Source organism: Lemur catta, chromosome 14, assembly GCF_020740605.2.
Source record: "Lemur catta isolate mLemCat1 chromosome 14, mLemCat1.pri, whole genome shotgun sequence".
Taxonomy (NCBI): domain Eukaryota; kingdom Metazoa; phylum Chordata; class Mammalia; order Primates; family Lemuridae; genus Lemur; species Lemur catta.
Window position 1 is genome coordinate 28503751 of NC_059141.1, and position 576716 is coordinate 29080466.

Sequence of the window (576716 nt, forward strand, 5' to 3'; positions counted from 1 at the left end):
AGACAGGCGCTGGGTGACCTTCCTCGTCCAAGCTCCTCCCATCTCCAAATGGCTCGGTGTCTACTCCCATCAATTATACATGCTTTTAGGATAGCCAGCTTTCTTGCCTTTATATTCCCCTTCTCCTAGCCCAAAGCAGAGTTCCTAGTTCATAGGAATATTTCACTAATTAAGATATTAAAAATCACCAGCCATGATAGCTCATGCCTGTAATCCTAGCACTTTGGGAGGCTGAGGCAAGAGGATCATTGGAGCACAGAAGTTCGAGACCAATCTGGGCACCATAGTGAGTCCCTGTCTCTACAAAAAAGAAAAAAAAGTTGAAAAAGAAAAAAAAGCGAATTATTGAGGCAAAATCAACTTAAACGACATGGATCTTAGATTCCATTGGTAGTCAGACCCTTACTAGAGCCAGTGCCTTGGAATAATGAACCAAGAAAGGGGCACAGCAGAGGGCCCCTACAGACTAGTTTTGTACCTGGTCCCACCACTCTTTAGCTCTTGGACAAGCTATTTAACTTCCCACCGGACCCCATTCCTCAGATGCTTCATCTCTGAAAAGGAGGATAATAAAAATTCCTGCCTCATAGAACTCTTGGGAGGATTAAATCAGAGAAAGGACTTAGCACCAAAGGCGCCACTTAATAAGTACTCAAAATAGCTATAACACAAATTGTCATATATAATCAGCATATCAGACCTCTCAAGGAAGTTTCCATGTTTTCACTCAAGGAAAGAAAACAGTTTATGATGCATCTTTAAGAAAACATGTTTGCCTTTGGGTTATATCTCGGGACTTCTCTAGTAGGCCTTTTCAGATGCAATAAAGAAACATGTTCTAATTTGCCAAGTTTGCAAACTGTTTTCCTAATCTCTTTACGTCATATTCAGGCAAAACTCAGGGTTTTTTTTTTTTTTTTTTTTCAATTTTTTTTTCACATGCATAAGAAATTCACTGCATCAAACCTCAGTTTTAAAAAAAGGAAAGTGAGTGTTGAAGGAGAGGTGGTGGGAATTGTTTCTCAGACCCTTCACCCTAATTTTAAAACTTGTGACTATCCTGGTGCCAGAAAATCCTGCCCCTCCCCTGTTTCATGATGGAGGCCAGAACACTTGCCCTCTGCTTCTCTTCCGCACGGGCTCTGTGCACAAGACTCCTCTGTTTCCGGTAGAACCCAGCTCAGTGCCTGGCAGGGGTAGGGTGTGCTTAATGTCTATGCAGTTGAGGCGCTGGAATCCTCATGCTCCTTCTTACAAGTGGACTCTAGACAGAGTTGTTTTCTTCTACACTTGTCTTCTCATCTCTTAGAGACCATTTTTATTCTGCTGACTCTAAAGCTTCTGCTCTGACTCTACTCAGAATGTAACTCGATCACAAAGATTTCAAGGCAGAATCATTAATACACATTGATTGCTCATAAATTCACTCAGTAAACATTTATTAGGTGCCTCTTGTGTTTTCTTAAAAACAAAAGCATGTGTTTAGATATAAGAGAACTTGTTTGCTTTTTTTCCCCTCAGATCCTTTAAACTCCATCCAGTGAAGTCTCCTTTTTTCTTTTTGATTTTCTAAAATAATGTCTGACTATAGCGACATCTACTGGCAAAATTGAGTTCTACACCAAGGAGGTCGTAAGCACCTAGCCTCAAAGTTATTTTTTGACAATTCTTTTTTCCCTAAGTGTAGTCCAGGCAGACGTCCAGACCAACATTCTTTGATAATGAGAACTACTAAACCACTTCATTAAAATCACTTTCCTGTTAATGATTTCCGAATCTTAAAAGCTTTTTCGTTTGAAATACTAATGCTATCTTTGCTGAAAAATCATAGACCAAGCTGCTGGGCAGCCTCTTAAAAGGACCATATTTAAGAAAGTGCACAGAAGCTTACAAAGATATTGTATTAGAATAACTCATATTAAATTGAATGGTTGGGAGCCATGACTAAATAAGCATTGCCATTAACTGATGAATTCCAGGGCATTTCAGCTCACAAATGAATTATTATTTCAAAGTTAATTTGTATGCTCACTTAGAATTTTATTTTACTTATAACACGGTGTTCAGTGGTTAAATTCTCAAAGTGTCTATCAGTAAGTCATTTTACACAACATAACTGAAATACTGTGCATTTGCAAAGAAGAAAAGAAAAGCAGGAGGAAATAAGAAATAATGCTGTTATTAGTGAAGGAGATTTTTTAGAATTGAAAAATAAAGTTTTTTAATAATAAATTTTTAATTACCTTGAATTCTGGAAGAGAAATGACTGTATAATTTTCCAGTTAACTGGTTGCTAGCTTGCCAAACGTTAATCATGTCTGCCGGTGCAACTGAGTTTTATCAGTCAGATGTCTTTGGTTAGATGTCTTCATGGTTGCGGGAGGCTGGGGCAGCTCTAGCATCACCTCCTTACACCACCAGGAAACATTCTTATCTGAAGCCTCATTGTGAGAAGGAAGAATTCTTTCCCACAGGAGTTACCTGCATACTTTCTTTCCTGCCTCATTGGCCAGAATTGGTTTCTTTGCCCCTTTCTAAGCCATTACCATCGATGATTTACAGGCTAATTGAAATTCACCTTAACTTTAGCCCCTCCCCTCAGGTGGGGCTGGGATCACCTTCCCCCAGCACACAGCTTGAGAACTTCAACCACATGGGGGCGATACAAGCAAGAAAAAGGGAGGACGATGGACTTGGGTAAGCATCCAGCAGCGTCTAGTACACTTGAGGGGTGAATGGGAGGGGGAGGAGAACGAGACAGGTGTGGGTCTCCAGAAACCTAGCTTTGATGGGAAAAGCTAGGATGACAACAAAAGGGAAATTTTGGAGTTAGAGAAGGTTTGTTTGATTTTGTTTGGTTTGAAGATGGGAGAGGACTGAACCTATTTGTAAGTAGAAGTGGGGTCAGTAGAAATAAAGAGTTTTAAGGCCGGGTGAAGTGGCTCACATCTGTAATCCTAGCACTCTGGGAGGCCGAGGCGGATGGATTGTTTGAGCTCAGGAGTTCGAGACCAGCCTGAGCAAGAACGAGACCCCATCTCTACTAAAAATAGAAAGAAATTATATGGACAGCTAAAAATATATATAGAAAAATTAGCCAGGCATGGTGGCGCATGCCTGTAGTCCCAGCTACTCGGGAGGCTGAGGCAGGAGGATTGCTTGAGCCCAGGAGTCTGAGGTTGCTGTGAGCTAGGCTGACGCCATGGCACTCTAGCCAGGGCAACACAGTGAGACTCTGTCTCAAAAAAGAAAAAAAAAAAAAGAAAAAATATATATAATTACTTTCTATTACAATTGAAATTTCTTTCTCAGTAGCAGGTTCTGATTTTTAAACATTTTTCTTGTTGACTTTGTCTAGATGTGGGGGGCTATCCATGACATTATTGGGAAAATTAGTAAAATATGATTAAGGTCAGTATAATAGAGAATAGCATTATATTGATGTTAATTTCCTGATTTTGCAAATTTTACTGTGGTTGTTGAGGGAATGTCCTTTTAAAGGATATATACACTGCAGAATTTTAGGAGTGTGATGGTTAATTTTATGTGTCAATGCAGCTAGGCTATGGCACCCAGTTAGGTCAAACACGAGTCTAGATGTTGCTGGATAGGTTTTTTTAAAGATGTGATTAACATTTAACTCATTAGACTTTGAGTAAAGTAGATTACCTCCATAATGTTGGTGGGCCTCATCCAATCAGTTGAAGGCTTTAAGAACAAAGACTGAGGTTTCCTGAAGAAGAAGGAATTCTGCTCCAAACTGCAACATAGAAAACCTGCTTGAATTTCCAGCCTGCTGTCCTGTGGAATTCAGACTCAAGACTGCAACGTTAACTCCTACCTGAATTTCCAGTTTGCCCTATGAATTCCCAACCTGCCAGTCCTCACGATTCCATAAGCCAATTCCATAAAATACAGTACATAAGTCTGCCATCCTCCTCCCCCTCCTCCTCCCCCTCCTTCTCTCTTTCTTTCTCATACACACACACATATATGTTTGTTTCTTTGGGGTAGCCTGACTGATACAGGGGTAAATGGCATCATGTTTTCAATCTACTCTCAAATATTGACTCGTGGGGAATTTGGGTGAAAGGTAATGGGAATTCTTTACATAATTCTTACAGTGTTTCTATAATTCTGAAATTATGTCAAATAAAAAGTTAAAAAAAAAAGCAAAGTTTATTTGTAAGCCAGTTTGAAACAGAGCTTTTCTCTTACACAGAAGCATATAAACTTGGCTTTGTTCCCAAGATAGCCGACAAAGCCCCATTTAACACATAATGAAGTTGAAATACAGTGCCCTCCCAAGGGGCTTAAATAGGAAGAAAGCAAGACTGTTTTAGTAGGGATTCAACCAGAAGGGAAAACATTAAAACTGAATAACAGATTTTAATTCATCTTTACTTGGGTGGAAAAACTATCACACAGTTGTTTAATATTAAATTGCCAGTGTGAAACAGTGGGGGAAGAAACAACAGTGGAGTGAAGAAAGCACAGTTAATAAAGAAGAAGAAACAAGTTCTCGGGTGTCCCTAGAGAGGAAGGGAAGGGAGTTTAAGGAAGGTTTTGTTTGATTTAGTTTAATCGGAAGAAATTTGAGTATATTTATATGCTAAGGGGCTAGAGCTACGGTTGAGCAAGTAGTTGAAATTATACCAGGAGAAACAAATGGGATCTTAAGCAGTTTTTTTTTTTTTATTTTATATACCACTAAAACTTTTTAAAAATAACCAAACTGGACAACCAATATACAGTTGTTAACTTTTATATTTACTGAGTAAAGACATTGAAAAAACACACACACACACAAAGCCACTCAAATAATGGCTATCCACTTTTACCATTATTTGATAAATAAGGGTAAACACTAAATAAAGAAAAGGAGTAATGTGAACACTAAATAAATTTCGCATGGTGTTCTCATTTCACTGAGGACTGTTTACATCTTTGTTTTTGTTTTTTTTGAGACAGAGTGTCACTCTGTTGCCCGGGCTAGAGTGAGTGCTGTGGCGTCAGCCTAGCTCACAGCAACCTCAAACTCCTGGACTCAAGCAATCCTCCTGCCTCCGCCTCCTGAGTAGCTGGGACTACAGGCATGCGCCACCATGCCCGGCTAATTTTTTTTTCTATATATATTTTTTAGCTGTCCATATAATTTCTTTCTATTTTTAGTAGAGATGGGGTCTCGCTCTTGCTCAGGCTGGTCTCGAACTCCTGAGCTCAAACAATCCGCCCGCCTCGGCCTCCCAGAGTGCTAGGATTACAGGCGTGAGCCACCGCACCCGGCCTGTATACATGTTTATATGGACTCTAGGTTTTTGGGTTAGGGCTAGCTGAACACTTACAAGCAGCTGTGTCTCCCCTGGTATTCCAGGCAAAGCCCTCCAGAGAGGGATGTTCCAACCCTGTGGGTGGTCACGTGTCCCATCTCCTCCACTGTGACCCTGGGTCTTGCACTGAGCTCACTTCGCTTTTTCCCCATCGTCTATCTGGTTAGCCCTGGCCTGGCTCCAGGCTCCAGTTCCTCCACCTCCCAAGGGCAACCTTACAGGTGGGACCTGTGGCACCCACCTCCACTCACTTTATTGAAAGCACATGTTTATCTGCCAAGTTTATGATTATTTTTATATTGCCAACTCTGCCCTTTGTTAATTTTCAAACTCACTTACCTTTTTCTGGTTAACGTAGCTTCACCTTGCTCATCACATCACTGTTGCTTTTCAAAGAATTATTTGGCTGGGGAAGTTTATTAGCACCTATTTCTGCTTTTCTAATTAATGTGTAAGATGCTTCTTGCCTTCACAAGGAATGGCTGGTTTGGCTGCACACCTTACTGCTGGGATTGGTGCCACTCTTCTGAGCTTTGTTTAGGCCCTCTCCTGATCTACAACCTTTGGGGTGAAGTCCAAGGCAATCCACCTTCTCGTAATAAAAAAACCACTGTAACCCCTAAATCTATTGATATGGGGCTTTTTTAACGTAAAAAAATAAAAGGGCTCCTGGCCTGGATAGGACTTATTCAATAAATGTTAGTGTCCTTTCCAAGTAAAAATTCTTTTGGTTCTGTGGAAAGGCAGACATTTGAACAGGGCCAGGCAATGCTTTCTGGAATTTTGGAGGATATATTCCTATTAAGCAGCTCAAATTCAGTCTGTCTTTTGTATTTTCTTTAATCATGGAACATATGGGAATTTGTGTATGGTCTGTAGACTGGATGAGACAAAAGAGGAGACAACAGAAGTCAGTAAGATGAGCCAGGGTGATGGCCCAGATTAACGCAAGAAACCTCTCTCTGTGTACGTATGTACATATCTCGGTCCTTGTATCTTTCTCTCTCCCCTTCACTCCTTTTCTTTCTCCCTTATCAATTAATCTTTCAGTTTTTGTTCTAATTTTATTTGTTATTTTATTTTTTGACTAGGTTATATATCCACTGGCTCAAACATCAAAAGATATAAAAGGAGATTCAGGAAAAGCCTCTCACCTCGCCCTTCAGCTGCCAAAGGCAAACAGTGTTAACAGTTTCTCATGCATGCTCCTGCAATATTCTGTTTACCCCTTTTTATACAAATAAGCACATACTTTACACCATGTATTTTCACTTAACAGTCTTGGAGATTATTCCATACGCATGCATGGAAAGCTTCCTTGCTCTTCCTTAATTTATTTTTTAATTGCTTTATATTTTATTTCGTGTATGTACCATGACTTACTTAGCCAGATCCTATCGAGGGACATTCAGGCCAGTTATGTTTTTTTGCTATTACAAATAAGGCTGCAATGAATAATCTTGAACATGTCATTTTGCACATAAACAAGTATATCCATAATATAAATTCCTGAAAAGGAATTTCTGGGTGAAAAAGTGTGTGCATTTGTAAATTTTATAGGTGCTGCCAAATTGCCCTTCATAGAAGTTGTACCCATGCATACAGGCTGCAAAGGATCAAAGTTTTCTGACTTTTCTAAAATGTGTATACAAAGGAATGAAAGCATATAAACAGGAAGTAACAGAGACAACTTTCTAAGGCCCTGTGGCCATGGGCCAATTAGAGTGTTTGTTGCTCCTCTGCTCTTTGGGGCAGATAATTTGGGACTCTTATATAGATTTAGAGTTGCTTAACTTCACAATTCTAAACTGGAGCACCACATCAAAGATGTTTCTAATTTATAAACTGTTATTTAGCTGTGTTTCAGGCTGTCAGAAAATCATGAAGCAGTCAGTCGATAGGTTTAATCTTTATTTTTTAAGGTTTCAAATTCAATAACTATATCTATTAATATATACATTTTTAATATATCTATTGCCCTGCTAATTTTTTTCTTATTTTTTGTAGAGATGGGGTCTTGGCATATTGCCCAGGCTGGTCTCAAACTCCCGGCCTCAAGAGATCCTCCTGCCTTGGCCTCCCAAAGTGCTGGGATTACAGGCATGAGGGGCCATGCTTGGCCTCTTAAACATTATTGAAGACTCCAAAGAGCTTTTTTTTATGTGAGTTATATAGATATTTGACATAGTTAAAAGCACAGCTGAATTTTCAAAAACTTTATTTAAAAAATAATTCCATTATATGTTAACATAAATGACATTTTTATTAAAATAACTATTTTCCCAAAAACTTAGTGAGAAGAATGGAAATGTTTTATATTATTGCAAACCTGGCTTAATGGATCACAGCTGGATTCTCCTATCTGCTTCGGCATTCAAGCTGTGGCAATATCACATGTCTTGTAGGCTTTGGAAAACACCATTGTCAACTCATGAGAGAATGAGCATGAAACAGTCTAATGACATTTTTCGTATTATTGTTAAAATAATTTTGACATTGGGAATACCTGAAATGGTCTTAGGACTCCTAGAGGTCTCTAAACCACACTTTGAGAACAGTTGGTTTAGATAAACCTTACTATATTTTTAGTTTTTATCCCCTATACATTTAATTTTTGCCAACTTTACGTGTCACGGGAAGAGAGAAGCCCTTGAAAATGTACTACTTTTTGTTGATTTTTGTAAGTTTTGAAGTGTTTTGCTTTATGTAATTGTGATTATGTGTAATTTGATACATACATATTCAAGACTGTTATAGCTTTGATGTTTTTTATTTATTTTTTAGTGGCTTAAAAACAACAATGTTGTTTTGTTTTTCTCACAAATCTGCAATTTGAGCAGAGCTCAGGATGTAGGAGGGAGGGCTTGCTTCTGCCCCCTACAGCATCGGCTGGGGCAGCTCACCTGAGGCTTGGAGGATCCGTTCCCAGCGTGAGTACTCATGTGGCTGGGAAGCTGGTGCTGGCTGTCAGCTGGGAGTGCAGATGAGGCCAAGGGCTGGGGACCTCAGTTCCTCTCCTTGTGGGCCTCTCCACGTGGCCCAGGCTTCCTCAAAGCAATGTGGCTAGGTTCCAAGGGGAAGTAGCACAAGAGAGAAAAGGTTAGTCCATTCTGAGTTAGGCTATTGCCTTGAATTCAATTCTAATATTAACATGCTAACACACCTGCTAACCCAAATATAGTTACGTTATTAGTTTCTATCTCTCTGGTATGTTTTTGGCACATAAAGCTTAATCTTCAAATCATGGTCAAGTATACTTGGAACACCTGTAAGAATGATCAGGTATTTACATCCTCAGGTACAGGCCTCCTGGCCAGCAGTGCACCCCTCTGGCCTTGGCCTTTTGGTGTTCTTGACCGTGGCATGGTACCTTGATGCTGTGCTATTCACCTGAACACATTTTCTCCAGCCCAATCTACTTCTGCTCGAATGTGTTTTTTGTTTTTTTTTTAAGGCTGGTCAAGTGAAGCAGTGAGAGTGGAGAATCAAATATGGTTTTGTTTTCCTGACCACACCCTGGCAACTATCACAAATCTGGATTACTTTTTCCTTGATAGTTAGGCTTGCTGATATTAATCACAGATGATTTCTAGAGTCATGAAAGTTTAGTGGAAAAACTCCAGCTCTTTGCCCTAGTGGTGATTAATTCCTGAACCCAGTGGAACCTTTGTCTGTATACTGGGCTTCTGTGGTGCATTTCCTGCCCTGCCTTGATACCAGATACGTCTGCTCCTTACCCTCCTGCTATAAAGCCCCACCTCCCAATTTCCGGGAGATGATGGGCAGTGCCAAGGTTCATGGGCTGTGAATTGGTTCTCCAAGTCCAGCTCCAAACTTAGTGTTCAAATAGGCTAAAACTTGGATCTGTCTCTGTGGATCAGAGCATCCCTGATGAGGCATCTTGCAGCATCCAAGGTGAATATGATAGCTGTATTAGATTTGACGTAAGGCACCAAAGGGACCACAGAAAAGTGTGCTTGCAGTAGTATCCAGGCTTCATATGTCCAGCCTATATCCTAATAACCAAATTCTAATGATCACTACTGACCTAGATTCATAAAAACCTAGATCAGAGGCCAAGATGTCATCAAGGACATCTGGCTCTCCTCCCACTAGAATACCCTCAAGAAGACTAATTATGCTTATAAGGGGAACAGATAAGAGACTAGAAGAATCATGCCGAGCATAGAGAATAGTGCATGGAAAACACACAGAGAATCAGGTCTATTCCCCAAGTCAGAGCCAAGTGTAACACCCATGTAAGACCAGAGCTAGAGCCAGAACTGGAAATTGGTAACAGCTGTGCATAAAAGGGACTGGTGACCCTTGGCAGCCTTACTTAAGATCAGCCAAGAAATGAAACCTGTCCAACAAGAGAATTCTGTGCTAGCAGGAGGGGGCCAAATGGAATTTACATTCTGAAAGATGTGTTCCTACAGTTCCTGGTGAGGCTGCTCAGGAGTAGGGACCCTGGGGTAGGCATCATTTTGAGGAGAGTGAATACTCAATTCTACAGTATTGACCACGGTTCAACAGGTAACGCTTTTATCCTTCTTTACGGTCTACAAGTCCTTCCATGGCACTCATCTGTGATATGGATTAGGCAAGTAATGAGATTCTATTTAACAAATGAGAAAAAATAGGCTCTGGTACATTAAGTGACTTGCCCATCTGGAAAGTGATAAAGCCACACTAGATCTTTGGGCTCCTAATCCAATGGTCTATGCACTCTTCCAACATGGATTGTGTGGGTGGGAGAAGCTGGAGACTGGAAACAACAAAAGCTAAAGCTGAGCCATTGGTGGCCAACAGGCCTTAGGGGGCAAATGAGAGGATGGCAAGGGAAACAGAGGAAGGACTCTATTGGCAAATGTGGGAGTTAGAGAGAAGACTGATCCGAGTATCAAATTTGTTTTGGGATGTGGGAATCAGGTGGGAGAAGTAGCAATAGAGCCAGATGGATAATCTCAATGAGATGTGGTGTATAACAGGTATCACTGTGGTTTTATGAAAACCAGAGTAGCAATGAGAGCAGAGCTTTGGGGAGATTAATCTGACACTGAGACAAAAATCAGAGTGAAAGAGTGAGTCTAGAAGCAGGTAACTCCAGAAAGATACTGTTGTGGTAATACAGGTGTGAGGTGATAAGTCTTAGACTAGGAAGGCAGCGGTGGAAACGGCGAGGAAAGAATGACTCCACAGACAGTAAGACACACACTCCAGGATTTAGTAACAGATGAGCTATGGGAACAAAAAGTACAGAGTTCAAAGCCACTCCAAGCTCTGAGGGGCTAGAAGAATGAAGGCCTCACCGGAACAGAAAATTAGTGCCTTTATTTGGGGAGGTTTGATTTGATGTGACAGTATAATAGGGACAGACAAACAGTTTAAACCTTGAGATTACATCGCAGCTCAATGGCTAGAGGTCAGTCTCCTACAGAAAATAAATTCTGAAACACATGGTTGAAAGGGAAATAAATTACATAAGACATTTTTTATAATCATAAAAACCAGCCTATAACTTGCTTTCATATTATTTTATTAGTACTTATAAAATAAAAAGAATTTATGAAAATATTTTACTTTTCAAGATATAGAAACTACAATCTTTGCAAAATATACACACCCATAATTGTTACAAAACATATCCTTGTATGCACCTTGGACATTACAAGTGTTTAAGAATCATACCCTGTAAGAGTTGAGAGAAGAAACATTTTCTCCAACCTCAGTCATATATCGTGACATTCAAGTATTTAAGCCACGCTATTGAAATTAAATGTATGTTTAGTGTATAGGCCCAAAGGGATTTAACTTTCAAGGTCCCAAATGTTCTTTCATTGTGCAAGGTAAAGAATTGGGAGAGGGCTCCCTGAGAGTTAATTCACCTTAGGTAGCTCAAGTAGTGGTTTACTTGGCATACTTTATCATGGAACTAAGGGAGGAAAGATGGCCATGGAAATCCAACTCAGGCAGGTCTCCTCCTATCAACCCTACCTAGGGAGTATGGCTCCTACAACACAATTTCTAAAATGCTTTGGAGTTTGAAAATGCTCTGATTCTATAATTATCTAAGATACATGCAGAATGATGCTTTCCCAAGTATAAATCCCATTATCGTAAATTAGGTTAAAATCATGACAGAGATGACTCACCTAAATAGACTTCATTTAGGATTTGTCAGGTGGAAAGCATTTGATAAAATCAGCAAGCCAAAACTTCCCCCTTGGAACTACTGGAAAAGATTCTCTCTCACCAAGGCAGAAATCGCAAACACCAAGTTCCTCTTTGCTTTGGAAAAATTGTGACGAGGAGATGGGAAAGAGCCTAGAACCTTTCAACTCTGCAGGCTTAAGATAATAATAGATACCATGTCTGACACAGTAAGAGAGTTGGAGGCCATCACAGCCTCACCAGTAAAGGGTCTTTGTGACAAAGAACCATTTGCATAATAGTCCCTAAGTCCTGACTAACCTCCCAAGCTTTCTTAGATATTAAATTCTCTCTATCTGCAGAGTGTTGGCCTGATGAAGTTCCAGATATAAAATGTGTTGTTTGAATTCATGATGTTAGCATCATGGTGCAGCACCGACATTTAACATCATGCTGATATACCAGAATTTAATAGTGACTTTTTTTCTATAAGAAACTATGAAAGTCAATCAAACATAGATTCACAGGGCTTTACATTTAATGTATAACACCAAGCATTATTACATATAATTTCATAATAAAAATTTTAATAGCAGTCTTGTACTTCAAAAACTATTTTTAAAACATAGTCCAAAGTCCTCTAAGTATCTGATTTAGAGGGTAAGGGAGGTATCTATTAGGGTGAACCACATGAAACTATGTTTTTTGTAAATTAAAATGGTAAAATCTTGGCAATTTCATATGATTCAACCTAATAAGATCCTGAGAAAATTTTATTTGGCATCACACTATAAATTCAAAGAGAATTTATAGAAAATCACATTTCTAGTGAAGAGAAAACACTTCAGGATAGAAATGTGCACACTGGTCATGCCAAGATTTCTCCTTATGATTCAAAGATCTGAAATCTTGGAATGTTAAGAAAAAATAACATTAGTGCGGTTTCAAAAAAAACAGAGGATAATTAAAATTATAGAATGATAACTATAGTAGCTAATACCACTGAAACAGAAAATTACTAGCCAAATTTGGCGATTTAAAAACTTTTTTTTAGAGGTTATATAATAAAAATTCCAGCATTAAAATGAAAAGGCACGAACGAGTTAAAAGTATGATAATCATTTATAAAATCCTTGAAAATAAGGCCAATTCTTTTGTATTATTAACAGCATTAAGTAGGCACCTATCCCAAGTTTCAGCTTTGGCCTCCTAAATGGAATTATGTTGTAAATGAATTATCAACATAATACTAATTATAGCAGCATTATCAATAAGATTCTTAGGCTTTACAATGTTAAAAGAATATCTAAAATTTCCTCCCCACTCATATCCCATTGGTACCAAAAAGACACTTAAAAAATTACTAGAGTCATAAAAATTTTTGGTTTTTCTTCACACATTGTGCTCTCCTCTCACCAATGCCACCCCAACAAGGAATAAACCAAAACCAAAACAAAAGCTACCCCCCAAAATTGCTAGACCAAATAGACTAGCTATTCTTAGCTAATTAAAGACATACCATATTCAAAAATGGCACTTTATTTATGAAATTTATTAAATATAATCAAAGTAAATGCAGATTTCCCAGGTGTGTATGCATATGTAGTGTGTCTGAACTGGTGAGGGTATACTTGAAAAAAATATGTATTGCAGCAATGATGCTTCATTTGGAACTGTCGTACCATCTATGAATGGCTGCTCCAATACTACTGGCTACTAGGCAGATAGCACCACCCACCGTCCACCACGATGGTACATCCTTAAAGATAATAATCTGGAAGATAAAGGCAAAGACTACATCCATTGTCCTCATTACTGCTACTGGCCCTGCTTTTTCTATTTGAAGTCCTTTTGTGAGAAATACCTGAGCTGACAAACCAAGTCCGCCAATTAATATGAGATATAGCCTGTCCAACCCACAGTAAGGCAGACTCCATTCTCCTAATATAAAGAGGGCAGTGGTGCTTCCAAAGAGGCCAATTATTACATAATACCAAATGCTCAAAAAGTAGTCCACAGATTTTCCCATTTTTCTTAGGATAACTAGAGTCATTCCAGAAAATACGGCATGTCCAATTGCTGCAAATGTTCCCTTGAGATGGACGGAATAGCCTTCTTCCGTCCCTGAAGAGCTGGAACCAAACAGAAATGGTGGTCTCACGATAAGGATCACTCCAGTGATTGAGCACATGGTGAAAAAAGCATCCCAAAGGCTATATTTTTCCTTGAGAAATATCCAAGCAAATATGGACGTAAATACTGGACTACTAAAAGTGATAACTGTGGCATCAGCGAGGGGCATTGTCTGGAAAGCATAGTATATAAGGATCATGGCGGTAGAACCAAGGACTCCTCTGAGAATGAGGAAAATTCGTTGACCTTTTGGGCCAATAAACCCAGTTCTGTAAATTCAAATGAAGAAATGCACATTAAATGAAATTGGTATTTGTTTTTAAATTACAACTTTTAATTAAACATTATTTTAAAAGTAGTAAATGCCAAAAAAAGAATAGAAAATTATAGTATCTACAACTGATTATATACCTTTTAAAAATTTTTCTAAGTATAGCTAATGACATTAAAGTGTTCACAGTAAAAGCAAAACAAGAGAACTATATAAATAGCATAATTATAATATAATATAGATATTATTTTCCCCATGTATATGTATATTTATGCTTACAAAAAAGGCAAAAAGGAAAATAAACTAAATGTTAATGGTTTCCTTCTTTATATTTATTTTGTCCAAATTTTCTATGATGAAAATGTTTCATTTTTACAATAAATACAATTTCAAGATTTAGCTGTCCTGTATAAGGAAACTTGGTTCTGGCTAATGCACATTCTCAATCTCATGAGTTTTTCTATAAAAGTTGAAACAATGCTAAAATTTGTTTTAGCCATTGAATGTGAGACTACTTTTCATTATTCTCATGAGGAAGAAGTTAAAACACACTGAAAAAGAACATGTATTGTTTAGAAAAGTATAATTACTGCTACTCACAATTTTTCAATTAAATATTTAACTAAGCACCTACTCTGTGTAAGTTCCTGGCTAGGTGCAACCCGCTGATCTGTGCCAGGGCCGGACTTCATTAGGGTATCATCTAGGCCTGACATGGACACCCCTGGAGTTAGAAATGAAAGTGTGGTCACATTTGGCCCATACTTTGAGAAGCTAAGAGTCTTCTATGATAGTGAAACATAAAATGGGTCAAAACAGATCAGGACCAAGGATTTTAAGAAAATTTTTCTAGTGTCCTTCCTCTGACAATACCTTTTTTCCAAAATAGGGGAGATGATTACAGATTATGTTAGCATCAGTGTTTTGTTGCCACCCTTAGAAACTTCTAAAATCTTACCATCATTTCCTAAACTGTGGTTTGTCCACACTTACACAGGAATTTCTGACAATATTACTCTTAGCAGATTTTCACTTTTTCCACCAAATCCTCAGGATATCGAATGAAACTATTCTAAGAGAATCTACGCCATGTTATGAGATACAAGGAGACTTTGGTGGCAAGTGACTAAAGCTTTTAATTTGGGATTTAAGCTTCTTTGCCCAAAGAGAAAAAGAACCAGGATGCCACAGGGACTCAACTGGTCTCCCTGCCAAGGTTCTAAGTATATTGGGGTGTGTGGAGGTTATAATGGTTATAATGGGGGAGGCATAATTTTAACCTGGGGAAGGTGGAGGGTTGCATAGGGAAGGAGAAAAGGAACTGGGTGGGGAGGGAACGGTCAGAAGGGAGTAGAGATCGTTTTCATACATTGGTACATTCTACACAAAGCACTCTGCCCTATGATAAATGTCATTTGACCCTTGCAACCATCATGCAGGGTAGAGGACAGAAAGTATCATTCCTTTCTGTTTACAGATGAGGAAACTGAACATGAAAGTAGTTAAAAAGGCCTTGATCAAGGTTACCCTATCATGTTTGGAAGACCTAAATATTATTACTGTAACCTTCAGTTTCCTCTGGTAAGAGAACAGCCTGTTCTACTTAAAGAAACCTCTGATGCTAAGAGACACTACTACTTTTCATTTACTTTTTTTCTTCCAAATACTAGGTATGCCAAAGGAAAGAAGGGAGGGTGGTACAAGATGGGGGAAATTATACAAAGAAAGCTCTGTGTTCATAACAAGGGGTTGTGAATAACTAAATCTCTTTCTCCCCCTTTTTTGGGCATGTGGTTTGTGCTTATGGTAGAATCTTCTGTCAGTGAACCTTTGTGACTTTTCATTGACCAGAGCCAAGGGGTATAGGAACTGGTAAATCTATGAGATAAAGTAGATACTGTAGAGTAAACGATTTAGGCAGGTCAAAAGATTTACACACATTTATTAATATCTTCCACTTTGCAGTTAAGAAATACTTACTTTCTGTAAATTAAGCAAGGGATAACAACTAGCATTTGGAACACACATCGAAATGCACTAATCTCTACAGCATGGACGTCTTGCACTTTTTTAACAAATAAAGAGGTCAATGAGAAAAGGAAGGCAGACAATAATGTGTAAAGCAAGCCAAGTCCAGGACAGGGTGCTTTCTTCTTGGCTTCTGAAAAAGATTAAATTCTGGTTAGTCCTTGCTTCCAAGTGTACGTTTTATCATTTTCACTTAGAAATTGAGAAAAATGAAACAGTGTCAAAGGCTAACAGACTACAACTATTACCTCCTAAACACATCCCTGCTCTGGACTGGTACCATTTTCCCCATGAATTACGAAGAACCATCATCAAGGGCGACAATTTAAACCTGCATTTTTTAAATGCCATTTTGCCCTATAAAATGGATTTCCTCTGGTTCACTGAAGAATCATCCCTCACTTAGTACAAGTCAAGAAGTAGAAAGCTGGCCAAGACGGCAAATCTTTGAGAAAGAGAGACATCTTTAAGAAACACTTACGAGATGGCAAGTGAAAAATACTTCCAAATGATAATATCTTATACTATCTCATTGGTGAAAGCGAAGAAAGTGTTCTTTTCTGGAAAACAGGTTATTATAACTGTCTTATGTAGTTATTTGTTGATTATCTGACTTCTTCCACATGCCCTCAGGGCTGGGAGCTCAGCTGTTCTTGTCCATGCCTGGCATTTGTTACATATGAAATGTAACAAATATTCGATGAATGAAAGAATATGAGAACTTCATGGAAAGACTCAAAAGCCTAACACTACTGGCACCAGCATAATCTGGGAAGGCTTTCCATTTTGTTATTTTGAACTGTTAATCAAATCTATATTTTAACTTTTCATGGTTCATGATTTATCTTCTCATTTAGGGCACAAACTCCTTGAGAGCAGGGGCCAAGTCAGCTACCTCTCTGGCTCTAAAGTGCTTTGCACAGGGCAGCCATCTAATCCCTACTTCTTGGCTTGATCTGAAGCAGGAAACTGCTTTCTCCAGGGGATCAAGTATTCAATCCATTAATGACAATCTGCATGAGCTTTAAACTTTGGTTCAGTCACTTCCTATGTCTTAGTTTCCTAGATAGGACTAGAACCTGCTTTCAATCTTACTCCCCTGTCATTCAGCAGAGAGCAAAGCTGGCCAGGGTAGGCAGAGAACTCCCTAAAAGACAGGCCACACACTGAGGAATATATATTTTCTTTTTGGAAACTAACACACAAAAAAGGAGAGGAAAAGAAGAAAACGCAACTGGTCCTCATCAGTTAAGAGCACAGCAGAACTGAAGGGCATGTGGACAGGAGCAATTTATAGGAAAACTAGAATTATCATTCCAATCTGGGGAATCCTAGTGTGTTACTCAGCTATAAAACAGTATTTCATAATAATGTTTTTTTAAATGCCCTTCTTTGATAAATGTAAATACCAGATAATATATTTCAGCATTCTCGTGTCAGTTAGACACCTTTGTCTACAAGTGACTGCAAATCACTGCAAAAGTATGACTATGCACAGCCTGGGACATTCTACAGCCTGGCCTTTGTTGTCAAAGATGCTATTCTCATCAGAGGTCTCCGCCTCTTCCTAGGTGCACAGCTGATGAGACTGCTTTGGAGCTAGCAGTCTTCATTCTGTCGTAAGTGCCAGAATCCTCCACATTCTGTTCTGTACCTATGTGCTCAGATACTGCAGAAAAAACTACATATACCCATTCAGCCTATGAGAAGGAAGCTTTAGAAGACTTTCATGTTAAGCACCACAAAATACATGCCGAGACTGTGGTTAGCCTTAGAGTTTGGCCTCTGAAATTTCAGAATTCAGGTCCAAATAAAACAGTTTTTCTTAGGGGGAAAAAAAAAACCAACCCATGTATAAAACCTCCACCCTCAGACAGAACAGAACAAGAAGATCAAGGACAGAAAACATCTCCCTGGTCTATGTTTAAGAAACCTTTCCAACCTAAACTTAATTTTTCTCCAGGAATATTTTAACTTAGTGTGATATTTTAACCTTTTTTTTTTTTAACCTATTTCCCAGGATGGATTTTAACTCTTTTAAAATACAATTTTACACCCTTGGCCCTGATGAGCTTTTCCCTTAAAACATGCAAGTATTTTCTTGCCTATAAACGCTTAAGGCTCATGCTTGCAGAATGGGAGAGGGCAGCAGTTAGAAGACCTAGCTGAATCTGATTATTTCTTAATGAGGGTGAGGACTGGTTCTACTTAGGCAAACCTCAGTCTCTTACTAGATAATAATTTCAAGTCTCTCTGTCAGTGGAGATGAGCAAGAGATGAGCATAATCCAAAGAGGCATTTGCTTATGTTCCATGTTTACATCTCACTGCAAGAATATCTAGTAACTTGGCCACTCTAAATAACTCAAATTAAGTAACTGTAGTTTCCTGACTTAGGCAAAAAACTGAAAAATTACTCAGTTTCTCTATCCTCTGCTTTAAGCTGTTAATTCATACTGTGGTTGGGAATGAGAATCACCTGAGTAATTTTTAAAAATTCAATTCCCAAGCCCCACATGAGACTCACTGAAAAAGAATCTCTGTAACTCTAAAAAAGCTCTTCTGGTTTGAAAACCATGGCTATACTAGAACACTAACTCTTCTCAGGAGTGTGTGAGGGACAGGCCTAAGAGAAGTCTCTGCTTTAGTCCAAGATCCACAGTCCCTGAATAAAGTAAATACATGTCTTAGGATAGCTGTACGCTGTCAGTTAAGGTCATCCAAGAATATAAGAAAAATGGGTAACAGTTTCAACCTGAACTTGAAAATGAGCTTTGTTTTAATAACCAGTTAGAACAGAGGCTAAAATGATACTGTCAGAAAGCTCAATAACAAGTGTAATAGTTCAGTATCTTTATGATAATCTTTTCAAAATATTATTATTACTTTTTTTTTTTTTTTGAGACAGAGTCTTGCTCTGTAGCCCTGGGTAGAGTGCAGTGGTGTCATTATAGCTCACTGCAACCTCAAACTCCTGGGTTTAAGTGATCCTTCTGCCTCAGCCTCCTGAGTAGCTGGGACTACAGGCACACACCACAACCAACGCCTGGCTAATTTTTCTGTTTTTAGTAGAGCTCAGGCTGGTGTCGAACTCCCAAGCTCAAGCAATCTTCCTGCCTCAGCCTCCCAGAGTGCTAGGATAACAGGCATGAATCACCGCACCTGGGCCAAAATATTATCTAATCAACTTACAATAACTAAGTCTTATTGTTAGCAACTTTCTTTTAAGTTAAAACACCCCACAGGATTCTTAGGTGCACTCACTTACATAGGTTTGTCATTTTGCCATGAGCTGAGTACACAGTATTCCTCTTTGGTTCACAAAAAAGGAAACTTTTAAGAGTCTGCATGGACTGACTCAGTATTCCACCAGAATGACATTCAGCCACGGGGTGACAGGTGAGAAACTGACTTCTTTGAAGGCTGCATATCTAACTTGGGGCAACCCCTGCTCCAGGGCACTAGCCCCTGCATAAATGATAAGAAATCTGATAAGTTCTGTTTACACTTAGGACAGAAATAGAGCAAGAATCATCTTCCTAGGGTTTGTCTTTCTAAATTGGGGAAAGTGCATGCAGCAAGGAGGGAAAAGTGGGGTGAGGTGACAGGCACAGTATTCCAGGGTCACACTTAGGGGAGGCAGCTCAGAGGATGAGGGTATAGACTGTAACTTTGTCTTAAAAGGAGAGCTGCCTATTTCGCTCTACTTTCAGGCAGCTGCTCCAGGTGGTCGATTGCAAGGAGGAAAGTGCTTGAAGGAGCGCTCGCTCGTGGCCAGTGAAAAGGGCCCTGAGCCGGGTCTCCGGCAAGCTGGAATCCTAACCCTGGTGCTGCGTGGACCCGCACCCCAGCTCACCCACACGAGCCAGATCTTGGAGGAAATAAAACAAACAAAACCTGCAACGCCCTCACCTTCCTGGGCCTCACTTTCCTCACTTGAGGGGGCTGAACAAGATCAAGGGTTCTTCATACAGGTTCCCTGGCTTTGGGGACTGGACCGTGAACCCCTTAACAAAGGTATGCCTTCGTATGCAACTGTTGCTCAAAAGTAGCCCCAAAAGGTTAAGAACCAGTGGTTCCTCTTATCGCTGCCTTTCCAGGATTCTAAGACTCTGGGACAAACATTTTTCTAGACTCGATGCTTTTCAACTTCCTCTTCGGAGAGCACTGTTAACTACCGAGAAGGGTTTTCACGATCTTCCTCTCAACCTCGGCCCGACTGCGGGACAGCCCTCTCTCGCTGACCCCTCACCTACGACCTCGGGGAGGGCACACCAGACTGCGGTCTGACTCCACAGTCCTGCCCACAGCACCAATAACAGAAGTGGCCTTAGAATCCCCAGAGCGTTGCAAACACGATCAGAAACTTTCTCCCGTCCTGGCGCCGGCGGGGACGCCGGGGACTTTTGCTTTGCAGCTCCCCGGGTGACCGCTCCAGGGTTTTCCCGAGCGCAGCGCAGCGCGCAGGAGAGGGGCGCGGTGGGCACTGCGCCCCGGCTGCGGGGACCCCAGCCCGCCGGCGCCCGCCCGGCCCCTGGCGCGAGACCCGCGCACTCACCCGGCTCCGCGCGCGAGCCGCACGGTGGCGACGGGCAGAGCCAGCACCTGCCGCGGCCGGGCGTCCCCGCTGTCTCGGCGGCCGCCGGCGCCTCACTCGCGCCCGGGGGTGCTTCGTCGGTCAGCGGTGACGCGAGCTCCCCCGGCTCGGCGGCCCCGGCGCTGTCCTCGGGCCGCATCTCGCGACCCGCGCTCTCCCCGCGGCCGGCGCGGCGTCTGGCACCAGCCGCAGCCGCTCAGCTGCCCAGCTCTTCCGGCGGGCGCCGGCGGCCCTGCGCGTGCGCGCGGCCCTCCCCCCAACCCTCCCCCCGCTCCTCTCCCCAGGGGCCGCGCTCGGGCTCGGCGGTCCTCCCACCTAGTACCCGCGGAGCCTCCTGCCCGCGGGGCACCGGCCGCCTCCCTCGTCAGGCCGTGGTGCCCACAGACGGACGGAAGGCGTCCATCCCTCTGCTGCGGTCAGGCTAGACGGGCCAGCGGCTTGGAGCCACCCTTCCCAAGGCGCACTGGAACTCTCCCTGTCATTGCACAGACAGGGTGGGACGCTGGGTTCCCAGCCCCGGCGCCCCAGGGTCCCGTGGCCTTCTCTTGGGGCAGGCCGTCGATGTATTTCTGCTGTGGCGCTGCATTCAGCACCTCTGGAACACCCTGGAGGTCTTACACACCGGGTCTGTCTTTAAATGATCAGGTTTTTTTTCTCTTTTTCCTTCTGGTGTTTCATTGCCACTTATCCAAGGGGAGTATAATTTTGCTAGTTTTGGAAGTTTTTAAAAAAAGGATTACCGTGTCATCATAGGGAAAATATAAGACTGACAGAACTCACTTGTATGTTCTTTGTAGTAGTTGGCACGCATTATTGACCTTTGGTTTTCTTTTTTTGTTAGCTGAGACATCCTGATTTGGCCAGACCTAAGATTCAAATAATCTGATGTAATTAGACCTGGTAAAATCAGAGATATATGCTAGTTGGCCCCACGATTTACTAACAGACTCTTTATGTTTAGGTAATTCTTCTCTCAGCTCTCTGCTTGCTTTAAATGTGGAAGAACAGTCTCTGGGCAAGGATGAACGTGTCTAAACTGTTCTAAGTCCAGTTGCAACCAGATGACAAACAAGAGGGTAAGTTTGCCTTAACTCAGATATCTGCACAAACCTGAAACAGTATTGGACTTCCAGTCAGGAACTCTAGGTTCTGGCCTTGAGTGTGTACCCTTGAAGCCTTGGTTACTTCCTTTCTTTAACGTGGGTAAGATGTTTCCCTTCCTACTTTGCAGAGTAGTTATGCAAATAAAATGATGAGGGCAAAAGCACAACATCACCTGGAAAACACTTTACTGGAAAATCAAAGTGTATTTTTAATGAGGGTGAGCATATAGTTTGTCCTCCAAGTTGGAACTCTTTTTTTTTTTTTTAAAGACTAAAAGAGGGAGCTCTTTTAAAAATTATACAGGACAATAGATATAAATTGGGACTGTCCTAGGCAAACTGGGACAAATGGCCATCCGAATTCTAACTTGATTAATATATAGCTTTTCCTTGTCTGAAAAAGAATTTTAGACTGCTTACAGAAATATACATAACAGTTTTTTTGTTGTTGTTTTAGGTGGGGAAATTTCAGGGAGGGATGGTGAGGGTGGTAGATCATGATTATTAAGAAAGAAACAGGAAATTTCTCCAAACATCTAGAAAGTCAAGTGCGGTTTCTCAGTTACATTCTAAGATTTAGATATGGGGAGGGTTTGAGGAGTCCTCCTGTTCAGATGGGGAAGATGGTGGCTGGGAAATGTGGTCAGGAAGAAAGAAGCAGGATGGTTTGAGACAGAAGTACTCTGACAACTCCATTTTCAACACCATCCTCAGGAAGAGAGAAGAGTAAGAGAAAAAACTGGGTGCCACACCAGTGCTGACCAGGGTGATGGAGGGTGGTGGGTTGATTTCGGTTTTGCTGTTTATTCCCTTTAACTGTCTTCCCCCACTGCTGACGTCGATATAGGAATGGTATCAGTGATATTCATTCTCTAATCTTAACTAAACCAATAAGAGCCATGTAGACATAAAAGGCAACCAATGAGAGAGTATGGACCAGACTAGAAGTCAGAAGACATGGCTCTGCTGCAGTTCCACCCATCAGAGGTGTGGAATGGCTAAGGTCTTCCTTGAACATTGTTATTTCAGGGCTTTGGTAACAATGACACTGAGCTGGTGAGGGGTAGATTTTCCCCATGGTGTGAAGGATGAGGCAGAAATTCTGACGATGGGGGAGACCAGCTCAGAGGCCATTGCAGTGGCCCAGATGAGATTCTGGCCCCAGGTAGAGAAGGTAAGGAGGGAGGATTGTCTTTGAGGTGGCTAGGAAATGGAATGGACAGGACTTGTTGAGTAGACATGAAAGAGCATTGCTTCTGTATGCAAAATCATGCAGTTCCAACTGAAAGAAACTCTTCTGCCTCTGAAAGGATTTAATCTTCCCGTGAGGACAGGAGCTCTCACTGTGATGCCACACAAGCACAATGGGGGTGGCACTCCCATAATTCAAGAAGGAAGAAGGAGGATGAAAGTGGAAGAGAGATGGGTTCTACTTGTCCCCATTAACAGCTGAAAATCCAAGATCCTCACCATCACTTTGGCAGCAGACGGAGACTTCCAGGTATTGGAGGAGGAATTAGACTCCTGATTTTCACTACTGTTTGCATGTCAGGGATGTTCCTAAGTGAGACATTTGTAAATCAGGAGCTATCTTTTTTCTATTATAGTATGTAACCTAATTCATGCCAAACTGCTATCTTGGTACTGATTTGGAAAATGGCTTTTCTTCCCATAAAAATTATAGATTCTTAAAACTTTTAACTAATGCACCTTATGACTTGGGAAATATTAGTTTGTTCCAAATAGTGAAGTCTAATATTTGTGTTTTGGGGAAAATCAGTGCTGTGAGACATAAGATCATATTTCTAAATAACCTTGGTAGTAAATGAAAGAAGAAACAAGCAAAAGAGAGATGGTTTAGGATAATTGTAGGATAGAATACTGGAGAGGCAAAATAAACTGTTCCAATAAATAAGAACTGACTCTGAAAATAGAAAAAATATACCAGGGATGACTCCTCAAAAAAGTAAACACAGAATTACCATAATGTGATGCAGAGATTCCAGTTCTGGGTATATGCCCAGAAGAATTGAAAGCAGAGACTTGAATAGATGTTTGTACACTTGTGTTTATAGTAGCATTATTCACAGTAGCCAAAAGGTAGAAACAACCCAAATGTCACCAGTGGACAACAGATAAGAAAAATGTGGTATAGACCATACAATGGAATCTTATTCAGCCTTAAAATAGAATAAAATTCTGTTCACATGGATGAACCTTGAAGACATTATGCAAAGTGAAATAAACCAAACATAAAAGGACGAATATCATATGATTTTACTTATTAGAGGGGCCAAGCACAGTCAAATTCACAGGGCCAGAAAGTAGAATGGTGGTTGCCAGGGGCTGGGTGATGCAGGAACTGGCAGTTAGTGTTTAATGAGTGTGGCGCTTCCCTGTGGGATGGTGAAAGAGTTCCAGGGATGGAAGGTGGTGATGGTGGTGATGGTTGTACAGTAACGTGACTGCACTTAATGCTACTGAACTATATACTTAAAATGGTTAAAATGGTAAATTTTGTTATGTATATCTTATAAAAAATTTTTTTAAACGGTTAACAAAAATGCCGGGAAAAACACTTCTGAGAGTATGCAGCAGACGGCTAATAAACCAGGACTATAGATCCCAAGTTGAAGTAAACCTGGGCCTGTATGCAAACTGAGGCAAGCAAGATACCTTCCCCAGCGGAGCCATGCCTTTCCTTCGGTTCAGGTTCATAGTCAGGGAGGGATGAAAATGAGTGTAAAGAAGGAAGTGACAGGAGGGAAAGGCTGCATTGTGTAATGCGTTCCAGGCTCTTGAAACTTTTCCACCCAAATATCACCAATAGCTAAAAAAGGGTGTACTTGGAGCTCTAAACTTCAGTCTCTGGAGACAGAGTTTAAAGCCTCTCTCAGATTTTGGAAGTTTCTTTGAAGTCCTGTGTTCCATTTTAAAACTGTGTGCCAATTTTCCATTCTAGTCCCTAAAACATGTATCTTTATCTTCATACCGTGTTCCATATAACTCATTCAGCTTCTGTTGTTTGAGTGCATACACTGGACCATTTACAATCCTTAGTAGAGGTGGAGTGGGAAAAAAAGAAACAAGGCCTTGGACTTCCCAAGGATTGGTGGAGAGCGATGGAGAAATGAAAAAATGATGCCAGGATTTAACTAGCATCCTGCAAAAGCAATGCTTCAGGGATATGGGTCTTGTTTAGCTCTAGGCTCTCTGCTCTCTCCCAGTTTGACAGACTGCCCTGGGAGTCAGGATGCTGGGTCTGGGAAGTGCAGCTCTGGGTGATTCTCCTTGCTCCTGACCTCCATTTCCTCAGCTCTGGAGTCCCAGGGCTGTACCCCAGGCAGCCACTGACAAGTGGAGGAGTACCCCGCAGGCTTTGGCAGCTCCCTCCAAGGGAGCTCTGACGAAGTGGCTGGGACTTTCTTCAGTTCTTCCTTGCTTTTCTACTCTCTTGATCTGTTCCAAAGGTAGCTTCTGCATAAATGATTTCTGACACTCCGGGGAACCTTTACCCTCCTTTGAGAATTTCATTTCTGTTTATAGATTCTCTAAGAGTGAGCATGCCTGAGCCTGAGACTCAGCCCTAGGTGATACTACATAATCCACTTTAACCCCAGATTTGTCATGACTTGGATTTGCATTCCACTCAGCTCTCCTTTTAATAATTGCCATTTATGAAATGCTCAAAATATGCCAAGCACTATTAAGTTCATTGCTTCATTTAATACTCAGGTGAACTTTTAACATAATAGTTTAAAAAAAGCGAGGCTCTGGAATCAGACTGCCTGGGGTCAAGTCTTGGCTGTACCACTTACCAGCTTTGTGACTTCAGACAAGTGACAGCCTCTTTTCACATCTATAAAAGGGAATAACAATAGTATCCAGCTGTTGTGAGAATGAAATAATACATGTAGAACACCAGACGGTAAGTACTCCTTTGTTTTGTTTAAAAAAATGTGCGTTTTTATCATCCACATTTTATAGATGAAAAATTGAGGTTCAGAGATGTCAAACAACTTGCCCAAAGTCACAATGACAGGGAGGGGCAGAGGTAAGATTGGAACCCAGCATCGTCAGACACCTAGATGATTAGTCTGGACAGCTCTCCTCTACTGCTCATCCATAGAGCTTAATTGCGAGGATTGATGGTTTCTGAAAGGACCTCTTTAGAGCAGTTTCTTTCACCTGATATTTTGGCTTGAACCCTGAGACCATTGCAACGGCAACATTCCATGATGACTTGCTACACTACAGTGATGCTGTGTGGTTTGCACTAGGCTTGCTGTGTCTCTCTAGCATCTGAATTTTCTTAAAGTAAAATGCTATAAAATAGAAAAGCAATTTTTATAATGATATTAGCAGAAGCCAACCTCTGTCCTCATCTGCTATAAAAGCAGTCACACTCCAGTGTCCACAGCTCTGATCTCTTCCTAACTCATTTCCAATGTCCAAATTGTGGGTCTTAGCTGGGTCCCACAGAGGGTGGGAATTCATTCGTAGGCAATTTGCAAAGTGAATAAACACCTACAATAACTCAGACCTGTTAGTCCCTTCCTGAATGCTCTGCCCGCCCCAGACACTCTATTTTCTCTCTACTCTTTCTTGCTGTCTCTCCAATTCTCTTTTCCCATTACTGAATGTTCCTCCAAAGCTTTGTTTACCTTACAAATAGATGTGTGCACACACACACATGTACTCACACACATGAAATTCTTGGCTACTGCAACCCAATCAGAGAGGCCAGCTCTGGTCTGATGAAACAGCAGCAGTTTTATCTTCAGGGGTAGGAAGGATAGAAAGCACCCACATAGTTCTGATTTTATACAAATCCATGTGTATTTGCTTAACCTTTCTAATTTTTCCATGTGTACTTCTTAAGTTAGGGAACTAAGTTTTGAAGTCTTACACAAGCGGTACTTAATACATGATACACTTTTTAATAGTACAAAAGGGTACACTGTGAAAAGCAAAATCTTTTCTCTCTTTCCCCATTCCCACTCCCCAGAGGTGGTCACTAAACAATTTCTGTTTTTAATTCTTCTAATGGTTGGTTGCCATTATACTCTGAAGACTTCTTAGGCCTCTAAGTTATTCATTTATCAACTTTAGATGGTATCTCTCATCCTGTTTTGGAAGATGAAGAATTTTATTGTTCTTTACTACCTCCTACTTATCCTTGTGCCTGTCGTATCTTTTTGATCAACTGGTGTCTGGCCAAGCTTATATGGGCAAAGTGGGGACATGTTTGACATTAGGAAATAATCATTGCCTTTGTCAAATCTTTATTATTGCCAGGCAGGCAACACGTGAACACTTTATATATGATAATTTAATGTTCGTAATCACTCTAATAAATAGGCACTACCCTCTTTGCAGATGTGGAGATTGAGATTTTGACAGTTGTATAACTTGCTTAGAGTCCTGACAGAGCTAGAATTAACCTGAACTCTGACACCCAAGCCCAAGTTCTTAACCATTATTGCCCTAAGACTACAAATGCCTAAAGACTAGTCTAGTTTTGCCAGGGTCACTATTTCCTTCATCCTCCATATTGTATGTGTGTATTCACATTTATAATACATGTAGATAAAATATGTGACAATTATAACGATAGCTTAAAGGATGGAGAGGAGGACATGGAAGGTTGTAAGGTTATTTAGATATATACATTATTATTCTTTTGTTTGAGATAATTATCTTTTAAAGAGATTAAAAAATAAAGAGAAAAATCTTTTTCATATGCTCAAACATTTACCACTCCTTGGCACTCTTCATTCCTTTCTGCAGATCTAAGTTTCTATGTGGTTTCACTTTCCTTCAGCCTGAGGAACTGCTAAAACATTTCTTGGGTAGAACATGGTGGCTCATGCCTGTAACTCCAGCACTCTGGGAAGCCAAGGTGGGAGGATCACTTGAGGCCAGCAGTTTGAGACCAGCCTGGGCAACATAGCAAGAGCCTGTCTCTACAAATATTTTTTTAAAATTAACTGGTTGTGGTGGCACGTGCCTGTAGTCCCGGCTACTCAGGAGGCTGAAACAAGAGGATTGCTTGAGCTCAGGAGTTTGAGGCTGCAGTGTGCTATGATTGGGCCACTGCTCTTCAGTCTGGGTGACAAGAGTGAGACCCTGTCTCAAGAAAAAAAAAAAAAAAAGCTAGGAGTGGTGGCATGCACCTATAGTCCTAGCTATTCAGGAGGCTGAGGTGGGAGAATCACTTGAGCTCAGGAGTTGGAGGTTACAGGGAGCTAAGACCACCGCACTTCAGCCTCAGTGACAGAGCAACACTCTGTCTCTAAAAAATAAAAATAATTTTTAAAAATTTTCTTGTAGAGCAGATCTGCTGACAACTAATTCTCTCAGCTTTTGTTTGTCTGAAAAATGCCTTTATTTCCATTTTGGGTTTGAGGAATATATTTGTTGGATATACAATTATAGGTTAACAGTTTTTTTTCTTTTCAAAACTAAAAATCTTGTTCCATTTTCTTCTGGCTTGACTTGTCTCTGATGAGAGAGGTCAGTGATATTGTTATCTCTGTTCCCCTGTTTCCTCTAGCAACTTTTTGTCATTGGTTTTCATCAATATGTATTGGCATAATTTGTAGTTTTCTCTGTGTGTATCCTGCCTTAGGATCATTGAGCACCTTGGATTGATCCCTGGGTTGATATTTTTCATCAAATGTAGAAAATTAGCAGTCATTATTTCCTCAAGTGTTTTCTCTGCTCCCCTTTCTATCCTCCTAGCCTCGCTTTCTATTTTACAATCACACAAAAGTTAGACTGATTGATTTTGCTCCACAGATCACTGAGACTATTTATTTTTTAATCCTCTTTTCTCTCCATGCTTCAGTTTGGATAGTTTCTATTTCCTGTGTTCATTTCAGGTATTATGATCTTCAACTCTAGAGCTTCCATTTGGATCTTTTTTATATTTTTCATTTTTTTTCTTCATTATGTTCATCTTCTCCTTTAAATCGTGGGACATATATATTTATAACAGTGGTTTTAAAGTCCTTGTCTGCTAATTCTATCCTCTCTGTCATTTCTGGGTCTCTATTCTTTTTTTTTTTTGAGACAGAGTCTCGCTTTGTTGCCCAGGCTAGAGTGAGTGCCGTGGCATCAGCCTAGCTCACAGCAACCTCAAACTCCTGGGCTTCAGCAATCCTACTGCCTCAGCTTCCCGGGTAGCTGGGACTACAGGCATGTGCCACCATGCCCGGCTAATTTTTTTTTTTCTATATGTATTTTAGTTGGCCAGATAATTTCTTTCTATTTTTTTAGTAGAGACGGGTTCTCTCATGCTCAGGCTGGTCTCGAGCTCCTGACCTTGAGCGATCCACCTGCCTCGGCCTCCCAGAGTGCTACGATAACAGGCGTGAGCCACCGCGCCCGGCCTTGGGTCTCTATTCTGATTAATTTTTCTTCTTGTTCTAGGTCACATTTTTCTACTTCTTTGCATGTCTAATGGTTTTGGGTTTTTTTTAATTAGATGCTGGATAGAGTCTAGATTTTGTTGTCTTCCTTTAAGGAGTATTGAGCTTTGTTCTGGCCTGCAGAAATTGAGTTGTTCTTATCAAACAGTAAGGCCACTTTGGGGTTTTGATCCCACGCAGATGTGCACAGTTACCAGCAACCCCTTGAGCCTTCAGCCTACACCTTCTGAAACCCACTGACTTCTTCCTTTCAATCTCCTTTCTTATTGGTCAATTAGTGTAGTTCTAACTAGTAATACTTGCTTAATGTTATACTTCTACTTTACATGTAGATATTATTCTTTAATGTCATAACTTATCTTGTAGTATCATGTACCATAATTATTTTTGTAAAGTAAATTTTTATAGAAGTATAACAATCATAAGTGTATAGCTCAATAAATGTTTACAAAGTTAACATACCCATGTGAACAGCACCCAGATCAAGCAATAGAACGTAACCAGTACCCAAAAAGTCCCTCTTGCACCTCCTTCCTGTTACTACACCCCCTCCAAAGCTGAGTGCTATCCAGACTTCTAAAACCAGACATTTGTTTCACCTGTTTTTAAACTTTATATGATTGGAGGTTTACAGTATGCATTCTTTTTTGTTTGGCTTCTTTCACTGACGTATTTGTGAGATTCATCCATGTGACTGTGTAGTTTTAGTTGATTCATTCTCTTAGCTATATGACATCATATTGTATGAATATATCATGCATCCTCATGTTGACTATTATAAGGGGCACTGCCACATTTATAACTATAGTGTCTCTTGCCCATTTAACATATTTCCATTGCAAAACTTTGGAGAGACTGTTGGACCTGAGTTCCCAAAAGTGTTATATCATACTTTGTATGTATTGAACTCTAAAACTCAACTTCATATTAACTCACAAATATTTATCAACTGTGTACTATGTGCCAGGTACCAGACATGGACATATAAGTAGATAATATGCTGTAGCAATATGTTAGAGACAGCCATAATGATGACTTTGTTAAAATTACTTTAAATCACGTAATTTTTTAAATGTTCAGTTTCCCAAAAGAAATCAGCCTGTATTAGGGGACTAATCTTCTGGAATTCCTAGAGGTGCCTTTACAGATCATTTAGATGGATTTAGAAAGATTAAAGAGAGTCATTCTTTTCAAAGTTCTCAGTGTTCAGTCAACTGAGAAGATCCCATTATGCATCAAAGAAATGCCAATGTCATTTCCCACAGGCTTCCCTTCCTCTGTGTTCCCCTTAAGTGCCCCTAGCCCTTTCCAATTCTTACTTGTGTCCTCTCTCAACCAGCTCATCCATTCTCTGGGCCTTAACTACCACTCGTTTCCCCACCCATGACCTGCACATCTTTAACTGTACTCTAGTCCTGTCTCTGAACTCCTATTTTACTTCCCTGGTACTTAACCACCTGTCAGATACCTCCACTGGCATGTCAATTCCACAGGCTCCTAACTGAACTGACTGGTGTCCCTGTCTGCACAGTCCTCCCATTCCTCGGTTTCCTTCCCAATGGAGCCACTGCCATTCACTCAGGCTGGGAGCCATTCTAGGCTCTATATCCTCCTTCACCCTCCACATCCAATCCATCATAAGTCTTGTTAATTCTACCTTACAACGGTCTCTTCAATCTGTCCACTCTCTTAAATTTCATACCTACTCTTCTGATTTAGGCTCCTGCCATCTCTCTGTGGATTATTGCCACTGCCCCTCACAGGTCTTTATGACTCCAACCTTATTTTTCATACTGCTCTATTTTCCAAACCATATTTAGAATGTGAATCTGATCATATTGTTCCCTAGTTTCAATATCTTCACTGACTCTCCATTTCCCATAGCAATGCTTCCCAAAAGGCGTGCCCTCATTGTGCTGCAGTGGATTAAGATGTGCCAAGGGTGGCCAAGGCTGAACAGTGTGTTGCAGCCCAGGGTACCATATGTATTTTCATTTTCCATGTGTGACATGGATGGAAATGTTAGAAAGGATTGGCTACAGATGTAGTCCAAACTCCAGACCCTTGCCGACTTCTCTAGTCCATCTCCAGCCCTCATCACCTCACACCTTTTTATCTGATGATTGCCATTTCCTGTCCCATGCCAAGGTGTGTCATGCCTATGTCATTGCACAGAGGGCAAGTGCTTCCATCAATCTGGAATGAACTCCCTTTCTCTACCTGGCAAACTACTACACATCTTTTAAAATTTAATCCCAGCTTTGCCATCTTGAGTAGGCTTCTCTGAATTCCCACCGTGGAACTTGCCAGCCTTTATGCTTTTACTATAACTCATAATCTACCTCTATTTTGTGCTTCCACTGTAACTCATAATCTACCTCTATTATGGCAACAAGGTGCTGAAGAGCATCTTTTGGTTAACATGTTTTTTTCCCTTGCTACTTTGTAAGCTGTTTGCAGCTTTTCATCTTTATTCCCCAGTGCCTGGCACAAAGGAGGCTCAAGAAAGCGTACATAAACCAAGTGCAAAATTATAGTTTGTATCAGCCAAGACGGGCTAGGTTATGCTGTTGGGACAAGTGATTTAACGATAAAAGGTTAATTCTGAGTCATGCTTTAATCAGCATGATGGATGTACCATATCAACTCATACTCCCATGGTTACCCTGGAGAATCATCCATGTTTATACATATGTGTGTGTATACACACACATTCACTTTTTTAAAAAATTGTGATATAATATTCATAAAATTTACAATTTAACCAAAATGTACAATTCAGTGGTATTAAGTATATGCACAATGTTGTGTAACTATTACCACTATCTAGTTCCAGAAATTTTTAATCACACACATTTTCCATTTGGAAAATTTTTCATTTTCCAAATGAAAATCCCCACACATTAAGCAGTTCCTCTCCATTCCCTCCTCCCCCAGCTTGGCAACCACTAATCTTCTTTCTGCCTGTATGGATTTGCTTATTCTGGACATCTCATATAAATGGAATCATACAATATGTGGCCTTGTGTCTGGCTTCTTTCGCTTAACACATTATTTTCAAGTTTCATCTATGTTCTAGCACATATCAGTGCTTTATTCCCATTTATGGCTGAGTAATATCTCATTGTATGTATATACCACATTTTGTATATCCTCTCACCAGTTGATCAACTTTGGGTTGTTTCCATCTTTGGCTATTGTGAGCTGAGTAGCAACTCACAATATCAACTCAACTGTGAATATTCATGTATATGTTTTTATTCGAATATTCATTTTCAGTTATTTCAGGTATCTATCTAGGAATGGAATTGCTGGGCCATGTGATAATTCTACGTTTAATTTATTGAGGATCAGCCAAATTGTTTTCCACAGTGGCTACACCATTTTGTATTTTCTCCCCCAATACACAAAGGTTCTAATTTCTCCACATTCTCATCAACACTTGTTATTTTCCATTTAGAAATGTATAAAAAAATATTATCATCATTATGGCCTATGTGTGCTCTTAATACCTTCATATCACTCCTGCTCGTATTTTATTGGCCAACACAAGTCACATGATCACACCTAGCTTCAAGGCAGATGGGAGGCACAGTCCTACCATGTGCCCGAACGAAGAGCATTGGGGAAGAGCTTTGGGAACAGCCCTAATGACTATCACACAATTAATACCAAGTGAGATGAAAGATCACATCAGCATAGACCCATCATCTCTCTGCAAGTTCATATGCACAAATCAGGCCATTACCTCTTACTTAAGTATTATAAAACTTCCCGAAGGAAAATGAACACAGAATGGCTGACAGTGGCACAGATGTGAGCTTAAAGAGGGGGAAATAAAGGTCAGGAGGAAAAAAGAACAAAAACAAATAAAAATCTTCAAAAGCAGGATACCTTACTTTGTTAATTAATTATAAGTACGTCTTTAGAAAACATATAAAAGCAGGCTGTTTTGAAAAAAAAAGATTGTTTTAATATAAAATATAGTGTAGCCAGATACCACCCAAACTCCGGTAATTAAACTTTCGTACTGGAATTGATTCATCTCTCAATAGCTTCACAAGTAACCGCTCCAGTACATTTTGTTAAATAAATTAGCCAAATATTCATTTTCTGACGAAGCTACAACGTCAGACCTGAAAATAAGGAAATAAAAATGTGCATGGAAGGATTTTCCTGAAAAGGAGCATTTCATGAGCATCTCTTGCCACCCATCAACCCTTCCTCTGGAGTTCTCTTTAATGGGGTAATTTCAGCTGGCAGCTGGTACAACCTTGAAATGATCCTGTTTATTTTTCCTGCTCCCTGATGTGTAGAGGTCATTGCTGATAATAATGTTGTTGCTATTCATTATTATCTGGAGTGTGATAACATAGCAGAACCACCTCCTCAAAGTGCTCTTTTTAAAAATTTGACATTGACTCTGTGTATGCAGTTGGGTCCCACTAGATGCACATTTCAAAGTCTAAGGATATTTATAGTTTAGAAATAAAAATGACCTACCTGGGTGGGGTGGGAGGGGCAAGCATTGTTGCACTTTGTTCAGTTTGTAGCTGTTGAATCAATAATGAACATTCATTATTCAAACAGCCTGGATTTGAATCTTAGCTTCACCTATGTTTGTGTTGTTAGACATACTTATTAATCTCTCTGTGCATACTTGAATCATCTAAAAATGGGGCTAACAGTGGTATTTACCAGTAGACTTGCGAGGATTAAATGAGCTCATATATGTAAAATGCTTGGAACAATGTCTGGCACACAGCAAGTACTATGTGATTGTTTCCAGACTGTGTTCCCTCTTGACAAATCACTTACTTTTCTACCCCTCTTTGACCTCCCCTGCCTGAGTTAGGTACCCCTGACCCGTACTTCTCTGACATGCTATCTTTCCCATGGCAAAACAGCACTTAAAGGGTATTGTGTGTTTAATTACCTGTGTCCCCCAGTAGCTGGAAGCTCTGAGTGGGTCTAGACTTGTTCTTCACAGCTAAATCGTCATGTGTTCAGTGACTTACTCACCCATGTGTGCCTTGAGCAAAGTCGTGTGAGGCTGCAGAATTGGCCAACCTAAATCACTGGGAACAGAGGGCAGCAATTTGCTGAGATTTACCAGCACTTTGCAGGGACTCTGAGAGGAAAAGTGCTGAGTCACAGGCATGCATTTCCAGCAGGGAACAGTCTTCACTGGAGATCTTGCCTCATTGCCACTCGGGCTTGTAGCAGCAAATGCCCGCCACCCCCCCCCTCCCCCCAGAAAACAAAGGTATGCCAATACTCATTATCTTATCTTTACTCTTTCATTACAGGTAATGGAATTCACTTGAGCAATAATATATTACATAGTTTCAAATAGCTAAAAGGAGACTATTGAACGTTCCCATATTTCCACAAAGAAATGGTAAATGTTTGAGATGGGGGATATGCTCATTACCCTAATCTGGTCAACATTATATGACATCACTATGTACCCCATGAATAAGTGCAATTATGTGTCCATTAAAAAAGTAGCTTCAGAAAGGAAATGGGGGCAAAGAACATCCGGGGTGTGTCCGGGAACCCAAGGGCAGGAATGCAACTGGGTCTGAGGAACTGTGACTGGATCTAAGCCACCCTCTCAGACTCCTCTCTCTCTCTCTCTCCCCCTCTCTCTCTGGGTCCAGATGGTTCCTTGACACTAGGACTCCCTAACCATCTGCTTCTTTCTTCACTCTCTTCAGGCTGTCTCTCTTCACTTCTCTATTCGGTGGAGGAAACAAGCCTCTCAGGTCCTGGGGTTATATGCCCTCGGTTTCAGGTGCACCCTGAGAACAACTAGCTGTTGCTTAGTCACCAAACTTAATTTCCTGGGGAGACTCTGATTGGTTCAAATTGAGCCAGATGTCTCCCTCCGTCTAATTCATAATTGCCAAGTTTTATCTATTACAAACATGGTTGCCGGGCGAGCAATTCACTGTGAACAGGGTCACTGAACAATAGGCAGAGACTCTGGTATCTAAAAAATGCAGTTCAAGATGGTCCCCAGTGTTATACAACATTGGATTAGGGAAATAGTAACTGCATGTAGTACGGAGTTCATCTTAGCTAACCAGAGACCACTGGGTTTCAATAGGCTGAGAATTGTCCCTTTAATGGCATTGAAAACATACAAGCAAACCAAACCCCTTTAGGATGGGACTTTATTCAAAGTGAACTACATAATTCTCTGAAAACAAGATGATACATGCTCCTCCCTTTGTCTGGAATTCTCTTGCTTTCCTTGTACATTAGATTAATTCCTAATTACCACATAGCTTTTGGAACTTAGTGTGGTGCTGTTGGGACTCAGAAACCGATACCCCAAAACATGGGGCTTTGACATACTAAACTATAGAAGCCTTAAGGTCTCTGACCTTCCCCCTCACCCTCTCTCCCAAAGAAGTTGAAGTTCCTTTATCTGCCTAAGATCCAGATCCACCAATAAGAACAGTTGTTCCCCCCTCCATAAGACCAAGAATGTAGCCACACTTGAACATATCGTTTCACTGTCAAAGATAACTATTTACAAGTTAATCTCTGTTCCATTCATTCCCCCGGTAATCTTTTATTGCCCCTCAACAGAATTCCTCTTCTCCCCCATCCCATAACCTGTTCTGCCAGGATGGTATGTAAGCTTCTGGACCCTGTTGGAGTGGGGGTGGTGGGTGTAAGGACAGCCTTGCTGAAATAACAGAAAAATATCAAATCCCGTAATTTTCTAATGACAGCTAAAGATCAATCCTATGATCTCTGTGATTCTCCCTGTTAAAGAAATTTGTATGCCTTTTCTCCAATTAATCTGCTGTTTGCCCCTCTTGGGCTGTACTGGAGAGGGGAATGTAGGGGTGAGGGGAAACTTGCCGGTTCCCGGAAAGTTCGCTGAAAGATCATCTCACAATTAAGGCAGATTAATAAGAGAAAGGTTTATTTACCATGCTCATGGGGAAAAATCACAGAGTGATTACGCAGTATCCCAAAGAAGTTTAGGTATTTTTATACCTGTCTTTTTGGAGGGGCAGTGCAAAGTACAGGTAAATCTGTTTAGGGGTGACAGATGGTGCTAGGGAGGACAACTGCATGAGGAGACCGATAGGCTTGTAAATGATTCTCTCTGCAAATTAAACTAACCTGAGAGGTATTGTGTTTAAAGTAATTTGGGCCAAGTCTGCTTGCATTCTTGATCTTCTTTCCTGCAATATATTGAGTTAATAAGGAGAAGAAGGGAAGTCAATGGCCCCCTTGATCTTTTGATCAGGTCAGTCTGGTTTATGTGGATGGAGCAAAAGCCCCTTCCAATGCTCTTTGATCTTGAATGGCCTTTAATTCAAAATATTCTTTATACCAAGGAGTCGTATTTTGGGGTGAAATTTCCTGAGCTCAGTCAGGCAGTTTAGGTCTCCTCTGCATTTGGAACCCCAATCCTACCTAGGATTTCTGTTCTTCCCCTTCCCCATGCCCAGGCAGCCCAGGGGAGAAGCAGGGTAAAACGTTCCTCTCTTAGAACCAAGTAGAGCCAATCTACTCACTAGCTAAGGCCAGAGAAACTTTATCTAGTCTGGGAGTGGCAGGTAGAGGAGGGAGGTAGGGATGGGATAAGGAAGTGGCAAAGGGAAGGACCAAGAATGAACAAGGTAACAACAAATGCAAGAATGAAAAAATTAAGTTTTACATATTAATAGCTTTCTATGTCTTCCTCTATCCATGGCAAAATTGGATATAACAGGCACTCTTTTGAGTACTTTACACATGTGAACGCTTTAAAATCTCACAAGAACTTGATGTGGTAGACATTATTATTATTTCCATTTTCTTTTCTTTTTTTTTTTCCTTTTTTTCTTTCTTTTCTTTTCTTTTTTTTTTTTACGTTCCAGAGAGAGGAATGGATCAGTCTTCACGAGTGGACAAAGACCTGTTATTTCCATTTTAGAGATGAGGAAAGAGATTGTCATTTGACAAAATCATACAGCTTATAAATGGCAGGGCCAGTATTTGCACCCAGGTAATCTGACTCCAGGGTCTGTCTGCTTAAAAATACTCAGCATGGAAGCACAAAGTAGGCAATCAAAAAATGTCAATTATCGTCCGATGTCACATCCAGAAAAAGATGCAGGGACACTGTTTGAGGTGGCTTGGAGGATGGTTCTTTTCCAAAGTCTAGTTTGAAAATAGAACTGTAACCAGCTCTATGAACAAATTTCAATGACCTCTCTATTTTTCTTTTTTAATAATCCTCTCCCTTAACTATTTGACATTTCAAGATGTTTCCCAGAAAAGGTGGATTTTCTGCAAGACAAAGGAGTTGAGATTCCAAAGGCTCCTGGACAGACTTCCCAATGCCAAGACTCACCATCCCTGAGAAGCCTGCTCCATGCACTAGAACCTTGTTAATTTCAACACAACCTGCCAACATGCTTGTAGCCCCTTGTTAATTTCTCCTCTTTAAAAAGCCCAGACTCTCCCTTAAGTCATAGAAATGGATTTGAGGCTGATTCTCCCTTTATTCCAATACGACATCTTTCCTATTAAAATTTCCTTTCTTCCTTGGCAATAATTGTTGTCTCAATAATTGGCTATCTATGTGGGGAGTAACCAGACGTAGGCAGAAATCCCTTTGCTTTGCTATTTGGATAACAGAACTGTTCACCCAGAGAAAAATCTCTTAGAAGGCCAGATGACAAACTGCAGGAGAATAAGGGCTTGAAATGGGCAAGGCAGGAGTTCTGGGGTCAACTATCTGATGGCATTCCAGAACCTACCCCACAACTCTTTTCCTTAGTCCTTTTCTCGTCCTTGAGTCTTCATTTCCCAGTGCTCCCACCCTCCTGGAGCCAGGATTCTCCTTGCCCCCTTCGCGCTTCCAAATCTCGAGACTTCACCTGCCAAGCACCAGGAATATTTCATTTCTTTTTTGGCCAAAATATATCAAGCATTTAATATCAAATCTGGCCAGTAGGTGTCAGCCTCTATCACAAAAATGAGCCATTGCTTAAGCCATCTTTTACATTTAAACTCAAAGATTCAAATTATGTAAAACAAATCAATTTCCTTCTTTATTAATGCTTACAAAGTTGTAATTCCATTTCCAATGTTCCATTTCATTGTATATATGAGCAGAAATTATGTTTCAAACATTAGAAAATGAAGGGAAAAATTTGATGAAAAAAGAAAGTAATTTTCATATAATATTATTCATTGATTGATTGATGCATCAGTTATCTATTGACTTCATTATTCTGTGTATTCAATGACAAAGAAAACATCAGGAGGAATCCAAGAGTAGCATATTCCACTAGAATGGGATAGGATCCTGTATGCTGTAGGATACTAAAGTTTAGAATGATGCATTTTTGGCTACTGGTGCCTTTTTGGGTAGATGTTTGTCTTTTTTTCTGGTGTTTTTCTCCCTAACCCATAGATATTCTGCATGACATACAAGTGTACCCTATTTTTAAGAAAATAAAGCATGTAAAAATCTGGGTGTACTAAACGGTTCAATGTCATTGAACTAATATCCACTGAGCACGTATTTTCAGTTTCTTTATGACATCTTGGGCAGATCCCAAAGCTTCCTAGTCACACTCAGGTATTAAAAATCTAGCCTCATTCAGTCCAATGAGAAGCTTCAATTTCACATCAAATTCAATACTCTCTCCCTCTTCCCCAACTTGGGTACGACCAAGGAGCATACAGTCTACTCTCACTCCTTCCCACTCTGCTTCTGCTACATCTTCTAGGATTTAAGTGACTAATGTGCAGGTAGGGTATACGGTATAGTTACCCTAGATGAAGGGATGATTCACATCCCAGGTGGGTCAGGGTGGAAAGGTGTGAGATTTCATCACACTACTCAGAAGAAGATGCAATATAAAACTTACAAATTTTTATTTCTGGAATAAACATTTAATATTTTTGGATTGCAGTTGACCTTGGGTAACTTAAACTGCAGAAAGTGAAACTGTGGATAAGGGGAACTACTGTGCACTTGTTTGAGAAGTGTCAGCATCCATCCTCTAGGGCAATGCTACTACTCTGGGAGTATGTCCACTCTTTAGTTAGGCTATAGGGAATTCTGACATAATGGTAGCAGACCTGTTGGGTTATCTTTTAGTCAGCCCTATGGATGTACTTAGCACCTAATATAACAGAAGGAACAGCCTGAAAAAAAGGGTAAAATGTTTTACGAGCTATCTCCTTAAACCATCCCCCACTCTTTTTGGGAATTAAAACCTACATCTGTGCTCCAGGCCACTAATCAGAGGGGCAGGGGAGTGTTCTTTGTTTTTTTGTACCATAAGAGATGGCTCAAAGGAATTGTCAGAGTTGTCAGGGCAGAGGTCATGAGATTGTCTTCAGATTGTCTTCTCTGGAGACTGGGTCATCAGGACCATCAATTATAGTTAAACAGCAATAGCCCCAAGCTGAGAACTCCCTTTAAAAGCTCTGCATTTCTGCTTATAGTGAAGATGATGGTACTTTAAGACTAGAGTCTCCCATCCTCTTCATTTGCCACTTTTTCCTCTTCCTCAAACCACTTGTCCTTCTTCTTCTGATGCAGCCTTGGGGACAGTAACACTAAGAACTCAGCATTAGGGCCGTATTGACAATTCCAAGATAACATGAAAAGTCTCATTCAATATCCTGTAACCCAAGGTCCTGTATATAAATATCGGATACGGAAATAAATGAAGACCAACCAAATGAGAAAAGCTAAGGCTATTCATTCAGAGCTGCTATAGCAAGAGAGGCAGCCACTGTCACTGTGTTTTGGCAGAGACTCAAAGGCAGGCAGAGTGGGAAGCTTTACAGTGGACAAAAGGGAAGGCTTCAGGTACAGCCTGATTGGAGGCTGTCAGTGTGGGAAAGCTGTAGGGGAGCTACCTAGAAGTGGGGCATCCTATAGGATTAGTTAGGCAAGCATATTTGGCTTTCTCTAGTTGGTCCTGAATTGGAAGCAGGATTGGGGTAGGATGAGGGACAGATTAGTGAGGCTATCTGTTATTAATCAAGTCCTGGCCATTTTGGACTGATCGTTAAGGAAGTTGTTGTTTAGCTTCCTGGCTTGTCACTAGAGGTAGTAATCTGGCTTTCTGCATTTCTGACTTACAGCAGGCTAACTTTCTGAGCTGTTTGTTGTAGATAAGGGTTGGTTTCCTGGGAAGTTTGAGAATCAAAGTTCTATTTTTATATGTAGTTTGGCCATCATCCATTTGCATATTCAGTATCTCAGTAGTGAGTAGAAATTGGCTTTGCTTTATCAAATATGACAGTAACTCACATTTTTATCATGTTTTTGCAATTATAAAGTACATTTATGTGTATCTCCATGACTAATAAGGCAGAACATTGTCATCTTCATTGTGAAGCTAAGAAATAGGCTAAAAAATATCAAATGACTTTACAAAGTCATAAAGTTGCTAAAGAGCCTGATTTGCTTAGTATTGTCCGGTTCTTTTTTCCTGGCACTCCATTCAGTTAGCACCCCTTTTACTCTCAAAAGTATACTGGGTTGAACAATAAATTAACTGTCATATACGTACTATGAGCTAACTGTGCAACTGGAGCTCCTGCCTGGTTTGTACAATAAATTAACTGATCACCCTATTCTACCCAGCAGGGACTTGAACCTATGACTTCCGTGTTCCAAGACCACTGCTCTGGTTATCTGGTTTTATTAATCCCAGGTTCCCCATTGCTGTCTCTCCCAGTACCACCAGGCCTTTGCTAAGGCATGCCACTGGGTAGTGGAATCCAGTGATCTGTTTAAATGACAGTTTTTTTTTGAAATCTGCCCCACTGCCAACTGGTTGGTGAAAGTCAATTATAAAAAGTTTCTGTTAAGTGATAATTAGCAAAAGGAAAATAGATATGTGAAAATAGGACTTGGAGTTTAATAGTTCAGTGTGCCTTAAGGAATCCTCAGTAGCAGCTGGAATATCTGTAATAAACACAGGACAAGGATGATGTGGTTTTTGTGTCAATGTTTAACACCTTACTCATGGCCATTTTTATTATGCTGCAGCCCCTGAACTTTAAAAGCTCACTGAATCCTTTAAAACAACAAAAATTGTATAAATGAACCAGTTACAAACCCATTCAGGATTATTTCCCTTCAACAGTATTGTTGCAGCAGGACATCAGTTTATTTTCTGCAGTCAACTAATTCTGCCTTTCTAATGTCTGATTGCCTTAAGCTACAGAGAGGCTTTTTTCTAGAACAGAAAGCTGTCTGCATAGTTTATGTGAGTACAAACCTGCAGGTGGCAAATGCCTGCTCTTTGGAATAAAGGCAAATGGCCACTCTGAGACTATTGAGATGCATTAGGGCTCTTGATTTCAGAAGCAGGAAACACTGAAGCAAGAAATAAATTGGTCTTAAACTATTCACGGACTAACAAGTACCCTGGTCCCTTTGGGAACCTTGAGTTCTGGGCCCAGCCCTCAGGCAAGCAAACTCCCCCTTCCACTCCACTCCGATTCTCCTCTCTTCTGTGGTCCTTGAATTAATAAACTCCTCTGGGAAGGAGGATCCTTTAAGTCACTGTCAAACCACCCCCACTCCCAAAACCCTTCACAAATCATTCAAAGCAGGAATTCGTCACAGCAAGAAATGAACCTCTTGAGCTCTACCTTCATTTTCCATCATTGTTGGAAATGCAAGAGATAATCGGGTCCATTCTCCTAACTTATGGCTAGGAAGATATTAAAGGTGGTATCCCCATTTTATTTATGAGTCTCTGTGGATGAGATGAAGTTAGACAAATCCATGGGGGAAAAACAATTTTAATTATATACATATGCATGGGAGTCTCACAAAAATATGAGACTCAAAGAAGCAGCCAGATAATTGAGACTTATACATTACCCTGAGTTACAAAAAGGAATGGGGGCTTGGGGCTCCCGGGGAGTGGTATTGACAAATTATGGGAAGGGGAGGGGAGGAAATATATGGTGAATAGAGGTTACCTTGTTATGCAGATAAAAGTCTCTCAGGTGATGAAATTTGTCTCAGAGTAGCTGTTTTTCTGGTACAGATACCTTTGCTAATGAAAATTTTCTTTATAAACTTAAATACTTCATTTTAGGCAGTTGAAGGGAAGTAAAGAGCTTTTCCTGCATTGACTGGTTCACAATATTTTTTAGCTCAAAATAATCAATATGCCAGAGTGGCATATTTTGAGGTGACATGTTTTGAACCACTTCACAGGGCTAGGGAAGGGTCCAATGGGGGAGGAACAAAGGTTATTTTACAAGCTCTTTTTTCTTAAATTAAGTGTTCTGATAAGTTGTGACAGAGCTCAGGGCATGCTGCCTCAAAATATGACTGCTGGAGACCAAAATATTCTTTTTTGGCATAAGATTATTTTGAGCTGGTTATTTTGAGAAACTGCAGACACAGAAGTTCTGAAGTTACCCTTTTGTAAGAGAAACTTACATCTATAAAGGGAATCTCCATTTGTAAAAGTGTCTGCCTCTTTGCACTGGGAAGAGAAGGAAGACTAAATCACTAGATACTTTTAATCAATGGAGAAGATACCAACTTAAATATGTGTAACAAATCCTGCTTCTGTTGATGGTGCTTTTCCTTGACCATCTTGCCTTAACTAGGCCTTACCCCACTCTTTGTTCCTTGTTTCAAAGAATGATGGTATGTACTTAAGGCAGAACTTTTTCTTTGTTATGGGCATTTAGTGCTATAAACTTCCCTATTAGCATTGCTTTTTTTGTATCTAAGGGATTTGGATAGTTGTGTTACCGTTGTCATTCAATTCAAAAATTTTTTTAATTTCCATGTTATTTTGTTGTGAACTGAGGCCTCTCCCACTTGCTAGGTACAGCACCCATCAATATACCTCTGCTTGTTTTTCTTTTATTAATCTTTTTGTTTTCAGGAGTGCCTCAACGAAGAACCTAAAAGGGGAAAGAAAAGAAATGATGTTTTCTCCCCTACTAACAGAGACATTCTGCTCATTCCGGGACCTACAAATGAAATCCTGGGGGAACTGGCAGAAGCCAGCAGGAAAAGGAAAGATTTCTTACCACAGTTAGGGTCTCCCACACTTCTATCTGTGGTACCTGGTTGAGAGAGGAAGATAAAGTTTTTCTTTGTGTGTTCCTTTTCAGGTCCAGATGAGCAGGAGAAAAACATTTATTAAAAAAACAAACAATAGGTCCGGGCGTGGTGGCTCACGCCTGTAATCCTAGCCCTCTGGGAGGCCGAGGTGGGTGGATTGCTTGAGGTCAGGAGTTCAAGACCAGCCTGAGCGAGACCCCGTCTCTACTAAAAATAGAAATAAATTATCTGGTCAACTAAAAATATATATAGAAAAAATTAGCCGGGCATGGTGGCGCATGCCTGTAGTCCCAGCTACTCGGGAGGCTGAGACAGGAGGATCGCTTAAGCCCAGGAGTTTGAGGTTGCTGTGAGCTAGGCTGACACCACGGCACTCACTCTAGCCCGGGCAACAAAAAAAAAACAAAAAAACAAAAAACAAAAACCAACAACCAACCCAATTAGTTCTTTGAATTTGTGACTCTTATGCATTTGTTTAGGTACTTGTTTTGTCATTGATCTTTAATTTTCCAAGCATGCATGGCCTTTTTTTTCTTGTTTTTATCTCTTTGTATGATTTGTTATAAAAGGAAAATCATAAAAAGATTCTCCTTTCATCTTGTTTTATTTCTTGAGAAACTTGACTTTATAGCCAGCAAATTTATCCTCTGGTCCTTGCCACCCCAGAGGGCATAAATTGTCGGGATTATGCCAGGGGACCAGCTGGTAGTCCAGCTGGGGGTCTGAAATATCTGTTTGTCCAAATGTGCTGGCTCTCAGGGATTTGTCTTAATAATCTCAAAATTCATTGCTTTGCTAATAATGAAGGTCTTTACTTTGTTAGGACATCTTTGGAAGAAACTGCATTTTTGTACCCTCTCTTGGGACATAATTCTTGTATCTGGTTATTAGCCATTAAAAAGGCTTACTGGTTTGAAGTCACAATTAAAGTAGGTATACCTTTGGAAATTTGGACTTTTGCATCTAAAAGTATTTTTTTTTTTTTTTTTTTTAGAAATCCCTCTCAGTCCCTTGACAAGGTATAATAAATCTTACCATGTCTTTGAAATGTTAACATGCAGGGAATTAGCTATGCAGCATTCCAGCCGAGATCAGATTTGAAACATAGTTAAATTTCAGAAAGGAAAAGCCAAGAAACAGAATATGTTATCAAAAATGTTTGATATTTGCCCAGCTAAAACCTGGTAAAAAGATTTTTAAAAGAACTCTATAGTCAAAAGTCAACTGAAATAAAAGCTGATATTGAAACCATATATGTAGGTGCATATACATTAATATATATAAAAAATTTTTAATGCCTCTGCTCTCTCTCTCTAAAAGCTTCTCAGTTGACTAAATTCCTCTCTTTTTAAACCCTTGCTAACTATATGCACACCCTCTGCCTGCTTCTTCCCTTGTTGGCCTGACTTTTGCCTCTAAGCCTTGTTTTTCCATTCACTTCTCTCTGTCCCCCCTTCCTTTTGCCACACTCAATGCCACATGAGGGAACCTAACAAAGACTTCTAACAGCCACAGGATGCCTTGAGGAAAACAGAAAAGTCACCATAGACTCCTTTCTTGGGGGGAAACTTGCATTTTTTCTCATGAAACCCCAAGTGTTGTGGGTAGACAGGTTCCTTTGAGGCCTCAAGCTCTACTCTCTTTTATATTGAACTCTTTAATCTTTTTGGCTTTTAGATACATTCACGTGTACATGTGTATGTTATATGTTGTGTCTACATGTTATTTATATGTCCATACATATGTTTGTATATAGTCTACATAGTATCAAATTAACTTTGAGTGCTCAGAAATTAAATAAATAAGCCTAAATATTTTTCAAGTTCATGTAACTTCAATAAATCTTTTGGTAAATAAGAGTAGTTTAATGTTGTTGGCTTAATAAAAATAACTGTCTTCTTAGTTATCAATAAAATGTATATGTACTTAACTTTAAGATTCTTGCTTTTATGATACTTGTCTAACATACAGTAGTATAAAAATGGTTAATAGAAAATTCAACTTGAGATGATGATGGCTAGATTTGTCTAATGTTTCGTAAAATTTTCCAAACATATTTGTTAAAATTAAATAAAATAGATGTAAATGAGATAAAATTTATAAATGAAATTTTAATAATAATTATGTTTTATAATATATTTACTTAAAAAGGTTTTTCAAGTCTTTTTGGTAACTATGCCCTTAGAGTTTACTAAGCTAAACTAAACGGATATTCATCAAATGTCTAGACCATTTCCAAATAAGATATAATGCTAAGATATTACTCACTAAATATCAGTTTAAGTTTATATACGTTTGACTTCTTATTTCAGAGAAACAAAAGATATTTAGATATGTTAGTAAATAGGTCCTGTTCCACACTGAAAAATTGTTTAATTAGAAAGCCTAACATCTCTAAAGACCAGGTGAGGTGGCTCATGCATGTAATCCCAGCACTTTGGGAGGCTGAGGTGGTAAGATTGCTTGAGGTCAGGAGTTAGAGGCCAGCTGGGCAACATAGCAAGACCCCATCTCTACAAAAATAAATAAATGAATAAGAAAGCCTATGTTTCTAAAAATTATAAAATGTATATTTATAAATTGTTAGTATGTGACCAACAGTTAGCTTACTTCTTAGATTTTCACTTCTTAGACCTTATAAATTAAGGTCACTAAGAATTAAAATTCTGAGTACTATATGATAACTAAAACTAGAGATAAAAAGAAAAACAATTCCACATACAGAGTATACAAAGAAAGTAAGACATGTTTTATCAAGGTTATAGAATATGAAAATATGTTTTTGTTGAACCAAAAGAGTGATTTTGTCTAGTTTACAGATTATTTGAAGATTGTTTCAGAATAAATTTAAAAAGGAAAAAATGAGATAGGTGATCTAAATGGATATAAAAAGTTAAAAAAAAGAGAATAAAAAATTTTTATAAGAGATTATAAAAGGCTTACAGATATCTTCTGTGGTCAGAACTAATTGAGATAAGACAGATTTGTTCGTAAGGTTTTATGAAAATTTGGTTTAGTATTAATAATATATCAATGCAAAGCTAAAATGTGGTGTTCTCTTTTGAACAAGATTTTTATATAATATAATAAGAGATAATAAAAGACTGGTTCACCTTTTGAGTAAATTGCAAAAAAAAAAAAAAGAGAGAAGAGTTTGCCTCCTTCTGTCTCTATTAGATCTTTTCGTTGGAACACCGAGTCTCCACTTTATCAGAGAGTAAAGGCTTTTGCTTTTTAAAGCCTTTTAATTATCACTTTGGTTAAATGAATCACTATGATTTCACAGTGACCTATGATCATATTTTGATCAAGTGTTTTAAACCTTTGACATGTTTGCCAGGCTTCCCAAAATCAAATTTCAAATTCTAAATTAAGTCTTTTTGACCTCAAATGCCATGGTGTCAGCCTAGCTCACAGCAACCTCAAACTCCTGGGCTCAAGGGATCCTCCTGCCTTAGCCTCCTGAGTAGCTGGGACTACAGGCGCACATCACCACATCTGGCTAATTTTTTCTATTTTTAGTAGAGACGGGGGGTCTCTTGCTCAGGCTGGTCCCAAACTCCTGATCTCAAGAGATCCTCCCACCTTCGCCTCCCTGTCTCTACAAAATATAGAAAAATTAGCTAGGTGTGGTGGCGCGTGCCTGTAGTCCCTGTAGTTCCAGCTACTCAGGAGGCTGAGACGGGAGGATCACTTGAGCCCAGGAGTTAGAGGTTGCTGTGAGCTGTGATGAGGCCACTGCACTCTAGCCCACTGCACTCACTGTAGAGTGAGACCCTGTCTCCAAACAAAAAAAAAAAAATTAAAAATTAAAAAAATTAAAAAAAAAGATTAAATAAAACCCAGTATATTTTCAACACATTTAGGTGTACATTTTGTGTTTTATAAGATACAGCAATAGGTTTTTAACGTGAAGCTTAAATTCTTCTTCTACTTTAAGTGCTCAATATTTGAGATATAATATACTAAATAAAACAAAATACTCCTGTCTTGTTCACTTTTGTATTATAACATTTTAAGAACCATCTTGTTATTATTACTACTATCATATGTGAGAAAAATACCAAAGTTAATGTGACTCATGGTCATTTATTATTTGAACAAGATTATTTTCATTTACTTTGTTTCAAATCTTACAATTTTGGGTTCTCCATAAAATAACAGAAAGCTGCCTGAACTTTTCAAACACAGAGGACTGACATGGAGTTTAAAGTCCCCTTCATTTTTAACCAGATTCCATTTCCTCTGAAATACCTAGAAGCATTCCTCATGCTAAAAGAAAACAACTTGTGTGCTAATGTTCATAAAAATTGTACTGTGAACCTAAAACACAAAACAAGCCATTGTGTGGGTGTGTCTTCTATGGAACCTAGAATTTGGTGGCTTTCTGGCAAGCTGATCTAAGACATAGTATTTTTGTGATTCCTTAACTGTCAAAATTTATTGAGTATTCATTGTGCAAAGCATTGTAGAATTAAGCAAATAAAAGATACTACTTGTGCTTTCACAAAATAAAATAAAAGGCAGGTTTTATTATTACTCAGGTTTGGTGAGGCCCACAGATCAGGAGATGAGCGCCATTGGAAAGATAGTTTGTCATGCTCAGTTCCCAAGAGGAGGAGCACGCCACGCTGTGGGGGGTGCATGTGGTGGGGCCCGTGAGGAAGCACCAGGGTTGGTCTGGACGCAGAGGAAGGGAGGGGCAATGTGGGCAAGAGCCTGTATTGTGATTTCTGGAGGAAGAAACAGGTGAGGCAGGGTAAGCAGGTTTAGAATTGACTAGATTGAATCATTTCAGCTGGCTCTGGGGTGTAGGGGCTCTCTCTGATTGCCTGGTAACTGGCCCTGGGTGACTCAGACAGGTGGACAGTGGCCCTAAGTGTGAAAGCGTGATAGAGGAGGGGGTGAGAGGGCTGTGGACTGGTTGGTTCACATACGAAAGGCACACTCTTGGAGAGTCTTTACTGTCTTTAGGAATTGGCAGGCTCTGGGAAGGGCAGTCTCTCCAGGGTCAGCAAGGGCCCAGATGTCAAAGATTCAGAAGACAGAAAACAGAAAGGCATGATTAATGCGGGTACTCCCTGCTATGGCAGGTGTACGGAAACTGGACTGATTTCCTCTTTGGCTGAGGCGAGATGCCCCACCCCGACTCACCACTCTTCCCACAGATCTTGGATAATTCAGGGAAGGAGAGACTGTGCTTCCTGCTAGTAAGGCAGATGGGCTGCAAGCAAAGAATTAGAAAAATGACAGAGATGTGACCACATTTGCTCTCTGAATTTGTGCAGCGTTCTATGCCAGTTACAAGAGCGAGACCTCAGCTGATTAGGCTCAAATATACAGAAAGAATTTTAAAGCACTTCTGTTCAAAGCTTCTCTGCAACTCTCATTATCCTAATAAAGTGAAAGCAAAAGAGAAATGGATGAATACTTAAGTCAATTTAAGATATATTGATCTGGACAGAACATATGTGCAAGCAACTCTGCATCATTCTCCAGGAATTGCACACTTTTAAAGAATTACATTTTGGTGGGAGTGAAACCCCACAATAAACCTATTTTTATTTAACTGGGAAATTTTTAAATACACATGTATATATATCTGTATGTATACATCTATAGATAGATAGATCTTTACTCTGTGCATGTGAAACTATGATCTTGTTTTTTAACCTAATTTTCATTTATTTTCCTCAAAGAATGTCTGGCCAATGTTACTTGAGATGCTGTTTTCCAGTGACCAATTTACTGTTGAATAATGCTGAATTATTGAATAATTACCAAGTTATGCCTTGGCACAGAAGTTACAATAAAGGATAAGCCAAGAACATCTTGGACTAGGGATGAATGATTCTTAATGTTTTCTGGATTGCAGACTCCTGATTATGCCTGCAGGGATGATCAGATTAAGAACCCTGTTCTAATAGGAAAAGCAGGCAAATAAATTATACTATTGGGTGTTTGATCCAATGATAGAAGTGTCTACTACAATGATTCACCCATGATGTAGGCAATCACCATCCAATCACCTGGGGGCCTAGATGGAACAAAAAGATGATTTCTGATCTCTCCTAGAGCTGAGATATACTCTTTTTCTCCTATCCTCTGACATCAGAACTCCAGACTCTCTGGCTTTTGGACTCCAGAACTCACCCTAGTGGCCCTCGTAGCTCTCTGGCCTCCATCCTTGGACTCAGAATTACACCATCGACTTCCCTGGTTCTAAGGCTTTGGGACTTGAACTGAGCCATGCTACTGGCACACCAGGGTCTCCAGCTTGCAGACAGCCTGTTGTGGGACTTCTCAGCCTCCACACCCACATGAGCCGATGCCCTAATGAAGCTTCTCTTATCTATCTCTGTATATATCCGATTGGTTCTGTCTCTCAGGAAAACCCTTCCTGATACACACAATGAGGGCATGACTAGCTCTAGCACTCTGTCAAACTGAAGTAGCCCCTACTCTAACCTGAGAATAGGTGTGAAGCGATGCTCAAAGCAGGAAAGGCCACCATGAACCAAATGCGAAGGGAGAGGCATGACACCTTGCAGAACAAGTGTGTGTGGAGAGGGAGACTGAGCACTGGTTTCAGACAGCATGTGGGACGTGCCCTTAGTGTAACAGAGAGAATGTCCCAACAAAGGCTAAAAATGTTTTCTGTCTCTCCAAAACCCTGTCACCCTTTTTGAGAACTAAAACTGCATCCAAGCCTCAGGCCAGTGGTGAGGAGGGAAGGGGAGTGCCCTTTGTTCTTTGTGTCACAGGAGATGGCTCAGAGGAATTGTCCAGATTGTCTTAGCCAAAGATGGGATGAATCAGAACCATCAACTATAGTTCAAAAGCAATAGCCTGAAGCTGAAAACCTCCCCTTTAAAAGCTCTGTATTTCTGCTCCGAGGCAGGACATTGGTACTTTAAGATGGGAGTCTGCCAACCTCCTCATTTGTTGGCAAATTAATAAACTTCTCTTTCCTCTCCTTATATCACTTGTCCTCATTCTTCTGTTGTGGTCTCAGGGACAAGTGCTGAACTTTTGGTAACATTAGGGTGTGTTTGGCAGTCATGAGTGGCTGAGTAGAGGTAGATGTGACCAAACCCCACAAAACCTTCTAGAACAGTGTTTTCAGGAACCGAAAATGTACAGTGATACAAAGTTTTAAATTACTAAGGACATCCATCAGACGTTAATTAGCACAAGAGACCATAAGGACCAGGTTCTGGTAGAACTGAAATGGAGGAAATCAACAACAGAAATAATAATTCCATCAAAATATTTATTGAGAGCTTACTCTGCTTTTCATACTTCATTTAATCCTCACAAATGGCCCTGTGAAGTAGTTGTGCTTACCCCCTTTTATACATGGGAAAGTTGACGCTTAAAAGCATGAAAAACAAAATGCACTGGACAATTAAGGAGGTGGCTTTATTTAGGCCATTGCACTAGGGACCATGTTTATTAATGAGGACCATCTCAAAGAAAGTGAAGGGGCTCTGGGCTTTTATAGAAGCAGGTGGGCAAGGGAATGAGTCTTATGGAAGCCACTGAGGAAGGAGGGAAACAGCTTTTATCATGAAATATGTCAGAGCATGGTGGTCCTTTGCAAGATTAACTATTTTCTGAACGCAAAAAGGTAGAGGAATTTTGGAGTATATTGTCTTTTTTTTTTCCTCCCTAGAATTTTGGAGTATAAAATGGTGAAGGGACTTCCTAATCCTCACTCTTTTCCCATGACTCAAGTAAAATTCAATATGGTCAAAAGGTTGAGTAATTTATCCAAGGTCAATCAGCCAGTAAGTGGCCCAGCTGGATTCAGACCCGGTCTGACTGGTGCAATCTGTCCTGGATTTGTGGCCAGAGCATCAGGCCACATCTCTGTAAAAATAGAGATTGGATACCATTCAGCTAGGAAAACCCAGGCAAAGGGAAGACTCCAGAGAGCAAGGTCCAAACTGAGTTATCCTGTGGAATCACAGGAGTTGGGTTCCAATTAAATAGCTCTAGGGTCAGTATGTGAGGAATCCATCACATGGAGGACAAGGGGCCCAGGCTGAAAGAGTGGAGTCCCAGGCCCCTGCAGGCAAGAGCACCCAGGAACTGGCAAAAGCCTCTGGGCAGCTGACTTGGCTCTCCTTGGACCTTAGATAACCCCCGGGGCTTGGACAGACAGGTGGGCAGATATGCAGGGAGCCAGAGAGGCCTGTTCTACTCCTGAGCTCCTGGGGCAATCCCAGAGGCTAACTGGTGGAGCGGCTCTTCTGCTTCACACTAATTAGCCATCATTCTCATGGAATCATTAAGCAAGTTCAAGGACCTTTGTTGCTTTGGTAACTGAAGGGTAAAATGAAAATAAGGTTTTACACTTGTGCAGCTTAATAATTAACATGAAGAGGGGTAGTTCTGTGCTTTCTAACATGTGTAGCCTCAGGTAAACTTTCCCTAGGGTTGCTAATGCCAATATCCTTGCATTTAATAAATATTTGTTAATCATTCACAATGTGCTAGATATTGATATAGGTTATTCAGTGACTAACACAGATAAATATCCCTGCCCTTCAGAAGCTTGCAATCTAGTAGCAGAAGGAGATAATAAGCACAATAAATGTGTAAACTGCAGAGAAAGATAGAATATGGTATGTGCTTTAGAAAAACATAGAGCAAAGTCCCAGCACTTTGGGAGGCTGAGGCAAGAGGATTGCTTGAGACCAGGAGTTTGAGACCAGCCTGGACAATATAGCGAGACTCCATCTCTACAAAAAATAAAAAATATAGAGCAAGGTAAGTGCTGGGGGTGGGGGCTGCATTTTAAATAGCATGGTCAGTTGAGAAGTGTATACATGAGCAAAGATTTGAAGGTGAGAAAATGAGCCTTGCAGTTACTGAAGAAAGGGTGTGTTTGGGTAGAGGGGGGAGCCAGTGCAAAGGCCCTGAGGTGTAAAGGTGCCTGGTGTGTTCAATGAACAGCAGAAAGGTCTGTCTGGAGCAAAGAAAGGAAGGGGGGATATGATAGAAGAGGTCAGAGGAGTGACAGGGCCACATGGTGTAGCATCTCAGAGGCCCTTAGAAGGGCCTTTGCTTGTGCTCTGACTGAAGTGGGGACTAGAATGTTTGTTATCATCATATTACTAAAATTATTGTTCTTATTCACCTACTCTTGGGAGAAGAGCCATGGTCCTTTCAGAGTCACAGGGGAGCCAGGACACCAAATAGGAATAAGAATACCAAGGCCCAGATGTCACTCTAGGGCAGCAGTCAGAAATGTTGGGGACAAAGACATCAGTGTGATGGTGAAACTGAGGGAACAAACAGAAGGGGCCAGAATTATAAGACTTGGTTCAACTCTCTCCACCTCTGGGAAGCCCTCCCTGATTGACCCCCCATTGAGAGCTGGGGACTCTTTCTCTGGGCACCTGGGGCTTGCTTCATCATACACCAGTCCATTCTATTGTACGTGTCTGTCTGTCTGTCAGCCTTCCCTCATAAACTCAGCTCGTGAAGTTAGAGTCTATCTCTTATTGTTTTTTTCTCATGGTGCCAAACTCAAGTCTGGCATATAGTAGACACTCAGTGAATGGTTGATGAATGAATATCAATAGCTGACATTTATCGAGTGCTCACTATGTGCTGGACATCATCTATGCATTTTGTATGCTTTAACCCATTTAATTCTCCCTGCGACTCTTAGAATAGAGACTATTTACTATATCGCTTTCACAGTGAGTAAATGGAGCTTCAGAAAGGTTAAGAAACTTGTCCAAGGTTGCTCCGTAAGCGAAGAAGCCATGATTTCAACATAGGCAGGGGTTCAGAGCCTGTGCTAATAACCATCACAAATGGATGGATGGATGGGACATGTCAGAATAATACGCAAAGTTTCCAGAATTAGTGTTTCCAGAAGGGGGCAAGATTGGGGAAATATTAAAAGTTATATTTACTTGTTAATAATTTGATAGTATGAGTGAACAAAAGCCCAGGGGACTGAAAGTGTTCGTCTGCTGTTGAAAGGAAAAAGAAAGAGAAATGTGGAATGGGCAAAAAAGGAGGTAGTAATCCACCTGGCTTGTCACCACATACAATAACATCCCTGGCTTTGGCCCCCTTGGCTCACCAGCAGGGACATCTCCAGATTCTGGACTGCCAAGCTTGATGGCCAGCCCTGCAGGGGTGGGCTAGGAGTGGGGGGCTTGTGCCAGAAAGGATTCTCAGAGGAAGTGAGGTGTTTTTGTTTTTAACTTTTTTTAAATTAAAAAAAAAAAAAATTTAGAGACAAGTTCTGTCTCTGTCACCCAGGCTAGAGTGAAGTGGCCCAGTCATAGCTCACTGCAGCCTCAAACTCCTGGGCTCAAGCGATCTTCCTGCCTCAGCCTCCTGAGTAGCTGGGACTATAGGTATGCACCACCACGCCTGGCTAAGTTTTTCTATTTTTTGTAGCGTTGGGTCCTGCTATGTTGCCCAGGCTGGTCTCGAACTCCTGGGCCCAAGCGATCCTCCCAACTCGGCCTCCCAGAGTGCTAGGATTACAGGCATGAGCCATGGTGGGTGCCTGGATCTATCTTTTATTTTTTGAAGTATTATTTACCTGCAGTGATATGCACGAATTTTAAGTGTTACAGTTCAATGAGTTTTGACAGAGAAGGTGACAATTTGGATCTAGTCCTGGAAGAATAAACAGAAGGCTAAAGGTCAGGAGTACCCAGCATGTACAAAGACATGGAGAGCTAAAAGAACACGAAGTACATTGTGGCAGAGGTTTGTCCCAGGAAAAACATGCTGTTTGGGTAGATAAGGCTGGAGAAAAGTCCACAGGAAAGATAAGACTGACACATGCCAGAGATAGGAAACTAGTTTACAGTGCAGAGTTTTCACATTGTCATTCGTTGTGAGTTATTTTTGTGTGTAAAACCTTAACTCCCAATAGCAAGACCTCTCTTTCACTTTCTCTTTGGAATTCATTGATTCTTCCCATTTCGTTTTCTTTACTTATGCCTGGTGGCCACGGTGCTATGCCATATCCCAAAAGCCGCGGGTGGTGTTGCTTCCCTTCTGCCAATGCAAGCTACTGCACGAACCCCCACATAGCCAGTCGTGTTCTGGAAGTGCAGTCATTTATTCTTGAGGACGTGGACATGGACATTAGCTGCATTTGGGACCACTGTTCACAGGCTGTGATAAGAACAACATTCAAAAGTTATGAGAAGGGCCAGGGTATCTGCAATATAAACACATCAACCCTCAAAGGGAGAAGACATGCCAAACACAATGAGAGCTGAGAAACCAATTGGCCATGGTTCAGTTACTCAATACATATGTAACGCGTGCTTTCTATCTGCCTGGCATGCCCTCACTGTCTTTCCATCTTGATTCAAATGACGTCTTCTCTCCTTGAGTCCTTTTCCAGGCATGCTTTCTAAAATTTCCCTCCCTCTACAGACACATTTCCTATGAATGCTTCCTTGCTTAGTTTTCTTCTTAGCATACCGAAACCTGTGGTGAGTTGTACAATCATTTCATTATATATTACAATGTAATAGGAATAAAGTGTACAATAAATCCAATGTGCTTGAATCATCCTGAAACATCCCCAACCCCCGACCCCTGGTCGTGGAAAAATTGTCTTCCATGAAAATGGTCGCTGGTGCCAAAAAGTTTGGGGACCGCTGCTCTAGCAGATCGTATGTTTAACTTATCCATCTTATTTATTGTCTGTCTTCACCACCAAAATGCAAGCTCCAAGGAGGCAGAGGTCTTTGTTTCCTGCTGTTTCTGCAGTTATCTAGATCATAGCAGGCACTTAAAAAATATTTGCTGAATGAATGGATTGTGCTAGGTTCTGCTAGGAATGCAGATGTTCTGAAATCAAAGAACATTAACCAGTGATGGACGTGAGACCCACAACTCAAATAACAATAAAAGGAAATGAATGAAAAAATGACTGAATAAAGGCAAAAGTTTCAACTTCACTGATGGAGACCCAAAGAGCTTACCTAAAGCTAATTATCTTATAAATTTGACGACCTTAATAAAATTCTTGAACATTTCTTTAAAAGGCACAGATATTATAATTTAGCTACCTCCTTTTTAAACGCAGGGCATAATTATAGGCACACAGACTTCAGAAGGGTAGAGGACTTACAAGTCCCATCTGCCAGTTTTTAGAAAAATTCTGCCCTTCATAGGTCTGAAGCAATGAACCTTTGTGACATTTCAAACAGAAGAATTAAACCCAGGGAAACAGAGAACTAAAAATTTGAACATTATGATCTTATCTACCGGGAAGTCGCGTGCAGACTTTACTTCATTGACTTGTGGGAGCTTTTAAAATCCTATTTTCCATGTTTTTTTTTTTTTATCCTTGACTGAACTCTGAGTCCTTAGTGATTAATTGAATGTGGTTTCTTCTACACCTAAATTTTAACAAAATACTCCATCAGACAAGCGGAGTGTGGCAAGTTTTATTTAGGTTTTTAAAAATGAGTTTTTATTCATTAGGAAGCTAGTAAGTTTGCTTCTGAGATAAAGGTTTTAAAATGTAAGTTTATGAAGAATTAGTACCTTTCACTTGTTGGATTTTATGTTGAATTTAGACTGGCTCACTGTGTTGTTCTTTCAATGTCAAATCAGAAAACCCTGTGCTACAATTTGATGAAAACTCTGCCAATGCTCAACTTTGGTCTTTTTCTGCACTGAACTTATATAGAACAGTGGCTTTTCAAATGTAGTTGGGGATTCACAAAATAGTCCACGTGGATGCTGAGGAATGGTGCAAGCTGGGGGTCCCTGTAGCATTGATGTTTCTATCATCAGAGTATTTATGTTTCTGGTGCGGATTAACAAATGTTAATGGCATTTAATGAAAAAATTTCAGGTCACTCATTCATTCAACAACTATTGTCTTGAGTACTTACAAAATACCAGGCACAATGCTGGGTGAAGGATTACAGCTGTGAGCAAAACCAACGTGCACCATTTACTTTCCAGTGGGGAGAAAGATAACAAACAGGTAAATAAAAGAGCAGCATAATTTTAAATATGTAACTAGTACTCTCAATAAAATAAAACAAATAAAATGATGTGATATGACAGAGTGGCAGGGTGGGGAGGGAGTGATTTCAAATTGGGTTCTTAGGAATGTTGTCTCTGAGGAGGTGACATGTGAGCTGAGATCTGAATAAGAAGCAGAAAATTAGTCTAGAAAGATGGGCTGAGAAGAAGAACCGTCATGCTCAGGATTCTGTGCCGGGCAAATGGCTATCAGTTATCAACCTGATGTTTTCACTCTTCTCCATACACACCTGCCGCTCCAGCCAGGTGTGTGCCAAGAGTGACAACCCTCACTTCACCCCTCCATGGAGGTGATGTTCTTCATAAGCCCCAAGTCACTCTTCACAACCCCCAAGTCTAGGTGCCTTCTTACTTACAAGTCCTTAAATAACAGCAAAGGGGAGGAGGAAATTTTCATGCATAGTCTGTGGAAAACCATCACCCATTCATTCCAGCACCTTCAGCCTGAGGGAAAAGGGCCCGAGTGTTGGGTAAGGAAGACGTCACCAAATGTCTAAAACGGGATGGTGAGTTTTTGGACTCCAGTGTCAAGCCAATTGGAGGACCAGTCTGTCAACTGACAGCTGGTCGTTTAGTGCACTGTCTTGATACACATGAGATCTGATTAACCCCTTTTGAAAGATTCCTCTGCTTATTTCCAGTGGGCACCTGGCAGCAGAGACTGGAAACTGTGTTGAAGCTAAGGAGGAATGCCACACTGTCACTGAGTTTCAGGAGCCTCCTAACTGTAAGTGTCCTCCCATGATTTGCGTCTCCTGCCTCTAAGCCTGTAGATGCTATTATTCTAGAATGCTCAGACCTTTCCAGTCTGTCAGTGCAAACGTTGCCTATCATTCAAAGCCATCTCCCTAAAACCTTTCCTGGTGACTCTGGCTTCTCACATGCCCTGTCATGCTCAGCAGGTTACCCTCAGAGACTCTGCTTTATTAGAACTGCATTCTTATAGAGCTTTGATCCCAGAAATTATGATGACCAGCCTGGTCCTGCCTTAGTCCCATCCAAAGGAGATTCAAGAGAAAGGGAAAAGGAGTTGACAAGTGAGCAGAGACAGGACTGGTCCCCTGCTCTCTACAGTTCTTTAGGGACTTCAGTGAGAGGCCTTCCCAGTTTGAATGGAACTGGTCTTTCTAGTTCAAGGTCACAGTGTGGAAGGAACAGAAGAATGTCCTAGGGGGCTTACCACACATGCAGATCTCTGGGGATCAGCCCTAGAGGTTCTCCTTCCCTGAATCTGGAATCTGTGTTTGTAACAAGCACCCTCAGGGAACTGGAATGTTGCTTATCTGTGAAGCTTTTGAGAAACACTTGCCTAAATGAAGAGTAAGGGACCATTGTCGCCTGCTGCCTTCTTCCTTGTAACATGGGGCTCTATTTTAAGATGGGATCCTAAAATTCTTTTTTTTTTTTTTGAGACAGAGTCTCACTCAGTTGCCTGGGCTAGAGTGAGTGCCGTGGCGTCAGCCTAGTTCACAGCAACCTCAAACTCCTGGGCTGAACCCGTTCTTCTGCCTCAGCCTCCTGAGTAGCTGGGACTACAGACATGTGCCACCATGCCCGGCTAATTTTTTGTATATATTTTTTTAGTTATCCAGCTAATTTCTTTCTATTTTTAGTAGAGACGGGGGTCTCGCTCTTGCTCAGGCTGGTCTCGAACTCCTGAGTTCAAACCATCCGCCCGCCTCGGCCTCCCAGAGTGCTAGGTTACAGGCGTGAGCCACCGTGCCCGGCCCTGATCCTAAAATTCTAGTCCATCCTACAAATTCCACAAACAAACATTTACCAGTACCATACTAGGCATAAGATTAGGCCATAAAAATATATGGGACATACTTATACTAAAAAATTGTGTGTTGTTTCTCTGAAATTTGAATTTAACTGCGCATTCTGTATTTTATTTGGCACTGCCAGGTGGCGTGGGGTGGGAGGAGCTGTTGCAGGCTGGGTCCCCTGGCAAGCAGACTGAGATGGAGTTCAACCTGCAGGATGTTTATTGGGAAGCACCCTTGAGATCGACACCTGTGGGAGGGAGCAGAAAAAAGCTAGATCAGCTGAAAAAGAAGGCAAACTGAGATGTAGAGCCAACACCCTCAACAAATCCTACACGCAGCTGTGAGCCAGAAAGCTTCGGAGTTGCTCCATACTGGGCTGAAATGACTGGGACTTTATACCCCGGCTTCCATCCACCTTTGGGTATCAGCTGCCTCAGGAAGTGTGTGACCTTGGGCAGGGCGCTTCCTGCAGCTGCAGCAGGCCCTGAAGGGGCTGCCCCTGAAGGCTCTCTGTGGACAGCACCCCCAGCACCCCGGCAAGCCCTTCCTTGAAGGGGGTCCCGCTTCCTTGCAGGTGGTGAATCTTTGTGTTTACAAGAGTCTGAGATCTAGTTATGAAGTCAGTGTGGATTCCAGCCATTAAAAATTAATGTGATCTTATTTTATACCTGAGACATTGCAATGCCTGGATATAGTGGTTATGTTGATTTCGCACAAAGCCTCTGGCCTGCAGTTGTGTATTCCCACTGGCTTTTTTGAGTTGGTTCACGGTATGATATTTTTGTCTATACCAACTTTCAAACTCCCACCAGCCCAGAAAATAGAATTCTAAGAAGCGAATGAGTGATTGATAGTGAAACCTTTCAAGGTTTAAGGGGCAGAGCTGATGGACACTGGCTAAACGTGAGTTAATGAACGCCTTTGATTCCTACAGCAGCGCATGACCAGGACAGTTTACCTAACCCTGTCGCAGGGTTACCCTCTCTCCCATTTTCTACCCATTCGTTCAGCCAACAAGTACTAATGACCTTGGCCACAGAGATAAGAGCCCTTATTTCCCACATAGCAGAATTTCTGAGAGCTTCCTATTAGTGCAGTTTGAGGGACGATGGAAAGGCTATTTTTGTTACTAATATGTTTAGGTTTTTCACAGCTTCCAATGCCTCATTTGCTTTTCTTTGAAGCATCACAGCCTCTCTTTCATCTACATCAATAATTTATTAAAAACACTGGTTTCCATAGCAACTTCAAAGGTTAACAGCTCATCTAGGCCAGAAGGATCTTCTGAAACTGTTTATGACAGAATCACCAGGTCTTCCAGGAAAAAAAAAAAAAAACAAAAAACTCAGCTACTTAAAATATTTAAAAGCTAAACACTGAGAGAATAAACACGCACACACATAGAGTTGCCTGAGGGTGTAATGCAGGATTTTCTGCGTTGGAGCATATGATTATAGTGTAGGAATGGGGCAGAATTCCCCAGAGACGCAGGCACAACACCATGTTAGGCTAGAGGAAAGGAGTGGGCCCTGGTGGTCGTGAGAATAATATTTTCCTGATGGAAAGGTTAAGGGCGAGCCGCTTGGGTCGCAGGGTTAGAGTTCCTCGTCTTTGTCAAATGTTGGAAGAATGCTTAAGATTCAGTTATCATATTTCTAATTTTAGAGAGGAAGAAAACAGGCTTAGAGCAAAATGATACTTGGGAGAGCAAAGAGCAGAAAAACAAAGAGTGAGGGTGGGGTGGCCAGGACCGCTCAGGGCTGCCTCCTGCGGCTGAGCAAGGCTGGGAGGTCCTCAGGCAACCTCATTCCATCAAGACGGGTGTGGCTTTGGCTTGAGCACTCGGCATCAGCCTGGCTGCGCTGCCGTCTGAGCCTCTTTCTCCCCAGTCCTCCTTCCTCCCCAACTTCCTCCTGCAGGTGTCAGGTGCAGTCTACAGACTGCATCTCAGTCTGAAGCTCTCCCAGCCTTCTTCTCCCTCCCTCAGTAATTCTCCTGTGTGTCTAACTCTTTTTAAACGTCTGCTTCTAGAGGACCCAAACTAAAGCAGATGGAATTAGAAATGGATAAAAAAGCAAGGAAGAGTCAAGATATATTTTGAATACATTGGCCAAAGTCATCTTGGTCTTTAAAGGAGTATGAAGTGAGTCTGATCAATGCTCAGAACTTGGAGCAGGCAAGTCTGTGAAGTCCATGTGCTCGTGATCAAATTTTAAAAACTGCTCCATAGATTCAGTGGGTGTTTCTGTCAATCCTCAGACACGGTAATGTTAGGGGCCCTTTACGGAGAAGAGGAAGAACAAAAATGTCAAACTTCTTTAAAAGAATAGCTTGAGCCTGTGATTCTTTTCACTGGTCTCTGTGTAATACTGTAAATTGTACAATATGTAATTATATTAGGAGGCTGGATTTTCTTCCCATAAATATCCCATCATGTCTTCATTCCACTTCTTCTCTCTCATTCCCATCATCACCAATCGCCCTAAGTCCTCCTCGTGTCTTGCCAGGGTGGCTTCAATAGCCTTCTGTTGTTTTTTCTGTCGCCTTCCTGCAAGTTTGTGGGATGGGTAGTTGATTTTTCCCAAATACAGACTTGACTATATCAACCCTATGCTTAAAACCCTTCAGAGGCTGCTCATTTCTTTCAAGATAAAACTGGACTCTTCAGTTTGGCTCGTGAGACCCTCCATGACATGGGTGAGACCCTCTGGGAGCCTCTCCCTTCACTCCTTGGCTGGACAAAAGGGTTTCTTGGAATCGAGTGTAGCCTGAGCTCACTGATATTTTGGCTCCAGCCTGAGCAAGAGTGAGACCCTGTCTCTACCAAAAATAGAAAGAAATGATTTGGACAGCTAAAAATCTATATAGAAAAAATTAGCCAGGCATGGTGGCGCATGCCTGTAGTCCCAGCTACTCGGGAGGCTGAGGCAGTAGGATCGCTTAAGCCCAGGAGTTTGAGGTTGCTGTGAGCTAGGCTGACTCCACGGCACTCACTCTAGCCCGGGCAACAAAGCGACACTCTGTCTCAAAAAAAAAAAAAAAAAGAGTTTAGCCTGACATACCCTCATTAAGGGTGCGTCTTTTTCAGGGATTCTAGTGATCTGTATCTTTAAAGGGATGTCTCAAAGAAAATTGTGGGTGTTGTTACGTTTGATGCATGAGGTACATTAGAATCATAGACAATATATAGAAATCTGTCCATGATTTTGAGTGAGCTGTATCAATTTAACAGATACCCAATGGGCTCTTTCACTTGGTAGATTCAGTCTTTTTATTGTTCCTGGAAAATTTTCTTAGATTACACTTTTTAAAATCAACGTTTTGAAGTTTTATTTACATGCATAAAAATGTACCAATTTTAAGTATATAGTTTAATGAATTTTAACAAATATATACACTCCTATTACCAATACCACAATCAAGATCTAGATTTTATTATCTAAAAATTCCCTCATTCCCATTTGTTATCATTCCTGCTATCAATGCAATCACTGATAAGCTTTTTGCTGCTATAGATTAGACTTTCCTTTTGCAGAGGTAAGGTATATATGGAATCACACAATCCATACTCTTTTGTGTCTGGTGTCTCTGACTCAGAGTAATATTTTTGAGGTTCATCCTTGCTGTTGCATGGGGTCAGTCATTCATTACTTTTTATTACTAAGTGTGTGCCACAGTTTGTTTATCCATTCACTTCTGATGGACATTGGGTTATTTCTAGAGTTTTACTATTATGAATAAAACCACTATAAGCATTTGTATACAAGTCCTTGTATGGACACATGTTTTCATTTTTCTTGGGTAAAACAGGATGTAATTGCTGGATTGCATAACTGTAACTTTATGGGAAACAAACTATTTTCCAAAGTGGTTGTATCATTTTACATTCTTGGCAGCAATACATGAGAGCTCCAGTTGCTTCATATCCTTGCCAACACTTGGTATCATCAGTTTTTATAATTTTAGCCATTCTAGTGAATGCATAGTGGTATCTCATTGTGGTTTTACTTTACATCTTCCTGAAGGCTAATAACGTTGAGCATCTCTTCATGTGCATATTGGACTTTTATTATCATCTTTTGTGAAGTGTTCAAACACATTGCCAATTTTAAAAATTGGGTAGTCTTATCATTACTGAGTAATAACAGTTGTTTAAATATTCTGGATACAAGTCTTTGGTCTTATGTGTATATTGTGAATATTTTTTCCCATTATGAGACTTGACTATTTCCTTATTAATAATGTATTGAAAGAGAACTATATAATTTTGATAAAGTTCAATTATCAACTTTCTATCTTGTGCTTTTTGTGCCCAATCTAAGAAATCTTTGCCTACCCCAGGTTCAGAAGTATTTTCTGCTGTATTTTCTTCTATAAGTTTTAGATCTCTAGCTGTTATTTTTAGGTTTATGATTCATTTTAAATAAATTTTTGTGTATGATATGAAGTAAGAGTTAAGGTTCAGTCTTTTCATATGGATATTTTGTTGTTCCAGCACCATTTGGTGAAAAGACTATTTTCTCCATTAAATTGCCTTGATACCTTTATAAAAAATTTATTGATCATAGATGTGTGGGTCTATTTTAGGACTTTCTACTCTGTTTTATTAATCTATATGCCAATCCTTATGCAAATACCACTCTTTCTTGATTAATGTACATCTTATAGTAAACCTTGAAATCAAGTAATGCACGTCCTCCAACTTTGTTCTTTCCTTCAAAGTTGTTTTGGCTCTTCTAGGTTCTTTATATTTCCATATAAATTTTAGAAATACCTTATCAATTTCCACAGTTTGTTGGGACTGAAAATGAATCAAATCTATAGATCAATTTTGGAAGAACTGACATCTTAATAATATTGAGTTTTCCAGTACATGAACATGGTATATTTCTCCATTTTGGATTATAGGTTTAAATGTAAGTTTTGGTCCATTGTTTTATATTTCTTCTGGGATTCTAGTGATCTATATCTTTAATATTCTTTGTTTATTTTCCATTTCAACTACTTTCTCTCTGAACTTTTTTACTTCTTTTTTTAGTTCATTTAAATTTTCTTGTTTATTTTCTTGCCTTTTCTCAATCCTCTGAAAATTTCTTCTCAGTCTATTCTCCATTAATACAGCCTTTATTCTTAAGAAGACTTTGTCTTTTTCTTTCCTGAGTTCAATAAATCAATACACCAAATAAATTTATGTATTTACTTTGTCCATTTCTGTTCTTGGTTTTTGAACTTCTGATTCGAGGTGATATTAATATTTCCAAATGTTTGTTTGAAGATGTCAATTCCATTTGAAATTTTGTGTTTTGAAGTTGCTTTATGGTTGTTTTTTGGGAAGAATTTTATCAGCTAAAATACTTTGATTCTCATTTTTCCCTCTTAGAGTGGCTTTGCATGGATTTAGGATGCTTTGTTTCATTTCATGGCATTTTATGAATTTATAATAATTTACCATTCCTAGTTCAAGATCACCCTCTTCTGTCAGTGTAGTGAAGTACAGTTCCTTTAAGGGATGGCTTTTTTTTTTTTTTTAAGTTGTGGGGAGGATAATTTTTGATGTCCTTTTTATTATTTACCTATGCCAATTTCATGGTGTCCTACTCTGATTTTTTTTTATTTTGATGTTGTCTTCTTTTGTTTCCTTGAAGATTTTTTTTTTTTAAGAGATGGGGTCTGACCATGTTTTCCAAGCTGGACTTGAACTCCTGGGCTCAAGTGACCTTCCCAGCTCAGCTTCCCAAGTAGCTGGGACTATACAGGTGAATACCAAGTGGCTTTCTTGAAGACTTTAAATAGTTTCATTTTAAAATCCTTTTCAAATTCTTCTGTCGCTTCAGGATATACATCTCTTATTTGTGAGTACCTTTCATTGTGCTAAATATGTCTTTGAACTTTTCTGGAAATCTCATATTGCATGGGAATTTTCTCCCACACTTCCCAGCCCATTAGGCATTTTCTTGGCTGTCTTAGCCTTGATCTCATGGGTTGACTAGGCTCAACCTAGGCCATATGTTTGCAGCTCAATTCAGACTTCCTCATTTCCGGGGTGACAGCTCTCCACAGTCCACATGGTACAGACCAGTGTGGGGACCCACTTGGAACCCCAGAGTTGGTATAAAGATTATTTTAAGCTAAAGACATGTGAGATTCAATAAATACAGGAAAAAAAAAAAAACCTTCTTGGAGCTTCCCTTGTCTGACTAAAAGTAGCAACTTCTGGGAAATGAGGCTGCCATAAATCCCCTCTCCCAGGGAGAGTCACTACCATCAAGAAAAGATTAAGACCACTAGCTCCTGCATGAGCAAGCATTATAACAAACTTTCTTACCTCCAAGTTGTTCTCCTAAAAATCCATTTGTCTTTCCTGAAGAAACCTATTTGTTCTTCTCATAGGAGCCTTTCCCCCTTTCCTTTCCCTTGCTATGTTTGGTATATAAGCCCCAAATTCTAACAACCCTTTTGAGTGAGCATCAGTGCTCATACTCCTGCGTGTGTGCACATTGCATGTGAAGTAAACTCTATTTTCTTGCTAATCCCTCTTTTGTCAGTTTAAATTCACAAGCCCCCAGTCGCTGAATCTAAGAGGGTTAAGGAAAAGTTTTTTCTCTCCAACAGCAGGAATAGGACTGTGCTTTGGAAACCGAGCAAGTCCTGGATTTCTGTCACAATTCCAGACGTGTGGATGGAGCTCTACAGTCTACTGTTCTTGCATAGGAGTTCCTGCTCAGGTTCCCATCACCAGGAGGTGCATTTAGTCCTTCCCCTGAAGGTATTTAACTCCTGTCTTGTTGGCCTGGTTCCAGCCTTACGATTTGTCCCTCTGGTTTTACACTTTGCTTCTTGTTTAGGTTTCACTCTCTGTTTTGAGCCACTGAAATTTTCCTCTTGTATTTTGAGAGCGGCCTAAAAATACATATTTAATATCTTTTCTTTCATTCCTGCAGATTTGGAGTACAGGAAAGAACATTATGAATACATTTATTCTGAGACCTTTATCCAGAGGTTTTCAGGTCTTTTAAGAAGTGAAAATGAAAGTATTTATCTGAACTCAAAAAAATGTCCCTCAATCCAGTAATTCTGCTTCTGGAAATCTTGTTTGGGGGAGTAATCCAAAAAGTAGGAAAAAAATAAAAAAGAGCTTCATGCACAAAGATGTTCATGGCAGTATTATTTTTTATTATAAAGATTTGGATATATTATAAATATTTCCCAAAAATAGGGAAATATTTAGTGAATATATGCACTCCATGTACTATTAAGCAGCTACTAAAAATAATAATTTACAAAGAATGTGTAATATAAGAAATGCTTATTATAATACAAGGGAGAGAATTGTTCTTAGCCATTTTTTGTTGTTTTGCATAGGTGTGCTTTTAAAAAAAAGCATAGGAAGAATGGACAGAAAGCACATCGAAGTGCTAAAAAGTGATTGTCTCTTGGTTTTTCTTTACTTTCAAAATTTTATGTTATGTATATGAATCATTTTTATAATAGGAAGAGACCTACATTAATATATTGACAACAAGCTGAGTGACAGAAGAATAAAATTTTAAGATAGGTGTGCTTTCAGTGATTATAGAGAATGGATTGGCATGCCACAAAAGGATTGAATCTAAAACACCAGAGGGAGCTTTTGTGTTACAGGATTATTCATTGTGATTAGATGGATTTTCAGCATCAGGGTACAAGTAGCACCAGTTTGGTGACACAGAGCAAGGAGGCAGGGCTAGAAGGGCCTGGCAGATGGCAAGAACCTACAGTCTGCAGGCAAGTGGCCGTGAGCCAGGATCAGACGACGGAAAGGGCAAGCTAGGAGAGGCTGCACTGGGGGAGTCCGTTGGTGGGGGGCAGACAGGAGCCAACATTTACTGAGTGGTCGCTGGGTTTGTGCCAGGCACTGTTTTGGATCTGGACAAAAATAAATGAAGAAGATTTACCTTCATGAAACTTAAAGTTCAAGGCAAGGTTTTCAAACTTTTTTTTTTTTTTTGAAAGTGTCAGATAGTAAGCATCTTAGGTTTTGTGGGGCTATACAATCTCTGTCACAACTACTCACCACTGCCATTGTAGTGCAGCGGAAGCAGCCACAGACAACAGAAAGTGAATGGGTGAGGCTGAGTTCCATCAAAACTTTTTTTGCGAAAACAGACGGTGGTGGGATTTGGCCAGTGGCCATAGTTTGCCAACTCCTGATCTAGGTGGAAGAGAGACCTTAAATAAGTCAATAAGTCAATATGATAATTATAGATTATGATCATTGTCAGGAAGGAAATTTAAAAAGATGATATAGGAGTGAATTACTTTATATTTTACCTTTTACCGAGGTGTGACACCCATACAGTAAAGTGCACACATCTCAAGGTATAGAATGTTCTTAGCACCCCAGAACTGAGTCCTGGAGGATTAGAATGATCTGTTCATCCACAGAGCTGGGCGAGGGGAAGCATTCCAGGCTGAAGGGAGAACAAGTGCAAGATCCTGAGGCAGAGAAAGGTCTGGCATCTTCCAGGAACAGAAAGGGGGTCCACGTGGCTGGATAGCAGTAAGCAAGGAATAGGGTGGGCTGTGTGGGTAGAGGAATATCCTACAGATATTGGAGGCCATTGTGAACATTCTGTATCTTATTCTAAGTGCAGTGGGAGAGCAGTGGAGGGCTTTAAATAGAACGACACGAACTGATGGAAGCTTGAAGATGATCAGTGAGCCAATGTCTTATTTCTGGACTTTTTTATAGTGGTGTTCAGTTAGGGCTGGGGACAGGGACTGGAGGCTGGGAGCATCCAGCCTCAGCTGGAGTTGAGGTGGGCTGCGTGAGGAAAAGGCATCAGGTGCACCACTACCATACACCACGTGCGGAACCACAGGTGTTGATTTATTTTGTAAAATACCTCTTTGAAATAGTACCGTAAGTGGATTTACTGACACCTGTTTCAGAGCACTTTATTAGGAGACACTTTAAGAACTGTGCATCAATTATAGACAAGAACCTGAAGAAAAGCAAGCAGGGAGTTCAGAGTTCATAGGTGAGGTCAGCTGGCAGGTAGGTAAGATATTATGCATAGTGAGGGCGAGGTGGAGGCTCGTGGGTTAAGGCAGCAGGAGGGTGTCAGAATGCGTGATTAGCGCCCAGGAGAAGAGCCCTGGCGGTTGGAGGAATTAGAGAGGTTTGGTTTGATTGTGTGTGGCTTGGTTCTGATTTGATTTTTTGGAGACATATTGTAGGGAATGGTTACACTGAGTGTCCCTGTGATGGTGTAGAGAGAGAGAGAGAGAGAGAGAGGTGCAAGAAGAAATGGAGTGTGGCTGGATAATTAGAGAAAGTGACCATTTGGGGTTCAAGCCGTCCCTCCCTTCCTATCTCCCATCCTCCCTCCCTTATCTCCTTTCTTTTTTAAGTATACAGCGGGTGAGAGAGCAAGACGAGGAAATTTAATCCGCACGTGCCGCCTTATTACAATTGCCAGGAAACATACACAGAATAAAATATTATTCATGTTTATCTGACATTCAAATTTAACAGAGCACTCTATTTTTATTTGCGAAATCTGGCCGTCCGTGTACGCTTATGGCATCAGCGAGTGGAATCTCCTCCTAATTACTCCCTGCTAATTGGAGACAGCTGCCACCAGGAGGCAGCCGGGCGCTGTGTCCACCTAAGATGAGCTCTGAGTCCACCTTCCTCTCCAGCCCTCCCATATCCATTCCCGGTTCCAACCACAACTTTCTACTGCTCACTCCTAATCTTGCCTTATTAAAATAGCTAAACTCTTAAGAAACATTTAAACCCCTGTTAAAATGCAAACGAAATTGAGAATAGAACATGTACCCTATCTTCCTAATTAATTGCAGTTAGAAATTAATTTGTCTTCCTTTTTTAAAAAAAACCCCTGAATTTAGCTTTAACTACTTGCAGCTCCTGTCATTCGCCCGCTTGACCTGGGGGTCCCCTTCCCAACAGCCCCCCGTCCTCTATCCACACTGGCTCTCTGCCTCTCTCCACCCATCCCCTCCTTCCTCAGCCCGTCACTATGGTTACGTGGGACTTGTTTCCGTGGCGCCCTCTTCCATAGCCTGCTTCTGTAGCAATTTCCCCCGTGAATCCCAACTCTCTCAGTTATCTCTGTCGGTATCCTCCTTCAATGGAGAAAAATGACCAGGGAGAGAGGCAGGGTATGGGGGTGATCATCCTAGCAGCCCAGATATCAAAATTCTTTCTGTTACCAGGAGACTTTCTCCAACTAATGTTTTCTCTTCTTTTTTTTTCTTCTTTATGAGGAAAAGCTAACTCCTGACTCCATACCTCTAACTCTGGGGTAAACATAAATCTACTTGTAACAGTTCTCTAAACACCTGTTGGCCTTGTGGCTAAACTAACACTGAGCAATGGTTTTCTTTTTTAAATACCTCTAATTCTGGAAGTTCAAAGGGTCCCTTTAGCACAGTAAAATGAACTGAATAAAGAACACCGGTTCTGTCACATAGGGGAGACATCAACATAGAAAATGTTAACCAAATCAGTTCGGGCCACAGGGAGATGTTTTAGAGCAGCGGTCCCCAACCTTTTTGGCACCAGGAACCAGTTTCATGGAAGACAATTTTTCCATCCATGGATGGTGGGGGATGGGGGGAGCTCAGGCGGTGATGTGAGTGATGGGGAATGGCTGTAAATCCAGGTGAAGCTTCGCTTGCTCACGCCCACCAATCACCTCCTGCTGTGCGCCCTCACCACCCCCAATCCTAAATTTCATGGAAGATAATCTTTCCATGGATGGGGTGAGGGGTGTGAAGCTCTGTGTCCTGGTCCCTAACAGACCACAGACCGGTACTGGTGCACTGCCCCGGGGCTGGGGACAGCAGTTTTAGAGGGCAGCCTCCTAGATAGCCCTGTAATGAGATGCTAAAGACAAAGGCCTCCGGAATAAGAAACTTTCCCAGAGAGTTGGAGAGAAAAAGTCCCCTACAGTTTGCAAGTAGCAAAGATGATACCAGAAAGCTTTTGGTACAATGACATGGAAGCAAAGACCAGAAATAGCAGTGTTTCGGTGAGTATTTGGATTTCGGTTTGTTTGGTTTCTGGTAACTTGAGATTCTGTGAGTTAGGTAGGTAATTTTCCATGCTTCTCGTTAGGTACAGGATAACCTATTCAAATTATGCAAATATCCATTTAAAGGACTAGGCAGAATTATGTTAGTCTCTTCTGTAATTCTATTGAAACTATGATTCATAGGGTCCGTTCTCAGAGAAGACTTGCATCAAATGAACAATCCAGCAACATTTTTAAAAACGTTGTGAAAGGGCTGTAACTCACAGAAGCACATCTTCAAATCCGCACGTCCTTGCCCATCCACTGCCCATACACAGCTCTTTCTGGGTTTCTCTCTCCCAAAGGTGCCTTCTGACACCCTCCTCCAGTCCAACCTGTGCACGACTTTGTGTTATTCTGCGTCACAGGAGTCCCCAAAACAGGACTTTGCTGGGAGGGCTGCCGGAGAGGAAGAAATTGAGTAGAAAAAGCCAGAACCTTCTTAAACTTGCATGGCCACTGGAAGGGCTAAGAACACATTGACAGCAACAATTTTGCCTGGTTAGACTTACATTTTTGTGACCAAAAGCATCTTTTCAGCATCTGAGCATCTGCCCAAACCCACTGGGACAGTCATCTCTAGCAGTGACAACTTTGAGTGGTACTTAGTACTTGATAAGATGCTACACACAAGGCTGGGTGAGTCTCGCTGTGTTCAAAGGCAGTAACATTAACTACACTCAGCCTCCCTGCCCTTAACCAAAGAGGAAAGGGAGGTTGTTTGTGCTGGCATGAAGCCAGCTCTGTCATTGTTCATACAACTCTTGCCGCCTCACCGTCACCTGAGTTGGAACATTGACCGTCCTGCTAAGAGAGTGGAGAGCAGAAGTCTATGGGGAAAATGAGAGCCAAGTGTTTATATTATCCCCGCTTTGTTGTGGAGGTGGTGGATATTGGTACTATAGGTGATGCCCTGGTCGTTGCATGCAGGGAAGGATGGGTGGTTCACGCTGAATTGAATTAATTATTGATATCTTGGCTGAGTCATTAGGAATTTGTTTCAGTCTTCAGCTCTGCATGATGCACAGCTGAATTGCATGACTGCCGTTCTGACTGTTCCTCTTGGAATGAACAGGCTTTGGGGGACTAATCCAATCTCTCCAGAGATAAGCCAGTGGGGTCGATTTCAGGGAAGAACAGAAGCTTCAAGAAGGACTGACTATGGGTGCTCTCTTCCCACTGAGCAAAGTCCATTAAGAATACCAGAGCAAGATGCTATTTAAATATTTTCTTCTGTTTCATACTCTTCCTCTGGCCCCTACTGCCTGTCTTCTCATCTGGCTGAGGCAGGACGTTGGCAAATCTTATTCAGCAAAACTATCAGAACCTTGGTAGCCCCTTGGTATCTCCTCAAAATCTTGGACTGTGTTCTTGGAATCTCCAGAATGGTCTAGCCGACAACTTTCTTTCCACAAACCTCCATGGGCACAGTCACCATGCCTTTTCTGAGGACCACCCTTTGTGTCCCAGTCTCCTGGAGCGTGGATGTCCTTAGGGCTGCCACATGGGCACAGTGGCCACTTGCATGGGCAGGCTGGTCACGGTGGGCTGGTCCTGCTTGTTAACTGTTGGGTCATGTCCCCCATTCCCCCTCCCAGAGAAGGCTGAGGTTCTTGCCCTCCAACTCTCCTTCCTCAGCATTCCCTAACAGGTACCAAAACCTCCTATCATTACCTGTGGCATGAAGCCACGTTGCAGCTTCCAGGTAGTGTTTATCTGACATGCCTGGGTGAATGATTCTGGCATCCATCATAATGGATAATAGGTTGTTTCTGGGAAGGGCCAAGAGATATGGTCAGAAAATGTCTGAGCTCATCAATTCTGCCCTAACTCTCATTCAATTTGTTGTCAGATGTTTATATCTCTTGACCTTGCCCCTGCAAATGTGGTAGTTCCTGTTTGGGAGCCTCTAAACACAGAGCCATTTGCTATAGTGTAATAATAATAATAATTTTGATTCACCAGCTGTAGCATCCTTAAAGTTGTGGCTGAGAATTGCAGAAATTTCAAACATTGGCATCAGGTTGACCCTTTAAACTGGAAGGAAAAGGGAGAAGATTTGGAAAGATATTGATGGGGGTGAAATCAAGTAGCTGGAGATAAAGGAGACTGGGTTTAGATACCCCAACATGTTGGGTTATTGGGGATCAGTAACACATGCCAAATTTTATTTTATCCTAAATATCTCCTGAAGGTCTTGGACTGGCCTCTCCAGCCCTTCCAAGCACACTAATGCAGGTTGGTAGCGTAGTGCCTGGGATGTGTTAATACTTCTAGGAGGATCCTCTTACCACGTAGCCTTTCTTCTTTGCTGCAGAAGAGCTTTCCAGCAAATGAGCGTATTATTAGTAAAAGTGGTCTGCACTTTGCCCGCATATGAGTGTAAATATTATAAACATAAACATCTGGCTCATGTCACCGAGGCCTCATATTGGCCTCAGTTTAGGAGGGTGAAGCAGTGAAACCCTCATCAAACCAACAGTGATGTCTCCAAAAGATGGCTGGGGTGGGGCCCGGAGGGAGTGTAGTTCCTTTTAATCTCCATGGTGGGGAAAACTTCCCTGTAAAAAAGTTATCCAAGTATTATATGAAAATGATTTCTGAAAATCAAATAAAAGAATTCCAGTAAAAATGGTGATCCCCCTGCCCTGCCCCTTCCCCATCCCTTTCCCCTGGGGCAACCACTTTCAGCTGTTTCAGCTGCTTCTAATGATACGTGCTATTCTTCTGTATTCTGAATGGAGTAGTCTGCATAGGCTAAAGTTTCTTGCTTTATATATTGATTTATTATTAGGGCAGATGAGGATTTAACTTTCTTCCATACAACCTCCTAACCATCCTCCCACCCCCCATTTTCTCCTCTCTTCCTACATGGCTAGAGCACGAGGTGGCATAATATTGTAACCAGCATGGGCTCTGGATCCAGACTGCCTGTGCTTGAATTCTAGCTGTGTGACCTTGGGCAAAGTGCTTAAGTTTTTTGTGCTTTACTTTCCTTATCTATAAAGTAGGTTGTTGACAATAATAGCACATAGGTTGATGAGATGATTGAGTGAGTCAAGCCATGGAAAGCAGTTGCGTTGGCACATACCAAGTGTTCCGTAAGCATTAGCTTTTAGTTAAAATGTTTTGGTTAAATGAATATTCTATTTTTATATTATTATAAATATATAAATAATGTTCCCTGCTGATAATTGCTTACTTTTTCTACTTTACAAGTACTTTATTTTCCTGGAGTTAATAATTGTATTTCCACTTGCTTAGTTTTCTGTGTGCGTATTACTAATTCTCAAATCCTCCAAGAGCCTTTCGGTACAAAAACATATCAAATAATCTGGCAGCTCCAATTTTTTTTTTCCTGGGACCTCCTTCCAGGAGCCCTCTATTGGCCTGTGCTCCTGGTCCACTTGCTGTCTTTGCCAGCTGCTCAGCAGTCATCTTGGAACTACCCTCTGTGGTCATCCTCATAATTCCTCTGCTTTTCACCTGTGTTGAATCACATTTTCTCAATCCTATGTCTTCCTATTTCTTCATTTACTCCTTCATTTTACTGAAGTATATCCTGCAGTAACTTCTAAAGAAAGGTTTGTGGAAGATAAAATTTATGACACCTTGGGAGTCTAAAACTGTCTTTTTTCTACCCAGCAGCAGAGTCAGGGAAGAGGACTGGGGACCCCCAGTTTGATATGCGGGCTTTTACATAACCCACTTGTTTAAGACCTGAGCTGTGTGCTGCTCTCTGCTATGCCTTGTGTCCTCAGGCCTGGAATCTTGTCTGGTCAGTTTCTCCAGGGACCGAACACTCATTTCTTGACTAAGATAGTGGTGGAGGGGGTTGTGCTTAGTTGTGTCAAGTAACTGAGGGGACCTAGGGACCTAACTGCTCCATGTAGGGTCCTTTGACCAACACCTGCATTCTTCTGTGGAACTTGGTGAATCAAAATCCGGAGCCTTTCTACGGTTCTGTCTAAAGTTATGATTTACTTCTTTTTAAATTTTTATTTTATCGTGGCAAGAATACTTAATGTGAGATGGACCACTTTAACACATTTTTTAAGTGTACAATACAGTATTGTTAATTATAGGAGCAACATAGCATAGCAGATTTCTACAACTTACTCATCTTATATAATTGAGACTTTGTGCCTGTTGATTAGCAACTCCCTATTTCCTTCTTCTCCCAGCCCTCGGAAACTGCAATTCTACTCTCTGATTATATGAGTTTGGCTATTTTAGATTCCTCATATAAGTGGAATTATGAGTATTTATTTTTCTGTGACTGGCTTATTTCACTTACAATAGTGGCCTCAAGGTTCATCCATGTTGTCACATATGGCAGGATTTCCTTCTTTTTAAAGATTGAATAATACTCCACTGTGTGTATATACCACATTTCTTTTATCCATTCTTCTGTCAATGAGCATTTCAGTTGTTTCCACATATTGGCTACTGTGAATAGTGCTGCAATGAACATTGGAGTGCTGATATCTCTTTAAAATCCTAATTTTAATTATTTTTGGATAATCCCAGAAGTGAGGATTGCTGGATCATATGGTAGTTTTGTTTTTAACTTTTGAGGCTCCATACTGTTTTCCATAGTGGCTGCACCATTTTGCATTTTTACCAGTACTGTACAAGGGTTCCAATTTCTCCACATTCTCATCAACACTTACTGTCTTTTGTTCTTTTGATAATAGCCATTCTAGCAGGTGTGACATTATAGCTCAATGTGGTTTTGATTTGCATTTCCCTGATGATTAGTGATGTTGAGCATCATTTCATGTATCTGTTGGCCATTTGTGTATCTTTTTTTGAGAAATGTCAATTCAAGTCTTTAGCTCATTTTAAAATCAGGTTATTATTTTTATTGATATTAAATTGTAGCAGTTTCTTATATATTTTGGATATTAACCCCTTATTTGATATTTGGCTTGCACATATTTCTCCTATTGTGTAGGCTGCCTTTTTACTCAGTTAATTGTTTCCTTTGTTGTGCAGAAGCCTTTTAGTTTGATGTAGTCCCACTTGTCTATTTTTGCTTTTGTTGCTGGGCTTTTGGTGTTATACCCATGAAATCATGGCCCAGACCAACATCATGAAGTTTTTCCCTGTGTTTTCTTCTAGGAGTTTTATAGTTGTAGTTTACTTTTTGTTTGTTTGCTTGTTTTTTGAGACAAGGTCTCACTCTGTCACCCAGGCTGGAGTACAGTGGCGTCATCATAGCTCACTGGAACCTCCAATGCCTGGGCTTAACAGTGATCCTCCTGCCTCAGCCTCCCGAGTAGCTGGGACCACAGGTGCACCACCATGCCCAGCTAGTGATTTTTAGTTTTTTGCTTTTGATATGTCCTCTGCCAGTCCTTAGGTGGCAGTTTTCTTCACTCTGTTATCAGTTACCGCTCTTATTCTACCCTTACCCTAAGCCCCTTTTTTGAGGTGAACAATTGATAACTTCTTAATCTTATATAAAGTACCGTGCAAATACAACTTTGAGCTCCACCATCCAACCTGCATATTCCATTCCTCCTGAGCCCCTCATATACAAAATTCCTAAACATCTGTCAAACTTTACTGTTACGGCTGAGATTACTCTTGGGTCTGCAGGTGAAAGCAGAACTTGGCAAAGGCCTCTTCTGGTTATATGTCAAAGTGAATTGCCATGTTTCCTTGTCATTTTAAATGTATTTTCTTTCATTTATTCATCTATTCATGCATGTACGCAACACCTGAGTTAAGCTCCTACTATATACCAGCCACTTTGTTGGGGATACAGTCATGAAGAAAACACAGCCCCACCTATAACCTGCATATTACATTATATCAGTGTGGTTTTCATTAGGACTATTGGCAAATGTTTGTTTCTTTTTTCTACCACCTTCCATACACATAGTGAGATTACATTTCTCTGTCCCATTGGCTTTAGGCATGGCCATATGACTTGCTTTAACCAGCAGAGTATGAACAGAAATGGTGTGTGTCAACTTCCAGGCAGATGCTTTAAGAGCCAGTGCATACCTTGGCATGTCACTCTTCCCTCTGCTATAGTTACTTGACAGTATTCTGTATACTGGCTAGTCTATTAATGCATACATTAATGTATGATGATTATGATGACTTGGAACAGAGTTCTCCATAGCATAAATAAGAAGTAAGTCTTCATTACTTTAAGCCACTAAGATTTGAGGGCTGCTAAAGGATCACTAAACAACCCAGCCTACACTGACTGATACAATCAATGTAAGTATAGTCGATCATTAAGGCTCTAGTTTCAGACACATGTAGGTTTAAATCCTGGTTCCTCTATCTACTAAATCTACAAGCTATATGACTTCGGGTAGATTTCCAAACCTCTCTAAACTTTAGTTCTTTCTCTAGAAAATAAGGATAATAATAGCATTGTTGTGAGAATTAAATGGCTAAATGCATGTAAAATAGCACATGGTAAATGCTCAATAAATGATAAATATTATTATTGCTTTCAATCATTAACAACATTTTTAGCCTATTAAACATAGGTGCTCAGGTCATCTGAAGACAGGAAGAATGGGTGTAAGGCAGTGGAGTTAGTGCAGTAGATGGAATACTGTCTTTCAGGAGATGAGAAAAGAGTAAGTTCTTCAAGCTTGTGGTGAAAATAAGTGCACATATGATTATTTTTGTGATAGTGGAAGGAATGAGATCTTTATATTTGGTCTTTAAAAATAGTATCTCTGCTTGTTCATACTCCATTCAGAGTACTAGTCCTTCTTTACTAAACCTCTGTGCTAAAAATATTCCATTCCCATTTGGTACAGTGAAATGTCATATCCCTTAAACACCAACATACCAAATGCTGCTTGCAGATACTCAGCCCACCAAACCCAAGGCAACAGGAAATTGTGATCTTCCTCAGCTTGTTCACTCTGCACATCTCAACAGATTATTCTGAAGAAATGTCTGAATCTTAATTGTTATCTTAGAGCTGTCCTAGAATTATGAAAGTAAAGAACATGTCTACTATAAAGAAGGTGATATTGGGTTAAGATCTCCACACTTTCATGCTGGTCTCTCACCCCCGCCCCCACCATTATAGAATGGACAGAGAGTTATAGAATTTTCAGATGACTTGGTTTAGTTCCAAGATCTTATAGAAAATTGAGTCCCAAAGAAACTTAAATGTAGGATAATACTTAAAACTTCTATGTTCTAGAGCTTTTGGATAACTTTTTCTAACCAAAGGCTTGGTGTTTTTGACATGTCACTGGTCCGTCCAATGTGACTATTTATACCAGAGGCTCCCAAGTCCCACTTAGTGGGCCGGTGGTGGGCTATCAACATCAGAATCACCCAAGGGAGGTTTCAAAATAAAAATCCCTGGATCTCATTCTTTAAAAATTCAGGTGTAGTGGGTTTGAGGTGGGACCTCAGAAATTTGTATATTTAGTTAACTTTCTAGATGATTCTGGGGGGCACCCAGATTGGGAACCATTATTAACAGAAGTCAGTGTTTTATGTTCTATTCTTTTCTACTGAAATTGCCTATGGTAATTTTAGCTACTAACTAGATACCCAGAGGAAAGCTAAGTCAGGAAAAGTCCTGGGCCACTAAGGATGCTCTAGATTTTAATCTGTAAAGCCAACCTCAAGGTGATTAAAGTATGGAGAGAGGGCAGCATTAGCTGTCCTTGCCAGGTAGAGATTGATTTGAAATGGAAGCACTTCCAAGTACAGAATGGAAAGTGATCTAGAAACATTTGGTCTCTCTCCTCCCAGAGATGGGTGGCCACTAAATCAGAATTGGCAGCTTGACTACTCTTGGGAAAACATCATTTTGAAATAAAGGATATCAGTTTAAATATTTTAAAACAGAATATTTGAGGGAACACAATCTAAAACGGCATATAGAAAATCTAACAGTGAACCATCATGAATAATAGACAAAAGATACGAGATACATTTTGTCAAGTTTACAAATAAGAGCCGGAAGGGATCTTTGAAACCTTTTAGTGAAGGGATTGTAGACACATCTGAGGGTGTGGCCCTCCCTTAGCAACTCTGGCTTTCTAAGTAGAGGTTCTCTGTAAAGGCCATAACTCCTACTGATAGTGTTTGTTGTTTTGTCTGTCTGGCATCCTTTCCTTCTTTTTAATAGTACTCCAGTTTTAGTTCGGGGAATCCCTCTTATCTCACTCTCAGTCCATGTAGTTCTCACCCATGGGTTCCAGAGGTGGGCACATGACTCGAACTTGGCCAATAAGAATTCTATCCTCAGCCATAACAGTTGCAACAGGATGGGCACTGGGCCAATGAGCATCAGTCCTGAACTTTCGCAACAACTGCTGGGAAAGAGTCATTCCCAGTCTTCCTGCTGGGCATGGCTAACCCAGCAGGACTAATCGTGGAACTGCTGGTATAATAGCTTTCCTGAGAAAGGAGAGACTGACCTAGGGAAAAGTCAACACAGAGAAAAATAGAGTCAAGAGTCAGAGAATGACAGATTTATGAAAATATCATCTGAGCATCTGGTCCAGGTATTTCTGAAGCTAGATGTACTTTTATGTTTCAACTAGTTTAGTTAGGTTTTGGGAACTTTCAACCAAAAGAATCCTGACCACCGTGACTTCTCAGGGATCAGAGTCTGGGATGAAGAAATGGTCATGTGTTTGGAAAAATCCTGATAATTCTAATACACCCAATGAGAATGGAAAGGGTTTGGAAACAGAAAATGAGAGTCTGCTTTTTCTCACTGGAGCCCTTCTGGCTGAGAATAACTTAAGCTAGTTGAGGAAGCTTAGCCAAGATCACATGGCTAGAATACAGCAAACCTCTTCTGAGCTTGGTTCTGTCTTAGGCAAAAAAAAAAAAAAAAAAAAGCAATATACTTTAACAAAAGCAAAGGCACACATCACTTCTTAATATAACTTTGCTGACAGAGATAATGTGGTAGAATTGATTCATTTTATCATTCAAGGATATCTGACTCTTATTGACACGAAAACCAGACAGAAATTTGAAGACGTATTTTTCACATAATGTTCCCTTCACTGATACAAATATCAACCACATTTCAACAAAAGCAAGTTTTATTAAAACATAGGTAATTTTCTGGAGGTTAAAGTCCCTCAATGTTCCCCGATAAGAATGCAAATGCATGGGCTTATCACAGACCTAATGGTATCTTCCATGTTGGAGCACGAGAGTGCTGCTGGGGTGGTCTGTTCACCTGGCTCTGACCGTCTGTCTGTCCCTCTCTTGGTGGGCTCCACAGCCTCACCTGGGTTTTTGTTCCACCTCTTCTTCTAGGAGTCCACAGACATCCTCAGCTCTCACGGAAAAGGATGTGATGATGTATAAGAGGCTTCTGCCTAGCCCGAGTGACGATGACAGTTCCTATACAACGATGCACCACTTTTGTAATTTGTACCAACTTAGCAGAATGGAATGGTCAGATGCAGGCTCCTCGCTCAGACTTGCTAGCTGTGTGTTCACGGGCAAGTTACTAACCTCATCAGTACAACGGAGGTTTTAAGAGTAACCACCTCCTGGGATACATTTGAGGCTTATACAGTATTTAACCTACAAACCTGTTCTATTACTTTCGTTATTTACATTTTACAGATGAGATTGATTACCTTGCCCAAGGGCATAGAGCTCGAAGAGGCCACACCGAGATGCAAACCCAGGTCTGCCTAACTCTTAAGCACGTGCTGTTACCACTATGCCACTATACTGCCCCAGAGACAGAACCCACTATACAGCCCCAGGACTGACCAACAGGCAAAAATCCCAGAAAACATGGGTCATGATTCACTTCTCCTTTAGACCTCTATAGAACTTACTTTTATCTCTTTTAAGTCAATTTTTTGTATGCTAGCTTTTAGGAATAAGCTCCACCATTTTGTAAATCATTTAAGGGTAAGGACAACTTTTTGTTCATTTTTGTTTTCCTGCTATCATTTACCATACTGCTTTGCACATTCATTAAGCACCTTTGATAAAATTGGGCTTGTTGTGTCCTTAGCCCTACCAAAGCCCTACACTACCAGGGACACTTCAGGTTTCTGTATTAAAGATATTTTATTTAGACTTGTTAAACGTGTATGGGTAGACAGGGCCAAGGGAATGAAGGACAAATGACAGTTGTCCTGGGATCTGGCACTATTAAGAGGACTGATTTCTGGAACATCGCTTTTGCTGGGGATTATTGCTAAAAGCTTTAGCTAGGGAGGATGCTCCCTCTGGGACATCTCTGAGTGGTACGAACCATGTGGTTCCCTCTCTGGGGATAAAAACTTCAAAGGGTGTAGACTTCATAAAAGTGTTAGCATCCAGCTTCCTACCCTTTTTGCTCTCCTTGGATTAATTAAATCAGTTCTCATCCTTTAGTTTTGTGGGCCAGGTTTTAGGTAGAGCTGCAGTGTGTGTGTTTTAATAAAGATTTACTCAGGAAATAAAGTGTGTCTTTCTCACCTTCCAGCTCACCTGGGGTTGCCCCTGGGGAGCCAGGAGCTGGTGCAAGCCTATTCTTTTGGGGTAATCCCTGGCTGGCCAGGATTCTTTGTGGGGCTGGGAACTCCCTGAAAGCTATGCAGACAGGACCACTAAAGCTGCTGGGCCTAAGCTATTTGACTTCCACCAATTTTCTGAACCCCCTACAAAGGAGGACTATTCTAGGAGCTTAAGGGTGGGGTGGATGGAAGAATCACATGTGCCTAAGACACAGTCCTGACCCTCAAGGTTGTGTAATCCAGTGGGAGAGATGGATATATCAACAACTAACCATAACGCAAGGCAGAATGAATTATGAGCCTCTCTCATGGGAAAAGCAATGGGCTGAGAAAGCCAGAGAAAGGAGAAATCACATCTAACTGGTTGGAGGAGAGAGGCGAAGATTTCAAAAGGTAGAAAAGTGGGGAAAAGGCGTTGTAGGTGGTCAGTGCAGCCCGGGCACAGAAGCATGTAAGTGCTTAGATATATAGGGATTGGCCAATTGTGGGGGTCACTGGAGCGTGGGCAAAGGGGAGATGCTGCAGTGGGGGGAGAAGGTGGGCCCGATCTTAAACTCCACCTTCAGGACTTTCCAGGGCCAATTTAGGACTTCCTAAAATGTGGCGTCCCTGGAGGCCCTGACATCCTTGGTAGGAATTATGTTAAAATGCCTGTACACTCCACATTGTGATTGACGTATAAGAGCTGAGTTGAGCTGAGCTGTAATTTGTTCCGTGTACCTCGAGATATGGTCTTAGGACCAAAGCCAGTGCAGGAACGGTTTGGGGTGAGATAAGTACAGACCTTGAGACGTTGCCATGACAACCAAGCATATGATCATTTTTCTAGTAATTTCTTTTTATTTTAATTTCTAAAATATTGGTTCACAACACAATTGGAAATACTTTGGCCCAAAAATACATTGGAGATTTTTAAAAATTTCCATGGTCCAAACAATTTTAGTACATTGGAATTTTTTTTTTTAAGTTGAGAAGCACTGGTCTGGTTGAGATGTTACTTTTTGAAGAAATTTGAGATTGGAGATGACAGAGGAAAGAGTCAGTGAACTTGAAGATAGATCAATAGAAATTATAAGTCTGAACTGCAGAGAGAAAAAAAGATTGAAATATCTAGTATTTCCCATCATATCTACATTATAGTAAATTGTGCCTAGACATTGAGTTAATTGTTAGATAATTTTGTGGCAAGCACGGAAATCTATCCAACCTTACCTAAAACAAAACAAAGTGTGTGTGTGTGTGTGTGTGTGTGTGTGTGTGTGCGTGTGTGTACGTGCGCACGCGTGCGTGTTTGTTATTAGAGGTTTATAGAAGTACATCAAGGGATTCAAGGGCAGGGAGCTGCACCCAATAAAGACCTGGTCCCCTTGCTCCAACTTGGGACAGCTGAGAGGGGACCACCTGCCTCTGAGCTCCCTGCAGGGTTACCTGAGGCTTTGATTAGAATTTCAACATAACTGTCTTCTCCCTCTGCCCAGGGGTTGACCTCAAGAGTGCTCCTTAGTAAATGTTTGTGCATTAACTTCTCAGAATCCGGTTCCCAGGTAGCCTGACCTGGACCATCACCCCTCCCCACCCACCTCTTCCTCCCCCTCCCTCCCTCCTCTCCTTCATCTTTGCTCTCCCTCTTCCCTTTCTTCCTCCCCACTTTCTCTCCTTTCTTCTCTCCCTGTTCTCTCCCTTCCTTTCTCCCTCAGACTATACAGTTTCTGACTTCTTTCTGAGCATGTTTGTCTCTCTCTTCTCACTTTTCTAACCAGTTTCCTCTGATCTTGTGGCACATGGGCCATCGTGGCTGCCCCAAAATGGTGTCCTCAGCTCCTCTGCCATCACTGTGCCGTATGCCATTGGTATCCCATCCAGACACCTTTACTAGTCTGGTGCCCTCGTCTTGCGGCTGCTGTGGGTGTCAGTTAATAACAGCTTCCATGAGTACCTGTCTCTGGAGGACTGTCCTTAGCCAACTGGAACCTTCTCTCCTGGAGATGCCTGACAGGTTATGCCCCGCACTCTTTGGCCAATGATTGTAAGATGAGGGGACACAAAAGTCCACCCACCTTGCCTCAAGGTGGGACATCCTCTGTGGTACAAGTCACACTCTAGAGTTCCCCCATGGGATCAGGATCAGGCTAGACTTTTCCCATTTTTGTGTAGCATCTTCCCCTGCCCTACACAGTCTTTCTCACTCCCTTGCAGGTGTTTCTCTCCCTCAATAAAGCCCTCTGCTTCCAGGGGACATTATTTAAGATCACGGTGCCTGTGGCTAGTTGGCCCAGCCTCTGCTGTCCTAATTCCAAATATCCAGGAGGGAGGACCGCCTTGGCTCAGGCGGAACCCAGCCCCAATTCTGGGATGAATTCCTGGACTTTATTCCAGGTGAGCAGTGGGAATTCGATCCAGGTGTAACCTGTGGCTGGACAGGGGACAGAGTTCAACAGTTTAGAGTAGAAGAGGGGAATAGGGAGAGGGGGCAACTCTCAGAAAAGGCTCGTCAATTCCTGCAAAGTGGGCCCTGCCACATGTCCTCCTCCTCAGTCTTTCTTGAATTTATTTTCTCACTCTGCCTCCTCATTCCTCACCTCTCTCCCCATCAACAGCCCAGGTTCAAATTGGAGGGTGAGTTTTTGAGAGTGGCACTGTGTGATGGAGAGAGGACTGGGTCGAGCATCAGGAAGCCTGGAAGGTGGTCCTGACTCCACCGCTCACTTCACCGCTCTGGGTCTCAGGCTCTAAGGTAAATTACAGAGTCGGTTTGCTAACTTCGATAGTCGATGCTTCTCTGAAAACAAACAGGGTGGAATCCAGGTCTTTAATCTCTGCTCTCCTGAGCTCAGCACGATGCCTGGCACAGAGTAAGAACACTCATAAAGTATTTTTTTTTTTTTTAAAAAGGAACTATTCTCTAAAACTGAAATGACAGTGAATTACATTAAGAATATAAGGTATAGCATGACCCCAAAGGGTGTAATATTCTGAGCGTGGGGCCTGTTGGTGACAGCTATCACTTTGGTGAGTGCTCATTTGCACCAGTCCTGTGTTAAGGACTTCACTGGTGTTGTGTAACAAATCACCCCCAAACTTAGCCATTTAAAATAATTTAAGCAATTTTATTATGCTTATATTATCTATGTCAGGAATTTGGACAGGACCCCACGGAGCTGGCTTTTTTCTGTTCCACAATGTCTGGGGCCTCAGTTGGGAGGACCTAATGTTTGGTAGTCACTTGGCAGCCGGGGCTGGAGTCACCTGGAGCATCTTCACTCACAGACCAGTGGTTAAGGATGGCTGTTGGCAGGGACCTCAGCTGGGGCTGTTACCAAAGCACCTACAAATAGTTTCTCCGTGGGACTCAGGCTTCATCACAGAATGATGGCCCCAAGCTGACAGGACTTTCTATGTAGCTGCTCATCGCTCCAAAAGCAAGTACCCACATTTATAAGGCAGAAGAGAAGTTTCATCGTGTTTATGATCTAGCCTGAGAAGTCAACTGTATTATTTCTACCACATTCTATTACAAGCAAGTCACAAACCCATCCATATCTAAGAATAGATGAATTAGGCTCCACCTCTTGCTAGGGTGGGGGCGAGGTTCTTACAGAACAGGAGGGATGGGAGACGGTGTTGTGGCCATATTTGGAAAATACAATCAGGCACTATCTCATTTAATCCTTCCATTATTCTTGGAGGTCGGTATTATTATCCCTCTTTACAGATGCAGTAACTGAGGCTCGGAGGGGTTAAGTAATTTGCCCCTGGACAAAGCCAGCAAGTACGTAGCAGAGCTGGACTTAAACCTAGTCTGTACAAAGCAGGTGTTCCTCAACAGCCCATGATGCCACTTATAGGAAAAGGGAACTGAAAAAAGTAAAAGACATCCCAAGGCCAGTTCTTCCTATGTGCAGGATTGGGAGTAGGTAAGAATTGTTTTCTCCCCTGTCTTTGATGTCAGAGTTAATCTTTGCTGTCTGGGTAAAGGAATCTGGTTTTTGTGCATAACTCCCCAGAGTGTTGCTTCCCAGAGACTATGTAAGTATTGCATGTACCTTTGATGCCTCAAGTCTGCCAGGAAGGCCCTGGGCAGAGGGGCTGCTGTCTGCCCGCCCCCAGCCCAGTCGTATGGCGAAAGAGTGTGGGGAGCCATCAGCAGGAGCAAGCTCTGATCCTTTCTGTGAAGGCAGCACACAGAACCTGTTTGTGCCAGAAATATTTTCTCTGCCATGATCCTCTTTTAAAGTAGCCTCTTCCCTTTAACTTCAAATAAGGACCACATCATTCAGGAAGTCATCTTTGATACTCCCATGATACTTACCATCTGGACTGTTTAGATGGTACTTGGCACTCACGGCTTGCTCTGTAGGTTTTTGTGTTCTAAACCCACAGTTGGTCTTCTGGGGTCCTGGAGGGGAGGGCAAAGACCATGCTACTCTTCTTCAAATCTCCCACTCTCCGCCCCCACTCCCCCCGCAACAATACACCATTCTTAGTAGGTAGTCAATAAATACTGACTGATTGGGTCAAAAGGCCTCAGAAAGTTTATTATTATATTATGACAGGAGGATATGTGCTTCTTCAAAAGCATTTTTTGAGAGCCTACTATATCACAGGCATTGTGCTGGGTGCTGACAACCCATGTGATCCAGGAGCAAGGATTTAGAAAATCAAACGTAAGCCTTTTGGACACTCTGCAGCAGGTAAATAACATCACAATTGGTATTCAGAAGCGAAGCATCCTTGGTCCTTGTTAAGAGGCCTTCATAACAGGCCCATCTGGGGCAAGTGCTATAAGGTTACAATCTCTATCAGCTGTCACATGAGTCTAGAGTCAGATATTTAGAAAGTCCCTGAATAGGATTTTTAAAATCCTAAATCTTGATTTTAGTTTCTCCTATAGGTTATCTGAGTAATGGTTTTAGTGGAGGCTATCAGACAGGAAAGAATGAGTCTTACTGTCCTTTTTTTCAAATTAGTTTTCTTGTAATAGACAAATTTCTCTACTCGTCTTTTAATTTGTCACCATTTCACCTAAAAATATCCCTAAAAGCCATGACCTCTGGAAACACCTTTGAATGTTCAAAATCAGCTGACACAACCACACTGTTCATAAATTATGGGTAATCAATATCAGTGTTTTAGCTTCTCTCGTGATTCATACCATAAATACTTGACCCACATATAACCCTATTGTATAAAACTATTTCCTCTATATGCCATCAAGAATAAAACACCTCCTGTAAATAATTACCTTTGGGATATGAAAGAAAATGTAAACATTTTATTTGGCAGTTGTTTCTGAACACATGAATAAATAAATGGAAAAGTACATATTAATATTTCTTTTTGGAGTAACAGATACCATTAAACGCTTATTTACACATCTTCACTGCAAAGAACAGTTACACAATTGAATTTTGTCTTATAAAAGGTCACTTCCCACACCACTGGACTGGACAGTTAAGGATGAGATACTGGTAGTGCTTGGTTCTAGCAGTCTCAATGTTTGAAAGGCATTCATTTGCAAGTGTGATAAGAAGAGTCATCATGCATTGAGTTCATCCGGGTCATGGACTGTAGAAAGTTTCTGATGGCAGCCACAGAATTTGGTGTCTCATGCGCTTAAGTCAACTATGACATGTTTGTAAATCTGTGTATTTCCCTTAAAACTGGAAGCAAAAAGGAAATTACGCTTATTAATGGACACATGCGTGAATGATCTTGGTGCCTGAACGTTTAATTCCTGAAATTTCACAAATTTGGCTTTCTCTGCATCCCAGTTATACACTTGCGTAAAGGAGTAATCACTCCCAAGAATTGCATATTGGTAACTATTTATCTGAAGAGGCTGGAACACCATGGATCCTCGGGATGGCATCCTCTGAATATCCTGGAACGAGGATCCTCCCCATTTCATGACCTTGGAATCACCAATGAACCTTGTCAAGCAAATGTACACATCACCTTTCACTGAGAAGTGCTTTACGGCATACACATCCTCCATGTTAGGAATGTCAGTTTGGTTAGTGAATAATTGTGTCGCTTTGTTCCACTGGTAAATTACAGGACGCTGGGAACTACTGGACAGGATTAAATGAGGCGTTCTGAGTGTCTGCGGTGTTCTGACGATTTCTAGATATTCCACATCGGTGTCTCTGTACCACGCATGTAAGGATTGATGGGAGTAGAATCCATTTCCGTTCCATTTGTAAATGGTGGTGAACCCGGCTTTTGAACTGTCAGCAACGACAAAGTACCAGTTGTTTTCGATCTTGAATGTTTCAATGTCATTGGGTTTTCGGATTTTGAGAATTTCAATATCCTGGATTTTTATGAATTTGTTTGCAAAACTGTCCCGCTTATAGATGTGAGAGCCACCAAACAGCTGGGCCACAATAACGTAGAGCTGAGTTTCAATGACTATAGGCTTGCACACTACTGTGGATGTGCCTGGGAAGAGACAAATGAGAGATTAGTTGTGTGGCCATCCTCTTTCGGAACATGTAAACATGCAGGCAGGGTCCATACCACTTCCACACAAGTCAGCTTGAAACAAGAGATTTCCTTGGCTGATTAGGCAAGGCCGATCTCCAAGGCCCAATGGCAGGAGTGTCCTGAAATTCTGTCTTTGTACATGTTGGAGCCTTGTTACCAACAATTGAGTCATCATGTCACATCCAGATGTTCAGGCTACATGGCTGAGTTTTCTCCTCTCACTTCTTGCAGAAAGAAAGCATTGCTTGCCCTAACATCATGAGTTAGTCATAGTAGTTCTAACAAAAAATATCATTTATTGAGCACCTACTCTGTGCTTTGTCAAACCACCCCATTAAATTTTCCCATTATCTTAAGAGAGAGATATCATTATTCTCCCTTGTCCCGATAAATAAACCAAAGCTTAGAGAGGCCAAGTTCTGCTAGCAGAAGGCAGAGTTGGGATTCAAACCCAGGCTTACCAGCATCTCTAGGTTTTAAACCCGAGCTGGGGAGAGATTAGCTGTTCCAGGGCTTCCAACTTCCTACAACATTCTAGAACCATCCAATGAAGTCCAGAGCTGTGATCTGGGCAGCCCACCACTCTACCTGTAATTGTTTTGCTCTAACTGTGAACTGCTTTTTCCTCTAGAATAACCTGATTGTCCCCTGATGAAGGAAGGAGAACCACCTGTCACTCTTCTGGAGCTTTAGGTCACTGGTGAAAGGACAGAAAAGAAGGAAGAGGAATCCTGGAGAAAACTGAAAGAGTGGTACAGCCGTGGGTGATGCTCTCAGAAAATGATACAGGATCTGTCAGTTGCCTAGCTTGGTAACCTTTTGGTAAGAGTTTGACATTTATCAATAGATTCTGATCTCCTAGAGGTTCCTTGGCTCTGGGAAATCCAAGGACAGGACAGGCAAATTCAGGACCCAGACCTCTTCTAACTGCAGCTCTAGGGGCTGTGAGGCAGAAAATTCCACACTAACTCTTTCTGCTAACTGGTTCCATCCATAGATAAAATTTTTTTATTTGGGACTCTTTTTGGGACTAAACTGATTGTGTGACCTTGGAAAAAATTACTTAACTTCTCTGGGGTTCAGTTTTCTCTTCTGTACAATGAGGATTTCTACTAGATCAAGGATGGCCCCTAGATTTCACTATATGCACCAATGTTGATTGACTGATTAATTGTGGCTACCTGGAGAACTGTGTTGAGAAGGAGTCTGTGGCCATGTCTGCACTCTGCAAGAAAGACTGCCATGATAGATTAGTGGTGTCTGTCTAGGATGAGGGAAGGGATAGTGCATATGTGACTTATCTTTGTCATCTGCTATGGTTTGAATGTTTGTATCCCTTTAAAATTCATGTTGAAACTTAATCCCCAATGCAATAATATTAAGAGGTGGGGCCTTTAGGAGGTGATTAGGCCATGAGGACTCCACACTCATGAAAGAGATTAATGCCCTTACAAAAGGACTTGAGGGAGTCTGTTTGGCTCTTTTTTGCCCTTCTGCCATGTGAGGACACAGAAAAGGCACCATCTTTGAAGCAGAGAGTAAGCTCTCACCAGATACTAAGTGGACTGATTCTTGTTCATGGACTTCCCAGCCTCCAGAACTCTGAGAAATACATTTTTATTGTTTGTAAATTACCCAGTCTGAGGTATTTTTGTTATAGCAGCAGGAAGGGACTAAGACATCATCTTAGACAAAATGAGCTCCAAGGTGCTATTTAAAAGTCTACAAATGTATGATTCATTTCTCTTTTAAGTTCTCTCTAAAGAGTCATTCAAAGAAATTGATTGCACACAGGTAAGGAGAATCTGGCTTAGACAGCACCCAACCCTGCTGCAGTCCACTGGAAAACTTAGGGGGGCTTAGGGAGAAAAGGAAAGAAGGATTCTAAAAGGGTCTCAGTTCGGGGGGGAACCCCTTCATCTAAGCAACCTTAGTCTCGAGCAAGCCCCAGACCTGTCTTGAGCCTTTGAGCAATGGGGCTGATGGACACCAGCAAAATCTAATTATGACCATCCAAGCCTTGTCTAAAGGGTGACCTCTTATGGGGAGGTTTGAGTGCTCTTAGGAGCAGATTTAAAGTGTAGAAGCTAAAGCTGATGTAAAAATTTCAGAGGGAGCTCCATGTCCCAATTTATGACATTATTTTAAAAATTGTTGATGTGGTAAAGAAACTTAAGAGATCACCTGAGTATAAGTTTTCATGGAAAGAGTTGAATCCCATGGCCACATTAAGTGTGAAAAATACTCAAAACAGTTGACTCGCTGCAGGACCTCTCAGAGCCTCTAATATATATATTTTGAATCTCCAAGAGGGAGATATAGTTCACAGATTTATTGGGCCACAAAATCCTTTTTGTTACAAGCCATACATTAACATTTTGTAGAAGAAATGTTTGTGTAACAAAGTTTGAAACTTGTTGATCTAAAATAATCTCCTTACTTTATAGCTAATAGAAAGGGGGGGCCCAGTGAGGGTGAGTGGGTTGCCCAGCTAGCATGCAGCAGAAGCTGAATTAGAACTCATGATTCCTAGTCAAATATGTTTTCTTTGAAGAAAAATAATCCAATTTTTATTATGTATTTATTATTCTAGGTCCTATGCTAAGTTTCTTGAATACATGATCACAGTATCTTACTGATAATCCTGTGAATTAGATATTATTCCCATTTTACAAGTGAGAAAATTAAGGCTTAGAGAACAATCCCAGCTCACTTAGTAAATGCTAGAGTTGGAATTCAAATGACTACAAGCCTGCTCAATGCATTCCCTCATACCACTCATTTTTCCCTGTTGCCTTGGCTGAAGCAGTTTAACTTCCCACTCAAAATACTATCAGGCTTTTCATACCTGTAATGTTGTCATAATTCCGGAAAGTCTTTTCTACGTGGTCCCATTCAAGGAAAATGCATTTTCCAGTAAAAGGCTGAGCGATGACTACATACTCATCGTTCAGATAAGAGAAAGTGTCTATGGACAGAGATTGATAAGGCAGGTCTTGAGACTTTGCAAATTCTGCAAAAATAGAAAATGATGATAAGTAACTGTGAGCTAATATGTCTTTCCTTGGCTAGCTCTCAAATACCCATAAGAAATACATTTGTTTTACAGAAATAGTAAAATTGCCATTTTATTATTTCTTTTAAACACATGAAGTTTTAATGGTTCATAATTTTTAAAAAATTAAATTGCACAGCTGGTTTTTAAGATATAAAAAAGTCCATTCCCACACACACACACACACACACAAATGTAGCCTTTAATTTTGTGGGGTGGAATGATTTTGAATATATTACCTGTAATGATACAATCAAAGTCCTTAGAAGAGAGACTATTGATTTTGCGCTTCTTGTATTCTGGGGGCCCTTCGCAGTAGATGTCTTCCACAGTTGCATTGGTGTGGCTGAGCCATTCCACCAGCCATTTTAGTTTACAGTCACAATTAAATGAATTCCCCCTCAGGTCCCTGAAAGACAAACTTCAGCTGCTTTTGCTGTACAAGAGCCCTATGTACGCAGGCATGACTTCTACATCAGCAATTAACGTGTGCAGCATGACCTTACCTGGCTTTACATTGTATCCCATAATCTGCCTTGAACCTGACAGACCATTCATTTTGGGCTCAGGGAATTACTAAAGTGCACCCTTGAAGACCACCCCAGTCAATGGAACCTTATAACACTCCCTCTCAGATTCCAGGGTGGCTCAGTCTAAAGCTGTGCTGTCAATAGAAATAGTATGTGAGCCACGTATGTAATTTAAAATTTTCTATAGCCACATCTTAAAAAGTAAAAATAAACAGGTGTAATTAATTTTAACAATATATTTCATTCAACCCAATACCTACAAAATATTATCATTTTGACCTGTCATCAACATAAATGTTATTGAGATATTTCACATTCTTTTTTAAACCAAGTCTTTGAAATCCAGTGTGTATTTTATACTTACCATATATCTCAATTTGGATGTGAAATTTTTATCAGAAATATGGGACCTGAATTTAGATTTCATAAAATTTAGAGTTGAAAAAAATAGATTCATACACCCAAGTTGTTCCAAACATACTTAAAAGTTTTCTAATAATTGAACTAAGAATCAACTTTTAAATTTAAATTTAATTTTTAAAAAATTAAGTAAAATTTAAAATTCAGTTTCTCTGTGGCACTAGGACCACATTTCCAGTGCTCAGTGACCCCGGGTGTCTGGTGGCTACCATATTGGACAGCACAGATTTAAAGGATAGAAGATAGTGATTGTTGTAACATTTAATTAAATTGAGTGAGCTATTTGCCTTTCTTCTTCCTCACAACATAATTAATCCTGATCCTCTTCCATGGTCTACAAATTTGGTTTTAAAGGAAAATGACTTTGACACAGCAGAGTTAACACAGACATCCGATAGCTCATGCCTGTAATAAATTATACAGCGTAGATAGTTTAAATTCCCACATATGACCCCAACTCACCAAGTTCTCTGTTTATTTGCATTGCTTCTGTTCAGGAATTCCATCTCCTTTCCTGGTCACACAGAATTCCTAAGATAGGTGCTGCCTTCTCTTCACATAGCACATAAATAACTTTTAAATGCCCAAACATTTAAAAATGTTTTTTAGGAGTTACTTTCAAGAAAGCCAAGAAATCCACTAAAAGGCAAGTTGGCATGAATCTGTGTACTTCTAAGATAATTCTTGATTTGGGCACATCAGAGCAGGCCCAAAAGGCCAAACACATCATGGGATTCCCTAGAGAGACTGGGCCAATTTTGGGGTTTTGTTTACTAGCGTAGGGTACAGAATGACACAAGAGCAGGGTAAAGTGCCCCCAGTAAGCTGCATCTCAAGATGCCATGGAGCATCATCTAATTTCCCAGACATTCCCAGAACTGACCTCATCTCCCAAGAGACTCTGACCCAGAATGATGAGTGGCAATTTTTTGGGCTACTGTAAACCAGAGCAGATAACTGTGGTCCATCCAGGACTGTCTTGAAAGTGTCCCAGTTTGGGCACTGTCTTGGAAATAAACCACCATTCAGGAATTGGAGTAATAGGCATGGAGGAGGGGCTGGGGGAATACTGCCAGGAACAAAGAAAGTTTTTCATTAGCTTACTGATTTGAAGTTAAATACTGGGCTTAGGGGAAAATACTTGACTCAGATTTTTTGTTATTGGAGAAAAGTTTTGAATATATATCCTATAGCAAAATACCTGAATAATAATAATAATAAAAAACTTTTGTTTTCATATATCCTTTCATTTGTTCCTGTATTCTATCTTATGACCTTTAAATACCTTTCTAATGTTCTGGAAGGCACTTAATGAAGCTAAATTGCTTTTGAAAGGGTTAGGCATATATTACTTGCTTTGCTTACAGCAAAATATACAAATTCCTTACAAAGATCTTTCATTCTGAGGCTTAAAAGTCAAAGTTTGAAAGCTCTTTTGTTTGAAAAAGGGTCAAAAATAATTAAGTTCATTCCCTTCCTAGGGCTTAAGCCAAATTCCTAGGGATTAAGCCTAGAGTTGTTGTTCAGTTTAATGAGAGAGAAGGCAAACTTTCCCCCTTCCCCCACTTCCTGCTCCATTTCTCTGTTGACTGACCAACCCAAGGGTGTAACCTTTCATCTTTTCTCTGTCAGTTTCCCAGACTCCTTTATGTTATTCCTTTGTAGCCCTACTTCCTGGACCTCATGAGAAAAAGGGGATCTTGAAATTTCTATTTGGGTCTCCTTTTCCCACCCCCTCAAAGTCCCTTATCATCACTCCCTGCCATATAGACACACATTTTTGTCAAAGGAATGCCTGGGTACTATAGATTCAGAATTTCCAGTGGCAAAGACCATAAAAGATTCAAACGTTAGTCCATGTAAATTTAAACTTTAGGCCAATTTAAAATTAAAATTTAAAAATGCTAATTTAATTTAAAAGCCAATTAAAAATTCTACTCATCAATACCAGGCTTCCTTGTTAATGACTGCAAATTAATTAATTGTTCAGTGATTTCTTAGGTCCTCTTACACATTTGTTAAAGAATCCAGGCCTTTGAAAATATCTTTTGGGAGTGTCTGGAGATTGTTGTTTGCGAGGCTCCTGGAAAAAAAAAAAGTAATACCAACTGTAGTGACAAATTAAATCAATGCACTTAATGATAAAGCTGGTCATGTGTCCCTCTTGTCATTTCCAGTCTACTAAATTATTTGCTGTGCTTTCTTTTTTTCTTCTGAGACACTCCTCAGATTCCTGCTGTTGTATTTTCAGTTCCTGATCTGCTTGCTTCAGCACTCACTCAGTATTTGTGTAACACTTTATGTTGGTTAAAAAACAACAATAACAACAAAAAAAAAAAACTAGCAACAAAATGATGCCTGAGCATTGATCTTTCTATTTAGAACAGAAAGTGAGATTCACACTCTCAGACATTCTGTCTGGGGATGTCTCCCGCATGGTGGCTAACCTGGTGATGGTATCCCCTCCTCTCTTGCTCTTTCTCCCTTCTGAAACTGCCTTTTATAAAATTAATAGAGTGCCACAAGGTGGGAGCTGTGATAGGGGAAATATATATATAACCAGCCACTGTTCCCTAGCTTGCTTGCCTGTAATTGCTCACTACTCAGGGGTCGTGTAGCTGATGGTCATGAAGATTCTTAGCTTTCTGCATTGCTCCCGTAGACAACATCACCCTTGTGAAACCTAAGGCTAGTTTTTGAGACATCTTCTAGTTCCTGCATTCTGGAGAAAAGGCTGACCCACTCAGACCAGTGGCCTATACCAAGGAACTGACTCAACTGGTCTTATGACCTCTGCCCAAGAACTGACTTAGCAAAGAAGACAATTTCTACGCCACTATGGTTCTGCCCCGAACCCAACCAATTAGCAGACCCAATTGCCTCGCCCTTTGCCCACCAAACTATCTTTAAAAACCCTTTCTCCCAAATTCTCGGGGAGACAGATTTGAGAACTACTTCTGGTCTCCTCACATGATGTCTGCAATATTGAACTCTTTCTCCACTGTGACCCCTGCTGTCTCAGTGTATTCCTCTTGAGCAGTGAGCAAGGAACCTGATAAGGCTCCTTCTCCTCACTTGCTCCAGGGCAGCTAAACCTCCAACTCACAGTACCAATGGCCCTACCCCTTCGCCAGCACATCCTTTCTTCTTTCCAAAGCCCACACCCCCCTTTCCCTATGTTTTCCCTTTTAGCTTCATTCATTCCACCACAGGAAAAAGCTTTCTCACAAAGCTTATCCTCTTTCATCATTTCCCTCTTCTCCCCTCTTCCAGTTCTCGCCCTGTTATCACAGGATTTATCTTCTCTTTCCCTTTCTATTTGTTCTTCCACAAATCACTTAGAATGACTCTAATCAAGCTTGATGAGTAGGAAGTAGTCCCGACAGTGTCAAGAAAAGGGAAATGTGTGCACATTACAGAAGTGCAGACATGGTAAGAGCTGATGTTCTACGATCAGGGAAGGGCACCACGTACTGTAATTTTCCATATTTAACCAGCACCGTACATATATATGTTATATACTTTTCTTAGGGGTGTTATTGTTTTCACAATAAAAATAGAAAACAAAAACTAAAACAAAAGAGCCCATATTGTTGGCCTCCAAAGCCCTCGAAAATTGTCTCAACTTCCTTTTAAAACACACCCACGAGTCTTCTATGTCTTCTACCTCCACTAATTAAATATGAGATTTCTCAAGTGCAAACATTTAAGACTGTTAGAATCTATTTTTAAGTTAGTTATGTTGTTTTTCTGAGTTTTAGAAATTACTACTAAATTGAAAAACTGTTTGCAACGAACCTCAGAACCCTTGGAACGTAAGAATGGGAACTGAATCAGAAAGGTCCATTCTCGATGACAGTCCATTTTGTGATGAAGGGCATGGCTTTGGCGTCATTCTGAGCTAGGTTTGAATCCTGACTCCAGCATTTACTGGCTGTAAGACTTTGGTTATGGATCTTTTCCAAAACTCACTTATTTCATTTTTAAGTGGAGCTAATAATACCTTATCTCCCAGGATTATTGGAAAAGGAAAATGAGAAAACCAGGATAGTGCCTGGCATCGGGACCACTCTCAGAAGAGTAGCTGGGGAGGGGCTGGGAGGAAGGAGAAGGGTTTCTGTGTGTGTACATTGTCCAAGAAATAACATTTGGAAAACTGACCATACGAATGAACGGCTATGGCTGTTCACACCTGTAGCATCACTAAAATGCCGCTAAAGAGGACTATTCAAGAGAATGTCTCCACATCTTACTAACTGGGTTGAAAGAAGAGCTTGAACCAGTCCAGAGTCACCCCCAAGTTGTGTGTCTCAATTTATTTGCTGGCACAACATGTCTTAAAGGTCTCACCTTAATGTTACCTAAGTGGATGTCCCTCTCTCAGAAACTGGCACAAACTGCCCTGGCTGTAGGGCACAGATCTGGAGGAGGCTGGGACACAGTGGCCATGAAATGATTAAACAGTCAAATCCTGAATCACTGCTGCCAATAGGGTTATACAGGAAGAGGCAACATGCTTGTGTTACTGTCCAGTGGGGATTCTTTTAAACAATGGGCAAATCGGGAAGTTCCACTTCCTGCCCACGGGAGTAGAGCCTCATGTACCCAGGGTGCAGGCCAACTGCAGAAGCAGATGGCAAAAGAGTCAGAGACAGAGACTCGGAGCTGCGGGGCTTCTGGAATAGCGGGTGGTGTTTTTGCATGATGAGATGGAGGACTTTTAATTCGCCAGAATTGGGGGATGGGGCTGAGAGAGGCAGGTCAGCCTGATGGGCTGTGGAATGAGGCATTTGGCCTCCTGAGGACTTCGTGTGACAGGGAGGCTCTCGCTGTGGGAACCAGGGGGTGCGGGAGTCAGAGCAGCATGATAGGAGCTGAGGGGAAATGGCAGATGGGTTTACTGCGCCCAGTGTCACCCCTTTGCTGCTCCACTACCAAAACCTCAGTACTGCCTCGCAATGCACTGCTTCTAAAGGAGAAAGGATGGCGCTTCACGCCTAGGTTTGGGGGTGGGAGGCATGAGAAGGCTTCCTGGACTCGTAAGATAAGCAGAATCAAAAAGAAGTAAGACTCAGAAATGAGAGCGAGGGTTCCAGATGCCCAAGGCCCAGGAGCTAGAGTTTAGACAGCTTCCCTACATTTCTGGGAGGCCCCAGTGGCATCGGGGTACATTTGGATAAAAAGAAAGCAGGTACACGGCCTTGGGCAGAGAAGGATTTAGCAAAGCAGTGCTGACAGAGCCTGGGAGTTATTCTGCAAAAAATATAACAGGGCCCTGACATATAAAGCAACCTTCGAGTGCGGGCTGACTGGTACAGGGTGAAGGATGTGTCAGATACATGGAAGGGGATCAGCAGACCCTGCAAAGGTAAAACGAGAAATATGAAATGGCCCTGCACGGAAGGAATCATGTCTTAGCTGAGGCCACTTAGGAGTGTTTACCAGTTCCCAAGTGAAGAGAAATTGGAAATATTAGCAGCCCGGTGCACAAGTGAAGAAATATATTTGATCTAGCATTGTCTATAGGCACAAAGAATTAGAAACAACCTGCATGTCCATTGAGAAGGGATTGTGTAAATAAATAATGGTTCACATTTAACATGGAATATTTCATAAGAGATTTTTAAAATGAGGTCTCTATGATTTAACATGATGTCTAAGTGTAGAGAGTAATCCTGCTAGAAGAAGGAGCATAGAACTCTGTAGATGCATAAAAAAGCTCTATAAAGAGATATAAAAACTGTTGCTTGAGGTTATATGTAACCGCTTTTGCTGTATAAATATCTGGATTGTGAGAGCTTTTATCATTATACATGTATTATTATTTTATGACCAGGAGAAACAAAGAATGAAGCTGACTTTTTAAAAGGATCCTATTGCTTAGTATTTATGTATATCTCTAGTTCTGTCCGGTGAGATTCAGTCATTCTAAATCAAAGCTACAGGGCGAGAGCAGGAATAAGTGGCCCTTGGGTGCCTGAGTGGTCAGATCATGCAGTGTCTTTCATGAGACCTCCTGTGGGATGGAGCTGCCTTGTTTCCTACAAAATTCCCACACGGTTTCAGGCCCTCACCCCCTAGGAAGGTTGGGGACTATGGTCAGCCCAGGTTTGGAGCCATTGCTGTGGGTTCTTGGCACCAGCGGGAAGCCAGCTGTGAGGAGGGCCCGGAGCCTCTAAAAATCATTATGGGCATACAAGGGCTTAAGGGGATTGTCGGCAGGGGAGAGCTGTTGAGGGCACTGGGGCCAAGGTCACCAGGAAGAAAAAGGGACAAGTCCCGTGATGCTCCCTGAAACCTGCTGAGCATTTGGTCATTATACAAAAGGGGTGACTAGAATGAGATTTGGTGCCTATTGGGGTGTTTAAACAGCTAAAGATATTGAGAAAGCACTTTATGGGTTAAGGTTTGGTTAGGTTATTTTAGGGTTGATGTCAGGATTATCTGATTCTTCAGATTCTACCTATGCATTGAGTTTTGCCACCAGAAAGCAAAATATTTGGATTAAATTTTCTCAGTTTCCTCCTTCCCTCCACTCCATTCCCAGCTTCACATGGTAGTGTGACTTAATATTACTATTCCTTTTTCCTCGATAGAAGCTCTGGTTGAAATATGTGCTGTATCTTTTGTAAAAATGGTAGTGGTTTAGGTGCCAATTTCATCTCAAGTAGGCCGGGGATTAAATGTGAACTTTGTCACTCTCAGAAGTGTGCCCTTAGCCAATTTAATTTAACCTTTCTAAGTTTCTGTTTTGACATTTGCAAAACTGAGGAAAGAATATGGATTTCATTTATTGTGAGAATTAACACATGTAGCCACTAATATTTTTATACACACTCCTTTGCAATGGATTCTAGGAAAAACTCTGTATCTACAGGTGAATTTTTAAGCCTTATGTGTGTCAAGACCATAAAACTGGCAGGGTGTGGTGTCTCACGCCTATAATCCTGGCACTTTTGGAGGCCAAGGTGGGAGGATCACTTAAGCCGAGGAGTTCAAGACCAGCCTGAGCAACATAGCGAGATCCTGTCTCTACAAAACGTAAGAAAAATTAGCTGGGCATGGTGGCATGCTCCTGTAGTCCCAACTACTTTGGAAGCTGAGACAGAAGGCTCACTTAAGTTCAGGAGTTTGAGGTTGCAGTGAGCTATGATGACGCCACTGTACTTTGCTCTCACAAAGTACCCTCCCTCCCCTCAGCCTCACCGCCGCCGTAAAAATCCCCAAGTAGGGGGAGCCTCCTTAAAGTGTGCCTTCAACTAAGCACCACTCTCTAGGTCCTGGTTCAGAGTCTGCCTACGAAATGTTCTTTAAAACACCCAAGATACTGCCCAGCTGGACTCTAGTTGCCTTGAAACTAGCTCAGTAGGGGCAAGCATTCTCAAAGGCAGATGCCCTTCCTTCTCAACTTGGGTGTTCTCATGGTTTACCTGAGAAAGCCTGATTATGACTGCAGAACCCACTGGAAAGTCTTCTCTCTAAGGCAGACCAGACTGGCTCAAACAGCACGTTTGTTTCAGTGCCACAGGGCTCTGCTGCTAGGAAAGCATCGCCCACAGCCATCTGGGGTGCTCCCAGCCCCCCTGCAACGCAGATTCTCAGCTTGGGTTTGTGTCTCACTGAACCTGCGGTGCTACAAGTGCAGTTATTTTAATTTCATAGGAAATGTTTAAAGAGGATATGCACTGCAGCGTTTGCAGTCCTGACTCGGGGCTCACAGAGGTGAGGCAGTGAGTTTAATGTATTCCTAACCGCACATCACGCTCTGTTCTAAGCACTTTGCATACATTAACTCATTGAATCTCAAAACAACCTTAGGTACTGGATAATCTTAAATACCTTGTTACCCTCTACCCCCATTTTAAGAGGTTACTATTGTAGCCCCCATATTATACATGAGCAAGCTAAGGCATAGCGAAGCTAAATGACCTGCCCAAGGTCCCACAGCTGTTAAGGGGCAAAACCAGGCTTTGAACTCAGGCAGTGTGGTGGCAGAGATCACCCTCTCAGCCGCTACATTGCACTACCTCTTAACATAGATGTCAATGCGAAGGCTAAAACAAAGACACCCTGCCTGACTGGGGGCATAGAGGCATCCTGAGTTTGGGGACTGTGACATAGTCCTTGTACCCCCACAGGGCTGAGCAACCAGTAGATAGTCTATAACATGTATAGGTCGATGCCAATTTCCCCCAAATATTTTTATACATGCATACAAACAATTCTGGCTCCCCTTACATGGCACCCAAGGGAATCATTACTTAAAAGTTCATGGGTATTACTAGATGTCAATATATAATGTTTGGAGATTTTGTTATCATTGGCCATAAACTAATTTTTTAGTCTTCATTTTCCTGATGACGAAAATTATACATGCTTATCAGAAAAATTTAAACCCTGCTGAAATACACAAACTATTCAAACATTAAAGTTAAACATATGTAACATTAGTGCAGTGATTCAAAATGAAGTAATTGAGACAGGATTCTAGGATTTGACAGGATTTGTAAGGACTTAACTCTAAGGAGCTCTCTCTCCTTCTCTAAGGGTGAATTTTTAGGGGAGGGGGATCTTGCCTGATACATAGGTATATATAATAAATTTTAAGTTGTCTGAAAACATCTCTTTGGAAGAGAAATGTACTGAAATACATGTATTAGAAGATGGTGCAAGTTCATTGTGTCTTTAGGAATGATCTGAATTTATTAAATGCTCAGCTGGGCCCCTTGGAGCAGCTTTAATGTTAGGCCAGAGTGGGACCCAGTTGCATCTAGAGTATATGTCTGATCCCAATGCTCTGTGTTTTGAGACTAAGAGTAAGGGTAGGGAACCTCTCTTCAGGATCTACACTTTCTTCTCTGATCATATTTACTCTTCAATCATGTATCAGGGAAGGATCCAGCCAGCTCAATAAATGCTTTCTGGTCCTGCTCTGACATGGTGGAAACTGCGCTAGATGTCTTATCAAAGACCTTGGGAAACTTCTGGCTTTGCCGTGTACTAACCGGGGAGCAGCTTAAGCTCAGGGTGCACCTCCATGTTCCAATCCGTGAGTGAAGTAGTGCTACCGCCCTGTTTTCATAAGGTCATCAGGAGGCTGCAGTGAGGTTAAGAATGTGAAAAAGCTTTGCAAGCTCTTCCTGCAGCACATGCAGTTTAGAGCGCGAGGTGGTAATTTCTCACTGCTTAAACGTTCGCCTTTAATTGGGAAGAACTGGACTGAGGTAAAGAAAAGTGCACTTTGAAACCTAAATTCTTAAAAAGGAAACTAATGGTTTGAACGAATGCCAGATTTATTTATAAGCCGTAAATAATGGAAAATGAACTTGACCTACGGAGCAGGCAGAGGAACATCTCTTACTCCATCTCTCCATGAAAGGAACAAAGGAAGGAAGGAAGGAAGAAGAAACAGAAGGAAGGAAGGAAGGAATTATACCTTGAAGAACAGCATAATTAGAAAGGAGAACATAACCTGGGGAGGAAGGCACTCAGAGAGAATATATTTGTCTGTCCAATTTCTCTTGCTAGACTGAGCTCCTCTAAGGTGGGGCTAGATCTTATTCATCTTTGTGGGCCCTGCTCCTTGGAAAGTATGTGTCACATCCTAGAAACAATTTAGGACGAACCATATGGCATTGCCATTTTGGTAGATCAAAAACAGTCTAATATTGGCACTGCCATATGAGTCAACCTATTAAGTGTTAGATGCAGGAGACCTAAGGGTCATATTCATTCAGTCAACCTTAACCTTCTGTTCCCTCATCACACCTCCTTCCCACCCCCAGCACTGGCTCAGAAAGGTGGGACTTCCCTTTCACTGTCTGTAGGATTAACACCTCTCCCTTTGAAGGCTGCCCTTGTGTTCCCTTGAGCCTGAAAATCTCTAGATATTCAGCACATGCTGTACCAGTCTCCGTTTCTGACAGTCTCCAGACTGCTAAAGAAAGGGCCTTATTATGACCCAAATTTAAATTCCCATTTCATTTGATGGACATAATAGGCTCTAGTCAAACAAAAATAGGTGTTCTCCACTAGAGTGTTGTGTACAAATTTTTTTCTTTCCTCTTTTCCTCTTCTGCTTCCCTCCCTTTTCTTCCCTTCCCTCCTTTCTCCTTTACCTTTCCTCCTTTTCCCTCTCCTTCCTTCCATTTGTCCATCCTTTCTTCCTTCCTTCCTTCCTTCCTTCCTTCCTTCCTTCCTTCCTTCCTTCCTTCCATCCAGGTGAGAAATGGAGACATTTTCTCCTGTTCTATGCAGGGATTCTGAGTGAACCCCAGTCTTTAGGCTGGTGAGTAGACACACCTGAGGGAACTGGGCATGGAGAAGCTTATTTCTCAGGCTCCTGGAGAGGACACCTGGGTCCTACAGCTTTCGTGATGCTGAGCATTGGACAGAGGGAGTGTTGAATGGAATTAATGTGAATCTAGTGGGTCTCAAGTTGAGGTCACGAACTTCCATTTCTCCTTATGTATACTTGTTTCTTTTATTGTGTTGGGCTCTCTGTTAAAATTGCATAACATTCTGTACACCGCCATGTTTATGTCGTATTCTGTCACTGGCATGAGGAGTAGCATTACAAAAACTGTTTTTATTATAACGACTATATGCACAAGCATTGAAAGGTATGATTTTTATAAAATAAATCTGGCCATCAGCCTCCCCTTCCTGCAAACCAAACAGCAGGAGAGACAGGGGCCTGGGGAGGTAGCATAAAGACCCCAGGGACACACTAGAAAGCGGGCTCCGAGGGCAGGCATTTTTGTCTGCTTTGCTCCAGGCTGCATCCCAGCCCTAGAACAGAGCTGGCAATGAGGGATTGCAAGGGAACAGGTTAAAGGTAACAGAATGACTATGACACATAGAACTCAGGAATTTTTATCCCAGTAGGCATACTGGGATAAGTGCATACTGGCACTTAATAAATATTAGTGCCTTTTCTTCCCATCCTCTTCTAGTTTCATTAAAAATACATCTGTGTGTGTGTGTGTGTGTGTGTGTGTGTGTGTGTGTGTGTGTGTGTGTGTGAGAATGTGTCTGTAGGGGGTGGGGGAAGCTAGAAGAAGCAAGTTGGTTCATGATGTTTGAGGTTTCTCATACCCCCCACTATGCCATTTGGGGCTGGCTAATTCTTTGCTGTGAGGTGCTTGTCCTGTGCATTGCAGGACGTTTGGGAACATCCCTGCCCTCTACCCACTAGATTCCAGATACATTCCCCCCATCTCTACCCACTAGATTCCAGATACATTCCCCCCATCTTTACCCACTAGATGCCAGATACATTGCCCCCTATTGTGACAACCAAACGTGCCTCTAGATATCTCCAAATGTTCCCTGGGAGGCAGAATTTCTCCCCCTCTCCCATTAAGAACATAGCTCTAATCACCCATTGAACAGTTAAATATTTCACGTATAAACAAGTTGTTCAGGTACTATGTAGACATTACCTATGGCTATATTATGTGTAAATGTATATAAAGTCAGAACTTACACAGAAAAAGAAAAAATACCTAATATCAAATTAAAATATATCAAGTCATAATTACCCACGAAGTGAGTAATGAGGTAGATAATAATAAAGTTATTTGAGTCACACCGTTTCCCAGCATTAGATTGCTTTTCTAATTATGGTTTAGTTTAGGCTAAAAATATTAATAGTAATCAATTTCCTGAACACATGCTGACAGATGACAGGGAGAGATGGTAAGTGTGCACGGAGAGAAATCATGTGGGTTTCTTAAATTTTCATGAACGCTCATAAAGTGGGTGCTGTAACCACAGGTGATCAAACTGCACTGTCCATTAGTGAGCTTAAAACGTAATAGAGACATTCATACTTACAGATGAATTAATGACTTGAGTCCCCGGAAAGTATGTCTTGAAATGGACTTGATGTTGTTGTTTTCTATGAATCTGCAATAGGTTATAAGATTTTTTTGTCAGGCAGTTGTAGGAACTTAAGAGCACTTGTCCTGAATCATTGTGTTAACAAATAAGGGTTTTTTTTTTACTTACAAATACTCTAGATGTGGAAGACCAATAAAAGCATCATCACTGATTACATCAAAGGAGTTTGATGTGAACAACCTGCCCAGAAAAAGTACACCATAAAAATGGTTAAACTGACAGATTGTCAATCTTTATTGCTTTAATCCCTAAGAAAAAACAGTGGTAGTTATAAACAGAAAAATGTCTGGATGTCTGTCTTCTGCAGTGTTATTTATTCAGATAATCTTTGCAGCATTTTTTCACTCCTAATCATCTCCTCATCAAATGCTCATTGAAGGGGTGCCTTGTGCCTTCCTCACAATGCCAGCTGCCACATGCCCTGGGGTAGCTTTGAGATACAATCAGAGCAGGTATAATGGACAGAGCAGCCAAGTCAACACTGCACATTTTCATGACAAAGACACTAACAATCCTTTCCGCTTACTAGAGGAAACTGCAAAGTATTCTGGCTGGCCCAAACAATAATACTTTGGGGTTTTAAGCCTGGGAAACCTAGAAAGATTTAGCCCTATGCTTGCTTGTGCTGTGATATCTCATAGCAGGCAGGCCACTGACACTGGCTCAATGAACATCAACTAACCTTCTTTGAAAATGGGACACACTGAAGATGGGAAACAATGAAGCTTGGAAAGAGACTTAGACCTATTTTATTGCTAAAGAGTTGAAAAAAACAGCCACTTTCATTTGGACAAATTTATTTGCAGTTTCAAAATCCACAGGGGTTCAGTTTCAAAATTACTGATGAAGAAGAACATCAATCAGCTGCCCCACACCCCACTGAACTCCTTGGAGAACTGAATGAAAGGCTTAAAAGAGGTGCTTTCAGGCCAAATAGTTCAATAATATATAATATTGTAATAATATAATAGTTATTATATAAGTAAGTCTTGTGACTTTTACATTTAAAGTTTAGGGATTTAAAAAGTTCTAAATTATTTTTATTATTTTTATAATGGTCATTATTTTTGTAATGGCCACTAACAAGCTTAGCAACTTCACCTCTGAACCTGTTCACTAAGGGGATTAAAACTAGGAGATCTCGTTTTCTAAACATTTATGAGCAATTTATTTGACATCTGGGATTGCTTCAAATAATCAAGGGAGGGGGACAGCAAGGGCTTAGAGATGAATTGGCATGAGTTGATAATTTTTAAAGATGGGTACATGGGAGTGAGTTTACTATTTTCTCTACTTTTATACATGCTTGAAAATGACCATAAAAATGTGGGAATAAACCAAACTGATCTAAGACGATCTCTTGCATCTCTTCCTAAACTATCAACTCTGGAGTGGTGTTGGATTCCCTTTCTAATCCCTCCTGCCTCTAACGTCATGGTTTTATACTCAAATAATTCACTAGGTTCTGAAAATCCAACACTAATGAATAGTGATACATGTTAGAGTTCCACCATTATTGAAACAAATGCAAAGGTGTATGATTTCCATCACAACTTTAGCAATTGCCTCTTTTCATTTCGTGTTTCTGGAAAACAAGAAGATTGTTCAACTTGACTCCAAGGTAAGCTAACATCCAAAGTCTCCAGATTTTCATTTCATTCTACATAGGCAGCATCAGGGGCGGAGAGAATGGAATCATGCAGAAATAGGCACAGAGAAATACCTCCCACACTCACTGGTCTGCAAACTGTCCCATGGTTGGACCAGTGACTTCATAATGACATACTTCAAGTCGAGAAAAGAAAGTTCCCCTTATGTTAAATGAGATGCAAGACAGTGGGAAATGGATATTAGTGGGCAGAACTTGCCCATGCTTGTCACGGAAAGAGAAGATTTCTGCTAGATTTTTTGTCTGCTTGTTCATTGTTTATCCCTAGCACCTGTGATAGTGCCTGATCCATAGTGGACACTGAATAAATATTTGTTGAACAAAGAAGAATTCACTTTACATTAAATTCTGAGCATTGCTAGATTATTGGATTGCATGTTTCTTACAGCAGGGACTTATCGTTATTTGTTTTTGTGTCTCCAGCCCTGAGCACAGTTCCTGGCTGAATAATGTTGGTTGAACTAGATTTCAAGGACTAAAACCTTTGGCTAGAACTACAACTGCGTGCAAAAAGATGGATGAATATTCAAGGGGAAGAGGCGAGAATACAGTAAAGTACACCCTATATTACTGCACTTACATAAAGTACAAAAACTAATCTATGCTGGTAGAAGTCAGGATAGTGGTTGCTCTTGGGGGCAAGTAGGAATTGGAAGAGAGCACAAGGGTGTCTTTGGGGTAATGACAATGTTTGGCTTCTTGACCTGGGAGCTGGTCACAAAGGTGTTCACTTCGTAAAAAGTCATTGAGATTTACACTTACATTACACTTTCATTTATGTATATTATACTTCAATTTAAAAGTTTCTTACAAAAGCTAAAAAAAACCCTCGGGCTAAGATCATAATGAATACCATAATCTCTCAATGCTAAATTCAATTGTAGTTTCTATGGAAAAGGATGTGTAAAATTATACATACTTTCTAAATGTATATGGGCTATCCATTTTCTTACCCTATGTATACTTAAAAAAGACTCTTATATTATGTTCTATAAGGAGGGTGAAACTCTGACCCGTAATTTTTTATGAATTCCTCTAAATATGTTTGATTTCAATATTATGATTTGTTATTGAACCAGATACGTTAATGTATCTCACAGTCCTTGTTAAGGGCAACTGTGCCCACCCCACACCATCTTGACACACAACAGACCTGGGTAGAAAACAGTCACGTTTTCTCCTACACAACCTTTGTCCCTTTCCACTAATTATTAGGGCAAGAAAGACTCGGTTCCTCCCCCAGAGCAGCCAATCTCTAGGTCAGGTAGCAGCCCACGGCCCAAGTTGGTTCAAAAAAGTGAGTTGAGCTAAGGTGAGACCCTTCTTGGGGATTTGGAATTGGCAAACTGGGAGATGGAACCTGCCAGCAGAGGAGTTGAAGGGAAAAGGAGGCCTTGGGGTGAGTTGGGTCCATGGCAGACAAACATGTATGCAAGGAATACTCAGGAGGATGCGGAATGTGGAGGAGATCCAACCAAGGGAAGTGGTTTGAGGCTGGCTCAGGGGAGACGCCTAGATCTGTGTTAGAGTTTGGGCCCGTGCTTCTCAATCTTGGTTGCACTCAGAGTCACCTAGGGAGCTGATACCTGGTTCCCACCCTCAGAGATTATGGCTAAATTCTACACCTGAGGTGTCACCTGGGAAATTTAAAAGTTCCCCGAGTAACTCTTCTATGCAGCCAGAGCTGCACATGCTAAGCTTTCTGGGTCAGTCAAAACACCCACCCCTTTCCCTGTGGTGACCGAGGGGCCTCTGTCCTTGCAGCTAGTCTGACTGGAGCAGTGGCTGCAGGACATGGAGGAGCTGTGGGTTTTCCTGTCCCCATAACTACATGTAGTGAGGGTCTGCAATAATATGAGTGGGAAGTGACAAGCATCCTGACAACAGCAGCATCATGGAGGGGTTTGTGGGGACCAATGTCCCATCTAAACAACCTTGAGCCAGAGATCTGGACTTCCCAAGTTTGCCAAGCAGCCGCCCCGTGGGCTTGTGCAGAGGTGGTGTAGAATTTGCCCTCGGCCCTGGTCCCGTGGGAACACTTGAGGTCTCTCCTCTTTTCTTAGGGAGGGAAGAATCCAGGCATTTTCCCCTAGAATTCTGGTGGAGGTGGACACGGGGATGTGGCTGAGCTGTCTGTACCCTTGCCCCCAGGGCTGTGCACTTAGGAATTCAGTAAGAAAAGGGGCTGTGGGAGGAGTGGGGAGGATTTTTTTTTTCTTCTTCAGCCAAGGGAGTGTATATTTCCTTACCAGGAGGGAGATTTAGAAAGACCATATATAGCAACTGTCAATTCCAGGCAGCCACTAGCTCATTCTTTAAATAATGATCACCGCCTTCATAGTAGCCTACATTTCATAAACTCCTGCCTGGATCATCTTATTTGGTCTCTGGAACAACTCTATGAAAGTGGTAGAGTAGATGTTAATTATCCGTTTGACAGGGGAGGAAACTGAGGCCCAGAGGGCTACTGAAGGCTTTGCTCAAGATCACGAACCCCAAGATCCCTGGTCTACTACCCTTTTCACACATCAGGTGGCCTTTCAGCTAGGTCCTAGGTCACATAATGACAAAATATCCACATTTTGGTTAATAGCCATAATAATACCACTCAGCTCACACAGATTTAAGAAATGTAACTAATAATAATCCCTTTCTTAAAGGAATGAATGAGTCAATGTAAGTATTCTCAAAGTCACATCAAGGTCAGATCAATCTGGGTTTTTTTCCAAGTAAAAAGTTTTAAAATTTTGAGTGCAGTTTGGTGTATTCTGTTTACGAGTAATATATGCTCACTGTAGAAATTCTAGAAAACACAGAAAAGCTTGGATAAAATAAAGGGCACCATACTCATACTACCCAAAGACACTGTTACTCATATACATAATGCATATGTGATATATACACATGGATGTTTATAAAATTGAGATAATTTTTATATTGTTTTGTGTCCTTTTCATTGGCTTATTTTATTGTGAACAATTTCACATGACAATTAAGTTTTCAAAAATGTAGTTTTAACAGTAAGTTAGTTTTTTATTATAGATATATTATGATTTAAGTTTTTATTGTTGATTCCAAGTGTTACTATTATAAACACTAGTCTAACCATATTCATATATAAATATTTTCCTATCTCTATTTCCTTAGGATAGATTTTTTAAAGTAGCATTTTTGGATTGTAGATAGTTTTATTTATTATTATTTTTTAAGAGACATCGTCTCACTCTGTAACCCAGGCTGGAGTGCAGTGGCTGAGATCATAGCCCACTGCAACCTTGAACTCCTGGGCTCAAGCAATACCCCCACCTCAGCCTCCAGGGTAGCTGGGACTACAGGTGCCTGCCCAGCTAATTTTTTAATTTTTTGTAGAGACTGGCCTTGGTGTGTTGCCCAGGCTGGTCTCAAACTCCTGGCCTCAAGCAATCCTCCTGCCTTGGCCTCCCAAAGTTCTGGGATTATAGGTACAAGCCACTATACCTGGCTGATTATAGACAGTTTTAAGATATCTAGTTCTTTATTGCTAACTTGTACCAAATTACATGTCCAACTCTGAGTATGGAAATGCCTATCTGACCATATCTTCACCAACATTTACTTTATCATTTTTGTTCCTTTTTCTATGAAATCATGTTTTGACCATTTTGTTGGTTTCTAAGTACTTTTTATTTATTAAGGATATTACTTATTCTTTTCCTATCTTATTTGATCCTAAGAGTTTTTCCCTACTGATTATGATTTGTTTTTATATTCATGATTTTTAACATACGGAAGTTTACGATTTTATTTAAAAAATATATTAACTTCTATTATGTATTCTTTCTTTGCTGTTATTCTTGAAAAGTTCTTTCCTACCTTGATACCAATGAAATATTACTTATATCCCTCCCTTTTTAATTTTTTTTTTACATATAACTCTTAAATCCATTTGGGACTTTTATGTGTGATATGAGGAAAGACACTGCCTTGATTCTTTCATAAATATTTACCCAAATTTACTCAAAGCTTTTTTTTGAATGATTAATGTCTTCCCTTCTTGTGAGTGTTGCATCCTTCAAATGTCTGCTATTTTATTGCCTTTTTCCAAGGATCAAATCTGGGATTTATTATTCCCACCACTTCCTAATTTTTTATTTGATCTTTTTATCATTATTGTTTATTTTCTCCTGATTTCCTTAGGACATTTATTGAGTTTCATTCTCCATCATATATTTTTATTCTTTCTGATTAAAAATGAAAGTATTCAGAAAAAATAACTTTACCTAGTGTAAAGCATCCAGTAAGTTTTGATCTGTAATCATCTTTTAAAACTGCATATTTGATTTCAACACGAATTTAGATTAATCTTAAGATTCCCTGATGATAGGTTTTTTTAAAAAAAAAACTCTCACAATTTTATTACTAATTATTGCATTGGGATCAGAGGATGTGACCTGTAAGATAGGCCCAAGCTCCAGCTCTTTGATCCAGCTGCCTGTGAGTGCAGGTCCCATCTCGTCATAAGCAGCAACACTTTAGCACCAAGGCCATAAGATTGTTAGGGGTTTCCTCGTCAGACTGAAAGCTAGAACCAGCAGGATTCACTTCAAAAGGAGCAGGAAAACGGGCCACGGGATTAGCATGGAGCTCAGCGTTCGGAGGGAGCCTAGGGCCAGCAACAGAGAAGTGAGCGAAGGAGCGGAGGGTCTGAGAATGAAGATCTAGCTACAGGGGCCCAAGGCTAGGGCTGCCCCAAGTGCAGCGGAGAGGTCAGAGGTGGGTCCCTAAGAGTGAAAGCTCTGGGCGGGCCAGTGTGTCGGTGCGAGTCTGACGGGCCGGGCCATGGAAGCCGGTTCCTGTCCTGGCTACTCGCCTCTTCTAGGGCCGAGGAAGGAGCACACTGAAGAGTGAATCAGGACAGCCTAGGTTCTAATTCCCACGTGGCTGTAAGTTCTGTGTGCCCTTGAGCACACCACACTTCTCCCCTCTATGTTGTAACATGAGGGGCTAGACCAGGTAACTGTGAGGCCCCTTTCAGCTCTAAAGATGTACGAGTCTATGCTTGGAGCACTGAAGGCTTCGTCCATGGAAGAGTAGGTATGAGGCGTGGGGGCGGGGAGGCCGGTCTGCAAATGACAGAATGGTGGGGAGGAGGGCAGCGCTTGCTGAGAAAATCGCCCATTGTCTAAAACCAGACTGCTCATCTGGTCCCGCACCAGGCACCCTGGCTCTAATGACACTTCTTCAGACTCTCTCCAGTCACCTGTAACACCTTGACTGCCATCCACGTTGTCATTGGCCTGTGAGTGTCCTGCCTCCCATCTACTAGCCTAGAGCAGGCAGGTTCTCCTGGCTGTGGAGGGTAGATGATCCAGGGGACTGTCCCACACAATTCTCCCCTCTGTGAAGACTATTCTGGATGAAGGAGAGAAGAGGGAGCAGCCAGCACCTGGTTGCCACTTGGAGACTGCATTGATAGGATACAGAATGGAGAATCAGGCTTCTAAGCTTGTAGCTGCCGCCTATTATTGGGCGTTAACACATTAAGTAGATGAATTTGTTTCATCATCTGTTAAAACAGGGTTGGTTATAACAAAAAGACTTCTTGGATGATTCTAAGAATTACATGAGTTAATGTATAAGAACATGTCTTCAATGCTTTCACCAAAGAATATCTAAGCAAAGTCCAAAGACCTAAAACATAAGAGCTGCAAGAGTCCATAGATCTAGCAAAGGACTCTAGTTTTACTGCTAAGGAAACTCAAGTCCAGTGAGGTTGTCACCTGCCTAAGAAGATTTTGATGGGCATTGTCCAGGGTATTAAGCAGCCGTCGACAGTGTGTACAAACAGGAATGTGCACACTCCCAAGTACATACAGGTCTGTGTGTATGTGTATGTACATGTATATGTATAGGTATGTGTATATGTATATGTACATGTATACGTAAATGAGAGAGTGCAAGATGCACAGGTCACAGCTGTTGGAAGACCTGGGGGCATGGCTGGAAGGGCTTGCCAACTTTAGAGCTGGCTTTGCTTAAATGATTCAGACCCTCTGGTTGTTACTATTCTAATATTCTCCTTTATCCAAAAGAATAGGGCTGGTTGAATGATAATTAATAATAGGCTGATGATTCACTTTAGTTAAATGCACACATTCTAAGTGCACGTACCACGTGAATAATTTACATTTGAATATTTTAAAATATGCTCTTAAGATAGGAAAGCATTAAAGTGGGAAGCATCACACAAGTACATTGACAGTTCTTTTTGGCTCTCAAACTGGAAAAACATTTTCAATGTAATTTAGCTGATCCTTAAGTAGACTACCGCCTCTTCAATCTGGATTGATTAGAAATAACTGTAATTTAGGTCCAAATGAATCAAAGAGGTGGAAGTGACTCCAGAGAGATATGTCATCTGATTCCTCTTTTTACAGATGAGGAAACTGAGGCTGGCACAGGTTAAGTGATTTGACCAAGGTCACATCTTTTGTCAGTGGCAGGGCCAGGATTAGAATGTGGGTTTTATACTTGCAGGGATGCCCTTGGCATGCGCACTAGCAAAGATTCGTGCATACACTCACTCCTTGGTTTTATAGTCCATTACCTCTCACCCCAGGACAAACTCTTCCTTTCTAGGTGTCGTCATAACTAGTCAGCAGCCCGTTCCCTCCCCCCCCCCAATGCTTTTATGATTTCACCTTCTATCTCCCTGGTCCTGGAACACCAAAGACAGGTAACTTAAATTTTATCTAAAGCCTCTTCAGTGCCAGACCTCATCTTTAGCAGCTTGATATCTCATTTTAATTCTCAAATTAACACTAACATGAAGATTTTATATTCTCCACTTAAACCATACAGAAAACCGAGGTGAAAGAGGTAAAGTGATTTGAAGCTTGTAAGTAAGTGGTAGAGCTGGGATTCCAGGCTCAGGTATCGTCTCCCCCTTCCTCCTAGTCCCCTCCCTTGACCTGAGCCACTGACTGGTAAATGCCACGTGGAAGCCAGCTTCCTCTTTCTGTCCCCACCAGCTTGTCCCAGTATCTGCTGCAAACCTAGAACAGCCTTTCCCAGTACAGTTGACCCTTGAACAACATGTGTTTGAACCATGTGGGTCCACTTATACATGAATTTTCTTCCACCTCTGCCACCCTGGAGACAGCAAGACCAACACCCCCTCTTCCTCCTCCTCCTCAGGCTGCTCAGTGTGAAGAGGACAAGGATAAAGACTTTTATGATGATCCACTTCCACTTAATGACTAGTAAATATATTTTCTCTCCTTTATGATTTTCTTAATAACATGTTCCTTTCCCTAGCTTACTTAATTGTAAGAATACAGTATGTACTACATATAACATACAAAATATGTGATAATCGACTGTTTGTTATCAGTAAGGCTTCCAGTCAACAGTGGGCTATTCGTAGTTATGTTTTGGGGGGAGTCAAAAGTTTTAGGTAGATTTTCAACTGCACAAGGGATTGGCACCCCAGCCCTCACATTGTTCAAGGGTCAACTGTATTTCCCAGAGCATATTCCCTGGAATATAAGACCTTCAAGGGGTTGAGAGGTTCACATGCACAAAAAATGGCAGATAAGTTTAGGAAAAGCGTATTAAAGAAATTAATCAAGGTTCTTAACTATTCAAGGTTTTTTTGGTTTTTTGGTTTTTTATTTTTTTTTTCTTTTTTGAGACTGAGTCTCACTCTGGCACCCTGGCTAGAGTGCAGTGGCGTCATCATAGATGGCTTCAACCTTAAAACTCCTGGGCTCAAGCGATCCTTCTGCCTCAGCCTCTCAAGTAGCTGGGACTACAGGTTCACGCCACCACGCCCAGCTAATTTTTCTATTTTTTGGAGAGATGGGGTCTTGCTCTTGCTCAGGCTGGGCTTGAACTCCTGACCTCAAGTGATGCTCCCACTTCAGCCTCCCAGAGTGCTAGGATTACAGGTGTGAGCCACCGCGCCCAGTCTTCAAGTCTTTTTTATCCTTAAGTAAATTGAAACTCTTCAAAAGGGAATTAAGTATACAGTTCCCCAAACTTATTGATAATGGGACGCTTTTACCATTGAGCTTTCCACAAAATGAACATAACCCAGGGAAATGCTGGTTTAGCCATTTAGGACATAGCTGGGAGGGAACCCACTCCAAGTAAAAACAGTCATATACATTTAAGCTCAGGAGCCTTTTTCCTTTTGAATGAGCTGCAAGCGACCATCTACTTCCTCCAAAAGATGGAGCATCTACTGGAAGGTCCCTAAAGAAAAGGTGTGTGCTAAGCTGCTTGACCAGGTGGACAGCTTGGTGGGCAGGACTGACTCCCAGAGGTGGCATCAATGAATCCACACTAACAAATGGTCTCAAGTTGCTCCTTACGTGGAGACAGATGGTTTAATGTATCCCTGAGGATGGGATTCTTTCCGCCCACCCATGCTTTGCTATCCAGCCTCTTTAGAACAAGGTGAGGTATAAATAATTAAGCTAATATAATAAATAAAATGAGTATCAATGCATACATATCCAAAGTACTGTGTGTTCCATGAAAGCAATATTGTACAGGATGTTAAGAAAAATGAAACAACTTTAAGTAATTCCAGAGATTTTTCTATGCCAAGGTGCTTCGCGAATAGCCAAGCAGGGATAGAACAGGCAGTTTCCCAAATTTATTTGAGTGCCAAACTCTTTTCTTCCCGGACAACTGTTCCACAGGACGTAAGTTTAGAAAAGAGTTGTCTAAGGTGTAACTTTGAAGTAAATAAGGTCTTTTTCTTTTCTTTCTCTGTCTCTGTCTCTTTTAAGCAAGGAGACCAGAGCTTACACATACAAATGAGAGCTGAAACCTAGGGAAACTAGATGCTCTTGCCAGCAACTCGTTCAAAGGGCTTTTGAAACTCCTTTCAGTTATTGTCCCCAGGAATCAGGGCACAGTCTCCTGAATACCCTCGTTAATGGCAAAGGTCGACCCTTTGAGAGGGGATTTGATTTTGGGAACAAAACTATGCAAAGTCAAGCCAGTGATTCTTGCTCAGGAGGAAGTAAACAGAAGTGTTTAAAAGTGAGGACATGGGTGTAAACCCACCTCTGCTACTTCATTGAGGGGGTTATCTGATTTCTCTCGGACTCAGTGCTTTGTCTGTAAAATGGAGATAACCACACCGACCTCAAAAAGTTATTGTGACAATGAAATAAAAAATAAGATATAAAAGTGCTTAGCACCAGGCAATACAAAATGACCAATGATCCTAACAAAACTTTGCCTGGTTTTATTGAATGGTTTGTAGACTGGCAGTGAAGACAATTCTCAAAGAAGGGTCCAAAAATCTTTAGACATGGAAGCACAGTTGGGAAGAATCTATGGCAGTCCATGAAAAATTCTCTGTAAGTCAGGAGTTATTTGTATGCATACATTCTAGTCCATATTTTTAAAAAGATTCATTGCTTTTTAATACCGGCAAACAGTTGCCATCTTGCTATGTAAATGGGTCCAACAATTCCTTTCTAATCCTTGCTTCATAGGAGGGATACTGTTTTATCCTCAACCACCATGGGGAGGGCCTGGTTCGGTCCCTTTGGATCTGTTTGGGAGATTGGGAACTACATTATTTTAATAATAACCTTATAACAACCAATTCCATATTATGAAGTTCTTTCAATTAACAATCTAATTTACTGATTTGCTAGACTTGATTCAATAATTTTTGTCCATTTCTTTAACAAGGCCATTTCCTCTATTATATTAAAGTAGCTCTGTTTATAGAATGGAATATAACACAATAGAGTTTGAAGACAGAAATAGACCTTAGATGTAATTGAATGAGGGTCTTAAAATGCCAACTTATGTTTTGTTTGATCTTTATCCTACTTAAAACTCTACTTCCAGATTTCTACCTTCACTGGAAGTTGAGATATGGCCCCATGTCCGTGTACCACATTCCCGTCAATAATAATCAGAGCGGAGAACATCATTTTTAGGTAAGACATGTCTTCTCTGGTTTACCCCAGTCACCAACACTCCCTGTTGTCTTATACCCAGCTGCTTCCTGCATTTACCTTACCACTTGAAGCCCCATTAGCATTTGAGTTGAGAACCACAGTTTAACCTACCCCTGGTATTTTATGCAGTAAAAGCTGAGGCCCCATGATATTTGTGACCCACCCAGGATTACGCAGCCCATTAGTGGCCAAACTGAATTTCAAACCCATGTCTCCTGACTTCTGGTTCAGGCCTCTTTCCATCCTACCACAGAACCACTCATCTGAAGACTGCCAGAGTCAATTATATTAAACAAAATCTGACATGTTTTATAAAACATGGTGCCAGTTATTTTACTAGTGAAGAAGTGAGAGGGTTACCATTTTTTTTTTAAAATAAATAGTTCACGTTTCCTGTAATAAGTATTTAAAGGAAGGATTTCTTAACAGGTTCTGATGGAGACCTGTGTGTAGAACCACAAAATTTTAAAACTGGGATTATTGGCAAATCCAGATTACACATTCAGACACTAATCTGATGTTACGGCCGTTCAAATTAAAGTGATTTTCAAATACTATAATAAAAGCTAATGCTTATTGAGTTACAGGAACTGTGCCAAGCATTTTTGCCTGCATTGTTCTACTTAATCCTTAACCCTGTGCAATAGGTACTATGGTTATTTCCCATTATAGGTATCAAGGCTTGATTGAGCTTGCCCCAATCACACAACCAGTAAGCAGCAGAGTGGGGATTCGAACCCATGGCTATCTGACCACAAAGTCTGTGTTCTTTGCCACATTGCCACCTCCCTAGGGTCCACCATTCTGATATCACAGCTGATGTTGTAAAGCTCCTGAAAACATTTTGTAGCTCATATTAGCCATACGATCAACAGCCAGCAAGTATCACCATTCCCACCAATCAACTGAATATCACTCTGAACAAAATGAGGAAGCTTATCAAGACCACCTTACAATACATTCAAATACAGACAAAATATAATTTACCTTTTCAGAAATCACTGCCAGCTTGGGGCTGTCTTATACTGTCACTCATCTTGGTGTCCGTCACAAAGCCTGATCTTGTACCTACTGCTCAGTGGAGCCCCAAAATGTGTTTGCTAAAATGGGAAGCTTTTGTTTTCATTTTGTTACTGGTTGCAACCGTACAATAAATAAACACCTGTTTTAGCTAAGTAGGTATTTAAATAAGTCAAAAAGGAAATTATCTTTGTGTTAATGAATTTTTTTCCATCTTAATTAATGCTTAACTAACATTTCCCTTTGGATGTCCTGTTTAGACTGGAGAAAAGGGAATTTTGCCCTTTACAGTTGTGGTCCCCGACCCCTGGGCTGTGGACCAGTACTGGTCCATGGCCTGTTAGGAACCAGGCGGTACAGCAGGAGGTAAGCGCGGGTGAGCCAGCGAAGCTTCCCCTGTACTGACAGTCGCTCCCCATCACTCGCATCACCACCTGAGCTCCACCTCCTGTCAGATCAGCCGCAGCATTAGTTGCAGGGAAACAAGCTCAGGGCTCTCACTGATTCTGCGTTATAGTGAGTTGTATAATTATTTCATTACATATTACAATGTAATAATAATAGAAATAAAGTGCACAATAAATATAATGCACTTGAATCATCCCCAAACCGTCTCCGGTGTGTGGAAAGATTGTCTTCCATGAAACCGGTCCCTAATGCCAAAAAAGGTTGGGGACCGCTGCTTTACAGGAGAGAGACTAGTCAGCCTCTGCAGTCAAACTAAGAAGCTAGGAGGCTAAATTCAAAGTCAGGGTGGGACAAAAGAGATTCAACAGTGGGTCTGAGGAATGGCTTAGGCACTTTGCCTTTGAAATCCTGGTAGCTGGAAATCTCTGTTGAGGAAGTTTGAAGTCCTAACTTCATCTCTCTTCACAGTTTTTGGTTCGGCTCACTTTCCAGACCCCCAGACCATTAGCCCAGCTGAAATCAGACAGGGTGGAGTGACCATAAGAAAGGGTGTGAACATGACCAGGAACATCTACTGATAGTAAAAACAGGAGTCCTCAGTATGAAATCTATAGAAATATGAATTGGATTCAACAAATCTATAGGAAGCAATGTCTGGGTTTATGATGCCTAGGCTTGTCCCTAGGACCGGTTATTGATGGTTCTCCGTGAGACGCACAAGGTAGATGCAGGCGCAGACATCTCTAATAAATGGCAGGCAGTGCTGGGGCCATCAGCACAGGCTACAGATCTGAGCAGACAGAGGTCACGGGATGAGATACTTCGGTGTGGTGTGGACAGAGCTTGTTTGGGTGCGTGTTTGTGTGTGTGTGTGTGTGTGTGTAGTATCTGTGTGTGTTGTGAACGATGACTCTGCACAAATAGGAGAGGGCCAAATGCTGTTAACAGCAACTCAGGTGTTCAGACTATCTCTGCTTCCAGGAAGCCATGAGAGCACAAGGGGGACGTGACGAGGGCTGTGTCTCAGGAAGGTAACGCTAACAAAGACAGGTCGATGGGAACTGGGAGCAGAGACAGGTGCGGAAGCTCCTGCAGCAGCCTGTGAAACAGTGAATGAGGTGCAGCCTCAATTAGGGGAATGGCACTGCCGGAAAGAGGAGGAGGCAGTTCCTATGTGTCTGAGAGCCGACTTGTCCTGTTGGGAGAGGACAGTGAGCGAGAAAGGGGCAGGTAACTCCTAAGTTTCTTGCCTGAATGACTGAGAGGATGAAATAGGCTTTCAGAGGAAACATTTGTTGTACAGTGCTAGCTTGTGCAGGTATAAGAATTAATTATCTAAAAAGTTAAAAATCAGATCTATGGGTCATTGGGCAAATTGTAGACAAAACAGCTTGGATGGCTGAAATCCTGATTTTTTGGTCTATCTTGGGTGTATCAGCCGGGCATAAACTAAAACATGCTCATCTGTAACCACTAATAATTCTCCTAAAAGCTCTCTTAGCTGATAGTCTGGCTTGAGTGGTCATTGAAGATGGTTAAATTTGTCTTACACTTGTAATACAAGGAGGAATTTAAAAAAAATAGCAATTGCTTTGTTAGGCCATGGATATTTTTTCCTGGACATATACTATTTTGAAGGACTAAATGATAAAGCCTTAGTAAGGATGGACTTATTATTTCTCTTGTTCATATTATTTGCTTTTCCATTTGTTTTTAGTTTTTAATTTCTTATGGACTAAGTACTTATGCGTTGATTGTGAATAAATAATGCTATTCCTTCCCCATCCCAGAAAGATCATTTCTGTATTTCAAACAAGACCAAATCCCACCGGGATAAGAAGTTTTTTCTGGTCATGTTGAATTCTTATATATAGGTTTTTTTTTTCTTGTGTTTTGTTTATTTGAGCATGATACTAAAATGAACCCTGGAAATCACTCTCTACAAATAGAGCTCTCTTAGGAATTGCAGGAGTTTAGTTCATTAAAATACGTTATGAATGAATGGCAATGTGGCGACACTCTATCCTCTTAAATTTGAATTTTTTACTTCTGTCATGAGCCCGTATCATTGGGGATTTCGGTCTATAGTCGAGAAGGAACAGGGCTGTAATGTGTGAAAACACATTTCTCTAAATTGCATTCACTAAAAGTACCACTCTTTTTCACTAAAAGTAAACTAGAATGCATAATCGTTCTCACTGGTTATGTTTCAAAACTGGCCCTATGGAAAACATGAATGAAATTGCATTTGCTTGGAGAAGGTTTTTGTTGTTTAAAACCATACATGAGATTTTTAAAAAATGTCTTGTACAACTAATCTGATGGATTTTTATTGGATCATTTTATTCTTTCTCACAGAGTGTGAGTTTTTGTTTTTCTTGTTCTCCAACACAAACTGCCAGCCACGGCCTACCAGGATCTTTTCCCAAACCCTGCATGTAACTTGAGGGACTGCGTCTGTTTTCCTCAGTACCCCAGACTGACATTTTAAAAAGTACTTCTCATCATAGCTTCTACAGAAGGTCTGAAAAAGCATTTGGGGCCATAACAAGATTATCAGATTGTTAGGGTAGATGATGGGAATGGGACATTTCTTTTCCTTTTCCAACAACAGAGCAAGAAACCAACTGCCTTCCTACATAAATAGAGCAGAACTGGTTCTGAAGTTTATCTCTTCACAGGATATGATGGGTCAGTTTGCTAATTCACGGTCATGAATGTGGCTAGAATTCATCACAAACCCCCAGCAGTGGCTGGTGTGGTCTAGACCTGATCTGATGGCCCAACCCAGGCCCCTTCGTCTTGGCATTCCAGTGCAGGGTTTGCAGCCTCCATGGGGCATTCCGGGCACTGGACAGACCTATCCCACAGAGGAGCCCTTCCTGTCTGTGACCCACGCATTCTCACAATTGTGACGATTGCAGCACAATTCATATTCAGAGCCTCAGCATTTATTTCCTCCTCAGTGCACGTGAGCTTATTAGACCTTTTCCTGAGGACAGGAGGAAGCAGGGAGCATTGGGCAGGAAGGATGGAGAGCAGAGTCTTTAGGAACATAGTCCTGGAGATTAGAGACAAACTTTGACCCCAGGCAATTTTGCATAAGGTCAGCACTGGCGCAAAGCTACCATGTTGAGGTTAGCAAATTTGAGTTAACTAAGGACATACAGGGCAAGAATTACTCGCCCTTTTGTTATTTCTGAAACCTGAACTGCTTTTAGAAATAAAGGCTGGAATGTTCCATAGGCACTCGGAGCATGGGACACGGGCATGGCACACATACTCGGTCGGGCTATTTAAAAACCAGTCCCTTGGCTTCCCTCTGTGATTCTAAATACGTGTAATCACATTACCCTGCAGCAGCCGGTAACTATTTCTATAACATTGTCCAGCATCTGTGCTTGCCGTGACGGGGTCCACCCAACGAAAACAAAGTGGAGATGTGGTAACTGACTAGGTGGATCACTCCAGGCTTTCTGTGCCACACTAATGTCCATCTAGTGTCAGAATATGAGTAGTTATGTCAACTGAGACTTTTTGAATTTTAAGGACTGATTTATTTCACTATCCTGGGGGAGGGAGGGGCCTTAGCACATGAAAAGGATGCTTTTTAAATGAGCCATTTATTTACTTAACAAATGAGTAGCATAAGCACAATTTCTCACTTTCTCAGATACAGCAAATTCTTATCCTTTGGAAGAATCCCAGCATTAGAGACTTTGCCCTTTTCTGGGCTAAAGAATCTATCTTTCTTGGATTTGTTTGACGTCCTAACACTTCTTCTACTCACACTGCTTGCCATCAAACAGATAAACCCCTTAGGAATAACCTAGCCAACTGTTAATTACTTGAAGACATTAGCCAATGGAAGGACATCAGCCAACATCTTTACATAATGTCAAAAGACCTGATCAAGTTTGTGAATTCGATGAAATAGTCAAACCAGTTTAGGGATTTCATATAGACAAAACAACAGATTGAGTGACTTTTAGCTTTTTAGCTTAATGTAAAATTTTTAAACCTTACTATTTATAAAACATGTAAGCATTTGCCATAGCCCACGCCAAGTGTTTTACCTACTTAAATTTTATTTATTTCTGATAACAACCCTTCGAAGTATGTGTTCTCACATCCATTTTACAGATAAAGAGACTGAGGCTCAGTGAGAGTTAGCCATTTGCACAAGGCTGCATGTCTAAGTTCTATCAGTGGCGGGGTGGGATTTAAACTCCGGTCTCTCTAATTGCACTTCCACACTGTCTGCCTATACCTGTGTGTGTGTGTGTGTGTGTGTGTGTGTGTATACACACACATATATATATGACCACAAATGGCCAGAATGGCCAAGTAAGGCAAGAAAACAAAAAACAAACAAACAAACAAGAAGCTTGGGTCCTGAATCATGCAGTTAAGAGAGCCCAAACTCAGCTGACCCACAATTGGCTAATTCTCCCCGGAACAGTCCGGCTACAACCCCAAGTCTCTTGCCTGATACCTGAGTCCTGGGGGACCTCTTGACCCCCACGTGATACTGCTCGAAGAACCAGAACTCCAACTGCCAAACATTACACATCAGAACGAATTATACATGTTACATTATGCCTGTGAAGAGATCTAATTTCTTAGTCAAATATTATTTTTTTGAATATTTTCAGGCATAGACTGAATATGTGGTTCCCTTGTGGCCAACTCAAAACACAGAGCAAAGAGTAATCCTTTGCACTATCCTATATTAATATTTTCTTTTCCTCCTTGTAAGGGGACTAGTTATAAATTAGATGAGATTAAAAAACAATCTCTGGAGAATTGGTATTTTAAGGAATTACCTAGAAAGAACTGCGAGGGTTTTTTTTTTGTTTCCCCCCACATGGTAAATCATACAGTGTAGCAGCCTGCCCCAGATCTCCCGGAGACAACATCTTGAGCGCATATGTTATGCTAGGTTCTGTATTGACTAATTCAAAAACTCCAGGGCAAAATAACCGAAGTTCCCAAGTTAAAAATGAAAGTAAAATAGTGGAATGGAATTGGGATCATTGTTGCAACATTCCAGCAACTTCCTAAATAGCCATTAAAGTAGACAGCATTCCAGGTTAGCAAATTTACCATTGCAAGAATCAACCTGCACTGTTGGTGTGAAGTCGCAAACAAACCCATCTACCTCTCACTTTACTGATAATCTTTCTTTGCAGAAATATAATCACATTTGACCAAATTAATATTGAGATCATTTTACTAGCGGGCTTATCCAAATATATGCCATATTAAAAATAGTCAGGATATAAATATTTCTCACAAGAGCTGCAGCGATGGTGTGAATAAAAAACTCCCTTCTGAGATTTCAGTAAAACCAGATCTCACAAAGGATCTGAAAGAAAACAAAAAACAAAAAACAAACAAACAGACACACACAAAGAGACACACACACAGAGAACAAACCTTATGTTAATCCGGTTTAGCATAACAGTCACTATTTTGACACTATTTTACGAAGTACCATACCCGTTCCTTCCCAGATGAAGTAAGAGAGATGAATCTGCTACAGGTTTCTCATAATAATGTTCAGGGGTGGGGTCTATCTAAGCATGTTCAGTAGCAGCTAATAAAAACCAAAATTTCTAAATGCAGCAAAATGTTAGCACTGTCAAATGGCCAAGCATGCAAGAGAAATCTCCCTCTCTCCATGCCCTTCTACGAACACATACAAAGCCCCAAATACACCGGCTGGAATTTTTAAATCGTAAATTAGATATCAAAATGCTTACGGGCCTTACAATGAGATAACATCAGGAGGAACGGTGCGTGGAATGGATCTGGCATTCTCACATAAAGCATTATCTTTGGTACAAGTACACACGGCAGGGCATTTTGGCTTCGCTGGTTTCTTCCCCTCAGTCAGCAAAAGCGCAGATAAGAGACATAGGAAATAAGCAATTCTTTTCAGGGGAATGCAGGCATTTCCCATCCTTTTGCTCCGTTCTGATTCCATGCAGGCGAAAAAATATCCCCAACCATGAACAGGGCTTCTGGAATTCAGATGGTGATTGTCTTGCTCTGAGCACAGGTCACATAGGAGTCCACCCTTTTCCTCTGCCTCTGTATCTCTGCTTTTCAAAACAGGGACCTGCAGCTGATTCGTGCGTGAGCTGCTCCTCGCTCCAGCAATGCACGGCTCGGGGGAAGAGACCTGTGAGGTGCTGTGCGATGGGAGGGATCCAACTGCTGGAGGACAGAGCCGACTTGCATCACCACGAAAACACTGAGCACAGACCAGCCTTCGAAGGCAAAGTGAAGTGATGTAACAGAAAATAAACAGCTTTCTGCTTTCACCGGGAGGCCCTTTAATTGTTACCAAAAATAGGACGGCATTATGTCTTATTAGTGGGTGGGTGGGCGGGCGGGTGGGAGCAGTCATCTTGCATAGGATGTCGGCAAATCTCAGAAACCTCTGGGAATTTGCTTTTCATGTAGCAAACAACCTAGTAAGAAAAACTAGCTTTGGAGCCAGCCCTGGCTGGAAAAATGAAGTTAAATGAAACTCTCTCCGCAGCATTCGGCTGATACCTTGCTGTTTCTTGCCAAGTCCACCTGACTGATGCCATCCTTGAAAGACAAATATGAACACATGGAGAATGTGACTTTCAGGGGATGAATGTGAGTAAACACTTTTCTGACACTTATTAACTGTCATGAATTATTGATATTCGTACCCCCGCCCTCCCGTTTAATCCGTACCCTCCTCGCATGGTAAGGGAGGGAAACAGAAGCGTGGCCCCTCCCGCCCTCCTCGCTGCTCCCGCCCTCCCTCGTTGGCAGTAGCACCAGAAGCTTGGAAGGAACTCCCCGCCAGCAGGAGGCAGCCAACTCTGGCTTCCTGGGGCTTTGGAAAAGGCCTGGCTCAGCCCCCGAGGCTATGACACGGTGGGGGAAACTGCGGGAGTAAGAACTGGAGACCTGCCTTTGAGATCCCACCTCTGCGGTGAACTAGCCGATTTTATGGACAGGGGAGTGGCTGAATCTACTCCCCTGTCTGTAAAATGGGGATGATGGTATAGACATTCTGTGATTATAATGAAAATTAAATGAAAATGATTGGGCTGTTACTGGGGTACTTGATTGGATACAGGATGGCTCTTTGGAAAAGGAAATTCACTTAAAGAAGCAAAAATGAAGAGGCACTGGCCTTGAGGGGGGGTAGTCTAGTCCAAGAGAGGGGAAGACTCTTAGGATGGTGGAAGAGGAGGAAAACAGACCCTTGGTCCTCTCACCATGCTGAAGGCGGCCGTCCTCCAAGAGGGCACGGCCAGCCTGGGGTGTCAGTCCATGGAGGAGTCCTTTCTCCTCCAGCTTCTTAGACCAAAAGTATTGGAAGGGTGGTTTGAGCAAATGCATGACTGTGACATATAACCTCATCCTGCACTGGAGCTTGCTGCATTGCCACTCTACCCTCTCTCGTGGCTGGCCCCGTGCTAACGCCAATCACTCGTTCAAGTCTCTGTAAGCTCTGTGGTTGGGGAGGGGCCTGCAGTGGTGCTCATGAGCATTCTTGGATTCAACTACTGTCTGTTTAGCCCAGAAGACTGAGAGCTCCATGAAGGTAGAGAAACTGCTGTGGACCTGGTGCCTGTAGAGCGTTGTGCACGCTGTGGGCAACAGTACGCCTACACAAGCAACAGTGCAGTGGATGGACGGTCCATTCACGCTAATCACATGCTCATTCAAATAAGCCTCAAATTGCACCTCCGAGTTACAACAAAGGGGTCTGACCTAGTCAGGGAAGTCAGGGGACAATTCCCTGAAGAAGCAGTGATTGAGCTGAGTTCTGAGGTAAGGAGTGAAAGAGGGGGTTGGTGAGAGCATTCCCGGTGGAGGGAATAGCATATGCAAAGGACAGCAACGGACACCTCTGCAGAGTCAGGCAGAGGAATGATATTATCTGGTTTGTGTTTCAAAAGGACCAGCATGTTACTATCACTAAGCCAGTTTTTGAGGGTTTGTAAATACTGTATGTTGTTTTTTTACAGGAAAGGAAAAAAAAACCCTCTCAGTCCAAAAGAAGTAATGATTTTAGAATGTATTCTATTAATGCTTCACTGTCAAGGACTCTGTAGGGGAGGGAGTATACGATGGCATTTTTAGAAACTGCGACCTATGGGCAAGCTTCACTTTAAACAGTAAAAGTGTCACTTAAAAGCTGGCTGCAAGTCAGATTTCTATAAATTGGATCCTACTTCAAGTGCACAGTGGAAACTTGTTCCACAAAATAATTATGTGGTAAAAAGTTTAAGGAGGGTTGTTTTTATTCAAAGTCACCCCTAAATGATCTGACTTGTAAATGATGCATTTTATAACCACAAAATAAAAACCCTGAGAACATTCAGGGAACTCAGAGATCTTGGATCCAATCTCTGCATAGTACAGATGGAGAAACTGAGGTACTGAGAGGTCACACAAATGGTAAGTGGCAGAGCCACCTCCCTGCCTGAAAGGACACAATGGCAGGTACTTGGTTGAAATGTGATCGGTGTAGTCAGGATAATTCACTCCCAACGTTTCACTTTCAAATGTATCAAATTATCAAGCTTGCTTGACCGGCCCTTGGCTTTGTGCGATGTAGACACAGTCCGAGAAAGGGCGAAGCAGTCTTTTGGTTTTGACTCGGTAAAGGCGGGAGGGCAAATGAATGAGGGAAAGAAATCACATCCACGCTATTCACTTTACAGCTGTATTTATCTGGCAGTTCAGTTTGTCAGTTCAAGTGGAAAAAGGACCATTGGGGAGGGGACGGGGAACTCTAAGGACAAATTACAATGGGCATTCTGAAAAGACAGTAACTTTTTCTTTTTCTATGGCATTTACAGCCCAGACTTGAATTCTTTATTCATTTAAAACACCCACTAAGATCGGGCACAATTTTAACCATATAATGCAGAATGCCGACAGCCTTTCTGGGAGGAGAAACCACTTCCTGGCCCCTGGCAGAATTGGATCTGAGGAGGGCCTGGGGAGATGAGGACAGGTCACTAAGTTGAAGTCTTGAGAGGCCCCCAGGGAGCAGAGGGGCCGTGGGAAGCAGGAGGTGGAAGCTTAGGGCTTGCCACCACCTCGGAGGCATTTAGATAAGGTGTAACACCTACCTGTGGACCACAGTGGGGGCCCTTGGGACAGGGGCCTAGATAGGAAGTAGGCAGAGTTGGAAGGAGGCCCAGGGCAGCTGGGAGGCCCAGCTGAGGCAGGCTGGACACCCCATGGTCCCAACTGTGCAGGGGCAGCTGAGCAGTGCCTGGGACTGGCTCTGCACTTTGCCAGCCCTGTGACCTTGGGCCGATTTAGCCTTCCTGAGCCACAATCTTCTCCTTTGTAAAATGAAAATAATAATAGTATGTATCACATAGAGCTGTTGAGAGAATTAAATGAGATACTGTATCTAAAAGTGCTTCTGGTGTGGCCTGATACATGGGAAAGATTTATCATCATCATCGTCATCATCATCATCACTGTTGCAATAGGACTTGAATTCTGAACATGTGACTCCTGGTACCTGGAAAGCAGAGCTGTCAAATAAAAATGAGGTTAGCTGAAGTCTATATTCACTCTCGGAGGCAGGCACTTCTTGGCAGGATGACAGACGATGGCCCTGTCAAGAGTCTGGATGTGTGAAGGTGCCTCCTGGGAAAGACAGAATGCACCATTTTGGGTAAAAGTAGGAGCACCCATGCTCGGCCCAAGGACAAGGCCAGAGCTGGAGAAAAAGAAGGTTTGTGAATCTAGGATGAAGATTTTTTTCAGCCCACTGCCCTTGAACACATGTAAGTTAGAGGGTGGTAAGATGAATCTACTTTGGGAACCCTGCTCCAAAGGAGGGATTCTCTCCAGTCCAGTGGGCACCATTGCACTGTATGTGGGTGCTGAAGAGCAACACACAGTGGTGGCACCAGGAGCTGCTACAGAGATATGAGACAAATGACATCCTCGTCCAGGCCCAAGGGTCAGACCAAAGTCACCGAATTTTTCACCAGGAGCAGCCCAGCCTTGGTGGCTCAGCATCAGTGACAGCTCTGCAGACATCAAAGGAACTGGCAAAGGATCCCAACAGGGAGCCAGAACAGAAGAGAAGAAAAATGAGGGATAAGGTACAATGTCTGGGAGCAAATGTACAATATTCCCTGAGCATCCCCTGCAGGACTAGAAGGGGGTCCTGGGGTGGGGGTTGCTGGCGCTTCTGGAAGAGCAGATGAAAGCAGAGTGAGAGAGGAACAGCATGTGCCGTGGTTATGATCCCAGTTTTCCCCTCAGGCTGGTGTGGCCTAGGAAACACACATTGTGCAAGTAAACAAATCATTATTAGGAGCATTAAAAGATCAAGCTCAGCCTGCCTCCTTTTATAAACACTCATGCAAACTGGTGTCATTTTAAGCAGGCTTCTCAAACACAGCAGGGTTTTTGAAGTTTGCAGTGAGATCGGATACAATAGTGGGTCAAGAAATCAATCTAGTGGGGACAAGCAGAATCTTCAAAATGAAATTGTTTTGAATACAAAATTGAAGCATATTGCACCTATAAGGGTGCCTATTGCCTTGTGAAGCCCTTTTTTTCCAGTCTCGCATATGTGTGTGTGTGCGTGTGTGAGCACAGTTGTGATAGAAATTGTGTTTCTTACAATCGGTTTACAGAAGAAGAAGGAGAAAGAAAACTGCATTAGAGTGTGGTGAAGATCCTCCCCTACTCCAAGAATCTGGGAAATGGCTAGGAAATGATCTCAATTCCAATACATTTCACTTACTGATTGAGGTTAGTAATTAGACCTGTCGAAATACTATTTCTGTTATTTACTAGCTGTGTTTACTTGGGCAAGTTGCTTGGCATCTCTGTGTCTCATTTTCCATGATAATAAATTAGAAATAATAATAGTATCTTTGCACTGTTGATACCAGCATTGGTGACGACGCATGTGGAGGGCATGTTACAAAGAAGGCATTCCACTGCTGGTGGTTCTACCAGAATTAAATGGGAAGGGGGGCGAGGGCAGTGAGCAGAGGGTCAGATATTTCAGATTACTTAGAAGTAGTGTGTCACTTAGGACTATTTGGTAGCAAGTGACAGACATAGACTCTGCCAGGGTAAGCATAAAAGAGCCTTGTTGCTATGGTGATAGAGTGACTCACAGAATCCAAGGAAGGGGTTGACCAGGCTTTAGAAATGGAGAACTTGGTGAGAGCCTGGGAATCTAGGTGACAGGAGCTAATGGATGATGTCCCCCGGTGAATCCGGTCCAATTACTTCTTATCACCACTTTTGTCCCTAAAGGAGAGAGGCTGATGAGCCCGGGTCAGGTGCCTGCCCATTTGCCAAGGGAAAGCAGTGCACCCTGGCTAGCAATCCCACCAAGACTGCACGTGATGGGAGCGGGTGGTTTCCCAAAGGGAAGTTTGGTGCTGCTGCCAGAAGCACACAGAATGGAGGCTGGACAGGCAGAAGCAAGGGACGCTCACTCCGGCAGGTGTGCCAGGATCTGTTAGCTATATCATCTACCTTTGCCCAGGCTCATTCATTACTCCAAATCTAACCTCATGATTTTAAAGAGAAATGACCATAAGGCAATTTATACACACAGATACAGATAATTTCTCAAAGGACAGGTAACCTCTGGGGTCCTAACTGTGAATTCAAGGGATTTTCACCTCTTATGGTCCAAGAGAATAGAACTCTTGGAGTTGAGAAGACAATAATAATGAAAGCTGACACTTATAGAATGTTTATTATATGCCGGCTGCCATTTTAAAGCACTTTATGTAATATTAACTCACTTAATCTTCATAACAGTCCCATGGGCTAGATAGTATTATTATTTCCCCTATATTTACAGAAAAGGAAACAGGACCAGAGGTTGGGTAGCTTGCCCAGAGCCCCACTGCTAGCAAGAGCTGGTGCTGGGATCTAGCCCAGGTGTTCTGACTCTGGCGTCCATAGTATTTGCACCGCACTGCCCCTCTGAAGGGCTGTGGAATGGGCATGCTGTGCCCTGCTTTGGAGGCCGACAGCACCTCGCAGGCTGGGCACTGCCATTAAACTACAACTCCCAGCGTGCAACTGGGCTCACTATCTTCTTAACCCCTTCTGCACCAAAATTCCTCACTGTCTTGGGTAAAGCATTTTTATTGGCAAAATATGATCTCCCTAAAGCATAATTATGCAATTGAGCCACGGATGCAGATGTAAGTGGCAGTAGATAGTGGAGAGGGAAAGATTCTAAGTTAAAACATCCTTTGCATTTTTTAGCCTTCAAAGGAAGACATTGGAGAGATTACCATAGGAAAGATTTTTTTTTTTTTTTAATTTAGAAATGTGTACTGTGAAAATATCCATAAGGGTGTTTTAGAGCACCCATTCTCAAACTTGGCTGCACTTTGGAATCACTTCGGAAATTAAGAAAAATACTGAATGCCTGGGTCATATTCCTAGAGGTTTTGATTTGATTGGTCTGGGGTGTGACCTTTAAAAGCTCCCCATGAGATTCTGAATAATTCCTCCTGGGTATGAAACACGAGGCAGGGCATGTCATGCAGGGTGCCATGTGAGGAAGCAGCAGGGTTGGCCAGGAGGCAGAAGGAGTGGGGGGACATGTGGACCAGAGCCTTTATTGTGGTTTCCGTGGGAAGGAACAGGCAGGGTAAACAGGTTTAGGATTGGCTAGTTTGAATAATAATCTCAGTGAGCTTTGGAGTTTAGGAGCTGTCCTTAGTTGTCTGGTACCTGACCCTGGGGTGATTAGGGCAGGTGGATAGTGGTCCCTGAGTGGTTGGGGGTATGGACTCTGAATTGGTTGGTTTGCATGTGAAAGGTGCACCCTCCCAGGTGAGTCAGGTACTATCTCCAGTAATTGCTGACTCTGGAAGGGCAGTCCCTCCCGGGTCAGCCAGGCCCCAGGTGTCGAGGCATCAGGATATGGAAAATAAACAGACATGCTTAATACACTCTCCTACCCACCCTCTAATAAGAAGCAGCTGACCAGCTCTACGAGCACTGCGGGGAATCACCCCGTTAGGAGTGGTAGTCTGCAAGGAAGGGAGTAGGAAGGCCAGTGAACGTTCACCAGGAGTGTTTCAGCCCTGGCCCTATTTAGTTTATTAAGATTCCAAACCCACCACAGGGTAACACCCAGGCAAATGGAAGAACGGCAGCAAGTTCTACTGCTTTAAAAAGCCTCCTTGAAGGCAGGATCCACCATTTACTTATCTTTCTATGTTCTTGATTAAATGATCATTAACTAAAAGAAACAGCTAAAATGGTCTTGTAAAAAAGACAAATTAGTTTAGAGGTGTGGGTTGGTACTTTATTCTTAAAAAAAAATAAACTTTGTTTTTCTTAATTTTTATTATCAAAGTTAAGTATGCTGAATTTATACAGTTTTATACCTACCTTCATTCAAAGTTGAGTAAAAAATTAGCTGTGGATTGGAAGCTATTGTTTGTGTCCCCAAAGGAAGACCCCACCTCTGGCTCATACTAGTTGGAGAAATTAAACTAGACCCGCTTTCTTTACCTGATTCAATTCCCGGGGAAGGAAAAATAATGTAATTGATGGTGATGATGACGGCAATGACTAATATTTAACACATGCTTATGGGGTGTCCCACACTATTGTAGGTGCTTTAGAAGCATTATCTCATTTAATTATCATAACAGATAGTTTAGTTATTATTTGCCCCAAAGTTTTAAATGAGAACACTGAGGCACAAAGAGGCTAGACATCTTGCTGAAGATGCGAAGTTGAGCTGGCTTAACAGTGAGGCATTCAGACATTAGAGTCTAGTTCCTAGAGCAAAGGCATCTCACCTTATTCATGCAGAAGCAAACAATAACTGCCTGAGGGCAAACCCCCTGTGAAGTGATGGATATTTGGACCTTGCCCTAGTCTAGTTGCATAGCCATGGTTAACCGCTGGAAAAGCAGTGGCATATGGGATGGTTGTCTCTGGAACATGGAAGAAAAGTTGGGCCGAGGTCTGGTTCTGCCATGGATGGAATGTGTGACCTTGGGCACAATTCTTAACAACTGGGTTCTGATTTTCAAAGGAAGTTCTGAGCTGGGTGATCTCTGAAGATCCTGTCCATGTAAGCTGCCCTTGCCAGCAATCCTAATGGGGAGTGATTACTGGAAAAAGAAGGAAAGTGTTGAGAAAGTTCTTGCACATCTAAAAGTAAGTAGCAAATAGCTGTTTGAGTGTCCTGAGGAGTTCTGAAAACATTGGGCCTGGTTGCCTCCTGCTCCATCTTGCACCATATGCCTGAAGCTAGTGAGTGGATAAACATCATTTGCAGCTATTCCTGGGTGCTCCAGAAACTTTGAAAAGAAGGAGGGAAGGATTATTTAGTGAGGTGAGTATTATAAGAAGACCCTAGGGAAGACAGGGTAGGGAGGAGGGTGAGGAATTTCACGGTTTTGATCCAAGAATTCCCATTAGGCGCTGTGGGTATCAACTCAAAGCAGTATCACCTTCCTAGGAGGTGCTGAGAAATGCCTGAGGTCATTTCTGTTGACACCCTGCTGGGGAGTGCAACTTGCATTTGTTCCACTGGAAATGCTAATAACATCCTGCCACTTTGGGGACCACTGCACACAACCAAAATTGTCCTGCCCCAAATGCTCTTAGCACTGCCACTGAGAAGTAAAACAGATTTTCACAGTGGAGAACATAGCAAACCTCTTTGTGGATTTTTCTGAACATTAATCAATAATCCATTAACTCAGGGAAGCTAAACGCTCTTCATCCAAAACAAACTGGCAGATTATCCTCTGGGAAGAACTGTGAAGCGGCTGGGTGGTCTTGGACAAGGTGTTTCATTTCCTTAGGCCTCAGTTTCTCCATCTTTATAGCACTAACCTTCCTAATTCCTCTCCCCAGAAAAGAGAAGTACGTTATAAAAATAGAGGCTTAGGCCAGGTGTGGTGGCTCATGCCTGTAATCCTAGCACTTTGGGAGGCTGAGGTGGGAGGATCACTTGAGGCCAGGAGTTCAAGACCAGCCTGGGCAATATAGCTGGACCCCATCTCTACAAAAAGTATAAAACTTAGCTGGGCATGGTGGTGCACACCTGTAGTCCCAGCTACTCAGGAGGCTGAAGCAAGAGGATCGCTTGGGTCCAAAAGTTTGAGGTTGTAGCAAGCTATGATGACACCACTGAACTCTATCTTGGGCAATAGAGTAAGACCCTGTCTCAAACAAACAAACCAAAAAAAAAAAAAAATAGACACTTAGAAAGACTTTGTTTTTCTCATTTTGTGTACTGTAGATACATGTACTGCAGTTTACCAAAATGCCTATGCAAAGTTTAAACCAAAAGTCTACAGAATCAAGTGATCTCCTAATATTTTTAATGAAGTATGATTTTAACTATTTAGCATTTTCTCTGGAAATATATTTGAATTTTATCAGAGCTAAGCACCAAAAATGTAGGCAAGGTCATGGTATGCCACCCTTTCTACTGGCTAGCCTTGAGTAGAAGTCAATTTAAGAAAAGAAGATTGTTAGGGAATAAAATAATTCTAATAAGTCTAAATCATGAGCAAGGGAAAAACAATTTAGCCCAAAAATATAATCTGGGGTGGTACGAAGGAGACACAGTGGCTCTAAGGGGTTTTACCCTAGAGTGGGGCTTAGTTATTGGAATATAATGTTGAAAATACGATTACTCTTCTTTTTTCCTCTTCTGCTTTAAACCTGAATCATTCCCAAGATAGTTCTTAGCAGTCATTTTTTTAGAAAGGAGACACTCCTTTATCCTTTCAAGGAAACCATTAACTGTGTTTTAAATTTTGCTTTGTTTTAGTTTTTTTGGTTTAAGATTCTGAAATTAGAAGGAAAATCATGCAACTAGACTGTTCATGCTTTGGAAACTTGAACTTCATGATGTTGGATTTCAGGCTTTTTGCTTTTGTCTTAGCCCTTTCGAAGGGTTCTGTTTTGTTTTGTTTGGCTTTATATCCTCATTCTGGAAGAAGTAAGAGCTTTCCATTGCTGCCTGTGACTCGTGGCCTGTAGTTTCTGTGACTACCCATTAGTTTCTATAGGAACGATGACCCAAGAAGCTAGGAATTTGACCCCAGAAAATAGCAAGGGAATGACGGAACTGGTTATGACCATACGATTAGTGTCCCACGGGTCCAGGGCAGAAATGGACAGCAGGGAAGCACCAGGCTTCTGCACCAGCCCTGCTGCCAGCCCCACGTTCAGCACCGCACCTACTACCCCCAGCAGTGGTGCCGGGAAGATGGGAAGATGGCAGAACCTGTACTTGCTGGGCCCCCTACAGGCAGGGGCTTCCCCTACATTGTCTCAAGTGATCATCCCACCTGCCCTGTTAGCCAGGCATTCTCATCCCCCGCCCTACAGATGAGGAAACCAAAGCTTACAAAAGTTAAATTACTTGCCCAAGACCATATATTTTGGCTTCAAACTTACTTCTGTCTGTTTCCAAAATGTTTTTCATGTGATTCCTTATTTATGATGTATATGAAATTATGGGCAGTTCTTGAGTCTTTGTGTATGTGAAGCAAGTATTCTGTGAAATGTTTGTATAGTATTATTTGTTTATATGATGCTTGGGGCAAGGAAATGACCGAGGCTGACACCTCCCTGTCTGTGGAGCCTCTCTGGGGATACCGAGGGGTCTCCTTGGGTCGTTTAGAATCAGTAAGACGCAGCCTTGTGTGGGGGTTACGATTCAGGCCCTGGCTTTGCTATTTAGCAGCTGAGTGACCTTGGGCAAGGTTTTACACTGTCTCAGCCTCAGTTTGTTCATCTATAGCATGGAGATAGTGCTAAGTGCTTATCTCGTGGCATGGCTATGAAGAGGACATGACATAATGTAAGGATGTGCTTAGCACACAGTAAGCTGCTATTTCTCCAGTCTGTCTCCTGCCATGCACAGTGCCCCCTGATAAAAGAGCCCCCCCCAAAAGGTCAGAATGACAGTGGGGTGGGGAGTGAGGGGGAAGCCGGGCCTGAGGAGTGGGGAGAACATACTAGAACAGCTGTCTTCCTGACCGAGATGCACCCGTCCACACTAGGCCTGTGTAATGGGTATTCCCATTCTATGAGGGTGAGTCACTGAACCCTGGAGGAACACAGCCCAGAGGTGGCATTTCCTCCTGTCCCTTTGCTGGAGCAGAGCCAGGTTTCGGAGGGGCTCTCTCAGAGGAGAGCGTCGGCACCCTGAGCCGATGGCTAAATTCTCCCAGGAAAACAGCGTCTCCTTCTGTTACTCTTCTGGACCAACACGGAAGCGAGTTGTGATGGACACGGGCCTTGCTATGCACGGGCCTTGCATGTGTGGCGTGTCTGCCGTCCAGCATCTGACTGTCATTACGTTGCTCCCATTAGAGCTAAGAAAACACTGGGCTTGTTTTGTTTTTATACTAGGAACAAGAGAATCTTATTTCTTACTCAGCATAGTTGTCTCGGTCTGTTCATTCAACACATGTTTAAGTGCGTCCTCCCTGTGAGGCACTCAGTGGAGAACTATTCCCCCAGGGTTCCTGCCTTCAAGCAGCACACAGTCTAGTGCAGGAGAAGAGCAATGAGACAGGAGGAGACGATGCATGGAAGGGGACACTGGCACTGCTGAAACTAAAGCCAACGCTCCTACTCAGCCTTGATCCTCCCAGGCAGCCTCCCCAGGGCCCCGCTTCCCTGCACGTGTCAGGACTGCAGCAGTGGACAGCGTCCGGCCTCAGCCTCCTTTCCCCAAACAGATCTGGGAAACCTCCTCCGTCCTTCACCTCCGAATTCTCACAAAGATGACCGAGGGTTTTGAGATACAGTTTCTGGGGAACACCAGGGAACAAGGAGAGAATGATGACAAACAAGAAAAAAAGTACAAGGAGAAAAAGGTGTCATGCCTCACTGGGCCTTGCTTGGATATTGAACATTGTGCAAAGAACCTTTCTGTGTGCATGACACTGTGTCATTTACTTCCTTGAGTTTGACATTATTGATATGCCCATTTGCCAGATAAGGAGACTGAGTCTAGAGAGGTGAAATGAATAGGTCATAAACCTAACCGATGGCAGAGCTAGGATTTGAACCCAAGAAAATGAGAAGGTTAATTGATCATTTCTTATTAAGAGCAATTATTTTTTGCGGGGACATAAGTGGGAGGCACTATTATTCCCTAAAAGGGGCCTTTAGGGAGAATAAAGAAAGAGATCCTTGGTAGGTGTTTTAAATCCTCCAGCACCTGGTAGTGCTGGCCACAGGCAGAGCTCAGTCAATATTGAGTCAGTGAGGGCGGGGCTGAGGGAGGAGGCTGAGGCCCCTCAAATAGTCTCTCCCAACTTATCAGGACCCACACAGGAGGGTCTCCTGCCAATCCCAGTCATAGGCCAGCTGCCTGCACCCTCTTCCCTTCCATCTTGCAGCTCCAAGGTATTTGGGACATCTTGGTGGCTGGTCTCCACCACTACTCTCTGGTTCCTTCAATCCCCGGGACTAAGTCTCCATGGCTTCTCCGGACGATGCTTCCCTGGGAGATGATTCCACAGGACCTTTTCTTTTTAAGGGTCAGAGGATTACAGTAGTCCAAGACCCTCAGTGGTGCCTGAAACTACAGATAGTACTGAACCCTAGATATACTCTGTTTTTTTGATCTGATAACCCAGATGGTTACCAAGTGACTAATGGACAGGTAGATCTACTGGATCCAGTGGACAAAGGGATGATTCATGTCCCCAGGCAGGACAGAGTGGGATGACATGAGAGTTCATCACACTACTCAGAACAGTATGCAATTTAAAACTTATGAATAGTTTATTTCTGGAATTTACCATTTAATAATATTTGGACCATAGTTGACCGTGGGTAACTGAAATTATGGAAAGCAATAATGTGGATCAGGGGGAACTACTATACAACAGATATTTAATAGCAAATATGAGGAAGTTGTAGAAGTTGTGGAACCTTCCCAACTGCTCCATAAATGGCCTGCTTTTATTTCCTGACTCCCTGCGAGTCAGACAACAGTTCTGCCTCTTGCTACCTGGGTAGTGATCTTTGGGAGGTTATTTAACCTCCTTGACAACATCTGTAAAATGTCACCATCTCTTCAGGTTGGGGTGAGCCTTCAAGATGGTTCTGTATTTGAAAGTTCTTAGTTCAGAGAAAGTGCAAAATAAATATTGTTATGAATTGAATTGTGTCTCTCCCCACCCCCCCGAAATTCATATGTTGCAGCTCTGACCTTCAATGTGACTGCATTTGGAGATGAGATCTTTAGGAGGTAATCAAGGCTAAATGAGGTCATAATATCGGAGCCCTAATGCAATAGGATTACTGTCCTTATGAAAAAAGGAAGAGACACCAGGGTGCACACACATAGACGAAAGGCCATGTGAGGACACAGGGAGAAAGTGAGTGACTGTCTGCAAGCCACAGAAGGAGGCCCCGAGAGACACCAACCTGCCGACACTTGGATCTTGGGCTTCCAGTCTCTAGACTGTGAGAAAATATGTTTCTGTTGTTTGTGTCACCCAGTCTGTAGTGTTTTGTTGTGGCATCCTGAGCAGACTAATACAAATCTTCACACCACTTCCTTTTCTTTCCTTGTTTGAACACACTCACACATTCAAGGGCAACTCAGAATTTGAACTAGAATATTTTTGACCTGCCTGAGTCCAACTTGAGCCACTGGGATTCAAAACTTGGAAGGAAGACAGAGGGAGAGCAGCACAGGCTCTTAGTGTTATAGTAGAGCATTGGTTAGGGCCTGCCCAGGGATGATTTAATTATCTAGGCTGAGGAGTGGATCTTCGAGTTTCTGCTTACTAGTGATCAAAGGCCCAGACTTTGCTGTTACATCTGAACTTGCAGACCTATGTCTAGTAGAGATGTAAATGAATTCTGAGAGGTAGAAGATATAATCCTCAAGGTTATGGTTCTATTGCCTGTAGGACATTAACCAATTTTGTATCTAATTCAACTGGCTTATTCCAATATTCTTTCTCCAATGCCCATTTGATCCCAGCACCTCTAGTTCTCTTTGGAACCAACTTTATCATTCTTCGCTAATGAGTTCAATAAATCTCTGATGCATGTTTATTCTACATTTGTATAAGAATCATGTTTTGACTTCTGTTTGAAAAGTATACTTTGACAAATACAAGAAACTCTAATATTTCTGGAATATAAAGATCACACTTGAAGGAGAGATAAGACCTTCTTGGATTGGGGTTTACCTTTTTTTTTCAATTTCTAGATTTTCTGTGTTTCTGTATTAGCAGTTTTGAAGCATCAATATTCAAGAAGCACAAAATCTGTTATCTACAGAAAAATTTTATTCTTCCCACAGAAAGAGAAAACCTAGTGCGAAATGTAAAGTTGGTTTTTATGCTTTGTTCTAGTCCTTCTCTCCTCCTTCCCACCTTGCCATACACTGACAGGGCCTTTTAACCTGGGTCTGTCATTCTGTCTACTCATCCCAGATGGTGGGAAATGATCTGATAGGATATAAAATCTGAGTACCTACTGTGGCTCCTCCAAGGCTATTTGCATTTCGATAGGGAACTGATGCTTTAGCCTAATAGCTTTTAGATGTGTTCCTTGGGCTTTGTCTCACTTCCCAAACTTTCCTTCTCCCTGCCAGTCCTCCCCCTGAGCACACTTCAGCCAAACAACTCTACAGATATACTTAAGATTCAGGTAAGATTTCATTTGAATGTTCAATTAGTTAGAAAGCATTTAATCCAAAGAGATGAAGTTTTAATGATGGCAGAGGCAATTGTGATGTCATGGAAAGAACCTTGATGTCTGGACACGTGGGTGAGTCTGTGCTCTGCCCTTTACCAGCTGTGTGATCTTGTGCAGATCACTTGATTTCGTAGAGTCCTGTGACCCAGGCCTGTCACTCGGCCTTGTGGGGAAATTATGAGTGTTGAGATCACACACAGTTGACCCTTGAACACACGGGCTTGAACTGTGCAAGTCCACTTCTACGTGGATGTTTTTCAATAAATATATCAGAGGCTGGGCACAGTGGCTCCGTGCCTGTAATCCTAGCACTCTGGGAGGCCAAGGTGAGCAGGTCGTTTGAGCTCAGAAGTTGGAGACTAGCCTGAGCAAGAGCGAGACCCCATCTCTACTAAAAAGTCTCTACTAAAAATAGAAAAATTAGCTGGGCTTCTTGGTGCACACCTGTAGTCCCAGCTACTCAGGAGGCTGAGGCAGAAGGATTGCTTGAGCCCAGGAGTTTGCGGTTGCAGAGGGCTATGATGACGACTCTGCACTCTACCCAGGGCAACAGACAGACTCAAAAAATAAATAAATTAATTAATAAATAGGAAAATGTTTTGGAGATTTGCAACAATTAAACAACTCACAGATGAACTGCTTAGCTTAGATATATTAAAAAAAAAAAAAAAAGGCCGGGCATGGTGGCTCACGCCTGTAATCCTAGCCCTCTGGGAGGCCGAGGTGGGTGGATAGCTCGAGGTCAGGAGTTCGAGCCCAGCCAGCCTGAGCAAGAGTGAGACCCCCGTCTCTACTAAAAATAGAAAGAAATTATCTGGCTAACTAAAATTATATATAGAAAAAATTAGCCGGGCACGGTGGCGCATGCCTGTAGTCCCAGCTACTCGAGAGGCTGAGGCAGTAGGATCGCTTAAGCCCAGGAGTCTGAGGTTGCTGTGAGCTAGGCTGACGCCACGGCACTTACTCTAGCCCGGGCAACAAAGTGAGACTCTGTCTCAAAAAAAAAAAAAAAAAAAAAACCCGAGAAGAAGATGTGTCATGAAAGCATAAAATACATGTAGATACTAGTCTATTTTATCATTTACTACCATAAAATATACACAAATCTATTATAAAAAGTTAAAATTTATCAAAAGTTACCCACACACAGACCATCTGTAGTGTTATTTTCAGTTGAGAGATGTAAACAAACATAAAGATACAGTATTAAATCATAACTGCATAAAATTAACTATAGTGCATATTGTACTACTACATATTGTAGGAAAAAGTGATCTCTCATGGTTCTCAAGTATTTTTCATCATGTTTATTTAGTGCAATACCATAAACCTCAAATAACCCCATGGGAGCCATACAAAGTGCGACTAGTGACGCTGGAAGTGCTCCCAAGAAGCAGAGAAGAGTCATGACATTACAAGAAAAAGGTCAATTGATAAGTACTGTAGCCTGAGGTCTGCAGCTACAGCTGCCTGCCATTTCAGGATAAATGAATCCAGTGTAAGGACCACTGTAAAAAAAGAAAAGGAAATTTGTGAAGCTGTCACTACAGCTTTGCCACCAGCTGTGAAAACCTTGCACCTTTTGAGAAATACCTTTTTCTCTCAAGTTAAAAATACAAGCGTTTCTGTGGTACAGGATTGCTGTAAGAAAGGCATACCTATAGACTCTGATCTGATAAAAAACAAAGTCATTATAGAGCACCTTAAATCAAAAGGAAGGTGAAGGATCTAAAGCTGAAGAATTTAATGCCAGCAAAGGATGGTTTAATAATTTTATAAAGAGGTTTGGCTTTAAAAATGTCAAGATAACAGGAGAAGCAGCTTCTTCTCACCAAAGGGTGGCAGATGAGTTCCCAGACACCATTAAGAGAACCATTGAGGAGAAAGAATATTTGCCAGAAGAGATTTGTAATGCAGACGAGATTGTGGGTCTGGAAAAAAAAGTGGGGGGTGAAGGGTTTCAAGATATGGATGGTAGAAAAATTCAAGTGCTAATAGAAACCACACCTGAGGAATTAAGAGAAGATGACTCGGTGGAGATGAAGTTTCTGAACCAGTGTCGAACGATGAGGAAGAAGACGTAGAAGAAGCAGTGTCACAAAACAAACTGACATTACACAATCTGGCAGAAGGGTTCCAGTCATTCAAGACTACTTTTGACTTCTTTGATGACATGGGACTCTTCTGTGACATGGGTGCTGAAACTAAAGCAAATGGTGAAAGAAAGATTGGTACCCTATAGAAACATTTTCAGAGAAATGAAAAAGCAAAAAAGGTCAGACAAAAATTACAATGTATTTCTGTAAAGTTACACGGAGTGTGCCTGCCTCTCTTCCTCCCCTTCTACCTCCTTCACCACCTCCACCTCTGCCACCCCTGAGACAAGACCAACCCTCCTCTTCCTCCTCCTCCTTGGCCTACTCAATGTGAAGATGATGAGGATGAAGACCTTTATGATGATCCACTTCCACATAATGTCTAGTAAATATATTTTCTCTTCCTTATGATTTTCTTATAACATTTCCATTCTTTAGCTTATTTTATTGTAAGAACACAATATATAATACATAAAACATACAAAATACGTGTTAATCAATTATGTTATTGGTAAGGCCTCTGCTAAACAGGCTATTAGTAGTTAAGTTTTGGGGGAATCAAAAGTTATACGAGGATTTTCAACCATGTGAGAGGTCGGTACCCCTACGCTTGTGTTGCTCAAGGGTCAGCTATAAAGAGATGTGATTTTGGAAGGCTGTTAACAACTTCAGGCATTGCTGACATGCAGTGGAGGAGATGTTTGAGGGCCACAGGAGAGCCCCTAGAACTCTTCAAATCATGCTGATTAAGTGGCCACCTCGTCACACATTATTGCTTTTAACCTTAGTGTATGAGCGCTTGCTCTCTCATTACCTTAAATTCCTTTTGCCACCCATCTGGTCCTCCAGTTTCTAATTAAAATCTGGAAGTTTCATGAAAATTCGGCAGGAACAGTTTTTATAAAATGTTTTCTCCAGTGGAGCAGATTGTGCTGCTCATCCGAGGCAGCTCTCAAACTAATTTAACTCTCAGCCTTGTAGCCTTCATACAGAAAGGCAGGCGAGGCAAAAATGGAGCTGTGGTGAACGGTGCCAGTTGGACTGCCTCATGCTTCTGACTCATTTCAGAACCATTATCATGTCAATAGAAACATCCCCTCTACTCTCCATATTTTCGCAAGGAAATGCTATTAGAAAAGCAAGGTCCAGAGAGAAGCAGTGCATTAAATTGCAATCAGGCTTATAAACAAAGCAGCGCTAGATATAGAGTGTTGCCTTGGTCACTGGATCAAAGGGAAGAAATAGCATTGGAAAAATGGGGAGGGAAAAGTCTACATATCTAAAGCAAGGCAGATATTATATGCTAATAAATAGCTATTGTTTACTAAACATTTACTATGTGCCTGACACTGTGCTTATAAATAAATTTTCTTGTCTGATCCTCACAATTGATGTATTAATCAGGGTAGGCTAATTGCCGTAACCCAAATCTCAGTGGCTTAATATTGTAAAGCCTGATTTTTCATTCATGACACAGTATGAGCAGGAGGAAGAGGAGGGACTATAAAGTTCCTTCCTGAGTCACGCCACACTCCCTAGGACCTTAGAGTTCTTCACTGGGTCTTCTGCATCCCCCTGACAGATGAGGAGAGAGGGAGAGAGTCCACATGGCAAGGATCCCGTGGCAGGTTTCCTAAGGTCAAGGCCAGGATTTGGCATGTATCACTTCTGCCCACATTCCATGGGCCAGAACTCAGTCATATAGCCTACCTGGCTGCAAGAGAGGCTGGGAAATGTCCACTAGGGGTACGACCAGGAGGAAAAGGAAACAGAGTTTGGTGACACATAGTCTCTGCCATAACTACTCATCATTACTCCCATATTACAGATGAAACTGAATTTTAGACAGGAAAACTAACTTGCCCAATAGCACATAGTAAGGAAGTGATTGAACCAGGATAGGTTCTTGGTATGGTAAGTTCTTGGTAGAGCTCAAGAACCTGATCACAGATTCTTGGGCTTTGCAGGTAGAGAAGAAACTGTCACTCTTCCTGAGCACATTCTCCAAACCTGGGCATTTCCTGAACTTTTCAAGGTAACATGTGGACATTATAGTTTCCAAGGCTATAATGGAAAGACAATAGTGGGAATAAGATGAGGTCAAGGTAATCTAGGGTGGTATGGTTCACCTGAAGGCTCAGGTGTGGTCATCCTGACATGCTCCCCAGATGTTAGATGACAGAATTGAGCTCATCTTGTGCTGAAGCCAAGCCTGCACCCTTAACCATTGCACCCTTTCTCAAAGATTCCTTTAAGATTCCCTTGTTTTACAGCACCTGCTTTGCTATGGCTGCAGGGGCACCTGCCATATTTTAGACTTGGGGGCAGGGCACTAGAACCTCTCCCAATCAACAAGATGAAACTTCAGCATCTTTATGGTTTGAACACTAAAATATATGTGACCTTATTTTACACTAAAGGCAGATAAAGAACATGTCAATTAAATTGATGAAGTAAAGCACCTTTAATTTGGTACCTCATTTTCTTCCTCATATTGCTGATGTGCTGAAGTCATTCCATAATGGTATATCGAGTGCCAGGCAGTCTTGTACGTGCTGGGATGAGGCAGATTTCTGGGCAGAGTGGTCCCTGCCCTCAGGGAGCTTCTCATTGGTACCCGGAAGCTCTTGCTCCATTCTCAGAACCTCTCTCTTGCCGGTGTCTGGCGGTGTTAGAGAGAATTCAAAAGCAGCTTTAAAATGTTTCCCCCAGGAGAACAGAGAGGTAGTAATCAGTATGGGAAGAGGGGAATTGCTGCTTTGACACCTAGGAATTGAAAGATGAATATGTTTGTTTCACGTCTGCTTTCTCCACGTGAGAAGCAGCCGGCTCCACTGATTGTGTACTGTTGAGAGTGACCTTTCCATTTTTCTCTCTTGGAAACGGGTAATTTAATGTGAAGCATCTACTGATGGACTGCAAGTATGAAGAATTCTCAGGATAATGTACTTGATTTTCCCCTTGAAATGCAATTCACACTTATTAAATGTCTTTTCTGTACAAGGCATGGAGCAAGGTGCTTCACGTACATTATCTCATTTAAGCCTCAGAATCGCTTCTGATGTAGGCATCATTAACCAGCTTTTATAGAAAGGATAAAAGGGGAAAGAGGAAATGGTAGCTCAGGGCTCTGAAAAGTGCTAATTCATTTCCAGTGGATGAATACACTTAATATCTTGTTTCTCTTAGATGGATTATGATAAACATCTTTAATATTAATACCTGCCTTACATTTGCATAATTCTTTCAACTTTTCAAAACCTCTCTCATATCTCATTTGATGCTCCTGCTAAGGCCTGTGTTGATAACAGCCTAGAACTATTGGATGGTGTCCCTTTGCAAGCCTAAATCTCTGCAGAGGAACTGGCTTTTGTTGCATAGCTAAGGTTCAGGACTAAGCTGGTAGAAATCTTGCTTCCAGAAATCCAATCTACATCTTTATTTGCAGGGTCTCCCTGGAATGGTACATCAATGCTCTCATACCAGGGTGATTACTATGCTTACATCTTCCCCAATATTCTCTAAAACCCTGGATTTTAAAGATGTAGGTGTTTTTATTACCCTGTCCTCGTCTGGAACTTCCTGACAGTTTCCCCGAGTTAATGATGGCCAAAGGAAAAGGAAAGAAATAAAAAGAAGAAAAAAGGCAGTTCTGTGTGATTGTGCAATGAGGTGCATTTATTCTCAATTAAAAAAAAAAAAACCCAGAAACCAGTCTAAATGAAGCAGAGAGCGGGTGATGGCAGATGAAGCATAAAACAGGTGCTTACTTAATTGCTGCAGCTGGTGCCAAGTGTTTGGCATCATTTTTCTCCTGACTTTCAATTATTGGCACTGGTGCTCATTTTACTTTTTAGCTGAAGCATCTGAGAAGAGTCTAGGAAACTTCTCTGCGCTCTCACTTTTACAGGAAAGCAAGCAGGCAGTTTTTCTTACAAATACTGTAAACAAACACAAAAATTCTTGAATTTTTTTTTTCCTCCGAACAACTGATTGACCATAGAAAGGGAAATTGGCTTAAATGCAACTTGACATTTTATTTGATTCTGTCAAAATTGCTTAGGGTTGAATTTTTAGTTTGTTTCAAAAGATTTGTTTCAACTGTTCAGACTCATTTGTGTGATTTTGATTGAAGAATCGTATGTCTGAGCCCATAGCTTCCTAAGCTGTTTTCTTTTAAAAAGCAGATTGTTAAATTCCCCAATTCATTTTGCTCTTTGACTTGTCTCTTTTAAGTGGAGAAGGTAAAAGTTGCAAAAATATCAGATGCAATATTATTTTATGCCCTGTCATTCCACAGATATTTATGAAGAGTAAACACTGTGCCAAAACCTTATGGAGAACAAACAGTGTGCCAAAAACAATACAAGAGACCACGAGGAATGCAAAAATATTAATAAATACGATGTGGTCTTTTTCTTTCAGCAAGTTGGTCCCAAAAGGAAAGTAAAACGAGTACAAGGAATAACATAACACGGTTCGAGGGAAGTAATAGTAATATGCTGAAGAAAAGCACATGTATATCAATTATTTGTGATGGCAGATCTAACATAAAGAAAATAAAAGTTCTTCATTTTCCCCCTCTTAAAGTAATTCTTCTTAGAGAATGCTATTCAATTACTGTATTTATGGTGATATTTGAATTCTGATGTGTTTCCCATACCTTTATCTCCTTCTATGGATTCTACTACGCAGAGAGAGAGAGAGAGAGAAAGAGAGAGAGAAAGAAAGCATGCACAAGTTTCAGTTTTGAACTGAAAAAAAAATTATTTCTATTTTGAAATTTTGTTTCAGACTGCATTTCAGGAAGGGGGACAGAAAGAAAGCTTGTGTTCCTGGAGGGCATTAGGAGACGTGGGCTCTGGTTTTGTTTTCACCTTTAGCCATTTGTGTTTGTGATCCCTGAGTGCTTAGCCTGGGTGACCTCCAGGGTTCCTTTCAGTCTTAACGGTCTGAGTGTGATGCCTCACATCTTGTCCTGAATGAATCCAGCAGCTGTCCCCTGGGGAGCAAAGGAAACTGAAGGCAGGAGAGAGTATCCGAGGCTCCAGGAGAAGTAGGGAAGAAAGGGTGGTATTTGGGTGAGATACTCTTGGATCTCTCTGCTTTCTCAGCTTCCTAGTGAAATACCATATCGTTTGTAGAAAGTCCTAAGTTCAGAGCCACTCACGGTTTACAGTGGGTCTGATTCCATCGCATTCCCAATGGGTGTAGCACTGGCTCTGAGAATGTGGAAGCATGGTCTAGCCAAAAAAAAAAAAAATAAATAAATAAATAAATAAATATATATATATATATATATATATATATATATATATATATATATATAAAAGATTTACAAGCTGGTTTAAGTTTGTGCTGAGTTGTGTCTACAAATAAGTCGTGAAGGTAAATGAAGTGAGTTCGAAGGAGCTGCCAGGAGGAAATGGGGGAAAGTGTGGAGTGAGAGTGAGGAATGTCATTTTTCCACATGGTTCTTTCCTGTCTCACTTCACAGCCAGCAATCTGGGCCAGGCCTCCCAATTACCCACTGCCCAGAGGCTGCTGATGGTCCCCTAGCGATGCCCTCACTTCATACTCTCCCTGTGCAGTTCACACATCATTGTCCTTCCTCAAACACTCCTCTCACCATGTTGCTTCCCTAGGCAGAGATCTGTTATGAGTCCCTGTTACTTGGCGCATCTCGTCTCAGCTCTTTCATTTAGTTGTTTATTTATTTATTTATTTATTTTGATAGTATATGCTTAAGGTGCACAACTTGATGTTTTGGGACACATATACAGAGTGAAATGATTACAGCAGTCAAGCAAATTAACATATCCACCACTATGCATAGGTACCTATTTTGTGTTTGTGTGGTTAGAGCACCTAAAATCTACTCCCTTAGCAGATTTTCAGTGTGCCATACAATATTATTATTTTCAGACAGGGTCTCACTCTGTCACTGGGGCTAGAGTGCAGTGGCGTCATCATAACTCACTGCAACCTCACGCTCCTGGGGTTGAGTGATCCTCCTGCCTCAGACTCCTGAGTAGCTGGGACCATAGGTGCAAACCACCACACCCAGCTAATTTTTCTCTTGTTTTGTAGAGACGGGGTCTTGCTCCTGCTCAGGCTGGTCTTGAACTCCTGGCATCAAGCAATCCTCCCACCTTGGCCTCCCAAAGTGCCAGGATTACAGGTGTGAGCCACGGTGCCTGGCATATAAGTGAAATCATGCAATATTTTTCTTTCTGTGTCTGGTTTATTTCACTGAGCATAGTGTCTCCAGGTTTATCTATGTTAACACAAGTGGCAGCATCTCCTTTTTCAAGGCTGAGAAATATTCCATTGTATATGCAAGAATTGTACCACAATTTCTTGTTTTTTTTTTTTGAGACAGAGTCTCACTCTGTTGCCCGGGCTAGAGTGGTGTGGCATCAGCCTAGCTCAGAGCAACCTCAAACTCCTGGGCTCAAGCAATCCTCCGGCCTCAGCCTCCCGAGTAGCTGGGATTACAGGTGTGCACCACCATGCCCTGCTAATTTTTTCTATTTTTAGTTGTTTGGCTAATTTCTTATTAGCCAGCAGGAGGTGAGTGGGCAAAGCTTCATCTGTATTTACAGCCGCTCCCCATCGCTCCCATCTCTGCCTGAGCTCTGCCTCCTGTCAGATCAGCAACTGCATTAGATTCTCATAGGAGTGTGAACCCTACTGTAAACTGTGTGTGAGGGATCTAGGCTGTGGCTCCTTATGAGAATCTAATATCTGATGATCTGAGGTGGAGCTGAGGCGGTGATGCTAGCTCTGGGGAGCAACTGCAAATACAGATTATCATTAGCAGAGAGGTTTGACTGCACAATAAATGTAATGCCCTTGAATCATCCTGAAACCATCCCCTCCCTATCCCCTGGTCCATGAAAAAATTATCTTCCATGAAACCAGTCTCTGGTACCAAAAAGGTTGGGGACCGCTGCCTTATACCACCCCACGGCTGTCAACTCCCAAACTAAAGCCTGTCTTCTCATCAAGCCCTCATGGACTAACTACACCTAACAACAGCCACTCCTTCCGTGGTGGTAACTTTAAAAGCCATATCCTTGGCTCCAGAGGCCTTTGGCAATCTATTTATTTATTTTAATATTCCAATCATTCCCCTAAAAACACTTTTTTAAACATAATGTCATTATATATGTGTACTGTATTATAGGCATTTTTTTTTGTTTACCATTATATCGTAGATATTTCCTCCCATTGTCTCATAGTTTTGTGAATGCTCTGGTACTTTATTAACTCTTCCCCTAATGTTGGACATTTAAGTATTCAGTCCTCATTGTTATAAATATCCCAGTACATAGAGCTTTTTGAATTTTCTGAATTGTTTTCCTAGTCAAGACTCAGATGGGTTGTTATTGTGAGACTTCACTTTCTTACTTTTTATGGCATGTTGTAGTTCAGCAATCCTTGCCTGTGTCCTCTAGCTGACTCTTAAGCAATCCCCTATAGCAGTTGTCCCAGGCTTCAGGCTCCCCTGCCACCCTCACATTCAGCAGATGGCCTTGCCTAGGGCACTACATGGCTTCGTCTCAAAGATCCCTGCCTCTGCAACTATTCCCCAATTCAGTGTTCTCGAACTTTAAGTGCGCTGGAATCACTGGAAGGGCTTGTTAAAACACAAATTGCTGGACCCTCCTCCAGAGTTTCTGACACAGTAGGTCTGGGGTGGAGCCCTGAAATTTGCATTTCTAACAAGTTTCAGGATGGTGCCCATGCTGGGACCACACTTGGTGAACTACTGCTCTAATTCTTTTCTCCATCTCTGAGAAAACAGTCTAGCTTCTCTAACTCGTATCCACCCTACTACCTATCCTTGGAACCTCCTTCCCGTCTTCACTGGGACGGAGCTCCCACACCTAATCTATTTCCTTTTAGTGGTTTCAATATCTGCACCATGGAAGCCTCCCTTACTTACTCCGTCCTTCAAGCATCCCCTTATCGCTGCTATTTTAATGAACCTTTCTCTTTCCAACATCACCCAGTTCTAAGTACCAAACCAAATACCTTTCTCCTGTGGCAAAATTTTCTGAACTTGAACTTGTGATCTTTACCTGCTGCTTCAACATCTTATCCATGTATTTCCTTTTTAAAAAACTTTTTTTAATTAAAAAGAGATGCTCCAGCTTCGGCCTCCCAAAGTGCTGGGATTACAGGTGTGAGCCACTGCACCTGGCCTATATTACCTTTTTAATTCCCAGAAATTTCCCAAGCTGATCACTGAAACTATCTGGAAAGCTAAAAATTACCCACTTCTTCCCAAATTCAATGGCTTTTCCTTATTACGTAGCAGCCAATACTCATTGGCTTCCAGTTGTGCTCCAGGCATTGTGCTAAGCACTACAACAATAGAATGTGTCATGTGAAGATTATCCTTATGTCAGCTTTATGAAGTAGGTATTATTTTACAGATGAGAAAAACTAGGCTCAGAGAAGTTAAATAATTTGCCCAACAGCCCAAGTGAACAGGGTTGCACACAGTTCTGATTCCACATCCCATGTGTTTAAGCACTGTTCTAGAATAAACATCAGAATCCCTGAGCACCCATTAAACTGCCAATTCCAGGCTCCACTGCCAGAAGTTCTAAACAAGCTATGCCCAAGTCCTAGGAATCTGAATTCTTAACAGTCCCCCTTGTGATTCTGATGTGACCGTCCCCAGAACCACACACATTTTGAGGAACTGTCCCTCTCTATTGACATAATTGGCTACTTCCTCTCTTTGAACGCTTTCCTTGGTTGCTATGATACAACTTTTTTTTTTTTTTGGTTCTGTGGACTCTCTGATTCTGCTACACTCCTTCCTCCTCTCCTGCCCGTGTCACTGCCCCCAGACTGTCCTCTGCCTGTCCCTCCCTCTGCTGTCTGCCTCCAGGAGCCCATCCACTAGCAGTGCTCCAACTTGGGCAGATGGTTCCCAACCTTGCCCTTCCAGTGCCAACCTCCTGGTGAGAGCCACAGAACAGCGTGAAATGATTTTGGAACAGTCAAGAGCCATAGCCCAGGCCCAGGACAAAATGTGAGGTGGGTGACATTGATCCTGGTGCCCCATCACCCACTGTGCTCTTGGTCTTTCCTCTGCCCATAAGATCTCTGTGCTTTGCAGTTTTCTAATCAAATCAGTTCAGCAAAAGAGCTGATCATTTTACACTTTCACACTAATGTGTTAACTCTCCCAGTCATTTGCATTTTTAAAGCCTTTTATCTCTCTTTGTGGGTTCAGCTGTTTTTCCTGTGTTGATGACAGATAGTGGAATTTAGAGGGAAACCAGGACCGAGGAAGGAAGGAGGAAGGTGAGCAGGTCTGGATGGGGACCTTCTCTTCTCCTTGAAATTTTCTGAAGTTTAGAGTCAAAAGCAGCCAGTAACACTGCTGGGAGGGCAGGACTTGGCCTCTCCTGCCTTCTGCACACTTCAGTGCCTTGAGCAGGGACAAGCAGTAACTGCAGCTGCTGCGGACTTGTCCCTGGAAGAGCAGAGGGTGAGGACAGACTGTGGAGTTGGCAGCCCTGCAGCATCTTGCCATCCCCGACACCCAGAATGGCTGACTCTTCTTCATCTTTCAAGTCTCAGCTTAAATGTTCTCTCTTCCAAGCAGCTGGTCCTGCTCACGGTGCTTACTAAGGCCCTTCTTGGTGATTCTCTGTGTTGACAGTTGTTTTCCTTCATTTCATATATCATAGTCTGAAATTATTTTGTTTATTTAGTTGTTCTTTCTGTCTTCACTTGGAGAGTCAGGCTCAAAAGGGCAGAGACCATGTCTGCCTTGAGCCCTCTGTGCTCATAGCATATTGCTGATTCATACCAGATAATAAGTATTTGTAGCAGGAATGGGTGGGTAGTTACACGTCTACCACCAGGTACTGCATAAGTAGTCCTTGAGCTGGACTGAACTGCACCCACTAGCTATCCTGGTGCTGAAGGACTGACCTTGAGGCAATGGGAGCAGCATGTTCACCTCACTGCTGGGATAGGGTGGGGAATGCCTGGGGGGTGGCATAAAGAAAAGTTATGAAAGATGTTGAAATAGGCAAAACAGAAGACGGGGTGCTCTGTCTAGCATGCTATTGAGTTGTCTATATTTTCGTTGTCTTTGAGCTATTTTACAACTTTGTAAGTTGTAGAAAACTGGTAGTAACACAAATGATTCTTGTCCATAGAGATACAAATGAATTTTTTCTGGTGGAGGTGCAATTTGATTGTTGTTTGGTGGATACTGAACAGTTTTGCATCTATTTAAGTTCATTTTAGCTTTCCTGATTGCCTATATATGTATGTGCTTTGAATTCTCCTTTGAACTGCTTGTAACATCTTACTGGTTCCCTCATTAATTAGTTAAATAAAATCTCTGACATATAGTAATTTTATATTTGTATATAAGTCACAATTTTAGCCTTTTAAAAGTTATCTTTTTAAATTGAGTTTCATCAATATCAGAAATTTTTGTGCATCAAAGAAAGTGAAAATAACCAACAGAACAGGAGAAAATATTTGCAAATTATATCTAGAATTTATATCCAGAATATAAAATAATAGGGTTTGAATGTATGTATCCTTCCAAAATTCATATGTTGAAACCTAATCACCAAGGTGATGATATTATAAGGTGGGGCCTATGGGAAGCGATTAGGTCATGAGCACTTCACCTTACTAATGGGATAATGCACTTATATGCCATTCAGATATGAGAGAGTGCTTTCTGCTTCCATTTTTTGCCAAGCGAGGAAGCAGCAACAAGGCGCCTTTTTGGTAGTGGAGAGCAAAACTTTACCAGATGCTGAATGTGCTGGCACCTTGACCTTGGACAGCCCAGGCTTCAGAACTGTGAAGAATAAATTTCTATTATGTATAGATTTCCCAGTCTGTGGGATTTTGTTATAGGTGCAGGAATGGACTAAGACAGAAATTTATACTGAGAAGTGGGGTGTTGTATAACAAATACCTAAAAATATGAAAGTGGCTTTAGAATTGGGTAATGGGGGAAGGCTGGACCATACAGGGCAATTCTGATGAGGGCTCATAAGAAAGAAGAGATGTAGAAAGAGCCTCAGTTTTCTTAGAGATTACTTAAGTGGTCGTGATCAGAATATTGGTAGAAATATGGATAGTAAAGGCCATTCTGATGAGATCTCAGATGGAATAAAGCAACATGCTATTAGAAACTGGAGGAAAGGCCATCCTTGTCATAAAGTGGCAAAGAACAAGAGTGAATTGTGTGCTAGTGTGTTGTGGAAGGCAAAATTTAAGAGCAATAAAATTAAGATATGGGGCAGAAGAGAAGCAAAGTGTTCAGAGTACAGCAGATTCATTGTCTGAGAAGGGCTTGCTCTGCTTCCAAGATGACATCTTCTTGCTGTGTCCTCACATTACAGAAGATCTTGGACTTTCTCAGCTTCCAGAACTATAAGAAATAAATTTTTATTACTTATAAATTACCTAGTTCATAGTATTTTGTTATAGTAGAAACAGACAATAAACAATTAAAACTCAACAGCAAAGCAAAGAACCCAATTCAAAAATGGGCAAAGGACCTAAATAGACAGTTCTCCAAAGAAGATACACAAACGGCCAATAATCACATGAAAAGATGCTTATTAGTCCTTGGAGAAATGCAAATCAAAACTACAATGAGATACCACTTCACATCTACTAAGATGATTATAATAAAAATACTTTTTAAAAAAGGAAAATAACAGGTGTTGGTGAGGATGTGGAGAGTGTGGGAATGTAAAATGGTACAGTTGCTATGGAAAACAGTTTGGTGGTTTCTCAGAAGGTTAAACCTAGAACTTACAACATGACCCAACAATTCTACTCCTAGGTATATATGCAAAAGAATTGAAAGCGGGGGCTTGAACAGATAAGTTGTTTAACAGTGTTTACAGCAGCATTATTCACAATAGCCAAAAGGTAGAAACAACCCAAGTATTAGCCAACAAATGAATGAATGAACAAAATGTGGTATATACACAAATGGAATATTATTCAGCCATTAAAGGGAATAACACTTTGATATACACTGCAATATGGAGGGACTTTGAAAACAACATGCTTAGTGAAATAAACCAGACACAGAAGAACAAATATTGTATAATTCCATTAATATGAGGAACCCAAAATAGGCAAATTCATTGAGACAGAAAGTAGAATAGAGATTACCAGGGCCGGTGGAAGGTAAAATGGTCAGTTATTGCTTAATGGGTAAGGAGTTTTTATTGGGCATGAAGGAAAAGTTTTGGGTATAGACAGTAGTGATGGTTACACAACATTGTGAATGTAATTAATGCCACCGAATTGTCTGCTTACAAATTATTAAAATGATAAATATCATTGTGTATATTTTACTATAATTAAAAAAATTATCTTTTAATGTGGGGAGAGGCCATGGCCAGAATGTGCTCTTGATAGCACCATGGTTGAGACCTGAAAGTCTTGCAGCCTGGTGCACATGCCAGCTCACTTCCTAGCTGTGTGACCATGGATGAGGCAGCGCTGACAGCTCTTGTTGATTGAGTTGGGGCAGCAGTGGCAGAAGGGGAGGAGACAAAGGGGATCTCTAGGTCCCTGGCTTGAGCACCAGGGTGATGAGGAAAGACTGGCAGAGGAAGTGGGGTTAGTTTGGAGCAGGAGTTAAAATTTCAGTTTGGGTCATGAAGGAGCTCGGGAAATTTCACCCCAAAATATGACTCCTTGGTATAAAGAGTATTTTGAGTTAAAGGCCCTTTGAGATCCCCAGGCTCTTGGAAGGGGCTTTCCCTCTCTCGGAAATAGATCGTTGTAGATAGCCACGAGGAGACGTTAAGTAGAGAGGTGAATATGGAAGTCTCAGCTCAGTAAAGAGGTCTGGGCTGGAGATACAAACTGGGGTGCATCAGCTTGTAGGTGATCCTTTGAGCCATGGGAATGGCTGAGAGTGGAAGGTGGAGAACACCCGGCCCCAACGCCACGGAACAGCAGGAGCCTGAGAAGGCACAAGCTCTGAGGAAGAGAGAAAACTGAGCGTGGCCTCACAGAAGTCAAGAGACTAGTGACCTTGCTTTTGCCTTCTAGCAACTTCCTGTCTAGTGACCTGTTGTCAGTTCATCCACTGCTTAATTCTTGTCATGTGAGAGGGCAGCACCCAACACATAATGGTTCAGACCATTTTCCATAGCACACTTTATTGTCAGAAATTATGCTAAATAGGATAGGATGCATAAGGGCATTGTCAAATAAAAGCAAATCTGCACTTAGTGAGAAGAGATTCTATTAAAAAAGATTATTGCAAAAGTGGGGAGGAGGCACTCTTGCAATAGCGGAAGTGGACTGTTGCAATAGGGAGAACACTGACCATGAGATCTGTAAGTGTCTCAAGAGTTAGGCAAACAGGGATTCTCTTACAGAGAGAACAAGGCAAGAAAGAACCAGGTGTGGGGAAAGGGGATGAAGTGTGGCCCGATGGGATACTAGGCCAGAGAATGTCTCTCCCCGAGGCCAGCCTGCTCTCGGGAGGGCCTGTGTGGCAACTCGGGCTGAGGGTGGGTCAAAGCACAGGGGCTTGGAGGAACGAGAGAAGCTGTACCAAAGTGCAGTCAACAAGCATTTTGTTCATGATCAGTGGGACAAGCAGTTCAGCTCATCATTTATCAGACAAGGGATGGGAATTTGTTGGGTCTGTACTAGGCTTGCCATGGGTTAAACAAGGGGCATCTGTGAGTCTTACGTAAGTCATATAAGAAAGAGTAGTTCTTTTCAGTAAGCTGTTTTCTAGAACACACAAAAAAATTGGAGAGAGGGCAGGGAATGGGATTTCTCTACCCTTCACTGTTTTCCAGGAGCAAAGGGCTCAGGTAAAACGCAACCTTGTCAACCTGCTACTGCATGTGAATTCCGTCCCTCCAGTCTGGGTGACACCCTGGTGTTCTCAGCCAGTGTAGATATTCCTGCCCAGGAACTTAAGGACTGCCCTTCTGTGGCCCAGGTCCCAAGCGCCCTTTCCTGAGTGTTTAAAACTTTTGACTCTTCCCTTGAAGGAGTCCTCATGCTTGACTTACCAGGAGCCTGTCTTATCCCCAAGAGATGCATCCAAGACAGCATCATAACTTCTGCTTCCAAACCACCACCACTAAGGCACGGTCCTGAGGGGAATGGACCATCCCCTTGGAAATTTGCATCCTATGGGCTGAATGTAGCTCACAGAAGTGTTATGTCCATGGGATGTTTTGCTTTAATTTTTAAACTTAAATTATATGCCAATATTAAAAATCAAGATATTAAATCTAAAAATCCAGATTTCCAGCTTCTCTTTTAAAATGGATTGCTCTAACAATTCTGGCCTATATTTCTATTGTATGCCTACTACACCTTTTAACAAAATTCCTGACAATAAAATGTACAATTTAAAAAGTTCTATTTATGAACGCAAGTATTTAGGTGCTGTTACTTTTATGTAGCCAAAGTGAGGAGGGGTACGAACTCTCCCTCTTTTATTCACCACTGTTCCCCCAAACCTATTCAGTCATTTATGTTTTCTGTGGGTGTTTATTTCTCTTTCCTACTACCAATTGTCACCTTCAGTACCAGAACAACTAGTCAGAGATTTTACTTTCAGAGAATTTGTCAATCAAGGCATCATTCAGGAAAATTTCCTATTATTTAAGTCAAATTGCCTGACCACATAATAATGATGACATGTATCCTTAAATACATGACCTACTTCACTGGACATTTTAATTGATCACACTCTCTACATGTCAACTTAGGGTTGATAAATTGTGAAAGCATGTAATATGGTCAACTCCTACTTGGTATTTGCTTAAACTTTAGAGAGAGGGGCTGAGAGGTGCCATGCCTCCCTCTCCTTTGGATCCAAAGTCAGCGCATTTTGGACAACAGAGTTAAACCCTGTGGCTTAAGCTTTTTGAACACAAACATAAAGCCCTCTGTCACCAAAGCCTTTGCCTAGTTTCCCTTCTCTTAGGGTTAGGGGACCCTCTCTGGAGCCCCCATGCCTCTGTGCCTGTTGCTATCACTGCCCGCACCACCCCTAAGGTGAGCCTTGAAGGAAAGCATTTTGTCTTTTCCGTGATTATAGCCCCAGGCCCAGCCAGGCCTTGAGGAATGATCCAGAGACACAGCACCCGTCAACGTTCATTACTATAGTAGGTCTCTTCCCTTTGCATAAGCGAGGCATGAAGTCTTCATACCGGCAGATATTATATGACAGAAAATAAGCACATCAGTTTCCTGTGCTCCTGGTTTCTGCTTCTCATCTCATCTGACAAGGTAAGTGTCTCCTTATCTCTTAATCACAAGGTTCCTTATGCAGGACCGCCTCAGAGGGGGGTTTTATAGACATCCTGTCTCTGTTCTTGCCTCCTGGGAGCAGCCCTAAAAATGACAATCAATTCATTTGGCTAATTGGTACACTGCTGTCTCTCCCCTCTGTTTCCCAATGTCCATTCCAAGCACAGGATTCGTGCAGTGCAACTTCTCTGGCAGCCTCCTCCAGGCATTTACACAAGCAAGGGGCCGACGTTTGGCCAGCTTGCAGAAGAGAGCTGTTAGGCTGTGTCTCTCTGTTCAAGGACTGAACTCTAGTATGAAGGTTGTGGAGCTGCCTTCCTTCAGATCTGAGCTTATGAAAATGTACAGGAAGTTCAGGCTGACCTTGCCAAGTGTTCCAGGCCCGGGCACTTTCAGTCCTTTGGATGCTGACTAGTGTCTTTCTCAGCATTTACAGAGCCCCTGTGGGCCTCCCACTTGGTGCCTGCAGGAAACTTGTCTTTGGTGTGTAAGCATTTATTTGGCATCATTTCTGTGGCCCCAGGAAATTCCACCTATCCACTGTCTAATCTATTCTTTCAGGCCTGAAATTGCTTTAATCGCCCAAACTTCCATTTACCATTTAGCATCAAAGTTTTAAAAACCTCTATGAGCAGTTAAATTTTTAAAATGTAAACTTTTTATTGACAGTAACATACATACATAAAAATGCACAAATCATAGGTGTGAATGAAGCACTCATAAAATGAACACCAGGATCAGATATAGAACATCGATATTTCCCCAGAAGCCTCCTTGTCACTTCCTGTGCCCCTACCAGGGAAATCACCTTCGTGACTTGGAACAAGACAGATTACTTTGTTTGTTGTAATTGACAGATAAAATTGTACACATTTACTGTGTACAACATATTGTTTTGAAGTATATGTACACTGTGGAATGATTAAATCTAGCTAATTAACATATACATTATTTCACAGAGTTATTTTTGTTTTTGTCCTTTATGTAAATGGGATCACATCATATGTATTCTTTTACCTAAGTAATGCTTCTTATGCTCAGCATTGTATTAATATTTATGAGATTTATCCATGCTGTTGCACATAGTTGCAGTTTGTTCATTTTCATTGCTGTATAGTATTCTACTGTGCAAATAAACCACAATTTACTTAACTCTTCTAATGCCAGTGGGCATTTGGGTTGCTTCCAGTTTTTTACTTACAGATAGAGCTAGTATGAACATTCTCGTTCAGGTTATTCAGTGAACATATGTATATATATATATGCATATATATATATACACACTTCTGTATGGAAATAGATTGAGGAGTGGAATATATGAGACATAGGATGTGTATGTTTAGCATTAGCAGGTATTATTAAACACCTTTTCCAAGGTGATTGTACCAATTTACACAACTATTGTCAGCATCAGAGGTATAGTCACCCTACATCTTCACCAACACTAGATCTCTCTTTTCCATTTAGCCATTCTGGTGGGTATACAGTGGTGTGCATTGTGTTCTTAATCTGCATTTCTCTGATTGTTAGTAAATATGAGCACTTGTTTTATGTGCATTGGCCATTTGGATATATTTTCTTTTCTTTTCTTTTCTTTTTTAAGCAATGGGGTATCACTATGTTGCCCAGGCTGGAGTGCTGTGGCTGTTCACAGGTGAGATCACAGCACACTGCAGCCTCAAACTCCTGGGTTCAAGCCATCCTCCCAGTTCAGCCTCCCAAATAGCTGGGACTACAAGTGCACACCACTGTGGCTGGTTGGATATCTTCTTTTGTGAATTTCTCTGGTCATATTTTTCACAAATTTTTCTGTGGGGTTGCTGCCTTTTATGTAATAATTTTCAAAGATGTTTATATATTCCTATAATTTGTTGGCTATACATATTGCAGATATTGTCTCCCACTCCGTGACTTAACTTTTCATTTTCTTAATAAAGTCTTTTAAATGAACAGAACTTCTTAATTTTTTCTTTATAGTTAGCTCCTTGTGTGTCCTATTTAAAATTTTTTTCTTCACCCTAATGAAGTTATCATAAAATATTATGGAAATAATTTCCTATATTTTCTTGGAAGTTGTCTTTTATATATGGTATGAGGTAGGAATCAAGGTTAATTTTTTTTACTGTTGTATTTAGTTGACCCAGAGATATTTATTAAAAAGATCGTACCGAACCTTATGCCATTAATCATGGGACTATACATGTGTGAATCTGTTTCCGGACTGTATTTGAGAAGCAGTTAATTGTTAAACTTATTCTCATGAAAGAATCCCTGTAATCTGATTCTTTTTTCAGGCAGCATTTTAATACATAGTTACTAAGAACTAGGCGTCATGCTAAGCATTTACCTGCATCATTTCATTTTAAACTTCATCAGCCCCCTATGACAGCGGTCCCCAATCTTCTGTTTTCATGGAAGACAATTTTTCCACAGACCAGGGATGGTTTGGGGATGATTCAAGCACAATACATTTATTGTGCACTTTATTTCTATTATTATTACATTGTAATATATAATGACATAATTATACAACTCACCATAGGTTGGGGACCCCTGCCCTATGAGACAGACACTATTATTATCCCCATTTTATAAATGAGGAAATTAAGACTCAATAAATTAAACAATTTGCCCAGGGTCTCCTAGCTGGTAAGTGGCAGAATGTGGGTCTGACTGACTTTGAAGTATGTCTCTTTATCTTACAGTTTCCCAGAGCAGCTTTTGAGGAGGAGAGAAGCAAAGATTGTGTGTGTGTGTGTACGTGTGTGTGCACGCGTGTGTACACGCGTGTGTACGCGCACGCAGGGCGGGGGGAGTGGGTGATGGAGAGGAGTGGGGACCCACAAAAAGATGAACAGGTGAAGAATGAAGAAGCAGAGTATGCCTAAAGCAAAGTACGTAAACATTCACACTTTTGCTTGGAATAGATATTTTAATCTTTTATATGTTTTCCTGTAGTTTCAAATCCCCACCCAAAGCCAACTTATCATTTCCCCAAGACAATGTCATTTTTTACTCACCCCCTCCATTTTCATCAGGGGTGCCTATGTTATTTCAGTCTTTTCAGCTTTGGAGGCATCTTTTCTTATACTTCTGTATCCTTCATGCCCTATACACAATGACTCACATCTTCTACCATTTATTTCTCAACTCACTCTTGAATTAAATTCTTCATCCCCATTCCCAGCACTTCCTGCAAGCTGTGGTCCAATAAACCTTCCCATTGCCTCTCTTGCCTCCAGCCATTCCTGCCTTTCTGTGTTTCATATATTATTAAAACACTACATATATTGCCTCCTATATAAAACAATAGTGAACATTTATTAAGCCTTTACTATGTGGCAACCACTAGCCTAAACACTTTAAAAGCAACATCTAGTTTATTCTCACAACAGTATGGGGTGAAGTAGTTACTGTTATTATTCCCATTTTACAGAAAAAGATTAAAACTTGAAGAAAGTTAAATGATGCTCAAGGTCATGTAGCTCTAAATGGCAGAACTGGGATTTAAATATAAATTTATTTGCCTTCAGATTTCTACCTGTCCATACCACCACCCTATTCTTTACAACACTTCCGTAGCTCTAGTTCAAACTCTGCAGCTGTAGCATTCAAGAGCACTCCAAATCTGGCTCTAATCTCCCCTTCTGATCTTTCCTTCACTGATCCTTTTCAAAAATTCTGCTCCAGCTAAATTATCCACTCACATTTCCCTAAATAGCCCAGGGATATTTCTACTGCTCATCTTTTACTGACTCCCTTGCCTTAACTGCCTCATCCTCCCGTCTCCTCTGTTCTTATTAAAGGTCTGCATTTAAATCATAGCTTATAGTCTCACTTCCTCTACAAAACCTTTCCCACCTCACTTCCTCTACAAAACCTTTCCCACCCTCACCACATACCTACAATTTTGTTACTTTGAGTTACACAGCATTGGTGCACATTTACATTTTTATATCCACTGAAATAATATATTTTACAAATTGGGAACCACAGGTTCATGCCATTTACTAGACACTTGGCATATAATAGAATATATTGTTGTTCTACTCTATATAGTCTGTCTTTCTTACTAGTCAGCCTTCAGGGGTAAGGAGTGGCTTTTATTTTTGGTCATTAAATATGAAATGTCTAATTTCAAATCAAAAGTGTAGTTTATTATAGCTCAAACAAGAAGCAGTACAATTAATCAAAGTATGCACCTAAACTATTGACAGTTTTGCCATCTTAACAGTAGCTTGTTTATGCCATCGGCAAAGAAGCCTGGAGAGTGAGTGGCGATGAAATTGTGAAAGGCATTCTCCACAGCTTGTTGAGAATTGAATATTTTACCTTGCAAGACGTGGTCCAAAGTCTGGAAGAAGTAGTAGTCAGTTGGTCCAAGGTCTGGTCAATACAGTGGATGATAGTTTCCAAGGCCAGCCTCTGTAGTTTGAGCAGTGTTGTTTGTATGACATGTAGTCAAGCATTCTCTTGCAAGAGGATTGGCCTGGCTCTATTGACCAATCTTGGCCGCTTAATCACAAGAATTCTCATTATTTTGTCCAGCTGGTTGCAGTAGACATCGCTGTAATGGGTTGACCAGGTTTTATGACACTGTAGTTGATAATACCGGTGCTGGACCACCCAACAGACACCATTAGCTTTTTTTTTTTTGATGAATATTTGGTTTTGGACTGTGTTTAGGCACTTCATCTTTATCCAACCATTGTGCCGAATGCTTGTGATTGTCAAAAAGAATCCATTTTTCATCACATGTAACAATACGGTGTAGAAATGGTTTGCCTTTATGACAGCAAAGAAAGGCAAGTTTTGAGAAGATTTCTCTTCTGATGCTCATTTAATTCATCCAGAACCCATCTATCCAGCTTCTTTGCCATGCTGATTTGTTTTAAATGGTCCAATGTTGGTGGAAGAGTGACATCAAACCTTGCTGCTAATTCATATGTAGGTTGAGATGGATTCGCCTCCACTACAGCTCTCAGCTCATCATTATTCACTTTGGTCTTAGGTTTCCCATGTGGCTCATTTTCAAGATTAAAATCACCAGAACGGAACTTCTCAAACCATTGATGTACTGTGCATTCATTAGCCACATCCTTCCCAAACACTTCGGTGATATTTTGAGCTGTCTGTGCTGCATTAGTTCCAAGACAGAACTCATTTTGAAAATAACATGAATTTTTGACTTATCCATGGTTTCACAAAAATTGCTCTTAAAAAGATGTGAAAGATAATCACAAGCCAAAAACATGTGTTTGAAAGACTGAGGATGTACCTTCACAATAAAAATAAAATAAGAAGTGTCAACATGAAATGTCAAATATAGCAACTGTCAAACATAATACTTAAGGAAATCAGAAATTTTATACTTAATAATCTATTAATAATACATATCTGTAACCCTGATGACTAGGACAGTGCCCTTCCCAGTGCAGGCACTTAATAAATATGTGTGGTTTTTATTGTTGTTGAGCCATAATTGCTAAATTGAGATTGCCTGATCAGGTAGGTTTTCTATCCTGTATTAAATAGTTTTTACTTCAGATCATGTGGTCTATTCCTAACATATATTTTATATTTACTCTTTTTCAATAACTACTGTCTCAAAGTGAAAAATGGAAATCTTTGAGTGAATGGATTGGTAGCAACAGATCTGAAATTCTTAGAAATGTTGGAAACAGAAGCTACTTCCCACACAACCCATGAGGGGAGATAGGAGAGAGAGAGATGGAGGAGAGAGAGGAAGGAGAGAGAGAGAGAAAACTGAGTCTTATAGAGGGACAATTGCCACCCAGTTCTAGACCCCCACGAGGGTTGTGGCTTTGGGTCCTGAGCCTCTCTTCCTCATGTGTACAATGGAGCTAATAACACTGCAGCACCAAGAGAGTAAAATGAAGCAACAAACAAGAAGATACTAGGAACAGTAGAAAAATGCTAATAAATGTCAAATATGGGTAGAAAGGAAACTGGATACAAAATACAGGTGTGTTTGGTTTTATTAATAATAAATAAAAGAACAATATATACATTTCAGATATTTACCAAAAAAGGAACTGCTTGACAAAATAATTCAATATAGTATAATGTTAAATTGTAAGGCTTCCTATTGCTTTAAATTTTTGGAGTAAATGTTTTTATTGAAGTATAATCTGCACTTTGGAGTAACTGAATTTACAATAATTTAGCTTACCTTACAGCTTTTCAAGATAACATTCACTGTACTGGGTAAAGCAGGAGGTATCTAAAATTTACTGTTAGGGATAGAAGGGGCCTTGAACTGATAAAGATATTATTATGTACTGTGTAAGGCAAAAGATGTAAAATGAGTGTGCATTAAGCGCCAAGCTTTCTCTAAAAAGAACCCGCTGTAAAAGCCATAAGCGTGCCAGTTCAATTCCACAAATATTTAATTAGCGCTTGTGATTTCCAAGGTACCGTGTTGGATCTGAGCAGGAAGCAAACATGAATAGCTGCTCATGCCAGAGACATGTAACTAGACTGGGAAGCAAAGTGGGGTGTCATGATATAGAAAAGGCAAAACACAGGAAGAACCTGCTGGAGCTTAAAATAACTTAACTTTTCTTGCCTTTTTTTTTAAAGATTCTATTTTGGATGGCTTTTCACAAGTGCTAGGTCACTTGTCAGCAGAGAATCCGCGACCCTGTGAAATCTCTCCTCCCTATTCTTTCTTTCCTCAAAAATTCAATGGGCTCTTCTGCCATCAGCACTGCTTTTGGAACGGTATCTATTGTGTGGGTGGTGAAAAGATGGAAAGTTATTTTTGTTCTAATTATGAGAACTGTTTTACTTGGCGGGGGGGGGGGGGGGCTGATCTGAGGCTGAGCTGCTCCAAGAGGATGCTCCGAGGAGGCGTTACTAGGTTACTAGACAGAGGACGGCAGGTGATAGGCGGCGGTTTTTCTAAAACAAAATATATTTGCAAAGTAGGGGCGTGGGCAGAGCAGTGATCAGTGCCACATGGTACTACATGCTGCATTCCCTAGAGGGGAAAGGAAAGAGGCCCAGGAAAACCTGGGGGTTATGACTTGGGGAAAGCAGGGAGCCTCTGCTTCCCTTTCCGGGCCGTTTCTCCCGCCGCCCTTGTTTCCCGGAGCTGTTCTGACTGTAACACAAGGTCCGCGCGCCCGGGGACGGTGGTATTTAAGTGTGACATGCATCCGAGTCGGCCCGGAAACAGCGCCAGTCGGGACCCGTAGGAAGAGGCGTGGAACGGGCGGTAGCGGCGGCTGCGGGGGTGGCGGGGCCGCGCGGCCGGGGCGAACGGGGCAGGTCCTGCAGCGGCTCGCTCAGGCCGTGGGTCGTCGCTGCAGCTACCTGGAAAGGAGGAAACGACGACTCCGGGGGCGAACTTGGCAGAGCAGGGAGGAAGGGAAGGGGTGTGCGAGGAGGGCCGTGGGTATATTTGGCGTCGGGGAGAAGGACCTCAAAACTCGTTCCTAATATATTACTAGTTGGTTATAATTTTTTTCTTTTTGGATGACAGATCTTGGAAACACCCGGCGTGCCCCTTCTCGAGTTTCTCTCGGCTCTTGTCTGTTGATTCGTAGCTTGAAGTGAGTGAGAGCTTTTTAGTTCAACCACTGAGTTAACGTAGGTGTGGGGTGAATGGAGCGGCCGGAGAAAAAAGAAATGGGAGAGTGAGTGCAAGGGCAGGAAGTGGTGTCGAGGGCTGAGGGAACAACGTGATGCTGATGATGACAGTAAACATTCACAGGGTTGTACTGTACCAAACACTGTTGTAAAACCCTTTAGATGTGGTAACTCATTTAATCTCCATTCCTGTGAGGTCGGTAATGTTACTAGTTTCATTTTCTCAGTAAGGAAACTGAAGCTCAGAGAGGTTAAGGAACAGTCCTAATAAAAGACAGATGAAAAGTGCAGAGCCAGGCTTTGAATTCTGGTAGGCTGATCCCAGTATGTATTCCTAAACTCCATATTATGATTGTCCCCCATCAAAATGTGAAGAAATTGAGGACATAGGACAAGAAGTGAGAGAATGGTATGGCTCAAACATTTGATAAGACAGCTAGAGTCGACCTCATAAAGGGCTTGGCTGGGCTCTTCCTCTGTACAGAATTCAATGGGACAGGGAAGAGAGGTAGGTACACACCCACACATACACCTAAGTTTGAAAATAGAATTATAGAAAAATCACAGGCTTTAAAGATTTAAAGAATGTAAAGATTATTTGATGTAGTCACCTTGTTTAACTGATGTTTAAGGACATGAAGTGAATAAAGGTAGCCAGGACTAGAAACATGTCTTCTATCTTAGGTCCAATTCAGTGAAGTTTAGGGAGTTCTTTCCTCTTTTTCCTGCTGTGCTTGCTGTGGTGAATATTAAAGTTTTTAAAATTTGGCATATCATTTAACATGGACTGGTTCCTTCTAGCCATATGAATTCATTATTTATGACATTGAATAGCCAAATAATCCATCTATTCCCCCATTAATGTGTACCCTAAATACAGTGTAATGCTGGAACCAGGAGCTTCTTCCAAAACACTGAGTGACAACTGAGGTCTTTCAGCATTTCTAAGAATTTCAATATAAAAATGAATTGAAACAAGATAAAGCTGACTAAGCCAAAGGATAAGATAGTTTACCTTGAAGAAACTTAAAAGAAAATTATTTATGACATTGAATAGTCAAATAATCCATCTATTCCCCCATTAATGTGTACCCTAAATACAGTGTAATGCTGGAACCAGGAGCTTCTTCCAAAAAACTGAGTGACAACTGAGGTCTTTCAGCATTTCTAAGAATTTCAATATAAAAATGAATTGAAACAAGATAAAGCTGACTAAGCCAAAGGATAAGATAGTTTACCTTGAAGAAACTTAAAAGAAAATGAAAAGCTTTACATATATTGAAAAAGATAACAGGAAAATTTTCATCAATTGGTAGTGTACTATTCGCAAATACTGTAATTCTGATGGAATGTAGCTAATTGTATTCCAAAGAGGCAATTTGGAGTAGTTGAAATTGTGGGTTGAAGAATCGGGTAGATCAGTCACTTATTTGCTTTGTAAAATTGATTGACTTAACTTTGTCCTTGATTTCTTCATCTGTAAAATGGAGATAGCTGTTTCTAACTTGCAGAATTAGAAGCATCATTTGTAAAGTACTTAGCACAATGCCTGGAATAAAATTGGTGGTGAATGCACAATAACTGTTACTACTCTGAATCAAATAAAAGTGAAGCCTTGGTCAACCTTGTATGCAGTCACTTTGCAGCTTCTAGCCCTGGTTTTCAGTAGAAAAATCAAAGAATAGTCTCCTTTGTTCTCCCAATGATAATTAAAGGTGAAAAATGTTGATGCATTTTCTGAAGTATAAGTCTGTTATTTCAAAGTGAATGAAAGTTTTAGATGGTTAGATAGCCCACGAACAGTGATCTGCTCACCGTGGTCCTTTAAAACTATTGTGGGTGTTTAAGATAACTTAGTTTTGAACTATTCCATTTCCTGAACAATTGGCAACTTAAGTTCTGAATAGCTGACTTGATACTCCCATACAGATGCACGGCCATGGAGGCTATGACTCTGACTTTAGTGATGATGAACACTGTGGAGAATCAAACAAAAGGAAAAGAAGGTAAGTAATTTTTTTTATTGATCTGTGTTTCACGTCCTTTTTAGATTGATATGAGGTACAAATAAGTAATATTGAAAGTTTTGAATTGTGTTTGAGTGTGAATATGACAGCTCTCATAAATGAATTTTTGTTCATTAAACTGTAATAGATTGATTCAGACTTGGAGAAGGTTGTGGGAAAAGTAGGGAAATAGTGTAGGGAATGAAAGGAAAGAAAGTACAGGTTTTAGATTTCTCTGTTGCATATATTTTTCATTCAACTGTCAAGGTCTGTTTACTTGCAAATGTCATAGCTCAGAAGGGGCTTGATTGGTGGGGTCTCTTGCTAGTACTTGCCTTCAAAGTGAGGTTAATGTGGAAGATGAGAATATAATACAGCACAATTGTTATGGCTACATGAATGAACAGACTAAGTAGTCAAGGGAAGCAGCTCATGGAAAGTTTTGTTGAATTGTAAGGAGCAAGAATTATTAGCACATAAAGTCTAGACATTATAAGGAGGCTGCATCTTGGCAGAGTTGCTGTGTTTGGGGGTATTGTTCTCAGCCTTCAGTGCTTAGCAACTCAATTTTGTACATTAACTCAGGGGTAGTTGACTGATTTATACTAACCAAACTTACATATCAAGCTGTTGCCTAATTTATGCTAACCAAATATATAGAAATGGGTTTATTATTTCACACTGAGAGAAATATATTAGGCATACTAACTGAGTCTGAACATTTGTGTAAGATTCTCAGTCTTCATGGATAACCAAAAGGATAGGAATAATTAAATTACATTTTATGGTGCTTTACATTTTCTAGATTTTTCATTCAAAAATACTACTTTGTAAGAATAGAATTTGAGGCCAGGCGCGGTGGCTCACACCTGTAATCCTAGCACTCTGGGAGGCTGAGGCGGGCAGATCTTTTGAGCTCAGGAGTTGGAGACCACCCTGAGCAAGAGCGAGACCCCGTCTCTACTAAAAATAGAAAGAAATTATCTGGACAACTAAAAAATATATATAGAAAAAATTAGCCGGGCATGGTGGCACATACCTGTAGTCCCAGCTACTCGGGAGGCTGAGGCAGGAGGATTGCTTGAGCCCAGGAGTTTAAGGTTTGCTGTGAGCTAAGCTGATGCCACGGCACTCTAGCCCGGGCAACAGAGTGAGACTCTGTCTCAAAAAAAAAAAAAGAATAGAATTCCAGAAAATCTAGTTGGATGCACGAGGGTTATGTTTATATAACTAGAGTTGATTCTCTATGGTCTGTGTTCTCTATAATCAGCCTTTCTTTGTCCATATTATTAATTACCAAAAGCTTCCTTATCCCTGTTTTACAAACAGGAAAATTAAGACACAGAGAGTTTAAATATTAATAACTTAATCTTATTAAGATTAAGGTAGTAAATGGCAGAATCAGAATTTGAACCAGGAACCTAGGTGGTCTAGAACCCATGCTTTTGTTAGTTTCATCTTCTCCATTTTATAGGTATTAAATAAAGTTAAGGTATTAATTAAGCTATGTAAGGAAATGTGAAATGTCTCATTAAGGATCAGTGAGTCTTTTTTAAGGCTTGTATTATTTAAAATATGTTCCAATTATGAAAATATAAAGAATTAGAAAACAACCTTTGAGAAAAACTGACTTTTATATGTTTTTGTTCTTAATATACCAGGACATTTGAAGATGATTTACTGCTCAAAAAACCATTTCAGAAAGAAAAACATGGAAAGGTGGCCCATAAACAAGTTGCAGCAGAATTGCTGGATAGGTATGGTACTTCAATATAAATTACATCCTTTGGTTTAAGATGTTTTATATTATAAACTTAGGGACTAGGGGATTTGATTATATTAAGTGGAATATAGACTTTTGAATTTGTTTAAAATTTTTTTTAACAGGGAAGAAGCAAGAAATAGAAGGTTTCATCTCATAGCTATGGATGCTGTATCCTTTTTATATTTCTATAATTTTATAACTAGTAGAGTATTTTTAAATCTTTTATTTCATAAAATATGAAGTCAAATAGGCCTTTTTGTTTTTAAATATAAGTGTTTGTTTATATAGGATTTTACCATTTATACTTTTGGGTATAATTTTCTTTTACTAATATGTAGGAAAGATCTAGAGATAAAAATAATGAAACATATTACTAGTAGTCTGTATGTAGGTTTACAAAGTCCATGAACCTGCAAATATTTTTTACAACTTGTTTTTTTCAAGCTTTCAACACTCCTCTTTTCTGTATTTCTCTTTAATCTCATTTTAATTTATTCTCTTCCTACCTGGTTCTTGGCTATTTAAGTTGTCTGTAGAATTTATATTTGAAATTAGATCTGTCTGTGGACTGTCCCCAGGCCAGCTGTTGCTTTAATTTTCAGACATGACTTGAAGCTATACCCTGCTTCCCTGTTTTAGCTATGTCTCAACTAAGTTTTTCAGTAAGACTTTAGCTGATGATACTAACTGCTACATTGGCCATCCATATTACTGTTGGGAATACTGAAGAACAAAAGATAGGCCAAACAAGGCCTGAAGTATTTCTGGGTATTTATTGCTGTGGTCAGAATTGGGAGAAGGAGACAGTGTAATTTGATACACCCCCTAACTGTAGTCATGTGTTTCACGTTGTTATTTTTCTAATATTTTTCTTTACGTTATGGAAGTACCATGTGTCACTAATTTATTCCTTTTGTCTTCTAACCCAATAGCTTAGCTTTCCTGTGACTGTCATCTGCCAGTTGTTCCCTTAGCATTTAAACATCTGCTCTGCCTTCTGTGATACCACGGCATTGGGGACATTGGAGCACCTAGTTACAACCTGGTGACTCTCACTCTGGTGAGAGTAAAAGTCTGTGCACTCCTTTTCTGGCATAGATGGCAGTGGGGCCACTGTTTTTTTTCTGGAGTGTTTGGCTGGAGTAATTGTTGTCTAAAAGTTACTGATCTTGCTAGGCTGACTGTTGGTCATCTGGTTAGAGAAAATAAGCTTTTAATGAGGCTTTTCTAGTCTGTGTTTATTGGTGTTACCAGGTTGCCAACTTCTTTATCTCCAAATCTGGGATGTATGAGACAAAAAGAAAACCTGGGGTACTCATCACCATGTCATACCATAGGTCTTGAGGTCCCCACCTGGTGTGCCTTCTTCTCTCCACCTTTCAGAGTCACCTTATGTTTGTTATGTATATAATGTCCAAGGTTTTTAGTTGATGATAGTGTGAGAAGTAGGGAGAAGTACCACTTTGTCTGCTTCATCTTCCTGGAAGCAAAAGTACTACCCACCACCTGTTCTTGTACATAAAATTATATTGGAATATAGCTGTGCTTCTTTGTTTATGTGTTTTCTATGACTGCTTTCATGCTATCATGGCAGAGGTAAGCATTTGCAGCAGAGACTGTATGGTCTGCAACATCTGAAATATTTACCACCTGGCCCTTTATAGAAAAAGTTTGCTGACCCCAGCTCTGATAGGTTAAGTGACTTGTCACGATCATGTCACCAGTTAGTGATAGATCAAAAGCTAGAACCCAGATCTCCAGATGTCTGGCTTTTCTCTCTCTTTCTCTCCCACCCCAGAATGGTAACTGCTTTGTTACCAGTTTGGAAGTGTCATATTCTCATTAAATACTCTATTAGAACATGATATCTGTTTAATATAATAGGATGTTGTCACAGACAGTATTATAGAAGGTGAGGTCAGTTCTGTTATACAAATATTTGGCTCTAGAGAGTACCATTGAGCTTTTTAAAACAAAAAGTACAATGCTATGTATCTTGTTAATACTGTATTGAAAATAAACATAGTTGTGAATTCTTTGAATATTAAAGTATTAAAAAATTCTGATTTCTTTTTTTTTTTTTAATTGAGACAGAGTCTTACTCTGTTGCTCGAGCTAGAGTGCAGTGGCATTATAGCTCACTGCAACCTCAAACTCCTGTGCTCAAGAGATCCTCCTGCCTCAGCCTCCCTAGTAACTGGGACTATAGGCATATGCCACTATTCCTGGCTAATTTTTCTATTTTTTTGTAGTTATGGGGTCTTGCTATGTTGCCCAGGCTCATCTCAAACTCCTGGCCTCAAGCGATCCTCTGGCCTTGGCCTCCCAAAGTGCTAGGATTACAAGCATGAGCCACAGTGCCCAACCACATCTGACTTCTTATGTTTGCTTTTTATTTTTTTTAAAGAAGCCTAATGTTAGGGTATAACATTATAAAATTTACATCTTCTATTTAGAGCCTTTACCATTACTGAAATAGCTAAATTACATTTTCTAATAATGAAAGATAAATTCTACTCCTTAACTTTAATTTTAGAAACCATAATTTTTAAATTTTTCATATTGTGATGAGTGGTGGTATGAGGCTTTATGCAGTTCAACAGTAGGAGGCGCTCTTTCCTCCCAGATGGAGATATATTTTTGTCACAAGAGTAGTATATGCTTGAAAAATATTCAAAACATTATGAAGAGTATTCAGTAGAAAGTGAAAGCCCCTCTCTATTTTACAGTCTTCACTCCTAGCAGTTTAATATGAACCCTTCTAGAATTTGTGGATGTATAAGCATGTATACTTCATATTTGCATATTTTTAAAAAGCTAAATATACTCATGCTTTTTTTCACTCAGTAATGTGTCATGACGCTGAACAACTCCTAAGAGAATAAAATCCTTAATTTTTGTGTTTCAGTATCAAAGACATACAAAGTTTGTAAATGACTATATTTTATACTATGGTGGCAAAAAAGAAGATTTCAGGCGTTTGGGGTAAGTATAAAGTTTACATAGAGTTGGGGGTGGGGTGGATGACTTTAAAGACCCACAGCTACTTTGTCTTCTGATTCTGTCACTCTTCCCCTGCTTTCTGTTCCAGTTTCCTTTTTATATCATGAGGTAGAGACGCCATCCACAACTTTTAGCTAAGTAGACCTTCATGAATCCTGTTTCTTTGGACAGGCCTCAGATGGCCTCCTCACCTGCTGAGTCAGGTACAACCCTGACATTAACAGGGTATGTGAGGAATACTCATGTGTCTTATTGGCAAGGATCTTTGAAATAAGGACATTTTTAGACCTTAATATTTGGGATTGCTTTTTGAAAGGTAGGGCAAACAAGAAACCTAACTCTAGCATTACCTGCACTTGAAAGTCCTTCCTAATTTGATGCTTTTCTATCAGAGCCTCTCGGTTTTGTGTGAGTTTTTTTTTTTCTGACTTAACAATTTTATGAGTTGGTAGGGCCCTGAAAAACATTTGTACCATCTCATCTACCCTAAGTTTATCTCCCCTATCAATTTAGCTTGTATCCCCCAACAATCAATTTTTTCTACTTCCAAACTGTTAGTATTTATCTTAAAAGATCAAACCCTTCATCTCTCTTCCTCCCTTACTCAGTCTTCCTAGGAAACTATAGTAAAGCAAGGTATGGAAAACGTCCATATTTTTTTGAACTAAATCTCAATGGAGTGATGTTACTTACTTTGGGTTAGATTCTGAAACTTATTTTCATTCACTTTTCTTTATTCATTTAGTGTTTATTCAGGTTTCTTATCCTAGGTTTGGTAATGTAGCACCATTTTATATAATTGAAACCACTGCTAGAGATAGATTCCTTATCCATTTAACTTGCTTCTGTAGCAGCACTGTTTTTTCTTAATTTAATTTTTCTTCATTAACATAACTACATATTCATAGGGGTATATATATTTTGTTACATATATGGCGATCAGATAAAGGTAATCAGTATATCCATCATCTCAAACATCTATCATGTGATTGTGTTGGGAACATTCAATATCCTTCTAGTTATTCAAAACTATGTAATATTAATATATTATTATTAACTATAATCATCCTGCAATGCCATGGAATTTTAGAACTTATTCTTCCTATCTAGCTGTAATTTTGTATCCTTTAACAGATCTCTCCCTATACCTTCCTTCCCTCTACCCTTCCCAGCCTTTAGTATCCTCTGTTCTACTTTTTACTTCTATGACATAAACTTTTTTTAGTTTCCCCATATGAGTGAGAACATGCAGGCAGCATTTAACTTTCTATTCCCGACTTATTTAACTTAATATATTATAATGTCCTCCAATTCTGTCCATGTTGCCATGAATGACAGAATTTCATCCTTTTTATGGCTGAATGGTATTCCATGCTGTATATATGCTACATTTTCTTTATTCATCTGTTGTGGGACACCTAGGTTGATTTCATATCTTGACTATTGTAAATAACGCTGCAGTAAACATGGGAGTGCAGATGTCTCTTTGGTATATTGATTTCCTTTCCTTTCAATAAATTCCCAGGAGTGGAATTGCTAAATCATATGGTAGTTCTATTTGTAGTTTTCTGAGGGATTCCCATACTGTTCTCCACAGTGGTTATACTAGTTTGCATTCCCACCAACGGTGTATAAGAGTTCCCTTTTCTCCACATCCGTGCTAGTTTTTTTTTTCTTTTTGATAATAGCCATCCTTCCTGGAGTGAGATGATATCCCACTGTGGTTTTGATTTGCATCTCCCTGATGATTAATGATGTTGAGCATTTTTCATATACCTTTTGGCTATTTGTATGTCTTCTGAGAAATATCATTTGAGATCATTTGCCCATTTTAAAACCAGATTGATTGGTTTTTGCTGTTGAAATGTTCCTTTTATATTCTGGATATTAATCCCCTGTCAGATAGCTTGAAAATATTTTCTCCCATTCTGTAGATTGTCTCTTTACTCTGTCATTTGTTTCCTTTGCTGTGCAGAAGCTTTTTAGTTTGATATAATCCCATTTGTGTATTTTTGTTTTTGTTGCCTGTGTTTTTAAGGTCTTATTCATAAAATCTTTTCCCAGACCAATGTCGTGAAGCATTTCTCCTATGTTTTCTTCTAATAGTTTTATTGTTTCAGTTCTTATATTTAGGTCTTTGGTCCATTTTGAATTGATTTTTATATAGGATGAGAAGTGGGGGTCTAGTTTCATACTTTTACATATGGATATCCAGTTTTCCCAGCACCATTTATTGAAGAGACTCTCCTTTCCCCAATGAACGTTCTTGACACCTTTGTCAAAGATCATTTGGCTGTAGATGTGTGGATTAATTTCTGGGTTCTCTGTTCTTTTCTATGAGTCTATATGTCTGTTTTTATGTAGCAGCACTCTTTATAAGTGCCTTTTGAAAATACTGAAATAGTTTTCATAAATAAATGTGTGTGTATGTATACATATATACTCATAAAACTATACATTCATGTATTATATCTTTATTCAAGTTTTCAAAAATCTCACAAAACTGTTTAACCTCCTAAATTTGACTAATTTTGTTTTTATATAAAATTAAAATAGTTTTATCTTCCAGGGAAAATGACAAGACAGACTTGGATGTTATACGAGAAAATCATAGATTCCTGTGGAATGAGGAGGATGAAATGGACATGACTTGGTAATTTTAGCCATCAAATGCTTTGGTCCTTTCTCTCCCATTCTCTCAGTATTTTCTTACCTTGTCCCTTATCCAAGATATTCAGCTCCTTCATAGAATAGTTCTGAATTGAGGACAAAAAATTATGCCTAGGATTATTGAATCTGGTTTGATTCCTTTGGTAATTTTGACAGTTTTGACTGACTTCTTACTGCTTGACTTAGTCTTTTAAAAATAACATTTTTTATTATAGTAGTCATCTCATAATTTGCTATTATATTCTTCTTTATTTTTTGGGAAAAAGTAATACCTGAAAATGGTTTTAAAAATCCAAACATTACAAAAGGTAAAAAGTAAAGAGTAATTCTTTTTCTCATTTGTGATCGTCAGTCCTCCAGTTTCCCTCCCTAAGAGAACCACTGTTAATAGTTAATATCCAGATATTTTATGTATATATAAGTAATAGGCCTCTTTTAAAACATTAATATTTATGTCATATGTTATTTATTTGACATTGATTCCAAGTAGCAAACTATGGTTGGATTTCTAAATGTATAATATTTATATTTTTTTATGGACCTAGGGAAAAGAGACTTGCTAAGAAATACTACGATAAGTTATTCAAGGAATACTGCATAGCAGATCTCAGTAGATACAAAGAAAATAAGGTATGCCTTCACATATTTATAGAAGGAGGTTCTTATTCAAGTATAATATTAATTTTTATTATAATATCATGCCCCACAGTATTCTTTTAAAGATGCTAATTCTAGTCTAAGTTGTCCTACATCTATGAGGTATCATTTGCAACATTTAACCTCTGCAGTTTACAAAGGGCTTATGGAATTTATAAAGGACAAGGTGCTTTTTTTTCTTTGTGAGCTGAGGCATGAAAAGTCTAAAATTAAACACAAGTGGCTACTGGATCCTGTTTCATCCTGACTCTAGTCTAGAGACTCTAGTGATTATAATGAATGATTTAACACTGTAGAATGATGTTTTGTTTCACAGATGATGTTTGGAATTGATAGATTTTTAAAAATTGATTACCATTTATAGTGAGACAGATGCACATCTTCTGTTACATAAATATATGTCTATTCTGGTAAAATTAACTTTTCAATCAGTGCTAATTAGTAATGGCAGATTTCCTTTTCCACTTTACATCTTTAGCTAATATTAGAGTTATTTTTATTCTTAGCTCAGACTTCAGATTATAGCTGGAGAAGGTGACCCAGGAACAGATGATCTCAGTTGGAAATGTGAGAGGAGGGAATGTTGCATAAATATGTATGTTATGGATAGTGTATATTTGTACTATATTAAGAAAGACAACCTATTTAAAAAGCTATCTCAAATTTATATATCATAATGATTTCTTTTTCATTTAAATAGTCTGATCTCATTAAAACCCAGGATTGGTTTAGTAATTTTTCAGTAGTGCCTTTAATATGTGTGTTGCTTCACAGTTTCTTATAGACAGTAGTAATGTTCATTTTGTATAACTCTGTTTATAAACCCATGCACTTGGTGTATCCCCAAAACTTCTCAGTTTCTTATAAACTAGTTATGGACTATAGTTCACAGCTCTCATCTCTGCACCAGCTAATTAATCCCATCTAATACAAAAAGCACCACAGCAGTTGAAGTTACTATATCGCAAATCAAGTGTGAACATACTAAGTCTTTCTAGGAGTATGTAACAAAGCAGCTTTTTCAAACCTGGCATGTTTGTAGATTGTTCTTCAGTATTTATTGAAACTGCATTGGGTACTGTGAATTAATATGTGGTGACTGCCCTTCAGAAAAAGCTGCAGTCTAGTTGAGGGGAGAAAATACACATAAGTAAAAATAAAATATTTGAATTCTCTATTTTAAAAAAGCATGTTACTAGAAATCCTAGTTTAAAAAGAATAGTCTTGAAACAAATTGGATTTTACTATTAGAGCATGATGACTGGATATGAGGATAAGTGTAAGTAAGAAATCAAGTATGACTTGGGTTTTGAGTGTGGATACTGAGAGAAATAGGGAATTTGGAGGGGGATTTTTTGGGGGGGAATATAATGACTTTTTTGGCATACTATGTTTGAGGTGTTGGAGAAAGTTGGAGTAATGCCTTTGGTTCCTTTGCTTAGGATGTGTTTTCTCATCGTTTTATTACACAAAGACAGTATTTTTTTTTTCACTTAATTAAACAGCTCCTAGCTCAGTGCCTAATATATATGTAATAGATACTTAGGGCATTTTTAGTGAATTTCCACCTTGGCCTCATGCTCTCATTCCTTTCTTTGTTGCTTTTCCCCCTTCATCATTGAGAATTTAGTTGGATCATTGTATCAGTTAGGATTAAATTCAGCTGCAAGGTCAGAGAGCACCCCGCCTAAAACACTGGTTTACATCTAGAAGTTTATTTTTCTTTTACATAAAAGCCCAAGTAGATGATCATGGAACTTTATGATGTCAGGAAGTTAGGGTCCTTTCCTCTTACTGCTTGCACGTGTGACCTCTTTGTGATAGAGGGCAGAGTGATAAGACAAGAGGGCTCAGCACCAAATCCTGAGTAACTTCAGCTTTAATTCAAGCTATCAGCAGGAAATTTATATCTGGAAAGAATATAGGAATATGTAATTTTTAACTAGTAGGATATAGTTGCTGTTGTTACATCCCCATACGATTACAATCCCCATAAGATTGTAACCTTCTTGGTAACAGATAGTATTTAGTAATCACTTTTTATCCTCAATGGAATGCCAAGCCCAATAAGTAATTAATTAATAAGTATCTGTTGAGTAGATTAATGAATGAAAGAGAAAGTTTGGAAACTATTGCTGTTACACATTTGGCTGTGCTTCAGTAGACATCCCAACATATGTTGGATGGCAAGCAAGCTCCATATACATATATAGGTTTAAAAATAGAATTACACAGAGCTATTTTCAAAATTTTATTTCTTTTTTTCCTATACTTGGAAGGTTTTATTTTCGTTGGGTTTTAATCAGAATATTTTGAAATATTTTGAGGCTTCATTTAAATTTGAAATACAAAATTGCCAAATTCAAGTAATAGGTGATTTAAAAAACACTGAAGTTAACCATGCATTGAACACTTTATCTGAATCTTCTCTTGATACAATAATCCTGTGAGATTAAGTTTGTTATTATCCCCATTTTAATACATAAAGAGAAAATAGAGAATTTAATTAACTTACCCAAAGTTACAGAGGTAGTTAATGAATGGTAGAGCTTCTTGAATTGGATACAGATCTGCATGATTCTAGTCTGCATTTTTTTGTTTTTTGTTTTAAATAGACTTTCTTTTTTAGAGCAATTTTAGGTTCACAGCAAAATTAAGTGGAGAGTATAGAGAGTTCCCGTATGCCCTGTCCCCATATGCACAGCCTCCCCTGCTATCAACATCCCCTGCCAGGGTGGTACATTCGTTACAATCGAACCTACGCTGACATGTCATATCACTCAAAGTCCATAGTTTACATTAGGGTTGACTCTCGATACTGTACATTGTACAGGTTTTAACAAATAGATAATGATATGTATCCTCCAGTATGGTATAATAGAGAATAGTTTCACTGCCCTAAATATTGTCTGCGCTCCTCTTGTTCATCCCTCCCTCCTCTCTAATCCCTAGTAACCACTGATGTTTTTATTGTAGCTATAGTTTTACCTTTTCAAGAATATCACATAATTGAAATCACATAGTATGTAGCCTGTTCAGGTTGGCCTCTTTCACTTAGTAATATGCATTTAAGGTCCCTCCATGTCTTTTCATGGTTTGATATCCCATTTCTTTTTAGCACTGAATGATATTCCATTGTCTGGATGTACCACAGTTTATCGACCCATTCACTTAATGAAGGACATCTTGGTTGCTTCCAAGTTTTAGCAATTAGAAATAAAGTTGTTGTAAACATCTATATGCAAGTTTTTGTGTGGACATTAGTTTTCAACTCATGTGGGTAGATACCAAAAAGCACAAGTGCTAGAGATCAGAGCCTTTAACCATTGAGTTAATCTGCATAGAAAACAAATCTATTTACCAAAATTATGGTAAATTATGATAGCATATGAATGTCAAAGGTCTTAAAAGGCAGCAGAGACAGTCATTCTTAGCTAAAAAACAGAGTTATGTTTAAAAGTGTGAATGGAAATTTAAAAAGCTATCACTTTAGGGCTCCAGACTCATCCCACAGCTCTGGGCCAAACTTTACCAATGACAGAAGCCTGAGTCCGATTTTATATCAGGAGAGACTTCTCAGGTTAGGTTGATGAGATCAGGGGAGTAGCTTTTTTTTTTTTTTTTTTTTTTTTTTTTTGCTACTGAACCCTGTGCTCTCTTGTAGTATATGGGGAAAAAGCTGATTATATCCTTTAGTGAGCCAGAGGAGATCATATTAATAACAACTAAAAAATAACACTTACTGAGCATTTACTACAGGGATTAGCGAACTTTTTTTTGTAAAGGAACCAGATAGTAACTATTTTCAGCTTTACTGGCCATATGTCATCTGTCACAGCTACTGAACCCTACTGTTGCAGAGTGAAAGTAGAGGAAGTAGACATACATAAATGAATATATGTGGTTATGTTCCAATAAAATTTTATTTATAAAAATAAGGAGAAGACTTGTGTGGCATAGTTTGCTAACCTGTGAACTACTATATGCTAGTTATTATTCTAAGTACTTTATATGTATTATCTCATTTAAACCTCCTCACCCAAAGAAGTAGGTACTCATAGCTCTACTTTACCCGTGAGGAAAGTAAGGCAAAAAGAGATTACATTAACTTGACAATACTATACAGCTGTTAAATGGTGGAGCTAAAATGTAAACTTAAATCTGATTCCAGAGTCTGTACTTTTTTGCACTAGGATGTACTTCCTTCTTACTATACCATAACCTCTTTTTTTTCTTGTCAGTGTCATAGAACAGGATATATTCTTTATTAACTTAGGTATTTTACAGCCTGGCTCCTATAGCTTTTAAGGTATTTTAAAACTAAAGAAGGTTGTTCTTAACAGATAAGTTGGTAATTGTTCAATGTGTTTTCAAGTAACTGGAATCCTGTAAGATGAGAAAAAGCTATCATCATGGGAATTAGGTTTATTTTTTAGATTGTTAAGTGTCATTATTGTTGGTTCCATGTTTAGATTTATATGTAATTTAAATGTAATATTTAAATTTACTTTGGCATAAATGTCATTTTTTTCTTACCAGTTTGGATTTAGGTGGCGAGTAGAAAAAGAAGTAATTTCAGGAAAAGGTAATTCTTTTTTTTTTAATTTTGCTTTTTAATAGGATACAGCTTATTTGTTATGTTATGAAGTTATTAGGTAAGATTATTTTAACATACATAATATATTATCTACAGAAGTAAAATTAGAGAAGATATATTCATGTTACATTATTTTTAATAGTAAAAGTCAGAATATAATGCTCTAATGATTTATACCTTTAGAATTTTGCCTTTAGAACAGTCAATTGAGGATATGTAGAAAATGTTTAAAAAGTTAAAGATTTCATAGCAAGGAAACTTTCAACAATTGAATGCTTGATTCTTTCCCTTTCTTTATCAATTTTTGGAATAATAAGTTGGCATTACTGTATTTCAGTCAAATCCACATTTTGAAAGTAGAAATTAAATATTACTTTGAACCCAATAGAATTTCTGGATAGGCTAGTTCTCATTTGGGGGAGTCCCTGAGATTGAGCCCAAATCGAATAGCAAAAGACCAAACATTTGGTAGGTAATCAGTAAACGCTTTTTCTATGCATTCTTTTATTCATAATTTTTTTCTGAAAATTATACATCTCTATACTGTCTCATGTTATAAATTAGCTCTTATTGAATAATTTGCATTTTCAGTGTTAATATTATACTATATAGTGTCTGAAAACTATATAATAGCATTTAGGAAATTTTAAACTTACTTAAAAAAAATCTTTGAAAATGAAGGTCATGTTTTTACATGATTAAACATTTATACTATCCATGTGGCTCATACTCATCTTCTATAAATTAAATATGTTTTGTGTTAGATGTGAAATTGGATATGCAATAAAACAAACAGAATTAAATAGTATTAATTTGTTTTCTATAAATAATAAAGGATCAGCCCTGAAAATACTTTAGAGGAGAAAGAAAAAGAATAAACTTAAAGCCATTTTTAACTTTTCTTGGGATTACATTTTAGTTTGTGTTTTTACCTAAAAGAATGTGTTTTTATCTAAAATAATGAAATACCTATCACAATTTAAAAACTGTGTACTTTTGTTGAATGAGATTTTCAGGTGAGTTTACAATGCTATTTTTAAAAAAATTGGTGGACATTCTTTAAATTCATATAACTGAATGAAAGACTAGTTGGGTAAGGGAGAGAAAGCTACTGATGTGATTTCTTTTATAAAGTTATACTCTTATTGCCATTTTGACAACAAAGCCATTACTAAATGTATATATTTAATAAAGTATTCATTGGCAAAGAGTAAAAAAGGCTGATTTAGAAATTAGCCTTTGGTATGATTCTAAATTTATTTTGATAATTTCTTACATTTTTATGAAAAAGATTTGCTGGTTTCAGATTTCCCCTTGGTGTAAATTATTGTGATATAAATTTTTTTGTTTTGTTTATATAAATGAAAGTTTGATCTTATCTTTGTCTGCCAAAGTAAATAATTATTGAATAGTTTCTCTCTTTTTTTTTCTTTCTCTTGGGTCATCAGTGTTAGTTCTTTTTTTTTTGGAGGTTTTAATATATAGTGGTCATGGTAATGTGATGTTAATATTAGTGTGAGGTGATTCAGAAATTTAAGAGTATCCGGTTTGATTACTTGTACTTCACCTCAAAGTGCTAGAATTTTAAAATGTGTTTTCAATGCCCATTTTTGCTAGTATTTAAAATAAATGTCACTGTGTTAATACTTAAAAATATCAATTTTTTATTACTATTAAATATTGAAAGGATTCACCCAGGTATAAGTACATGTGTTTTGGAAAATGCATTTATTCTTTCAGGAACACTCGTTGGTACTCTCACTTTCGGAAGTATAAGATTTCCTAGTAGGGAGTCACTAAAACTCTGTATCCAAATATAAACAGTCTATCAAGCAAGAATTTTGTGACTGATTTTCTTGTGGCAGTTCAGCTCTTTGATTTGATACATGTGTACAAATGTGATGAACATACTGTAATTATTGTGGTTAGTTATTTTTTAATGCTGACTTTATATAGCTAAGACTTTATGTATTTAAACATAAATTTTAGAGATGATACTTGATCATATAGGTAAATATTGTCACCAGCTACCATTGCTAATGTTCCTTTCCTTGTTGCAGGTCAATTTTTCTGTGGAAATAAACGTTGTGATGAAAAAGAGGGCTTAAAGAGTTGGGAAGTTAATTTTGGTTATATTGAGCATGGTGAAAAGAGAAATGCGCTTGTTAAATTAAGTAAGTTGACTTTGGGGGAGGGGAATATAATTGATTCTTCCAAATTTGTCTTTAATTTAGAATTAAAAATATATGGGCTATTTAAAATTCAATTAAAATTTTTGACATATCTTCCTGGAAGTGTTCTTTTTCCTCAGAGCTCCTCAAAGTCTCAAAGAACTTTTGAACCTAAAATTTTTATATTCTTAGCATTCCAGTGACATTTTTGTAAAACAATTCTAATGTCAAATGTAAAGTGGTATAATTTGTAGAGTGAAGATCTGTTCTCATTAAGTTGAGAATGTCACCCAAGTTACATGGCTAGAAGGTAGAGTATCAGAAAAGGCAATGTAAAATCTCACATTAGCTGATTATTTAGCCATATTGTTGTAATATGAATAATAAATAAATTCACACTCTTTGACATTGTCAAAAAAGAAACAATTTAGGTGGCCATAATTGTTCTTGATTTCAGTCTTAAAGCTTAGTGTTATACTCCAGAATACAGCAGTTTCTCTTCATATGCATGTTTTAGAGTCTGTCATTCTTTTATTTCTTTTTAAAGCTAGTCTTCATGTGTCAACTGCTCCTCTCCGTCGTGTTAATGGCCTTTAGCCTTTTCTGTATCCTAAGTAAATATGCCTTCAGAGTTTTCTGCCTACTCTGCCACTTTTACCCACTCAGGAATGTCCCCCACGCCACTTAACGCCCATCAATACAGACTGGTTTCTGGAGTTCTTTCAGGAAGTGCTTATGAAGAAAAGTCAGCCAGTGTGGACTGAGATTAAGGCAAAAGAAGAGGCTGTAACTATGGACCTGTTTGAAAAGCTCCCTTCCATTTGAAAGTTCTTAGAACACTTCAGAGGAAATGACTATACCCAGATTATTATTATTAGATATGTTTAACGTGAGACACACGTTAATGCTGCCTATGAACACAGTTTTTAAAAATTGACAATACATTTTTCTAAAGTAATATTAGAATATTTTCAATTTCTCAAGCATTCTAGTATCATTTTTATTATATGTATGTATATGTATGCATTTTCAAGGTGGGGAGGATGAGATTGTTTTCTTCAGATTACTCTTATAGTAAAGGAATATAAAGAGAATTTATGATACTAAAAGTAGAGTAGCAGTGTAGTTATTCAAATTCAGTGATTCAGTGGTGTCTTTTTTTTTTTTTAGGGTTATGCCAAGAATGTTCCTTTAAATTAAATTTTCATCACAGGTAATATTGACTCTTAAAATGCAATTCTTAATGTTTAGTAATCTTAGACCTAGTTGTTTACCTGTACCGAGTGTCTAAATGTAGACTTAGGTGGTTGATGGTTGAATTGGTCAATTGCATAGAAAATCAGGCATTACTGTGTGACCATGTAACAGGCAATCGGAAGTTCACCATGCCCTATTCCGGTCAAGAAATTTTGAATGTGAAGTCCTATGTGGGGTGGTAGATGGGTGTTAGAATTTTTAGTTTGGACCCAATGTTCAAACACCTTAATATTCTTCTAAACTATGTTGTAAAGCAGACTTCATAAAATGGTTCTGTGTCTCATTTAAACAGTATTTTAACTGAAGTTTGTCATTCTTATAAAGGATTGTACACCTCTATACTCATTTCAAATGTTAAAATCAGGCTCCTATTGAATGAACTTGAATGTGACTGCCACATTGAGTGTAAGGGAGTATCAGTGTACTTCAATATGGAGTATATATAAGGTCATGGGCTTTGAAATCCCACTTGGGTATTTTTCTCAGCTACTCTATTTACTAGGCTTCTTCTTGGGTAAGCTACTTAACCTCTATAAGATTCAATTTTATCTGTAAAAGTGAGGATACTAATATTATTGTGGGGAGTAAATGAAAGTGCATGTGAGTGCTTGCCACAGTACCTGGCGTGTGGTAAGTCAAGCATAGTCCTTGACGTTGAAGATGTTCAAACAAAATCTGTGACGTGCCATTGTTGTGGTGGTCAGCTTCATATCCGGAATAACAATAGTTGAAAGTTCAGATTTTGCAACTTTATAAAATGTATACATAAGCATATTAATTTTTAAATCAGCTTTATTATAAATGTACCTATCTGGCATTTTATCTGTTAAAAATAAATATTAAGTAATAATTTTTTATTTCCTAAAATTAGAAGGATTTTTTAGATTACTTGACTAGCCTAAACTTCTATATCCCCTTTCTATCAGTGACACTGAAAGAAACCAGAGATGGTTTTTGACCTTGACTTTTGAGCTTTATTTCAAAATTGAAATGATTCTTATGAAAGAGGCAAAAGTGGTTACTGCCTCAAAGAGTATTATACCATTTGGTATATGTACCTTAATTTGGGAAATTTGTAAAACAGCGTTACTGAAAGTAGTCCTTTCCTTTGTCTCTCTGTCTTCCTTTTCCACTCCAGTTTCAACACTATCACCTTTTCCTATTTAGTATTTCTTTTCTTAACCAGTTAAAATTAATTGCTTGCCAATGACAACATTGTAAACCTGGCCTAGAAGAGATAGGGCTAAAGCAATAAGAATATAAATTATAAATGGTCTAAAGTTGACACATGAATTAACAGTTAGCCCTTTCCATCTTTATTCCATTACACTTTTACTATATTCCTTTATTATCAAGAGAAGAAATTTCTATTTGCTGGTGGCTTAGAGCTGTTGTAGCAGTTTCTTTCTTATTCATGTTTCTTCAACATGTAAGTGGATATGAACTATGTGGAGAAAAATGAAATTTGTTTTTGTAGCTTTCTTTTAAATGGCTAAATGATAGAATATAGAAAGGAGGTGAGTAAAACCATGATTGTATTTACTAAGGCTGTATATAGAACTTATAAAAATAATTCTTTGTCTCAGATTGTTTAGGCTTTATTATCTTAACTGGGTGGCCTTAATTATTATAGTAATCTAAAATATTTATAGACTCATTTAAGGTTCCTTATGTAAATTTCAAAAATAAATACTTTATCTGGTTTTTGTTCTTTGGTTTTTATGTTTTGTAAAGGTCAGTTGAAAAAATTAACTTTAGATTTATATTGTTTAACTTAAAGGAGAAAAGAAATCAAATCCAAAAAAAGAAAGGATAAAAGCAAAAAAGGTGGTGAAGAGTCATCACATAAAAAATCCAGATTATCTTCTACAGAAGAGGCCCCCCAAAAAAAGGATAAAGGTAAAAAGAAATTAAGATATGGTATCTACTCACATTTCTGAACATGAATTATTATCTGCCATATCTCAAAGATATGGTGAATGCATATAGAATTTTGTCTTATGGTAGTTAAAAGGAAACTGGCTAACAATTTAGATATGAATTTACAGTGACAGGAGTTTTAAGAATAGGGTTGGTTTTGATTCATTTTGGTAGCTAGGATAATACCACAAACAGCATTCTAATTCCTGGCTTTGTCACCTACAGACTTGTTACCTTGGACAAGTCACTGAACTTCTTGAGTTTTATTTTTCTCATGTGCGTACAAGTGATGTGAATATCTGACCTCCATACTGGTCTAGTTTATTTTGGAGGATCAAATAAGAATGTGAAAGACACTTTGAATATTGTAAAATAGTCTATAATCTGTAAGTCAGTGTAAAATTTTAACACTGATTTTGGTTATAATGGTCTGTGTGATTTTCTTTTTTTAGTAGTTTATGAGCTGCTTGAAATGAGAGAGATTGGCATATATCTGTATCCTCAGAACCTAGCATGGTGCTGTGCACATATACTCAGTAAATAATTATTAAATTGAAATCTGTCAGTCAACTGCTTACTTTTTCCTCAGCAGTCCTTAAGCTCTCAAAGCCTCAATTTCTTCATGAGTGAAATGGTCATGATTATTATAGTACGTACTTTCAAGAATTGTTCAGAAGTTGAAATGGGATAATTCATTAATCAGTTTGCATAGTTTCTGGCACATAATTAGCTATTAATATTATGAAGGTTACTTCTAGTTGCTTTTTCAGCCCATAATAGAGTCAAAATTGCCTTTAATTTATAGTGAATCAGACTTAAACTAGGTACATAACTGAATTAAATTCAAGCCAATGTTATGTAACAGTTGGACAGGAGAGGGCTCTCTTGTTCCAGCTATGAATATCATTAGTTATGTTGCATTCTTGCATTCCTTTTTTTCCTTCTTGCATATCATGATATATTCATTATATAGGTAAAGTTAAAATATTCAAGTATGTAGTATTACCAAGTTATAGACTTGGTAAAATTGATAGATGGGGAGAGGAAGATAGTGTTATTCTGTTGTTTATTGAGAAATGGCTTTTGAAGCAGAATGCCTTTTTTGTCTCTATCTTAATTATTTCTACTCTAAGGTAAATTTTAACTAGTAAATTTGAAAATCTCATTTGAGTTTTTAAGATTTATTTATCCTTATATGCTAGTAAAATATTTAATGTATCATTTGGGAATTTTGTTGTATTCATTATCATATTATATGTTATATTCATATCATAACTATGATACCATGTTAACCACTACACATTCCAAGTTAAAGAAAAACTAATCTTTACTTTGTAGAAGGTTATTCAGTACCTTCAAACCAGAGGATAGGTAGCCGAATACTCAGGGTCAGGGTTAGGGTTGGACCCTTCAGATTATACATGCATGTATATGTGATCTTCCTTATAGATGTTTTTCCTTTAGTGTTCCATATTTTAGTAGATGACACCTATGTTAACCTAAAAACTACTACTAGAAATCTGGGAATTATCCTTGATGTTTTCTTTTCCCTCATTATTTATGTTTGTCACCAAATCCTAACAGTTTCATCCCCAGGATATATATTTCAAGTTCTCTCCTCCCTAATACAAACTCCCATATTTTCTCATCTAGGCTATTGCTATATTTTCCTTACTGGTTCCCCCACTGTCTAGCCATCCCGCCTCCCCTCCCCTTAATTCATTCTCCATAAACCAGTGGTTTCCTATTGTCCTTAGGATGACAACCAAAATCCTGGACCAAAGCCAAAAGGCTGCTTTATATGATCTGGCTCCTTATCATAAAAAACCTTCAAGGTTTGTTTTTCATCACTCCTTACCCCACTTTCACTCTCCACCCTCATAGCCTTTCAGTTTCTAGAAAATGCCTTGCTTTTTTTCATTGTAGGGGTTATATGGACGCTGCTTTCTCTCTCCCTAAAACCCCCAGTCCCATTCCAACTCTTCTTTGGGTCTAAGTTTAAATGCCACTTTCCAGGGATCCTTTCCTGATTTCATCCCCTGCCATAAATCTAAGGACTCTCAATTGTAGTGCTGTCACAGTCCCTGGGACTTTCCTTCATTACACATATGACAAGACATAAAAGCCCAAGGGAAGCAGGGGTTCTACCTGCTTTGTTCATTGCTATATCCCCAGTACCCCACTAGCTCATGTTCAGCGTAAATAATAAAGAATGGGAGAATGAAAGACTTTGAAGATTGTTTCAGGGCAACTTCAGGAGTAGAAAACCAAAGTAGAATAGAATTGAGACATCTCTTATTTATTCTATATTTAGAGCACCTTTGAGAGCAGTCTCCAGAATATAGCTTTTTTCCAACTTCTATGATATAAAACAAAAAATACAATGTGAATTATTGTTTGGTTTTGTGAATTATTTTTGCATATGAGAAAAATCATAGAAAAAAATACCAAAAGTGTATGATTTATTCCCCAATTAATAATATTTAGATTTTCTTACTTTTAAGTATAGAGAACATTAAAAATTTTTTTTTCAGTAAGTAGAATGGATACACGTTTCAAAATGTGAAGGAATAGAAATAGAGGGTGAGGTTGGAATAGAAAAGAAATTGTGGGTGTGGATTAAGATTTAGGAATGTTGCTTATGTTGCCTAAGACTGATCTCTGGGATTTGATGATTTTTAATTGATCAGATGAAGTTTGTGGTTTGTGTATGGAAAGGAAAATGTTGACAAATGGTTACTGTTGGTTAGTATAGTTTTTTAACTAGTCCTATGATTTTCACTAGTCTGGATCAAAAGATTGGATTTTATTGAATATTTGCTGCAAATTCTATTATTTTTTCTCTACAACATTCAAAAAAGTATTTGCAATGATTTACAAAAATATGTACAATAAGGTTTTTTTAAGGTAAAAAAAATCAAAATAATGGGAAAATAAGGTAGAATAGCAATGTAAAGCTAGAGGTAAAATTGATGCAAACAAATGTATACCAAAAAGTCCTTATAAATTGCAAAAATAGATTACAAATTTGTCACTGTTCTTCCTAACAACCAAATCAAAGAGTAAAACCACCAGTAGAATGATTAATTGTACCCATAAGATAATAAGGAGAACTTGGCAGCTGTTCAATTTTTTCCTGGCAGTTTTGAGAGAAGAATCTCCCATGGGTTTATAAAATGGTATATCCATTTGTGATATAACAAACAGTAGCTTTGCATCTCAACAGTTATATAATGTTGAATTTCATAAAGACTTATGATAGACTCAGGGCCTAATAATAAAGTGTAGTTCAGTAGCTTGTCTGATTGATTTTATAATATCTGGACTTTTAGAAATTTGGGACTTGTAGGCTTACTTGGATATTTATAAACTTAATTAAATTTTTCTATGATTTTAAAGTAATATTTACTGTAGCAAACTCAGGAAAAAGTTTGATAATTATTCCAAATCCCACAACTCACATATAAACATTATTGACATTTTAGTATAATTTTTAACAAGAAATATTAAGTATTCAATAATCAGAAATATTGTGCTGAGAAAAACAGAAATTTTAGGATATTTGTTTAAAAATTTAATGAGAGGGAGGTGTCAGTAGAGTTATTCTTCTAGTTTAGGAATACAGCATGTTCCTTATAAATTATTTTGCTTCTACCAACTTTGTTTTCAGCATACTTTTTAAGTGTACTAAAGCACTGACACATTCTTTCTCCCCGTGTGAATCCTAATTTATCAGGAACTCCTTTCCTAAATTAGGTGCAGTCTACTGACAGTTTCTAGAACATAGCCAGACATAAGTTTGATGGACTAATGTTATCTCAGGGTGAAGTAGTAGATATATACTGAAATAAAAGTGTACAAAGGCTAAAGTGGAAAAGTTTATTTTACTTTTTGTCATTTCCAACAATGAGAAGTGTGGGTGCTTACTTAATGTAGAAAAAAACATTCCCCCTTTTCAGTTCTAGTTTTTCATTATTAAAAAATCTTGGCTGGGCACGGTGGCTCACGCCTGTAATCCTAGCACTCTGGGAGGCTGAGGCGGGTGGATTGTTTGAGCTCAGGAGTTCAAGACCAGCCTGAGCAAGAGTGAGACCCCATCTCTACTAAAAATAGAAAGAAATTGTATGGACAACTAAAAATATATATAGAAAAAATTAGCCAGGCATGGTGGCGCATGCCTGTAGTCCCAGCTACTTGGGAGGCTGAGGCAGGAGGATTGCTTGAGCCCAGGAGTTTGAGGTTGCTGTGAGCTAGACTGACACCACGGCACCCTAGCCTGGGCAACAGAGTGAGACTTTGTCTCAAAAAAAAAATCTTTTGCAGGTAAGTCTTGACTCACTGATTTATATTCTTTTATTTCCTCTTCCCTCCTTCCTTCTCCCTCTCACTGTCCTTCTCCCAGCCCTCTGAATCATCCCCCACCTTCTAGAAATAGCTCTAACTCTCCTCTTTTGCCTCTCCTCAGCTAGGTCAAACTTTCAGTAGTAGGAGTGGGGTGAATACTGTACCCAATCTGAAGAACCCCTAGCTTAGTTTGACCCTTGAAGAAACAAATTATCCACCTCAAGGTGACCTGCTGTCTGTTTGACAACTAGGCCGTTACCATAGCAAGCAGGAGACATGTACAGTGTTATGATATGCCAACCCCAGATAACCCTCTCAGATGGTTAGTCATCTGTTTTAGATGGTCTTGGCAATTTCAGAACTCACATTTCACTATTTCTGTCTTTTATTTCCGTTTGAGTAATATCCACTTACCCTCTTAACTGATTTAACATATAGATTATTAAAACCAAATCCATGGAGAAAAACTCAATTTCTATGGGGAAAAAGCATTTTGACTTGCATTTGTTGATTTTCTACTCTGTTGTCTGCAATGGCAAGTGCTTTAGATATGTTACCTCATTTAATCTTAATAATGGGCATATAATATTTCCATTTTGTAGATGAGAAAACCAAGATCTAGAGAATTTTTTAAATGAAGAAACTCAATTTTTAAAATTGTATATATTTAAGGTGTACAACTTTATGATTTGCTACCCTCTTAGCAAATTTTAAGTATACAGTACAGCATTGTTACCTGTAATCACCATGCTATACATTAGATGTTCTGAGAACCAGAGAATTTAAGTAAAGATTCCAAGGTCAAATAGTTAATGGCAGAACTAGGAGTAAATATAAGTTTATAATTCCAAATTCTATGCCATTTTATGTAGTATCAATAACTGTCAGTGAATCAAATGTAAGTCTATGCTTTATGCCCAAATTTTGGCAAATGCATTATACAGATCTGTATTAAATGATTTGATCCATGTCTCACTTCTGTCTGTAAAATGGACATAAAGAGACCCACTTTGTTGAATTACTATCAGAATCCAATGAGAAAAATACAAATAAAGTATGTGCTGGACACAGAGTAAGTCCTTGATAACCTGTAGCTGTTATTGTGATGTCAGAGAAAAGAAAAATAACAGACATTATACAGATTGTGCATTTGTTCTCTAGAATTGATCAGATCAAAAGTAAAGTCTGTAAAAATCTGACTTGTTCATTTGTTATGAATATTGGAGACATTACCATTTCTTTAGGAGGGCAAATTATTAGATATAATATCCACAAAAACCAAGAAGGTAGACTGTTTTCATTATTCAAAGCATATAGGGAAAATTGTATGCAGTTTTAGGCACCACACTCTAAAGGGAACGTTGAAAACTTGAAGCAGGTCAAGAAGAGAACAACCACGGTGTTGAGAGAACTTGCAATATGTGGTAGGAAAAATGTTGGAGGAACTGCAGATGTTTAGCTTGGAGAAAAGTGACAGGATGGAAGGGAAGAACTGAGGAGGTGGACCTGGAAACTGCTATATATGTATTTACAAGGCTGCTACTATGTAGGAGACTTATTTTTGGTGACTCTGGTTGGCAGAACTAAAATCTATGGATAAAATTGTCTGAAGACAGATTTTTGCCTCAATTAAAGGAAAAACTTGTCACTTAGAGCTGTCTCACAAAACAATGGAGGAATGGACTGCCTCAGGAAATAGTGAGTGTTCAAGCATAGATTGGATGGCCATTTGTTGTTGGAGGTGTTGCAGTGAAAGATTCATTCATTGGATAAGTGTTGGATTAAATGACCTCCAGGTTCCTGTTCAACTCGAAAAGTCAGTCACTTAAATTTTGATCCCCGTTTGCCAATAATTACTGCATAGATTTGATACTTATGCTCTAAGAGCATCCTTTTGTATTGCCTGTTCCACTTGTTATTTCCTTAGCAATACCCCTCCCACCTCTGGCAGGTTATAACAGTTATTTGTAGTGGCTGTCACCCTCAGGGAACCAGGATACTATAGATTCATGGGGTTTAAGGGACTTTAAAGGTCACTAGTCCAGTCTTGTAGACTTGATTCTCTAAGGATATTTGGCCACTTTTTTAGTGGGTACTCTTTCAAAGAGAGTTATTTTATAATGTTATTCTGAACTGATTTTATTTTTTTAATAAAATTGGCATTAGAAAACTAATGTAGGAAAGCTGCCATGTCGGAAGTACTCTAGGGAGGGAGCAAGGGAACAGGTGGTTGTAAGACCTTTTGAAATTAGCTGCCTGCTTTTAAAGGCCATTTAGGTTTTCTTCTCTGATGTCATTAACAGAATAACACCATAGTAATAGCTTTATTAGGCCTTAGTTTTTGTGTTCTTTCTTTATTTCATGTTAGTGAGTTTTCATAAAAATAAGGATAGAGGAGGCCAGGCATGGTGGCTCACACCTGTAATCCTAGCACTCTGGGAGGGTGAGGTGGGAGGATTGTTTGAGCTCAGGAGTTGAGACCAGCCTGAGCAAGAGCAAGACCGTGTCTCTACTAAAAATAGAAAGAAATTAGCTGGACAACTAAAAATATATAGAAAAAAATTAGCCGGGCATGGTGGTGCATGCCTGTCGTCCAGCTACTTGGGAGGCTGAGGCAGAAGGATTGCTTGAGCCCAGGAGTTTGAAGTTGCTGTGAGCTAGGCTGATGCCACAGCACTCTAGCCTGGGCAACAGAGTGAGACTCTGTCTCAAAAAAAAAAAAAAAAAAAGAAGGATAGAGGACCTTTTATTCTTTTTTCTCACATTATCAATTTGGGATACTGGCAGTTCTAGTGATGGCTGTCATTGAGTAGGAATCTTGTTCCCAAGACTTCATAATTTTATCATCATTTGTATGTAGATCATTAAAAATACAAAACACCCTCCCTCCCCTTTTTTTGACATTTTTGTTAGAATTGGTGCCAGAATAGATTCAGTTAGGACCAAAGTTCAGACATACATGTTGATTCAAGGATCAAAGTCCAACAGATAAAAGGCTAGAACCACTGTAGCAAATCAATGCTGTTTTATTTTTGTGTTGTGTTTAACTAAGGGACATTCTGTATTGACAGGCCACATTTGGGTCAGTTCTTTTTTAGATTAGGTTGTTATAGGAAGGGAATTGTTTGCTAATGTAATTATTACTTCTTTGTGAAATATAGTGTTATTGCCTGATAATACATTTTTCAGTATTTCATAATTTTTAGTTGACTAATATAAGGTGATTCATTTGAAACAGGTCTGTTTTGTTATGTTTTCATAATGAAAGTATCTTTATTGTTTTTACTGTTTTTGAAGGTAACATATGCTCATTGTTTAAAATACAAACAACTTGGAAATTGGTTAGTTCTTACAAACTTATAATATGTATATAAATTTATATGTATATAACATATATATAATTTTTTTAACATAAATCAGATTATACTATGCATACTTTCTGTAACTTTTTAAAATTTGATATAGAAAAGATATTTTCCCAGGGCAGTATATATAGATATGCTAAGGTTTTTTAAACAGCTGTATAGTATTTATTTAGCCAATCCTTAAGCCCTAATTGGTGGCAATTAGGATGTTTTCTTTTGTTATTGTTGTTATACAGTGTGCATCTTTGTGCCTATATATCTGAGGTGCTTTTTTATCATAATAATCAAATTCCTAAAGCAGCATTGCTGGTCAAAGGATATTTGTTTTAAACTGATCTATAATATATTGCCAGATCTTCCTCAAGAAAAGGGTTTACAGAATTTTTATTTGCAACAATGTATGAGAATGCTTGTTTTTTCACTGTAACAAGGTTCTTTCAATTAAGTAATCAGCATCAGTTTTAAAAGGAAGTCTGACATTTTTTAAATTAAACTAGCTGGTCTTACTAGCTCAGTTCTTGAGGTATTGATCCTAATGTAAATATGTTCTCTATAAAAATCTTAACTTGCATATCTTTTGTATAACCAAGAAAAAGAAGAAACTAAATCAAAGACATTTATATTGTTAGAGAGAATTCCCTTATAAAGAGTTAATATTAGAATTGCTACTTTAACTCAGTGTAACTTAGAGGAGTTTTTCATGAAACTTTTAAGAGAGAATTCCCTTATAAAGAGTTAATATTGGAATTGCTACTTTAACTCAGCATGACTTAGAGGAGTTTTTCATGAGACTTTAAATCCTTGGCCTTTTTGCTGAGACTGTTTGGCATCTCCTAGCTTATTTATTTATTTTTTAAAAGAATTTATTGTATCTGGAAGAGGGAGTTAAATTTCTAGGGAGCCATACAAGTTGAAGCTAAATTGCAGTTAAATTAGTTTAATTGTATTGGTGAGAGTTCAAAATGTATTTTAAACATAATACACTTTTAAAAACATCTCTTTTAAATGAATAGGAAACTCTGATGAGGAAGAAAGTGCTTCAGAATCTGAACTTTGGAAGGGTCCACTACCAGAGACAGATGAAAAATCACAGTAAGTACTGATATTAATAGATAATACATACCTTTAAATCAGTTTAGGAAGTTATAACCACAGCCATTCTTGTTAACAGTTGAAAATATTTAACATCATGAATGTCTGTTAAATGTGAAGTTCTACCTAGTCTGGTGAAGATTAGAGTTTATTCCCAGCCATTGTTTGTGGTCATAAACAGCCAACGTGTCCAACTTCCTCCTGGTAAATAAAGCTTTCATCAGCTCACCTTAACAGATGACCCTCTGGTCCTTGCTTGGATTTCTTCAGAGAGGGCTGTTTACTATCTTCCAGAGTCGCCTGTTCCATGATACTGTGATTCTCATAAACCCATACAGAGGGGCCCCTTGATGATTTATGCAGGTTTAAAAGTCTACCTGCAACACCTACCTAACACACAAAAGGACAGATAGCTCAGAGCACTTATTGTTCTCTGCTATGGGTTGGAAAAGGAATCACTGTCTGAGTATGGGTTGGAATACTGTCAGCTCTTGTCATATACTAGAATGTTCACCACTTGAATTTCTCTGTTAAAGGTGGATAATATAATACCCCATAGAGTTTATTGTGAAGATTAAATACATTAAAGATGGTAAAGCACCTGGTGTAATTCCTACAAATATAGTAAGTGCTCAGTAAATTTTAGTCCCATTTTGTTGGTCCCTAGGCATAATGGTTCATAATAGAAATAGACCTGTTGAATGAATTATAATTCATTAATTTAAACTGATTATAAAACATTTCACCATATGATCACAGTATAATAGAATTCAGGTGTGTTGGAAAGAGTTTTTTTTTTTTTTTTGTAAGCAAGATTACTTTTTTCTGTAACTTGAATCTTTTTTTCCAGCCCAATAAAGAATTCACAAAAGTGTTACTATTATATATCAAACTATAAAAAAGCTACTGCTGTAAACAAAATATTACTGTCCAATTAAAACTACTAACTAAATTTCCTGATCATTTATTGAACACTTCCCCTTGAAGAGCTTTATAGCTGAGAATGACAAAACAGGTCATAGAGTCAACTCACCTTCTTAGGCAATAAAGATACTTGAGCAAATCCTATGAAGGCTTTCATAACACAAAACTCTGTAAGTATTCAACTTTTGTGACATTAATCAAGTACTGAGCGTCCTAGTCCATACAGAGGTTCAAACAATTTCATATATTTAAGTTCTCACGCTAGGAAAAAGAAACAGTAGCAGGGGGAATCCCAAATTACAGATAATTTCTTAATCAACTTTATTTGATTCTGTAATTAATTTTTTCCTTAAATTTGAATATGGTTGTGATGGCTTTATGCAGTCTCGATTATTTAAAACCAAATGATGGAGTCTTTTTGTGAATATCTGACCTTAAATAACATTTTCTAAAGAGACTGGTAGGCCAATTTTTATTATCCTCCTTGATCCCCTGTTCCCAGAAGGAAGAAAAGCAATTGCGTTCATTTACTTCTCACAATAACTCTATGAGGGAATGTAATTATCTTCATTTTACAGACAAAGAAATGGAGTTCAGAGAAGTTAAGTAACTTGCTCACACAGCTAATAATAATGACAGAGCTGGGACTTAGCACTGTATCATTTGAAAGCCTGTACTATTTCCACTGTATCACTCTGATTCCTAGCTCTAACATTTATTTAGTACTTCACAATTTTCATAGTATTTTGATATGTTATAACCTAATTTAATATCTCTTTTCAAAGAGTTCTATTCTTTGTTTTAGATATAATCTTTACTGCTGTAAATACATAGTATATTTTCTATTTCAAAGTAATAAAAAACTGCAGCCTAAGCATATTTTCCCTTAAAAGTAGTTTCTTTTTCATTTATTTCTTGAGCAGACTGTAGTTTGAAATGAGAATGATAGAAGGTATAATGTAAACCAACAAAGTAGAGAAAAACTATCTCACAAAGTACTTCAAAGCAAAATGTTAGGTAATACATTTAGGGAGAGGCGCCAACATGTGAAGTATTTTAATTTTAATCAATTTGGGGATAGTTATGATTATTCTAGAAACTAAAATTATTTGATGGCTGAATCATGGGAATATATTGATTATATAGAGAAATCAGTCAATATGTTGAATTAAAGTATTTTACTAATCTCATATAATGTGTTACCTCGTAATTTTTTTACTCTGGATTTTTATTCAATATGTATACTTTTTCTTTTAAATAGGGAAGAAGAATTTGATGAGTATTTTCAGGATTTGTTTCTGTGAGATAGAAGAGAGAAGTTGACATTCTTTAATGTGAAAGTACATTTTGACACTTCATTAAAATTTTGTCTACAACCTGCAGCTTGAGTGGTTTGTCTTTGGAAATAAAAATCCTGGTACTCTCAGGATGTCAGGTGCGTTGAAGTTTATTAGTTCTGTTAGAGACACTTTTCCCTGTCCTTTATATATCTTTTTGATTGCTTTTCTGTAACTCTGTTTCTTCTGTAGCTCCCAGAGGATGGAACTTATACTCTTTACAGAGATTTCATTGTTCCTGCATATTTAGGGGATTTTTTTTTACTGATTCATATTTATGTTACTTTGCCTCAATTATTTTAAATTATTAGGATTATTGGAGTCTCACAAAAATAAGGTAAATTAAGTATGTCTTTAACCTCTTTCCTTCGCTTTGATACACTGGCATCCTTGTTTTAAGCACCTACTTTCCCACTACCACTGATTTCAGAATGCTTTTTGGGTTTTTTTGCTTGCTTTTCTCTTGCTTTCTTCTCACCTACCACTTAAGAGAGTTCCTTATAATCAAATTTGACTTCCTGGTCCGTGAATAATTTACTATTAGGTAAATTATTACCACGGGGAGCCAGTGAGATTCCAGTAGTCTAAAACAGTACATGTGTTCACAAAATTGACTCCCCAACAGAGATTATGCAATATGATAATTTAACTGAATAATACTCTATGCATATAGCTTGTCTCAGATACCATCATACAAATATGGATATACTTGTATGCAAGGGTATATTATAAAGTGTAACTTCTTAACTTAGGGTCCCTACCCTCAAGGGTCCATGGATGTGCTTCAGGAGATCCAAGCTCTTCTAGAATCTATGTGTAAACTTCTGTGTCTGTTTTTTTTGTGGAAAGGTCCATAAGTTACAAATTTTCAAAAATAAAATTTTCAAAGGAATGTATTGATTTTCTTAAAAAGAGGTAAAGGCCCACTTTTATAAGGAGCAAATGGATAAAGAAGAAGGTGCTTGACTTGGTGAATAAAAGACGACATGTAGAAAATGATCAAGCATACCAATTGTTTTATTGAAGATAACACTATTTTAAATAACATTTAAACGTGCTTGGCATTAAACTGCAAAATAAGTAATTTGGTGCCTTATTTTAAATGGTTAGTATCAGAGATTTTTGCTTTTATTAACCAGTTATTAATTCTACAAATATTTATCAGGCTTCTGTTATGTGTGAGGCACTATGTTGGGCATTGCTGTAAAGAAACTATCTAGGAAATAATTATGCAATCTTTTCTAAACTTCATTCGGAAAACAGTAAATCAGTGTAGGGTTTATTAATGTTAAACCTTGTTTGATAGTCCCCTCATTTCTGGAAGAAATTGTGTTTTTTCATCTTACTACTATTTATAGTGAATATAAAGGGATCTTGATTTCTGAGGAAAAAGTGTTTAAAATGAAGTGTCCAGTAGCAAAATTGACATTAATAGTATCTTATGATAAAAATATATTAGTAGTTTAATGGTGATCAGAAAATCAAATTTCTGCAAAATTAAATGATAACTAGGAAGAATAAAGATCCTTTAAAAATAGATGCATATATTTGGTATTACCAGTATGGTTTATAACATCAAGCTCATGTATAAATGTCAGTCATATAAAATCATAACAATCCATTCACACACAGTGGCAGATAATGGGAGTCATATTTTTAAGGAGTCTTTGTAAAGACCTCTAAGATGATGAGTTTAAAAATTAATTTTCCTACATTCCTATCACAGACTTTGCTGGAGTGTAGTCAATTGGTCTGGGGGCTTTGAAGTTATGCTTTCTTATACTTGGCTCTTAGGCAAAGTATATTTGCCTACATATTCATATATTTGGCAGACCTTCAGTGGTGGGGCGTCTCTACCCTAAATTCAATTTCTGATGACCAAGAAGGGAGAGTTGTTTGAGCTGACTGATATTTTGGGGTCCAGAATTACTAGTGATCCTAAATGTGGAGTTTCAAAATTATTTTAAGCAATGGAAATGAGGGAGTGCATGCATCACTTACCAAAGGTGATGACTTTAATAACACTCATATGAGTATATATATGAGACATTCAGTCATTCTTTATTTATACCTATTTGTGGTAACATTTATTCAAAATATTCATTCATATTTACTGAGTGCCTACCTTGTGCCAGGTACTACTCTAAGTGCCAAGGTAGAGCTATGAACAAAACAGACAAAAAAGACAAAAATCCTTCCTTTATGAACTACGTTCTAATATGAGAGAAGCAATCTTACGATTCTGAGTACTTCACTTGTAAAAATATAACAAATGGTGATTTATTTCTTGGCTGCTTGAAGTTGAACATTCTCTATTATAAAACATTTGAGGTTCATAGGTCTTTGATACAATTCATTATAATTTACATATCTTTTGACGAACCTATGGCAATATATATGGTATAACTATTATTATTCTGTTTTCTAAATTTGTCCATAACTGTAGATAAGGAAGAAATCTTAAATTCCTCTGATATCCAGACAGACATGTACCATGTAGTGGAAATAGTTGATTGTCCTTAGTTTCTCTTGACAATTCAATATTTAGAAGCTTGGTAGATAGTTCTCTTAATCATTTTTAAAAAGTAATCTCAGTTGAACTGATTCCAAACTGCTTTTGATAATGAAGTTCTTATATAATCAAATCACATCCTTCTTTATGATGAATAATATTTATTAGCTGATTTAACTTGCATTAGGGTTATCTGGTTAGTGTCTTGTAAACTGGTCATTGTTTCAATGAGAAGAATAGTTGTGAACATTGAAAAAAATTCTTAGTTACATGTAAAATGATTGATTTCAGACTTTGAAGAGGGAGCAGAAGACAAAGACAGTTTTAATAAACTGTCAAAAAATGGTATGGTCTTCATTAATCCATTGTCAAGGATAAAAAGTAGAAAAACATAAGCATTTCAGATGGGATAACATTTGACATCCTTTTTTCTTTGTTTTCTTATACTGTATTTACATACATTATACATTCTATACTGTGTTTACTCTTATAGTAAGACATGTTGATGAGAGATTTTTAGTTCTGGAAGTGGTTTGAGGTATGAATCACAGCTATAAATGTTACGGGCCATATTGTGCACACACACCCCCACCCACGCAGTGCACGTGTTGAAGTCCCGATCCCCAGCACCTCAGAATGTGAATGTATTTGGAGAGAAGGCCGTTAAGTACGTGATTAAGATTAAAAAGAGGTCACATGGGTGGTCCCTAATCCAATACTGGAGTCCTTACAAGAAAAAGAGATTAGAACACAGACACACACACAGGGAAGACCCCATGTGGCGACACAGGGAGAGGATACCTTTCTACAAGCCAAGGAGAGAGCCTTGCAAGAAACCAACCCTGCTAACTTCTTGGTCTTGAACTTCTAGCCTCCAGAATTGTGAGAAAATAAATTTATGTTAGTTAAGCCATCCAGTTTGTGGTACTTTATTATGGCAGCCTTAACAAATAAATACAATTACTAACTTTTTAAAAAGAATTTGTGAGTAGTTTCAGGATTACATTTTTTTTAATTAAGTTGGCACCAAAAATGTACCTATTTTTGTCTTATTTTGTACTTTGTTGAACTTTATTTTGCCTTCATGGTTTTCAGTCTAGCAACATATATTTTCTTGATAGTCACAGGATAGTTTTTCTGAAGATCCTCTTACTGTTACTTGATGATTTGCTGTTCTTTTGAATGTTTTCTGGTTTTCTTCAAAAGTAAAGTAACATTTGAAATTTATACCAGTTGGATTATATTACAACATTAAACATGTTTTGGACTTTTTATCATCACCACCACCTCCTGTATCTTCAGCAGCTACTAAAATCAAGAAAAGCAATGTTATTATGAGTCAGTGGACATATAGTGTTCTTATTCTAACACTCCCCTGATGTTAGTGTCAACTTTGTAGCCTAATTAGTAATTTTAACCTATATAAATACTAAGGGTTTGATCATTTTAAAACTTGAATTCATATTCAAAATGGGTCCATTTGAAAAATAGATAAATGGTTAGCCAATTAACATCTCAGTTTCTGAGACTATACAATCTGGGAATCTGAACTTGATACACAAAGCTTGATGCCTGGGAATATAAAATAATGTTTTTAGTCCACAACAAATTTTCCATGTAGTAGGAAAAAAATTGAGAAGTAAATTTTTATGCAAATAAAGTATAGAAGATCCAAATCCAATATACTGGATCCTAAAAGACTATATCAGGAGCCACATAAAGGACTTAATCTCTTCATCATAAAATTGAGATAAATGTTAAATTTAATAATACTAAGAAATACTCTTGCTTTTCACTTGCTCAGTAAAATTCACTGATTAATATCTTTCTGAAATGCAAATTAGATCTTACCACTTCCCTGTTTCAATCCTTCTCATGACTTTGAAAGGCTGAAATCCTTAGCTAGGCCGTCAAGGCAATCGCTGACAGCTGCCTGCACTTCATCTAGTAGTTTGCCCTCCTTACGCTCCAGATTCCAGCTCACCAGCTTTTAAATTCTTCAGTTGTACCAAGCTCATTTACACTTCAAGCCTTTGTCCATATTCTGTCATTTCCCTTTTCCCCCTACCCCTCTTCCTTTCTGTTCTTAGCCAACTCTTACTGTCTTAAGACTTTTAGCATTAAAGCGTCCTTCTTCAGAAAAGTCTTCCTCATGCCCCACATACACACCTGTTTTCTCTGAAGCTCACAGGTAGATCATCAATTGTGTATTGATTATTTATTTAGATAGATAGATTTTTTTTTTTTTGAGGCAGAGTCTCGCTCTGATGCCCAGGCAGGAGTGCAATGGCCTGATTGCAGATCACGGCAGCCTCAAGCTCCTGGGCTTAACCAATCCTCCTGCCTCAGCCTCCTGAGCAGCTGGGACTATAGATGCACGCCACCATGCCCAGTTAACTTTTTAAATTTATTTTGTAGAGATGGGGGTCTGGCTATTTTGCCCCAGCTAGTCTCGAACTCCTGGCCTCAATCTTCCTGCCTTGGCCTCCCAGAGTACTAGGATTATAGGCAGGAGCCTGCACACCTGACTGATATTGACGGTTTAATGTCTAGCTCCCCCCACCAGATGGTAAGTTCCTCAAAATAAGGACCCCATTTTGCCCCACGGCCTGCCTATCTCAGGCCCTTGTACAGAATAGATACCCAAATGAATGGATTCAAGGAGTCAGAAACTCCTGTTTTTATTCGTTGAAGGACATCATTAACTGTTAAGAAAAATACTTTCTCCCCCTATGAATTGTTCAAAATACTACTAAACACAATAGAACTATCTAAAAGGAATGTATCATCTTTCAAAGCCTCTCCACAGAGATGATTTTTTTGTTAAACAATAACAGTTCCTTACAAAACCTTTAGAGTCCTAAACTTTCAAGACAGAAATTAGCGTTCCACTTTCAAGGTGACGTTTGGGTCATTAGATGAACTAATAGTTGATCCTGAGCATTTGAACATAGGCTTTCTGAAAACAATGTTAAACCTCATAGAGTGATTTTAGAAGTAGAAATTTCATGCCAGAAAAATTAGCACCATGTGGAGGCATTTGGGAGACAGAAAAATGGATCTTGGAGTATTCTTTAAGTCACCCCATTCAGCTGTCCAGCTTTACCTTACATGTAGGGCTTCCTTAAGTTGAAGATCTGTAAAACCTTCTCATTATACAAACAAGAATATTAAGCTCAGAGTGTTTAAGCAAGTTGCCCAAAGTCTCAACAGCTGATGCATGATGTCGGGACTAAAACTGTCTTCTCACCTAACCCTGACCCCACAGATTCTGTGGTTTTCATATTATCCCTAAAATACTCAGTGTTCTTCAGAAGTGCCCCCAATTTCTAGAGGAAAGAAGAAACCTAGCTCCAACCTCTACTTCAACTGGACCCCTCAATTGTATCTGGAGTGATACATAAGATCTTGTTTGGGGGGAAAAAACTGAAAACCAGTAGTCAACTTCTTGTAAACCTGTCTGCACCAGTAGAGCGGGTTTCCTATTTGCATTAACTCTTTATGCTTCTGCCATGTGACATTAAGTTCAGCCTGACTTCCGGCTACTTTACAGGGAGCAAAAACAGATTCCATCTAACCTTTTTCGATCATGTTTCCTTCTTCCTGCTTTTTTGCCTCCTCTTCAATTACTTTCATCTTTGCATCATACTCATCAGCGAGGGTTTTCCATTCCACCCTGTTATTCTCAAGACCATTCAGCATAGGCGTGATTTCTTTGTGAAACCGTGAGAACTCCTAGAGAGAATTTGAGATCAGAAACTACAGGAAACATGCAGTTGATTTACAGTATCTTTCATATGCAGAGGAGGAGCTGTAAGGGATTAACGGTGCTCAGAGCTGCTGGATGAGCTTAATTAACTAGATGCCTTGGAAGCTTGGGAAAAAGGTACTGACTAAGTCTTCAATCTGCTCACTTCTGATTTCTCTCACCTTTTACTCCACCCCTGAATGAGATCAAGGTAAAACCTCAAAGTATTTTGGAGAAACAATGACATCTCTAATGGCTTTCCATATGGGCGACTACTTTTTTTATTTTAGTTATAGTTTGAAAGAAAATTTCTCATCCAAATGTTTACATATTTCATTCAAATAATTTGCTTACTTACCTTATACACAAAAGTACAAACAAAATCAATGAATCCAACTTGAAGTTTAGGTAGTTCATCTTTTTTGTTTCTGTCCATCATAGGCTAGAAAGGGAAATAAATCCTTTTAAGATAGGTTTCTAAGATCGAATGAACAAAATAGACTGATTTTTACCAATAATTTTAACAAAGATGCATTTTCATGTCAAGGTCTTTACAATAGGTTGTTGCTGCAGCACTGTTCTCTCCAGATCTCCTTGTTCCCAAAATTCACTTGCAACCAGCAGTGCCACCTGCAAATGAGAAAGGTTTGGTTCACTAAATCCACTTATTAATAGAGAACTTGCATTTTATTAGCACAAGTGACATTTAAGGACAGAATTTATAGTCAACACTTGAGGTGTCATTGAGCCCTGTGCACTTATTTTTTAAAAATACATCATTTACCGATTACATTGAAATGGGAAAGCGGAACTTTTTCTTCCTACTTCAGGGTTCTAGACTTTTTCTGAGAGTGTGTATCTCCTATTTGCCACTGCTACTGCTTCTCACCAAGAAAAAGGAGAAGTGGGAGGATGTTAATTCCATGAAACATTAAACTTCAAGCTCTAACACTTCCCAAGTCCTCCTTTGTCCTGCTTGTTTGTCAGCATCTAGCATATATCTGTGTATGCACATATATGCTCGCACACAGATTAGTACATAACTTTACTTGACTACAGTATGACCATATTCAAGGGTTAATTTTATCATTAAAAAAAACCCCAATGCCCATCAAGTTCATTGAACACCTGCCCTTGCATTGGCATGAGCCATGTTTGCCAAGAGGACTAAGATGTGGCCTTTTTCTCTAAAATGTTCACAGTCTATTGAAGACAATCATGTAAACGATGTGGTAAGTGCTATAACAGTGTAAGTGCTGTGGGTGAAGGAGAAGTGAGTAAAGGTAAGTTCCACAAAGGAGGGAGGTGGCACTGATGTTGTATCATCAAGAGTAACAAGTAGTTTGCCAGGTAAAGAGGAGGGGAAGATTATGTGCAGAAATAAAATTGAATGTCCAGAGCTTCTGTGAGTAGGAGCTCAGAGTGTGAGGCGACCGTGGGAGAGAGTGGTGGCAATGATCCTGGGAGTGGGAGTTAAGGACAAGCAGTAACAGGCTTTGTAAACTTTGCTGGAAACTTGAACTTGATTGCTCAGGGCAGTCATTTTTATTCCTGGAGCCCAGGCTTCCTCTGAGTGCACTAGGGGCCCAAGAGACAGGCTGAGAGAGATCAAAGCTAAAGTAGCTTTGCTTCTTCCGCTTATTAATATAAAGTGATCTTTGCGCAAGTTTTGTAGGGGGAAAATAGACTTAAAAAAAAAAAAGGTTGGAAACCTCTGGCAATGGGGAGTTTAGAAAGTTTTTAAGCCATGGAGTAGCTATCTGTGGGTCAGGAAGTTGATGAGAGAGGATCGGTTAGGAAGCTGCCGGCATAGTTCTGCGAAGTCTGGGTAAAAGGCTGCACTGAGGAGGTGGGAAGGGTGATAGAAATGATTTTGCAATGGGGGAGATAAGCTCAAGCAAGATGTCAGGCGTCTGGCTTGGGCGATTGCATGAAGAATGCAGGAGGAAGAGCAGCATGGCAAGGAGGAAGGAGGGGAAGGGTTTGGTGTGGGACTTGGTGGTGATGGAGTTCTTTAAGCTGAAGGAACTGAGAAAACTGCAGAAGCAGGAGGGTTGCTCTCACTTCTCCCCACCCCCGCCCTTCCTCCCTAAAGCAGGTCGTAAGACCCTCATTCAAGAGGTGCCCTCCCTGTACCTGGAGGAAAGGAGCCAGAGACACAGAGATGCCAAGAGGCGTCTGAACAAACAGGCCTTGCCACGCTCCCCCCAGTGTATTACCACGAGATCAAACCCTCCTTGTTCACTTCCATTTCTCCACGACTGTCCACTTCTTCATCAAACTCAGCATAAAAATACACAGATTTATTTCTTAGGAAGCCTCGTGTATCACATAAAACTTAGATAAACCTGTATGCTTTTCTCTTGCTAATCTGCCTTTTGTTACAGTGGTTTCAGCCATGAACCTAAGACGAATGAGGAAAAAGTATTTTTCCTCCCCTACCATGGGTTCAAATTATTCTGTCTTTATAGGTACAACGCACATTTATATTATAGTTGAACCCAGTTATTTCTGGCCTCTTCGGCTTAGGATTTTCTCTAGAAGTTATTGAAGGAAAAGGAGAAGGTTCTTTCACCCAATTAGTAAGAAAGCAAGTGGTACCCTAGTGCCTCCCCACTCACACTGTGGGGTAGAAACTTCCATGCAAGGCAACCTCCAACATGAACCCACAGTCAGCGCCTTCTTAGGATTGACAGCCCACTAAAGTAGAGATTGTAGGAACAAAACCCCCTTTATAGAGGAAAACGCTAATGATTTATCCTGGTCTTGTCCTGACTAATCTTCTCTGTTTAAAAACTCAGACATTCCTTGAATAATTTTATATAAATTTCTTACAGCCTATTCAATGATAAGGAATTCTTTCAAGAAAGTATTTTCTTCCCCATGTTTCCTCTATTTGCCTTATTCTAGGGCCTGATCAAGTGACCTGTGATCTAACTGATGTTTGTAATTTGTCAGAATAGAATTCTGAGGTTGCCAGAGATCTTTATGTGGACTTTGCATGGCACCCAGGCAGTACCTGCGAGTGGGACAGAAACGCAAACATAACTGGACTTACCTGACTTTGTACCTCCCAGGGCTTGGTTATGGCAGACAAGTCACATGCGGTCATCATCATTGCCCTTAGGAAGAAAACAGAAAGTGTTAGAACAGAAAGAAAGACAAAATAAGTTATTTTTGCCAAAAGAAACAAAGTTTTGACTACCTACATGATAATCTCTTTTTTGGTTGGATCAATGGTTACATATTTGACGGCCTGTTCTTCAGTCTGCATTTGTTCACAGGCATCAACAATTTTTTGAAACATCGTTCTCTTCCTGGAAAAGATACAGCTGTGCAACAATATTAGCATATAAAAGCAGAGAGAAAGTATCTAAATACATGCTTTTCAGATTTCCTGTTCCCACTTTGCATCGGGATGTCTGCCCTGCAGGGTCTACAAGGCCAGAGGATAAGAGAACAGAGAATGACTCTGTAACTTGGCATAGAAACGGCTTAAGACAGAAAAAACACAAACCATAGAGGGGGAAGAAAAGCAGGTAAATTTAAATACATTAAAACTAAAAGTCACATATGAGAAAAGAGACCATAACATAAACATAAAGACCACAGTCTGTGATAAGATATGGCAACACACATAATAATAAAAAAAAGCACCCAAAACATTGAATATATGGATGCTAGGTCTCACTGCTAATCAGGAAAATACAAATTTGATAATAGGATACCATCTCACACTCATTAGAATAGCAAAATAAATTTTATTTTATTTATTTATTTTTGAGTCAGGGTCTCACCTAGGCTGGAGTGCAGTGGTCCGATCATAGCTCACTGCAGCCTAGAACTCCTGGGCTCAAGCGAACCTCCCACCTCAGTCTCCCAAGTAGCTGGGACTATGGGGCAAGCGCCACCACACCAAGCTAATTTTTAAAAATTTTTTGTAGAGATGGGGTCTCACTATGTTGCCCAGGCTGGACTCAAACTCCTGGCCTCACGCAATTTTCCCCACCTTGGCCTCCTAAAATGCTAGGATTATGGGGGTGAGCCACCATGCCTGGCCTAGATCAGCAAAATAAATTTTAAACATGACCAGATCAAGAGTGTTCCAGATACGGGATAACAGGAACTCTTGTACACTGTGAGTGTAAGTGTAAATTGGCACAACTACTTAGGAGTGCAGTTTTCCAAGGTAGTGTAAAATTGAGGATATGCAAACCCACAGTATTTCCATTTCTAGGTATATATATATATACCTTAGAGAAACTCTCATATGTGTACAAGGACATACAATGCAGCATGGTAGACAATGATGAAAAATTAGAGATGATCTAAATGTTCATGAATAGAGGAATGGGTAAATTAATTATGATAGGTATATATACTCTGTACAATTAAAATACATGATCGGACCACATCATTTGTCATCAATGGTAAATCTTTAAAACATAATATGTGAATAAAGTAAGTTGCAGGAAGATATATACAGACAATATGATCCCATTTATGGAAAATTTTAGAACATACTTAATACTATATAAAAACAGATGGAAAAGATGAATACATATCCACATCAGATGGTGATATCTTTGAGAGCAAAGGGAAATTTTCATGGCAGAGTAGGGGTGGAATGCCTTAATTGTATCACTAATTTTCTTTCCTTAAAAAACAAAATCTAAGGCAAATGTGGCAAAAGTTAGCATGTGTTAAATATGGACTATGGATATCTGGGCATCCATTAAGTTATTCTAAGATGTTGTCTTCATGTTTAAACTATTTATTAAGTTTTTAACCAGGAAGGATCAGAAAGGAATAATTTGACAACCCAAGTCACCAAATATTTGGATCCTACAACTAGTTGACCTTGTTTCCAATTCATTTTCACCAAGAAACTTTATAGTTCACTTACAAGAAAATATGCAGATACTTGGTGTATCTGGTCTCTTTGGCAATATTATTATTGTAAATAGGCGGGTACTGTGCTGTATATAACTCAGTTTTGTAAATTTGGTTAATGTCCGTCAGTACCACCAAAATTGTTCAGCTACCAGACTTTGACAAGATCAAATTTCTGAGCTTAAAACACTAAATCCCAGATTCTGGGCCCTGGTGAATTCACCAGTACAAAAAGCCCCCTGAGAGGTCTCGGTGTCACTGTTCTGGCAATGTGCAAGCTTGACTTCATATTCTTCAATTCAAACTTCTTCAGATAACTGCTTAACATTATGAGCTTACATTTCAAAAATATATTTCCAGATGTCTTGTAAGTTCACTGTCAGGCATATATCTTAAGGGTATTCTAATGGATAATCCAAAAGGAAAGCAAAGATGATTGCAATGCACACACGAAGTGTGTGTGAATAAATTCCATCTAACTTGAACATAACAGGTAATTCACGGGACCACCCAGAGTGCAAAGGCAGGCGATCTGTCAGGCAGTGTCACGGACTTACTTGAAATATAAAGCCAGGTCAGTTGCTATGATTGCCACCTCAAACAAATGAATGACTGTTTCAAACTGCCGCTTATTTAGGTTCTGGAAGATGTTTAAACTCTGTAAGATGAAAATTCACAATAAAGTACAATCATTAATTGGCCTTTGGTTGAACAAACAAACCAAACTATGCTTAACAAGAAGAGAATCTAGGTCTTCCAACACTATTTTTGCTTTCAGTTTTTATCTTGTGGACTAAGTGTACCCTCCTGTACTTTGAGTAAAATAATTTAATTTAAACTATAAAAATAGATAATGTTAGCAAATGACCCACATTTAAGTTTTTGGAGTAAATAAGTGTTTTCTTCCAGGACCGTTAAAAAATAACAATGTGGTTGGCAAGAAACCCCAGAAAAGAAACAAACAAAAAATGTGATAACTTAAAAATGTGCATATATTAATTGAGGAGCTTTAATAAAGAATTTCTGGAGATGTCCAACTGTTAGACATGTTGCATTATCTACCAGGCAATTTTAGAGTGATCATAGAAACCACCAGTCTGTCAGAAACTGCAAATTGTGCTAGTGCTCATGTATATGTAGGAACACGTAATGAGATCCTTCCATGTTATCCTTAAAATGTTTTCTTGCAAGTCTATTTTACAAAGAGTTAATTAGACTTTTCTTCACTTTCCCATTAATCTCTTCACATATGGATCAGCTTCATTTCATAGTGTTCTAGAAAACGAGAGTACAAAGGTAGGAGTGATTTTTTAAAGCTTTGATGCTCTAAATAGACCTTTTTAGTCAGACAGGCCAAAGGACAGCTATTCATATTTGGTTTTGCCAAATGAAGTTAACAGTTACGAAATACAGCAAACACTTAGTTCTTACTACCTACCAGGTTCTAAATGTTTTAGGAATACTCTTAATCTCCTTACAAGAAACCACAGCACAGAGAGGTTACATAACTTGCTCAAGGCTAAACGGCTAGAACGTGGCAGAACTGGTATCTAAACCAATGCAGCCTGGCTACAGTCTGTGCTCTTGATCTCTGCACGACACTACCTCTCCACGCAGAACCCAGGTTCAGTCCGTGGCTTCCCCACTCTGGTAGTTATAAAATCCTGGACCCTTCACTTAACATCTGTGAGTGTTTGTTTTCTCAGATGAGAATAATAACAGCTGCCCTGCCTAACTACCTAGCACTTAGTCTATGCTCAATAAATGTTTGTGGAGTGCTGAATGAAATGAAATAATAACTGGGAATACATTTTAAAATCACAAATTGCTATAAAATTTATTGTCGTATCGTATCATTGTTATTGTTATGTGAAGTTTTGAGGCTGGCTCCAGGTTAAAATAGAATTGCAAACCCAAGACCAAATTTAGCTCTTGGTCATTTCGGGAGATTGAAATATTAGAAAACAATAACTAGATGAGAACTCAATTTTTAGACGCTATACCATTATACCATGCATTAGATAAATCTTCACTTAAGTTGTCTTTTTATAACATCTACGATAGAAGGAAGGAAATAGAAAGGAAAACTCTGATCCATTTTGTTAAAATACTGAGTTCATCATAATAACTATAGTTAACCTTTTTAAATTGATGGAATGAAGCAATGGCTGTTGAACACTCAAAATAACAAAAAACAGAAAGAGGATCTGGATCAAAATCAATTTCTTACTGGATTTTCTTTAATTGACACAATTAAGAAAACGTTTATATTCAACTTTTCCATATTGCTGCTTTTGTATATAGCTCAACATACCTGAATTTTATTCATGTCTTTCTCTTCTCACTTTCACCTAAAAACATGTACAAGTCCCCTAATTTAAAAACTCTTTAAGCTCTACATTCTTTTGTATTTTTTCTTCCTTTCCCATCCGAGGTGCTTAAAGAGCTTCTAACTGGTTTCTTCTTAAGAATATAGATTCACATAAAAAAAATCCTTTTTCTGGTTTTGCATTAGTTGCTAAAAAAGCTCTTGATCAAATCTGTGGCCTATGTCTGATAGATGTTTATATGTCACTGCATATATTTTGGGTACGTATGGCCTTTACCATGCTCCATCTCATTTTTCTTATTTTTCCATTAGCCCTTGTTGTCTTTTTCTTTAATGTTATATATATTTTTGGAAGCTCCATTAAATCATTTTTGGAACAAAGTGAGGTTTAAACATATACACACAAAGTTGGGGTATTTTTAGTTAGTTTGTTTAGTAAGTAAAAGCAGACCCAGTGATCCTTTAATTAGAGCAAGAGGTCCCAGGATGGGAACAGCACATAGGAGAAAAAGGATGTCCCTCCAAGGCTTAGTTTGACACCACCAAACAGCAGAGGAGGAGCTGATGAAGAAGCTATGCTGATGTCCCTTTGTCCTGACTCCTGCTCCTCCGTCTCCTAGGCGGAAGAGAATGCCATAGGTAATAGGAAGTGAAGGAGGGACAGGCAGATAGCAGTGGCAAATCCCAACACACAGAGCCTGGGCTTTGCTCTGCGTAAGCCTTAACAACTTCTGGGAAACCAAAATCAGAGGTGTGTTCCCCGGACCAAAGAAATAGAAGTGGTGAGTAGAGTGTTTGAGACAACAAATTGGAAGCTGAGATTCCCCCAGCTCACTCCTGCCCATCCCCCACAGCGTTCTTCAACAGACACTGGCTCCATTCGGGGATGAGTAACCTTCGAAGTGTAAAACCTCTGCATAAATAGACCACAGGAACACAAAATAGCCTGTGGACTCAGTGCAGTTCTAACCAAAATACCGACAAGTTTGTGTGTGTTTGTTAACTGACAAGCTGGTTCTAAAATTCATATAGAAATGCAAAGGGTCAATAAGTATTGAATTCATTTAAAAGTTGAATTAAGAATAAACAATAGTCTTCAGATATCGACCACACAGCAGGAAAAAAAAAGAAATAAACAATAGTGGAAATTATAGAGCAAAACGTAAATTTTATAAGTATCGATAATGATAAAAAATAATAATAACTAATATAAATAACTTATAAAACAGGTGGAGATGTGGGAAAAGGTATAAATATGCTAATTGCTTCATACTTCATAGCAGGGCATTAATAGATACTGTAAAGTTAGCACATTTAGTTTAAAGATGTCAAACATCGTAATGCTCAGCTATAGCTTTTGGTAATTTTTCACAGTTATGTGTTATTCATTTTAGAGGGCTCTTTAAACCTTTCTTGTGATAAAGACACAATTATGTGAAATTCTGCAATTTCTTCCATTTCAAAAATGTGCCTACTGCTAAATTCAAGTAAAATTAAATACCTTTTATTTAAGATAAATGGAATTCTACTCAGCAGTGAAAAAGAAACGAATCATTGATATACACAACGATGTGGAGAAATCTCAAAATTATTTTTCTGCATGAAAGAAGCCAGCACAAATGATCACTTATGGTGTGACTGCACTTACATAAAATCTAGAAAATGCAAACTAATCCCTAGCAACGGAAAACATTTCAGTGGTTGCCTAGGGCTGGGATCCGAGAGAGGGACAGGCCAGCAAGGGGTGTGAGCACTCCTCCAGGTGATAGACATGTTCTGTTTCTAGATTGTAGTAGTGGTTTCCCAAGTGTATAAAATGGTAAAAGCACACGGAATTGTACGCTCTCAAGAGATGCAGTTTATTATACATATTGGATATTTCAATGATGATTACAAAACATAACTCTGAGGCCAAGTGTGGTGGCTCACGCCTGTAATCCTAGCACTCTGGGAGGCAGACGCAGGAGGATCATTTGAGTTCAGAAGTTCAAGACCAGCCCAAGCAAGAGCCAGAGCCCATCTCTACTAAAAATAGAAAGAAATTAGCTGGACAACTAAAAATATATACAAAAAATTAACTGGGCATGGTGGTGCATGTCTGTAGTCCCAGCTACTCAGGAGGCTGAGGCAGAAGGAATCACCTGAGCCCAGGAGTTTGAGGTTGCTATGAGCTAGGCTGATGCCACGGCACTCTAGCCCGGGCAACAACAGAGTGAGACTCTGTCTCAAAAAACAAAACAAAACAAAACAAAACAAAAAACATAGCTCTGACTTACAAAAACAGGTTGGGTGATGTGATCCCATTTTTCAAAAATTATTTCTCTCTAGCTGTCTGTATGTATGGATTCACAGGGTGACTGCAACAAAGCTAATGAAGCTCATCAAATGTTAATAAATATCTACTTCTGGATGGTAGGATTTAAAATGATTTTTCTTTTATAATTTGTCTTTGAAATTTTCTCTATTGTTTGTTTTTTTTTTTATAGTGGGCATGGGTCATTGTTACAAGAACTATCAAGTCATTAACTTATAAAATATATACGAGTACGTAACAGTCCATTTGTTTTCCGGAGCATTGTACTGAAAACATTACATGGAGACAGGTGCACCAAAGCAAGAGAGGGGACCTGTTTACCAGCCTTGGTCCGGCTGGGCCCCAACTGGCTCAGCTGCTTTCACTGGCCCACAGAAAGAGTCTATTTTTATTCTCCCCTGACTATTAAAATGGCAATACAATATGAATTCCATGCTGCACACGAAAACAGGTAGAAATGGCTTTAATTCATTCTGATTGGGGCTGTCAGGCAAGTTGAGGCCAGAGAAAGTACAGGCTGTTCTAATCTTCCCCATGGCGCCTGCGACACCCACACGAGAATATTGCCAGCATGTTCTTGCCTTGCTCTTTGCTGTACGCAAGGTACTTAATTTCTTCTTCACTACTTCTCTGTATAAAATGGGACAGGCTGATGGGGCTGGTACGGAAAAGTATAAATAAAATGATCATGCACTTTATAAAGAGATGTTCTGAATAATAACAGGGTTCTGTTATTTATGCTGAGCAATTGTCATTTCTACAATATATTCTAGCATTAAAATGTGTACGCCTACACACTTGGCTAACAAGGTTTCCACCTATTCATTCAGGTTAAAGGTTGATTTCTGTCTGGTTTAGAAAATAGGCCCTTGTGTTCCTCAAAGCTGTGAATCCGTCTCTATTGGGATACAAGGACATTTCAGTTCAAAGCCTTAGGAAAAGGTTGGGATTTCAGTTCAAAGCATTCAGGCATATGAGAAACAAAGTGTCTGAGTAATGCCCACAAATGCCAAAATTACTGGATAAATCCTAAGGATTTCCCTTATTTAAAAAAATTAAAATTTCTAATATGTATATTTTCTTTATAGAATAAAAAAATAAGAGAACTGCATGGTCTCTCCAAAATATAAAAAGAATATCTGATGGCTAAACATTTCATTTTTTTTTTAATGTTCAATTTGACTGCTCATAAACAAGCTCTGTGTGACTGCATTGCCTAGCGACTCTATTGACAAGGCTTTAAAAGTCTGCAATTAGCAGGTCGAATAGTATTGTAGAGAGGTCCTTGAAAAGATGGCATGGATTACTGAGATGCAGTATTCCTTTCTAGAAAGAATAATAAGTCTTTATACAGCCATCAAAGCCAGTTCAGACTGCAAAGTAAATAACATAAAAAAATTAAGATGGAAAACCGTAACTCTATTGTAAACTGTCAAATCCCAGAGGGAAAAACACTTAAGATAGTAGGAGTCTTCCAGGGTTAAGCATTTAGATATTTGGTTGTAGTTTTTAAAATGTATTTTGCGTTAGTAAGTAAATGCATGATTTAGTGATCCATTATATTTGACACTACCTCGCTGTGGTATCACATAAACAGTGGGATGCTCAGAAAATTCTTGCTCAGAAACCAAAGATTTTCCCAGCCAGCAAAACAAAACCTCTTAACAAATTAGGTAATAACAATGTACTCTTATAATTACTTACCCTGAATTACTTTCAGCTCTACTCCTTTTAATTGTCAGAACATATATTATCTATGAATTCTGCTGCAGGGAGAGATTCTGTCCGTGCATCAGAATTAATAGAGGTCTGATTCAAAATGCAGATTCTCAGGCCCCACCCAACTCCAGGAAGCCTGGACAGTAAGTGGGGAACGGGGCTCGGGATCTGCGCTTTTCCTGCCCAGCCTGCCCTTGCCCTGTGGAATTGATGACTCTGAAGCGGTTGGTCTGGGTACCCATGTCTGAGAACTACCATCTAGAGTCACCCCAGGTTAGTGCTTCGCCAAGAGCACTGCAGAATTAGAAATGCCACAGCAGGTTTAGGATGGCAATGACGTTGGGCACCGCATCAGTCACAGGTTGTTAAAGCCACTCAAGCAGTTTTTTTTTGACAAGATTTTCCTGCTTTGCTTATTTGCACCATCTTTTCATTACCTGGAAGAATTTAGTATTCTCTCTTGCACATATTTCTAGATATTCCTTCCTTGAGCTTTTAATAAAAAATTATTATTATGGAAACTTAGAAAACCCTGCTCTCCAGAGGGCTTATTTAGCCAATGAGCATGTGATTCTAAGTAAGTTCTCTGCCTATGAAAAGACAGTGTTCCCCTCAATCTAATAATGCCTCGTTTTAATCATTTTTGGTTTGGACTTTTCTTAAGAAAGTGTGATTAGATTACATCTACAACTTTTCCACATGTCTATATATCCTTAAATAAAATTAACAAAGGGAAGAAGAGTGACTACCCCTCGTGGGAGGTTAGTAGTACACAATCTGTGCAAATCACAGTGAATTCAAGGAGCTCCAAGGTGCTCCTGTGTAAAGCCGTCTCTGATCCCGCCCCCTGACCCAATCCCCCGCTGCAGTCCTCACATGGATGTGGTTTCTCCCTTTGGAACTCTCCGAGCATCACTCAGTGCCTCTCTGATGGCAGTTGTCCGATTCTGTCATGCCTACCTCCACTACCAAAGCCTGGCTTTCTCAAAATTGTGCCCTACAGTGTATGCCCGGTGAATGAATAAGAAACTCAGTGGCCATGTGACCTCCTTTCCCCTTTCCATCTATACATGCTTTAGGGTTCACAGAGCCCTTCACATCCACCATAAGCTTTTTTCCCCCCCTTTCCCCGCAGACCTGCAGAGATTCTACAACTTTCCATGGCTCTTTTCACCTGTCTCAGCTACTTCCAACTTGGTGATTCAAAACTACTCCAAATAGCAATTTCTATCAATTGACTTCAACTGTTGTAACTCAGGGCCACCATTTTTCCAAGCACTTTCTGTGGGTTAGTGCTTTGGGTCAGAACCTGTGAGGTGCCCTAGAGAGACAGACTCCCATACCTCATCCTGCAGCAGAGTCTTGCTGTACTCCAGGTGGTGCCTCTCCAAAATAGAAGATCCATGGAGCCTGGCTAACGGGGACGTGGATCTAGGAGGAAAGGATATGCCACAATCTTAGCTGTCTAAACATTACACATAAATCCATACAATACAGAATCTTTATTGTCTCAGCTTTTTTTTTTTTTTGAGACAGAGTCTCACTCTGTTCCCCGGGCTAGAGTGAGTGCCGTGGCATCAGCCTAGCTCACAGCAACCTCAGACTCCTGGACTCAGGTGATCCTTCTGCCTCAGCCTCCCGAGTAGCTGGGACTACAGACATGCGCCACCATGCCCGGCTAATTTTTTTGTATATATTTTAGTTGCTTGGCTAATTTCTTTCTATTTTTAGTCGCTCTTGCTCAGGCTGGTCTCGAACTCCTGAGCTCAAACGATCTGCCCACCTCGGCCTCCCAGAGTGGTAGGATTACAGGCGTGAGCCACCGCACCCGGCCTGTCTCAGCATTTTTTAAATGTCTCCCTTCTCCTTCCCCACCCAATTATCTGTGAAGTGGTCAAAAATAACATACTAGGAAAAAAATTTTTTAGATTTAGAAGATGAGAATATGCTGTTTTTGAAAAACAACTCATTTGTGGAATGCATACGTGATTGACTTGTTTAAACTAGGAAGTTGGTTCATCCCTTATAGCTAAAATTTTTAAGCTCCCTGGGGCTTAGGGTGGCGGACTATGACATAAAACATACAGCAAACCTGTGGTGATCTGCACAGAGAGTATCATTAAGAATTGCCAGGCGAGGAGCAGTGGCTCACACCTGTAATCCTAGCACTCTGGGAGGTCGAGACGGGAGAATCACTTGAGGTCAGGAGTTTAAGACCAGCCTGAGCAAGAGTGAGACCCCATCTCTACTAAAAATATAATAGAAAAATTAGCCAGGCATGGTGGCACATGCCTGTAGTCCTCGGGAGGCTGAGACAGAAGGATTGCTTGAGCCCAGGAGATTGAGGTTGCAGTAAGGTATGATGATGCCACTGCACTCTAGTCCAGGTGACAGAGCAAGACCTTGTCTCTAAAAAAAAAAAAAAAAAAAAGAATTTCCAGAAACCAAGATGAAAATCACCATAATGTAAGGACTTCATCCTTTTGAGCTGTTTTCTCACCATGGAGGTGCTGCAAGGGTTAAACAAGGCAATGAGTATCAAGTTCTTGCTTGGTCTCTAGCACACAATAGGTGTTCAAATGTTTGTTCCTTTGGAACTGAATTGGCTAATACACTACTGATCAGGAAGGAGGAAGAGAAATTTGATGATTGCCAAGGTACTTGTGCTCAAGGGGACAGAATATCCAGCATGGGCTGGAACATCTCGAGATGAAGACATCCCTCGCCCAAAGCCTGGTTGGCAATCCTCTTTCTAAGACAAAGTTTAATAGGTAAGAATAGCTGAAGGTGAGAAATCACTGCTTACAAGGTGCTTTTCATTCACTGAACACATTTTTCTTAAGCACCTACCAGGTAGGTTTCACATATATAATTTCATTTGGTTCTCACAACAATCTTTGAGAGGTAGATATGTCCATTTCATAGCAAAGGAACTGAATTTCAAAAAGATTAAGTGACTTGCCCAAGATCCCTCAACCAGGAAGTAGTTGGTCCCCATAAATCCAGACTCCAAAGCCTGTTCTCTCTAAAGCACTTCACTGCGTGTGGAGAGGGGTAGGTGGTGTGTCAGAAATGAGGCTGAAGTATGGCTGTGGCAGACTGAATATCTTAAAAACCATTTTCAAGGAGCTGGGCTGGCTATGACCATTGCTGGTGAATTTTGAAGAGTGCCAATGACATAATAATAACAGCTATAATAATAATACCTAATATTTATTAAATGCCAACAGCCTGCATGAACTGAGGGCTTTAAATATATGATCTCATTTAATCTTTACAATGACCTTGTGTGCTAGGTACTGCTATTATAATTACTATTTTCCAGATGAGGAAATCAAGGCTTAGAAAATTTAAATAACTTGTGAACCCAGTGAATCCAAATCTGCCTGATGCCAGAGCCTGTACCTTCATTATTGCACTTCTTTCTTGGAGAGAGAGAGGAAGCATCGATGCTAAGATGCAAAATCAGCTAAGGAGAGTTTGGTAGAAGCAAAGGGACCAGCAAAGTGAAGGGCAGTGAGCCCCACAATAGCATTCTCCAGCTTGAGCTAGGGAGTGTTCCATGGGTGTATACAAGCATAAGCCTGAGATTGATGCACTCTGATTAAACAAAGTTGAAAGAAGAGACTAAAGGCACATACAAATGAGGCAGAGGCGAATTTGGAAAGGGAAACAGAAAGGAAAGCGGCACCCGAGCACTCAGGGAGAAAGAGCAGACATTATCATGAGGGCAGAAGCTCAGAGAGAACGGCCTTGAGATTCCCAAATGTGACCAAGAGGAATTCACTGGGATAAGGTAGAGGTCCCCAAAGTTTTGGCACCAGGGACCGGTTTCATGAAAGACAATTTTTCCACATACTGGGAATGGGGGTGACGGTTTTGGGATGATTCAAGTGCATTACATTTATTGTGCAGTCAAACCTCTCTGCTAATGATAATCTGTATTTGCAGCCGCTCCCCAGGGCTAGCATCACAGCCTCAGCTCCACCTCAGATCATCGGGCATTCGAGTCTCCTAAGGAGCACGCGACGTAGATCCTGAGCATGCGCAATTTACAGTAGGGTTCACGCTCCTATGGGAATCTAATGCCACCACTGATCTGACAGGAGGCGGAGCTGATGCGGTGGTGCAAGTGATGGGAGCAGCTGTACATACACATGAAGCTTTGCTAGCTCCCTGCTGCTCACCTCCTGCTGTGTGGCCCAGGTCCTAGCAGGCCATGGACCAGGGGTTGGGGACTGCAGGGCTAAGGAACAGGGAAAAGCTTTCTTCTCACTCCATGCACCTTCCCACATCCACCAGCACGTGTCAACACTGCACATGTGTTCACTTACTTCATCTGGTACAAATTATTGGTGCCTCTGTGGTCAATGTCATGACAGAAAGCAGCAGCAAGCATGGCAAAGGCTTCAAGATCCGTGTAGTATTTCTTTAGTCTTCCTGTCTAAAATAAAAATATATCTGTATAACATACATCTATATTTATTTGGATTAATACAGCTCTACACCAAGTGTAGCAAGGTCTGCCTGTAATGGAGAATGGACCCACATTGTTTTTAGAGCAAGTTGGCTTTATTTGTTGTGAGTATTATAGCATTCTAGGCAACTGCAAAACCTAGCAGGTGACCGAATTTTCCCTTAAGAAGGTAAAGCATATGAGTGTCTGAGTGATAATCCAGCCAAGTGCTCAGGGACACCCACATTCTCAGGGATCATCTGCAAGGGGACGGGGGTTGTGCCCATGAATTTCAAAAATCACTGATCTAAAATGATGGACACGTCCATTTCTCCCCATGCCGGTGTGGGAAGTTTGCGGGTTTACAATGACTTACGGCACTCTGCACCTACCATCAGCAAAGTAAACATGGTCTGCCCCACGTTGAATCCGTGCCGCCAGTTATGGTAGGTGACAGAGCGGTACCCTTTCCTCACGGTGTACATCCATCTGGTGAGAACCTGTTCCCAAAAGAAGACAACACCCTTCAGACTTTGGAATAGAATTCTGAAGGTTAGAAGGTCTGTGACAATCTTATCTAAAGAGATGTGTTGGTCTTGTTTACAGGGTTTAAGCGGATGTATTTACAAAGTTAATAATAATTTAAAATTCAAACGGAGTCCATCTTCGGAACCACAGAAAACACGAGTGAAGTAGAGCGACAGAATCACACGGTCTTTTAAATTAAGTACTGTCTGACCTCCACGGGCACTTTGAATTTCTCCACCGCATTTATTTCAAAAAACAGTCGTAATCCGCATTTAATCAATCCGTGCTCTGTGAGGGGGAAGTCACTGAAGCGGAATTCATACAGCTCTGCGGCCTTCGGGTCCGGCAAGTCCTCCTTCTGTTGAAATAAGGATGGATTGTTTCAGATTGCATTCGTCTCTTTTCCCTTTACGCTTCCATACCCAACTTTGGGTGCCAACCAAAATTACAATTAAAAAAAAATAACACATGCAATTCACAGAGCTTCTATATGCCAGGCACTGGATTGTACAGTTTGCGTAGATTATCCTCACAACAAACCCACACAATCATCCCCATTTTACAGATGGTGAAACTGAGTCTCAGCTATATTAAAAACTGTCTAAGTAATGAAAATCCAAGTCCACTCCAAATCCAATGGCTATTTTCTTTCCATGATGAAAAATAAATTGTTCAGTTACAACAGCCTTGCTCATTTTCAATACTCAATTTCTTTTTTCCTATTCAAGAAATATTCAGTAAACAGTAGGTGACTGCTTAATTCAGTTCTCTGTATTTTCTTTATGTGCTCTGTGATAGTTTCCCACTAGGCTGTGATCTCCACAAGGGGAGACCCATGGATATGCCGTCATATTGCAGAAACTGCAGGGCCTGCCCCATGAAGATGCTTGGGAGATGTTTGCTGAGTGAACAAACATTCCATTGTATAGGTTTACTTGCTGTGTGTAGGTATACTTGCAGACATTTCATTTAATGCACGTCTGGTTAGGATTTAGGAGTACGTGAAAAAAAAAAACAGTGAACTAAGCACATGAGCATTGACATAATTTCAGAAGTAAAAATAAGGATGTTGCCCTTAAGGAACTTAATTTATTGAAGTGGTTATAAAACATAGACCAGTGAAAGGTGAGAGCTTAGAATAATCAGAAAGCATAGGGTTTAGTGCTCAGTGCTGAGGAGGAAACTGAACACAGAGGACGGCTGGGGAAACTAAATGAGGAGAGATTGTGGAAGGGTGTGTTTGATGACTCCGTGAGGGAAGAGAAGCGCCAAGAGGCAGGAGTTAGCACCAGCTACGTGGGTCTACCAGATGGACCTGCAGGAGCGATTCAATTTAATTTAATTCAATGGGTGTTCACTGAGGGCGAGCATGTCCTTAATAGTGTGCCGAGAAGGGCACAAAAGAAGAGAAAGGCAGGTCACTTCTCTCACCAAGTTGAAGGTTTCCCATGGGACAGACGGTTCATGCTCTACAGAATTTTCCACACCAAATGGTATATCACTGTTTGGAGCAAAATGATGGTTTCTGGTCCCCTGGGCTTGGGCCTGGGCTGACCCTTACATGCTTGCCTCTCCCCACCAGGGTTCCGGTGACCACCCCCCACCTCCGGGCAACCCCTCCCCACACCACTCTCAAGCTGGTCACTCTAGGCAGAGGTGGGTTTTCCTGCCAAGCAATGGCTTGGCGTCAGGAGACCAGCGTTCAGTTCTGAGTTCTGATTAGATACATGCCCACACCCGAACAAACCTCAGTGTTCTGTGAAATGGGACAGTAATAGTAACACTTTGTCTTTAATATTTTAATTAAAAAGCAACCCCAATTCTACTTACTTCTGTCAAAGAAAATCAGACGGGATTCCATTCATGGCCCACAGGGACACCTCGCAAAACCCTTCCTGTCCTCTTGCATTTGCCCTGGGGCCTTCCTAGGTCCCCTACTACCCTGTGCCTTCATGTGCTGTCTCTCCAAACCCTTGACCCCTTGCCTAGGGGGGCCCTTCTGTTTTGACTCATTCACAAATATGTACTGGTACCTGTTCGTGTTCTGGGCGTTAGGGATGAATGAAGCAGACACGGTCACGGCCCCTGCTGGAGGTTGTGTCTGCCCTACAGTTCTCAGAGTGTTATGTAAAAATTAAATGTGAAAATATTTTTGCATGCATTGCAGAATCAGTCACACTAAAGTGTCAATGTGCCTTTTAGCAGGACACAAAGTAAGAAGTTCTCAGAATTATGACTTCCAGGCCACATTTGCAGCCCCAGGCGAGCCAATAAAAGAACACTCTGATACAGAGATCACAGGTTTTGAAGAACAACAGCTTTTAAGTCTGTGATACAGAAAGATTGATAAAAATAAAGGCTTTTTAGTGGCCTAATAAGTAGAAACTCTGGCTCCCCAGGGCTGATTTTCTACTCTTTGCAGGAGTCACACAGCTGAGGTCTGATGGCGTGGAGGAGGAAGCTGCTGCCACCCGCCTGGGTACAAAGTGGCCCCACTCCCAGCCTCCTGCCTCCAGCCTGGCTGGCTCTGTCTGCTCCCAGAGGGATCCCCAGGAGCATCTGATCAGGTGACTTTGGGGGTTCCAATGTGCCGGCTGGTCATGGTCTTGTCCTGCCTCTATGCGAGGCCCGGCAGCTGCTTCTCTCTGCTCTCCGAGACTCCAGCCACACCCAGCCATCTTGGTTTCCATAAGACAACACTCAGTGCCACGATGAGCCTCAGTGCCCTGGCTACCAACCCCGTGATTATGTCGTCTTCTGTGAGTGGAATCAGGCCTTTGGTCTTCCCGGGCCCCAGTGCTCATGCCCTGTGAGCACGTCCATACAGGGCAGTGGCATTGCTTTATTTTTGTCTCCCTAATACACAGGGGGCTTTTGGAACCAGACAAGAACCAGATCTCAGTATTAATATCTTTTGTCCTCAGCACCTAACACTGTTCCTTATATTATGGTATATCTCAATAATTATGAATGAATTAAAAATCTGGTAAAGGATGAGTGGATGAGGCACTTCTCTGGCAAATCCTCTCCAAATCTTTTATGACCTGGTAAACATTAGCTGCAGGACACCGGTGAATGACCCGAAATGTCCTAGAAAGCAGGAGAATGGTAGGAGGGCTTTCGTCACCTCCTTTGCCTGAGTCTGTGCGTTGCTACTCCGGTCCTTCCCAGCACAGAGACATAGAACTGTTGTTAGGCCTCGAAAAGAGGATGAGCCTTCCCTGGACCTAAAACTGAAGTGCACACCTGGAGAAAGAATCAGAGTAAGTGGAGATGGACAAATAATTACATAGCTGAGAAATGATGCCAGGATCATTTTGGAGAACTCCTCTGAAATATTTGTTTGTTTAAGTTCCTAAATTCTATGCAGCAATAATTTGAGATTAGCCCAAAGGAAGCACATTTTACATTCAAGATAGGCTGTTCTTTGGTAAGTTTACTGGTCTGCTGCCCACTTTACTGCTTCTGCAACACAAAGTCCTTCTTCCTCTAAATAGGGAACTAGAGAATTTCTAGGGTCATGGATGTCAACTAACGTTTTGTTTTATGAGAAGATGCCTATTGCTGAGGGCAGGTGAGGAGAAGGAAGCATCGCCTTCTGGGCCAGGCTGAGACGACGGTGCTTGGAGGGGGAGCCCAGGAGGGAGAGCCTCAGGTGACATGAAGACACGGAAGGGTGGGAACTGAGCCTTCAAAAAGGGGTCAAAGGCTAATGGCTTTATGGCAGCACAGCAAAGACCATAAAGAGCAAAGGTTGAGGTGGGAGAACAAAGCCCATAAAAGATGGGAAGGCAGACAGTGAGATGGTCCATGTGTCTTAGTTTAGAAAGAACACGTACATCACAGATTGGAAAAGGGCAGCGGAAAACAGGATACAGCAGTTCATGAGGGAGTTCAATGTGATATTATTTCAATTTCAATCAGACGGAATTCAAGCCTCTAAAATTCAAGGTCTAGGGGTCTTGATAAATATCCCAGGATATCATGGGATTCCAGAAGAGCCACACTCTAGAAAGAAGGGCTCTGCCCTAGAAGTAAGGGCAAAACCAAAAAAGGTCATCCCTAACAAAATCTAAAACCAACTCTCTTCATCTACTACAAGAAAATCTAGCCCTCTTTGCAGAAAGATAATATTGCTCAGAGTCCCTGCAAGTTATTGTCTACAATATCTGGTCTTTAATGAAAAAACCAGTATCAAATGATTGAAACCTAAGAATGAAATAGACAGTAGAACCAGATCTACAGGTGAGTCAGGTATTAAGGTGGGTACTTTAAAATAATTGTGATCAATACATTTTTTAAAATAGAGGGAAAGATAGTCAAAACAGATAAAAGGATGGAAAGTTTCAACACGGAGTTAGAACCTTAAAGAAAAGAACGAAATGTACATTCTAGAACTGAAAAAGACATTCTCTGAAATTAAGACCTTACTAAGTGGGTTTAACACTTAGTAAGACACAACAATAGACAGAATGAGTGAAGTGGGAGAGAAGTTAATTTCAACCAGAAATGATTGAGTTGGCCTAATGGCAACACCGGACAAAATGGAATTCCTCCAGACTCCAGAAGAGAACCTAGAGAGACAGACAGTAAGTGTGCCTGGGAGGGTCTATGTTCTCACTTGGCCAGGTCCTCTGGGGTGGCCATGGTGCAATCCAAAGCTATTAAAATCAACAAGGCCATGGTAGCCCTAGAGTCTGTGCCTGAAGCCCCTTGTGCAATAGTCTAGTTTAGCTGCGATTCTAAATTATTTGTGTGCATTAGACTATAGGGGACAAAGATGTAGAAAATCAGGGAATCAGATGATCAATCTTTAGAAGAAATGGCCTTTCTTTTTAGTATTAAAAGGTGTTGGGGAAGAGGAAACAACGTTTTCTTGAAAAACGAGAAAGCATGTCCTAATATATTTTATTAAAAAGGCTTTAAAGAGAGAAGGAAAACACTTACCAAAATCGTGACAAGCTGTTTTTCTTCACAGTCTTCAATTATATCTATATTTAACTTCTCTTTAAATTTCTAAAATGGAAAAGCAATTGAGTTGTGAAATTCCTATGAAGATTTCCATTTGATTCCTCTACTATTAAAGTCAGCTAAGATATATTTAAAATATGCTAAAGATATATTTAAAATATGCTAGAATTAGTTTCATGACACAGATGCCTTCTGGATACAGAGAAGATTGATAGCACTTGATTATGAACAGTTTTTCTAAGAAATAATCTGATATAATTGTTTTTTATTATCCCAAAAGGCAACAGAAGCTGCATTAAAAAAAGAAGAAGAAAGAAAGAAAGAGAAAAACAAGTGGACTCCATCTGTTATCTGTTTTTCTATTAGCTTATAGCAATTTCCTTTATTCTTCCCAAACCTTCTCATCTTTAACATCTCCAAGTCTCACATTGAATTTATCTTAACTCTCAAGCCACTCAGCAAAACCAAAAACCAAACCAAAACAAACAAATGAATCTCACTCCAGCAAAACTAAACCTACACACATATACTCTAAAAGCTAGGGAAATAAAAGAAATAGAGATAATGGATGCATGGTATTGTCCCTTCATTTTGTAGTGATTAGAACACTGTTAGCAAATATCCACTCACTTCCCCATCATCCATGATGCTGGTCTTGGTGATGTGACTTTCTTTGGCCAATGAGTATTTTTGTGACTATGATGGAGCAAACACTTGAAGTGTGCTTTCACAATTGGCCTTGCTCTCTAGTACTTCTGCCATCACTGTGAGAAGATCTATCAGGTAGATGCTTGTCCAGGAAATGATGAGAGACACAGAGAGCAAACCAACTCACTGCTTGGAGCCAAGCCCAGCCAAGGTCGATCAAAGCCTGCTCAACCCACACATGCATGAATGAGAGAGAGAGATGCTTGCTATTGTATTCCACCGAGATGTTACGGTTGCTGTTATGCAGCATTGCGTGACAGTAACTGACTGATACATTTCCCTTCCTAGAAATATTTTCTTCTTGCCAGACATCACTACTCTAGCTCCTACAGACCCAGGAGCTGTTTTAACAAAGTGCCATTCCAACCAAGCACCCTATACATCCAGTAAGGGTCTGTGCACACTGGGTCATCCATGTCTTCTTCCATCCTCCTTCTCTGTCTCCCTCTCAGCCCAGGACTAAACCTAAGTTTCACCTGTCAGACCTCTGGGTAATCAGGTGACTTCCGGAAACCATGTTTAGTAGATACCACCTAAGGTCCACAGGACTGAATTCCCCACTTACCAAAATAGACTTAACTTCATCAGGAGTGGCTTTGGTCTGGTTCATGAGCATTTCCTGAGCAATGTCCTTTCTGTTTTCTAGCTTATTCATTTTCTCATAGGTGTCAGTATTTAAAAGAGACCATCCGAGAAATTGTGTGAGAGTCTGAAAAGTATAAAAGGTGTTTCAGATTCTCTAAAGTTAAAGGAAAATTGATTTGGAGGCAACAATCTGCATGCTTTCCTATCAATCTCTCACCATCAACAACCCGGTTCCTTATTTTAATATAAGAAAAACACGTCTCAGACAATCAGCCTCAGACCATAACACTGGCTGAGTTCTTGCTTTTCTAATTGTCCCTTGCACCACAAATACTTTAGTGGAAGAGACAGATTGCAAACACCAGTATCATCAAGCACAACCTAAAAATTAGACAGAGGGCTGGGGGAAAGAACAAGAAAGAGGGAATAGAAGGGAAGAGGGGGGAGAAAAAAAGATGGAAATCTTCTTTCCTACATTCCTATTGTTATAAAGAATTTCAGTTAAGCCAAAATTTTATCCTTTGGTAAAAAATGGTACAGTTTATAGAAGTCAGGAAACGGAAATGACAAAATAACAACATACTGGTTACAGCTATGTGTGTACTCATGTCTTAATTGCCTTTCAAAATATCATTCCAGAATAACAAATAATTATGTGTCCTGTTATTTCATGAATTCCATTTAGCTCCATTATTCTATTATTGCACTTACCTCAGTAATGTGCTCATCATGCTCATCAAAAGGTTTTCCATCCTTCCTGTTGTAAAATGTAGCAACTCCCACAATGTCTTCTTTCTTGTTGACAATAGGCAGGGACAACACATTTTTAATGACCCAACCAGTTTCATCTACAGGTCCTTTCTACAAATAATAAGAGAACCTAGGTTATTTTTTTTTATAATTTTTAATTTTGAAATAATTGTAGATTCACAAGATATTGCCAAAGAAATGTACAGAGAGGTCCTATGTACCCTTCACCCAGTTTCCCCCAATGGTTACTAAGTTGTGTAACTATAGTATGTCTTGTGTTATCTTGTGTGACCATAGTACAATATCAAAACTAGTAAATAGACATCATACAATCCACAGAGCTTATTTGTACTTCACCAGATTTATATGCATTTATTTGTGCAGATGTGGGGGGTGTACATATAGTTCTATGCAAATTTATCCCTTGTGTAGATTTTCACCCTCCATTAGAATCAAATACAGAGCTATTCCATCACCACAAAACTTCTCCTACTACCCCCTTATAGCTACCACCCAACCACCCACCACTTAGCTTATTTTTAATTTAAAGAAAGAATAATCTTTGGGTGTTAGATGTGCAATCTCAACTTTGCTCCAGAACATGACTAGGACTATACATGCCATTATAAGTACCCTAGAACATCCAGTGGCGTGTTCTAGAACCAAGTGTCTGTGTTCCAACAACCCTAACTTTTTTCCTTTGTTCCCCCAGCCTGAGGGATGGGAAATACTTCTTATCCCATGTTACCTCACTGTTCCCTTTTCACTTTTTCTGTCCCCCAATACCTGTTTAGCTAATGCCTTATGTTAAATTCTCTCTATTGAAATATCTCATGTGGTTTCTCTTTTCCTGACTGACCCATCAAGACATCTTTTGTTCTATGGTCCATTGAGTTTAGTAAACATCTGTCAGTCCCCTATAACGTGCCAGGAACTGGGCTAGTTGCTGAAGGTACGAAGATGAATAAATCATAGGTCCTACCCTCAAGATGATTACAGTCCAGTGAGTGAATGCAGCACAAAAGTTTAAGAGTGTTTCTCAAAGTGTGGCCAAAGAAACATGTGCGTTAGATTCCTTTTAGCTTGTTTCGCATGCATCTTAAATACGCTCCCCAGGTAATTCTGATGCCCTCTGAAATATGAGAACCATAGTGTAGCATCTGCAGAATATGGAGCTAAGGCAAAGGTAGCCTTATTTGTTCTTTAAGACATTATTTGTTCTTTAAGCCTTCCTTTGGCTTCTTTTGTCATCTTTAGAAGGCCATGTTAAGTCTTGCCTCTCCCATGAACTTTCTTTAACTTTTCTAACCCATATGAAACTTTTCTTTTTTGAAATTCTAACAGCACTTATAGCCTGGACCACACAATTTAGCATTTACATATTTTCTAAATGCTTCAGAATTGTTGATTTTGGTTTATGAGGCCATTTTCTAAACTTACCAAAGAGCAGGGACTGTTTTATAAAGTTAAACCTCAGGTAAGTGATAGAACAATGCTGAACATGTGATGGGAGCTCAGTAAACAATTGTTTATGATGTAAACAGGTAATACACTCATTTCTTACGTGTTACTAGTCCTTATACTCGGGATGAAAAGTAGAGAAACCAAACCTCAGTTTAGGGGTCCTAACAGTCAAAGCTTTAGAAAAAAGATACAGTGCACAGTGTTCTCAGAGCCTTCATCCTCGGAAAACACTGAGAAATATTTATATACTTATGCCATCATGCAGACTAGGGACAAAAATCAATAACAGGGAATATATCCCATGTGCAGAATAACTTTGCAACCATAAGTACCCATGCATATTTTTTAAAGCCTCCAAAATTTTCTCACTGCTTCTCTGGTTTTTAGTAAATATTCATTTACTACCTGTTCTTATTCATGTTTTTTGCTATTAGAGCTTTTTGACAGAAAAGTAATGGAACCCAAGAAATAAGAAAAATTAATAGGACAAAAACTTAAAACTGAGAAAATTCTATGTACTTTTTTTTCTGTGAACTGAGATCACTTTAATTGATGTTAAAGGAAGTTCCCTTAGTCCATTGCAAGGACACTGTGGACTAAGGAAGTTCCCTTAGTCCATTGCAGGGACACTGTGGCCCCCCCAAAGATGTCTACATCCTAATCTCTAGAACCTGTGGGTATGTTATCGTCTATGGCAAAAGGAAAGTAAAATAGCAGATGGAATTAAGGATGCTAACCTGCTGACCTTAAGATAGGGAAATTATCCTGGACTTTGCAAGTGGACCCATTGTGATTACAAGGATCCTTAAAAGTAGAAAAGCAGTTGGAAGCAGAATCAGAGAAGGAGATACGATGACAGAAGCAAGGTCAGAGTGATGCCACTGCTGGCTTTGCAGATAAAAGAGGCCACCAGCCAAGGAATGCAAGCAGCATGAGAAGCTGGAAGAGGGCAGGAGATGGATTCTCCCCTAGAGCCTCCGGAAAGGTGCACGATCCTGCCAACACCTTGATTTTAGCCCAATACGACCCATTTTGGAATTCTGACTCCCAGAACTGTCAAATAAGACATTTGTATTCTTTTCAGCCACTAAGTGGCAATTTGTTATAGCAACAACAGGAAACTAATACATCATGCCCTGGAGGAACACAGTCCGAGAACCACTGCCTTTGCAGGCTTGCTCTGACAGTAGTTCTTTTTACATCATTGGCTTTTCCATCAAACTTGTTAGGTGCAAATGGGAATCGTGAGAATCTGGACGGGGCCTGAGCAGTAGAGAATGGGCTGGGCACAAAAGGAGGTGGTTGGGGAGGGTCTGCTCTGTTGGATGCTGCACAGGCTGTGCCTGGGAGGGGAGGAGGGGAGGGAGCTCGAGGGAGCTGTCAGATAGACCCTGGCTAAGGGTCCTGACCCCGGCTAAGGAGAGAGGGCAGGATGGGGGGCTGGGGGAAGCACCTTAGAGCACTATGCAGTTCTAGGACAGTTTGCAGGGTTGTGGGGGTTCCTAGGGTCAGAGCTGCCTGCTGGAGGAGGCTGACTGTCTCCCAGGAATGGGCTGCTTTGGTCTCCCTGCCACGCTCAGTTATTGGCTGGGAGCAGCTCTCAGGGAGTGTGGCCTCAGCACAAATGTGACAGTGCATTTCAGAGCACAGCAGCCACTGGAGAGGCACACTGCCCGCAGTCGGAGGTCTGAGAAGCACAGTTTCATGGGCACCACACTGATGTTTCTTGGAGAACTGGGAAATCCCTGTGGACTGGGGGTTTATCCCACAATGGGGACTCCCCAAGGGCCCAGGGAGGTCCCCAGCCTCCTCTCTGCCAGGGTGATCGAGCACTTTCGTGGCTGTTCCTGTGGTAGCCACAGTGTGGCATGAGAGAAAGCACGGGGCCTCCAACCTCAGAGAGCAGCCTTGGTTCTCCTGGGCTAGCTCCGTGCCCACCCGCTGTGTAGACAATGACTGCTTAAGGGTCAGACACTTTAGAAAGTCATCAGTCCCTCCTTCCCAGCTGTGCATTCTTTCCTGGTGTCCAACTGCCATAAACACAGGGCTCAGGGCTGGGCACAGAGCAGTCACCAGTAGGCTTCAGTAGGAGGAAGGAGCTACGGCAAATGCAACCATGTGGTGTTTGCATGTTTCCCATGTCTGTAAGCAAAGGGTGAGCAGACAGACACTGGCACCCAGGCGAGGGCGCACAGGCTTCCCCAGGGCATGGTTCGGTTCTGCATCTGGGGGTGCACCACTCACACCCCAAGGAGACTGGCTTTTCCAAACAGGCATAGATGGGGCTCTGTGTGTAAGAGACAGAAAGACCCTAGTGGCACCCATCAGGGAGGGCGATCTCTGTTCTGGACTGAGATTGGGCTCTAACAGACAAGTGCCAGAAGCCGGAACAGAAAAGGCTGCAGAAACAAGTGCCAGTTTGTCTCCAACGGTCAGGTGGGGAGGGGTGGCAGGGATGACAGGTGGGGAGGGGGTGGTGGAGACACAGGCTGGCCCCCCCAGTGGGCTGGATGAACTTGGGAAGGGGAAGGGAAAGCCCCCCAGGCCTGCAACCAGGTTCAAGCAGGAGGCCGAGATTGGCGGGGAAAGGAGGTTCAGCTGGGGCAGCAAACACCAGGGCTGCCTCTCAGGAAGCGTGTCTCTGCATGGTGGAGGGGAAGGATAAATCAAGTCTAACAGCACCGGAGGCTCTAAGGACCCAAGAAGGTATTTTCTTTTCCTGAGAACAGTTGCAATAAGCTGCAGAGAAGGCCTTGGAGAAAACTCCAAGACAGCGGTTCAGGCGGCAGGATGTAGCCAGCCAAACATGCAGGCAAAGAACGTTTACTGAGCACCGATGCTGTGCCACGCGCTGCTTGCTGCCCCCAGATAACCGGGAGTGGCAGAGAATGGAGGAGTGGCCGGGCCCCTCTGTCGCCTTCTCTCTTATCCTTCACCGAACAATCTGCTGCTTGGTGGCCACCAGGCCAGCCAGGGAGACTGGGGCACGGGCCCTGCGGGACACCTCAGCACAGGCAGACTCTGGGGATGGAGGGGAGGGGCGGGGAGAGGCCTGGCTCGGGGCGCAGTTACCTGAAATGTGAAGTATTCGTCTGCAGGGGCGTTCAGCATGTTACATATCTGAAAGGCAAGAGGAGACAAAAGTTCTTCTGAGCCATGGTGTGGTGGAGCCATTTCAGCACAGAAAGCGGAGTGAGAAAGAAGGCATCGGGCGGGAGTGAGGGCTCCTTCCGTGGAACTTGACAGCTCGCAGGCAAATCATTCCCACTGGACCTGGGCTGGACCCTATCTGCTAACAATGCCTTGAAGCTGGCTTTTCTTCTGCTAAGTAAGTCACTGGGGGACACTCAGCGCCATCTCTGCTCCCTCCTACTCTGCCAGGCTCTAAGGAATCCCCTTCAAATTCAAAGCAACTGGCGGTTCAGGACAAGGAGAGGAGAAAGCTGAGCAGAGGCCCTTCAGCTGGAGCAGGTGTGAGCAGCCGCGCTAGGATTGATTGTTGGTTTTGTTTTTGTTTTTTTCCCTGCAGTGGGATCTGGGTTAGCAGAAGGTAGCTAAAGAGCAGGAGGAAAAAGCCAGATAGTCTTTTAGCTACACCAAAGTAAGGGCTCACTGTAAGATATCATTCTAATGACTGGCGTTCAGAGCCTATTGCCACATCCATAAGGACAAGAAATCGTTCCCTTTTGGGTCATTTTGAATTATTTGTATGTTGAGTCATAGCTACAAATGAGTGTTAATAAAAGACTGTATCTTTCTTCCCATCAAAGTTGTATTACATACTTAAAATCATAGCATTTTAAAACTAGAAGGGACCTTAGTGATTAAGTTCAACCTTTTTCTTTTAAAGATGAAGAAATGAAAACCCAGAGGTTAACTGATTTGTTCAAATTCATGGGATGAGACCAGAACTGTGACCTCCAGGAAGAGGGTGCTGGTGAAATCAGCTCTCCTGGCCAGGGGGTTGGAGAAATCTCTGATTTGTATCAGGTGCCAATTCCCACAGTGTAAATAATCCCAGCATGGGGGATTTCAAGCTGCCAACAGTTAAACAACTTGCTCACAGAAGTCCTGAAAGTCTAACAGTCTGACAGGATCTGAGTGGGCTCCCAGCCACGCCACCAAACCCTGCCAGCCCCTCGGCCCAATGTAAGTGCTACAAGTAGTTGAACCACATCGACTATTTTTGCACTACTCATACAAAGAAAACACGAAAATCCTTCCAAGTTTTATAAACATATATAGCCTAAGAATTTCAGGTATCTTTTGTGCCATCCATGAATTTCATGATCTAACTTGAATGAATTACATTATTTGATGGGCTGAGCATCCTTCAAGTATGTTTTGAAGAGGCAAAAAGAAGCTTATTTCTCTTTTTTGACCTTTCCATCTGTTTTAGTTCATACTTTGAGGCCTCTAGAAAATATTTGTAGGTGGGTTAAGATCTTAGAGGCCCACGCTTTTAACTCAATATTCAGGAGTCGCACACCCCACCTCTCTCTCTCCTCCTCTCTCTCTCTCTCTCTCTCATTCTGCAAAAAATCAGCCAAGGTACTTAGATAGAAGTAAACCTAGCATGAGTCATAGTAATTGACCTTCAAAGGACATCTCAAATTTGTGTGGCTGCAGAATCAGAAGTTGAGGAATGGAGGAATCTTTCTCATGTTAATGAAATATTTGCATGTAGAGTTTAGACGTCTCCCATTAACCTACATTCAGCTGCCAAGATTCTTCTCTCCTTTGTCCTGCGGCAAACGAAGTAGTCATCTCACCCTTACCCGGTGCATTCTTGCTTTCACAATTGAACCTATCTCTTAGCTAATAAGAGTTTCATGCAATATTATTTAAAATTTGAATTTATTCAATAACTTACAAATCCATTTTCAGCAACATATGTTGGCAACCCACTAACGAGTGTCCAGTGGTCTGCAGGAGGTGTCCTTGGGGAAGATTAGAAGAACAGAATCATTGCTGTACAGAGAAACACACTGTGTGCAAAAATAAAATGGCAACTCCTGAGGCTACTTTGTGACAATACTCACGGAATCACTTTGATCTCTTCTTTTCCATGTAAAATGTAATCAATGATTTTATAAAAGATGATTTCCTAAGAGAGAATGAGGAGAATATGAGAATAATCTTATTTTCCAAAGAAAACATTTTTTATTGAAGAACTTGTATTTTAAAACTCTTACGAATAGTGCCTTATTTCCCAACCACATTTTTTCATAACATAAGTTATCAAATTATTCATGTCCTGATTATAAGCTTGTAATAAAATCAGAACTATTACTGGCTATTTATCTACGTGCACAAGGCTGAATTAAATTAAGTTTTTAAAAAATTGAATTCCCCTCAAATATCTTTTGGGGAAATCTTTGGCTACCAAATCATCAGCTAGTCTGTTTGTTTGGTTTTTCTAACTAATCCCTTTTTGTTGTCCAAAAGTACCTGACATTAATAACTAGAACAAATTGTGTAATTTCTCAACTGCAGTCAATTGTACATCGTGTACAGCGAGTACATAACGCCCTTCCGACACTGGCTTATCTGAACAGGGGCCTTAGAAACAGGAGCATGCATTGTCAAATTGGGAAGGGACTTGAGAACTAGACTCTGTGCTTCATGCGGCAGAGGGCAAACCTGAGGCCTGGACACACTGCATCCCATTAACTTCTCTTTCCTGTGTGCTGGGGATTCCACGGTGAATAAAACAAATGTGGTTCCTGTCCTTGTGAAACTTGCAGTTGAGGGAAAACAAGTCTAACCCAACCCTTCCCTGGAGATTCCAATCCCACATATCTGAAGAAGGGCTCAGGCATGTCTTCCAAAAGTTGTACAGGTGGCTTTGATGCAGCCCTCTCTGCTGAGAACCACTTATTACCAAGCCCTGGCTTTACAGAAAAGGAAAAGGAGAGGTTAAGCAATGAGTTAAGGTAAGGGCCACACAGCTGGCTTGGGGCAGAGCTGGCACTTGAACCTCAAACTCCCTGTCCAGTGCTCTTTCTATTATTCCAGAATCCCACAGAAAGTTACAGGACTAAACCCCAGGACTTCCAGGCCAGTGCTCTTTCCTCTATGCGCTGCAGGCTCTTGTTTTAGCACCTGACACTATGCACAGATGGCATCAAGGAAGGCGTTGGCACTCACCCTGCCATCTGGTGTCTTTGGGCCTTTATAAGGCTCAGCTTCTCCAAGCTTTATTGGCCATTCATCGTAGAATTCCTGGAGGCGAGTATATGCAAACATTATTAAACAAACTGTTTCATGACCTACTGAGTCTTATATGAATTTTATGTGTTTGTATATTTTACATTAATCTGTAGTTCTGGAATTTTAGTGCTAAAAAGAACTAAAATTCCCAGCAATACTGCTTATGAGTCTGTGACTAGGAACAAGTCACTTAAGCTTTTTTCATCTGTAAAATGAAAATAATAATAGCATTTATACTAAAAAGTTATTGTGAGGATCAAATGAATAATACATACCAAACACCTAGCCTGGCACATGGTTCAAAGTACTCAATGTATAATAGCTCTTTTATAGACAATTAAACTAAATCTAGATCGATTAATAGCCTTGGCCAAGGTCACATGGAGTGGCCGACAGTGTTGGTTGTCTCACCCAACATCCATTCTCCCCACTTCATTGCTAGCAGAACCTGAGTTTATTTGAGTATCAGGTAGTGATTTCCCACCAGGGAAAAGGGGCCCTGCACAGCCCATGGGTGGTCTATGTGAGGTGCCTGGACTAGTTTGAGGGCAGGTCTGTGGCCCACTCTGGACAGAGAAGAAGGAGGAAAAGCCTGCTGGGGGACTACTGGGGACCTCACAAACATGCGACAGGTAGCTGAGACCTTGCCAGGAAGAAATGTTGAAAGCACCTGGGACTTTATTGACTGTATTGAGTTCTGAATCAACCAGTCCTAGAACTGTCCTACCCTGAGACTTCCTGTTAAATGAGATAATTCCCAACATATCATTAAAGATACTTTTAGCTGGGTCTGATGTTCCTTGCAGCCAAAGGCAGCCAACCAAATATACTCAGCTAGAAAGTCCTAGAACCAGGATTGGAATCCAGCTCTCTGATGCTTGGCCGTATGTTTATCCACTTAGAATAATGACTTTGAAAGAATAACTTCCAATCACAGGGATAGTAAAAAATATAAATGATATGTATAAATATAAATGATAGTTATTAATGTACTGAACTAGGAGGATTCCAACAGAATTAAACAAAATGAGAAATGAGCATTATATTGTGAATAATATTAAACGTTTCGTTATTTCTACTTCAAAATAATTAAAAATTTTTCAGAATACACATCAAATTGATAATGATAATATCATTTATCATGCACCTACTATGTGCTAGGCTATATATATATATATAATCCTCATAACTAATAAGAGATGTCCACATTTTACAGATGAGGAAACCAAGAATCACAGAGGTTAAAAGACTTGCTGAAAAAAAAGAACGAAGTCAGAGAACTGATACTACTTGAGTATCAGTTTACCATAAAAGCTACAGTAATCAAAACAATGCCGTATTGATGAAAGAAGAGATAAATAAATCAATAGACCAGAATTGACGCCCAGAATTAGACCCACACGAATACAGTCAACTGATCCTTGGCAAACGAGCAAAGGCAATGGACAAAGGATAGTCCTTTCAACAAATTGTGTTAGAACAACTGAACATCCACATGCAAGAAACAGTGAATCTAGACACAGACCTAAATGTAGAACACAGCCTATAAAAATTCTAGACGATGACATAGGAGAAAATCTAGATGAACTTGGGAGGAGGTTTGTTTTTTTGTTTGTTTGTTTTGATTTGGTTTTTTGAGACAGGGTCTCACTCTGTTGCCCAGGCTACAGTGGAGTATCGTCATCATAGCTCACTGCAGCCTTGAACTCCTGGGCTCAAGCAATTCTCCTACCTCAGCCACTGGGGTAGCTGGGACTACAGGTGTGTACCACCACACCTGGATAAGTCTAATATTTTTTGTAGAGATGGTATCTTGCTGTGTTGCCCAAACTGGTCTCAAATTCCTGGGCTCAACGATTCTCCCACTTTGGCCCCCTGAAGTGCTGGAATTACAGGCATGAGCCACCATGCTCAGCCATGAATTTAAGTTTGGCAAGAGTTTTTAGATACAACACCAAAGCACAATTCATGAAAAAAAAATTCAAAAATTAGACTTCATTAAAATTAAAAACTTGCACTATACAGAAGGCACTGTTAAGAGAATGAAAAAATAAGTCACAGACTGGGAGAAAATATTTGCAAAACATATATTAAATAAAGGATTTGTATGCAATAAATACAAAGAACTCTTAAAACTGAACAATAAGAAAACAACCCATTTAAAAAATGGGCAAAATATCTGAACGGACATCTCACTAAAGATATACAAATATCAAGTAAGCATATGAAAAGATGCTCAACATCATATGTCATTAGGGAATTGCAAATTAAAACAACAATGAGATACCACAACACACCTATTAAAATAGCTAAAACCCAAAATACTGACATAACCAACTGCTGGCAAGGATGTGGAGCAACAGGAACTTTCATTCACTGCTGGTGGATATGCAAAATGGTCACTTTGGAAAACAGTCTGGTGGTTTCTTGCAAAGATAAATGTGGTCTTACAATATAATCCAGCAATTGCCCTCTTTGGTATTCACTCAAATGAGTTGAAAGGTATATACAAAAACTTACACTCAATGTTTACAGCAGCTTTATTCATAATTGCCAAAAATTAGAAGCAGCCAAGACATCCTTCAACAGGTGAATGAATAAACAAATACCTATACAATGGAATATTATTTAGTGATAAAAAGAAATGAGCTATGGAGCCATGAAAAGACATGGAGGAAATTTAAATGCATATTGCTAAGTGAAAAGCCAGTCTGAATAAGCTACAGACTATATGATTTCAACTATATGATATTCTGGAAGATGCAAAACTATAAAGGCAGCAAAAAAATCAGTGGCTACCAGGCGTTTGGAGGATGAGAGAGATGAAAAGGTGGAGCACAGAGGGTTTTTAGGGCACTGAAACAATTCCATATGATATGGTAATAGCAGATATATGACATTACGCAATTGTCAAAACCCATAGAACAACACAAAGAGTGAACCTTAATGTAAACTATGGACTTTAATTAATAATAATGTATCAATATTGGCTCATCATACCACACTAATGCAGAATGGTAATAGCTGGGGAAACTGGTGAGTGGGTGAGGAAGGAAGAAAGAACTCTGTACTTTCTGCTCAATTTTTCTGTAAACTTAAAACTAACTGCTCTAAAAATTAATGACTATTAATTAATTCAAAAAAGAAAAAAACTTGCTGAAGACATAGCTAGGAGGTAGAAAAGCCAAGATTCAAGCCTGTATTTTTTGGACCCAAAATGCACAGTTTTGTCACTGTTCTTGTGATATACAATGACTAATATTTAACATCATGTACCCATTTTTTTGAGGATCACATTTCATATGGCACGCATTTTATAGGAGATTTTAGGTGAGGCAAAATGTATGGAATAATAAGGACCTTCTCCTTGGTCATGTCCAGCAGTCCGATGGAATACCGTTCACAGTTCAGATATGTTCTAACAGTGTACAGTGCTTTGTGAAACTGTCGCTCAACATCTGTGAGTTCTTCAAAAACTTTATTGGCTGACCACATAAGGATCTGAAAGCAAGTATTCAAAAGAAAACAGTTAGAACAAGACACACTATGGAGAGATAGAGCATTAGCTAAAAGAAAGCATGAGGTGCATCTAATAAAATGAATACATATCACCAGTAAATGCAATTCTATTTTTGAACATGTGTACCTCCAGCAAGCTATTCAGATTCTCTAGGTGGGGTGATGAGGAGATCTTTGTATGGCTCTGGGTTTATGAAGGGAAATAGCCATGATTGGTCCCCATGTCCACATGTTTTGATTTCAAAGGGTAAGTGCCCTAAAATTGGATGCAGAGATAGTCCCTGGGCAAAGGGCCCAGCACTGGTGGTCCATGGGCCCCTGCTGGTCCTTGTGGGAAAAAAGGCACATACCTCCTTCCATGAGTCCTGAGCTAGTCAGAGGTTACCTTGTCTGGAGAGTTGGAATGAGAAGCTGCCTGCATCCCATCCCCTACTCCTGCATTGTACTCATGAGGAAACTGAGGCCCACAGAGTGGCCCAGACTCAGGTGCCCTGGATTCTAATACTGCTCCTCATCCTCTGCCTCGTGGAAGCAATGGACTTCAGAGGAGTGATTTTTTTCCTCAAATGAATGGCTTTACTACAACCCAGGAACTGCTAAGAGCTTCATGTGAGAGCTAATGACAATTGGATAGCCACAACCACCATGTGAAGTAGGTACTATAATTATCATTGCCATCTCAGAGACGAAGAAACCAAGGCCACCCAGGATATAGACAGTTGTACACACAGATGGAGGGCTGGGGGGTGGGGATTGAGGGGGAGATCATGAGAGGACATCTGGGCCTGGAGTTTGGGGATCTGCTCCACGTGGCTTAAAACCCACAGGGGATAGGAGACAGGGAGAGGAGAGGTCTGGGCTTGTGGCCTCTGGGTCCTTTTGTCAAAACAGGCCAGCATGGAGTGATTAATGTCACCTTCCTTTTACCTGGCTTCTTCGGGATTCAATACTGTACAGGTAGCTGGTATGATGAAGTTTCAGGATGACAGCAACAAAGTTGAGGTATTTGGAAAAGACCTACAGATGGCAGAGAAGAACAAATTACATCTTTCCTTTGGTGTACAGCAAATAAATTTCCAGAGACTTGGACCAGATGCCCAGGGTTAGCATTACCTCTTCATCATGTTTGGAAAATTCAGGTGCATTTACTTTGTTAATTGCCATAACCACAGCAAGGACCTCCTTGCCCATCACGATTGGGGTTGCCAGCAGGTTCTTGGTCACATACCCGGTTTGCTTGTCCATGTAGTCAGAAAAATGGCTGTTCTGAAAAAAATGTTTACACGTTTGCCAAAGTGGCCCAAACTCATTGAATGGTCGACCTAGGGATGGTGACAGATTGTTCCCCCTAATCCAGTAGTACTGACAGGCAACCAGGGCCCCAGCACAGTGGTCCCCAGCAAACATTTCCACTCTCCCCACCATTCTATGACTGCATCGAATGAAATCACCTGTTTCAGAATGAGCATTTCCCACCTGAGCAATGAGCTGAGATTAGGCTGAGGTTGGGCCAGGAGACGAGAGAGATGCCACAGCCAAGTGGAAAGTAAAGTGCTAAGAGCGAGGGACGGGTAGGCTTGGGGTTGCAATGGACAGAGAGTATGTGCAAGGCAGGAGAACACAGCTGGGATCCCAGACAGAGTTCATGGGGCTTCTGTCTCTAATTATGAAGGTAAAATGTGCACTTGAAACCATCAACCCATACATCATAACATAAAGAAAAAATTAATGATTCACCCAAATTCTTTCCAATCCTGCCTACTTGAGGAAATCAGTGTGAACTGCTTGATATTATCTCCTTCTGTGCCTTTCTCTGTGCTTGGATAAAGATTTGCTTTTCTATTTTATAAAACAGAAAATTCTCTATTTTTCCTTTTCTAATTTTATATAATACATTCATCACTTAACAATGTCTTAAGGACTTCCCTCCAGACCAAGCGTATGGATGTGAATTCAGTTCTTAGATTCCTGCACACAACTCCACGCGGGACAATCTGTGATCCACTTAACTGTCCTCTACTGATGCAGTCTGTTTACAAACAATATTGCAGTAATCATTCTTGCTTTTATTTTTACATGATGGATTCCCCAAAGTGGAAAGCCCTTTTGCTGGGCCAACATATCCCTATTGCATACCAACATATGCAGTTTTTATTTACATAGATTACTTTCACAAAATGTTGAAATTCTCAGTCCCACTGACCCTGTGCGATAGGACCATCCTCTTGCCAGCATCAGATACTTATCAGATTTTAAAATTCTATCAAACTAATGTCTTCCATTCATATTTTTTCTTTCTTTCTTTGAGAGAGAGGAAAGTGGATCTTTCCAGATATAGCCCTACAGAGTAGATGGCAGAGAGGATCCTAACACTCTGGCTGTGGCAAGGGCTGAGCGATGTGTCTGAGAAGGACATGAATGGAAGGGCTGGGGAAGGTCAAGGAAGGCAGTGACCTTATCAGCTGTCATTTCAGGGAACACCTTCCCTAGCTGGATTTAGACCCAGCCTTCCTTGAGTCCTGCCATTTCCCCTTTGTACCTGGGTCGTCTTCAATTAGAACTGAACTGTCAGCCTAACTCTGAGACTCACTGGCAAAAATGAATGCGGTGCTCCTTTCCCAGGTTGGCTCATTTCCCCTTCCCTGTGCTGATGGTGCTTCTCAAAGCAGCACAGACCTTGGAGGCTGGATTCTGTTTCGTTTCCCAAAGTAAAAAAATACCAGAGTCCACTGCGTGTGATTTCCAGACCAGGAACGAGGGCTGCTCGGGTGATAGAACTCACACCGCTGGACTCAGAGCAGCAGTCCCGAGCCCGGCCTCAGAGTCACCTGCAGATGACTGCAGATTCCAAGATCTCACAGCACAGTCACCCAGCCCTGGTCTCCTAAAGTGGAATCTGTGCTTTTAAGTGCCCCAGGTAATTCTTAGGTTCAACTCAATGGGTGCAGGGCCCTGGGGGAGGACCCCTAGAAACGGAACCATTCACAGAGGAAAGGTGAGACGTGAAGGGGACGCACAATGCAGCGCCTTAGCCCAGATCTCTTTTACCAAAGTAGAAACACACAAACCAGCTATTTATTTAGGAGGCAGCATTGCATAAAGACAAAGAAGGTTCTGGAGTCAGACTTCTTCGGCTGCACCGGGCCCCAATTTATTAGCTGTATGATCCTGAGCATGTGTCCTCCAGAGGGCCAGCACTGTGTCTGGTGCCAAGAGCCACCTTTCTCTCCTAACCACTTTATCTGTTACTTCTCTCTGCTTTATCTGTTACCTCTCTTCCTGTAGGGTCTTCACCCTTAGGGCAAAGTGTCTCCAGACTCTGTTAGATCCTTTCTCTTAATCCATTGTTTGTCCAGGCCAGCTTGCATTGTTTTCCTCCTACCATTACCCACTCAGATAGTGATCACCTTCATTTACACAGCAACCCTGGGCACTAAAGGAACAATCCAAATACCAGAAACACGCACCACGGACTGAAGTCAAGCAGCAACTCTTTCCAAACACATTTCATGCTGCAGCTTCAAAACTTGATGCCATTTTATTCCAGATTCTAAACACAAGAAAATATTCTTAAGTTGAATCTGCTGTTTTGAGAAAATGGCGACGTTTCAAAGTTTAATGCTGGTTTATTATTGCATCTGAAAGCCCTGGGTAAACCATCCATCAAATTGCAGCATGGGAGAGACAAGGCTTTTTAGTTTTTTTTCTTTTTTTTTTTCACTACTCAAACAATCCTTTGTGAAGTTTCTTTGAGTAAATCCTGTGGGCTTGCCCCTTGGGGGACCCTCTTTAAAGAAGCCCCTGAGGGTACAGAGAGCATTGTACAGAGCAGCAGGAGCCCTGATCCCTCCGGGATCTCAGTATTGCTAAATCCTGATTAAACACCCTTAACCCTTGCGATCAGGAAAGAAAGAGAGGAGGGAAGGAAGAGAGAGGAAGAAGGATTTTTAACCCACAATCAGAATCAGGATTAACCAAACAGTTATTGGACAGCTTTCCCAAGAGAGAAAGAAACAACTTGAAGAGCCTATCTCTCGGTTTCCTGTTGTTAAAAGTTCTCCTGCCTTTAACCTGTTTTAAAACAGCCAATAATCATTGACCCAACCACACTCAGCCCCCAAGCCCCTACTGGTATAATGACAATATTGTCATAGCTGTCATTTATTGAGCATCTACTATAAGTCAGGCACTTTATGCCCATTTAATCCGTACATTTGCTCATCCCCACTTCTATGTGTGGAAACTCAATCCATCACACAGTTACTAAGTCACAGGCACAGATCTGCACCAAGGTTCGCCTAATGCCAGAGCCCTCTGCCTATACCATGGTGCTTCCCTGTTACCTTCACGGACCTCCAAGGTCAGGAGTTTCTGGATCTACATCTTTGTCTAGGTGTGAGAAGTCTCTCCTCACCTGTGCCCACACTGCTAACCAGAGACAAACCGTGTGTGGTCAGTGATGAGGTAGAAAAAGGGAAGCCTCAAAGACCTGGATTATTGTCCTAGACCTGCCATGTCCTTTCTACCTGACTGGAGCGGGTTTCTACTATGTAGGATGGAAGTAAAAAATATAGTCCCTGCACAGGATCTTTGTCAGAATCAAGTAAGATTAAGAATGAGAAAAATGGGGCCGGGTGAGGTGACTCATGTCTGTAATCCTAGCACTCTGGGAGGCAGAGGCGGGTGGATTGCTCAAGGTCAGGAGTTCGAGACCAGCCTGAGCAAGAGCGAGACCCCATCTCTACTAAAAATAGAAAGAAATTAGCTGGACAACTAAAAATATATAGAAAAAATTAGCCGGGCATGGTGGTGCATGCCTGTAGTCTCAGCTACTTGGGAGGCTGAGGTAGAAGGATCGCTTGAGCCCAGGAGTTTGAGGTTGTTGTGAGTGAGGCTGACGCCACGGCACTCTAGCCCAGGCAACAGAGTGAGACTCAAAAAAAAAAACAAAAAACAAAAGAATGAGAAAGATGCTTAATAAATTGTCAAATGCAATGAAAACCTGAAGAATTACTCAGAAATTTCATTTAAAACATTGGTTTCCACCTTTTTTCTCATTGCAGATTTTACTGCAGTGGCTAAAGCAAAGTGACACGGCAGGGGTGCAGGGGAGGGAGGAAAGAGCAGGAGACAGAGTCAGGTACCTCTGTCCCAGCCCTTGTCATTCACTGACATGCACCATGTACTCCAGGGAGACACAGCTCCGCCAACCTCAACTTCCTGTCTGCCACAGGACAGAGTTGGGCTGAAGACTCCATAAGCCTTTTCTGTCTCTAATATTCCACACTGGACTTGAAATTCACTTCCTTCTCCTGTGTGTGCTCACCCTATAGACCGATGGTTTTCAACATTGCCTGCATATTGAAATTACCTGGGGAGCTTTTTAAAAATACTAAAGTCTGCATTCCAACTTCTGAGAGTCCGTTGTAATTGTTCTATTGAGAGGCTCAGACATCAGTATTTTTTTTAAAAAGCTACCAATTTGATTTTAATATATAGCCAGAGTTGAAAAGCACACTCTAGAGGGAAAAGGAATGTTTAGAAGCAGTAGGAATGGAAAGCAAATGAGGCCTTTGTCCTTCCTCTGAGCTCAGAAGGGTGTCTGCCTCCAGCACACATTGCTGTGTCCCACCCAAAACAGCCAGGAGTCCTCGAGAGAAGAAAGGAGAGACACCCCCCACCCTACCCACTGCCACCAAGAACTGCCCTGTCTGTGCCTTGATGCTCACCATGGACAGTGACAGACCAAACCACCTCATCTCTCAAGCAGCTACATTCTAATATTTTTCCTCAACACGAAGAACTAGGCTCATTAAAGCATTATGGCAGAAATTATTTGACCCACCCCTTTTTAAAAAAATTTTGGAAAAAAATTCTTGAATGTCACTCTCTTAAGTTTGATGTCCCAGTAGAGACAGGCTCAGCTGGAGACTGTCAAGAAGCATATTCCTACGAGAAGACCTCAGGGTGTGGGGACATGGCCTTCTAGCTGGTGTCAGAACTTCGCCTCAAGGGCACGTATCGGTTTAGTTGTCTGAAGCAGCTGCCTCAAAGGCAAACTTAAACTAGCTTCAACTCGCTAAGGCTAGCGGGAGGAACTGGGAAGGACTGAGGGCTCTACAGGGCCCCACGGCAACCCTTGCCCCTGAGGGGGGTCCCAGGGTTGTTTGCCAAGTGTCCCTCATGTTTGACGACTTCTGCACCTCCTGGGTCTGAGCGAATCTTCCACTGTAATCAGCTTCAGGAGGCATTTAGGGGATTATCCTCCTGCCTCTCCAGCTGCTCCTACTCACCCCTGCACAGAGCCTTTCACGAGCTGCTCTCATTCAATTCCATTCCATCATAACCCATTTCTTCCTTTTATTAATAGTAAATCATGATAACGGAACACGTGTAGAGAAGGGGCTGCCAGGAGGAACTCCAAACTGGTATCCAGGATTATTGCTGAGAGGAGGGATTATGGAGGATTAGCATTTACCCTTTTTGTTCATTTGTATCCTATATTGTTCTTTTTTTTTTTTTCTTTCAAGACAAGGTCTTGCTCTGTCACCCAGGCTAGAGTGCAGTGGCATCACCATAGCTCACTGCAGCCTCAAACTCCTGGGCTCAGGTGGTCCTCCTGCCTCAGCCTTCTTAGTAGCTGGGACTACAGGCGTGTGCCACTGCGCCCAGCTACTTTTTCTATCTTTGTGAAGATGGGGGTCTTGCTATGTTGCCCAGGCTGGTCTTGAACTCCTGGCTTCAAGGGATCCTCCCATCTTGGCCTCCCAAAGTGCTGGGATTAGAGGAATGAGCCACCATGTCCAGCCTTGATTTTTCTAACATGAACATGCATTGTAATGATAAAAAGGATGAGTTAATTTTTCTGTTTTTATAAGGGGCATAAAAAAGCCTGTGTTTGTTATGCCCAAAGCAGTATGTGGTTGGTCTTCAGAGGGTCCAAATGTCCCATTTAGGTGATTGAAATTCTTGATAGATCTGAGCTATTGGAGTGTGGGGGTGGACAATTGCACTTAACCATCACCTAAAGTTACATTTATAATGATCCAAATGCCAATACCTGAACTTTCAAATGGCATCATTTTTTCTTCTTGCACATTTGGTCTATAGATGAAAGAATCAATTTATGAGCCAATCTATCCCAAAGAACTAAACATCTTCAAAGGGCTGTGAACAAGAGGCACGGGAGAAGAAAAATCCCCCAAGCACCAGAGGAGTTTGCAAGGGAACAGGTGTGGAAGGCAGGACTGCCTGATAAAATGCCAAACATTACATAGAACATACTTATACTAAAACAATTATTCATTGTTTATCTGAAATTCAAGTTTAGTGGGGCACTTTGTATTTTTATTTGCTAGGTCTGGCAATGCTGGGCCTGGGTGCTCCTCTTCCTCACTGCTTGCATTCTCAGGTTATAACCAGACCAATTCCACAAGGATGGCGCCATCTTTGTTTCCCACTGATTGCTCACTGACCCCGCCAAGACCTCTGCCCCACCATCATAAGGCCACCTACCTTTTGCACATCTGGGACATTAAGGGGTTTCTTCGTGTGAGCAACCCAACCCACTATCCCGATGTCCAGGGGAAACACAACTTCTCTGTCAGGGGCCACCAGGTTGTCCTCAAACTTGGAGGTGGGAGTGACATTCAGCAGTCTAGAAGCCACCTCGGGCGTGCCATTGCGGGCCCGGCACAAGAACAGGCTGCAGCGGTCGGCCTGCAGCAGCTGGGCCAGCCTCTGCAGGGCCCTGTGAACTGCCAGCTCCGGGCCACTCGCCTCCTCCTGCACCATCTGTAGCAGCTCCAAGCACAGGGCTGACTCCTCCACCTGTGTCAGCTCAGGGAAGGACACGCTGGCCTGGACAGACACTTGGCTGTTCTTGAAGATTTCTCCCAGCGCCTCTGCCCGCAGCTTCCTGTCGAAGTACTCCTTGGCGAACCGAGGGTTCTCCTCCAGGTATTTCTCCACGGCATCCTGGCTGACCTCCCCCATGGCGTGGCTTGCTTTGCTGCTGTTGTTCAGAAAGGAAGACCCTCAGAGCGCTACCTGAGGCAGAGTGACAGGAAGGAAACACATCCTGGTCAGAATTACTAAGGAAACCCTGAGTGGTGCCTCACGGGACCCCCAAAGGTGGAGCAGAGTGGTCACTTAGCAGAGCTTTCAAACTGCCTGTACCCCTGCCGATCTGACAGAAGGCCCTGGCTTAGGGCGGGAGTCAGGAAGCAGAGGATTACAGAGTTCCTCAGGACACTAAAGCCCTGAGCACTATTAGCTCATAAGCCCTCTGAGAATCCTCGCAGCATCTTAGATCAGCCAGGCGAGTGGCAAGCTGAAGTGTCTATTCTAGAAAAATAACTGACCTTTGGCTGCTGGCCACGGCAAGACAGAATCACTGACCTGTCCGCTGATTACACTACAGGAGCATCAACTTGGCGAGGTGAACGGTTCTTGCATAATAGCTACAGGAAGTAAAACTATTTAGATCTCAAAAGTGCTTGCATTCTTTTTTTGTCTGTTGTTTGTTTATATAGAAATTTTAATGAACATTTGTGGGGAGGAGATGGAAGGGCATCAACAAAACATAAAAGCAAATATTAAACTTTTCTTAAAAGTCCTTTGATCAGCCAGGTTGCTTGGCCTACTCTTTCTCTAAAATCCTCACTTCTCAATCCCCCGCACTTTAGAGAGCTTGACCTCCAAAGTGTCTTAAAGCAACAAACCTTGGGCTTATTATTAGAGAAATGACCACGGCAAAACATTGCCCAATGATCCAAGCCTGATCAAGTCGCAAATTGAATAATACAAAAGGTAACCCATGTAGTTGCTAACTGGGTCTTCCTGCTAAGCATATTAGTTTGGATTTTGTTTTCAATGGTAAGAGCCAGACATCATGCATGTTTGCTCCAAGGTATTAAATCTACTGGACTTGTCTGTTGCTAGGATCCTAAACGTCTCAGGCACTACTGGCATAGAAAGAACACACGTCACTACTTAGTTCTGTTTAATGTTCAGTTTATTAAGCTTTTCCATCTATTAAGCACATTTCCCCAAATATTTAAACATGATTATGCAACTCATGTCAAACTACACATTTCATGGACCAATTGCCTTGAATATTTAAATGCTGATTTCAAACTTAGTCAAGATGTTTTGAACATTTCAATAAAGCTGCAAACCAAATACGACAAATTCTCTTAAATGAAAAACACACAACATGTTGTAGTGACTCTAAAACTTATTATTACATCCACATTTATGTTCACAAGTTCACTTCAAAAATAGCAAGCCCATGGGTTTCATTTATTCTCTAAACTTAAAGCTTTACCTCTCTAGAGTGATGATAATCTTATCAGTCACAAAAGAAAAAGAGATTCATTGAGGTTGCAGGTTCTAGGTTATGAATTGAGAGACTCTAGGCTGGAAGATAGTTTTCACAGGGGCACAGAACTCAAAACAGTCATTTGTTGGGTTATGCCACTTCTAGGGTAGAGTTTCACCTGCTATCTCAAAGCATCTTGTCAGGCACATACATTTTCTTCCACTTTCTCGTTTTACAATCAAGTCTAGCCTCAGGAGGGTCCTCCTAGGATGGCCTACCTACTTCATAACATCCCGTTAGCATCTCATTATAATTAGAATAATGCACAAGTGTATTTCCCAGGAGGGTGTTGAGTCAACAAAGTCACCCCTCCTATCAAACCATCCTCATCCTCTAACAGTTTTGGACACTCTGTTTTACCTGGTTATTTTGTCTGAGGCTGATGCAGTTCCTACTTCTCCCAAAAGTATTCTGTTGTGGGAATCCTCAATTCTCTAGTTCCATTCTTCCCTATTTAAACAGAGAGAGAAAAACCCGTATCTGTATTCTATATACAGATTTATACTTAACAGGAAAAACAAAATCCCCATATATGCTAATCTTCCCCTACTTATAAAAATGAAAGTTAATTTGGAAAAGAAACATTCTATTATAGCCAGCATTCTTTTGCTTTTGTAACGACTTATAGATTTGGTAGAGACTTCATGTTTCCCTTATGTGATTCTGCCCTTCTCCCAGCTCTATGGAAGGGCCACCATTCTCTGCATTTCCCTCCAGGTAGAGCCATATGACTAATTTTGGCCAATGGGTTGTAGGCAGAAATGGCACTTTCGGATAGGAATCATTAATTGCTTGGGTGAGAGGTTCCAGCTCTCTCTTCCCCAGATGGAGGGGCCTCCTGAACCTCAGAGTGAGGATGTCATGTGACACAGGCCCCTGCTGACCTGAGAGGGACATGTGGCATGATGAGAAATAAACCTGTCTTGTTTTTAGCCTCCGAGGCGTGAGGGTTATTGTTGCTGCCTAATAACCAAATCCATTCTGACAGTTGCACTTCTGCCGTGGGGACTTAGGGAATAGTCCCTGCTCTACAAGCACTTGTGGTGTAGGAAGGGAGATAAGATGAGTGCATAAAAAGCCAAGAGACATAGAACGGAATATGATAAATGCCAGAAGTGAGCTACACACACCCGGCTATGAGAATTTATAAAAGGGATCACGTCTAGTGTGGGAGGAGACAGGGAGGAAATCGAGAGTATTCCAGGTGGTGGTGACAGCAGAAGCAATGGCATGGGGTGTGGGGTAATATCAGGAGAACAACGAGAGATGACTCTGGAAAGGTAGGTTGGACCCTGATTACAGGGGCCTCAGAGGCTATACTGAGGATTTTGCATCCTGAAAGGTTTTTGAGGTGGAAAGTGACACTATTAGGGTTCTTTATAAATTTAGTCTGGTAGTGCTGAGGAATATAACTTGGAGAAAAGAACTACTGGATATTGGGGTACAGATTAAGAAGCTATATTGCATTTGGCCCATTATTAAACACCCTAAAAATGTGTACAGGCTTTTACCCTATGATTCTGTTTTTATGAATTTATCTTCTGAAAATAATTAAGAATGTATGTGATTAATGTAGTTGCAAGGGTGCTTATCACAAGCATGGTTATAAAAATAAAAGATTAGAGATAGTCTCCATACTAATAATAGGAGGAGGAGTTAATAAATGGTATTATATCCATAGAATAGAAAACTATGCAGTTAATAGAAACAGCATTGTTAAAATCTATTGATATGAACAAACATTAATTACAAAATAGTATTGCAGCATGAGCCCATTAACAAACACACACATATACACACATAGTGGTATTTATACCAAAATGTTACCTATAATTATTTCAAAGTGGTGGGATTCAAGACATTAATTTTTTTCTTCCTTTTTGTTTACCTGATTTTTCTAAAGTATCTACAATGAACACCTATAATTTATGCAATGAACAAATTCATTCATTCATAAACAAAAGTTTTAAGGTTATTTCTGTAGTCTATGTGGGTGAGGTTTCTCGAGAATGAAAAAGGAAGGGACAAATGTGAGGCATGATCTGGTAAATGTCACATCAATTGACAGGAGTAGGCAATTGATTGGTTAGAAAAAGTAAGCAAGCAAGAGGGGTCACTGGTAACTACTTTGAGTACCAGATGATATTATGGACTGAATGTTTGTGCCCCCTCTAAACGTATCTGTTGAAATCCTGACCCCCTATGTGATGGTATTAGGAGGTGGAACCTTTGGGAGGTAATTAGGTCATAAGGGTGGGGTCTTCATGAATGGAATTAGTGCCTTTATAAAAGGGACCCCAGATAGCTCTCTAGCCCTCTTTCCTCCACATGAGGATACAGTGAAAAGATGACATTCTGTGACCTGGAAGACGAAGAGGGACATCACTAGACCCTGACCATGCTGGCACCCTGATTTCAGACTTCCAGCCTCCAGAACTGTGAAAAATAAATTTCTCTTGTTTCTAAGCCACAAGTCTATAGTACTGTGTTATGGCCTCCTGAACTGACATAAGCAAACGACATTTTATCAAGCAAAGAGTTTTAAATGAGAAATATTAGAAGACAGCCTTTTAGCACACACACAAATACCCTTTTCTTTCTCTCCTGTCCTTGATTGAATCCTATTATTTCTACTCCTCTTCCTCCACAGGGCAGTCCTTTGCAGACCTTCTGGCCCATGTTGGCAAGATCTTTGTGTCTCTTATTGGCTGTTCACTCTTAGGTACTGAAAAAAACAAAATCAATTTAAGAAAATGACATATTTTAAAATAAAAAATTACCAAACGGACCACTTAGAAGGAACTTTTAACACAACAAAATAATTGTTGACTTCATTACACTTCATTGTTTAATTTTTATGTCAGCACTTCTAGTTCATTCAAAGCATATATTTGTTTTTTTTGTTTTTTAATAGAGTATTAACTGGTGGGGAGAATGAGGGAAAAAAGTCAAGATCTTAGATCCTACAGGCATTGATAATTAACTTATTTAGATAAAATGTCTCTGAAATGATAACTAAGTCAATGTGAAAACTCTATTCCATTTACACAGAATTTTTTTTTAGAAATATAAGCCATCTAGTAATGATAATAAAAAAGTGTTAATAAGAATAGCTAATATATATAATATATATTCTGTGCCAGGTATTCTTCTAAGAACCTTGCATATATTATCTTATTTAATTCCTACAATAATCCTATTTTTTAAAATTACTTTTTATGGGACACATCACGAATTTGTGTGCCATCCTTGCACAGGGGCCATGCTAATCTTCTCTGTATCGTTCCAATTTTAGTATATGTGTTGCCGAAGCAAGCACCCTACAATAATCTTATGAGGTAGGTATTATTACTATTTGTATTTTGCAGGTAAGAAATTGAAGCACAGAGGAATTAAGTAATTTGTTCAAGGTCATATAATAAGTGATAGTAACCTACTCTAAAACTACCAGCTTAAATATGGTTAAATTTAAAAAGTGCACCTATAGGATGAACAAGACATTATACTATCTGCCACAGAGTAACACACAAAGACATTTTCTTTAAGGAATTTTAAATCTAGACAAACATCATTAAAAGTTAAATTTTAACATAAGAATTAAGTAAAAATTCCAGGCAATCTTTTAAAAAAAAAAACCCTACGGATGGATGTACCAAAGAATGGTTTAACTTCCTTAAACTTTCTGTTTAACAACCTGACATTTTTCAGTGGTATTCCACATAAATGAGCACATGTAGTACTTAATTACGTCATTGCTAAAAATTTCCACTGCAGTTAATGATTTCTACAGGAAGTTATGCTTACATCATAGCCAGAAAATGTGCACATGAGGTTGAAGCATCAACACAAAAATCAACAACAATATCCTGGATTAAGTAAGTGCATTTCAGATCATTGTAGTGGACCCGCCCTTCAGCTCCACATAAACAGGATTCTCTGTTCCTACAGGTATTCATCGCCAAAAGGCGCCCCCTATAGGCAGGAATTTCAGGCACATCCTGGCAATCAACTCTAAAGAGCCGTTTCATCTGCACATTTTCTCTTTGCTTGCACCCAATTGATGGACATAACCAGGTATCTCAGAGACAATTCAGTTGGCGGGACCCATATTATTTTTTATCAAAATTGATGAGATTAACTTATGGCTTTGCAACCACCGGAAAAACCCTTATTAAAAATAAATTAGTTTGACCCTTTCTATCTGAAATCATGGGCTGACTAACCTTTTTCATTTTCAACCAATTTTGTTGGCATCTTTTAAATGCAATCAGAAGATAAATGCTGCCCAATTTCCTTGTTTTTCATTTTTCTTGGCCTCTTTGTCAGGATGTAGATATAAATGTTACTTTGTATAAAATGGAGCTGGTTGGCAATGTTTCAGTTTTATGAAGGTAAGAACATAAATATCTTGCATTAACTCTTCTTTCCATTATGGTAAAAACATTTTTTAATCTTTTCTAGGAGTTAGTGATTTGTTTGCTGTTGTTAGTGTTAAGGTAACATTAACTTGTGTTCCAGGTAATGCCCAAAATCTCAGTAGCTTAATCCAGTGGAGGTTTATTACTCATTCACATAAAGTCAATCACCCGTAGGGGCCCAGGCAGATAAAGGCTCCACCAGTGGCAGACAAGAGAAGAAAAGAGAACCTGGACAATTGGGCAGACAGTTTTATGAGCCCTGTCTGGGAGTGACACATAGCACCTTCCACGGACCAGAATTTAGGCTTGTGGCCTTATAGAGCTTCAGGAAGAAGGTTCAGGGAAGGCAGGGGCTGGCAGATGTAGTCCTCAGCTCTAAAACCATGGAAGGGGAGTGCCAAATCTTTGGCAAAATAGCAAGTAGCCACCTCTGCTAGAAGTGCTAAAGTCTGAGAAATTATATGTTAAAAACGGTGAATTCTGACCTGGTTTTTTAAAAATAAATGTTTTATGAAGCTTACATAAAGTAATTAATTTCAGTAAAGGAAATTAAATCAGTATCTGTTGATTGAACACCTACTATGTGAAAGTTTCTTGATAAAACCTGTGGAAAAGTGGAGGGAAGGGACAAGGATACCAAGATGAATGAAACATGGTCTGTTTCTTCATGAGGCACGGCAAGGAAATGAACTTTTGTGTACATTACATAGATGTAATTTAAATAATGATTTTATTATACTTATAGAAGAAAATCAAGAAAAATGTTTGTAAAAGAAATATTTGTTTTATTTTCTCATTAAACATTTTCACTATAGACAATTCAAAAAAATAAAAGAAGGTTCAGAGCAGAAAAAAAACTTTATATGTCCCTAATCCTATCACACAGAGGTAATCACTGTGAATATTTTTCCTTTCAATATTACATTTACACATATGTGAAAAGTTATTTTTATGGGGCTAAATTTCAAAGCACTGAAGTTAAAAACATCAGTTGTCCTGAATTTATGTGTTTGTGATCATGAAGAAATCCAAGAAAGGATGCCAAAATAAACTGTTTTTCTTTGCTGGAAACTGGAACACTAAGGTTCATGATTTATCACTAAAAGAGAGAGAGAGAAGAGGGAGGGGAACGGTTACACCAACTTTTAAACGCCTAACAAATAAATGAAAACATGTTGTTGCAAAAACAGTCACCATAAAAATGCACTGAAATCTCCTCCATTTGTTCAACATACAGTGTGTGCAAGGATATCACCAGAACGTGTTCCAGGAGAAGTGGTTGAAAGGCCAGCGATATTAGGAGAATTTTTTGGCAATATTAACAGTCCAAAGGCAATTAGGCTCAGCCAGGAGCTTTCTCCATCCCTGGAAGACTTGGAGCAAAAACCGGAAGCCTTTTCCTCTGAAATGCTGAAGAAGGTATGCAAATGTTGGATAGGAGACAGAAAGGTGCCCTAAAATCCTTGCCCAACCAGGGTGCATAGCATAGACACATACCACACATATGGCCAAACACATGGTTCCTGCAGGAGGGTCTCTGGAGCAGACCTTATTGGAGCTGTTTGGGTTTATATAGCCTTTGATAAAACTGGCCCAATCAGAAGATCTCCTAGTTAGCTTATTGGCCAGAAACAGACTTTCCTAGCTCTGGGGCAGTCAGGAATTAAATGCATCATCGACTGCCCAGACACTGCTGAAACTCAGATGGGTGCAGGAGTGGAGGGGAAGGAGGGAAGCAGGTGGAGAACCAGGCAGGAAGTTATAGGAGGCCAAGCGGAGCCACAGGTGTCTTTTCAGGGGCTCAGAAGCAGCCAGTGTCGTACATATAAAGGGCCGGTCTGAGGACCAAACAATTCCTTGTTGCTTTCCTGTCTGCAGCCACCTTCCTCTTCCCCTACCTCCTCCTATTTCAGGTCTGCTGCTGCAAAATGGTCCAAGTTCATCTCGGTTCTTTCTAATTTGGGCCATGGAGACACAACTGATATTGTATGAAAGGAATCTTAACAAAAGATATTTCTTTGCCACATCACTAATTCTCACTCAATCAAAAGTTGCATCTTCCGACTGCTTTGATCAGAGGGGTGGAACTCTAACTTTGAATGGTAAGAGAAAACACATGGTCAGGAGATCGTGCCATTACGTAGGCAAAACATCTGAACTAGTCACAGCATTTGGACTTAATTGGCCATTGACGTTATAGAACCTTGTTGACTCTCTTCCTTTGTCCACTGCTCAGCCAACTCACCTCAGCTGTTTTGAAAACAAAACTCCAATATGGCTTTGAAATAAAACTGCATCATGAACAATCGGTAGGTGTTTTTCAAAGCGGTTTCAGAGAAGTGCCACAGGGTAAGTAGGCGACCACCACCGAGGCTGCTAAAATATTTCCTGTCCTGACCAGGATTGCGTTTCTGGATAATATTTAACAGGGAGGGTTTTAATGCGTCTAAGGATGTTGAAACTAAAGAACAAATATTGACCAGAGGGCACGACGACTCTCCTGAAAGAGAGTAAAATACAACCTTTATAAAATGAAAAACTACTTGAAAGAATTATTCCAACCCCCCTGCACAATTGGCCCTCAGAGGGCGCAGGGGCCAACTGGCATGGCCAGGGCCAGGGCACACGCGCCAGGCAGCACCGGAGAGCTCCTCGCTCCGTGAGGCCACCGTTTTCCCGCCAGGTCGACGGGAGCCTCCAGCCAGAGCAACCGGGCCCGGAGGCCACCCCAGGCCACAGCTGGCGGCCGCTGGCACAAGCGCTGGGTGACCGGGCCAGGGCTTGGCCCCAGGCTCGCCGCCGCCGGCGAGTTTTGGCTCCGCCGAGGCCACCCCGCGCGGCCGCTGCTCCAAGCCCGGGGCTGCCCTGGAGGCGAGGCCGGCCCTCGGGGACCCTCCCCGCGCCGGGCGGCGGTGAGTCAGGGCGCGTTGTGCAAGCGCTGGCCGGGCCGGCCCGGCGCCTCCCCCTCGGTCTTTCACCCCGCGCGGTTACGAAACGCGACCCCCTCCCCGCCGAGCTATAAAGCGGCGGGGCGGCCGGCGGCGCGCTCGCCTCCCTCGCTCCACGCGCGCCCGCACGCGGCGGCCAGGCTTGCGCGTCTCCCCGCGGTGAGCGGCGGCCGGGCGGGCCTCGGGCGGGCGGCGGGGGGCGCGGGGCGGGCGGGGGGCGGCCTGGCGGGCCCGGTGGCCCCGCCGCCCGGCGCTCACGGCGGCGCGTTCCCCGCAGGGCGGACTCCCGGGCAAGATGAAGTGGGTGTGCGCGCTCTTGCTGCTGGCGGCGCTGGGCTGCGGCCGGGCGGAGCGCGACTGCCGGGTGAGCAGCTTCCGAGTCAAGGAGAACTTCGACAAGGCTCGCGTAGGTATCGGCCCGGGGGCCCCGGTGGCCCGGGTCCCCGTCCCCCCTTCCCCACCGCCGGCCGTGCCCCCCAGACGCCAGACCCCTGCTCTCATCCCTTTCGCAGTTCGCTGGGACCTGGTACGCCATGGCCAAGAAGGACCCCGAGGGCCTCTTTCTGCAGGACAACATCGTCGCCGAGTTCTCCGTGGACGAGAACGGCCAGATGAGCGCCACGGCCAAGGGCCGAGTCCGTCTTTTGAAGTCAGTGACCTTGGGGCAGCTGCGCGTGCGCTTTGCGCTTTGCGCTCCGGGGTCCCTGGGCCCCTGCCCGCTGAGCGCCTGACCCTGACTCGGGAGGGAAGGGAGCCCCGGGGTGGATGGAGAGAGGAAGCCCTTTGCCAGGCTTGGCTGAGGATCCCCTTGGCTTTTGCAGTAACTGGGACGTGTGCGCAGACATGGTGGGCACCTTCACAGATACGGAGGACTCTGCCAAGTTCAAGATGAAGTACTGGGGCGTAGCCTCCTTTCTCCAGAAAGGAAGTGAGTAGTCAGCTCAATGGAACTGTCTGGGAATGGGGGGCATACCTGGCCAAATCGCTGGGTTTCTTCTCCGGTGACACCCTTGGGAAGAATGGCCTGTTGGAAGGTCTGTAAGCGGCAGGAACCCTCAGCACCACCTGAGGTTGAGGGGCGCGGTGATCGGTAGTAGCTAGCCTCCCCTCCCCACCTCCCCACCTCCCCACTTTCTACCTCCCCACTCAAGAAGCCTTGTCCAAGCTCAAAAGGACCTTTGTCAGGTGCCATTTTCCCAGCCAGCCACTGTGCCAAGGTGTGTCACCTCCGTGCTTTCCCCTCCTGCCTCCCACATCACCTCTCCACTTGGTTTTGAATTTCCTCCTTGTCTTTGGGATGAATCCTGGAGACAGCTTGACTGGGGCCTCAGCAGAGGCTGAGAGACACCACCCAAGGGTGGAGGGAGCACTGTGCATAGAGTTGGCTTACTTCCGAGCGCTCTGCCTGCCCATGCTGAGATTCTGAGCCAGGCACAGTGTTCTGGGTGGCAGTGGCCTCTTCCCTGTCCTCCAAGCACTGAAATTCAGATTGGGAGTGGAGGTGGGTGGCGGTGGGCGGGGGGATGGGGGGGGTTTGAGGACTCTTAGAAGAACATCCTAGAACTTGGCCTAATCGTGAGAACACAATATGTACGTGCTCTTTCTACCTTTGCCCCCCACTTCTCCTAAGTTTCAAATCTGGAGTCTACTTGGTAGCTAGAGAATGATGTAGGCCAGTGGGTAGCTACCACAGAATCTTAGAGAGAGAGAGTTAACCCTACAAAGGAGGTTCAATATACAGATGAATAACGTAAGGCCAAGAGAAAGTAGTGCTTTGCCCAAGGTCATGCAACAAGTTTGTGAGAGCCAATGTCAGAAGTCAGAGGTTCCAGCTCCCAGGACAGGATTAGATGGCCTTGAACTACAGGGACTTCTAATACAGACCAACTTTTGTAAAGTATTGTGTGAGCTCTCCTGTGAGATAGGACCCAGGGGCTCTTCATGGGGACTCTCTTCACTCGATGATGCAGGGCAGAAGTGTCCTTTATGTAACCCATTACTCTGTACACGTGGCACATACTCCTTGACTTCCTCTAAAGTTGTGTGTTGGATGAAATTTCATTTTTTAAAACCAAATTGCATTTTCAGTTTGGATTTACACTGTACAGATGAGATGAAGTTGCTACACTGCAAGGGCAAAAAGGTTTTATCCTTAGAAGTAATAAAAATCATTTCAAATGGTGTAGCAAAACTTTCCAAAGTGATTCATGTAGGGTAAGAGGTATACTTTTCTGATAATGGATTACAAAAATCAATACCAGAGGTGTAAGACCACTAATTTTTGGAAAGTGTAAACACATAATGCTCTATGGCATTTTGAGATGTGCTTCTTAAAGGACTAGAATAGTTGGGGGTGCCTTTAGGGACAGGGTCGGGGAGGACGCAGTGAAGAGGTAGGATTTTGTCTCTCCCTCCTTCTCCCCCACCAGACCAGATTAGCTCTGCTTTTGCCTCCTGTATATTGGCATTTTTATCTAAGATTTCATATGGAGGAAAAGCAAAAGTATTGAAATCTTGAAAGAGATTGCTGTGATATTAAGTAAGGTAACTATAATATGGAAGCTTAAGGATAAATTCTTGCTTAGGTTCCCTTTGAGGAAAGAAGCTGTGCAGTGTAGTGGTTAAGCATGCCTGGTTAAAATTAGACTGCCTAGGTTCAAATCCCAACTCAACCACTACCTGTGGGATGTGTTCCTGAGCTTCTCTGTGCCTCAGTTTCCTCATCTGCAAAATGGAACGATCATAGCACCTACCTCATGGAGTTGTGTAATGAGGATGCAATGAGTTAACGTGGAGAAAGCACTCAGAACAGTGCCCGAGACATAAGTTCTCTGTTAATGTTTGATGTTATTGCAGCATAGTTATGTCCCTCATCATCAAATCATAGCTTTCTATTCTGAATATGGAATGGAACAACTCACAGAGACCACTGGGTTCAAGTCTCTCATTTTACAAGTGAAAAAACTGGGGCCCGTATTGGAGAAATGACTGACCTAGGAACACACAACTAATTAGCGGCACTTGGTGACTGACACCTCTTAGCCCCTAGGGATGTACAAGGCCATGAACTATTCCTCTGCTTTCTGAGTAGCTGGCAAACTGTAAGACTTGATGCATCTACCTTCCTCTGTTTCATGTGCTTGTTTTGGGGTCTTCTTTACAAAACTCTGCTTCCATTCCTGGTGTCAATTTCTTCCCTGACCTTGGTCTCGCTTTAAACGCTGACGTGGGCAGGCGGATTTGAAGGCCACTCAGAGAGCTGCCTGAGTGCTCAGTCTCTCCCTGCTCCTCCCACTGCAGCTCCCCGAAAGATATGTTTTAAATGAGGTGTGCTTAGGGACAGACATTAACTCAGGGGCAAATGCTCATTAAATTTGTTGTCAAATTATTAAAAAATTAAATGGAACCCCTCTCTGCAGTTGAACATGACATTTCCGTGTTAGCAGACTCTGCTATGGCTTGCTGCCCCGGGCGTGGGCATGCTTGGCACTGGCCTCCTTCCCTCCTAGCTCTGCTGGCAGCAAGCCGGATGTCTCAGGGGTTAGGGATGCTGCCGTTGTCAGGTTTGGGTTGAATACCGGTGAGCCTCTCCGAAATTCGATTTCCGTTGCCGTGACATGAGGATAAAGAATAGTTCCTACTTCCTAGGCTTGTTGGAAGGACTCATTAAGGTAGTGCATGAAAATGCTTAGCCAGCGCATAATAAGTACTTCATAAATATTAGCTATAATCATCATTGTTTTGGGCCCTCCCAGAAAGACATGGACAGACTCTCCTTTTGTCCTTCTCCCAGATAAAGTGTCACTCTGCTGGTCAAGGGGCCTTTCCCTTGTGAGGCCTAAAAATAACACAGGCCCAAATGTCTGCATTAGTGTTTCACAGTCAGGGTCCCTGGGCCACCTATATCTAAATCAGCTGGGGTGAGGGGAAGGCTTGTTAAAAAATGCAGATTTCTGGGCCCAAACTCAGACTTATTGAATCAGAAACTCTAGGGATAGGGCTCTGGAGTCTGCATTTTAAGTACGCTCCTTGGGTATGTTCCTTCTGCGTAATGAAGTTCGAGAACCGCTGGTCTAGATAATTCAGTCCAAAGGTTAATCTTGGCTTACTCGGGCATCAAGACCTCGGACTCTACTCAGTTTGCTGGGACCTGGTAGATTATTTTGACGATTAGTCAGAAATTAAACCTCTTGCCTGGCTGGCTCAGCTGGACTCTTAGGCCTCAGAACCACAGGAGGTTTCTCACCTGATCTTGTCACTTTAGATGACTGGAGGACACAGGTCTAGGGAACTGAAGGGACACATTCCAGGCCCACAGCAGTGAGTGACAGATCTTCAATGAAACCAAGCCACCAGAGACAGCTCCCTCTACCAAGGGTTTTCTTTGGATTTTGGACTGGCAGTCTAGACCTCTAAACCAGTTTGTGTGGGTAGACTTTACCTGTGTGTAGACGCAGCTGCTGTGTAACCCCACTTCCTGGGTGGTGGAGGGAATCAGGGGCTCTCTCCCCTCAGCTCCACTGCACGAAGTTAGCTGCTTCTGGAAATGTTTGGGGGTGTCTGGATCTCCAGAGGAATCTTGCCCAGCTGCTGAGCCTGGAGAACTGATCTCATTGTTTCTAGCAGTACCAGGCAGTTCCTCTTCTGCAAGTACTCTTAGAAGGAAGAGAGGTTGCTACCATTGAAATTCTTCATCTTTGAAGTAGTCATCCAAAAGAGCCTGGAAATTAACCAGACCAACTTAGGCCTTCTTTTAAAGTCAAGAACAGTAGCCAATTTTACTAATCCAAGCATTGAAAGTTACTTAGTTCCTATGTCAGAATTCACACTCTGGCAACAATTTTGGAAAAAAAAATTTTTTTAAGCTGCAGGTTTGCCAAGCTAATAGCTTGAGTCCAGGTAACATTTCAAAGGCGAATGTTTTTGTGTCTGAGGGGCAGGCTCCTTGGGTGTCTGCAACCAGCACAGTGATCCCTATACCCAGGGAAGAAGTGACTTCATCCAGGGAGGAGGAAGACTCTGCCCAGGTGCTCGGGAGCCGGTGGTTAGGGTGAGGCCCAGCAGGCGGCCTGGTGGCCTTTATTCGTGGCCTTTCTGTGAATAACTTTGTGGTTGCTGCTGAGCTGTCATCAGTCTGCAGCATCTCTCCCCCCACAGCCCTGCCCAGGCTCTGACACTTACCCTGAGACAGCCTGGGTGGCACAGGGGTGGCTCATTCTTCCTCCTGGCAGGCCTGGGTGAGCTGAAGACAGGGGCTCCACACCCACTCCGGTGACAGCCCTTCTGCAGGGCCTGGGTTTGGGCTGAACCCCATCCTAGGTGGCACTTCAGGGGTTCTCAGAGAGGCACACCCAGAGGTCACTTAGGATGCATGTTAGACGTGGCCTTACATCCTCTAATGCCAGGGAATCCAGGCCTCTCTGTGTTCCTCAAACTGGGGCACTACATAGCATAGATCACCCCTTGCTCCAAGACCTGGGCATGGGACAGAGACACAAAGCCTTTTGTTCTTGCCCCTCCAACCTTCCCTTTACTTACTGTCTGGAGAGGATGCGGTAAAGGGGTTAAGCACATGGGCTCTGGAGTCGTACTCCCTAGCTTGAAATCCAGTGCTGCCCTGCTTTTCTTGACTCTAGGTGAACTGTTTAATGACTCTGTGCCTCAGTTTCCTTCTCTGTAGAATAAAGGATGTGAGAGATAACTGTGAGAACATGTGGAAGTGTCCATGTAGCAACTGACACATAATTATTCAGAAAGTCCCAGCCCCGGTTATATGTTGACAAGAGGTCAAATTAAGTAGAGGTGTGGCCCTTGTATCTGAATAAGGGTATTTAGACAAACCTGAACCCTGTTCTTTCTCCGTGGCAAATTGCTCACCCACATTCTTATTAACATTATTTTCCCTCTTGCCTCCGTGGATATTTTTACCACCTTCAGTGAAACCTGTTCCGCATGGCTTACATCTCAGCCTCGAGGAATACATATAATCTAAATTCTTCAACGGCTCGACTTTGCCTCTGTCGGGGCGCTGTGAAGAGTACACGCTCTAAGAGGAATATCTGATGCCAGATGGTGGGCACCTTGTGCCCCCAAGGCAAAAACTCCCCTCTTGCCAGCACGGAGAAGTGAGTAGAGTTACTCCGCAGGAATTAGGGGCAAGTCAGAGAGCAAGACCGCGGGAGCAGCATGCGCTGGTGGATTGAGGGGCAGGAGGGCAGCTTGGTTAGTGAGATGCTTGGGAACTGGCTGATAGAGATCACTGAAAAAGATGCATCTTCATGTTGGAGGTAACATAAGTTGGTGGCCCCCAGATATTAGCCCCAAACACACAGGTATTATTGGAGAGCGGGTGGCTAAGACAGCAGGAGAAAGGTGTATCCTATGGTTTTGATGGGCCCGCATTCTCGGTGGTTCTTTGGAAAGATGCTCTCACATTTATCATCAGGGTGAGAGGTAGTCATTGCAGGGAATGACGTCCCCCTGACTCCAGGACTTATTTCTACAAAGGAGAACAAGATCCTCTCTGATTTGTCCAGTTTTATGAAAGCTGTCAGGATTCTCTGTAGTCTCCTGCTTCCTAAGGAAACGATACCAGTTTCAGGAAGGTGCTGGGTTCTCGGGCCTGGCAGTTGGTTTCCCTGACCTCTGAGTCCACTACCGGCCTGGCACCGATGGGCACCGTGGCTCTCTGGCTTGCAGACGACGACCACTGGATCATCGACACCGACTACGACACGTACGCCGTGCAGTACTCCTGCCGCCTCCTGAACCTCGACGGCACCTGTGCCGACAGCTACTCCTTCGTGTTTGCCCGCGACTCCAGCGGCCTGCCCCCGGACGTGCAGAGGATAGTGAGGCAGCGGCAGGAGGAGCTGTGCCTGGCCAGGCAGTACAGGCTGATCGCCCACAATGGTGAGTGGGGAGCGGGCACTGCCTGGCTCGGGGCCCACATGCCAGTGGGGTGCATTTCGTCTGCACGCAAGAGAAGGCAGGGGGTCTTAGGGGCCCCCTTCTGAGGCCACATCTTGATCCTTCTTGACCACATCTTTCGCTGGCCTTATCATAGAGCTGATGCAGGAGTGGGCAAAGGCCTTTATCCAAAACCCTGGCACTTTTAATTAAGTAAACCTGCTGCTGCAGTGGATACTCTTTTTTTTTTTTATTCTGCTACCTTAGGCCATTTCTGTGGTCACCCCTGGCTACACTGTCCTTAAAAGCCATTTTGACTGAATTAATAGTGTTTGGGGGTTGAGTAGCCCAGCGAAGAGATGGGCCGCTCATGTGGCCTTTGATGAAAAACTGAAACAGAGACATCAACCTAGTGAGCTCAAAATAGAATGATTTCAGCAAACATTCTTTTTTCTATATGAAACCAAATAACCATTAAATTAACTAGCTGGTTTCCCTCACTTGGGTTTTTTGAGATCCCCTAGAACAACCATAGGCTCTTTTTGTAGACAATTATCCTTGTCTGACATTGATTTAAAAGGCAGGAACATTGTGGAGGAAAGTGCCCCATCTAGTCTGAATGGGCACTCACTGACTCCTATGGGAAACTGGGTTTCAAAGTCCAAATAGGGTCATGCTAAAAGGCAGGAAAAAGGGAACATCTACCTGACCCACTACACCAAGCAGATATGAACTCAGACCAAAAACATGAATAAGATTTGGAAGCCTCACCCTGGGGGCAGCCTAAACGTGGGGCTGGTGAGGATTTCACCGCAGCTGGGCACCGTGCGGAGGCCTTCACCCACATTATCCCACTTAGTCATTGGAAACACCTTACAGAGTAGATACTCTTATTATCCACATTGTACTAACGAGAAAATGGAGGCTAAGAAAAATTAAGAAAGCTGCCCAAGATCTTCAATAGGTAGCTGAGTTGGATGCAAACCTAGAGTTTTATGACTCTGGAGTCCCTTGGGACACCACCTGGTGACACATGACATGAGATGTGGTAAACACTTTAAAACCACCAACAGGCCAGGCTCAGTGGCTCACACCTGTAATCCTACCACTTTGGGAGGCCGAGGTAGGAGGATCTCTTGAGGCCAGGAGTTTGAGACCAGCCTGACCGAAAGCGGGACCTCATTTCTACAAAAAAAATTTTAAAAAAATTTAGCTAGGTATGGTGGCATGCCTGTAGTCCCAGGTACTCGAGAGGCTGAGGCAGGAGGATTGCTTGAGCCCAGGAGTTTGAGGTTGCAGTGAGCTCTGATGATGCCACTGCACTGTAGCCCAGGAGACAGAGCAAGACCTGTCTCAAAAAAAAAAAACACCAAAACCACCAACAGTGTGGCCAAGGTCAGGCTGACTTGGGCACCACTTGCTGAAACAGGAGAATGAGTCCCCCAACACTTTGAAACACAGCGAGGCAGATTTAAGAGGAATAAAAGGCTGCACTGTTTCCTACAGCAGATCCTATTCTCTCAACCCCCATCGCCCCAGAGAAATTCAAAGGGTTTCAGAAACAGCCCTGAGGGTGTTTATGAATTATAACCACTTCACACTTTAAGAGTTGCAATCTGCTGGGATATATTTGCATAAAGCAGCATCTGAATGAAGCCAGCTCTAAGGCCATTGTGATATTTATTATCTACACAAACACGGGGTCCATCTTTTTGTCATTAATGGCTTTGTTTTCTGTATTTCAGGTTATTGTGATGGCAAATCAGAAAGAAACATTTTGTAGCAACATCAAGGATGTAAAGTTTCATTTGAAAACTTCTCATTTACTCTCATCCCGCCTTCAACTCTATTTATCTTAGGAGTTGATTAGCCCCTCTTCCTCACCTTGCGTCAGCACGCACGAAACCTTCAGTACATGTAAAGATATATGTGGGAATAAGTGAATCTCTTTGCAGTCAAATGTATATCCTTCCAGAAGTTTCTTAGGGATCATTTGAGGCTTAGGATTCCAGACTTTGATTCATTAAAGTATAGTCATCGATTTCCTATGATTTGAGTTTTTATTTGTGTTCACATCTGTGTCAAAAGTGAGAAATCCTGCACATGGGCAGTGGGGAGCACTTTGCTTTTATCTATCCCGAGGGCATGGCTCTTTCTGGCCTTTGGCCTGTTCTAGTGCCTAATCTCCATTATTAGAGACTGGCTTCTCCCAACTTCCGGAAAACGGGGTTTCCTCATGAACCTGGGAGGGCCTTAAATGCCAGCCTGGCCAAAGCACTGAGGCCAAAAGAGGAAGTGAGGCCAGCGAGCCCAAGGCCTCAGTGGGTCTGAGGCCTGTGATGAGGTGGGCAGGATTTGAGAGGCTGAGATCCCTGGGTCAAGGTGTGCTCTAGAAACACCTCCAGCCCTTCACTGTCGCCAGCATGCAATTCACTTCCTATTTCAGGGGTGGCCAAAATGTTGAGGGAGGCCTCTTACTTCCCTGGAGGAATTGGGAGATGGGGCCCTGGAAGCCAGGTGTGTGGGAAAGAGCACAGGCCCTCCCTACCTAGCGTGAGCAGGGAGGTGGGGTGTGAGGAGCTGGGACTGGGCAGAACACCAGTGTCCTACACCATCAGCAGCACGTGTGAACTGTAGTGTCGAAACTCATGCAAAGCCACATGCCTCAGTTTCCCAGGGGATCCCAGGAGCCTCTGTTTCTCATCTTGAAAAAAGAAGCAAAGCTATAGTACCAGAGGTCTTGGGCTTAAGGTCCAGCTCACGTATATATTAGCTGTGTGATTTGGGGCTGGTTACATGACTTCTCTGAGCCTCACTCTTGTGAGATATGGAGAAACAGGCCCTGCCTGAAGGGGTGTGGTGAGGATTCAATCAGGTGGTGCCTGCACACTCAGGAGCTGTGCAAGCTGCCGATGGCAGGCTGAGGTGTAGGAAATGCATCAGGAGTGGGGAAGGGGTCACAGATCTCCGCCTGGGTGCTGGCACATCCAGGGGCCATGGGAGGCTCCTGGGTCCCCCACCCCAGTGTGCCCTGTTCTCCACAAAAGAGAGAGGAGCCAGGTGGCCACACATGGAAAGTTCTGCCTTTCACTCAGGCCACCAGAGCCTGGTTCAGAGACCTGTAAGGTACCCATGCCATCACTTCAAAAAACACCTTTGCTGTACCAAATCTATTAACCAACGTGAACAGAAGACCCTTGTCTGTTTGTCCTTGAGCTTGTGATCACCATGAATCTTACTTCAGAAGCAAGCAGCTCTGGAAGCTGCACGAGCAATGGCAACCGCTGGTGCCCATTTACTGGGCACCTACTATGTGCCAGGCTCTGTACTACTGCGTGTTCCAGCCATTGGCCCAGCCTCCACTTGTTGGCGTGTCCCTGGGTTCAGTCCTTGGCTCTGGATTCTCTCTCCATTCTCTCCCAGGGATATTTTGTAAACCACAGGTCTGTAAACACCATCCATATCTCCAAACAACTTGCATCTCCAGGCTCAAGCTCCACATCTCTGCATCCAACTGCCTATTCTACTTGGCTGTCTCACTGGGATTTGAAACTTATATGCTCCTAATGTAACCCTTGGCTCTGCCACCCCCAGTCTTCTCTCAGTCTTCCCTGTTTTTGTTGCCTGCTCCATGATCCAACCAACGTCAGGCTAAAACTCTAGGAGTCACTCTTGAATCTTCTCTTTTCCTTACCCTTACATTCTACCAGTTCCATCCTTTCTATCAACAGATCATCTTTGCTCCACCTTCCCAAAGGATACCCCCAAACCATTTCTCACAACACCTCTCTGATGCCACCCACCTCCAAGTTCCCCATCGTCTTGTTCTACCTCCGCATCTACCTAACTGGCCTCCACTTCCATCCTTGCTCCTCAAAGTCTGTTCCCTGCACAACAGCCAGAGTAACATTTGAACACGTGCGTCAGGTCACACCAGTCTCCAGCTGCAAGCCTCCAGTGGCTGCCCACCGAACATAGAATAAATTCCCTACAGTGGCCTCCCGGGCCTTACGTGATCTAACCCTGTAACTTTTCTGGCCTCAGTTGATGGACTCCAGCAGAGCACCTTCATCTGAGCCTCAAGGGCAGTGCCTAGCACGGAGGAGGCTCAGCCAACAGCCTGCTCTGCCTGGCTTACAGCACTCTTGCTCCTGTCCCACGGGCATGTCGGCCACCTTGCACCAGTCCGTCCTGCCTGCAGAGCCCCTTCCCCCAGATTCGCATGGCTGGCCCTTTCTTGTTGCTCAGCTTTTGACCCAAATGTCACTCCTAAGAAAGGTCTTCCCAGACCCCTCTCCATCCCATCTAAATTACCATCACCACCATAGCACCCTGTCCTGGTTTCTTCGTGGCGTTCACTCAATCTGTGATGACATATTGTTTACTGACTTGTGTTTAGTGTTTCTGCCCCAGACGAGAAGGTAAGCTCCCTGGGAGAGGGACCAGGGATGCTTGGTTCCCTGCTGCCTCCCAGCACCAAGAACTCTCTGCCACAGCGGGTGCTCAAGGTGTTCTGATGGATGGATCGATGAAGAGATTCCCTCCTGACCTCACTCTCAAATGTTTCGGAGTCCTCCTTCCTGCCTTCTCTCTGATCTCGTGACATCACTTCTCCTAAAGGGGTCCATGGCATTTTTTATAAATGAAAAAAAAAAAAGTCACCTTTAATTGTTCCTTGGAAATTCCTCAAGTACTCTTGATGTGAATAAATGATCCCAAGGCCTCATGAGTCCCAGGTGGGAGCCTAGAATGGCTGTGACCCTTTAGAGGAGAAATCTGGGTCCCGAATCACTTCCAAGACTCACTTCAGAAACCGGTAGGGTGTGGCTTTACATGTAGGAGATATGATTGCTGAATAGTTATAAATAAAAATTTATTAAATTCAATCATATTACAAATATACAAAAAAAAAGATTCATGTTTAAAAGGAACCCATAACAAATCCTTTGATACAGGGAAAATATTGGTCTACTGAATGATCATCCCTTAATGTGCCGGAGCTGCAGATGTGTATTTGCATAAGTTACATTTTCTCAAAGCAGGGTACACTGGGGCTGGTCCTGGAAATTAAGTCCCTTTAAGAGCCTACGACGGCTCACCAGAGTGAGGAACTCAGCCTGTAGAGAAAGACTAATTAGTGAGAAATAATCGACAAATCATTCTTTCTGACAGACGTGTCTGTAAAAATGGCTCCCTTTTCTGGGAAAAAGAAACAGCAAAAAACCTTCCTCCATTCGTTCCTGAACAGCGCCATGTTGTAGAGAATGGGGTTCAGGGCCGAGTTCGAGAACGTGAAGGCCACCACCCAGAAGAAGAGGGACGGCCAGATGACCAGGTCCTGCTTGAAGCTCTGGATCAAGATGAGGAGGATGGTGATGATGATGGGGCTCCACATGATGAAGAAGGAGACCATGAGCAGGAAGAGGGTACGGAAGAGCCGGAAGTCCTGCTGGGACACGCGGATCTGGTGGCTCTCCGAGTAGGCCAGGTTCACCGTGAGCCTCTTCCTTGACGCCTTCGTGATCTGCGGGAAACCAAAACAGAGCCAGAGCCACCGGTTACTGCGGGAAGTCAGGGGCTTTTTGTGTCAGGAGCCGGGGACTTGGAACCTGCCACCCCAGAGACGCTGCAGCCATGGGGCTTGGGGACTTCGTGTCAAGGGAGCTTTTCCCTTCTACCCCCTGCATTTAGGGTGCACTGGAGAAACGGGGCGCCTGGCTGGCGGCCTTCTGAGAAATAAGGCAGAAAATCACCCACCTTGTAAACAGAGTTGATGAGGGGAGTGAAAAGCCTGAATCACATGGTGTAGGGGAGGGACATCTTCCCCGTTATTTCTTCTTCTAAAAGAAGTTAAGTCATTAATTGCATACAGGCGATATATTCTCAAGGCACAAAATCAGACGACACTGACAGGGAGCAAATGAAGAGTGTCAGGTCTCCAGCCTTCTGTACCCTCCATTTCCACTCCCTAGAGGTGACCAAAGTGAGCGGTTTCCTGTAGGGCCTTCTGGAAAAGTGCCACCTCCCCATGAATATATTACACCTGGCCGTGGGATCGCAGGTGTCTGCACTTTTGCTTGGTACACAGAAGGGACCACACCATGCACCCGCTCTGAACCTTGCTCCTCTTCTGCTTAGCAGGATATCATGGTGTGATCATTCCGTATCAGCACAGAGAAGGCACCGCATTCTTGTTATCTTGGTGGTGGCTGCGTGTATTCCACGGTGTGGGCACCACAATTTATCCAGGCCCTATTGATGGGCATTTTATGTATTTGGCCTTGTTTGTTCGTTTGTTTGGGGAGGTGGTGGCTGAAATGACAGTGCACTATGCCCTTCCCTCTCTCCCCGGCAGGTTGTTGAGTGGGCAGAGGCAGTGGGAGATGGCATAACAGTGGAGCTGGGCCAGGCAGAAGGGAGCAGCGGAGCCTGCCCTGGGCCCTTTCCTTTCGCAGGGACAGGAGGCAATGGATCCTAGTCTTGCCTACACGCCCCTGAGTTGGGGTTTAAGGAGGGATGATGGGATTGGCAGCTGCTGTTGGGGTCGGCCCAAAGGTGGAGCTGGGTCTGGGGCAGTCTCCCCATGCCTGGCTGAAATGGGTGCCGCTTGGGAATGATCCCTTCATCAGTAGGGCCTGTTGGCACCACCACCAGCCACATGGAAATGAAATGCAATGACCAACAGAAGGGGGTGACCATCTCACACGGGCAATCCTGCAAGGTCCTTGTCCCTGAGGGAGACCGTGGCAGGGCAGTCCCTCCTTTCCCTCTACCTCACTCCCGCCCCGATGCTGCAAACCCAGCCTACACTGTGAGCAGGGGAAGTTTTGAACACGCAGTTGTAACCAAAAAGTGACTGGAAAGTTCTAGAATTAGACATAGATGTCATTAAAGTTTCCCTCCCCCAGCGACAAAAAGGAGCTGATCAGAGCACTGCTGGTGACATTTACTGAAATTTCATATTTATGCCCCGGTTGAGAGGTGGCGACTGGTGGAATAAACGTCCTCATGCATAATAAATTCCTAACAGTGGAACTGCTGGGACCTCTAATATTTTACACCAGTGAGCAGGGCCGGCATTCTGACAGAGGGATTGTGGCCAGTGACAGCAACCCTGCTTATGTGGGCTTAGAAGAGAGCTCTGGACTCTTCGGCCAGGAGCCCCTGTGGGTGTCGCTCCCTGGGTGTCCTGCCCAGTCTGCTCATTTGCAGTCTTGCTTCAGCATCAGAGAGGCGGGTTTTAGTTAACAGTAGGCAGCCTTGCACACAGAAATGGCCCATCAACTGAGGCAGGCTGGCCCGCTTAAAATAAAGCCCTGAATGTCCTCTTGTCCCATGGCCCCATATTGAAACAGTGTGTTTGAATCATACAGAAACTTCACAGCATCTCAGAACCATAGTGTTGGGGCTAGATGGGGCCCAAGTGTCATCTGAGCAGCACTCCGCAGCCTTCACTGTGCCTGCCAGGCACCCAGGCACCCAGGCAGCCAGCGATCTCATTTTAATGTAGATTCTGATTCAGCTGGTCTGGGGTGGGGCTGAGCTTCTGCATCTCTAAGCAGCTCTTGCATGCTGCTGGTCTGCAGGTCAAGCCTGGAAAGTGTTTAACTCACAGAGCAAAAGCCCCGGAGGCTGAGTCTGTGGAAGGGAAGGTGGGGCCAACACTGAAGTGTGTCTCCTGGGGTGTGGGGTTGGGGGTGGGCTGGCAGGGTCCAGTGCTTAGGCTCCAGGTGACATACACAACGACCTGCCCTTCCTTATGCCTAATTCTAATTGTCCTCTAGTCACAGCCAGAAGGAAGAGGCCTGGCTGTCTGTTCCCCCATCAGTTGCTCAGCTTCAGTGATGCCAAGAGGTGGGTGGGGTGGGGGTGGGGCTGGTGGGGGTGGAGTGGTGCCCGGCTGATGCTCACCCAGGGATGTGATGGGACATGCCAGCCTGTGACCTCTGTCCCCAAGGAAGAGATCGACACAGAACATCTTGACCACGTTAGCCGTCCTTGCTAACTCCTACTTGCTCAAATTGTCCCTGTGTCCTGCTTTTGCCACAGGAAGAGGCCGCTGGCCACACAGAGGGTGCTTCCGTCAGCTGAAGCCTGCATGGCCCCGGCTCTCTTTGTCGGCTGTGCTGGAACCCCAGGGCCCGTTCCCCTAAGATTCCTGAATCTCTAGAGGGGATGTGATTAGAAGGTAATTAACATCACTCACAATTGGGCAAGTTTAACTCCAAGATCAGAATGGCTGAAAATATTCTCCTTAGAATACTTCCATCTAGCTAATTAAAGGATAGTCATTTAATTGTTTCACGATTAAATATGATTGCTCGCCCTGTGCGGTCGGCCTGTTGGTGATGGCGACCAGGGCAACGGGAGCTGAGTGAACACGCTCCTTCCTCCCCAGCGGCTCGCCAAGGGCAACAGTAGTCAGGATCTCTGAGCTTTGTCGAGGGCCCCAGCAGCACATTTGTTTTCTCAACTGTCACGTTAAATCTTCACAATGACTATTGGGAGCAGCAGCTCATCCCTCATGGGATTTGTACTGTCATTATTCCCACTTCACAGATCGGGAAATTGAATGTCAGGAAATTTAAGTAATTCATGGAAGGTCACTCCACTGATAATATTAATAAATGGCCAAAGCCCCCATCCGAGCAAATCCAGCTCAATTTGGTTAAAGATCAGGCGTATCACAAAAAGTTCAAAAGGAGTTGGAATACTGTTCAGCCCTCCCCATCCCTCCCCTGCTGTGCAGGGTGTGGGTTGTGCAGGAGACATAATCCCCATCTCTTTGAGCCTCATTGTTGGGAGACCTGGCTGACAGATTTGGGACAGGAATAGCTGGGCAGGGTGGCAGGTGGGTGCGCTGCAGGGGTGTCACTCTAGGCCTCAGTGCAGCCTGGTGGGCACACGAGGGCTGGTTCCCTCACACTGCCCACGTTATCCTGCCAAGAAGAATAACAGTGTACCCAGAGTCCTTGGTAAAATGTCTCATAAATATTTTTTGAATGAATGATGTTAACAGAAGCTCACATTTATGGGGAACTTACTATGTGCCAGGCCCTTCCCTATCATTTGGCTTAGCTCTTTAAATACTCCCAACAATTCTGTGACATATGTGCTTTGATGGTCCCCATTTGACAGATGAGGGAGCTGAGGTTCAAAGAAGCTAAGCGGTTCAGCAACTTGCCCACCAGTACCCAGCCAGGAGGGTGCAGAGCTGGGCTTCAAACTTGGCAGTCTGTCTCCAGCCCATTCACTTAATCTTTTTTATTTTGTTTTGTTTTGTTTTGTTTTGTTTTGTTTTGAGACAAAATCTCCTGCTCACTGCAATCTCAAACTCCTGGGCCCAAGCAATCCTCCTGGCTCAGCCTCCTGAATAGCTGGGACTACAGATCCGCGCCACCATGCCCAGCTAATTTTTTTTTTTTTGAGAGATGGGGTCTCGCTATATTGCCCAGGCTGGTCTGGAACTCCCAGCCTCAAGCAATCCTCCTGCCTTGGCAGGATTACAGGCGTGAGCTGGGCCCATTCTCTTAATCTTAAACTAGTTCCTTCCCACTCTCTATCTCCATCTATGGGAATCCTTCTGCCCAGCCCTAAACTCCAAGCTGTAATGCCAGGAACTCCAAGAAGTCTTCCTGGTTCATCTCCCGCTTGGCATCTGGCAGTGTTTTGTTTCATGCACTCATGCGGCACTTGCCATATACTGTATGGTAGGCGTCCAAGTGTCATTCCTACCTCTGACTCCCACCAGACTACGGCTCCCTGGGGGCTGGGACCTTAAACAGGACATCCCTGTGCCCTCTGTGGCCAAGGGCTCCAGCAGGTGCTTGACGATGATTACGAGCTACAGACACAGTGGGCTGACTCATGGGCCAATGCATAAATGGGAGTCTTTTTATAGCACTGACAGATGCTACTGTTTCCTTCTCTCCACAGTTCCTGCAACTTGCAGGGAGTGAGGAGGAAAACGGGGCTTTAGAATCAGTGTGGCTCCTCCCTGCTCCCCTCCCCACGCTACATGTCAAGGCCAGTCAACGCTGATCTTGGATTTCAAATGTCCCCGGCATCGGGCAGAATGCTTGATGTGCTTTTAGATTAAACTAAATGCTCGATTCACTTTTGAGGATTGACTGTAATCCTCAAAACCAGCCTCTGGGGTTGGTTCTGTGGTTACCCCAGTCTTGGATCGGAGAGGAGGGCTCCGAGAGCTGAAGCAACTTGCTCAAGCCTCACGGTCAAGTGTGTGGAGAGGGAACCTCACGCAGAGGCGCCTGCACTCTCTGCCAAGACACACACTGCAGGAGGGAGGACAATGCTCGTGGGAGTGGGGTCCACAGCCACTGGGCACATGGTACAATACAAACGCTGGGGCCCTGTGGGACTGAGTGGGGCCCAGAAATCTGCACTTCTCCAAAACTCCGGGCAATTCTTGCTCACTGAACTACTAATCTAGGACAGCAGGCATGGTCTAGAGCTTCTCCTCCAGCCCTGTGAAGAGAGCCCTTTTTGAGACTTGCTGCCTTTACACCCACATGAGCTTCTAAAGACCACGAGGGAAGCTTCTCCCCGCCTCACACCCCTTTGCCACACCATGCCACCAGCCCGTGGTTGCTGACAGGGTGCAGCCAGAGCATGTTCCCACCGACACAAGTTGGGCCCCGAAGGTTGAGTCTCCTTTGGGGGGTGTTTGGTCCTCAGCAGCTTCCCAGTTAGAATCATCAGACAAGAGACTCCTTCTTTCCTGAGGGTCCACCTCCCCTTCCATGACTGGCACGCAGGTCCCCAAAGCCAGGGAAGGAGGGCCAGGCGTGGGCAAAGGGCTTCGTGTTCAGTGCCTAACACCTTCATGTTCAGCTGAAACAGATTTTCTTTCTCAGTGAAGCTCTGAGACAGACTGAGGGTTTTCCACCTGCGAGCCACAGCCTCATTCCCACGTATTTATCGAGCCTGTACTATGCTCTGAGCACTCTACAGCTGCTGGACATGCAGCAGTGAGCAAGCGAGCAGCCCACACGCCTCTTCCATTGCAGTGTGCGTGTGGGCAAGGGGAGAAGAATGATTAACATGCACACTGTTGCAAAGGGTGGAGGCATCTCAGCTTGCCATGGCAACAGTTGCTGGGTGATGATGTAAACCAAGCCCCAAACAGCCAGTGCTGACAGCCTGATCGAAGGCACTTAGGAGTCGCTGGGAGGCTATTTCCTTGGGAAAACCGTTGAGTGGAAAATCCACTGAAGATGTATGGCCCGCCTGAGTCACAAGGAAAGAGGAAGCAGGGAAGGCAGAAGGTGAATAAGGCCACTGCCCCGAGCACATGAAGCAGCAGATGAAGGGTGACTGGCAGGGGAAGAGCCAAGGCGAAGCCTGCTCTGAATCCTTGCCCAGATCAGAACCAGGAAGGAAGGTGGGGATTTAGAGCAGGGTTTCCCAAAGGGGGCTCCGTGGGGCACCAGTCCAGAGAGATGCTCTGTGGGGAAAAGGGGGTTCTGTGGTCAGATACAGCAATGCTGCCTGCTCTATTCCTTTGTGGGAGATTCCCAAAGTATATTAGCATAATAAAGGCTCTGAGAAGTCCTGCAGCAAAGGATTCCATCTATTGTTGATTATCTCAGCATTTCCTAACTCATTTGACCATGGAACTCTTTCCAACACCTAAACTAACATCCCTAGAGAACATTCTAGGAGACACTCCACTTTAGAGCAATAAAAGATCAGGGTGATGTGAAAGAGACATTTCTCCAGCCTGGAGGTGGGTCCTGGTTACAGGCAGTAGTGACAGCTGAGAGGTGGGGACTGGTGGGGAAAGGGTGAGGGTGTAGTTACATGTCCCATGACTTTAAGTGATTTGCTACTTGTTTCTCTGTGGATATGGCTAATGAATATTGAAGTTCAATTGATTTTACAGTTATGCTCTTGGAAGAAAAAGCTGTGACAGGAAAGCTGAGTCAGTGTCTCCGAGTTATGTACATCTTCAGAGGGGAGGAGGTGCACACTGTGCGGCCACGCCCTGACACTCTAGCTCCAGCCACCTGGCGGCAGCTCGCCTGCTTCCACGTTAATCAGCCTGGCACCCTCACAGGTTCTGAGTAAGGACAGATGTCATGGTCCTCCCGGGAAATGGGCAACAGTGAGTTTTGCTAGTGGGGTGGAAAGTAATTATTTTTAAAGTCTTATATTTGCATTAACATTGTGACTTTTAAAACATCACTATGTTTGCTATTTCATTTTATCATGTTAATCCACTGAGGCTCACAGCAGAAACGGAGGCCCCACATTATTTACGCCTGGACTAGAACCTGGTCTTATGACTCTCTGTCCAGTGATTTTCCCACTGCCCAAGAAGAAAAGCCCCTATAAGCCCTTTCAATGTGCTCCAAGGCTCGTGCCCCACTCATTCAACAAGTATTTATTGAGACCTACAATGCACAAGCCAAGCTGTGTTCTAGGCACACGGATATAGCAAAGAACAGAACAAAGTCTCTGCCCTCGTGGAGCTTGCACTGCAGTACACAAGATAGATGACTGTTATAATGGAATATGACAGGCATGGTGTTTGAAGAGAAATAAATCAGGATAAGGGATTGGAGATTGACAGGGAGTCTTTCTGGGGAAGAGCCTTTTGAGTAAAGACCTGAATGAAGTGGGGAAGTGGCCCATGCAGAAATCTGGGGAAGAGATCCAGGAGAGGAAATGGCAGGTGCAAAGGCCCTGAGGCAGCAGTGTGTTGGCCTGTGTGCAGAACAGCCCCGAAGCCAATGTGGACACAAAAAGGGGGAGAAGCTGAGGTGAGAGGAGCAGGCAGGGCCAGATCACGTAGGGCCTTAAGGTGAGGGCTTTGGATTATGCCGCATGTGTGAGGGCAGTGGTAGGATCTAAATTATATCTTTGACTCTGTACTCAGAGCACCATTTCACAGCACCAGGGATTCCAGGAGCTGTCCCGGGGTCTGTGATGGCGAGAACTGAAGGCAGCTGTGGGTTGCGATGAAAGGCTGTGGGAGTGCCGGACTGCTGTTTAGAGCTAGGCGGAGAAGACACCTGCCCCAGCTCATCAGGGCTCCTAGAATTTTCCCAGGTGTGCCAGGTCCTTGAGAAAACGATGGTGAGTGGCTGGGAAATCAATCCTCCCTCAGCAGCCAGCTGGGAAGAGTGAGGCGTGAGTGAAAAGGGGCAGACGGGAGCCCTCTTGGTCCCTGAGGGACTCGAGAGTGGGGGCCCGGGGAGGGGAGGTCAAATGCTGCCACCCACTCCCGACAGCCCTACTACAGTGTCGGTTCCTTATTCTTGCTGTGCTCCAAATCTGCGCCTGCTGTTTGTTCTCTTGAAAATCTCAGTGACACCTTTTCCCAGCATGCTCTAAGAGCAGGGCTGGAAGAGCAGCCTTGCCTAACAAAGAACAGCAGGCATAATCTATTCATCACCTGCTCCAGGCAGGCACGATGCCATATGCTCCACCAGTGGCATCTCTTACATGCCTCGCAACAACCTTACACCATTGCAATTATGATTGCCATTTTGCAGGTGAGGGAACTGAGGTTCAGAGAGGGCAGGTAACTTGCCCAAGGCCACACAGCAAATAAGTGGCAGACTCAAGACTCAAAGCCAGATTATTAAAAGAATGCTTTCAAGTCTCTGTGTCTGTCTTCATGGTCCTTTGCTTTCCTTTTACACCCCTTATTCATCCCTGACATGTGTGTAGCATTTAACAGTTTGCAGAGTGTTTTCAAAGTCTCAGTATCATTTCACCTTGTGTTCCAGAGTCTCTCTGCTTTGAATAGCAGCACCCTTGTCTGTCTCCTCCCTCTTCCCTTCCTATGTCAAAGATCCTTCTGGATAGAGAATATTCCTTGCCTGCTTTTAACCTGGCTCTACTCCCTATGAGCACTTTTCACAGCAGATCCTTTACAAACGTTTGAGGAATTAATGTGTTGGGACTGTGGGACTAGACTACCTGGATTTAAATCCTGATACTGCCACTTATAAGCTGTGTGACTTTGGGTAAGTTACTTAACCTCCCTGTGCCTGGGTTTCCTCATCTATAATTCTTATTAGGATTAAACAAGTTAGTTTCCGGCACATGGCAAACACTACAGAAATATTTGTTAAACAAATTTTTATGAATCCATTTTACATTTCCCTTCCTTTTTCCCTCACTTCTTTCAACTTAGTGATAATAGCTAACGCTTACACAGTATTAACTAATGCCAGGCCCCTGTTGCAAGCACTTTGCAGACCTTCCCTCCAGGCCTAAATCTGCCTCTTACACTTGAACTAGCCCCAGGAAGGGGGTCACAAGTCATCAGGTGGGCACGAGTCCAGGCAGTAACATAACACCGGGGGCATCTCCCACAGGACCCAGGGATTTGCAGACCTGGACAGAGGTTGGCCCGGCTTCAGTTCTGAGCATCTGAGAAGGTTACAGATCCTCAGCTCCAAAGAAAGCGCCATCAAAGCGGCCAGACAGCAAACAGAACCCAGAGGGCACAACTTCAGTATGCCTATTTGCCAGGTGACCCCTACATAATGTGCTATAAAACCGAGATTGAACAACTAGAAACCTCCACGAGGACTCAAAAGCTTTGTGTTCAGTCTTCTAAAATGGGCATAAACACACACACATGCTGTTTGCCTGGGCCAGCACCTTACATGCACATGGGCAGCCTTAAGGGGTAGGAAACGGAGGCTGGCCCACTTTTTTTACGTCCCTGGATATACTTGCTTTGAGGGTAGAGATCGTTTCCTGTTTCAGTGCACATATGAAAGGGACATTCCCTGGGGTTGCGAGGTACTCATTAGAAGGTAACAGGGAGGGGCTTCTGGTAACATTTCCACCTGGGAGCTGCTTTCACAAGCAGGCTCAGCTTGCAAGCTGGACACGTACTCTGGGTACTTTTCCATGTGTATATGGTACTTCAATAAAAGTTTTAAAAAGTATACTTCTCTATCCCTGCAGTGTTTGTGATGCGGAAATCTTGGACATGGCAACAAAGTCTGTAAAATAAATGATGTCACATATGTAGCTGATAAGAGTAATGAACTAGTGATATGGGAATGATATGGAAAGATGTGAACACACAGTGTGAACTGAAAAAAGGAAGTCATGGCAGATAGTATCATCTTATACCTGAAAGGAACGTTGGATCGAACAGTGTTGAACAGCTACCTGACCATTTTAACCTGGAATTTCACACACACACACACACACACACACACACACACACACACACACACAGTATGCATGATATGTATGTAAATTTACTAAAAAAAACCTGAAAAAATATATCTTGAATTGTTAAGAATGGGAGTAGAGTAGGTTTTCAGTTTATAGAGTATACATTTCTGCATCTGTTTTCATTGTAATTTAATTTTTTATAATGAGCTTATATTACTTTAGTCACGAGCAAAAGAAATTGCAATCACAAAGATATAACTTATTATTTTCTTTAAATACCAAACTCTCATTCCTCAATGTTGCAGGGGTGGACATGGGCAGTGAGTCAGGATTGGACTGGAGTGACTCTTGGGTACCTTTCAAGCCCAAATTCTAAGATTCTAGCAGAAATATCCTGAACCCCAGTGAAGTTCAGCCAGGGCACTTGAAGCAAACGTACCTGTAAAATTTTGGAGTAACTGATCACAATGACCAGTCCTGGAACCAAGAAGTTCAAAGTAACAAAAGACACATCCCACGAGATTTCTCCAGCAAGGGTGGGCCAAACCAGTGTGCAGATCGGAATTTCCTAGATACAAAAAGGAGAAGAACATCATTGAAATGCTGGCTGCTTCTGTGGCCTTTAGCTCAGTCCTAGTCGGGTCCTCTAGCACTGTTACACTGTTGCATTACACTGTTACACAACTGCGTAATGGCCAATCCCAGAATCCCACCCCCCTGTCCGCCACAATCCCACTCTCAAAGCACTTGCCTCTGACCCTCAGAATAACCATAATTATTATTTTTGTTCTCCAGGGAAGGCAACTGAGCTTCGGGGTCCCAAGCTGGTAAAAGCTAGAGTCAGTTCCCAGGCGTGATCTTCCTACTTTCCTGGGCTGAGACACAAAGAGCTTTTGAACTTTCTCTTCCATGCCTGCCATTTTACAAAGGACAAAACGGGCCCCCAAAAGGTGACATGGATTGGAAGGGACGTGCTACACATATGCATGTCAAAACAGGAACAAGGTTTCAGAGCAGTCACACCATGTAAGCAGAAGGCAACAGGGTCATATGCTAAGGCATTAAGTGTTCATATTGGGGGTGTTCAGGTGTCGACAGTGTGTCAAGCTGCATTAAGGAACCCGGCCATTTAGAGCCTCAAGGCCAAGATCAGCCACAACTCTCAGTCAGTTCAAGATGTAAAGCCACTGGTACGTGGCAGAAGAGCATAGTTTGTGATCTTGCTGATATCACTATGTTGTGGTTTTTTGTTTTGTTTTGTTTTGTTTTTTGAGACAGAGTCTCACTCTGTTGACCGGGCTAGAGTGCCGTGGCGTCAGCCTAGCTCACAGCAACCTCAAAATCCTGGGCTCAAGCAATTCTTCTGCCTCAGCCTCCCAAGTAGCTGGGACTACAAGCGCACACCACCATGACCCGCTAATTTTTTTCTATTTTTAGTTGTCCGGCTAATTTCTTTCTATTTTTAGTAGAGATGGGGTCTCACTCTTGCTGAGGCTGTTCTTGAATTCCTGAGCTCAAGCGATCCTCCCACCTCGGCCTCCCAGAGTGCTAGGATTACAGGCGTGAGCCACCGCACCTGGCTACTATGTTGTTTTGATTCAAATGTTTGACACTAACTACAAAACCTGAAACGTGGGGACCTCACTGAATAGTTACTAATAGCTCCTGCAATAATCTCATAAAATGAATAAATAAGTCAATAAAAACAGACATATCTGTGTGTGTGTATACAAACTTCCCACATACAAACTTCCTATGTCCACTTGACTATAGGTAAAAAACTGGAAAACAAATTGCCCTAAACCCTTCCAGATTTTTGGTGGAAAAGGCATCATAACCAATGTCTAGAAGTAGTACTATTATCCATAGCACCGTTCATTCATTCATTCATTTGACCAATATTTATTGAATGCTACACTAAGCAAAAGCAAAGAATTTTTAACATTTCCCAACATTTTGGGTGGTCAAACTCAAAATACAGTCACTTCTTTTCCTATTCAGTATTAACAGAAGATAACAACATCTAATATTCACTGAGCATTTACCACACACCAGGAAGCACTTTACACACATTATCACATTTAATGCTCACAACAACAAAGTACATATTATGTTTCCCATTTTACAGAGCAGGAAACTGAGGCTTAGGACTTCCTTCTAAAATAATAGTCTAGAACACTAAAGGTATGGTAGGTTTTAATCACACAATATTTTCCCCAAAGAGCTACGTGGTTCCAGGGACTTACCAAGAAAACTCTTTCAAAGGCGAGACAAGCAGGAAGAATGATTTAATTATATTTGTACCTTGAAAGGGGAATGAGAACGCTTCTTCCTTTTCCTATTTTGTTAGATGCCTCATACATGGACTGTGCATTCCAAAACTTTGTCCCTCTAGCCCCACTATCCACACGTGGTGGGAGAAAGTTTATTAAATTTTTTTACATTTTGGTGATTGGAAAGAAACTTGTGACTCTTGAGGATCTTCATTTTTAAGAGAAATGGTGATCAAACAGGAAACACAGACCACCATGATAGTTCAGCAGACCTAACGAGCTATTTTTCAACACAAAGCACCCATCCCAGGAAGCTTCCCAAATTCCATGACTTTAGTGAAGATGCTCTTTCACCTTTTGATTTCTGGCTGTCACTCCAAGCAGGGCGTACGATGAGGAAGTAAGATAGGAACGGTACACAGCACCCCATACGTGAACTGAAAGGCAGTGTGACTGGCCGGGAGGGGGTTGCTTAGATGATAGATTTATATGCCTTTAGGAGGCTTTCTAGTGTACTGTTGATTAAACGCAGTTTCTGCTCTCATTAAAAAATAAAATGAGAGGAAGCTGGGCGCAGTGGCTCACGCCTGTAATCCTAGCACTCTGGAAGGCCAAGGCGAGAGAATTGCTTGAGCTCAGGAGTTCAAGACCAGCCTGAGCAAGAGTGAGACCCTGTCTCTACTAAAAATAGAAAAAAATTAGCCGGGTGTGGTGGTGCAGGCCAGTAGTCCCAGCTACTTGGGAGGCCGAAGCAGGAGGATCCCTTGAGCCCAGGAGTTTGAGGTTGCTGTGAGTTAGCCTGATGCCACGGCACTCTAGTCCAGGGGACAGAGTAACTCTGTCTCAAAAATAAAATAAAATAAAATAAATTAAAATAAGTAAGATAAAATAAAATAAGAGGCACTATGCCCACAGAGATCTGAGTTGGTGTCATAACTTTTTTTCTGTGGGAAAATCTGTTTGGCTTAAGTCATTTTGATTCTAGGTATTCTCCTGTAGGCTGTGCTTGTAGAGGAGTTCGACTGACTGCGTGTCAAATCTGGAAGGTGGGGATACGAGTGTTCTTGTATTCTCTGTATTTTTTCTGCACATTTGAAATGTTTCCTGATTTTAAAAGGAAATTTGAACAACAAAAGCAGCAGGCCTGCCTTGTTACGTAAGTGGAGCTGGCAAAGTCAACAACAGTCTTCTTTAATTCATTTGCTCACCGACTCATCGACTCCAGACACAGTGGCTGACCACTGCGAAGCCACAGGGAGACCAGCAAGGCCCTGGCCCTGTCCTCTAGCAGTCAGGGCAGGAGAGAGGTGCCAGGAAACTTCGGGACAGGGCAGGGAGCTGGAAGTGCACAGAGAGCTTCAGGTGACCGGGGAGGGTGGAGTCACCCAGGAGGGGGTCGTTTCATCTCCACCTGGAAGGACCACAGCCAGGGGTATGGGGAGGTCAGGGCTCAGGTGTCAAGACCAGAAGGGGCGAAGGTGAGAGGTGACATACAACGAGGAGTCAAGTGTGACTTGGATGCCCCAAGTGTGTTCTGCCCCATCTGCAACTCCATCTGCAACTCGACCTCTCTCTGGCCGTCTCATCCATTTCCACAATTCTTTTTGCAGATGAAGCTCCAATCTACTCTTTCCAGCCCAGTGTTCTCCTGAACCCCAGACTCACCCCACTGCCATGAGGACATCTCGGCAGGATGCCTCCCGGGACTGTTAGGCATTGAAGGTCCCGACCCCAGATGATTCCACCTCCTGCACTCACCAAGTCAGGGCATGGAGCTACCATTCTCCAAGCTGCCAGAAACCCACACACAGGCCTTCTGCCCTCCTCCTCCTCTCAGTTTCTCCTTAATAGCCACTCAGCCCACCCACTTATCTCATCCTCACTGGCCTAACCCCCAACACTGGCTATCTCTCACCAGGTGAGCTCAAACTCCCTCACCTGGCCCTTCTCCTGCCAGCCCCTGCCAACCCTTCCAGCACCTTCTCTACCCCCTCCCCATTGCCCCTCATGCTCTATGGAAGCCTGGCTGAGGATTCTTGCAGGGCTCAGAGCAGCAGCCAGTGCTCCCTTGGCCTCACGTGGGCCTGTGGTCCCCCACAGCCTTGCCTGGGTCACTTCCTCTCGTCTCCAAACTCGGTGGAGACATCACTGCCTTCCTGCACCCTTCCTGCACCCTTCCTGGACTGCCAGCTCCCAGCAAAGACCCTCCCACAGCCGTCCTCAGCCTGCCCTGTCTGGGTCCCCAACTAAATCATGTTACTAAGGGCAGGGACTTAGCCTTACCCAAGGCAGCATCCCAGTACCTAGAATTACACCTGGCACACATTAGGGGCTTAGGACAAAATTACCAAATGCAGGAATTTTCTAAGAAAACTCCTCTTGGGGACTGGGACGTCTATCCACGGGCACTGCTCAAGTGCTGGCTGCTCCCCATGCTGGCCGGCTCACCTGCAAATGCCACCCGGTCCCAGCCGTTTTCCCACCAGCTTCTCAGGTGAGTCTTCCTGTAGTACCCAGGGGCCCCTTTGTACGTCATTCTCCCTGCCCCACCTCCACCAATGAAATGGAAGACTTCAAGGTCATTTTAAGGAACTACAAGTCCTATTTAGATATTCCTCTCCTATCAGCTTCCCAACAGAAAAGAAAAAAAATATCAATGCAAGAGATGGACTTACTTTCTTTCTTTCTTTCTTTTTTTTTTTTTTTTTGAGACAGAGTCTCACTCTGTTGCCCAGGCTAGAGTGCCGTGGCGTCAGCCTAGCTCACAGCAACCTCAAACTCCTGGGCTCAAGCAATCCTCCTGCCTCAACCTCCCGGGTAGCTGGGACTACAGGCATGCGCCACCATGCCCAGCTAATTTTTTCTATATATTTTTAGATGCCCAGATAATTTCTTTCTATTTTTTTAGTAGAGATGGGGTCTCACTCTTGCTCAGGCTGGTCTTGAACTCCTGAGCTCAAACCATCCGCCCGCCTCAGCCTCCCAGAGTGCTAGGATTACAGGCGTGAGCCACCGTGCCCAGCCTGACTTACTTTCTTATGTTTTAAAAGTATCTTCTAATATCAACAAAGGGAAGCAAATTGTGTTTGTCTCCTCGGATAATCCGCACTCAGTAGACATGAGAACAGTCTCGGCCTGGTATTAAATCTGGGTAGGCTGAAGCAGGACCAAGTGCCCCGAGGAAGTGGGAGCCCATGGGAGATGACACACAGAGGAACCAGACAGGGCGGGGCTAAATTCTGGTTCCATCCTTTGTCCATTCTGTGACTTTTGGCATTTCCTTCTTCAGAAAATAAACAAAAGAACACCAAGTCGTGGGATTACCGTGAAGACCAAATTAGACAAGGATCTGGGACCATCTGTGTGCTCAATAAATGCACCTCCTTGAAGAGAAGGAGGTGCGTTTACATGGCTTGTGGCAGGGGCAAGAGGGGAGGGGTGCTCAGTAAATGTTTGTAGAATGAATGGGCAGCGCATTCTGGGCAGAGAGGACGGTCTTCCCCACCTGCCAATGTGGGTCACCGCCCGGCCAGGGCCACAGCACACACAGGCAGGAATCTTATTGGAGCAGGGTGAGCTGACCTGGCTGAGATGTCCACGTTGCTAGGATGTGTCCACCCTCTTAAAACGGCAGTTGATTATATTACAGCAATCAGAAGAATTATACTGTTTAAAGAATGTTTAAAATGTTTATATCCAAAGATAAGGAAACCAACAATAGTGAGCAATTCTTATGTTCTTAACTGTATGTGCCAGGTGTTGGCCCATTTACTGAACATTAACCTCCATACAATCCTATGAGGTTTGTACTGTTTGCGTGCCCATTTTGCAGACAAGCAAAGTTAGGTGTCAAGTGGTCTGACAGCTTGCTCCCCGTCGCACAGCTCCTAAATGGCACAGATGTAATTCAAACTCCAAAGCCCACACTCTAAATACCAAATTGCCTAGCCTTACTAGCATGGCTACCACTTCATCTTCCCTTCCACGAAGTTTTAGAGTCTGGTTATTGTGAACTGCCAGGCACCCAAAGCCTACACGGACAGAGAGTGAGTTCCTGCTCTAGGGGGGCTCTCAGGTCAGCAGAAAGCTCTAAAGGGCACGGTTTCTCTGGCCAGCGGTACTTCAGGAGGGAACCAGTGTTTGTCGGTTCTCCCAGCACATGGTTTGGGTAGGAAAATATCCCCCATCCCAAACCTCCATATTTAGTCTCCAAGTGGCAGGGGGCAGGCAGAATCTACAAGCAGGAAGCTGGGAATATGAGGATTGAGAAAACAAGACTTTGCTAATTTTAAATGTGAGACTCGGTCAGTCTAGACTAGATCCTTCTCTGTCTCTTTTTTAAAATAGCCACACTCCCTTTTTTTTTTTCTCTCATTCTTTTCAACTAACTTCTTGAACGGCTGAACCTATAAAATAGGATGTTTTCTACATGCTCAGGCAACAGCGCTTAAGGAACTGGGGAGTTTTTCTGCTTGTTGGCTTCTTTGGCAGATACACAAGTGTGTGTGTGTGTGTGTGTGTGTGTGTGTGTGTGTGTGTGTGTGTGAAAGAGGGAGAGAGAGAGGGAGAGAGGTGAGGAGGTGCAGGTGGTAGACAGGTAGGGGAGAAGACAAGGCAGATGGAGAGCCAGAAGGGACTGTCCCATTTGTTCCATTACAAGCTCCTGCACCCCAACTCTACAATTTCAGTGGCTAGGGTTCCTGCAGGTAACTAACTCACGTGGCCCCAATGCACAGAGCAGGCTCTCGCAGTGGCTTTGCCCAAATCCCTTTTCAAAGCCTCTTAAAACCAAGGAGGTGTTTCTTCATTAAAACAAGAGGGGTCCGTGTGCCCAGCCACCACCACGCAGACCTCCACGGAAGCACCTTGGCCCCACTCTGGCCATTCCGAAAGTCCTGCAAAGGGCTCCAGCCACACTCAGGGTCCCTATCAGGGTGAAGTTCTGGCTAAGACACAGAAAGACCCTATATATGCCAAGGCCTCACTCAAACAGTCACCTGTGTCCATGCCAGCATAGTTTTAGTCTGTGCTTTTCGCTGGACAGTGACAAGATCCTTATTTTTAGTGTTATTTTCCAACTAAGTAGGATTGTACCTAAGACAATTATAAAAGGGAGAGGCACAAAACATACATCTGGAAATTTAAGATACCTTTAAGATACATTCTATGTGGTGTTTAATTCACTGAACATCTTTTTTTTTTCTGTGAGCAAAAAAATGGGGAGAAATCCTTCATGTTTTGTGAAAAATACAGAAATACTGTTACTCAGTGAGAAAATAACTTTTAAAAAATCTCAGAAAGTGCCGGCAGAACCCTGGCCCCAGCTAATCCAGTGGGTCTGGGGTGAGGCCTGGGCTTCCACTTGTTTGGGAGGCATCTATGTGGCCCACCTTGATTCTCAGGTGTGCCTGGGCTGACAGGGACAAGCCTGCCCACCAAACTGGAGTCCTTGGTCTGCCTGTGCGGATGGCACCCCGCAGCTCAGCTGATCCTGGCTTTCCTGGTCCCCACCTGAGGGGACATGGCCAAAGGCCTATGTCTTTGATCAAATACCACAGGCCTGATAAGGGCTCCTGTCTGTTATTCATTCAAAACCATAAACAAACATCCCACAATGTATTCCACACAAGAAATAAACTATTAGAAACAGACATTTAGGTTTAATTTACATTTTAAAAAAAGATACTGCTTAAAGAGGATGCACTCTCTACCCCCCACCCCCACCCCAGTAAAAGGCCCGTGTGAGAGATGGGTCTGGGGGAATCCCCAGAGCAGTCCACTGGTCCGGGCTCTGGGGGGTCACACACCGGGGGCGTCCCTAGTCGCACTGTGTTCATCTCCATAGCGGGAGTTCTTCCCCCAGGTGACATCTCACCCCTGTCCCTCCCTACCCACGTCTTGTGACCACCGGGAGGGCCTGTCTTTGACAGTGTGGTTCCTGTTTGGGCGGAGATTGCTCAGGACGCCCCACACTCCCTGCTGTGGGGAGCACTCGAGCGATTGTGCCCCGGGGCTAGAAAACTAGTGACCTCGGTAGGGAAAGGGAGGGAGCGAGAATCCAGCCTGGGCAGACGCTCCTGGGGGCTGAGCCGGGGCGAGGACTCGTGCTTCTCTGTAGAGCGCACAGACCGAAGTGCTTTCTCTCTATATCTTTTTCTCTCCCGCACCCCCAGGCGCAGAGAAACACACACACACACACACACACACACACACACACACACACACACACACACACACACACACACACACACACACACACACTGGGAAGACAGCCAGACCTGGCGGCCACTGTCCCCCACCCATGACTCTGCGCCCAGGTCTGGTGTCACGGGAGAATCTCGGCGCGCGAACCCTTCAACTACGGAGCTGGGCAGCAAGAGAAACAGACCCGAGCTCGGAATTCCGGACCGTGAGACACCAGTGAACCCAGAATAAAGCCTGTCGGCCCAGCCACTGTCGTCTGCGCAGCCCTTCAGGAGCCCCGGGCATCCTGAAGGCACCCATGCAAGGCTCCCAGGGTAAGATCTCAGGGTCTGGTGCAATCTTTCCGTTTTGCAGTTGGAAAAACTGAGGATCCCGGAAGGGAAGTCACAAGCCCCGTAAGGCAGCATTGGGTCTGAGGTCCCTGCTCTTTCTCTCCAACTCCTCCACACGCGCCTGCCCGCGGGCTTTCAAGGCAGCACCATAACCCAACCCGCACGGAAACTTCTGGGCAGGAATCCAGCTCCTCCTGGAATTATGGGTGAAATACCCTGGGCAAGTTATTCCTTGGTGTGCCTCAGCTTTTTCATCTGGAAAGTGGGTGTGATAATAACAGGATTGTAATACCTGACAAGAAATCAGAGCTCAGTACAATGCGATTAACCATCGCGCACCCCCGAAGTTCTTTCTGGCTCCTAAACTCCGGTTTACTTAAATAACCTCGCAATAGTCAGCGCATTTTGCAAGAATGTGTGGGACTCCACCTACAGCGTTTCGAGGGGCATTTACGCAGGGTGGTAGTGAGATGTAAGAGAGTAAACTTCGCAGCGACGGGCACGGGTCCGACACATTATTAAGTGCAACAAATGGCCTATTGTTAATCCTCATCATCCCGGCTCACCGCTTCTGTTGGACCCCGCCTCCAGCCCGCCCCGGACACCTGCCCCGCGCGCTCTGCAGGGCGCTCACCTGGTCGGCGCCGGGGAGCAGCTGCGGGACCACGCGGAAGAAGATGCAGAGGGGCAGGGCGGCGAGCGCCGAGTAGCCCCAGATGAGCGCCAGCACCACCACCCGCGCCCGCCGTCCAGGCCCGCGGACGCCGCGCTGCAGGCGCACGATGCACACCATGCGCTCCAGGCTGACCGCGGCCAGCGTGAGGATGGTGACGCTGCCGCTGAGGCTCATCACGTAGAAGAGCAGGTGGCAGGCGACCGGGCCCAGCAGCCAGGCCTCGGTCCAGCGCACTGCCAGCACTGGCGGGATGGCGCTGATGAAGAGTAGGTCGGCGCAGAAGAGATTGAGCACCAGGCAGGCGGTGGAGCCGCGGCGCCGTCGGCGCGCCACCAGCACCAGGGCGCACACGTTGCCCAGCAGCGACACAGTAAAGATGAGCGACAGCACGATCGTCTCCACTACGCTCAGCACCAGCCGGTGGTCGCCCTTGACGTCGGAGAAGAAGGAGAAGCGGGTGCGGTTGCCTAGCTCCAGGCTGCGCAGGGACCCGGCGCCCGCCGCCTGCGCGCACTCAAGGGACATGCCCGGCGCCCGGCGGCCCGCAGCGGTCTGCGAGCGCGCTCATCTGGGCGGTGACTGAGTGCCAAGGCGGGGAAAGAGGGAGGGAGGCGGTTGCGACATCTCCCCTCGGGCCCCCTCCCACCTGAGGAGCGCCGGCGCTGGGCGTAGGGAGCTGCGCCCCGGACGCGCGGGAACGAGGAAGTGCCGGGCAACGCCGGCTGCAAACACCGGGCTGGGCGGCGAGGCGGCGGCGAAGGCGGAGGGCTGGAGCCCGCTAGCCAGAGGGGAAGCACCCGAGAGGCCCGAAACCCCCACCTAGTGAATTCCTGGAGCCCCTGCGGGGCCTCCTCAACCTCCTTCATCCTTCTGGGGCACTGGGTGTGCCAGGCCTTTTATCCACTGATGTAGCTGAAATTGATTTAAGAATGTCAGAGCTGGACTTTGGAGATGGTTTGGCCTGTGTCATTCAAACTAAATAAACCCAATGGGTCTGGAGGTAGATCCCAAAGCACCTTCTCATGGGCCCAGTTTCTTCTTTCCGGGGAGTATCTTGTTTTATCATGTCTTAAATAACATGGGACTTTAGGTGGATTGTTTACTCTCTCTGTGCCTCCGTTTTTTCATCTATAAAATGGGAATAATAATTCCCCATTAGGTTATTGTGAGGCTCACATAGAGTTTAGCACAGCACTTGGCACAGTAATTACTCACTGTTCTCAAGTATTAGTTACTATAATTAAAATGCATATAAAGTTTGCATTCTGAACAATGATATAAAATGCTTTCTTGTAAAAAGGGTGGATCCCCACCAACATTTTGAATAAACTTGACATCCCAGCAAGACAGATATTTCAAGGCTGACAGCTGAACAGCAAGCGGTGAATGTACCTCAGGCACACAGTTTGAGGAGCACTGGGCAATCCAGTCCAGTTAGAGATGAGGAAACTGAGGCCCAGCAAGAGTGACTTGAATAAGGTGGCCCCTGATTAGTAATAAAAGCCAGGCCACCTGCCCCGCCCCACACATTTCCACCTCACCACTGCTGTCTAGTTTTCTGTTATAGGAAATGAAATAATTAGGGAATGAAAAGTGTGCCTATGGCCAAGACAGGGTGACCATTTCTGGGACCAGCCACCCTCCCACGATCCATGCCCTCTCCTCACCCCCTCTGCCCTTTGCCGTACTACCAGGCCTCTCCCAGCGGCCCATTCTGGCTGGTAGTCATCTTTGTGTATTTGCTAAGGGTTGGGTGCACCAGCCTGAGGTGCCATCTGCGGAGAGGGTGCATTTGTGTGTCTGCCTGTCACTGCGTCATGTGGGTATGAGTTGCCAACACAACTTCTAACCTAAGGAGGAGATCGGATGTTGGTTGGGAGATGCTCAGCTTGAACCTGGACGAGATTCAAGTTGTAAAACAACCAATTTGCTTCCTGAAACTGTTGAAAAAGGGCAAAAAATTGAAATAAAGGGAACTCAGAGAGATGGGGTTTTGGCAACTGTCTGATTAGGGATAGGGATACTAGTTTTTGTGTGAGGGAAAGGAGAGCTAGGTGTATATGTGTCTCTGTGTGCGTGTATGTGTGAGAGAGAGAGAGAGACAAAGAGAGAAAAAGAGAGAGAGGGAGAGAGAGAGGTTTTCCCAGAACGTACAACCGGGATTGTACGGGTCTCTGTTGTGGGCTGTCTGGACTACAGGGCCTTCTCCATCATTAACCTCCGGGGTTCTAATGGCAAATGACGAGTGCAAAGACTCATAAACTTTCTCCTTTCACATCATCTTCATTGTGCCCCTCAGCCAAAAGAAAAATCTAACGGTTCCTCATTAATTAAGTAGCTAGGTCCAAATGACTTAATAAGACTTTATATCCTAACAGTAGTAGCCATCTTGGAAAACAATACATATAATTGAAAAAAAAATACGTTGTTTCATTCCTAAATAACCACACTGACTTCCTGATGGGATGAGTGTACCTGTTGGGCTCTGCATAGATTTTCAAAACTGGGAATCAGATTGGGTGACACACCATGCTCATTTCCCGCTCCACGCTGATTTTCATGTAATACCTGCTTTTTGTCGCAGTAACTCCTGACCACCCAGCTTTGCAAAGGTATGATGTCACGAGTCTCATGTTGAAACTGTACATTACCTAGAGCTAGTAGTTCACGTGGAGTCAGGCGGACGTTGAGTAATTCTGTTTCCCTGGGGCACCTGAGTGCACACGGGCACCAGCCTTTGGGGATCAGAATCCTGGCTCTACACCTCACTGTGTGACCTTGGGCAAGATACTTTAGCTTCTTAATGTTTCAGTCTTCCCATATATGAAAGGCGATAGTAATGGTACTGACCTCATAGGGTTTGGGAGGATTAAATGAAGTTCCTTTATGTAAAGCATTTAGCAGAACAGTCAGTGAGTGGACACTGTGGGTCTGGCTCCGTGCTCAACGCCGTTTATGGACTGAGCACCCTGTTTATAGACAGTCTCAGTGTATGGAATTATTATTAGAACCGCTTTCACTCTCAAATTGCCCTGGTTTGGTGGATAAATTATATGGTCACGCTTCCTTAACGTTAACTTGTTCAGTTCTCATGCAGGTTCAGACACTGGGAGTTGAAGCAGGGCAGCCTGACTCCAGAGCCTTCGCTCTTGACCACTAGAGCAGGGCTTCTTAACTGCGGGAGATTTTGCCTCCACCCCCACCCCCAGGCATTTTGTAATGTCTGGAGCCGTGTCACAACTGGGGTGTTGCTACTGGCAGTGGGTAGAGGCCATGGATGCTGCGACATCCTACAATGCACAGGACAATTGTCTAGCCCAGAATGTTAACAGGGCTGAGGCTGAGAAACCCTATACTCTCTTTTTTTTTTTTTTTATTTCAGCTCATCATGGGGGTACATAAGTTCAGGTCATATACATTATCCATGTCCCGCCCATCCCCCTGAGTCAGAGTCCCAAGCGTGTCCATTCCCCAGACAGTGCGCCTGGCACTCACCATGTAGTCATACCTCCATCCCCTCCCCCCCCCACCTCCCCGAGTCAGCACCTTCAAGCATGACCATTCCCCAGAGGGTGTGCAACGCACTCATCATGTAGACATACACCCATCCCCTCCCCCCAACCCCCCATCTCAGTCTGATATCCAATTGGTATCCTTCCCCGATGTGCATTTAGGTGATGATCAGGGAAACCAGTTTTCTGGAAACCCTATACTCTTGAGACCTCAACAAGCCTTTGCCTCTTATCGTTAACTCTGCTGTGGAGTCACATCTAGTGGCAAAAGGTCAGAAACATTATCATATTTCTCAGAGGTTTCACCACGACCTCTGGAACCCCTCTGTCCAGCCCCCTGGGGGAGGCTCAGCCTTGTGCTCAGGCCCCAGATGTGCACAGCTGCGAAATCCCTTTCCTACCCCGGGCTGAGTCTGGAGTCACGAGGGTGGACGGAGCTCGTGTGTCCCTGGGAGACAGGGCAGCAGGCAGTGGTGGGCTCAGCCATCATTGTGAAAGTTATACCTACTGCTCATGGTCATTAATTAACATTATCATGCTCCTTTGCCTCCTCACTCTTAGATAAAACCAGAGAGATGGAAACAAGGATCCGTCAAGTGTAAATATAGATAGGCCAGTTTCTAAGCTAAGGGGAAGGCCAGCATTGCAGATTCTGTACCTCTTTATTTTATATTTCCCACCAAACCGGAGTTTGGGATGCACAGGGGACTTTTTTGTGTATTTTCTTATTTTTCCACTGGAAAAATTTTATAAAGTTTATCTAAAAATGCTTACTGGCCCATTGTTCCTTCTCTAAACCTCTTTGTGAGAGTCTGTCTATCTCTGTCAATTTGAGACATAAGTCTTTGTGGGGACCAGAGTATGTCTTTGCAAAATCGGGATCTACTATAGAGCAGATTGCAAAGGGTCCTTATCCCTGTGGAAAGATTTCAAGCCTCCCTCCTGCCTCTGTTCCTCCCATCTCATCAGGGTGACACCCCCAGACCTCCAGACCCAACTGGCTGAGCGTTCACCACTGAGTAACCCCTCAGCCAGGCCGGGATGGGGTGAAGGGAAGACCACCTTGCGCTCTGAGAAAGGCTCCTCCTGCCCCTTCTTCAAGGAGGCCCAAGAGTCCCCAGGTAGACAAGGCGCTGAGGGGTTCCAGGCCCAAGAAACAGCACACACGAAAAGGTGCACAGCCCGCCTGGGAGGGGGCAGGTGCTCGCGTGTGCCTCAGGCCTGGGTCATCTCCACCATCCACGTCACCCTTATCTGCCAAAAGAAAGAAGTCCAAGCAGAGACTGGAAAATGAGAAAGCTAAACCCAAGCAGGACTAGTGATCAGCTGCCTGCTTGTGAATTATTCACACACTAGGCCCAGGGCAGGGATTGCGCAGTATCTGCTCTAAACAAGGTCTGGTGGCCGGGCCACAGCCAGCACGTGTAGTGCTTTATATAAATTAGAGAAAGGTGCACGCTCTGAGCAGACGAGTTAGGGAAGGCACCTCTTCCTCAGGGTTTGGCAAGCAGGGCCTGGCCAGGGTCAAGCCCCCATATGTACCCCTCAGGTGAGAGTCCTTTGCAAGGTGCGACCTGCACACCGGTTTGTGGGCTTGTGGGCAGCAGTGGCCCTTCATGCTGGCTCTCCCTGCCCATGTATTGGTGGTTTCTGCTCAAGCTCTCAAAGCCCACCCCATACCCTATCACATCGGGGATATGGACTGGCAAGGATCCCACTCTGTGTCCCACTGAGCCGACCTCACGTGCCTGGGAACTTCCTCAAGCTCATCCCTGTAGGTGTTTCGCCCGAGGCGTTGACAAAAGGAGAGCAAGGGCCAGCCGTGTAGCAACTGCCAGGACTGAGATGGCCTGACGCTATCTGTCAGTGAAGCCCTGCTGTAACTGAACTCTCTCTCCCTGGCAGATAAAGAAGCCCCTGCTGCCTTGAGGGGGACTTGGGAGGAAATAAATCAAGGAGGGATCATCCCCCACTCTGACTCTGGGGGAGAAGGGACAGTGGGGAGCGGGTGGACTGGTGGGTGCAGGGAGAATAATAATAACAACAGTAGTAATAGTAACAGTATTAATAGTAATCAAACACTTATGTGATAATTACCATTTTCCAGGCACAGTTTTAAGCACTGACTTGTATTAACTCATTTAATCTTTATTAAAATCCTAGGAGGTAGTGTGGTGGTTATAAAATACGGCTGCAAATTTTTGGATACTCCTTGCTTCAAAAGGTGGAGCCTAATTCTCCTCCCCTTGTCTGTGGCTGGGCTTACCGGCTTGCTGCGAATGAACAGAATGTAACAGAAGTGAGGATGTGTGGTTTCAAAGGCTCGGTCAATAAAAGAGATACAGCTTCTGTCTGCCGCTCTTTCTGGTGTCGCTTGCTCAGAGGGAAGGCAGCCGCCATGCTGTGAGGACACTCCAGTAGCCCCCCCTAGAGACAAACCCAGGCCTCCCGTCAACAGTTAGTACCAACCTGCCAGCCAGGTGAGTGAGCCTCCTTGGAAAGGAGCTTCCCACCCCAAACAAACCTTCAGATGACCCTGACCAACACCTGGCTGAACCTCATGCGAAGGCTCATGACAGAGTTGCCCAGCTAAGCCACTCCCTAAAACCTGAACCACAGAAAGTGAGAGATAATAAATGTTTATTGTTTTAAGCCACTAAAGTTTGGGGTAATTTGTTTCACAGCAACAGATAACTAAGGCAAGTTGGTGCTTTTATTATCCCCATTTCACAGATGTGGAAACTGAGGGACAGAGAAGGTATGGAAGTTGCCTAAAGTCCTGATAAGTGAGCCTTGAAGCCAAGCAGTCTGGCTCCAAGTCATCCTCTTCACCACCACAGTGAACCTCTCAAGAATCAGAATCATAAGACAACCAAGTTCTGTCCAGGAAGCAAGGCTCAGGGACCAGAGCAGTGGTTCCTATAGCTGGAGTGCTCTTGGTCCTGCCCCTTTTATCACCTGGGATCTATACAGTCTTCCTGTCCAAACTGGGAGCTACTAGGAGCCTTTCCAATGCATCTGTGTCCCACTTATATTGGCCAGAATGCACAAACTGCTGTTGCTGGTCACCAAGAAGCCTAATCAATAGAACATCCAACACTACTGCCCTCCCCACCCCCCATGTTTTGAAGACAGTCTTTATTTTAATGAGGGCCAGATTGCCCCAACGTGGGAGCTCAAATGCATAAACGGAGTCTTGGTGATCACCTTGTTCCAGTCTTTCAAAGATGCAATCAAACCTCCCAAATATAATTATTTTTTTAACTCAGAAAGGAGAGTGATTTGGGAATGGTCCATTTCCACTTAAGTGTCAGTTTTTCTCTATGGACCCCTCTTGGCCAGGAGCCACAGTGGCCAGCCTCGTAAGGAAATAGGTCCTTCCGACACATGATTGAGCAAGTACCACATGCCAGGCACAGGGGTCCAGCCCTAGAAATGCCAGATGGCAGGTCGGTGACATCAGCACATGCCCAGAAGAGCTTTCCATAGTAAAGAGGTGGCTTCGCTGCAATTCTGCAAGTCCCAAGGATACCACTAGCCAAGGTCTTGCACAGTGTTGCACAATTCCTCTTGCATCACTTTATTTGTATTGGCTTCTTTATTTTTTTATGCTTCTTATTACAAAATGCAAGAAATAAGTCAGAAAAAATAAATTGATTCATAATTCTTCCAGGTAAAGATAACCCTGTGGGGTTTTGCAGCATAACTTTCCAGTATTTCTTCTGTGCTTCTGGGCTGTCTGTATGCATAGGGGTATTTTATAAAATGAGGGTCATGGTGCACAGAGTATTTTGTAATATGCACTTAAATATTTTTTCCCCAGCACATTATTTTCCTATTCTATCCTTCATTTCCTTCAATGCACTTAACTGTCCTGTGACATATTTAGCCCATTTCTTACTGCCCATCTCTTACCCGGGCTTGGTTGCAAGGTGGAAGGACACTGCCATGCACTAACTCCACCAGCCCTCCAGCAACGGCTCCCAGAGGCCAGTCCCTGCTTCTGTTTCCACCGGGCTAAAGGGAAATGAGAAAAAATGTTGACCGTGTAGTTTTTTTCAAAGGCTAAACACATCAACACATCTACTTTTCATTGCAAGATTATATCCTGCCTATATTTTTGTCGTTGTTAAACTTCATTTTCTTTTAGGACAGAGTGTTTGTGGCAGTCATTTGAAAAAAGAAACAATCCTACGTAAAAAGCTTGACAACTCTATGTAAGTCATTGAGACTTATAATAGAAGAAATGATCGTGACCTGTGCAAGCCCAGGAACTGCTGCTGAGGAGATCTCAGTCAAGGCGCACCAGCCTGGCACGTGGCAATAATGACACACATGTATCTCCAAGCGAAGACCTCAGAATTTCAAAACCCTTCCACATCCACGCTCTTGTCTCATCCTGAAGGCAGCTCTCCAGGGCAGATGGCAGAGTGTCCTGTTTCACATATGTGGCATCAGGAGGGCATGGCGTGACGAAGGGAGAGGCGCCGGGTCACCCGGCTTGTTAGGCTTAAATGGAGCAGACTCAGGGTCCTCACTCACTCTCAGCCCAGTGACCTCGGAGGGGCTTTTCTCTGAGCTGCAGCTTCATGGTAAGGCCGGGTCCCACACAGAGTAGGGATGTGCAGCTGCAGAATCGAACCTGATGGAATATTCTGGGAGTCCACTCCAGGAGTCACAAAGCTACAATACACTTCAGTGGCCAGAATCCCAGGCCTGGGGGTCTCTGCTGCTCCTGCTCACCCCCTTGGCCCCCAGGGCTGCGGGCTTCACCACACTGCCTCAACCAAGGGGGAGGAGTCCTGAGCCACAAGCCTCACCAGGAACATTGGCAGGAAATGCCCGATCGTCTGACGGCGGCCTCCTGGGTTCGAGTCCTGCTTCTGTAGCTTCCTGGCTGTGCTCTCTTGGGCAAGTGACATGACTTCTCCAGATCTCTGTTTCTCCCTCTGTGAAATGGGAATAACAATACCTCCCTCACAGGCTTACATAAAGATAAGATAATAATGAGTGTCAGGTCTTTAGAATAGTAAGGGCTTAAGAAATGTAAGCTTTTTTTTTTGTAGCATCTGACACATAGTAGGAACTTAAAATATTTTTAATAGATGAATAACTGAGTAGATGAGTGAAAAGGAAAGTGTGAGGTTTAGTGCGCCCTCCCGCTGTCTCTGCTGCCTCAAGCCTGGTCCGCAGGAGGCTCCTAAGATTTGTAAGGACAAGGGGGGCAGGGCGGGACCACACCAGTCCTCTCCCCGCTCTGCCCGCACTGTCCCAGAGAAAAGACTGGAAATTAAAAAGCAGGGCTAGAGGCAACGGTACACAGGAGAAGTAAATACTGAGAGAGGGATGATTTGCCACAGGACATGTTCTGAGCGTGGGGTCCTTCCTTTCCTGGGAAACATGAGTCCAGTTGATCTGGGGCCCTTGGCGGGGAGAGGGGAGTCCGCTGAGGCCCCACCCCCAAGGCTGGCCTGCCGAGGGGCCGGAAGACACCCAGTGACTCGGCCTGGCCGTGGCCCAATGCGTATCGATGGCCCGTCTCCTCTGTGCAGTTTGTGACCACCAACCGATGGGGCCTCCCAGGAAGGGCCCCCAGGGCACGGAAAGCTGTGGGGTGCTTGGTGGCCTCAGGCCTGGGAAGCCGGGTGAGGAGCATGCGGTACTGGAGAGGGCGCTGGACCCACATTGAGAGCCAACTTAGGAACCTTGTACCTCTGGCACAGCCATTCCCCTCTTGAGCCTCAACTCCTTCCCTCAGGAAGGAAAAGAGAACAAAATGAGCTCTAGAAGCTCTGCCAGCCAGGGCCTGGTGGAAGAGTGAAGGGAGGCCTTGAAAAGCTGCTCCACACTGCCCCCCGGTGGCCTTTGACTACAGTGACCATTGTCTCTCAAAGCTCAGGTGTCCACTCACCAGTACAGCCATGTGCCCACCCAGCCACCAACTCACTTATTCACCTACCCATCCACCCATCCATGCACCTATCCATCCATCCACCCACCCATCCACCCATCCATCCACCTACCCATCCATCCATCTATTCACCCATCCATCCATCCATCCATCCATCCAACCACCCTCACACCCACCAACACATTCATTCTCCCATCCATCCATCCACTCATCCACCTTTCTTTCTTTCTTTCCACTCAAAAACACCGATAGGCACTCTGCCAGCGGTTGAGGGCACTGCAGAAAGTGATATATTGTCCTAGAGGGAAACTCACGAAGCATAGATAAATATGAGATCACCATGTAAATATTCCGAAGTGGTTTTAGATGAAATGTCATGGGAGGTGGGCAGGGCAGCAGCTGACCCTCCTGGGTGACTCAGAACAGGATGCACGGAGGAGCCGGTCATGTCCGCAGACGAGCACTGAGTGACAGACAGAAGTGAATTGGGAAATGGCCTCCAGGGGCGGGGCAAATGCAGACACAGGTCCTGTTGCATGGGTGAGAAAACCGCCGGCAGGAGACATGTAGACCTGGGGAAGCTGAGGAAGAAGAGAATCGTTCTGCACTGTAGTTTTTTGCTTCCCCTTTCCTAGGCCTGTGGGGCTCTGACAGGCACAGCCACGGGGCACTGGGGGGCAGGACCGCTCTGGGGTGTCGCCCTTCACCCCAGAGGTGGAACTCACACCGCGAGAAATTCCCCAATCACCTGCTGGAGTTCAAAAGGGCAACCATCAAGTATGATAAATATCCCCACAATAGCATTGCTAACTTATGCATATGTGTGTGTATGAAATAGGCATATGATCCAAGTCACGGGGAGTATGCCACTGTCACTGTGATGCCTTCTCTGGGCACACAAGGGACTCTCAACACTTTCAATCTTGCAGATGGAGTTTTAGTTAAAGTCTCAAAGCCAAGTGTTTTAAGACACTTTAAGTGGGTTTCCAAAAGTCAGTTTCCTGAATGAAATGTTTTACGTAAGTTGATGGTCATTGATCCAATATTTACTTTCTTTATGGCCACATTTTTGAGGTCTGCTTTATAGTCTCTTTTACACGCATGTTTGTTCAAAGGTTGAATCATACTTCTCGCTCCCTGATGAGTCTACCAGAAATTCTAGAGATAAAAGCCAAGCATTTCTTAGACACAAAGAGTTGAAATCATTGTTTCCAAAAGAAACAATTCAGTTGCTTAAAAAATGTCTACTGAGGACCTACTATGTGCCAGACCCTAATCTAGGCATGAGAGCTGGGAAGGGAGGCAACCTCTGACCGTAAGAAGCTGCAGGGCTGGGCATTGTGGTTCATGCTTGTAATCCTAGCATTTTGGGAGGCCAAGGCAGGAGGAACACTTGAGGCCAGGACTTTGAGACCAGCCTGAGCAAGAGTGAGACCCCGTTTCTACAAAAAATAAAAAAAATAGCGGGACATGTTCAAATGCCTGTAGTCCCAGCTACTCGGGAGGCTGAGACAGGAGGATCCTTTGAGTCTGGGAATTTGAGGCTAAGATGATGACACTGCACTCCAGCCCAGGAGACTGAGACCTCATCTCAAAAAAAAAAAAAATTAAAAATATAAAAACAGTGCAGTCTGTTTGGGGTAAGGTGGGAGGAGAGGGTGGCAGGCCAGTGGAAGATGACTGTACCGCTGAGAGAAGGGCCATGGAAGAGCGAGGCACAGGAGGCTGCAGGGGAGAAACATAATTTCTTTTCTTTCCCTTCTTAGGTTCTTAGTTGAGGCACTTTCCTGAAAACAAAAGTCAGATTCACAAAAGAGAAACAAGCAGAAGTTTATTGACACATACTGTACTCATCACGGGGAGAGGCTTCAGTTTAAAAGTATTTCTTTCTCAAGGCATCAGCTTAGGGGCTTTACTTAAGTAGTATTTTAACAAAAAGCCATAAATCCTACATAGCCACCGGACAAAGGAGAGAGCAGTTCCAGTCGTTTACAATGAGGGAAAATGTGGGAAGAGGGCAAAATCCGTTCCCAGATTCCTCTGGTGCCTGCTGGTGCCTTCTCTGGGCAGATAAGCAGGTGCCGTCTCCGGTAAGGAAGGATTTATGTCCTGCCATCAGGCAAGTAGAGGCACAGCGTTCCCCTGAGTTTTCAGTGTCTTTACTTCACAATCCTCAGTATTTGGGGGAACAATGTCTTGATTTGCTTCAAGGCCAGGGAAGCCCAGAACAGGAGGGCCCTCCCTGCCACAGCCTTGGCCAGACTTGCAGGCCTGGTGGGGAGCAGGTGGAAATGGGATGGAGGGGCAGACTCCCACCCAGCAGCTATCCCCGAGCCTCTCTGTCGCTGACATCTGGGGGTGGCCATGTGTGGCACAGAATGCCATGTGTTCATCATGCTGTTTCCTTTCCTGGGCAGGTTGCCCTTCCCAGCCACCTTCACAGTAGGTGGGGCCCTGAGATTGAGTCCTGACCAATAGGAACGTGAGATGCAGTGTTTCCAGTCTGGCAAGTCAAAGACAGACTAGTGCTCCACTTTCATCTCTCTCTTGGCCTGCTGCGATGACCATGGAGGCCGTATGTTCCGCATGCATAACTACAGGGTGAAAGAGGACCACCAGCCCACAAAGATTGGGAGATGAGCAAGAGCCACACTGAGTTAGGCCACTGAGATTTCAGGGCTTTTACTTGTAACCAGGGCCTAGCCTGGCCCATCCTAATACACCATGTATCCATTGCTAGTCAATGACACGTAAGGGACGTGTACTACGGAGTTTCTGTATAATATTTTCCATTTCCAATGCATGGACTTTCCAATAAAAAGAGAAAAGCATATAAGGAGTGCTCGCTCATTCATTACCCTGGCTAGCAGTCCTCTTCTTGGTTTTGAAGAAGTCTCATTAGAGTGTGATGTTTGGAACTGCAGCAGCCCTGATGTGAACATGAGGAGGGGACCATTAGAACTCTGGAGATGAGAGCCCAGAGCCCAACATTGTGAAACGCTAATCTAAACTGGGAGTGTGATTCAACACTTCTTTTTTAAAAAAAGATTATAATAAATGTCCTGATGGTGTAAATCTTTTATTTGCATTTGAACACATCTGTACTGACACTATCAGCAAGTGAGGATGAGGACTGTGGTTATAATGGACATCCATTGTATCAATATGTGTGTGTGTATGTATGTGTGTATATATATGAGGCTCTTGGGGGCAGACAATGTCACTCTCTTCTCTCGTGCTCTCTCCGCCCCATCTACAGTATAGCCATTGCTGAAAAATAAAAGCAATCCCAGACAGTATTTCCCATCTGCAATGTGCTTTCACATACATATTCTGGCTTTAAGGTGGCAGAAGAGTGGTAGCATAATGTAGGGGTTAATAGCTCAGCCTCTAAAGGGAGAAATACTTGGGTTCACATTTTGACTCTGCCACCCTCTTTGTTGTGTGACCTTGGGCAAATTCTCTAAACATATCTTTCTCATCTGTATAATGGCACAATTATAGAAACTCCCATATATCGTCACTGTGAAAATTAAATGACATGACACATATGAAGTGTTTCACAACACCTGGCACACTAAAAACAGTTCATACAAAGGATCTTCTGAAATAAATTGGACTTGGATTTTCATGACACCCTAGGATGATCGCTGTGGCAAGCCTGAATATTCCCAGTCTGAAGTTGGGAAAATGAAGCTTAGGGAGGTTAATGGACTGGCTCAAAGTCAGAACCAGAATTTCAACCTGGGTCTGGTGGTTCCCACTTTAAAGCTCTTTCCATAGTAACATGCTTCCCTGAAGTGGCCAAAGTAAAACAAAAGAAAATTTAAAAGCTGAGGTGCTTCCTTTTTCATCTCGGATAAACAGAATCATTTTTATAAAGCTCACTCCTTTAAGGGAAGAAATTATTACTGTAGCATGTATGTACCATATTTTTACATTTATTTAACAGATTTAATTAACAGACTGTTAAATTTATACTGATAATATACTCTATAAGTTTTTTCTCACAGCTCCCCTGCCCGCTTGCCACCACCTTACAAAAATCAAGCGAAAATGCACAACTTCATAAACTGTACGAGGTAGCATATGGGCCGTTCTGCATAATTTGTGACTCGAATAGCACAAGTAGTCTTTTTCCCTAAGTTTTTTTCCTTCTCCTTCATTAAAACCTTTAGTTTATTTATTATCCCCTCTGATGGTTCAGCATTCAAAACAGTTTGCTTTCTATATCTCTGAGGCTACATGAAGGTAATAGGACACGAAGGAACGCCCTTTATCAGAATCTGGGTCAATGCTCCTGCCCTTCCTCTACAGCCCCATCCTTTGTCATCAGAAAGTGATCAATGGAACATAGGGCATGTTTTTGTTTAAGCTCTGCTTAATGATTCACTTGCAGTGTAAGTCCAGGAACAAGCACTGTTAATACTTGAATGGTATTTGTTTTTTTCAACCTAGTTCAGTCATCACCTCGTTGGAAAGCCTGTCCTCTCTCGACCTTGGGGGGACTTCTCATGGGGCACTCAGCTCACTGTGCTGTCACTGATCTGCACTGACGTCCACCTGGCCTGGCTCTGCTGAAGGCAGATTCAACTTTACTCCTGTTCACCCTTGTGTCTTGCACGGCACCTGGCTCACTGCAGATGGATGGAATATTTACCGAATCAAGTGATGAGATCCATGTGTGGTTCACGCCCTGAAATGGGTGGTATTTGTAAAGGAAACTTACCTGTAATGCTTGTTAAAACATTTTAATGGAAGATGTGCTGGTCCTGGGGTTAAATTAGTATTTTGAGCCTGGCAGGCAAGAAGGTGAAGGCCATTATCAGATGCTAACTCATTTTCTTTGGTTCATGCCATTCCTTCTTTCTCTGGTTACTTGGTTCGGGTGACATGACTTAACTTTGACTCTCTCTGAGTGCTCTATCTACTTCTGGACCATGGGACACTCCCCAGGGCTCAGTCCTCTCTGCTCCTTTTTTTGGTCATCTCTCTGAATTCTCTCTATGCACTCTCTGCAAATCCCTAGCTTGGTCCTGACCTTTCACCCTTGTTTGGGTGTTACCACTAGATTGGCAGACAGGAGACTCCCCTTGAATGTCCTGCTAATATTTCCCACTCAACCATTCAAAGCCAAAAATCATTAGATTCAAATGGTAGGGGCTCTAACAACCACTGCCTTTGGGAGCATTCCCCTCCCCCAACCTCCTGCAAATCAGCTATTTGACCTTGGATAAGTCACTGTGCTCTCTGGGACTCGTTTCAACAATAAGTCAAGGTTGGATTAGATCAGCAGTTCTCAATCTTCAGTAATGCACCAGAATGCTTTGAAGAGCTTGTCAAAAATGCATATTCCCCCAGACATTCTGATTTAGGAGATCTGGGGCAGGCTAAAAAAATCAACGTTTTCAGCTCTAAGGGTGAGGGGATTTCCTGGACCACAAAGATGCTGAAGTATTATAGGTGATCTCACAGTTCCCTTCCAGCCCTGACATTCCCCCAATTTTCAGGGTAGGGGGGCAACGGGTAGCCAGGAAGTGCTGACAGGCAGCCAGCTCTCTGTCCAAGTGTAGCCACAAAAGCAGCCAGATGGCAGGTGCAAGGGAATGTTCGGGGAGGGCCGTATTCTCTGTGTCACTCAGAACCTATTTAATCGAACTGGTCGTGGGGAGACTTCAGTCCTAAGACAGCAGGCAGGGACTGAGAACCTTCCTGGGTTTTCTCCCCATCTCAGACTCAACGAATCACTCCTCCTTTTGCCTCATTCAGATGCTCCAAACAAAAGTCACGAAGTAAAAATGTGTTTTGGCCCACAGTGTTAAAATTTTATGAGTTTGTGATATTTAAAAATGGGGAGGTTTCATATTTACAAATCCCAGATTTCCCTTGGAAAGATCAGCCACGTAGGACTCACGTGGTCCTGGGACACGGGCTGGCGCTGAGCAGCTGCGCCCGCTTTGGGAGGAAGCACGCATTGCCGCCCCGCGTGGTCGGCGACATTGCCAGAGGGGGTTTGGGAGGTGGCTTCCCTCACTCTAAAATTTACTCTGGGATAAGCCACAACAGCAGAGAATTGCTGCATGTATCTGGACGCTGCCTGCCCCTGCGGATCATGGAGTTGCCTGTAGCCCCCAACACTCCTCTTGGCGTAGAAACCTTAGAATATCTATTATATACACATACAGTAGACATATTAAAACATCAAATAATTTTATTCTTTTCTCCTTTATATTACTAACAGTAGCCCAGTGTTAAGATGTTAGAAAACATGAAAAAATAAAAAAAATTTTGGTTTACACAAAGCATGTACAAAAATATCTACTCAGATAAACAAATATCTGATAATTACATTGCCCAGCTTTAAGAGTGCCAAAAATAAATAAAATACTGTAAACCAAACAAGAGGGTAGATGGTTTTGTTAAAATTCATTTTAACAATTTTAGCTAACCGACATGTGTTAATGAAATTCAAGTTAAAGTGATAGCCAGATAATGTGAGAGAAAACATTGTGTATGGCAACTTAAGAGTATTCCTCAAATACAATCTGCTTTGTGCTTAGAACACAGCTGGCCTTAGTTTCAACAGTAAGCAGCAGTAAAGATCAAGAAAATTCCCAACTTTTCTCATAACCGTTCTACAACAGCAAGGAAAACAAAATGCAAATAGTATCACCTTTGAACAATGGACATCAAAATCAGAATTGTAGGTTTACTAAGTGCTTGAATAAAAAATGCAAACACAGTAAAATTCTTGGTTAATTACCTTTGATTTTTTAAAAGCCACAAAACATAAAATATTTGCTTGCCTATGCAATAACCCATAAGCAATAACCTGAACTATCTTTTCTTCATCAAGTACTTTAACAGTGCAAAATGTGAGTCGCTTCAGTACACAGTGCTCACCACATTCTGTCATTGCAGCCTGATGATGAACCATCTCAGGGAGGTATCACTGCCAAGGAAAATGCAAAGCAGAATAAAAAATCCAATGACGTGCTCATATGCCAGAGTGTCAAAGGCAGATAGGCAGTTTCTTATACAGAAGGCGAAATACGCAATTCAAAATGTCCATAAGCTAGCATAAGATACAGTATTAAATCTTTTGACACAAAAACAAAGGATAATTATTTTGCTACTTTGAACAGTATTCCACATGGACAAGCAGATCTCGATGTTCCGTGGCTGGATACTGTATATTGCACTTGGGACATTCCACCAGGCTTTCGTTGAGTGCAGCAGTGGGACTTTTTGGTGAAGCAATTTTTACTCTGTTTTCATTCTCTCCTTGGAAAGCAACTAATGGCTCTGTGAGGGCTAATTCACGAAGCTGCTTCTGCAAAATAAATTCCAAATCAACACTGTTTGTAAATACGGACCCATTGTTTAGCAATTTTAACTGTTTCACAGATACTCTAGCTGTTTCAACCCTGCAGACAGATTTTCTTTTGAACCCCTTCTCATCCATATCATGGTGGTAATATATGAGGCGTTTATGAATTATCCAGATAATTACTGTAATTACCCAAATTACCTGGGAAGTCCTGGAGTTGGGTATTTATATGGATAGGTTTTATTAAGATGCTTAGGGCCAAATGGAAGGTAGGTCTATGTGCAAAGCTGACTAAATTTGCTAGTTTGGTAAAACAGGGGCAACTTCAGCAATAAAGAACCACATGGAATTAAGGGCAGCAAAAGAATTTTAGCAGATCGAACAGGTTATACACAGAAATGACTAAGATATTTTATAATACCTTTGAGACTTTCCTTTTTCATGTTTTTTTTTTGTAAGAACTGAGTTAATAAGGCTTAAAAACTGAGTATTTTATAGCACACTGTGAAGGTGGTGGACAGCAGGAACAAAGAAAAGCACAAGAAAATGTCAAATTCTTTTACATACCCTCTGGCTTCCTATGCTTTGGAAAACAGTCAATAATAAAACAAATTACACATTTTGATTTCAAATATTATAAATGGCCAAAATCAATGACATACTAAAGAATAGAGCTGTGTGCTGTCAAAGAATCTGTGTAGCCAAAGCTGGGTTTCTCCATAATACTCCATTATCCCTAAAAACAGCATTTTTTTCTTTTTTAATAGAAAAAGACAATTTCAGTTCTGGATTCTATGACTTCTCTCCCCCAGGCAGGCAATAATCAGAGGCACTGTTTATTGCCTCTAGAATCGTAACTGGGCTAGGTGGGGAGATGACGCCAGACGCCAGTGATATAATCATCACAGAGAGGTACACAACGTCCCTCTTTCTAGCGCTCTGAATTGATGCTCAAAGGGCAGTGGCTTCAAATGAGGCAGGGGCTCTGCCTACTGATTTGAGATATAGCTAGCTGTTCTTTAAGCTGTATCCTTCTAGTTCGGGAACTGACTTTTATACTATATAAATGGAAAGATGGCAGAAAAAGCAATTTTAGTTTAAGCATTCCAGACTCACCAAGGATTCTAACTGGGTTATCTGACTTCTTGCTTTTCGGAGCTCCTTAAGGATTACATGCAACTGATGCTGCATATTTTGACGGTCAAGTTTTTCATTTTCAAAGTCTAAAGCACATGCCTGCATCTGGAAAATGTCCAGGACAAGACAATTACAGTTGTATATACCCTCTGGTTCTCTTGACTGGATGCTTACATTTTTTTATTAGCACAAGAAGAAAACATGTGTTGTACCATCATAGTAAGAATTCATCTGAGCACTATGAGATGTTAATAAATGAAGAGGCTTATGGCTGAGGATTTGGTTTATCCAAGGAGCAAGGCCAATGCAGAGGTACAGGTGGGAAAAGAGCCCCTTAAGAAGTTGCTGGTTAGATTTATTCCTCCCCATCCCTCTTTTTTGGAGGGGGAAGAGGGAGAAGAGAAAATGATGGCCATCCCTGGTTTGAAATATACTAACAATTTCTGCCCTACATTCTGAGAATGAATGGTGTCTCTCTGTATTCTGCTTGAAGGTATCAGGTAACCCTTTTAGGAGGAGATCCTACTAGGCTACAGTAGGAACTATATGATTGGGGAAGAGCAAAACTTGCCAAGGCCAACATCTCCCTGTCAAGAAAATTGCCATCATTCCTCAAAGAATCTGGTTTAGCCTAAAGACAATAACAGGAATATACAGCTAACACAGATATCTTTAAATATCTTTAAATATTTTTTGTTAAAGTCTTTTAAAAACACGTTTCATAACTTTCAAATGGTTCTCCACAGAAGAGTATAAACAAGAGGAAAAATTCCATTTTCTAGCAGACCAAATTAGTAGAATCAACCCCAAGGAGTACCTGTTGTTCCAACAGAGCTATCCGTGTTTGTTCCTCTTGCTGCCTTAGCAGAGACGTGTAAAGAAACTGGACCTGCAGGATGTAAAGAGAGCCAGCGTTGTCACATCCAACCTTTGATGGCTTGACCCGGGATGCATGAAAAGCTCACATCACAAGTGCCACATCTCTAACCAGGACAACACCTGCTAGTCAGGGGTGAACCGTTCCAGCTGGTCATTTGGTGGCTCTCCATGCTAGCGGCTGAGCAGCACCACCTGGTTGGGAGTCCCCGAGGCACACAGACACAAGGCTGATAAACAGCACCGGACTCTGCAGAGGCCACACCCGCCTTCCTGGAGACTCTCCCATCTACTGATATTTCTGAGTGGAGTAACAAAGCTGGCAGGGCCTTGCCCTTGGCCACAGAGTTGGCACAAAATTTAATTATTTCTGCTTCATCTTTCTCCAATATCAATGATCACACCCGTAGACAGAAACGAGAGTGGTAATGACTAAGAAGGCAAATGTGACAGACTGTTAACTGCCCCCAACACCACTCTCAACCTCTGGAGGATTTTATGAATTACTATTATTTTAGCAGCAGTAACTAACATTTACCTTGCTTAGTTTACAAAGCATTTTTACATTCTCTCAATTGACCCTCACAAAAGCCCTATGAGGCGAGCAGAGGTTATTATTAACTGGACAAGTTCAGTGAAGTTAGGTGATTTGCCACAGGCTGCACGTCCTGGACTGCAGCATGGACCAGGCATGGACTCCGAACAGTGTTCTTTCCATTACTCCATCCTGCCAGGCAAAATCTAAATCAATGGGTTCTGTCAAGGTAGTATTCGATTCTAATAATCCTAACTTACTAGCTCCAACATTACTAGAATAAAGTTGTGACTATAAAGAGAACATGGAAGGTGACATGTGAATTCACTTAAGCACAGTATTACAGTCAAGATGCTGGCCTAGGAATCAGCTTTGGTTCCTCCCATTACTTCATATCTTCTTTTGGCTTCTCACATGGACCTAGCACCTTCTCTCGCAGAGCCTGTATGATTTCCTCTGCTACGAGAAATTCCCACAGAAAGTCACCCACCTCACTGGATCCTTCTTGTCATCAGGTCTTTGTCCAAATACCATCTCCTCAGAGAGGCCTCCACCGGCCCCCCGTTTCCTTTGTCAGACCACCATGTTGCGTTTTCTTTAATTTACTTGTTTATTTAGGTACTTATTTATGGTCAGTTTCCATTTGGAATATAAGCTCCCACGAGGGGGCAGAAACTTGTTTTGTTCCTTGCTGGTTCTCCAGTGGTTAAAATAGTCTCTGGCACGTAGTAAGTGTTCAGTGCAAGTGAGTGATGAATCATGGACAACCTTACTGGGTAAGCTTACCTGAGATAAGAGCTCTTCAGATCTCTTCTTCTCTTCTTCAAGTTTTCCCCGAGCAATATCATTCTCCTCCTTGAGTCTTTGTATTTTCTCTGTTTTATGCCTATCATCTTCCAGATGGTGTACATCTGCCTTTCTTTGCGAGCACAACAGTTGATTTAAATCTTGAACTTCTTTTTGGGTTTCTTCATATTTTCTTCGAAATTCACTAAGTTCAAAACTCAACTGAGTTACGGTTTGTCGTTCAACCTCAAGATCTTTTTTGGCATTTGCCAAGAGATGGGTGTAGTATTTTTGCTTCTCTTCTTGAAGATAACCTGTGACAAACAATATTATGGCACAACTCATTTTATAAAATAGGCAATATTCCTGAAAAGGGAAACATCAAATATGTTCCCCTAATGAGGTCACACTATTTCCTCAGCTTACAACACGGAGAGTCAGAGATAGTCAGACTACAGTTGCTATTTGATGGAATAAGAAACAGAAGTTCAGGGACATCATTTGAAGTTATAAAACTCTCAAATTGAAGAACTAAAAACAGTACTATAACTATTCTGTATGGAGAGAAAGCCACAAATGTCTAAAGAAGACAAACAGGGAAATGAGCTCATTATTTACAGATGTGGAGATAATTACCAAAATTAAAAATAGAAATATTAAGAGCAGCTGTGCTGATGGGAGGAGGAAACAGAGACTGGGATAGAAAAGCTGGGGCACGGCCCTTCTGTACTATTATATTATTTTAACAAGTGCTTATATTATTCCCATTAAACAGAGAGAAAGAAAACTACATTATCAAAGAAAAAAACGAGACTTAGCCTATAACTAAAATTCTGCTTTTATGTGTAATAAACATATAAAGGCACCATAGTACTAACTTTGTCTTATTAGGGCTAAACAGCTTTGAATCACCTTGAGACATTCCCTTTGTATTTTCTTTTTAGCATTAGTTTAATTTTAAATATTCAAATGTGACGCTCCAAGATTATAAGTCTTATTCCCATTTCTTTAGCTTCCTCTTTATATAATTCAAGGCTTTGGTCCCCTCCGGGCTGTCAGTCTTTTAAGGAGTGCTTAAGAGGGTTTCTCTTTTTTTCTTAGCTTGCCCTCTAGAATTGCTGAATCTACTTCTTCATCTGTGAAATGCGAATGAAGACCCTTCCTGGCCCAGCTCTTAGGGTTGCTGTGAAACTCCATTGAGATCAACAGTTAAGTAAACTGCAAAGATCTTGGCAAAAAGACAGCATCATGATAAGAAACTGTATCTCATTCTATAGTGAGGTTCAAATGACTGAAGAATCATCTATAAAATTCTCCTGGAATTGATAGAAATAAGTGCTAAAGGGAAGCAAAATAAAAACAGAATTGGTGACAAGGCCAGCTCTGGGGGAAATAAAATTTGGAGAAGAACTTTGAAAGAGGGGAAGGACATTCATGGGTGAAAAAAATTTCATGTGACTCCAGAGCTGCCAAAGATGACCCTTTAACCTGTGTCTTGTGCCCTCCTTTTATCTGAGCATATTTAGAAATGAAACTTGCAAAAATGGTATGTCTTACTTCAGTGCTAGAAGACTTGTTATTATTTCACTTTCTAGCACATATCTATAAAAATCTAAATTTGATGAATCACTCCTTTTGGAAAATGTCAGGCCTATGCCAAAAGAACATTTTTACACCAGTCAGTACCTTCTGATTCAGCCTTTTTGGTCTGCTGTGGGAGTGAATGAGCAGCTGTTTCCGTTTTCTTTTCCAATTCAAAGATCTTTGCCAAAAGTCCTTTCACGTAGACCTCTCGCTGCTGATCATACACAAGCCACTGCTGATTTTTCTCCAGCGCCTTAATGTGAAGATGACAGGAAATCAACAGTAAAATAAAAACCAAAATCTTAAAATGGGCAAGGGAGTCCACCTGGTTTAGTCTTTTCCAACACATAAAAACTCTTATGGCTCATAGAATAATTATGGGCAAGTATTTATGTCACACACCTTCAGAATACATGATGACATGGCAAAGGCATAGTTTACATGGGATTAAGTTCATTTGTTTGCTTTCTCCACCTTGCTTTGTGTTGTGTGTGCATGTCATTCTCTGTGAACTACAATGTCTGGTGTGGCAGACAGAGATTAGCCATTCAGATTCCCCTTCAAGAAAGAGCTCTGCCCTGCTGCAGGTGGAGTGGCAGCAGGCAGCCTCCAGCTGTTAACCCCTTCAAGTTTCTCTCAGCTTCTGGGCGCAGCTAGGTGGCCCCAGCCAAAACTGAACAAGGGCCTGGCTACTTCTGCCCAACATGGAACTCTGCTCCGGAGCCCTCCATGGGATGACTGATTCTGTCAGGTTTTCATCATGGTCTGATGGGCCATTCCTGCTTCCTTCTTCCTTGCCTGGATCTTGCTCCCTGATAAACCATTTGTACTCCCGACATCATCTCAGCGTCTGCTTCCCAGAGGATCAAACTTAAACGGCCACCTTCTCTCTTTATCACCAATTTTCATCCTTTATATCATCTTTTATAACCCAATTAAAAGCCCCAAACTGGGGTCACTCACATGTTTGTATAGGGCTTTTGTACTTGTAGTGAGTTTAACAGTGTCCCTCAAAATTCATGTTTACTTGAAACCTCAGAACATGACCTTATTTGGAAATAGGGTCTTTGCAGATACATTTAGTTAAAATGAGGCCATACTAGGGTGAGGTAAGCCCTAAATCCAACGACCAGTGTCCTTATAAGAGGAGGAGAGGACAGATATACATCTAGACAGAAGGCCATGTAAAGACACAGGCGGAGACTGGCTGGCTGCTACAAGCCACGGATGCCTGGGGGCCACAGAATCTAGAAAGGGCAAGGAAGGACTTTTCCTTAGAGCCTTGAGGCAGCATGTGCTAATGGCACCCTCATTGTGGACTTCTAATTTCTGTTGTTTTAAGCCACCAAGTTTGTGGTCATTTGTTATGGCAGCCCTGGGAAACTAATATAGTACTTATTAACTCAGTAGTTAAATAAATGTCTACTTATTTTAAAAAATGATTTTTCTTTGACCAGTTATCTTCAGCTTTTTATGTGTATTTGTCGCTTCTTTCAAACAGACAATAAGGTCTTTAAAGTGGTAGATTTTTCTCTTCTGAGGACTCTCAGCTTTTGGGTATAATATATACACAAAAGAAATTATTTGGATGATGGGAGAATATTAATAAAATCAGCAGTGTCTGCTTAAGCGAGCAGGTTAGAGAAAGGTGATTCACGTTACTGTCACTGTCAATACTAGTTTTTCATTTCAATCACACTTTTCTCTCAAAAAACTGGATATGCTCTGAGGGCCTCCCAGGCGACCCAGCATAAGGTTCAAAACCTTATAAATCACATCTGTATTATATGCAGATCACACCACCTTATCTGTGACAAGACATTAGCAAATACGTAAGAAGCTACATTAACTTTAGTGGATAAAACAAGGTGAAATATAGGAAATCTTTTTTTTCTAAGATAAAAAAATTCTATTGATACTGTTAACTAGGACAAATTCACATATCCTCTGGTCCTAACTCAATGTTCTTAACCTCTTGATCCTTGGAATTCAGTCAAAGGCAAAACAAAAGAATGTCAGGACATCCCAGCCATCCCCAGCAAGTACATACTACCCCCTCCCCCACACCTACCACCCTCAGTTTTGCCAGGGGAGGTGACAGTCCTGCTACTGAAAGCAGGGCACATTCAAGTTAAAAGCCATGGCCTCAAATAAATATGAATATTAACATTTTGACTGTGAACTTATAGCGAACTTAGTATAGTTGAGAAGAATGCTAGGATTCATGGCTATCTCAAAATAGGCTGCAGTAGTCATACTCTTATTCGATCTACTGCCATCCCCAGTGAGGTTCTTATTCATACCCTATGCATCTTTCAAAAGAAAGGACTCATGAGAACCTCAGGTTCAGACTCAAATTTAGTTGACAAGACAGGTAGCATTGTATGACTCACAGAATACGTATATATCCAAATACCTATAAATTATAGTGTATTAGATATCAAAAATACCTAATTTTATACCAAATTTTACATTTGTTCACATTTAAAAAGTACTTCAATACAAATAATTTAAGTCAACTTTGGATAGTCATGAATTCTTTTTTATCTTTTAAAAGAACTTATCCATACGTTACTGAAGCATGAAAAACAAAAATATATGTTAGTTTAAGATTTAAGAAGCAGGCTGGGGATGGAAGCTCAGGCCTGTAATCCTAGCACTCTGGGAGGCCCAGCTGGGAGGATCACTTGAGGTCAGAAGTTTGAGACCAGTGTGAACAAGAGCAAGACCCTGTCTCTACTAAAAATAGAAAAATTAGCCAGGCACAGTGGCTCGTGCCTATAGTCCCAGCTACTCAGGAGGCTGAGGCAGCAGGATTGCTTGAGCCCAGGAGCTTGAGGTTGCAGTGAGCTATGATGATGCCATGGCACTCTAGGCCCGGCAACAGAGCAAGACTCTGTCTCAAAAAAAAAAAAAAAAAAAAAAAAAAGATTTAAGAGGCAATATTCTAAAAGGCCACATGATGGCGATGTTACCCCAATAAAGTAAACATCTTTACTCCCCACCTCTTCTCACTGACTCTGTATCCATTTGCCCTTTCCTAATAGTATCAATGAATAGACTTGATAACTATCATAAATGTTGATATTATTAGCTTTGAATCTTTAGAGTCATCATTACATTAGTTATCCTTTCCAGCTCTGTATCATCTACACATTTGTTAGGCATGTGTTTAACATTTTCATCCAATTTATTAATAAATATGTAAAACAAGAACAGGCACAAGAGAAGCCCTGGGGAATGCTACTAAAGCTCTTCCTCCTGGTTTGACAGAGATCCACTAAATATTCTGTGGGCAAAAATCCCAACATAGATTACAATGTTAGCCTGTAGTGGAAGAATAAAAACTGTGGGTCAATTGGCAAAACTGCAACAGGGATGGTAGATTAGATAGAAGTATTGTGTCCATGCTAAATTTATGTGAGTTGCTATCTGTGCTATAGTTGTGGATGAGAGTATCCTCATTCTTAGGAAATACACATTGAAGTACATAGGTTTAGAGGGCTGTGGATATGTGCAACTCACCCTCAAATCGTTCAGAAAAAATACAAGGTGTGTATGGTTGTGGGTGGGGGTTGAAAGAGAAACAGAATGCAAAATATGAACCATGGTTGCATTTTGGTAAAGGGTATATGGGTGTTATGTGTACCACTCTCATTCTTGTAACTTTTCCATTAATTTGATTTTTTCAGACAAAGAGCAAGAAATGCCTATTAAAACTGCCTTTTGGCTATTTGGTTTGATCTATTTTGTTCACAATTTTTTTTTTTTTTTTTTTTTTTTTTGAGACAGGGTCTTGCTCTGTCGCCCAGGCTGGAGTGCAGTGGTGTCATCATAGCTGACTGCAGCCTCCAATTCCTGGGCCCAAACGATCCTCCTGCCTCAGCCTTCCAAGTAGATAGGACTACAGGCATGCACCACCACACCTGGCTAATTTTTTAAAATTTTTTATAGAGACAATGTCTTGCTATTGCCCAGGCTGGTCTCGAACTCATGGGCTCAAGTGATCCTCCCACCTCAGCCTCTCAAAGTGCTAGGATTACAGGCATGAGGCACCACGTCCAGTCTTTAGTTTGATATAGTTTGTACTAAAATAATTCTTAAATACTAAAAAGACTGACATTTGACAATGGTTATAGCATTAACTCCACATAATTATTTCAAAATGTCAGACAGATCTACATGGTAGCTGAGGAATGATACAGCTAGGCCTTAAGGAAGATACACATAGGTTTTTAGGGCTTATTTTAACATAATGAATACTGATTCTTAAAATAGGTAGGCAAGCTTCTGCAGGAAGTTTTGTGAGAACTTTAGGGAGTGATGGAAACTGAACTGCTGAGCTCTCAAAAGCCAAATACCATGCCAGTGTAGGGACTACGACGAGTGAGATGTCTCTTTCCCTGCTCCCTAAGTCCTCCAACTACAATTTTCTTCCTAGTCTCAAAGATTTGCTGAGATTCCAAAGGGCAAACCAGAGCTAGTAAAATTTGAGAAACTTCACAAGATTCCATCCAGTCATTCTTTCAAATGTTTTAGACACTGAGGATAGAGCAGTGAACGAAACACACAAAAGTCCTTCCCTCATATAACTTGCATTCTAATGGAAGAGTCAGACAATTAAACAAGAGAAGTAAGTAAAATAGATTCTAAGTTTAACAGTAATATGTGATGAGGGGCCAAAAAAGAGGAATAGGAATCATCTAGGTGCCATAATTTTAGACAAGGTGGCTAGGGAGCCCCCTGTCCTGGCCTCCTGCCCCAAGAAAGTGACATTTAAGTAAAGATCTGAATGAGGTACAGAATGAGTCATGAAGATATCTGGGGAAGAATGTCCCAGGCAGAGGGAACAGAAAGAGAAAAGGTGGTATATTCAAGGAGCAGCTGTAAAGCCAGCGTGGTGGAAGCAGAGTAAGTATGGTGGGGACACAGGCGGTAAAGTATTCATAGATAGGTGCATCTAATGGGTAGCTACTGATATATGCAGAATGATAAAGTTCAGTGTAATATACAACAAAGAACATATTTTAAATTATGTTTCCTCTAGATTTCAGTTACCTCCAGGCAAATCACTTTGATATGGGTACTTAGCACCCTGCTATACACTCAAGAGATTTAAATTCTTCTTTTGAAGATCAAATAGACTTCAAGGGATACTCGCTAGATTAAATAAAACACGAATCTCAGAGCATGCTTAGATCAGGAAAGACATGCCAGTAATATTTCTGGAATCAAAATTCCAACCTACTAACCTAATACTTGAGTCGAGAACTTTACACTTTGTGTATTTAACATTAAAATTTAAAAAAATACACTGTAACAGTCTGTACTCTCAATTTATTCAATTCCTAACAAAACCCACCAACACATTTAGGACATAGGTTTGAAATAATACAGCTTTACCATATATCTAAAATAACTTCATATCAAGTTCTAGAGAAAAAAAGTACTGAGTGTACAAAGAACATGTCTCCCTTTCAAACTATGAAAGCAAATCCTAGTTCCAAGAGGATTTCAAACCAAAGAGTATATCCCAGTGTGAATAAAGAAAAAGAGAAAACACTGTAAATTAAATTACATTATACTAAAATAGTAGGGCAAATTAGATTTAGGTGGAGAGGTATATTATTGAGGTATTTGGTAGCAGTGGGTGATTTCTAGGGCATTCTAGCCTAAAGAGACCACGCTTAGAGGAAATGGCTCTTGAATGCCTGGAAAGAGACTGAGAAGACAATCACAAATCACTCAGTTCTTCTCTCTCAACAACAGATTTTTTTCAAGTCACAGCACTAATGCTGCCAATTTCCATAAAATTTAAAAATAAATGAATCAGTTCTCTTTACCCATAACTTAACAAAAAGGAAATGAACTTACATCTTTCAGCTGTATTTCTATGTCATGAATATTACTCACTGATGAGTTGAAGGAGTTTGCAGCCACAGTCTGTAAAGAACCCAATACTAGTTAATATCATATATTTCATAATAAAAGATTTTTCATTATATTTAGTTCCATAATATAGTAGTGTACTTCACAGGGGCATCCCCAAATCCAGATCTAGCACAGGGCTGGTGAACCACAAAGCCAGGTGATAGTTACCAGAAGTAACCACTGTCAGAATTAATATTCTCTGGAACTTTCCTAAGCAGATTAGAAACCCTGAGAATTCAGATCTAGGTTGACTTGAGGTCCTCTGGTCCCCAGGATCGCCAGAATAGCCCTTAATGCATATAAATAGCCCAGTGGTTTTTATCAAAAGAACACAAAAGAACTGGGCTCCTTACATGAAATCTGGGAAATATTAAATTGTCCAACAAAAGACAAAACTTCTTTCTAGAATTATATTCTGTATTAGTAATAGTATTAGTTATTATAATTCATAGAGATTACATGGAAATCAAAACATAATTTTTCTCCTCTTTTTTTTCTTCATTTGCTCATAGAACAAAAAAGAGGGGAAGTAGGTGGCTAGGTACCCAGGCTGGCCAAGAAACTCAGAAAAAGCTATATGTCAGTCTCTCAACAGCTATAATGAAAGAGACTTGTGAGAACACTGGCAAGGAAGGTCAAAAGAATTTTTTTTCTCTCCAAATGTTCTGTTCACTCACCCTAATATGTACCTCCTTCTTTCTCCCAGTTTAGTGCTCTAGGGGGAAACTATGTCAGAGATGGTTGACTAAACCTCTTTCCTTTTTTCCTTGGGCACACTGTAGACTATGTTTCCCGGCCTTCCCTGTGGTTAGTGGGTCCACGTGACTAAATTCAATCCAATGGAGTGTGTGCAGATGTGAAATATGCCAACACCAGGCTTGGCCCCAGAACCCTCCTAGGCAATTCTCCACATGCTCTCTCTATCTCACAGATGTATACAGAGGATCTGGTGGAGGACTCCACCCTACAGGATGATGGACCCACTAGAAGGAAGGAACTTGTACTTGAACAACTCTGGAGCAAAGCCACCTGCACTCCAACCTACACTAGACTGTGGCATGAGGGAAAAATAAACATTTGTTGCGTAAGACACTGAGACTTGGAGGTTGCTTATTATAGCAATAGACATGATTATGAATACAGAGATCAATACTGGATAGCCCACAAAATGATAAGAATACATTTTTAAATATTATAATTCTTACCAAGATTTGTATTTTATGTTCAAAAGTGAAGAAACTAATTCTTGAACTTCAAAAAAGATTTTAGTCAGCCACTTTGAATCTGACTGTAAAGTTTCATGAGTTTCAGCTCTGTGGAAATTCTCTAGAAAAACTTAACCTCTTTGAACTCATCAATAGAAACAGTCAGTTGCCTGTCTTTGAAAGTATACATAAATGTATACATAGGTCTGATCCCTGTATCTCCTCTGAGATAAAAGCACACTTGATGTTATAATTGTATATCTCAAATATGAAAAATAACAAAAAAGTGAAGCCTACTATTTTCATGATACAAACTATAGAAATAAGAGCCCAACAAAATGTTATTAGCTATCACAGACACACAACGGACTCTGACTGAATATTCCACTGGGCAAAACAGTGGTGTGGGGATCTTTGCCTATGGAATAGAGGTTGGGCTACAAAAAAAGTGACTGTTAGTATACTATACTGTCTCCTCATTTGGGAAGCATGTCTTAACAAACTCATTCTTCATAAGAATTACATATTGTATCAAAAAGAAAAAAAAATCTAGATTTAAAGAAATTATTTGCACCTGTGATAAATGAAGTGAACTGGCTTTGCTTTCAAGTTCAGCAAGTCTTGCTGTCGCAGCAGACAACTGTTTTTTCAATACTTCTGTCTCTTCAGATAAGGATTTCAACAATTGCTCCCTCCTTTCACCTTCCTTTGTTTTTTCTTCCAGCTGTTCAAGCAGTGCAGTAGTGCTGTATCTGGCCTTCAGCTGGTCTCTGAGTCGCTGTATTTCTTTGTCCTTCTCTGTGAGGTGAAAAGCATTCTTCTCGCTCTCTGCTTCAAGGACTCGAATTTTCTAGATATAAACTAAGAAGACTCTTAGAACAAAGCCAGGTCAAACAACCAGCTAAACAAGATACTTCCACAAGCATTTATGAAGTGTTTCTCTTACAGCAAGTCAGTATTATGCTAGATACTAGGACCAAAAAAGAAGAAGCAGCCAAGGTTCTATGTTCAGATAGCTCATAGAGAAGTCAGCCAATACTTTAACGCAATGTGGTAAATGCTGTAGTTAAGAGACATAAAAAATAAATGACAAAGATAGAGAGAGAAACCACCTCTTTCGAGGGTGGTGAGAAAAAGCTAAAGATCAAAATGACACTGTTACATTTTAATCTGTGTTTGTCTGAATACATTCGGGACACTGTGTTCAATTCTGGGTGCATAATTCAGGAGGAATATGGACAAACTACAAAGTGTTCAGGATGATGAGAAGCTAGAAAAGGTGAAGAATACGAGGTTGGTCCGCAGAAAAGTTGAGCAGAAGCAAGATTTCCTCAAATATCTGATAAACTGCCAATTTGGATAAAAAGCAGACTTGTTCTGTGTAACTCTAATGGGCACAATTAGAATAAATGAATAGAAGTTACGAGAAGTTTAGTTTCAGCTGATTATAAAAGAACAAAGTACCCAGTGCTTGTCAAAAGTGAAATGAACTGGAAAGAATAAGATTCCTTTCCAGACTGCAAAATAACCTTCATGTCTGTAAATTGGTGATGGTTCATCTCTCAATGCTTGAATAAGTATTTACCCCAAATTGCATTGTTAAAAACAAATGAGTTTTACAATATGCTTACATATAGAATTTAAAGAAATCAAATGATATACTCTTTGATCATTTATTTTCTAAATATAAATAAAAGCACTTTTGCAAAATAAATTAAAACCAAATTTGTGATTAAATCTTTAAACCCCTCTAGCTCTAATAAGTTCCTAACTTCCTTACTATCTATGCCATAACAAGTTGTAAACTATGGAATCTAAAATATAGTTGAACAGAATGCAAAATGCCAACACCTGCAATAATTTTACCTCAAAAAGTCTGAAAACAAAGATTACTTGGAAAATAGCCAATATGCATGATAAAATGGGTTTTAAACATTCACAAGGAAATCTGATCACTATTAACATTCTGAAATGGATTTGATTTTTTACATTTAGTGAACAGAAAAACCAGATTATGTAATTTCTACTAAATATTTTCTCTTCTCCTACAGTAAAAAAGAGTAAGAATAGCACAGTATCCTTAAAGTACACATCAATGAATAATATAGTATTCTAAAACAGCACGGAAACAGAATGCTTCTAAGTTATGCTGTCAATTAAAGAAACAGTGAAAAGAGCAAACCAGCATGTTTTACAATCTTAAATATAGCATGACAAAAATTAAATAAGAATATTCATGTAATTAAGTTAAATTACCAAATAGTTAGAGGAGGAATGATAGATTAGGTTCTTATTTTGTTTTAAGTAACTGAAAACCAGACCACACTTCTATGTTGAAGGTGCATATTAATCAAGATGTCTTTATTTCTAAAACAAGCTTAGTAACCTCAAAACACATACTCAATTACATTTAAAAAGTGAAAGAAGTAATGACTAAAGTATGTCTAAGAATTTGCAAAATCAAAGTAGGAATTTAAGATTCCAAACCCAAGGTCCACTTTCCAAAACTGATGAACTGGGTGGGACAGGAATAGTGGCAAGAATAAGAAGATAGCATCAGGAAAAATCATAATACGTATCATCTTCTAAGAAAGCTACTACAATTTAAAGGGTTATAAGACCACTTACCTCCAAAAGTCTTTGTCTCTCTTTATCAGTCAGCTTTCCTTTTCCGCTCGTGATTTCATCTACCGATGTTTTTAAGGCTGCAATTTCTCCCTTGAATCTCTGCAATGCAGTTTCGGATTTGGAGTTACTAGGCTTTGATACCCACTTACTTTTAATTAAATCTTTGGTACTTTTGGTAGACATCTCTGAAACGGTCTGGAAAAATAAAAATCAATTGTATTTTATAAGTCTGAGTTTAAAAATTTAAATCTCAGGTGTTGAAACAGGTCTAATAACTTATCTGCTCTAAATAGAAATGATTCAAACCAATGGGGTATGGAGAACGATGGACGAAGGCTTCTGAGGTGCTGTAACAATTTTTTAAAAAATACCAGTGGTAGACAAATGGGAGTTCTCACCTGCTAAAAATATGACAACTTGTACCCTTACGTTTTGTGCAGTGTTCTGTATGTGTGTTATACTTCAGTAGAAAAGTTTTGTTTAAAAAACAATGGAGGGGTCTCCAAACATTGAAAGAAGCCTGAAAGAAGTAGGTCATAGTCAAGGACACATTTTACCCAAGAATAAAAACTGGTGGTAAATAATATAATTCTATAAATAATAGAATTGAAATATCACTACTCATCATAATGGTATGTCCTCTGTTTTAGAAGATATGCCTAGTTCAGATCTCTATTAATAGTCATTTGGGAGAGCACAGTGGGAAAAAATGAGGGAAATTCAAGAAGAGACATTAATAGGAAAAGACGCACAATATTCAGGGGATTCAGGAATGAAAGGAATTAAGAATAAGGCACCGGCCAGGAGTGGTGGCTCACGCCTGTAATCCTAGCACTCTGGGAGGCCGGGGTGGGAGGATCACTTGAGCTCAGGAGTTCAAGACCAGCCTGAGCAAGAGTGAGACCCTGTCTCTACTAAAAAAAAATATAGAAAGAAATTAGCTGGACAACTAAAAATATATATAGAAAAACTTAGCCGGGCATGGTGGCGCATGCCTGTAGTCCCAGCTACTCGGGAGGCTGCGGCAGAAGGAGATCACTTGAGCCCAGGAGTTTGAGGTTGCTGTGAGCTAGGCTGATGCCATGGCACTCTACCCTGGGCAACAGAGTGAGACTCTGCCTCAAAAAAAAAAAACAAAAAATAAGGCACCAAAAGGAGAAGCTTGGTATCTGCTAACAGTACTAGATGACGGTTTAGAAGCAAGTATATAATATAAACTTTAGGAGGAAAATATATAGTGAAACATATTATGCATATAAATAGTATATAAAAGTAGCTCTTAATTAGGGAAGTTAAAAAACATTTTTCCACCTCATGCATCCTGAGATAATATAATGGAAGTGTGATTAAAGAATATAAGAGGACTATGAAGCCATTAATGCATTATAAAATTACTACAGAGCCTATTATTTACGAAGCACCCTAATAGATGCTGGGTATAAACTGGTTAAAAAAAAAAAAAAGACATGTTCCCTGACGTCATGGAGCTTTCAGTGTAGTAAGGAAACAAACACGGATTCATGAATTCTCAAACTGTTACAAATACTATACAGGAAATGAACAGAGTACAGTGATAAATGATACCACTAAATTAGGGGAGATTGACTTAGATAGGGTGGTGGAGAAATGACTTTTAAGGTCACCCCATGTGAAATCAGAACATCTAAAAATACTAGAACCAGTGTAGACTGAGTAGAATAAACCATTTATCAAAAGGCTAATCCTGGATTTTTGCCATTATAAGGTAAAAAACTAAGGTAGCTGGTCAATCAGTTGAGGCAAATGCAAGGAAGGGTGTGGTACCTACTGCCACAGGAAGTTCTTTCCTATGTGCTTCTGTTAACAGCACATTGTTGACTTGATACCCTGAGTTGATACCACAGAAAATTACTTTTCTACCAAGTCACTGAGACACAGAATGATGGAAATATAGATCAGCAGAACTTGGAAGAACCCTCAGAAATTTGCTTCCTAACCTTTGGACTGAAACTCCTGCAGTGAATGACTACTGCTTCTGGCCTCTAGCCTAGGCTACTCTGCTCTCCCCACCTACTCCAACCAACCTCCTTTCCCTGTATTTTCCATTCCAGTCATCCACACGGTTCCACTATTTAAACCTTCCCTGACTTGGTCACATCTTCTTCAAGATGCCTTCCCTCTGTGAACTCTAGTAAATGATACAGCTCCCCACCCCCATCCCAAGCACAATCTGGTACCCAGTTATACCCACACCTAACCTTTGATTTTTTTTTCAATCGTTCAATAATTGTTTCAGGGGTCGCACTTTGAAAACTTTTTGCCATCCACAGAGCCTAATGACAGCAAGTGCTCAGAAATTATCAGTTGATTGGTTGAAGTGACCTTAGTCATGCGGGACAAGAGGTGACCAAACAAGCATTTCCATCCAATAAACTGCACAAGGCATCTCATGGGCCGTGTTTTCTACAAGAGGAGGCACATGTTTAAAAATCCTCACATAAGATCTCACTTGGGGAGACAGACAAGAAAAGAAAAACTGCAAAACGAGGCACTAGTTTTCTCACCTCTAAAATAAAGATGTTTGTAAAACAGACATGAAAGCGCCTGCTAATCGAAAAAAGCCATACTAACGAAAGACCTTAGCCAAGTCACTTGGCCTCTCTGCGCCTCTCTGTAAGATGATAATACCCACCTCGGAGTCCAAAAGAGGGATCAAAAGGATGATGACGGTGGTGAGGCGCCCAGCCCGGCACCAGGAACGAAGCGAGCGCCAGGGAAAGGGGACATCTATCGGGGCGGGCAGAGATTGAATCCAGCGGATTCGATCTGCCCACCGACCCCGCCGCCCTTGCAGTCCGGCCGCCCCCGGGGCTGTGGGGCCTGGCAGCCCCTCACCACCTCCGCGGTCGCGTCCCTCAGGCCAGCCAGCAGCAGAGGTGGGCGAAAGCCCTCGCTCGCGTCTGCTCCGTCACACACTCAGTCGCGGACACCGCTTCCGGGAGTTTGAATCCCGCGGCTGCAGGGCGGGGCACGTCACTGCCGGCGGGGGCGTGGCCGGCCGGAAGAGGGCCCGGGCTCGCGGCTCCCCGATTGGCTGCTGCCTTGAGGGGCGGGGCCGCGGCGAAGGGGCGGGGAGAGGGCCGATGGGCGGGGCATACCACGGGAACGCCTCCTCCCGTTCCGCCGCCCAGTTTCGGTCTTGGGTTTCTATGCGGACCTCTAGCTCGGTTTCTCTTAGTAAGAGGCTGGTTTGGTGTTTATCCGTCTTGGGGATGAAGCAAATTGCTATTCTTTATGGGATAAACCCAGTTAGTACTCATTATGTGTCCTTGAGCCTAACGCACTCCTCTATCAGTTTCTCCCCGTATAAAATGGGGCCCCTCCTGCCCTTTGAGAACTGGAGTTTACAAGGGGCGCAGCCTCCCTGTCTTCGCCTTAGGCCGAGCCTCAGTCCTGCCAAAAATCAGGGTGGAGCAACGGAGAGAGTAATCGGAGAGCTGATGGGCACGCCGAGCTTGAACGCTGAGACTGAACGCTAGAGGAGGCAGGCTTCAGCTGCTCTCTGGCCTGATACCTACCTGTGTGGGGGTCAAGTCTAGGTCTTGATTAGCTGCCTTGAGAACTTTCTCTATTGCTAAAAGAAGCAGCAGCGGAAGTGCTTGGCAGGGCCTATCTTCCTCTCTTAGACCAAGCATAAACTCACCAGGGATTTAAAACAGTAGCTACACAGTAGCAAAACATACTAGGAAGGCAATGTTGTACAAAGGTGAAACTAAGACTTTCCGAGTTTAATTCCTGACTGCCTCTGACTAGATGTGTGTCCTTGAGTAAGTTTATTTAACCTCTCTGAGCTTTGTTGTCCTGATCTGTAAAATGATGCAAATAATAATATCTATCTCATAATGTGGTTATACGCATTAAATGAGGGAATCCAAGTAAAGTGCTTAGCGTTGAGTAAATGCCCAATTGATGTTAGCCATTATTAAACAAAGAGCAACAAACTCATTCACATGTTACTGAATAGAATGTATGAGAAACTATGTAGGGAATTTTAAAGAATCAAAAAAACAAAACAAAAATGAAGAAGATGACGTCTCGTACCTACTTCCAGGGAACTCTCATTTCTGGTGGGAAAGTGAACAAACTTTGTTTTCTTCCTATATGTTGTTAAAGTATCACATCAGATGGGATTAGGGTGGGAGAGGGAAAAAGATAAATCATGGTGTGAACATTATTCATTGCCCAGAGTTGAGATGAAAGGTAATATTAATTTCCACAGAAATTTATAAAGATTCTTAAAGAGATAGAAAAAAAAATCTCCCTGTTCACCTTTGAACCAAGTTGGGAGCAGAGAATGGGGGAGAGGGAGGGAGGAGGAACTCTGTGGAGAGGGGTGGCACCTGGCAGACGGGAAGCTGTGGGCCAGGCGCCCATGCCTGCTGGGCCCAGACACTCCAATTCCACACCTGCTCTCCAGGACCTTCCTTTCCGGAGGAAGCTCCCCCTGTGAGTGGGAACCTCAAGGAAGAGGAGCAAACATGAGGCTCATTGGCTTGGGGAGCCTATTTAATTTTGTAATTGCCATTGTTAGATCTGAAAACCAATGTTTGCTCTTTACAGATAGGTGCTGCCCAGCATGAAGTTGTGAGGACCTGGTAGTTTCCACAAGGTCTTACAAGTACTTTGATGTGGACAGTTCATTCGGGGATAGGCTAGACAAAGATTCAAAACTCATCTTTATTCATGTAGAGGGAAATGGAACAGCCAAGCAGACTAGATATTTATCTCAGCGGGTGAGCTCATTTTCTTCCCAGTAAGAAAGTATACTTAGGAAACCAAAACAGTATCAAAAAGCTGCTGAATGGGTTTAGAGTTTTTAAATGGAAATAGGAAGACTGTTGTAGATGAAGGCACCTATCACCTTTGAAGGTTATATCTTCCAAAGGGATACTAATGAGTGCAGAGGAACTCCCCAATGCACAGACCTGCACTGTCCAAAAGAACTTTTTGCAATAATGGAAAAGTTCCTCTTGCTCTATTCAATATGGTGGCACCAGCCATACATGGCTATCGAGTGCTTGAAATGTGGCTACTGTGATTGGGAAACTGAATTTTTAATTTAATTTAAAAACTGATAGTTGACTCAGTTAATGAAAAACTTTTAAGTATGTTTGCAACAACTTGGGTACATAAACTCTTTTTTCAATTATAAATTTTATGAAATCTAAATATAGATCAAGTATTTCTGTTGAAAATTTTGTGTCCCAGTTGAAATGTGTGATATATGCAGATTTCAGAAACTTAGCATGAAAAAAAAGTAAAATATTATATTACACTAATACTTGCTTATATTATTATAATACATGTTGAAATGATAATATTTTGGATATTTGGATAAAATAAAATATATTAAAATTGATCTCACCTAATGTATTTTACTTTTTTAATATGACTACTAGAAAATTCAAAATGATAAATGTAGCTTATGTTACAATTTCTATTGCACAGTGCTGGTATGCACACAAGAAATGTTCTTTAAATGCAGAAAAGAAGGAATGTGTAAACTCTTGCCTCCTACCAATCCAATTTCCCCTCAGCAGGGATTTTTTCTTTTTTTTTAAATAATACAGATGTAATCATGATGTCACACATTCCCTAACACAAACACAAAACATTTTATTGCCATTGTTCTTAGGATAAAGAACAACAACCCCAATCTGTTCTCTCAGGCCTAGTAGAGACCAATCCCACTGACCTTGCCAGCCTGGTCTCAAACCAACCACACTTGACACCTTTCATTCCTTGACCAGGCAGGCTCCCTCCTGCCTTAGAGCCTTTCCAGAGGCCCTGTCTGGAATGCTCCCACTGTTCCCTCCTTTCCTACTTTCCAGATCTCAGCTCAGTTTTCACTGCCCCAGGGATTTCCTCTCTTTGCCCTTGTACTTATTCAAAGCATTCACCACAGTTATAATTGCACTTTTATTTCTGAGTGCTCTTTTTGATTGATATCTCTTTTCCCTCACTAGACTGTAAACTCCTTGAAGGGAGCGGCCAAGTCTGCTTTTGCCAACCACCATATCCTTAGCACCTAGGAGAACCACAGTGACTGAACAGTTAGGTTGAGAAGGAATTGATCAAAGTCTACTCTGACCTAAACTGTTGTGGAGAAACAGACAAATTCTTTACTTTCTTCCTTCTGTTATCGATATTTCTTAATAGGCACCAAAAGCGTCCTTTTAGAGCCCAGCACCTTTTCAAGGAAGACCCACCACTCTTCCCTAGATTAAAGTTCATCCTCAGCCAGGAAGGGCTGCATTTTAACTTGGCAAATCGGGAGGAGACACCCTCAGCTCCCAGCTGAGATCATTGCAGCTTTGGCAGCAGGCAACACATTTGAAAACCATTTCAGGGGCAGGTGTTTCTCGGGGAGATTTTCTCTGGCTGGCTAATCTTCTATTAGCCAGTGAGTGATACTTCCTGAGGTTGGTCTTGATTTAGGGTGCATCCTATTTAGAAAGGGCAGCCCCCTGAGTACTGACTGCTCTGCCTATTTTAGCTCCTTTTAAAATTTAAGTCTACGTGCTTATTAAAACATTTTATGTGTATCCAGAGTGTAAGTATGCAATCCAATCACTCCACTCCCCTGCTGGAAAAAGCATTTCCAGTAGGTTCCTGCTGCCAGAGAGGCATGTACAGGAGTTAAGAGCGTGGGCTCTGGAGGAAGACCGACTACATTCAGATCCTGGCTTCACTTATTGGGAGAACTTAGGCAAGGTACTTAGCCAAACTGGGCCTCAGCTTTTCCATCTGTAAATGGGGATCATAAAACAGTACTTACTTCATAGGGTAGTGTGGTGGAAGGATTAAATGAGACTAAAATGTTTTAAGATAGCGCTCAGCATGCAGTGAGCAATCAGTAGATATTACTGACCAAATAAGGCTCTCTGAGCTGGCATCTGCCTGCCCGCCTAGGCTCACCAATTGACTGTTTCACCTCATACGTGATATTCCACCAACATTAAAAGGTTCCAAAGGGTCACGATGTGTATTTGTTTAACTGTATTTCAGATATACAGTCAGACACATACACATACACACACATCAATCCAACCATTAAGATTCAGTCTAGCTGTCAGCTGTCACCTCCTCCAGGGAGACTACCCTGCTTGCCCTCCCCTGCCTTATCATACACCTGTCTCCTGTGTTTATCTCTTCTTATCATTGCACTCACTACATTATGCTACAAGTATCTGTGAGCTTCTTGCAGAGAAGAAATGTGTCATTCATCTTTGTAGTTAGTATTGTGCCTGGCACCAGGTAGACTTCAATAAGTGTTTGCTGAATAAATCCAGGTGTGCGTGAATGAATGACGACTCTTACAGAAGAATGACTGGGATCCATTTGTCTATCAGGCACTTTGATGAGGAATTATAGTTTCTCTAAAAGTGAGCAAAAGGCTTAAAATTACTATACTTTTTCCTGCTCTATTTTTTTCTAGATTTGTTTTAGAAATTGTATTAATACTTTCATGGAAAAGGTCACATCATTCCTATCTTATATTTAGCTCTTCCAGTTGCCTTGAATAATGACAATATGATGGTGCCAAATGTTATAAAATCCTTTATTTTCTTCTGCCCCCCACACAGAGTCAGTCACTGCCAAGCACGTTTTTAAAGGAATGAAATTCAAATATACCATATATTAAGTTATTTAAAAATAGTGTCTTCCACTCTGTAAAAACCTATAATTAAGCTACAAAAATAGTATTGTAGTTCTCAAAGCATTTCAGTTATCAACTAAAATAATTCTTGAATAAGTATTTCGGCAAACAGATCTTAACAATGGACCTTCTGTATGTGCCAGTTTGAAAACTGTTGTTAGGTAATGCCTAAGATTCTGTAAAACTGAATTGGAATAAGAGGTTATGAATCTATCCTCATTTCTCTTCCACTAAATCCTTTTTTCTACCTCTAGTACTTTGTTTTCCACATTTGGATTTTTTGCTGTCTCCCCTCTCTTCCTCTAAATATTTCTCTTTTTCTCTGTCTTTTGCCCCAGTGTTCCATGGCAAGAGTAAGGCCACACACCTAGAGTAATGCACCTGTTGGCTTTATGAGAGAGGTGAGGAATAATGAATCTGAAATGTGAGCTCTCAGCTGAGGTGAAGCTGGAAAGGGAGTTTGACTCAGAGGACACTGGGTTTGAGTCCTGGCTCAAGTTTTTTAACTCCTCTGAGCCTCAGTTTCGTCAGCCATAAAGATGACTGTGGGTTCTATCTCACAGAGTTGTTGACAACATTGAAGGATGAGACACGTGAAAGCAGTAACTCATGGTCCCCTCTAGCTGGGGCGCTCCATCAGGTCAGAACTTGAGCTATTTCGCGCTGAAGCCCCGTCACCCAGCTTACTCTCTCCTGCCTCTGTTTCTTCGAGGTTATAGAAATCAGTACCAAATAGAAGACTACAGGAAGCACTAGGGGTTGGAGAGTTCATCTTTTGCATGGCTTACTTAACAATTTGATAGGCTCCTAATTTTGAACATACCACATGAAAAAACATACTTAAATGTCCTGTATGCCACATTTAAAATAATATTTTTAAATTGGAAAGATATTTAAATTTATTTAAAATATATTTAAATTTAAATAATTATGTTGTTGAAAATTTGGGTCATGAGCAACTTATGATGGACTGTGATTTCACGTATACTCAGGACTTGTTTCATAGTGTAAAAATCTAACTGTACATTCTTTTCAAATGAAAATTCTTGAATGAAAAGGGCGGTCTTGCAAAAATAACAAAAAAATACCTAATCTCACAGTTTCCCAGTAACAGTTAAAGATCAGGTTAAAGATCAGTCCTATGAGTTCCCTCACTAACAGGCACCCTGCAAGAGTTCTGTTTTGCACAACTTCTGAAAAGAGCTGAATGAACGGAAAAGGGATGTAAATCTCTCCCTTTCGAAATTGTTTTTTGAGAATCTGCTTTTACAGAGTTCCTGAGTAAACAGCAGGTGAACAAGTGACAGCTTCAACCATATCTCCAGGACAGAATCACATCTCCTGTGATAATCCCTTCTCCAAGGAAAGGCAGGAAACCAAATCCTGGACTTTGACATCCTGCTGCCACTTTTGTTATCAACTGACAGCCATCACTACTTTTTTTCTCTTCATCCCCCTTAAAATCAGCAAGCCACTTGGCCTTGCTGCTGGTCCCCTTCTCTTTCTTTGGGATGCCACGCCAGGCCCCCTCTCTTTCTTCCCCCTCTTTCCCCTCTCTCTATCTAACTCACTCTCTCTCTCTTCTAGGAAGGATAAAATAAACTTTTTTTTACTTTTATATATCCTAATCTCTGCATGAGAAATCTTTCTCCACCCATGCCGTGAGCACCTACTAAGCTTTCCACCCTAACAGTGAATACCAAAAACTTACTCATTAATGAAGCAGACGTTAGGTTTGGTTTTGTTCATAGACTTTTTTCAAAAAATAGACTTTTCAAAGAGCAGTTTTGGGTTCATAGCAAAAGTACAGAGAATTCCCATAATACCCCTTTCGGCCCCCAGGCTCCCTCTACAACAGAGTGGAACGGAACATTTGTTACAATTGATGAGCCTACACTGACACATCATTATCACCCAAAGTCCATAGTTTAAATTAGAGTTCACTCTTGTGCATTCTATGTGTTTGGACAATTGTATAAAGGCTTTATAGTATTATACGGAGTAGTTTCACTGCCCTAAAAATCCTCTATGCTCTGCCTATCCATTCTCTCCCCACTAACCACTGCATCCACTGATGTTTTTAACTGTCTCCATAGTTTTGCCTTTTCCAGAATGTCACATAATTGGAATCATAAAGTATGGAGCCTTTTCAGATTGGCTTCTACGACTTCATGATATGCATTTAAGGTTCCTCCATGTCTTTTTATAGCTTTTTTTTCCTTTTTTTTGAGACAGAGTCTCTCTCTGTCACCCCAGGTAGAGTGCAGTGGCATCATCATAGCTCACAGCAACCTCAAACTCCTGGGCTCAAGGGATCCTCCTGCCTCAGCCTCCTGAGTAGCTCGGACTACAGGCGCATGTCATGATGCCTGGCTAATTTTTCTATGTTTAGTAGAGACGGGGTTTCATTCTTGCTCAGGCTGGTCTCAAACTCCTGAGCTCAAGTGATCCTCCTGCTTTGGCCTCCCAGAGTGCTAGGATTACAATTGTAAGCCACTGTGCCTAGACTCTTTTCATAGCTTGATAGTTCATTTATTTTTGGCACTGAATAATATTCCATTGTCTGCATATACCACAGTTTATTTATCCATTCATCTACTGAAGGACATTTGGGTTACTTCCAAGTTTTGGCAATTGTGAATAAAGCAGCTATAAATATGTGTGTGCAGGTTTTTATATGGACATAGGTTTTCAACTCATTTGGGCATGTTTCATAGACTTTGTCAACTTTAAATAGCAAGATTCAGAAAATATGATTAAATGTAGAGCCAGTCCCATGGCTGCATCTGCCACTAACGAGGTGGAGAGTAATGTGCTTCTCATAGAAAAGCACCACAAGCCATGCAGCAACAGGTGGAGACATGTAACATTCTCCCAGGGACAGAGAAGCTATATGGGGAACCAGAAGACAATGGAGCAATGTTTTCAAATAACAGGAGAAAATGCTTTTGAACTTGGAATTCTGTGCCAGCCAAACTGTCAATCAAATATGAAAGTGGAATAAAGCCATTCAGACAGGGAAGGCCTATGCTTCAGCAAGACAAGAAAGTTCACCAAGAAAGAGGAAGACACACAGAATCCCAAATAAGAGAGATGCAAAGGGAATGGGTGTGGAGGAAGGAAAGCCCCAGGATGGCAGCCGTATGTAGCTCCAGGGCAAAACCATCTAGATCCGAGCCATTCAGAAGATTCCAGGAGAGGTTTCTTTAAGAAGATGAAACTGATATAATTTCTAATGTGTATGAACATGTTGGGAAATTTATACAATTTGGGGAGAGTTTAAATACAAGAAACAATAAGGTATTAATGAACTCCAAAAAAAGAAAGAAAGAAAAATCAAAATGTTGTAGTAAGCACATCATAGTATACTTCATGGCTTAGTTGTGAATGGTGTTTATATAGTCAAAATCATGTAAGCATCTGATCCACACAAATTTACAAATATCTATATTGAGGGAATGAAATACAGGAAGTGTGCGCGTATGTGGATGCTTTGAGGAGGGGTGAAAGAAAGTTAAGTCCTCATTTCCTTGTTAGGAAACAAATAGATGATGTCTGAAACTGGGAAATAAAAAGTAGAAATGAAAGCACGTTATTTGGAGATATGCAGATAAATACTAAAATAATTAGATGAAAGAGTTGGAAGTGGGGACCTCTGGGAATGGAAAATGGTGGCGGTGAGAAGACGTGGACCACTAACTTTGTAGCAAGCCCGGTAGGGTTTCTTGATTCTTTAAAATAAATACAGGTATGACTTTTATAAAGGAACAACCAATCAGAAGAAATAATTTCAAATTCACAAATTCTTCCGAAGAATAGAAAAAAAGAACAGCATGCCCCAACTCACTTTAGGATGCTAGCGTAACTTCCGTACCAAAGCTGACTGGAACAAAATGAAGAAGGGAAATTGCAAATCAGTGTTATTCGTAAACATAGATGCAAAAGTCATAAATAATATATAAAGATATTAGCAATCCAAATTTTAGCAATATGAAAGTACAAGATATGACAACCAAGTTGAGTTTATCTCAGGAATGCCAGGTTTGTTTAACATTAGAAAATAAATGTAATTCACCACATTAAACATAAAAATCTTATGATCATCTCAGTAAAGTAAGTCATCTGATAAAATGCAAATTCATTTATTATAAGAAGTCTTAAAGCCAGGCATGGTGGCACTCACCTGTAGTCCCAGCTACTCAGGAGGCTAAGGTGGGAGGATCCCCTGGGCCCAGGAGTTCAAGGCTGTAGTGCACTATAATTGAGCCTGTGAATAGCCACTATACTATAGACTGGGCAATATAGCAAGATACCATCTCTAAAAAACAAACAAAAAAAAGTCTAAGCAAGCTAGGAATAAAAAGAAGTCCTTTAATCTTAAAAAAGGCTAATTATGAGAAACCTACAGCAAACATCATACTTAATGGTGAAGTATGGAAATCTTTCCCTTTGAAAAAGATAAGGATGTCTGTAATTACCACCCCTAGTCAATATTATAATGAAAGGTCTAATCAACATAGTAATAAAAAGGAAAATAAAGTAAGCACAAGGATTGGAAAGGAAGAAACACACCAGGTGTTATTTGCAGATTATATAATTGTAATGGTAGAAAATCCATGAGAATTTACTGCTGATTACACTCTTACCAGCAGTATTTGAGACTTCCTGTGGTTCCACATTCTCATTACACTTAGCAATGTCAGATTTTTGCATATTTGCCTATCTGGAGAGTATGTAATAGTATCTCATTGGAGTTTTAATTTGCATTTTTCTAATTACCAATGAGGTTGAGTACCTTTTCATATTTACATTTCCTAATTCATGAAGTACCTATTGAAATCTTTTACCTATTTTTCTCTCAAGTTCTCTGGGTTTTTCTTACTAATTTGCTGGAGCTGTTTATGTACTCTGAATACTAGTCCTTTGTAGGTTGTGATTTTCATTGAATTTATCAATATTTCCTTTATGATTAGTACATATTTTCATGTTAAGGAATCCTTTTCTATCCTGAGGTCATATAGATATTCTTCTGTATAGTCTTCTAGAAACATATTTTTTTTTTTTTTAGAGATGAGGTCTTGCTATGTTGCCCAGACTGGATTTGAACACCTGGCCTCAAGCCGTCTCCTGCCTTAGCCTCTCAAGTAGCTGGGACTAAACACATGTGTAACTGTGCCTAGCTAGAAACATGTTGTCTTATCTTGCTTATTTAGATTTATAGTTTACCTGTAATTGATTATGTATTGTGTAAGGTTGGAGGTCATTTGTCATTTTTCCCTCATAAATAGGTAAAATGCAAATTAAAACTCCAATGAGATACTGTTATATACTCATGAGATTATATAATAATTATATACATAATAATAATGGGCAAATATGTAAACCAAATCTAACATTGCTAAGTATGACAAGAATTTATAGCAACAGGGAATCTCATAAACTGCTGGTGACAATACCACTGTGGAATACAACTTGGAGTTACCTAGTAAAGGTGAAGAAATGCATACTCTTGGATCCAGCAGTTCCACCCATAGGTTGGATTCTAAACAGACTCATGCACATTTGTACCAGAAAACATGTAGAAGAATGTTCAGAGTAGCACTGTTTATAGTAGCCCCAAACTCTGAACTATCTAAATGTCTATCAACAGTAGAATGGATTAATAGAATGTGGTACTCTCATATAATGAAATGCCATATAGCAATAAGAGTGAATGAAGTAGAGCTATATGGATGAATTTCACAAGATAGTGCTAAAAAGAAGAAGCCAAACACAAAAGAATCCATACTGTATGAGTCCATTTCTGTAAAGGTCATAATATAGCAAAGAATTTATACTGTATTAATATTGTATGTGTGTATATATACATATGTATAAATATATGAGTATGTGATGTTTATAACAGACAAAAGAATTTATATGACCATTAAAAGGTCATAACTGGCTAGGCATGGTGGCTCACACCTGCAATCCCAGCACTTTGGGAGGCTGAGGCAGGAGGACTGCTTGAAGCCAAGAGTTCAAGACCAGCCTGGGCAACATAGTGAGATTCCATCTCCACAAAAAATTTAAAAAGCAGCCAGGCATGGTGACATGTACCTGTAGTCCTAGCTACTTGGGAGACTGAGGCAGGAGGATTGCTTGAGGCCAGCAGTTTGAGGTTATAGTGAGCAATGTCATTATAGCTCACTGTACACCAGCCTGGGTGACAGAGTGAGATACTGTCTCTAAAAATAAATTAATTAATTAACAAATTAATTAATTAATGTCATAACCAAGCAAACCTAAACTATTTTTTTCTTTTGGTAAAAAAAGCTATAAAGAAAAGAAAGGAGATTGTTACCATAAAACTCAGGATAGTGGTTACCTCTGAGAGGAAGGCAGTGGATATGATACAAGGGACATCCCCCGGGCTTCTGGAGTGCTGGTAACACCCTCAGTCTTGATGCGGATGTTTGTCAAACTTCTACATTTATGTTGTATGCATTTTTCTGTAAATATACTTCACAGTAAAAACGAAAAATAAAAAGCAGCCAAATAAAGGTAACGTTGTCTATATTCTACTAAAACTCTGTGTCCACTAAATACAATAACGTGTATAGCATTGAATACTAGGTTCTTTCCTTTATGTAAGTCTTGGAGAAACTCACAGACATTCTTGTAGCTCAAACTATCCTTTTTCAATGCACTTGAAGTATCTGTTTACAGATGGGTCTTCTTGGTTGTATGTTCTGAAGCAAAAAGAAACTCTTTGTTTCTTCACCCTAAGTTTTAGCCTTTTCTTCTGAAACACAAAGAGATGCTGATTTTAAGCCAACTTGCATTAACACAATGCTAGGAAATCAGGAGTAAGCACGAACTTCTGGTGTGTATGTGCTTTGTGCCAAGCCCCATAAAGACCTTTAATTTATCACAGCTTTATCTCCATTTTACAGATGAGGAAACTGAGGAAGAGAGGAGTTAAGAAAGTTGCCAAGGTGATGTAGCTCAAAGTGGTGAAGCAAGGACTCACACTCACGTCTGGCTGACTAAGCCCAGGTCGCCTCTTGGGATCTTAACCACAGGGCTTCACTGCCTAATGCATTCTCGGGGACGGGAAGATGCTTTGGGCAGCGGTAGGTCCAGAAACAGTGGCAAGGGGCTTCTCCATTTTCACCGAAGACTGTTGGAAGCTTTCGATAGTTTAGGAAAACTTAGGAGCCCAGCTCTCACCTCTGAAGAATTTTTAAAGAAATTCTATGGGATCAGCCCTCAATACAACAATTTTGTGAATTTTTATTTCCGTGCCCACATTGGGTTAACATGAAATAAACTCAGTTATTCCTTTTCCATACACTAGGGGGCGCCTTTTAACTGATTTTCAAAAGTTGAATCTATGGATTGCTGGGTGAACGCGTTCAACAGCGTGAGTACAAATGGCAAAACTAAAATGGGAAAAAAACCGACGAAAGTTTAAAAACTCCATGAAACTCAGAAAGGAATGAAAGAGGTGGCGGAGAATTAATCCGATTTCACGAATTATTTCTAAAAGGCAGCAACATTTTAGTAGTTTCCTGACCTGCCCACGTGCCTGAGCTCCAAATTCATTTTAGTTTCATTTGTTGCACAAACTTAATTTTTGGTTGAGGTTTATGTCCTTTTCACTTCCACATTTCCCAAATTCATAAGTCGGTGCCTGTGGCACTGCGTAGACTCCTGGGGTTGGGGTGTCAGTTTACACGCAGCCTTCAGTAAATAATCCGTCAGAGTTCCACCCATTTTTGCCTTTTCCCCCTTCCCTCTTCGCTGGGAGGAATCCTCCCTTCGCTGGGAGAGGAATTCCCTCCAAGGGCGGTGCGGCCCGGAGCTGCAGCTTAAGTTCGTTTGCTGTTTGCTGAAACTTGCTTTCTGCCAATTAAGAGCCATGCTGCGAGTGATCGTGGAATCTGCCAGTAACATCCCTAAAACGAAATTTGGAAAACCGGATCCTATTGTTTCTGTTATTTTTAAGGGTAAGGAAAAGTTTTCTTCTTTCTCTGGAGCCCTGTTTTGGAATGTTAGTTTCTGGGGTCAGGTTCTTTAAAAGTCTGCGTGTAGGCAGCTGGTAGAGCCAGGTGTCTCCTGCTTCCCTTGTTACCTGCGCCAGTCAGAGGAGAGGACCGATTTCTGCGGAAAGCAATGAATTTTCCCCGGGGCTTGGGATGCATTGAATGACCTGATATTTGAGTTCTAATAATGTGACTTCTGTAAGCCCTTGGAGGAAATCTTTAAATTTCGGGCATCAGAAAGGTCTGTATCCGCTCAAAGTAAGAGATTCAGTAGTCTTACGTGCATATTTTTCTCTGCCTGTGAGAAATGGGTAAAGTAGGAAAAAGAGCAATGAGATTGTTCGAGGCACCATTACTCCATTGAACAGCCTGATGCTGCTTTTATTGTCACTGGGCTTCTGGGAGGCAGGGTGAGGTCAATATTTTGAACGAGTTTGTTTTCATGTTCTCTTGTGCCATTTTGTAATTGTTCTTCATGTCAAGGCAGTTGGTGTGTTTTTTGTATGTTCTGTAGCTTTTAAATTGCTCATAGAGGACTGAGGTCTAAACAGCAAGTCTGAATTTTGTAGATCTAGTTCTGTCTTGCTGAATGACCCTGGGTGAGTGACTTCATTTCTCTGGGGTCTCAGTTTTCTTTTCTGCAAAATGGGTGAGGAGGGTTTTTAGGTTAGATCATTGTTAAAAGGCTCATGGTAATGTCAAACAGTTATTTTTCTATGGCATTTGATTGTGATTGCAGGGGAGGGGACAGGAGTGCTCCACGTGATGGCCCACTCTGTGGTAGGGAGTTCAGTTTTGGCTGGAGTGGTGTGGCTAAATCCGAGTGTAGGGGCTGTATTCATTTTGTGTTTGTCCATGGTCGGTGATACGATTGCCAGCTCACTTCTCAGCAGGAGGAATGGCAGAGAGGGTGGGAGCCTTGACAGGCACATGTTTCCTGACCACGCCTCGGTATATTTCTCACTTCCTCCAGGAGCCTGACTGCTTCTCCTTGCTGGTTCCTCAGTAATCTAATAACTTTCTCCTTTCTTCTGCCCATTTTTTCCTCCCTATTTCTCTTCTCAAAGCTCCCTCTCTGTGGATGAGCAAGAAAAGGAAAGAAAGAAATGAAACTCAAAGCTACCAAATGGTTATTTAGTTTTTTAAAAAAGATCTGGAGGGCAAAAGTTAGATTCTTAAAGGATAATGTCATTTGAAAATCTGACTAGTGAATATCATGGGGTCATGTTAGGTCAGAGTTATTAATAATTTATGTGTGCTAGGTTTTTTAATCTTTTTTTTCTTGAAGAAGTTACATAATAGGGATATAACATGAAGAGTTTTTGTCTTCAACATTGACATGCAAAGACACATCAAAATATATTGGGATTAATCTGGTGATGTCATTATTTGAGGCAAGTCATATGGATTATAAAGGAATTGGAGTTTACACCATATTGAAATCTGACTTGTTATCTGGAGTGTGGATGCACTGATCAAAAATTTTAAATGACTAAAATATGTCTAAGGCTATGGATGCAAATAATCAATTGGAAGTGGAAAATTTAAATTGGCAAATATAGTCCATCCAAACAATTGCGTTTACTAGATTACTTAACTTCAGTTTCTTTTCTAGTCTGCTTCAGTTATACAAACTGAGTGGTTAAGTCATTCATTCATTCATTCATGCATCCAACCAGCAACTTGATGGAAGAAGGAACATTGAACACAGAATAGGAACATTTGTGCTCTAGCTGATGTGAACACAGTATCTGAAGACCTTGGCTAACCCAGATTTAACCACCTGGGTCTCAAATTTCTCAGTTATGGATGATGGAAACTGGTCTCCTTTAGGTTCCTTCTGGCTTTAAGATTCTATAATTTTCTAGTTCCAGGTATTGAATATCTGCTCTTGGCAAGATGTGAAATGCATTGCCTTAGGTGCTAGGGGGATAGAGTGATGAAGACGGCATTTTTCTTGCTTTCAATCTATCCCAGTGATTTACAACACTGGTGATGGCAAACCTTTTCCAGGTGTGCCCACCGATTTGGAGTTCTGTGTAAAATTAAGTAATATTACGTTCTGACAGGACTGAGGGTACCATGATAATGTCCCTCAGAGGGAACATGGATCAAAATCAAATGCACTTCATGGTGTGGTGTCAGGTAGAATGTGGTAAGATGTACAAAGCCCTAACAGGAGATCAAGGAAGCACGGAAGAAAAATCCCTGTGTTAACGGAAATGTGTAAACAATTTGCCTCTTGGGTACATAAAACAGCAAGGTCAAAGCATAAGCAGCTCTTCTCGAACTGTACAATGGTAGGAAGAATGACCAAGCGAGGGATGTGTGAATGGTGATGCTGGTATGACACTGGGAGGTCCTGTTAGACAGTAGCCAAACTGGAGTTGGGAATGTGCTGTTCTGACAACCAACTGATTTAGAGTTGACCTCAGTCTTTTGTGTTCGAACCCCTTCTGAGGCTGACGGTCAAATGACCCAGGAGTAGGTATCAACTAGGAGGATTTGGGGGTTACCGTAGCCCCTGTTGCATGGTTGTTGTTGATATTTAGCCCTGTTGGAGTAGATTACAAAAGCCACAAAGCTTATTTGATTTTTCACATCCTTGGGGTGCACCAGGTTCCACGAGCCAGCTCTGACTCTGAAGGCCAGAGTGCCTGTGAGCCAGATGTGGCCACTCTGCCCTGAGTGCCAGGCGGTGGAGCTGAATCTAGCCGAGATTAGATCATACAGACCTCTGAGACCCTCTCTCAACTCTGAGACCTTATGATTCCCCCAAATATAACAGGTTTACAAAAAAATTTTAATTTAAGTAATATAATATTTTAAAATTATCATTTTTTACTAAAAACTAATACATATAAAAATAAAACAATCTGGAAGGGATTATACAGCTAAACAGTGAAAATTTTCCCCATAGCCCTCCTACTCTTTCTCCCATTTTTACTACCTCAGGGTCACCACTCTGAACAATTAGATTTGAATACTTCTCAGCCTTTTGCTATAGACACATAACTTGTCACAACCACTGCCTATTAGCAACAATACTGCGGTGGATGTCCTTGTAGCACTGTATCTTTGTGAAGATATGAAATGCATTGCCTTAGGTGCTAGGGGGATGTAACGATGAATACAGCATTTTTCTTGCTTTCAGTCTATCCCAGTGGTTTACAATACTGGTGATGGCAAAACCTTTCCATCTTTGTGTGCGCATGGGTGCATGTGTTTGTGTGTTTCCTTTTCTTTCCTTTCAAAGACAGTTTTCCTGGATATTGCCATAGATTTTTGTTTTCCCTTTGACCCATCCCTTGCTTCTGTGTCAAATCTCTTGAAATGGTTGATTGTGAGAAAAATTTTTTGCATACTTTTTTATTGTTGTGCCTTTACAATGTGGCGACATTACATTCAAATGAAACATCCATCTCCTAGAGAACGCGGTTGTTGCCACCATAGCGGTTCTCTCTATCTAGTTCTTATGGTATGGTCTGTCCCGTCAGCCAGAATTTTCTCTCATTTCCAGTCTTCTGCAAATCTTTTCCTGATGGAATGGCTGCTACTGTTCAGATGACCGTGAAATAATTGTCACAGTCATGGGTATTTCTGGGGCCCGTCTCCAGTTAGCGTATCAAACTTTGTGGTCTTGAGCAAACCGGTTAACTTGTATGAGAACCCACTTTTTTGTTCTGAAAAATGGGGCTTTAATGGCTGATCTGAAAGGAGGTAAATCGTAGAGATCCCTAACGGTTGTGATGTATCCCATAGAGACTTGCCTGACTATTTTTAGCAAGAACTACTTTGTCATTTGAAATGTTACAGTTGGTTTTTTCCTTTTTTTTTTTCAGTTGGGGACATTAACACCAAAGTTATTTTTTAGAGAGTCTTTTAAGTAGGTGCAAAAGCTATGAGATTCCATTTAAGAATGGGGCAGTATGATGGGAGAAGGATGTCATGGGTCTCATCCACTGTGGTCTGTCAAGGCACCTGGTGAGTTGCCCACAGAGAGCCTTGGTTCACCTGGTGGGCTCCACAGGACTCATAAGAAGGTTCCTACCAGTTCAAACCGACAATCATGCCATGTGGGTCCTCCCATAAAACCGCTGCACTGTATTCACAACATACTCAGGAGGGCAAAAGTGTTTAATCTACTGAGTCATTCCCATCACTTCCGGAAGAGCAGGGCTTGGAGACTCACTGCCTAAGGCAAGCGGCCCCACCCCACTGAAGCACGGGAACTCTCACAGGTACACTCCCCAAAGGCACATTCTGCGGGCTCTCAGTCATTTAGAAAGCCACAGTTGCCTTTTAAAAATTAATTAACGTGTCTCATGTTTTGTTTCTCCTCTCCTCCTTCACAAGGTATCTTACCTACACGCCTTCAGCCCAGGGCAGTGGGTGTTTGTCTGCCATAGGTTTCTTTTCTGATTACTGATGAGTTTTTTCATCCCCCTAGAATGTGGCCCTGTCAAGAAGACATGGAATTTTTATGTCCTCTGCAACACCTAGCACACCATTGATGTTGAATATACATTTTAAATGTTGAGCCTGGAAGCAAAAAGCTGGCAGGAGATTGGAGACATCTTGGTGTGACTGAGTCACTGATCCTTAGTCCTGAAGGGGACAGTGGGAAGTCAGCCAGTCTCTTCTTTCAGGCAGAATTCCACTCGGTATTCTCTCAGGTGTTTCTGGATGAGCAAAGAGCCACTCCACACATTCCTGAATACTGAGCACAACCAGTTCCCAGCATCTGCCACACAGAGGTGAATTGGTGGCTTAGATTTTTTTCATTCTTGTTCTTGGCAAGGAAAATGTGAAGCTGCCAGATTGTTTTTTTTTTTTTTTTGTCTTGCTCTGTTGCCCGGGCTAGAATGCAGTGGTACCATCCCAGCTCACTGCAAACTCAAACCCCTAGGCTCAAGCTATTCTCCAGCCTCAGCCTCTCGAGTAGCTGGGACTACAAGTGCGTGCCACGATGCCCAGTTAACTTTTTCTAGGTTTTGTAGAGGTGGGGTCTTGCTCTTGCTCAGGCTGGTCTTGAACTCCTGCGCTCAAGTGATCCTCCCACCTTGGCCTTCCAGAGTGCTGGGATTACAGGTGTGAGCCACCATGCCCAGCCTAAGCTGCCAGTTTTTATGTTGCAAATTCATATGTGAAACTTCCAGTGGTCTATGATGCACATACTTAGAATGCCATGATATGGCGGTGGCCACCTTACCCACTGTGCAATTTCTGTTGAACGGCTGTTCGGTGAACAGGTGTGTGAGTCTGAGCAAAGTTCTCACTCGGACGTAGCTGTGGCACATCTGGCACCTTCAGCCTTATCAGCTAACTGCTTATTGGGCATCAAGCTGCAAAGGCCCTGGGCTTGGGGCCAGAGATGCCTGGATTAGAATCCCCATGGCCATCCTTACTTCCTAATTGCTCACGAGCAAATAAAGTCTTCGGCTTTAGTGTTCTTAGTCATACCTCCTACCTTGCAGAGTCATTTGAGGAGTAAATGAACATACGTGTGACATTGCTCATGGGAATCCATACATTTCCTTCCCTATTTGATAAGTTACTTTCATGGAGTCTCCTAACATACCAGTGTGCTAGGAACCAAGACTAGAAACATACACATAGGCCTAGGAGACCAACTAGTTAGAATATAAGAATGAGACACAAACCAGAACAGACATACAAAAATTGCAATTTAGGAGTAGATGAAAGAGTGAAAAGCTTTGTGGAGAAAGTGTCATTTGACTTGGGCTTAAAGGATGCATGGTCATTTGACAGAAATGATGGGAATAAAGAGATTCCAGGCTTCAGAACAGCACAGAAAGACCAGGAGCCATGGGCATCTGCGGTGAGGTGAACAGAGGAGTAATCCGGCCTGATCAGGGTTGTGCTTGACTCAGAAACTAGTGGGAGCCGCCAGGCAGCGATGGGAATAACAGATCAGTACTAGTCAGGGAGACTAGTCTGAAGTTTACTAGTTGAGGCAAATGTTTCCTAGGGCAGAAGGAGCTCATTCCAGAGCTGGAATCAGAAGGAAGAAACTAATAATGAAAGATATGAAGGAAGCAGACTGATTGGATTACATTAATAAGAAAAGCACACTGGGCAGGCTCATTTGGCCATTGTCCCTCACAGTCTGCTGGGAAATGGGACATCACACTGCCTTCCTCCCAGCTGGCCTGGTTGCCTAGCAGGTGGCTGCAGGGCTGGACAGGGTGGCTCTGGGCCCAGAAGCTGGAAGGCAGGGGAGCCCCAGCCTACCTCTGACCTGGACATAGGGCTTTGGTCTTATTACCAGCAAGAAATGGCTCTTAATCTCAGTTTCCCCAGCTTGAGGTAGAGATAAGACCTATTTCTGAAGGTTGCAAAAATCAAATAAGATGATATATTTATGGTGCCTGGACTTAAGATGTTTATTCTCACCCCTTGTCTTGAAGTCTCACTCTCTTTGCACATTGCAAAGTGAAAAATTAGTGGGCTGGGTTGGGGACTAAAGAAATACAAAGTTAGCAAATTAAGCAGGGACAGCTGACATAGGACCTTTAAGCCGTCCTTTTAAAAGGTGAAGCTATGAATCTGGAAAAGAGGTCTAGACTGGGTTCACATTTTGTCAAAACTAGTCAGTTTTGTGAAAATAATATAAACCATTTCGCAAATTTTTTTTTTTTTACTTCGTTTGGCAATCATTTATTTGCGTGCTTACTGTGTGCTAGATCAGTGGTCCCCAACCTTTTTGGCACCAGGGACCAGTGTCATGGAAGACAATCATTCCACAGACAGAGTGGTGGGGAGGCGGTGGAGATCTGTGGCCCAGCCCCTGACAGTAATGTCCCGCACCCTGGGGGTTGGGGACCGGAGTGCTAGATTAATCAGAGCAGCGCTGTCCAGTAGAACTTTCTATGGAAGTGGAAATATTCAAGATCTGCCCTGTCCAGTATGGCAGCCACTAGCCACACGTGGCTACTGATTGCTGAAATGTGGCCTCTGTGACTGAGAAACTGAAATTTTAATATTGACTTTAATTACTTTGAATGTACATAACCACGTGTGACTACTGACGACTGTATCGGACAGCACAGATAGCGGCAGGACAGCAGCGGTGACAGAGTCCAGGCCTTCACTCAGTCCCTGTTGCCAGGCGTTTCTATACAGTTACGTGTTGCTTCCCACAGGGACATGTTCTGAGAAATGCATTGCTAGGTGACTTCATCGTTGTGCAAACACCATGGAGTGTTCTCACACCAACCTAGCTGGTACGTCCTACTGCACACCCAGCATGTGTAGTGACAGCCTGTTGCTCCTAGGCTACAAGCCTGTGCGGCCTGTTACTGTACTGAGTACTGTAGGCAGATGTGACACAATGGCAAGTATCTGTGTATCAAACGTATCTAAACATAGAAAGGTACAGTCAAAATATGTGTCATAATCTACGGAACCACCATTGTACATGCGGTCTGTTGTTGGCCAAAAGGTCGTTCTGCGGTGTGTGACTGTACCTTGGTTGCCTCATCTGTAAAGCAGAGAGGATAACAGTCCCTACCCTGGAGCATTACTGTGAGGATTAGCATGAACAAAATGAAAGCACATAGAAAGCGCTTTAAGCATTGCTGCTTAGGTCTTCTGGAGCTTTGGGCGTGGGTGGGCAGCCTGAGTCATGGGAGCTACTCACTCTTCCACCCCCATCGACTACACTCTTACACTGTGCCCACACCTGTGTGTCCGATCTCATTTAATCCCCATTTCATTTTTAAGAAGGAGGTGTTATTATTGTCTTCCTTTTCCCCGTGAGGGAGCTGAGGCCGAGACAGGCGAGGACTTAACTGGATTCCAGACTGGCCGTGCTGTGCGTGTTCACTGAGCTCAGCATGGGTGGAGAAACAGCTCCCTGCCTGTGCCTACAGCCCCCAAGTTCAATGAACACCCCCTTCCTCTCGGAACAGATTGAATTGTTTAGTGTGTTGAGGCCATTTGGGTCCAGTCTGAAAGAGGAAGAAAGTGTACCAAGAACACAAGCACTTAAAAAAAAAAAAAAAGGAAGAGAACCTAACCCTCCTGGGGCGAGTTGGCCACAGGGTAATGAGAGCCTTTATGACTTGCGGTGACTCAGAGGCTCAGGGGTGACATAGCTCAGCAGTGAATCAGTTCCCCGGATAATCAAGTCTGAGCCATTTTGTTAGCAGAGACTAAAACTCCAACTTATGACATGTAAAGTATTAAAACTCTAATATTTGGCAGGGTGAGGCTGTACTGCATTGCACCTTTGCTCGCTGGTTCGTTACCGTCACTGTCTTTTTCATCCCAATAGCACAGCTGATAAACTGAAAAAAAAACAAAAACAAAAACAAATCCTTTCCCTCATCTCTCTTCCTTTTAATAATAAAATAACAGCTATGTGTTTCCTGCCCCTTCTCGCTGTCTGAATTCACTGCCGGGACACCCCCTGGCTCTCTCCCGTCCCTTTTGCTGCCGCTGCCTCCTTCGGAACATGGATCCGCTCGGCAAGGGTTGATGGAGAGTGCGCTCCGCCGGGCAGCATGCCCAGCTCTGGGCACAGGGTGGAGAACAAGCCAGGCTTGGCCCTGCCTGCGAGCAGCTCGTAGTCTAAGCTGTAATAGAGCTGGAGTTTGATGAATTAAGAGTGCAATGAGTTCTGATCATTATTAGCAGATTATGTTGATGCTGAGAGCTTACCAGCTGTTAAGCACTGTGCTAAGTGCTTCGCCTGTATTATTTAATTTTAATTTACTCATTTATTTTCTCACCAAAATAAATAAGTAAAAATTTTTAAAAGTTCTCATTTTAGAGATGAAAAAACCTAGTCTGGGTAAGGCAGGTTAAATACCTCGCTCAAGGTCCCACAAGCAGGTTGCAGGCGGAGCTGGGACACAAACCAACCCCTGTGTTCTCCCTTATTGAGCGCCTGGTCTTAGCCACCTCTGCGTTTGGCCCAGCCTGTGGTCGTAGGCGTGGACTCAGGGCTCAGATCCCATGTGGCTGGCAATCCAGGCTCCATCTCCCACTCATTGTACTTCCTTGGGCAAACCCAGCCCTGGGGACATCTAGCCAGACCATTCCAGGTCCTGGAGTACTGGTGCCTTTGGCCTGGACACCTGTGCCCTCAGAGGCCTTGTCTGGGACTCCAAATGCCCTCCAGGTTATCCCAGGGTGCTAGACACATTGTGATGGCTTCCGTTGTGTGACATGCCCTGGAGAAGGGGCCTTGTCCCAGGGCACTTATGGTGTAGAAAGCCCTTTCCTGGGCTTGCTCTCAGTTGTTCTCCATGACAATACTAGGAGGACCCTGCTGAAGGTAGGTGTTTATACCCATTTTGCAGATGAGCATGTTGAGATTCAGAGATGTCAAGGCAGAGCAAAGCCGTGTAGTCAGGAAGATGAAGGGACGGACTAGAACCTGGTCCCAAGTGCTCTTCTGCTGCTTCATGCATGGCTGGTTTTCTTTGTGCTTGGCCTCTCTCTTGCTTTAATTCCACTGTCTCTGCCCCAGGCCCTGGTGACAAATGATAGTCCACAGACACCCCTGACTCCCCGCTCTCCCTCAGACCAGCAACAAACAACCAGTCCAGCTCGCTAAAGAGCCCAGAGGTTAAGGCCATTCACAGCACGGGAAGGAAGGCTGAGGAAAGTGGATTAAAACTTCTGGCAATGGCAAAAAGCCCATTTAAAGAGATTATTAAATTGTGCAACACCAGGATCTGGGGCTGAGGGTAAATTCAGCTGGAAATTTTTTGCCTGGGAAGGATAGCATCTAATTATCAAGATTTTGACTTAGTGCTTTGCTTTTGTTTTCAAAGCTCTTTTATGTGACTATTTTATTTCTTCCGGATGCCATCTCCTGCAGACAGGGAGGGCAGAGAACTGGATCCTCCAAGTGCTGGCCTAATGGAAGCAGTGAATGATTCTAACTCAACCTGTAGTAACGCCCCTGTGTCCTGGGCACTTCACGCTTTCTCATTTGATCCTTACCGCAACTCTGCCAGGAGGGCTTTTCCATCCTTCCTCCTTTTGACAGGATACGAGGGCCTTGGGAGGCCCCGTAGGCCCCACCTCCTCAGCTGGGTTCCACGTGAACTTGCTGAGCACCTGCCTTAATTCACTCCCTGGCAAATTATGTCTCAGAAACGTGCCAGTCAGAAGCTAGAGAAGTGAAGAGGTTTAGGAGCCAGAACACCTATATTTAAATTCTGGCTTTGTTTCTTACTAGCAGGTGACCCTGGACAAGGTGCTTAACTGTATTATGCCTCAAAAAAAGGATGATAATAATAGGTAACATCTAAGAAGCCCTTAGAAGAGTGCTTGGCAGATGTGGAGCCCTACATACGGTAGCCATTATTCCTGGGCATTAGATACCAATATTTACTGATAAAGTAATCTAGACACAGAGAGTTGGAGTAAGTAGCCCAAGGTCACAGAGCTGGGAAAGGCTGAAAAAGCGGCAGGTCTCTGGCACCCTCAGGCTGTGGTGGCAGCTCGTCGCAGAGGTTTGGAAATAACCAGACTTGGGGCTGAAGTGCAGCCTTGCTGCTCGCTGGCTCTGTGATCTTGGGCAAGTCAGTTAACGTCACTGAACCTCAGTTTCCTCATTTGTAAAATGGAGATACTGATGCCTCCCTTGTAAGGAATGGATGTGAATGTGCTTGACGTGCCCGGCATGGAATGGATGCTCACATGCAAAATACACACCAAGGCAGCCCATCCAGGTGCCTGGCCCACTCGCTGCCTCCACCTGCAGCCCTGGCAGTCGGCAGAGCTGGAACACGACCGCTCACCGGCATCAGCTTTTAGGAAGTGGATTCTGTCTGAGTCGTTCAAATTGGCTGGACTTCACTGCAGTCCCCTTGGGGAATTCGGGTTTGGTTCAAGAGCTTGCATACAAAAGGGCATCTTCAGAGGCCAGTGGGGCACTGGTGCAGAGAGGGGAGCAGTCACCCAGCCTGCCCTTTTGCCTGGGCGTTCCTGTTTATCAGCGGCATCAGTGACTGTGGCAGAAAGGTACCACACTGCCTCGCTTTGTATCATGGTTGCCACTTGGCCAAAATGCCTTTCTCCAAGAACCTGTTTGGCAACATCCTCCTAGAGCTGGGGCAGCCAGGGACGCAGAGCAAGGAGTCAAAGAGACTCCTTTAGAGAGGTCTTCCTGGTGGGCCATGTGTCTCCATGCATCCCCCGGTCCCTTTCAAGTCCTGAGGGCTCAGGAGTGTCCTGCTGGCCCTTGCCAGAGCCTTCTCTGCCCCCTGGTTCCTGTGGAAGTTACCTTAATCCTGCCTGCCACTGAGGAGCGGTCACTGCCCACAGCTGTCCCCGGCGGGCCTCAGAGGCCTGGAATGGAGCCCTGTGGGAGAATTATTCCACCAGGGCTGTCCCCAGCCTCACTGGGCACTTCCTCAGGCCCTGCCCTCGAGGCCCCCACAGCCTGGGCACTCCCCAGGGTATGCAAGGGACGGGGACTGCCCTGGTGCTGTAATAAGAAATAATCTGATAGAATAATCCTGTTTATTTAGTGCTTACTGTGTGCCAAGCCCTGTGCTGAGCACTTTGTGTTCGTTTGCTCATTTAATCATTAAAGCAACACTAGTAATAGTACTTACATGAACTTATGAAGTCCAATTCACTCAAATCTTAGGTGAATTACTGTGTAGTAAGCACACGGGGGGGAATAACAATATTAATAAAATACAGTCCCAGGCTGAGCATGGTGGCTCATGCCTGTAATCCCAGCACTTTGGGAGGCTGAGCCCTTGAGAATTGCTTGAGTCCAGGAGTTTGAGACCAGCCTGGGCAACACAGTGAGACCCCATCTCTACAAAAAATTTTAAAAGTTGCCAGGCATGGTGGCATGCACCTGTAGTCCCAACCACTTGGGAGGCTGAGGTGGGAGGATCACTTGAGCCCAGGAGTTTAAGGCCACCAAGTGAGCTATGATTGCTCCACTGCACTCCAGCCTGGGCAACACAGTGAGACCCTGTCTCTTAAAAAAAAGTCTCAGCCTTCAAGGAGTCACTGTCTGGTCTTAATCCTCCAACTTTGGAAACTGCTCTGTATTTCTATCTGCCAAGGTTTGAATCTCAGCTTACTAGCTGTGTGACCTCTAATAAGTTGCTTAACCTCTCTGTGTCTTGATTTCCTCCTCTGTAACTGGGGATGATTACAATAGAATTTACCTCTTAGGATTGTTGTGATGATGAAGTGGAAGAATCCAAGGGAAGCACTGGGAGCAGTGACTAGTTCAGAACATTTAACAGATGTTAGCCATGTATGGGTGGGCTTCAGGGCTCTGTGATATTTTAGGCAAAATCGTGGATGAGTTTGTATGTGACTGATGATTTCTCAGAAGAAAGGAGCCATGACTCAGGGACCCAGAAAAGATGAAGTACTTTTGAATGGGAGGTCAAGTGTAGACTCGAGGCTAAACCTACAGATCTTGTTGATCTAGAGCTGAGTTTCTTAGGGAGCCTTTGTAAATAGCACCCCCACTTTTCCTGAGGCCATTTCCATAAGACACAGCGAACTAACCATTCAGGATTTGGGAGCACTGAGTCAGGCTCATGTACCACTGGACCTGGAGGAAAACTTAGAGATGATCTCATTTGAATTCATCAGTTTACACACGAGGGACTCTGAACCTGGTGGTTGAGCCTTAGGTTTTCCCACGATAACAGGTTAAATAACAGAGAATTTGCTGATTGAAAAGTCTAGTCAGAAGAGCAGGGCCACCATGTGGCCTTTCCCCTGCAGGACTGTTAGGGTCATGGAGATGGTGTGTTATTTGGAAGCATTTAAAATGTGTTGCCATTGTAGGCATGATTCTTACTTCCATGGGCACCTGGTGTTGATGGTTGGATTAGTCAGGGATCCCCAGAGAAACAGAATGAATAGGACATGTGTGTGCACATGCATGTGTACAGAGAGAGAGAGAGAGAGATTGATTGATTGATTTAAGGAATTGCCCCATGCAATTGTGGGGGCTGGGAAGTCTGAAATTTGTGGGACAGGCTGGTAGGCTGGAAATTTCGAGTCCAAGATCTGTAGGGCAGGCCAACAGGCTTGGGCAGAAAACTTGGGCAGGTTTCTAGGTTACAGTCTTGAGGCAGAATTTCTTTTCCAGGAAATCTCAGTTTTTTTTCTCGAGACCTTCAACCGTTGGGATGAGGCCCATATACGTTATGGAGGGTAATTTGCTTAAAGTCAACTGATGGTAAATGTTAATCACGTCTACAAAATACCTTGACGGCAACATCTAGGCCAGTGTTTGACCAAACAGCTGGGCCCAGACAGCTTGGCACATAAAATGAACCATTGCAGCTGACCACTTGCACCGACGTAGCAAGCTAGTCTCAGGGGTCCTGGTGTGTTTCAGGCCTTTTCAATCAGGGTCCGACACACTGTCTGGTAGGTGAACAGCAGAGGAAATGGTTCTGTGAAAGAGGGCGGGGTGGCTTGGCAAGGAGCCCTTAGTTTTCGGGGAAACCTCATTCAGAGGCTGGCATTCAGGTTCATTACTGCGGCGGTGACCTTCACAGAACCCAGCCAGAAGCAGCCACAGCTAATCAGAAAACAGGAAACGTCCTGAAGAATGCCTTGAGCCCTGGTCCACAAAGTGTTCTGCATTTGAGACAGTTGTTATGTTCTGGGTTGAAAGTATTTAATTCCTTTCCATAGGAAGAAACAGTCATCTTAATAAAATTAGAGGTGGGAGCCAGGCAGGGGGAGGGAGGGCAGGTGATGTGGAGAAAGGAGAGGGAGTTTCCTGCTAAGTGCCTGCAACTTTGACCTTTTTAAAAAAAAAAACAGTAGAATCAAAAAATTGAATAATATAAATATGTGACTCTGTGGCTGCTGATAAGAAAAGAACTTACCTTTTTTTTTTTTTTGACTGACATGTTTATGTGAGAGAATAGGTTTTTAATGAAATGTAATGTATACACATTTTGATAAAAATCAGAGCCTCTTTCTTGGAGGAGACCGAGCTGGGTTTCTCCAGGCAGCTACTTACGTTTTCCTGATTAGCTAGGGAGGTAGGAGAGTACAGTGGTTAGATGCTAGCCTAGACCTGGTTAGGAGGCTTCTTCCTAGCTCGGTTATCTTGGGAGAGTCACCTAACCGTTCTGGGCTTTCTTTGCTTATCTGCAAACTGAGGATAACAACAGCACCTACCTCTAGGCTTTCCAGGAGGATTCGACGAAATGATGCATGTGAAGGGCATAGCGGCGCCTCCTGGCCCGCAGTGAGTGTCCCCTAGAGGGTGGCACCATTGGCCTCAGCTCCTGCACCAAGTGCCAGGAGCTGCAGGAATTTCCACTTGAGTAGCTCCACCTGGTCTGTGGTCAGTTGGCATCTGCTTTATTCTCAACACACAACTGAATCATGTGTTCAGGAACAGGTATCGAGAGAGTGTTGGGCACTTGATTTTTCACTGGATTATGAACTTTTTAAAGGTATCAAGTCCAGTTTCTAACACTGTCCTCCCTTAAGTGCTCATCTGAGCCAAATGAAGCTTAGCCTGGTAGTCAAGTCTTCACAGTGTGACCATAACCTTCCCACACAGCCCAACTGCCCCTACCCCTTCCACACCCCGTGGTTCCAGCCAACTGGGCCACGTGGTGTCTCAGACATGACTGGTTCTCGCCTCGTCCATGGCTGACCCCTCCCCACTATTGCCTCTACCTGGAGTGAGCTTTTCTTCCCACCTCTGCGTTTTCAGTCCCTCCTTGTGCTTTAGTCCCCAGCTCAGCCTCTGCTTCCTCTGTGAGGCCTGACATGGTGCACACAGCCAGAAGTCGCCTTTCTTTCCCCTGAATTTGCATTTGCACGTGTACCTCTCTGATGGCAACTGAAATCCTTCCTTCTTTCTTTTTTAATTTTTTTTTTTAGAGACAGGGTCCTGCTCTATTGCCCAGGCTGAAGTGCAGTGGCGTGATCATAGCACACTGAGGCCTCAAACTCCTGGGCTCAAGTGATCCTCCCGCCTCAGCGTCCTGAGCAGCTGAGACTACAGATGCATGCCACCATGGCTGGCAACTTTTAAAATTTTTTTGAGATACAGGGTCTTGCTATGTTCCCCAGGCTGGTCTTGAACTCCTAACCTCAAGTGATCTTCATACCTTGGCCTCCCAAAGTGCTGAAATTACAGGTGTGAGCCAACACACCTGGCTTGAAGTCCTTCTTTCTATATCAGTCACCTATGGCCACATCTACCTTCCTGCTAGACCACCTAAGGGCAGGAACCATGTCTTGGGTATTTGTATATCTCCTACAATGCCCAGCTCAATTCCTGGCAAAAGACTATTTCACAAATATTTGTAGGTTGGAAGAATGAAGGAGTTGATTAATGTCTATGGAAGATCTCACTTAGGGAACCATTTCTGTGAGCTGAGCTATGTATACCGTGGCCTGAGCAGGTCAGTCAGTGATTATTTCCATTGTTCTCCCTCATATTCCTGGAGAAGGAACTCCAGGATGAGACCGAAGCAGGCAAGAGCATGGTGAGGTTTTTCGCTATTTGGTGGAAACGTGCACTAAGATTTATTTGCTTCCTCTATTCAGTAGCCCATAAACTACATTTATGGGCCTTTTTAAGACCAGGAATGATCTTGCGCTCTTCTGTTTCCTGTTATTGGCACATAATGGGTGCTTATAAATGTTTATGAATGAATGAATGAATGAATGAATGAATCTTTTTACACTACCCTACTGCTGGAACAATCTGGAACAATCTTGTCCCTCTTGGGGGCAGAGAGAGTCAGTAGTACCAGGCTCGGCATCAAGATACCCTCTCAGCATGTCTACCTCATGCTCTATTTCCTAGGACAGTAACCAGGTTTGGGACTTCCAAGTTAACAAGTGCTGGCTTTTTTTGCAGTCTCCCTGGAACCTCTGTCCCTGCTTTGGCTTCCTGATTGCAGTCCTGGGGACTTGGAGACTAGATTTTGCTTCAATACTATCCTTCAGTGACCCAAATCCTACCCTAAGGCCCAATGCCCAGTTTCTATAAATTATTTTCTGCCTTCTTGCTTCACTTTCTTGCTGGGACTTCTTGGAATTGCCCCTCTTCTGTCTTGAAGGTCTGCCACGGTCTCAGAGTCCAGATCGACTCTTTTAGGACTCAATTCTCCTTCGCCAAGCCCTGGTTATGCGCAGCAGGGGTAGTGGCGAGGCGGAGGGAAACTGGGGGCTCCATTTCATGCTTGTTGAATGCAGGGATTCCTGTTTCAAGGTCACTAACTCATTGGAGAATCTGGTGAGAACAATAAACTCTTTCCCCAGAAAAACTCACAGATATAATATTTTGCATATTAGAGAAAATAATCTTAGAGAGTTTCAGGATAACCTGGAACCTGACCACGGACTTCCCTGTGGACATTGCCAAGATGCCAAGCCCATCACACATACTCTGTTTCGGCATCTTCCTTATCCAGCGTTTCTGACAGCTTTCAGTGACGCACTATGGAGTGGTAGCAAACGTGCAACTCAGGTTTTGGAGCCAGAGAGATGTTAGGTTCAAAATCTGGCTCTGTTTCCTTATTAGTTATGTGTTTTTAGGCAGGTTAACTAGCTCCTCTTAGTTTTATTGTCTGTAAAATGCAGAGGACAATGTTTGCCTTGAAGGATTGTCACAATGGTTAGAGATGTTGCAGGACAATGCACAGCCGGGCACCTGCAGATGATTATTTAGAGGGAGCTGCTGCAGTTATGCATAGGAGCCATTTTATCCACTTCCATTTAAGTTAAAAACCCTTCACATGGCTCCTCTTTCTCTTAAGAGCACTTCTTGCACTGTAACCAGAGAGGGAGATTGAGAGTTTATGTCAGATGAAGGGAGGGGTGGGTGGGACGATACAGAAATGTGGGAGGGGAAATTTCAGGCAGCGTCTAGGCGACATCGGGATCCGATCCAGTGAGGGTCTCTGTGGGCCATGCAGGAAGACCTGGGTCAGAACCAAGCAGCAGAGGTCCAGGCACGAGCTGATGAGTAAGGTCACACTGAAGCCTAGAAAGGGAGGCCAGTCGGGCTGTGTGACGCCCACTCAAGTGGAAAAGTTAATGCTTAGCCGAGAGAGGGGGATGATTCACAGCCTTGCTATGCTGAGGTCTTGGACAAATGAGGTGGTTAGTCCCACAGCCAGCTGTGTGCTGGGCGCTGAAGCAGTGTGACATCCAGCTAAACAAAACCCACTACCTCCTACATTCCACAGCCGTAGAGAGGAAGCAATGGCTGAGGAGTAGTTCAAAGTGTGGCCACTGGTGTGAGACTGCCTGGGTTCAAGTCCCAGCCCTGCCACTTACTAACTGGGTGCCTTTGAAAATGTTCCTTAGCTTCTAGGTTTCCTTAGCTGTGAAAGGGGGATGGAAATAGTCATATATACCTCCCAGGGTTTTTAAGGAGATTAGAAGAGATAATGCTTACAAATCATTTTGCACTCAGAGATTAGCTTTCGTTTTGGTAAGTATTCGGGGACTTGGGAATCCACGAGAACTCTCTGCCCTTTGGACTTTGCTCCAAGGAAGCTTTAAGCATTAACTGGGTTTACTCGTGTGCTCATCTAGGTAGGTGTACTGCCCGGGCTTGGACACAGCCAGGGAAGACCTCGTGTCTTCAGAAAAGGTGGCCTGAAGTGAAGGAAAGCCCAAATTCTCTGCTGGTCCTAGGAAGTGTTCATCTCCTAGTCACCTTGTACCAAGGCCCGTGGCAGGGAGTCCAGGTTCATCTTTAAGCTGTGTTGGGGGTCTTACCGCACTCACAGGCAGCGTGGGCTTCAGAGCTGAAACGTCAGGTTGCCATCAGGGCGGCACTGCCAGGTGTGAGCTCAGACACATTTTTGACTTCTTTGAGCTTCAGTGTAAAAAATGGTGACTCCGGCATCTCGAAGGTCAGCTTCGTTGGCATCTTTCTGCAGCAAGCTGGACATGCGGAGGTCCTGGGGAGGCGTGGTGAGAGAGGGGCAGGGCATCACAGCATTCCCATGATTTTGAATCCCTGATCCCTTAAGTCTTTGTAGATCTGGGGATGGGAAAATGTTGTAGGCCACCATATGCCATTCGCTTTGGAAAGCTTTGATTCAGGAAGCCCCATCCTAGGCAGGTGAATGCGGAAATGTGGGCCCCTAGAGGGCCCTCAGGTAATGTTCTTTGAATGAATAAATGAACGGTACATTCTCTTTACTTATTTCTGATTGATCGATGTCTTTTATTTTTTATTTGCAGATGAGAAAAAGAAAACAAAGAAAGTTGATAATGAACTCAACCCTGTCTGGAATGAGGTGACTGTATTGTTTTTTTCTGCTTTGTTTTAACGGATAAGCTATATCTGATTGCCCAATCTTTGGGTCAGAGGTTAACTCTTCTCTTTGGAAGGAGAAGGTCTCCATTTCACCCCACCTCATCCATCTCCCGTTTATGCCCACCAAGAAGGCAGAGCAGTTCGAGAAGATGTAACACTAACAACCATCTCCTGTGCAATGATAGTGTAGCCAGGCAAGCCTGGACTGAGTTCTAGCCTGGCACAGCCGTGACCTTGCTGTGTGACCGTGCTCCACTTATGCTGCACGTACATGTGGGGCACAGCTGTAGAGCAAGGGGTGGGATTAGGTCATCTCCTGAGTCTCAGAAGGAAAGCGCCAGAATTAAAAACATATCTGCATGTGACTAATCAAGGGAGTATCACATGAGACTCTGCGCCTAGCTGAGTAAGACTTTTATTGTTTATATGTTGATAAAAGCAATGTCAGGGATACTTAACATAGAAATTTTTGAGAAAAACTAACTTGGGTCCCACTCTCTAGAAGCAACCACTGTTAACATCTGTAATATATCAATACGTGTTTATTGAATGAATATTTTAATAAAATATGAGTCTGAAATACAAACTAGCATCATATAAGCAAATACAACTCCCTCTCCTACTTTTTGTTACTATTTTATCCAGAGCATATGCGCATATCATTCAGTCCAAATATAGTTTCAATGACTGTGTAATATTGAAGGGATGTAATATACTTTTTTCACCTCCCCCCACTGTTGATTTTATATCTGTTTTATAAGTGGTTTGGTGTTTAATATTTTCATAGATATGGGAAAATTTTAATTCTTCCCACTGAGTAGGGTTTTCCTACTCTAATTTTTTTTTTAATAACTACCCAATCTTGCATGAAACCCTGACAATTTTTTAAAAGTTGCTGGTCAGCCCCACTGTGTTTTTCAAAAGCCAGATCAAACCTCCCTGGCCAAGACCAGTAACAAATGTCTTTGTTATTTTCACCAAGTCACTAGGCTGCGAAGGCTCCTCCTCCTCCCAGTGCAAATCCCTTCCTCTCCCAAATAGAGAGGAATCTAGTTGGGATTTATCTCCACAAAGATAGAATATTTATCTCTAGATAGTGGAGACTAGACCTTATCCTTGAATGAGGTGAAGACAAAAAGCTTCTTAATGCCTTTCTGAAAAGCCCCACTGGTCTCAGGCAGGTTGAGAGAGAATTTCGCTTCTCTGTAGTTTCCCTGGAACCCAGAAGACAGCCAGCTGCACGACAAGCTCCATGACACCAAGAGTCATGCTCTGTCACTGTGGATCCCTAGCACCAGGCACAGAGCTCCAAGGATAAAGCAGTAAAAAATACATTTGGCTGGGCACAGTGGCTCACGCCTGTAATCCCAGCACTTTGGGAGGCCAAGGTGGGAGGATCACTTGAGCCCAGGAGTTTGAGACCAGCCTGAGCAAGAGTGAGATCCGTTTTCTACAAAAAACATAGAACAATTAGCCAGGCATGGTGGCACATGCCTGTAGTCCCAGCTACTCAGGAGGCTGAGGCAGGAGGATCACTTGAGCCTAGGATTCTGAAGTTGCAGTGAGCTATGATGATGCCACTTCATTCTGTGCAGGTAACAAAGCAAGACCCTGTCTCAAAAAACAAAACAGAACAAAACAAAACAAAAAAACTCAAAAACCAAAAAAACCAAAAAACCATTTATGTGTATTGTTTACTGCTTCAGATTTTGAATCATCCTAACATGTCTCTTTATATTTGAGCTCAAGCCATGTGACTGATGACAGATAGATGTGTTGTCATGTGAGCTGGTATATTCTCCACAGGGAATCATCCATCCTATTTAATTTTGTTTTCAACATGGTGTTTTTTTTCATATTGCAAATGTATTTGTCAAGTAAACTTCTCAATTGCAGTTTTATAACTAAAACCAAGCCCAAATGACATGTCAACCCCAAATCCATTGGGAGTGGTGGGTGTGTTCCATGAGCTCTGGGACAAGTTTTTCTTCCATTCCAAGCCCACTACAAGGAGGATCAAATCATCATTTAATTTATTTAATTCATTTATTACCTAATCCATCAAAGGCATTCGTGGTGCTATGTTGATAGATGGCAGCACTGACTGACCACGATGGGACTTAAAATGAGGGGCTGATGCATTTTAGAAAATGTCTTCTTAGATTATTCCTCTTCTTTGTTTGTTAGTAATATGATGAAGAAGAGCAAATAATTTAAAACCATTGAAGAAAGCATTTTCACATCCGCATTTCATTTCATTCTTGCAGCAGTTGTGATTGACATTAAGTCCAATTCTCTGGCTATGAGGCGGGGGTTTGGGGACCTGGCTAAAGCTGTAGTAGCTAGGAAACAGGAAGCCCGGAGTTGCTTACAGGTCCTCTGCATCTAAGTCTGTTCTTTTCCTCCCACACCCTCTCTTGCCTCCAGGTTGGTTGGTTGGTTGGTTGATTTATTTATTTATTTATTTATTTATTTATTTATTTATTTATTTATTTTTGAGACAGAGTCTTGCTGTGTCTCCCGAGCTAGAGTGCCATGGCATCAGCCTAGCTCACAGCAACCTCAAACTCCTGGGCTCAAGTGATCCTCCTGCCTCAGCCTCCCAAATAGCTGTCATTACAGATGCACGCCACCACACCTGGCTAATTTTTCTATTTTTAGTAGAGACCGGGTCTCATTCTTGCTTAGGCTGGTCTTGAACTCCTGACCTCAAGCAATCCTCCTGCCTCGGCCTCCCAGAGTGCTAGGATTACAGGCGTGAGCCACCGCACCCGGCCTGCCTCCAGGTTTAGAATTTAATCATTTCTGTCTAACTGTAAACTTCAAAAGATTGTCATTGGTAAACATAATGACCCAACATTCAGTGTTGGTGTATCTTATTATATTCTCTGTTCCTTTTAACAACCTTTTTGTTTTCATAACTTTTATGTGAACAGATACTGGAGTTTGACTTGAGGGATATACCACTGGACTTTTCATCTTCCCTTGGGATTGTTGTGAAAGATTTTGAGACAATTGGACAAAATAAGTAAGTTGTTTTCAACTGTTTTTCTCATTTTATATATCACTATTGTTTATTTTGTTGAAGAAACACATCTTTAATAGTATTACAATACTTCTAATATAGTCATGCTTTAATTCCATGCCTCTGCCCCCTTCTGAGCCAATGTCAGATGTGGCTTATCAGTCACACACCTTTTTCCCAATGATTGCTTTCTTCCAAAGAGGCTGCACACACCGAGCCACCACTAGTCCGTCAAATCTGGCATTTATGGTGAAACAGTTTGTGCTTCTACAACTTCTTTGTAACTGCACCTCCTACCTCTGGTTGTTTATCTGAACTGTAGCTGTATTGGACACAACCAAAATCATTTCTTCTTGCGATTATTTGTGGCCCGTACACATCTCTTTCAAGTTCTCCTTCCAGCCCCACTTCTATTTTAATGTCTCATTCACCTTTTAATCCTAACAGACCTATGATAGACTCCTCGTCTTACTGCCTCCTTCAGTTTCAAGGGTAAGGGTCATGGTGGTGCCCATAGTGACACTGAGGGTTGTCATCTGGGTAAGGTTGGGAGGCTTCCCAAACAGGTCCTCATGGAACAGAATGACCTTAGTAAATTCACCCCAGTCTTGGCATTGGACTTTGGCCTTGTAGACTCAGACCTAGTCTTAGGTTACCTGTTCAAACTAACCAAGTTCACCAGAGACTAATGCTTAACATCAGAATACCTACTTGTTATTTTCCAATGGAAATAGTGGGAGGGCATTCCTACCCTCTCATCCATGAATTTTCCTTCAGGTTTTACCACATGGGAAGCCAAATTACTCTGTATCCTTGATTGTTCATAAGATGTACTATTAAATTAATAACTGGTTTGGGGCAAAAAAAGAAGCCTGATATTTACTGCCCACCTCAATTATAAGCAGCATCTCAGTTTTTAGTAATGTTAGTACATTTGAAAATGTATGTCTTTGCTCAGACACATTTGCCAAATCAGAAAGCCTCAATGAGGGCAATGAATTGAGATGAATTAGTTGAGGTTGGGTGACTACATGTCCTGATTTCTTGGGACAGTCCTGATTTATTGTCCCAACGCAATGATTAATAGTGCCTCTTTTGCTGTCAACAGTGGCTTGGTTTGGACAGTAAATTAGAAAGTCATTTCAGTCACTGGAGTCTTTTGCTTAATGGTGTCAGACTGAGAGAGCCTGGACAGACGGTGCATGGATGGGCACCGCCACACTCGCCTGTGATGAGGTCCCTTTCCATGCTCCATGGCTGACCAGTGCCCCTTGTGATTAATGCATTTTTTTCTTCAACTATCTAAATACATTTTGGCAGGTTCTGATCCTACTCTCTTGGACTGAACACTATTCTAGCTTTTTAAAGTTCTGTTACATATCTCAGCTTCAAACCATTATGATTATTCATCCCTCAACCCCAACTCCCAGAAGCCAGTTTTATTCCCCATATTTCAAAGTTCTGGGGAAGTGGAGGGTAGAGCCTCATGCTGGCCTCCTGTGTGTTACTAATAATAGTCTTCTTTTCTTTCCTCTTTCTGCCAATGCTACTGCTATTTATATTCTAGACTAGCCCTTTCCAATAGAAATATAGTGCATGTGCACTTTATTGCACTTTAAATTGCATGTGTAATTTAAAATTCTCTAATAGCCACATTAACAAAATAAAAAGAAACAGGGGAAATCAATTTTAATACTATATTTAACTCAGTATATCCAAAATGTTATCATTTTAACATGTAATTGGTATTTTAAAAACCATTGAGATACTGAACATGTCTTCTTTTTCTTACTAAGTCTTTGGAATCTGGTGTGTATTTCACACTTATAGCACATCTTAATTCAGACTAACCACATTTCAAGTGCTCTGTAGCCACATGTGGCTGGTGGCCACCATATTGGACAAAACAGTTCCAGACCACTGGGCTCAAAACCTCAGACCTCTCTGCATCCTCTCCCTTTTGCGTCTCATCCAATCTGTCCCCAAATCTTATGTTTTCTTCCTTTCCACAGTCTGTGCCATGTGTTTCTTCCCCATGCCCACAGCCACCATCCTGGTTCAGGCCTTTGTCACTTTGTGCCTCATCTGTTAGCATGGCAACAGAGCCTGGTGGGCTAGAGGTAGGAACCAGTTGGGAAGCAGGAAAAACAATACCACGAGACCCTTATATATTTATTTACACCTATTGAAAACACAGGAGGACCCTCGGATGACAGCAATGACAGGGAGAGAACAAACCCCCACCCTAAGGCTCACTTGGCACTCATTTTGGGTGTCTGTGTGCATTTCTAGAGCTAGAGCTGACGTGCAGTCTATCTGAACCTGGATATTGCATATTTTTCTGAATCTATGACATTATTCACAATTCAGAACAAAGAAAATATGATGAGTCCTATTCTAAGAGGCTCCTTCTGGAGTTTGGGGCTCCATGCGTCTCACTGTGACATGCTGCACATGGTGCTATGGTGTCTGCTGAGTGGACAGACCAAATGAGCAGGTGGTTACTATGGTATTATGATGACAGGGAATTCTTAGGCATAACAGAAAAAGGTAAATTCTGGGCTGAATGTGAAGCTCGTCTTCATTACTTTTTCACTCTTTCCATCTTCCTCCCTCTGATTTTTCCCAGGCACCCGGTGTCTTTATGTTCTCTGGCTCCTGCCAGGGTACCTGCTCCGGCCTGCCCTCTGAGCCACACCCGGCACCCTCTGCCAATTCTTCTCCCCAACAAACTTCTCTGTCCTGTGGCTCAGTCCTTCCAGGTCCCGCTTCAAGGCACTTTCTGAGAAACTAATTCAAGGGAAGGTGTAATGGCCGCTAACAGTTCACTGCATTAACTTCCCAGAAACACTGACTTTGGACTGAGGCCATCAGAGACTTACCTGAAGGAGGGAACAAAATGGGAACTTTTTTTAGGCCCTATGTCAGTGTCACTGGGGTGGGTGCTTTTAATTGGGAGATTAGTTCTCTGTCCTGCAGATTTCACTGCATAGTTGTTTACTGTCTTGCAGTGGAAGGCCGACCCTCAGTCGGCTCTGTGATGAACAGGGCAAGACAATAATGTCTCCCCATCGCCAAGCAGCTAGTTCCCCATCGCCAGCTGGAATCATGACTTTTGGCTTAGTTTCCACCAGTAAACAGCACATAGACCTTGGTCAAATTACCTGTGCTTTTCAGAAAACAAATAAATAAATAAAACTATCTGGGGAATAAGCTGTATGCTTGTCCAAAATATTTGTGTATTTTGGCCCCAGATTTTCTTTTTGGCTTTTCTACTAGAGATTTGGCCTTTGAGGAGCTGCTTACCGCTGTGTGGGAAGGCGTCCCTCACCTGGAAGGGGTGGGTGGAGGCAGAGGATTTTCTACCAGCTTAAGGAATGTCATGCCTGTTGACTTTCCCGTTGCCTTGGAGACAGCCTGTGCAAATAGGAGCTCTCACTGCTCGTCTGCTGCCCCCGGGCCTGTCAGCAAATAGCCAGGCCGCCTGGGTTTGCCTGTGGGCCGTGCCCACACCCACGGGACCAGACGGGGCAGGCCCAGTGCACAGGGGAACAGGTCGGCTTGTTCAGTGTAGACTCTGTTCTTCCTCACTGTGCAATCATCCAGACTGAATGAGGGTGAGAGAAGAGCCAGAGGAGTGTCTTGGTTACGTGATGAACCAAAATATATTTTTAACAGAATTGCCAAAGTGGAAGAATTTTCCCAGAGACTGAAGGATGAAAGCTTTCTTTGCAGACTATCAACTGTGGCTTAATGAGGACTTAGCATGTGCCAAGGGCTATACCCAGCCCTTTGCATGCATCATCCTACTTGATTCTCCCAGACACCCTATAAGACAGGTCCTGTTTTTCCTCACAGAGGTTTAGTAACCTGCTCAAAGTCACACAGCGGGTATGTGTCAGAGTCAGCTAATTTATATCCAGGCCCGTGCTCTTGACTTTTATGTTATGCTGAAAACCTCTGACCACCTGTGGGAGCCAAAATGTAGGTAGAATGATCAATCGTCTCTGTGTTAAAATGGAAGTGATTTTTCTTCCTGATTTTGAAAAACAATGAAAAATTCTCAATATCAGAGTATTGGTACTTTTTATAAGCTCCTCCCTAGGTAAAAATTTTAAGCAGGCATTTTTATCCTGTTGAATATTAAATCATTTATGCTCATGCTCTACAACAGACAAGGTTTGTTCAGAGATTATATCTTATCTCATTTGATCTCTGCCATGACCTTGGGAAGTGGAGGGGAGACTTGAGCATCAGAGGGGATGAGGCTGGGACCCTGATCCCTTGGCATTCCGGCCACTTGAGTTCCTATCCTAAAGAAGAACCATCTTCAGGAGCCTGGACATGTAGGAATAAAAGATATTTACAAGTTTTCAGATTTGTATGTGCTTGTGTGTGCACATGTGCACATGCCCTGGAGAAAAAGGAGGTGGCACATAGGGCTTTTGCATTTGCTGTCCCTCTGCATGGAATGCTCCTTCCTTCAAACTGCAATAGATATAAAATCTTGGCCTTGTCACTGGGCCTCAGCATCTTTGATCACCCAACCTACAGCAGCCCTTCCTGGCCATTCTCCACCCTAGTGCCCTGTTTCACTTCCTCTGAGCCCTTCTCGTTAGGGAGCTCTGAAGAGTGTAGGAATGGTGGAGGGAGTCTCTGTGTGGACATGTAGACGCTAGGGTTGGGTTTTAGACAAGTGCTCAGGGTATGTGTTGGTCCGCACATCTGCTATATCGGGCTCAGCATTCACCATCTGAAACTTGCTTATCTATCTATTCATTCATTTGTTCTCCCTCTGCTAGACAGGAGGCTCCGAGTCTGTCTTGTTCAAGGCCATGACACCAGCACTTAGCACAGTGCTGGCATAGAGTAGGCGCTCAATAAATGTTTGCTGAATGAGAGAACAAGTGAGTTCTGATAGTACTGCATGAATGGCATTTACCATTTACAAAGCACCATGTGGCTGTCACGTCAGCCCACCAGTAATGGGCCATTTCTGTGGAATCTGTCCACAGCTCTCTGGAACAGCTCTTTGGTTCCAACTTGGATTTAAGCTGCAAAGGGGTCAGGACACAAAGGAAATAAACGCCTCTCACAAAGTTCACGCCCTTTTGTAGAGAGATATGGACCTTTAGACTGAGCTCACAGGAAGGCAGTAGAGCATGGTGGCTAAAAGCTGGGATTCTGGACCAGGCAGAGGCAGGTTAGAGACCCAGGTCTACTGATTTCTAGTGGGTGACTGGGGCAAGTGACTTAACCTCTCCAGGCCTCTGAATTCTCAGCCTTACAGTGACTGAAGTTTGGAAGTTCCGCTTATGCTAAGATGATGTCACAGGGACCAGATTTACCCTCCCACCTGACATGATTAAAACAAAGCACATATAGCAGCACAGGACAGTGATCCCTGAGAGAGGGGAAATAAATGAGGTGAGCCCTACAAGTGCCCACATTAATGCCCAGAGAGACTCGTCTCCAGCTGCAGTGCAGGGAGAGGGAACCCAGGCAGATCCTGGCTGTCTCCCAGAGCTGGGGAGATGCAGGTGGGATATCCAACCAAAATGGATGAGGGAGTCTAGAGATGTCAAGGTGCCAAGGACCAAGAGGAGAGAACTACACATGTGCACATGGACACATGTCCATGCCTCACCCCCCCACACACAGAGACAGACTGCTCCAGAGATTAGCAGAGAGTTCTCCTTGAATCTCAGCTGAGTACTGAGTGAGGAAACTGCTTGAGGCAGGGAAAAGAACTACCTCAAAGGAGCCAACAGTACAATCTTTGGGACTCACATAGGGCTGGGAATAGTCTATATTCCCACCAACCAGTGTGGACAAACCTTGCAATTCATGAAGAAGGATATAGTTCACAAACATAGAGAAAAAACAATTAGTAGAAACTGACCCAGAAATGGCACACATTATATTTTTAGTAGACATGGACATTAAAGTATTATAATTATATTCCATAGGTTCAAGAAGGTAGAGGATTGCTTGAGCATGTTAAGTAGAGACATGGAACACATAAAAAAATCCAAATTGAACTGCTAGAGACAAAAATTGTCTGAGATAAAATTATCAAAATTATCTCTCTAAGAGTTTGCATTTTTAGTATTCTTCCCTGCTCCATATGTGTGTTCTTGTGCATGCAGAACTACCATTACACATACCCTCACACAAATGCAGAGCAAAGTTAGAAACTGTATCTGATTTTAAGTCACTGTGCAAGGCATCTGTTTTGCTGTATTGTGAATATGAAGGAGATAACAAAAACCTAACAATAAACCGATAAGAAAATTTATTCAAGTTCTTGCATAAGAGGTGTGGGCAAGTGGCTAGCTATATGATCATGAGATTAGTTGAGATTTTGGTTTTGCTGCTTGGGTGACTCTTGGCAAGTTTCTTCATCTTTATAATGGGGACTGTAATACTTCCTCAATAAATAGTAGACATAAGGGCAAATTTGATATAATTAAGAAAAAATTGCTTCAGTTTCCTGATGAACAACAGAATAATGAGTTTTTTTATGGGTATAGAATGTGTCAGGGATTGTGCTAAAACTGTTCCACACATATTTAATCTTTATGACAACTCTGAATCAGACAGTCTTATCCCCAATTTACAGATAAGAAAAATGTGGCTCAGAGAGGTTCATCAAATTGGGTAAGGTCACCCAGCTCTTTGAGTAGAAGCACATGGATTTAACCTAGGCATGTTAAAGTCCTCTTACACAGAGCCCAGACCTTCCAAGGTTTTTATGTGTGTGTGTGTGTCTGTCTGTGTGTGTGTGTTAAGGTTGAGGGCCAGGGTGTCAAATGTGAAAGTGAGAGAAAACATAATACACACACACACACACACACACACACACACACACACACACACGCACACACACGTACGTACATACATGGTAGTCCTGGGGGCTACAGAATTAGAAAAAGAAAAAGGACTAGCTTAAGTTGTGAAATATACTAACTCCCTGAGCAAAGGTTTTTTAAATTAAAGAAAACAGAAAGACTGTGGTTTGGAATGAAATTAATTTGGTGGAGCAAAGTAGGGTATTGTTTAGAAGAAGTTTTCGTTTCCTGGTATACGAAAAACCTTTGTCTTTTAGCTTTTAACACTTTTTTCCCTTCTAGTTGTGAGACTTATTTCTGACGTTGCCACGTGTGAATGCGACAATGGGGTTTGCTTAGGTGGTCCCTTCTCCCAGGGTTGGTTGGAGAGGAGGATGGACAGGTCATGGCTGGAGGCAGGTTTTTCTAACTGGAGTAGCTTCTCAGGCTGTGAGAAAATCTAAACCAGAAGCAGTTGTTACTGTGGAGGAGAATTCTCAGTTCTGGTTTCTGTTAGTTCCATATTTTCAGTAAAGCAGCAAAACTATGAAAATATGAGAGCTGGTTTGGGCTGGCTGTCTCTGGAGACGGGAGAGGCCGAACTGAATTTTTGGGGAAGGCTGATTAAGTTGCTCCTACAGTCCCGTTGGCATGGCTAAGATCTTGTGATTAAGTAAGGGTGGGCCACAGCCCTGTGGAAAGATACCCACAGAGGCTGAAAGAGAAAGGCATTTCGTCATGGTAAGAGCTGTAATTATCTTCCAATAGTTCTTTGGAGGACAATCTCCCAGGAGAGGAAGCTTTATAACCTTTAAATAATTTGCAAGAAAGATCATTGGTCTATCTTCAGTGATGTATCAATTAATTTATTCACGCCACAAATAGTGACTAGCGCTCGGACATGGTGCCAGACCTGGCTCGAGGCACTGGGGGTACCTCATGCGTTTCATGGAGCTAACATCTAAGTGCAGGCAACAAATACACATATGGTGTATGAGATGGTGATAACTGCTATGAAGAAAAATAAAGCAGGGTAAAGGAGAGAAGACAGCAAGATGACGTGTGAGTGGGTGCTGATTTAGATAGAGGTTTGTATAAGGATTTGTTTTGGGGTCTCTTTTATAATGAAACATCTTATGAGACCTAGAGCTTTAAAAACTTCATCAGACTTCACTAAATTGGATTTTATGAGAATTTAGCTGCAACTGACATTTACCTCCTGTCTAACCCTGAAAAGAAAAATTGTTTCCCAAATGGATTCGTGGTATATATAGCATGGAGGGTGGGGAGGGAGCTATTTGATGTATGTGAGAGAAAGGAGTGGTTTAAGAACTCTGCACGGCGATTATGCAGAAACGAATGTGGCTGGTTCCAAGGGCTCTTATCTGTTCATTCATGCTCTCGTGCCCAGCCCCTTGCTGGTTCAGACCAGCTTTCTCGGCAAGTACTGGCTGGGAGTCATATCCTCACATGGTTTTTTTTTAGATCCCTTTTTCTAGAGTGGTGTCTGAAATAATAATAAAAGGTGACTGTAAAGCACTTGCCGCATACTTGCCCTACAGCGATACTATTAGGTAGGAGCTGTCATTATCCCCATTTTACAGATGAGGAAACTGAGGCTCAGAGAAGATAACCTGTACACAGCTGGAAAGACAAGATAAGTCCAAATTAGCCAGGTTTGCCTACCTCCATGTCCTCAATCATTATGCTATCTCCTTATAAGGTTCAAGTGCATTAATGAACAAATGAGTGAGTGAGTACATGGATGAATGAATGAATGGAAAAATTATTACTTTGGTTCTAATGGTTGGGGAATTAGAGATAGTGCCTGGGAGCTCTGCTGAACCATCAGGACAGGCAGGCACAGAATTGGTCAGGTGAAAAAGGAGAAATAGTAGGTTATAGTCACTTATTTAAGAAATAATATTGAGCATCTCCCCATGCCAGGCATTAGCTTGTTCACCTGCTCCCTGCAGCCACAAAGTAACCGACTCTGGCCTCAATGCCTCACTGCCCAGGAGGGCCACAACCTTCAGGACAGGTCAGGGATTCCACAGCCAGGGTGCGGAGTTAGTTAAATGTGTAGGGGAGGCTTGGACACAGCCAGGTTTGGGAACCACTGTTGTGGACCCATGTTTCTACATTTTTTAAAACCCATGCCTCCATTTGATGAACAGGACAAAAGCCTCAAGGTTCTCTGACAATCCTGGTATGGAGTAAGGAGGGGAAGCCATGGGAAGGACGCAGGTTATTAGGCCTGGGGAGCAGGTTTTAATGGAGTTTTGCTTACTACAGTTTGTTTTAATAAGTAATTGGATCTCTATGCAAACGTGAACCTGTATTGTCATGTTGAATGTTTTTAAAACTACACATGTCCCCCTGTCCCCAGATCCTGCTTTACCACTTGCCTTCCCTACCCGCCAGCCCTGCACCCACCCTCCACCTTCCTCAGGTCTAGACCATTGTTTCTCAGACTTCCTGGGTATAAGAATTACCTTAAAGAGAAAGTCTGACTCAGGGTCCTGAGAATCTGGCAACACCCTGGCGAGGCCTGAGGGAAGCAGATGTTTGGGAGATAATCCAGGGGCCAATGGAAGGTGAAGGTGACTCCAGGGTGGACGGGAGAACCGAGGAGGTGCCCTTCGAGGGAATTTTACCTTAGCAGGGGCTTTCTGTGACATGGCCTGCAGCCATGGCTGTGTTAAAGAAAAAACTGTTCAGTGACACTTGGTAAAACATCGTAAGAAAGACTTTGTTCAGGGCCGTCAAGAGAGGTAGAGGGACCACTGCAAGGGGGAAGAGAGATGGGGCTGGACTCCGAATGCAGCACAGCACGGGGCAAGGAGGAATTTATAGCCAGGAGCAGGGTGGGGGTCAGTGGATGGAAAATCACTACAGGAAACCTCAGGGTGAGGGGGATTCTGGCTAAACCGCCCTAACAGGATTCTTGCTAAAGCCGCCAGGTGAGCAGACATCCAGTGGGGGGTGGTAGAGAATGGGAAACCTGATTAGATATAGAGAATGATCAGGTATCAGGGCTGGGGGGTTCTTGCTAAGCTGACTTGGTAGGATTCTCTGCTAAAACTGGATTTCACGAGGAATTTCCCACAGACAGGCCTAGGACGAGGTTCAGGCAGGAGCCTGACTAAAGTTTGGCCAAGCAGAGTCTTTGTCAGCTGATGCCGCCTCTCCTACCAGGCCCGTTCACAGCAGGGGGCATGCTTGGCTCTTCCAGCTTTGGGCTTGGGACCCGGGAAGAGCGTGATGGATACTGGCCCAGCGGAGGGAGAAGTGCAAGGAAGGGACACAAGGCTCAGCCTGGGAACCCCACAGGCCCACGGGCCTGGCTGAAATGACAGGGCTCAGCCAGCTGAGAGCCCGGTGCTTCAAAGGTGGTGAGGTCTTGGTCTTTCAGGTTTCCTACAGGGAACCTGCCAGCAGCTTGGAAACATGTTTGTCCCCAGCCCAGTTGGGGACTGTTATTCCCCTTCAGAGTCTGGGATGCTGGAACTGCTGCCCTCTCTGGAGGCAGAACCAGTGCGACACGTGACTTATCTACCAGCCTCCAACATATTTTTCCTTCCTTCATGAAGGAATTTCCAGTAAATCCTCCTCCAGTAATCATGTGGGCTGAGTCCCTGCTGCCTGGAAGAACAGCTAGCTCGGTATATGTGAACCCCCTTCTGAAGACTCAGCCAGCAAAGCCCTTAGTCACCACAGAGGCACGCTGCCATTAACATTTGCGCCAGTGCTATTGGGGAGAACATTTTCCATTTCTCTTTTCTAAACAAACTATACTCTGTCTATTTTTGGAAGAAAAAAACAGTTCAAGAAACTCTTAACCAACACTTGCATGACTAAGTTGGCTAGTTTACAATTACACTCTTTTATTCCCCCAAGCACATTTAATTTTCAAGTAGTGGCTCCCACCGTTTAGAATTATTAATAATAGTTCAGTGTCACAGAGAGACTCGATTCAAAACTGTGACATTCATGCACTGAAAGAAAAAGGAGCATGACTGGCTTTTTCTTCTTTTTAGAAGACATCTGCAGTTTATTAACTCCACAAGCCAATCTGGACAGTCTCAGGGCCTTGAATTGAGATTCTTTCACTATAAAGTTTCCTTTTGAGAACGTGGTCCGTCTGTTTTAGTGTTGGGTGGAGTCCACGGGGAGACTCTTATTTTTCCATGGAAATACAGGGCAAAGCTTCCTCATTACTCTTACACTATAGCATTTTAGCATATTTATGGCATTAGTAACGTGAAAGAGAAAAAGGGTTCTTGGTTTGGTGTCACCTCCTTTAAAGGAAATTGGCTTGTGGTCAGACAGATCTGTTCTTATCCCTGTGTAGGAAGCCAAGTCATCATTTCCCAGTTTTCCACAGTATTTTGTATCCAGGCAACGCCATAGAAAATGGGCAAGGCCAGGCGGGCCCCGGAAGTCACTGCAGAACCCAGACTTACACATGGGGGGTGTTTTCTTCAAGTCACCGTTTAAACTGCTAGAAATTTTAATTGTTTGCATTTTTCCTAAACTCAGCCTAGTTGTAAAAATATCTTTGGGATTAAAGTCTTTGCAGGCTTTCATCTAAACACAGTATCTTTACTTCAGAAAAAAAAAAAAAGCAAGTTTTCTTTTATGTGTCCCCTGCAGTGTCCCTCCCTCCACCCTGTCTCAAAGCATCAGAATTTTTTAAGAAAGCACATGTTAGGAAGTAGGGCTAAAAGTTTCTAAAAGATGGAATTGAGGATAGGCTTTATAATTGGCTTCTTTTATTTTACTCTGTTCCTGGTCAGTTTTCTCTCACTACCCTCTCATGGGGAAAAGAAACTAGCAGATACTGGCTGGGTCAGAATGGGGGTGGTAAAAATCATTCAAGGCCATAAGAGGTCTGCAGACGGGTGTTTTAGACAAGACTGTTCTCGCTAGTGAGCCACAAGCCCCACTATTCCCTATTGTGTTACACATCACAAATTGCATCCCACATTTCCATTATTGGCCTAACCTTTCCCCCTGACACTGTGAATTTAAGTTTGATCCGCAACATATAGACCAATACCCTTGAAGGCAGAAACCCTACCTGGCATTCTGGATTGTCTAACATGGACATGTTCTAGGAGATTTTCCCCCCTAAAAGAGAAAAAGGACTTTAAGAGAAGGGAAAAAAATATTTAACACGAGATGGTTTCCTAAATAGATATATATTGAAAGCATCACATATACAAGCCTAGTAGCAGACTTTTGGAACTGAAAAGGGTTTGAGAAAGTTTTTACTTCCATTCACTTGTTTATAAATAATGAAGTAGGCTCAGAGAGTTAGGTGCCTTAGCTAAGTCCTCAAAGAAAGTTGGGACACAGAGAATTAGGGATAGAGCAGGAGTTGTCCCCAACCTGGGGTGATTTTGCCCTCCACGGGACACCTGGCTGCTGCTGCTGGCATCTAGTGGGGAAAGGTCAGGAATGCTGCTCAACAGAATAGCCCACAGCAAAAAAAAAAAAAAAATTTTTAACTAGTCATTATCAAAGATGTATTCCATAAGATTATAAAATAGCTTCTGAGTTATAAGAGAGAGTAACGTCTGCCTAGAACTCTATACCAAGCTAAACTATCATTCCATAGTGAAGATAATAGAACTTTTTTCCCCAAAAATATTAATTAAGGGGGTGCAAGTGTTTTTGTTACAAGGATACTTTGTATAATGCTTAAGTCAGGGCTTTTGGTGTGCCTGTCACCAGAATAGTGTTCACTGTACCCAATGGGTAAGTTTTTATCCCACATCCCCTGTTCCACTCTCCCTTTTCTTAGTTTCTTATGTTCATTATACCACTTTGTGCCTGTGTGTACCCATCTATTAGCTTCCACTTATTAGTGAGAACATATGGTGTTTGGTTTTCCATTCTTTTTTTTTTTTTTTTTGGCTTTTCTTTTTTTTTTATTTCAGCATATTGTGGGGGTACAAATGTTTAGGCTACATATATTGCCTTTGCCCCGCCCGAGTCAGGCTTCAATGGCTTCACTGTCCATCCCCCAGACAGTGCGCACTGCACCCATTAGGTGTGAATATACCCATCCCTCCCCCCCACTGGAGATACCTCAAAGAGCTAAAAGTAGAACTACCATTTGATCCAGCAATCTCATTATTGGGCATCTACACAAAGGAAAAAAAGACATTCTATAAAAGAGATATCTGTGCTAGAATGTTTATAGCAGCACAATTCACAATTGCAAAGATGTGGGAACAACCCAAGTGGTTTTCCATTCTTAAGATACTTCACTTAGGATAATGGCATCCATGTTGCTGTAAATCACATTATTTCATTCTTTTTTATGGTTGAGTAGTACTCCATGGTGTGTGTGTGTGTGTGTGTGTGTGTGTGTGTGTGTGTATCACATTTTCTTTATCCATTCATGAATTGATGGGCAACTTAGGTTGATTCCACATCTTTGCAGTTGTGAATTGTGCTGTGATAAACATTCAAGTACAGGTGCCTTTTTTATAAAATGATGTTATTTCCTTTGGGTAGTTACCTAGTAGTGGGATTGCTGGATCAAATGGTTAAGTCCACATTTATTTCTTCGAGGAATCTCCATACTGTTTTTCATAGAGGTTATACTAATTTGTAGTCCCACCAACGATGTATAAGTGTTCCTTTTTGTCTGCATTTATGCCAGCATCTATTCTTTTTTGACTTTTTAATAGTGGCCATTCTGACAGGGGTAAGGTGATATCTCGTTATGGTTTTAATTTGTATTTCCCTGATGATTAGTGATGTTGAGCATTTTTTCATATGTTTGGTGGCCATTTGTCTTTTTCCCCCTTTTTGATGGAATCACTTGCTGTTTCTTGCTGATGTGTTCGAGTTCTTTGGAGGTTTTGGATATTAGTCCTTTGTCGGTCCTTTGTGAATATTTTCTCCCATTTTATAGGTTGTCTATTCACTCTGTTGATTATTTCTCTTATTGTGCAGAAGCTTTTTAATTTAATTATGTCCCATTTGTTTATTTTTGTTGTTGCTGTATTTGCCTTTGGGGTCTTAGTCATAAATTTTTTGCCTAGTCTGATGTCTAGAAGAATTTTTCCTATGTTTTCTTCTAGAATTTTTTTTTTTGGAAACAGAGTCTCACTCTGTTGCCCAGGCTAGAGTGCCGTGGCATCAGCCTAGTTCACAGCAACCTCAAACCCCCAGGCTCAAGCGATCCTACTGCCTCAGCCTCTCGAGTAGCTGGGATTACAGGCATGTGCCACCATGCCCGGCTAATTTTTTCTATACATATTTTTAGTTGTCCAGCTAATTTCTTTTTATTTTTAGTAGAGACGGAGTCTCACTCTTCCTCAGGTTGGTCTCGAACTCCTGACCTCAAGGAATCCTCCCGCCTCGGCCTCCCAGAGTGCTAGGATTACAGGTGTGAGCCACCGTGCCTGGCCTTCTTCTAGAATTTTAATAGTTTCATGCCTTACATTTAAGTCTTTAATCTATCTTGAATTAATTTTTGTATGTGATGAGAGACAGTGGTCCTGTTTCATTCATCTGCATGTGGCTATCCAGTTTTCACAGCTCCATTTATTAAATAGGGCTTCCTTTCCCCAGTGTATGTTGTTGTCTGCTTTGTCCAAGATCAGTTGGTTGTAGGTAGATGGTTTTATTTCCCTGTTCTGTATTCAGTTCCATTGGTCTATGTTTCTACTTTTATACCAGTACCATGCTGTTTAAATTACTGTAGCCTTGTAGCATAATTTTAAGTCAGGTAATGTGATACCTCCAGGTTTGTTCTTTTTACTTAAGATTCCTTTGCTATTCAGGCTCTTTGTTGATTCCAAATAAAGTTTAGGATTATTTTTTCTAAATCTGTGAAATATGACACCGGTATTTTGATGGGGATTGCATTGAATCTGTAAATCACTTTGGGCAATGTGGACATTTTAACAATGTTGATTCTACCAGTCCATCAGCATGGGCTGTTTTTCCATTTGTTGTGTCATCTGTGATTTCTTTCATCAGTGTTTTCTAGTTCTCCTTGTAGAAATCTTTCACCCCCTTGGTTAAGTGTATTCTTAGGTGTTTTATTTTCTTTGAAGATATTGTGAATGGTATCGAGTCCTTGACTGGACTCTCAGCTTGATTGTTATTAGCATATAGAAATGCTACTGATTTGTGTACTTTGATTTTATAATCTGAGACTTTGCTGAGTTTATTTATTTACCAATTCTAGGAGTCTCTTAGTGGAGTCTTTAGGGTTTTCTAGATACAAGATCATATATATCATCAGCAAACAGGGATAGTTTGAACTCCTCTTTCCTGATTTGGATGCCCTTTATTTCTTTCTCTTGCCTGAACAATAAAAAAATTAACAGTTTCAAAATGTCAGTAGTGCCAAGGTTGAGAAATGCTGGTCCAACCCTAGGCCAGCCCTCTTTCTATTTTGGTCTTGTCCCAAGATGCTGCACTGTTTGTTCTAAGACTTATTTACTGATGATAGAGATTCAGGTCATTTTGACTTTAGCAAAACCAGTTCAGTACATGTTCAAGTGCACATGGTTATTAATCATAGAGTTGGGATAGGAATCATGGAACTGGGAGGAATAAAGTCCAGTTTGTTTCCGCATTTCAAGGCAAATACCTCATTTAAACAATTAGTACCAGTCAGATGACTTTTAAACCTGTAGTTTTCACATTTTATTCTTATAAAAACTCAATTAGCCAATCCCATGACTTATTGCCCTGTTTTAAAAACATGGAAAGAAATCCTCAGGCTCATACTATGTGGCTGAGAAAGATGTAGAAGAGATGTTGGGGGCTTTCACCTTGTCTTGGAGGTTCCCCTGTTTTGTCTGGTGGAGAGGAAATAATGTATAGACTCCTGTCCTCAACATGTCATGGGAATAAAAATCTATTATACATGAGAAAAAAATACTCAAGGAAAAAAGCCTAAAAGATCATACTGAATGAACATACTCATCTAAAAAAAAGTCTGTAACGTCCCCATCAATTCTTTATTTCTACAAATATAAAATGTATTTTTATTTTTTAATTTCTATAAAAGATAATTTATTATTTAAAGAAAAAATAATAACATAAATTGTGGGGTTTTTAACATGTAGAAGTTAAAGGTGTGGCAATAATAGAGAAAAAAAAATGCAGGAGAAATTTCCCACCAATTCTCAGCCTTGACTGGGAGATCTAATTTCTGTATTGACCTAAAAGGGCTGAAAAAGTTCACTCTTGTTTCTCTGGAGGCAAAATTTTTCCTTTGCATTGCCAACTACAGACTCTGCTTGTAATGTTAGAAGAAATGAGAAGCCATCACAGTCGTTGAGTGTCTGTGTGGTGTGCTGTATAAGAAAGTGCACTCTTCCAAGAAACCATGTGCAAAAGGTTTATATCATTGGGTAAATGGGTGAAACAGGGTGCTATAGCAATTTCCTGGTCTAGTGCAATGTAATACTACATCTATTCACAGAAAGTGAAGTTACTTATTAATATTGCCGAGTCACCGGATATATGTGACTGGGTTGCAGACCCCAGCTCTGCAATCTAATTCCGTTTCTGAGGACTAAGTGGGGGAGGAGAATACGGATACAGTATGTATCTCTCACTTCAAAAATGATGTACCCTCGTAGCCACCTGGCATCCCTGGAGCACCTCTGGGAATCAACTTGTACCTCCTGATTTTTGAAAGAAAACTGTATTATATTTTAAAACAAAATGAATTATTTCTGTACAAAGTGAATTTTCCTGATTACTATTTTGCCCCAAAGCCCAGAGTTATATAAAAATGCTCACCCTGGATTTTTTGAGATAAGGAATCTCTATTATCAGTTTAAGTACTTAGCTTTCTATTTTTATGGTGATTATTTTCTGTCCTATCCTATCTGCCAGCTATTAGTATAAGTTCCTGCAAATGTAGGAGAGATATAAGTAACATTTAAAAATTCTTACTGTTTCTCTTTTCCTATTTCAGCGTCCATACTGAGAGCACACCCCTGGGCTGTCATTCTCAATATATGAAGATGTTTTTATTCTTTCCTTCATTCAGGAATTATCTGTTAAGAACCTACTATTTTCTGGCACTAGGTTAGGGGAGTGAACAAAGGAGGCAGCAATCTCTGCCTCTGGGGAGCATCACGTGTGAGCAGGGACACAGGGTACTTCTGTACCAATATGCTATGTGCATTAAGAGATGGATGGTCAAGTTGATAGAGGCTGAATACAACACTGCAGGGTCTGGAAGGAGAGAAAAGTAAACACACTGAAGTTTTGAATGCTGCACCGGAGTACATGGGGTCCCAAGTTAGCCCCATCAGCAAACCAGCAACCTATTTACACTTCTAGGAGGTCTACTCAGGGGGACACTTTTACAGTGAGCAAAGATTTACGGGCCCTTTTACATTTCCATTATAGATGATTGCCTTCCTCTCTTACTGAATTTTGTCCTACTTTTCTCTCTGCCTGGATTCTGGGGGGCTGTATTCAGTCTTTACCTCTCTGGGTACAGATTCATCTGTCTCATGTTGAAATTTCATAGGCACCAGAGATTGGCTCCTGAGTGACACCTTGTTATGGAGAAGGGAGGGCAGACTGGTCATGTGTATTGACAAAATACTCTGCAAAGCTGAGGACAAAATGGCGCACCTCTCCTTATGAGATGACTTTAGTGAGAACAGATGGATAGGTAGGGAACTGCGAGGCCCTGACTCAGTGGAGCTTGCCTCCTACTTAGGCTGCTATATGCTTTTTTTGTTCCCCTGCAGGTTAATTGGCGCCGCGACCGTAGCCCTGAAGGACCTGACCGGTGACCAGAGCAGATCACTACCATACAAACTGATCTCCCTGCTAAACGAAAGGGGGCAAGACACCGGGGTGAGCCTTTTCCCTCTTGTCGAATGGCTTAGTAGTGAGATGCTTAAGCAAAATTTCATTAAGAAAAAAGTATGCATTGATAATTAGCTGATTACACAAAAAGCAAAAATCTTGTTTTGAGATAAGTGGGTCTATTTGCAAATGATGTGGGCCTTATTTTATACTTGCAATCACAGAACCAGAATGTTAGATAAATTTGATTTTCTTTGACAGAATTCTGTAGTGTTAGTGAGACCGCTCTGGGTATAGCTCTGTGCTTATCCTTGTGGGTGTTAACGTGTGCGGCTATTCTAGCTCTGTGTTTCAGACATTCTTGGAAACATTCTATAGAAGGTAGTTCATTAATATTCCCTTGGAATATCGAGATGATAGTATCATTATTTTTATTATTGCATTGGTAGCTGGATGTTTTCTGATCACAGCTTCCCTAAATAAGTACATACTCATATTATCTGATGTGACACCAGAATTCTTTCTCAAGTGTGTGTGCTTAAAAAAAAAAAATGACTCAAGTGTCACAGGTCCCAGATTTCACATGATTACTGAGAAGCGCTAATAAAGCTTCCATGTTTGGCCCCTAACCTCTAACCCCTTTATTTTCCAATCAACTTATTTTGCTTGGAAGCCTGGGCAAAGGGAGAAAATTTTACACTGAAAGAGAATATCCTATGGACAAGAATACAGGCTAGGCTGCTCAATGCCCATATGAGATGATGTCAACTTCGCTAGTCTAGTCTCCAAAACCTATAGGCTTCTATGAATCAGCATTCTAATATAAAACATAAATTCAAAACACTGGCTGAAACACCTCTCTACCCAAATCTGGCTGAGAGAAATGATGCTCAGGAAAGATGGTAAAAGTCAGTGATTTCTCTGCCTGCTTTGTTTGCTTTCCATTTTCTTTATTTAGAATTTAGTTTCTTGAGGAGCGGTCAGTGGATCTGAAGTTGCCACTTTTTTTTTTTTTTTTTTTGGAGACAGCGTCACTCTGTCGCCCTGGGTAGAGTGTAGTGGCGTCATAGCTTACTGTAGCCTCCAATTCCTGGACTCGAGTGATCCTCCTGCCTCAGCCTCCCAAGTAGCTAGGGCTGCAGGTGTGCACCACCATACCTGGCTTATTTTTCAATTTTTTTTGTAGAGACAAGGTCTCACTCTTGCTCAGGCTGGTCTCAAACTCCTGAGCTCAAGCAATCTTCCCGCCTTGGCCTCCCAGAGCATGAGGATTACAGGCATGAGCCACCACACCCAGCCTGAAGTTGACACATTTAAGTGAGCTGTTTGTGCTACTGAAATAAGAATGGAGATGCCTATGTATTACTTTTCCCTCAATCCCACCGAGAGACTTCAGCCCATATTACATTTAAGGAATGTCAGTCGGTTTATTGTCCTGTGCTATTTCTTCTTTTTTTTCTCTTTCTCTCTCTTTCCTCCTTTAAGCACAGAAGAAAGCATGTGCAGAACCTAGAGTGGCAGGACTGATGCGATGCAATGGAGTAGGGAAGTCAAAGGGCCTCAGGCCCTGCCCCTGGGATTCCCCTCATCCTGGGGGTCCCTGGAGCACCTCTGGGAATCACAAGGTTACTAGGACACAGCATGAAAACCACGGAGCCAGGGGATGAGCCATCTGTGTGCTCTTCTAGGTTTTAAAAGTTTGATTCTTAGGTTAAGTTTAGCACCTGAGCCCTCAGTGCTCCTGATCTTCCGCACAGGGAGCCATAGGTGCTGCTCACGTGGTTCCTTCTGTGCCATGAACCTGTGGGTGAGGGCATATTTCTTATCCTGTTCCTGGTCTCCCAGATCAGTACTTCTAAGTTGGCAACAGTGTGTGCTGATCCGTGAGGCCATATTCATTGATGAGCAGACAAGTGGGAAAAATAAGGGCAATTCAGTGTGTGTGTGTGTGTGTGTGTGTGTGTGTGAATGTGTGTGTGAGAATGTGTGTGTGAACTTATCAGATGTAGCAATAATGGCCAATGAAAGTATAAGGATGCCCATTTAAATGTGAATTTCAGATAAACAATGAATTTTTTTTAGTGTGTGTATCCTACATATTATGTCCTATATTTTATATGGTCACTTGGGTGTGTGTGTGTGTGTCTGTGTGTGTGTGTGTGTGTGTGTGTGTGTGTGTGTGTGTGTGTGATCCTTATTTACAAAAGACTCTCTTTATTCTGAGGTTCATTTTTCATTTTTGGTATTAAAATACCTTTCTTTTATGAAATGATTGTGAGAGTAGATGATAGTTGCAGGCCTGTGTTTGGCAAAATACATAGCATACTGTTAACAACCTTATGTTGATTTTCTCTAGCAAATTTTTGGAAATTGTGTAGGTCCATGAAATATGAAAGTGTTGTGTAAGAAATTCTGCCCTAAAATACTGCCCCAGGTGAGAAATTTATCTCAGAATTTTTAAGTAGAAGTAACTTTATCTCCTGTAGGGAACTGGGATGTTTCCTCCTTTCTGAGAGTAAAAGCTGCATAACATTTTCAGTTTCCCTTTTTGCTTTGGCCCTTAGGCACTTTGGGATCACAGTTTATGCAGGAAGAACGAATAACTTTGTGCTTTGCCTATTTGTTTCCTCTTTAATCAGACTTAATTCCTCCTTTTTAATCTTCTTTTGTGAATCCCAATTCTATGCACATTTTTGGTAGTCACTTAAAATTCTTTTTTAGAGAGAAGCATGAAACTAAATCTCAGCAATTAATAATAAAACAAATCAATGAGCAAACAAATAAATTAATCATTTAAAATGAGCCTCTGTAATTGCAACTGGGCGGCAGGAGGCCATCTCCAGTTTAGGATGGAGTTACAAGTTTGCACTTGCTTGTTACAAGTTCACACACTTGCTTGTCACAACTTTACTCCAGTCTGTGAGGTTGGCCTTTGGCAACCTGTGACAGGTAGCTCCTGTCCCGCTCCACCTGGCACACGTGTGGGAAGGTAGGAACAGTCCAGCTGTGCCAGCTTTCCCCCTTTCCTTCTCACTTTCCTGTTCCCTCGCTGGCCCCTTCCGAGATTTTGGCTCTTGTTGGATGGGTCTGCAGTGAGTCTGCAACATGCTGATGCCCTGCCCTGATTCCATCTGCTGTGAATTCTTTCTACCCAGGCCACCATTGACTTGGTGATCGGCTATGATCCGCCTTCAGCTCCACATCCGAATGACCCGACTGGGACCGGCGTGCCAGGCATGGGAGGTAAGCTGACCCTCTGAAGGTCCACCCCACCCCTTGGGGAATTTGCTAAAGACACACAGGAGCGTGTCCAGATAGAGCCTGTCATGTGATCACACAGTCGTCGCTCCCTGCCCACCGAGGCTGGGGCACTGCAAGGCAGGTGGAGCTGCCTAATTGGAACATTGCCATTGTTTATGAAATGCCCTGCAAGGTAGGGGGAACGGTGAGACAGCCCTTTACTGAGCATTCTCACAGTGAGCCCGACAAGCACACACAGGCCCTGGAAGAATGTCCTACGTATGGCTTTGCTGCAGGTTTGTAGCTTCCACCCCATACAATGTCCCCAGGCTGTTTGGCTCAAGGAGCAGCCCCTCTGCTCCCCTGTACGTGTCTCCTCACCTCCCAAAGTTGCGACCACCAGTCTCATGGTCAGTGCTCTTGGAATGGAGTCTCTCTCTCCCTTGGCCCTGACCCCCGCCCACCCCCAGACAGCCCATTGGTCCTTTAACCAATTGCTTCCCTTCAGCATAACCCACCCCATACTCTGACATGCGTTACCTGTCGTTCAGGGCCATCAGGTGCCACTCTGGATGGGTTGGGGCTGCAGGCTCAGGGGAAGGCTTTAGGCCTGAGGTGGAGGGAGGGTCTGCGAGACAATCAGCCCTTTCACTCGGCTGAGTGTGACCTCCTCTTAGTGTTTTCCCAGGTGGCATGATGCCAAAAGTGTCTCTGTCCCTTCCTCTGCCCTGGGACGCATTACCAAAGGCACCTTCTGTTCCCCCAGCCTTGGCATGTGCCCCAGGAAGGGAGGGACCTCTCATCCTGCCACCCTCACCTGCTGCCTTGACATCCTTCCCCTGGGGGGAAGCCCTGGCATTTGTCCTTGAGGTGGCTCCTCAGGGCCTGTCTTCTCTTGGTTCTCAGCTCAGCTGTCTGGCCACCCGAGAGTCTACTCCACACCCACAGCGACGCCTTCCCTTCCTGCCTCTGCCCATTCCTGCCTGACTTCATGTCTTAGCCCGATTCCAGCCCCTGCCCCTACTTATCCACCCAATATTAATGTTTTGGCCCATTCTTTGACGAAGTAGTTGTGAGTTTCCAGAGTGGGTTAGCTGGCCTTCTCTTGGTGACAGTTAGGACTGACAGCTCCCCAGCATATCAGCAGCATGCTCTGCATGTCACCCTCTTCCTAAAGGCACTGTGACCATACTCTTTGGTCTTGGACACTCAGCCCCTCAAGAACCCTGCTGTGGCTTAAGAACACGCACAGCTCCCTTTGCTTACACAGCAGTGATGGGAACGAAAACACACAGTGCTGAATAGCACACCTGCAGGTGCTAAGCCGAGTGGTCCAACCCATTTCCATCCCGCCTCCTCTGCTGACGATGTCACCAGCATTTGTGTCTGCTGGGGAGGGGCGCTGGGTACTTTCTGACCTGCATCAGGCCTTGCTGGTGGGCTGTCTGCAGTGGCCCCTGAAAACTGGGAAGATCAGGGCATCTTCCCTCACACTGATATTTTTCCTAAGCCAGACCCTGTTTATTAGTTTCCTAGGGCTGTTATAATAAAGAACCACAAACGGGGTGGCTTAAATAACAGAAATTTCTTCTCTCACAATTCTGGAGGCTGGAAGTCTGAAATCCAGGTGTCAGCAGGGCTGGTTCCTGCTGGGGTCTCTGGGGAAGAATCTGGCCCCATGCCTCTCTCCCAGCTCCTGGTGGGCTCCAGCATTCCTCGTAGACGGACCATTCTAGTCTCTGCCCGTCATCACATGGAGTTCTCGCTGTGTGTCTTTGCTTTTGTTTTTGTTTTCTCTCGGATATAGATCCTAAGTATGTCTGTTTTTACGTGGTGTTCTCCTCTCTGTGAGTCTGTGTCCAAATTTCTCACTTCTTATAAGGACAACAGTCGTGGGATTAGGGCCACTCTAATCCAGTATGACCTCATCTTAACTTGGTTATATCTATAAAGACCTTATTTCTAAATAAGATCACATTGTAGGATTCTGGTGAGCATGAATTTAGGGGAGACAGTATCCAACCCAGTACACTGCAGATAGAAGGCAATTTCATTAAGCTTATTCCATTCTAAGAGCCAAAATGTAAAATGGATTCCTTTGCGTTACTCTTTTGGCCAGGCCTTTAGGAAAAAAGTAATGCTATGGTTCATTCAAGTAAAAGTCATAAACTTACAGAGGTTGGTGCCACACCGCTTATTATATTTATGGAGTAAAATATAATTGGTTGCTGGATTTCTTGAGGGCCATTGCTAGATGCTGCAGTACCAGGGTGATGAGTGTCAAGAAACAGCCCCTGCCCTCCAGGAACTTTCAGTCCAGGTTGGTGACAGGAGTTTTTTTGTCCTGAAAGTCAACATTACAGATAAAAGCAACGGCTTTGGAGTTAGCCTGGCCTAGGTTGGGTTTTGTGTCAATTGTTTTTTTTTTTTTTTTGAAACAGTGTCTTGCTCTGTTGCCCAGGCTAGAGTGCTATGGCATCAGCCTAGCTCACAGCAACCTCAAACTCCTGGGCTCAAGTGATCCTACTGCCTCAGCCTCCTGAGTAGCTGGGACTACAGGCATGCGCCACCATGCCCGGCTAATTTTTTCTGTATATTTTTAGCTGTCCAGATAATTTCTTTCTATTTTTAGTAGAGACAGGGTCTCGCTCTTGCTCAGGCTGGTCTCGAACTCCTGACCTCAATCGATCCTCCCACCTCGGCCTCCCAGAGTGCTAGGGTTACAGGCGTGAGCCACTGTGCCCCGCCAATGTGTCGATTGTTAATTATCCATAGGACCTTGGGTAAGTCCCCTAAACCTCTCTGAATCTCAGCTTTCCTTACTGGACAGTGGGAATAATACCAGCACTTATATCAGAAGGTTGTTGTAAGGATTAAATGGGATATTGCCCATGATGTGTTTAGCCCAGTTCCGGGCATACAGCAATATCTACATTAATGGTAGCTATTGTTACTATTGTTGCTATTATTACAAAAACAATTCCTGATGGCTTGTAATTATAGCTCAGTTGGGTGGCACACTGTGTATGATATTCAAATAGTTTCCTCTGAAAAGAACTTTTAGAAACAAATGGCCTGGTTTGGCTCAGAGTCAGGTTGAGATGATCAGATGCTTTCTGATCATCTTTTTAAATATCTTTTTTTTAAAAAAAAAATTTATACCAGTGAACCGGAAAGTTTTAAAGAACAAGCAATTTATCAAGCTATTTGAATGTGGGGGGAGACTGAGATGGACCCATATGGGTCCAAACCCAGAAACCTAAGTGCCAAAAATACGTGATCTCTCTGCAGCAAATTTCTGCTTCCTTAGAAATGAGAAAAGCACCAACTCTTGAATTTTTAAGCCCTCTGGGGAGAAAATCCTTGCCACCTAAGCGTCCTCACCAAGGGCTCCTTCCCCTCGCCTCTTGGCTTAAGCCTCTGCGGCACTGATGCTCCCAGCAGCCCTGTGCACGGAAGGAGCCCACCCCCCCCAGGAGGCTGCCTCCCAGCAGGCTCTGCGGCAGGCGGCTGGCCACGTGCAGCCCGGGTCTCCCATGGAGTTCACCAGAATCCCTGATGCTGCTCAGCTGAGATGGGAAGTGAACCAGAGCTTGGGTTCCTTGTATTTGGGTGTCAGACAAAGAATGTTACCAAGTGCTGCTCTGCAAATGAGCTGGGTCTGCAGGGCAATTTTATTTTCAAGTGTGAGATGACAAAGTGAAATTTCTTTATTTAAAAAAAATGAACACGGTTCTTGGATCTGGAAGTGCTGTCTTTGTTCCATAAAATGAGTATTTGTCAAGACTGGCTCAAGGGTGACATTGTGAATGTTGGTCTGACTAAAAGAAACTTCAGCATTTTAAAAAATCTTCTAATATCCTTGATTATCTAGATGTTTCAAGGAAAAACGTTTTTTTTCCCTAACATGGTCATTCAATTCAACCGAGCAAAGATATCTACCCTGCAACTTCATGCTAGGGAGGACATCAGGGGGAAAAAAAGCAACTTACAATCCTGAGGGAAGATAAGGCCGACAAACACGAGACAGACAGCCGGCCCTCTTGGCAATGGGTACCTTAACAACACAAACAGGACACCTGGCTCAGAATTTGTTTTTTTCCCTTCAGTTGACTCTTTGAAAAAAATGAAACTTTTTCATTCAACATAACAGTAAATGTGTGCTTTCTCTGATTTATATAGATATTTTCAAATTCTTGGAAGTTGAGCTTCTTTATCATTTCCTGAGCACAAAAAAATCTGCTTATTAAAATGTAAATGTTGGCCAGGTGTGACGGTTCATACCTGTAATCCTAGCACTCTGGGAGGCCGAGGTGAGAGGATGGCTTGAGGTCAGGAGTTGAGAGCAGCCTCAGTAAGAGTGAGACCCTGTCTCTACTAAAAACAGCAAAAATTAGCTGGGCGTGGTGGTGCACACCTATAGTCCCAGCTACTCAGGAGGCTGAGGCAGGAGGATCACTTGAACCCAGGAGTTTGAGGTTGGTGTGAGCTAAGGTGATGCCATGGCACTCTAGTCCGGGCAACAGAGCAAGACTCTGTCTCAATAAATAAATAAGTAAATAAAATAAAATAAAATAAATGTAAATGTCACAGAAATATAAGACACAGAAAGTGAAAATGTCTCACAGTCCCATCTTCCTGAGATAACCACTGTCAGCAACTACTGATATTGACCTTAAAGGTTGTCATCCACACCGTAGCTTCTGCAAAGGAGAAATGAGAAATATCGATGATAGGCCGGTTGCGGTGGCTCATGCCTGTAATCCTAGCACTCTGGGAGGGTGAGGCGGGTGGATCGCTCGAGGTCAGGAGTTCGAGACCAGCCTGAGTGAGAGTGAGACTCTGTCTCTACTAAAAATAGGAAACAATTATCTGGCCAACTAAAAGTATATATAGAAAAAATTAGCTGGGCATAGTGGCACATGCCTGTAGTCCCAGCTACTCGGGAGGCTGAGGCAGTAGGAGCGCTGAAGCCCAGGAGTTTGAGGTTGCTGTGAGCTAGGCTGACGCCACGGCGCTCACTCTAGCCCGGGCAACAAAGCGAGACTCTATCTCAAAAAAAAAAAGAAAAAAAGAAATATCGATGATAGCATACAAAAGTGAAGCTTTTCAGGAAAATTCACCCCTGCAATTTAAAGAAGCTAGTTATGATCATAGATCTCAGGAACTGAACACCTGAGGGATTCATTTTTAAGAAGTGCTTTCTTGGAACTCTTACATCAAGATGACAAAAGGTACAGACCCTGGGGCATTGGTGGCTTGACTGAAAGTGTGTGGTGTCAAGGATGTCCCTTTCCTTGACCCATCTCAGAGACTGTTCCCGATACAGAGGGGAGGGCTGACCAGGACTATAGGCTTGACCTGAAAATCTGTTACCATGGCAACTTGATTCACCAGATGTCAGCAGCTTTGCGGGAGCCTACATTCCCGTAGCCAGAAAGAACTATTTTTAAAATCTCATATCTATTTTTGAAGAGCCATCTGTTAAATTCATGCTCTGTCCAACTATAGAAATGCAAAAACTCATTCATAGCCAAATTTCACTGCTTCAAATTTATTTCATTCCATGAACACCAAAGTCATTTTTCTTGAAAGTAAATTCAATCAAAGTTCAGGAAACATTTTCTAACCCCTGTCTGTGGGGCATACAGACGTAAGAAAGGCATCACTTTGCCACCAAGGAGTTTGCAGTAGGAAGGTAAGATATAAACATGAATAACTATAGCCCAGAGCTAAGTATAGTAAATTCCTTCTGAGAGGACTAAGCAAATTATGACATGGAAACAATTTCTTCAAAAAAGTACTTTTTCAGCCATGTATTTCAACCTATGTCTTCTTGGTGCCAAGAAAGTCTTGGAAAGTCGTAATGGTTCAGTCATTGCTTCATTGGTTGAGTGCGTGAATGAATGAATGAGTAAGTGAATGATGGATGGACTATGGATGTGGTTTAAAATTTTTTCCAAGAAGGCCATTTTGGGGAACACTAGTGAATAGACCAAAGTACCTGGTTCATTCAGAAGTATGTTGAGAAGAAAGCATGTTCCTGAGGGCTGCAGATTCTGGGCTAAGACATTTGTCCTTGATGGACAGACCATGGAAATCATGGCACAAGAGACTCTTGGTCAGAGCTGAACTGGAAAATGATCAATGTGCTAGAAGATTGCTGCAGGCACTATTTTCAGGATTGGGTCTCTAATCAAGTGACTTTGTCCAGTAAACTAATTGTGTTAGGCCAATTTTTTTCTAGGATACTTAGGAAAATCAAAGTACACATAATAAACATGTAGTTCTCAATATTTAGACACAATAAAATCATTAAGGGAGAGCTCTAAATGTGCAGTTACCTGGCACTTACCTCCAGAGGGCCTAATTTAGCTGGTCTGTAGATCCTGCTGAGGGCAGATTCTGGAGTTCGTGTTGAAAAACCCTGGAGTTGTGCATTTTACCTGGTGAACATTACATTGCCCAGCTCTTCGGGTACTGTTTTCTAGACCAGATCACAGCCTGGATTGATCAAAGGCAGATGCTGTCGGGACTGCCCAGCAATCCTGGGTTTCCATCCCTGATTGTTAGAGGCTATTCCGTGGCACGCTTGCTGTGGTCTACATATTGGAACCATGCCAGAAGGTTCTTAGGGCACATCTAGTACTATTTACCCAAGAATTGGGGTGGGGTAATGAATTGCTTACAGTAGGACACAAACATTTATTTATAAAAATTTAACATTTTAAAAACTCAGAAAAATTATTATTTAGCATTCCAGCTAAGTATATGTGTTATCTCCAAAGTGTTACGTGTTTCCATGCTTTGAAACTTACTCTTCTCTGTTCTGCATTACTTTTTCTTCAGACAGCATCTCTCTCTGTTGTCCAGGCTGGAGCAGATCATTGCTTACCATAACCAGATCGTAGCTCACTGTAACCTTGAAACTCCTGGGTTCAAGTGATCCTCCCAAAGTGCTGGGGTTACAGGAGTGAGCCCCCCCAGTGCCCTGCCTGCATTGTACTTTTTCACTTATGCTGAAGATAATAGTACACCAGCCCTTTGTTCTGATTTTGTGATGACCTCTGTCCCCAGGTGACAAAATTCTCCCTTGACCAGCACCACCACTTAACAAGGCTTCATCGTGAGAAGCAGAATTCCTATCACAGGCAGACAGAGGCATTCTAGGACTCCAGAAAAACAAGGTGGCTGTGGGGAGGATGGTAAATATCGACTAAAAGAAAGTATAAAATATTCCAGAAAGAGCTCTCCTTCAAGGAATGGAAGAGGATTGAGTTAGATGGTGGCCCAATTAGTGCTGAGGCAGAAAAGATGAGAGGAGTCGGAGAGCGTTGGTACAGAGGGCCCTGCTGCAGGGGAGGTTGGGGGTTCTGTGTTCCAGGCCAGGAGGAAGCCAGTGGTGACTGGGCAAGCGCTCCTCTTCCGCAACCATTCCTGGGAGTTGCCGTCATTGGAAGCTCTAACAGGATCTTCCTCCGCGGCAAGGCGTAGACAGACAGGGGTGATGGAGTGGGGAGGGGATGAATGGCCTGCAGGTTTGGTGACCTCTGGGTGACTGACAGCCCACTCTCTTCTGCTGGGTTGGGGGAAATGCCAGAGGAGAAGAGTATGGGAGCCTGGAGGAAGGAGGGAGGTTGATACCTACTGGGGAAAGGCACAGTTGGGGATGCCAAAGGCAAACTTGACTGTCTCATAAGGTCCCCTGGGGCTGCCAACTCCTCAGCACTGAGTGGGCAGACAGAAGCCATGTAGGAAAATGTCCCTGTCACAAGCGACTGCACAAAGGGGCAGTTTGCAGGAATATTACTATTGAGCTTCTGGAAGAAGGACCGCAATGCATCAAAGGAATTATGAAGACTTATTTGTTAAATTGCTGGAGTTGCGATGGAGAGCCATTCCTAGGTGTTAATTGAAGCATCATTTGTCACCAAGTATGGGTCACACTGGGAGTTTCTGATATTCAGAAAGGAGACAGGTCAGTGTTAGCTATGGTCAAAAGCTTGGCAGGCTTTGACTGAGTGACCTTATAATTGCTGGGGAGGTAGGATGGCATTCCTTCAAGGGAACTGTGACGAGCATGTCACAGCCAGAGAGGGACAGTGAGGAACTCGATCCATAGTGAATCAGCAGATCTGGGTTTGAGCATTGGCCCCACTATCAAGCTGTGTGACAGTAGGGATGTCACTTAGCCTCTCAGAGCCTCAAATTCTTCACTCACAACATCAGGGCATTGGATTAAATGACATATAGGGTCTCTTCCAGCTCTGAAGTTTTATGATTCTATTAAAATGGCCTGGTGGAACCCAAGGTTCATGTAAGAAGATGGGATGACAGAGGTCTCTTTGGTGATGACATCAAATTGCAAGTGCCAGGATGAGCATTTGGTTCAATAGGCTGAACCCCAGAGCAGAAAGTATTTCAGGGATTACACGAACAAATGCCGAGGGGAGTTTGAGTAAGAGGAGACTTGAGGCTGGACTGTTGGATTTTGTAATATGAAGGTCTTTAGTGACCTTGACAAGAGCAGTTTGGTGGATTTGGGGGGGTCAAAGGCCTGGAGGGGGCTCAAGAGAGAATCAGAGGAGAGGAAGTGGAGGACGTGAGTGAAGATGATTCTTCCAAGGAGTTTGCTGCAAAAACGAGCCGTGAGGAAAATGGAGCAGTAACGAAAGGAGGCGCTGTAGAGTCAAGGAAAGGGTTTTGTTTGTTTGTTTTTAAAATTATGGACGGTATTTCAGCATGTTTATGCTTTGATGGGACTCATTCAGTAGAAAGGGGAAAACTGAGGAGCAGATACAAAGGCAGAAACTGCAGAAGCACATCCTTGAGTAGCAAGAGGAGATGGGATCCGCACAAACAGAGGGATTGGCTCCAGCTGGGAAGCAGAGTCAGTTCAGCAGTGGAGCGAGTGTAGCGGGAGACAAGGCAGAGAACAGATGCAGGTAGGAGGTGGTTGACTTTGAGTTGGAAGGATGTGAAAATTCTCTTCTGATTGCCTGTTTTATCAGTGAAATAAGAAACAAGGTCATTAGCAGACCCTGAGAAAGATAGAGAGGGTGTTGCAAGATCGCAATAGCTGGGAGTTCAGAAAGGTGAAGTGATTTGCCCGTGTTGGTTAATTAGTGGCCATCTCAGACTAGGATCCAGGAAAGCTTTGGAATTGATGTCTCGGAAATGTGGTGGGATGGCCAGGCAGCCCGATGAGTGCACTCACGGTTTGTCATTCTGAAATTAAAGTGGGACCAGCCAATAAGGTGTGGGGTCTTCTCTGCCAAGTTCAGCTACCTGGTGCAGAGGTAGGGTGAGTGGAGAGGTGGATAAACCAGGTAAGTACAGTGAAGTGAGAGAGGGGAAGGGATTGCGGGGCCTTTGAGGGAGCGACTGCAATTTCAGATCCCAGAACCTAACAGGGACTAGGAGAAAAGCAAGACACGAAGGAAGTGGGGGCAGGAAAGGCGGTGTGGTCAGTAGAGTGGGACTGCCTGTGTGGCTGGAGGAACAGATGGAGCAAACTGGAAAGATACACAAGATGGGCTGTCTGGTGGGTTGAATAGTGGCCCTTGAAAATTCATGTCTACATGGAACCTTAGAATGTGACTTATTTGGAAATAGGGTCTTTGCAGATATAATTAGTTAAGATGCAGATATAATTAGTCATACTGGATTAGGGCAGGCACTAAATCCAATGACTGGTGTCCTTATGAGAAGAGGTGAGGACACACAGATGCACAGGGAAGAAGGGCCTGTGACCACAGACGTAGAGATTGGAGTGATGTAGCTACAAGCCAAGGCTTGCCAGGAGCCACCAGCTAGGAAGAGGCCAGGAAGGAATTTTCCCTGGAGGCTTTGGAAGAGAGTATGTCCCTGCCAACAGCTTGATTTTGGTCTTCTAGGGTTTGGAGTTGTCAGAGAATAAATTTCTATTGTTTTAAGCCACCCGGTTTCTGGTACTTTGTTACGACAGCCCTGGGAAGCTAATACAAGCAGCAACTTCCCATTCAGTCAGCGGCTCCCAACTTAATGGGTCTCCTGGACAGGACGTGCCAGCGCAACTGCTAACATTTTGGTAATGAAACATCTTGCGCAGAAGGGTGTGTTCAGCAGTGCCTTAGGGGCCCCGTCATTCTTTGTGGAACACTCAGTATTGCATCGTTTCACCCTGTGCAGCTTCCTGCCACATAAAGGGGAGATTTCCTGCTCGACTGTCTTTCTGCTTCGAGGCAGAGATGCTGGCTGTCACCATGGCTTAGGCTGTTGCCTCTGAGCCATCCCTTCAGCCTAAAGTCTGAATAGCAGAAGGTGTTTGCAGAAGAAATAGGCTCTTCATTACTGCAGTCCGACTCTAGAATATCCATCAAGAGCTTACCCAGAGTCCAGCACCACTAATGAATTAGGAAGCAAGCTCAGGACTGAGCCCTCCTTTTGCTCCTGCTTGCCACTATAAACAACCAGCAGCTGAGAACAGGCCTATCCACAGCAAGGAGGAAGTCCCACTTGGGCCCAGGATGGTTGACGGAAGTAAACCCGAAAGCTATCCTGCCCATTTATTGCTCAGTCCAAGACAGGGGAATGACTCTCGGCGCTTCCCCGAGGCTGGCGCCGAGGTTGGGGGAGCTCTCCTTTAGCTGTCTGCATGCTCTTTCCTGAGAACTGGAGCGTAGCTTTGCCAAACTTGAAGGGACATTCAGGGGTCACCATCCCCACCCATTTATTTACTCATTCCACACTGATGAGCCCCCTGCTATGATACCAGGATTTCTGCACGGTATGGGGGCAGATACAAAGGGGAAAAGGGCAAGCCCCTGCCTCTGGGAAGTGTCTGGGGGTGGGGAGGGCTATGGGTTAACAAGTAGATGTAAGAGCCTGTGGTGAGGACTAGAAAGAACAGTGTGGTGGCAGGACAGGGTGGGACTCACTCCATCCAGGGGAGGTGGCATATTGCATCTGCAGCTTGAGGAAGGAGAGGCACTCACCTGCTGGGGAGTAGGACGAAGGACACTGTAAGAGCTTGGATCCAGGTCCTCCTCTCCTAGGCAGGAGGGAAGCCCGTCTTGTGAAGCCTCTTCAAGAATAGGGAAGAAGAGACCCAGACCATCTGGCAGAGGACAGAGGTGGCTGCTCCTTACCTTTGAGTTCTCTGGGGGTTTTCCCAGTATCCTGACAAAGACGGTGAGGCCCTGGGAGAGCTTGTTCTCCTGCTGTTTACTCAGGAACTCTGTAAAAGCAGATTCTCAAAAAAACAATTCTGAAAGAGAGAGATTTACATCTCTTTTCCGTCCATTCAGCTCTTTTCAGAAGTTGTGAAAAACAGAACTCCTGCAGGGTGCCTGTCAGTGAGGGAACTCATAGGATGGATCTGTAACCGTTACTGGGGAAATCATGGGTTAGGTATTTTCCTGTTACTTTTGCAAAGCCGCCCCTTTCAGTTGAGTCAGAGGAGGAGGAGGACAGCTGCAACAATCCAAAGAAGTATGTGTGAGCCTGTGTCCACTGCCCTGGAAGGTCAGGGACAAGGACACAGAAAAGCGTGCTGAGCTTAGCAGGGAAAAGCCATGGCTGGCCTGGCCTTGGAAGGACAGGAGCCAGGTTAGGACGGGCTACGCATGAGTGGACGGGGTGGAGGAGCAGGGCTTCCCTGGGCTAAACTGTGCAGCTGTGCTTTTGGGGAGGCCTTTACTTCCTCACAGCTACCTCTTCCTCACTCTGTGCCCCCTGCCACCGTGCTGCCCTCTGACTGCCCTAGTCCCACCCCGCCCTACCCCAATTGCTGCTTCCCAGGAAGTGTTCTGTGTGCCCTTTCCTCTCAACTGCTATGGTCTAAATGTTGTATCCCTCCAAAATTCATATGTTGAAGTCTTAACCCCCAAAGTGATGGTATTAGGTGGTGGGGCTTTTTGGAAGGTGATTAGGTCAAGAGGTCAGATGACTCATGCATGGGATTAGTGCCCTTATAGAAAAAGGCCCAAGCGAGCTCTTTCTCTCCTTCCACCATGTGCGGACACAGAGAGAAGGCGCCATGCACACCTCACCAGACAGCGAACCTGCTAGTGCCATGATCTTGGACTTCCCAGCTTCCAGAACTGTGAGGAGTAGATTCTGTTGTTTGTAAGCCACCCAGTTTAAAGTATTTTGTTATAGCAGCCCAAACAGACTAAGACACTAACCAAAACTGACTGGTTGGTGTCTTAGTCCATTTTTGTGTGACTGTTAAAGAATACCCGAGGCTGGGTAATTTATAAAGCAAAGAGATTTATTTGGATCATGGTTCTGCAGGCTGTCCGAGAAGCATGGTACCAGCATCTGCTTCTGGTGAGGGCCTCAGGCTGCTTCCGCTCATAGCAGAAGGTGAAGGGGAACTGCAGGTGCAGGAATCACATGGTGACAGAGACACCAAGAGAGAAAGCGGAGAAGATGCCAGGCTCTTTTCAACACTGGTTCTTGTGGGAAGTAAGAGTGAGAACTCACTCCTGTGAGAATGGCATCCATTCATTCATGAGGGATCTGCCCCCATGATCCAAACACTTCCCACGTGACCCCACCTCCAACACTGGGGATCAAATTTCAAAACAGACTTGGCAGGACCAAACAAACCATAGCCAAACCATAGCATTCAGCAAAACTAAAACAAAGAAGTTAATTGATTGGCTGCTGCTCTGTGCCAGGCACTGCATTAAAAGGCTTTGCATGTAGATTAATTTTATCTTTACAGTAAACCTGTTATAAATACTATTATTTTCCCCTTTTTACAAATGAGGAAACAGGTTTAGAGAAATTAAGAAACTTAGACTCACATAGCTTGAAACTGGGATTTGAAGCCAGGCAGCATGGCTCCAGAGCCCAAGCTTTCAAGAGCAGGGCTACAGAGTAATCTGATTGAACTAATTCATACCAGGGTGTGAGTGACTGACAGGTGACTGCATATGGAATATGGAAATTAAATCTCTTGCATAATTTTGCACTGTAAAGGAGAAGTTTCATAATCTAAAAGTAGGCCACACAAATGCTGGTATTTTCTAGACAAGGTGGTTAGTCTTCTGGGCTCTCAAATTATATAGTACAGATTACTATTATGAAAAGAAAAGCTAAAGTTTGTCAGTGAGTTTCAAAGAGTTTGTGAATAAAAGAAAGGGAAGACGGCAGAGTTGATTTTTGGTTTTAGAATTTTTAAGGAGAGAAAGATCTGTACATACTTGAAGGCAGGGGAAAGGCCTCTGTGGAGAAGAAACCCCTGGAGGTGAGAGAAAGAGAGAGACAGAGCAGAGAGAGCACAGGTGCGCATTTGCTGGGGCCCTCAAAGCATCAGGAGGCCGGAGGATTCACTCTGCTAAGCAGGAAAACTCCTCCCATGGGTGCAGGGGAAAGCTAAGGGGATGAATGAGGAAACGTGTTGAAATGACAAACCAGGAGGACGATGGGAGAGCAAGATGACCACCTTGGTCTTCTTGGCAAGAAAATGAGGCGAGTTTCTCATCTGCCACGAGGGTGGAGAGAGGCTTGTGAATTAGGTAGCTCAAGCAGAGAAACAGTACAGACATCTCATGAGCAGATCTCTAGAGAGAAGAGTGGGAAGGGTGAGAGTGAAGTGTGTTTTTGCAAGGCTCCGGTTTCCTGTGGCGTTTCCTAATTTCTCTGTCCTAACTGCAGAAAGTCTCCCTGACCTCAGGCTGGGTCCTGAGATCAGAACCCGGTGATTCCCGGCTGGGTCCAACGGTTGCTGTCTCCTCTCGCGAGCCCCGTGACCTCTGACTTCTCTTGGTCTCTTTGAAGCCAGCCTGAACAAGTGCCCTGATGCACCACGAACACGTTTTCCTAAAGAAACGATCTGAGTCACAGCAAGTCCCAAGTCAGTGTCACCGAGAGTGTTTCTTTCCCCCGCCATCCTGGGAACACTTAAAACATAATGGCAGGCAACCCATCTGTTTCCTGAAAATGTGAGTGTTCTCTAACCGGCTTCCTTTTTGATATTTTAGGAGAAGGGGAAGAAGACGAAGGTGATGAAGACAGGTTGGACAGCCCAGTCAGGGGCCCGGGGCCCAGGGGCCCAGCTGGGACGGTGTCGGAAGCTCAGCTTGCTCGGAGGCTCAACAGAGTGAAAAGCAGCCGGCGGATGCTGTCCAACAAGCCCCAGGACTTCCAGGTAGAAACAGCCCAGGCGCTCGCCATCTTTGTTGAACCACCATTCAGGCAGCTGCAGTGATGCTAGGAGGGACCTATGCCTTTAGTAAAGGAATAGCAAAAAGGGGTGGCAATGCACAAACCCAATAAGAAGACCTCTCTGTCTTTCTTCTGTGTGCAGAAGTGGGTTTAGTCAAGCCAGAGAAGATTCTTCAGAGAAATGAAACTATAACTTTCCTTTCCTTTGGTGGCAGGAAAGAGCTAATCAAAGAATAGAAGCATAGATGTTGCATTTTTCATAGCTCTGGGCGCTTCCTTATACTTGGGAGACGACTATGGGGTGAGTTAGTACACTGTCAGGCGCAGGAAGAGCAGGTCTGTGGCTGGAGTCTGAGCAGTGACCTCTGCCCTGCTCTTTCCAAGCCAGCTTTGAACTATTGCAGCTCCACCACGACCCTTGGTTTCTACAACAACCCAACCCCAGTTTCCATCTTGGGAATGATGACAGGTGGCCGCTCCCAGTCTGTGAGCTCCAGTATACTGCAAATCTGTGCTGGCCTGGTTCCAGCGATCGTTCTCCTGAGGGTTCTGTTCCACCATATGCAGGGAAAGGAGCAGTGACAATACCCCTTCTGTGCCTGCAGATCCGCGTCAGAGTGATTGAGGGCCGGCAGTTAAGCGGCAACAACATAAGACCTGTGGTCAAAGTCCATGTCTGTGGCCAGACACACCGAACGAGAATCAAGAGAGGGAACAATCCGTTTTTTGATGAGGTAAATGGGTGGAGAATGCATGTCCCTGCTCAGTGGGTCCTGTCGGGGAGGGAAACGCGCAAACCTAACTGCTAAAGGCAGCAGGGATTTCCAGTGTTCAACAGACAAAGTTACGAACCACTGGGTGTTCAAATCACCTGGTCGGCTTTGTCACTGGTTCTCAGAGATGCTGGTCTCTTTCTGCTGTTTTAGCAAAAACTTCTCAATGATAGAGTCCGTGACGTCATTTGTATCTACCTTTGCTTCTGCTAATTAGCAGGATGTCCCTGACGGACAACTTCATGTGACTAAGTAATGCAGTTTTTTTGAGATGTCAAAACTTACTTGGCTATAAAAATAATATGTCTTAAAGGAAAGTAATTATGAGCAAACCGGGTTTTTTTGGCCCCCATACTGAGAATGTGGCCTGCTTCTCTTGACTTCTTTTATAGCACTCCTCAAAAATACTTAATACCTCGACAGCCTTTTACTGGGCTGAGGAGACACATTTCTGAGATTCCCCTGGCCTGTGGGCCCAGGTCTTTCTTATGACAGTTCCTCTTCATTCCCTACAGCCTCTAATCCTGACTCCAGCTTTTCTTTTGTTTTACTTCTCTATTCACACAATAAACCGGTTTCTTCTGCCCAATGTTTGTGTTTCTTCCCCTTGGTGCAAGCTGGCCCCTAGCTTCCCAGAAGGCCCCCTTCTCTTCTCCCCTCAGACTTCCCTTCTAAGAAGAATCACAGACAACAGCAGGTTGCCAAGTACAGTAGTACAAACGCTCTCTCAAGAGGTCAGGGTCGCACGGGGATGGGGCACTTGGAATGGACTTCAGAGAAGGCTGGGAGAGATTCACGTAGGAGGGCAAGACCGGGTCAGAGGGAGGGCAGGGTGCCGGCTGGCGTGGGCCCGAGTAAGACCTATCTAGGCACTTATACTGCAGGCATCCTGTTTACTCTACGGCTCTCTGAAGAGCCCAGCAAGAATCTCAGCCTTGCTCAGAATTTTTCCATTTTAATGAATTTTTGGGGGATTAGATTTCTTGGCAAAAGGGAAGAAACAAATAACTAGTCCTCCAAACAGACTAGTTTGTAAATCAGTAAAAGAATTTTACTAAAAAATTCTTGGTTTATGTAGATCTTCTTAACCAAGCAATTAAACTTGGTATCACCAATAATGAGACAAAAATGACATGGTGCCCTGATGTGATAGAATGGAAGTAATCAATATCACCTGTGCCATGTCTTGTTAAATGATCAAGTTGCTTCCAACAATGGGGAAATGTTCACACAAATCCAGACTGTGGGTAGTCTACGAAGCAACTGGTCTCTGTAGAAAGAAATCAGAAACAAATAAATTGTTCTAGATAAAAGGAAACCGAAGAGACACAACAACCAAATGCAATGTATGATCCTTGCATGGATCCTGGATTATTTTTACAGCTAAAAAGAATTTTTGGGAGGAGGACATTTGGAGAAGTTTGAAAATTGACTCTGTTACATGTTAAATTTCTTGGATATGATAATAGTATTATGATTATATAAGAAGATGTCTTTGCTCTTAGGAGATGCATGTCAATATATTTTGAAGGAGTGAAGTGTCATGAAATCTAGAACTTTCTTACAAATAGTTCAGTCAAAAAAAGAGAAGGATAAAGCAAATGTCCCAAAATGGTAACAATTGGTGAACATAGTTGAAAAGTGGTATTTATCTTACCATTCTTTCAACTTTCCTGTAGACTTGAGATATTTCTAAGTTAAAAGTTGGAGAAAAAAGTCTCAGTTTGAATAAATGCTCAATATTTTTTTAGGATTAATGTTTATTGACCTGACATGATACAACCTCTATATACCTAATATTCATCTCTCAAGAATCAACCTTCTTAAAATTAGTTGTTAAAACAAGTTAAAATGTGATCAATCCTGACTCTGCTGAGGCACTAACATAATCTAATGGGCAAAGTTATCTTTGAAGATGTTTTCTTAGAAAGAGTAAGATTAGAGTCACTAGACACAAACGATAGAGCTAAAAATGTTACAGAATTAAACAAACACCTTAGGTCATGCCAGCCCTAAGTGCCTATTTTAGTAAGAGTTGCAACATGAATTAGCCTTGGATCTTTACTTCATTTAGCTTTTAGATACCTAGTCCCAAATAAACAATTTTATTTAGTTAAATAAATGCTATATTTGTTACTCCTTTTTCCTTTTTCCAACATGTGGGAGTGGGTTTACCATAAAGCTTCAACTTCAGGGCCTTTTCTAAAGCCCTGCAATGTGTTCACATGGTTAAACCTAATTTTGAATTTGTGTTTTGTATTTTTTAGGAGGGTCCCCAAAAGTATATCATCGGATCCAATTAAAGCTGAATCCCCTGCTAACACTGAAACATTTTCCCTGTTGTTTTGACAGTTGTTTTTCTACAACGTCAACACGACCCCCTCTGAGCTGATGGATGAGATCATCAGCATCCGGGTAAGGCTCGGAGGGTTGGAAGGCGCCGCGCACTCACTGCCAGCCAGCGCCGGTCACCTTGTCACTCCTCTTCTTCCTTCCAGGTTTATAATTCCCACTCTTTGCGGGCAGATTGTCTGATGGGGGAATTTAAGGTAGGTGACAACAGTCTGCTTCATTCAACATACATTAAGATGAGAACTTTCGTAAGAGGAAATCTGATTCCTGAGTATCCGTCTTGGTGACGTCTTAGGGTCACCTGTAAGAGATCAACACCATGATCCTTGCCGAGGGCTGCCTGGGGCTTGCCGACTTCTAAAGTCCAACACTTAGCAGTGCCCCAAAGCAAGATGCCCCGAAGCTGCCACATCAGGGCCCTGCCAGATTTCCATCTGTGACTGGAAGAAAATCCACTTGTATGGCAAGAAGCCCACCATCCAGCTCCACTTACCAGTGGCCCCAGAGCTCCATCTATTAATACAAAGCCAATTATAAGTCTGGAGTGTGAAAGGCAAGCCAAACCAGCAAGAGATTCAGGGTGCTTTTCTAAGAAACATTCACTGAAATTAAAAGACAAATACTTGGTTGGCTTCTTTCCAACAGCTCTACCTGGAATACGCTGCTTCCCAAAGGAAGGACCCAGTCACTAGAAGTCCTAGGTCAGGCAGACTTGTGTTCATATCCTGTCTGCCACCAATGAGCCACATGTCCCAGGGGAACTCACTTAACCTCTCTAATCTTCATCTGTGAGATGGGGTCATTGTGAAGATTAAATGAGATAGTATATGTAAGTACCTAGCACAGCACCTGACACATTGAACTGTGCAGTCAATGGTTATATTAATATTAGCATTAACTGGAGGAAGAAGGGGAGGAAGATTGGACAGAAAGTTGGGCCAGGTGAATTTCTGTATGATGACCAATGGTCCCAGTTTGCCTGGTACTTCCAGTACTAGAACTGGGAAAGTCTCTGGCAAACTAGAACATGTTGGTCACCCTATTTCCATGGTCCCTTCCAGCTCTAAGACTAGTTCATTCATTCAGTAGTGATTTATTGAGGGTCTTCTACGTGCCACACATCAGATAAGACACTGGGGACGCAGAGGGTAAGATGGAAATGTTGGGTCAGAAGGAAATTTAAGTCTAGTCAAGAGCATTATGTTTAAATATAATCATGACGGTTTCTTTATTAGTGACTAGACTGATTTTAAAATTTACTCAAACTACTTTAAATTATTTTTTCCCAGATTGATGTTGGATTTGTTTATGATGAACCTGGTAAGTAATGTTCTCTCCATCCACTTGAAGTCTTAAGTTCATGCCTTGTGACACTGAAGAAGATTCTAGCAGCCAATACAATTTGGGGAGGGGGGAACAGGAGTCAAGGAATTAAAGTCAAAGAAATTAAAAAATTTGATTTTTTTGATGGGGAGAGGGGAGGATACTTAGTGGGAATAAATATTAATAACAGTAGCTTAGTGTGGATGTCTAATTTTTTTAATCTTAACACTCATAAGTAGGTGATTTCTATGTTTGTGAGGATATTTTGATCTTATCAAGACCAGTTTATGAAATTAGTTGATCCAGCTTAGAGAGTCTTGTTTGAGTCACACGAGGACAGGATGGCGGGGGGCGGCGGGAGGGGGGAGTGCAGAACCGAGGACATTAACATGGAGACTCCTCTGGGGACTTTGGTGTGCACCATGAGGCTCCCAAGAAAATGCTTGTTTATCTTACAGCAGATGAAATTACAGACCTGTCAGCATTTATTTAGAGTGTCCCTGTCTTTTTACTCCTTCTTTATTTTAGGTCATGCTGTCCTGAGAAAATGGCTTCTTCTCCATGACCCAGAAGATACCGGCTCAGGTGCTAAAGGCTACATGAAAGTCAGCATGTTTGTCCTGGGAACTGGAGATGAGCCTCCCGTGAGTCCCTAAATTCTCTACCTTTTACCCTTTTCACTAAAAAAGAAGACCACAAATTAAGCGTATGGGTCCCAGGAACTGTGAAATGGAGCACAGCTTGTAATTCATGGCATGATCAGGGAAGTCTTCATCATGGAATTACCATTGTAGCTCACCTAGACTCCTTCCTGGTGTCCATGCGCGAGCATTCAATTCAGAAAAAATTTGTGTGTTTTTCCAACTTCCTTGCCTCATTTATAAAGACTGATTTTATCTACAGAGCTGGGCTTGACTGAAGAGTCAGGCATTGCTACCTAAATGGCTAGTAGTTATTCTGGGAAACCGGGCAGCAAACTGGAGAATAGTGAGTGGCCAGCGAGATTTGGACAAGCATCAGGAACACACACGCACTGTACTATTTGGTGCTCATCAAATTACAAAAGGACACAGAAACCTATGAGCATTGATTTTTGTAGAGCAGTTTTGAGGTTGAAGGAAAACTGGTGGCTGAACTCTTAAGCCCCAAACACAGGAAATCCTAATGGAAACAGTTCTGATTGGTTTCATTTTATAAGCACTAATTTGGCTTTCTCCAAGTGCTGCTTTTCTATGTGTATAGTTTTAATCATGTGTCCCCAACAGCCTGACAAACAAGACCGCGATGGTGACTGCGATGACGTGGAGAGTAATTTGTTACTCCCTGCTGGCATCGCCCTCCGGTGGGTGACCTTCTTACTGAAAATCTACCGAGCTGAAGATATCCCCCAGAGTACGTACGGATTTAATCTTGCCCTGGGATTATCAGTTGTCTGCGTGATGAGATGTGTTAAATTCATACTCTGAATAGCATTGGTGTTCCATACTATGTGCTTTCCTACCATGTGTTTTTCATGGAATTGTCTTCATTCATTCTCTCTCCACCGAAAGCTACCTGAGCATGTTTACGGCACAGCCAGCTGGTTGCTGATCCATGTTCCTATTGTGCACCTGCCTTTGGCCCATTCTGCTCTTGTTCATCTTCCGCCAGTGTCCTATACTTGCACCTTATTCTAGAGAATGCTAACGAGAAACGAGCAGTCAGCACTTCCAATCTCTTTCATCTCAAATTAAAATGTGAACTTTTATTTTCAAATAAATGTGTTTGCTGACTGTTAAAAATTGCTGAGCAAAGAGTGGTAAAGTCCCAATGACTAGAAGTCTACTGCAGTTGTGTTACGAGATACATTTCAGAGAATCGCTTATAGTGATTCCATTCCCAGGCACTAGTCCAGTTCCTCCTCTGTCACTGCTGACATCTTTTCTGCCTTGTCGAGTCTGCCTGCTTCCTGCTGGGCTCTGAGACACAGAACCCTTCTCCAAGTCCACAGGAGGTAGCGCCCACTATATAGACCAGGGGTCTCTTCAGGGTTTGCTACTTCTCCTGGGAACTCTCCTCCCCACCCCACCTTTTTTTTTTTTTTGAGACAGAGTCTTATTCTGTTGCCCAGACTAGAGTGCAGTGGTGTCATCATAGCTCACTGCAGCCTCAAACTCCTGGGCTCAAACAATCTTCCTGCCTCAGCCACCCAGTAGCTGGGACTACAGGCATGAGCCACTGCATCCAGCTAATTTTTCTATTTTTAATAGAGATGGGGTCTCACTCTTGCTCAGGCTGGTGTCGAACTCCTAAGCTCAAGTGAGCCTCCAACTTTGGCCTCCCAAAGTGCTAGGATTACAGGTATGAGCCACTGCACCTGGCCTCTTCCCCCCTTTTTAAGACCCTGTAATGCCTCCCCATACTATCTTTCCCTCAGAAATATCTCAAATGAAGTAAATAAATTAAACTTTACATTATACTTCCTACATGGACCTGTTTGATTTCTATTCACTTTTGAGTTTGTTGAAATAGATCATAGTTGATGAATGTGTTATTTAGGATTATGCCTAGTTTTCTTGAATTTTCTGCAAAAGGTAGCCTAGACCTATATTGTTGCGACCTAAAGCATCTTTTCCAAATTGAAACTACACCTGAGTTTGAGAATTGCCTCTTACCCTGACTAAATGAACTTTATTCTAATTTTTTTCCCTCAATAAATGATTGAATCTCGACATAATAATTTATCAACTTATTTTTCAAGGTGCTCCTGTTGATTTTAAAATTTTGTGGAGAAAACATTTTCTTTTTCTTTCAACTAAGACAAAAAGAATATCTGCTACTAGTTCTTGCCACCCAGGGGAATAATTCTTGTTGCAACTATTTTTACGTATAAGAGAAATTTTTAAATTTTGCTGAATAATTTCCCCTCTTTTAAGAGAATCAAATTTAATTTCTGCTGTGTGATGTGTTATTTTCCAGTGGATGATGCCTTCTCACAGACAGTGAAGGAAATATTTGGAGGCAATGCAGATAAGAAAAACCTTGTGGATCCTTTTGTAGAAGTTTCCTTTGCTGGAAAAAAGGTTTGTACATGATCTAAATGCAGATGCCTCTAGGAATAAATATTTCAAACACTGTGCTTTCCTTGGAGCAAATTCCTGCTTACTGTTTTTTAAAACAGCCCCCTGATGAGCTGGGCCCTCTGCAGGAACACAGATTATCTGAGTCTGAGCATGCCAGACTTCTCCACAGGTTTATTTTGGAGTGGAAAGTATGCAGAGCTCAAATTAGAAAATTCAATCTTTTGAAAGATTAGAATAGCGAAAGCTACCACTGAATTTTTGGAATTATTTTTCAGGTCCAAGCATTATATTAATCTGGGGCAAGCTCCCTAGCCAGCCGCAAGCATCCCTGGTAGATGTTGTAGAGTGTAGACCCCCACCGCCCAGCTGCTCCCTCCTGCCACCCCGCTCCTCTGAAAAAATCTAGGAGTAGGGATAACTTTAACCTACTGACATTGTCAAAGATTGATTGGAGAGTGAGATTCCATAGCAGAAAAGCAACAACATCGTGGACAGTTACAGGCATGAAGAACTAGCATCTTCTATGTGTTTGAACCATGTTTTTGTGAAAGCAAGATTTGGAAAACTATGCACACTCATGACTGGGTGTTTTTTTTCTAAAAGAGTCAGTGGAGTATGGTAGAAAAGCCTTCAGCTCTGGGGCAAAATGAGGCCTGATTTCAATTCAGGCTTCACCCTACTCCATAGGTAGGCAAATCCTTTACCCCTCTGACTTTTAATTTCCTGAAAATGGAGATGGTAATAATCTCATAGGATTGTTGAGAGGATTAATTAATTTGAGAAGTAATTATTGTATGCCTACTGAGTACCAGATTCTGTCCCATCTGCTGGGATACAGAAATGAACACATGGAACAGCCATTGCTCTCACAGAGCTTACTTTGGAATAGTAGAGACAGACAAGAAATAAGCAAATAAGTAATTGAATAATTTCAGGTGGGGCTAAGTATTATGCAGTGATTGGTGTAGGGAGGGGTATTTAGCAAGGTTATCATATCAGGTGGGGCAACTTTGAGGAAGTGACATTTGAGCAAAGGCCTGGATTTACGGACATCTGGGGAGCAGGGGCTTGCAGGCAGGGAGGCGTGCAATGGAAAGGCCCCAAGGAGGAAACACACTTGCAGCAAAGGAATACCCATGTGGCCGCGGTGGGGCAAGCCGGGGAAAACTAAGAGATGCGGTCAGAGAGAAGCGGTGTTGGGACAGGTAGGGCTTCATCAGCCAGGTAGGGATCTGGACTTTACTTTATGTGTCCTTTGAGGGCTCACTGAAGATGCTACACAGAGGAGTGACATAAAAGTCAGGAGGCAAGAGAGGCAGTGGGGATCCAGATAGGAGCCAACTGCAGGTGTCTGGGGGAGAAACGTTTCAGCATCTGCTTGAAGATGGAAGTGTCAGCATTTGCTAATGCACTGGGTGAGGCATGCGATGGGGAGAGATGTTACGGCTGACTCTGGTTCCGACCTTGAGCAACTGGGCGAACAGCGATGGAAAGACTGGAACAGGAGCAGATTTGGGGTAGAGGGGCGAGGAGGCTGGTGGGTGGGTTCAAAAGATCTGTTTGGGTGTGTTAATGATGAGATGCTTATCAAACAGTATACACTAAATGCTCATAAACCTTAACTCTTGCTTCATTACATTAATGTTAGAAATCTGACAATTGGAAAACTAATGAAGAAATTATTAAAAATAAGCTTTTAGCACATAGAAGAAGGAAAGATCAGTATTAAACTCATGTCGTATTTTACCAAATCATTAGCAAGAAAAATATGGTTTAATAAAGTTACTAAGTATGTAACTAATAAGTAAACTACCAGAGTCATAATCTAGCACACATATATTATAAACTGTTAAACATTAGAAAGTTGAAAACCTACTGTTTTGCTTTGGTGATTTTGCAGGTTTGCACAAATATAATCGAGAAAAATGCAAACCCAGAGTGGAATCAGGTCGTCAATCTTCAGATCAAGGTTTGGCTTTCTTTTCTTTTAGAAAAAATGAGAGTATTTACTTTAATAGTTACTGGATAAATAGAGAAATAACTACTTTTTCGCTGTTTCATTTTTACAGTTTCCTTCTGTATGTGAAAAAATAAAACTAACGATATATGACTGGTGAGTTAAAAATAGACATATGTCTAATTAAACATTAAAGAATTAAACATTTAGATATTGTAAAACATTATTCTAGATGGTCTAATTTTCCAGTATATTTGCTTTCCTTCCAAAGGAAGGGGATAAACTGCTCTTGGGATTGGGTGTTTTCTAAAAAATTTTTAGAAACATTTAATAACAATGTTATTGCAGAAAAGCTTTGGATATTTTGGTTCAACTCCTCATAAATAAAAGAAGGGGAAAATGATCTGTAATGCCCCAAGATAACAAATCAAGGATTTAAATATCACCAGGCTGTCCAAAATAGACTTCAGAAATAGAGCAAAGTCTATTTCTTAGGAAGAATCATCAAAACATTATGAGAACGATTCTTTGGTATTGCTAGAAAGGAAAGTGAATGAAGCTACCTAACTGAAGGCAAAGGAATTCATTATAATGGTCCATCAGAATTTTTACTAGATCAGCCTCATAGTACTGATTGGCCCTAATGAGACCATTCTTGGAAGGTTCTAGTTGAATGGAGCATTACCTGGCAGCCCTTAGTTCTCTGAGAATGGAAACACGGCAAATATCGTCACCGCCACCATCATCATCATCATAATTTATCATGTTAGTTACCATTTTTTTGAGTACTACCAAGTGCCTGGCACTGTGCCAAGTATCTTACGTACAGTATCCCATGTAGTCTTTAGAGTAACCGTATGGAGTAGAGACTGCTATTAGCTTCATTTTATAGGGAAGAAACTAAGGCTCAGACAGTTAGGTAGCTTCTCACAGTCATTTGGAAAGAGACCCATTTGGGCTCCCAGCCTGTCTGGCTGTCTCCACCATATCTCCTTTGGCCAAATGTATTTAACTTTCCTGCTAGTACCTTATCAGTACAATGGCATCAGGCATGTGGGGAGCAGAGGAGTGGATCTCATTTTGTCCAAGGACCACATCACAATTAATTGAGGGCCATAGTTGAGGTCTGAGGACAAATTGCCCCTTTCCAATGAGTGTGAGCTAGTTTTAAGGCAGGTGGGACCCTCAGGCCACCTACAGAATGTGCTCCAGTGCCCTCAGGAACCCTCAGGAGTGGGTCTGGAACCTACATAGCTCAAGTGACCACTCTGGCCTATGGGCTCTGCAGATTGAGCCATCCCAGAGTTACCTGTAATCACTACAAATGGGTGTGTGTGTGTTTTTTCTGACCTAGTCTGTTTTCCCCAAACCAATAATGTAGCTTAGGCTGCACAGAGAGACGCAGTTTAACTGGGGAATCCTTGGATCCAGATCTTAGGTTACGTATCCTGTAAGGTATTTGCACAATTGAGGGAAAGATAAGGATTCTTTAATTATAGTCTAGACGATATTATCTGGATGGACAGAAAAGATTCAAACTCCATGCATGTGATTTAGTACCCATAAATAATAAGTTTTTCTTATGCAAATTATGTTTAATTAGTCACTTTCTATAACCTAATATACTTTGCTAAATCCTTCCCCAAAATACTGAACCTTTGCTCCCTCGTATGGGGCCTTGGACTTCAAGTGGGCATGCCACTAGATGGAATGAAGAGGAATGAAGCAGAGAGAATGTTCATTTTTAGCAGTATGCGCCCAGTCTGAGACCATTTTATGGTCCAGGCTCACAGGCTGTCTAAGGTACCCCCAGAAGGATACGCAAAGTTGTATATACTTGTAGCAGGCAAATGTGTCCCCACAATATAGGTAAGATTTAGATTCTAGGTAAGCAACTACACTCAGAGAAATAGCATCTATCACCTGGTTGGTGCTCAATCAATATGGGAATTGAATTAGAGGGGAATTTTTCTCCTTGCAGTGGAACCTTTAAAAATAGCTTATTATAATTGTTAGGCCATCATAATAATTAAAATGAACATGGTCAAATAAGATCTATACACCTATTTTGTGTAAGGTGATTGATTATATTATACTCATCATGTAATGTGCCTATAATTGATTAATTCATTTCATGACAATGGTATTGACTGTGGCCATAGGCAAATCCCTTGACCTCTCTGTAAAATAGCAGTTTCATAACTGCAGAATGAATTACCTGACTAGATCAGTGTTTCTACAGGGTGGTTGGAGGACCCTCTGTATCAGATTCAACTGGGATATACTTGTTATAAATGCAGACTCTTGGCGCCCATCCCAGGCTTACTGAATCAGAAGCTTGGGCAGGAGATAAGAGTGGGGAGTTTTCCAGGTGCTTCTTCAGTACAGTAAAACTTGAGAGGCCCACTGGACATGATGAGTTCTGAGGTCTGGGGTATTTTCCAGCTCTACCTTTTTTATTATTGAAATGCAGACACGTTGTCATAGGTGGAGGCCTTAACCTGTTCTTTTATACAGGGACCGTCTTACTAAAAATGATGTAGTTGGAACAACGTATCTACACCTCTCTAAAATTGCTGCCTCTGGTGGGGAAGTGGAAGGTAAGTCACGCAGCAGATTTGGAACAAGATAAAATAGAGAACTTCTGGAGAAAGAATGGACTGAGGGAGCCACCTGGAGATAGACTTGGTTTCTTAAAAGCCAAATGTGAACCATTTCTGTGATATTTTAGTGATGGCCAGTAAACAATTAATAATCGAAGCAACTCACAGCTTGAAGACTTTAGCTCTCTTGCTCCCATCCGAAACCTCTTTCCCAGTAGCTGTTTTGTTAATTTTTGAGTGTCAATACAGGGTACCAGGACCTTAGTTTTTGGAGTGGCATTGACACAGGTCCACCCAAGTGCAACATAATATTCTCTTCTCAGTGGAATCCCTTGGCAGGAATAACAAGGTCAGATGCCAATGAGCCGTGTAATCTCCACTCCCTAAAATAATGTGTATTTTGTTTTCATTCTCACAAGCATTGGCAGCCAAGACACTCTTCTTTTTGTTTTTCTATACTTGAGAATTGCTTGCCTATACCTGGCACTATGATTCTGTGCATATGCCAGAAATTGTAATGGGGAACGAAGGAAAGAGGTTAAGATGATAAGAGAAAAAACTTAATGTGAACACATTAATACCAGCAATATTTTTTGTTACCAAAACAAAAATTCTTGTAGTTGCCAACATACTAAATATATTGAGAGATTAAACGTATTTTAAAAAGTGAGAGAATTTGGGACAAAATTTTGTCTTGGGAAACTCAAGGTCCCTCTCATCTTCAACCTGCTTAAGGTGTTTTATGGGTTTTGAAAAAAGCCTTATTAATCCAGGCAATAGACAACATGGATAAGAACCTGGTTATACTAGATATTAGAGATATGGTGAAGAAGGTATAGATTTTCTCCCCAAAGAAGCAAAAAAAGGAAGGCATTTAGAAATTTCAGGAAAAACATAGAGGTGAACAAAGAAGATATAGTACACATATAAAGTCCTGTGTGACATTATTTCAAGCAAATGGTAGAAGGTAGGAAAGAGATTCCATCTGAACATTCTCCGCTGAGTAGCAAAGGTATGATACTGAAGCAGCAATGAAGGAAATGTAATCACAACCCCTTCCTTTTCTCTGCAGAGAACAATATTTATACGGTTGTTAGAATGTAAGCATGATTTATTGTTTTTGGATTTTTTAAGTTAAACCTATAGCCAAAGCTCAGAAAGGAGTGTAAATGTCATTACCCATCACAATGTAAAAGTAAAAGTATGGAAAATAGAGATGAGAAGTGAGAGGAGGAAGGAGAGAGGTAAGGGCAGGAGGGCTAGTAGCCTCTTCTTGCCAAGTCAGGAACCCAGGTATAATGACTGCAGATGAAATCATAAAGGTAACCAATGGAGGAATTAAAAATCATGCTAAAATGATTATATATGAGAGGAGGGTAAAAATGACTTAAATCCATTTATTATTAGTAGGTAGTTATTAAATAACATCTAAAGATAATTATTCAAGAAATATTGGTATAAGCATTTTACTTAGTGCTATGGTGGTAAAATCCAGAAGAACTAAAACCAGAAACTGTTGCAAGCAATTTTAGCCAATGTCTCCAAGACCTTCTGTCATTGCAGACCCTGCAGACAGTCTGTTTCAGGGCCTCAAAATAACAAGCTGTAGGCCGGGCGTGGTAGCTCATGCCTGTAATCCTAGCACTCTGGGAGGCCAAGGAGGGAGGATCGCTCGAGGTCAGGAGTTAGAAACCAGCCTGAGCAACAGCAAGACCCCGTCTCTACTAAAAATAGAAAGCAATTAACTGGACAACTAAAAATATATATAGAAGAAATTAGCTGGGCACGGTGGCACATGCCTGTAGTCCCAGCTACTCGGGAGGCTGAGGCAGAAGGATTGCTTGAGCCCAGGAGTTTGAGGTTGCTGTGAGCTAGGCTGACACCACGGCACTCTAGCCCAGACAAGAGAGTGAGACTCTGTCTCAAAAAAAAAAAAAAAAAAAAAAGTAAATAAAAAATAACAAGCTGTCATTCCCCTTATCCCTGACCCCACAAAAGAAATAAACCATGCTTTGAATAAAAGGGTGTACAATAACTACAGGCCTTTGCTTACACAGTGTTAGACTAAATTTACTTGGATTTTCTGGCCTTGGTCCCAACTAAGTCAGCCTTAAGACAAGTAAATGTTTTATTAAAAACATAAAATATTGGTTAACTTCACCAGGCCTCCTTTGGCCCTGGAAGTTATCTCTTCCCAGATGGCTGGCTGCCTTGGGGCTGGCGGGATTGCGTTATTCACGCATGTGGTGGGTCTGTCACTTGTCACAAAGTGTTGAGCTATTTTGCATTTAACCTGTGAGACTTGTATAAATTACAAAAGGATGAGGTGATTTAGGTCTGAATTTGGGATTCTTCTGGTGTTGCTAAATCACTTACTTAGCATGGAATTTGATTAACTTTTTCAATGCCTGTTTTATAATGATTGTGTTTCTCTTGTTGTTTAACCAATAATATTTTTACTGTGTAGATTTATCATCCTCGGGAGCTGGGGCTGCATCATATACAGGTTTATGCTTTGTAATTTTGCTGTCTGTTAGATCTTCCTATCTATTATCTTATTAAAGATATATTAATTGATTGCCTTTAGAAATTTTTTTTTGACGTTTTGCTGTCTCAAACATTGTTTTGCTAAAGTAATAATTTTTGTGTGTATTGTATGGTTGTCTTGCCTGAGCTTAAAATTATGTTAATCAGGCTTTGCTCTGTCTCTTATTATTACATAAATGCACACCACTGCCCTATTTGACTTCGTTGCAAATAATTGTAAGAGATAACATTTTTTATTATTATTTATGTTCAGTAGGTACAGTTATGGGGCACTAAATCAATTGTTCTGAAATGTATGAAGTGACTTATTCCCACTTTCAACGTGAATCTCTAGGTTGGAAGATACTGAACACTTTCCACTTTGTGCCCTGAAGGTCGTCACCTCCCAAATATGAAAGAGCATAACGTGTCCTTTGGCTTGCACAGAAATGGCCATTTTTTGCAAGTTTGCTCAATACTCTCACACACTTAACCACCACAACTCTCCCAGGGCAGGTGTTATTATTCCCCTAATAGCTGAGGGCTCTGAGGGTGAGAGAGGTTCATCATCTGTCAGATAGGCATGATCACCACTAATTCACATTTCTCTTTCTCCCTTAGTTTTAGGCACAGAGTCAGAAAGGGCCATAGAGGTTATCTGGTCAACTTCTCACCTGTAGCAGGAATTATCTTGACAACATCCTGAAGGACAGGCTGAAACCTTCGCCTCAACATTTCTTCTGGTTTTCCCTAATACTGTTTGTCCCATTGTTTGTCATCTCTAATTCACAGAAAGTTCTTCCTTACACTGAGTGAACCAAAGTTGGCTTCCTTGCAATTCCCGGCAGTGGTCCTAACTCTGCTTTTGGAGACAAGTCCATCCCTCTTCCATATGGGGGCCATTCAGACTACTGAAGTCAGCTCTTACATTTCCCCACCCTCACCCACACTCTCCCCTTCTTCCAGCTCTTTCCTTACATTGCCCTCAAGTGCCCTTTATTGGAGATCAGTCTTGCTAAGGCCATGTAGCAGAAATAAGGAGCTTATCAGACGATCACCAGAGATAGAAAGTAATGAATGGGGATCTTCTCATCACTTATGAATATCATATGGTCTTAAAACTGTAGGCAGGCAGTTTATTGTGACATATAAAATTTTAAAATGTCATGTATTTTTAACAGCATCTGCCAGATTTATACTAAATGCTTGAGATTAAATGACATTTTTTAAGAACAAAGTTAATCTGATACACAATTTAAATGTCTTTCCAAAACAATATAACTTTTTATCCCAATTGCCAATGACATGTTTAATATAACACCAATTATAAACTTGCAAAAAATGTGAAGATCAACTTGAGAGTCTTCATATTCTTTCATTCTAATAGCATTATCTCTTAGTAAGAATAAGTTTACCCGAACTACTCCAAAAATGTTTTCTATTTAACATTTTATAGCAATAAGAAAAGAGAACTATTGCAAGTCCCATAGTGCTTATAATTTGCACTAATATAACTAATGCACAAAATGGAGGAAAATAGTCTCACCTACCTAACTAATAACTAATATTTATTTCAATAGATTAAATGTTAAAAGCCTAAAATCTAATGATGGTGTTTATCTCTCAGTAAATACAGGAGAAACAGAGGTGGGGTTCGTTCCAACATTTGGACCTTGCTATCTGAACCTCTATGGAAGCCCCAGAGAGTACACGGGATTCCCAGACCCTTACGATGAGCTGAATAGTGGAAAGGTTAGTTTCCCAATTAAGGTTTTTATTAAGGAGCACTGGTTAATGTGGTTCCTTCATTATAATGGTTATAATTAAGTATCGTATTTAGGGGGCATCCCTCCCCCACCACATGGACCCATCATACGACTGATCAAGGGTTGAAGGAGAGAAGTCTTGCACTCCTCAAGTCTTGGAATGCAAGAATAGAAGAGGGTCCTGGAGATCATCTCAGTATAATGGCCATGCCTCCCACAACTTCTATGCTTATGGCAGACATCAGTAATCAACACTGACTCTCTTTGCTAATAAGCCACTGTGCTGCCTTGGAATTCTTTTCAACACCATGTTCCAGGAATGTATCAATTGGCAGTGACGTGCCCACTGAAACCCTTTACCGTTCCTGATCTGAGCCATCCCCTTCATTTCATAGAGGAGGACTTGTAGGCTGAGAGGTGGGAAATGCTCTTTCCACCACAACAGAAGCCAAATGTCTCTTAGTTATCTCCCAAGGCTCAAGAAAGGGACTAAGCTAGAGAGAAGAGGGGAAAGGTGGAAGACTGGATGTAGAGGTGGTACCTGCCCTTCCTCTCTGAAAGTGTCTAGTGCCAACACTGCTGGATCTGGGGGGAGGAGTATCCACTCTTCCTCCTCATGCTCAGTCACATCTTGACCGTCTTCCTCCTCTACTTCCTGGCCACTCTGAGACGGGCCCTGGTTGCCAGCATGGCAGCCTCCCTATTCTGAGAAGAGAAAAGGAGCTGAGTTAACACAGATAGAGGCAGAGCTGCTCTGCTGGAGCCAAGTGAGGGGGACTTAGAGCCCCATCCACCCCACCCTCAAATCTCTGGGAACCCCTTCCAGACCAAGAGCATGATTTCAAGGCCTCTGGCCTTGGTCATAGCTAAGATCCCTTTCAGCCCTGGCATCCCGTGGCATTCTTTGGGATTCTCGTTGGTTGCTCTCCTTTCAAATACCAAAGATATCAAATATCAAGCTGGGAGAGTTGCTGACTCATTCATTTTGAAAGTTAGGGCCATGGGAAGGAGAAATTTTTTCGTAGCTGAGTTCTTTTTGCTGTTGGTCATGCCTAGAGGAATAATCCTGTGTTGTTGCCTTTCAGGGAGAAGGAGTTGCCTACAGAGGCAGGATCTTGGTTGAATTAACCACTTTTCTTGAGAAGACACCACCAGATAAAAAGCTTGAGCCCATTTCAAATGATGACCTGCTGGTTGTTGAGGTATGTAAATAATGCACAGTACAGAAAAGGGGACAGCCAGGGACTGAAGGGTCAGCTGGGGTGAAGTTGGAGGGAGACCTGACTCATAGTAAGTGCCCTTGACAACCTCTGGATGTGTCTACAACAGCCCTGTGAGGGTGGTGAGATTTGCTTCATCCTTTGAGATGTTGATACCTTACTGAAAACTGGCAAGAGCACTAACACCCCCAAGCTGAATGGCCCGTTTGCTCACTGGGAGTGGGGGTTATAGAGAGGTGGCCACAAGAGCCACCACTCAATGCCATAGGTGCCACCACTCATCATTTCTGTTTTCAGAGGTGACTGGTGTATCTCAGGCTCTCCAGCATGTGAGGGTGCACTTCCTCAAGGCCTGTGTTACAATGGCTCTGAGCCTCCATTCCTCCTTGAAGACAGGAAGTCTTCCCAGTTCAACCTCCACACACCAGCCATTTCTGAGAGTTCCCGGATCCATGCTCATATGTTCCTCAAATCCGAATTGTTGCCAGAGCAGCCAGCTCCCTGATGCTGCTCTGCCCAGGGACATTCCTTGCTGGGTTGCAAGTCACTCCAGCCCCCTAAGCTTCCCGCAGCTGCTGCTGCCTCCCCATCACCCCCCATTCCAAGCCTGGGACAGGCTCTGCTCTGATTTTCCCACCTTACAACAGAAACCAAACGACAACTTTAAAAAACCTTTTACTTTCAGTTCTGGGACAAGAGTAGGAAAACACGGTGAAATAGTGACAAAATGGTGCTAAATTGGCGATTCTCTGGCAGACAGCCTCCCTATTTCCTTCCAGCCTGCCTCCTTGTGGCGGACTCAGCTCTCCGTTCTTCCCAAACTCCAGTCATGGAGACGAAGATTACGTCTTCGTCTCAGTCCAGGCCCAATTACCACAAGTTGTGTGACCTTGAGTACACCTCATCTATTTCAAGAGCATTCTATGAACTTGGATAGTTCTCTTTACTGCAAATAATTAAATACACAGAGGCAAAGAAGCTTATTTCAGGACTTTAGTAATTAAAAGAGCCAACAACATAAAAGTGCACAGTGTATGTCAACAGTATGTCCAGAGCCTCCCCATGAACCTTCTCCTGCTCAACTAGAACCTCCTTGAGATCTCCCACTGGTCTGGCCCACAGAAAGGCTCAATAAATGTTGCTAGAAACAACAGCTTCAGATTCTTCCACCTGCTCCCCTAGTTGTCAGCCGCATTTAATTAACAGACCAAAGGTGGCAAGTCGGGCAAATTTTTTTTAGCATCTAGTCTCCTTGTCTTTGACCACAGCCACTTTCAAGAACTGTTACCCCTTGTCAATATTCTGCTTGACAAAAATCACCTCCTTTCCCAGATTTACTTCTGAAACTGCCCTATACCACCTCCTCTACAATGTGCACTGGTTACTGAGGATCAGAAAGATAGCCCCCCCAAGGCCCTACCAAAGAAGCATCCATCAGTGTCTAATAGGCATTTATGTTCTTTAGCTTTCCCGCTTTGTGGGAAGTTTTGCATTCAGGCTACAAAGGGAGGGCCCAGAACAAAAGCTGAGGCTCTGGACTTCTCTAAATGGTGTTTATTGTTCCTTCCTCTTGGCCACCTCTTTGTGCCCTGAGGGCAGAGGGGAAGTGGGAAAGGACTCGGGGCCACCAGGATCCTCAGCTGCCCTAATGGAGGGCAGCCTGGCTCTGGGGCAGGTCCGCAGGTGGTAGAGGTTCTGCTTGTGGACTTGGAACTTGCAGATGGTCCAAGGAGCTGCTCCCTCTTCAGTGGCTTCCTCACAGTGTGGGCTCACTCTTTTGGGAGTTGTGGTGATGACCAGAAGCCCAAACTACTGTTTTTTGGGCTCAGACTCTCCAGGGTGGGGGTCCTATCAGGGATTCTGTGGGTGACTATGCAAGTTCTGCATGAGAACATCCAGGGAGTTGTGATGAAATCCTGGCCCATGTGGAGGTGTGCAGGGTAGAGGCAGCCCTGCCAGAGGCGGCATCCCCACCCCTCTGCAGAGCCTCCCACGGACCTTCTCTGTACTCCGCAGCCCCTGCCTTAATAGCTGGCTCTGGCTTAAATACTGGTCACTTTCTTCCAGGCCCTGACTCAGGCCCCAAATTATGTTTCCTACTTTTAGCTCCTCCTTCCCTTGTGTCATCCTAGGTGGTTTAGAAGAAGAAGTCGTGCTGTTAAGTTCTGACTAATATTATACAAATAACTTCCTACTTTTTAATTTTTACACGATTCAAACTCAAACCCAGAATTTCCATAGCATTCCTCAACCATGGGTAGTTCATGGGTGGTTCAGGGGGCTTAGCTGTGGCTAGTTAAACAGAGCTCTTGACAAATACCCTAAGTCCTTCAAGCTCCTCTCTGCCAAAGTGACAATGGACTAAAACAGGGAAGCTTTGAAACTCACAATCTTTGGGCTAAAGCTCCCCAGGTAATTCAATATGCAGTTGGTGTTGTCAATATTCAATCAGTGTTGTCTCAGAGGGTTTTGTAACAGAGAGAATAGCCTGAAAAAAATGGCAAAAATGTTTTCTGTCTTTTTAACACATCCTGCACTTCTTTTTGGGAACTAAAACCTGCATCCCTGCCTCAGTCCAGTGGTTGGGAAGTACAGGTTAAGTCTTTTGTTATTTGTGCAATGAGAGGTGGCCCAGCCCAAACCTGGTAAAGGGAGGTCCTGGGTAAAGGTCAGGAGATTGTCTTCAGCAGAGCTGGGAAGATCAGAATCAACTGTAGTTGAACAGTAATTGCCTGAAGCTGAGAACCCATCCTGTAAAAGCTCTGTATTTCTGCTTATTATTAGGACAATTGTTGTCCTCCTCCTTTTGCTGGCAAAGTAATAAAATGTCTCTTTCCTTCCTCCCCCAAACCACTTGTCCTTGTTCTTCTGATTGGGCCTCGTGGACAAGTGCTGAGCTTTCGGTAACAGTTTCTGATAAAACCCTGTTGGAGGGTTCTATAACGCCATGTCAAAAATTCCTTTAACCAAAATGGAGTCTTTGTAATAGTGAGGTGTCCAGGGGCTCTTTAAGACCACAAGCTACAGTCACTGTCAGAAGTTCTTAAAACAGTACTCAAAAAATTAAAAATAGAATTACCATATGATTCAGCAATTCTACTTCTGGCTATATACCCCAAAGAATTGAAAGCAGGGACTGGAACAAATATTTGTACATCTGGTGTTATTTATAATACCCAAAAAGTAGAAGCCACCCAGGTGTTCATCAGTGCATGAATAGATAAACAAAATGTGGTATATTCCTACAATGAAATATTATTCAGCCTTAAAAAGGAAAGAAATTCTGACACATGCTACAACATGAATGAGCATCAAAGACATTATATTAAGTGAAATAAGTCAGATGCAAAAGGACAAATACTGCATGATTCCCCTTATATGAGCTACCTATTATAGTCAAATATATAGAGACAGAAAGTACAGTATCACTGGCAGGGCCCATGGGGGAGGGGAAAATGGGAAGTTATTGTTTAATGGGTGTGGAGTTTCAATTTTGCAAGATGGGAAGAGTTCTGTAGATGGATGGTCGGTGACGGTAGCACAACAATGCGAGTGTACTTAGTGCCATTGAACTTACCATTAGAAATGGTAAATTTTATATTATCTATATTTTACCACAATTTTTGTTAAGCAGGAAGTTTTTTAAATGGTTGTCTAAGTACTTCTGTAAATGTGTGAGCATATTCTTGCATCACACAAGCCAGAAGACCCATCCTTGACAGAGATTCATTTTATTGAACAAAAGCCCCTGGTATGGATGGGTTATGAAGGGAAGGAAAATCAGTTAATAAATATCCTGGAGGGATCAAGTCATTTTCATTAACATCCAAGAGGTGAAAACCATCATGACTTTATTACTTAGATTGTGGAGCACAAATTGATGGCAAGGAAAAAACCAAATACAATGACAAAAAAGTCATCGTATGCCAAAGTTTGATACCTGTGTGGCCTCCAAATCTCAAACTGAAGGACCACAGAGCTGGAGTTCCTTCTCTAAAGGCTGTTGAACTAAACTTGCTGTGTTGAGAAATTGTCAAGGAGTTTGAGTATGATTGCTCGTGGGTCTCACAAGTTCACAGGCGCAGCCCACAGTCAATATGGCTGCACTGCATAACCACTGGCGTTCTCACCTCCTAGCTGGGCAAGTGTACACGGAGACCGGACACCAGCAGGGCTCCAGAACAGACTATGGTTGTGGACAGTATTAAAGGGCAGAATGCACAGGACATAATGAAGTACAGCAGCTTAAACCATTGCATGGCTGTTTGAAAAGAACCGAAGAAGGCAGAGTGCCTGCCGATCAGTGGGGATATAGTTCTTAAAGAAAGAGAAATGCCATCTGAGCAAGGATTTGGGGCAGAATGTAGACTTGAGAGATTTCATGTGCCTGTGAGGGAAGGCCTGAAGGGTTCACGGTCATTTCTGCTGGGCTGGTAGATGATCAGCATGGTTATTCTTGGCCCCATCTTCAGCTCCCTCACACACAGACACACTCACTAAATCAGCAATTTAGAAAGAGAGAGAGAAAAAAAGAGAGAGAGAGAGAGGAAGTTTGATTTGCATTTCAGAAAAATAAATTCACCTCATTTCATTTATTTTTAAATCTGGCATCAAAAATATATTTCTGATTAGAAAATTAATAAACAATTCAAAAAATTAAAAATGTGTAAGTTAGAAAGTAAAGTTTGCCATAATCTCTCTACCTTCCCCAACATAACTACTGTTAACAATTTGAGTTATATTCCTACGGACCTTCTCCATGCATATGACAACATTAAAAATATATATTTAATGGATTCATGTAAAATATACTTCTTCTGTGTTTGCACATATGGATCTACTTAAGTCTTTTTATGAGCTTTCATTCCATTACGTGGGTATAACACAATCTGTACTGACAGACATTTGTATTGTTTTCTTTTTTTGCTATTTCAATCGTCGCTGCAACGTACATCCTAGTACTTCCATTTTTGCTCACATGTATAAGTTCAAGGAGAACTGCTGGGTCCAAGAACATTCTCCCCTGGTGTTTAATTATTAAGTTTAGAATTTCATCTGCTAGAAATCCACATGTAAATAAGGACAAAAGGAGCATCCCTGAGCCTTATGTCTGCTCATACTTTACAGAAATACCAGCGAAGGCGGAAGTACAGCCTGTCTGCTGTGTTTCATTCGGCCACCATGTTGCAAGATATTGGTGAAGCCATTCAGTTTGAAGTCAGCATTGGGAACTACGGCAACAAGTTTGACGCGACCTGTAAGCCTTTGGCCTCAACCACTCAATACAGCCGTGCCATATTTGATGGTAAGATTGCCACCAACTGTTCTCTCCTCTGTACCACAAGACAGGAAACATGCGCTGCATCCGCCCCCTGGCAGCCACACCCCCAGCATATGCTTAGTGGAAAGGAAAAGGTTGAATGGGGAACAGAGTGTAGTTGGAGTTCAGGCACCTTCAAGATTGGCCAGACCCAAGAAGTTGCAGGTCCCATTGCCAGGAGGTGAACCCCAATGCCCCCCGCCCAGCTTAAATGCCGGCTTTACCTTGTAAAGTCCCAACATGATGACTCTGCTAAATACTGAGCTTTCCCAAAGAAGCTCCTGCCCCTACCAAGCCCCAAATCTTTCTTAGACTGAGTAGTTACAGTGGATGGGGCTCTGGCCCAGGCCCTGGAAACTCAAGTTTCTGGTCTTTGCTCTGTTACTTATCAGCAATCTGACCTCAACCGCACCACTTAATTCCAACCCTTGGCATTTCTGTCTTCCCCAGAGTTGCTGTGAGGATTAAAAAACTCTATTTGAACATGATGAGTGAGAAATGGTCACCGCTTTTAAAGAGCTTACATTCTAGTGTGTAAAATAAATCATAATAGAAGGCAAGGTATGAGAACACCCTAATAAAAGCATCAAAAAATGGTTGGAGAGTATAGAGAAGGGAGAGAGGAATTCTGATCAAATAACCCAACAGTACTGTCATAGTTTTTACCTAATTTTTGTACAAGCAGTTTTAAAGAATAAAATGCCCTAGAAAACATCAGCTAATAATTCTTAATCATGGTAAGGCTCTAAGTAATACCAAACCCCATGTAGCCAGGTAAGGCCTTCAAAGAACAGAAAATTCTTTTCTTTTGCCCCACTACCAACAAAAATATTTCCTTATAATAGCAGTTTGCAGGGACAAACACATTCCATCTAATCTCCTATGCTGTCTATATTTTCTGCTGCCACATTATGTAATCATCTCTGATGTTCAGATGCATGACTTTGAATCATTAAAAGATCCTGAGATTGTTGTACTCAGTTTACTAGGGTATTTTAGAGAGAATTTTAAAAACAGGCTGGATGAGAAAGAACTTTCTATCCCTCAGCTGCTTAATTGAATAAAATTAAAGAACCCAAACTCTACCCCAAGCATATGGCCTCATCAGCAGCTCAGTCTGCACATTTCTTTAATAAACATGTTGTCTATTTTAAGTGTCCAAGATTCCCTGACCCCTGTGTTTTATACTAGGGAACTACTATTATTATTTGCCTTGGGCCCACACAAAGCCAGTTGTTACCCTGACTTCGTATTGGGAGGATATTAGTCATCGCCTGGATGCAGTCAACACTCTCCTAGTTATGGTAGAACGGCTGGTAAGTTTATCCTTTCTATGTTTCCCTTTACCTGACAGAGTGAACTATGTGTTAGTTAGGATGCAGGCTAGGCCACTATGACACAAGATCCCAAAATACAGTGGGCAAAAAGGTAACAGCAATTTCTTTAGTAACAGCTGAGGTTGAGGGTCCAAAGCCAGTGTGGAGGGTCAGTGGTATTTGGGGACCCAGGCTCTTCCCCCTGGTTTCTCAGCCATCACTAAGGAATTATATCCTCCAGCCTGAGGTAAAGGAAAAAGAGTGAAGAGAAGATGACACAGGCATTTCCCTTCAAGGGAAAGACCCAGAAGTCACTGGATTTCTACTCATGTTCTGTTGGTCAGAATACAAGCACAGAGCCACATCTAATGACAAGGAAGTTGGGGAATGTAGTCTTATGCCCGGGCAGGCGTATGCCCCAATTAAAGTTTCTCACTGTGGAAGGGGCAAGGATGGGAAACGTAGGGGGTGAAGTGGGTGGAGTGGAAGCTCATAGTTTCTTCCACAATTTATATGTGGAGAGTGGCTCATTCCAATAGCAACATGCAACTCTTACAGTTTTGCTGTTATTGCAGTTAAAATCCCCACTGTAGGAAGAGGTGGCTTAAAGGAACCAGTGTCTGACATTTTCCACTCTTGCTACAGACCAGAGGAACTTTCCTTGTTTGGGTGTTTGTGGGTTTCCTCTGGTGAAAACTGCATAGATACGGTATCTGTGATTATCCATCTAGTTGACTTTGGTCAACTAGGTTAGTGAGGAGAAGGGGAATGTGTTTGGGATATTTCTAATTAAGTCAAAGATACTGAGTTACTCCTATCTGATAAAATCTATCTGGCATCAGTGTTTTGATTTCCAAATTATATTAATATTCATTTTTTCTAAGATCTAATCTCTACCAGGGCTGGGCCAAGACACACAGGAGTTTGGGGAGTATACCTGACTTAAGACTCTATGACAAAATCTAAAAGTATTATTTTATGTTACAAAGACAATATGGAAGAATAATAAGTGGTTTAAATTAACTTATCATAACTGTTTGTATAATAAAGCTACAACTGATATGCAATGTAGTTGTAGTATTAATTTCCAGTCCTCCTCAAAGGCATTTGTAGAGAATTAGTCACACCTTTATTCTAATTATGTTTTGGATGTTCTTCAGCTTTTTCCATCTGGTTCTTCTTATCAACTCTCTCCAGCTGTCTTAATTCCATGCTACTCTGGACAGGATGGGTGACTTTCCATGAAGAGGACTGTTGGTACTCATGGTGGGCACTCCTTTGACCTCTCTTTTGGCAGGTGCTCAACGTAACACAACAATATGTTCTGGGCTTATCTTGTACTTTCTCTGACCCGGCCTTGGAATCACCATTTCTCCAAGTTCCTTTTAGTGGCAAATGACATTTAAAAAACAAGGTCTGGACACTAAGTGGTCACTACTACTGAAATGTTGTTGCTTCTGGGCTTTCTCTGCGGGCAAATTTGCACACACACATACACACGCACACACACATATACACACACACACGTATATTTATTTCTATATCCATCCAGATACTAAAAACCATGAGTTCATAAAGATACCTCCAATTCCAGTCCAATACCACAGGGTTTATTCTAGCCTTCTCTATTTCTATATTTATAATTTTCTTCTCCAACAGTGAGAAATCTGGCCTTTGTTATCTTCAATATATCAACTCATCTGTTCAATTGTAAAATCCATAGATAAGCCACTGTGAAAAATAAGCCTGCTAATTAGGGTATGACAAGTTTATGGGTTTTTGTTTCTGTTTTTGCCTTGGAGAGTACCTAGTCAAAATATTGTGTTCAAAATTTACTTGGGTTAGTTCAGTGTAATTATGTTATTCATCTGAAATATAATTAGATCTATTTTGTCTCTGATTATATTCCATTTTAGGGTTCTCTCCCCATCCTTGCTGGTTTCATTTTGTTTTTTGAATGTATAAATATTTACGTGGTTTCAAAGGTCAAACTATATGAAAACATTGTCCTGTTACTTAAACATATTAGTATTAATTGCATTTTGAACAAAAATAAATAGTTCTAAGCTATGGTAAGTATTATTAAATGAAAAAAATCCTTTAGTTTTTCTCTAATTGAGCCTTTTTATGTATTTTTTCCTTGAAAATAAAAATTAAACATTTACTGGGTATAACAGCATAATGCGCAATTACCAATTATTTCCTCTCTTTTCAAATTCTTCAGCAATCAAACGTAGAGGTTCTAAAATCAGGGATTCAAGGTAAAATTCCTGAAAACCAGCTGGCTGAATTGTGGTTGAAGCTGATAGACGGAGTTATAGAAGACACGAGGTATAGTGATCTTATTTCTCTCTCACAATTTCCAGCCAAGCTCTATCTCCCTGAAATCCTAAGACTGTAAGAGCCTCTAGAATTGTCTCTAGTGTTTGTCTAAAAAACGAATCTGAACTATTCAAGCTTCTTAAAAGGCCCTCACTGGGAGGAGTCTCTGAATCACCACCAGGAAAAGCTCTACTTTCTGATTTAGTGCCAACTCTAAAGTAGCCTGGGGAGGCTGAGGCCCCACACCCAGAAGCTGTCTCAGGGCAGCCTGGGCAAGGGACAGGGGAGTGGCAGAGGTATCAAGTGTGATGCCCACCACCCTGGAGAAGCGTGGCTTCTGGCTCCCACCGAGAAGGGGGTCTCGGGGTGGAGCAGCAATTTTACCATTCAGAACAGTGTTCCTAACTCATAAACATATTTTTAGGAACAGCCTTTTTACTTATTCTTTTCCTGAATGCCTAATGTACACTGTGGCCAACGCTCTGTTAGGCAAAACCTGTAGGTTTGACTTAACCACAGGACTTTTCGTAACAGTGACTTGGGGAAACAGCTCAGATCTTTTATCATTTGGAAATCAAAGGGGGAAGTGATTCATTCCAAACTCGTTTTAAATGTTGGCTAATAAAGCAGTGGACAGGGAAGTTCCAAAAGAAAAGCACATTGAATGCTTTCCACAAGCAGCTAGAACCATGGCCTTTCTCCCCTGCGGGGCTAATGCCTTAGTCACCCTGTCTTCTTGTGCCTCCTAGTGGTTGAGCCAGGTAATTGCAACGCGGCCGAAATCAAAGTACTGCTGGAGGCTTAAGTTCAGAATTTTAGACCTGGGTCCTAACCATCGTCCTCCAGTCTCCTTACTTGTAGATGAGATATCAGAGGCCCAACGAAGTGAAATGACACGCCTGATGCCCAGAGTTGGGTTTACCAGCTCAGCCCCTTTTCCTGCCACATGTTCCATAGTCAACATCTGTCAACAGACTTCTGAGCCAACAGCTTCCAGATATATTTTTACCTTAAAGAATCACTCGAGGGACTTAACCCTTCCAATGCATTGTTATAGTTATTAATGAAACCAAACAGAAACATCTGGTAATAACTTTTATATAGAAAATGTCTGAGAATTGTAAGGTTTGCTGAGCAAATCACAGACAGATCTATTTATACTTCTGATGTGAGCTGTTTTTGAATCTTTTTCAACTTTCTGTAACAGGAAATTCAGTGTTTAAGGGAAGTCATGCTAGGATTTCCTTCATTTAAGAAACTGGGTGAAATTCAAGTGAGTGGAAATTCTAGGTGGGGACATTGTGCGTAGAACTTCCTGAAACTGGTGACAATCTCACCCTGTGTCCCACCAGCTGCCACAGCAGGAGGGAAGCCTTGGCAGAGGATGACTAATTCTGGCCCCAGCTCGGCCATTTTCAGTAACCTTTGAGGGTCCCCTCACTATACTTCCCAGTTCTCATTTTCAATGGAGGCTTGACCTGCGTAAGTGATTCTTAATCTTTTTGGAGCTCATGGGCCCCTTTGAGACTCTGATGAGATGATGTCAATGATGAAGATGACCATGAGATGATGGTGATGACAGCATTATTTAGACTTCACAATGCAGCTGTTCCAAATATTCTCCATATGTTCATTCGTTTCTTTCTCACAACCACCACAAAAGGTGTTTCTCACATTTGAAGGTAGGAGAACAGGAGAGTAAGGGACAGCCAAGATGACAGAACTGGTGAAGAATAACGGAGCCACGATTAGTACCCAAGTAGTTGGCTCCAAAACCTGCGTTCATCATTGTGTCACACTGCATGTTAACACAGATGCACACGGTTTTCTTAATAAGTTCCAGGCTTTCATGGACCTCCTGAGGCTCACCTATAGGCTGCCTGAGGACCCCTGGTCCCTAAGTTAAGAACCTTTCAGCTAAATGGTTTCTAACCTCCCTTCCTCTTCCGACATGTTATGGGTCCCTAACTGATTCTAGGAAGCCAAAGAGGGGAAAGCCAGTTTCTCCCAACTGCCGCTGTTTCCATCTTCTTTCCGGTGTCTCCTTGGGCCTTAGGTTAATCCCTAAGGCTTAAAATTGCTTTGGGATTTGAATGCCCCTGTCTTCCTCTTGAACATTAAGAGACCATCTGGCAGGTCTGCTCTGGCAATGCCAGACACTCAGCTCCACCTTAAATCAGGCAATGCTTGTGGAATCAATTAGGAGATTGATGTGGTTTGCAAGATGGAAACCTAACATACATGAACTCAACAGTTCTGTTTCTCTCTCTTTCTTCCTTTTTTCCTTTTTTTTTCTTTATTTTTTTAATTTTTATTTTTTAGTTACACATTGCCTCTCACAGAAGGAAAAGCCAATGTCACAATTCTGGATACTCAGATCCGAAAGCTGCGGTCCAGAGCTCTCTCCCAGATACACGAGGCCGCTGTGAGGATGAGGTCTGAAGCCACAGATGTGAAGTCCACGTTGCTGGAAATTGAAGACTGGCTTGATAAACTAATGCAGCTGACTGAAGAGGTAAGACCTTTAAACTACACAAATGTCACCTGATCTGGAAGGATTCTATGGAATGGTGCCAAGGATGGGAGTGGTGGAAGGAGAATCTACTACATTCTCTTAGATATTGGGCAGATTTGACAGATTATAAAAATCAAGGAGTTACAGGACTCTGAATGCTACTGAGTAATGGGATGAATGTCATTGAAATTAGTGCAGGAGAAGATTTTTGAGTTGGTGATCCTAGAAATGTCTTCAAAAGTAGACAAATCATTTTCTCAGTACTGTCAGAGCGTATTTTGAATGATGTCACAGCAGATCTATGTAGTACAGAGGATTAAAATGTCAGCTTTGGTTGGGGGCAGGAAGACCTGAGTTTGAATCCTGGATCTACCATGTGTAACTTTGGGCAAGTTATTCAACCTCTCTAAACCTCAGTTTCCCCATCTGTAAAATGGAGGTAAACATAGTGTTCACTTTGTATTGGAGCCCTGGTGTGTGAAGATTTAAAGACGATGAACGGGAAGGGCTTAGCACAGTGCAGGGCACACAGGAGGTGCTGGGCAAATGCCGGCTGCCACTGTCCTTCAGAGATCAGGACAGTAGGTAGCAATGCATTTGTGGGTAGAAATACATGTGGAAAAAACAGGGTTACAGGTAATTTTTATTTTCTACTTTGTATGCTTTGGTGCTCCCACAGTTTTCTATGGTGAACTTAGATCTCCTTTATAATCAGAAAAAAAAAGATTTTTAAAAACTAAATTAATATTTCAGATTTGGCAAATATTGGATTGTGAGACTGAGACACTCTGTGTCCTGTAAAACATTCTCAAATTACAACCCTTTGACTGCCGCTGCCAGCTTTCTTCAAATGATGCTTGAGATGCGAGGGAGTATTTCAGAGCAGAGTAGGTAGGGCTTTTGCTGGGTCAAACTGCCCCTCTGCTTCCCTCTGTTCCCTGTGGCCACCCCCAGCCCTGCAGGCTCACAGTGTGGTCCTAGAAGATGCGAGTCACAGGAATTTAGGTCAGAGCCCTAACCACGGCATTTCTGTGCTAAATGGAGCCCTGAGGGTCCAGTCTACAGGGTCTTCAGTCCTGCAGACTAACCCTAACTTTGCCTCCTTTTCCACCAACCCTCATGACCAGCCGCAGAACAGCATGCCTGACATTATCATCTGGATGATCCGGGGAGAGAAAAGACTGGCCTATGCACGCATTCCTGCACACCAGGTTTTATACTCCACCAACGGTGAGAACGCATCTGGGAAATACTGTGGGAAAACCCAAACCATCTTCCTGAAGGTACGTGTCTTCACTGTGTGATGTGAAATATACTCAGATGCAAACCCTGTGTTCCCGAGAAGGGGCTGCGTTACGTAACTAGCTGATTATTGAATGGCAAGGGTGGTTGTGATCAATTCTAGCCCATTCTGGTCCCTTCCTCTTGGGCGATAATTCTCAGAGTGACTTGAGGTTGACTGGCTTTCAATCCAGGACACCACCTTAGATGTTTTTGTGACATCCATATTATCATGGCATTGTGAATGCTTTGCTTTCTGGCATGAATTTTCCACTTCCTTCTAATGTCTCATGCAAAGCAATGCCTTTCTTCCCTTCATTCCAGTGAGTGTTGGGGGAAAAAAGGGAAGGTAGTATACATAGACCATGGAATCTATTGCTCTAGCCAAATGGGTCCTCAGATTGAAACATTTTGATAATTCCTACTTTAGGGCAGAGATTCTGAACATTTTTAGAGTCATGGACTATGTTAAGTGCCTGATGAAAGCTATTGATCCTCTCCTTGGGGGGAATGCACGTTGCTTGTGCATCCAATGTTTTCCATAGAATTTGAGAATTTCATAGAACTCATAAGTCTATCTTAGAACCCTGTATTAGTAACTGCTCCACCTGTGCACATGGGGAACCAAAGCAGGGCCTGAGATTGGAAACAACGAAATCAGAATAATTCCCATCTATATGTTTTGACACCCTCTCTCTGACCGGCCCCAAGTGGTGTTCATTGGATTTATGGGAGAGAAATAAAAACCAAGAAGAGAAAAAGTAGAGTCAGGGGAGAGTGTTCTCTTAAAACAAGGAGATATCTGCTAACTTTTAGTAAATTTGCTCACTGCTCTTTAATCAGGAGGGTGTAAATAGAATCAGAGTGATTATCTTGTTTCAAGTGTCTCTTGGTAGCATAAATTTTACTTAAGATAGAACCACAATTATAATTGACCTCAGCAGTGGGTGGAAGCAAACTGATTAATAAATAAAACTTCACAGGGGGTGGGAGGGGAGACAAAGGCATCTTTTCTGTGTTAGGTTTTAGAACTCAGTGGATAGACAGCAAAATGCTTTTAAGAGAATGTTTTATATATTTATTGATTTTGTTAACACTCATTATTATAGAGTTTAGCAAGCATTAATTTTGTGAATTTTTTGTTCTTGGGACCCCTTTATACTTTAAAAAAATGAGTGAAGACCCCAGAGAGCTTTGATTTATGTGGGTTATATCTGTTAATATTTACTGTAATAGAAATTGAAACTGAGAAATTTGAAAAATATTTATTAATTCATTTAACAGTAATGATAAACCCATTATTAACATAAATTACACATGAATTATATATTTAATTTAAAATGTTAACATAAATTATATATTTTTATAAAATATAACTGTACTTTTTGTAAAAATCAGAAAGCAGAGTGTAATATTTTATATTTTTGCAAACTTCTTTAATGTCTTGCTTAGCAGGAAATATAACTGGCTTCTCATCTGCTTGTGCATTTAAGTTGATAGAAATAATGAAATAAGTTATTTTGTTGAATTATATGAAGAGAATCCAGCCTCACAGAGACATGTAGTCAGAAAAGGGAAGAGTATTATAATAACCTTTTTGGATAATTGTGGATATCCACTTTTGACATAAGACCAAACTCATGTGGTAGCTTTTATTTTTTATTTTTTTATTTTTTTGAGACGGAGTCTTTCTCTGTTGCCTGGACTAGAGTGCCGTGGCATCAGCCTAGCTCACAGCAACCTCAAACTCCTGGGCTTAAGCAATTCTCCTGCCTCAGCCTTCCAAGTAGCTGGGACTACAGGCATGCGCCACCATGGCCGGATAATTTTTTTATATATATGTTTAGTTGTCCAGATAATGTCTTTCTATTTTTAGTAGAGACGGGGTCTCACTCTTGCTCAGGCTGGTCTCTAACTCCTGACCTTGAGCAATCCTCCCGCCTCGCCCTCCCAGAGTGCTAGGATTACAGGCGTGAGCCACCGCGCCCGGCCAAGTGGTAGCTTTTAAAAGGTTGATTGTCATGTGAAATCTGAAACTGTATCAGTAAGCTTTTCATACTCAGTTACATTAAAATTATTGGACTTTCTTGAACTTTGAATGACCCTTATCCATGCATGATCTTGTAACTTCAAGTATGATGATCATTTGGAAAACATTCATTCACTGAGTTTTGCAGATCTTCCTAATGTTGATGTATTTCATCATACAATATTGAAAAAAAATCACATTTTTTATTGCATTTGTTAATATCACTTATCAGAAAAGTCTTTATGTATTGGGAAACTATCAAACTCACTGTGACAGATACAAGTTTTCCAAAACTCTATTTTTTACTTAAAAGGTTAAATTTTGTCATTGGCAACAAATAAAGACAGCTATTTTCCTTGAAATGAGAGGCTCACTGTATGTTAAAGAAAATGCCCCAAACTCAACTCTAAGGAACCGTATTTGTCTGTCAATCATTGTTTTAAGTAAAAATGATGTTTCATTTTTAAAAACTCTCGTTCAATTTACAGCTCAAAAAATTGCACAAGAGCATTTTTGCTCAAGACGACCATCATATGCTCGTTTGAAGCAGGAGTGGTTTGTGTGTACTTCCCATTTCATCACACAAAATATTAAAAACACATGTATTAAAGGGTCAAGACTTAATAAGAATAATAATTTTCACTGCTTGATCAAGAGAATTCTTTAGTAAAACTGGCATTTTGTTTTCTTTACTGAGATTGCATAGTTACTATTACTTCTGCTATTACCACTGGGTACAGTTTGGGGTCACTGCTTGATTCCTGCTTCGGTGCCAGGAGTGTTAGCCACTATTGCTTTTGCACCATCAGTGCAAATGTCAATACAGTGCAGAAGATAAATACCACGTTAGTGTTATTAGGGAAATTATTTTGACCTTGTGGACCTCCTGAAAATGTCTCAGGCAGGAATCCATGGATCACACTCTGAGATTCACTGCCTTGGTTATTTTAATCTTTGCTGTAGGGTCATTTGGAAATATTTTAACTGAAGCAAACATAAAATTACACTGGTGTCAGCAATGATTCAGTCTTGCTTTTGGCTTTAACTTAATGTCACAATCTATGCTGTGCCCAATATAACCTAACGTGTTATTGTTCACCTCACAGTATCCACAGGAAAAAGACAACGGGCCAAAGGTGCCTGTGGAATTGCGAGTGAACATCTGGCTGGGCTTAAGTGCTGTTGAGAAGAAGTTTAATAGCTTTGCAGAAGGAACTTTCACCGTCTTTGCTGAAATGGTACATTTAATGAGATCACGATCTTTTCTTCTTTGGTGGGAGAAGGGGTACTTTTACTTTACACCCTTAGGGAAGACATGCACATACAGCCATCATTACCACCTAAAACCCCATCCAAGGGACCTTAACCTAAGGGCATAGGAGAAGATCCTCTTGAGGTTTTATTTTCAACACTGGAATACACCAGCGTGATTAATGCCTTTGTGTGATAATTCCAAGAGGTGACCTCCACCCTAGTCTCACCAGCAATACTGAAAATGGGTGCCCTTCTAGCTTTCAGAGCTAGAATTCAGTAATAGTCATACTGGTGCTTGATATTGGTGTACTGAGCACACACACACACACACTCACACACACATATGCACCAACCCAGGAAAGAGGACACTTAAGATGTTCAGATCTTGATAAGCTTACTTGGGGTGCAGGGTCTTTAAACCGAGGGAGACCCATCCTACACTTAGGGGAAGCCTCAGGTGGGTTTGCCCAACGACAGAGAAAATGCTGCCTGAATACTTCAGAAACAACAGAGATAATTTGTAAAACCTTCACTGAGTTTAAAATCCACTTAGTTAATTAAAAGTCTCATTACAATTAAACTAATGAAAACAATTTTCACAAACTTTTATAGCTAATGGTAGAGCTATTTTGATTTATTATATTATTTTTAACTCGAAGTGCTTATTGATTTAAATTTACTAGATGTATTTGATGGGTCTCTTCTGACAATTTTCAGATGAAAACTCCACTCTATAATTAGGCCTTCAGGCTCAAAATCCATGAGGAGAAAACTACCTTCAGTCTAGCCAATCTATAAAACTGTTCCTGCTACCCACTACTATACCTAACAACTGGTTCAGGACCGTGGCTCTAATCTGCTTGCTGGGCAAGAAACCCATGGCCATCTTTTATTTTTATTTATTATTCATTCAATGGTGCCTGGCACGTAACGGGTCCCTACAAATAGATATTAAATGAACCAATAAATAAATGATGACAGAATTTATCCACCCAACCATCCCTCCATTCCTCCATCTGTCCATCCAACCTTTTAGGGAGTGGGGTCTTTATGCCGGGCACTGAGCCAAGTGCTGAAAATGATGAAGAAGCCAAGCCTCATCCTCAAGGATCTCAAAATCCCCTGCAATGATTGTAAAACTGGGTTTCTTGTTAGACGTACAGACACCCAGAGCCACCCTGGGGATTCCGACTTGGTAGCTTAGGTTAGGTCAGGGATTAGCACGAGAGGTGATTCCAATGTGGGTAGACGTGGGGCATCAGTGGACCACTTTAAGAAACAATGGAAAGCGTGGGAGACACGCACAAACAAATCCTTACAGCTCGGGCTTGGAAGTGCTAATGGAGATGAATAGAGGGTGTACTGGAGGCCGCCGGGGAGGCCCTGAGTGGAGGATGTTGATGTCCAGCCGGCTGGGCCGTGTGGGGCGGGGACACCAGGGTGTACATAAGGAGAGGCTTGTTCCTGCCTTCCTGTAGGATTTCTTGGCATTCACCTGCCCTCCAGCTCTGTGGCTATGGCTGAGCCAGGAGAGGCTAACCCTGAGCAACCGATTGACCAGCCCAGGGCACCCTTCTGCTCTTTCCCATTTCCAGATTCTTCCCTGCATAGAGTAGAGCTCAAGCTGCAACTCATGTAGAGAGATGATCCATCCATTTCAGTTGCACTGTGTGACTTGCCCCTGAATACCAGGAGGAGCACGTTAATAACAATAATGGGAATTTTACTGGTTCTTGCCTTCATGTGCTAATAACCAGAATTCAGTTCTTTTTTTGTTTGTTTGTTTTCTTTTTTTTTTTTTTATTTCAGCTCATCATGGGGGTACATAAGTTTAGGTCATATATATTGTCCATGTCCCGCCCATCCCCCCGAGTCAGAGTCCCAAGCGCGTCCGTTCTCATTCTCCAGACAGTGCGCCTGGCACTCATCATGTAGTCATACCTCCATCCCCCCCCCCCCCCCCGCCACCTCCCTGGGTCTGCACCTTCAAGCATGACCGTTCCCCAGAGGGTGTGCAACACACTTGTCATGTAGGCATACACCCATCCCCTCCCCCCCACCCCCCCAGAATTCAGTTCTTTGCAAAATTTCCCCTCACAATTTCTGGGGGTCTGTGAGGTGCTTGCTCATGAATCCTTGTTTTGTGCTGTCCTGCCTCACCGCTGCTGGCTACAGGCCACCGCCCTCAAACCCACTGGAGGCTGCCTGAAGCTCATCTTCCCTGTAGGCTCAGAGCCAGCCTCTGAGACAAGCACTACTGTGTCCTCTTGATCCCAGTTTCCTAATCAGGCCCCTATTCGAATCTCCTTCCTCGTCTTTCAGCCAATAGCTTTTCTATGGCTCGTGCAAATCATCTTCTCAGTGGGTTCATCAGTAGAAAAAATGGAAATTCCAGTTTGAGCCCAAAGAATCACACTCACCACACGGGCAAATTTCTACCCTTTCTATGGTTGAGATAGTGGCGAGCAGACCATCGTAAGTTAATAAATTCTAACTTGGAAAGGAATGCCCTAGAAACCAGTGTCTGCTGCTGTTACTAAAACTGCTTCCCAGAAAGGTCTTTGTCTACCTGCCATGCTTGGGAAGGGATTAAGGCTTGTAACTTTTAGGTCCAATAAGGGGACAAAGGACCTTCATCTTTCAGATGGGTTTTTTGTAGGCTACCTGGGAAGTATACCACGAGTTATATATTGTTTCAGTGGGTAAATGTGCCCCAAGTTCTAAGTAGTAGGCTTACAAATAAACTTTATAAATCTACACATTCATAAGTGGAAGGACTTTTATAGGTATTTAAAAGGTAAGGTTCAAAGAACTATTTTGAACCATGCAAAATAATAATAGAAACAACTAGCAGGATATATCACTGTTTACAAAGCACTTTCATAATCATTTGCACGTTTGAACTACAGAAAAGCTCTGTAAGAGAGGTAGTGTTATCCCCAGTTTTCAGATGAGAACAGTGTCTCATCTGGCGTTTAAATAAGTCATTATTTAAAGTTGCAAAATCAATAAAGGCCCAAGTTAGGTCTATACCTTCTGAGTATAAAGCTTTTTTGCTTTCTACAGTTGTCTAGGCTAAGTCCTAGATGAACTTGAAGATTTATGGGCTGGCTCTGTTTCTTGCTCTCTGATGATATTTCCCCAATTTTATTTCTTTTTTTAACAGTATGAAAATCAAGCTCTCATGTTTGGAAAATGGGGCACCTCTGGATTAGTGGGACGTCATAAATTTTCTGATGTGACGGGAAAAATAAAGCTCAAAAGGGAATTCTTTTTGCCTCCGAAAGGCTGGGAATGGGAAGGAGATTGGATAGTGGATCCTCAAAGAAGGTAAGTGTTCCATTGTCTGAGAAAAAAAAAAAAAAAAGGATGCCATGAAGACTTTCCCTAGAAATTACTAGATGGATTGTTTCCATCATCATTCTTGATAATATTTATATAACTAAGGAGTAAGTCTGTGGAAATTTATAGACAGTTGAAAGATGTCATCAGTGTCCCATGAGCACTGGCATTGTCTTATTTGATCTTGACTACAGCCCTACAAGAGAGGTAATAGCACACATTATGACAGGTCTGAGACTGTACCCTACTTGAAACTAACAAGGTCACCTGCCACAGTTTCATGGATGCCGGCAGAAGACTCCTGACTCCTGGGTCAGATAAAAAGGACTTTATTGCCCACAGCAATAGCAATACCAGAGGATCAATATTTTCTGTAGTTCTTCATGCTCCAGTTCCCACAGGGTGACATGTAGAGGGCCAGATGACACTTAAACATGCAGTGGATTGAGTTACAAGAGAGGAACCCTGAGCTGAGGGAACCCAAATGTTTTACAGTGGGTGGTAAGCAGGCTGGCCCTTCGCTCTGGAGTGACACTATCTCTGTCCTCCAAAACTGTTCCTCATGTAAATGTTCTTGAAAAGATGGTCCATAACATAGGCAGTCAGTGCCTCAGCTGGCAAGATGTGCAGAAATGCAAGAGACTCACAGAGAATTATCTCCCAACAAGAAGTATTAGCATCTCCACTGTGCAAACAAGGAAGCTGAGATCTAGAGAGATTAAGTAACTTGTGCAAACACACAGCCTGTGAGCAGTAAAGCTGGGATAGAATCCAACTCTAGCCGGGACACCCAAACCAGCATTCAACTGTTATACTGAAATGCCTGCAAGAAGCACTAGAAGGTACACTTTAAACGGGTGAATTGCATGGCATGTGAATTATATCTCAGAAGCTGTTATTAAAAAGAAAGAAAAACTAAACAGTGTGCTTCTCCTGCAGGGCACACTAAAGCCTGGTTTCTGGATGTTGCCAACGGCATTAGAGCTGGCGCTCCCTCTTCTTGCTGCCTCATGACAGCACACTTGAGTTTGGGGAAAACAAGCTTGGGAAGTGGAATCTTAAGGCCTCCAACCAGAGTCTGGTCTCTGTCATTTGTTTTCCATACTCACAAAGGCATCAGGGGGCACGGGGGCAGTGGGACACAGGCCTGTGAAGGTCCAATGCTTGCACACGATTGCTCTCAACTCAGGGCAGCTTGCTTTGAATGGACTTGGGGGAGATGGGTGAGGAGAAAAGCGAGATTTGCATTGGACAGAGGGAAGGAAGGTTAGTGAGGACAGGGGAAGAGCAGGGGGAATCGTGATGGAAAAAGCAGAAGGCTGAGCGTGTCAGGGCTGGATGGGATGCTGGAGGCAGCAGCCAGGGCTCTTCTTCTCCTTTTCTGGGGCCCAGAGAAGTGATGGACGGACCCGAGTTATACACATGGTTGGGATTCCTTGTTTTTTGATTCCTTTCCGGTGCTTGATCCTAGGGGAGGGTACGGCAGGGAAAGATACAGAGGCGGTAAAGGAAAAAGAACCCCCATTTGAGTGGGTGCCTGGCAGAAGACCTGAGTCAAAGTTGGAACCTCCGTACTTTCCTCTATGAGCTGTCAAAATAGTTCCAAATCCGAGAGGAAAATTGTCATGGCAGAGAGTTAGTATGGATTTCTCAAGTGCCCAAATGGAGTTTGGAGTCTTAAATGACCTGGTTTGGCTGTCTAAGAACTACCCAGAAAATGTAAACTCTTCCCTTTGGTCTGTGTTACGTAGACCTAGCAAACCTTGAGTAAACGTTTCCACACTTGGCTTCACGAGACTGTCTCCACTCCATTTTCAAAACCAGGGGCCATGCAGGGGACGACTCTGTTCTTTTGAACTGTAAGCCAAGCTGAGAGAAAACTGAACAGCCCTGAACTGAAACAGAAACACAGAAACACGGTCCCTGGAAGAAGCTGCCCACAACACTGTTTTCCCAGTCCCCACCCTAATTACCAAGAAGGAGCAACCTTGCTAATTCTAGGAGTTCTCTATAATTTAGGTCTCCTGGTTCCAGCAGGCCCTTTCTTCAAAGGAACGTCAAAAGCGATTAGTACAAAGAGGAGTTTGGAGTGGAGTAGCAAGAGGGGTAGGGCGAGGAGGGAGCTGGTACCACTCCAGGGTGCAGATGCTGCCCGGCCATTGGCAGTAAGTAACTGGGGCTGCCGGGGGCTGTCTCTGCAGCTTGCTGACCGAGGCGGATGCAGGGCACACGGAGTTCACGGATGAAGTCTATCAGAATGAGAGTCGCTACCCCGGGGGCGAGTGGAAGCCGGCAGAGGACACGTACACAGATGCGGTGAGCAGCCTGCTCAGGAGAGCGACCCTCCCACGCGATCACCTCTGAATCATCATCTGCTGGGAACCCACCAGCCGCCAGGCTGGGCTTCACCCTCTCTCTGCTCCTGCTCCGCCTTATGTTCTGAACAGCCTTCCACTCATAACTTAAGCCACACAAAAACCATGACAGTTACTTTTTTTTTTTTTTGAGACAGAGTCTCGCTGTGTTGCCCAGGCTAGAGTGCCGTGGCGTCAGCCTAGCTCACAGCAACCTCAAACTCCTGGGCTTAAGTGATCCTACTGCCTCAGCCTCCCAAGTAGCTGGGACTACAGGCATGCGCCACCATGCCCGGCTAATTTTTTCTATATATATTTTTAGTTGTCCAGATAATTTCTTTCTAGTTTTAGCAGAGACGGGGTCTTGCTTTTGCTCAGGCTGGTCTCGAACTCCTGAGCTCAAACAATCCTCCCACCTCTGCCTCCCAGAGTACTAGGATTACAGGCATGAGCCACCGTGCCCGGCCGACAGTCACTTTCTATGGAATAGAAATTGGGCCCATTTCACCAGATGTAGGTACATGGTAAAGTGTGGATTGTGTGAATCTTTTAGGGTAAATATTCACTTATTATTTAACTAGTTTTAAAAATCTTAACAAATGAAATGTTCCTGTCTTTTAAAAATCCAAACAGTGTGAAAGGAAATAAAAAGTAATTCCTCCCCCCCGATCTGTATTTTACTACCCAAAGATAGCCATTGATAGCAGGTATATAACTTCTTTTTTCGCTGCCTAAATAAAGTTGTGTTATACATAGAGTTCTACAGCTTGTGTTTTTCACATAATAATATGTTGTGGACATCTATTGATATCAATGCATATAGATCTATGAGCTTTTTTTTAAAAAAATGCCTGGAGCCAGGCACTGTGGCTCACACCTGTAATCCCAGCACTTTGGGAGGCTGAGGCCGGAGGATTGCTTGGGGCCAGGAGTTTGAGATCAGCCTGGGCAACATAGTGAGACCCTATCTCTACAAAAAATTAAAAAATTGGCCGGGCATGGTGGTGCATTCCTATACTCCTTGCTACTCAGGAGGCTGAAACAGGAGAATGGCTTGAGCCTAGGAATTTGGAGTTACAGTGAGCTAGGATCAGACCCCTGGGCTCCAGTCTGGGCAACAGAGTGAGACCTTGTCTCTAAAAGCCTGGAGAACTGGAGAATGTTTTATTATATACACCTAATTCACTTATTTAATTAATCCCCTTCTCATGGACATTTAGGTGCTTTTTTTTCTTATCTTTGATTTTTATAAACAATGTAACAGTGAACATCCATATGTATACATTTTTATTCGCTTATAAAAGTTTATCTGCAGGAAAGATCCTTGGATTTGCTTGGTTGAGGTTTAAATATATATAAAATTTTAATAAATACTGACAACTTGCTTTTCAAAGAGGTTTTATAAGTTTGTGTTTCTAGCAACAGCCTAAGAGAAGGCTGTTTGCCTAAACACTCCGCATCCCACTGTATCATCTTTGCCAATACATGAATAAGTGGTATCCTGTTGTTATTTCCATTTTCACTCTCTTAATTTAAAGTGAAGCTGAGTGTTTTTCTACATGTTTATGGACTACCTTTAGTTCCTTTACTTATGAACTTTCTTTTCGTAACTATCAGTTTTATGCAAACTTAAGTCAATACTGCACATAATCTTTGCTCAATCTTGTATGACTAACAGCATGAGCCTCCAGTAGCATTTCCCTGTACTTGAAAACACATCTTTAATGTTTTATCCATTCTCTGATGGGTTCTTTTCTAGATAACCCCTCATAGAGATCGTTGCAGCGTTTTACAATATTGAGTTTAACTGTATGAAACTGGTGCGATTCCACCACTTCGACCAACAAAGACAATAATTTTATGTGGTGCAACCTAATGCTATTCCTTAGTAGAAAAACAGAAGGGAGTTTAAACAATTTTTATGCAGCAATTGTGCATAAATAAAGCTTAGAGATTTTTCTTGAGTAAAATGGATCTCTAAGGTGGCATCTAAGTAAACGTGTGGATACGGTAGTTAAGTGTGAGGAACTGTATCTTACCCTTTTCATCTTGTTGACACGACGGCTTACCTCTCTTCTTGGTTTTTGTTCTTTTGTTTTTTGTTTTTAAAGAACGGTGATAAAGCAGCGTCACCCAGCGAGTTGACTTGTCCTCCAGGTTGGGAATGGGAAGATGATGCGTGGGTGTATGACATCAATCGAGCAGTGGATGAGAAAGGTGACGTTTCACATCTATCACCTGACCAGGGGCTGTGCAGCAGGGCCTTGGTTAACCAGAGTAAAGGTTCTTTGGGAGGGAGGGTGGAGATTTACCTCTGCTAGTCTGTGGCACTCGGGTCATGGGGTGCTATCTGTGACTATTCAAATGTAGAATCTGAGGGACAAGCAAATGCTTGGATAGGTGCTGGGTTCGGGGGGATGTTCAGAGTGAAAAATATGCTTGTCTGATTGGTCTTGTTGATTTAAAAAAAATGAAAAATATCCAGTGATGGGGGCCAACTGGTTGGGCTTTGAGATACTTGGGGATCCAGGATGGGCGTTCAGGAGGGAGCTGGAGTTTGGATTTTCTGTATTCTAACCATACCCCGTAATCTTCCTTGGAACACCCCCTCAAGGGCTCCCTAGCTCAGAAAGGAGAACTGAAAAATACCTTAAAAGTCCCCCTATGCAGATTATTGGCATAGCTTCTGGTAGTGGTGTGGATCTTTTTTATGAACAGTAATCTAAAGTCAAGATTTGAATCAAAGAAAATTTGATTTTTTTTCCTTATAAGAGGGAATAGTGCATAGAAAGAACTAACATTGACAACGAAGATTTCAAATCAAGTTCCTTGCTGAGCTTGATACACACACCAAGTCTTAGAATACTATCATTAGCATTGGTTGAGCAATAATTATGTGCTAAGTATGGCCCTCATGCTTTGCATACATTATTTTGATTGTGTTAAAATACCGTAACCCTATAAAGAGATGTATTTTGCTTTTATAATGGTGAAATTAGGCCTTAGGTAGGTTGCCAACTTGCAGGAAACTTATTTCATAAACAGCCAGCACCTGGTAGTGTTAGGATTTGAACCCAGATTGTGTGACTACATGTCTCCCACTGTCTCCTTCTGCCTCTTGAACTGTGTTTTATTCTTAGATGCGCTGAATTACCATGAATGACTAGAGGCATAAAAAATGAAGGAGAACTCCACAACACAAAGGGAGTTTTTTGAGGAGGGAGCCAGGGAATGAGGCTGTATTCAGTTTGGCTGAATCCCAGCAAAGTGAAAGAAACTGTGCGTGCAGTCACGACAGCAGAGAACATCTGGGGGCAGAGACAGTGACTACTTCCTGGAGGTTTATTTGGCGATTTGGCAATGCATCTCTTTTGGGTAACTGTTCACAAACTCTGTTCCAGGCTGGGAGTATGGAATTACCATTCCTCCTGATAATAAGCCCAAGTCCTGGGTTGCAGCAGAGAAAATGTATCACACTCATAGGCGGCGAAGGCTGGTCCGGAAACGCAAGAAAGATTTAACACAGACGGCTTCAAGCACTGCAAAGGTAAGAGGAGAGGGGAAGGGAGCTGGACTGGGGAGCTCCGCCTTCCAGACCACACAGAGCTCCAGTTAACTAGAAATTCCTGCAGAAGCCATTTGCAAATCCAGGGCTTAATGCTGCACTCAAGGGTTCTCAAAGCATGCCCACCCCAACAGCAATGCCTCACCTGGGAATTTGTTAGAAATGTCTCACCCCAAACCTACTAATTTAAAAACTCTGGGGCTGGACCCAGCAATCTGTAGTTTAACAAGCCTTCCAGGTGATCCAGAGGCGAAATGTTGAGAACTGCTGTAGAGCAGTTAAAAGAAACTGAAATTATTTTAGCAGCATAATATAGTAGTGTAATAGCTCAGGACTTGGATATGTAAGGGTTGAAATCCTAACTTCACTTTCTTTCTCATCTACAAAATGGGAATAGTATCTATACCTATCTAATTAGTGTATTGTAAGTTTTAAATGGAATAATAATAAATCAAATAGAATAATAGTAAGTGGCATGTGTAGAAGTGTCCTTCTATAATGCCAGGTACTGAATGTGCATCATCTACAATCTGTAAGGTCTGGATTTTATGTATATTTCACAGATAACACTTACAGAGCTTAAATAGACTTGCCCTAGGCCCTATGTCTAGTGAGTGACAGAGCTCGTGTTTGAACCCAGGCTAGGCTAATTCCAAACAGGAACTCTTTCGTTCTATTCCACAAAATGGCTAACTGTAGTAGGTGCTATGAAGTTATTTTTATTAGATAGTGAGTTTGGGGGAGCAAAGATGGAGCTATAGTCATCTTTGTATCTTCCTTGCTAACTCAGGAATGTGCTCCTAATAGATTATATATTTAATAGTAGAATGAATGAGCTGATGAATGAATGAGTCTTTATTATTAAATTGGCCCATCCTGACGGGGTGAGAAGTTTCTAGAGGTGCTTGACCCTCTCCTTCCACACGAGAGCACCAAGATGAAGTAGGAAGAACACTGAGCCATCAATCAGAAGGTTCAGGCCGTGGCTCAGTTCTACCAATGAGTGTTTCTGAGACTTTGATCATGTCCCTAACCTGCCTTACTCTTGGCTACGCGAAATGGTTCGTTGCCACTATCAACATTACTGGAGGGTTGGTTCCAAGATTGAGGTTAACCTGCATTTTACATTTATTCAAAGTAAAAAAAAATAGACCCAACAATAATAATTATCCACGTGGAGCTCTTATTTCTAAGATCCTAAATGTTATTCAGTATTATTTCACATTTATTAAATCCAGTCGTACTTTTAAGACATTTAAATAAAATTTCTGCCACTATAATGTCAGCTACATGATAGCAAAGACCTTGTCTGCCTTTTTCTTCACTGAGTCCTCACCCTTAACACAATCCCTGTCACATGGCTGGGCACGCATATTTGTTGAATGAACAGAAATATTATAATACAGAAAACTGAGATCATTTGTATATCAATAGTTTTTAAGCTGAAAAGTACCATACTCATTAGTTATTAGTTATTACAGAAGTAATATACTCTGATCTATTCATTTAATTATTAGTCACGGCAAGCTATTAGCTTATTAAGGCATTTAAACCTGGGGGGGGCTATCATTTTTTTCTCCATATATAAAATGGAGATAATAATGTTTTCCCAACTACACTACAATAGAAATATTCTTATGAAATAATGAAGTGAGAAAACAGAAAGCAATTTGAGAAAGAATCCCTCATTCTTCTCACCTTGAGTATGAATAAGGTGCGCTTGCTGAGGGTGTGTCCACGACGCACCAACATCTCCCTGTGCTGTGATCGCCTCGTTCTCTCCCTGTATCCCACAGTCCGTCTGCTCCGCAAGGGCAGAGATCCTGTCTGCTTTTTTCTTTTCTTTTTTTTAAATTTCAAAATATTAAGCGGGCCTATCTGGTTTATTTTTTCTTCACTGCGTCCCTGGCTCTAGCACAATGCAGAGTAGATTTTAATACTACATATTTGTTGGTTGACCAAATGACCTGTTTTGATCAATGTAAGGACTATTATTATTATCATTAAACTTTTTACTTCTGTTTTAGGCCATGGAAGAATTTGAAGACCGGGAGGGCTGGGAATACGCTTCTTTAATTGGCTGGAAATTTCACTGGAAACAGCGTAGTTCGGATACCTTTCGCCGCAGACGCTGGAGGAGAAAAATGGCTCCTTCAGAAACACATGGTGCAGCTGCCATCTTTAAACTTGAAGGTGCCCTTGTAAGTAATAAGTAAACAAAGTGCAAATAATATTGGCATAGAGGAAATATATGAGTGTTGGATACAACACTGCTGACCCCATAGAGATCCCTGTGACCCCAGTACTATAAGACTGCAAATAGGTTAAGTAAGGGAAAGTTACACATCCTAGGTGCTCAACAATTCTTATGGAATAAATACACCATTAACACAAGAAAAGTTCTAAGAAATACTACTGCAGACACACCTGTTTCACCCAACGTTTTCCAAATATATCTGTTCCAGGACCCCGTTTCAGGTAACATCTATTAACATCCCAAACACAGGCTCCTTGGATCACCCTTTGGAAGCTCCAACTGTTCAACAAACCAAAAAAGTTAAATATACAGATGTGAGGGGGAGGAAATCTGAGGGATGGCTCCCGAAATTAGAGAACAATTCATATGGAGGCACAATAAAGAAGACAGGGAGAGAAAAAGCAGGCAGGTGGAAGGAAGGAATAAGAAAATGGCAGTGGGTGATGGTCTAAACCAATATGGTGGTCAGGAGCCATTTCCAAACACAGCCTATTTTTGTACTTCTGCACTATGACCTCAGTGTATTCCTCTGCTGCTGCTCTTTCTCTTCCTCCTCCTATCCTTCTAATCCACTTATTTATCCTCTATGTTTTTCCTTTTTTGCCCCTTTTCTTTCGGCAGCAGGGTTTGGCAAACCTGGGCTCGAGGTAGGAGGGCTGGCTCTCTGCTGCTGTCCAGCTAAGAGACTTTGGGGAAGTCACTGGGACTTACTCATCTTTTAAAACGGTGCGACTGGACAATTTAAATCATGTAAAAGCCACCATTCCACTTGTTTGTGATTCTTGCCTCTTGGTTTGTTGTTTGTTTTTAGGCAGTGTTCATTGACTTTTCTGCCTGTTACTTTAGGGGGCAGACACGACAGAGGACGGAGATGACAAGAGTAGGGACAAACAGAAGCACAGCGCCACCACTGTGTTTGGAGCAAACACTCCCATTGTTTCTTGTGATTTCGACAGTGAGTTTTAAACATGACTTTGTGAATTTCGCTTCTATAACTTTTATTTTAAGCAAATTCTTTCAATATCTTCATGCAAACATGAATTTCATTTTCATCACTTGAAGAGGAGGATTTTTTAAAAATACAGTTTCAAAAACTGTACCCTATATGGGATGAAGGGTGGTCAAATCACTGATTTTAACATAGCCTGTGTAATATATACTCATTCTGTCTAGTAAGCCCTCCAAATTATTATTTTAATTAGGCAAAACAGGCTCAAATATAAACCAAGCTTGGTTTCAATGATAATCTTCTGGGATTTTAGAATGAGGCAGACCTTCTCTATAATAATAGCAAATACTTGTGTAGGTCTCAGCACATACCAGAAACTGTACATATAGTAGCTTGTTTGATCCTCATAACCACCCTGTAAGGTAGATGATATTATTGTTTCCATTTTATAGATGAGGGAACCAAGGTATAGGAAGATGAAATAACTTGCCCGTGGTCTCCTAGCTTGTAAGCACTAGAGACAAGATTTGAACTCAAGTAGTCAAGCTCCCAGAATCTATGCACTGAATTACAGTGCTCCACTATCTCTCAAACTGTGTGTGTGTTAATATAGTAATAAAGAGAAGGAGTATGAAGATTTTGAAATGCCAAAGAAACTTTTAGCAGATAACTTTTGCAGATCTGGTGTTGAAGGAGTATAGAGAGCCCAATTTCTATAACTGCCAGAGACCTAGTTGGATTTTAAAGGTCTGTGATGACAAGCAGTCCCCTAAATCCAGGTAGTTTACAACAGGAGTAATGCTCTCCTGATTAACACAGTGGCATTTGCTTACTATAGTATTGTTTTAAAATGGGTTTTAATTTACAGGAAACAGAACTGCTTTGGGAGGACACATTGTCATTATTATATGTGCTGTTTACTATGGGGAACTAGACTGGGGTGACCCATTTATCTGAAACATGTATTATCTCCAAATATTCCAGAAAAATAGCAGTTTGTAGTGTTATATTTCTTGTAAGTAATCTCTGCCCTGGTTGTTTTTTTATTTTTAGGAGTCTACATCTACCATCTGCGCTGCTATATCTATCAAGCCAGAAACCTCATGGCTTTAGACAAGGATAGCTTTTCAGGTAAAGGAAAAAATATGCTACACATTACTATACAGTGGGCTGTCTTGATTCTACTTCTCATCAAGTGGATGCTTTTTGTCATTTCTAACAACAGAAACCCTTTTCATGTTGAGATGGGTTTGGTATGCTTGAAGCAAACTGCTCAGTCATTAGATAAATAATTACTGAGTGTTTTGGGCACAGTTGTTGGGTGCTAGAGACACATAGAAGATCCGTGGTCTTTTGATACTAATAAGGATTAATTGATTACATAATAAAAAGCGCCAAGAAGAGAGATTTCTGATCTCTATTTATACACTTGATTGTATTTTTATCCCTGGGCCTTTGGGTTGATTGGTAAGGTAAGATACTTTAAATTTTTTTATAGCTCTCTTAAGGTGACAAAAAGATCACAACCAGTTCATCCATTTGCCTACAGCACCAGGCTTTGGCAGTCTGGCATCCATTTGGGCCTTCTCTGATGCCTGCTCCCCAAATTCTCGATGCTATGAAACCCCAGGGCATTACCACCCCTTGCGCTGACACCCTGGCTGCTCTTGTTGCCTTTGGACTGGGTCTGAGGGAAAGGCTGTTGGCAGGGGAGGGGAAGGATGGGAACCTGCCTGCCTGGGACTTGAGTCCTTGCTGGTGGAAGCCCGGGTAGTTCAGGAACCATCCCTGGCTATTTGGGGAGCATTTCTCTTCAGGACCTGACGCCCCACAGAGCTTCCCTGGGCCTCCTATGGAAACAGCCTTAAGGCATTTTCCTGACACTCTGGCATGTTCACATCAATTGTGAAGCATGTTCCAAGCCTTAATATTAATCAACATTTGTGAATGGTTTCCTTTTCTTACAAATTAGACCAGATTCAAGGTTAGCGCTAGAATCCGCATCTCCAAAATGTTTTAGAAGACATTTTCAAATATTCTCCACCAGGGGGCACTCCATCACTGAAAGTCAAAGAATCCTTTCCAAATTACTTGACTAAAGGTTCAAAAATCTCTAAGTGCATTTTTTGCAGTTTGAGATATAAGATTTATCATCGGGGCAAAAGCAAAGAGTTCCATTCATATGACACTGCTACACTGCTACAAAACCAAGCACGCTTTTGGTTTATGCAAGAATTTCAGATGAGACATTAGATTATTACTTAGGTAGATCAGCCCCCAGGTAACTGCAAAAACGTTTGATGAAGTTATTTAACATGAAGGAAAACATTGATCACTTCCTAATATATAAAATTGCAGTTAGTTCATTTTCAAATATGGTGAAACAAAGTTTTCTGCTTTTACAATGCTCAGATTGTAAACTCTATGAGCATCTGAGCCTTTCCTGTTACTACTGTACTTCAGAAACCTGACACTTAATAAATATTTGCTGAATGTATGGATTACCATCGACGTTAGAAACAATGACAATAACTAGCCTTTATCAAATACTCCCTATATGATGGGCTCTGTCCTAAGTGGTTTACATTCTTCATATCATTTCATCCTATCAATACCATGAAGCAGATATTACTTTCATTGGGTGGAGGAGAGAAGATTAAGTATTTTTTCCCAAAGTCATGGAGCAGGGGTGAAGAGGGGTTGGAATGCAAGTGTTGGGGCTTCAGAGGCTACATTCAACCACGAGTGTAGTACCCTTGCAGAAAAAGACTGTGCGCACAATTAACCTTGGTGAGGAGGCACTCCAAAGAGTGAGCCCTCAGGACACATCAGGGCCTCATTTCGGGTCCCTCTGCTGCAGTGCCGGAGCCTGCCTCGGCATGCCTGTTCCTAGGAACCCTATCTCCAGGTGGATAAGGAGAGTCCACGATCATTGTATCCAGAGGAAAAGAAGCCGTTGCAGTGAGTGGTTCTGGGGAGCTAGACTTTAGCCATGGCCCCACTGTTATTCCCTTTTTCTGTTTCAGATCCGTATGCTCACGTCTCCTTCCTCCATCGAAGCAAAACCACTGAGATCATCCACTCGACCCTGAATCCCACATGGGACCAAACAATTATATTTGATGAAATTGAAATCTATGGGGAACCCCAAGCCGTTCTACAGAACCCACCCAAAGTTGTCATAGAACTTTTTGACAATGACCAAGTGGTAGGTAATTTAGAATTTCTGAGATGACTTGGGAGAATAATGGAGATTTGAAGGGATGTTTGTTGGGGGATTTAAGGATTGCTTGTTTCTCTAGGGCAAAGACGAATTTTTAGGACGAAGCATTTTCTCTCCTCTGGTGAAACTGCATTCAGAAATGGACATCACGCCCAAACTCCTCTGGTACCCAGTAAAGAACGGAGACAAGGTCTGTGGGGATGTCCTTGTCACTGCCGAGCTGATCCTGAGGCACAAGGTACACTGCCGTGTTCTCACTCAAGTGTTCCCGCAGCTGCTTAAAACACCTGCTCATAACTGTAGGCACCGTTGGTTTGAGCTAAAGGTAGCATTGACATTGCCATGTTTATTTCACAGGATGGCTCCAACCTCCCCATTCTTCCCTCTCAAAGGGCACCGAATCTGTACATGGTCCCCCAGGGGATCAGACCCGTGGTTCAGCTCACTGCTATCGAGGTAAGCTGCTCCTGTGTTTTATTGATCAGATCAGACACGTGTGACTACAGAACAGGAGTCTCTCGTATAGGGAATGGAATTTTGTGCCATATATTTTCTTGCTGTCCCCAACTTCCTTTAGACTTTGTCCAAAAACTTCAGATATTCATGGACATAGAAGGCTTATTGCAGCAACAAGGAGAGTCCATTCCTGCATTCCTGAGAAAATCTAAAGTCCTCGTTTGCTGGGAGCCAGCAGAGTTCTGAGTTTTTTGGGTCAGCTGGAGAACCGGGAGAAGGAAGACAGGCCAGCAGGGAGTGGCCGTGTACAGAGGCAGAAGTGGGGAGGGAGCCGTGGGCAATGGCGGCATGTGAGACAACGCCGGCAGATGGTACTAACCAGGCGACTTGAGGGACACTGCAAGGCTTCCGCCTGTCCAGTCAAGCAGCTGTTCCCCAAGATTTCCCTTCTCTGGCTGTCTGGCTATGAGTTCTCAAAGACTGAGGCAGGGGGCTTTAAACAACCTCTATCCTTTCTGAACGTGTGGGGGTCAGACGTTTACACTTGACCCTCAGAATAACGCTGTGAGAGACGCTCAGACCAGTCTTCCTGTAGGTGAGACAGAGAGAGGTAGTTTCACTCATCAGCGTTCACCCAGCTGTGAGACGGCACAGCCAGGATGGCATTCCTACACTCTTACCAACCCTGCTTTTTTTAGCAGCTCGGGCGGGAGAAGGAAAGGTGCAAAACCGCTCTCCTTGCATGACCTACAGGCTTGCTAGGATAATGTTCAAAGATATTCTAGGCAGGTCTGCACAAATTAATCTTAAATACTTTGCCAGTTATTGAGACAGAATTTTTCCTTTTGAATATTGTTTTTCATATGCTGGGTTTCCTTCTCCTCTCTTTAAATTGTTTTCTCAGATTCTAGCTTGGGGCTTAAGAAATATGAAAAACTACCAGATGGCCTCCATCACCTCCCCCAGTCTTGTTGTGGAGTGTGGAGGGGAGCGGGTAGAGTCGGTGGTGATCAAAAACCTTAAGAAGACGCCCAACTTTCCAAGTTCTGTTCTCTTCATGAAAGTGGTACAGTATCAACATTCTGTCATAGTCCCTGTGTGTTGAAATGTGACTGTCTATACCACTCATGTGCACATGTGCGCTCACACACACATACACACACACACAGAGTTTATTTCCAAAATCTGACAAATAGAAAAACCCTGCCTTATATCCAGCTTGTCAGTGACTTATCTGCCTTAGATTTTCACACTGTAATGATGGTTTCTTAAAGCTTCAAACAATTCCAGTGACACAGAAATATCTGTAAGCAATACTTATTTCTCCAGTAAACTTTCTATCTACTCAACTATTACAGGCTTTTGATCAACTCCCAAGGGCAGAATATTAACTCCTAGTGGTGCATGGACCAGATGCACTGCCTATGGATGTAGAAGCAGAACCCTCGGGGCCATGGCCCCCCGTAGCTCATGACTGTGCCCGACCTCCAGGCACCCCTGGGGTGGCCCCTTCTTTGCTCCATTGAGGCCACCCTCTGGCTATTAGAAATATGAGAGCATCGGGTCCAGTTCACAGTCCTCTGTCACAGACCCCGTAATACTTGGAGCCAGAAGAGGTCACTCGGCCTTTCCATTTTTAAAGCAGTTAAATTCATAACTTACAAAATTAAAAAAAAATCTTTCTTTTTTACTCTACTATTATATAAAAGAGGTAAAAATAAAAGTATTTCCTTAGCTTAAAGGGTTGGAAGGCCTAGGACCTTCCCATTCCTTTCCCTGTCCCAGTCATTTTTCTGCCCTTGATGTCACCCACACACCACTCTTGAACTCTGGGGTCATGTGGTTCAACCTCTTTTTACAGATGAGAAAATGGAGAGAGGAAGTGACGGGTCCAACCGCATAGCGAGTGTTAGGCCACGCCTCCTAATCCGAGGTGACTGTGTCCCAACTATTAATACAACAGCATCTGTAGCTCGGTGCTAGGTGCATTCATGCTCTGTGCACTTGGTCTTCAACCCTGCAGGGTGGGCATTTTCACCCCTCTTATGCCCACCTTGAGGGAAACCAAGAGGTTACACAAGGGCACATGGCCAGCAAATGAGTGGCCAGGATTTGGACAAAGATCCCTCCAACTCCAAAGCCCAAGCTCCCCTCCCTATCGTGCCTCAGATGGAGGGACACCTGCATGCTCCCAGCCAGAATCCCAGAGTGCTGCCCCAGGGCCACTCTACCCATCCTTCTCTTCTCTCCACCCCTCGCCCACCTTCCAAATTCTGGTCTGGAATCTAGCATTGGTCAGCAGGGGTGAGGGAAGCCACTCAGTTGACCCCAGCTCCTATTCCTACACAAGGCCAGAGATAGAAAGTCACCTGAACCACATACCCAGCAATCCCCTGGGTCAGCCCATGATAACCCAATCAGACAATGTCACTAAGGCCACCAAATCCACATGGAGGAACCAGGAGAAGTCAAGAAAAAATTAGCATCCCATTTTTGGCACTGAACTCCCAGGGCTAAAAGACTCCCAGCCACAGTTAATTCAGTTGTGTCTTGACCATTTCTAAATTCCACTCAGGACTTGGCTGCTAGATTACCAAAGTCCTGGGTTCGTTGCCTTGTGCAAATCCCCTCTCGGGAAGCAGAGTACAGGTCAGTGATAAAGCGTGCTGGTTCCACATCATGTTAGCTAAGACTGGGCACTTACCGTGGGCCAGGTACTATTCCATGCACTTCACATACAGTAATTCAACAACCCTGCTATTACTGATGAGGTAACTGGGGCATGGAGGGGTTAGAAAATTTCCCTAAAGTGATGCAACATATGTTGCCAGAGGCAGGATTTGAACCCAGGCAGGCTGGCTAAGAGCTCGTCCTCTTAAGCTCTGAGCTGCTTGCCTGGCACATAAATAACCCAACTAATTATTGTGAGTCTCCTGGCTACTTGGCAAAATGAACTCTTGGGGGAATTTCTGGTAAAGCTGTCCTTGTCAGGTCTTGTAAAGAAAGAGAAATGATACCTCCCTTTGTGACTCCCAGTTACTGCCCAAGGAGGAGTTGTACATGCCTCCGCTGGTGATCAAGGTCATCGATCACAGGCAGTTTGGGCGGAAGCCCGTCGTCGGCCAGTGCACCATCGACCACCTGGACCGCTTTCGCTGCGACCCTTATGCAGGAAAGGAAGACATTGTGCCCCGGCTAAAAGGTAAAATGCAAATCTATAAATAAGTCTGGGGGCTTTTCTTGCATGGATCTAATTTAATCTTTACAAACCTTCTCAAGGTAAGTCCTGTATTTGTTGCCTAGATTTTGCAACTGAGGAAACAGTTTGATTTCCACTGGGCTATGTAACTTTCCCAAGGTAATATAGTTGGTAAGTGGCAGAGCTAGGCTGGAATCCTGACCTAGTTTTGGGGGGCCCAGTGCTCAAGTGATGACCCTCTGAAGTGTCCTGCTCCCAGGTGAACATAAGACTCCTTTTGAGGCGATGTTAAGTGCTTCATGAACTTGCCCTATTTACCTTTCAACAAACAGCCTGGCAAAGCAGGGAGGGCTGCTCCCACCTCAGTGATGGGGATGAAGCGATTCCCTGCGACCTTCCACAAATGGTATCACTCACTCACTGAATACCATGCACTGTCCTAGATGCTTGGAGGACAGAGAGGGCCAAGACAGCCATGTTCCCACTGTCACGGAGCAAGACTCCAGCAGGGAAGACAAACAAGGACATGGGCGGTTACAGTCCAGAGCAATAAATATTTTGATGGGGAAATGCAAGGATGCTCCTACCCCCACGCCCACCCTCCATGAACACTGGGGGAAGAGATTTTTATTTCAAATTGGAACAAATTGCTTTTCGTCTGTTGTCTCACCTCATTAACGCATCCCAACATTGTTGTGACATAACTTGAAAGATGTTTCATTGTTATCCACAGAGGAAAAGTGTAAATGACTTGCACTAGGTCATATAATCACCACGTAAGGGATGGAGCAGGGCATGATACTTACTTTAGATTTCCATAATAAGTAATAGCTAACGATGTTGCTATTACCCATTCAACAGTTAGTTGGTTTTAGCTTACCATGTGCCAGGGACTGTGTCAGAGGCTGGGGTCTGGGTCACTCACATCAGTGCACGAGATCCCAGGGCCCCCGGCCTTGAGATTAGACCCCGGCGGAGGCTGGAACACCCTCATTGGCTGATCACTGGTCGCTTCAAGACTGAAGCAGATGTCTTCTACTTCAGCAGCTGTGCCTCTAACCAGTTCTATCTAAGCTTCCATAAGGTTTGGTATTGATTTTCCAGAGCTTCTGAAACTCATCTGCTATGTGGGTCTGAGCATCCTGTATCTCTGATTCATCCTTTTTTCTGAAGTAGAAAAAAAAAAATCCACAGTCACGAGTTTGAGCCTTCTCCCCTGCACACACTGTGAGAACGAGGGCCGAGAGAGCCACTGCACCTTCAGACCCGAAATACACACCTCTCCATTCTGCTTTTCTTTTCCTTTCCTTCCTTTTTCTCATCTCTTCTCTTCTTATTTTCTGTGACTTACAACAAATTCAAAGAAAAGATGGCTCCTTTAAATGTAGGTTCTCCAACCACCACGCCCATACCCTCTAAAGACGTGTATGAAACACATTTCTTTTCTGAGAGCTTCCTGTGTGTAAGCACTGGGCTAATTGTCCAGAACTAAAGAAAAATGGACCATACAGTCCCCTAGAAAATGTCTAAAACCATAATATGTTTGGGGGAAAATGATGGATTGTTGGGTTATTTTCTAGACTCAGGTGTTGTCCTCTCCATTCACTAAGTCTCATCCAGGAATAAACTCTACCATCCACGCTATGGCTGTTAAACTTGAACTTGGAGTAAAATGTTCACCACTGTATTTCTCTAAGTATCTTGGATTAAGAAATTGTCTGTCTTGCAGCCTCCCTTATGTCTGCCCCCCCCTGCCGGGACGTTGTTATCGAAGTAGAAGACACCAAACCATTACTGGCTTCTAAGGTAGGCTTCAGAGCTGATCATTGATAGTGTCAGTTTTATCTTCCAGATGTCTAAGCATTTGGTGAATTCAGTCAAACATCTTTTGAGTGCAATTAAAATAATAATCATCAGACCAACTTATCGAGGACCGAGTAGAGACAAGAATCTAAATCTTGCACTCAATCAGTAGTTATGAAGACACAGTGGTCTCAACCATCACTAACCAGTCACCCAGGATACTTAAAATAATACCCAGGCTTAGGCCCCACCCTCACAACCCAAGTGGCAGAAAGACCTAGACATCAGTATATCTTCAGATCTCCCCAAGTGATTTTAATGTGCATCCAGGTCTGAGAACCACTGGTGTGGACAGTCTGAGTGATATCCAGAAAGAAAAGTTTCAGGAACAAATTTATGCCAGTGCAACATTCAGAACAGGGATGCATACAGCATGCCAGGTTTGTTCCTTGAATGAAGCAGAAGTGTCATGGATTTTTTAATGACCCTATGTGTCAGTATAAGGGACACTCAGATTTTTATATTCACTGTAGTTTTGAAGTGAAGAAATTGGTGGAAATACTCAGACCCTATTTTAAAACCATTCCAACCACTTCTACAAGCAGGAAAGGGGAAAGAAAAAGTCTCAGCCCAGAAAAAAGAAAACACCAAATATCACCCTGTTTCTTTTGGCATTTACGATGAACTTTCACAGCATGTTTTAATGTACAAACTGGCCAAAAAATGCACATGATTGTACTTTAATGTGTTATGTCCATAAACAGTGCCTTTAAAAAAATCTACTTCCTTCCCACCGCGTTAAACTCACTAACGATTGGACTGAATAAAATGTGGTCTCCACAGCCAGCACCATGCAATAGTGTGCTTGAGTCTACTCTCTGGGAATCCTATACGGTCACAAATGACAATATCAAATTTCCCATCCCATGGGGCAAAGCTACTGTTATCCCTTTGTAAACCACCCCAAATATTCCCAACAAGACAGTAGTAGCCTTGGGGGAAGTTAATATATGTGAGACCCTTCCGTAGATTTTTACAACTGCTCTGGAAAAAAGATAGTTTAAGATCTTGCTCTATAATCTGCCTCCAGCTTTACCATCTCCTGTTGTCGATCAGTTCTTACTACGTGCCTTCTGTGTACTCAGTAGCCCTAAATACAGTTGGGGAGCAGGAGAAGAATAAAGTCAATAATCCATGCCAACCTTTTCATTCATTTCTTAATAATAGGTAAGAGACTACCAGTTTGGGACACCAAGGCAAGAGGATCTCTTGAAGCCAGGAGTTCAAGACCAGCTTAGGCAACATGATGAGACCCTGTCTCTACAAAAAAAAAAATTTAAAAATTAGCCAGATGTGGTGGTGCACACCTGTAGTCCCAGCCACTCAGGAGGCTGAGGCAGGGGAATTGCTTGAGCCCAGGAGTTTGAGGTTGCAGTGAGCTATGATTGCACCAATGTACTCTAGCCTGGGCAACAGAGCAAGACCCTGTGTCAAAACAAAACAAAACCCAGAGATGACTAGGCTACGGTAGCAACATATTACAAAAGTTCACTTTACATTGTAGAATTAAACATTGCAACATAGCAGGATTGGGGGTGGTAGTGTCAGTCATCCCCACTGTACTGTAAATGACTTTAATCATCTTACTCTACTAACACCTCGTAGAGGTACACTGTTGATAAGAAAGGCTGGTTGAAATCTCTAGAAACCTGAGTCTGCCTGTACATCAGGGTAGACATTGTACATCTATGCAAAGTCAGATGAGCAAAGTTGAACTTCAGAAGAGCCAATGACAAGCTTGCTGATGTCCTGTATTACATGTATATATAATATACATGTAATGTAAATGTATTACCACTAACTCGATGCAGGCCTAATATATAGGTAAACTGAGGGGATTGTGTCAAAGCTAACTGTGCTATTGCTGGGGGCTGGAGACTATGGCTTTGGGTGACATTGTCATGCTCCAGAAACTCATGGCATTACCTCACAATGTCCATGGGTGTTCTTAACAAATGGGCTGAGCACTACCACAAGAAAAGCGAGAAATAAGTATTTGGGGCAAATTGGTCAAGTGCTAGCCAGATAACACGGACATTCCTATGTGGCCGTCTCAACAATTACCTTCCAATTCCAGTGCTTAAGCAGTATGTCAACAGCACTCAGCAAAATGGCTTCTCCAACGACAGTGCATGTATGTATGATAAGAAAATGCATGAAGCTGCCTGGGACTGTGGGACCTCGGTCTAAAGACTTGGATTCTTCTTTCAGATTCTTTCTATTAGTAGATTTTGGAGTGAAAGGTGATCTTTAACCAAATATGATTGTTTCAAGCCTAAGGGAAGAATCTTCCGTGCCGTTTAATGATTTGGTTCCCATTGCAAGCTCATTATTAGAAGTAATAAAGCAAGTCACGTTGGTTGCTTCCGTTACTTCTCCACGTGAACTAATGAGCGAGTAGGCACGAATATATCCTCTCATGCTAATCCTAAATTTTACAATCAGCAACTTGTCTTAAATAATGCTTTCTAAATCATGAACTGTTTTTCAAAGCAGTTTTGAATAGCTGAAAATAGATGTGAATAAACAGACTCTAAAAACCTGAATTCAGGAACCATTGAGAAATGTAAGAGTACTTTTGGAATCAAATCCCTCTCTCCAAAATCTCAATTTGGCTGTGACGATTTAACCCTTAATCTCTTTGGTATGTGTCTAATAGAAATAATTGATGTATCTGTCTGTCTCTCTGCCTCTCTTGGCAATTCTGTTGTGCCAAATGAATATCAAATTTGGAAAATACGTAGCAGCTGCGAGAAGCATCCATTAGATATGAACTTGAAGTTAGGATTTCAGAAAGGGCATCTCGGCAGCATTTTGTTAAGCTGCCGCTGAGGATAAGCTTGGCTGACGTCCCAGCAGGCACCAGGACCACACTCAAGACCCCTGTCTCAGCTCTTCATTTTCTCAGCTCCTGGTTGTGCCCCAAGGTCAGGGTAGATTTTCCATGCAAAAATTCACATGGAAGGATTTGGCCAATGAAAAACTCGCATCCTCACATTGGAGTAATTTTGACGAATGAGCATTTATTTTGTGCTATGACATTGGCATGGAGGAAAACTAAGAGAAAAGGACCTGCATCATGAGATCGCAGTCAAACACACCCTGGGACAGGGGAGTTTTTGAAGAGAGGAGAATCGGGCCAAGTTGGGGAAATATTTTAGGAGATGAATGGAATGAAAGGTCTGGGGCAGGGAAATGGGCAGCTCCCCACCTCCCTCCAAGCGACCCCTGTGTGAGCAGACTGGGACACGTCTGACTCTATCGGAAACATGAGATGGGGTGGCCACCTCCAAGCCTTTCATTTTAGTACTGTGTGTAATCCTTTTGCGTATTTTCAGAGAAGAAACCAATAAGGTGTGTTCAGTTATGAGATCATCTTGACTAGAATAATTTAAATAATCCATCAAAATGTTGATAATATAAAGCTTACATGAAAAATAATTTCTTCTTCTCTCTTCCTCTTTAAACCTAATGTTCGTGGGGTCTCCACATCTGTGTGACCTCTTATGCGGTTTGTCCTCTCCTGACCATACATGTGCATGAGCAGCTGACAGAAAAGGTAACTGTTGTACTCATTTTGCTACATTTAAGATGCACAGGCCACTCATGATGGCTCAAACCACTAATCTCAGCACTTTGGGAGGCTGAGGTGGGAGGATCACTTGAGGCCAGGAGTTCAAGACCAGCCTGGGCAACATAGTGAGACCCTGCCTCTTCAAAAAATAAAAAAGAAATTAGCCGGGTGTGGTGGCGCACGCCTATTATACCAGCTACTCAGGAGGCTGAGGTGGGAGGATCACTTGAGCCCAGGAATTTGAGGTTACAGTGAGCTATTCTCAGACCACCGCACTCCAGCCTGGGCAACAGAGCAAGACCCTGTCTCAAAAAAAAAAAAAAAAGATTTATGTATTTTCTGCCTATAATTGATATGTAAATAAAAATTTTCTGAATCCAGGGGTGGGTTACTGACCCATGAAGGGGGTTCTCTGTAACACACACACACACACACATGCATCACACACACAAATGCACATATATATAACACAAATAAGAATAGCCTTTCTCATCTGTTCTTCCTTTCTCCAAAGACTGAATAGGAAGCTATACTACAGGTGACATTCTGTGTTTTTGGCAACATCACTGCTTCCAAGGGAGAGGAAAAGAAGCAATGGTTGGGGCTGATGAGAGTCTATTCTTGTTTAAGTCTGAGTGGAAGGCCTTCTGTAGTTTGAAAATGTTCCTTAAGTGACTCTGATATACTGTCCCTTCTGCCCAACCAAGAACCACCCATCAAAACCAGAGGTCCTCAACACTGGCTATACATTGGAGTCACCTGGTGCACTTATGAAAGCATATTGGATGCCCAGGTCTCACCCTGGACTGATTGAATCAGAACCCCCAAGGGTAGCCACTGGTCTAAATGAGCCATAATGCCTCCCAACTGCCATTTCACATTTTATAGTTTTCAAAGCTCTTTCACCTAATGATCTTACTGGATTCCCAGAACAACCCTCTAAGGTAGATGGAGGCAGGTAGTGTTATTATTTCACCGATGCTCAGAGATGGTAAACAACTTGCCTAAGCTGATATGGTTTGTAACATAAGTGTAGGCTTATAACATAGAGGAGGGAACCAGAATTAGAACCAGTTTTTCCAACTCTCAGCTTAGTGGGTGTTGTGTTACAATGCATTACTGGCTAAAAGGGCGAAGAAAATGAGATAGTAAAAAACATATAGTGGAGGTTTTCTTTAAATTTAATATATGTATATGTATATGTCAAGTCAACAAGATAAAAAAATAAAAACAGAAAAATTAATTGATTGTGTCTATAGGATATAAGAAAATTATCTAGCATCACGATGAATATTAAAGCCAAACATGTCATTGGCCAAGAATGGTCATTTCACCCCCAGCTTCTGAGCAGAATTGTGAATGCTTTGTCCATCACGCATGTAAACAAAAGTGTCATTTGACCTATAACAGTTCCAGAAGTGCCTATTTCTTCTTGCCTATTACATATGAGTTTTCCCGCACAGATTGGAAATCCAGGTCATCACTAAAGATTTTTCCATTTTGACATGTCTTTAGGAAGAAGAGGTCGTGGATTGGTGGAGTAAATTTTATGCTTCCTTAGGGGAACATGAAAAATGTGGACAGTATATTCAGAAAGGCTATTCCAAGCTCAAGGTACGTGGACGTATGCTGCTGTGGGTGGGGAATGAACATCCATTAAACCTGGCCACGTGCAGAGCTAAGACGACCACTGAACGGTCCCTTGGTGGGTGCTAATGGGATGGGGGCAAGAGAACCTCTGACCTCCTGGAGAGCCCTTTTGCACGGGTTTGTCTTTGCCAAGATTCCAGGGACTAGAGGACAGCTATTGAGTCATGGTTACGTGACTGCCACTCTGGGGCTTGGAGGCATCTGGCAGAGCGTTGGGAATGAGTTGGCACCACACTAATTAGTCCCACAATGATCCTGTTTGACTCAGGGAGACCCAGAAGTCATAGTGCTCTTTGCAGAACAACGCAGGATGTCAACATGCTTCATTGTGTCCTCTGAACAGGGATGGGTTTCACTAGCTGAAAAGTTGATTCTGTCACATGTATACAGCATAAAATCACAACCGTGGGAAAATGTGTCCAGGAGGAAGACAAATATTGAGCTAGGCAGGGCTGGCCATCTTTGATATTGCTGTGAATGTTTTGAGTTTTCCAGTTCTTCATTCAATTTTTCAGCCTGTCATGTACTCATGTAGAAGCAAACACTAAAGTTTTCAGAATAATGTAGATGAGCAACAAACTTTAAATTGAGAAATAACTAGTCACTAAAATAATTTTCCCCATGAAAGTGGAAAAAAACACATCCCTTCACGTGATTGTCATAAACTCTCAGTGCAGCTTAAGAAATACTAGCAGGTAAAGAACCCCTAATTTAGCAATATGATCAAACTGGGCTGGGGGATCAGTTTCACAGCCCATCCTCCCTCCCTCCTTCCTTCTTCCTTTCCTCCCTCCTTCCTTCTTCCTTTCCTCCCTCCTTCCTTTCCCTCCTTCCTTCTTTCCCTCCTTCCCTCCTCCTCATCCTTCCTCCCCTCCCCTTCTTCTAGCCCTCTCACTGAAAAATAATTTACATACAATAAAGTGATCTATTCAGTGAGCTTCCACTATCGTATGCACCTGTGTGCAGCACCACCCAAAACAAGACAAAGAAGATTCCCCTCACCACAGAAAGCTCCCCTGTGTCCCCGTCCCATCAATTCCCCACAATCCTGATCCCTCCCAGGAGCAGCTGCTCTGACTTCTGTCACCATAGATTGATTATGTCTGTTTTTACGCTTCACATAAGCGGACTCATCTGGGATATATCCCGTGTGTGTCTGGCCTCTCTGGCCCCACGTTGTAGCTTTGAGACTCACCGCGTGGTTATGTGTGTCTGTAGTTTGTCTTTTCTTATTGCTGAGTAGGATTCCTCCTGTGGATGTATCACAATTTGTGTATCCCTTCTCCTGACGCTGAAGCTGCCGTGAACATCCTTGTACCATGTGGACATGTTTTCATTTCTCTTCAGTAAATATCTAGGCGATTTCTGGATCACCAGATAGGCGACTCTTTAACTCCCTAAGAAACTGCCAGACATTTTCCGAAGTGGTTGTGTCATTCCCCCTCTCGCCAGCAGCTGGAGTTCCAGCTGCTCCGTCCACATCCTCACGCCCCTTGGCATTGTCGGTCCTTTTGATTTTAGGCTTCATCTGCATTTTAATGAAAAATTAAGAATCTGTTGATGGTTTTCAGGTATATGATTGCGAACTAGAGGATGTAATAGAATTTGAGGGCCTGACGGACTTCTCAGATACTTTCAAGTTGTACCGAGGCAAATCAGATGAGAATGAAGATCCTTCTGTGGTAGGAGAGTTTAAGGTGAGGAAAATGTGTGTGTTGCCCTGTTTAGAATCTACCTTTAATTTCTTTATAGACCTGAGATAAAGGACAACCAACCTCTGGGGCAGGGACATGTCCTCCAGCCTCTGAAGGGGTAGGAAGGTGCCACCAACAAAAAAGGGCGATGGGGGAGCCAGGACACTCAAGGCCATTTTCAGTCTCTCTTCCCCCCTCCAGACTCGCACCGACCTCTTCTGAGTCCTGTAGATTCACTCCGCCCAAGATCTAGCTCCTCCTCCCCATCCCACACCAGGATCATTGCGACAGCTTCCCAATTGGCTGTCCTTGCCACCTTTCTTGTTCCACTGCAGTCCAGCCTCCACGAAACCAAATCTGATCCTATTTCTTGATGACTTAAAGACATTGTTTGGGTTTCCACGGGATCAAGTCTCAACTCCTTCCTAAGGCAGAGCCTGCCTTTCACAAGCTACGTGTCCCCTGGTCCCCCTCCCTCACACACCCCACCCTCCAGCTCGGGAGAGCCTGTCCCCAGCCCGGGACACACCTTGTCCTCTCACTACTTGGAGCCTTGGGACAGGCTCTTCTTCCTTCCCTCTTTGTGGTCTGACAAAGCCCTACTCATTCCTTTAAGTGCCAAATGTCAGCTCAAATGTCACATTCTTTGTCAAGTGTTCCCTGATTGCCTTCGGCAGCAGTGACTCACTCCCACTCTGGGCTCCCACAGGTCTGGGTTCATGCCGCCATGGAAGCTCCTTTCTCATTGACAGTGTGTGCTGTTGGGATCGCCTTTCCCTGCAATCGCACCTGGCAAAGCCAGGACAGCTGTGCTGCTGCTTCTTAATCCTTTGCCCACAGCAGACATTGTTAATGGACCAGAGGACGGTGCCCTCCCGGTGGTCTCCAGGGCTTCTGATTTCCCACGGAGCAATCAAAGTCGGCAGGAGAGTCAGCCCTAGTGGACATCCCTGTGCCACACTGGCTTCCTTGAGCTCATTTTTGCCGTCCCAACACCTGGCACACAGTAGGTGCTTGTTTCACGCCGCTACTGAATGAAGACAGCTGGAGCTAAGATTCACGCACGCGCGTTCTGAATAACCAGCTTCAGTGCTTTCTCCTGGTCTTAAGCTGGTTTCAAGACAAAATAGGTGGCCTCTCCAGCGGGCCTGCTGGCTTCCTCCCCAAACACATTTCCCGAGCCCCTGCTCAATGCCCAGCCCTGTGCTGGGCCCTGGAGACAGAGTGATGAACAAGACCCAGTGCCTCCCTTGGGAAGCTCACAGTCCAGTAAAGGACATGGGCAACAAATAGCCCATTTCACTGGAGGTCAGGGCTGAGTGCAGGGTCAGAGACATGCAGGGGACACACCCCACCCAGGGGCAGTCAGGGAGGTTTCCTGAAAGAATTGAGCCCTTTCATCTGAGACCTGAAGGATGAACAGGAGTTTGCTGGGAGGGGGAGGGGATGCGCAGGGCTGATGCAGGAAAACGGAACTCAGCCTTGGTGCCTCATTGGGTTGAAGAATATTTACTGTTATTCCTCTCTGCAAAGTGTGCGGCATCTCCCTCCTCCTCGCCACCACCTCTCCAGCGCACGGCCCACAGCACCTCCGCCTCTCGCCCGGGCTCTGGTCTGGCCCCCTTGCTTCTGCCTGGCTCTCTCTTCTCCCCTGTGGTCTCTCGAACAATTACCTTGTAATCACTCCACTTTCCCTACTGCAAATACACAAAGTGTGTGTGGCACACGTTGCCTCTTCCACAAAGGGTGGCAGCTCCATCGCCCAATTCCACCGCCCTGGTGGAGGAGGGCGCTGCCCCGGACCCCCCTGCCTGGGGGGCCAGGCCCTGCAAATCCACCCGTGTCTCTCTCTTAGGGCTCCTTCCGAATCTACCCCCTGTCGGATGACCCCAGTGTGCCGGCCCCTCCCAGGCAGTTTCGGGAATTACCTGACAGCGTCCCACAGGAATGCACGGTTAGGATTTACATTGTTCAAGGCTTAGAGCTCCAGCCCCAGGACAACAATGGCCTGGTAAGAGTTTGGGTGTGGGGCCTTCTCCTGTAGTAAGATAATTATAGTCATCAGCGCAGTAATTGTCATGTTCTTTCTTTCTGGGCGTCTGTTATCTCACTAGGGGAAAGATACTCTATCCAAACAATGTATTCGGGAGGCTTGTCCTGATGGGGATTTATCTAAGAGCTTGTAGGGGCTTAAAGTCCTCTGGTTCATCCTTCTCATCTTACAGGTGTGAGCTGGGACGAGATTCGCTCCAGTCACACGGGCAGAGCCCGGCTCCCCTGCAGCCAAACTGCTGGCTGTGTGCCACCAAAACGGGAGTGTTGCTCTGGCCTCGTCTTAGGCTCACGGGTGCCACAGTGGGCACCTTGTCATCAGCTGGGCACGGGCGTGGAGGGAAGCAGAGTCTGTCCCAGAACTTGACTCCCACGTGCGCCCTGCAGTGATGTGACACCTGTCTGTTTCGTCCTCACAGTGTGACCCTTACATAAAGATAACGCTGGGCAAGAAAGTCATTGAGGACCGAGACCACTACATTCCCAACACTCTCAACCCGGTCTTTGGCAGGTGAGGTACATTTGTAAGTGTCCTTTTGTCGTCCGTTTCCTCATGGAACGTGCACGAAGGATGTCGTGTGTGCCCATCCCTGGTCTAAGCTCTGACACCGTGGTCATGATCTAAACAAACATGCTGGTCAGGGGAGCAGGTGATGAATAGGTAAAGGCACAAATACAAGAATTTCATGGGAGCGAGAAGTGCCATGATAAAAGTAAGTGACGAGAAGGGCTTTTCTGAGGAGAGATTTGCTCTGCAACCTTGGCAGGTGGAGGGACAGCGTTAGCACCCGGCACAGGAGTCTGATAAGCTGTGGGTTCTCCACAGCAAGGACAGGGGAGTGACCTCACTGCGGTGACACGTTGCTCTCATGCCCTGGTCCAGTTTGGGGTCTGTTTTCTGGGATGTTTGATTCCACCATTTTGATCTGGTGAATGTACCATTGACTCTGTTACCAAAATCAAGGAGGCGGCAGAAAGTGACAGGGCCAAAATGTCCACTGCGCCTGTCTTCTGTTCCCAGAGATCCTTCAAATAGCATCATTTTCTTCATCGTTACGGCTCGGGACTTGTTTCTGGACTGTGACATTTATCTCGTCAGAACTGTCTCAAGTGACCCAATCCATGTGATCTCTAAACAGGACCGGCATTTTTCAGCTATAAACAGTTTCCCCATTTAATAATAACTAATATTTATGGAGCACTTACTGTGTGCAGGCATTGTCCTGAGCTGTTTATGCAAAACATCTCAAAGATCTCTATTTTTATCCCTACTTTACAAGAGAGGAGACTGAGGCACAGAGAGAATCAGTGCCTGATGTGCCCATGTGCTAAGGGTGAGGATCCGAACCCAGGCCACCTGGCCCCCGTCTGTGTGGCTCCATGCTGCACTCTCTGCTGCTGCCATGGCCTGACTTTCCTCTCCACGTCGGGGCAGGGCAGGGATCGGCAGCCCAACTCCACAGGGGAGGGAAGGGGGCTCCCGGAGCTCTGCGGACAGAGATACTAAGTGATAGAGCCAGATTTAGTAGGAATTCCTGATTCCAAGCCCCATGCTTTTTCAACCCCTTTGGGGATGTTCCATATTGGTGGCAAAGCCACCACCTGTGGAGAAATGTTCTTTGCTCAAAACGTTTGTGAAAATGGTGTAGCTTTCCCAGAACCTTGCTGAGAATATCGTGCTCTTGTCTGCTGTGTGGCCTGTGTTTCTATTCCTGGCTTTATTGTCTTGCCCGTGCACTTCCTTTCTAGTCACGTTTGTTGGTTTGTGCCCATTTGCTCTCTCATGTGTCGCACACACGCACGCATGGTCATCACTGAGTCGCACACACACGGTAACACACGTGCACACAAGACTGCACGCTCAGCCCCCGGGCGCACACACGTGCACAGTCGCGTGCACACGCTCCCCCTCTGTGCCGTGGCCCCCGGCCGCGTGCCGAGGCCAGGGAGGGGAAGTAATCCTCTGGCACGGCAATGTGATCATTTTCCTTTTCTTCCACTGATCCAGCCCTGGGGTCTAGACAGGAAGAGGCACGCAGGCCAGGAAGGAGGGCTCCCGTGAGGGAGACTGGGAGGCAGGGAAAGCCAGCTTTGAAGGGAGAAAGGCGGCCCTGTCTGAATTGCTCGTTTTAGAGGAGCCAAGCACAAGCTTAATTAAGTGGCAGGAAAAGTCTTGCTTGGAGCCACCCTGGAAGGAAGTGATGCTGTCAGGCGCTGCTCAGCCAATGGCCGCCTGGCGGGTGTGGAGATTTTCCCTCAGCCAGCTCCGGGCCATGGCCTCCGTCTTAGGGGGTGGCTTTCTTCTCAGCAGAGATTCCTGGGGACTCTGGGGCAGGAATTCAGGAAAAGGCAACCTTGCCTATGGGCTTGGCCATCATTCAGCATATTCCTGTCGCATCGTGGCATTCTCTAGATCACATTCAAACGAATGTTGGTATAAAAGAAAATCAGTGTCTTCTATAAGATATTAATTTGATATTCCAAGAAAAAAAAACAAAACAGTATTTTTTAGTCAAACCAAGACGCCTGGGTTAAAAAAGATCATAATTGCAGGACTTCTCAGAGCTTTTAGTTTGTCTGCAGGAACTCCAAAAGAAGTGGTTCTCAACCTTATTTGATCAAAGAATTCTTTTTCTCAGAGGACACATATTACCTGTCCCTTGGAATGTGGTATTGGACATGTGACATTATGGGCCATGTGTGGTTACGGTGCTTCCTGTGTGCTCACGATACAAGCACCTTTCCCACGTGGCCACCTGCCTCCTGCAGGCCTCTGCCGCAGTCCAGAGAAGTTGCTCTAGGATTGTCGAGAGACATCTTGGAAGCTTTTCTCCAGAGCCCCGTGGACACACACCCTTCTGTTCAAGCGGGTCAACATTCCTGGCTCCTGGGCAGGAACCAGTCCACACACTGGAGCGTAGGGAGGAGGGAAAGAGACACAGGGAGAGAGGAGGCTTCTCACAGTTTTTCCGTCAACAAACTTTACTGAGCACCTTCTCTGGGAGTAGTACCTCTGCAGACAGTGCAGATACAGACTCCTGCACCCATCTGGAGCTTATGCCATACACTTAGCAGCCTCTGGATCAGAGTCCTCACCTACCGCAAAGAGAACTGTTTGATTATTTATCTTTGTCTCAGAAGGGTTTGCATTTTAATGCGGTTTCTATAGAAAAGTCTTAAGGAACCAAAGTCAGTGGCTGCCCCAGAGGGTCTGGGAGGAGGGAGGAACCTTCTGGGCACCCTGTACATCACACCGTATGGTGAATTCCACTCACACTCCTGCCCTGCGCTCCTGCACGGTGAGTCACAGGTGTTCTGTGGCTTAGTGGTCCCTGCTGGAGCAGAGGAGGGAACATAGTAGGGGCACAGATAGGGGACTATAAACCAAGGTGATTGTGCCTTGCTAATCTCTCAGCCAGGTAGAGATAGATGCTCAGGAGACCTGGTAAATAGGCACATGATGATTATAAAGTTGATAATGTTATTAATACAATGCATTACTGTTATTATACTGTGGTTTGAGAAATGCACTCATGCCAAATGCTTTCTAAGCATTTCTTCACTCAACCCTTATAGCAACACTGGATGGCAGGTATTATAATCACCACTTTACAGATGAGAAACTGAGCACAGAGAAGTTAAGTAACTGGCCTAGAGTCCCACAGCTAGCAAGCAGCAGAGGTGAGATTCGAACCTAGGTTTTTAAAGCCCACAATCTCCTCCTGAGCAAGCATATATTCTCTTACTGTTCTTACTAGTATGTGGCTTTTGTGAGGTACCTGGACGAGTCGTGGAGATTCTAACCTTGCATTTGTTCATTTAGAATGTACGAACTGAACTGCTACTTACCTCAAGATAAAGACCTGAAGATTTCTGTCTATGATTATGACACCTTCACCCGTGACGAAAAAGTGGGAGAAACAATTATCGACCTGGAGAACCGATTCCTTTCCCGGTTTGGGGCCCACTGCGGCATCCCTGAGCAGTACTGTGTGTAAGTTGCTCTGGCCGTTGATGAGGCCATTGGCTCCATGTGACAGTCACACCTCAGGCAGCTTTGGTGCTCTGCCTCAGTGTCTTTCTTCCACTGCTCCTTTCAATTGGCTAAGTACCATTTTTAATGATAGGATTGTCATAGAGAGAATCAGGGCCACCACATGCTGCCTGAATTCACATCATGTGCTGTGTAAAATAGGGCCCGCTGGAGCAGTGCCACACCCTGGAGGTGGCATACGTCACAGCTCAGAGAACCAGTCCCCTCGCACAAGCTTCTCCTGGATGTCAGGGACTGGGGTCCAGCAAGGTTTGATGGCAGGAATCCCCCACCTGTGGGAAACAGGGATTCCTTCCCCCTCCCCAACATTGATAGACTTTGTGACATCCCTCTTCCTCTGCCTGCTGTATGATGTCTTTTCACAGTATCTGGTGAGATGTAACTTGCAATTTCTAGTTTATGAGTTTCCCTGTTATGATTAGAATGATCTCAAACTCCTCACTTTTACAGAGGAGGAAACAGAGGGCTAAATAAATAAATAAAGACAACTGATTGGCTGAGGCCAAAATAATGTGGATTTTAGGCCTCCGAAATAGGTTTCTAGGCAAAATCTAAAGTGGAGAGCACATTCCCTGTTCCTATCATGTGGAAGCATCTAGGAGTATATGTGTATGTATGTGTGAAACCAAGAACCACCTGTGGGCCCTGCAGTAACTCCAGCACCTGTGATGTTATTCACAGTTCTGGCATCAATACTTGGCGAGATCAACTGAGACCGACACAGTTGCTTCAAAATGTAGCCAAATTCAAAGGCTTCCCACAGCCCATCCTCTCTGAAGATGGAAATAGAATCAGATACGGAGGACGAGACTACAGTTTGGATGACTTTGGTGAGCACATTGCTGTGGATTGTAGACTGGTACAAAGTGTAATAACCCGTTTATGTTGCTGGGTTTGGGGGAGTGGAGTAGACAAAGCCAGGACTCTAATTATGCCTTATGAGACTCTGCACAAATGACATTATCTGACAACAAACACGTTACAGTAGAGTTTTTCTGGCTTGTCAAGTGTCAAAGTGGACACATTCTCTTGCCTGTCTTTTTTCACTCACCCTTTTTCGGTCATAATCATTTGAGCTTTGAACACAAAGTTCTAGTAATTCACTAATTTCTATGTAATATATAATTAGCTCAAAAATGCTCTGACAGTGGTGCAAGAATTTCTCTTCTAAGTTTATTCCATCATTCCCTTCTTTGAAAAGACTCAGGGACACTGGGGGTTGATTTGTAGAGCCCACTAAGTTCCCATCTGGCTCACATCCAGGCCTGGGGCCTCACTCTTTGCCAAGCAGTAATTTATATTACAACCTGTCCTGACACATGAACAGCTAGCCACACTATGACATTGACAGAAATAGGCTTCATGGGCACAAGAGCTATGGTATGCTGCCATGCTTAGCAGGGGGCAGGGATATCCAGAGGGGGTGGCAGTGGGGCTGGCCTTCAAGGATGCTGGACTCCCTGTGGGATACCCAGGGAAAGCTGAGCAAAGACACACAGGAGGGAAGGTGCTTCCTGATCCTCAGCTTGACCTTGTAATTAACTATGTTCTGTCTTTCCATGTGAAAGAGGACTTAGTCTTAGTCGATATCAGGGATGACTAGATGAAGAAATGCTGATGCTGCTAGTGTGTGGACCTGCAAAAGTGATTGCAAATAAACTGGGAAGCGACATGGTCTAGTGGTTTAGGGTATCCCCAAATAATCAAGTAGCTACCCCCCTCAAAAAAAGCTGTATCAGTCATGTGGATTTTTCTGATTATTTTTGTGACATAACAAATCACCCCAAAACTTAGCAACTGAAAACAACCATTTGTTTTGCTCACAATTTTGTGGGTCAGGAAGGGGCTCAGCAGTTCTTGCTTGAAGTAGTTCACGCAGTTGCAGTGAGATGGAGCTGGGGTGCTGTCATCTGAAGGTTCCGCTGAGGGGGGACAGCCCAGGTGGCTCAGCTGGCAATGAGAGCACATCCACGGGCCTCTCCAGCAGGGCGCTCTCTGGACATTTGGGCTCCTGACCTCGTGGGTGGCTTCCCACACTGAGTGTCCCAAGAGAACCAGGCAGGAGCTGTATGGCCTTTTCTGTCTAGCCTGGGAAGTCACACGGGTTCCTTTCTCCAGACTTTAGTGTTTGAATATGTCTACAGATTCAAAGGGAAATGCACAGACCCCACCTCTCGTTGGGAGAAGTGTCAGATAATTTGGGGACCACGTTTTTAGAATGCCACAGTGATGCTAGCTGCTGTAACAGTTGAACATCCAAATTCCAGTAGTTTAACACAAAAGAATTTTATTTCTCATTGATTCAAAATATGTGTTCCTACAGGTAGGTGGCCCCCTTCTGAGCGCAGGCATCTAAGGTTGCGTTCTTTTCTGCATCTAGAAGAGAAAGGCATATGGAGGATCCTCCCAGGAGGGACTTATGGGCCAGGTCTAGAGATGATACACGTGTCACTTCCATCCTTCTTATGCTCTAGCTGAGCCTGGTGGCCTCATCTAGCTGCAAGAGAGGCCGGGAAGCAGAGCTAGGCAGGAGCTTGTGCCACCGAAGTCAATCCGGACTGCTCCCACTTACACGTTCCGGTGTATTCTGGTCTGTTAGCTATTGGCAGTCCACAAGTTGGGTGTCAGTCTGGGTGGGGCAGGGCCCCTGGTCAGGAGCTACTTCTATCAACTATTCCTTCACCAAAGTTTGCACATTGGCACTGCCCGTCCATTTTGGCAAAGTCTGGGATGGAGTGCTGCAAATCCCCAGGCGGTTTGGCTGAACTGTTCCCAAATGCCATTCCCTGCTTCAGTGTCACTTTCTATTCCAGAAGCCAACAAAATCTTGCACCAGCACCTCGGAGCCCCTGAAGAGCGGCTCGCCCTTTACATCCTCAGGACTCAGGGGCTGGTCCCTGAGCACGTGGAAACGAGGACTTTGCACAGCACCTTCCAGCCCAACATTTCCCAGGTAAAGGGGCTTCCCTCCTTTAAAGACCCATCATCCATGCCCCAAATGCAATGGCAATGGCTGACACAGATTTGCTTCTTTTATCGGGTTTGAATACTCTCAGATACACAAGAAATAGAAATGAAACTCAAATTAGCTTCATCCCAAAGGGGAGTTCATTGTAAGAATTTTCAGATAACTCACTAAGCCCAGGGAGGAGATTGGCTGTGACTCAGAACAAACCTGAACCAGCGTCTTTCCCCATCTCTTACCTCTGTTTCTCTCTTTGAGTTTATGTAATCTGCCCTCTTGCTGGGATCATCTTCCTATGAGTTCAAATATTACATATAGTTCCTGAGTGTTTTGTGTTATAATATAACTCATCTACTTCCAAATGTCAATGAATTGGTCGCCCCAACTTGGCCCGATTGCCCACCATGGGGCCACTCAGCTATAGCCAGGAAGGTAGGGTCTGGGAAAGTGAGTGAGCTTGGCCTGGCATGGGAGGAGGCGCCATCTGAGACTAAAGCATCAGGGAAGCAGGGACCATGTGGATAATGATGGGGAGGGTCTGTTCCTGAAGACAGGAAGCAGTTTCCAAAGAAGCAAAATGAGACGTGGCCAGTGACAAGATAATCTATGAGGAAGATTGTTATAATGAAGATTTCCGGGATGTGTCTGCAGAGATTTGGATCCACTAGGTCTAGGGTGGGGACTGGAATCTGAATTTTAACAAGTACTTGGAGGGATTCTGATCACACTCTAAGGAATGTTAACTAATGCAAATATTATTGATACTGACAAGAACACTATGGACAAGGTAATCTCTCAAGAGCAGCCACAAGTGGCCTGGGCTTCCTAGATTATTTTGTCACTTACTTCTTGCCTTTATTCTGTTCCACATTTCTATTCCTTCCTTTTCTTATTCTCCTTCCTTCCACCAAAGAGCGTATTTCCCCTCCTCTCTCCTCCTACTCCTCAATTGTACAGAGAGTCTCAACACCTGACAAAGTGAGGAAGATTTCTCCCTGGGAATCCACTAATGTTCCATCACTTCTGCCTACAGTATTAGACACAGACTGTGGCTAGGTTTTAGGAGACACCTGGACGCCTAACGTTCCGTAGTGTGCTTGATGTATTATAGAGCCCTGAGCCCTAGAGATTAGTTGGAAGAGAGTCAGGATCATAGTACAATATATCTCTTTTCAAGAGCTCCAGTTAATTCATTTGATCACAATGCATTAAGAAGCCAATCTAGTGGTTTCTTTGGCAACGTTCTTGAAGACCAATCTGTTTTTCTCTGAAGACAGAGTCTACAAGACATCCAAAAAAAGTTTGGAGACTATAAATTGGTTTGTATGGTTGATATAGTTTTTTAATGGCATTCCTAGCCTGTCTGGAAGAACATTTCAGTCAGATGGATGGGCCCAGTCTGGCAGTCAGACAGCTGAGCTGTCGTCACCAAGATGGCGGCACAAGTGTTGTCCAACTTTCATCCTCCCTTTCTGCAAGCCTCTTACTAGGTGGTGGGCACTAGTGAACCCATGGCAGGGAACCCTCTTTAGGAACAGTAACATTCTTGATGTTGTTTGAGTCCCTCCTTTGAAAGTGCCATGTTGTAAGTTTTTCTTTACAAAGTTCAACACCATTTTTATTACTGTGATTTTGTATCTTGAGGTAAGTGGAGAAACCCTTGGGGATCACAAAACCAGGACTGATATGAAGTGGGCAATGTGACGATGAATAGAGTGACAGCATGAGAACCGTTCAAGGTTGAAGAACCCAATTTTAAGTCATTATAAGAGGGCGTGTGTGTGTGTGTGTGTGTGTGTGTGTGTGTGTTTGTGTGTGTATGTGTGTGTGTGTGTGTACTGGTGGTTGGGTTAGTGATGGGAAGCTCCTCATCTTACTAAGCAGGGAAGACTAAGGTGGGCATTTGCAGCCACTGGAGACCCCTGAGTGAGAATTGAATGTGAGTGGCCTAAATGACATTGTAGATAAAAGATTAATATTGGTATGTTCTATTCCACTTATTGCCTTCTATACTGACTAATAAATTAACAGTTCCAAAGAAATAGTTTTACATAAGAAATGTGAAAGAAAATTGTTGTCTCTACCAGTCATAATATAACTGCAGTCCTCTTTTCTTTTTTCTTTTTGGATGGTTTAGGGAAAACTTCAGATGTGGGTGGATGTTTTCCCCAAGAGTTTGGGGCCACCAGGCCCTCCTTTCAACATCACACCCCGGAAAGCCAAGAAGTAAGTAATCGTGAGGCCCTGCTACACATACACTGGGCTGGGGACTTAGTCCAGGACTAGAAGAAAAAGTACCTTCAAAATGTGCTCTTTTCAGATACTACCTGCGCGTGATCATCTGGAACACCAAGGATGTTATCTTGGATGAGAAAAGCATCACAGGAGAGGACATGAGTGACATCTATGTCAAAGGGTGAGGTTGGCATGCAAGGGCCTTTGACAAGCTCAGGGGAAGAGACAGACTCTCTCCTTCATTAGTTTTCGTTACCGAAGGTGCCCGCTGTAGGATTCTTGGTTATTTGAAGCTGTTTTATATCACTGATGCAATCTGTTTAGGTAGCTCCTAAAAAGCAAAGGGGGAGGGAACAGAAAAACAAAAGAGGGAAACTCGTTTGGACCTTGTTTATGAGCAAAAGTATCTAAGGACTATAAGAACTGATAAATATTTCTTTGTTTCCCTTTTAATAAAGTGGATTTTCTTTAGTGTATCTACTTCCTGAAGATATTCAGAAGATTCAGAGCATTTAGGATAGTGCCTACCAGATAGTACACACTATATGCGTGCTAGCTAGTATTATTACTCTTTCGTGTGAACTGAGTTTGGTTCCTGGATATATAAAAGATAAGGCTTGTGGAATTTAATATATTCATAAAGTGAGAACAAAGTTTCACTTGTGATCCTAAGTGGGCCTCAATCAAAACTTTGTTAAAGACATAATTACCATCATTTAGGTTCCCTGTAAACAGGGAATGTTTCATCAAGTTCTTCATTATTCTTTCTTATTTCAGGATCTCATTACCATTCCCCAAGGAAAACTAATCCCAGCTAATTATATATATGTAAATTTATTTGACTATCATAAGCATTTTTTTTTCAAATCAAGGAAACAAACTCAATAATGCTAGACTGAGAGAAAACTCTTCTAATCAAAGAATAGAGCTCAACTTAAAGTACCATGTAAAATTTGGAATTAAAATCTAAATACTATATGTGAAAAGATGAATAATGCATAAATACCATGCTTAGCACCAGGCACATATGGGTACTGTCTTATATACAAAGCTACACATACATGCACACAAACACATACACCTTAAGTGGTTGTTTAACTTGTCTTAAAATTGAAATGTGAAAAGATTCACCAAAAAAAGAGAGGATGAGGTTGCAGGGGTGAGTGGTCAGAGGTAGGATGATGGTGACACTTTAGGTGTGGGTCAGGAGGTAAAGCCACCAAGGTCACCGCCAAGAGAATGTGAACTCTCCTCAGTGAGCTGGTTTAAAAGTTAATAGCCCAAAGGAATCTTTCAACTAATTTATCTAGTCAGTTCATTGCTTAGCAAAAAGGAAAACTACTGTAGTTGATTGACATCGATACCATTACTAATATAATAATAAGACTTAATATTAGCAAGTGACTTTATAGTCTCTGTAGTGTAACAGGACTTTGTAGCCAAGTAACAGGACTTTGGAGTCAGACTGACTTGGAAGTCATACTTAGTTCTGTCAGTTTCTGGCTACTTGACCCTGAGTAAGTTAAAGTATCCTCTCTGAACCTCAGTTTCATCATCTGTAAAATGGAGAGAGTTACACGGTTGTTGGGAAGAATAGAATAATACATGCTAAGTGCCTGGTTCATAGCAGATGATCGTAAGCATGCATTAAAGATTCCCCCTCCCCACTCTGCCCCTGCTAAACCGTGATCTCTCATTCTGTCCTCACTTTGACCATGTGACGGGAGCACGTGTCATCAATCTCATTTTCCAGATGGGAGATGAGGCTCAGAGAGTTTCACAGCCAGTCCTGCCTCCTACCAAGAATCTCTATCTGTGGGGTTCAGGCATCAATATTTTTAAAAGCTCCCTAGTTGATTCCGATGTGTTTCTAATGTGCAATGGTGAGAACCACACACTCTACCACTTTGCCAGTCTAAAATCAAAGTCACCCCTGGTTCCAAACCAGGAGTCTTCCCAGTTCCAGGCAGATATGACAACTTCCTTCCAGACGCACACGTGCATGCATTCTTTCAACAGGTATTTATTTAGTGTCTACTATGTGCCAGGCACAAACAAAAGGAAGCTTTCGAATGTTAAAAGTTAAGACACTAAATTGTTACTAAAATGAATTCTCAGAGATATGCATATGCAAATAAGAGCTTATATGCCAGTCTCATTAATGTGATCATAGTGAATTTAAGAATAATAAAAAAAAGGAAGCTGTAAGATTACTTGATTCATGGCTTTTTTGTTTGCTTAAGTAAAATATGGGAAAGGAAATGTTAAAATTTTGAGCTAACTCATACTCATTGAGCCTACCAGCAGTGATGACAGACACCGATGAGTTATAGTTGTGAAGACTCAAATCATAGCCAGCGGGCTTCAACCTACCCAAAATAGAAGCTATGTTGTTGATATTTTCCAGAAAATTTCACCTTAGCCCTGTTAACTGAAGTCTAAAGGGCTTCCTGCTTTGGTTTTAGAGGAATTATATTTTATTTGGCTACAAGCTGTGTTGGATGCAATAGAGCACCTCCCCTTCATAAATCACCCCCAGCTCTGTAGATAACTGGAAGCTGCCCAAGAAAAGTGCATTAATTCTCCTGCTCTTCACTCCCCTAATCACGGCACAATTTTGCGGCTAGATTACTTGTCAATCACACAAAGCTAAGTCTGTTTGCCTCTGCTTTTCAGCTGGATTCCTGGCAGTGAAGAAAACAAACAGAAAACAGATGTTCATTACAGGTCCTTGGATGGGGAAGGGAACTTTAACTGGAGATTTGTGTTCCCGTTTGACTACCTCCCGGCTGAACAACTCTGTGTCGTCGCTAAAAAAGTGAGCTTTGAAATATGCCAGTGGGAAGTGGATGTCATGGGTCTTCCTTAACTAGAAACTCACGGAGGCGCTGGAGGGCAGAGTCCAGCTCCCTCTTGGTACAGATGGGGAATCTGAGACCTTGATACTTGCCCAAGGTCACGCAGCTATGACGGGGATTTGTGTAGTTAGGAAGAATAAGGAACGCAACTCTTTTTTCCCTGCCATGTTGGTGGAGGGGTGAAGGACAAAGGGTAGAAGTGATGTCTTGTATCAATACATGCGGCAACCCAAGTGAGTTTTGTATGTGATGGGGAGACTGATTTCCTCCCATGATAGGCAGAACCTAACAGAGGCATAATGTTAAAGACGGTGAAATGTCTCTTTTGCCTTCCTTATCCAACCTTAGCGTCTGCTTTGCCTCCTTCAGAAGCAGTTCGTGAGGGTTCAGGGCCCTCGTGGTCTTAATAAGTAAGACTTTCAGTTACAGAATTCAACTCCAACTGGCTTACACCGAAAAAGTGATTTATTGGTTCACATTACTAAAAAGTCCAGGGTTGGCTGGCGTCAGGGATGTCTGGATCCCACGCTGAAGTGATGTCTTTAGAAACTGGTCTCACTTTCTCTGCTGCTCTGCTCTGCCTTCCTCTGTGGGCCTCATTCCCAGGCGGGCTCTTCCCTGGCAGGGGCAGCAGCCCCGGCTTGCAAGCCGCCCTCTCAGCAGCCCTCGGCAGAAGGAGAAGAATGAAGCCCTGGGGGTGCTAACCAGAGTTCTGGAACTGGGCTTCCGCATCTCTGGCTTTGGGATTATGTTCCTATCACCCAACCAACCACTGTTACCCAGGGATGCAGTGCCCTGATTGGCCAGGCTCTGGAGTTAGGGATGGGGTCAACCCCCACCCAAATTTCACACACTAGTGAAGGGGGAGTCTCCAAGGAAAATCGGGTGCTTTCATCCAGATTTTCATCTGGGGGCCTGGAACCTAGGTGGACAGTAGTAACAGATGTCCCATGTAGGTCCCCTGTCCCATTCCAGTCCCGCACATCCTATCAGCTTTCCCTAGCTCTGCCTGGTCACCCGCTCTCCCCACTCCTGATCAAAACGTACCTCCCCTGTGGCCCATTGGGCCAGACCCTACCCTCTGCTGGCCCAACTCAGCGCTGATGCTGTAGTGAGCACTTTTTTCATGCCAAGTCAGATGAACGCCGTCAAAGGGGACTTTTGCAGAGGTACAGAGGCTCCCTGTAATATCAAACATGCACACTGGCAGATAGTGAGGCAGAAAGGGGTGGGGATGGGGGAGGAATTCCGGTCAGATAGGCCTTTAGGTAAAATTACTTTCCTGTTTACCCACATCTAGGGCCGGACCTCCCCATGCCATGAGTGGTACTTGGAGCATGACCCCACCCAGGACAGTCAGGCAGGGACAGACTATAGCAGAGTGGGCTTCCCAGCCTCTCAGAGCCAGATCCTCTGAGCCCTGCAAAGGAAAACATTCCTGGAATATGTAATACAAAAAACAACTCAATGATCTTCCTTCAAATTCATGAAGCACTGGGAGAATTCCCTTCTTGCTGGGGTTCGCTAATATCATATGGACAGAGGCAGTAATACCTACGTCTAGTGTGAGGGATCTGAAGGTCTTAGGTGACCACAAGCATATAAAAGCCAATGGTATTTTTCAAAAGCCAGAAATGCCAGGACATTCTGAATCTGCACTGATAAAAGAGTGGAATCTGAGCCCCATTCTCCTCACCCCCACCTCCGTGTAAATGAGAGTATACTCAGACATCTGTGTAGGGTGGGGGGAAGGCTGGCGAGCAGAGGTGACACCCCAGTGGGTGATATTGTGGGCTGGCTTAGAATGCCCGGCTTTAGGAGGATAATCTAAGTGGGCCATAGTGGTCTTCAGGAGGGAGATTAATTACTCCCCAACCCCCAGGAGTGGCCTCAGGAAGTCACACTGATAGGAACATGGCAGGAAACCTTCCATTTGGAAACAGCCTGGGACATCCTTTTTGTCACCCAGCTGGTGGCCTTGAGATTTCCTGGGGAGCCTGACTGTCCCCATACACATGGAGCAGAAAGACAGGGCCAATGGGAGGGAGTGTCCAGGGGGTGCGGAGGAAAGGAAAGGCCCAGGCCTTGATGCTGTTTCAAAGAGCCAAAGGTGAGGGTTTCAGCGTCCAGTAATCAGGGTCATTTGGTTTGTCCACGTCTCTTTTCGTTTTAGGAGCATTTCTGGAGCATTGACCAAACAGAATTTCGAGTCCCACCCAGACTGATCATTCAGATATGGGACAATGACAAGTTTTCTCTGGATGACTACTTAGGTAAGGCTTACATTCGGATAATTTTCTCTAAGAAACTGTACTTGGAATTAATGAAATCAATGAAAACTTGGAAGCAATTATTTAAATCTGTAATACTTTTTGGTATTAGGGGGACAGGGGACACCCCCATTGCTTGGCTGTCCTCTTGGCAGTGTGGCCTAACAGTGAATGCCACCCAGCTCCGTGGGCCCTGTCCTCTCTCCAGGGCTCTGGGGGAGAGTCTGGCACCAGCTCCTGTCTCTCTACGAAGACCCAAAGCCTGTTTCCACACAGGGATGCCGCACCCCTGCCTCTACTTCCCCAGCACCCACGCTGCCCTCAGCACCTCAGAATCAACTCCCACCCCGTCCTTCACCTGCCCTCGGAAGTTACTGAGGCCCCTAATCCACCAGCCATGGCTCCTTCCCCACGTCCATCCTCCACCCTCCTCTGTGCCTAAAGGTACTGGTTAAGTGGCCTGCCCCCGCCGTGGCGCTGTGCTCTCCGGGCTTTGGCTCTCCCAGGCCTTGGCCCTGTCGCGTGGGCCGGCTGTTTCTTCCTCCCGCTCTTTCAGTGCAGGCCTCCCCTGAGGTTCCTGGGCTCCTCCCCAGCTCCCTCCGCCCCGACCCCAGTGATGCCCCGCTCTCCCCTCAGGGGAAGGTGAAGCTCCACCTTTCCCCCTTCAGCAAGGTGCGACTCCTAGGCCAGGATGTGTGCCCTGACCTCTCTCAGCGCCTCACGTAGTGTCATAAGAAACTGTCACGATCATTATTCCCAATTGCCCGCCAGAACCTCTCATCTTTACGTGTGGCTGGTGCCTCACGGTTATCACACCGGACATCAGACTCAGCCTCCCTTCCCTGCCCTCCTACCCGCTCTCCTCAGGAACTTCTTTGCTGTTCACAGCCCCTCCGGTTCCCGAGCCACCAGGGGAACGCACCCAGCGTCCTCTGTGGTTCCTCTTCTCTTCCCCCACATCCCTTCAGCCGCTCAGTCCTAGCAATGTCATCTGCTTTATCACACGCACGTGCTTTCTTATTCCCATGTGTCTGCCACTGGCCAGGTCAGACCTTGTTTTCTCCTAGGCAGCGTCACCGTCACCGTAGCCCCTGACTGCACTCCCTGCTGCCATCCTGCCTCGGGGCACTCTTTTGACAGAGGAAACACCGGCCAACAGCTGTCTCTTATTCATCCCTTTGCCCCTCAGAGCACCTCATGCAATGGTTTTGACCTAGTCAGTGCTCAGTAAGAGCTGAACAGACAAAGGAGTCTGCACGTAGGCTAATGCAAGGCACACAGGTAGTAAGTTCCAGAATAGTACAGGGTTTTGCCTTGGAATTTAAACAGAATAGTCTGGCAGCAAATAAGGAGAATGACTATATCTCAAAATGGCTCATGAGGACATCATCAAAAGGAGAGAAAAGACAAAAGCGGGCGTAGGCTCCAGAGAGGCTGAGGTAACTCGTGGTCCGTGGATCCATTATATAAATATGAGGAAGGGCAGTTCCTGAGCCCGATGGTTTGATGGGAATCCGCCCCAACCTCGCTGTGGCTCTTGGCTGCCACTGTCGGAAACCAGACTCTTGTCCCAGTAGCCCGTAGGCTCGACCCCACATCACACACACCATGTTCTTATGGGAAAGGGCTCACAGGAGTTCCCAAGCCCCAAAGACACTGTTCCCCCACGGTGAAAGCAGGAATAGTTACTGCCTTGCACCACAGGGGAGAAAATGTGCTTCTCCAGACACCCCGGTCAAGGCTGGGACTCGTAGTCGCTGGTGAGGATTTTCTGTCGAGGTGTTATGTTTCTTCTCAAGCTCCTGTCTCTGAGGTTATGCCAGGAGAGACTGGAAGGTGAGTGTTCACCGAGCATCCCATGTTCCAGGCGCCAGTTGTCTTTACCCAAAGCCAAATGACCTCTCTGTTCGGGACAGCTCAGAACCAAAATGAGCACGTTTTTAAATCCTGAGTTCAGTGGAAATTTTGTCTATAGATATTTAATCCCTTTGAGTCTACAGAAGAACTCTGTTTATGCTCATGTCTTTGAGAAAGGAAACATGTAGTTCTCTGTGCAGGGCTATGCCGTGGACGGCTAGTTCTTCTGCCGTTTCCCATCCTATCTGGAAAGAATTTAAACATCTACCAGGACTTTTTTCTCAAACTCACCTGTCACCTGTTCGAAATTACTGCATGTCTCTTCCCTGACAAGAACATTCTGTTTGCTCATGAACAACGGCTGATCCACTCAAAGCTTATTTGGATTTAATGTTCTTTTCTTGGCTAGGTTTCCTGGAGCTTGATTTGCATCACACAATCATTCCAGCAAAATCATCAGAGAAATGCAATTTGGACATGATTCCAGACCTCAAAGCCATGGACCCTCTTAAAGCTAAGACAGCCTCCCTCTTTGAGCAGAAGTCCATGAAAGGATGGTGGCCGTGCTACGCAGAGAAAGATGGCACCCGTGTGATGGCTGTATGAGTGCTTCCTGGTTGAAGTTCGCTTATTCCTTTTATCATTTAGGTTTTTCCCTTTATCCATAGATTTATTCCAGATAAGATAAGGAAGTGTCAAGTTGGTGGGACTTTAAGTTATGGGAACAATTTGTCTTTGGGATTACAAGAGAGGGTGGGAGATGCCATGAGCATGAGTTTGGAGTTGGAGGAAGGTGAAGGACTTAGAATGGTCAAACACTAGGAGCCCGAGTGGTTTCACTGGATTTCTTTAGGACTCTGCTTTAGCAGGAAGGTTACTTTATGCTGAGCTTCTACTACAGTTCAGTACAGAAAAAGGAACTTCAAATTTGAGCTGTTCTCGTTTAAAAAAAAAAAAGTACAGGAAGCAGGAAGTGCTGGCATTTGTTGAAAAAGAAGGTCATTACTTACAAGCAAATTGATGAACTCAAAATGTATTCTGATATAGAAGCAATAATGTGTGTTACCATGCCATGTCACAAAGGATTACCTAGTCCATTATGCTTTATGTATTTATTTATGTATTTCAGAGATAGGATCTTGCTCTGTCACCCAGGCTGGAGTGCAGTGGTGTGATCATAGCTCACTGCAAGCTTGAACTCCTGGGCTTAAGCAGTCCTCCTGCCTCAGCATCCCAAGTAACTGGGACTACAGACTCATGGCACCATGCACAGCAGATTTTTTAAATTTTTTTGTAGAGATGGGGTCTCACTGTATGGCCCAGGCTGGTCTCAAACTCCTAGCTTCAAGTGATCCTCCCACTTTGGTCTCCCAAAGCACTGGGATTATAGATGTGAGCCACCCTGCCCAGCCCCATGTTTCATTATTAATAATAGCTAACATTTTTTATCACTAATTATGAACCAAGCAATATACCAAGTGCTGTACAGTCATAATCTTGTTTTTTTAAATAACCTTGATGTATAATTTACATAAAATAAACTGTACCCATTTAAGGTACACAATTTTATGAGCTTTGACAGATGTATATGCCCATGAAACCACCACCATAATCAGAATCCAGAACCTTCCCATCATCCCCAAATTACCTTTTGTCGTTAGCAGCCCATCACTCCCTCCTCCCCAGCCCCAGGAAACCACTGATCTGCTTTCTGTCACAATACACAATTTTGCACATAATCTCATTTAGTTCTGCTGACAACCGCATGAAGCAGACATGATCTCCGTTTTATAGATTCCAAAAACAGGCTTGGAGAGGTCGAGCAACCTGCCAGTGTCGGGCACCCAGCTCTGTCTGACTCGTAAGCAGAGGAGTCATCTGAGCTCTGCCGCCTAAACAAGTGTCAGGGCTTCTCAAATTGCTGCTCACCTTGTGGGCCTTCCTGGGTCCTGGAAAGTCAGTTACAACCTTAGGCAAACGTAGCTATAAAAGTGGGCAAGTTTCTGGACCTCTTTCACTTCAGCCTCAATGTTCTCATCTGCATATGAGGACAATAATAGCACCTTTATGGGGTTGCCATGAACATTACACGACATTACCCACGTGGAAGGTTTGGACAGTGCCCAGAGCCTGGCTCAGGAACCTGGTAGCAGGGAGGAGCAGTCACTCCTTCACTCACTCATTCATCTATTGAGCTAGTGGACATGAAGTACCTACTAAGTGCCAGCAGGGCTTCACGCAGTAGGTGAGGATGGTGAGCATGAACAAACAAGGCCCTGCTCTCTTGGAGCCCACGGTCAGTGCTCCACAAATGTTAGGTACTGTTGTTAGCAGGATTCAGATTCGTCTGGGTCTAAGCAGAGTTACAAAGGAAGGTGTGTGAGAAGGCAAGGAGATGGATGTGAGACCGTCAGAGTGACGGGGAGACAGAGAAAGAGAAGCAGGGGGAGGGAAAGCAATCTCTCCTCTCCGTTTCCCACACAGAGCCCGTTCAGGAACACATGGAAGAGGAAATGGGATGAAATCTCTTGAGGAAAATTTAAGGCAATCTAAGGATTGTTTTACAAGAATAAAAATCGTTGCTCGGGGAATACTCCTAGGGTCGGAGTGAAAATATTTGTGCAACGTGATGTCATGTGTTTAACTGTTCTGCTTTACTGAAGGGGAAAGTGGAGATGACATTGGAAGTCCTCAACGAGAAGGAGGCCGACGAGAGGCCAGCCGGGAAGGGGCGGGATGAACCCAACATGAACCCCAAGCTGGACCCACCAAAGTGAGAGGCCTTCTTTGTTCTTGATGCTGCCTGCCCCCCAGACACCTGCAGTCCAAAAGCTCCCGCTCCAGTTGGCTTAATGGGCTGGATTAGCTGTTGTCCTTCCAGTTTGGGGCTGAATAGTGGGAGGTGGGGTGGAGAGGTGGGTGATCTGGCTGCATTTGAATCATTCTCTTTTCCCATGAAGCCGAAGTTCAGTGTGTCTTAGGAAGCCGTAGTAGGTTAAACAGCCTTTCTCAGCCAACTAGGGGAATCAGATCTTTTCTTGACTTTATTCATGTTATTGGGTATTCCTTAAACTGTGTTATGGTCTGAGGTAAAATATTTGTCCCTCCCGAGTGGGTAGGTAATACCATTTCTTTGCACCGCAGTCGACCAGAAACGTCCTTCCTCTGGTTCACCAACCCGTGCAAGACCATGAAGTTCATCGTGTGGCGCCGGTTTAAGTGGGTCATCATCGGCCTGCTCCTCCTGCTCATCCTGCTGCTCTTTGTGGCCGTGCTCCTCTACTCCTTGCCGGTGGGAGTCCTTGGCTTTTTGTCTTGGCCTTTTTGTGAATCGCAGTCGGTCATCTCACTTGGCATTTGCCTTTCTTGCTGTTCAGAAAAATAACCCACTTAGCAGTGGGGTGCCGCAACCCCTTCAGCTTTTGGAAAATTGAAAGTAGTGTGTCCTGTGATTGGAATGACATTCTCAGGGTTTCATAAATTACAGGCAGAACATTATGGTCTGTAAAAAACTTTGGTTTCGGGAATGGTAGGAAAAATCAGTCAGGCCGTGGTCAGTGTATGTCTGGACTATAGCCAGTGTTTTCAACTGATCTTCCTGCCGTCAAACTTGCTTGTTCCCAACCATCCTGCATCCTAACCCCTTGCCCTAGCTTCAGGGACCCCCAAATCTGTGCTCATTATAGGTTTACACAAACTCTGTACTTCACCCAAACTAGATCATGGATCCCCAGACCCTAAACACTCATGCCCTTACCTGTCTGGATGCCTTTGCCAAGATGCCCCTTTGCCCCCATTTTGTCTGTCAAATCTTACTCATTCTTTAAGGCCCATGTCACATGTAACCTCCCCCTTAAGTTTTCCTTAATCACCCCAGTCATCAATGGGAGTCCAAATGGGAGATCTGGCAGTGTGCCTAGATGTAGAATTCCTTCATTCCTCGGGTTTATCTAGCATCTACTATAAGCTAGGAATTAAGTTACAGAGATGACCATAGCATGATTTCTGCCCATGAGCAGTTCATAGTCTGGAAACAGGCAGACATATGGACAAGCAGATTACTCTGGCAGGCAAGCTGCTACAGAGACACGAACAAATGACCACAGGAACCCATTGCTGAGGAGCGTTCCACCAAGGAGGGGACATCTTTAAGTTAAATTCCCCAAGTGGAGAAGGGAAAGTCCAGGCAGATGAAACCATGGGTAGAAGCAAGGGAGGGGCACTGGATGTCACAGGAGATGTTCAAAAATTTTATTCCAATTCATATTAATAATAATGTCAATAATTTTGTCTTTAGTAGCATAGTCATACAACCACAATAGCAGAGGTTTTATGTCTTTATTTTTCCCCAGTATAATACTTTTAGTTTGTTAACTATGAGTAGATGCACACTATTTTCTAGTTGTATATACTTCAGTCTGTCTTGACCATTTATTTTTTTTATTTTTTTTGAAACAGAGTCTCGCTCTGTTGCCCGGGCTAGAGTGAGTGCCGTGGCATCAGCCTAGCTCACAGCAACCTCAGACTCCTGGGCTCAAGCGATCCTACTGCCTCAGCCTCCCTAGTAGCTGGGACTACAGGCATGCGCCACCATGCCCGGCTAATTTTTTGTATATATATATTTTAGTTGGCCAGATAATTTCTTTCTATTTTTAGTAGAGACGGGGTCTCGCTCTTGCTCAGGCTGGTCTCGAACTCCTGACCTCGAGTGATCCACCCGCCTCGGCCTCCCAGAGCTAGGATTACAGGCGTGAGCCACCGTGCCCAGCCTGTCTTGACCATTTAAAACACTCCTCATAGTTATTTCTTTCTCTTGACTTAGAATCTATTGATTTAAACCACTGGTTCTCAACTCCGTGGGGGGCGGGATTTTGCCCCCCAGAGGACATTTGTCAATGTCTGGAGGTACTTTGGTCGCAGCAACTGGGGGGTGCTCCTGGCATCTATGTGCAGGAATGCTGTGAACATCCTACAATACACAGGACACTCCCCAACAGGAAAGAATCACCTGGCTCTAAATGTCAGTAATGCCAAGATTGAGAAACTCTAACTGAAATACACATCTTCATAAATACATATTTAACATTGTTTCTGGTTCCTTTACAGAACTATTTGTCAATGAAGATTGTGAAGCCAAATGCATAATGAAAGCAAAGCCTTCTTTTCAAGAGTCATCCAGCAATAAGGAATCTCACCCCTGTGGACCAAAATCAAGTGTGATTTTGTTTGTGTGAGACCACAGCGCAGTGGCATGTTACACTACTTCAGCGAGCCCGTCCGTTCTCAGACGGCCTTCATGCTGCAATGTCAGGCCAACAAGCAATATTTTTATCTTATCTTTTAAAGTATTACATGTTTTATTTTCTAAAGTTTTGACCATGTTTTCAAGGTGGCTGGTTCCATTTTAAAAATCATCTTTTTATGTGTCCTTATTTCTATAATTCAATTTTTGGAAACTGCTGAAATGAAATTTGAAAATTTCTGCTTCTTGATGTCATATACTCATTTGTAATCAGCTAAAAGAACTGTGCATGGTAAAACCAGAATAGATAGAGTGATTCTTATTTATGCCTACAGCCATTGTTATGATATTTTGTATGGATAAACCTCATGAAGTGCTATTTTAACCTCTGTGACAAACCTAAATAAAAATGTTTCATCTTTACACCTGGCTGTTTGGTGGAGCTGTGGGTCACGTTGGGGAGGAGGCAGTCTCTGGTCCCCTGGTCTCGGTGGACTGAATGCCGTGGCGTACCTCTTGGCCATAAACCCTTTATAAGTGTGCTACCCAGTTTTGGCCAGTGTGTCAAACTGAGGGTAACATTATAAATAATACAAACTAACACTTATTAAAGGTACTTATTCTGTACACAGTACTTTTTTAAGTGCTTTATTTTTACTAACTCAGTTAAGGACAAGGTAACCCTATAAAGGTAGATATAACATTATTAACTCCATTTACAGTTGAAGAAATTGAAGGGAAAAGGTTAAGTAACTTGTCCAAGGCCACACAACCAATGAATGGTACAGCTGGAATTTGAACCCAAGCAGCCTAAGTTCTCTCTCTTAATGTCTCTTAACCACAGGACTATACCACCAATGGAAGGTCTTTCAAAAGGCACGCAGAGCTGAGATGGTCAAGAAATCAGTGACAATAGCAATCCAGTGGTGACTCCACGCCGACACCAAAGACAGCCAGCGTGTTTTCTAGAACATGTAAGAACACTGTCCTGCTATATAAGAGACTATGGTGAAATCAGTAAACAGGTCTACTCAAACAGCAACATAGAACTGAGTGGAGCAAGAATTAGCACCATAATGACAATGCTTTTAGACACTTAGACAAAATTGTACTTCGAGGGTGATTATGTTGGCATTATTGCTGAGTTGTTTCACGTTTGGAATATTTTAATTCCTTTCCACGTCCTGCCAAAAATCCAAGCATTCCAAGCATGCTCAATACATAAAAATGAGAGACGCCGCTCTGGCTCAATTACGATGTCCATCTTTCCCTATGCACCCCTCCTCCCTGAGTGCCCCCTCACTTTTGCTGGTGGAACTCCTGCCCACCCTTGAAGTTCTGGTTCAAATGCCACCTTCTCCTTGACCCTTCTTGGACCCAAAGTGATTCTTCAATCTCAGAAGTAGACAAACTCGTATAAGCTTTCTGGAGAAATATATATATTAAAAGCCTTGAAAATGTGGGCTACTTCAGGCTCCCCCGTAGACCTCCCTGTTGTGGGGCTGACCAGGTGTCATCACAGCTGTCATAGAGAGTGGCCAGCTACTCATGGTCCAGGCCCCCAAGCACACATACCCTTCCAATCCTTTTAATGCATATTGTACCTACACCTAAATTACTACTTTATAACAATGTCACATCATCTTGCTTAGACCTTAACTGATGGTTATTGTCCCAATTTTACAGATGAGGAAACTGAGTCACAGAGGAGCAGAACCATAAACCGAAGCTGGGACGGACAAAATCATTTAGTTCACTGCCCACTTTCACGAACGAGGAAAAGGAGGCCCTGGGAGGAGACGCCCCAAGTCACAGGGCTGCGTCGTGACCAAGCTGGGGTGAGCTCACAGGCTTCCAGACGTCTGGAATCCCCTGGCCCCGTGCTCTTGCTGCCTCGAAGACAGGATTCCATCCATTTATTTTGTTTATCCCAGTGACCCAGGTGAAACCTCATCTGCGAGGCTGCCGTGCTCTATTGGAATCCAACTGGATATCCCTGGTCCTCCTTCTGATAATTACCGGGGCAGGACTTAGCTGAAATATGATGGGGGAGGATTACAGGTTTGGCTCTAGGACTTTGTGAAAACACATGGAAGTAGCACATTAATATTAGTCAAGGACTGAAAGAGCCTTTTTAAGAAGTTGAGATAAATTTTGGCAAAATCAGGTTGCCCTGAGAAGCATTCAATATACTGTGAGGGAGTTGCCCAAAAAATTATGATTTTTTTTCCCTTGTTCAGTTTATTTAAATAGTAAAAACCTGGAGTCTGCGTCTCCTGCTAAGTCGCACCCCTGAAATTGTGAGTTAGACCGTACATATGGTGGGCCTGTGTTTTTCATTATGTTCCCTTACTCGTTAGGGTTTGCAGTTAGTCCACGTTACACGTTTCTTTCGTGTTTTTCTTGAACTTCATGAACTCTGGCATTTCATTTCATGGATGTATATCCAAGGGAAAAGTAGCCTTCCTTTGATCTTCCTTAGGACCCCATTATGTTGAACCTAAGAAAGATTAGGGAGTTTTCATTCAGCGCTGAACAAACACAAAATTCAGCTGCAAAGATGGCGGGTGCTTAATCTATTTACAACATTGACTCCATTATGAGCTAATTCCACATCAAGCAGATTTTTGAAAAGCATTCTTCTGAATGGAATTCCCATCTGCCTTCGGAGGGTAGATGCATATGGTTCACAGTACTGAATGTATTGGCCTCACAAAGGAATCTATTTAGCACGAAATATTTAAATGGCAGAGGGTTTTTAAACTTTGAAATCACTGTCGCTGTTGGTTTCCCAGATGGTAGTCAAGTTGTATTAATGCTTTGTGCTGGCTCTCGCTGTCTCCCTGAACTGAACGAGCAGTTTCTGGAACGTGCCCTCACCTTCTAGTTGTATTTGTAATAACATCTGCTCCACAGAGGTGAGACAAGTCAGCTCCAGTCCTTGGACAAACAATCCTCGGAGCCGGGGTGAGCTTGGAGGGGCACCGCTCGGCCGGCACCTGGAGAACCAGACAGCTCAGCTCCCTTCTGCCCGTGTTGGGTTTCCAAAATGGGTTTCGAGAACGCTGCCCTTTTAAATAGTGCTTTAAAGTAACATGCAGGTCTAATTGTGACATATTTTTTTTCTAGCCTTAAAATGAGAAAGGAAGAGCAAAACAAAGTCAAGTGTTAGCCTGTCAGGATTTTCGGTTCCCTGTCATCCCATGGCATTGATGGAGATTTATTTTCCTAATGAAGGCTCCAATGTTAATGGTGGCACTTGCTAGAATCAGTTAGGACTAAGTGTTATTTAATTCACAGTGAAGCGACAATCTGACTGGACTGTGATTAGTTCCAGCTTTTAGCTATCATTTATAGGTCACCAGGAGGCTAACAACTTCAATTGAGGGACCATTATCTTTTGACAAGATGAAGCTTTTTCTGGGGGGTGGGAGGGGACAAAGAGGAGTTCTACCCAGAAAGCCCAGCTCAATATTCTCCATGGGAATGATTTCACTCCTAATAGAGCTTTGCCGCCATTTACTCAAAGGAACTACTCCAGTTATGTGTCATTTAACAACAGGGATATATTCTGAGAAATGCGTCATCAGGAGATTTTGTCATTGTGCAAACATCATAGGGTGTACTTACACAAACCTAGGTGGCATAGCCTGCTACATGCCTAGGCTATGTGGTATAGCCTATGGCTCCTAGGCTATAAATCTGTACAGCATGCAACTGCAGGAATACTGTAGGCAATTGTAACACAATGGTAAGTATTTGTGTATCTAAACATAGAAAAGGTAGAATAAAAATATGGCATTATAATCTTATGGGATCACCACTGTATATGCAGTCTGTCATTGAATGAATGCTGATTTGTGGTGCATAATTGTTGTGGATTCCAGTTAGGTATGGTAAACACAAGGAAGGAAGAGGCTTTCTTCATGGCCACTCGTTTATCCACTCAGCAACTATTCCTTGAGTGCAGCATTGCAGGAGAATGTGTTAGTAGAGTTCCCTGGTACAAAGGCTAATATTCAGCCTGCATATATTGGTATGGCTGTTCTAATTTTTTTTTAATATATCATTTATCCATCATGATGGGTTGAGGGATCTGTTCTGAGGGGTTGGTACCAGTGCCATGCCGATTGTTAAATATTCCAAATAACACCCTTGCCTGGAACAACACTTTTTTGTGAAGCCTACTTTTTCTCCAAGAAAATGCCATTTTACATGAAATTGTCTCCCCGTGAAGATAAAATGTTTTAAAATACGTAAAAGTGTATTGAACAGTGCTTAGGACAAAGTAAGCACTAGATATATTTTATTGTCCAAATCATCATCATCATCATGATGGGACAAGAACAGGCAAACAGATGTGGACCAGATGACAGACATTTTCCACTTTTGAAATGTAGCCTTAGAAAAGATGCAAATCACCACTGTCCAAAATGAGACTGACTTTCCCCCCGGTCGAATGGCACAATCCTAAGTAAAGAAAGCAGGATAAAAACGCTGACAGTAGGGCAGTTCCTCACAAAATTAAATATAGAATGACCAGATGATTCAGCAATTTTGCTTCTGGGTCTATATGTAAAAGAAATGCAAGTGGGACTTGAAGAGATTTTTGAATACCCATGTTCATAGCAGCATCATTCACAGTAGCCCAAGGGTGGAAGCAACCTGCTATAGACTGAATATTTGTGTCCACTCCCCCATCCCCACCACCCAAAAAACTCATATTTTCAAATCCTAACCCCTAAGGTGATGGTATTTGGCAGTGGGACCTGAGAGGTGATTAGGTTGTGAGGGTGGAGCCCTCATGACTGGCATTAGTGCCCTTATGAGGGAGGCCCAAGAGAAGTCTCTTGTCTCTTTCATGTCTTAAGAACACAGAAACAAGATGGTCATCTATGAACCAGGAAGTGGGCCCTCACCAGACACCAAATCTGCTAGCACCTTGAGCTTAGACTTCCCAACCTCCAGAACTGTGAGAAATGAATTTCTGCTGTTTATATAAGCCACCCAGTCAATAGTATGCTGTTATAGCAGCTCAAACAGACTAAGACACAACCCAAATGTTCACTGATGGATGAATGGATACAAAAAATGTGGTATCTACATACTATAAAATCTTATATAGCCTTAAAAAAGAAAGAAATTCCATCACATGCTACAACATGGATAAACCTTGAAGATATTACGTTAAATGAAATAAGCCAATCACAAAAGGATAAATACCGTATGAGCGCACTTATATGAGGTACCGAGAGTAGTCAATTTCATGGAGACAGAGTAGAATGGTGGTTGGCAGGGCCTGGGGGAGGGAAGAATGGAGAGTTAGTATTAAGGAGCACAGAGCGTCAGTTTTGCAAGATGAAAAGGGTTCTGTGAGTGGATGGTGGTGATGGTTGCACAACAATGTGAATGTACTTAATGCCACTGAACTGAGCACCTAGAAATGGTCAATTTTATGTTATATATATTTTACCACACACACAAAAAATGCTAAGAGCATGAAAGATCCCTCTCAGACAGACCCCTCCATGATGTCAGGGCCTATTTTTTCTCCTGTTCCCTGCAGAAAAGTAGGTCCCCAGGCCCCGGAAGACAGGTAGTACTTGCTGACTGTCCGAGGGGGACCCTTTCTCGTGACCAAAGCACAGGTCACTACGGGCTTTGGGAACCTAAATCCAACACCCACAGACACAATTTGTTTGACCCAAACTACCTTTTTTTAAAATTAGCTGCCAATGTTTAAAAATAGGAAAAAGTCATTAAAAATCACATTTTTAGCTTTTCTTGACAAACTGAAAGGTCTGCCAAGATTACACAGTGCAAACATTGGCTGGAGTCACGCGCCTGCCAGCTCCCCACAAACTGCCTGCCTTGCTCCATGGACATTTGCTGCCCAGCTCCTCAGGACTCAGAGGGTGGGACTCAGGTGCATTTTGTTGTCAAGGTAACGGGACCTGGGGGGTCTCTAACCAAGATAGAGAATCCACTGGAAGCCCCCAGCTGGGCAGTGCTCTCAGCCTGTCCCCACTGCCATTGTAATCGCAGCCCTGTCCTGCCCCACTCTGGACTTGAGGGCGGCGTCTCCCTATCCCCAGGCCTCATCACCCACCCCAGCTGCCCCAAGTCAGCCACGACCCGAAGGTTGCAGGGAAATGCAATTAGCATCTCTTCAACAGGCTCCTCTCAGACATGAAAATTCAAATGGTCCATATGGTAAATTGCTCAATCTGATGAAAAAGGAAGAAAATACAAATTAAAACGACAGTGAGATAGAATTTCAAAATTTTTATCATTCAAGGGATAAAAAAGGCCGGGCAAGGTGGCTCATGCCTGTAATCCTAGCGCTCTGGGAGGCCGAGGTGGGAGGATTGCTTGAGCTCAAGAGTTCGAGACCAGCCTGAGCAAGAGCAAGACCCTGTCTCTACCAAAAATAGAAAGAAGTTAGCCAGGCAACTAAAAATATGTAGAAAAAATTAGCCGTGTATGGGGGCGCATGCCTGTAGTCCCAGCTACCTGGGAGGCTGAGGCAGAAGGATCGCTTGAGCCCAGGAGTTTGAGGTTGCTGTGATCTAGGCTGATGCTACGGCACTCTAGCCGGGGCAAGAGAGTGAGACTCTGTCTCAAAAAAAAGGGGGGGGTTAAAAAAAAAGAATTTCAGAATTTCATTTTTGCCTCCAGATTGGAAAAAAGAATGTAAAAGTCTGACATCAAGGACTTAAGCTATATATTTTTATATATAGCTGGTAGGGGTAAATTGGTAAAACCACTGTGTAAAACAATTTGTCATTATCTACTAAAGGTGACGGTTTCTACTCTGTGTCTCAGCAACCCCACTCCTAGATTTATACCCTGGAGAAACATTGACACGTGTGTACCTGAAGATAATTGGTTTTTTTGTTTGTTTGTTTTGAGACAGAGTCTCACTCTGTTCCAGGGCTAGAGTGCAGTGGCATCTGCCTAGCTCACAGCAACCTCAAACTCCTGGGCTCAAGCGATCCTACCCTGTATGTGAGATAGAGCAGCCATCATTGAATGAGTGAATTAGTTTCTCATTAGTTCTTTAAGTTAAAGCCCCAAAAGGGAAATTCTCTGAATCAAAAGACATGAGCATATTTAATGTCCTTGAGACATATTGCCAGTTGCTTCCTTGAGAGGTGGTACTGATTTATCCCTTGCCCCCCAGGACAGGCTCGAGAGGGTTCACGCCAGAACTGAGGGTCATTCCTGAGCCACTCCAGCCCGGCAGGTGCCTCTCCCAGCCCTGACTGCTGGACCTCCAGGGCTGCAGGGGAGGAAAGGGCTGCCATAGGTCTGCTCCGAGGTCCTCCTGTGGGGACAGTAGTCTCCCCTGTGCATGCGGAGAGGCAGAGAAGTCCTCCAGCAACCTTCAGAAAGAACACGCTCTTGGACTCTTTTCACTTAGAAAACGTGCTTTTTACTAAAGAATGCCCAATCTGATTAAAATATCCCGACCAAAAGTCCCCTACCAATAAACTGAAATCTACAAGTCCATCTTAAAACTCCATCTTAAAACCTCACCGATTTTCAGATAAATATCTTCATATTCCTTGTAAAAAGAAGACAAAGGGGCTTTGAGTTAATTCACACACAAAAAAGGCAGAACCAAACAATAAAATGGAATTTTCACAAGGTTAAAACAAGGGTATGAGAAGAAAAGCAAATATGGCCATTCCAAGAGTATAGTTGCTCTGATTTAGGTATAAAAAGTGACCCAAGAAACTGAGGAGAAAATTGTCCTCTGGCTGTTCTGACCTGATTGCTAAAAACATACAGGTCCTCAGAAAAAAACAATTATTTCTTATACCAAAAGATGATAGAAACGGCTCATAAGGATCTCAGCACAGTTCCTGCGTTTGCTAAGTCCACAATAAATGGCAGCTGTTGTTATTATTATTTGTGCAGAAATGCTTCTTACAGCAACTTTTAATAAAAATCAGAGCAAACTACAAAAGCACGATCCTTTGAAAGACTATGTTGAGCGGGCCGACATACGTACCTATTATGAAAAGTACAGCTTTTAAATTCTTTCCCAAATATTGTTTCTTTCCCCCAGACTTTTGATAATGAGCAGGATGGCGCAAAGATCAAAGCTCTGCTCCCCGGGGAGGTCTGGCCTCCTTGCTGCTGCCGGGGACGTGCCTGTGGGCCCTGCATGCAGACGGGGACAGCGTGCTGGGGTCACACCTGGGTGGAAGCCACACCACCTCTGTGCAGAGAGTGGCCCCAGCCAGCATCGCAGCCCCCTACTCCCTCAGTCTCCAGCAGGCATACCTGTTTCTGGGGGTTGCTCTCTCTCAAGGCTGCCACCATTGGCGCCCCCTTCACCCTCCACACCTGGTCACGAGCCCAGCACCTCTGCCCGGAAGGCCGGCTCATTCCGACAGCATGACGACGTGAAAACACTAACTGCACTGAGAGACGCCTTCTCTGCGACACTCTCAACCTCAGAACAAAGACGCCAGCGCTGGGGACACACACAAACCTGACCAGACCTCTTGGTAGTAACTCTGTGGCAACCTGCGGAGAGCCGTGGGACATCGGGTGCCGTCAGGCATTTTAGAAAGACCCAAAAAGGATAATTCTTGTTTAAACTGAGCCCAGGACCTTTCGGGTGGACATTAAAGGGACCTCTAAGGTGTCCGCGGGCCATTTCTGTCGCCTCCTCTAGAGTCTGTCTCTTCACGTGTCTTCCTCTCCTGCCCTCCTCTCTCCCCACTTCTTTCATACCTGCTCCTTTCCCCTCTGTATCTCCTGTCTCTCCATTTTGTCTTCAGCCCCTGCAGGTGCTGTTATGGGGCAAGTGATATCGGGGCTCAGAGCTGGGAAATCTGCCAGCCCCAACACAAGCAGAAACTCCGGTCCCTTATCTCCATGTCCCTGAAGCATCTGGCCTTGTGCCTGGCTGATGATGAGTGTGCCGCACTCGGTTCTGGAATGAAGGAGAAAGGCCAGCGGTCCTGAGCCAGTCTCTCCATGTGACACTGCCTCTATGTACAGGAACGACATATGAGTGCCTGGTGAACTTGGAGTCCAAAGTACCCCAGTGCACAGGGAAATGGACTTAAATCCTGTGGAATTTGCCTGCAGGTTTGAAGTTTTTTGAAAGTCTTGCTTTAATTTATAAATTTATTCCAATTTTTGCATTCCATTTTACAATCTATTTTATCAGACTGTGACTCCTCTACTACTGCATCAAATGAAAACTCCATTTTCATCAAACAAACAGGCCATGTTTGGGGCAGTCCAACTTAAAATATAGGTTAAATGGCACATATGATATTCACTTTGTGCCCCTTCCATCCTGGAGAACCTCAAAGAGAGAGATTATTCCTGTCCCCGGCCCCACCACCAGCTGCAAGTGAACTGTTTCTCACATGGGCAACTCAATGTCAAGTGCTCCAGGGTAAGTCACAAGGACACGTTTGTACGTGTGTAATTGCTAATGGTTGAGGTTCACCTGAACAGTGCTGTGGAGGCCAATTTATATAAAAACGAAGCTGTAAATAACTAGTTAAATTACTAATCCTCCCACTTCCCCCCTTGTCAATCTCCAGTTATGATATATTCCAGGAACAAATCCATGTCTCTCCTGAGGCTTTGCACAGCCCTTGTGCACGCACGCTGGCAATGCTGCACCCCAGTCTGACAGACCCCCATATTCTTGCCATCTAGCACAGTGCCTGGTGCGTGGTTGGTGCACGGAGATCAATAAAACCCCTGTGCTGCACAGCTCTGACTCAAGGTGCTCGCCACCTTGTTGGAGAAGCAAACACATAAGCAAGTCATTGAGATGTGAGGCACTGTCACAATAGGGAGTGGGAAGGGGGAAAAGAGAAAGAACTAAAAAAAAGAAAAGAGCATGGCACAATGGCCAAGAATTGAGTCCAGAGTGGACAGGCTGGGGTTGAACCCTGGTTCCCTTATTAAGCACAGTGTCTGAAACTCAATAAATGTGAGTTGTTGTTATAATAATAATTATTATTATTATTACTTCACCAGAGGAAGAGAAATAGGTTAAGGATGGCTCTGGAAACGTGGCCTAATTCTTTGCAAAAGAGAATATTCCATCATAGAATCAGCAATCAGCTAAGGTTTCTTTGGGAGAAACGGAAGGGTAGAGGCCATCCCTGTCACCTCCCCTGTGTTTCAAATACTGTCCACAGGATGGCAGCAGCGGCCTCGGGTTCCCGCTCGGCCTGGCCGGCATTCCATTCGGTCTGCATTCCGCGGACCCGCCCCAGACAGGCATCCCTGGGACGTGTTTTAAGTGGAAGGCGACCAGCACCGCATCTAAAGGATGCCCTTCCTTCTGGAATGCTATGGAAGTCTATGACTAGACGGAAAAAAACACCCTGGCCTTGGGAAAAACTAGAAACCACCCATTCATTCATTCACCCATTCATTGCTTCAACAAACGTGTCCTGAGACCCCACCGCCACGCAGGTGTCCTGCAAAGGAAGGCGAGAGGGCCCGCTCTCGTGACCTCACAGCCAGTCACACGCCAATCAAACAGTGGTAGATCACGGGAACGAGTCTCCCATCCAGCTAAAAATGACAAGGCTTCGGGCTGCGGTAACACGCGACTGAAGGTTAAGCAAAGAAAAATAGACCACATGACAGGGTGTGCACACTGGCTCTGCTTCACATACTGACAAGAGTGGCAGGGAATTAGAAGTGATAAAAATTGGTAGAATGAAATCATGATTGAGGGCTTTGCCCCTGTAAAATTACTTAAGTTCTTTTTCACCCCCCCCCCCCCTCCTTTAAGCTGGAGATCTGGGCCGGCTAATGGAAGCTGCCACCTGGAATGTCTGGGGCAGCCGTGCAAGGTTACATTCCAGGCTCCAAGCAAAAAATGCCAGCAATTTACCTTTTGTCAACTGCAAATTAAAGTAATTTCCACACAGAGGGTTTCTCCGGCTGGCGGTGAGCACCCCAAAACACCAGGGCTGTTCGCGGCCAGCCTTTACCCGGCTGCTCCACCGGGACAGACACACCTGAGGCTCCTGGCACCTCCGGGCGGGAATGGGGCTCGGCTTGCCTGGCTCTCCTTTCACTAAAGCCCCAAGCCAAGCAGGCACGAAGCGGGTGGGGCCGGGAGGTGGGAAGCAGGGGGCATGTCTTCAGTCGCTTAGCTTCCTCATAGCACTTTTTAGAACGTGGGACAAGAGAGGCACTCAGCTTTAAATAAATGAAGAGAAGGCACATCTGTCATACCCAGCGCTATGATGACAATAAAAACTCGTCACTATTACTGAGTCCCAGGCAGACACATGCTAAGAACGTTGCAGCCACAATCACTGAATGGTCAAAGGGATCCTAAGGTGGAAGAAGTATTGTTGTTTTATATAAATGAGGAATTTGAGGCTCTGTGAAGGTAAGCAGTTTGGAGAAAGTCACCAGTAGTGATAAAGGTGGGATTTAAACTCTCATTCATCAAACTCCTGGTTACTTAACCCCACACAGCCAACCAGCTGCAGAGGTGGGTAGAGAGCTGTGTCCCCCAAACACCAAGGTTCATTCATTCACTGATGCGGTAAGTGTTTAGGGAGCACCCGCTCTGCATCAGACACGGGGCATGCACAGGTAGGTACCATCAACTGCAGAGTCAAGTGATTTCCCTGCAGGGAACTTCTGCTGCGATGTGGTCCCAGCTAGGAGCCCAGAGATGTGAACAGGGCCTGCATGTCCCTTTCTCCAAAGACAGAGCCAATGCCTGGGATTCAGATCAAGAGCAAGTGGACAAGGTACCTTCACTTGCAGACTTGCTCGTTTTGCTGATTGGAATGTCACCACACTTAGAAAGCAAGCTTTAGGCCCCTGCGTGCACCTGGAAAGGGGTAAGGCCTACCCCTCCCACACAACCACGTACACACACACACAACCCAGTCTGTACCCAGGTCTGGCTGGGGACCTTGCAGATTCTGGAATCTGAAACCTCTCCCGTCCCACACTCCTTCCCTCATGCAGCTTCCACTAGAGTCTGTCACAGCTGACCCCACTGGAGCGCCATCATCTCCCCAGTCTGTGGCCTTTCCTGGCCTCCTTTTCCTTGCTGTTGGACCAGGTGACCTGAGATCCTTCCCAGCTCACATACTGCTTCAAGGCGCTCTCGAGCTCTCTGGGGTCCCTTTTGTGAGGGCACTAGTCCCATCCACCCCCGTGACCTGATCACCTCCCAAAGCCCCACCTCCTAATACCACCTCATTAGAGGGTGAGGATTTCAACATACCAATCTAAGGGGCACACGAACATTCAGTCCATAACATTGACATTCAGATATTTCCCACTGACTCAAAAAAGGAGAAGTGAAGGCTGCCGCTTTGTCCTCCAAATTGTTAAGCCACCGCCACTGTCCAACACTCCCCACTAGAAGTCCCCATGACCACATGCACAGTTCTCACCTCGTCCATGTCCCCATCCTCTTCCACCCTCCTTGCATTTGTTCCAGAAGACTTGGTACCCAACACACCCTGACCTGCCATCATTCATCCGATATTCATGGGCATGCCCCTGAGCCCTTGGCCTTGGGGCTCGGGACACACCACCCCAAACTATGACACTAAGAGACCAAAATATGGCCCCCAAATATACTTCTTTGGTGTATTTTCAGCTGGTTATTCTGACAAACTGCAGACACAGGAGTAGAAATTTATATCTATAAAGAAAATCTACATTAGCAAAAATTATCTGTCTTAGGACGAGGGCAACTCCAGACAGCTTTTAGTATCTAAGAGGCACTTTTTTAAAAAACTGGGAGCAGAGGTTCAAGTTGCCCTGGATATCCACTCCACCCCGAGAGACTCTCATCTGCATAACGAGACACCCTTCGGTCCCCACGCATCTCCTCCCCTCGCCCTCCCATAACCTGTCCCCCCCACCCCTAGAAGCCCCAGGCCTCTGTCCCTTGCTGTGGCTCAGGACACTGTCTGCTGAGAGAGGCGGTAGCTTCAATCACCTGGCTCTTCTCCAAGTCTCTGATTTGGTGGGACTCTGAGCATATGCATGTAATTAAAACGGTTTTTGTCCTGTTGATCTGTCTTCTGTCAATTTAATTCGCAGCCCAGCCACAGAACCTAGAAGGGTAGAGGGAAGGCATTTTTCCCTCCTCTACTCACTCTATGGAGATGCTCTGCCTTCAAGGCCGGAAGCTCCAAGCTCCTGACTCCCCCACAACCTCCAGCCCCCGCAGAGTCCACTTCGCACCCATACCAGGACCTCGACCCCGAGCTGCCCTCATCCCTACCCCGTCATGTACCCCCTGCCCCCTGGATCTTGGCCTACAGACTTCCTCCATAGACAGGCCCATGTCAGTCACTTCCACTCCCCAAGTCCTCCCGGCTCTCCTCCCTTGCCCCCCAAAGTGCCTCGGAACTGACTCTCTCTTTTCTAACTTCAAATACCACAATAACTTTACACAACCTCTCCATCTGCTCTTCCTTCCTCTTCCAGGACGGTCAACCCTCCCCCCAGCCTACCTCCCCTCTAAGCTGCGAGTCAGTCTGGGACACCTCCTCCAGGAAAGACCTGTCTTTTTCAAATATTCTTTCTCCTTTTGGCATCTTCAAACTCTCCCTGTCTGCAAACCACTGCCCTCAGCCTACAAACCTGCTCAGGTCTCCTCCTGGCTTGGGAAACGTCCCTAAGTGCACAGTGAGAGGTGATTCTCTCCTTCCCTCCCCCACCATGGCTGCTTTTGGGAGACTCACACTTCAGGCCTGATTCTCCCGACGTCTGACCCCCCGTGTCACTGCACTGAAACACCCCTTCCAGCCACCAACAACTCCTGGTTTCTATATTTCAGGATCTTTCCTCAGTTCTTGTTCCTGGTGACCCGTACTAGTAGAATCTGCTGTCAAACCCAGGTCATTTTAAGTCTAGAGCTCTTAACCTCTCAGTGGCGACATTGCCTCTCAGCTCTACGTTTCCTGACTCTGCTGAGCCTCAGTTTCCCCATTCATAAAGGAGGAAAACAAATGCCAACATCCACAGTGTTGTTGTGGGCATTGAATGAGATACCAAGAGCCTGACATATTGAAGGGTTCCGTGAGTGTCTGTTATTATTGGTGTTGCCCTTCTCTCCTGTGCTGAGAGAGTCTCTCGGTTAATCAACCTTTAATCCACCTACAACAGCCATCGCTGTAAGCCTTTTAAGGGCAGAGACTCTTGTGGCCCTAAGAAAACCCAGGAATTTGCCTTGCACACAGTAGGGACGGAGTAAGTTCACTGTTGACAGTCATGACTGCCTTGTAACCTCCAGCTATTTCCCTGGTCTCTTTAATTTCAATAAACCACAAATGCTTTTTCTGCCATGGACTTGGCTGCTTAACGGTTTCAATCCTTTGAAAAGGAAAATGACTCCTTTATTTTTCACTTACTTGCTGCGCATTGAGAACCCTTTGATGTTCCACAGGCCTTTCAAGAACGCCTTCTTAGAAATAGGAGCTTGGCTTTTGCCACAGGGAAGTGAACTTGAACCCCAAAGGTTGAGCTGGGACCCCGGAGTCCCAGGCAGGCATGTTCCTCACAGGCTCCAGGCCTGACCCCAACCCGGAGCTTGGAGAAAATTCTATTTGCAAGCTCTTCATCCTTCTCAAAGCTGTCATTTTCGTCAGCCCCACTGGGCATTTTGACAAATGCCTTTGCTAATTACTTAATTATTTTGGCCTGCACAAGTGTGGGAGCTATTTTCTTAAAGAAAAGAGGGCTTAGCCAGTCCATTCTTATCCATGCAAGGCCTGAAAGTAGCCGACTTCAATCCTATTAAAGTGTTTGGGTAACTAAGCACCCCCACCCGTCAAATTAACTGAATACATTATGATGCAAGAAGAGAGAGGCACAAAGTCCTCCTTCCCCAAAGCTAGGCTAAAGCTAGCACTTGTTTTCTTATGCCACTGGCTTGTTTCTTCTAGTTCAAGCCTCTTTTGCATGGGAAAGAAACCTGTGCTTATCTGCTGACTTTCAATTAAAGGAACAATTAGGCTAAATGGTAAATGCATAAACGTGTCTCTCCTGGAATTAGCCAGGAGTGTGAGCCTGTCACCCAGCCATCAACACAGCGGGGTGCACAGGCAGCAGAAAAGCGCTGCAGAGGGTCAGCCCTGGGTGGAGGTTGAACTGGCGACTCCCAGGCCAGCCTGCCCTGACATTCTTAGTCTCTCTAAGAGAAATGCTGTCTCTCTGAGCATCCTCTCCCTCCAGTGATATCAAATAACACTTAGCATCTCACCACACGCTGGGCTGTGTCTTCATTGCACCCAAGAGAAAAGGCCCTTGACTAGTCATTTACTCAGGGTACGTGGAGGCCAAAGCAATCTCAGAATCAACTCCGAAATGCAACTTGCACCTGGAGGCCTGAATTATCCAAAGTGCTTGTCCGCCCTGATCAGACAAACAGCCAGTGGCCCATCCAGAGGCTGGCATGGTGCCCGGCGCATGGCAGATAGATGCTGGGCATGAGCTTAAGCTACTGTCCATCCTGCTGAGGTCCCCAGCCTGCAGGAGGAATCTCAGGGCGCAGTGGAGTCTTGGTGAACCACGGAGGGGCAGGGGGCCCACAGAGGGCTCCAATTAGGGTCGACCCAGGTATTTGTTTGCACAGCTGGGACCAGAGAAACTGAGCTGACCCTGGGTCTTTCTCATGAAAATGCAATGAGGGCAAAGCTGCCCCCGGAAAATACCAACGTTTTGCACATAGTTAAGGGCCACTTCGTAAACTCTTCAGCTGGCTTTAGCTGAGAGGATCTTACAGATAAGTCCCCTTCTTTACCAACAAAAAAACCCAAGATCTGGAGAAGGTGAGCGATATGCCTAACCAACACACAGCCAGAAAATATGAGATGCACGTGTTTCATTTACTGTAGAGACTGAAAAGAGAAAATTTAAAAAGGGGTCTGTAGGATCTATAAGAAGAAAACTTTCAAGCATTAATGGGGTTCATAAAAGAAAACTGAAGCAAATGGGAAACATGCACTCTTTTGGGTGTCATTCTCCCTAAATTAATCTATTATAGCTCAATGCATTTCCAATTAAAATATCAATAGAATGGGGGACTTGATAAGATGATATTAAAATTTATCTGGAAAAATAAATATGTGAAAATGGCAAACACATGTCCAAAGAAGGATAATCAGGAAGGACTGCTCTTATTAGGAATTCAAATACTTTAGGAGAGTTGGGCACAGTGGCACACACCTGTAGTCCCAGGTACTCCAGAGGCTGAGGCAGGAGGATCATTTGAGTCCTGGAGTTTAGTCCAGCCTGGGCAACATTAAGGAGACCCTGGTTGTTTCATATATATATATATATATATGACATATATATATATGAAACCGTGTCATATATATATATGAATTGTTTCATATTTAGTATATAAATTGTTTCTCATATATATGAAATCCTTAACATCAAAATAAATTTTAGTTACATCAAAGATTTAAATTTTAAAAACAACATCTTAAAAAGTAGGCAACTGCAAAATAAAAACATTTTTAAAAAAAAGAAGGAAAGAAAAAAAATGCAACCACAAAATGTCTCAAAGCAAGCGTGTAAAATTTATCATGTAAGAATGGAGAACACCATTCTAAGTACACCATAAAACCCTGAAGTCAAAAGAAACAATTGATAACGTGACTGCACAAAAATGTACAATTTCTGTATGGCAAAAATAAATACTATTGCCAAAATACGATAACACTGGGAAAAACTGTTTGTCATCTGTGACCGATAAAAGATTAGTTTCCTGTTTCACAAAGAGCTCACACCAATCGGAAAGATCTAGTACAACTCAGTAGAAGAATAAACAAAGGATGTGAACAGGCAGTTCACAGCGCAAAAGAACTGGGTGACCAGGCAGAACTCACAGTGGTACCACTCCAGCTCATTAAGCAATCTTTCCTATGACTTATTTTCATCAGAAAATCCATCAGTGGAATTTTTAGCTGTGTGTCCTTTCCTTAGGATCGTCATTGCTATTTTGGTTCTCTCTAGCCAGCTCTTCCATGGGAAGAGTCCCAGGCACAGCTTTGAAGCCAGGAAACACAAGGGGCCTCACGCTGCCTGCCAGCCAAGGAATCCACTGCCAGGCCTCCTTGAAGTCACCAGATGTGGAGGTCACCAAGCCTTCCAAATTCCATTCTGGGCAGGTACTGAGCTGCTCTCCTGCACTTGAGAAAGGGGACAAAACCCACACCATCTTAATGTCACCACTCATTTGTGCCACCTCCTGGTAATGCCTTACCACTCTTGCCTCCCATAAATGTGGAATCAACTATGAATCTAACCATAGTGCAGCTTCCTTCAATCCCAACTACCTAGAATACAGAGAACCCAGAGTGCAGGCAAAGAAAAAACACCTCTTAAAAACAATGGTGATATAGCACCTCTTGTATTTTCCTGGATAGAGCTGGAACCCATTCTACTAAGTGAAGTACCCCAAGAATGGAAAAATAAGCACCACATGTACTCACCATCAAATTGGTTTCACTGATCATCACCTAAGAGCACATTTAGGAATAACATTAATCAGGTGTCGGGCAGATGTTGGGGGGGCGAGGGGGAGGGGTTGGGTATATACATACATAATGAGTGCGATGCTCACTGTCTAGGGGATGGACATGCTTGAAGTTCTGACTCGGGGGTGGGGGCAAGGGCAATATACGTAACCTAAACTTTTGTACCCCCATAATATGCTGAAATAAAAAAAAACACCACTTAAATATTTGTCACTCTTCATCCCATAAGATTGACTCTCCTTAGACCCCCATCAGTGCTGGCTTTATGTGCAGTTCTAGCCAGACATGCTCTGTGGACTTTTCAGAGCTTCAATGACCACCTTAAAATCACGTGCTGTGGAATAGCAAGAACTGATACTGATGAAGCTTGAGGTCAGTAATTCTCCTACTTACTTATTTTTGTTTTCTTTAAGCACAGACCATGCCCCAGGAACAATGAGAGCAGTGTGGGATCAAATAAAATGAATAGCATTGATCTGCACACGCACACACATGATCACTGCTGCACTATGTGGTCACCATCAACAGGAAACCTACAGAACCAAGTGTTTTACTTTTATTGTTTCCCTTTTACAAATTAACCAAACTCTCAGTTTCATCATTTACATACTGGGAATAAAAATATTTTCCTGCAAGTCTTTGTTGCAGGCATTAACTAAGGTATGTCAGGGCCTGAATAACACCTCGCATGGGATAGGCAATAAATAGAAACTTTTGTTGTTGTATTTTCATCATGTTAATATCACAGTTTCCAGAATCACAAACTCACAATCTCAGAATCAATCATCTTTTTTTTTTTTTTTTTGAGACACAGTCTCACTCTGTCACCTGGGTAGATTGCAGTGGCATCATCATAGCTCACTGCAACCTCAAACTCCTGGGCTCATGCAATCCTCTTGCCTCAGCCTCCCTAGTAGCTGGGACTACAGGCACAAACCACTGCACCCGGCTAATTTTTCTATTTTTTGTAGAGACAGGGGTCTCCCTCTTGCTAAGGCTGGTCTTGAACTCCTGGCCTCAAGCAATCCTCCCACCTCAGCCTCCCAGAACACTAGGATTACAGTTGTGAGCCACCAGTCCTGGCCCCAATCATCATTTTTTCATAACATGAAATCATTCTCTCTCATGTACACACAAATACACACACACACACACACACACACACATCTTACACATCTTAAAGCTCAAAGATTCAGGATGCTCTCTGCACACAGGCACTACTCTAATGACTATGTCAATTAACTCATTTAATACAACAGCCCTATAAGTGTTTTTATTATCCCCCATTTTACAGATGAGGAGATTGAGCACAAGAAAATTAATTACATTAACAAGGCCTCAAACAAGAAAGCAGTAGGCCTGAAAAGTATTCCTTTGTGAAAAGAAAGCAAGATGAATAAGAGTATGTCCCATAGACACGCATAACGGAAATACACACGCATTTACCTACATACATATTTTTATATATTTGTATATGTACACAAACAGAGAAAGAGAGAGAGGAGCATGAGAGTTGGGATTAAAAGGGGCACTTGGTTTTCACTTCTGACCCTTTTGAATTTTTTGTGCATATTTCACCCATTCAAAAATTAGTTAATAATTGAAGAGCTCTCATGCTGGGTGTCCTCGCCCTTCTTAGCAGGTTCAGACCTGCTTCTGCGCACATAGGCCAGGCGCCCAGGGGCCCCAGGCTGGGCCGGGCCTGCCCTGGGGAGGAGACGGCTGGGCCCCAGGTCACAGACAGGCTGGCTGAACTCGGGATGGCGGTCACTTCCAGAAACCTTGTGGAGAGTGGAGAGGAAATCACCTGTTCTGGGTGACACCTCCACCCCCTCAGCTCAGCTTTGTCATCTGAGCCAGGTTTGGAAGTAGAATGTTTGTCCTCCTCCCCGAAGACAACCCCCCTCCACTCCTCCCTGGTTTTCCTGCCTGCCCTTTCAGGGAGACAAAGCCTTGCTTTCCACACTTAGCCAGTGAGGGTTGAGGGTTTAAAATGCAAATTCCTGGAGGACTTGGCAGCAGCCCCTGTGAAAAGAGTTTCCACTTAGGTGTTAATTGTTTCCGCCTCCTTCCTGGGCTAGGCAGGGTGAGAAGAAGAAAGCTGGTGGGTCTGTTGGCCAGAGGTGGGTGCCCAGGGTGGAGGTGAGAGCACCTCCCCTATCCTCACCGCCCCCCCAGTTCCCTGCTCAGAGCAGGACACACCAGAGGACACCCCTGTGGCCCCTCCCCTGTCACCACCTCCATCACAAACACGTCTCCAGGCAAGAAAGCCAGGCAGGGCCACGGAGGAGGCAGAAAAATAACCTACTTTCTGTCTCTCTCTCTTTCTCTCTCTCTCTCTCTCTCTCTTTCTCTCTCGCTTCGCAGAGCCTGGCCACTCCCCAGGGAGGTGTAGACGATGAAGCCTGAGATTGGTCCATTCTAGTGGAAGGGTCTCATTCCCTGTCGCCCCAGAGTAGGAAAACCGAGTGGAAGCCACTAGGAGCAAGAAGAAACGTGATAAATAAGTACCCAGTGCATAATAAAACCAATAAATGATTCCTGATATCTCAGTTTGGGGCTTACAAGAATAACGCATGCTTGTTGTAAACATTCAAACATTACAGAAGACTATGAAAGTAAAGCTCTACTCTGCCCCTAGAGTTTAGTGCAAGTTCTTCCAGAACTTTATATATTAATAATGCAAATACATAGGTAAGGTTTTTACAATAAAGAGACTGTAGTGTATGCTTTGTCCCATAGCTTGCTTGCTCTTTTTCTCCATTCAGTAATATATTGTGTATTGTGGACATCTCTCCGTATCAGTACACTTGATTAGCCTATGGCTAAGATCAGTAGTTTAAATACTTATAAAAAGTTGCTTTAAGTACTTTTTTCTGATTCTAAAAGTAGTACATATTGAAGGCAGAAAACTGGGAAAGCACACAGAAGTACAAAGGAAAAGGCAAAGCACCCACAATCTCAGCACCCTAACATACCTACTGTTCCCTATTTCATCTATTTCCTCCTAAATTGGTACCACTGGAGCCCTGAGAGGCAGGGTTCCCCCAGGAACAGCAATGGCAGGCACTATTAAGTGAGTGCTCACTGGAAGCTTGGTGCCAGCACATCCATCACCTTCAGTCCTTACTGCAACCTTGCGGGGAGGCATGGATGGGACACAGTGCAAAGCCTACAGGATTCATCCGTCCCTGACACTGCAGTGCTGAAGCTTCCACTTCCTGGCAACCCTGCGGGCAGGAGACATCACCACCCTTACTATTCTCCTAGTGCTTTTGCCCTTTTGCTGATGTCCACCTTTTCCCCAGGAACATACCAAAATTCTTCCACAGCTTATATTCAAATCCTACTACTGTCCCATCTCCCTCCCTCCCCTCCCCAACCCAGTGGACTCTAAGCTCCATGAGAACAGGCACCATGTCCAGTGAGCCTGTGCTGTGCCCAAAAATGACCAGCCCTCAGTGAATGTTTGCTGAATAAATGAGTCAACTAAGCCATATGCCAGTCTGCATGTGCGCCAACCTCCTGGTCTTTGCTTGTAATATTTTCCCTGGCTAAAGCACCTCTTTTTTAGTAGCATCTGTAGACACTGTGTTTAGGGGCATGCTTCAAAGTTCACCTCCTCCAAGCCTTTCCTGGCAGACTCACCTCCCTCTACTCAAACCAGCCCTTACCACTTTAGATTTTGATTTCAACAGCCATGCACCAAATGGATGAGGATTCATAACCTTGACCACAGGTTTTGTTTGTTTGTTTGTTTTAAACTGAGCCGAGGGAAATGGCTTTGGTTGGTTGTACTGCTTTAGTCTCAAAGTAGAGGTTAGGAGGTTCCCTGTGTGATCTGAGTCTGCCACACTTCTCTAAGGCTTAGTTCCCTCTTCCGTAAAAGAAGAGGGACTACGGTACACAGTACTGTACACTACAGTACTTGCACTACAGTAATTCTGTGGTTTCTTCCAAGTAACAAGTTTTATGATTCCTGGCTTGGCTGTATATTTCCATTCCTTCCTTATAACCTTTGATGTTTCACCTCCTGAAAAGATTTCATAAACCTGAATTCTTGGCTTCAATTTTAAGACTATGAAATTGGAAAACACAAATAAATGGTCTTCATTTAATTACAGCTGATTTCCAAGAATAATTCCTGGGTTTGCCAAGTATTCTTTCTTCTTCTGGGTCACAGTTGGAATTTACGTTGCATCCACAGTGTCCTACTTCTAAACGACTTGGTAGGAACTGGTGGTGCCTCTCTCTTCCATCCCTTTTCTCTTTTCCTCAAAGAAGCTCTGGCTTCTACTGCCAGAGAAGCTGGCTTCAATACTGATGCTCATGTAATGCTACTATGGTTGTCAAAAAAGTTGACACTGTGGAGATTCCTGAAGCCCTGAGAGGTCTGGTTTCTAGAGATATTGTATATTCCCCTTCCCCTACCACCCACAGCTCTAACCACACCAAGCCTGACATTCCTTTCTGTTATAGGCCTTGCCTTTCATCTCCTCCTGATTAGAGTAGTCCTTCAAAGTTGCCTATGAAACAAGTATTTAATTTCAGTTCCTACATGTTCTATTTCTGGAAGTTCTATTTGGTTCTTTCTCATATCTGATAGATTTTTCAGAGCTTATTATTTCCTTCAAATACATCCAAGTTTATAATTTACATAATAAAGAAGATTGTTTATAATCTGTCTCTGATAATTTCACTGTACCAAAAGTAGGTGCAGGTTTGTTTCTGCTATCTGTTGTTTCTCTTGATTTTTACTCCTGTTGCATTCCTTCTGCTAGCCACAATCTTAGGGCATAAAAATGTCTTTAAATGACACTGAAACAAAATTCTCCAATCATTCTTAAAACCCAGTAATACACAATCATCTTGAAACAAGAAAGAGTGATATGTTTTGGAAATATATGTGTAAGTCCGGGATCATCTGTCAAGATCTGTTGGAGTTCAATCAACTGAGCTTTGGATCTTGTTCCTTTGTACAGCTGACTTCCTATGACCTCTCTTCCTCATCCTTAGCCATAACTCACCCGCTGCCCTCAGGCCTATGTGATAATTGTATGTGATGTTTTCAAAGGTTGTCACATCCTTTACTACAGCAATTCTCCCTGCAGTTCTTTGAGATAGGCAGAACTGGAGGTTTTTATCCCCATTTTCTAGACAAGGAAATGGTTTCAGTGAGTCAAGTCAGAGGGATCAAGAGTTGCAAGGGAGATACCAGCCCCCTGTCCTGGCTGCTCTGCCTCCATGCAGATTGCTGGGTCCCCGTGAGTACAGGCAACTGGCTTCCCAAACCATTTAGTATTTCTTACCAAGAGACATTTTTTCTCAGCAATTGGGTTGAAAAACATGACACTATGGGAATGAGCCACTCCTTCCTTGGTCAATTGTCTGGCTGGAGAATGACAGCTCTTGCAGCCAGTCCCTCAACCCACTTTCTGTGAGGCCAGGGTTTCCAAGCACAGGCAGCCAGAAGCTGCCGTGATTTCTCTTGTGTCCCTCAAGCGAGAGGTGGAGAATCATCCAAGAGAGATGGAAGAAAGGAGGAGGGACAGACCTCATTAACAGGAACTGGGGTCTGTTAGGCTCAGACCTATTGGGGCTAAAAGCCCCTAGAAAAATGTTGCACCTACTTGCAGAAATCTTTACAGCAGGAAGCGAGACAGACCACTGAGTTGAAGTCCTAGAAAATGCCTGCAATCGCTTGAAAGCAGACATTTTTTAACCCTCTCTGGGAAGGCAGGAGATAGAAGCCAGTAAACGGCATTTTCAAAGCTGTCTTGGCCTCACTCTCAGGCCGATGGCTGCTGGAATGTGAGGAGTGGAAGATAAAATGGGCCAGGCATTTTGTTCAGTGAGAGGGACTGTTTTTAGAGCTTCAAGGACCCTTGAACATCATGAAAGGGTGTCTGATGCCAAACGCAGACGGACCTGGTTCACATGTTAGCTCTCCATCGACTGTCTGGGTGACCTAGAGCAAGTTGGTTCAGTTCTTCAAGATTCCATTTCTTTATCAGCAAAATGGGGATAATAACAACATCACCGTGCTACAGGATGGTTTAGAGAGAACGAAATGATCTAACACCCAGTAGGCATGTGGCGTGCAGCTAGTAGTGCTACCCTGCATTTTACAGACAGAAGAATTGGGATCCAGAAGGTGACATGAGTTGCCCAGAGTCACTCATCCAGGGCGGACTGTCTCATGGGTGGTCAGGGAATCACGTGCATTTTCTTTTTTTAATTTCTCAAGGATTCCGTTTCCTCATCTGTAAAATGGGACTGATACATATTCTCAATACCTTATCTGAAACACTGGAGCTGGGTTTTCAAACCTTAGAAAGTTAGTATTGTGTGAATACCATACCTCTAGCAGGATCAAGGACACTACCCAGTAATCAAACGCATTAGCATTTCTGCAACAAAATGTGAGAGTATTTATATTAGGTGAGAAAAAGAAAGACTGTATATAGCTTCATGTTGGTTCAGGTTGCATTTTACTACAAGAAGAGTTTTGGTTTTTGGAGCTTTGGAATTTCAGATCGTGGACCTGTGATATCTACTTCAAATTGTTTGGAAGATTCTACGTCAAGTGGGCAGGCGTGGTGGTGGTGGGGGCACTCTATACTAAAGTTGATTATTGTTATCAGCTAGCCCCATGCGTGGCCACAGTGCTACAAGCTGTCAAGTCATGAACAATATCTGGGCAGGATGCAAGGATCTCAGAGAGCCTCAGGACGCTATCCTACCCACGCACTCCATCTGAGCATACCATGCCCGTCCTGCAGGGCTGGGGAAGAGATGAGAAGGACCCAGTGTCCTGTGAAGACATCCCATTCCATCAGGTTGAACCGTGAGCCCTTAAAGGGCTCCTCTAAAGCACTATTGGGGTCCTGTTGGGTGGATCCTCATTCTGGGGCCTCTGGAAACTATGCTGAAGGTTATTTCAATGAGGGAACAAGAGGATGATGCTCTAAACCAGGGGTTGAAGGCTCAAAGGCCAGGCAGGCAATGTAAAGGAACAAAGGGGACTGGGTGTGGCCTGTGGCAAGGGGACAATACCTGCCCATCCCAAAGGGCAGATGCCACCCACTTAGAGTTCTTAGTTGCCATGTGAGAATTTCAGCCTTGTCTGCCTGATCTTTTGATTTTCAAAAGAAGCTGAAATCTGAAATATGTGAAATGTCCTGACTTTTACATATTAGCCGCTCAAATTTTTAAACACTGTACTAACCGAACAAAATACATCTGTGGACTTCTGGTATAAATAACCATGGTGAGTGTCGTTTAATTGAGAGCTTACTATGTGTCTGGCAGTGCCCTAGAAGTGCTGTGTGCATTACCTTTAATCTTAAAGCATCCCTCTAAACAAGAAACTACAAATGGCATTTTACAAAGCAGGAAAACAGAAGCTCAGGTTACAACACTAGATACAAAATGGTTAATGTCCTACAGGTCAGTAAAACTGGTCTTTGGGGCTCTCATGTCTAAAACAGAATTAAACATCTCTACTAGAAACTTCTTCAAAACAACTTATCAATCTTCTACAAGTTACCATCCAAAGTTACAGAATCTGGACCTTAAGCAATAGTGTCTTTGTCAGCTGAGGCTGTCATTTCACAGTTCCACAGTCTAGGTGGTTTAAACAACAGGAATTTATTTTCTGACAGTCTAGAGGCGAGAAGTCCAAGATCAAGGTTCCAGCTGATTCCGTTTCTGATGAAGACTCTCTGGACTGCAGATGGCTGCCACCTTCTTGCTGTGTCCTCACCTAGCCTTTCTTCAGTGTGTGTGAACTGGTGCCTCTTCTTATCATGACACTAATTCTATCACATCAGGGTCTCTTATGACCTCATTTAACTTTTTTTCTTTTTCTTTTTTTTTTTTTTAGAGATGAGGTCTCACTATGTTGCCGAGGCTGGTCTCGAACTCCTGGCCTCATGTGATCTTCCCACATCAGCCTCCTGAGTAATTGGAAGTATAAGCCAGAGCCACTGCACCCAGTTTCATTTAACCTCAATTACTTTCTTAGAGACCCCATCACCAAATACAGCCACACTGGGGCTTAAGGCTTCAACACATGAGTCTGTGGGGAGATACAAACTTCCAGTCCATACAAATAGTAATTAGTAAGTAAAAAAAAAAATGATAATTCCCAGAGCATCAGATGATCCTTAAGGGGCCTTGTTAGATAATTCTCTAATATGTCATCAAAACAAGGGCACACAATAACTTCTTTGCTTTATTTCCAAATTTTGGATGATTTTTCTTAAGCAAATTTTAATGAGCCGTCACTTGATAACTCAGGAAAGCTATCCTGTTCACGTGAAAATAAGATTAGTGCTGAGAATTTGGAAAGAACCACCAGAAAAACTTTATCCACTGATTTTCCTTTTAAAAATATTCTTCGTATCAGTCACCAAATGCTTTTGACATTATAATTAAGATGAAATTTTCGTGATATTAGCTTCTCTTTCAGTGGTTACATTTTAATTGGTGCTTCCTTTTTATAAAAAAAAAAAAAATTTAAAAGACAGGATCTCATGTTGCTCAGGCTGGACTCGAACTTCTGGACTCAAACAGTCCTCCCACCTCATCTTTCCTAGTAGCTGCAACTACAGGTGTGCATCAATCACTGTGCCCGAGGATGCTTCCTTTTTGGCTTCACTGTAGGCCTCTTGCTAAAATTTACACAGCCTCTTAATGCTATTCAACAGACTCTGCATTTATGAGGCACATATAGCTACGCCAGGCGTTGTGCTGGGACTTTTGGAATATTCCATTTAATCCTCCCAATAGCTCTGTGAGCTAGATGTTACTGGCCCCATTTTAAAGACATGAAACTGATACTCACAGCTAGTAAACAGAAATGCCCAAAATCAGACTCCGGCTTTTTTACTCCAAGTCTGGTGTGCTTTCTATTGCTTAGCAGTTGGGTGCTACAAATATTTCCCAGGAAGACTGCCACACTCATGTTATTAACTAAATAAGTATTTGTTGAGCATCGAACATCATAGTGCTAGACATTAGGGATAAAACAGTACGTATGATCAAAAGAGTCCCTGACCTTGCAGTGCTTACATTCTGGGGTGGGAGGGTGGCTTATCTTATCCACTTTTGTCACTTCTCCTCCTTTCAATTTCAGATAGTCACATTTTATACACGTATCCTAGGATCTTAAGGGAGTACTCTGTTTGGGTTCTTCAGTCCCCTGAAACTTGAAACATGGGCAGTTTTGCCAAGGAAGAACAAGGGTAGGGCTATGGCCACAGCCCCTGATACACCTGAGGGTACGGTATCCTGATGGCACTGGTGTCAAATGCCTCTACTGCGGGATTAGGCCGGGATTCTCTATGTATGAGAAAGGGACTTCTACGAATATTTGCTTCTTAAACAAGGACTGTCTTCCTGGGATCCACTGGAATTCTCTCTACCTCCTTGAAGGACTCATTGGCAAATGCTCTTCCTTGGATTTTCAAAAGAATGACTTTTTCAGGGTAGAGTCCAAGAAAAATAGGATTGCCTTTAATATTCATTCTTTTGCTTGCTTCATTTCTCCAGCTCTACTGCTTAGAATGACACAGAGAAGAGCAACCACGTCTATACAAATTCCACAGCTGGACAAAAACTCGGGATTGGCTAACCCTTCCTATAAACAAGGAACAAATACCTAGGGATATTGAAAAGCCAAATGTCAATCAAGAAGTCATTTCCAAATTCACTAATTGAACCCCTACACAGTGGAAGCTCAACAAATGTTTGATAAACAAATGGAAGGAAGGAGGGATTAGGTGGAGAGATGGATGAATGGTTGGGTGGATGGGTAGTTTATGGAACTAATGCGTAGGTTGGCTCTTGACTCAGTTTTCCTCTGCTGTAAGGACAAAGTGGGAACATTTTCTGGCTTAGCTAAGCACAGCTTGGGAAGTTTGGGGAATTTGGCTTTAATACCAAGGAAGTATCTAGGGGCTTGCCAATGCCCTCCAAAGGGCAGAAGGAAATTGAACTTGTTGCAGCTGGTCATATCACTGGCTAAACACACATGAGTGTGCCCTGACTCATGCCCATGAGTTCAGCATCCTTTGAGCTATTTTTATTCTTTATTTTGTATCCATGACACTATTTCCACAATCCTGAATAACTGGGTTTACTTGATTATATTTAGTATATTTCTACTCTGGAGGTTTTATTGCCATTTTATTGTTCTCACTGGCCTGTTGACGCCATAGAATAAAAACACTGCATCCTGAAAAGGACAGTGTGTTTTTTGCAAGAGGGAAAGAAAGAGTCATAATTGGTTTTGATTGTTAAACATTAAGAATAGGCCCTGTCATCTCTATTTAAACTCAGTGAAATGAGTAAAATGATGCTTCAGCGCTGCATGAATAATCTATATTGCTTAAGCAGAGTAATTATAGAGGGATGAGTGGAGGAACATGGAAGGAGAAATAAGGGCCGTGGTGCAGCATGACTGAGAAGGAAGAGCTCGGGTCCTCCCGAGGCTACTAACCAGCCACGTGTCCTTGAGCAAGTCAGTCTGTCCCCGAGACTTATTTCTTCATCAATGAAACAAGGGGATGAATCCTATGGTCTCTTCCTACTCTAAAACCTTGCTTTTCTCACCAGAACCTTGCTACTTACTCGCATTACGGGTTTCTCAAAGGAAAACTTTTACAAGATCGTTTTTCAGGTAGAAATTAGCTTTATTTTCCCTTTGTCTTTGAGATACCTTTCTGGCAGTCTCAAGCCACCTTTTCTATTTCAGTGTCTTCGATGTTGTTTTTCTCGCTGTCCTTGACTTTGTCTTCTCTTCCTCCTGACGTGCTGTCCGGGGCATTCCTGCTGCTTACTGCAATGTCAATCTCAGAGAAAACTGGTCCCAAGAGTTGTGAACCCTCATATTGAGTCAGAATAGATAAATAACAAGTCCAAGGCAAAGGTACTTGAGGTATTTGCCTCTGAGGTAACTGTCATTAGCCAGGGCTGCACATGGGCACTTTCTAATATTTGAGTTTTTAAAATGAAACCTTTATGAGAATGCTTTTGACCCAGCAATTACCCTCTAGGAATGTACTTGCACAAGAGTACAAGGCTATAGGGTTCAGAAATGCTGTCTTAGCATTGCCTGGAAGAGTCAAATGGAAACAACCTACGTGCTCTATGTGTTAGACAAATCATGGCGCATCCAGGTGACAGGTAGCCATCTCAGCTCTGTGACCTGTGATCACTCACCTATTCTAAGGGTTGTCTCCAGGTCATTGAGAAACTTGGACTCCTTATTCAAAACCCCGTAAGGAACCTAAAAACTACACTAACTTTCTTTGTATGGAACAGAAACACGAGCTTCCTTTTTAGACATAATAATTCCCTCTTACCGAAGGAGGATATGTTCCAAGACCCCCAGTGGATGCCTGAAACTGAGATAATATTGGACCCTATATATACTATGTTTTTGTCTATACATACTTATCTATGATAAAGGTTAATTTATAAATTAGACACAGTAAGAGATTAACAACAATAACTAATAATGGAATATAGCAATAACAATATACTGTAATAAAGTTATATGAATGTGGCCTGTCCAAACCCCCCCCCAAAATATTTTCAGACTGCAGAAAGCAAAACTGCATAGAATGGGGGACTACTGTATTAGTGCATAAAGGCCCTAATGCTCTACTTCCTTTTCTAAATAAGTATTTATGCCTTCTCTTTGAGGTGAAAGACCTAATGCTTAGTCTCCTCTTGAACATAAATGCAGTCTTCTGTCCAGATTAACTGACACTTACTGAGCTCTAACCAGCAGTGCTGGGTGCTGAGGCTGGAGAGATTACCAGGTCCCTGGCCTCTAAAGGTACACAGAGACCCAGACAATCAGTGCAACATGATGTGTGCTGAGAATAAGATAAACTCACGGTGCTACAGGACAGTTTGTTGGGGGTGAGGGACATCTCATTCAAGCTGGCAGGGGACAGCAGGGGGTAGGGGACAGTGAGGAAAGGTTTCCTAAAGATGAGCCAGAGCCTAGGCTAATTAGAGAGGCTGGCCTTTCTGGGGTCACTCATATTTGGCAACTGCCCAAATGCTTCACCCTACATCCTGTAAGTCTGCATAAGACTATTGTCTCTGCCCGTGACTTTCTCCTCTCCTTCCCTTTCCCTCCCTCCCTCCTTCCCTCCCTCCCTTCCTTCCTTCCTTTCTTCCTTTCTTCCTTTCTTTCATTTCTTTCTTTCTTCTTTTCTCTTTTTCTCTTCCAACTTAACAGATGTTACACCTAATCCTTCCCTGTTTCCCATTCTGATACTCCAAGGTCAATGTGGTCCAGTGGCTAACTGATCAGAGTTCACTGTGAGACTCAAGCCTCAGTTTCTACATCTGTGAAATGGCATTAATCACAGTACCTTTCTTGCAGAAAAAGGAGACTGTTGTGCTAACAAAAAGCTAGCACAGATGGCTTGTTATGTATTAAACACTATGCCAAGCTCTTTGCACACAAATTATCACTTCATTTCATTCTCCCAACAACCCAGTGAAATAGTTAAATATCCCCATTTTGCATCCCTGGGAAATGGCCACAGAATGCTCAGGTAACTTGCCAAGGGTACCAGCTGGTCATGCCCCTGTCCCATCATCTCGTTTCATGGTGAGATAGTGGGTATACATGCTTAGCGGAGTGCTGGCACACAGCAAGCACTCAATAAATGTTAGTTGTTGTTGTAGAGTATAAGGTCTGTTTAGTGCAGAGACTTGACTGTTTGGGTTTTGCTTTATCCCTGGCACCCTGAACTACGCCTGACACATAGTAGGTGCTCAAAATATATGTGTTGAATTAATTATTCAAGAGTCTTTGCTCATTTTTTTATCCTACCCCAGACCAGCTCCTTCTCTCAGCACCTGTTGGGTAGGGGACCCCTGATACCTCAGGACAAGCCTGAGATCACGTGGGCAAATCATCAACATGGTTTGGCCTTGGTGGCTTGTCCCCAACAGCCTTGACTTTAATTTTCACCAGGATACCTTAAAAGATCCTTAGCAGAAGTACCTAAGAGAAATGGTGAATTTAAAAATATTGAAGTCAGAAAGCCCAGTGGTGGAAAAGTTCTGGATTCAAATCTTGGCTCTGCCACTTGCTAGCTCAGACAAGTTGCTTAACTTCTCTGGGGCTCATTGTTCTCATTCTTAAAACTCAGATAACCATAGTACCTACCGCTTGCCTTGATGGAAGGATTACATGGGACAACCCGATTTAGGTGCTCAGTGTCTGTTTCGAAGAAATGGCAGTGGTGGCCCAGGAACAGAACAAATCCAGAGGCTGCTTCAGATCTCGGCTTCTTTCTGTTTTAATTTTCCTTTGGTTCTTTCAAAGTTGAGACTCACTAAGAGGAATCCTCTTGTAGTTGTGGTTTACATTTGTAGCTTTGCAAATGAAGAAAAACATGCTGGTATTATCATTATCAGATATTATTATTAATTCTTTCTGCCAATAGAAATTATTGTAGCCAGTGGTATGCTGGTAAATGTTTAACAGATTCTTCAGAAAAAGAAAGAAGAAGACGACGACGAAGAAAAAGAAAGCCATAATCAGGAGCATTTGCTAACTTTCATGCTGTAAATACTCCCACTGAAGTGAAGTATTTCAATACTCAAGCTACTGAAATGAATGTTACTGAGTGTGGATTTTGAAAAGAGGTGCTAATGACCAGCTTTGTGCTGGTTTCAATGACCTTTGGGTGTCATCTCATACAAAGATACTCACTTTAAAGAAGTATTGATTGCATCCCTCAGTTCTGCCTGACTCTGCTTGACATTATATGAAGTCAAGAGGCACGGCTTAGATTGAGACTCGCTCAATCTGCTGGGGTCAAATCTTGGCTCAATTGGTTACTAACTCTGGGACCTAGGCTAAGTTATTTTCCATCTTTCTCCTTTAGTTTCTTTATTTGTTAACTTAGACTGAAATAGAACTTACGTCGTGCATGTACATGGATGTGGTGTAAAGTGCTTAGCCTAGTGCCTGACTCTATGTGTAATTTGCACTAAATACAGCTGTGCAATGCATGTCAGCTACTGTTCATATTATCAGCATTGCATTAGCACAGAGAATTCCTGCTGCCAACCCAATAATTAATAGCTTGTAAATATCGTATTTGACTTTCATAATAGTCCTGTGTTGAAAACCACCCTGCCCTATGGTTAAAACACCTGAGGGCCAGTATCATGTTGGAGATGTTGTGACTGTTCATGGAAGCCTCATCGCTCAACACTTGGTGCTAGGTTCAGAGTAATGTCCTAATCAAGAATACTGGAGAACCTGAGTTATATCACACAATTAAGTTTATTCCTGAAACTCCTTTAAGATCGTCAAAGTTCTCAGAAATGAATCAAGGAACACGTAATTTGCTAGGCAACAAGGCAGAAAGCAAATCTAGTAGCCTAAAATTATGTTGCAGAGACCCAGAGTGGATTTAACCTTGTCTTGATAACTCAGAGTAGCCAGGAACCTACTTAGCTGTAACACACAAAAGGACTCAGACCATAGGCTCGCCCCTCAGGCCTTCTCACAAGCACTGAAGGAGACCTTCAAGTTGTGTTTTCTTCACTGATTCTCAACTGGGTTCTGCTGAGATGAGGTTGCCTAAAGAGTTCGGATTGGGAAAGATTTAACTGTACTAAAAAATCAAGAAAAAAGGTTGCTGAGAAAGAAAGCACCTGAAATGTGTTCATATTTCTGTTTACATATTTGCTCCTTGCCGTTTTGTTTTTATTCTGGTAAAATAGACATAATGTAAAATTCACCATTTTAACCATTTTAAAGTGTATAATTCCATGGCATTTAGTACATTCAGGATGTTGTGCAACCATCATGTCACTACTATCTAATTCTAGAACATTTTTATCACCACCAAAAGAAGCACTGTACGCACTAGCAGTCACTCCCCTTTCCCCCCAACCCCTACCACTGACAGCTGATAATCTGCTTTGCCTCTCCACGGATTTTCCTATTCTGACTTAACATATATTGGAATCATATAATGAGTGGTCTTTTATGACTGGCTTCTTTCATTTAGCATAATGTTTTCAAGGTTCATCCATGTTGCAGCATGTACCAGCACTTCATTCTTTTTTATGACTAAATACTATTCCATTGTATGGACATACCACATTTTGTGTATCCATCCACCCATCAGTTTGTGGATATTTGAGTTGTTTCCACATTCGGGCTACTGTGAATAGTGTTGCTATGAACATTCTCAGACACGTTTTTGTTTGGTTACCTATCCTGGATTCTTTCGGGTATATATCTAGGAGTGGAATTGCTGGGGCATATGGTATTTCTATGTTTAACTTATGGAAGATATTTTCTTTTTGTCCAAGATAAATTTAGAGGAAAAGCTATCTTCAAATTCAAGAGTATGAGCTTTGTGACCAGAGAAGCTACCCAAATCCCAGCTCTTTCACAAGCAGCCGTTTGACCCTGTTAACCTCTCTCCTACACAGTTGGTAGAAGAGCAATACCTAACAACCATGACATTCCTAGTGAGTGATTATGTGTGTGACACTTTGCTATGTCCCAGACTCAGAGAGAGAAGAAGACTTTCTTGGGTTTCCAAGGGTGACGCTCTAAAGGAAATGATGCAAATGAGGCAATGTTGGCATTACTAGTTGATTCTCACCAGCTCCTACCCCCATCTGCTCATCATACTAGGCCTGGCTTCACGTCTCCCCTCTCCCTCCACACGTATTTTCCAGAATTTTCAGGGGAATGTGGTCTCCATATATACAGCCAGGAGTCTCTCATGACCTTCTCTGTGAGGCACTGTGCCCTGGCCCCACAAGGACTCTGCTGGTGACCCCTTTGAGCAGAATGGAAGGGATGTGGGGACACTAGCCCTCTCCCTGCTCAGTGTGACATTTTGTCCCCCAGATGCTCAGCCAACAGTGCTTGGGCACAGGCTCAAGAAGTCTTTTATAAACACAGCACCTGTCTCACTACAAGCCCAGTATGGGGGGACAGGGGGACAGTAAGAGTGGGTTCACACCCTCCAGTATCTCCTCCCTCCCCAGGCACTTGGGAGAGGGAAAAATTTTCCCCCTTCAACCAAGAGCCAAACTGCTGTGCACATCAACTCATGCAAACAGGCTTGGGCTGAGGGGGTCACCAGAGTCCCCCTCTAGCTGTGCCTCAGCTCCAGCTCAGCCACGACAGCAGCTTCCATAAATATTATCTCAATCAATCCACAGTCTTATGAACTAGCTAGTATTATCCCATTTCCTAGATTGTTTAGAAAGTATTACAGTATGAGATGCCCAGTATTTTAATATTTTAACAGAGGAGACCAAACCTATCCAGCAAGCAGCAAAGCTAGTGAATGGCCATCTGCCATCCCAGCCAGGGATTTGGTTATCTTAAGGCGCATAGCTTGAATGCTTGGACACCTGCATATAAACTTCCCTTTGTGGCTCCCTCCTTCTGGCTAATTGTTTAGGAATATCCCTGCTGATCCCCTATCTTTGCTGGCTATGGTCTTTTATGGCCCCTGATAGGATCCCAGACCACCCCCTGGTATGTGAAAGTTTTAGACAACTTGGGGTCTGTGAAAACAAGATGCCAATCTTGGCTCCCAAAAGACTGGGATGGTAGGAAAAGTCAGAGTCTGGCTTAGTCATGTTGTTTACCCTGGATGGCAGGAAGACGACGAGGTTCTGGAAACCATGGACGTAAAAAGCCTCCATCCTGCCATCCATTTTGGATGGAGAAGGGATTTTGAGATTTAGATAAACCTGGGCCAAAATGCTGGCCTGGTTTTATCCATCTTTTTAAAGAAGCCTCAGGAGTCACAGAAAGTCATCACCTCTAAAGGGTGGATATTTGTATCCAACCACAGGTGAGGAAACAGGCTCAGAGAGGCTAAACGACCTGCCCAAGTTCACACAGCGGGGCCAAGCCAGGAAACGATGACCCCAAACCAAAAAGTTTGAATTTGGAGCCCTCACTTCAGGCCACTTCAGGCCAGGATGGTCACAGGTGGCTCTTCTCAAGCTGTGTGCTCATCACAGCCCCAGGCTGCTATAATTTCCAAGGACCTGGGAAGAGAATTCCAGGGGGTTCCAGATTTGTATGGGAAATAATTATATCTTTATTTTCACAAATTTCCAACTGAAATTTAGCATTTCCTTGGATTAGCAATGTAGGCAACAAACTACAGGAATGTTAGCCATACCTGGGACTTTGTTACCAATGGAAATCATGGATGTTTTCATATCATATTCTACTTATTGCAGGTATCTCAAAATGTCATTTATAATTATCATTGTTTCAAAATTAAGGTAGTTATTAGGTCTGCTGCATTAGTAAAGGAGCTTATATACTTCTATAATATATCATAATCCATTTAAAAAAATTGATAACTGTGTATCAATATTAATGTTTTCTTTTGCAATCATGTTGTACATAGTTCATGTAAATATACATTTATATACATAATTTTATACATTTTAAAACATTATTCAGCACGTTATTTGCAATAGCCAAAAGGTGGAAGCAACACATGGCCATTGAAGGGTGAATGGATAAACAAAATGTGGCATATACATACAATGGAATATTATTCATTCTTAAAAAGGAAGAAAAGTCTGACACAGCCTACAACATACATAAACAAACCTTGAGGACATTATGCCAAGTGAAATAAGCCAATCACAAAAGGACAAATTACATTTATATGAGGTACCCAGAGTAGTCAAATTCATAGAGGCAGAAAGTAGAATGGTGGATGCCAGGGGCTGGGAAGTAGGGAAGAAGGATGAGTTATTGATTAATAGGTACAGAGTTTCAATTTTCCAGGATAAAAAGAATTTGTGGACGGATAGAGATGATTGTAGCGCAACAGTGTGAATGTACTTAATGCCACCAAACTGTGCACTTAAAATAGATAAGATGCTAAATTTTATGTTATATATATTTACCACAATTAAAAAAACAAAATTATTTGGCAAAGGGATCCGCAGAATTCACCAGACTGCCAAAGGGGTCTCTGTGGTTCCCCCAAAAAAAGTTAAGAATGATGTTCTTATACAAATAATGAAAATCACACATTCAATGATACATGAGGGTCTATGCCCCCAACTCCCATAGTCTACCCACAAAACGTCATGGTTCTCTGCTGCTTGTGAAATGGAAGGAGGGTACCTTGGGCAAGTCACACAAACTCTTTAAGCTTGCATTGTTTCAAAATGGCAGTGTCACCCCTGTCCCTCCTCCCTCATGAGATTGTGGGGAAGATCTGAGGAGGCAGTTGCAGCTGTAACCAGCCTCACTCTCCATCTTGTCCTTGTCCCTCCTCACTGACCCCCACCCCCTTCCTGGTGAAATGCCTCCTCCCCTCACCCCACAGATACTCTCTGCATCCTGCCCTCCACAAAGCCCTTTTTGACCATTCTGGTTGAAGCAATGGCTCTAAATCTGCCTTCAATTAGGGGGTGATCCTTCTTGGGAAATATACTCCTCCCTTAACCAGCAATCAAGAGCAAGGGCTTTGTAGGGAGTCTGTGGGTATGAATCTTGGCTTTGGCACTGACCCGCTGCCGTATGTCCGAAATAGAGAGCAAGCTACTTCAACCTGAGCCTCAGTTTCTTTATCTATAAAATAGGCTGATAATAGCCACCTTATTACAACTGTAGCAATTCAGTGATATCATGAACATAAAATGCCTGGTACATAATAGATATTAAATAAGCTATAATTAGCACTTTTATTCTTATTAGAGTTATTACTCTTGGACAATAAGTACCTTCAAGTGGTGGATGGAAAATCTGTGTGCCCCACAGAGACTTAGACATAGTAATAATAATTTACTAGGTTCACAGGCACATAGTAAATATTGGATACATGGATGAAGACAGGGAAATATCGTTGACAAATTACTTGGCCAAGGTTATCACTAGTGGACCTTACAAGCATACCTGCCAAGTGAGTTAAGCAGGTATTAGGAGTCTCCTCTCTGCGGCCAGAGCCCACTATTCTAACTGCCTTGTTCAGGACTCAACCTCAAACCTGGGTAAGTGGCTTAATTTTCTAATCCATCTGGAAAATAAGGATCAAACATAATGCCTTTTGCCGCCCAACCGGCCTCTCTTCCCAGCAAAACCTCCGCCTTCCCCACCTGGTCTAATGGATCCTTCAGGTCGGTCCCCGGTCCCTCCCCAGGGTGCGCAGGCCGGGCGCACCCTCCTCGGGCGCAGGGCAGCCACGCACAAAGCCCATCCAGGTGCTGCCTCGATGGGCGGGGTCGAGAAACGCCTCCCTCTTTAATCTCTGAGAATCACCCCCACCTCCACACCCTCACTTCCACCCACCCAGCTGGGTCGGTAATTAGCAGCAGCATAATTGGGGCTAGACTCCTGAGGGCCCAGGGAGCGATCCGACGCGACGGTAGGAGCCCATCTGGCCTCTGCTAACTTGGATCTGCCTGCTCGGGCTGCACACGGGAGGGAGCAGGTACCTCCGAAGGACGGCCCCAAAATGGGTCGGTTCTTTTCACCAGTGAGAGAAAAGCATAACTGCACCTTAGTCGTTCTGTGACCCCTCCCTCCCACCACCCAGCCATCACTGTAGCTCTTCCGTTCTTGCTTGCATTCTTCATGCATTCACTCTGCCACCCTTTGGTCATTTTTCTCATCGTGCATTTATACCCCATTTCAAGGGAGTTTGCAGAGATGATGATAATGATAGTACAATAATTAGGTAATATTAGTTGAGACACTTATGCTGTGCTAAGCACCTTATTGCCTGTTGCTATTTATTTTAAAAACTCTATGAGCTAAGAAGTATTGTCATTATTGTTGTCATCCCAAGAGAAATGAAGGACAGAGAACGTGCCGGAAGTTGCAGGGCTAGTGAGGGGCAGAGCCCCAGGCGGTCTGACTCCAGAGCTTACTTAACCTCTCCAGATACTGCCTCCTAAATGCCTATGCAGTGCAGCCACAGTAATTGCTTCAGAGATGAGCAAATCATAAAAGCAACAAGAAATAAAAAATATGAAGCTCTCCCTCTACCCTCCACGTTCTAGTCCTGTGTGTACAAACTTGGACAAGTCACAGAATCTCTCACCCTCAGCTTCCCCGCTGAGGCTGAAGGAACTTGTTTAGAGTGAGCGACACATATTCCCCCCTGATGGAACATGGCATCGTGCAGAAGCTGGAGGCAGGAGGAAGGGAAGAGCGGCAGCCTGTGCTGGCCTTGATCCAGTGATGCTTTCCAGACACTGTGGAATTGGATAGAAGGGACACTGGGCCGATGGAAGGTGCATTCCTGGCCTCCTGACACCCTATTTTGCGTTTCCAATGATTGGTGTTCACCTGCACAGAGCAGAGGATGAGCAGGGCACTGATGACAGGCGTGTGTACTTGTGCTTTCCGGGCCGGAGAGCGGCGCATCCAGAAAGAAGGGTACAGGGGAAGGTGTGGGCACTAGGAGACCCAAGCAGAACCGAGTCTCAGTTGTAGGCTCAATGGAATTTGTGCAGCTTTGCGATTTCTTCAGACAGCCTAGCTTTTTAGACAGGTTCCCATATCTGCACCGGGCCCTACCAAGCCAAGTCCAGGGTCTCTCTGTTACGCCACCATGCCCAGTCCAGCATGCTACATGCCAAGGACATTTACTCCCCATGGGTGGATAGTTGGGCCTGTGATCTCTCTTTCTCTCTCCTCTCTTTTTCATGACTCTGTAAAGAATTAGGATTGATTTCAAGAGTTCAAAGCATTCTGCAGGCAAGAACCCCTGGCACACAGCCTGCCACAGACCATTAAGGGAGCCGGCTTGAGTGCATGGTACAGTGTGCCATGCAGGAGCCCTGGGGGCAGGACAGTGGGGTTGGGTTCTGGAAAGGGAGTTTATAAATGTCCTTTGAGTGACAGCCTGGGAATAACCAATCTTCAGGCCAGTTTCCTCTCAAAGTGTGGCCGAAGCCACCTGCATCCAAATCACCAGGAGTGTTGGTTGAAACACCTCTGGTTGAAACTCCCGCCTCTGCCCCAACCTTAGTCATTCTGTGACCCATCCCTTGCCCCCAGCTCTGCTCCAGACACATTTGGTTAAATTCTCCAGGAGTGGGACCCCATGATGTCTATTTTTAAAGCAGCCCCCCCCCAAGACTCTGATGAATGCTGATGTTTGAGAACCACTGCCTTAGACCTTAGCCAAGTCACTCTAGGATTGGCTTCCCCCAGTACCCCAGCAAAGGGAATGTCCGCATTTCCAAAATGGGTCATTTCCTGCTTAAGGTGCCCTGCTTACCTCCCACGCTGCAATGGGGCCCCCACCCTGATCCTGACATTACACCCGCTTTCCCACTTAATTTCCCCGCTATCTTCTCATAGCTAACTTGATTAGCATGTAAGCCTCTAACCGAACTTAGTATTTTAGGAATGAGACCTAGAAATAAGAATTTCCAAGGAGAAAAAAAAAAAAAAAACAACACTCCGTAATCATAGTTTCTCACAAGGGGGAATATAAAAATGGATATAAAAGGGCCCTTTCATCTCGACTGTCTATAAATGTTTAAAATAGGGTGGGTGATAATTAATGTTTCTATAAGTATATGCTTAAGCAGTCGTCACAATCGGCCTTTGTCTGCTCGGAGTTGGCAGCCTGGACCCACTGCATTGCGAAGGCGATGTTTGAGGGTCATTTCACATTGCCTCACTCCTGGCGATTTGAGAGCTGCTATAATTCTGCCAAAGAACATAGAGGGTTTCCCAGTCAAGTTCCATCCTGATTTTGATTATTGTTTATCTCCAGTCCCTGTCTGAATAGTCGTAGTAAAATAGAGGAAGTTTTACTCCTGAATCCGAGGTCAGCTTGTAATGAACCATGGTTTCAATTGCATGAACAGCTGCTTCTTTTATAAGCAAGGAGGGTTCACTTACAGTTCAGGGTAACACAGAAATAATTTAAAGAACAAGGACGCTTCTATTCATTTCTTTATTTTTTTATATATATTTTTGAAACTTTTTGACATTTGAGTGGCTGTAGAATGTGGATTATTGACTAGACTCAACAGGAAAAAAAAAAGAGCCAATAAAGTTTTTAAAAAGTACAATATTTTTTGACCCACCTCCCACCCTAATCATTATATAAAATTTAATTTGTACGGGGAGAGTTCAAATAATTGACTACATTTTTAAAAAAAAAAAAAAAGGTATTCTGGACATTTAAAAAGTTTTATACCCAATACCCTCAAAAAGGTCCAAAAAATCAAGCAAAAACACTACACTGTAAACAAAAAACTGGCCTTTAGCTTAAAAATAAGTCAAAAGACTATGTCTCCCCATTACTACCAATTGGATAGAAAATGGAATATTTTAGGTTTGCATTTTTATGTTGCAAGTATGTCTGGCACTTAGCCAATAATAGTATGGAACATAATATATTCTAGATCCCAAAGGACCTTGCAGATCACACAGCCCACCCTCCCACCTGCAGAAGAAATTACTGCCACCACAGCCCTGAGTCCTGGTCACTTAGCCTAGTGACTACAGAAACATGTCTGGTGTCGGGGAGCAGCCTTTCCAGTGTGGTCCAGTTCTGCTCATCACTATTTGTCACTTCAAGTTGGCATTATCTTTCAAAATTAAAAACTGGATGTACCCATGGACCCAGCAATTCCAATTCTAGAAATTCATCCAACAGATAGACTTGCTCATAATGTAAAATGGCACTATGTACAAAGTTCTGCATTGCAACCCCATTTGGAAACAACCTAAACAGAAGACCAGCTGAAGAAATTATGGTACGTCCCTGCATTGGGATACTCTATACAAATAGTAAAAGCCTACATATGATGAATGCTGCGATGAACCAGGCCCTAATCTAAGTGCTTTGGAAGTATAAATTTATTTAATCCTCATGGCTATTAATATACTATTAATATTATGCAGATGAGGACACCGAGGGAAAGAGATTTAGTAACTTGCTCAAGATCTTATAGCTAGTACATGATGGAGCTGAGATTTCAAACTAGGCATTAATTCATTCATCCATTTATTTGTTCAATCATTCAATAAATATTTATTTTGTACCTACTGCAATACTCCCTATATGACAAAGGCACAAAGTCCTTGCTTTCATAGAACTTGCTTTCTAATGGTGGAAATGACCAAAGAACTGAGCAAATGCACACATATCATGCCAGGTTATGCTAGGAAGAAATAGAATGCAGGGTAGGGGACAGCAGGTGATGGAAGGGAACCGTTAGATGAGGTGGCCTTCTTGTTTCACAGGTCTGAATGAAGCAGAGGAGCAAGTGGTGAGGCTAACGAGGGCAAGTAGTCTGGCTCCAGAATGTGCATTCTTCCCACATAGGACGTAAAGCCTCATAGCCATTAAGACAGTCAAGGCTACACTGTATGGGTTTGGGAAGTTCTCCAAAGCATATTAGGTTTGTGAAATTGTGTGGAACAATGTGCAGAGCATGCAGTCGCTCCTGGACATGCAACCAGCAATCTAACTTCTGTCTCCATGTACTGATTCCGGAATTTCATATACTGTAAATGGAATCATATAATATGTGGTCCTTTGTGACTGGCTTCCTTCATAATGTTCTCAAGGTTCATCCATGTGTGGCATACATCAGTGCTTTGTTTCTCTTTATTGCCTAATAACATTCCATCATATGAATATACCACATTTTATTTATCCATTCATCAGTTGAAAGACAATTGGTTTGTTCCATCTTTTGGCTATTATGAATAATGATATCTCTTGCTATCTTTTAAAAATAATTTTATTATATAGATACACCCTTGAATAATATGTCATTCCATCTGGCTTGATTTTGAGTTTATAAAAACTATATTATATGTAGTCTTCTACAACTTACTTTTTTCATATCAACATTGTTTCAAAACTTTTCCATGTTGCATATATCTATAGTTTTTTTATTTTCATCCTTGAATATTATTTCATTGTAGGAAAATATTACAATTTATTTATCCATTTTCCTGTTGGTGGACATTTGGTTATTTCTAGTTTGGCGCTTGCAAAATAGCCCTGCCTAGAACATTCTTATACGCATCTGCCGGTACATGTGTACAAGAGTTTCTCTAGGATATATACCTACAAGGAGGATGGCTGGGTTATGGAATATGAAAATGGTCACTTTTCCAAGTGTCTACACTGGCTTTTACTCTATTCTTTGGAGCTACGTAGAGCAAATCTAAATCTCACTGTCTAATGTGCCAACCTTCCAGAAGTTTGAAGATAATGATTTTATTTGCCTAATCATGTCTTCTCCAATGCACCTAGACGAGTCAAAGTGAGACAACTGAGAGAGAAGTTGGAACTGGGTGTACCCCTTTTCTTGATTAGTCATGGAGTGTGTTCGCAGTTCCTAAGGAGGCTGATAGGATCTATGTTGAGAAAAGGGGTTCTGTGGGCAATAAATCTGGGAATGCTGAACGAAATGAATTGAGGGCATTTTCTTGGCTGTCGAACTTCTCAGAACCTTTAATACACTAGTTCACATTATGAATTTTTAAAAGAGATTATAGAACTTAACAAAACACTTTTTGGGAAACACTTAGGCCAAGCTGGTCGTGAGAAAAAGTGAGTACTAGGTCCTTGGTCCTCTTGACCTATTGTCATTCGCTTTTGCTTACTTTAAGCGCCATATATACTGTGTCTTTCTCCTCCCCATCCCTGCCCTTACCACCAAAAATATTCCTCATAAAAATTTATAACAGTCATTTAGAACTCTAGTGTAAAGTTTGATTCAAGTCCTGTCTTTCCCAGGGGTTTTAGTCCTCAACCCCAGAATAGAAGCTTTGAGCCCAGATTAAAGAGAATTGTAAAAAGAAGAAGTAGCCTCAAAGGAAGTATCAAAAGCATTTTTCTTTTCCCCTAATTTCTGCTCATTATTGTGGTCAGGAAACGCAGTTCTGAATGGCAAGAGCCAAGTGAAATACTGCATGGTAATGTGTTAAGCGAGTGGGCATAGGCAAATATTCTGATGATAATGAACATAGTTTAATTATAGCTAACATTTCAACTTTACAGATAACATCATATTTAACCTTCCTCACAGCTCTGAGAAATAGATATCATCTCCATATTTCAGATGAGAAAACTGAGGCTTACCCAATTATCCAGCTCCAGAAGATTCTGTCTGACCCCAATGTCTGCACTCCCAACTTCTTGCTCACCCACCTTCACTGTCAGCACGGTGTCATTGATCACTGGCTCTGCAAAACCTGCTGCTGCGTATCACCCTACCTGATCAAAGCACAGCAGCCTTCTAATTGGCTCTCCTGTTTTTTCTAGAACCCTAAGTATCCCATCTCATCAGCCTGCTTGGACTTCTAGGGTGAAATTCTCAGCCGCCCTGGCTCTGACAAGAGGGACACTCTGAGCTTGATTTCTGGCCTTTTATACTTTTCTATGGTCCCACCATCCTCTCTAGACTGATTAAACCAAAATTTCTCTATCTATACTTAGCTTACCTCTTGATCCCATTCTAAGCAGCAATCTGCCCACAAGACTTCCCAGACTGATGTTCTGCCATGAGCTCAGCCTGAAAATTGCCCCAGCAGAGTGTCTTTCCTTTTAACTTCCACAAGGGTCCACCCTGGCCCAAGCTTACCGTGAGCCGAGATTCAAAAAGCAGTCCAGGATAACAGGAAACACTAACCAGACAGCACCCTCTTCCTTTATTTATTTTTTTAATTGTGTTTACAGATGCCAGGGGTTTTAAAAAAAAGACTGGGCTCCTGGGTCCAGTTCTGGCTTCTTTTTGGGTACCCCCATGCCCTGATTTTGCCCAGGACACAACAGGTACATAGTTAAACCCTCATGGGACTCAGGAGCAACCGTGGGTATCCCCAAAGGTTCTGATCTGATAACAAAGAAAACATACCATCACAGTACTACAACAGTTTCAGGGTGCCTGTCTCCAAACACTGCCTTCTGGAGGAATCCGCCTCATTGACAGGTGCTGCTGCCCTCAATGGTCGTTTTCACACCATCTGACTCTAGTCACAGTCAATAGGATGGGGAGTGATATCTGGCCCCAGGAGGAAGCCATCCATAAACCAGCAGCAGCCTATACCCTACATGGCTGGCTCAGGAAAATGAGGCAGACTGATCAGGCTTCTCTCTTGAGAATTTAAACAAAGAGCCTCCAAAGGGAAGTTCCCAAGTGGTGATGGTGGTAGCACTGCCATTGAAAAGGAAAGGAGAACTGGGGCTGGGTGGCCAGTATGACCCATGAGCAGGGTGAGATTTGGGGAAAGGAGAAGCTGAAACCTCACAGAGAAAGCCAGGGGAAGGAAAGAGGGAGAGATGTGCTGAGAAGCTGAGAGAGAGAGAGAGAGAGAGAGACCGACCCTGTTTCTGACAGCTGTTTGGGGTTTCCCATCTTTGTCCTATGAGATCTGGCTGTGTTGGGCTCTGGTCCACAGGTTTTGTTGTGTTTTCCTTTTGGGGTCTCATGACTAAGGCCCCTTTTCTCGAGCACACTCAAGTGGGTCCTTTATAACTAAAAGGATTCTGACTAGTCCCCCAAACTCCAAGGACAAGTGTCTACTGCTCCAGGAGAGGTTGGCCCAAATCAAATACTGCTAATCCTCTTAAATCCTGAAAGCCCCCAAAAGAAGTAAAATTTCTAGGAAATTTAAGAATTGGACGGGCCAATTTTTTCATCTGTTTTAGTTTTACAAAAGGGAACACAGACACGCAAATATATATAATAGTCCTATCTAGCGTTTTATAATTCCAAAGTCTTGTTTAAAAACAATAAAAGGTGTTATATGTTAGATAGTTTCCACACAACATTATTGTGCTTGGTGGTTAACGTTTAAAGTTGAATTTCTACAAATTGCCAATTGAATTCACCTCTACTGTTTTACCCACGAGATGGCAATTTCCAGCAGGGAAGGGCTTTTAGATTTTTAGTATGTTATGTTTACTACCATATCCCCAGAAACTAGAACAATATCTAGTACATAAATATTTGATTAACATATTTTTAAATACCTATTTTTAAATGTAGCTGCAAGCTAACAATTTTAAAATATTTTCCATACCAGGCTTTGTTTAATTTTTAATTCACCCAAATTGGGCAAAACCTGATAGCAAAAGAACTCATTCCCATTATCATGAAGTCCTAAATATTGTTATCTTTTAAGGATGAGTAGATACTGAAAGCATTAATTTGGGGGGAAAGACCTAAGGAAGAAATAAAGAGGAAAAGATCCCAAAACTTATTAGGCACATTTTTGCCATTGAGAATTTGGCCTAAATTTTCTGGGTTACCTCGCAGCAATTTCCGTTCCACTTGACTTTTATACTTTTATTATCTTCACATATACCTAAAAACAGGGAATGTTTGCACCAAACAGAGATAAGCTGGAGAGTCTATGGGGCACACTGGAGCCCCTCTGGATTCTGGCTGAGACCCATCTCTGACACATCCCAGACGTGGGACAAAGCTTTCTGGAGCTCACAGCTCCCCCACCTCTATAATGGTTAGAGGAGAAGAAAACTAGACAATGGCTAATTTCTTCTGAGCACTAATCGTTTCTGACTCCAGACTTCTAGCTTTCACGGATATATTTGGTGCATTTGGTGTATTTCTAGACCCAGACAGTTTCCTTCCCACATGGCAGAGACAAAGCTCTCAAACGCCAGGGAAGACAGGGGCCGGGCCATGCTGAGAACCTGCCAGCCTGGCACAGGGAGGCTCTGCCTGGAGGGCACCCGGACCACATTCCTCATCCAAATACCCAGCGTCTGTGACATTTCAAAGTACCTTTCCAACCTCACGACCCAGGCTGTGGCTTGGTTGTTTAACCCACTCAGAAGCAGTAAGTATAACTTACACTGCAGCCTTTGACTCTGAGACAAAAAGAGTTACCACCCCATGACTAGACTGAACAAAGAAAAATTTCTTCCTGTTTCTTAAGTGCATCTATATTTTTATTCTCTATTTTTAAGTGGAGATGCACCTAGAGTAGGAAAGTTCTTCAAAGGTCACCTGTTCTGTGGTTTTAATACCTATTTCCAAACTAGACGTACCTGGGCATTTCTCTAAAAATATGAATTCTGGGGCCTGCTTCATATAGACAAATCAGAAGGTGGGGGTGTAGGGCCCAAAAATCTGCAGTTTAACCAGCCCTGCAAGTGACTCTGATGAGCAGCTGTGTTTAGAATACACTGCCATGGACCTCATTGTAGAATTATGGAAATACTCTGCTCTGTGGTATGGGGATCTGACTTATGGAAATTTGCTTTAGGCATCGGGGACAGCATCAGAAATCCCTGTGCCAGGACAGGAGGTGGGGCTCAGTCACTCCAGGTTAGGTTCTTCACCCTACCAGGTCCCAGGAGGATGAGAGGAGTCAACCAAAGGCACCTGGTGCTCAGAAACTGATCTCTTGGAAAATGTGGATCCTTTATCTGCTCCCAGAAAGTGTGCCTGTCAGAAGCTACCGACCTGACCAAGCCTCGAACCTGGACTCAACTGGATTGTGGTGACCAACCCTCCACGCATTTGTTTCCAGCCATAAGCTTGCTTTTCCCCAAACTTTTTATTTTAAAAATTCTCAAGCCTACAGGAAAGTTGAAAAAATTAGTGCAACGCACATCTATATATGCTTTATCTAGAAAATTTGGTTAACATTTTATCATATTTGTAGAGGATGTTACCTCTCTTCCACCATTCACTTCATATAAATGGTTTTTTTCTCCCCTTCCAAATCATTTGAGAGTAAGTTGCAGATATCACAACACTGCATAGATAAGTTCTTCTGTGTTTATTTCCAAAGAACAGGGACATTTTGCTACCTTAACACAATATAACTAGCACACTCAGGAAATTTGATATCAACATAGTAAGTACTATTACAGGGGCCCTATTCGAATATTGCAAATTATCCCTAAAATGCCCTTTATAGCTTTAAAAAATACATTAATAATTTAATCTAGGAACATACTTTGCATTTAGTTGTCATAACAGCTTTTTCCCCCTATCTTCAGTATAGTGATATTTTTTAAGCATATAGGCAAGTTATTTTGTAGAACGTTCCTCAGCTTTGGGTTTGCTTGATTATTACTTTATGATTAGATTCAAATTAAACATTTTGGCAGGAATATTAGATGACTGTATATTTTTCTTGGTGCCTCACATCAGGAGGCATATGTGGTCAGTTTGTCTCATTTTAGGTGATACTAAGTTTGATCATTTGGCACAAAAGTACTGTTTCCCTTCTAATAAGTGGACATCACTGGAGTGATATTTTGAGACTGTGTGAGTCCCCTATTCCCTAATGGCTTTACCCAAGGGTTAGGTGTCCCTTGATGAATCTTTACTTGCCTCTGTTAATGCAATGGGTGGTTGGAAAAATGATTATTTTTCAAATTTTGTCACTCTGTTTTACATTTATTTGGTGGCATTATTCTATAAAGAAGAGATTCCCCATCTCATTCCACACTTGATTATTATTTTTTTAGTATCTCAATGGACTCATTGATTTTTTTATTTGGTGTGTTATGATTTATTGCTTTCACTATTTTTTTCAATGTTCCAATTGACTCAAATTTAACGAATGTGGGCTCTTTTGAGATGGCTGCTTTGTCTTTTTGACATCTCATCAGTTTTTAAACATTTTCTTGCTTTGAGTGCTTTTTGGCATAACAAGAAATTCCAGACTCACTTTGTATTTTCCCTTCCCCAGTCCTGGAATTAGCCATTTGTCCAAGGAGCTCTGGCTCCATTTGGAGGTCATTTCCACTGGACTGTCATTCCTGTGAGGACTTTGGACTAAACAGAACTAGGAAATATATATCTATTTTTAAAAACATGCATTTGTACAAATACTTCCAATTCCAATCCAGCACCAAAGTTCTTCCCCTCTTCCGTATTCATCTCTCCCTTCTCCCACAGTAAAATCCTAGCTCCACCAAATACCAATCTATTTACTCATTTACTACAATATACACAAAATAGTTTAGGAATTACTTCACCACAATCACCACTGACCACAAACCACCTCAGTAAAGGTAAAGATTTTTGGAGTCTTATAATCACTGGACTACATCCCACCAAGTTTATGCAGAGTACTTTGTTCAGAAGTTCCTTGGATCAGTCCTTTGTTTTGCTCTGCATGGTTATATTACCAATTTGATCTATAGTTAGGTTCAACTAAGCTTTTAGTCAATACTGGGAATAAACTCAAGGTTATAGTCACTGACAAAACAAAGAGGGCAAAGATCCATGTTGCTAATTCAGGGCAAACATGCTTTTAGTCACTGATGGGGCAATAGTGCCCACACCTTGCTGGGAAAACAGACCGGGACCCTTCCTCTTTCACATGACATGAAACTATGTGAAACTATCAGAAAACAAACATACACATTATCTGCAGAGCTAATGCCCAGTACAGTTCCCCAGCACAGAACATTAAGTGTCAAGGTTTGTCTCGTTGTTTTGATGCTTCCTTCATTTGGGAAAGGAAAGCTATGCATGGAGAACACCAGAGACAGAAACAAAGGGAGACAAGGAAGGGACTGAAGGAGAGAGACAGAGAGAGAGACAGTGAGAGGACCAGAGGAGAAAGAATGAAAAAACAGATGCAGAGAATGGCATCTATCTACATAGACTGGGGGCCACGTAGTGTCCTGAGAAGCCCACACTGCATCAGTCTTGGCTAACCCTGTCCTGAATTCTCCTCTTTAGAGAGCAGGTGTGAAATGGAGTCAGACCGTTGGGAGACCCCCAGCAAGCTCTAGTACTCCTCAATTCCAAACGTCGCATGAGCCTCCGGTCCAGCCAGCTCTAGCGGGAGAGACCTCAGCAGCCGCTGTGGGCATCAGGGCAGATTCTGTGTTATCAAGATGCCACAGGGTGGTGCTGGTGTCCTTGTGTCAACAAGATAAGGCTTTCCCCTGCTTCTCTTGGGGGCCAGTCAGATCAAAGTAGGCATCTTCACTCTCACCAGCCAGGCCATAGACAGGAAAAGCTGAGACCATCCTTTCTGATGTCTGTTATATGCTGTCATGGCACAAAAGGAAACCAGGAAGTCCCACATCTGACTTGGGAGTGAGAAATCCAGGCAAGGGATGAAGATGAAGAGGAGCTGAGGGGCTGCTGTTGATACAGATGTGCCAATTCCCCGGCTCCCTGGGTACGGCTCTCTCACTGATGGAGGGCCTGCCATCCTCTCTGCACGCTGCGGTGGACTGCAGTCCTGTGGAAGACCTCTATCCACTGCCCCTCCTGCCCACCTGCTCTCTAGAAAGCAGTCACTGCACATTCTCCCCAATGTAAAAACCTGGATGTACTTTAAAGTGTGATCCCTCCGAGAGAAATCTGAGTTTCAGCAACAGATCCTAAGGCAATAGAGTTTAGAGTAATAATGGTGGACATTCAGGCAGACTTTTCTAAACACCCATACAGGTGATATTCAGGGCTAGGGCTCTTGAGAACTCACTTCAAATCATGATGCTGACCACTTTTAAGGCTGGCTATGAATGGAATAACAAGATCTGGGAGATGCTTGAAGGATTCTGTTTCTTCCTAATTAATTTATTCTTTTAAGTCGCCTTATGGCTTGAGGGCCTGAGTAAGTTCAGAGGTACCATAAGATTTACTTCAACAACAACCTGACCAAAATCTCACAAAATTCTGCCAAAGCTATTCCATCCAATCATAGTGTCAAATTGAAGCATTGGGAGGGCCCAGGTTAAAGTATGACAATATCACACCACCTCCTTCCACTCGACACTTGCTTTTGGGTAGGCAGTGAAATGTTGGCATTGTTCTTAAGGAGACAGGTAAGGAAAGGAGGCTGAGCACAGGTGCGAAGCCAAAGACTCAAGGCAGAGCGAAGACATGGCTCTCACTAGCTTCTAAGCCTTCCTAGTTTCCTTAACTGCAGCCAGGAGGCCCAGAGAGCCACAGGTCCCAGAGAAGAGTGAGAAGAAGGAATGTTCCAGAAGCACTATCTCCAGGAAAAGATGGAACTGAGAGACTAGCAAATGGGTTTACTATTGGGAAAAATTGTACTGAGAAACATTTTTGGTGTATCAGAGGATGTGGGAAGACTTGGCCAAAGGTTCAAAGAAATCTAAGCAAAGAAAAAAAAAACGAGTAATAATTAGCCCCAGGAAACTAAGAAAGTTATACAAGAAAATAAATGTCGTGATAGTACACCACTTGGCCCAGCATTAAACAAGATTAACTGTGTATTTTTTAGTTATAAGCTTGCTAGTGTTATTTGACTTTTAAAACTGTGTTCAATTATTATTTTGATAAAAATTTATTTGAAAAATTTTTAGTGACTTGAAGATCTTCTCAAATTTGTTAGAGTGAGTAGATTGGGCCTGAATTCCGTGTGGCATTTGGCAAGATGTTAGATGTTGATATCCAGTGGTTTTGTTCTTCTCTTTTCTTTAAAAGGTTCAAGTTCAGAGGCAAGTCAGGGGCTTGGGGTGGGCATCAGATCACATCCTCTTGGGGGACTGGGTGCATCCAAAAGTCACCCACAGCTCAGAGCACCTCGAGAGCATCAGACATCCTTGCGAGCCTGAAATGTCACTGGCAGGGCAGCCCAGGGCTGAGAGTTGGTGGACTGGGCTCCAGTCCTGCCTCTGCCACCACCAGGTTGACAGAATGTGGGGTGAGCTCGAACCATTCATTCCACACACCTCACACTTTACCCTGGGCTTCAGCTTGCTCAGCTCTAAAACTGGTAGAACAGGGAAAGGGCACAGGACAATTACCTTTTGGTTGTTTCATTCAGTCAGGAAAGTTCATACAGCACCTCCCATATCCTTGCTGGTCGTAGGAATTACATTTTGAACCAAACCCACAAAGGCTCTGCCCTCATGGGGTTTTTAGTCTAGCAGGGAGATGGACATGAAACCAGAGAACAGGTAAATAATGACAAACTGTTGGGATGAAAAATAACGGAGGACAGGGTGTGGGAGCTTATTAGATGGGGTGGTCAGGGAAGCCCTCTCTGAGGAGGTGACTTTGGAGCTGAGGTTTGAATGATGAGAAAAAGCAGTTTGGGAGTTATTTAAAGTGTCGGGAGGAGGTTCAGAAGAGTGTGAAAGGGCTTTCAGCAGGTGTGTGTGACATGGGCTGCTGTTTGTTTTAAAAACACACTCTGGCTGCTGTGGGAGGAGAAGTTGGGTGAAGCAGGGAGACCCCAAAGAGGCTGCTGATATGGTCCTAGCAAGAATGAGGGTAGCTGGAGAGGAGTGAATCGATTCCAGCTGTGACTGGGAGTCCTAGGGTGCTTCTGCAGTTCCTTTCAGCTGAGTTTATTCTACGGCCACGTTCAATCTGGCTTAAGACTAGTTTTGCCATCTTGCCTTGGAAGGACCAGGCCCATCAAGCTATAAGCAGCGCTTTAAGGGCGATTCCTAAGGAAACTGCCAGCTCAGACAGAGCCTCTGCGCACTTCTGTAAAAGACTGTTTTCTCCAGGCAAGTGCAGGTCCACACCAGAATCACGGGTTCACGAGTGAGGATGATCTGCACGTGAGCCCCAGCTCCCCCTGGGCTGAGTGCCTTGTGCAGTGTGCAGTGGTGTGCAGTGCACAGTGTGCCTTGCGCAGTGTGCACTGGTGTGCAGTGTGCCTTGTGCAGTGTGCAGTGGTGTGCAGTGTGCAGTGGTGTGCAGTGTGCAGTGTGCAGCCCACCAGAGGGGGAGGGACAGTGGAAATCCAGCGAGAGCTATATCGCTCTCCAACCAAAAGCACCCTCCGCCCCCGCCCCAACACACACACACAATTTAGCTTCCTTTCGGAGAGTAGCACGGCTCTGCACCACCGCCTCTCCCAGCTTGAGTCCCCAGCAGCCACTGCTTGCCCGAGGCGGTGGCTGTTGAGTGGCGGAGCAGCTCTGAGACGCTGCTGTCCCGCCTCCCCGGGCAGCCTCGGGTGCATGAGTGGGCGCGAGTTCACTGCGATCCCCCGGGCTCCGGGGAGCAGCCCGGCCGCCCAGCACACCTGGGTGTCCTTGAACCGCCGCCGGGTCGGAGGCTTTAGAGGAATGCGGGCTGTACTTGGAGGGAATGCTCACATACTTCGGGGAGGAGAATCTGTGTCTTCTGCGGGAGTGGAATTAGAAGCCCTTTGAAGAACAGACTTCCGTCCCAGAAAAGTAAAGCTTAGGGCAGGCTGTGAGATGTCCCCTGGAGGCGCGCCTGCCCGCGCTGGGCGTCCAGCGCCCGCTGCCCGCCGCCCGCCGCCCGCCGCCTGCGGGCCGGGCCGAGCCCCTTCGCGGCCGCCGCGCCCCTGGTGGAGCCGCGCCCGCCCCGCGCCCGCCCCGCGCCGCCGCCCGCCGCCCGATCCCTGCCAGGGACCTGGATTTTGCAGGGAACCCGAGCCTGGCCTCGGAGCCAGGGATCTCGTTGACAGCACAGAACCCGGGAATTCAAGAGCAACGGATGGGAAGGAAAGAAGGAGGGAGCGGTGGGGGCAGAGAGAGGGAGGGAGGAACAGGAGGAGGGAGAAATAAATGGGGGGTGGGAAGGGGACTCAGAAAGCCGGAGAGCAGGGATGGCCTGGCGAGCATTAACTTTTACAACATTGTTTGGGATCTAGACCCCTCCTCTCCTCCCACCCGCCAAATTTCTGGTCTGTCCTTGATTGGCCCCCATCTATGTTAGTCTTAGTCCGTTCTTTAATTTTTTTGAGTCGGGATCTCTCTCTGTCGCCCAGGCTGAAGTGCAGTGGCACGATCATAGCTCACTGCAGCCCTGAACTCCTGGGCTCAAGCGATCCTCCTGCCTCAGCCTCCCGAGTAGCCGGGTGTTTTAGTGCATTTTCTGTTGCTTATAACAGAATACCTGAAACCAGGTAATTTATAAAGAAAAGAAATTTATTACTTATAGCTAGAGGCGGGGAAGTCCAACGTCTAGAGATTTCATCTGGTGAGGGCCTTCTTGCTGCTGGGGACTCTGCAGAGTCCTCAGGTGGTGTAGGGTATCACACGGGGAGGGGGCTGGGCGTGCCAGCTCAGGTCTCTCTCCTTATAAAGCTATCAGTCTCACTCTCATGATAACCCATTAAGTGTGATACTGGCTGTGGGTCTGTCATATACGGCTTTTATTATATTGAGGTAAATTTCTTCTATGCCCAGTTCTTTGAGAGTTTTTATCATGGGGGGGATGTTGAATTTTATCAGATGCTTTTTCAGCATCAACTAAAATGATCGTATGTTTTTTGTCCCGTCTGTCGATATGATGTATCACATTGATTGATTGGCATATGTTGAACCATCCTTGCATCCTTAGGATGAATCCCACTTGATCATGATGAATAATCTTTTTAATGTGCTGTTGAATTTGGCATATAATTGCTCATAGTAGTCTCTGATGACCCTTTGGATTTCTGCAGTATCAGTTGTAATGTCTCCTTTTTCATCTCTGATTTTATTTATTTATCTGTGTTTTCTCTCTCTTTTTCCTAGTCTGGCTAAAGATATACCACTATTGTTTAACTTTTCAAAAAACCAACTTTTTGTTTCATCAATCTTTTGTAATTTTTGTTTCAATTTCATTTATTTCTGCTCTGAGATTTATTATTTCTTTTCTTCTACTAATATTAGGTTGGTTTGCTCTTGTTTTTCTAGTTCTTTGAGATGCATCGTTAGGTTTTTTTATTTGAAGCTTTTCTACTTTTTTGATGTAGGCACTTATTGCTATACTTTCCTCTTATTGCTGCTTTTGCTGTATCCCATAGGTTTTGATATGTTGTGTTTTCATTTTCATTTGTTTTGAGAAGTTTTTTAATTTCCGTATTCATTTTTTCATTGACTCACTGGTCATTCGGGAGCATATTGTTTAATTTCTCTGTGTTTGCATATTTTCTGATGTTCCTTTTGTTATTGATTTCTAGTTTTATTTCATTGTGGTCAGAGAAAATACTTGGTATGATTTCAATGTTTTTGAATTTTTTAAGACTTGTTTTGTGGCCTAATATATAATGTATCCTTGAGAATGATCCGTAATCTGAGGAAAAGAATGTGTATTCTGCAGCTTTTGGATGAAATGTTCTGTAAGTATCTATTAGATCCATTTAGTCTACAGTGCAGGTTAGGTCCGATGTTTCTTTGTTGATTTTCTATCTGGATGATCTATCCAATGCTGAAAGTGGAGTGTTAAGGTCTCCAACAATTATTGTATTGGGGTCTATCTCTCTCTTTTACTCTGATAATATTTGCTTTATATATCTGGGTGCTCCAGTGTTGGGTACATATATATTTAGGATTGTTATACCCTCTTGCTGAATGGACTCCTTTATCAGTTATATAATGACCTTTTTGTCTCTTTTTACAGTTTTTGTCTTGAAATCTATTTTATCTGATAGAAGTATAGCTATTCCTGCTCTTTTTTGGTTTCCATTTACATGGAATATTTTTTTCCATACCTTTATTTTCAGTCTATGTGTATCTTTATAGGTGAAGTGTGTTTCTTACAGACAACATATAGTTGGTTCTTGTTTTTTAATCCATTCAGCCACTCTGTGTCTTTTGATTAAAGAGTTTAGACCAATCACAATCAATGTTATTGACAGGTAAGGACTTAGTATGGCAGTGTTATTATTTGATTTCTGGTTTTTACGTGGTCTTCTCTTTCTTTCTTACTTCCTGTCTTCTTCTGTTAAACATGATTTTCTCTGGTAGTGTGCTTTAATTTCTTGCTTTATATTTTTTGTGTATCTATTGTAGGTTTTTTGATTTGAGGCTTCCATGAGACTTGCAAAAAACATTTTATAACCAATCATTTCAAACATGTGACAACTCTGCTTACAAACAAAAAAATAAACAAGCAAAGAGAAATCTAGCAGAAATTCTACCTTTCATTCCATCCTCCCCTGCTTTTTACATTTTTATTGTTTCCATCCATACATATCTTTTTACACTAGCTATCTTTCAAAAAGTTGTTGTAGTTATCTTTGATAGGTTTGTCTTTTAGTCTTCCTACTCAAGATATAAGTGGTTTGTGCACTGCAATTACAGCAATAGAGTATTTTATATTTGTGTACTTACTGTTACCAGTTAGTTGTATGCCTTCAGATGATTTCTTATTGTCCATTAACATCCTTTTCTTTCAGATTGAAGAACTCCTTTTAGCATTTCTTGTATAACAGGTCTGGTGTTGATGAAATCCCTCAGCTTTTGTTTGTCTGGGAAAGTCTTTAATTCTCCTTCGTGTTTGAAGGATATTTTTGCAGGATATAATATTCTGGGGTTAAGAGTTTTTTTCCTTCAGCATTTTGAATATGTCGTGCCACCTTCTCATGGCCCATAAGCTTTCCACTGAGAAGTTTGCTGCCAGACATATTCGAGCTCCTTTATATGTTATTTTCTCTTTTCTTGCTTCCCTTAGGACCTTTTCTTTATCTGTGACCTTTGAGAGCTTGATTATTAAATGCCTTAAGGTAATCTTGTTTGGGTTAAATCTGCTTGGTATTGTATGTCCTTCGCTTATCTGAATATTGATATCTTTCTCTAGGTTTGGAAAGTTCTCTGTTATTATTTCTTTGAATAAAATTTCTACCCCAATCTCTTTCTCTATCTCCTCTTTAATGCCAATAGCTCTTAGATTTGCCCGTTTGGAGGCTATTTGCTAGATCTTGTAGGCATGCTTCATTCTTATTCTTTCTCTTTTTTCTCTTCTGACTGTGTATTTTCAAATAGCCTGTCTTCAAGCTCACTAATTCTTTATTCTGCTTGGTCAATTCTGCTGTTGAGAGACTGATGCATTTCTTAGTTTGTCAACCGAAGTCTTAAACTCCAGAGTTTCTGCTTGATTTTTTTTATGTATATTATTTCAATCTCTCTGTTAAATTTCTCTGATAGGCTTATGAATTCCTTCTCTGTGTTGCCGTGAAGTTCATTGAGCTTTGTCAGGACAGCTATTTTGAATTCTTTGTCTGAAAAGTCACCTATCCCCATCACTCCAGGATTGGTCACTGGTCCCTTATTAATTCATTTGGTGAGGTCATGGTTTCTTTGGTGTTTTTGATGCTTGTGGATGTTTGTTGATGTCTAGACATTGAAGACTTAGGTATTTATTTTAATCTTCGAAGTCTGGGCTCATTTGAACCCGATCTTCTTGAGAAGGCTTTCCAGGTGTTCGATGGGAATTGAGTGGTATGATCTAAGTCTTTGGTCATTGCAGCCAATCACCACTGGGGGTGCCCCAAGCACAGTTATGCTGCGACTCATGCAGACTCCTGGTGGCACTGCCTTGGTGGACCTCGATAAGATACGGGAGAATTCCCTGGATTCACAGGCAAAGTCTCTCACTCTCTTCCCTCACTCTCTGTGGTGGGCTGCTGGAGTTGAGGGAGGAGTGATGTGTGCACTCCCTCATTGCCACCAGCACCAGGTCACACCTGAAGCCAGCCCAGTCTCCTCCAAAGCCAGTAGTGACTGTTGCCTGGCTACCTCTGATGTTTATTCAAAGCCCAAGGGCTCTTTCGTCAGCAGGTGGTGAATCCTGCCAGAACTGGATCCTTCTCTTCAGGGCAGCATGTTTCCTTCTGGCCCAGCATGGGTCCAGAAATGCCATCCAGGAACTAAGGCCTGGACTCAGGGCCTTTGGGAGTCTTCTTGGTACTTTATTTCACTATGGCTGAGCTGGTACCCAAGTTGCAAAACAAAGTCCTCTGAATTCTTCCTTTTCCTTTTCCCAAGTGGAAGAAGACTCTCCCTGAGCCACACTGCCTATGGTTGGAGGAAAGATGACACAGGCACCGGCTTGGCCACAGCTGGTGTCTCACTGGGTCATGTGCACCCCAAGTACACTGGCTTCGAGCCAGCACAGCCACAGGAATTGCCCAAGGACTGCAACCCTTCTGACCCAACTGCCTTATAAATTTAGTCCAAGCCCCAGGCTGCTTTCTGTCAGCTGGTGGTGGGGCTAGCTGGAACTCAGGTTTCTAGGCAGAAGATTTCCCTATGACTGGGCTGGTCTAAATGCTCCCTCCCTGGGCACCAGCAGAATTCTGCCCTGTGCTGTGTTCCCCTGTGCCAGGGCAGCCCTGAGTTTCAGTGCAAAATCCCACAGTGACTTCACTGTCCCTCCGCCAGGCACACAGATTCTCTCTCCACTTGGGGTGCCAGAGCGGCACTGCCGGGGTCTGGGGGAGGCCTGGTATAGGCAAAGCAAAACTGTCTTTTTGCCCTCTCTGTGCCTCTTTCCTTGATATAGTCTTAAAACCAGGTAGTATGATCGCTCACCTGATATTGGTTTCTGAAGGTGCTTGCTTGTGTGAACAGTTGTTGAATTTGGTGTTCGTGTGAAGGGACGATCATTGGAGCTTTCTATTTGGCTATCTTGCTCCACTCCCTCTACAAATTTCCCACAGTCTTGATTAACCTGCTTGTTAGAACCCACTTTAATATTTTTGACTAGAGTACTGCATGGGCAGTGTGTGGATGAGGTGGGCATTGAAAACCAGCAGTGGGCAGTCTGAGCAGTGAAAAGACAGGTGAGAAATAATCCCAATAGAGTGTCTGGCTCAAAGCAACAGTTCTGTAAGCTTGAAATGAAGTACGGAGAAGGAAAGAAGGGACGGGAGAAGGATGGAAGGAGGGAGGGGTGGCGGGAGGAAGGTTCCTAGATGATAATGATCTTACTGCAATTTCTTGCAATGCTTTGGTGTCAACAGGAGACACTCTGAGTTCTGATACAAGAAGGCCACACAACACCAGACCCTAGGGGCCCACGTGACCTTCAGGCACACAGCCTCATCCCCTCCCACTACAGTCTCCACCCCCAAATGCCCCATAGGGCTGCATCCTCCACTCCCATCCACTCCCCACTCCCCCAGGCCCTGGGAAGGCTCGCCTCCCCCTTCACAGCCCACAGCGGCCCCCACACCATGCTCAGCTCACACACTCAGGCCCTCCCCCCAGGGGTACAGCCAGACACGCAGGCCAACACACAAGCAAAGTCAAACACAGACAACCAACGCCCCATGCTGCTACTGCGTGTGCACAGCCACCCTCTTCCCACCCAGAGTCACACTAATGGCCTCTGCTTTGCTCAAATTCATGCCCAAGCACAGTGCAGGGCTCAACTGCCTCGGTGGGGGCTATAACTTTATCTCTAACTCCAGTGTCAAGCAGTGGAGACCTGGGCTGGAGTCTATGTGACAGGGGTCCCCACCTTCCAATAAAGATGTCTTTGCTCCCCAAAAGATTGGGAGGAGTTGAAAAGAACAAAAAGAGAAAGAGACAAGGAAGGAAGCAGAGGAAACACAGCCCAAGCAATAGACGGCCTCTCGGCCCTGGGCACACTTGCCTGCATTGCGCCGTGGGAATGGAGGGGAGAATGGAGGGGCTGCAGGAGCCGGCACCCCCACCCCTAGGAGGGGCCGTAGGTATCCGGGTTCCAGACTGGGGCAGATGTCTGAAAAAAAAAATCTGCCCCTCTACATAATCTCAAGGGACACTTCCTGGTTCTATTATGCTCCCCAGAGAAAGGCAAAAATAAAAATAAATACCATCTCACATTTGAAACACCTTGTGGATGTTGCTGTCTTGTTAGTGTAGCCATGTACAGCACTTTCATGACCTCATTTTATGCAACTTGGCTTATTTGTAATGTCCCAGTTTCTATGCAGCCCTGGCCAGGAGAAGAGAAGCCTGAGTTCCGGTTCTTGGGGAGGCCATTTAAACCCCGTGTGTGTCAGATTCCTCACCTCCAAAAGGAGGCGATGCCCGAGGCCCCTTCTGGCTCAAAAGTCTTATGCTGCTACCGATGTAGAGCGATCCTTCCAGTAGAAATATAGTGGGAGCCACATATATAATTTAAAATTTTCTAGTTGCCACATCTAAAAAGTAAAAAGTAGATAAAAATAATTTTAATAAAGGATTTTATTTAACCCAACATATCCAAAATATGACCATCTCAACCAGTAATCAATGTTTAAAAAGTTATAATGAGATATTTTACAGTCTTCTCTGACAAGTTCTTCAGAATCTCGTGTATATTTTATACTTGCAGCACTGCTCAATTCAGATGCTAAATTTTCTCAGGAAATACTTGATCTGTTTTTAGATTTCATAAAATTTGAAGTTGTAAAAGTAAAAGGTATGACCCACATACCTAAGTTGTTCCAAACATATTTTTCCATTTTTCCAATAACTGAATCAAGCACTTGATTTTTCCCCCTTTTATTTTTAGTTGATATGTAATAATCGTACTTATTTATGGGATACAGAATGATATTTCAAGACATGTATACAACGTATAAAGATTAAATCAAGGTATTTAGCATATCCATCACCTCAAAGATTTATCATTTCTTTGTGATAGGAATATTCCAAATTCTCTTTTTGAAAAAAATACAATAAATTATAGTTTAACCATATTCACCCTACAGTGCTGCACAACCCCAGCACTCATTCCTCCTATCTAGCATTGGTTTTTAAAATAAAATTAAATAAACGTACAGTTTTGGCCTTCCCTTGAACTAGCCAGATTTCAGAGGCTGTGTCACAGCATGCAGCGTAGACAGCAGGGATTGCATGGGACAGTGTGGGGACCCCAGCGGTGTGGCCCCCTCTGCTCATAGCACCCCCCCCCCCCACTTGACTAACTCTTGTTGAGAGATGGGAGTGGCAAGATAGTGTTACAGACAATGTCAACCCAGGCAACACCTGCCCACCACCTCACTGTCTGTGTGCCGAGGAGGAGCTGGCCTATCTGGCCCATGGAACAGTCTCCAGCTCGTTTCCATGGAGCTGCAGCCAGCGTTTCCGTGGGCACAGGCCACGTTTCCAGCTCAGATGCAAAAGGCACAAGCAGGCGACAGGCGGCTGAGCTTCCTTCCCCTACTCACAGGAATGCCCGCTGGGCAGCCAGCCGGGTGCAGCCCAGACTCTACGTGTCACTTTGGGGATCTGGACTTTATTAGCACAAGTCAGATGCAGAGTGATGGTGGCAGTGTTGTAGGGACAGTTCCAGGGGACAGTGAGTGAAGCATGAACACCAGCAAAAAAGGCCAAGAGAAGGACACGGGCACTTCAGGCTCTGCCCTCTACCAGGGATACAGGGAGAGCTTCTGGAAATATCACCTGGAACCTCATAGCCCTGCGTGAGAAGAAGCACCAAAAAGTACCACCAGGACGTCTTTTATGCTTCCTAGAACTGTGGGAAAAGTTACAACTAGCAAGGGCTTCACATACTGTTATTATCTTCATGGAAACATTGAAACTCAAATAAGTAACTTGCCTAAGGTCATTCAACTCCAAAGCTGAAATTTAAACTCAAGAAAGCCTGCACTCTGTCTATGAATGACACCCGATAACAATAGGCAATGCTTATTGAATGGGGCCGTGTGCCTGGCGCTATGCCAGGTGCTTTATGAAAGGGAACTCATTTATACTCACAGCATTTCTGTGAGGTATTATTTCATGCCCATTTTACAAATAAGGAAAATTGAGTCTTAGGTCATATAACTTGGCCAAGGTCTTCAAACTGGTAAGTGACAGAGCAGAGATTTGAACCTGTCTTCTACGCTCATGCGCTGAGCTACGACAAAATGCCTTGTCATAAATGAGAATGCTTAGGGTGCCAGACACTGCTGATGTCCCACATCCTCTGGGTCCACCTCGGAGCCCCCAGCAGCATCCACCTCAAGTACCTGCGTCTCCGCTTCTCTGCCTGAAGCCTTTCTTGGGCAACTGGGGACTGAGGAAACTGACCTTCAAGCAAATATTGGTTTCCCATGGCTGCTATAACAAAGTTCCATAAACTGGGTGGCTTAAAACAGCAGACATGTATTCTCTTTTGCTTTTGGTGGTTGCTGGAAGTCCTTGGCATTCCTTGGTGTGTGGCAGCATCATTCCGATCTCTGCCCCCCACCCTGTCTTCAGATGGCCGTCTTCCCTCTGTGTGTGTCTTTGTGTCTCTTCTCTTCTTCTTAGGAGGACACCAGTCTTACTGGATGAAGGGGCCATTCTACTCCAGTCTGACCTCATCTTAGCCAATTACATCTGCAACAACCTCATTTCCAAATAAGGTCACATTCTGAAGTTATGAAAAGAACATGGATTTTGGAGGGACACTATTCAACCTAGTACAGGGGCAACCCTCAACCAATGGGGGAGATGAGCAGATCGGCAAACGTTCCAGCCACCCCATCCTCTGGCAGCGCAATTCCAAGGTGTGTTCCACATGATTTCCTGCAGGTTCCCTAGTGACGATGAGCCTCTGTTGCCCACAACGAGAACCCTCTCTTTCTTGGGGTCTGGTCAGTTCCCGTGATGTCCTGCTGGATAAACCCAGGACCCTGTCTGGGTGGGGATGTTTGCGTCTTCTTCTTGAGTTCCTCTGTGTCTCTGACCTCTGGCAATCCCACCCAGATTGTCATGGTCATGGTGGCACTCCCAGCTTCCCTCCTAGTCCTCGGGCTTCCCTCCCAGTACTGAGGCCTGACCAAGCAGTGAAGATGCCACCCCAAGTTGTGACAACCAAAGATGTCTCCAGACATTGCCAAATGTCCCCCAGGAGGCAAAATCATGCACAGGCGAGAACCACCAAGACAGACTAACTTCAACGCACTGACTCTCTTCTCTGAGGTCCTTACAATCCAGAGTCATTTTTATTATTAATATTTCAATGATTTTAGGTTTTTAAAATGTATTTACTATTGCCTGATCTCAGTGATATAAGAAAAACCTATGAAGGGAAATAAAATGACTGGAAGGAAATATTAATCATGGTTGTCTCTGAATGCTGGGTAGTGAATTTGTGAGTGAACTGTCTTTCTACTTTTCTAGATTTTTCTTTTATTTATTATGTTGAGCATGTATTAGTTTTATAACTGAAAAGAAATCTCTTTGGTGACTTGGGTATTTTCGCATTAAATACAATAATAAGATCCTATTGCACACAGGATAAAAAAAAACAAATAAATAAAAAATTAGTTTTAAAGATAAACAGAGCAAAGTGATAAAGGAGAAAGAGCGCAGTTTGGATCCTGTACTTCCACTCGCTTAACCAGCTGTGGGCGTGTGTTAATATCTACCTTGCTAGGCTGAGCCAAGGCTGACTGTGGGACTCTCCGTAAAGCATCTAGAATGGTCAAGATTTAATAAATGGTGGCTCACACAATTGTTGGGCTCCCTTCCAGTTCAAGAAGCTGGGCCCCTCTTTATTCTATGCCTGTGCCGCTGCAGAGTGCCCTCCATGGAGAGTCACCAGCATGCCCATGGAAGGCCCAGTAGAGCCTCCCTTGGTAAGTGGGCCCTTTTCCAAATTCATCCAGACTCAGGGACTCTTCTAGGAGAATAATAACTGTTATCACTTATCATTATTATTATACCCCACATTTTTCACAAGTGCCCTTTCTTCTTCTCAACCTCCCTATGAGGTAGGAATGATAATCTCCTTTTCAGAGATAGGAAACCAAGGTCAGAGAGGTTATGTAACTTCTCCAAGGCCACACAGCTGTTAAGCAGCAAGAGTCAGCATCAAACAGTCCAACTCCTTCATCAAATAATCCAACTTCCTCTACACATCCAATTTTACAGGTGAGAGAATTGAAGCTTAAGAGGATGAAGTGACTAGTGCCTGAGGTCACCCAGCTAACAATGCCTTGAACAAGAGACAGACTCTTGGTGCCGTGTTCACAGCGCACACACAGGCAGCTCCTGTGTGAAGGGGAAGAGAGGGGATGTCGACATGTCACTAAGCAATGACTGAAGTCAGAAGTTAAGGATAACGTCACGGTTTAGAGAACAAAATCTGCAGCCAGAGTTCAAATCCTGACTCTATCTCTTACCCCAGCTATGGTGTCCTGGGCAAGTTACTTAAAGTTGCTGGGTTTCCATTTCCTCACCTCCAAGAAGAAAATAAGCATATATTTAAGAACAAATAATTTAATCCACATAGGCATTTAGAATATAATGAGCACACAATAAACATTAGGTGTTACCAAATTTTGCACAATGAGCTGCTAAGAAATTAGGCAGTGACTGAATTTTTTGTTTTGTTCTTTGCTAAAAAGTATTTTTCCCATGATTTAAAGTATCCCTACCATTGTAACAAATTTGGAAAGATAAGTATAAAGAGAACATAACAATCACCCATAATGGCAACTAATTAAAAACGACAACAAAAAACTACCTACTTCGGGAAATTTCAAACATATACAAAAGTAAAAAAGGATAGTACAGGAAACCTTCATGTTTCCATCACTCAGATTCCTTAAATGCTAACTCCTGACCAATGTTATTTTATTTATAGCCCCATCCATTTCTTTCCCACTCCCTCCTTCGATTTTTTGGAGCAACTCCCAGACATCATATAATTTCATCTCTAAATATTTCAGTGTGTATCTCTGAAATATATAGATTCTCTTTTCCTAAGTCATAATTCCAATATCACACCTTTAAAAATTAACAATAAATGTTTAATATTATATTATCATCATCCAAATTTCCCCCAACTGTCAAATTTCCCCCAAATGTTGCAGTTTGTTTGAATCAGGATCCAATTGCATCCACATGTTGAGTTGATTAATGTTCTCTTAATTTATTTTAATCTATAGATTCCCCCTCCATCTCTTCTTTTCCTCTTGCAATTCATTTGTTTAGGAAATCAAATCACTTGTCCAATTGAGTTTCTATAGCCTGGATTTTGCTGATTGCTTCCCTATGGTATTACTTAACATGTTCCTCTGTGAAAGGTGGTCTTACTAATAACTTGTCTAACAGAGGATAAATAAACTGTCAAACAGAAATTAAGAGAAAGAAACTCATAACACAATTGTCCCTTTGAAAAGAAAACTCACAACTACCCCCTTTGTTTTGATTTAATTAAACACCTGTGGCTTAACTTGTTATCTCTAAGAGTTGTTTCTCAGCCTTGAAGAGTCCTAAATGGACAGTATGGTTGCGAACTCCCCATTCCAGATCTCTCCTTCAGTTGCTGCCAGTAAAAAAAAAAAAAAAAAACAGATTTCAAGGACTCAGATAACCCAGCCTCATAGAGAAAGAAAAAAAAAAAAAAAGCAACACGTGCAACTGCTTTGCTGCTGCTTCTGTTACCAATCTGCTGAAGCAGAGGGAAAAAAAGCTATTTCACCCTTTAAAAGCACCAAGCAACTTTCCTCAGCTGCCCCTGTCTACCCTCTACTTTTTCTTCAGTGCCCCTCTCTCTCTCCTTGTGAGTCTCTAACACTCAGGACTGTGTGTTTCTCGTAAATTAGTCGTTTTAGAGGCGTGGTCAGATTCAGGTTTGATTCTGTGTCAAGAATACATGACAGGTGGTATCTTCCATTGGGAGATACACAACATCTGTCTCTTAATCTCTCCTTTTAAGAAGTGAGCTGCCTTCAATGATCATAGCCCAGATCACAGCCCTCAGTTTTGTTAGGGATTACAAAAGGGTGATAGTCTAAATCTATCAGTACTTTTTCGTTTGTTAGTGTTTCTATCAATATTAAAAAAAATAAAAACTTACCTCATCACAAGATAGAGTTCACATGGGAAAAGCAGGACGAATGCTTGATTCTTTGTGGCCAGCTTTCAAAATAAAGACCCTTGGTATCATCCAAAGGTGACCAATACGTTTTGTTGTTGCTTTGTTTTGTTTTTGGATCATTACCAGTTGGTATCTGTTGGTATTTGTTAACTCACAAATATAAATATACTTTACATGTTTTAGTCCATTGTAGTTGTTATTCTTATTAATGCTCAGATTATCTGAAGGTTTTCCTCTTTTTCTTTGTTCTTAAGTAGCATTGGGATTAATTGACCTTTAAAAGTTTGATAGAATTTCCCTGTGAAACCACATGGGCCTGGTGCTTTTCCTGTGGCAGCTCTTTACTTACGTTCTCTATTTCTTCTACGATAACTGGTCTGTTAAGAATTTATATCTCTACTGAGACCAGTATAGGCAGGTTGTATTATTCTAGAAAATTATCCGTTTCATCTAAGTTTTCAAATATTTTTGCATATAGTTGGGAAAAATAGTCTCTTATGGTTTTATTTTAGATTTCCTCTGCTTTGATGGTTATGCCCATCCACCCATGCCCAATATTTAATTTTGTGTGTCTGCTTTCTCCCGTTTATTTCCTTGCCTAGTTTAGCTGGTGGTTTTTGTTGATTGTTTCAGCCTTAGGTTTATTTATTAGCTCTACTTTCTAATTCATTAATTTCTGCCTTCATATTTATTAATTCCTTCCTTCTAGATTCTTTTAGCTTACTTTGTTGTTCTTTTCTTGCTTTTTGAATGGGATATTTGATTCATTTTTTTCCACTTTTATTAATATAGGTATTTAATGCTAGACTTTTCCCTCTATTAACTCCTTTAGCTGAATAGCATAGACTTGATTATTTGTGTTTTCATTATCATTCTTTCCAAGAAATTCTGTCACTTGTGTTGTGCTTCTTTCTCTAATACCTGCTTATTAACATTTAAAAAATTTTTTCAGATAGAGTGGTCTTTTGAGTTTTTCATTTTGTTAATACTTATTAGTTTTATTGTATCGTGATAAGAGAGTGTTCTTTTTGTTCTTTGAAATTTACTAAAGTTTTCTTTGTGGCCCAAGGTGTAGTCACTTGAGAAGAAGGTGTTTTGACTACTATTGGAGCCCAGATTTCTACATATATCTGTAAAACCTATCTCACGGGTTATGTGTTTGGCTCTCCTACATCCTCACTGTCCACTTAACCTATCTTGGATTGAGAGAGATGGATTAAAATAACCTATCACTTGGGGTTCTATTTCCCCTGTATCTCTAGTTGTTAGGTGCATAAATGTTAATAACTGATATACCTTCATTGTGAATTGTTATCTTTAGCATTTTAAAGTCTCCTTCCTGTCTCCTTTAATGCTTCTTGGTCTGAATTCTGTCTTTTCAGATATCAAGAGTGCAATCTGCTTTTAAGTTTCAATTTGGATTTGCTTTAATATCTTTGTCTATCCTTTTGTTTTGAACCTTTCAGGATCTCTTATTTTAAGTGTGTCTCTGTGTAGAGCAGAGAGTTGGATTTTGCTGTGTTAGCCAATGTGGAAATCTTTTTAAAAAATAGATAAATTAAGTCTATTTGCATTTATTGGTATTGTTGATATGTTTGACCTTGGCTCTGTCATCTTATTTTATCTTACAGCTAACCTTTAATGTAATTTTTTTGTCCTTGAAACTTTCCTTCCAGCCTAGTAATCCCTTTACTGGGCACAGTTCCATATGATTCACTTTTGTTTCCACCATCCTTCATGCTATTTTGGATGCTATTTTCTAGTTCACACCGATCATATATCCGTCTTGTGATCCTAAAGCTTGGAAGCCTCAGCCTGTTAAAACACTTAGAGTCAAAGCATTAGTCTGCTGCAGTGTGTTCCATCACGAATGAAGGATTTGTTTAGAGAGACTCATCCAGGCCTGCTTGACATAGGAATGAACCCGGAGTTTGGAAATTAAAAGACAAAGGGTGTTAGGAGAGGAGAGAAATGTTTCTGGGAGCGTTTCCCCGTACTTAATGAATTACTAGGAGATTTGTGTCTGCCCAGCCTGTGTGGGTAAGTCTTTCAGCATGTGGACCCAGAAGTGTCATGGGCTTACTCCACTATATCCACGCTGCCCTTTTCGTGAACTGGGACACTTCCTGTCACCAGTTTATTTTCACTTCTCTCCTGGCAGCTGTCCACTGCAATCGGCATGCATTTGAAATCATTTGCTACTTACTTGAGAATTCACACTAGGGAGAAAAGGAAGAAAATAACCATTCCTGGGGACACCACATCGTCATGAATTTGAAAGAAAAGTCAACAGTGAAGAAAGCTCATTTCTAATTTTTTTTTTTTTTTTTGGCACCACCCAATGACCGTGGATTAAGAGACCCAGAGAATGCCAAATAAACTATAGGAGAAGGGAAAGAAAAGTTCAAGTCAGTTGTGGGGGTGCTTTAATGAGGCTGCAATCCGTCTGCTAGCTCTGCACGAGTGAGGCGGTTCTGCCATCGGTCACTCTGTCCCACACGCCTGTTCTTGGATTCAGCACCTGACTCACCCAGCACAGGCAGAAACTGCACATGCTCAGGATTTTCTGAAGAGCTTTGATTTGGTCTCAGATGTTTGGGTTTTGTTGTTTGTAAACCAGAAACATAGGAAGTTGAAGCTGGCAAGAAACCTCAGGGGAACCAATATGATCACAGCAAGATCTTTGGTTCAAATCCTAGCTCTGACACTATGTGTCTCCTCTGAGCCTCAGTTTCCCCATCCAAACAACTGAGAATATAATATTACATGGGGTTTTAGTAAGTCCTAAATGAGCTAATATAAGTCAGTGGTCCTCAAAATGTGGTCTCCAGATCAGCAGCAGCAGCACCAGGGAACTAGTTAGGAATGCAAATTACCAGTCTTCCCTCCAAGCCCACTGAATCAGAAACTCAGGGGCTGGGCCCTCAGATCTGTGGCCTTAAAAGCCCTCCCAGTAATTCTCATACCCACTAAAGTCTGATAACCATGGATGTAAGTAGAGCATCTAGCACAGAATCAGCAACATAGTAAGTCCTAGACAAACGGTGACTCTTAACACTGTTATTGTTTAGCTCTCAGCCCAATCCTGCTTTTATAGCTGGATCAACAGTGGCTGGGGGTGAGGAGTGGCAGTGTGCTCAAGATCACAGTAAGTGGCATAGCTGGGGTTGAATGCATACCTCCTGGCTCCTTCCTGTCTGTTCTCTTTCTCTCCCTCTTAAAAAAATTTATAATGATGAACCAATGTGTCTTCTTTACAAGTTTGGGAAATAAAACAGCTGAAATTAAAACTAAAACTTACCTACAACCCTAACCTTCCCCTCCCAAGAGACAACCAGAGTTGATTTTCATGTTTCCTTCTATATTTTTTTTCCTTTGTGTATATTTAATTTTAATCTTATAACAAAAAATTCTTCAGAAATCTAAAGACAATTTAAGTGTAAATTTCCTTCTAAGTGAAATTCCAAAGAGCAGGGGTATGAGCACGGTCTGGGAGGTGTCTTGGAGTCAAAAGGAGGAATTTGAGCTGTGGCAGCTCTTGTGATCTAGCTGGTTGGGAAAACCACAAAGTAACAGTTTCTATTTCTTGTGAATCTATCGACTCTTCCTTAAATACCAACTTAGCTTTGTGTAGCCTAATAAAAATGAGTTTATTCCCAGTCTCATCCAACTCAGAAGCTGCTATCACTGAAACAATAGCCCAAAAACCAAAACATAATTGTATAATCTTCATCCCTCTGCTCCCCCTATAGCTCTCCTGACACTCCCCAAGTTCCCATTCTAAGAAGGCAACTATTTCATTTCTTTGTCTATACTATTTGTTGCATAAAAAATCACCTTAAGACTTGGTGGCTTAAAGCAATAGCCATTTATTATTTCTTATGGTTTCTATAGGTCAGAAATTAGGGAGCAACTCAGCTGGGCAGTTCCAGCTTGGGGCTTCTCATGAGGTACAGTCAAATGTTGGCTAGAGCTGCATCATCCAAAGGCTCGACTGGGGCTGGAAAATCCAGTTCCAAGGTGGCTCACGCACATGGTTGGCAAGTTAGTGCTGGTTGTCGGCAGGAGGCCTTAGCTCCTCTCCTCGCAGACTTCTGCACAGGGGTACTTGAGTGTCCTCATGACATGGCAGCTGGCCTTCCCCAGAATGAACATTTCAAAAGTGAAAGAGAGCTGGGTAGAAGCTACATCCCTTTTATGACAGCCTCATAGTCACATAGCATTACTTCTGCCACATTCTATTTGTCAGAAGTGTGTCACCAATGACCCACGTTCAAGGAGAGGGGCATTAAACTCTTATCTTTTGAAGGAAAGCGTATCAAAAAATTTGAAGACGCATTTTAAAATCGCTATATCAACTAACATATCTGTTTCCATAGAAATAGAGGGGAAACTACTACGGTTTTTTCTTTTCTTTAGACAATATTTGAATACCTACAATCAGGGAGAGCTAATAGGATTCAGATCATGTGCCAATTCCCACTTATTGCTAGTAGCCTGCAGGGGCACTGTGTTGCAAAAGATTCTCAGGGCATATCCAAGGTCAGCAGGAAAGAGTGCTGTGGCTGATTTGTCACAAACCCTACACACCCCTGCACCAGAGTAGGGAGTGCTGGCACATGACCCAAGGACTTGTTTCCTGTGGCAGGTGTTTAGCCCTGCAATAGGGACAAATATGAACAAGACGTAGGCCCAGCTCTCCAATTGTTGACAATCTATTTATTGAAGACTGTGATGGACATAGTGAGCTACTCACTAAGTTCCAGCCCTCCTTCTTTCATAGCGATAGCACTGTAGCTAGACACATGGCTGCCCAGTGGACACAGTTCCCAGTTTCCTCCAAAGTTAGATGTGGCCATGGGACTAAGTTTTCTCCAAAGTAAACAGAAGTGATATATGCCACTTCTGGTCTGATGTCTTACCACCAGGCCACACCTAGGAAATGGCAGAGAAAAAATATGGAATGAACCAGGGTCCCTGAATGACCACGTGGAATGTAACCATCAGCCAGTCTGAAACCTGCTTCCTGGATTCTCACATGAGTGAAAAATAAATGTTTTTGTTCTTTAAGCAATTGGTCTTGGAAATCTCTTTCGTATAGCAACTAGTACAACAAGCACAGATGAGGCATAGAATGAACACTGCAAAGTCTTCATGTAGTACAAAATAATCACACAAAAGACATCATAACCTCGTGTAAAGACCAGATGAGTCATATTGGATATTGAGGGTACAAATTCAGCAGCAATAGAATCTAATTGTAAATAGTAACTACTCCTAGAACTGTTGTGCAAGCTAAATGAGATAATACTTATAAAGTGCTTTGCATAGTACACAGAATAATATAAGCACTCAATAAATGTCAAGATGTTGTTTTTATAAATTCACTTAGAAACACTGGTCTTGTGTTTTGGCAAAAAGTATGGATGACAGAAATCAGACTTTTTTGTGTACTTAAACACGATTCTGTTCCATTATTTCATTTGTTTTCACGGTCAGGTCTATTTCTTGCCCATTAATCCATTTATCTGATACGCAACTAGGACAATGTCTGGGCAAGAAAGCTAATGTACAGCCCAGATGTGGCCTTGGTCTCTGAGGAGTTAATTGTAGTCGCAGGAGAGATGAGTGAGAGCCTGTTCTTGACATTGAAAAACTAAAACCATGGAAGGAATTTAAAGCATTAGAAGTAAAATCAGTAATTCTATGTCTGAGCCAAGACAGTCTAAGTATTGGATGTGTATTAACATTCATGAGCAGAGCTGCTGTATAACCAGTAATTTTTTCACGGAGAGATGCACTTAGCGGAGAAACACAGAGTGCACAAATATATGATGGCAGAGAATGCCCATTCCCTGCTTCTCGAAGATCCCTCAGGAAGAAGAGTACAATGCAATTACCAGGAATTATATGGTTGGTTCTTCCTTGGCATCAGGAAGAAAGGCATCTTTTATCTTTGTTCCTGCCGCATGCTCTTTTGAGGCTGGGGACTCTGACAGTCAAGTCACTGGGCTCCTTTGGAGAAATCAGGAGGAAAGTTGGAGGTCACAGCTCAGGGAAGGAAATAAGACAGACTATGTGGTTGGTTCCTGCTCTGACCGAGCTTACAACCTTATGGGAGAGATGGGTGCGCCTACGGGGAAAAGCAGAAGGTACAAACTATCAACCCACAGCTGGCAAATGGTTAAATCCCACAGCCCAGTCTGAATGTCATGGGAGGCAGAGACAGGATTGTGCATTGTGCGCTGGGTTGGGCCCATTAAGTGTCAGAGCTGGAAGGCACCAGCGGCTTGGTGTTGGTATTCTTCTCGCGGTCGGTGATGATTCGTCCAATTCCTGCTTGTATTGTGTAACAATGAACATTCCAGAGCCAGGTAGAAAAGAAAATTCACCATGGATCGTTTTTTGTCTGGACAATGAGAGGCTATTTTTTTTTCCTGGAAGAGGGGTGGTAAGAAGAGGAAGACAGGAATGTAAGAGAAAGAAGAGAGAGAGAACTTTTGTGTCTCTCCTGGTGCAAACCCTCAGAGAACACCCCCAACCCACCCCACATTCCCTCTTCAGCCGTAGGTTGATGAACGTATCCTAGTCTCTATTCAAGGAGAATCAAATGAACATATTTAATGTGTCTTATAGCCCTCCGATGCATTTGTTTTTACTTGTACGTAAACTCTCACAGGACTTCTCACTGGGATTTGAAGCTTTAAGAGTTCCCTTCCAGTCCAAAGATGGCTTTGTCTTTTAAAAGTCTGAGAAATATCCCTTCAGCTGTATTTGAGATGTGAGAGAGTCAAGTTGGGGTAAAAAGAATTTTTTTTTTAGCTTAAAAAAATTCTCAGACATTTTTTGCTAAGCCATAAATCAACAGTGGTTGAATTAAAACAGATCAAGCTTGGCTTGGGTTTAGACCTCCATGAGGTCTCTGGCTAAGCTTGAAGGGAAAAAAAAATATGTTAATACTTTAAAAAAAGAAGAAGAAAAAGAAAAACCCAGCTCCTGTGCATGTCCAGTTGGAAGACAGCAAATCCCACTAAATGAGAATCGGCCCTTCTAATCACCTCAATATTTGTATCTACACAGCGTTTCTTCGCTTTGGCCCCAAACCTGGTTTTTGTTATTTTCCTTACACATGCACCAAGACTGATAGAGGGAAAAAAATGGAACATGGGTTGCAGAATCCAGAGCCCATCTTTCCGATAGTGTGGCTCGCCCAGGGAACTGGTACCTAATCTGCAATATTAACTTCAGTGAGAACATAAATATGGGTTCCTTGGTCTCAGGCTTTAAGCAGCAGCCTACAGAGAGACAGTGTCATGGTGATCCGCTCCCCAAGATAGAATGTCTGGGCTGGATGCCGGAAGGAGGCTTCACAGGGTCCTGACCATCTTTCTTTCTCCTCAATGGGTCAAATCTAATGAAAACATCTTTGTTTATAAAGCCAAAAACCAAGTAGAAAGTCATCAAAAAGTCACCTGTGATTTTTCAGAGGTGGTGTCTGCACAGAATCACGGCCTCAACTATTTTCTTTGCAAATCTTTTTGGGCATGTCCCTGAGAAGCAACATAAAAGAAGTTTCTGGAGCCATTGGATTTTTGAGGCTACATATTACTTCCCAGGCACTACAAGCATTTGATTTTGTGGGTCCACAACTTTGGAACTTGTATTACTTATGTAATATAATAATTTTATAATTGTATGTGGGTTTTTTCCCTTGTTTTTTTTTTTCCTATTTTTTGCAATTTTATTATCCATGTTTAATGTTTGGGAACATATCTCATAAGGAGCCCATCCCCTACCCCACGTCAAGTTATAACCATCAACTGCTTCTGCCTTGCTTTCTTTTTGGTGAATGTAATGAGTAAAACAGTTATTTCATGGACAATTTAAGTACTGGAAAGCTAAAACCCGGAGAGATACTTCATCAATGTTTGTGTAAGACAGACAAATATCCATTAGGCTTAAAAATCTCTAGTTAATTCACTTATCAAACGTAACTGTAACATCATCACATAAAGAAAATGTAAAATTCTGAGTACCAAGTTGTCCTTGGTCTCTGACCTTGACTTTAAATCTGTTGCTCTGGCTCTTGTAAGCAAAGTTTCAAAAGGGAAGTTCTTTAAAATCATGTTAACACTATTTAGCTGCCTATAAGATGGCTAAAAATCACAATGTCCTTAATGTACATGCAAATTCTTTCTAGGTTCTCAGAGCATCAAGTCTAACTCTGCTAACTTTGGTTTTCTGAAGCAGTCTCAATATCAGTTTTTCCTGGAAGTCCTGAAGCAACACTTCCTCGCTTTGTTTTTCTGTATCTGCTCCCCGCTTTGCAGTAGAAGTCTATAACGTTGTTTTATTTCCATACTTTCCAATTCTCTTCCTCTAGATATGTAAGTACACAAGGAGGGAGAAAGCAACCAGACCAGGTTGCATCCACAAATTCACAGTTAAATCTACTTCAAAAGTACGTTATTTTGGAAACTTAACATATATTTTTTTCCCCACATAGACCATGTTATGAGTGATACATATGGTCTAAATAACTCCTGGAAGTGTGTGTGTGGTTTTTCTAACAGGAGAAAAACCATTTTAACTACGTGCATATGCTTGGGGGGTCCACAAAATATGAGACCTCTGTTTGTCTTTATTGTCAAGCTGAATAATAACATTAGTTGTCCTCTAATTCCCAATGATTTCTTTGAGTTACACCTGGAACTCCAAATTCCTACTGAGAAACCCAGACATAGGGATGACATCTTTCCCAAGGCAACCCCAGAAGCTAGCAGAGACCCTCCTCCCCTCGAACCCTACATCTAGCGCCCCAGTAGCAAAAAGGAATGTTTCCATCTGCTCATCTTTCCCAATGCCAGTTCCCAGCCCAAAAGAAAGCATTATCTGCTACACACTACTGGTGGGAGCTTCAGGAAGTTATGACACCTCTTTGAATTTTAGTGTCCTCCTGTTTAAATGGCAATAATAATCATTCTTTTTGCCATAAAGATAATAATACTCACTCATTGGGTTGTTACAGGAATTAAATGAGATAATGTATAGAACGTCTTTCATACATGGTAAGTACCTGATGGATAGCAGCTGTGATTGTCACACCTCTGGTCCTCAGACCACGTGGTCTCGGTGAGGAGAGAGGACTCCATCTCTGAGTCAGGTGCCCACCCAGGACCACCTGTACTGTCTTGGCAGGGAAACCTTTCCACCACCAACTGCAAGTCAAACACAGGCAGATTTCTTCAGGTTAAAACAAGCAAACAAAAAAATATTGGTTGTGTTTATGAAGAGGGTTTGGTTAGCCGCAGCTGCCCATCCCTGCAGCCGGTCGGTTCCAGCCACAAGCCAAACTGGCAGTAAAGGCAGGACCCTCGGCCAGAATGGAGAGTGGGGGGAGAATAGGGGAACACCACTGATCAAACCAGTTTGGTTTTCTTAAAATGAAAGAAAAATGGTGAGATTGGCACATTTGTTGATGGCTGAAAAATAAACATTTAGGGCATTTTTAACCATCCTCTAAATATAGATTCTAGTGCTGGGTCAATTTTAAAAATAGTTTCAAGATATTATGTAGGCCAATGTTTTCCATCCTGCAACGTGCACCCCATTAATACAGACTAAAATCAATTTAATGAGTTGCTATCAACATTTTTAAAAGAAAGAATAGAAAATAACAAAAATCCATCAAAACAAAGCAATGCTGACTTTTTGTTTCATGAAACTGGGTTGGGTTACAAAATGTATTTTTTATTGTGTGCTGGGGCAGTGAAAAAATGTGAAAGCCACTGATATAGACAGACTCTTAGAAAGGACTATCTGGCTAAAATATTATCTACATTCAGCAAGAACAAGTTTTATTTTGAAAGTTCATCACAGAACCAAAAGCACTGCCCTTGCTTAAAAAAAAAAAAAAAAAATAGGGCCACCAGTAACTTTAGTTCTTATCCAGAAAAAACTATAAACTTTCTGCTAGACTCTGAGAGGCTTTGGGGTTCAGTTGTCTGGACAGACTAACAAGTCAAACAAAATTGGGATTTACCAAAAAAGTAAAGCAGATGGGTTATATAAATACTGGTCCAAATGGAGAGGGTTTATTGGAATTTCACTGAAAATGGGAGATGAAAAGATCCCCATGAGTGGAAATGATGAGTCGGGGACAAACGGGACCTTCTGCCAATAGTGTCTGGTACAAAATGGGTACCCGATAAATATTTTTGAATAAATTAAAATGACAATATTACAGGGATAACCAGCCATGACTTTCAGAAAGCACTGGGGAGTAGGTGTCCTAAACCACAATTCTTGAGAGGTTTGATCAATAAAATGACATTTATCAAGAGTGATGGAGAACAGTCCACTAAGTGAATCTATTGCCTGGGTATGAGTGAAAGTTGGAACGTGTGGGGGTTATTCTCTGAATTCCATCACCCCTGCCCCACTCAATTCATGCTCTACCTTTTTCTGCCCTATTTTGTGTGCTGGGCGGCTGGCCCTGAGGGAGCGTATTGTCTGTCCTGCTTGACCTTGGGCTTCCACTTGGGCTTGGCCAATGGAGATTAGCAGCTGGGAGGAGAAAGAGGTCAAGGTATTTCTTCCCTGCCCCTAGTCTGCTTCAGCACCCTGACTCTTGCAGAGGCTGCCTCCCTCCAAGATGGTGGGTCCCACCAGCTCCTTCCTCCGTGGCTCCAGCTGTCATTGCTCCCCAGTAACACCGGTTCCTTTCCTTGTCCCTTCAGGCCCAGGTATGACAAAGGATCTCCACTGCTGCTAGTCTCCAGGTGCCTCAATTTCCCTTGTGCGTTACCTCCACATGGGTCACTGCTCTAGAAATAGTCATTTCACGACAGTCCCCTAATTTGAAGCACCTGAGCTTTACTCTGCAGTCTGCCTGAACCCCAGAGAAACTCTGTACCTAAAGCATACATGAATTCACTTTTTTAAAAATTGAAGAATGGCGCCAAACAGATAAAAGCCAAGAACTTTTCAAAGTGCCATTTCTTCTATCTTTAATCATTAAAAGGCATTTTAAGCTCTCAAGAAGTGATGGAGCCATTGTAAACAGTGTTTACTCGTGTAGAGAACGGTGAACATTTCAGCGGTTAGACTTCTAGTTGTTTGGTTTCTGGTAGAGAGAAATATCTTGTGATGTGATGTGAGGGTTGGTTAGGCCTGTTGGACTGGTTGTCTAAGCAAGTGCCGTAGTGGGAATATGCAGGCCATCAGGACAAGAGAATTCCCTAATGGGAAGAATTTGGTGGTAAATGGAGAAAGGGAGGATCCGCAAGAAATGGAGAATAAAAGGACAATCTTCAAGAAGAGCGCAGTGGGCAAAGGCCTGCTGGGAGAAGTTCCTGGAAAGAGACTGAACATGGTCCCCACTGAGGATTCACCAAAACCTGGCATGGCTGCAGTGGCACTTGCATCTCACTCCCCCTCTCTCTTCTTTTATCCCTTTGAATATTTTTCAGCATTTTGTTTCCAATCTAGCATGTCTAAGGTGGTGGAGTGGTTGGTACAATCAGAGGCCAGGTATGAACCAAGAATAGACTGGGGTTCGTGAGGGCAGGAAGTCAGAAGTCTGTCCCCAAGTGCATGAGCTCCATGAGTGCAGGGACCACAACTATCATGTTCATTGCTGTTCCCTAGTGCAGGGCATATAATAGATCCTCAATAAATATTCATGTAGTGCACGGTGGTGTTGAAAACCAAGCAATAGCCCATTCAAAACATCTTTGAGCTGAGCAATGAACCCAAAGGTCAGGTGGGCAGACTCTAATGAAAAGCATATTCCCCTAAATTTAGGGGACATTTTGAGTCCAACATGACATACTTACATCTGAACTTGAAACATTTCACCAAAAATTAGAGCCTCCACTGAGGAAGTTCCTTGGACCTACAGAGGCTCGTGTGTCCCCTCCTGCCCCTCTCCCCAGATGAAAGGGAGCCCATCTGGCACGGGCTGGAAACCAGATGTGCTGCAGCAACCAGCATAAAGGTCTCCCTGTGCTCACAATTCCTGTCTAGGAAGTCAGAGAACTTTTGGGAAATGCAGAGAAATGGCCAAATTGGTTTGCCATGGAATGTATAAACCCAACTGACCCCATGATTGGATTTCATCCTCCGACCACAAGAGTGCCAGGCAAGGGAAATGACTGAAGTTTTCCCCATCTAGGGCCCATTAAGACAAACTGACTTTAAACTTTCAGGTTTTAATTTGCCTTCTACCCAGATGGCCCCTAGGGAAGTTGGGAACAGCCCTTCCCCCTAAAAATTGATTTAACTCTTTTTCACTTGGGTTTCTTTAAAGGTGGTGTTATCTGATGGAATTTTCTTAAAAAAAAAGACATATTATTATTTTCCTAATTGTAAAAGAAGTAACATATTTACTGTAGGAAGCTCTGGAAATCTGAAGAAAATATTAAAAATAACATTTAAAAATCAACTGCAATGCTTCCTTCCACCCAGAGATAATTTCACAGCTGATATTTTATAATATTTCTTATTAGATTTTTATATGCAAATATGTAGATGTGGATGTGTATTTTAAAAATAAGTACCAATATTTTTCTAGCATAAATTAGCCCATTATACATGAACATTCTGGAACAAACTTTCTGTACATCTCTGTCTACATTTCCCCAAGCTTGATTTCTAAAGGAAGGATTAGAAAATCAAAAATATAAACATTTGGAAGCTCTTGATATATATATTGACAAATTGCTGTCCAGAAATGTTGTACCAATTTTTGCTTTATCTGCTGGTTTGTTTTTATTTTTGAAGGAAGTTTGCTTCCTTCCCTCAGAGTGTTTTCTGACCTGAAATTCTAGGGCAAAGGGAGGCTACTGAGTGATGCAATCTGTCAGTGACAGGTACTGGAGTCCTGCATGCACTTTTCTCCTCTCCAGGTGTAGAGGTAGGTTAGACCATCTCAGGTTTGCTTTCCATCCAAACGTGCCATGACTCCATCCTTGAGTCAAAGACTGTGTTCTCAGGGGCCCCCCACCTCAGCCCTCTCATTCATTTGGGTACCAATGGTTTGTGGTGGTGCTATTAACATGGATTTTGCTTATCATAACCTCTGATACTTAAATAGAACCAAATAAATATATATCAAAGAAGAGGACTTGGTGTTTGGTCTGGCAACAGTAAAATATCCAACTTAGAGAGGGCAGAAAGGACTTCACTTACCTCATGAAAGGTCACAGTCAGGGAGGTTCACATGTGAACAGGTTAGGTGACAAATCTAAATTTCTTAATGAGATAAACATTGGATGGCTCTTGGGCTACCCTAGTATTTGATTTCCCTTTCTACATTTGGGGAATTCCCTACCCTATTAGCCTTGGACCAAAGTGTTTTCCCTTCTCCCAAAAGCCAAATACTTCATTTCCTAGCATCCCTTGCAGCAGGGCAGGGGCACGTGATCCAAACTAGGGTAAGCAGATGGCACACCCCAGACTCAGAACTGGGAGCTAGTGACTCTTGAGGCAACATAAGAGTATTCTTTCTGTAGCTGCAGCAATGGCAGCAACATCCAGCTTCCAAATGGCTGTAGTGGTGACAGCAGCAGCCCCCAGGGTCCAGCGCTCATGGTACTGGTGAACGGTTCTGCAACGTGGATTTGGCTGTAGTCCTTAGGGCACTTCCTCAAAGCCTGTTCCTGCTCTGTTTTTCAAGCCTGTCCCCTAACCTTCCCAGTGATTCTGTAAGCTCCCTTATATCCTTTCAATAAATTCATTTTCTGCTTAAATCAATCTGTTGTTTGCAACCAAGAACATGAATATATTAATATAATTGAGAGCTTCTTCAGACTCAGTGTGCTCATCTATCAAATGGGACTGTTGGTGCTACCTCAGAGCACTGAGATGAGAACTAATGAAAGAGGACATGAAGGCACCTAACCCCACACCATGGTATAAAGTAGAAGCTCAATATATGGTAGATTGTCATCCTCATTTTCAGTTTTGGGCATCTCAGGTTACCTTGCCCATAGATATCAGGGTGTGCTGGGGAGAAGAAAATCAAGCCATTTTACTCACAGTTGTAAATATCAGTATTATCATCTTGATCATAGCAGTCATATAGCGAGTGCCGTACTATATGTCAGGCACTGTGTTTGGCAACATACATACCCCGCCTCTAATCCTTCACAACACTGCAAGGTACATATCCCTCCCATTTTGCAGATAAAGAATCTGACACTCCAAATGGTTAACAATTTGCCAAAGTTTTTACAACAAATTTAAGCCCAGTGGAACAGAAACTATGCAAAAGGAATTGTGCAAAAGTTTAGAGAATTCTCAGAAAAACTAAAGGACTTGGAACACAGCCATATTTAGACACCCACATGTAATCAGTTTAACCATTTTGACCAAATCCAAACTATTAAATGGGTTGATGGAAGTTTCATAGTTGAAACCTTGACCTAGAATCCTTTGAGTTTAGTCAAAGGGGCCAAATAATTGTGCCTCTGTTTAGACCCTGAAGTCTCAATGGTTCCAGATGATGTTTATCAGAATCATCTTGAGAATTCTTTCAAACCACGACATACCTGCCCTCCCCTCCACCCCAGAGAGAAGGGACTGAGTGGCAGCTGCTGATACAAGCAGATCCTGAGACCAGTCTTGAATGCCCTGCAATTTGGGGAAACACAAGGCAATTTATTTATTTATTTATTTTACATGAAGACTCATGGTCCAGCTTTACCATCTCTAGGTGCTAGAAGAAAAAATTTTGCAAAGGTCAAAGATAAAAATACCAGTTTTGCACAATGCAGCTGGAGTGACACTGCAATGACAGGAAAATGTGAACTATGTGAGGGAGGGCCAGTCCGACATGCACACAGACAAGCTCTTCTCAAAATGGGAACTCCAGAGCCCCAGGCGTCTAGAGCCCACCCAGCGCCTTCACCCACCCGGGGAGGCCTGGTGCTGTTTGCATGTCTTAAAAGTAAGGCTATCCTTTGGCTTCTGAAATGAAAAGTTACACTGAAAGAAATGCCTGATTTTTATTAACTACCCTCAAAAGAAGTCTTTCACTAATTCTGGGGAAGGTATTTTGCACGTTGGCAACTGTGATCTGGAGGAATTGGCTCTAAGGGGTTTTGCCCTGGGCAAATGGTTGAGCACAAACATGCTGCCGACTCCAGGGACAATTTAAAGATGAGGGAAGAGATTTCCTTGAATTGATATGGTGCAGCCAAAATAAATGGCTACTCTTGTTCTCTTGAGAAAACATTATTACGTTTTTTTCACAAAAGAGATCCCTGATGCAATTGACCAGAGTCCTAGGAGGCCTGGTTCAGGATTCAAAGAAGCTGGGCCCAGTCGGAAGACTCTGAAGCCGGTTGCTCAGCCGCCCTGTGGCTGGAGCGGAGCAAGGGGCGGAAGTGGCTTTGGACGGGCACCACCCTTGCAGCCTGTGAACAGACCAGGGTTTTGACTGATTAAAGATGGCTCCTGCAGATGGGGCGGGAGTGGGTGGTGTCAGGGCACCGACTCAAAACTCTCCATCAACAGTGGCAAAGCGAAAACGCACATGGACGGTCCTGGATCCTGGATCAGCAGCGAAGATTTGGAAGGAAATCTTAGCAAAAAGCCAGAGCGAGAGACTAAAGCAATAAATCTAGCCAGGAGAAGTCTGAGCTGAAGGATGCTGCAGCCGGGTCCATCACTCCCCGGCCAGCGGAAGCACACTCGGGTCGCAGTCGGCGTTGATTCTAGCACCCTGCCAGCTTATTCTGGCTCTGAGAAAATGAGAACATCTTGGCTAAAGATGTTGGGGGTAGCGAGTGATTTTCAGTGAAAGTTCTATACCCGAAGGGAAACCAAAGGCCTGAGGCCTCTCACATCAGACAGAAACATTAACAAGTTAAAGCATGGTGGCTGTGGGGTGGGGGGGGGAGGGGGAGGCTCACAGGAGATGATTTTTAATATCCCCAAAAGCTGATGGAAAAGAGAAAGCAGGCCCCATCTTTCTGGGATGTTTCCTTGGGTACCACACTGCTGACTTTTTTAAATTAATAGTAAAATGTCAACAAAAGCTCCCTCCCTGCCTTGGTATAGTACAGTGGCCAAAAGCCCAGGATTTAGATTCAGACATCTGAGCCTCAGTTTCCTAGACAATACAATAGGTGCAGTAACTCCTGCCCCTTAAGGTAAGGATTAGACAAAGCACAGGACCTGGGTGTGGCAGCCAAGATCATTTGCAACCACTTAACCAGAAAGCCTGGCAGTTCACAGGGAAGGAGCCTCCACTCTTCCAAATTCCTAAGTGAATGGCCAAGGGGAAAGCAGAGAACAATTAACTTACTAATTGCATGTTGGTAAAAATTGATCCACATCAAAAGAGGAAGAAAAAGAATCCACTTTGTACTTAGCCTCTGCCTCTTCTAATCTATCCCTTACCCTGGGGCCACAGTGACCTTTGTGAACCCAGATCCTTCTGAGCAGATCTTTCCCTTGTCCAGAATTTGTAAGGGTCCCTCACACTCTAAGGGAAAGGTCTTACAGACTATGGCCCCGGCCCGAACCTCAGATCTCAAGCGCTGCCTCCAGTGTGCTCATGCAGGGTGTGCCCAGTGTGGGTAGGGGCGTGCGGGGTGCTTTGGAAATGCTTGGAAGCCTTTGCTTGTCCTTGCAGGGGTGCTTCATGGGGAAGGAATGTAAACTGTGTGCAGTGTGATTGGGGTGTGGGCGTTTATAACAGTCCGGGACTAAATGCCAATAGTGGCCCTGTCTTTGTTCCTGCTGTGTTCCCTACCTAGCCTGCTCCTGCCTTCACTCCATCCCAGCCAACTTTTTCTTTGTCAAAGGCCTGGTTCCACACTGATCTCCCCTAGGAAGCCTTCCCGGACACATCCACTCCTCCAGCAGCAGAGCCGATGGTTCTTTCCTAAACACACCTCTGAACCGGCCTCTGAGGGACCCTTATTCACACTGGGTTAGCGGACACACCTCCTCCCCACTACCCAAGGGGCAAGAGGGGTCCTCCTCATCTTTGCAAACACAAGGCCTAGCAAAGCCTGGATACATACTGAAAGGAGGAAGGAGTGATGACCTCCAGCTAGTCTTCTTGTCCCCGAGAGCATGTAAACAAAGTCTACAGGGCAAGAGTCTATCTTCTCCAGGAAACGCACGGGAGTCTTGCAAGATTAACCGTGAAATCACATCGCCACCAGCATGCTCAGACTTCATGGGGAGCTGTGCTGCTGTGAGGACTGCTCTTCTCTTTACTTTTTCCTGTGAATTGAGTTATTTTTTCTAGGTCATTAAAAGTTGTTTAATTTGGTTAATACCTTATTTATTTAATAATAGATTCCACCCTGGAAGCCAAGTTCAGGATCTAGGAGGCAGGGCTGCTATTTCTTTGATAGAGATCTCCTTGGCTCCAGGAATCTTAGTGCAGACAAGCTCGAGGAAACAGACTCAAAGTGAACATTTGGATTCCTCAGGGAGGTGCTGTAGTGGTGGAGACAGACATATAAATAGCTATATGTGGAGCAGAAGGTTGTTAGTGCTAAATAGAGGGAGAAGCACGCTGCCAGGAGAGAAGAAGTGCTAAATAATATGTGGTGAATGAAGAGAAACCAGCAATCACTTTGAGAACAGAGGAGGCAGCAGAGACACAAGTTATTCATATAATGATCATCTTTGTGTTAGCTTAGAAGCTGGCCCAACAACTGTGATTATGATATTTGATTATTGTCTGACATTAATTACCTGCCAAATTTATGTCCTTCCATCCATTCTGCTAGGAGGTTAATATTTTGAAAATATATTTCCTGCCTTCCTCCCCCACACTTAACTTTCAATAGCCTCCCATAATCTATAACCCAAACTCCCTAGCCTGCCATCTGAGGGTCTCCCCTACCCTCCACTGTGGACAAAGCCCAGAAGAGGAGGCCCTGTCACCTCCGTGAATGTGATCATGCTGTTTCCATGATCTAAAATATCTTATCCTTTCTTCCCACTCCTCCAAATCCTGCCTTTTCAAGCTTCAATTTCCCCTAGACACTCATTCACTTGCTCAATTTCCCAAAGCCAAATCCTCTCAAATGGCATAGTTTGTTTTCTCAGCCAGGTTCAGAGCTACAAATTGGCAGCACTTGCATCCAATCAGCTCTGATTCGGAGGATGGGTCACATGATCCAAACACAGCTACCTGGAGCCACTGCCCCCAGCACTACCGTGGGCAGGCTAATGTCCCTGAGGATGGAACGGAAGTTGAAAAGCACATGTCAAATTGAAGCTGCTTTCTACTTTTCTTTTCTCATCACTGACAGGTCTCATAACCTATCCTGGATTTAATTCATCGATTCTAAGAGAGCTTTATTGTTTTTTTACAAAGTCCTGTTGGGCAGGAACCCAGCTTCAAAACCTTGTCCTGTGCTGGCTGAAGGAGGGATGCTGAGACCCACCTGGCCAACCTGAGGCTTCTCAAATCCGTACCAGAGCATGGAGTCCAGACGCAAGCAGTCCCCCCGATGGCCTGAGGTGACCCACAAAGGTAGGCACTTCTGTCCCCACCATCCGAGGACTCAAATGAGGTCCCTCTCTCCCCTTAAGGTGAAGTAAGACCTAACACCAGAGGAGTTGACCCCCAGAACATCCCAACCACTTTCTAAGACAGATGCACCCAGTTAAGTCATTTACCACTGGGCCTCAGTTTCCTCAATCATAAACTACAGATCCAGCCCATCCCTTGCAAGATTATGTAAGGATTAGAGCTAATATACATATAAACATCCGGAAACAGAGAAAATGACAAGTAACTGCCAGTACGGTGCCCTCTGGACAGCTGTCGGGAGTCCTAAAAATTAACGCAGAGTGAAATCCACATGGGCAGAGAAATTACAAAGACACAGCCCAGATCCACGGTGAGCAGAAAGTTGGGCATTTTTTTTTTTGCATTTGAAATGCTTTCTTCTCCTGCCCGTTTCTACCACCCCTGCCACATAACCACACTCCACATTCAGCCCTGCGTAAGCCCCCACAGACCTTCTCAGCCTGCCCCCCTCACAAGTTTTGTTTCTGTCCTATTTTTCCACACATCTCCCTTTCATTCTGGAGTCGCTGCCATACGCATTTTTGTTCCTTGAGAATCCAGATCCCCTTCTCGCTGTCCCACAGATACAACCACAGGGTGCAGACCGGCCGCAGCTCCCACTTCCATTCCCTGCTTTCCCCTCCTGACGTCTCCCTGCAGAAGTCTCTTTCGCTTCCCACCCGACCCCCTCCTGACCGCTCCCCGGCCATCGTGCCCCTGAAGTGGGTTCTCTGTAAACGCTTTCTGAATGAACAAAACCTCCTGTCATTATTCACTATCTTACAAGCCCTTTAAAAGAATGCCACCACCTCCCCTCCTGTCCTGGCCTCATCAAGAGACACGCAGCTCCACTATACAGGGCAGGTCAACCAGAAACAGAGCTGTAAAATCTGGGCAGCCCAGTTCACCGAGCCACAGAAGCAGTGAACCTTGCTTTTCCTTCCAGCCCCACAACCCCACCGGGAAGACAGACCACCTTTAACTAGGTCAGACAAATTTCTCAGTCTTCACGGCCACTCTCCCCGTTTACTATCCTGGTTCTCGGTTCTTGGTTGGAGGCGCTACATTTATTGTGATGATTTACATCTGGGGGAAAAAAAATGGAAAGTTTCATCAATTGCTGGCAACCGTGAACAAGACCTTCCTGCATGGAAAGGCTTCCCAGGAAGGACAGCGGGATAGCCTCGGACCGTCTCCGCTGCGGGATTTTTCTAAAAAGAGTCCTGAGCTGGCCAGATCTAAAATCCTGGCAACTTTGAGATAACAGTCAGGAGAAAGGGAAACTGCTTTCGAAAAAACCAGTCGCATTTAACTCATGAGGAACCATCCGTCACAGGACTTGACCTTCTCACCCCGTGCCTTCCTCTCTGCTTCCACAAATGACCAAGCCCAGCTTTCCTCTCTGACCCTGCAGACCGACCCATTGGTAAACAAAGGGTGATAAGCAGCTGCCGTGTAAAAACACCTTGCTTGGACCGAGCCCCTTGCCCCAAATTATCTGCCTCAAGTTGTCCGTTCGCTTTTACACGCTGCAACATAAAAACCAACGAGAAACACATTTCCCCGTAACAAATGAAGACTCTGCCCATGCAATGTGAAATCTCTTTCCACGGAATAGAGGATTTCACTAGGTTCAAGCTGAAAGACACCCAAGTGGGTTTGTTATCTTGTTTGTTTTACCCCTGAGCCTAAAGCTGCACAAACACAAGGCTTACAGAATGAGGGGTTCTTGAACTTAATTTGCGTGTCTGTGTGTATTTATTAATAGACAAGTGAAAACGTGGCATTATTCTCATTCCTGTGAAACTTTCGCTCCACCTACACTTGTGTAACCAGGTCAAATGAAGCCTGAGTTATATGAGAACATGGATTCTAACTTTAACAAATACATAAAGTCATGACCCTTTTGTTTTGATATGCTGCCTGGTCCAGACAGGCAGAAAAGCCACCACTAAAACCAAGAGGTATACAAGACTTCACAATTTATTAAGAAGATTAGCTGGCTTTAGTTTGTCCACTAATGATTAGTCACTGAATGTGCATTCCCTTGGAAGCCTCGGAGGTCAGGTAACTCAAGGAACAGTTGGCTTTAATTTTGTTTCCCTCTTTCTTTGTGATCCGTCATTGTGCTCTGGAAATTAAGGGCTGTTTTACATACACTCATTCCTAACCATGTTATATACAACGTGACAAGCCCACCTTAAATATTGTATGTTTTTTCACTTTCCCCTATATTTGTAGAACTGCCTGCTGTGAAATTACAAAGTTCATGGTTCAGCTGAACTTTTGAACTCAAGTAAGGATTTGACACAGCAAAACAATCTAAATGAACCCAACACGAAGTTTTCATAGTCGAAACTGCTTTTCAGCCTATTGTCTGGGGTAATTGGGTAGGAAAGTTCTTTATTGATGTTGTAAAAACTACCAGTTTAATAACAGGCAGAGGGAGTGGAGAGGAGATGAGTGGATGTACCTTGGAGCGTCTAAAATCACGCTTCTCTGCGAGTTCACTGAACTCTACCTGACCCCGTGAGGAAGGTCTCCCCAGGACAACCCACCAGCTCTAGGGTTTGCGACCAAATGGCTGCAGCCTGCCAGCTCTTACTACCTCAGAGGGGAAGGACTTCTCAAATGCTACACATACGAGACAACATACACAAAATAACAATAATATTCACTTAAAAAACAGTAGCTGCCACAATGCATCAAGTGGCTACCAAGTGCCAGATCTTTCACATACATTTCTTTATTCAATCTTCACGAAAACTGTGTGAGGCTGATATTATCACTTCCATTTTATAGACGAGAAAACTGAGACCAGAGAGATTAAGCAATTTGCCTAAGATAACACAGCAAGTATTTGGTCTCCCTGTGCCTCAGTTTCCTCATCGGGAATACAAAAATGGCCTAAGTTCTCTCAGATGTGAGGCTTTAAGTGAGGCTTATGTATGTGCAGCAATTAGGGAATGTTCCACGTAGACAACAGAAGAGCTTGCGTGCACAGTAACTCTAACACAACCTGTGAGGCAAGTAGGCTTACCCCAGCCTTACTGAACAAATCCGGTCCGGGTGGGTTCATTGATTTGCCTAAGGTCACACCTCTAGCAAGAGCAGAGTTAGGATGAAATTCCTGACTCTAAAGTTTATGCCCTTGGCTGCAAAGTCACCATGTGATGTCCTTTGGGTCTCCTTGGCCCCACATCCACTTTTTTTTAAATTTTGAGACCAACTCTCGCTCTGTTACCTGGGTAGAGTGCAGTGGCATCATCATAGGTCACTGCAACCGCAAACTCCTTGGCTCAAGCTATCCTCCTGCTTGACCCTCCCGAGTAGCTGGGACTACAGTTGTGCGCCATGATGCCCAGCTAATTTTTCTATTTTTAGTAAAGACAAGGTCTTGCTCTTGCTCAGGCTGGTCTCTCACTTCTGGCCTCAAGCAATCCTTCCGCCTCAGTCCCCCAGAGTGCTAGGATTACAGGCGTGAGCCACTGGACCCAGCCCCACATCCAAAAGTTTGATCGAGTTTGAGAATGAAGGTTGGCAGGCTGAGGGTGGGGAGGAGGGTTTGTTTTGACTAAATATCAAATTGATTCCTTCAGATTTTTTATTTTAAAAACAAAAGCATCACCTCCTGCACTTGGGAGCAACCGTGCCCAGAAAGCTCTCTTGCGTTGTGGTGTGGCCTCTGCTCTCCCTTTGTCCACTCTCCCTGTTTGGTGTGGCTGCTCTGGAAAACCCAAAAAAGAAAGCCTGCTGGACACTAGTAACTGAGATAAAGTGCATAAAGCAATTCTAGTCCTTCAGTAAATGTTTAACAAAGTTACCTATTATGTCTTATTATTCCTGCTTTAAAAATAAGGACACAGGCACCTCCCACTCTGCTCCCCAGCCATTGTCAGTGTCCGGCAGGATTTTTCCTTTATATTTTACATATGCCTCCTGCAAACAACATATAGTTAGATTTTGGTATTTTATTCAGACAATTTGCCTTTTAATTGGACACTTTAAATATTTCGATTTAACTTAATTACTGGTTTATATGGATTTAAAGCTACCATCTTATAATTTGCATTCTGAGTTGTCCTACCTGTTTTACATTACTTTTGTCTCCTTTCTTGTCTTCTTTTGAATTAAATATTGTTTTATTATTCCAGCTATCCCACCATTAGCTTGGAAGATATATGTACTTATACTAATTTTTAGAGGCTACCTTAGTGTCTTAGTCTGTTTGGACTGCTGTAACAAAATACCATAAATGGGGTGGCTTATAATTAATTTATTTCTTACAGTTCTAGAGGCTGGGAAGTCCACGATCAAGGCACAACAGGTTAGTGACTGGTGAGGACCTGCGTTCTGGTTCATAGATGGCACCTTCTCACTGTGTCTTCCCATGACGCAAGGGGTAAGGAGTCTCTCTCAGGCTACTTTCCTAAGGGTACTAAATCCATTCACGATGATTCCACCTTCATGACCTGATCACCTCCCAAAGCCGATCACAGTGGTGATTAGGTGTCAACAGATGAATTTTGAAGGGACACAATCATTCAGACCACAACCCTTAGAGATTATAACATGCATCCTTGATTTATCAAGTTCTAGTGTTATTTGATACTTTCACTCATTTCCTATTAACCTCACCTCCATAATGTTATACCATAATTATGTATTTTAACTCCTTATTTTCTTATTTCTTCCTGCATTTCTGAACTTCCATGAGGATTATTCTTCTTTTTCCTAGAGAGGATTCTTTTAGATTTCCTTTTTTGTAGTCTCCTGATGATACATTTTCTTAATTTTGGTTATCATTCTTGAATGATTTGTTCCTGGGTTAGAATAGTGGGTTGTAGTTATTTCCTTATGTTAAAAACATAATCCCATTGTTTCCTGCCTTCCATTGTTTCTGTTGAGAAGAAGTCATTCTTTTTTTTTTTTTTAAGAAATTAGGTGTCAGTCTAATTATTGTTCCTTTGAAGGTATCTACTTTCTCTGGCTGTTTTTAAGATTTTGTCTTGTGCTATGGTTTGAATGTGTCCCCAAAGTTCGTGTGTTGGAAACTTAATCCCCTATACAACAGTGCTGAGAGACGGGACTTTAAGAGATAATTAGGTCATGAAGGCTCTGCCCTCATGAATGGATTAATGATGTTATCATGAGAGTGGGTTTGTTATAAAAGTGAGTTCGGCTCTATCTTTCTCTCTCATGCTCTCTTGACCTTCCACCTTCTGTCATGGGAAGATGCAGCAGGAAGGCCCTTGATAGATGTGGGGCCCTCAGTCTTGGACTTTGTCCAGTCTCCAGAACTATAAGAAGTAAGTCTCTGATCTTTATAAATTATCCAGTCTTGGGTATCTCTTATGGCAGCACAAAATGGACTAAGACAGAAAATTGCTACTGAGAAGTGGGGCTGTTGCTGAAAGAACACATACCTGAAAATGTGGAAGCAGCTTTGGAACTGGGCAATGGGTAGGGGCTGGAAGAATTTAGAGGAGTAGGCTAGAAAAAGCCTAGATTGCCAAGAACAGAGAGTTAAGGGCGATTCTGGAGAAGGCTCAGAAGAAAAGAACAGAAGGACGGTCTGAAAGGCCATTCCGATGAGGTCTCAGATGAACCTGATGAACAGGTATTAGAAACTGGAGTAAAGGCCATCCCTGTTATACAGTGACAAAGAACTTGGCAGAATTGTGTCTGTGTCCCAGGGCTTTAGGAAGGCAGAATGTAAGAGCAATGAAATAATCTGGTAGAAGAAATATCTAAGCAGCAAAATGTTCAAGGTCTGCATGGCTTCTTTTGGCTGCTTACAGTAAAATGAAAGAAGAAAGACATTATAAGCAATTATTTTAAGATGGAATTTACAATTAAAAGGGAAGCAGAAAGTAAAAATTTTGAAAATTTTCAGCCTGGCCATGTAAAGAACGAAAACAGCAAACTAAGGGTGTGGCCAAGCGAATGTTTTCTGAAGAGATTAATATGGATAGAAGCAAGCCAGGTTCTAATTATGAAGACAATGGAAGAATGACGCCAAAGGCATTTCAGAGATCTTCAAGGCTACCCCTTCCCAGCATGGGCCTGGAGCTCTAGAAGGGCAGAATGGTTTAAGGGACAGGCCCTGGGTGTTCTCCATGGACTCACTGCCCAGAGCAACCTCAGGACTCTGCTGCCCGCATTCTGGCACAGTGCCCCATGGCTGCCCCAGCTGTGGCCAAGCAGGCCCAGGTGCAGCCTGTGCTGCACCTCTGGAGGGCGCAAGCAACAAGCCTTGGCAGTGTCCACATGGTGCTGACTCTGCAGGTGTCCAGAGTACACAAGCTGTGGCACCATGATGGCCTTAACTTAGATTTCAAAGGATGCATCGAACAGACCGAGGGCCCAGGCAGGATCCTGTCCTAGGGGCAGCACAGAAAGCCCCCATTTGGGAATGCCTAGTGGAGCCATGGGAAGAAGGCCACCTCAGAGACCCCAGAACTACCAGTGTGCAATGCCAGCATGGGAGAACAGCAGGCGCGAGCCTCCAACCTGTGTGAGCTTATAGGCCGAGCCCAGCAAAGCCATAGGGTCCAGGGCTGCCCAAGGCCTTGGGGCCCAAACCCCGCAGTGTGTCCAGGAGGAGGCACATGCAGTAAAAAAATGATTCTGTAGCCTTAAGATTTAATGTTATCTGCCCTGCTGGGTTTTGGACTTACTTGGAGCCTGTTATTCCTTTCTTCTCACCTAGTGCTCCCTTTCGGAACAGGAATGTCTATCCTATGCCTGTCCCACCATTGTATTGTGGAAGTAGATAACTTGGCTTGATTTTGCAGACTCGCAGCTGGAGAGGAATTTGACTCAGGATAAATCGTGCTTCAGTCTCACCCATATCTGATTTAGATGAGACTCTGGACTTTGGATTTTTGAGTTCGTGCTGGAATGAGTTAAGACTACTAAGGCTATTGGGATGGAATGGATGTATTTTGTAGGGGAGAAGGACATGGAGGTTTGGGAGCCAGTGGTAAAATGCTATGATTTGAAGGTGTCCCCCAAAGTTCATGTGTTAGAAACTTAATCCTCAATGGAACAGTGTTGAGAGGTAGAATCTTTAAGAAGTGATTAGGTCATGAGGGAGAGCCCTCATAAATGGGTTAATGCCATTATCGCAAGAATAAGTTTGTTATAAAAGTGAATTTGGCTGGGCGCAGTGGCTCATGCCTATAATTCGAGCACTTTGGGAGGCCGAGGCAGGAGGATCACTTGAGGCCAGGAGTTTGAGACCAGCCTGAGCAACATAACAAGGCCCTGTCTCTACAAAAAATTAAAAAAATTGCCAGGCATGGTGGCATACACCTGTTGTCCCAGCTACTTGGGAGGCTGAGGCAGGAGGCTCATTTGAGCCCAAGAGTTTGAGGTTGCAGTGAGCTATGATGATACCACTGCACTCTAGCCCAGGCAACAGAGGAAAATCTTGTCTCAAAAAAAAAAAAAAAATGAATTTGGCCCTTTGTTCTCTCACACACTCTCTTGCCTTTCTCCTTTCCACCATGAGATGACACAGCACAAAGGCCCTTGCCAGGTGTGGGCCCCTCCATCTTGGACTTCCCAGCCTCCAGAACTGTAAGAAATAAATTTCTTTTCTTTATTAATTACCCATTCTCAAGTGTTCTGCTACAGCAGCACAAAATCAACTAAGACATCTTGTCTTTAGTTTTTAGCAATCTTCCTAAAAAGTATCTAGGTGTGTTTTGTGTTTTTTTTTTTCCTTTTCATTTATCTGTTTGGGTTTGACTCTGTGGCTTGATGATTTTATCAGTTTAGGAAAATTCTCAGCCTTTATGTCTTCAAATATTACTTCTACCCCATTTCTCCTCTCTACTTCTGGGATTCCAAATACACATATGTGAGATATATTCACCCTTTATGTCTCTTACCTTCTCTTCTGCATGCTCTATCCTTTCTGTTTTTTAAGTTTCATTCCAGATATTTTCCACTGACATATCTTTCATTTCACTAATTCTCTCTTCAACAATATTTAATCTTTTATAAACATATCAACAGTATTAATAATTGGGGTTATTATATTTTTTAGTTTTAAATTTTCTATTTGAGTCTTTTTCAAATCTACCATGTCCTTCATTATAGTTTCCAGATCTCTGCCAAAATGCTCAATCTTATCCATTTTCCTTGGAACATTAAGCATAGTTATTTTAAAGTCTGCATTTGAGAATTCCAAATCTAGAGTCCATATGGGACTGTTCTATTATCTGTTGTTTCTTCTGGTTTACTTTATGTTGTCTTGTCTCCATGTGTGCCTGGTTATTTTTTATTGTGTGCCACATGTTGTGTTTGTAAAACTATTTATAAAATTATTTTGAGGCCTAGAGTATTATCTTCCTCTAGAGAGGGTCTACATTTGCTTATTCCATGTGCTTAGGGGCACTAGCAATCCAGGCTAACCCTAATCCAATTTCCTGGACTAATTCAAAGCTGGGCCAAGAAAGCCTAAATTCACCCTTACTCCTAAGGTGCAGCCTTTCAAGATCTCAACCCAACAGTAGTGGGAGGGATCAGCCAACCACTTTTCTAGGTCCTAAATTCCAACTTTTGTTCCCTTAGCCCCATGAAACTGTTAAAAGAATAGGTCATGTCTCAACCACCTCTTTCAGATTCTACAAACACCCTCAGTGCCAAGATTACCTTTCCGGATTTCAGATTTCCTTCTCTTGGATCCTGCACCACCAGTTCTTCATTATCTTTTGGTCTTTCTAATGCCTTCGAACATAATTCTTTAAAATATATTTTGTTTAGCTTTTCTAGTTATCCTCATCAAGAGGCTTGGTTCAAATTACCTACTCTATAATTATTAACAGTGAAAGTTTTAAAAAAATCTCTAATGTTTTATACTTTGAGATTGTTCTCTTTCTAGATTTCTTTTTACATTAAAATCGTTTTCCTTTTATAAAGTGATGATCAGAGTGAATAAAAGTTTTATTTCAGTGTATTATTTTTAATGTTTTATTTGCCCAAAAATAATATCAATCTAATATCAGTCCCCAAAATTTCTTTGAAATTTTAATGATTCATAAAATTTATAAATGCAAGAACCCCTGCATTATTTTAACAAACCTATAGGGTGGGTACTATCATTATTTCCATGTTATAGATGAAGAGACTGGTTCATAGAAGTTTCATAATACAACTTTCTCAAGATCATGGAAGTAAGGGCTGAGTCGAGTTGAGTTTTAAACCCATGCTTTATCTTCTTCTAGAAATTGAGGGTTAAATTTATTTTTCATTATGGTTAAATATTAATATACATAAAATTTACCATTTGAACCATTTTTAAATGTATAATTCTGTGGTATTAAGTACCTTCACATTTTTGCTCAATCATCACCATCATCCCTCTCCAGAACTTTTTCCTCTTCCCTAATCAAAACTCTATACTCAGGAAACACTAATTCTCCATTCTCATCTCCCTCCAACCCATAGCAACCACCATTCATCTTTCTGTCTCTATGAATTTGAATACTCTAGGTACCTTATGTAAGTGGAATCATACAATATTTGTCCTTTTTAATTAGTTTATTTCACCTAGCATAATGTCTTCAAGGTTCATCCATTTTGTAGCATGTGTGAGAATTTCTTCCTTTTTAAGGCTGAATAATATTTCATTGTATGTATTTTCCATCTTTTGTTTATCCATTCATCAGTTGATGGACATTTGAGTTGCTTCCACTTTAACTTTTTATTTGCAACTTATTTCATTTGCAAATTTTAGTATGTTCATTCATCCATCTATTCATTTATTCATCCATTCAACAAGTATTTGTTAGTTCCTATTGTAAGCTCTGGGGTTTACAGTTGTGACAAGATAAACAAGGTTCTTGCACTCATACACATTTTATACTGGCAGGAGAAGCAGGTGATAGACAAGCAAGTATATAAATTACAAAAAAGTCATGCAGCATGATAAGTGATATGCATAGAATTAACAAAGGATATTGTGATAGCAAGTTGGAGGCTACTTTAAAGAGGCTGCTCAGAGAAGACATCTCTGAAAAGGTAACATGTAAACAGAAATTTGAATGTAAAAAAAGAAGCCAACGTGAAGAACATTCAAGGTACAGAGAAAGCAAGTACACAGGCTCTAAAGAGGAAACAAGCTTATGCATTCAAAAAACAAACAAACAAACAAAAGCTTGTGCCTGACTCCTGGTGGGTGAGAGGGATAATTTAGTGAAGGATCAAGTAGAAATGCAATGCTATTTTTTTTTTTTTTTTTTTTGAGATGGGCTCCCACTAGGTTGCCCAGGCTGGTCTCAAACTCCTGGCCTCAAGTGATCCTCTCACCTCAGCCTCCCGAGTAGCTGAGACTACAGGTGTGCACCAGCTCAACTCGGCAATGCTTTTTAAGGCAGAATAGGGAGTTTTGATTTTTTTTCTTAGTAGGATGGAGTAGTAGACACGTAGATGCCCACCTGTATCTTCAGCATTCACATCTAAACTCCAAACTTTTCTTACTGCAAACACCTGTGACTGCAAGCCAAAAGTCCTGGGGATTGATGCACCTGGAAGCTGCTCTCTAGCGAGGCATTTGTGGATAAATACCACCAGCACTGGGGGATAAACACAAGGAGTTGGTGGATAAACACCCCACCCTCTACCTTGGTTGGGATAACTCTGAGACATGGCCTCAATATCTAGCAGAGTTCCTCAGCAGAGTTGAGCTCCAGTTGTAACTCATAACTCACCCCAACTTATGTTGGCTCCCAGGTCTCATTTCTCCACCTCCTTGCAGGTGTTCCCCGGGATCACTTCCCAAATAAACCATTTACACTAAAAATCCTTATCGCAGAACCTGCTTCTAAGGGAACCCAAACCAGAAAGATGGGAGCCATTCAAGGAAATATAGTTGTATTTTTAAAGACTCATTCAGGAACTTCTGGCTTCCATTAATGATGGAGTAGCTTATATTGGATTAACCTTCCTATCAATAATTATAAACACTGGACAAAATAAATAACAGAAGTCACTAGAGAGCAATCAAAAACCAGCCGAAACTGGAGGAGGTAGACACTTGAAGAATGGGACTGAAATGGATAAAATCTACTTTCATATAAATTGTCTCCTGAGGGCAGAACAGATAGAGCACAAGCAGGAGACATCAATTTTATCAGGCGAAAGAGTCTGAGTTTGAAATTCAGGGATGTCATAACAGCTGGATATTGAAGGGAGAAATTCCAGAAAAACTGAGTCACAGGAGGAAAGCCTCAAATTTTCCATATAAATGCTCCTCAAGACCCTGACTAACCCCTGAGCTATGCATGCATGGGGAAGACTATATGTACCAGTAGAAAGAAACAACTGAGGGACTGAAAAAACTAAGCAGCTACCCAAAGCTGGGGATCCGGACTTTGAAGTTCAAGTCCTGGCAAGTTGCAGAAAGTTGGTAAACACTTCAAGAGTTCCGTTAAAACCCAGAAGGGCCACACTTAGGAGTAACTCTAATCCTTGCTCTAGACCTAAGGGCAAAGTCCAAATAAACCTACTCTAACAAAGCATAAACCATGCCTTCACAGGATCAAGGTGATTTACCTGCTGGAACTAAATTCAATACCCTTTAGAGAAAGAAAACAGAACCCAGAATCTCTATGATTTATCACTGTCAAGGAAAATTTACTAGATGTATGAAAAGGTACAAAAATGTGATTAAGAAATGAAGACAAATAAAAGCAAGAAATAGAAACATACCCAAAGGTGATCAAATGTTGGAATTAGTAGATAATAACTTTAAAATAGCTCTGATAAATGATACAGAACTTATAGGAAAAGAGGAATATAGCAGGTGAAGAAATGGGGGATTTCAGGAAAGACATGGAAATTTTAAAGAAGAATCAAATGGAACTCCCAAAACTGAAAAATATATTTGAAATTAAAAAAAAATTCATTTAAGATTCACAGCAAATTTGCCAATACAGAAAAAAGGTTTTATAAACTTGATGACAGGTTGATAGAAATTAAACAAAGTGAATAAAAGAGAGAAAAAAGGTTGAAAAAGAAAGAACAGAGTCATGATGACTCATGAGAAAGTATCAACTGGCCTAACACATAGGTAGTTGGAATCCCAAAAAGTGAGAAAAGAAAGGACTGGGTATGGCTGGGTGTAGTGGCTCATACCTGTAATCCTAGCACTCTGGGAGGTTGAGGCCCGCAGGAGGATCACTTGAGGTCAGGAATTTGAGACCAGCCTGAGCAAGAGTAAGACCCCATCTCTACTAAAAACAGAAAAAATTAGGCTGGGCGCAGTGGCTCACGCCTGTAATCCTAGCACTCTGGAAGGCCGAGGCGGGTGGATCACTCGAGGTCAGGAGTTCGAGACCAGCCTGAGCAAGAGCGAGACCTTGTCTCTACTAAAAAAATAGAAAGAAATTATCTGGCCAACTAAAACATATATACAAAAAAAAATTAGCCAGGCATGGTGGCTCATGCCTGTAGTCCCAGCTACTCGGGAGGCTGAGGCAGTAGGATCGCTGAAGCCCAGGAGTTTGAGGTTGCTGTGAGCTAGGCTGACGCCACGGCACTCACTCTAGCCAGGGCAAAAAGGCGACACTCTGTCTCAAAAAAAAAAAAAAGAAAAGAAAAGAAAAAATTAGCCAGGTGTGGTGGTGCAGAGCTAGGCTGATGCCACAGCACTCTAGCACGGCCAACAGAGCAAGACTCTGTCTCAAAAAAAAAAGAAAAGAAAAGAAAAGAAAAGACTGGGTAGAAAAAAAAATATCTGATGAAATATTGGCCAAAATTTTTTCTTATTGATTAAAGACATCAACCCACAAACCCAGGAACCAAGGGAACCCCAGGCAGAATAAAAATAAGGAAAAACACACCTAGGCACATCTTGTAAAACTGCTTAAAACCAAAAGATAATGATAATATCTGAAAAGCAGCCAGAGAAAAAGGATTTTTCACATAAAGGGGGACATCCATACGAATGAGAACAGAGTACTCAATGAAAACAACGTATTTCATTGGGAAAATAACAATGGAACACTATTTTTAAAGTGCTGAAAAAAATTCAAAACCTTTCAATCTAAAATTCTATATCTAGAGAAAATCTCCTTCAAAAATTAAGGTAAAATCAAGACATTTCAGATAAAGGAAAGCTGAGAAAATTTATCACCAGCAGAACTCCACTATGAGATATGCTAAAGGAATTCTTTGGGATAAAGGGAAATATATGAAATAAAAATATGAATCTATATGACAGAATAAAAAGCTCTGGAAATGGCAAATTTGTGGATAAATATAAAAGACTATTTTTCTTAAATCCCGTAAAAGACAATGATCATTTAAAGCAAAGATAATAATTTATTGTATGGTTTATAACATATGTAGAAGAAAAATAGATGAAAATAATTGCACAAAGGATGGGAGGAGGTAAATGAAATAAAGTTCTGTTGCAAGTTTCTTATGCTACTGTATATACTAAGTGGTAGAATATTCATTTAAAGTAGACTGTGATTAAGATGAAGATGCATATTATTGTCTCTAGAATAAGCATTAAAACAGGAAAACAAAAAATAGCTAAAAATTCAATATAAGAAGTAGAATGGAACACTAAGTTTTTTTTTTAAGTTAGCCCCAAAGAAGGCAGAAAATTAGAAACAAAGAATCAAAGAGAAGTGACAAGTAGAAAACAAACAGCAAGATTACAGACTTGAACTCAAGCATATCAATAATTACATTAACTATAAGCAGACTAAACACTCCAATTAAAAGAATTTATCAGACCCAACTGTGTGCTGGTTACAAGAAATACACATTAAATAGAAATGCACAGACAAGGTGAAAGAAAAAGGATGAAAAAAGTTATATCACACAAACACTAAGCATGTTAATATCAGATAAAGGACACTTCAAGACTGTTGAAGTAAATTAAGAGATAATTGCCAGAGATGAAGAGAATTACCTGAGATAAGGAGGGACATTTTACAATAACTAATGAGGGAAATATAATTATTAAACAACTTGGCCTAATTAATATTTGTAGAGCACTGAACAACTGTAGAATGCACATTCCTCTCAAGTACACACAGAACATTCACCAACACAGACCAAATGCTATGACCCAAACTTTAAATTGGATATTGGATGTTTCCTATTCTTAAAGTCTCCTACCAGCATGCCCTATTGTTTCTCCTAGTTGCTCTGCAATCGCCACCCCTTCTCTTTTCCATCCTTTTTTCTCTCTATTTCCTTACGATGATAATCAATTTAGTTGTCATATTTGTTCCCTTGGAGTTTGCTAACTCATGTTCTCGGGATCTCATCTTCTGCCTGGAGAGTCTTATTGAGTTATTTTCTTAAACAAAGACAGTTTCCTCCCTGAGGGGGATTGTTGTTTCCTGTGGTTAAAGAATAAAGTCGTCCCCAACTTTCATCTAAACTTAATTCTGTGGGCAGATTGTTCCCCTATGGCAAGAGCGCTGGCCAAAACTGCCTCTCTGGAGAACTACATGGTGATCTCAGGTTCTCTTGCTCTCTCCACCTTCCTGTGGGTGTCCACCATGGCTGAGCTGGGAAGAAACGCTCAGTAGACTCACTAGAGTCCATTCAGCTCATAATTTGCTTTCTCTCTTTCCTGCCTTGAGAGCTATTGCCTTATTTTAGGCAGGGGTGAGTTTCCCAGTGGCAGTTATCCATGCCGTGACGACGTGCTTCCCCAGAAGAGGGAAGTGGCTGATTCCCAGGAACCAGCAGTAGCAGACAGCCTTGGCTGGTGGAACAGACAGCGTGGCTCCTCGCAGGCCGAGTGGGAAGCAGAGAGGCCAAGCCACAAACAGGAGCAGCCTCCACAGACGCTGGGCATCCACAAAACCACAGGCCAGGCCTCCCACAGACACGCCTGTGTGGGGGCCTCCTCACACAGGGCAGCCCACGTGGGAAGCAGAGCCAGGGGCAGCAGCATCTTATGCTACACATAAGATGTAGCATGAGAACCATGACCCACCCACTCTAGGAGGCTCAAATTGACAAAGGAATAGCCTTTCCTAAGTGAACAACATGTCAATCATACAAACAAGAGATTTCAATACAGCTTCCTCCCTTGGAAAAATCTAATTTTTTAAACACAAGCTAAGGAATAATAGTAATTCCTATATTATTTCCAGATATTTTGCCAACTGTTTGTACATATATTATTTCTGATTCTTACGATACTCCTGCAGGTGAGGTGTCATTATCCTCATTTCACAGAGGAGGAGATCGAGGACTAGGGAAATTAAGAAACTCATCCAAAGAACACACTTGGGACATGGTAGAGAAAGGGTTAAGGTCAAAGATTATGTGTTCTAATTTGTTCTATCACACACTGCTTTTTCAAGAATTTCCCTAGAAACAAAAAAGACCTTCCCTAAACAACCGCGTTCTGTAATCCTAAGTGAAACTGCTTCTGGCCACTTGCAGAACCAACTTCACAGACACTCTTGCCCATCTCCCATCCCGTCCAATTCTCTGCTGTCTCTTGGCCAGGTGGCTTCTGGACATAACTTTGTCCTTTTGGCCCTCTGTTTGTCCAGTGTAATACTTCCTGCTGAAAAACATGAGATCTATTTTTCTAGGCTCAAACTTCTGATACCTCGTTGAGGTCTTTTTTCTTACTTCTGGTTTCTGGTCAGAAGAACATGCCTGGACCCACTGTGATTTGTAGGGTTGTGACAGTTGACAGTTATAATGCTCAATGGCAAAATTTAGCCCTTTCCACCTCTGGAGCACACAAAGAAAATGATCTTACCAAGGCCACCAGTTAGAAGCCCACTACTACTGCAGTTACCCTTACTTTTTTTTTTTAAATAGATCTTATTCCTTCGAGCAGTTTTAGGTTCAGCAAAATTGGGAGGAAAGTACAGAGGTGTCCCATATACCCCCCATGTCCACCTCTCTCTCATTACCGGCATCCCCACCAGAGTGGTACATTTGTTATTAATAAAACTGATGAACCAACATTGAAATATCACTATCACTCGAAGTTCATAGTTTCCATTAGGGTTCTAGTGTTTATTTGAAAAACAAGTATTATTATGTCATACTTTTGCTTAAAAACCTCCGTCAAGCCTCTGCAACTTAAGCCCACATTTCTCAGAATACAGATCATCGGGATCAAACTGTCTTCTCCAGCTTCATGTCTAGGTCCCCATCACACCAAATTTCCCACCTCTCTCCAAGTAAGTGTGGTCTTTCACATCTTCAGGCATTTGCACTCATTTTCTCTGCCAAGAAAACTCTTTCCCTACGCCTGGAGAATTTAAGGCCTAGTTAGTCTTCCCTGAGTGCTGCTATGGCTTTTTGCAGATAGACTCATACCAGTGGTTCATTGCCTTTCAATTCAGCAAATGCTCAATGAGCAACCAAGTGCTGGGCGAAGAACCAGGCTTTGGGTCCATGAAGATGAGCTAGCCAGAGTCCCTGTTTTCAAAAAGCTCCCAGCCTAATACTTTCCATCTATCAGAAAAGTAAAATGCACAAAGAAAAGAAAGGTCAATCCTGTCTGGGGAAGTCACGAAGCCATCATGAAGGTGGACAGCGTAAGCAAAATCTGGCCAAGTAGGAATCTGTTGATGAATGGGGTAAGGAAGGAACATTTCACAAGAGTATTCTTGCATAAAGTCAACAATGTAAACATGCATGTATTAATATTTCTTAGCATTTCTTGAGGAGGAATGAGATTGGGGTCATTTCATCTCTAGGATCGATTACAGATTTCTGTGCCACATATATATTAATACCAAGAATAAATGGAATCAAAACTTACTATGTAAAATATAAGATGGGCCATGGTATTTCTTCACCATCACAATCTGTTCTCTGTCACCACATATCACAACTAACATTTGGAACAAAACCATGACAAAGGAATTCGACAAATCAGAACACAGTATTGCAGCAGACTCAGAGAACAGAGTTCAGGACAGCACCTGGGGAGGTTGTTCATGTGGCATTTTACAAGCAACATGGATCAATTTGAAAAAGAAGTTAATGTCTTAGTAAGAGAAGAGTGTACAGTTGCCAAAAAATGAAAGAGAATATGCAAATAGCAGAGAGTTGTCATCAAATTATGCGGAAAGATGAAAGTGAACAATTTTGGAAGTTACATCTTGCCTCCAACTGACTTTTGTTCATACTTTGCTCCTCTTGTAGCCTCATAGCTGTGTGGTTAGGGATTCATCACTGAGCACAGAGAATATTTCAGAGCCAGAACAAGGCTCAGAGTGTACCCTGATAGAGATGTTAACGGAATGTGCTTAAACAAGTAGATTAAAATGATGTGTCAACAGTGGTGGCTCCAGGATTTTGGTATTCTAACTAGAAGGGTGAGCTGGGGGCTGTTCTGAAGAGCACTATCTTTACTTCGACTGTTTTTCTGGGTAGTAGTGTGCGGGTTAATAGAGCTGACGGGAAGCTACAGACGCATCTGAGATAGCCGCACAAACCGTCTCAGGCGCCACCACTGCTGCCAGTCAGCACCCAGCTCTCCCAAGGAGAGGTCTGCACCCCCGTCTCTCCCTCCCCATCTCGCTCTCAGGGCGGTTTCTGCTCCTTCCACTGAGGCCACTTCCTCAAAGGTCACCAGGAGCCCTGGTGGACAAAGAAGATAGCATTTTCAGCTTTTGTTCTCTTCAGCCTCTCCATAAAATTTGTATCTGACCCATTCCCTCCTTCCTGAGACTCGTCCCACACTTCCAGCCATAGTGCCATCTTGTGCTGGTTCTTCCCAGTCCTCGTGGTTCTTATTCTCCATTCTCCATCCCACCCCCCACGTACACACAAGGGTTTTCTAAGTTAAGGCTTCAACTCTATTCTTCTTTCAGTATCTCCTCTGGGATTCACCTATGCTAAAGGCATCAACTGTCGCCTTTACACAGAGGACACTGAACCTCTACTAATAAATCTAAATGATAAAACATTAGACATCTTCTCACTGTAGTTAGGAACAAGCAAGGATACCCTTGTCATTGCTATTACCAACATTGGACTAGACGTCCTAGATAATGGAATAAGACAAGAGATAGAAAAAAGTTCTTTTGGGTCTTTAAAACCCTGGAAGTTTTCAGTCATCCAATCCATGAACACAGGATGTCTTTCCAATTATTTAGGTCTTCCCCAATTTCTTTCAGAAATGTTTTGTAGTTTACTGTGTACAAGTGCTTGTACCTCCTTGGCTAAATTCATTCCTGAATATTTTATTCTTGTTTGTTTCTAATTATGGGGAAAGTGTTAATTTTGTTAAGTGCTTTTCTCAATCTATGATCCTATAGTCATTTTCCTTTAATTTGTTAATATTAGTGAATGACATTGATAGATTTCCTAAAATTGAACCATCCTTGTAACCCTGGTATAAGCCTTACTTGATCGTGATGCATTATGCTTTTCATAAAATGCTGAATAGAGGAGAGACAAGATAGAGAAAGCCAAGATTTTAAAAAACCACCAAAACGCAAACTTGCTCAGTATGCTTTGCAGCTAAGGTTGAGTAGTTATTTGACACAGCCTGGCCAACAAAACAAAAGCAGCAGTTACTGGGTGGGACTTCCAGAAAAGCTCTTTCAAAAAAGAGCCGCTGTGGAGGGTTTAAGCCCCTCTCCCAGAAAAGCACAGTTGAAATGAATCTGGTTTGCATAGTGACTCACTTTGGTGTGATGAAGGCTACTTTGCTGGCCAAAACATCTGAAAGGGATTTGGGAGAAAGAGCCCATTTTCTACTTAATTCTTGAGTAAGGAATCTAATAAATGGGGTGACTAAACACCATTGGAATCCAAAGTTCTGGAAAAACATTCTCATTTGCCAGATCCGTCCCTCCCTACCCAATGCCCTCAACTCTGAGTAGGAGACCCTTCTTCTCTCATTGTGAGGTGGAGGGTAATACAGTATGATAAGGCAGAGGGTGGGTTTTATGGACTCAGACAGACCTGTGTTCAAGTCTCAGCTCTGCAAGCTGTATAGCACTACTTAACCTCTCTGAGCCTCTTTTTCTCACCAGTAAAATAGTGATAATGACAATTCCCACCTTGTAGGATTATTTGGGATGAAGAATGAATTGAAATAGTGCATGTAAAGTATATGGCACAGTACTCAAATATTAGCTGTTGTCATTATTATAATTACTTATGTATTAGTTTAAGCAGACTAAAGTAACTATTGTATTTGGGGCTTTTGTTGTTGTTGTTGTTGACATAGGATCTTGCTCTGTTGCCCTACCTAGAGTACAGTGGCATCATCCTAGCTCACAGCAACCTCAAACTCCTGGGCTCAAGGGATCCTCTTGCCTTAGCCTCCCGAGTGGCTGGGACTACAGGTGTGCACCATCATGCCCAGCTAATTTTTCTACTTTTTGTAGAGAGGGGGTCTCATTATCTTGCTCAGGCTGGTCTCAAACTCCTGGCCTCGAGCAATCCCCCCACCTTGGCCTCCCAAAGAGCTGGGATTACAGGCATGAGCCACTGCACCCAGACCACTATTGCATTTTTTAAATGAGAATATGTTTTTGGAAAGTCTTTCATTTGAATTACTTGAGTGAACAGCATCATTTGTTAGCACCCAAGGGAGTGATTGTGGCGCCTGATGACTATAGAGCCTCAGGGAAACAGCTAGAAGCTTTGGGTGAAACTATCTGTCTTGAATGCAGAACCAGCCTCTGTTGCATGGTAGGGAAGTATAGACCGAGTGAGCAGAATCAAGAGTTGGGTGGAACTCCAAGGATGGGGGAGAGGGGAGAACTTTAAGGGAGACAAGGTGACCAGGTGGGAACAAAATGGGCTCCTTACTGTCTGGGTGCTCAGGAGGGCAGTCCAGCTGCCTGCTCATAGCAATAGATAGAGGGTGGGAGCCCTGGCCTCCCTCAGAAACAGATACATCCATCATCCTCAGGCAATTAAATGGTTTTTAGTGGAAGGTGGTGACTAGGAAGTCAACAAGAAATTTTCAAGTTCTAAAAGCATTCTGAAGCCTAGACAACCCAAGAAGAAGCACAGCATGACCTGACACCTACAGGGGGTATCTGAACTTAGAAGATCACCTTCCTGCAGAGGCCCAGTGTCTTGCAGAACCCTGGCTAAGAGTGAGACTAATAGTGATGGGCTAAGGTGGGATGATTAGGCCACTTAAGAAAAGAAAAATCTCTGAATGTAGGGCCTTCTGCAGGGTGGCAGAGGACGTCAGTGCTCTGCCCAGGCCTGCTTGGATCACTGCAACATCTCTGAGCATCCTGGCTCCCAGTGGCCTTTCACGCCAACAGCACCTGCACCTCTTTTAATGCAGGGCTCCCTTCAGGCTGTCAGAGTCCCTTCTCTGGGAATTTATGTCTCCTTGGGGGCAGCCCTTAACCAATGGCAATTGCCCCCAATCAGGACAGTCTAGGTGTGACCTACATATCTCAGCACTCACCTGGGGGATTGAACCAAAGTTACCCTTTGTGGGACTGTGCTTGGTAGTGCACCCTTGGCTGGCTTTCTCCCAGGGCTGCCCCATTCCCCACTGCCCTCTGGTTTTTCCAGGGAATACTGTGAACATACGTGAAAAGAATCCTCCATATCTCAGGGTTTGTGCCTGGGGAACCATGTGCTTCACAGCAATGGTGTGGCACCACCATGCCTCTTACAGGTGCCTGGTAAACATTTAGACAGAGACAAAAACAGAGCTGCATTCTGGCATGACCTGAGCCCCTTTTGTCATAGACGAGAACCCAAGCCTGGCCAGGACAGCATATGGTCAGAAAAAAATGGCTCACTCTAGAAAAATTGCTGTAACCTGGGGGCAGATAAAGACAACACTTTGTCTTGTGGGTAGAATTTCCTCTTCATTTCCTTTAGTGAACGCCTCCACAAACCACAATGGGTTGGGTATAAAGTCTCTTTGACTCAGACCTGAAGGAAGTTCAATGTCAGGTCAAAAACCAGGGAAAGGGAGGTGAGAGAACATGCCCAGACAGCGGGTCAGGGAGAGGTGGTGGCAACAGACATTGCCATCCAGCCTTCCCTGGACAGCCAAGAGAGGTGTTGCTGAGCCCAGTGCCCCAAGGTTGGCAAATGTCCTTCCTGCCCAATCTCTTCTTTATATTTATCCTAGAGTGACATTTATGGAACTGATTCAGGGAAGGTATCAGAGAGAAGGTAGCATTGTGCTAGGTCATTGTGGTAGGTAAAATAATGGTCCCCCCAAAGACATCTATGTTCCAATCCCTAGAACCTATGAATATATTACTTTATATGGCAAAAAGGACTTTGCAGAGGTGATTAAGTAAAGGGCCTTAAAATGGGGAATTACCCTGGTTATCAGGGTGGACTCAATGTAATCACAAAGGTCCTTTTAAGAGAGAGGCAGGAGGATCAGAGAGAGAGAAGATAGGACAATGAAGCAGTGGTCAGATGATGTGGCCACGAGCCAAAGAGTGCAGGTGGCCTCTAGAAGCTGAAAATGGCAAGGAACAGATTCTCCCTTAGAGCTTCCAGAAGGAACACAGTTCTACCAACGTCTTAATTTTAGTCCTAGGAGACCCATTTTGGACTTGTGCCCTCCAAAATTGTAAGACAATAAATTTGGGCTGCTTAAGCCATTAAGTGTGTGATAATTTGTTACAGCAGCAGTAAGAAACTAATACAGCCATTAAGGATGGAGAAGAGTCTTCCAGGGAAAATATGGGGAAGCAGATATTCCTGAGAACCAATACAAAGGCCATGATAGGCGTGCAGAACATGGTGGGTGGGGAAACAGCAAACTTCTCCCTGTGCCAGCAAATGCTGTGATGGACACTGCTGGTTGCTTATCCAGCCTCAGTTGCCCTTCTGCCTTCTTAACAAAATTCCAGTTTTGTCCAGGTCCCTCCTCTTACCCCTTGAGGCCACATGCCTCAGGGGAAGCAGATGCCACTCCCCACTCTGGGGCAGGGGGAGGAGACGGACTGGCCTGCGAGTGATGCCAGCCCTTCACCAGTTCTGGCTAATGAGACAGGAAGGGACATCTGCAGGGGAGGAGGACTCTGAGGAATATTTGCTCCTCTCCTCTTCATCTGGACATTGCTAGGTCTGGCTGTGCTGCATGGAACCCCTCCGACCATCTTGTACCCAGCTTGAGGAAGAAATCAGCACACAAAGAGAGCAGAACGGAGAGCAGGAAAGAACCTGGCTCTTGAAAGAAACTCATATCACTGAGTCCTTGAAATGAGCAACCGGAAGTCTTCCCTATCAGTGGACTTCCTGTATACTGAGATAACATATTTTCTTGTTATTTGAGTCACAGTTTCTGTTGCTTGCAGCCCAAAGCATCTTAATGGATACAGCTGATTTAGAGGCCAGATTACAAAAGGCCTTGATGAGGAATGAGCAAGGCAGCTACCTGTCTTCTAGGGTTAGCCCTTTTTAACAGCGGAGTGACCTAATTTGTGTTTGGGACAAATGACTTTTAATGCACAGAAGATAGACTGGGATTGGGGACAGACTGGATTGACAAGAAAGAACAGAGAGTTATCACAACAGTCCAGGTTACCAAGGGCTGAACCAAGGGGTGGCTTGGAGCTTGGGAGAAAAAGTGGGGACGAAGTTCAGGTACCATCAGAAAGTTGGGAACTTGAGTGAATGTGAAGCATGAGAAGTTGAAGATGACTAAAGGATTTTTAAAAATATACTCATTACTATAATCCCAAGAATTAAGTATCTTAAATGCCTTTTAATGTCTACACCTATAATAAAGGGAGGCTTCCCCTCCATCTTCAGCCGGGCTGGAGCCTGTTTAGATTATGTTTAAAAAGTGATTGAAGTCAACACAGATGTTAAGAGTAAGATTAACACCCAGAAAAGCTGCAGGGTCCGTAACATTCCCCCAGAGAGGGGAGCCAACACGTCTTCCTTTTTTTCTTCTTTTGTCTCTTGGACATGTACAAAAATGTGCCCCAAATGAAACATCTGAAAGTGCACCGGGACCGGTCCTCTACTTTTGGTTCTCCTGTTTTCCACCAAGAGACAACCTAGGCAGTGTACTTGGCAATGACATTAGCACTTCTGCAGTAGTCACACCAGTGTCACTTTTCAATCTAAAAAAAAAAACACTTGATTTCAGATTTTTGCCCCAGGTCAGAGATTCCTTTCTCAGGTAAAAATGTCATCACAGTCATGGAGTCAGGACTGTGAAAAGGAGACCCAGGCTCACATATTCCAAATGACACCTGACTTCTGGCTCTCCATTGGTAGGAAAATACCACAGCTGTTAAATGCTGAATAGTCCTAAAACTGTAAAGTGCAGAGTGATCGACAACACTGCGATTTGAAGTATCAAGAAGATCTGTGGACGATCTGCATGTTTAACATCGGAAAAGATGTCTGATGAAAGATTTCGGCTTGAGAAGCAGCTAAAGGTTTGCCTTTTCCTACAGTCTGACTCCCATTCAGCCCCTACATTTATATATGTGAATATATTACAGTTTGAGATTTTCAGGTTATATTTCACAGATGACATGTTTAATCTGCCTCAAAAATGTAAACATAGCAAGAGTGTTCTGCAGACATACTGCCTGGAGCAACTGTCAAATGGAAAATTCAGTGGAAAGTTTAGCCTGTCTCTAGTTTAACTAAGTTGAGGAATGCTGCAAAAACAGGTGTTGTCTGACACAAGTAATAATTATCTTTCACCTTGATGGATGTTAGTTTAATCTGTTCCTTACACGGTAGCTTGGTCTCAGCTGATTGGATTTAGTGCCAAAAAAGCAGATGAGATGGTGAGTGTGGCTGGTATGTGACACTATTTACAAGACAAGGCTTTGGGGCAGTTTTGATTGATTTTCATAAGGGAGTTGAATCATTTCTCTTGTTTGCCTAATAAATGTTTAAATCTAGGTGGGTATCATACTACTCTGTTAAGATACTAACATTTTCATTAATGGATTTTAAAAGAGTTTCATTGAGACCATGATTCAATTCAATGACTTTAACAGAAAAAGGAAAATAAGTTACTAGAACATTTTCATAAGACATGAATAGACCCTATATTTTAATGCTCCAGGATAAATTGCTCGGTTAGAGGGACTGCAGTGTTAACTGGGGAAAAGTAGAAGAAACACCTTCCAAATGCTGGTCATGGTAGCCCTATTCAAAATCTTTCAAACCGAAGAGCTTATAACTTGAGATATTATTCACTTACCTAGCAGTCCCAAGGAGGCCTGTCTGTGCCAAGAATAAAGGAGCATTGTTGCTATAGGATGCTTTCTTTTCAATCTTCTGGCAATTTTTTAAGCAATGACAAGCAATTCTAGAAGATGCTGATTTTGGCAGTCTCTTATACACACTCTTTCCAGAAGATAAAATGATCTATCATCCCCGAATGGCAGGAATAAGTATTGTGGATCATACTCAGAACAAAGTCTGTGAAGCTCACCATACTTGGTTCATGAAATACTGAAGTTCCTAGCATGAGAGTCATTAGAGTGCA

General features: G+C 42.5%; 8 protein-coding genes, 3 long non-coding RNA genes and 1 other non-coding gene across 24 annotated transcripts; 6 read left to right on the forward strand and 6 right to left on the reverse strand.

The window, feature by feature from the left end:
• Nucleotides 1–10852: 10852 nt before the first annotated feature.
• On the reverse strand, nt 10853–20716 carry SLC35G1 (solute carrier family 35 member G1). Of its 2 annotated transcripts, none has more exons than XM_045568343.1 (3): nt 20473–20716; nt 15868–16048; nt 10853–13885 (listed from the first exon to the last, which is right to left on the reverse strand). In XM_045568343.1, exons 1-3 carry the CDS (start codon nt 20648–20650, stop codon nt 13147–13149), a joined length of 1098 nt encoding a protein of 365 aa, XP_045424299.1. In that variant the 5' UTR covers nt 20651–20716; the 3' UTR covers nt 10853–13146. The 2 variants fall into 2 exon arrangements, with proteins under 2 accessions (XP_045424299.1, XP_045424300.1); XM_045568344.1 differs by lacking the exon at nt 15868–16048 and adding an exon at nt 14522–14611 and having other exon boundaries at nt 13801–13885; nt 20473–20669.
• Nucleotides 20717–20815: 99 nt separating this feature from the next.
• Nucleotides 20816–82406, forward strand: LOC123649630. Of its 2 annotated transcripts, none has more exons than XR_006739090.1 (6): nt 20816–21136; nt 21473–21587; nt 22925–23115; nt 55999–56133; nt 56837–56922; nt 82130–82406. It is a non-coding gene; the product is annotated as an uncharacterized LOC123649630 (long non-coding RNA). The 2 variants fall into 2 exon arrangements; XR_006739089.1 differs by lacking the exon at nt 82130–82406 and adding an exon at nt 63610–63645.
• LOC123649633 lies at nt 63679–65099 on the forward strand. Its single transcript, XR_006739094.1, has 3 exons — nt 63679–63720; nt 64577–64730; nt 64906–65099. It is a non-coding gene; the product is annotated as an uncharacterized LOC123649633 (long non-coding RNA).
• A 1399-nt stretch (nt 82407–83805) lies between the features above and the next one.
• Nucleotides 83806–125835, forward strand: LOC123649632. Of its 3 annotated transcripts, XR_006739091.1 has the most exons (5): nt 83806–84223; nt 85590–86840; nt 121116–121283; nt 121546–121649; nt 125669–125835. It is a non-coding gene; the product is annotated as an uncharacterized LOC123649632 (long non-coding RNA). The 3 variants fall into 3 exon arrangements; XR_006739093.1 differs by lacking the exons at nt 121116–121283; nt 121546–121649; nt 125669–125835 and adding an exon at nt 104020–105527; XR_006739092.1 differs by lacking the exons at nt 121116–121283; nt 121546–121649; nt 125669–125835 and adding an exon at nt 103596–103976.
• On the reverse strand, nt 84783–121339 carry LGI1 (leucine rich glioma inactivated 1). Its single transcript, XM_045567783.1, has 8 exons — nt 120770–121339; nt 120292–120363; nt 102036–102107; nt 101862–101933; nt 92035–92106; nt 89313–89482; nt 88867–89031; nt 84783–85973 (listed from the first exon to the last, which is right to left on the reverse strand). Exons 1-8 carry the CDS (start codon nt 120982–120984, stop codon nt 85138–85140), a joined length of 1674 nt encoding a protein of 557 aa, XP_045423739.1. The 5' UTR covers nt 120985–121339; the 3' UTR covers nt 84783–85137.
• A 33950-nt stretch (nt 125836–159785) lies between the features above and the next one.
• Nucleotides 159786–191918, forward strand: LOC123649634 (protein FRA10AC1). 3 transcript variants are annotated; one of them, XM_045567785.1, is made up of 14 exons: nt 160360–160391; nt 160659–160728; nt 162695–162771; nt 164433–164528; nt 164659–164704; nt 167445–167521; nt 170109–170192; nt 170755–170839; nt 175406–175451; nt 177524–177637; nt 178805–178847; nt 180672–180790; nt 189534–189612; nt 191798–191918. In XM_045567785.1, exons 3-14 carry the CDS (start codon nt 162695–162697, stop codon nt 191838–191840), a joined length of 909 nt encoding a protein of 302 aa, XP_045423741.1. In that variant the 5' UTR covers nt 160360–160391; nt 160659–160728; the 3' UTR covers nt 191841–191918. The 3 variants fall into 3 exon arrangements, with proteins under 3 accessions (XP_045423740.1, XP_045423741.1, XP_045423742.1); XM_045567786.1 differs by lacking the exon at nt 160360–160391 and adding an exon at nt 160398–160551; XM_045567784.1 differs by lacking the exons at nt 160360–160391; nt 160659–160728 and adding an exon at nt 159786–159895.
• Nucleotides 191919–195436: 3518 nt separating this feature from the next.
• Nucleotides 195437–240655, reverse strand: PDE6C (phosphodiesterase 6C). Its single transcript, XM_045567787.1, has 22 exons — nt 240098–240655; nt 233696–233848; nt 233510–233599; nt 232424–232564; nt 229001–229075; nt 227893–227957; nt 227724–227790; nt 225923–225970; nt 221348–221497; nt 220617–220760; nt 219320–219388; nt 214584–214730; nt 214237–214344; nt 213723–213832; nt 210732–210819; nt 203584–203684; nt 201343–201450; nt 201192–201255; nt 198689–198763; nt 198492–198575; nt 197964–198120; nt 195437–195693 (listed from the first exon to the last, which is right to left on the reverse strand). The coding sequence occupies exons 1-22, from the start codon at nt 240575–240577 to the stop codon at nt 195629–195631; spliced, it is 2589 nt and encodes an 862-aa protein (XP_045423743.1). The 5' UTR covers nt 240578–240655; the 3' UTR covers nt 195437–195628.
• Nucleotides 240656–245176: 4521 nt separating this feature from the next.
• On the reverse strand, nt 245177–245283 carry LOC123650475. Its single transcript, XR_006739351.1, has one exon. It is a non-coding gene; the product is annotated as a U6 spliceosomal RNA (small nuclear RNA).
• Nucleotides 245284–249239: 3956 nt separating this feature from the next.
• Nucleotides 249240–258287, forward strand: RBP4 (retinol binding protein 4). 2 transcript variants are annotated; one of them, XM_045567790.1, is made up of 6 exons: nt 249240–249294; nt 249608–249736; nt 249843–249979; nt 250152–250258; nt 256030–256242; nt 257985–258287. In XM_045567790.1, the coding sequence occupies exons 2-6, from the start codon at nt 249626–249628 to the stop codon at nt 258020–258022; spliced, it is 606 nt and encodes a 201-aa protein (XP_045423746.1). In that variant the 5' UTR covers nt 249240–249294; nt 249608–249625; the 3' UTR covers nt 258023–258287. The 2 variants fall into 2 exon arrangements, with proteins under 2 accessions (XP_045423746.1, XP_045423744.1); XM_045567788.1 differs by lacking the exon at nt 249240–249294 and adding an exon at nt 249385–249489.
• Nucleotides 258288–261164: 2877 nt separating this feature from the next.
• FFAR4 (free fatty acid receptor 4) lies at nt 261165–281470 on the reverse strand. Its single transcript, XM_045567791.1, has 3 exons — nt 280854–281470; nt 271850–271978; nt 261165–261763 (listed from the first exon to the last, which is right to left on the reverse strand). Exons 1-3 carry the CDS (start codon nt 281418–281420, stop codon nt 261374–261376), a joined length of 1086 nt encoding a protein of 361 aa, XP_045423747.1. The 5' UTR covers nt 281421–281470; the 3' UTR covers nt 261165–261373.
• Nucleotides 281471–296511: 15041 nt separating this feature from the next.
• On the reverse strand, nt 296512–315278 carry CEP55 (centrosomal protein 55). Of its 2 annotated transcripts, XM_045567792.1 has the most exons (9): nt 315002–315278; nt 312331–312525; nt 310277–310552; nt 308441–308509; nt 302669–302819; nt 300983–301296; nt 299603–299674; nt 298765–298890; nt 296512–297651 (listed from the first exon to the last, which is right to left on the reverse strand). In XM_045567792.1, exons 2-9 carry the CDS (start codon nt 312511–312513, stop codon nt 297451–297453), a joined length of 1392 nt encoding a protein of 463 aa, XP_045423748.1. In that variant the 5' UTR covers nt 312514–312525; nt 315002–315278; the 3' UTR covers nt 296512–297450. The 2 variants fall into 2 exon arrangements, with proteins under 2 accessions (XP_045423748.1, XP_045423749.1); XM_045567793.1 differs by lacking the exon at nt 298765–298890.
• A 12439-nt stretch (nt 315279–327717) lies between these two features.
• MYOF (myoferlin) lies at nt 327718–470113 on the forward strand. Of its 5 annotated transcripts, XM_045567794.1 has the most exons (55): nt 327718–328020; nt 346270–346325; nt 349282–349373; nt 366955–367063; nt 370171–370258; nt 384229–384395; nt 385018–385146; nt 387538–387600; nt 387684–387734; nt 388827–388857; nt 389389–389504; nt 390126–390252; nt 391819–391922; nt 393823–393891; nt 393992–394035; nt 396397–396479; nt 398950–398988; nt 400636–400760; nt 401860–401976; nt 407122–407299; nt 408506–408630; nt 410855–410961; nt 413275–413467; nt 414595–414750; nt 417884–418015; nt 421198–421361; nt 423575–423689; nt 425839–425944; nt 427129–427274; nt 429320–429493; nt 430396–430504; nt 431552–431629; nt 433525–433706; nt 433801–433959; nt 434079–434177; nt 435082–435243; nt 437214–437379; nt 439106–439182; nt 441317–441373; nt 442787–442798; nt 444329–444427; nt 446035–446160; nt 448013–448168; nt 448629–448720; nt 452033–452203; nt 452945–453093; nt 455077–455216; nt 457366–457454; nt 457549–457644; nt 460140–460281; nt 462495–462594; nt 464858–465048; nt 467112–467221; nt 467593–467740; nt 469555–470113. In XM_045567794.1, exons 1-55 carry the CDS (start codon nt 327933–327935, stop codon nt 469591–469593), a joined length of 6243 nt encoding a protein of 2080 aa, XP_045423750.1. In that variant the 5' UTR covers nt 327718–327932; the 3' UTR covers nt 469594–470113. The 5 variants fall into 5 exon arrangements, with proteins under 5 accessions (XP_045423750.1, XP_045423752.1, XP_045423751.1 ...); XM_045567796.1 differs by lacking the exon at nt 441317–441373; XM_045567795.1 differs by lacking the exon at nt 398950–398988.
• Nucleotides 470114–576716: the final 106603 nt, after the last annotated feature.

Excerpts from the sequence above, each read along its gene's own strand:
- CEP55 (XM_045567792.1), bottom strand. The coding sequence starts at position 312,513 with ATGTCTACCAAAAGTACCAAAGATTTAATTAAAAGTAAGTGGGTATCA. Across the intron at positions 310,553-312,330 it reads AGAGACAAAGACTTTTGGAG|AAAATTCGAGTCCTTGAAGC; the intron begins GTAAGTGGTCTT and ends GTTTATATCTAG. Across the intron at positions 308,510-310,276 it reads GTTCACTTCATTTATCACAG|ACTGTGGCTGCAAACTCCTT; the intron begins GTGCAAATAATT and ends GGTTCTTTACAG.
- LOC123649634 (XM_045567784.1), top strand. The coding sequence starts at position 159,860 with ATGGGCTCTTCTGCCATCAGCACTGCTTTTGGAACG. Across the intron at positions 177,638-178,804 it reads AAATGCGCTTGTTAAATTAA|GGTTATGCCAAGAATGTTCC; the intron begins GTAAGTTGACTT and ends TTTTTTTTTTAG. Across the intron at positions 180,791-189,533 it reads CCCCCAAAAAAAGGATAAAG|GAAACTCTGATGAGGAAGAA; the intron begins GTAAAAAGAAAT and ends TTAAATGAATAG.
- FFAR4 (XM_045567791.1), bottom strand. The coding sequence starts at position 281,420 with ATGTCCCTTGAGTGCGCGCAGGCGGCGGGCGCCGGGTCCCTGCGCAGC. Across the intron at positions 271,979-280,853 it reads TGCTCCCCGGCGCCGACCAG|GAAATTCCGATCTGCACACT; the intron begins GTGAGCGCCCTG and ends TTTTGTATCTAG. Across the intron at positions 261,764-271,849 it reads GTTACTCCAAAATTTTACAG|ATCACGAAGGCGTCAAGGAA; the intron begins GTACGTTTGCTT and ends GGTTTCCCGCAG.
- LGI1 (XM_045567783.1), bottom strand. The coding sequence starts at position 120,984 with ATGGAATCAGAACGGAGCAAAAGGATGGGAAATGCCTGCATTCCCCTG. Across the intron at positions 101,934-102,035 it reads CTTCCACATCTAGAGTATTT|ATTCATAGAAAACAACAACA; the intron begins GTAAGTAAAAAA and ends AACCTATTGCAG. Across the intron at positions 89,483-92,034 it reads CTGGATTCTTTAACAAATGT|GGACCTGAGGGGGAATTCAT; the intron begins GTAAGAGGACCT and ends TTTGTCTTTCAG.
- PDE6C (XM_045567787.1), bottom strand. The coding sequence starts at position 240,577 with ATGGGGGAGGTCAGCCAGGATGCCGTGGAGAAATACCTGGAGGAGAAC. Across the intron at positions 229,076-232,423 it reads TGGACATGACCAAGGAGAAG|GAATTCTACGATGAATGGCC; the intron begins GTCCTTATTATT and ends ACTCGCCTCCAG. Across the intron at positions 225,971-227,723 it reads ATGTTGCTGAAAATGGATTT|ATATGTAACATGCTGAACGC; the intron begins GTAAGTTATTGA and ends CTTGCCTTTCAG.
- MYOF (XM_045567794.1), top strand. The coding sequence starts at position 327,933 with ATGCTGCGAGTGATCGTGGAATCTGCCAGTAACATCCCTAAAACGAAA. Across the intron at positions 328,021-346,269 it reads TGTTTCTGTTATTTTTAAGG|ATGAGAAAAAGAAAACAAAG; the intron begins GTAAGGAAAAGT and ends TTTTATTTGCAG. Across the intron at positions 465,049-467,111 it reads ATGGCACCCGTGTGATGGCT|GGGAAAGTGGAGATGACATT; the intron begins GTATGAGTGCTT and ends GCTTTACTGAAG.
- RBP4 (XM_045567790.1), top strand. The coding sequence starts at position 249,626 with ATGAAGTGGGTGTGCGCGCTCTTGCTGCTGGCGGCGCTGGGCTGCGGC. Across the intron at positions 249,737-249,842 it reads AGAACTTCGACAAGGCTCGC|TTCGCTGGGACCTGGTACGC; the intron begins GTAGGTATCGGC and ends TCCCTTTCGCAG. Across the intron at positions 250,259-256,029 it reads CTCCTTTCTCCAGAAAGGAA|ACGACGACCACTGGATCATC; the intron begins GTGAGTAGTCAG and ends TCTGGCTTGCAG.
- SLC35G1 (XM_045568343.1), bottom strand. The coding sequence starts at position 20,650 with ATGCGGCCCGAGGACAGCGCCGGGGCCGCCGAGCCGGGGGAGCTCGCG. Across the intron at positions 16,049-20,472 it reads CGGCTCGCGCGCGGAGCCGG|AAGCCAAGAAGAAAGCACCC; the intron begins GTGAGTGCGCGG and ends AATCTTTTTCAG. Across the intron at positions 13,886-15,867 it reads CCTTGCTTAATTTACAGAAA|AACTGGGTTTATTGGCCCAA; the intron begins GTAAGTATTTCT and ends TTGAATTTACAG.